This window comes from Ciconia boyciana, chromosome 8 (genome assembly GCF_034638445.1).
Source record: "Ciconia boyciana chromosome 8, ASM3463844v1, whole genome shotgun sequence".
Taxonomy (NCBI): Eukaryota; Metazoa; Chordata; class Aves; order Ciconiiformes; family Ciconiidae; genus Ciconia; species Ciconia boyciana.
Genome location: NC_132941.1, coordinates 33,247,938 through 33,824,653, shown reverse-complemented (window position 1 = coordinate 33,824,653; position 576,716 = coordinate 33,247,938). Strand labels below are relative to the sequence as shown.

The window sequence follows — 576,716 nt, the reverse complement described above, 5'->3', positions numbered from 1 at the left end:
TTTTACACTGATTAAGAAGTACTGGCTGCCCACAAAAGCTTAAGAATCCATATGGATCACTTATCCAAGCTCAAATCTTGTATACAATTAAAATCCTCCTGCAATTTTAGCTACGCTTTGAAATTCAAATGGATTAAGAGAAAAGCTCCTTAAGGAGATTGCAACCAGTTAGATATTTTATTGTATGTAAATTGTACATACATGCTTATGCATAATGTGATAGTGTAGTTTGCTTTATCAGACTCAGAGGTGGATTTAGAAAAGTCCCCCGTTCCAAACTAGCAGAAAGTTACATAGGACCTGTATTTTGGCCTTGTTCTTGAAAAATCACAGATACTCAGTGTTAGTTTAAACTCATGTGTGGAGGCTATGTTTCATGTCTAATAGCCTTCAGAGCAGCACGTCGGAGTTAAGAGGTGGAATGCTACTGAAATTCAATAGGGACTGGGCAGCTAGCTCTTTCAGACCCCTTGGAAAATCCCTGTCCAAACGCGGAGGAATAAGACAGCTGCAAAAGAGATTAAAAACTTACTTGGAACAACTTTTATGAACATCTGAATGTGAAGTATTTTTAAGGCCTTTCCTGTCCCAACTCTCCCCTCTCGTTCAGTGCTAAATGCATCCCCAGCTCTGTGGAGCAAGATGTTGTGCTTTAAAAGCCATCACATTTTAATGTATAGAAAAGCTTTTCTTTTTTTGGGCCCAGGATTGAAACTAACTTCTCTTGGGCTTTGAGGCAGAGTTAGTTTTCAAGAAAAGGTCTATATTTTAATGTAGACAGCAGACGGGAAATGCCAGCTGTCTGAACCTGTTCAACAGTATAAAACTTCAGAATAAGTCCCAAGACAGAATGGTTACTGGCCAGAGAGTAGAAAAGGTAGTTAAAGGTGTTTAATAGGTGTATTTATCAAATAGCTCTGTGGTTTATCACATAGTTCTACAGTTTATCACAGGAATATCACTTCCAGGCACTCCTGGCTGTATGTAAAATATGCATGCTAGCCCTGGCTTTTTTCCGCTCGAATATAATGTTTCATGGGAACAGCAAAATCTGTAGAAGTCGGAGATCAAAACTGAATGTTATTTCCAAAATACCAATGATACACAGAATGCTGTCATGGAAACCTTACTTACGAAGCCCTTAGCATAATCAGCAATCATCCCACACTGTGCTGCAGAAGTATTTATCTGTCACCACACCAGACTATGTAGTCTATTAATTGTAGTCACAATAAAAATACAGATTTTCCTTGCATGATACTGCTTTTCGTGGACAAATGGTGTGCCTGCGTTTCATGCCTGAATACCTGGCTATACATTGCAAACCTATGTGGGCTCAGATGGACTTTGTTTCCTTAAGAAAACTGGAATTTCCTCTTTCCTCTGAAACCCATGTTAATACCAAAAGCTACTATGGTATCATGAACACTTTTTAGCTTGCTTCTGACTTGGGGTACAACTCCTACTTGATCATGTCCCATCGAAATCAACATTTCATTGCTACTCACAGGTGATTTTGCTTATCCTTCACAAATCCTTGTGGTTATTAGTTATATTTCCTGAAGTAATTTGTCTTTTTCCAGATCGTAAATAGAGACACCATACCAAATTTCCAGACAATAAGTCAAGCAACAATTTCTTGTTTTTATCAAGTGCAAAGTATAGGCAGATCAACCTATTGCAAAGATATAACATGACAGTGATATTTAGACTGAGTGTGAGCGCCAGAAGTAGCAGAGGTTTTGTATTTATATGAAAGATGAGATGAAGTTTTGCAATTACCTAACAAAAGGGTTTATATTGTGTCAGATTCATTTCTAAGCCTCATGCCTCAGAGAAAATCCAAACTCTTGAATGAGAGACCACAAAGCTATTCAGATAGATAAGCTATGAGAATGCAAGTATCAGCTTCCTTTGGATTTGATATATTTAAGTGAAGGGGACAGTATGTTCAGGCATGTGTCACAATATGGTTTTAGTTGCATCTTCAATTTTCAGCCAGAATAGAAAGGCTGAATCAGGAAGGCTGAATCAGGGCATTTGGAATTTATTACAGGGAGGAAAGAGGGAAATCATTGATCTTTTCTTGGTTTGGGTTTAGATTGTTCCCAGTAGCTGATTCCTACAATATGTAAGTGAATTTTTTTCTATGCCTTTCAGTGCAGGTGGTTCAGTGCCTAAAGGGCATTGATGACTATTTAAACAGATTGCACTAACCAGAATGTATGTTAAAAACAAACCCCAAACCCCTCAAAATTTGCATGATGGAAATATAGTGATTCATAAGCCTTAGTTATCATAAACATGATAAAAGAAAATAGAAAGATATCTGTTCCTCTGTGCCCATATAGGCACTACAGTTAATCTCTGTTCCCTTTACAGGAACTGTATCTTCTGAAACAGTTCCAGGAAATGCTACAAGTCATTCTAACCTAAAACCTGATTAAGATTGTCCATTATTGTAGGTCTACCTCTAAATAAAAAGCTAAGAGAATGTCAAATAGCTCCTTTCTCATGCTGCATGTTTGCAATCAAGTGTTAGAAATTGTCATATAAATTATACAGTTTGGTGTAGGACTTCCCTAGGTCTTACTGCACAGTAAATAAAATTACAATAAAATAATCAGATGGGCTACACAAAAACAACGATCATATAAGATCCTAGTACAAATAAGGAGCTGCCAGAAATTAGTTCTTTGTGAGGTGGGCTCCGAAGAATAAAGAGCTAAGAGTTAGGAGATAATGGGCTTGGGAAATCTCACAGAAGTTAATGGTGCTTGTAAGCACTGTGTGGTATCAACTTTGCTCTGTGGCCTCTCATAAAAGATTGTCACAACGCCACAGGAGGGACAGGGAGGGAGATGGCATCTGTGCATTGTGGAGTAGTGGGGAACACAACAAAGTCTACTTTTCGCTTTGGTTTTCGGTCTGACATAGCATTTGTGACTCTGCCTCTTCTCCTGTCTACCAGATCTGTTTTTCAGGTGAGTGAATACTACTAAGTTTTATGCCAAAGATGTTAGGGGATAAGTTTCCCTTGTGTTTCTACACAAGTTGGACTAAGTAAATCTTGAGAAAAAGAACACTCTTACTTTACTTTAAGGCTGAATGGACATATGTGCTGTGTTCTTACTCCTTGCTGTGTTGCTTACTCCCCAGCAAAACCCATTTTCAATTACTCAGCTTGAAAGATCTCTCTATACTGACTGAGCACTGACCCCAGTTCTCAACTTCTGTTTTAGCTATGTTGTGATAGTTGTAACAAAATGAGATTAAAAAAAATTTTGAGTAAGTTGTATGAGTTTTCCCTGCTAGGTTTTGGGAGGCTTTCCTCATCGTATTAGAGAGAATACTCATCCTACCCGACTTAAAGCTGTACATGGGGTGTATTGGGAAAGAAAGTGTCTTTCTCAGATCTTTTTCCCCCTAAAAAAGAGATCCCAAATAAGAGTTTCTGACTGTCTGGTCAATATTGAAATCACTCAGAAGCTCCAGTAATTTTTGGAAGAGGTCTTCTGCCTTCTGCTTTCATTTCCTCTCTTTTAATAGGAAACTCTTTATTCCTGTGTCTGAAAATGAAGAAAAGTACACTTCCTTAAGCCTGCAATTGTTTAGAACTCAGAAGTGTAGATTGATTAGCAAATACTCTACAATAGCTCTTATAATGGAGAGCTTTAAATAAATGGGTTTTAAACTATTCTTACAGTTTCTAGTGCTTTTTATACAGTCTAAACATGCTGTGTACACTATTCTTTGACTCTGCTGTGTTCCTGGAGGGGAATGAATCGGAATATTCTGAATGCCTTATGTAACGTATTTAGAGAACTTTTTTGTTTGTATCTTTGTTTGAATTTCTTGCACGGAATTAATTAATGGCAAAGTATAAAGGCCAACTTTGAAATCCTAGCTGACTTATACACTAGAGCTCAATTTGTATTCTACATCAAGGAAATGTTTGGATTTAAAAGAAGGACACCATTATCAAAAAGATTTCCTTAGATGGTTCTCTTTGCCACAGAAGTGTGGTTTTAACATTTGGATAATTCAAAAGGAAATTGATTTTTGATCAGAGTACATACTTAATTCCTTATTAAAATTTAAATGCAGAACAGGAAATAGTAACTGATATGGGATAGGAAAAAAATTATAAAGGTTGGATTTGTTTAAAACAATGTTAATTTCAGAGGAAAGGTAGAGACAATAAAGTCTGTATCCTGTGCTTTTATGGTCCTGTAGAAATCTGATGGGGTAACAGCTTTTAGGAAAGAGAAAGATTCTTTTTCTTTTCATATCCATATTTGCATTGCAATTTTATAACTATATTCCTTTGTGCAGTAGTACACTACTGCAGTAATATGTTAGGATTCGTTTCTCAGTGCGTATAAATTTGTACAGCTTCATTGAAGATAGTGGAATAAAGAGAATTTACATCAGCTTCCAAAGAGTTTGATCAGCTGATCACTGCAGCAGTGGGGAAGTCGGCAGGAGAATCCTGCCTTTTGTCTGCAGAAAAGGGGTTATTCATGAAATGCCATGTTCTGTTTTACAGACAACGAAAGCACTATCTTACAGTATGTTAGCATGTGTGCTTCACCCCTCTGCCCGCTCCATTGTGGGACAGGCAAAGGAGAGCAGATGGAGGTCCTGCTTGCGCACCTACGCTTTCCTAGATGTTAGGTTCTACATTCAGGAAGCGCTTTCCTTGTAGGCAAAGCAACTCTGCCTAAGTGATAACAGAGGAAATGAATAAACACAATTTGGGGCTATAACACATACACCAGCTTCTGTTAAAGCTACTGGAATTTCCCCAGAGTATACTGTAGGAGCAACATTAGCTCTTGGTCTGTACGTGGTGGGGCCCAAGGGAACTTTGACATCCAGTATTTGTAGAAGACGAGACCGGTACCTGTGTTACAGCTGTAGGAGGCAGAATGCTCAACAAGGAAGGCCACAGGGTTTCAAGCCTGGGCATTAAGTTCAGGAAGTACAGGGGAATTTTTTCCAGTCTAGAGATCTCAAAGCTTGGAGAGGGCCAATCTTGTTGATTTTTTTCTGATCTATTTCTTGTGTTCTCAGGCCTTGAAGTTTGTGCAGTCACTCAAATCTGTGCAAAGTCAGCGTAATGCTCTGCTAGCTCATATATAGTGCCTAGCAGTAGGGTATTAAGACTTCTAGGTAGATGAAAGATCTTGTCTTTATGTTTTCCAGGATTATCCTCCCTGTCAAAGAGATATTAGACAAGAGGGAGTAGAGTAGGGATAACATCTTTTATGCTTTTGAATATTTGTAGGGTAGAGAGAGGATTGGTTGAGATGGTCTTTTCTGGCTTTAAAAGTATTTTTCTCCTGACACTAGTAACTGTTTTTATTTCTTCTCAAACATTATGTATTTTCTGCCTCATTTATTTATCTCTGTGGCACCCTGGCGTGGTCCTGAGAAATGTTAAACACTGTCCAGCCTGTGTCTTTAGAAACAGCAGAGCATTAAAGACAATTTTGTAGCATCAAACTCTGAGCGAGAATATTTATCGCAGTCCCATCACATTCCCTTTTCCTATTTCTCTGATACCGGCAAACTTCTATATTCCTACAAGAGATAGGGAATTAGGATACAGACAGTTGCTGGTGTACAGAAAGTAGCCCAGCTTCTCTGGCCTGTGTGACACTGGGCAATCATGGATTTCCTCCAGAGCTGTCGAGAGCGCTGTGGACAAGCCCGTGTTTATACTCCTGCAGTACAATGTGAGCAGTGGCACAGAAAGGCTGCTGGGCTCCTGCCAAAGGGCCCCACAAAGGCAGCCAGATCATCTCCCTGCAATGCAAATACGATGACAGTGGCGGCAGGGGAAGCCTGGTTGGGCAGCCACCTCCTCCTCTCCCCTGCTCACCCTCCCCAGTTCTGGTACCGGGAGAGTATACGTACTGAGAGGGAGGTCACCAGGAGTGCTGACTGCAAAGGGATTTGGGGAGGCATGCTGCCTTCAGAGCTCAAAGCTCACACCCGCGTGACTTTGGGATAGGACTAGTAGCATCCCAGGTCCCTTATTGACCCTCCGCTTTGGGTGTCTTTGGTGTTTGGCGAGTGGCCAGAGTGGGCAGGCCCGTTCCCCGCATGAGGTCCCAACACAACTTTCAACAAAACCTCTCTTCTCTGTGCCCGAATGCGGGGACTGGCAGGAGCTGGGGGAGGAGCACCAGGAGGGCAGCGCGGAGCCCTCTGCGAGGGGAAGGGTCCGCGGAGAAGTTGCCATCTCCAGCGTGAGCGAGGGTGGCTCCTCAAGCAAGGATCCGAGCCGGTCACCCTGTGCACAAGGTACGGCAGTCTTGGGGCAGAGGGAGACTGGAAAGAAGGAGGAAAGGGAACTAGAAAAGAGCTGAGCAACTAGGAGAGGAAGGTGACAAAGAGAGCAGAGAAACCAGGACTGAGGGGCTTGTAAGAACATGACCCACCGCCTGCAGGGAAAATGAGATTCAATAAGAAGCTCAGATATGAGGAAAGTAGGGAATAGTGATGTTGTGGGGAGCAGGAGGAGAATTTATTGTAGAATTAATGGCTTGATGCAATCCTGAGTATGTAATGACTGAGGGACCTCAGTGGGAATACCCACATTGTACAGGCAAATCTGATGTGCATTTTTCTTTAAATTTTTACTCTGCTGATATTAAGTATTTTTGACTGGTTCCCACATCTCTCCAGAGTTTACCAACATAAAATTGTATTCTTCCACATTGCTGGTCTTCTCCTAAGCCATGAAGTTGGAAAACTGTCTAAAAACAACTTTCAAAATCAAAAGTTTTCCTTCCTGAAATCAGCAAGTAAGGGATTCACTGCATCTCAGTCCATCAGGTTTCCCATCTGTTCAAAAGGTTATGGCTGCTTCCATGAAATGAATACATTTATTTATTTATTTATTTTTGGAGGAGAGGAGTACATGATTTGGGAATAAGATGTAAGAGATGGTGTGCTCTTCTGAAGGGACAGTTAGACCTGCTCTTTAGCATGTGACAAAGCTCAAATATGATTTCTTCTCTTAGACTTGAATGCCTTTGGATCCCAGATGCTCAAGGATAAAGGTTTTCTTGTTTGTTTGTTGCTTGTTTTCTGAGTGGAGTTTTATTTATTTATATATGTGCAGAATGATCTATTCTACCGGGTAGGATGTCAGACTATTTATTTTGGCACCTAGTTTGAAAAATAGATGCTTTTACTGTGCAGCTGAAGTGGTTTTGCTTCAAGTCCCCTTAGGATTGTAAAACCCACCGGAGTAGCGGTTCACTGCAAAACGAAGAGTGAATAGTACTTGGTTTTATAAATTTCTCAACACTTTCCACACTCTATGTCAAATTCATGCATATAACCTTCCATTTTCATGAATCTCACATGGGTCAGCATGCTTGGATTTACTGTTTTGGTTTTTTTTTAATTGAAATTCTTATTGGAAATCTAGTTATGTAGGGTGTTAAGTTCCAGCTGTCCTTATTTTGAAACAAGACTGTTTACTGCTTGATTAAGAAAACTTGCCCAAAATAACACTGTGTATATCATGGCAGAGTACTTTCTATATAAAATGTTATTTTACAGTATTTCCCTATTGACATTTCTCCTAAGACTTGTTTGGTACTTGGAAGGCATGCTGGAGACAGCTGGCCAGTACAGCCATGGCTTAAGCCTTATCCTGTCATTATCAAATTCACGAAACATACAGCACATATACAGGATAGGATCTCTATCCATGGAGTGGCTACAAGCTGGACAACTCACTAGGTAGTATCTGCTCGACAAGAGAAATCAGAGCTGGGAACAGCAGATACAGTGATGCGTCTCAGCCATCTCTGAGCAATGTGTGGTTCCTGATTACCATTCAGGCTGATGGGGCTCTCCTGTGTCCTTGGGACACTGGAAACATGCTGGGAGAGAACAAGTAGTAGATTCATCCCTCAACTTCTTTGCTGTCGAGCCAGACTGGTGATGGCTGCATGAGGCTCTTCTTTCACCTCTTTGGTAAGTACAAATGAGGCAGCTTAAAATACAGCCTTAGTCTCCAGCTGGAAGAGAAGTGGTGACTTTGCTGGGTGGTCGGGCTCTCCACTCCTCTGTCCTGCCTGGGGCTGCCCCGTCCCCATGAGCTCTTCATTCCTCTCAGGCAGTGGGCTGACTGCACTGGCAGTAAAAAATGATACCCGCCCCTGCCATGGTCTGTCTCGGCTGTGTGCTGCTAAAATCAGTCTGCTGATATCTCACTTCCCAGAACAACATTTCAGGATCTTCATTTTCATTCAGAAGGTGCAATTTTTTGGTTTGGTTTTTGGTGTGAGGGAATGTTGCAGCTTGATATTTCTCTACAGATATAAATTTCAAGCTTTTAGGCTTAAGGGATAGGGTGGAGAAAGTATCTTCCTTTTTTCTGCTTATGACAATAACCATGAATATAAATAGCTACATTAATGAGGCTTATTGAAAGTATTTTATTAGGGAATGTGCAAGTCATTAACTTTTCAGTAAGAAAGTGTAAATGGCCCGTCTTATATTTGCATATGAAACTATAAAACTTAACTTCCTATGCATATAAGAGCATTTTTGTCCATCATAGTAGCCAAAGCGCTTTAATAAGTCATTTTAGTTTGAAATAGCACTGTCATTTAGTACTGTCATCTTTTCCTCCACCACCTTACATTCCCAAATTCTTTCATAAAAGACAGCATATGATTTTGTGAATGTAAAAATAAAAACATGGGTGATGTTCTGTGGGTAGAATCCTCATTTTGGAAGCTGGTTTGGAGAGTGGATAAGCACCATTACTACTGAATGGAAAATTTTCTTTACCTGAGTAGCCAGCTAGTTTTACTAGTGGCTTGATAGGACTTTTTGTTGCATTTGTTTCAGAATTTCTCGGTGTTAAAAAGCATGCTTACTGTGTCGTTCGTGTACATGCTAGCAGCAAGATCCTAGTGGACAATGTAGAAAGAAATAAAAATGAGGAATTGATTAACTTAGGGTATTTTCATAGGTCCTGAAAATAAATAACGATTTTATATCACCTTCTAAATCTAGTGTGTTCATTTTCAATGAAATGGACTAAAAGATGAAGCCAAGTGTTATAGTGTATATTTTTAGTTTGCTCCAGTTCTGTGTTTGCTGCTATTTGTGTCTGTAAATCAACCTTTTTGAAGCTTCACGGATAAAATTTTTTTAAAATCTCAGTGGTTTTGGCTCTTCAAAATGGTGATGTTTCAGTTGTTGATGTCATGATAACTTGTTATTATAGAGAACTTTCTTCTAAGGGAACGTATATGGCATAAAGTATAGAGCACTGGGCTCTGAGAATTATTCAAAATTAGTAGCTACGTAGGGATGACACTCAGAAGAGTAGCAGTGGTGGACCAAGGCACAGAAAGAAGGCCCTTTGAAGAAGGTGGAGAAAGAAGGGTAGGCACACTCTTCGCAGAGAGAAATGTCATGGCAAAATGAAAACAGAACATGACTAGAAGACAGAAACCTAACACCAGATTATTTTTTTCCTAATAGAAGAATGTAGTGAATCTTTGTGTAAGGTTGTAAGAGATCCACAGGAGGAAACCTCATGGCAAGAAATAGTGGGGTAGAAACATACCCCACTGAGGTCTAGTGACATTTTTATCTACAATATTGTCTTTGTTGTTTAACTCCAATAGTTATGAAATGTATCAAATTCATGTGAAACAGAAACAATCTCCTTAGTCTTAAAACAATAATTTTAACATCCTTCCTATTTCTAACAGCAACAAAAAAAAAGAAGTTGGAAATAACTTAAGTGCTTCCCTTTTACAGATGCACATATATATGCACATAGAAACCAAGTCTCATAGTAACAAAAATTGTCACGTGCACTTGACAACAGCAGGCCTGTGTGTTTTTCCTTAAGGCTTGAGTCAACTGAGAAAAAGTGCCATGTTGAGCATTACACCGTTTTTCTCTGGATAATTCAATGTGTGAATTATTTCACTATTATTTCACTGTTTTCCTATATACTAGATTTCAAGAAAGCAATTTTATGTATACAGTATTTAAGCACCCACAAAGGCCTGCTGACATTTGCTGGGATTATACATAAAATCCTGCCGCGGCTGCAGAGAATACTCAGCTTCTTCCTCCAAAAGGCTAGTCTTGTCTTCACATATGATGAGATATTTATTGAGTACAATGTTAACAGCTACCATATTGCTGTACTCCCACATTGACGCAAATGTTGGCAAAAGCTACTGTGCCAGCTGCCCACTTACACACTCTAGTGGCACCTTTGCTATTCCTCAAATCCACAAATTGCCATTCTCATCCAATTAATGCTCAAACACTGGTGGGTTTTTTCTGCTTCACATATTAGCAGATTTCTGTCAGAAAATAAAAGATGAAGATGGATACACAAGAACCTGTCAAACCAGACCAAACCCAGCAAAGTTAAGACTTTTTCAATGCCAGAAAATACCCTGGAGTGGTCTGTGGGAATATTATGAAAGAGAACCAAGGATTAGTACAGAGAGTGAGGAGATTAAACCTTAATTAAAATGAGTACTTGTACACAGTACATATGGCAGACAACTATTCTTATAGCTGTAATGGAGCAGAAGTCTTCCTGCAGTTACACAGGTCCCACCTCTCATCCTACCCAAGGAACGGGCTTCTGCAGTGGCTGCTGGAGGACACAGGTCAGCACAGAAACATGTGAGCACAGAAGACTCCCCATGGCATGGCGCTTCTCTGTAACAAGATATGGTGACTTCCATAATCAGCATTTGTATCTAAACTGCACACATGGCTTTTGCCCTCCTGCTCATAGACTGTGCTCCTCCAGCCTATGATGGTATGTTTACTACCAAGCCAAAACATGGGAGCTGCATTCCCCTCTTGAGTGCACAGAAGTGGAGGTGACGAGCATATCTGATAAATTTTCATCTCTAGAAGTGTTATCTCAAATCTAAGATAGTCTCTGCCTGCTGACCTCCAAAATATGCTGCAAGGGCATAGTCAAGTCTTGAATTTGTGTCCCTTTTTAAGTATGTTTACATGTTTTTCTAATGGAGTTATATTTCTTATGCTTAAAAAACAGAAAAATCAACTTAATTTGGTGCATGCCATTTTTATGGTTGTGTAATCACTTTTCTCTGTCCATGAAGCTTTATTTTGATTATCAGGAGGGATTTTATACTCTATAGACTTGTGATGAACAAGAGGCATGTAAAGACCATACTGTGGTGGTGGCGATTGTCAAAATGTAAGGAAAAAAACCCACAGCTTTTGATGTACGTCCTTTCAGATCTTGACGGCCACTTCAATATTTTGAAATAGAAAAACAGAATATCAAAATATATCTAAATGACATGCCAACACCTTTCCAAAATACCAGCAGTGCTGTTCTTGTCTGGATTTTGTGTACTAAGTCAAGAGGGGTTCTTTTGGAGTGTCACTGTTTCAATGCTTTCAAAACTCCTGATGTTATAATCCATTGCTATCCAATATTTTATTATTCTCAGTAGGACATTTATGGGAGAGATGAAACATGAGTAGGCCATAATTAATCCTTTCAGCAGTTCTAGTTGCGTACTCATGGCTGTGTGGAACTATTTACTCTTAAGCAGAAACCTGGAGGGTCTCTACATTGTGATGGTGTTCACCAGTATTCCCTTCTGACCTAGTCTGTGTTTTGGTGTAATGTTATTTTAGGGACAGGTTTGGTAGTTTAGAAGCAAAGTCTAGAAATAGACATCCACGTGTACATCTCTTAAAGCAGCAGGGCTTCTGCTGCTCAGACTCTCTGATAACTTCATTCCTTTATTCAGGGGTTGCTGCACATAAAGCATTCCTCCAGATCGTTGCCAAATTATTTGTTTATAGTTTCAGGGCATATTATGTTTAAATTACTTGAGATAGTGTCATAACAGGTATAAACTAATTATTCTAATCAACGTTGAAATACAGTGCTGTCAAGTTCCAGGTGTCATTTTAGAATGTCTGCCTGTGAAAATCCTTCTGTGCTGTTCCACTGAGGCTAATTGGGCCGGATCCTTCTGTTTCAACCCATGCATTGAAGTCAATGAACTTCCTTCTTACTATCACTCTGGGAAGAACGAACATAATCTCTGTCTTAGGGGACTTCATAAGAGATATTTTATCCTTACACTTTTCCTTACCCTCTATTCCTTACTTGGCAAATATATAAGTGTTAAATATAAATACAAAAATATTTATATTGTATATGCTATGTTATTAGATGAATAAATTAAAAAGGCAACTTGGCAAAAGAGGGTTGAGAGGGGGAGAATGAAAACCATTACTTCAGTGCAGAAGGAAAAGCAAAAAGTTTGCAGAAGCAGAGAAAAACTTACTTCAGAACTCTAATAAGTAGTGTTAGTGACTTTTAAAATAATAATGTCTGCTGGGGCACGAACAGAGGAGCACTAAGAAAGCTCGGCTATCTGGTGACTGCCAAATGATACTGCTCTGCAGCTGCTGCCTCCAACACAAATAGCTCAGCTACATTTATGTATCCTTACTGGAGGCAATCAGTCACGTATGGAACAGAGCAGTTATAAATAAGGTCCGCCGTTCATACACATTCAGTTATTTTTGCAACTAAGCTATATTTGCGTCCAAAAGAAATATTTGGGTAACTGAATGTCTCCCTCGTAGAAAGAGTGGAGAAAAAAAGAGTCCAAATTATCAGCATAGGTCAAGAAATAATTGACATTCAGAATTCAGTGCCTGGGTGTATTTCATCTTCAGAACCAAAGTGTTGCCACCCTGTCCAACCTTTCGAAAGACATTGGCGCCTCAGGCTTAAGTACCTAATGTCACAGTGAATGAAGAGATCCAGACAGCCAACTTACTGCTCATGATGGAACACAACACAGCAAGTGGAAGGAGGAGGTGCACTGTAAGAATATTATAAAAATAGCAGAGATAGTTTAAAGAAAATTGTTAATAGAAAAGATATCTTTGAGCAGAAAGTTAGCTTCTTGAAATTGCCCATGTCTCTGTGTTTCTCAGTGTGATGATAGCAAAATGCTTTAAAAACTTTTTTTTTTTTTTTTTTGCTATCAATGTCTGCCCCACAAAGAGCACTTGTTTTAGAAATTTCAGTCAAACATATATCTGCACACTGTGGGTTACCAGCTCTCCAGAACTGTCTCAAGGAGTCTGCCTAAAGTATGATGAACTCAGCTGCATATATAGGACCAGCGAGACACACAAATTCACTTGCTGGGCATAGGACAGCAAAGCAGGAGACTCGCAGCACTGGTGTGTGCAACGATAGCACCGAGCAAGAGAGCCAGAGAGCTCAGTGGGGCTAACATCACCAGCTGCTGTGGTAACACATCTACTCGCATTTAGTAATTCAGTAATAAACATGCAAAAGTCTAATTTTCTTAATTGACTGAATCTAGTCAGATGATCAATATGTCATTACTGTTTTTCCCGCATAAAACAAGAACATGTGGTATATCTTCCCCTAGTTTGGAGGTTTTTTTCTCCTTACTTTCCCTCTTTTTGGACATTCTCTCTACCTTATATTTCAGAGCTATTCTTCAGGGCTTAAGAGAAGACAGGTGCAAGTATTGTGTTTGGATTTGTTCTGCCTGTGATATTTCATTCTAAATGGAGCCAGTGTTAGGAGCTTTAACCTTTTTTTCCTCGAGTTTCACCTTGACCTTACTGCCAAGGAAATGCACATCACCAATGTTTTGCATTTTAAGGAAAAAATGCAAACAGAAAAAAATTGACCAGTTTTTGATAAAATATGCGTGTTTAGGCCATGTTTTCTATTTGAGAGGCTGATAAAGTTCAGCATGAAAAACATTTTAATTTCAACTAATTTCAGAATTACCGCTTTTTGAATAGAAAAAAACCCCAGATATAAGGCCTTTTGTTTATAACTAGTGTAGCAATGGGGCAGAGGTGACATTTCCTTAGTTGCTTCTATCTTTAAGAATCCAGTCTTTACCAATGCATTATCCCAAATTCTTCACTGACTAATTTGCATAATCATTTCAGTTTCTGTGAGTCTCATCACCAGCAAATTCGTTCATTAGAATGTATATGAAGGACAAACATAGAAGGAACTGAACACAGTTGAACTGAATTCATAAAAAGTTTGAGCAAATGCTGGTGAATTTTTTCCAGTATTTTCTCAGTTCTCTTAAGAACCAATTCAAATCTCATCTAAAAGCAGGGAAAAACCTCCATCACTTACTGAGTTTTGTAAATCTGTGAGCCTTCTATACCTCATGCTCAGAAGTAAAGACAATACAGACCTTCTCCTGATTTTGACCTTTTTTCTGTAGGTATGAAACTTGTTGAAGTATTCTCACATTACTACAAACAGCCTCCACCCATGAACATTGTTGATCTTTCTGGTATGTTCAGGTCTTGCATATGTTGGCTTTTTGCCATTTTATCTGAGCACAATGTCCCTAAAGCTTGCAGTATGACACAAGATATAGCAAAGGAAGATAAAGAGAGGAACAGAGCGGACAGTAATAAATATGAATGAAAAGGGCAAAAGAGCCTCTCCGTATTTTCCATCCATTCTGCTACTCTTGCTTCTTTTCCCTTCTCTTTATCTTTTGATTTACATTCTCCTCTCTCTGCCATCGAGATTTTAAACATTTTAAGTCATTCCCTCTGTCTTTCTCTACTGTGAGCATGAGTTATGAGGAATGAGCAATAATGAATGAATGCACTCTTCCTTAGGAGCAACAAGCAATATGCTTACAGAAGGAGCTGCTGACACAGCACATGGGGAGACTGTGAATGGAGTAGCATGGCACGGTTTCATAAATCAGCATGCAAAAAATGTCAGACATCATGTGTCACCAAGTGGTAGCTGGTTAGGCAACTTGTTTTTCTCCAACCTGAACTTACGCAGGAATAACCCATTTGCAATCTCTAGGTGCCAGGTTTTGGAGCTTTTTGTTCACTTTTGTTTTGGTTATGCTTAGGATTAAAACTTACTTGCTTAATTACCTCCCATTTCATTCGCTGAACATCTGGTTAGCCAATACCAGGTAGTGGATTATCACGCAGGATTCTGTGGTGAGGTGCAACTCTTATGTGAGTTTCTTGTGTATACTTAAAAGGGTTAATTTTATTTCTGTTGGCTTTTTATTAGCTTTAGATATTCAGAAAAGACTTTAAAGATGGCAATACCTGTGTTGAGCTCCAGATCCCCCGATGTTTTGCTGTTCAAATTCTGCTCTTTACATGTTTTCTTTCTCAGTCCTTACGTAAGGCAATTACACAAGAGAAGACTGTAATCTCCAAAATCGTTTACCATATTAAACAGCAACTCCCATCAATGGATCTTTATCAGCTGCCTGGAGCAGAAGAGAAACACATGGCTGTACATTTGGAAACCAGTTGTTTACAGTACTCATCAATGCTTGCTGCCAATCATGGGCAGATGTCATCAACAGTCATTACGCAGCTCTGAAAATAGAATCAAACTTGACCTGGACAGGTCCTCAAACAATTGATAAACTGCCTCTGAATGATGGAAATGTGTGGAGTCCATTCTCTCCACAAGCCTCCTGCCGCCTGGGGATCCTGCAGACCCAGAGGTAGGGCAGCGTGGGGAGGGGGTACTCAGTTGGGGTGTACATGTCAAACTGAAGTCTCCTCACCCCTAAGACTTATGGTTTCTCTAGGTCTCCTTGATCTGTCCTTGTGGAGAGGAGCATAACCAGCATATGCCTGCTGATCCCTGCAGGAGTGCTCTGTCATCTCTGGAAATGGCAAGTTATGTTTGCCCCCTGTTGTACTCCCTTTTTCTTTTTTTCCCCAGAAACCACTGGTAAGCAAAGAGAGCGAGCAGGAGAAAGCACTTTGGGGAGGAGAAGGGCAAAGAGGTTTTGAGAGCCCCTCTGCCGTTTGTGTGCTTCTTTGGCTGTCTCAGCCACTGGGCTGTGCCCTCGGAAGGGAAGAAACAGCATCAGAGTGCAGAGGGGCGCCTGCGCCTCTGTCTTGCCCACTTCCCAAACCATGTGAACTCGGCATCGAGAGCTGGCATCATGGCTCTGACAGCGCTCCTGCAATTACTGTGTTGTGTGGAAGGGGACAACCTGCCACGGTCTCATATTCATACGTTTTCCCAAATCTGGCTTCCTCTGCTTAGCTCCCACGAGAGGATAAAGAGTACAGAGAGTGGCTTCCTTTCCCCTTCCTTCCCCTGCCCTCACACAAGGCTTGAGAGGAACACTGCCTCCTCCTTTTCTTTGAGAAGTGCTGGCGAGCACAGGCTGTTACAGTCCACCGCATACAGTGCCCTGGCATCAGAAGCGGTCAGCTGCTCCCATGCTCCTGTTTGCTTGCTGGCATGTGGCAGAGGGCATGAGAGAAAGGGAAGCAACGCTATACTTCTGAAATGAGGCATAGCAAGCGTTGTGTGCCCGCAGCTCCAGCCCAGCCTGCCAGTGTTTGTCTGCTCTTTAGTTAGCAGGTAGAACATTAAAAGTGACTTGCACTTAGCTGCTCTCCTGTGCAAACCCTCTGATCTCCAGCAGGCCTGGAAGACATGATTTAAGGCTGTAAGAAATGTGTTGCTTAGCCTTTTTGGAAGTGCACAGCTAGTGTTCATGTGGTAACGTTATCTTTGAAATACAAGAGTGCTTTGTAAAGGCTACCAATACTGCTAAACGTAATGACAGGAAAAAATAATTTTTAAGACATGTCTCTGTCAGAACAATATTCTGTTTGTCAGAAATAGCCAACAGTCCTCCCACAATGGAAGAGGGCTGGATATCTCTTTGCTATTTGCTTCTCCTCCTTTACAGTCTCTAGAAGGGTGCATGCAGAGGAGCTTCCTATCTCTCTACTTTCCCAAAACAAGGAGACACTACAGCAATAACCATTTGGTGACAAAAATGTTGGACTAAATCAAAGTTTGTTATGAACTATATAGCAGAATATACCGTTATGCTTTATCTGTGCAGGGAGTGATCTCTTTATTTAACAGCAGTTGCAGCAACAGAAATGTTTCTGACTACAGTTTTTGTTTTTATGCTTTTCCAAGCATTCTCCTTCTCCTTTTTGGTTGTTCTTGAAGTTGTGACATGAGATCAGGGAAGCTTAAGAGCTTAAGTGACTTCTTAGTGTACCATCATTTCAAGATGAATAAGTGTTCATGAAGACAGCCTGCGGGAAGGGAATTGATGTACTATTTGAATGCCCTGACTTTATAATTCATACAAAACTCTCTCGGCAGGAGTGTGCCCAGTGCTGAAAACTCTGCCTTAGGGTTCAGATGGATCAAGCAGTAATAAGACTCCATGGCTAGTTGAGAGGGAGTAAGAGGAGAAAACAATTTAAAAGCAATGAAAGAAGATACCCACGATCATTGTTGTAGCAAAGCTTTTGCTCCCACAGCCTGTGGAACCACCACATAATAGGTTGGAGAACTGACCCTGCTCTCAATTGCCTGCCTTGCAGCTGCACACGGGATTGCAACCTCAGTTTGGGAACAACTGGCTGAAGGAGAGGCAGCTGACTGGACTGCTCTGCTCAGCTGTGTTTTGAGATGAGCAATTTTCTGTTGAGGTCAGTGAGAGTTTGACAGTATAAGGAGTTCAGACAACCATCCTTAGAGAGGGTGGAGAAATCCAAAATGAGAAAATAGGGATAAGACCATACATTCTCTCTAAAACTGGTTGCATGATCTATTTCAATCTGAATATATTTGTCCATAATGTGTTTTTCCCAGCAAGTTACAGGAAGGAGGTTTTACTCCAAGATGAATTCACAGTTTGCATAAAGCCTGCATAATATTTCCATTTAGACCGTGCTGTCAGGCAGTCATTTCAATGAGTGCTGAAAATCCCAAACCAACTGCAGTTTAATCCCAGTGCTTGCTCCTATTTCTGTATTGACAGTCCTGGCACCTCCCAGGCATTTGCCTTCTGCAACCAAACAGCCGCACACTGGGAGTGAGCGTCTTTGCCCAAACTGTCTGCTATGTAATAATGCTTGCTGATAACCACTGTTCTCATAAATCCTAGATGGCACAGTTTCACATGCTGAAGCACTGTGCACCAAAATAAAACCAAGACCCAGATAGCTTGGCTTTCGCCACATTAGCCATCATGTTCATTGCATACTTTTTTTAGATGATTTTTTGCAAGTTTGAATTAAGAAGGTAGTTTTGAACTACCTGGTGAGAGGAGTGGGTGGACCAACCTCTGCTTTCACAGCTGGGCTTCCCAATGTGTGTCTCATTTGTCCATAAGCATACCTTATCCCCCCTAAGCATGGGAAGAAGCCCTGAAAACATTTTGGAGCACCTTCCTGTGTTTTCTCCCTGAATTATTTGCTGTCATGTTTTTATCAACACCACTGCTCCTGTGCTGGAAGCAGGAAGCTTTGCTTGCAATTCAGGCAGAGGCCAGTCACGTGCATTTTTGGTGTTTGTGGTAGCCCTGTTATTAACTCCTGAGGGCGTAAGACTTAGTGGTCAGGCTATAGATAGCCTATGGGTCTGATAGCTGCTAATCTCATTAACCTTCCTACTTAGCTTGATTTATACTTCATTTGCTCCCCCTAGTTTATAGCAACATATTACTCAACTTCAAGAAAGAACAAAACCACAGGGTAGATGATAAAAAAGTGGTCACAGAGCATTTTTGCTCAGGCCTCAAACTCTCTGCAGAGAATGGAGGATTTGTATGTAATTTAGTGCCACTGGCACTCATTTCTATTGCACTAATAGGCAAATGTGAGTAGTCCTTGATTGGTGCTAAAGAATTTAAGTTTTCCATCTCTCCTCTGTGATGGAAATGTCTGCCTTTTCTGAATAACTTTGCTTGAATAAATTTTATGAATGTAAGCACACATGTAATAATAAGTTTCTAGAGTTTTTACTATAAATGAGCATTTGGCTCTGCTCCAAAAATACACACAGGTTTCAGTACTGTCTTAATACCAGGGCTAATTCATTCCTGGCAGGAGCTGTTTAGTGGTACGTGGAAATTAAGAGGGTTTTGTGCTCAGTTTTTGTATGACATTAGCTGTATCCCTGTAGACATGTGTATAATTAGCCGGGTGCAGCCTCTAAATTAATTTGATGGAGCTACAGCTATAAAATATGTTTAAAAGGGTAGTGACTGTTCTAAAAATTTAAGGAAATAAACTGTAGCAGTGTAGCTATTGCCCATGCAAAATAGTAGGACTAATCTAGATGACTAGCATTTAAAGTACGAAACTCTGTATAGCTCCACCTTACACCATTACTTTTGATGCTCTGCTGGATCTGCTATTGTAAAACTTTTCTGTCACTTATATGCACAAATTCATATTTCCACAGCATGACAAGGAATATGTTATGAGACTGATAAAATCCATGAAGACAGCTTTGTTGTCTAGTGGCAGCTACTGTAAATAGTTATGCTAACGACAAGACACCAGAAAGTTTAATTTCACTAAATAAAACCAGCTGCTTCAACACTGAAAGCAATTTATTCCTTTTTTGCTATTCTCTACCTCATTTCCCCTCCCTGCCCCAGAAATGACCAGGTGGATGTCATGTAGTCAAAACTAAAAAAGTACTGTCAGTGGCTAAATTGAATTTATGTGGAGATATATTAATCGGAAGGTGGCATTGAAACGGATGGGAGTAGATGAGGTTAGACTAAAAATGGAGAAAAATAAGAACAGAGAGAATTAAGAAGAAGAAAAATACTGGTATTAAAAGGAAAAAATAGAGAAATAACTCCAGTAAATTTGGTTAAAAAAGCTCATGTAAGATATCAGGTTAGCAGTTAGCATGGAAGAAAAAGAGGAAATTAGAGAAAAGGAATTTAGAGATGACGGGCTTTTGATGCGAGTTCAGCAGGTCACAGATAAGCAGTGATTAGACAAGTCTGAAAACAGACCCGCGTTCCATCACACAGGAGCCACTGTCAGACCTCTGTCATTAGGCAACAGCTGTGCCTGGATAAATGACTACTTGTTCTGCTTTGCAGCCAGCACTGTCCCTGTGAGCATGTAGTGTAGATTAAGCCCCCCGAACTTTGGACAAGGAGGTGAGGGGCTAGTGTTAGCCTAGGAGAGAGAGTTTTGCCATATTTGTTTGCTGGTCTCATTTCTCATTCCAGAATATACTGCAGATCATCAGAGATGGCTGTTGCAAACACATCTAAGAATAATTTAGGGGGCATTCACAAAGACTAGATTTAGCCTCAGGATGCTTTTCTCCCCCAGCTTCCTGTAGAATCAAGAGAAAGCATTTCCTCTGGGGCAACTCAGAGCATCTACAATGAGCTCCCATTGAGACACTCTGCTGAGGATTTTACCACTCCCCACTGGCTGTGGAAAGATCCTAAGGTAAAAAAGCTCCTTAAGCTAAAGGTGGCCTTTGCAACTATCCTCCTCCTGTGCAGCTTGGTTTAAGAACCAGGAGCAGTGAATCAGTCACTAACAGATTTTGGAGGCAGTTCTATGGTTTTCAAGGCTCACAGAATGCCACAATTCCTCCACTGACTTTAAGCACTCCGGGGCATTGCATAGGTACAGCAACTGGAAATCTGTAAGGATTGCTGTAATATCAATAAATAACATACTGCAGGGCTGCGATATATGCAGAACACAAGTAACGGTGATAGGACATCGTTCAGAGCAGAACATGGTTTAATTAAAATGCTTGTGGATGTTATTAACAAAACAGTGCTATAAACTAACAGTCACTTTATTGTCTGTTCCTGTACTCTCTATCTAATCTGCCTGTACATGGGTGCTAAGTGGGCATACATTCCTACCAGAGCAAAAACATGTAAAACACAGCTCTTAATTGCTGATCCTAATGTATTTCCTTGTGAAATTCTAATTGTGGATCACATATTTAAATAACCATAGATCTGAAAGACGGTATAAGAGCTTGTAGTAACTGACTATGAGTCAAGTGAGTGAAATTTAAGACTAGTCTCACTACGCATCCAGGCTCTGCGCCAAGGAGAGGGAATGTCTGGGTGTTCCTCCTCTCATTCATTTAACATAATTTTCCTTCTGTTTCCTTAGCAGTTAATTAGCTGTGTTCATGGTAGCACTGGGGTATAAGACAATGGTGTCTTTCCTGTCTTGCCACATCACCTCACTCATAGCAGATCTTGACGGTACAAAAGCTGGCAGGCAGCAACATTGACCTAGAATGACCATCTTCTGTGCTTATACAAAAAGCTTAAAGCTCTATAGTTATAAGAAAACTAGCTCAGTAGATGACATTGAGGAACTAGTCACTTAGACTTTCTTTATTAACTTTATATATTACTGACCTGTACCTCCTTCTTGGCTGTCTTTGAAGAGTTTTGACATTATTCAATGAAAGGATATAGTATTATGAGGAAAATCTAATTCACAGGATCAGTCGAGAGAGTTAAGAAAAGCCTTTGTGGAAAGGGGAAGGGCAGTAGGAAAGACTCGAGAAGATACTGTAATGGAAAGCCAGCAGAAATGTGTTTTGTTCCAATGAAAATGGGAAACACTGAAGAGAGAACGGGTCACTGTGGGCTACTCAAGCAAGTAAAAGTAAAATATGAACTGCACTGGAAACAGAAAACTGGAGGGCCACCAAAACAGGCTTTTGTATTCCAAGTTTAGTGCACATGAGAAAAACAGGGGCAGCATGAGGATACTCTGAAACCGTTGCCAAGAGGTTAAAGATAATATGAAGAGACTGTGTTATAAGACCTGAAGGCACAATAATGCAAAATGACTTGACCAAGAAAATATTAATTATAATTAATTTGTAATAAGGAGATAAATTTTGAGACCAGATCTTATTCCCACTAAAACTAATTGGACTTTTGCCGTGAAGTTTATTGGGAAGGGGATTAAGCTTTGAATAATGGCTTGGTTAAGAAATCGTTGATGTAATTGTGAACTGCTCGGCAAAAGCAACTAAGAAATACATAACGAAATATCATCACTTGAACAAATGCATCTGAGGTGTCCCTTTGGGTATTTATAAAACTGATGGAACAACTAGTTGCTAAAAAACCCCACAGAGAATTGAGGAAGTATCAGGAGACTAATAAAGTGTCAGCATGTCACAAGTGTTTAAAAATTGAATTAAGAGTAACTATGGAAACTATTGTCTTATGGTCATGGCTCCAAATTGAAATAAATGCTATAAATATTAAAGCAGAAGGGGAAAATGTATTCATATGGAGATGAATACTATAATGAGACTCAGATACGACACAGGTGTACTACAGTAAACTAAGCCAGACAAATTAGAATGTTTATCCCTCCACTTCTTTTTAAGATGAAGCCAGAAGATTAGTAGAGTACAGAATAGCATCAAGACTTTACAAAGGCATTTGATGCTCTGCCACATAATATCTTAAGGGAATTACGGAAACAAGTCAGCTTGGGCTAAAATTCACTTAAAGGTATCACAGGCTGGCCACTGAACTGTGGACAGAAAGTAAATCTGAATAGCAGTCAGCATTGTCAAGGATAAGCAGCTGGTAGTATCCTTTAAAGGTCAAGATACGGCCCAATACCTGGAGGATAAAGCACTAATTAAATGTGAAAATGATACTAAAGTAGGAAGAATGATTAACAGCACAGAGGAGAGAGGAAATACAGAAGGTTCTAGTTGTTCTCTAAGGATACTATGGATCTAATAAAGTGAGGCTAAACTTAAAAGAAAAGCAAATTAATAAATTATAATGCTAAGCATTAACAGTACTTTGTGCCCATTAGACAAGAAATAAATTTTATGAAGCTACAAATACATTATTTTTGTCTATGAAAGAATTTGTCTTTCTTAAATGCTTATTCAGGCTTTATACAGCTGATCACAAAACTGAAATTCAGAAAGCAGCAGCATAAATAGCATTAATAAAATGATAATTTGCTTAATATCTTTCTGTTTATCTAAGAGGAATGTTTCCTTGTAATTGTTTACGTTGTTCAGAATAGGTTGGGAGTTGCACACCCAGATGATACAGTTGGAGGGCTCCATACTCTGAAGTGTTCATTATGGATGGACAGCATTGTGGTGGTGGTGGGTGGTGAGGAATGAAGGCTTAGATACCAGGGCATTTCCTTGATTGTGCTGCGTCAGACCACAGACCTACCTAGCCCAGTATAGCCTCTTTAGCAGTGGCTGAAAACAGATGTGTACAGAAGATGAAGAGCAGGACAAGCACAGGTAACGGTCTTCAATAACTCTTCCCCAGACTCTAATAATTTTCTTTTCTAAGGATTTCTTTTCTAAGGATTTCTTTTCCGTGAATTTTTCCAGCCTCTCCTTGAACCAATGCAAGCTTTTAGCATCGACACTATCCTTTGGCCTTACAAGTTTAACACCACTTGTATGAAGTACCACCTCCTTCTGCTTGTTTTGAAGCTGGTTGCTATTAACTCCATTTAACACCCTCTAACTCTTGTACTGGGAGACTTGGCAAACAGTTAGACTTTGGCTACCCTGTTTGTGCTACTCATGCTTTAGTGAATCTCTATCACGTATCCCCTTGGCTGCCTTTTTCACAGACTGATTGTCTTTTTATCTGAGTAGCAGACTAGCTTTTACCCATACAGAAGCCATTTTCACATCATACTATACAAAAAACTACAGATTCATGAGTAGTTCCCCTGGCACCAGAAGTCAGAAGATTAGCTCAGAATTGTGTCTTTGACGTTTTAAAGTATGCTTTATGGCCTTGCAAGAAAAGCCTGAGTGCATGAACTGAATGCAATTGCTGAAATTGAGACATTTTGAGATGTATGAACTACCGCATACATCTCACTGGAAATAGTGAGGGCTTCCCAGCATCACGAGCGACATCGAAGCAGAAAACAGCAGACAGACCCCTTTCCAAGAGAGCTGCAGCCTCACTGCTGGACTTGGTGTCAGGGTGCCTGGCTGCAGTTGTTACCTTTGCAGAGAGTGGGAGAAAGAGGGAGAGACTCACTCCAGAGCTAAGACTAAGCACTGCTGCTCTGCCTTGGATTTTCCTAGACAAAAAAGGGGGACCTGTGCCATCATCCTCCTTGTTAGAGCATTTGAGGAGGCTCTTGCTTTTCTATCTGAGAAAAAACAAAGAGGTTCTCAGTGAGATACCATGCCTAGTGCTTTAAATTATCATACATCAGTGTCTCTGTGTAGCAAAGGAAGCTGTGTCTCACTGCACGTTAACTGTACATAGTCATGGCTTTCACTTAGGGTCTTAAATTTTTTTTTTTGTCTTTCTGTCACCAGTGTGTGGATTTCACTTCAGTCCTATGGTATTTCAAGAATATCTTGTACACAATCCTTTGCAAGCATGTGCCTTCGCACGCTTGAAACACTGACATGTCCACTAAAGGCAAAGAATGACTGTGAAATTGCAAAGCATTTTTTTCCATGAAACTTCAGGAGTTAGTTGCTAAGCTTAGTCAATGTTCCTTTTAGGACTGATCCAAAATGCTGGATACTGGTTTTGACCCTTCTGTTTATCTGTCCTTTAATATTTTGCTTTTCTCCTCAAAAGTGACATATCAATAGAAAAAAAAAAAAAAGGCTGTCTTTATTTCCTCCCTTGTTTTTCTTTCCTGAAAACTATGTCTGTAGCCTTTCTGCCTTCTGCTTGCACAGTCCACTGAGCAAAAACACAAGTCTTTTTTTATTCCCAACTGGGAAGGAAGAGCTGGAACTCTGAGTCTTGCTGAAGTCTGAGAAAGGAGATTTCTTTTATAACTTGCAAATAAAAACCTGCTAGTGCTAAATACGAAACTGTTTTCAAATAGGAAGAATGGGGTTGCCTTACAGCTCTGTGCTGTATTTGGCTGCTGCTGCGGAACAGTTTTCCCCAAATGCAGCGCAGCACAGGTGGGACAGAACTCTGTAATGGTGTGTGGGTTTATTTGTGGGGAGGAGGGGAGCACACAGCACCTTTTTATCTCGCTTTTATGGCTTGAATGAGGTTGTGGCTTTTAGGAAAGAAGCTACACCCCTCTGGCTGGCTGCCTGCCTCTCTGCCTGTCTGCTGTAGAGTGGTAGCCCTGCAGCAAGACCTTGGTGATCTGCCTAGGGGGGCTGTGAATGCCAGGCTAAGGCACTGTTGAACCTAGCCAGGCAAGAGGGTGTGTGTCACAGCTCATGTCTCCCGGTACATGTATCATGCTAGAAAATGCTGCTTCTCTCTTCTTATGTGAGGTTGCAGTAGTAACAGGCCCACTCTTGTTGAACTACAGAAATTGGTAACACTCTATTTAATGTTGAAAGTGCTAAAGGCTGCTGTTGTGGCAAATTCTTTGCAAGCTTTTGCAGTTCTAAACACATGACACTGTTGTCTCTAACGTTGTGCTGCCATTGGCAGATTTCCCATTACATAATGTTGACCCATATTTGTGGTACGTGACTTTTTTTGCTAAACACTGTCAGGGATAATCCATCACAGAATAAACTTTCTGTTTATATGGTAAGAATCTGTCATCCTTTAGCACAAACCTAACTCGGGCCTCAGACAATGCTATTCCTTGTTAAGAAAAGCAGAGTACAGTTCTTTCAGGTAAGAAAAACACCAAGAGAGTATTGTGTGCTTTGAGACTGAAATACCTAGGACTAAATTCACCGCAGAATGATTGCATGACGGATTCACATCTGGGAGTAATTTGAGCTTTAAAAAATGTTGAGACCCAGTCCAGGTGATGGGAATAGCGATTGGCTGAAGGAAGCATGAAGTTTGAAGTGTGACTCTGCAAAATGCTGTCTCAGGCAGGTCCAGCTTGTTTCATGCTTCAGAAAAGCGGAGCTGAGGAAAAGGTTTCTCTGCTCTACTCTTCCACCGAAGTCTGCCAGTATTTGTAGACAGGCTTTTCTTCCAAAAAAAAAGTGTAATGGTGTGGGGAGATAAATAGATATAGCTCAGCCAGGGGTTATTGCTAAAAGGCAGCTGAGAAATGAGAGGCCTTGGAGGAATGGGAACCACCCCCAAAGCTGTCTGCTTTCAAAGAGCTATGCAAAATCCATCCGTTCTTAAAAACCTGGTTTCAGTTGCATAGAATAAAAAGTAGAGGAGAGAAAGGTGTATAAAATAGAGGCAGAGAGAATAAAATGGGAATTCTCTCAGTATTCAAGAACAGGGTCTGCTTCAAATGGACTTTATATAATGTTGTAGCACAGAAGTAACAAGATTGCGTGAGCTGCTGAAGCGTCTGCCACATTGTGGAAAGGAATGAATGTGGAACATGAGGCCAAGAGACTAAATACATCGTCTTCAGAGAAATAAATTTTCCAGCCTTACGTGGGAGATGATTGTGTGCTAAGAATGGTTGCAATATCGAGGAGAAAGGTTTTGCTTCTGTGAAAGAAATGAATGCTTGTCAGAGCCAAAATTAAAACCTGATGAATGCAGTCTCACCCACTTTCATTTCTTCCCTCTCAGATTCTACATTTGTCCTCATTCTGTCTGTGCATTCATTCATATACTCCTCTCCCTTCCCACCTCCCCATTGACTCACACTCTCCCTCCCTGTTTGTTATTGCTTCCTTTTCATTTTCTCTTCCTTTAGGTTTCCTTCCCACTCATTCCATTTCTCCTCTGCCTGACCCCTCTGCACACATTTTCCTTTGTGGTGAAAAAACAGCAGAGAGACAAAGAGGAGGAAAAAATAGAAGACAAGCAAGGAAAGGAGGGGGCGAAAAGGAGACGGTGCAGGAAGGGTGCTCAGCATTGCACTTTCTCCCCATACTGCCCTACAGATCTTTGAGGGTGCTGTAGGAGTCAGGGCTCCTCAAACCTGTTCCTTTCTCCCAGGCAGCAGCACTTGGCAGTGGCCTTGTGAAAGGTAACGCCAGAGCTCATTTCCTCAGATTAGTGTCCCTAGAAACCATAATAAGGAATGGAATAATCCCAAAATCCAGCGGGCAGCCACCCCTGAGTGACAAACATCTGGCTGTGTGTGGAGCTTGCTACCATGCCAGATCAGCAAGGACATGGTAGTAGACTGGGTGGCTCTTGGGGCTCCAAAATGGGAAATGGGAGCTTTAGGAGTACTCCAGACTTGCTGGCATGCAATGCTGACCATGATACATCACTGCTTCAAGCTTTGTTGGGGGCCAACGTGCAATGAACTGGTGTTTCTCAAAGCAGCCAGCGCTGGTGTCTCAAAATGGACGGCCAAATGTTGCCAATTTCGATTTAGTGAAACAACAAAGAGGTGCCAGCAATGCTTGTTGTGATGCGTGGTAGGAAATGGGCTGAAACCACTTTATCTGTAGACTGGTGATCCCATCTGAGCACGACGAGCTTGGTCTCAAAGTTGATCTGTAAACTGGAGAAAGCGCTGCGCTCCTGCAGCCCCCGAGGCCCAGAGGCTGCTCCTTCCTCCACCCTGCAGAGGGACCTGTGGGGAGGAGGGAGCCGAGCCGTCACACCCACACGTGGTGCAGTGCTGCACAAGTTTTAATTTATTCTCCTATTGCTCTTTATTTAAATTTTCTCCTTTTCTGGCCCCATTCTTGTTCCTGGAACTGTTAACTCAGATGGAATTGTTTCTGCCCGATTAAAAAAAAAAATCTTACTCTTCACAAAAGCTTGGTAGAAATAGCACTGGTCCACTGCACGTTATTTCTCCTTCCCACAAAAAGAGCAGGAGGGAAGCATGCAGGGCAGATGATAGCCAGAAACGACTCGTTCCTGTGCCCTGCCCTGCCGTCTATAACCTTCTGCCAGCTTTTCTTACCGATGTAACAACGGGTAATATTTCTTTCTTCAAATTCTTGCATAATTGAAGGACCAAAGCGAACGCACGCAGCCCTTGCAGTTTAGCGTGATTTATGTGCAGTGGTTGTGGTGTACTGCGTGCTTAGGGAAGGGAAATCAATAACGGTGGGCTGCTGGGGTTTTTGCGTTGATGCGACTCCCCCGGGTTAGGGACCAACCTCCACGTAAAACGCAACACGGCGCCGAGCAGGACAGGCGCGCTGGCTGCGCCCGAAGTCGCCCGGGTGAAGCCCAGGCCGGCTGTTCGCGGGGACGGTACCCAGCGGCGCCCGCACCGGCGGGTTTTAACCCGCGGGGTCCCCGGGCCGCCCTGTGCAGCCCCGGCCCGGGGCAGGGCTGTGCGCGCCCCGCCAGAGGCCCGGGCCCGGCCGAGGGCCCGCCCGCCGCGCGCCCTCGCGAGCGCCTCCCGCCGGCCGTTACTAACGGGCGCCGCGTGAAGGGGCCGGCGCGTGCCCGGGGGCCTGCGGGCCGCGGGGGGCAGCGCGGCGGCGGGGAAGGGGCTGGCGAGGCCGGGGAAAGGGCAGGGCAGGGCAGGGAAGGGCAGGGAAGGGAAGGGCAGGGCAGGGCAGGGCAGGGCAGGGCAGGCGGCTGGCGGGGCCCGGGAAGGGCCGGGCGACGCGGCCGGCGGCGGGCAGGGGGAGCTCGGCGGGCCGCGGCGCCGCTCCCCGCCCCCGTTACATAAGGAGGAGTGGGGGAGGGGAGCGGGCCGAGCCGCCGTCTTGACGCGGCGGCGGCGGCCCCTTTAACCGCGGAGCCCGGGGTGCGATCAGCGCGCGCCTCTCTGCTGCCCCCTCCCCGCCTCACTGCAGTGACAAATCCGCTCCCCGCCCGCCTCCGCCGAGCCCAGCCGAGCCGGGCGGCGCCGGGAAGCGCTGCCGCGCGGCTCTGCACCGCCCGCCCGCCCGCCGCGGAGCCGGCCAGCCCCGGCCCCGGCCCCAGCCCCGGCCCCAGCCCCGGCCCCAGCCCCGGCCCCAGCCCCCGGCGGCGCGACAGCAGGGAGCGGCGAGGGGCGCGATGGAGGCTCCGCGCCTGGCGCCCACCATGAGCAGCCCCACTAGCCCCTGCGAGGAGGTGATCAAGAACCTGAGCCTGGAGGCGATTCAGCTTTGCGATAGGGACGGTAAGTCCGGGCTCGACGCGGCTAATCCCTGCAGACTCAAGATGCTGCTGCCCTCACGGATGCTAATGCAAATTAATCCCCGCGGCGTATGGTCCTTTGTTATCCCCCATGTATTTGTAGGTGCAAGTGTTCCCCACCCCTCCCCGCCGCCGCCACCCTCCTGCCATCGAGAACAAAAGAAAAAAGAGAAGGTTGCACCTTGCTGGAGGGAAGGGAGGGAAGCCCGCCGCTCCCTAAGCCATCCCTGGCGTTGCAGTGCGTTTGCCCCTGGGCGAGCCTGCTGCACAACCCTGCCCCTGCCAGGAATGGACGCCGGGGTTTATTCTGGGAGAGGCACTAAGGAGAACTAGAGCAGGCGCTGCAGGGAGTCCGGATCTAGAGACGGGGTGGCGGCCCCGGTGGGTTTTTTGTTATCCGTGATCTCCAAACTCCTTTGTATTGTAGGGCAGTTCCTGTGCTTAAAATACACAGGCGAATCTGCTGGCTGGCGTGGGCTAGCGGCGAAACCTGTTGCCGGTCGCTTGTGCGAGCGATAATGCGGGGAGGGGACCGACACTGGGGCTCGCAAGATGGGGCCCCGGGGGAGACGGAGCGGGAGGCGGCGGGGCCGGCGGTTCAGCACCGCGGACAGCACCGCGCCGGCGGCGGGCCGGGCTGTGCCGAGCCGGGCGGCCGCACCGCCCAGGGAGAGCGCGGTGCCCGGCAGGCAGCGGCAGTCCTTCCCCTGGAAGGCACAGCTGGTCCGTTGGATGAAGCTGGTCCGTTGGATGTGTCTTCAGCTGGTCCAGCTGTACAGCTGGTCCGTTGGATGTGTCTTCATCCGAAGGCACAACTTCATCCGAACAGATGAAGTTTGGCTTTAGAGTTGCAGGTGTGGATATTGAAGATGATCTGGGTGGAAGCAACCAGGTAAATGAAAGGTGGTGATGAGGGACAGCCCAAACAAATTTACGTGCTTGAAACAACCCTGAGAGCTGACTATGGTAGAAGAGAGTAGTATCGTTTATGCACAGCTACGACTGGAAAAACTGAACAGAGAAACCAATAGTCAAACAATGAAAAAATATTTTCTTGTAGAGTGGCACATAATTTGTGTTCATATACCAGGTTATGCTCATCTTCTCATTTGACGTTGAATTATCAAAAATAACTTCTCATGTTTTGAAGCAAAGTGTGCTTTGGATGTGGAATATATGTTACCTGGTAAATATACCGTGGAATGGAGATACTGTGTCAGTGAATGGTACAGCTGAATTGATGAAACTATTTCCTTGTTGTGGGTGTATTTTTGGAGCAAAACTGTTACAGGTGATGGTTATAGGAAGAGGCAGTCCAGCTTTCTCAGTTATTGTTTTACAAATTAGTTGTGATGAAATACTTCACTTCGTTGACCTAGGCAGGCTTAATATTTTAAATGATGGATTTTTGTAAGCTCGCTATTTTTCTTGAAATATTCAAGAAATTGACAAGGCATTGAAAAGTCTTTTCAGTAATTTTTTTTATAGTTGCATTGGAAATTCTTTGATTTTTTTTTAATGTTTGAATCAAGATCTAATACACACTTCCATCCACTCATGCCTAACTCAATGCCTAGAGAAATTGAACTATGTTTATAGTAGTGGAGGCTAGACTGTTTTTTTGTTAAAACACTTTTTCATGAATATTTCTTTTTATTAATACTAGAGAGAAATGAAAATAGATAAATTATGCAATCCTTCATATTTGTCTACCCCAAGTAATTGTAGTGAAGTACTCCATGTTAATCACTGCAGACTCTATTTGGCTCATACTGTAGTTAAGGACTGCTCAATTTCTATGGAATAGCGTCATACAGAGAAGCAAATGGAAAAATGTAGTATTTTTAATTTTAATTCCCTTTTGAATAGGCTTCACTGGAAAACAACAACTTTCCTGTAGATCTGGCTTTACAAACTAATCTTCATGAAGTAAGCCACTGTCATAGAGGGTCATTGCTTCCTGCAATACATGGTTGAATTTCTGAAGGAGGCATCTATATTGGGCATGTAAAATATGCAACTCGGTGCCTAATTTGGCACAAGACGGCACCTGAGTATACTTCAGTATTTCCTACAGGTGGCACTTATGTATCAAAAAGCTCGTTTAATGGGAACATAAAAACAAGCAAGCAAAGGTTAGGGCATTAAACTTTCTAGGTAAGCGTGCAAATGCATATGCAACACATTTAGATCCCTAATTGTGTACATGGGTTTAGTTAATGCATTTATATTATAAATACTTACAATTTATTTTAGGGTGTCTTTGTTGTAAAAGATGTAGTTCTTAATGTGATATGTTGGCATCACAGAGGTTAATCAAAGTTTTGTGATAAATGTCAATATATTGCTCATAGTGAATTAAAAATATGCTAGATTTTCATATTTTGAAAATGTCCTTATTCTCTAAGCTGTAGTAACTGTAAAGGCAACCAGTGAAACGATAACATTACATCTCCAACTACGATAAATTCTGCAGCACGCATAGTTTGGAAATGCAGGCAATGCTGCAGTATAAACATAAGCAATAATGGAACATTTATGCAGATAACAAAATATTTTTTGTGTTTTCTAAGATGAGGGAATTAATATTGAAACATTTTGTATTTAGAAAACTGGGTTATACCTCCTATGGAGGTGTACGCAGGAGCCAGAAATCCAGGAATTGGAGCGAGCAATTAATAATATCACAACAATTAATATCTTTTTAGATTTTTTCTGTTTTTTTCCAATGGTTTTTTGCAAGCATTGTCATCTTTCTTGATGAATCAAGGCCATTTAGAATACTTACAAATGTCAAATAAAAGAAAACAAATGTATGCATTTTGGTGGGTTTTTCTTTTTTAAATAAAAACAGCTGGTAAGATTTGGTTTAAAGTGAATGCAACATTATAAAGCCAATTATCAGCTCTTATTTTCAGCATTCTCTGTTACTTACAAATGCATCTTGCATTATTTTTTCTTATTATTTTAGGTGAGTCTACTAGTACAGCTTAGTATTAGTCTATTGCACAGTCTAACACGTAGTTGCTTAGAACTCTGCTGAACTCACTTTGTGTATAGGAAAAAGTGTATCATTTGTTATTTTCCTTTGCCATATTTGAACATTGCAGCCATATTTGTGTAAACTTAGGCCGGGAAAGAATGTTTAATCTGTGATAAAAATTCTAGTGACCTTTTTATAAAATTTGTGTTAGCCTTACCTAGGGATTAAGCCTTTAGTAGATGGATGCCCTTTGTGTCATGAGCAGGCCAATTCTATGAAAATATATCTAGCTTCAGAAAATCATAAGCCTTTGAAAGAACCGTGCTTTTCACAGACTTGGTAGAACACTCTTAGATTTTAGCAGCTGAATTTCCTGAAGCTCCATATTGTGGTTGTGCAGCACTCCCCATACAGATACTGCACTTCGTCTGCCAGGGTCCTGCCAGGGTGAGAGCAGTGATGCTGCCATCTGCTTTCTGTGCTCTTACAGTTGACATAGACAGCTGGAAAGCGGAAGACAGACACCTGTCAGAACACAGAAAGGAGAAAAGCAGAGCAACAAACCTTCAGCGAGGATGTTGGAACTTGGGAGACATGGACTGGGGAGAGGGGCAAGAAAACTGGTCCAGAAAGCACATGGGCTTGGTGGTAATAGAGCCTGAGGTAGTGGCTGGTCAAGGGTGAAAGAACAGGAAAGACCTAGAAGCTGGGAATGTTTGTGAGGATTAGATTAAATGGGAAGGCAGAAGTGGGCAAAATGACCCTGAATACGAAAAGAAGATGAAGGAGCAAGGGAGGTAATTCGAGTTCAGGCAGGGTACCCAGGGAAGTAAAACTGGGAAAAAAGATGAGGGAGCATTCACACAGATTAGATTAATTGGATGAATGAGGATGGAATGAGAATTGGGAACCTGTGAAGAGTAAACCTGGAGACTTGTCTGCAAAGAAGAGACAGAAAGTACAAGAATGTGGAGGGGGGAACTGGGCAGTTTGGACCACAGAGGTTAGGAGTAAAGGAATGGAACTAGGACTTGCTGAGCAAAGAGACTGGGACTGAAAGGACTTCTTAGGAATGAAGAACAGGACTTTTGAAGTGTGACTGGGGAGTAGAAGAAGGGGTGGGACAGGAACAAGTTCAAGGAAGAGGACAGAAGTGGCCGTGTTTTGGTGTGACAGCCAGAGAAAGGTCAGTGTATATCAGCACATGCCATCTTCCAAAGCCACACACAACCCCAGGATACCAAATTCTCCTTGTTCATTTGCCAGCAAAGAGGTCTAAAATCCACTGGCAAAGCACGACATCTGTTTTCAGTGCTTATCTGTGTGAAGGATGGCAGTCTGGTACAGCTGATGGTTGGCCTGTTAGCTCAAATGGTAGCATCTGTGCCTGTTGCTGTGCACCAAATGTACCAGCACCGCAGGTTACCCGTATGAGAACTGATATGAAGCCACAAGTAGATTTTGAATCTTTTTTTTTTAGTTGCCATTTTGTAAAACCTAAGAAATTGCAGACGTACAATAGGTTATTAAGGTTACCGAGTTGAGCACTCAAAGCTAGCAAATGGTGCAAGTTCAGTCCTCTGTGCAGAACCGGCATGGTGTTGGGATGTTTGATGTTGTGCAGTGAATGCTGGGGATGTTGAATGGCATGTCACAAACAAGGTGGGGGAAGAAAGAATGGAGAGAGAGATTTAGTTCTAACCTGGAGCCTATTCCAGACTTTCTGCATGGAACTGAGCAAAAGCTACCTACTTTTCAAAGGGGTTTGTTACTTGTTGTGTTTTTCCTTTTCTGGGTGCTTGATCCTGGTACTGTGGTGTCAGGACTTCAGGGATACTGAAAGTCAACAGCTGCAGCTGACTTCAGTGAGAGTAGGACTTTGAACATACAAAGCACAGTGCTAAATGCTTTGAGAAAAGCGATGTTCACCACCTAAAATAGGCACTGAAAGTTAGTAACCTTCTTTTAACTTCTCTGTGTCTCGGTTTTCCATGTGTAAAATGGAAGCAGTATTATTGCCTTCCTCACAGAAATGTTTTCAAAATAAACTAATGAATGTTTGTTAAGCAGCTAGGCACTGTAGTAGCCTGGAAAACCCATGAGGTGCATGTAAAAACCCATGATGAAATTCATAATTTTGTCTTCAGAGCAGAATATGAATAATGTGTAGCAAATAAGTCCTGGGACTACACACTGAACAATAGTGAATAGCTGTTACAAGAAAAATAGTTCATTATGTACACACTATTCGTTATGTATGCTGAATGAGTCAGAACTTATGTGGAAAAAATAGTATGTAATCATGCAGTTAAAGACTATATCATAATCTGAACAAACAAAGGGGCCAATTTAAGGCTATTCAAGTATGCTTCATTCGAATGTTTTCTAACTATTGATGGCTTAAACTATACAATCTCACTAAAGTGCTTTTAAAGGGTTTTTTCTGTGTTCACTTCATATATTTGAAGACAGTATTGGGTACCAGGATTGGAACCAGAATTGGTGTCTTGGCCAGTTTCAGTTCCATAAATCAATTTCGTCACCTTCCAAACACTTGACATCATCAAAATTGTTTAGTCTAACAAGCTTGTATAAAAGCATTACATCACACAAGCTAAGATGTCATTTCTGTTTTATGTAAACAACTGGCATCTTTGGCTTTCCATGTTATTTGAGCATGTCTCATGTTTTCTTATTTATTTCAGAAGTTTATTATTATGCTGGATTTATTGGAGCATTCTGAAAGATGTTTCTAGAGTTTGTAAATGGGAGTTTTCATGGCCATATCATGTACACATTTGTCTTTCAAACAGAAGGGATAAAGTAGCATCATCCAGTGTCTGGATGCATTCTTCAAATGCCTTTTTTGGCATTATGGAGCAGTATCACTGCTATTTCTGAAATGTTATCCTCTAAGTCTCAGAGATGGGGAAAAATTGAATTTCTAGGTAGACTTCCACATGAAGGACAACTGAGAGATCCAAATTTCACAGTAATTCTTAGTGTCCTGAATGGTTGGACTTTCATAGTTGTTTGGGGTTTTTTTAAACTATGAGAGTTCTGAGCACAGAATAAACAATTCATATTTTTGTATCCAGCATAATAGAGAGGTGCTTGTAACTGTGATATTTTGATAGGACACAAAATTCAGAGGCATGTTTATTGTTGGTTTTATTCCTGTGCCCAACTGCAAGTTTGGAGATTTAAATTCACTCTCTTCAAAATGCAAACTGTATCACTTTTCTAGGGTTTGAATGATGGAATGGCCAACTAAGAAATTTATCTCTTCCATAAAATTTCATCTAACCTTGCTGAACTTCAAAATAGCCACTTTTTTTTTGTGGCAAGCAATAATGCTGCTTCAGGTAGGAGCTAAAATCTAGTACATAGCTTCAAAAGCTCTCTTGTTGCAAAGAAAAATACTTATTATGGTTTTAGCTTTGCATTCTTGCCAGAGACTAAGATTTTCACATATAATATTCCTTACTGTTAGTACACAGAAAAATACTAAATGGAGGCAAGCAACTATTTTAAAGTCTTCATAAATGATCTTTAGAATTGTGGAAGAGAAGAACGCTAATGATTTGCTTATGTCTTTCACTTCAGCTCACTGTTGCAAGTATTTTATCCTGTCTTGTTTTATATTATAAGCAATGATGCCACTAATAACTAGCGAGGCTTTGCTAGAAACTGACTATTCAAAATCCATATGCCAAGAAATGTAGTCATTCCCATTCTTCCTTTATATTCTTTAATTTTTAGAGTTATATTCTTCTTGCTCCCTCCTCATCTCCTTTTAGAGCTTTATGCCACTCAAATCTGTGTAATTGATTATTAACTATTTTAACTAGCAGTGACCAAGTTATATATTATTAGCTATTTAAATTTTGCCTGGTATTCTGTTTGTGCCCCCCTTGATTCCATTATTCTTCACTGAAACTTTTCTAGTTCCTATATAAAGCAACTGAAATGCTTGATGTGTAATGATGCCAGATTCACATACAGAAACACTGTTCTCCTCCAGTGCTATACGCTGATATTGCTAGGTTCAAACTCAAGTATATAATATGGGGTTTGTAGTTAATTTCTACTTATTGTTATAATTAAGGCTTTTTAAACATTACTGTCTCCCATGTATGTCCCTTCTTTGTGTTTGTTTCAGATTATAGTTCCCAGACACATTCTTTTATTTATTCTGTAACAGAATCCATTTTATCATTTTCTGCCAATGTTTCTAAGCCGTCTTGTGCTTGCAGGTCCTTCTATTTTAATGTTGTCTGCAATACAGAAATGTGATCTCTCTTTCCAGATCATTCATAAAGATGCTTATTTAGCCTGGAACTAGCCACAGGCTCTGTGGTAACCCAGTAGACACCTGAACTCCTTAGCTGTTTTGCCATGTATCACTCATCTCTGCCAGCCAATGTTCAGCCCTGCAGATCTGTAGTTCTTAACAAATACACTGGCAGGAGGAATCACTTAGAGAAGAGAAATTCTACTCCCTCCAGCATCTGAGAAGCAGGAATGCCAAGCCAACCCCTCACTTAAAATTTCATGTATCTTCTGCAAATCTGAAAGGCAAAACCTTTTTCTTGAGTAAGCGTTAAGCCATTAGTATCCTCTTCATCTGTTTCATCTTCCATCTTAAACTAGATGTAGCAATTTTCTTCTCAGCCTACTAATCTGATGGCTCTACCACCTCTGGTAAACTGTGTTCTGAACTTGCTTCTCTGAGTTCACTGTTTACACTGCAGTTATGCCTGTATAATCTAGATCACAGTCTGCCCTACAGTCCACTTCAGCTTTTACAGCAGCTTTCCAGTGAGGTCCCTGGTCCCAGAGCCATAGCTTCTAGAACAAGCAGAATATCGCTTTTGTCATGTAAAGTGGGGGAAGGAGAGACTATATCACATTCTTATTTAGAGTTCTCTAGTATTTCATCATTCATTTTTGAATGGGTTCCAGTCAGGCATTGTTGTGTTCAATTGCCTCCAAAGGCTTGCTGAAGCTTGTCTTCCTGACCTTGGTTTTTCCTTCTGGGACTTCTCCGCCTCATTAATTTTCTTTTTTTTTTCCTCCGAAATCTAGAAAGATCTCCTCCTTTACCCATTCCTTGTAATTTCCTCCACCTTTTATTATTCATGGCCTCTATATGGCAGGTTTGGAGGCCCCAGCTTTTCTGAATAAGGTAGTTTTCAGTTCCCTTTGTGCTGCTGAAGTAGTGCCAGCATCTTTAACCACAACTGAGGAGGTAATCTTTAAAAATCCTTACAGTCTGGGTTTGTTTTTCTTAGTCCACTTGGTGCAGTAGGTACGTCTGCCGTGCTGCCAGCATGCATGGCCTTTTGTGCTTTATGTGACCTGGAAGGCTATATTTAATTCTGGCTGAACCCAGCCCAGAATCATCCAGTATGTTTTCTTTTCTCTTTTGATAGAAGTTTTAGGCATTTTACTTGCAGACTACTTTCTTTAAAAATTTATAAACATGTCTGAAAAAATAATACTAACCTTGCCAATACATGATACATGTATAAAATATGTCACTGCTATAGGAAAGTATGAACAAATACAATGTTTATGATGTTGAAACTCAAGAAAGCTCTGCTCCAGGATCACTTCCTGTGGTTTCCACACTAGGTTTTGTTATACAGCGGAGCATCCTTTATTTGACCTTGAAAATGTTTCCTTCAGCACAGAAGGTTTGGTTAGAATTCATTGTAGTGTTTGTAGCTGGATCAATTTTCACAGTGGTGTTTGTAGTTGAATCATTAATCAATTTTATTTTATTGTTTTCACAGAATGTTCTTGTTTTATTTATGCTTGAATGAACAAGCTGTTTTGCACGGATGTTTTCAAAAGCAATGATTAGCTATACTGTTTTTATAACCTACCAACAGTTTCTCTGAGCCTTGACGGTTCTAGCTGCTGCCAGAAAGGGGAAACCTTAAAACTAGTTTGGTTGTTTCTCTTTCATTCCTGCAGAATGACGAAGTATTATCAGAGTAACACTCTTTCTTAGTTCCAAGTATGGAGTGGCATCTGGAGTTTATTTCTCCAATACTGTTAAGTCAGACACAGCTGGCAGCTCTAGGAGAAGCATAGTTTGAGGAATTCCTGTGTTAAGTTTTGTATATCAATGCGCTCTCATTAGGAGAATTCTGCAGTTTGCAATTGTTAGAAGCAACCATTGCATCCATTCCAAAATTGTTAGAGCTGTTCCATTGGCTTCAATAAGACTTTGTGTAAAAACAAATTTGCGTTCATAACGTGGCATGATTAAGATCCTACAACTACCGTATTTTCCTAACTTTTGTTGTGTGTATTCTATCTTATTTCATAGAGATAGGCATGTAATTTGGAATTTTTCTCTTTAAGTTGCAGTTTGTCTGGATTTCATCGATCTTTAGTTGTGGGCTAGAAATAACATTTTTAAAAGATTATTCTGGGTTTTTTTTGCAGCTCACTTCTATGTGTACTCATAGTTGAAGACGTATGGACTTCAAAACCAGCAGGATAAAAGGATCACAGAATTACAGAATCACAGAATCGTATAGGTTGGAAAAGACCTTTAAGATCATCAAGTCCAACCGTAAACCTAACACTACCAAGACCACCACTACACCATGTCCCTAAGCACCTCATCCAAACGTCTTTTAGATACTTCCAGGGATGGCGACTCAACCACTTCCCTGGGCAGCCTGTTCCAATGCTTGATAACCCTTTCAGGGAAGTAAAATTTCCTGATATCCAGTCTAAACCTCCCCTGGCGCAACTTGGGGCCATTTCCTCTTGTTCTATCATTTCTTACCTGGGAGAAGAGACTGACCCCCACCTCTGTACAGCCTCCTTTCAGGTAGTTGTAGAAAGCGATAAGGTCTCCCCTCAGCCTCCTTTTCTCCAGGCTAAACAGCCCCAGTTCCCTCAGGCGCTCCTCATAAGGCGCCTAGACCCTTCACCAGCTTCATTGCCCTTCTCTGGACACGCTCCAGCACCTCAATGTCTTTCTTGTAGTGAGTGGCCCAAAACTGAACACAGTATTCGAGGTGCAGCCTCACTAGTGCCGAGTACAGGGGCACAATCCCTTCCCTAGTCGTGCTGGCCATGCTATTTTTGATACAAGCCAGGATGCCATTGGCTTTCTTGGCCACCTGGGCACACTGCTGGCTCATATTCAGGCGGCTGTCAACCAACACGCCCAGGTCCTTTTCCACCGGGCAGCTTTCCAGCCACTCTTCCCCAAGCCTGTAGCGTTGCATGGGATTGCTGTGGCCCAAGTTTAGGACCTGGCACTTGGCCTTGTTGAACCCCATACAATTGGCCCCAGCCCATCGATCCAGCCTGTCCAGGTCCCTCTGTAGAGCCTTCCTCCCCTCAGGCAGATCAACACTCCCGCACACTTGGTGTCATCTGCAAACTTACTGAGGGCACACTCGATCCCTTCATCCAGATCACTGATAAAGATATTAAACAGAACTGGCCCCAGCACAGAGCCCTGGGGAACACCGCTTGTGACTGGCCACCAACTGGAGTAAATTCCATTCACCACCACTCTTTGGGCCCAGCCATCCAGCCAGTTCTTAACCCAGCGAAGCGTACACCCGTCCAAGCCATGAGCAGCCAGTTTCTCCAGGAGAATGCTGTGGGAAACCGTGTCAAAGGCTTTACTGAAGTCTAGATAGACAACATCCACAGCCTTTCCCTCATCCACTAGGTGGGTCACCTTGTTGTAGAAGGAGATCAGGTTGGTCAAGCAGGACCTGCCTTTCCTGAACCCATGCTGGCTGGTCTTGATCCCTTGGTTATCCTCTACATGCCGTGCGATGGCACTCACGATGATCTGCTCCATCAGTTTCCCCGGTACCGAGGTCAGGCTGACAGGCCTGTAGTTCCCTAGGTCCTCCTTCCAGCCCTTCTTGTAGATGGGTGTCACATTTGCTAATCTCCAGTCAACTGGGACCTCCCCAGTTAGCCAGGACTGCTGGTAAATGATGGAAAGGGGCTTGGTGAGCACATCTGCCAGGTCCTTCAGTACTCTCAGGTGGATCTCATCAGGCCCCATAGACTTGTGAGTGTCTAAGGGGTGCAGCAGGTCACTAACCATTTCCCCCTGGATTATGGGGGCTCCATTCTGGTCCCCGTCCCTATCTTCCAACTCAGGGGGCTGGGTACCCAGAGAACAAGTGGCCCTGCTATTAAAGACTGAGGCAAAGAAGGCATTAAGTACCTCAGCCTTTTCCTCATCCTTGGTCACTGTGTTCCCTCCCCCGTCTACTAGGGGCTGGAGATTCTCCTTAGCTCTCCTTTTGTTGCTAATGTATTTGAAGAAGTATTTTTTGTTGTCTTTTACAGCAGCAGCCAGATTGAGCTCTAGCTCAGCTTTGGCCCTTCTAATTTTCTCCCTGCACAGCCTTGCTACACCTTTGTAGTCCTTCTGAGTAGCCTGCCCCTTCTTCCAGAGGTCATAGACTCTCCTCTTTTTCCTGAGTTCTAGCCAGAGCTCTCTAGTCAGCCAGGCCAGTCTTCTTCCCCGCTGGCTCGTCTTTCGGCACCTGGGAACAGCCTGGTCTTGTGCCTTTAGGACTTTCTCCTTAAAGAATGTCCAGCCTTCCTGGCCTCCTTTGCCCATTAGGGCTGCCTCCCAGGGGACTCTGTCGACCAGTGTCCTAAACAGGCCAAAGTCTGCCCTCCGGAAGTCTAAGGTGTCAGTTTTGCTGCCCCTCCTCGCTGCTTCTCCATGTATCAAAAACTCTATCATTTCGTGATCACTCTGCCCAAGACGGCCTCCAGCCATCACATGGCTCACAAGTCCTTCTCTGTTCGTGAACAAGAGGTCCAGCGGGGCACCTTCCCTAGTTGGCTCACTCACCAGCTGTGTCAGGAAGTTATCTGCCACACACTCCAGGAACCTCCTAGACTGTTTCCTCTCTGCTGTATTGTATTTCCAGAAGATATCTGGTAGGTTGAAGTCCCCCACAAGAACAAGGGCTAGTGATCATGAGGCTTCTCCCAGCTGCTTATAGAATAGTTCGTCAGTCTCCTCATCGTGGTTGGGTGGTCTGTAACAGACTCCCACCACAATATCTGCCTTGTTGGCCTTCCCCCTGATTCTTACCCATAGACACTCCACCCTATCGTCACCATCATCGAGCTCTAAACTGTCCAGACACTCCCTAACGTATAGGGCTACCCCACAACCTCTCCTGCCTCGCCTATCCCTCCTGAAGAGTTTATAGCCATCCATCGCCGCACTCCAGTTGTGCGAGTCATCCCACCATGTTTCCGTGATGACAACTATATCATAGTTTTGCTGATGTACAATGGCTTGCAACTCCTCCTGTTTGTTGCCCATGCTGCGTGCATTGGTGTAGAGGCACTTCAGCTGGGCTGTCGTCTGTGTCTCCTTCATAGAAGAACACCCCTTGTGTGCTTTGAGGTGTGCTTTGAGGTGCTTTGAGGTGACTGTTTGAGATGTTAAAAGGCTCTTTCAATCTTGGCCAGCCATAAGTACTAGTGTACAAGTGTCAGTGGAGTCATTCATGCTATGTCGTTGGTCCTTTTAATCCAATTTATGTAAAGGGAAATTATACATGAGTTTACATAAACTAAGGGATAAAATTAAGAACAGAGTGTGCAGCAGATTGTATTTTAATGCTACTAAGGTGCATCTGATGACATAAGTAAATATTATGCACTTATACTTTTATGATGGAATTTATGCTGGTAATTTAATATAAATGCTCAGTAAACATATGGCTTTCAGAGCGCTAATGTTTCTGATTAATTTCTAGCCTTTACACTTGCAATGTAATTTCAAGGCATATCTCTAATCACAAGAATTGAAAATCCCTAAGCCTATCTGCTCACTGAATCCAGAGAAGTTCATCACAGAGAAGTTCTGTCCCTCTTGTGTGGAACATACTGGAATTGTAGCCAGTGTTACCTGTTCTCTGATGACACAGCTACCACCTTACCCTTCATGAAAGGACAGATTTGAGCAGTAAGACTTCACACGCAGTTTATCGGGATTGTCTCACCTCTGCCCATGTGTAGAGTTACTTTCTCTTCCCCCTAGATGGAGGCACTTGAAACTCCAAGTACATTTCTTTGTTTCCTCTGTCTGTGAACTGCTTTGTACCATGCTTTGGAAGCTCAACCCATTGAATATGTTGCTTCTGTACTTCACTTTGCCAGTCTGTTTAGGTAGCATGGGAGTTCTTAAATCATATTTGATTTACAGGGATCTGAGTATAGCAGCCTTTCTAGAGTATGAGAGTTTAATTTCAAGTTTCATGACACATCAGGTAGCCAGGTGCCCCAGCACGACCTGTGTAGTAGGAACATGTCAGGTACTCTGTGCTTTCTCATAACTGTACAAGTACAGGGAAGACAGAATCAGGTCCTCTGTGTGAAAAATAAAATACTGATTCTGCTGCTTCTATTTTTTTATATTCTGTAGTGCTCAGCTGGTTTCCGGTTTGCTTTCTTGAGCCAATCATCAGCAAACCACCTAGGCTGTCTGGTGAGGCTGTCAGCCCTAATGCAAATGTGCAGTGCTTGAGATGGAAGCCATACAGTGAAACTAAATTCTTCAGTATATCTTAGTATGCTTGTTATATTTAGCTTATATAGTAGAGAGTGTGAGTTGGAAGGCATTACTTGAGATGCTTTTAAATGCTGTAAATCCAAAAGATGAAAAATGAATCTAAATATTAATTCTTTTTAAGGAACATACCCAAGGGGACTTGGTTGGCTTAGTGAATTTGTGGTAGGTTGTGCAGCTATTTCTCTATAGGTAATAATTCAATTTTGTCTTATCATGACTGATCACTTGTTACGATCCAATGACTGTTTGATAGCCTGAATGATAAGACTATGGAAGATTTTGTAACGGAAACTATTTAAAGTATCCAACTGAGCTGTGCTTTTTAAAAAAATAATTCTGGAACTATTGAGGACCATGGCGGTCCAATGGATTTGAATCTGATGGTTCAGAATTGTTATAGGTTTCTTTTAACTTAATTACATCAAAACTTCAGCTTGAGTTTTCTCCTCTTCATTAGACAGCCTTCATTAGAGAATCTACATGAGAGATCTGTTACAAATGCCATCAGGACAGCAAAATGATGAGCTGGAGTCAAGACTTTTAATAAACCCACACAGACTATATGCTATAATGTATCTGAGCAAGGGGTGAATTCTAACATGGTGAAAACTCTGCTTAAAGATTTATTTTGACTACAGTATTCATAGCTGTGTCATTTGTATAATCTAGTGTCTGTGAAAAGCTTGAACTCATTGTAGCCGTCCCCTTGATAGGGAGTATTTAACAGGGTCCTCTCTCATTTCTGCATGCTTGCCTACCTTAATGGAACTGGCAGCAACCTAAGTTATTCTATGAGATCTCTACTCTTGTCAGAGGTTCAAAAGTTAGTGACAGTCAACCGGTGGCAGACCCACATCCAAAGACCTTGACTATGTTCAGTTGCCCTAGGAGACCAGCTAAAAATTAAATTAAACAGAAAAACTCTAGCTCCTGCCAAAAAAGGCTCTCAAACCCCCTAAATCCTTTATTAGTCAAGGCTTGAGAGAAAATCTGAAACCTGCATAAGAATTAAATTTTAAAAACCAGTACAAGTTACAGAGTAGAATTTCCTGAAGTATTGTAAATATGTAATACATTTCATATCACAGTTAAAAAGCACAAACTGGTGTAAACCAGAGCCAAATCCTATTCCTTACAAGAGATCTGTGTGAAAAGCACACAGCAATTACCAGTGCGCTGAAGTAAAGAAATGCTCATTCATGCTGCAGACTGCCAGGGCATCCAGTGAGTTACAAAAGCCCACTCATGCTGAGCACCCTACTTTCTCAAGAAAAACGCTTAGTAAAATTGTGTTCCCCAGCCGTGAGTTCTCTCTGCTGTCCTTCAAGTGACAAGTTTTGCCTTTCTCTCTGGGCTTCCCTTTGCTTGAAAGAAAAGCAGGTCTTAAATGAAAATCCTTGTGCGATCAAGGCAGTTGGAGTTTTCAGACAAGCTGGCAGGTCAAATTAAAGCTCATGTGAATACAAGGCTGCCTCTACTTGCTAGATTTGAACTCACATGACTTAACTTGAAGTAGAGAGCACATTTTTGGGTTTGATTAAGACAGAGCTGCAATAAACGGCACAAGTTGTTTCCAGCCAAATAAGAATGAAGTAAACAAGTATGAGCGTGAGGTTCATAGTAATAAACTAAAATGAAAGTGTTTGTTTGTCTCTCGGTTTTGTTTAGTGGCATGTGAAAGCACAAATCATGAAAGGCCACTCACTTCTCTAATATACAGTTAACATTAAAAGCAGTAGAAGATTAAGGCCAGTACTTTGCCCTCAGTTACACTGTGTAAGATGAAGAGCATTGGAGCAATTAGGCCAGTGACCCAGAGCAGTGTAACTTGGATCGGAATCTGGCCCCAAGCAACTTGTGCAGGGTCATACAGTCAGTGCCTTCATCTATGAGATCTGTTTTCTTTTGTTGTTAGTCATGGAGACATAGGCAGTTCCACAGTCTCAGAGGCAGCTGTACTTGTTTATTCATCAGAAGAGAAAAACCATGCCATAAGAAGCTCCAGATCCTTTCCTGCTCCAAAATATGCCCCTTTAGTAATCAACAGGCTGGGAGTCTGCTGAAAAATGTCACTCTCTGTTTTCCAGCAAAACAGTACTGAGATAGCATCCTTCCAAAAATACACCACAAAATGGGTGTGAGTGCAGTCTGAAGTATGGTCAGAATTTCATAAGGATGCATAGATGCCTGACAATGCAGGCTTCTCCTGCTAAATGAATAAGGTACATGTGATAAATTGATCTGCTGTTATAGTAGTGTTTCTGATGTAGTTACTTGCTTTCAAAGTCTGGAATTCCATATAACTGAAGGTATGCATTATACGCAAATTCTAGTATATGTAAGTGTCTGTAAAGTTCATTTTAATTTTTAAATGACACTTAAATTAAGCTAGAAGATAGTTTAGAGCCTTTTACATCCCTTATTACCTTCTTTCCCTTTCAGCAGCTGAAAAATGCTCATTTTAATTAAAATTTGTTTTTAAAATGCATCTTGCAGTCAACACATGCTGAGAAGAGCCACTTACCACCCATGTACTGTAAGCTTGCTGTGCTGAACAAAATGGGAGCATTACTTTAATTAGTAGTAAATACTGTGGTGGCTTAGTGTTTGCGGTCTACTATGATGTCCTGTTTGATTTTTAAGAAGGTAGAATTGCACTAGCCTAGCTCTGATGGTCAGGGGCATGAAAACCAATGGTGTGCTAGTAGGAGTTGTAGTGCAGCTGTAGCTATTTTTGCCACACTGCAATTCTCCTTCCATAGAAGGTTGCAGAGAAACTTGTTTAGCTTCAACATGACAAGGTACAGTAAAAAATAAAACTACATCTTTAGTATAAGCAGTCTAAGAGAACTTTAGTGGGAACAGTATATCGGTATAAATCTTTTTGCATATATGAGTCACTGAGCAGACAGGATGAGGAGCAAGATGCTGATGTTTGGTGGTGTTATTTGCACTCGGTCTCAGCTTATCTGGCCAATTGAGTTTACTTGTTTTTGCTATTCAAGGGTCATAAAAGGAGATCCCACCACTTCTCCTCAGCTCTCTACCACAAAGGTTTGGTTAGTCCTTAGAGCATGGTAGGATCAGGAGCTCTGCATATCTTAGATAAGGGGAAAAGTAAGCATGATGGCATGTCAATTTAATCTTCTGGGCTAGGTGTTTTTTTAGTGTCTTACAGTTTTCCTAGTCCTTAGTGAAGACATGGGTACCCACACGATTATTCACAACCTTCCAGTGGCATATTTTTATCTGATAGTGAAAGTCCTCCTTTTTCATAATTTCCCCATATATTTTTTAACACAGTGAAAATTAAATTTTGTGTGTACATATGTGTGTTTAGCTTAGCATTTTACTGAGTTAACACTCCTCAACTTACGTGTAATAAAAATGTGAAAAGGGGAGGAAAAATTGGGTAATAGTGGCCCAGCCTTGTGGAACACCAAGTACTTTATAGAAGCATAGAAGCATCCAGTTTTCATATAAATTTTCTTCCAATAAATATCCATAAGGAGTAGGGGAAACTCTAAAAAGGTGTAATTGTATCAACAGAGACTTGCATCTATTTCCATTTTAGTACTCAGTCTATCAGAGAGTCTAGGTTTTTGGCTGCTATTGACTTTCTGAAAATGTGGTTTAGTTTTGAATAAGTATAAATACTAAATACTTTCAGGACATGAGGATACCCGATAAGAATTTAATCTTAGTGAAAGAATAGTCAGCCTTGCCATATTAGCCATTGCACAAAGTTTTGCTGATCAGATTTTCAGTCAAGTTTTGTCTTACGCTTTGGGTTTGTGAAACTCATGTGCCTCCACAATTCACTTTCAGCCATAGGTATGAATTGTTAGATATTTGCAGTCAAGTTTTCAGAAGCCCTCGAGTAACTCAGCTTAAATCCCATTGATTTCAGTAAGACTCTTCTAAATCATTTAGGTATTTCTGAAGATGTTACCAAATGTTACTTAAATTTTTGCTTCAGGTAAGGATGGGTCAAAATCAAAGGAAGAATTGGCACTGAATTGGAAGAATTGGCTGATAACAAAAGAGGACAAGTCACAGTGATATATCTGAATTTTCTTTATGGTAATAACAAAAGAGGAAACAATTATTTTGAGAAATTAGTTTAATGATGCAATTGAATGCATTGTTTATTTTTAATTAAAATTAATTTAATTACAGTTATTAAATAATTTATCTATAATTGCAGTTAGCAAAATATAAATTCATCCACATTCAAGCTTAAATGGTCCTGAGATGTTTGATCCTATTAATGCTTTCAGAAGAAACATTGTGGGGACAAGTGAAAAACTCTGAAGTATTTGACACAGAAATTCAGATAAATTGTTCTTGAAAAGTTTATCCTTTTTAAAGTGTCAGCCTAGAGGGTATTCCTGAGTCAGTGAGATGTAGATGTCTTTGCTATGGGAGTTCAGAAATTGTCTGCAGTGTAATACTTACTTTTTTCCCTCATGTTCTTCTTCTTGTTTATCTTTAGTGGGAATCTTGCAAATTATCAGAGGTTGCTGTTGCATCATGAGAATTGACGAATGTAATTTAGGAAATAATTACAAAAGGTAACTTCAGCTAGCTCTTAACTTCTGTGACCTCCCTCTCTAGTATCTGAAAACAATTAGACTCCTCCAGGGCAAAGTTAAATGTGAGAGCTAACTGTAGATACTCAGATTATCTGATTTATGAAACTGCCTTTCTTCACTGAATGGAGAGTGAGCCTGAGGAGACTAACCACCCAAGGCTGATGTTGGTCTTTGTTAGTATGTTCTTCTTTCTTAGCATAGTAAGAGTATCAGTGGTTTCCACAGTAGTACACCATATCAGTATTGCACATGAACATCGTTGTAGATCATATGTATAAAATCTTTTGAACAGTAGCCTTTGCTTTTGAATTAGAGGATGCATCTTTTGTATAAAATTTAGTCCAGGTGTAATTCCACAGACATCTGTGGTCTTATGGCAGGAGTGAATGCTGTTCCTGCTTTTTCCTTGTTACTATATCTACTGTTATTTTTAAGAAGCAAAGAAATGTTTGGGTTTTATTATCTTTAACTTTGAAAGGAGTACATATGGCCCAACAAATCCACCCTTGAGAATTTTGTATCTAAGCCAAAATTTATATTCCACAGAAATGTTATAATGGGACTATTTGATTTCTGCTTACTAATTATAGTAACCTTCTCTGTACAGATAAACTTAATTTCCTGTTTAACCTAATGTTGCATTCCATGTCAACTGAGAGAATGCTTGAGCCGTAAACCGAAGTCTTACAGTTCTGATGGCATAATCATATTCCAGAATATACCAGTGTAACTCTTCATTTGCTACTAATAGCTGTCAGGTTCGCCACACTTGCATTGTGTATTCCCATTGATGTTAGTAGAAAACATACTTATACACATCTGAGGAAACTAAGCCCCTGAAGTCCCATCTGCCCAAGATCTCAAAATACATGATAGTCGAGTGCTTTTGCTAAGGGCAAATGAGCATCTCAGTTAGTTAGTATTCAAGTTAGTATTCAAGTGAATGGCAAACCTTCAAGACTGTGCTGAATGCTTTTCTTTCATTATACACGGTCCTTCAGTTGCTGTACTGCACCTGTCAGGTAGCAACGGAGTCTCTGAGCTGTCTTTGTGAAGCGAGAGGCTGCTTGCAGAACAAGGTTTCAGTCCTGTAGTTGACAGCAGGCAGTGAGAAATGAGGCTTGGGAGAGAGCAGGGCACTGCTCGGTGGGAACTGAGAGCCTGCACATTTGTTGCTGTCAGTGGCAGGACTGAGATACTGGTCTGCTCCTGATTTGAATCATGGGACCACTTGTGGAGTACATTTGTTCTCCATGTGAGATGGAGGAAGAATTGAGTCCTTTGTAAGAGGCTGAGAGAAATTCTTTAATACAGAAACTAGACAATCTGGAGATTGCTCGGTGCTTTATGTAGGCACGGTTTGGGGCTACCCTCTCTGCTGAAGAAGACGGCTGTAGTAAAGGCACAATTTTGCTTGCAGAGTCTAGTTTTGTTCTCTTTGTTTTGCAATGTGGAATATTTCTGCTGAGGTCAATGGCGTAGATTAGTGGGAAACAGCTAAATTAAGCCTTGGGTTAAAACCAAGTAACAAGAGAATCTGAATGTATATGAACATTTCAAAAACACTCAGTAAATATAGATATACATGTTATAAATAAATAATGCTTTATTTTCAAAACTATTTTTTTAAATTTTGGACAGAGTGCACATTATCTTACTAGAAAATACACAACAGTAGTTTCAGACATGGGAAGGAAATGAGGAGAAGATTTAGAGGGGTTTATCCCTCTAACAGGATTTATAGAACCAGGCATTCTCTCTTTATCTAATGTAGGAATTGGTTTTACAAGGATACTTATTTAGAAAATATTCTTAAATATGCTTATATAAATATAAAAATCCATATTGGGAGTTAGTTTACCAGGATTCTGGGGAGAGGAGAGAGAGACATTTAAGAGTCTGAGACTATTCACTCATTTTTTTGTACATGAAAAGAAGCACAAATAAAGCATAAATGCTACTTATGTGGTTATGGATAGCAAGTTGAACTTCAAAATAGAAGAGCTATCCTGGAGAAGTGCCACTTACATGGTCTAACAAACAACAGCCTTGATTTGATAATTTTATAAAAGTTGTTGTATTTGTATTTCCTCTGTGTGATTTCATTGTCTCTCTTGAACAAGGCCTTGCAGTGTATACTGAAATTCTTGATATTCGGGTTAATTATTTGCTTGGTAGGGACATAATGTCCTGGTCCTGTAGAACAATTTTATATAGCTAGCAGTTGGACAGGGACCCATGCATCCCAGAGCTCAGGAGAAAAACATGATATTGTATTTTTGCTTAGTTAATTTTAAAGTATGCAGCTAATATATAATTTTCTGGCACTTTCCTGTCATTTTTGATGGTTATACAGAAAGAAGAATTCTCCCTCCTATTGAATTTTTGAGGAAATAAAATACCTGTAAGTTGGAGAATTCAGTCTGAATTATAACACTCAAATATTGTCAGTCTATATCAGTTTTCTAGAGTTACAAACATCATATTTTACCTTTATAGGGCTGATATATAACCAATCAGCTGAATTATCAAGACAAGGAAAGGTAGAAATTTTTCTGTTTCAGAAAGTGTAAAGATGTCCCTCTTCATTTTATGGGAGTTACTGTTTCTAAATACGTTGGTTTCAGTTGTTAGTATCAGTATCTAGTAAGAGGATTTCTTATGCAGTGGTACCTAGGTGCTCTTTATGAAGTTGATCTCCTCTCATCAAACATTTCTACTTCAAAAGGTCATAGCTAATGTCTCATTGTATTGAAAATGTTAACTTGAGAAGAACACTTTCTGTTTCCCCCAATGGATATGTTTTAAGATCTGAAAAAGGTGACATTTTAAAAAAATGTGATTTGTATTAAAAGATTTTGTTTGGCTTTTGGTGTGTTTATTACATGTGCTATTGGTATCTGTGTATAATGTAAACCTGATCTTTTGGGGTCTCAGAAATTGCTTTACCTTATAGTTTGTTCCTCTATGCCTCTCATCCTCATCTACATATTTTTTTATTTTCAGATATCTTCCCAGAATGTATTATGGATCCAGTGTTAGCTTTTAATTTTGTGCCATGTGGGTACAGTCTCACCTTGCTTATTTTCTGGCTCACAAAGCTTAGTCACATTTCCCTTATCAAATTCCTAGGTTTTCATGGAGCTGATGCTTCACTGAAGTAACTGCAGGGGTTAATACCTTGTGTGTCTTTGTAAAGACAGTACAGTGCAGCACTTAGTGCACTGTCTTCTGCATGACAGCAGCCCGGGTAAACACCAGACGATGTGAACCAGATGAGTGAAATTACATCAGTGTAGGAGAATATTATGGTGACATAGAAGTGGCATGATGACTGTTCCACTGCCTTTCCTCCCAGTTGCTGATCACGGGCTATCACCAGGGCTTCCTCGTGCTTTTGGCGTTCCCAGTTAGTTCAGTAGCTTCCGGGTGCCTTACCTGCCATAAAAATTTCAGCAACTTAGAGGCTGCTTTGAGTTGCTTTAGTAGTTTGGATGAATAGAACAGTTACCACTGAATCTAGGCTTTCTTTTTTGTAGCAAACTTTCAGTCCTGAGCCACAGGTCAGTGTTAGAGGTGGAGGTTCTTCAGCAGCTTGGCATGTTATGTAGGCTTAGTTTTCATTATTGTCTGTATAGTCCCCCTAAAATAGGTGTTTTGTATCACCTAGTTTTCCATCATCTTTATTTTTTCCCATCAGAAAGCCACTTTTCATCATATAAATGTCAAAAGATTTCATTTTTGGAAAGTGTCTTGAACTGTTTTCTTCTTTGTTGCTGATAGAGGTAAATTCAGAGGACAGTCAGCCATCAGATAGAATTTGAGTAGGACCTGTTATTTACTTTCCTGTTCCTCTACCAAGTTTTAATTGAGCCTTAAATGAGTGCTTTGACTTTAAGAAGTAGTGACATTTTCTTATTTTCAATTAAATTATTTGGGAATTGTTAGTTTCCATGACTTTTAACACTATGTTTATTTGAAATCTCTAAATATATGCATGTCTTTGGGAAAATTGAACTGAGGTTTTAAACAGATGTTTTTTGCAAATCATTGTGAAATCAAAGTTTAAGAAACTGCTGTTCCCAAGTCACCTCCTCAGCTTAGAATGTGGTAGCTAGACTAGTGAGCTCTTAGGATGTTTCAGTGTAACTTACAGCTGGAAAAGACAGGGTTGTAACTGGAAATAGCCATCACTAACAAGCATTCCATTGTTCATGTTGTGTTTTGTTTTAAATCTAGACCATATTAAATGCGAAGAGTTTCATCCTCAGATAAAGAAACTTCTTAATAGCAACCATTTCAAATGCAGGGACGAGCATGAGATTTACAAAGTACAGATTGACAGCCCAAAATGCCTTAATGTTTTTTACAAATCCTTTGGGAACATGTTTTCAAAGATCCATGGCAATGGTGTTGGCAGCCTAGGAGAGGCATAATAGTGATTTTTGAATGTCTGCTCCAAAAGCACCAGAAGTCCATGTTTCCCACACATGACTCTAAAAACACTGAAGATTTATCCCTGAGTACAAAGAAACTTAGAACCAGATGATTTGTCTTTGTCTGTACAACTGGAGATTTTCCCATGTGATGCCAAGAGAGGCAAATCTATCTATACATGTCGAGGGGGGTTCATAATGGATTTAAATGAAAATGTAAGTTACACTTCATTAAGCTGATGTAATTTGCATCTTGAGGGACAGAAGGACAAAGCCTTAGCAAGAAACACAGTTGACAAGAGATTTTAAAGTAATGCAAGGAAAAGCCATTTTGTCACTTTCTTCTCTTTTCTCTTGGTTGTTCTCCTGGCATGTTTGGGCTCTGTGATATAAAGCACATTTACATCACTTCAGGACTGTGTAACTTTCCACCACTACTTAGGACAGCTCTGAATTTGGTTCAAACAGACCCCCCCTTTATTCCAAATTCTGTTTAGGTATTTACATTTTTTCCACATACAAAATTAATAAATAATTTTTATCCAGATATTGGACAAATATCTGAATTGATTGAATCTAAACCCCATGAAGGGGAAATAGCAATCTGAAAAGTGTTCTTAATATTATATTAGCGTTCTTTGATGGTCATTCCCCCTAGTATCCAAGTCTAAATTGCAGATGAATAGTAATATTTTACAGCTATATTTTGTCATCCATGATTACTGAAGGGATACTTTCACAGCTCCAGCAGAGAAAAGAATTTCACCTGGCCCTGCCTTCTTTTAATTTCTCCAGATTTAATGGACATCATTGCAGTTGAATGAATATTTCACAAGTTTACTTCACACTGAGTACAAGCAATCACACTCATTATGGCTGTAATATTTGTAGTTTTTTCTCTGTTGATGGATGGCTATTATGTCATTGTATTCAGTCATTTGCAGGTTCTGTTTTCTGTGAATTTGTTTCTTGACTGCTGGATAATTTTTCATGCTTGCATAGTGCAGCAAGCTACATAGTTAATGCTGTGAAAGGTGGCATATTAGTGTTATGGATGGAGTTATGGGAAAGAGGGTGTGATTTGATTGCTGAATACAAATCGCATGAGTTCTAAATACTTAGGCGTTCTACTGCAGTGTGTCTGCTATACAACCTTTGAGCATGAACCCGTCTTTTTAATGTTTCCAAATGATGAATTACATTCAAACTATGGGAAATACAGAGGTATGTGTAGGGATTCTGTATCTTCGTTAAATGTGTATCATACGGCTTAAGTTAATTTTTTCCATTGTAAATGCTTAATAGCAGGAATGTATTTGCCAAGATAACATCAGAGTCATATAAGAAAGGTCATAGGAACCCAGAAATGTTATTATTTTATTGGTCTAATTTCATAAAACTCACTTCTGTGAGCTGTAAGTATGCTTTGAGAGTGGATTACAAAATAGCCCTTTCAGGATTTCTTCTGTGGATAACATAAACTGTTTGTCTGTGAAATGAAAAATCAGTAGGCACGTACTCCCTTGCCCTGCTGTGAAGTTCTGCATTTTTAGAACTAAGGAAAAAGAATGATCAAATATTCTAAAATTACAAAAATTCAGTGATTGTGAATGCTCAGTAACTACCAATCAGAGGTTGTGTTAAGGTTCTTCTCCACCATCCTTCCACTGCTGCAGATGTAATGGTTCAGCTTGTTTTGAGTGACGAGGCAAATTAAAAAAAAACCACATCCTTTTCCAAATCTTTTCAGTGTGGGCTTATCAGTTTCCAAGTCTTATCATTTGTCTCCAATAGTGACAGATGAAAGCCATGAATGTTCAATGGGAATTTTTTGCCCTTTTTTTCCCATTCAGAGATAATTTGTGTAAGTAGAAGATATAATGAGGATACTAAATTAAGTGTGTCTGTGTATATAAATAAAATCAGTTTGTTACCCATTTGCCAGCATTTTGGCTCAGCTGCAGCAGTGACTATCATAACCACTTTAAAATTGATTAGGCAATTTAACTTGAAATTTAACTCTGGATATGGGAGAGAGAGATAAGCCTGTGAATAGGAGCATAAAACATTAATCTTGCAGTTCTCTAGCTGATCTCAGTAAAGCTGGTGTGTTGTATTTATTCTTTGGCTTTGAAGAAATTTAAAGTCTGATGCTTCCAGTGTGACATACACACACAGGAGTGGTCTTTGACTTCTTATTATATGGGTCAAGAATCACTGGGCCCTTTTGCTTGTTCTGAAAGTGAACTGTTTTTTTTGTTAGAACAGAGGTGTTTCTGCAGCACACAGGGATGACATGCCTCGTTTTTTTGGCAGGGGAGACCAGGTTTGTTTAACTACTAACTCTTCTATAAGTTTCTGCCCAAAAGACACCTGAAAGCAGTGTTTCTGTCCAGTCCCGCAGTGGCTTCCAGTGTTGAAGCAACATGAATATGCAAAATGAAGTAGCCATTTTAGTTGGAAGCTGATCTATTTTAATTTGATATGAAGCTGTTCAGAGCAACATTTCCTATGCTACTTTCATTTTCAATTTTTGTCTGTATTGTGATGCTTCATCAAAGAAAGATCAGTTTAGCCTCAGTGAAGTAGCAAAGCGACAAACATAAAAGCAGCCAGTTCTAAGGCCTTCTCCACCTGTTTTCACATCCATAAGAGTAGTAACTTCCTTTCAGCTGGAGTTTTGGAGTACTTTAGGGCAGCTATATGCTGGGTTTGAGTAAGTTCAGCTGCTATTTCTTCTTTTAGTAGACATCCTATTTCCTGAAGTTGATCTATTCTTTAAATTGATCCTGGTATAAAGAAGTGGACATGCTTTCCAGTATGAAAACCAATTCAAAATATTCACCAAAGCACAAGTGGAAAAAAAGGCAAAGTACAAACGTGCTACCATTTTAGTCAGTTATATCTGTCAGTTTTTCATCTCCGTGACATATATTTCACTTACCACACACGTGAATTTTCTAGTTTTAGCTAGTGGGTAGGCCACTAAGCAGTCTTTTGTAGCAGCCAGTATTTTTAAGTGGTTTGGTTGACAATATTATCAGACCCTAGTTGAACCCCCACTTTGAAAGCAGATAGTAGTATCTTCTTAAACACCTGACTTACAAGTTCAGCTCAAAGTTACCCTTCTGCTATTGAAAATTCTGCCCAGTCTTACTATTTTGTCTTATAAGTATCTAACTATATATTATAGTAGTTGTAATGCTTTTATAATATTGATAAACTCTAATGGAAACATTCCATGTTATGTAGTTGTTATAAGTGATGTGCCTACATTACCAGACTGGATAGGATATTCTGACTCTCCTTCTGTGCTGTCCTGTCCTCTTCATCTCTTTCTAGTTAATTACGGTGCAGTGATGTCAAGCACTGTATCTCACATTTTTATGTCATGTTCCAGTACATCTCAGGACAGAATGCTGTTCCTAAGATCGAAAAGCGCTAGTTTTTGCAGGACCCAGATTCTGAGTTAGAGCTTATGCTTTACAAGAGAATGCTTCTTCAAAATTTCTTGGTGGTCTGAATGCTAGGGTGTGTGCTGTGTGGTCAAAGCTGGTCTAATACCTGCATGTTTGGTTCCTAGGATCAGTCAAATTTAAGAGAGCACGAGCATGCTTTTCATGCTCTGTCCTTTTTTTCCTTGTTCCCATGCAACGGTACACCAATTGCTATTCAAAAGTCACTATTTACCAATACTCACTGAATCATCATCCTCCATGTTAATACTATGTATCATTATCAGGTTCCTATTTCTGCCTGTCAGCTCAATGGATTTGGACATTCAGGTCTACACAAATATGTATCAAAATATAAGTATGCATTACAAATATCACAGATACTTCATATTCTAAATAGAAGGGAAACTGGAGTATTGTTTGTTGGTGATGGTTGTGAGGTATTTTACTTTCTTATTTCATATTCTGTTTGTATTTCAAAATCTGTAAAATTTTTTTTTTCCACTTTCAAAGAGCTTTAAAGATTTCAGAAAAGTGTTTATTTTGGATTTGTTCCATCACAAAAAAAGGATAGCTTAGCACTTAGTAATGCAAGATTTCTTTTTCTGACATATTAAAAATGTTGCTAAAAATAACCTGGAGATTTTCTGCTAGACATTTACTTAAACTATTTGTTCACTTCTTAAGCAAAGAATGTAAAAGGATCAGGAGCGCAGACATCTAAAGTTGTATGCCAGACATTATTTTCAAGAATTGTACAAAAAACAATACCCATTTACAGAAACACTTTTGCTCTTTGACTGTAATCGATGTGCTCCAAAAATCTCTTTTCCCCTCTTACTTTTTGGTAGTGCTCATTACTGCTTTGCACGTCTCCTGAAGCTTAAACTACTTGGCTGTTTGTAACATGGCTGGGGCCCATAGTTATGGAGTATAGAAGCTCACTTTTGAAGCAAAGAAGTTGCACGTTAACGTATTGTGGATATATATATGGCTTGAATTTCCTGACTGCATGTCTGTTCAGGTCTTTATTCAGTTACTCAGTGTGCTGGGATCCAAGTCTGTCCAGCTCTCCAGGAGGTCTGAGAACCTCAGCAGCGTCACTCCATCTTCTCTTAAACGCAGAGCCTCACTCCTGGAAGAGTGATCATATGTAGCCTTTTCAGTGTACCTGGTAGAGCTTTCAGTCATTTTTCAAACACAAAATGCTTACAAAAGAAAGCAATGCCATTTTCTCCCTGCTGGCTTTCTGAAATCTCATGTTGGGAAAAGCACTTACCATGTATTTCATATGAACAGAAAGCTATCAGTAATGACTGGTATTTCTGAGTCTATTGCAGCCAGTGCAGCTGTTGAAAATGTCATTGTGGATGGCACGAATAGGGTAGGATTTTGAGCAAGATCATGCACCATCTGACTTTGATATTAGTTGAAAAGGAAAAAAAAAACCAATAGGATGTTTGAAGAATAGACAACCTGTTGGATGTTAAATGCATAAAATGGAACAAAAATAGAAAAATGTTATTATTGGTTCTTGAAATCATCAGTAAAATTACTTTATTCAGAATACTAGCTGGAAATCTATGGATTTCGCAGACTCTGTGATTGAATTTCACATATCCATGAGGAGAATTTTGAACAATCAGGCCAACCTTAATATTGAGCTGTTGTTATAATTTTTGGACAGTGTATCTTGAGAGGTTGAAATGTCCCGAATGTTTTCCAAGTCAAATTTTTATTATTATTACTGACTAGACTCACCATCTGTGTCCAGTTTGTTATCAGTTATGATGGATAATTTTTTCTTACCTTTTTCTATAATTGGATGTGACTAAAAATAATTCTGAAAATGTGTTGCCTCACATCTCTGCATAGGCTTCCTGTCTTCCTCATCTGGGCAGAATCTGGGAGCTTTCCTCTCATTCTTACACAGACATTAGCCTTGTTTTTCTCCTTTGTTTCTTTCTATTCTTATCTATGTTTGATTTTTTTTTTTTTTAATGCTCTGTTTCTTTACTCCTTCTCTTACATCACCTCTATTTTTTCCTTTTTACCCACTCATTTTTCTCATCTTTCTGCTTTATTTATTGTTTGTTCGCTTTTGACTTGCGTCTTACATAGTGCAAGATCACCTAATATATCATCTGAGTTTTAATGTTCTACTCTGCTACAATGCTCTGCTCTAGGAATGCTCTACTACAATGTTGGCTTGGGAACTAAGGGAAGACCTGATTTTAGAACCTGTGATGCTTTTGGGGGTCAATGGTCATTTGTTCATCTACCATATGCACATAGAGAAATTAGAAAAAACTTCCCAAGAAAACTGCAGAGTCTCAACTGGGCAAATAGAATAGAGAGAATAAAGACCAGAAAATGAAATGGGTGTGTATGTCCCTTTTACTGTGGCTCAACAAAGTGATCACTGTTAACTGTTTCATTGCAAAGGAGACAGTATTTTATGTATGTGCATACCTATGTGTATATACATACACCATCTATAAACCTTGAAGAGATTGGTTTTACTTTGTGCTTGAAAAATAGGTTTAGGATGAATATGATTTCTATTTGTATTTATTTCACTGACAGGTATGGATAGGGCCCTTATGTGAACTGTGGATGTGCTGGCATCTTAACTAAACATTGTAGCACCAGAGAGCTTCAGATGTTTATTCTCAAACTGCAACTGCACACAGTTGTGATACTAGCCAGTCTATGCAGCCTGCTTACATGTTATTAGTGTTTATTCACATGAGGAACTTCATCCCTTTCCAATATTTCCTGTCACTGACATTGAGACTTGAATAATTGTACCTCATAGTTGCTGCTGGGTATCACCTATGAGACTTCGTGAAAGGCTGTTCAGAGATGTGAATGTATTGGAGCACAGAAAACAGATACCTAATAGGTCTTTAACTGAATGAATCATGCTTATTTTTTATGCAGGGAATAAATCACAAGATAGTGGGATTGCAGAGATGGAGGAACTTCCAGTCCCACACAACATCAAAATAAGTAACATCACATGTGATTCCTTCAAGATTTCTTGGGACATGGATTCTAAATCCAAGGACCGCATTACTCATTACTTCATCGATCTCAACAAGAAAGAAAACAAGAATTCCAACAAATTTAAACACAAGGTAATTTTAATTTAAAAATCAAGGTGGAAATACTTGATTTTAAATAGTTGAATCTCAGTGTTTTATTAACCTTTCAAAGCCAGACCGTGGGAAACAAGTATTGGACATCCAGCAAAGGTGGGTTTTCACTAATCTGATTGACTTTTTTTTACTCAGAATACCTTCTCCGTCTCTAGCTTATGTGCGTGTACACACAAATACATTTGTTTCATAGAGAACTGAACATTACCTTTTCTATTTCATTTGAAAACAGTTTTGGAACCTGTACAATGTATTGCAAGAAAGACATTTTTATTCCTGACTAGTTCTTAATCATTATTTAAACAATTTATGTATTCTGTGTATTCATTATTTAATATTCATTATTTGAACAATTTATGTATTCTCTGTGCCTGTCCTTGTTCAGTGACAGACTCATGAGAGCAACACATGTCATTTCAACAGAAGAGTCACAAATTCTCATGCACTTCCAGGAAGGCTTCCAGCAATTTTAGTTTGTGGCATTCAGCACTGTGACCTGAATATTCATCTGGCCTCTTTCCTCAAGCCACTGATGCAGGGACATATTGAATGCATTGCAGAATCTGTACTTATCAAATCTGGCAAAATTTGCTTTGACCTCAGAATAGTTGAAATACTGAGATGTCTAGAGAAACGTGGAATGAGATAGAAGATAAACAACACAATCATCTGCAAATTTAAAAACCATGTTGGCAATATCTCTAAAAGATAAGGTGTGCCAAGGCACAAAGAATCATCCAGACAAATATGAGAGCTCTATTTCTATCAACACCTAAATTACTATTGGTTTATAAGCCAGTGGGATAACCAGGAAATATTTCCACCAATTTCTCTGAGTCTTTTTGTTGTGAGAGTATTTTTCCTGTGACTTCTGTTAATAGCAGGTGTATAATTTTCACGTTTCCTTATTTGACCTTTTTTTTTAATGTGGTTGGAAGTAACATATGCATTAAGTGTAATGAAAAATCACTTACTACTGCTTGAAATCAAGAATTTTACATGTTTGGCCAAGATGCTGCAGTTGCCAGGAACCAGCATGTGAAGCACTACCAAATTCAATGTTATAATAGGCATTTATTATGACCCATTTTTAATTTATTACAATTAAAGTAGGGTAGCAAATAAAGTAGGGTATGTTTGACATACACTGACAGCCTTTGAATTTGAATTCCCATTTTATACTGCAGGAATAAATACACCTTCTAATGTAAATGCTTACTGGGATAGATTCTTTTTAATTTCTTTCATTTTATTAATCTACATGTTTTTCATTCATGTGCAAACTGGTGTAAGGTTGTAAAATTTGTTTCTGTAAAAGGTAGAGCCACCCTAGCAGATCAAACACTATATACACTTCAAAATCTATATCATGGTGATGAGACTAGCATTAAAATGGAGAGAAAAAAAAGGATATTGGTAGTGTAATATAGATAAGCCATTAGATTTATTTTGTTTTTCTCAGGCATTCCCTAGCTTTTTACTGTAATGAAGTGTTTAGTCAAAGGAGAGAGGTAGTTGGTTTTGTAAGAACAGGAGACTAAAGTCTATCAATTAAAATGATAAATAAGTTGGATGTCTTGTCAGAATTAACTTAAAATTTCTTGGTACTAATTGTGTTAGGGTTTTTTGTTGTGGCTTTTTTTTTTTCCCCTGGCCAGAATGATGGAAATCCAGACAGCAGACAGGGTGGGCAAGAGAACTGCACAGACTGAGTACACTAACAACTATCTGTGCCAGAGCACATATGTGTTTGCTTTCATGCATCTTTAGTACTAAATAATTTTTAACACACTTTCTAAAATGAGCTTTTGTTGAGAAATTAAAACTTGCTCACATTCAAAATTTGCTCTAAACCTAGTATGGTTGGAGACAAGCATCCTTCCTCCCTGTAAGGTTAGTTATACGAGTTGCACAGCTGAAGCTCAGCAGCAGACCTGCTGGGTAGGGAGCTGATAACCTGGCAACTGCAGCACCAGGGACTGAATCCTCCCAGAATCCGGAGGGAACTGAATCAGCCCCCACCCATCCATTGCCTTCATAACAAAGCTGTTGTATAAAGGTGAAGGATATCACTGCCCCTTCTCCTCGCAGAGCTTTTTAGAAAGAAAAGAGTGAGCCCTACCACTTAGTTATAAAAAAAGAGCATTGGGAGTTACTCTCAGGAGTCATCCAGCAGTCAGGCTGTGGAAGGAGACAGGCATCTTCAGGGAGGAAAAAATCATCCTTACTTAGCTTACGGGTAGGGTAAATCACTGTCTGCAAGTGTCTGTCTCTCTCATAGGTGATGAGCCCGGATGACCAGCTTGAAATATTTTCTAACTTGTAGAGAGTTAGTGTTAAGTCTCAGTTTGCTCACATGGCTGCAAGCAATGACTTGGGATAGAGACTTAATCTGATAGATAGATGCTGTACCTCAGGAAAGGGGGCTGTTTGTTTCCATGTGTACCCAGGAAAGCATACATGAATGATTCATCCTTTCAATACTTTTTCTGTTGGCAAATATATAAAGTATATTCAGCATATTTAGGGTGCATATATTTTTATTATTTATTACTATTATCATATCTGTGAAGAAGGAGGTTTGTATTGGTAGCAGTATGTAAAGACTAGCATTCTAATAAGACTTTGTCTTTTTCTCAATGCAATTTGCATACCTCCCTTTTTTTTTTTAAGACATGGAAGTATGTTTATTTTCATGTAATAGGAGATGAGGCTCAGTTATTTAGCAAAACTAGGACTAGAACCTGCGTGTGCTGAGTTCCCACACTGTGTCCTATGAGCAGACCTGGCAAAGGGAAGGATAAGATGAAATGAGAGAAAGCTGAAAATTGAAAGCTGCTTCTTCAGCAACAAAAAGGGACTGCAAAGCAGGCATCTTTTCCCAAAAAAGAGAGAGAGGTAGTGTGACTTGTATACACTGCTGCTTAGTTATTCAGTGCTTCCAGGTTATTCTTGGAAATTATTGCCATCTAGGTACCTTTAGAGTTGTCTGGTGGGTGCTGGTGGTGGAGCAGCCATCTGCCACTCCCGAATCCTGGCTGTCCTTGAGCTGGTGTATAACCTCCTTTGCACTTCTTTGGGGTCTCAGACAGGAATGAGAGCTGAGTAGAAAAGAGATGAAAGGAAGAAATGGAGAATCTCCAGAGAAATTTCAACGTGAACATTTGAACATTTTTTTCCTGAGGTGTCAGTAGAGCGATCTTAAAAAAAAAAAAGTGTTTGCTTAGAAAAAGAACAACAGATTACGAAAAGCATCATATCTGCCCCTCCTCCCCAGCTGTGCAAGAGATAAAACCCTCTATTTAATGTGATTTTAGGTAGTCTGCTCCTTTTTTGGTACAGTTAGAAGAGTTTCCTGATACACAGCTGGAAGGTAAAGCTTTGACACATGGGGGCAATGAGGCTTTTAATGTTACATGAAAAGTGACAAAATTAATGGGGGAAAAAAACACCACTGGGTTGTGGGCACAGAGAGCTGACCCAGGTGGGGGCAGTTCTTACCATAGCCAAAGAAAAGCTGACAGGAAGACTGATGACTGTAACTCTAGCAGCTGCTGTGTGCATTAGCAGTAGCAAATTCAGTCCAGTGGGATGCCTCTGCAATATAGTTCCAGGGTGGTAGCTTTAAATGGCATTTGAGGTTTCTTTTATTTTTCCTTGTAATTTTTCTCTATCTTTTATATAGTAGTTATTTCAGAGTGCACAACTGAATCTTTTAGAGAGAAAGTTTTCTCCCAACTGTTATTTGGTTTAAATGAGAATTAGCAAAAAAGAAATCATGACAGCAAAGCCTTACCCTTGATTATCTGTCAATCACATTTCAGTTCTTGTAATATCATAAGCTGCTAATTTTACAGTTTCTTAATACAGAAACTGAAGAATATTTTTTGCTGACAGAAAAGCAATAAAAGAAATATTTTTCCATTACAGAAGACAAGCAAAAAAAAGATCTTTCAAGTCTTGCTTACAGATCACAAAGAGAAAATGTCTCTTTTCTATTTCTTTTTTTCCTTAAGGGACTCCTGTGCTAGTATTTATAGGTGGACAGCTATGGATGTTATCTAAAATGCCCACTTTTCACATGGTAGCCATCTTACTATTCTGTGATTACTGATAACTATTCAAAAGTAAATACCTCTCTCACTCTATCACAGATCCTCGGGTACACCGTGCGGAGAATCATTCAACTCCACTGTGAGTCCTTTCACCCACAGTTCTAGCATAAACTGTCCAGTTCTTCAATTTTTTCTTCCCCTTGGTGGTCTGTGCTGCAGTCTTTGGTACTGTAGAAATTAGGTATTTCAACAACAACAAGCAGCTATTCTTTGTTGCACTGTGGTGCCATACACTGGAAGAGCAAAACAGAGTATCTATCTGAAACGGTGGCAGGGTGGAAAGCAAGAAGTGCAGTGACAGGCACAAACTATCTAGCTGTATGTTTGGCTTGTTCTGGCCCTTCCTGTACATAAGGGTATTTTGATACATGTAAGACATACAAAGTTACTCTACAACGCGTTTAATTTCCTCTGTTGAAGTTTGCTTTGGAATATATCGACAGCAATGTAGGTGGACTGAATCACGGCAGGAGAAATTTGGTTTGGTACAGTGACTGAAAGTCAGTGGTAAACTGACTGAAAGAGAACAATGGCAATGAGAGCCCAAGAAGCTCTTAAATTAAGATATCCTTGTGCTCAGTAGCGTGTCTTTCTCGGTTTCAATACTTAAGCACAAATGGCCCTAGTCTGAATTATATATTTGGGCTATATATAATAGTATCAGTCTGTTGTCACGTGGAACCAATAATATGCTCATACATGCAAGTTATCACCCTAACTCTCAGAGCAGACCTTAGGCCATTGTCCTTGGCCACCCTGTTAACTTCGCTACACCAATGGACTGTGAGAAGTAACTAAGGTTTAGACAAGAGCCAGGGGTTGGGAATTACGTTGCAAAAACAATGAAGGAAGGTGTGGTGGGTTGGTTTGGTTGCACTGCTGACTTGTATGTTGTTTTGTCTTTTTGTTTCCATCAGGATGTACCCACTAAATTGGTGGCCAAAGCTGTTCCTTTGCCTATGACAGTCCGTGGGCACTGGTTCTTGAGCCCAAGAACAGAATACACAGTAGCAGTGCAGACAGCATCAAAGCAAGTTGATGGGGATTATGTTGTTTCTGAGTGGAGTGAAATCATCGAGTTTTGCACAGCAGGTAATGTTGCTGAGGAAACATGCACCACAGGATGTATGCAATTAACACTAGGTTTGCTGCCTGAGTGGGTTAGCCATCTACCAGTGCCAACTAGGCTGGTAGAGTTATAATAGTCACACCTGGAAACTGAAATTCTAACTTTAGGCTTTGTAGTATGTGCTTAGGCCTGGTGTGTTAATGAGAGGCAGCTGGAGTCCCCCTTTTTTCCGCAATAGTTTAGCTGCCCCAAAGTGCTGTGCCTGGCACTACTGCTTGTCCCAGGCTAGGAAACGAGACTGGTGAACCGAAGTGGAGCAGGGCCGCTTGTGTGCCTGTTGCTGGCTACTAGCACCTGTGGAGACAAGACAGACTGGCAGCTCCCTAACAGACAGCTTGCTTAAGACATGCTGCTGCTCTCCCTTCTCTGCGTGCTGCAAAGCCTGAGCACCACCAACACCCATCTCGAGCATCAATTTAGCCTGTCATTGATTTATAAGTCACATCCTTTGGGATGTTCATCACCTAGTGCCAATGTGCTTGCCTGTGTGAAAGCTGAGTGCTGAAGCAAGCTCTCTATGAATCCCATGTTGGTTGAGATGCCATTTAGGCTGGGTCCTAAGCATGCTTTTTTAGTTATGATGTGAATTGTTATTGGCTCACAACCGGGTACGTTGTAGCAAACAGTTTATCAAATGATAAGCCAGAGAGGGCAGTTCTCAGCTCCTCTGCAGTCCCAAATACAAGGAAACCAGCTCTAACACAGGAAATCCTGAGCTGAAAGTTGCAGTAGGCTTGCAGAGTATTCGTGGGGAAAGGAAGGGGGAGAATCAAACATGCATGTTCCTGCCATTTGTCTGTTGCCACTGCTGGAAACTGGTGCTGGGCTATATAGTTTCTGTATGCTGCACGATACAAGGTATGTTACTGAGGCTCTGTTCCCAATTTTAAGTCTGCATGTCTGTGTAGCTTTTGGACAGTATTGTGGCTTTTCCTGCTCCCCATACTAGCAGATTGTCTTTTCTTTCCAGATTATTCAAAAGTTCACCTAACACAGCTATTGGAAAAAGCTGAAGTGATTGCAGGCCGTATGCTTAAACTGTCTGTTTTTTATCGGAATCAGCACAAAGAATACTTTGATTATATCAGGTAAGAAGGTAAACACATGCAAAATTGTTTGGCAAATTAAGGGAGTAATGAAAATAAGTAAATGGAGGCAGCTGTGCTAAAGCTAGAGCAGAATGTCTGTATGCTTTATTGCCAGTTCAGAAGAAAGGAAAAAATAAAATGTAACTAATTTCTTCCACCTTGCTTAACTCAGTACTTCCATTAGGCAATAAATGGTTGCGTTTTGAAGCAGAAACCGAAGTACTCACAGGGTCTTCAACCTGATTAAAGTGTCTACATGTGTGTAGGTATTTGCCTGAACCTAGGAGTTTCACTTCAAATATTTGCTCTCCACATACAACCACCCCATTTCTATGCCCAAATGTAGTAATTGGGGCTCTCCAATCCAAATGTTAATTTAGAGATCGTGTGGGGAGGGGAGAGGGGGGGATGTTTAGAGAATTTTACAACACTGTGCTTCAGTTGGAATGAATAAATGGGATAGCTGGAGGTAGGTGCCTTATTCCTGTTGGAGACCCAGTGTGCCTTCGCACATGCAACCGGAAGCATCATTACAATAGAAAAGAAGACTTTTCAATAGGAGTCAAAGCTTATGTACTGACTGAGCAAGAGCAGCCACCATGCAGAGGTAACCTTCCACAGTTAGAAGAACATGGATGAGAGGTAAGCAATGTGTTGACATCTGTTTCAGCGCTGTGTAGAAGGGTGGCAGCACTGACTATGCTTTTTTAATATGCATTGAGAGATGGCGCTGCTGCTGTGCCACATAATTCCAGTTTTATGTGGGTGTCACACTAGTACCTGTCTAAAACTGAAAGTTTTTTAAAACTGGTGAAGAAAAAAAATACTCGAGGGAATCCAACTCCAAAGAGCAGACTCTACCACCCTTGGAAACATTCTCACTTTGTAGTCATGAGTACCTGCTGGATTCCAGGAGAGTCTTGTATATTCCAGAGCATGGGGTTTGCTCTTTCCCTTCTGTGTTTTGGAAGAATTATTTTATTGCACATAGTGACAAAGCTGCAAAACTCAATGGAGGTAGAGAATGAATTGCAGTTGTTGAGACTCTTTGAGGACCTTGTAAATCTCTGCTGCCATCCTGGACTAGATACCACAGAAGGGAAATGCCTGTGGTGGTTCTGATTCTCATATAGCTTTGTTTTCAGCTATGTATTCATAGTGCACCTGCCTTTGTGTTCACAGAGCTTTGAAAGTTGCCACTGAGGTGCACTTATAGCTGTGGTTTTGGCCTTGTTCTGCCAAATGTGACTCTGATTGATTGCACTGTATCTTTTCCCCTTACTCCTGCTATGTTCTTTCGTGGTTCAATACAGAGACTAGTTTGCTTTCCCTTCTGTTAGTGAGTTAGAGACAAAAAGCTGTGTTTTACCAGGTCAGAATGAAGCTAGAATACCTGTAACTGTCTGATGGTTGCCTTTTCTGATCAGAAGAGTACTAATATGGTCACAAGGGCTAGTCCTTCCACAGTGCACCCTTCTGAATGTTATGTTAAAAACCCTGACCCCATGCTTACTTTTAGGAAAAACTCCTTGTTACACCATGCCTGCCAATGGCCTCTGTGGTGTCATAACTAGTAAACAAGCTTGGAAAAGCTTACAGAGTAGCTCTAGTAGCATTGGCAAACAAGCAACTGTCACAGTGCTAAAGCAGCAACCGCTAAATGTAGGGTTTGAAGTGTGAGCTTCTAAGTAGTGTTCATGTCACTCTGCTGCTTACCTCAGCTGGGAGCGCCTTAAAGCAGCTCAGATCCCCGGGAGGAGTGACCTATAATTAGCCTAATTGGCCGCTGGATGTCAGTATCTTGCCACAGAAATGGAACTGCAAGAAGCTTGGCTTTTCAGGTTGCAGAGACGGTGGTTATTCAAGCCAATTCTTGTTCTAATAAAATACCAATTGCACCCCACCCCACCCCTGTGAAACAGGGCTTGAGACGATAACTATGTAGTATTTGAATGGCCCAGAAAACTTTTGAAATTTATCTTAGAGTCAGACTAAGATATGCTGCTGAGGAGATTAGAAATAATGAAAAAAATCACAGTTGGAGACATTACTGAGTTGATTTAGAGCTGTTTTGTACGTATACACTGAATTTGTTTGCTTTGACTGCTGCCTCCCGTTTTAAGCAAGTAAAACCTTCTCCTCCACAAAAAAAAAAAAAAAAGGAGGAAAGAAAGAAAAAAGAAAAAAGAGCAAGAGTACAGCAAGAGGGTGATGTAAGACCCTCCAGCCCCACAGCCTTCATGCGTTTTTAATCTGTCAGTGTGTATAAAGGCATTTTCTAAGGGTGCCTAGTAAATCTGGTGTTTTGCAGGACTTACAAAAGGGAATGTTTCCCTTTCTGGTGTCACATGGTTGCAGGTGCAGAGAGAGCCAAAGCTGTCACTACAGCGCTTCCAGAGAAGTGTGGGGCACAAGTTCTGGGGAACATCCTGCTATACATAAAATCTCAGGTGCTAAGGAGGATTAGAATAGGGTGTTTTGAACTGTTCTCCTAAATTTAGCAGCCTAATGCTGCTGAGTGCAATTTGGGATTTAGGGTTTTAAAAATTCACTTGTTACATGGAACGTTTCTTTTCACTGGAACCAAATAGAGCTCAGCTTGCAAAAAAAAAAAAAAAAGAGTTAGTCTTGTACATTTTTTTCCCCTTAGGACTAGCGACTGCAGAAGCTGGATACCAACCAAAGTGGAAACTAACCAAATTACCTTGTACTCTGTGCCCAGCTCTGCTCTGCTCAAAGTCAGCAGTAGACAAATTAGACCTGAAATTATCATTTGGGGGAAAAAAACTATGGCAGACAGTACTTTCCTTCCTATAAGCTCTCTGAAAAACATCATTCAGAAATAACTTTCACTGGCAGTTTTCTACATGAAATATATACTGCCTGTGCTAAAATTACACATTAACAAACAGTATATTCAGCATATTGAGACTGACTTGCAATTTTCAACATGATTAAACTAAAATGTGTTTATTGTTAGAATTGTAGTGGAAGGCTGAACAAATCAGCTAATTAAAGATATTGGTGGTTTGGGGGCTTTTTTGTTTGTGCTATTCTTTGCCTGCATATAATACCCACACAGCTCACAGCTGACAGAGAAGCCAGACTGGAAAAGCAGATTTTCCCCTTGAGCAGGAGTTATTCTAGCTCTTTCTGAGTCTGGCGTCATGTGATTTTCTTGGTCCTAAGGTCATGACACTAACCACAGTTTTCAGTTTAACCATTTTCCTTTGTGTCCTTTCAGTAGTTACCGAACAGCATGATTGTCCTAACTTTCCACTTTTTCTTTAACATATGTTACAAAATAAACAATACCAGTCATTCATTTGTAGAGAGCATCACGGGAATGCTATGCAGCCCTCTGTTAAGGATAACAGTGGCAGCCATGGCTCTCCGATCAGTGGGAAGCTGGAAGGCATCTTCTTTAGCTGCAACACTGAGTTTAACACTGGGAAGCCACCACAAGATTCACCTTATGGAAGATACAGGTTTGAGATTGCAGCTGAAAAACTCTTCAACCCAAATACTAACTTGTACTTTGGAGACTTCTACTGCATGTACACAGCCTACCACTATGTCATTCTCGTTATCGCCCCTGTTGGATCACCAGGAGACGAATTCTGTAAGCAGCGCCTTCCTCAACTAAATATAAAAGATAATAAATTTCTGACCTGCGATGAAGAAGACGGTGTCATGGTTTACCATCATGCCCAGGATGTTATTTTGGAAGTAATTTACACTGATCCTGTGGATCTCTCCCTTGGCACAGTTGCAGAAATTACTGGTCACCAACTAATGAGCTTGTCTACTGCAAATGCAAAGAAAGATCCCAGCTGCAAGACCTGCAATATCAGTGTTGGACGTTAAAACTTCCCTCATTACTTAGGAGCCTTCAAACCTCTGTTGCCCATTTCCATAGTCAGACGTTTTTGTCAGAAGCATGCACATGCCGCTGTCACCAAAAGCAAACGAGTCTTCAACATCTCCAATAGCGTCTTTAGTATTTCTTCTCTCCCTCTTTCCCTCCTGTTCCCCTGATGCTTTAAATGATTAGAAGTCCTGGATTTCTTTCTGGCAACCATTTATAACTAGATGCTGCAAAAATTGTTTTCTGTTTCTTGCCAAACATAACAAAATCCTATATAAACTGCTTTAGCAAAATAAAAATAACGGCTTATAAATGGTGTTTAAATATGCATTCATTTTAACTACTGAACAGATACTGGGATAACTCCAAACAGCATGAAAGGTTGTAATTGCAGCATGATTTAAATTTCAGAGCCTAGAAATGTCAGCACTTCCAACGTGTTGTTTGACAGTGTTATTTATGTTATTTATATTAGCTAACTGAAAACAGAAACTGTGTCTCAACATAATAAATATAATAGAAAAATATTTTATTTGTACTGTTGTATAAAATATTATACAATCATATAGAATATATAGATTACATTTTAATATCAATTGTATACATATGTCATGAAATCATTTTCCCTTATCAAAGATGTAGTTTGTAAACTTCAAATAGCTCTGTATCTGTTCCTGTTGCTCTAGATGACTTTAATTAAAACAGATTTACGGAGACCATTTCTGATTCATAGAAGTTAAGTTATCAATTATTAAGTCAGTACACTAAAACAACAAACCTCTGAGAAATAAAAAATTCCTTTTTTAGCGTTCATACTTTTTCCTCCAAACTACTTGAAAATGTGTACGTCCTCAAAATCATGCCAAGCCATTACATACAATATAAATACAATATGGTTGGTACATAATAGGCTTTATAAAATGAAAATATTCTTATCAAGATAGAAAACAGGTTGCTTATACTACGTGGTCAATACAAAAAGACAGTTAAAGCAAAACACTAAACATGGTTCAACTTATTCAAGTCCCCCCCTTTTTTTTTTATTCTTCCTTCCTTTATGTCTGGGCTAGGTATTTCCCAGAATCCCTGCTTTTCATTTCTAGTACAAAACCCACTGATAATCTTTCTGTTAATAGTCCACTTTTCACACAAATGGTCTATCACAAATAGTGAAAAAATCTCCTTAATATTACAAAGTGTGGTGCTCTGAAAGTTAAGAAAGATGCATAATTCCAATGGAAAAATATCTTTTTTATAATCTTATTTTTAGTAAACAAGAAGTCTAGCGTTCCTCATCAGATAACTGTGACACTCAATTATATACCATGTACTTTATCTATCCAAAATATCTTAGCATAATGCAATAATCTAGTCTTGTTTTAATATATATATGTGGCGATTTATAACACAAGAAATACTTCGACATTTTACAAAGTGCATGCGTCTAAACGAGCTTTGGTAGTTAGAAAAGCAGATGTTATAGCATCAGGCAAAATAAAGTGCAAAGTTTAATACAGAAATAAAAATTAGCATGTAGTTGATCTATTTACTGAATTTTAAGTACCGTGAGCCAGGTCCTGTGAACCATAGTGAAAAGGACAGCAGCCAGTACATTAGTTTTATCTTTTCCCAGTAAATTGTATCTATTTTGTTTTGCCAAACACTTTCTCTTATTTCTAAAAAAACAATAGTTCCATTTGGCAATCATGTTCCGTCCTTCTTTTTTTGCCTACGCAGCATCACTTTGCTCTACTCGCAGAATTTTAGACCAAATCCTGGCACTGGTTCTTTGTATGCACCTTTCTTTGAAGCTACTGGAATTGAATGGCAACTCTGTCTTGAAAGATAGAGTAAGTTCATGAGTTTTCCCTTCATTTGTTTTAAGCTCATGTTTCTTTTAATCTGGTGAATCAGCCCATTGAGAACCGACACTAATAGTTAATTACAGTGCATGTTAATTCTGGAAAGAAATGTGTGGTACATTATCATGTACTAAGATGTAGTAAAAGCCTGGAGAGTATTTCCTCACACTTTTTAAAACTAAGAGCGGGTCAAACTGGGGATCTACAATACTTCAGTGTCTTTTTAATTTCTAACATTCTCACAGTGCACTTCAAGGATTTTTCAAAAGGAAAAAATATATACTATAGTCCACTCACCCGTGCTTAATATTCTTGCATATTGCTGTCCTCTCTCTCATCCCAGCTAGTATAATTGGTAAAGTGCATCAAAAATCTCAGTGTGTCAAATAATTGTGCAGCAGACCAAGACCTGTAAAATTACTTCCTCCTTTTCATTACTTGTTTGTTTGCTTGTTTTTTGCTAGAGAACAATATCACGGCATTGCATTCACTTCAAATCGTTTTGGAAATATCATGCTTACTGATGAGAACCTCCAAGAGCCTGATTTTGGCTTTTGTGTGCTTGTATTCGGAGTATTCCTCGGCCATTGGCACCCGATCTTCTTTTTGAGGACTCCTATGAAAAGCAAATAAAAGTGCCATCACTTTTATGAGTAAGAGGAGAAACAGTCTTTAAAATTAATTCTGCAACAACTAATGAGGATTGGGTTGGATTATTTTCTTCCCTAACTGTAGGTGACTAAAGATAATTTGACAGGACCAAAAAGCTCTGCTAGACAGAAATGAAATAATAGTATTTAAAATACTGAATTTTCATATACCAGGTAATTTTCTTTCTTGCCAGCTATGCAAGCATAACTACTTCATTCTCAAATATGTAGAGAAATTATTACATAGTGCTTTGAAAGCTGTTACCAGAATAGTACATGCCCATATCCTCCGTGCTTGTCAGCAAACAAGTTTGCTAAATGAAGGGAGGAGGGTAAACAAAGAGTGAAAAGTAGCCAGTATTTATCTATGGGTGAAAAAAACAGTGGCTTCTGTTTTTAAATCTGGCCTTTTAAAAATGGCCCAACTGCCAAGTGTAATCCTTGCAGATTTACATCCTCAGACAGACTCTTTAGCACCCTCCGATCAGCTCAGGAAAGATCCTGTGCTGAGACGGGGTTTATACCCATGGCAGGCATGCCCTGGAAGATCCTCAGATCCAGACTGTCCTCAGGGATGCCCACATCCTGGAGGAACGAAGCAGGGCAATGGACATTTCCACAGAGACCAGATACCTCCATGGTATCTTCCAGTCCCTAGCTGCAGCTTCTTTGGCCTGCTCACCTAAGAGTACCCACCCTAGCAGAAACAAACGCGTCTGCATAAACGCGTCTGCATAAACGCGAGCTTAAAGGGGAGAAGGAGAGGGCTTTTTTTGAGCTGGTTATTTACCTTCCTGTCTGTTTATAGAATTGTTCCTCAAACTCTCTCAGAGCTTTGCGAAGCCTTTTCTTATCTGCCCTTGTTTCTCTGAGATGTTCAAGCAGAACGGGCCTGTAAAACAGAGACAAGAACATGAAACCCCCAGGTGCTTGGAAGTGTTGTGAAAGCTGTGGCTTTGGGTAATAAGCAGCCTGCTGCTATGGGCCCACGGCAGGCACTGATCTCAGTGCCCCAAGACATTCCACCTCATCCTTCCAACTATGGATATAACTGGCTGTACCATCACACGCCATAAACAGTTGTACTCCTTCCCTTTTACTAGTATTCTCACCCTTCTGATAAAGTGAAGGCAGAGACTATATGGACAACATGGGAGGAAAAGCTTTCAGGATCGAGTCTTGCTAGTGATCTTAATTCTGTGTGGAATTAATGGAGTTGAGAGGGCTCAGAATCTCGCAGGAAATGGTTCGCATCTCTATAACCGAATTAATAAAGTCAACATCCAAGCCCTATGCCTAAAAGCAGCTGTTACCAAATGTTACTGTGATGCAGTGGAAATGCTAGTGGTACCCAGAATCAACATTTTTGGAGGCTATGTTTTAGCTGGTATTTGGAGAATAAGGTTTTTAAGCAGAGAATGATTTCTGTTATGACATATGCAGCTGGTATTTTTTTTCATAATGACAAAATGCACAGAAATAGCTTCACAGCATTTGTGAGCAAACTATTGCATAGACAGTTGTTGAGTTACATAGAAAAGCAAGACATTGTTATTTACGCTCAATTTTGATAGAGCCTAGTCAACTTCATTTATGCATCTGAGAGCTCCCAAGCAAAACACAAGAAAAAGCTACCATCCCAGAAGCTATGAGAATACATCTGTTCCTGGAAGGCATATTCTTCAACAAGTTTCAGGGCTGCGTGATAACAGCCCGTGCATCTTGAGATTTGTTGTCTCATGCAACCTGAAATTCTTAACTACAAATCAGAAGGAGGGCTTTATTTTGGTTTTATAATGGAGGGCAGGAGGGCGGTGTTAAATTTTCTGGGCATCCAGACACTAATAACTATTCTTATGCAAGGAAGAAATTGATTTTACATGCATTCAGTGGCCTCCCATGTGACCATGTATTGCGTGATCCTGCACTCAGCTCACCTGTAGCTGTCTATGCCTCATGTCTCTGGCATTTTTACATCACTCAGTCAATCCCAGTACACACATGCACACACACACAGGAGCAGACTATCCTGCCTGGCCGAACTGTGCTTTGGTTTATGACTGCTTTGTAAGAATAGAAGTAGTTAGAGATCTAAAAATTTTGCAGCAATTATAGGTACGTCTGCATAGCTTTACTATGCCATTAAGCCATAGCTACCACTCTGTATATGTAGTTATTTCTCCTAGCTGCTTATGTTCCTTCACCTTTCTCTTCATGGACTTGGCACAAAGTTGTTTGAATAAATAGGTCAAACCACAGGTGTGCTGCCCAAACAACAACTATCTTCTGCCTCTTTTCTCCCGTAAGAAAACATTGAATCACTTCTTTGGTATAGAATATTCCCATGCAATAAGTATGTATCATGTTTCATTTACAAAGGCTACATGGAATATTTTAAAACATTCAGGGAAAAAAACCAAAACAGAACTTACATTGTTGCTTCATGTAAATTGGACATAGACAAGGCTGTTTGCCTGAAAACTTTCTTTTCATCCAGAGGTGAAACATATGGAGGCTCACTCTCCTCCTGAGAGTAACACAGGTGCTCATCGACAGGGAGGCAAGATAATGCACTGGATGATAACTCATGGCTGCTTTGAAAATGGTCTTCATCTGAGTCTTCCTCCTCCTGCTTGTAAAATGTAAAGCATTATTAAATTAGTTGTGTACATTACAATACTAACAATTAATAGGATGACAATGTAAAGAATTAGGATCTAACTTCCTGGATGTATTCACTGAAATAATAGAATACACATATTGAAAGCTTTAGCCAGGTCTACCTGAGATGGTTCATGAGAGGTCTCATGGGGGCCACTGAGTTACTGTGTATTGTCCACCATGATGAAACAGGACAGAAGTTGGCCCTGCTTCTGAGTATCTCCAGCCAGCAATTTATTTCTGTTTACTCAAAAGCCTTTATAAGTAGCAAAGCTTTGAAGACCATTCTGTATTTAGGTAAGCAGTGCAGTCTTGCTGGAACTTGTACTCCTCTTATACACCACCTGCTGTTTGTATTATGTCCAGAAATTCTGACTGTAACAAGAGTTGGAGGTAGAGATTCCACAGTTTTATAGCTACAGAGGGCTACGACCAAAATAGTGTCGTGTTGCTGTCTTCCTCACGTTCCTTCATCCTCAGAAGAAAAGTTGAAACTAAGGCTTAAACATAAAAACTCCACGGAGCAAAGCTCCTAAGCAGTAACACAAGGGAACTTCAGTTAAATTTTTAAATAAAATATCCGTGTGCATGCGTACAAAGATTTACACTGGGATTTTTTTCAAAGAAAGCTAAAGTTCCACTGCCATCTAACAAGACAATCATTCATAATTTTTAAAATCAACCCAGCCCTAATTACTACTAGATTAGTATTTTTGGTAGAGACATGGTAGTTAACTTCTAAATAGCTAGATTCCACTAACTCTACTCACAGCGAGACCAGTACTGTTAGATTACATTGATATATTATTAATTAAAGTACTACAAATGATATTTATGTGCTACATGATTGATAAAAGTATTGTCAACAAAATATAGTAGATATAGTGACAGTATAGTGCTTCCTGGAAAGCGATAGGTTTCATTCTGTGTTGCATATGTTAGTCATAATAAAAAAACTAATGCCAGCCTTTGATCTCTTACCCAGTCATTTGAAGTTATTGTCTCAGAAACTGCTGCCGTACATTAAACCTCTGGCATGCTTAGAAGTTGAATTTTACAGAGCATTTGCTCTATTTGAAATATTAACACCCTGTATTAACCAATAAGCAGATTCTTCAAATATAAGTAGTTCTATCGCTGCCAAATTGACATACAGGTTCAGATCAAACACAGCAGTTAGTATGTTTTCTTGACAATGGTTATGAATTCTTTCCAACTTACAATTGTTGTGATTAAAGATGGAGTTGCGAGAAGTTTCTTGATAATTCTGTATCTGTCATAAAGAGGTTTCATGAGACCCTTTTCTTGCTTGGTTACCTAAAGGGAAATAATAACAAAATATACTCCTTCAAAATAAAAAATAATAAATAAATAAATAAATTTATCATTTGCTTCTGTAAAGCTGAGAAAGGTATTAGAAGAGTATGACCTGATGTGTATTTTGCTTCCATAGATATTCCATGGGAACTGTAGTTTAATCCATACAGTTTCTAAAAAGGAGAATGGCAATCTGTTTTCTAATGGAAAATACCAGTGCGGATTCCTCACTTCCTTGAGCCACACCACCCAGGCCGAGGGTAAACTATGCTCTGCCTCTTTCTGAAGATGCTGATAGAGTTGTAAGAGTTAAGATCTGCTTCGACTGTCCATTGCATTGATATCTCACTTACTTAACTGTAATAATGGCAACAGGCTAGCTACAGTAACGTGACAGTCTGCCTGGGCCAGTATGCTCTGCGGCCCAGTGGGATGGAGAGCGCTGAGAATATAGCTTTACAGCCTCACTGAGTGACTTGGCTCCATGCAGAATTGCTCTGTGCATCCCTGGAACTGCCTTCCACAGTCGGGATTATCTGTCTGTTCATTTAGTTTGCTCTTGCTCTTTTATGAGCACTAGGAGCATTGATTTGGAGGAGAATATTATTTTAAATCAGGTATTAAGAGCCTGATCCAGCCACAAATATGTGTAAATACAAAAATAAACCTTATGGAAACTAGCTGTGCAGTAGACCAACTTACTGTATTAAGGAAAAAAAGAGCAAATCCCACAAGAAAAAACAAAAAACAAAACCAGAAAAACAACGTGTTCCTCAGCGATTAAGTGTCAAAATAGAGTCATTTGCAAACTAGTCCACCATCAGCCTCCCCTCCTCAACTTACATGCCTATCAGCACCCACTGGGTACAATTTCACTGTCTGGCACTGCAACTGCGCTACTGCATTGAAGCCCAGCTACACACGCTCAGATGAGGGAACACATGGCAGGTTTGAAGAGCCACAGGCTGGCTGACAGTATGGACAATAGTCCACAGTTGCTCAGAAACAGACAAATACCTGGTCATCAGAAGTAAGGGTGACAGTAGGCAAACGCAGGTTGATGACACCACATATGGCTGGCTGATGGAGTAGTTAGGGACTATTTCTAGAGACATGCTTCACTGCAGAATGTCAGGGCTTGCCTATCCCAGCTAGTCCACTTCTCTTCCCCAGTACTCACGTTCCATTTGATTACAGCACATAAAAACTCCAGGAATGCTAAACAAGCCAGAAGAGATCATTTTCTGTTTTAAACCTAGTCGGAGCCCTCTCTGACTTTGCTGAGGTAAGTCTGGATAAAGATGGTGCTCATCCATACTATACATCAGCAGGGCAAACATCGTCACCAGCACTCTCCACTGTGTTTCAAGGCTGCTGTATTCATAATATTCTGAATAAGCAGCAACTTGATAATTTTTTTCTGATGCGTTCTCTGTTACTCCCAAAGGAGGTTTCTACAATAACTGCAACATTGTCTAGGACTGAATTTTGCTATTCGCTTAAAAAGAACAACAACAACAAAAAAAACAACCCACAAACCGAAACACAGAACCACCACAGTTTTTGCATAATAGGCTAAATTTCTGATTATTTTCTTGGAATCCCAGTACACTCCATTCAAATTAACCTTTTGATAATGCTATGGTGGGATATGCGTTAAATGACAAAGCATGTTGTGGGTTGCTAGTTCAAACATCTAAAGGAGGGAATCTTGAGGCCTCAGCAATCAACATTCAAGTACTGTGAAAATGCATTTTGTGCACTGGGACACCTCTTTGCTAGCAGAGGCACCTGTTTTGTTGGCTAATGGTGCCTCTGCCTGGGCAGTCACCAGTTTGCCTTCTCCAAGTCATCACCTCCTGGCTTTTACAAACTGCGTGAGCTTCCCCAGCAGATCTTTCTTTCCTGGGCCCCTCCAGCTCTGAACTGGGCACAGGGCCTGCGCTTGCCACTGAGCTTGGGCCTTGCTGGCCTCACTCTCCAGCTGTTCTTGGTGCGCAGGACGCATGCAGACTCTTCACCCCTTTCCCTCCGGAAAATACATTGATAAAAAGATTAAAATTTGCTTCTCTAAGATACATGATTATTTAAGTATGCGGCTGTAACTGTGCGGAGCATCTCCAGACTGCTTGTTTATTTTCAACAACAACAACAACAAAAGTAAAAGTCCTGCCTAACTTCCATTTCCCTGCTTTAAATTCCTGACTGTCCCTGAGCTTTCTGTGACCTGAAGTCAGAGCTGTTTGGCAGAGCTAGGATTCCCTCATGGCTGCTTAGTATCGCTGATCACCTCTTTCCTTATGCAGTTAGTATCCTCTTTTTAGCTGGTTATAGAGCTGTTTCAACCTTGAGAAGAAACACCCTCTCTGAACCCCATGCTACAAAGCATGGCCTATTATTCTCTTTTCTGTCTTTGAATCTTCAAGTCTCTTTATCTCTATATAGCATTAATAACTCAATTACTTTTTTGTTCTCCTTCTTAGGAAATATAATTTGTTCATACCCTTCCTATGTATTATCTCCATCCCTCAGTTCTCATTCCAAGCCCAAAGAAGACGGACAAAAATTATTTTATCCAAGATGCAGAGAGATCAGATTCAGATCATAATAATTTTAAGAGCTGGCATATTTTTGGACATGTGCTGGTGCCACTCCCCTTTCCTTCCACCACAACAATTACTAGCCAGAAACAGAGACAGTCATAAGAGTAAGGACAGAGACATCAATCAAGAATTCCTCAGTTGTGTATAGACAAAATTTCACATCATCATCTCACCAATGGTGGCTTTTTTTTTGTTTTGGACCTACATTCAGCAATGATGTCCCTTGAAAGGATTTTAATTAACAGTTTTAAGTGCTGCTGTGAAATAAAGGAAAACACAGATGACAGATCATGTCATTTTTGTATCTCATGTCTCAGATGGTGCCCTATAAACCTTTCTCAGCTGCTAAGCATTCTAACCTTTCATATGTCGTAGCACAGCTACAGTATGCATGAGCCACGTCTGCTGTGGATATATAATCCTCTACCTTTATCATCAAACCTGCAACTGCCAATCATGATGAGAGATGCAGGGCCACTAGAAACTTGCTTTTGTATTTTATTTTAAAAAATATAAACCAAATTCATCAGTATCAGGCAGTAACATTTATACCTGAAGATTAGTTTGAAATAACTAAAATTATGTTAATCACGTAAAATTCATCTAAATATATTTAATATATGAGTCCAAAAATATTTGTTAGAGAAGTTAGATAATTTTTAATTTACCTATCTTTCCATGGTATACTTACAGGTCGTCCATGAATACTCTCAAAATATAGTAGACATTTCTGAAGATTGATTTTTTCCAAAGCCATTTGCTTTTTTGTCATATCCTATTTAAAAAAGTTATTTATGAGTCAGCATTTCATGACAAGGGTACAGGTAGGTATCTGTTTAATAATCTGTTCTCCCCAGATAAACATTAATAATGAATTCTGTTTCTGTCCACACTGAGGTCAATGGGGACTTGGCATTGACTTAGCAAGAACAGAGTCCAAATTTACATGACTGAAGTTTTAAATGAATCAAAGTACATCACCCTCTCAAAGCCTAATGCAAAGCCCATGAGAGCTAGGAGGTAATTCTACCGATTTGAGTAGGTGTTAGGTTAGGCCTTTTATAAGTGGAAAATACACTGTATTTACTTTGTCTGGCCAAAGTGGAGTCTTTGTGGCCTGAACTTGTGCTCGCTCTTCTGGAGAAAGATGCATGAATGAAAATGTACTGAAAGGCTGGAATCTTATTTTTCTTAATGTCGTTATATAAAGATCTAATACTTGATTGCCTTGATTTCTTTCAAAATTACTATTCTACAAAAGCAATTTAACAAGCTTGAAGTCAGGAAGTGGTATTATGCTAGTGACAGAACACTGCATCCTTATCTGGAAAGTTTCCAAGGGTACAAACTATGGTCTTAGTCAGTAAGAAAAGTATCTTCGCGTGTTGCTCGATCAGAGCCTGCATCGGAAAAAATTTTCTGGGAATACCGGTTGACAGAAAGTCTAAAGAAGCAGGGGTTTTTGCTTGAATATCACAACCAAATTGCATAGACATGGGGTATATCTCATGGGCTGGGTTTTGGAAAGGCGGGCTCACAGAAACAACTGCAGCATCCAAGTAGGTGGTGTTGGCACTGGGGTCCCACAGATACCAGTGCAGTACTTTCCTAGAACATTTTCCAATGTTTAAGTAACGTTTATGAATAGTCATTGCAACTGAAAAACTAAAGAAATATTTTTCTCATCCATTCTAGGGAGAAATCAGTTAATGAAATCTGTATGTTATTAACTTCTATTTGCCAGATCACTTCATAAATCATAGATAGCATTCCCCATTATATATTAAATATTACATAGTTGTAACAAATGAGAACCACCATTCTAGACAAAATACTCAGAAACTTGCAAAAATGCAGAGAGGACATTCCTCAACTTTTTAATTATTGATCAAGAAAAATAGATTTGCCTTGGCTGGCAAGGGATGAAGAACAGAAAGCTTCACCTGTGCAAACAAAACACATTTACAGAGTGGAATGATAGATTCACAATGAAATCCCTAAATATCCAATGATTGTGATACCATGGTTAACACCCCATAAATGCTAAGCATACTAGAAAAAGGTGCTATCTCTAAAATGAAATGGAAGAATAATCTGATCATCCAACAGGAAATTACGGCTGGACAGTATGTATCTGTAGGGCCGCTATGGGGAAGCTGCAGGAAGTGCAGCCCTTTACTAACAACAGAAACGGAGGTGGGCTTTCTTCCTCAGTCACAGTTCTTGCTCTGCTGGGCTGAACACCTAACACCAGCAGTTTATTTCTGATCAAAAATCACAATATGAATCACTGGTACCAGAAAGATGAATGTTGATTTTTCAGCAATGCGGTTTGTCAGCGTTGGTGATATACCAATATAAGTATAGGTGTCTGCTGCAGGGAGCACACTATTTAACTGGTTCTTCTCTCCTCCTCTCCCTTTCCCCCTTTTTCCAAGAAGATCTACTCCTGACACTTGCATATTTTCATCTGGGCCAGAACAGCAAGGAACACATGAAGCTAATGTAATTTTCCACAGTCTCTGCCAGATCACGACAGATCTGTATGAATTAGGGCCAAGTGTTCGGCGGTTTGGAGAAGAGCTCATCCACCACAATGAAGTAACGTGAAGAATGATGGAGTTGGGGGGTGAGGGGGTGCCTTTCTGCAGGAAGTCAATGAGTAGGGTTTTTTATTGACAACTTGGAGAAGTATTTTTAATAATTAGCCTCTACTTTTTGAAAATATATCAAGCCCTGAAGAAGTAATGCTCTTCTAATATCAAAGGAGTACCTTGCTATTAACTTCAGCAGGAGCAAAACCTTTTTTGTTTGCTGCCCAAATGCAAAAACAGTGCAGAACCACTAATCACATTTTTGCCTTAAAGGTCTGCATGAATTAATCACTCCAAAATTATCTGTCATTCACATTAGGAGAAGAACTGCTAACTAGAATGTAGGAGTATTATAAAGTAGCTAATTGGTTTACTTATTGCTAGTTCTGCAATTAATACGAGGTTAATTCTTTCAAAAACTATTAAGACTGGAGCAGCTGAATGGTTAGGAGGAAACAGGGAGTGATCATTAATATTGATTTTACACAGGAGAAACAATCTCAAGAGGGTTTAGCATTTGGGCCTGTTTCATTAGCTCATTTTATTAGCAATCTCAAGACGGGTTTGTATTCAGCTAAGTTTGAAACGGCTGATAATTTCAAAATCAGAGAAGGCAGGTGGAATCACAAACTACAGAATTATCCGAGACATCTTAGGACTGTAGGGTGCATACAGCAGCATGAAATTCAATGCTAATTAAATAAAAACACTGCTCCATAGCCAAGGAAAAGAGGAACTGAAGCGGGTCAATAATAAGAGGACAGATACATAAAGGTAACCAGTCTGAGAAAAGCCCTGGGGGACAGACTGCAAATCTTCAAACTAAATATAAGGCAAAAGTTGGTTGTTGCATATAAAGAAAGAAAAGGGAGACTACATGTAAAGCTAAGGTAGTAGTTTGGTTGTCATAACTTGGGACAAAGGCACATAAAACATTGTACACAGTTGTCTTCCTCACTAGTAAGTTCCCTGCATGCTTGTGCCTTCTAAGCTCGCTGTTGTTTTTCCAGAGAGCAAACACAAACTCTGAGGACAGACAACGCGAGAGGGGGGACCGGGCCTGGCGGCGGCCTTTCGGAGGCAGCCCTTTGCTTCCATGCAGGCCCCGAGTCCGCGTCCCCAGGGCCTGCCAAGTCGGACACCTGGGGATGGCTGGTGGCTCATTACAAACGCCTACATTCATGGTCTTAATCTTTTTTTTTTCTGAAACCTTGTACCTAACAGTGAGGTGAGCTGTTAAATAAATCACCAGGTCCCAGCACAAGGAGCTAGTGACACAAATAGTAACAGGTGGCCATCCCTTTTTGGGTTACTGAATCATTCACAGGCCAATCCCAATTTTCTCTAAGTCTTCTCATTCAGTAACTTTACTCACAGGCTTTTTTGTGGGAGGGGTGTTTTATTCTGCTAGGTCGTATCCAGGTCTTGCGGTTTGTCCTCTTTAGACATACTGGGTGGTTCAGGGTTTTACTCTGCACCTCTCTTAAGGACACTCCTTTTCTCATTTGTATTTCAGCAGGGCCTTAGAGGCTTTCCACAGCTGAACTTCAAGGGAGAACTCGGCAGGCTTTTATGGAAACACTATCCTTGCCCAAAATAATTAAATCTTGAAAAAAGAAACATTTAGCCGCTCTTAGTTTACTGTTAGTCTAGCTCAGATTCTGGTACAGGATCTAAATGTTATATACAAAATCAAATGTTGCACATAAAAAAGATCTACTGTAACACCAAAGTTGCATGTCGCTGAAATGAAGCCTCTGATCTTTGCTGTAACCAGCAGACATCCTTGATTCATTTCACATCATCAGTGCTATAAACCTCATTCTCCCCCAAAAGTCCAGGATGACTCATAATCAAAACCCAATAATTTTTAATGTTATACTTAAGGATCTACTAAAATAGATAATTTTAAAATAGAGCAATTTGACTTCATATTATTCCTTTTCAAGCCTCTGTTCCATGGCAGTTTCGTATAACTATTATCAAACACCTTTGCTAACAAATGGATAGTTCTTTCAACACAAGTCGTCTCTACAAGAATACAAGAAGAAAACAAATAAGATCTTTAAAAACCTATTTGAAAATATTAGCTTGTGCAAACATTTAATTTGCATTACACAGTTCTCTATGAGAGTACTTCAAGCCAGCAATGCCATTGCACAGATTTAGGAGGTTCTCTCTTGGAAAATCAGGAGAAGTCCAATGAATCAAAAAATGAGTGGGACAGAGACCCACACCCAACTTACTCTCTTATAAGAGAGTTTTTCTGGACAGGATTTCCTCACTGACATCTGTTTTGGTGTAATCTGATCTCACTCCTTGCATAATAAACAAGTATTTAACAACTGAAAATATTATCATACAGTCTGCACTGTTGGGATTTTAGGACTGCATGTAGAACAGCACGGTTTTGTTGTCATCTTTTGTTTTCTTACAAATGAGTTCTAGTTATGAAACACTTTTTCCATTTCAGGTTTTTAAAAAATTAGTTTATAAAAAGGAACAATTAAAAAGTCAGTAATGTATGCAGAGCTCAAGATCTCAGAAGTGCGGCATCGTTATGCATAGTTCTAGTTTTTACACAGTAACTAGTTGTTTAAAAACCAAGAATAGAAACAAAACAAAACAAAAAAATTAAAAATTATCTCTGCCGGATACTTTCTGCTACTCCAATCCACCCAGAATCATTTTTTAGTTCTTGCATAGTTTAGCATTTAGTTCTTCTTCACTCTCCTCGTCCCCCTCCCCTTTTTCGTTCATCAGCCAGAGTCTAAATGTTACTGTCAACATTTAGATTTTAGGTACCTTTGAGGACAGAATTTATTGTCTTGCTTGGCTGTATAGCATCAGGAATAGCAATATCATTTGACAGCAAAAATAGCCCAAAAAAACTATTTTTATGGACAACGTGTTGCAGAACAACAGCTGCAGACAGACCCTATAATGTGCCAGTAGTGTGAAGGTACAGCAGAATTTTAAAACATGTACTAGTTTAAAAACAAAAATAAATTGCCCAGCCAAGCAAGCATGTTTCATGGAATATTGCTCCTAAATTTAGAAGAGTAATTGAGAACGTGGAAGAGCAGAGGCAGTATCAGCACAAGTAAACGTACGAGATCAGAAGGGCAACGCAGTCTGGATGGTTGTGCTATCCATGTGAGCTTAGCACAGTGCTATCGACTGGGCAGAGGCTTTCAGCATTTCTCAAGTGAAAGGGGACCTTTATTGTCAAAATAACTTCATGAACGTTTTTAGTCACACGGTTTCTGTGGACTCAAGACAGGATTGCTTTTGCTGTCACCATCTTCAATACACTGGAAGATATGCTTCCTGCACACACAGCCTCAAGTAGGCAGGTTTCGGCAGTGCCTGGCAAACAGTTTTATACCTGCATCTCTGAGCAAAAAGCGCTTAGCGCTATTTGAAAAAACCTTCTGCACCTCTTTTTTCTGTGCAACCCTTCACAGAAAAGTCACTTCAGAAAACTGCAGTAGAGCTCCCATCTTCTTAGAGAGAAAATGCACTGCAGTGCCAGAAGACGCAAGGTGCGTGCCCACCAGCATATCCTGAGACAGCTACACACTAATTAATATCTGCCTCACATGATAAAGTTCTGAAAGAAACAGCCATACTTGTTAAATACCTTAATAGTCTCAGGAAGGTTAAAGTGTTGTCTTTTCTCCTTTAATCGTCTCAGTACGCTATCCATGGTTTCTTCTACTGAGGGAGCTGGTTCCACGCTTGTGGCCTCCTGTGTCCCAGCCTCTTTAGAGGTCCCAGTGCTTTCGCAATGATCATTTCTTTGGGGTGCTCTAGAGGTACAGTTTTGCTCTTCTGACATTCTGAGTTTCAGCTCTGAAAGGCAAATTACTTGGCAAGTAAATAGATCAGAAATAATTGCAAAGAAGCTTCCTCTGACATTACAAGAAAAAAAACCATCCCTACTTCTGCATACAATTATTATCATACCACAGTTTTATAGGAAAGTAACTCTGCTTCACTTCAACATGTAACATCTCTATCCTGGTTAAAGAGAAATCCAATGGTTAAGGGATGAGATGTGTCCAGGCCAATTAAACTTATCGCACATACGTACTTCCCTTTTTCCTTCAAGCCCATCTTTGGCATAAAAGGTGTTACCATGGGTGAGGACTGAAGAGGCGCTGGGTTTAAAGAGTGAGGGCTGGGTAGGAATCAGTGCAGAATTTCAGTGGGAGTGAGCTTAGGAAAGGGGCTTAAAAGGACAAACAGCATTGGAGAGTATTTGTGGGAAGTTTGGTGTGGGTGGGATACGGAAGCAGAGCTCTCTCTCTCCCCCCCTTCTTCTCACTAAACCCATGCACTCTCAAGTGATCTGATGTCTGGATAAGTAAGAACACGTCCAAGCCTGCTGTGGGGGTTGTTGTCTAAGGATGCAGTCCTTCACAGATGCCTTCCTGGACAGGAGGCGGTGTCTCTGCAGCCACCTGCCCTACTCTCGCCCCAGCTGTGCTTGCCTGCCCTCCTGTGCTGCTGCGCAAGCGAGGAGAGCGAAGGCCCTCCCCTAAGAAGGGCTGGGGAGCCTAAAGCTGTGCTACAGAGTCCACCATGCCAGCTGCCAGGCTGCTGGAGCCATGTACTCCAGGTCTCCATAACCAACCCCCCTCTTCTCTATTGCAATTTAAACCATAACCCTCCCTTCCAGAAGCTGCATTGCCATCCCAGCCAGGGTACTGAGCTGGTCCTCACAAGGAGAATCAGCTACTTGGCTTAAATTACTTCCCTTGGCAGAAGAGCACCTGAGCAACCCAGCAGAAGACATATAGGTTACAGTGTGTCCTAGCTACGCAGTCAGCAACCTGCCTGGATGCAATGAAGTTTGTAAGTATATTAGCTTGACACTAAGCCAAAGACCCTGGAGCTCTAGGGACCTGCACAGAGCAACAAGGAAATTGAATTAAGGTCTGAATTAGCTCCCATAAAACCAGGCTTTGTTCCTAGAGTATGCCTGGCTGGTGAAGGACCTTGGGCAAGGCAGGAGATTGATGGCTCCAAATGTGTTAAATTTATTGAAAACCATGCAGAAACAGTAACATAATTTTTAGCTGTAACAGTCAGGATACAGGCCAGGTTTGTAGGGAAAAACAGTAATTTTTATTAAACTCACAGAGCTAGGAAGGATGGACAAGCTTTACGAACTTGAAGAAGGACCTACAAGCACTTGAGTGCTTTTCCATCTCAATTGCACCTGTCTCATGAACCTCATGACTCCTGCTTCACTTAAAAGCAGTGCCATTATTCAGGATAATAAAGTCAAGGGTGTTCACACAATCAAGGCATTTTGGGTGTGAAGGTGAGGCTGATCTATGAAAGCTAGACCCCCTGGCTAGCTGAAGCAATGGTTGAGTCAGAGAGATAATTTTCAGAAAGTTAACTGTGTAGTTTGGCCATTTCCTCTCATTTGCCCTTCCTGGATTTATAACACAAAGTTCAAGGGGAAAAAAAAAAATCTCGTAATTACACAGGCAAGTATTTAAGGGATAACTTTCCAGAAGAAATTTACTGAAAGATGACTTTCTAATTCGTTATTTACCACAATCACACCCTCTATATCTTTATTCTTAACTATATCCAAAACGAGAGATGAAACATAATACTACACTTTAATTAGTGAGAATCTATTTATAATGGGGGAAAAAAAGGTTTAGATAAATTATGAATAACCTTAAAAAAAAAAATCAATCAGTCCTGGCTACATTCTCCCTGAGGGCAAGCATGTGATACACCCACAGATGTTAATGGAGTGGTATGCAGACAGTCAAGGGCAAAACTTGACCCTCAAGACAAAATCTAATATCTGGGAAAGATCCATTTTTATGATCAAAAAAATAAAAGCTTTAGAGTTGTGTAACCTCAGTCCTAAAGAAACATTTTGCACCTACATTTGTACTATCACAAGGACACTTTTAACTTTGTAGTTCTGTATTTCGGACACTCATAAAAATATTCAGATTAACATTGCCTTTTGCATGAATGTTTATAGTTATGAAGGAGAGGTGATGTCTTTTTCCCCTTCCCCTTTTTAGACTTGTTATGAGGGTTGAACTGGCTTACTTTAATCCCTGCTTTCAGGAATCAAGGCAAGTCATATCACCTAATCCCTTTGTTGTCATTGGGAGACTTATTGCCACGCACTAGTGAAAAATAAGCAGAGCACTGAGGTTAGAAAGCTAACTCTAAAAAATTCCAGGTACACTCATACTTCCAAAAGCTTCAGCAATAACGTGAAATGACATGCTATTATATACCTTTGAGCTGCTTACGACCTTTGGCCAAATCATTCATCCATTTCAGAACTTCAGGATTTGAAGTCTTGTCACCATGTGAAGGCTGAATGTAAAGAAAAAAGGAAGTATAAAAAAGAAACAACTGATGGTTATACAGTCAAACAGATAAAAACTTATCCACACACAGTGTGCTAAAAAACGTCCGTAGTTCCAACTGCACTATATCATAGTGTCATGCAGAGCATTTGGCTTGATCGTGGTACTAGTTTATCATGCCTTATCTCTTCCCATTGCGGCACAGTACTACATGGATCTGAGTATTTTAACTGTGATCTTAAAAAAACATTTAAGTGCTTGACTAATTGGATAAGTAATCTCAGTGACTTCAAAAGGACTGATCAAATACCCAATGTTAGTCAAGTCCTAAGTGATTTCCAGGATGGGAACCGAAGCACTCTGTCCCTTGCAGGGATAAGCCCTTACTGCTTAAAGACAGGGATTCTCTTGGGAAACGGCAATTTAAACATTTCAACTGAACTGCTTAACTAATCCAATGAAAACATCCTGTGCAACAGAGTGATTTCAAAAGCAACAAACAACAAAAGCTTTGTATATCAGTTCTTTCTTTGCATTTAGAAATTGCCTCCAAATTAATATCAATTTACACTGAATCTTCAAAGCTCAGATATTTAAAATGGCAAAACAGTTTTTGCAAAATTAAACCTCTGAAATAAATTCTTTTCTGGTCACAGTGTGATGACTATTTATGAAATTTTACTCCTAAGAGTATATGATGACCATAGGGCAGTACAATTCACAAAGGTACATTTAAGTTTGCAGTCATTGATGAGATTACAAGGTAATATACAGTTTGCTGAATTTTCATTTTAATGTACTCACAAAATATCACAAACTTCCCTGTTTCATATTGTACACATCCTTAGCATCACGGATGTTTTGATATGTTTATACTGCACAATTCACATTACACAAACTAGCTCGATATGAGCGATGATCTTGCATACAGTGCGCAGAGCACACCACTGACCTCAAACAACCCCCCCCCTAGCAACACACCACAACTTTTATTTCTCTAATTTCTGCCATCAGCTTCTATTGAGCCCTGTGCTTTGGAGGTTTACAGGAGTCTGCCTGAATGAAGGAATCTGCACAGCAGAGCAACAGTTTCCAAGCAAATGACTTCTACAAAGTAAATAAGTAGCTTTTCATCTTTTTAATTGTTTCAGTTCACAAGCCTGTCAGCTATATTTCACTGATTCACACTTCTCACACATCTAGAAGATGGATATTTTGCAACAAAGGTAATCCAAAGAAAATGCAAATTAGTGTCTCAGAACTACTGCATACACTGAAAGATGACAAAAAGGTATTTCCTCATTAATTATTTTCCTATTTCATTTTACCAAAAATACCCTTTTTCCTATTGTTTTGCATAAGTTTAAATACACTGGGATTCTTGCTTGCCTCTTGTAGTATTTCCCTTTATCTTTTCAATTATTATCTTACCAGGTATTTTTTTTCTTGCTCAAACTTTTCTTCATACTTCCTAATTTTTCTCTTGAGACTCTGAAGATGCTTGGTAAGTTGTGCTACTGATTGTGGTTCTTTGCACTCTTCACAGTTACATCTAGAAGAACTTCTTGGCCTACAAAAGCCAAAAGCATAGTAGCTGGATCAAAGAACTGGCTGTAATGTTGCCTTGTTTCAGGCACACTTAACGTTTTCTTAGCACTTCAGAATTTGCAGCTAGGTTCTTCACAGGATAGAGATAGTTTAGTTTTACAAAGTAAGCACAAAATAATTGCTTTTGCTTGAAGGTACCCCGAGGGTATGTTAATGAGTTCACCATCTGTCTTTCATTCTCTCTTTTTTTTTTTTTTTTTTTAAATTAATAGTGGGATTTCTGAATATTTTTCAAAAGTTTAATCTGGTAGGTCACAACCTGATCCAGTATTTACATTTAACACCCACATCTTACTTCACAAATCTTCCAACTGTAATGGGAGACTGTAACGACATGATTTGTAAAAGTAAGCTCAGGGAGTATTTATTACCGGGAATAAACATTATCATTTTGAAGACAGTTTAGTTTCTGATTTTTTACAATTGCAAATCAATAGATCTGATTATTATATGCAGCTGACAGATACATATATAAGCTTTTAAGAAAGTTTGGTTTCTGTCTGAAACTCACAGTTTGGTTTCTGGAGATCACATATATGGAGTCTTCGTATGTTCTATGACACTGTCATACCTAGTGAATGACTCAAGCTATAGTTCTATTACAGCTGAAATTTTTAGTATTATACTTCGATAGCCCTCTCTATCTTATGTTCACTCATCAGACTAATTACTAACTAACATTTAAAACTGTCCTTGCTAACTATAATTAACAAAGACTCCAAACACTATTGTATTGTGTTATTACTGAAAAAATGCTAGATCCTATTTCTGGTATTGCAAATTAACCATGTCAAAATATGCTACAAAATGAAAATTTCTTGTTTATGACATAACAGTAACTGAAAAAACATGAAGAGTCAAAGACCATGGATTGTACAAAAATTATTTAAAATATGTAAGAATTAAAACATATTTTCTTACATCATGAAAGGCTGAGCACTTGGTGGAGAAGGGGCAGACTCTGTGTCTAGATTAAATCTCTGGCTTTGGCTAAAGATAGAGCAGCGTGGTGACAAAAGAGGATTGTCTCCATCCGTAATGTGGTACAGCAGTCGACTGGTCCCTAGGGAGTGGTGTTCTTGTGGGCTGCTGTCCATGTCATTCTGCCAGTCTCTGTGGGCTGGCACAGGGTCTAGAAAGAAAGCATAAACCAATATGAACCGAGGGTCACTCACAAGATGTTTAGCTACCTAAATAAATACAAATCTATACTTACAGAAGTATTCAAAGCATAAGTATTCAAAGTAAACAGCAAATAGTTCAGCAAAGTATCACATGCAGGATGAACATAATACTGAGGATGAGAAAATAGAAAGGACAGTTATTGGCTTAACATAAAGCATTTTTGAGTTGCACAGGAGAAAGTCGGTGAGTGTGTTTGTAAACTATGAAGTATAATATAAAGCTGGAGAGTTTCCCAGAATAGTAGCATTAATTATATTTTCATAGATCTGTTTGCTTTTGAAAGCCACATTCCTGAAGAAGACGACAAATGCACAAAACAGGTTTAATTTTGTGATTTAGCATTTAGTCCTCTGGTCAAGAGAAAGGCAGATCAAAATATAATATGTCCTGATGCTAAGAACCTCCAGTGTTGCTTGCAGTATCCTGCAGAATTTCATTAAGGTTTGAAGTAACATACACATGAGTCTAAAGAACACAAGATATGAAAATAACAACAACCACCAATAACATTCAAGGTAGTTATTCAAGGTAGTGTGCAGTGACTGCTACTTGGAGGAGTCATGCTTATGATACTATGTTAATATTGTCTTTGACTATAAATGGAAACCTTGCCTCAGGTGCCTCAAAAGGTAAAATTTGTTTTACAGAGATGGTCAAGCTACAAGTCAAGATTATTTATTCTGGACTGAAAAAGTAGGAATTGGTCACCCTCATCACACTGATTCTGTTTATGGGTAACATGGAAAATAACGGGCATGTTACAGAGCCTACCTCCAGGGAATACCAAGAGTTCACCTTCCCTTTCCTGTACCTGGGTACATTAATGGGAAGAACCATTGAATCTTCTTCCACACCCTCAGTGGGCAAACTGGATGAGGATGATCTAGCCTAGTTGATATTTTTGCTATCAGATGACTGTGCCTTAAAGCAGATTATATTTTTAGGGAGAAACTCCATGCTCTCATAGAAGCTTTCCCCCAAAAAAACAGTTAATATATGTTAAAGCAAAGAATGTGCTCTGTCTCAGGTTCCCCTACATCAGTTTCCATAGTACATGATATTTTGCACCAGCTATGTTATTTTTTTTCCTCTAAAACCATGTATATATATAGCCTTTGAATTCCTATAAATTATTTTATATTTCCAGGGAGCATGCATGTTATTTCTAATCAGTATTATATTTGCAATATAGGATGCATTCTAATGCATTTCACAGAATCTTTTTATTCAATGAAAGCCTAAAACTGCACAGAAAAACAACTGTACATGGGTTTATTCACAGAAGAGCAGGCAGGTTTAGAAAAGTTCTTTCACTTTCACTTTATTTCCATTTTCTCCTTTGTACATGGAACATGACATTCCCATGGTGAGTGGGTATTTCCTTCAGGATTTTAGTGGAACCTTTGTAATGCATTTTATTTGACCTCTGCCCAACAGATACTGAAGCTACAAATCCCAGTAGCTGCACTGGGACAGTGGGGACAAACCAGGTCTGAATGGCACCCTTCATAGAAAGCAACTATTGATTTAAAAAATAATAGTTACAATGGCCTCAAATATCATTTTATCAGGCACTGTCCAACTGTTTTTGCTTTACAGACAACAAAAAATCCAATTGTCTATCGTATAATCACAGTTTAATCTGTCATGCAAAAGTTACACGTGACTTTTGTATCTATAAGTTCATCTACTCTAACAGCACCATCAATTATAATTACATTAAGCATTTTCGCAATGAGACAATGTAGTTGATTATTAATTCTAACCTAGCATCTTTCCTCTAAGTACTTCATACTCTGTAGGTCAAATTCAACTCTCCAAGATACCAGAGCAACACCCAAAACTTCTAAATCGTGTATGAGACTCAAATCCTCCCATAGAGAGATCCAGAAAGGCATCTGGGAGAAGCAAGGGTAGAGCATTGTACCAGTCATGTGAAATTAGGTACGCAGACAACATACAGTGATAAAGGCTGGAATAAATGTTCTTCTGCAAACAAAAGTGTCTCTTTCTGGCAAGTAATGTTTCCTTACCCTGTAAGACTTTAAAAAAATTACTAGCTTTGGTTGGGTTTTGTTTTGTGGTGGGGGTTTTTTTGGTTTTTTTGGGTTTTCTTTAACTTCTGAGAAACAATATTGTCAATGAGAAGAAACTGGCTTCCTTCCTTTTATTTCACCATCTTTGAACTTCAAGAAACATATAATCACTGTAAAGTAAGTTGACTAAGAATAGTTTCATTATTTCTCATGCTCTGTTATTAAAACAAATAATTTTTTATAGTCATATTTAGTAGCAGTCTCTTCACTGTGAAAGGAAAATGACGTTATAAAAAAACCAGCCAGTCTGTGTATGGTAGGTGCAGGAAAAAAGTTTCCAACATTTGAACTCTGATTTTCTGTGGACCTAAAAGTACTCCTCTTGCAGGAGGCAGTCCGTACTGCTGATAAACTATGGTCACAGACATTTGCTCCTTTTCATGTTTACAACCAGGCAATTTTACTAGGCCCAACCCAGTCTCAGAAATGGAAGAAAAGTACACATTCAAGACTAAAAACTCCTGGAAGATAAATGCAAAGGGCAAGTAGTGGCTGGAGCAGCCCCAGTGTAAAACCAAACACACAGAGCTGCAGAGAGTTCAAGGAGGTTTTTTTATTCAGTTAGCAAATGAAAGGGAGACAACCTGCATGCCAGGTGAATTTGGGAGTATTTCCCAAAGGCGAGGGCTCTTCCATTTCCTTGGCACCAGGGCTTCCTGACAGCGTTACTCCACAAAAGCTCACAAACTGGTGCAACTTTGTGAGGGCCCCAAGAAAGGTTTTAGTCCCAATCCTACCACCAGATGCATCAAATTACAACCTAATGACCAGAAGTGGTCAGCAAGTCATTCAAACTGATTCATTTACGTGGCCCAGTTACTATAATAGCGGAACATCTCAGGATGAAGACAAGTTATAACCAACCCCATTTTTAATTACAACTTAGGGCCATCATCCTGATTCCAGTTCTGTGTAGATCCTAAAAAAGACACTAAGCATTATCCTGAGAGTAGCCCATGAACTGACCAAACATCTACCTGTGTTCATGTGTCTGATCTAATTTTAGCGTCTATTTTTGCCAAAACTGGAAACTAAGGCCACCTCTAGCCAAGCCAGTAAGTTGCCTCTTAGCCTGCATCTCCTCCATCCAGCTTAGCACTGACAAGAGCTTACCACAGGACTTAAAGCCAAGATCTAGTGTCTTGTAATATGCAGTATGCTTCATAATGTGGACTTCAATTGCATGACAAGTCATATGGTACAAGTCTGTATTCCTGCATGTCATATTCTTTAAGTAAACAATAATACACTGAAATCTGTTGTATATAAAAAAGAATACACAGGTGTAATGGGTTCATCCCTCAACACGTTACATCCGTGAATGCCAGTATCATCATTTTTAATTTAAAAAGACATTTACAACATCTTGTAGTTAAGTTCAGCTGCTCACAGCTCAAGTCACATATTTGATGTATACTCATATCCAAAAGCTATAAAAATAACTCTCACACTGCTTTTCTTTTTTTCCCTTAAAAAACCTTAGCTTAATACCCCCTTGCAATTCTTTATGGTCTCATTTTGCCAGCTCGAATTCAAGTTTTCTCATATTCAAAAGTAAACTGGAAATTTCTGACTTTGCTCAGAGATAAGAATTACTGTTCACCCCTTAAAATTTTCACCCTGAAATGCCCTGTCGTTTTACTAGACTGTTCTAGCTTCACTCACTATACATATAGTGTATTTTTTTCTAATTTTTGTTGACTGGGATGTGAAACAAAATAAATTAGATAGACTACACGATCACATTTATTTTAAAAATAAGACATTTGTACATTGTTAATATAAAAAATTTTATTGCATGATTCACTGAGCAAAGGTTAATAACTAGAGACGTAGTATATATGGCACATCCTCTAAAAACTCTGTTCCTAGCCTGGTGCAAATCTCTGGAGTTCCATCCAAGTTTGAGCTGAAATAGCCAATAGTCCCATGTGAAAACTGTACCTAAACTGAATGTATCGGAAGATTTCAGTAGTCATTTAAGAGACAGAATTAGGACTAGCTCTATCTATGCAAAATGGCAAGTTATTAAAAAAGCCACAAACCACAAAGCAGATGTTAGCAGGAATGAGCATACATTAAAATCCATTCAATAGGTAAGCTTTAATTAAAGCACAAGTTTTAACTGCTAGAGTGACAGCATGCTCTGAACTGCATGAGAGAAATGCTACATCATCTGATATTTGCCTGTGGAGCTGGACATAGGCAAATAGGAGCTAGAGAGGGTATCAGAAGTAGGGGTCACTAACAGTATGAATTAAAACAAAATCCAATCAAACCAGCAAAAATAAGCAAAGGAAACAATTATGAACCGTCCTAACAATGAATTATGAAACTACCAGAGCAAAATAATTCAGTAAACTACTGGAAAAGGAGGAAAAACCCACCCTGCCATAAAGGAAAAGAGTCAGTGCGGATTTTGGATGGGCCGCAAAATGTCTCTGCCTGTGCAGCACAGATATGAGATCTGTCTCTGCCTCACATCCACGCCAAGGAACTAGCACCAGTGCAAGTTCCATACCTGTATCCAAGAGCTATTAAGGTATTTGCCTAGCTGGGCTAAAGCATCCATTTTTTTTTTAGCTAAAACCCAGGTTAGTTAGTATTTTTTACATTCCTTCATCTTTATAATAATTTGGATTCTACATACCATTTTCCTTAATTGTGCAATGCAAACCTCAAACTTTAGAATTTAAGTAGAACACTATAATTTGTGATTTTTTTTTAGGTAAATAACTTACAGTTATTTCTTGCTGAAAATTCTGAGCAAACAGCTTCTGAAATGAGTTCTTCTGAACCCAGCCTTTATTCTGACATAAACATCAATTGCAAAGGGGTTACTGACATGTCTGCCTTAATTTGGACCATACATGGTGAACGACTTAAGTATTTGTGTATTCATATCACTTGTCTGTGAGATGTATTAGTCATATTGCCTTTGACCTATTTTTCACGAACCGTGATTCCTCTTCTACCGAGCATCACGACTCTGCCAGCCCTGTGACTACAAGCTATGAATTGACAAAAATAGTGCCAACCCTTAGGGCTATTTATTTGCAAGGACTGGTTTCCATATTGAGGAAAGAGGGAGAGATAACACACCACAGTTTGCCCAGATGGGTAATAATACAGGTTCATGAATGATTAAAATCCACATGCTGTAAAACTCACCTTTGCTATCTCTCTGCTGATGCATTAAATTAAAATCAATAATGGGAGAAATGAAGTGATATTGCTCTGACAAAAAGAATGACAAAAATAGAATTACATGAGATGGCAGGTGATCTCATACAATGCAGGCACAGGAAGTAAGGAGCGTAAATTTACTTGAACAACAACAACAACAAAAAAATTAAAACTGAAAATAAAAGAATCAGGATTCTTAAAACCTGTCTGAAAAGCAAGACTCCCTCTCAGAAAAACAGAATGTTATAGCCATTAATTTCCGTTCTTTTAACAGGTATCACCCCTTTTTACATTACATAGCATTTGCATCAGGAAATGGTCCTTTGCATTAGCTGTGCACTGTTTCCCAGAGGACTGCAAATCTGATATTAAACTGCAAGTCACAAGGCTTTTTTATAATTGCAAATGAGAACACATCATGACATGATCACTTACCTCCACAACTGGCCCCATCAGCTTGCACACTGGTGTGGACTGATGAAGGGGCTGGATCCTTGGGTGCCGGCAGCTGAGGAGTTTCTTCCTGGGTTGGCAGAAATGCAGAGCACAGATCGGTTTCAAGGGCTTGTAGCTTCAGCAAAGAATTCTGCAGACAAAAGCAGAACATTGGGCTAGATAGAGAACAACAGAATACAGTGATAGCTCTTCAACTCACTGAGCCCATTAGCAGCGCCTGCAAAGGGGTGTTCCACTAGCAGCTCTGAGAGGACGTGCAAGAGAACAAATGTGCACTATTCCACGAGTTTCTTGACTTCTGGTTATTTAAGTCCCGATTTACATGGATTATTCATGACACGTGGGAAAGATGACTTCGTCAGCAAAAGACGATTTATTCTAGGAAGCCAAACTGAGATGGTGTCCCTTTTCTTGGTCTTGAAGCAATACACTAAGCAAGTATTTCATTCATTGGGCTGACATCACGATCTGATGACATTATGTCCCTCCCCATTTACCATTCATAAAAAAACAAATCTCCCTCTCCAGCCTATTGTGCAGTACACAGCAGTGAACAAAGAGTTACTGAGAACACGCTCCCTCATGGGATTCTTGGAAGAGATATTTTTTAATTGGCTTTTTTAGAGATACTTCTTTATGTAGATATAGCTTTTATGTAGGCTGCTGCTGCTTCTACAGGGCAACCAGATAATTTCTTATCCGCTGCAAAGGTAAAATTAACAGATCATTGTCACTTGCTGCAGACAAATCAATGAGGACAAGGCTAGTTATCTATAACATCACTTCCAGCTACTGTGTCATGCTTGGTCCATTTCTCATTTTAATCTTTAATGCTGCATGCAATATTCAGCTGTACAATCTGACACAAGCATCTTGCTGTGATATAAATGCTGTGAAAGCCCTAATCACCATCTGACTGGGCAAAATGAGTCACTACCCATACCCCACGCATTCAGTTCCCCTCTCTCAAGGGAAATACAGCTTGCGACATAAAACAAAACACACAAGGCTGTCTTAATAATCACACAGCTGGCACACACAGAATTATACGTAAAATGTTAAGTCACTCAAATGGTATACATTTGTGAAGAGCAATTTCTGAAAAAAAAAATTTGAGTTGCAACAGAAAAAAATTCCTCAAGTTTATACCCTGAAAAGCTCCTTTCCCCACTCTGTCAAAGATCTGAAACCAATTTATTGATTCATTGAATGAAATAATGAATTTATTTATTGGAATAATTTCCTTTGTGTAACAATATGTCACCTATGTAGTGAGTAGTTTAATATGTCTTTGCATTATTTTTATTGTAATACAGCCCTTTTATAAACTCAAGGATACCAGTGTTTTTAGGTTAAAAAAAAAAATTAAAAAAGGAAACTAAGCTGGCTGAGAACAGCAGGGAAGATTTGAGCCTTAATCCTTTCATTCCTTTTATAGAATTCAGGCAGTGAAAAGGGAACAGAAAGTACCTCTTTCTAGGAGATACCTCAAAATAGAGAAGTTTCAAAAAAGCACAAGATCACCATAACTGGATCCTGCAAACCTCCATGCACTGTCAGGAGTGCTTCAAAATCCATATCCCATTCCACAAAACAGATTAGGTTACAATCAAACACTTGGACTTCGGCCTCAGCTTAGGTCAAAAAGGAAATCCAGGAACACCTTCCTTCTCCTGGTCCCACAGCGAACAGGAGCTCTGGCCATTCCTATCAGAAGCAGCTTGACATTAGACATATGCGAGCGAAGAAATGGCTTGTGTTATACATTTATTTTAGAATTACGTTCCTCTCATCTGTTGTCAAGATACATTTCGACATCTCATCCTATAATACCAGGAAATAAGTGATTGCAAGAGCAAGCAGATTCATAATGAAATGCCTAAATGTGATACTATTCTTTAAAAATATGGCATGATATAGAGCTGGTTTCTATGATTTGAGGCAGAAGATACTTTTACTACTCCCAGGTACAGGTTGCATTATCAACCTGCCATCCTCTGGCCCAGCTACTATTTGTAAGGATAATTTACCCATCTTGACCAGCAGTGCCTCATCTTCACACCTCAGTTTCTCCAGGACTCTTGAATGACTGGCATCTTTTCCTTGTCACTTACTGATGCTGTTTTGTCCAATATTTCACATATATTACTTCCAACTGATCTGGCTCCTTTGACTTGTCTGCCAGAAAGAGTACACCAGGTGTGCAAATGTCCCCAACATGGGCTTTATCAAGTGAAGCCCAATATAACGAATTCACTCAGCCTCTCTGTTTACAGCCGTATCACCTTGGTGCCCATTTTACATGCCAGCCAGCCAGCAGTGCCAGCAATACCCTACCTGGCTTCCTGCTTTTGGTGTGGTTAGCAGACTTCTTGCCATCAATTTGAGCATCTTTTATGAGGCACTTTCAAAGTCTTCTTTAACCCTCTACAGGCCTTTCTTGAATTAGAGACAGAATGATGGAAACCATCTCACCTTCAACAGCTTTCAAGTGGCAGTGAATTTTCCTTGTCAAGGGAAGGGTGCTGACTTGAATCGTACCCATGGCACTGTTTTGGGAAGAGTTTTCATGACATGACAGGCCTCATTTTCCACTGTCTTTCACCCCAGCTAGACCCAAATGAAGTGGCTGTGGAATTATCACAACAAATGGGCAGCATTTTACAGTCATTAATGTCATCTAGCAAAAGATGACTATACCAGTTACAGACTAGTGCGGACTCTGATCCCAGGCCGGACCTTATCATGAGAACTGCTGATGGCAAGTAAGGAGAACATAGGCAAACACACTGGAAGAGCATATCAACAAGGTGAACATAGGAGAATAACTGACAAATATACCTAACCTTCACAGACTGTTACTTCAAGCATATGACAAAAAAAATCCCATATCAAGAAAATACATTCACTTTGCATCACTATTTCTTGTGATACATTAATATTTATGGCAAGTTCAGTATAAAAGCATTCACACAGACTACATCGTTAAACATTGTATTTCGGCAATGCTTATGCAGTAATTCACCAGCTGGTTTATATTCAGTTGCTCTAAATTATATTTTTCACCCATCTGTGGAAGGTGGGTGGATGGCAAATTTCCAGTCACTGCCAAATACTAAAAAAATTCATATAATAATAATAATAGAAATACCTTATATGATTTCATGAATGTGCCCTTGACAGGGATTTGATGTAGGGAGAAGAGTAAGTAGCTTTGATCATTTTGATGTTACCAGGGAGATGATGAATCTGGAGTATGCCATCAACCTCGTCTTACTCCTAAAACACAGCTGAGTACTATGGTACTGCCACAGCGCACTATACATGAAAAGCCACCACATATTTATGGGAACACATGTAAGGAGACATAGCTTTAAACAAAGGCCAAGCACAGAGCCGCCCAGGGTCACCAGCTCAGGGCAACAGGAGCGTCCCAGTAAATGGTAGGGATGACCTTGCTGTCTGCCCTGCCGCATGTCCTGTCCTGCCCCTCTCAGAGGGCTGCTTGAAGGACTGGCAATATCAGGGCAGCCGGGCTGGATCCTGCCAGCCTCAGACTCCCGCTCTGTGGCAGGAGCAGCGCGGCTCCCTGTTTCTGCAACTGCAGCCCAAGCAGAGCAGGAAGGTGCTCTGGGAGGAGACATGGCCACGTATCAGCAACTGGCAGTGGGTCCTCTATCCTTGGGCTTGCTGGGGCAGGCCAACGTGCTACCAACTGCCAGCAAAAGGAAGGCAAGAAGAGAGAAAAAAACAAAGTCTGAGCTCTGTCTTCATCTTCTCAAACCTCCCAAGTTCATTTGAAATCTTACTGACTACTTCCAACTTCCCTCTAATTCTCCAGTACTTTCCAGTACCTGTTCAGCCCTGATGTGACTGCAGGCGTCCTGCCACCGTGGCGGGGATGTGTACTCTTCTGCGCTGCACACACTCAGCAATACATCTAATTTGGAGATGAACCAGCCTGTGCACATGCTACTTAAAAAATCTTTCACGGTCCAGACCTGCCCCTGGGGCCCAACTGGGCCATCTCTGCTCTTGGCCATTTAAAAGAAGTGGCAAAACACGTTAGAAGCAAATACAAACAGCTAAAATACATAGAGAGGGAAATGTTAGGTCATGGTGGGTACCATCATAAATTTTAGTAAGCTCTTATATGGGAAACTAATATCACTGAAGTAATCTAAGCTATGGCATATTATATCAGCTAATGATGTCAGTTCAAATACTTCAGATTTGATGCTCATTCCAGCTTTACTCTGGTGCCTAACACCAGTGTTTCTGATGCAGTAATTCCTGATCCATGCTAATGCAAATGAAAGGACATATTAACATTTAAAATGGATCCTTATGTTTCTTTGGAAAAATAACCGTATTGTTGCCTCTTAAGAACAGTATTTTGCAAGTTTGAAAAAGAAGCAATTATAATTGTCTTGGACTAAGGTTTCTTATCGCTTCTTATGTCCTCTTAAAGTAACTGACAATCCAAAGAACTTGAGCTATGCCAATTCCACTAGAAGAAAAAACACCCTGCATTATTCCAGATCAAAGATACTGGAAAAAGAAAGACATTTACAGGAAGTCTGAGGAAAACAGAGAGAGAGACAGTTTGGTATTTCTCTCCTATTTGTAATTTTTGCTAATTCTTTAAGAAAACATAGTCATTAAAGTATCATTCTCTTGCTTGCGGGAGAAAACAAAAAGGATTGCCATTTGCAGAGGAAGCTCAGCCTGTAGTAAAGAAACCATCTTTACAAACAAGTAAGCCTGTAGACTGTACCCCACTGACCATCTCTCTTTCCATTCAACGATTATTGAAAATCAAGAGTTGAGGCCTTAGGGCAAGGAATTATTGAGATGATAGATAACCTCTTACATCTAGAGATAAATACCACACACCTACACTCACACTCCTAAATCCCTCTGGAGAATGGGACACTGAATGAACAAATACTCCCAATTTATCACCAAAATGCTGTGCCAATGAGCAGGAATCCCCTGAAATAGCTTATAAACGTTTTCTCGGTAGGTGCCATCGGTAACTCCCTCTGTGGCTGGAGGTCCCTGCACGGGGCCCTGCAGGATCAGCGCCATGTGACATGTTGGTCAGCACGTCCAGGGACAGAACGGGCCAAATGGAGCCTCGCAGCCCCATGCTCTCCCTTATTGCACCAAGAGCTACAGCACTGCCAAACCTGCTAATCAATCAGTGCTCACTGCATATCTGCAGAGAGAGCAGATAGCTACCAATGGCCAAAAGAGCTGCTGCTGTTAGAAATAGTTTCTTTCCCTGAAAAAGCATTACTATTATCAGCATCCTTTGTTGCATCCTTGGGGACATCCTAAGGTCTGGTAAATTTAAGAACTGAGGAAAGAGGGAAAGGGAATAGGTCTGTCCCACCCATGGACCCTGCCCAGTCTCAGCCTGGAGGCTAACAGGAGGAGAAGCAAAGCCCAGACTTGGTGCTTTCTGCATAAACTGAAACCAACCTGCCCTGCAAACAGTGTTTCTGAATATTAAGGATGCCTGCGCCCTGCCCCTGGCCCTGCTCCTGCCCCTCTAGGACAGGAAGGCAGCTTTTCTATTATATCCAGTTTATTGATTTACTGGATTTATAAAATCAGCTGGGGCAGAGAAGAATACTCCAAACTTTCATTATTTAATTGCCTTTGAAGTGTTTCATATAGAAAAGAAACTGAGCAAATATCAACCTGTTCAATTTCTTCACTCTAAGGAAATTAATGCTTTTATATGTCACATTAGAACAGTGACATATAAAAGCATCTCCCTTGCTTTTTAATCTGAGAGTTCAGGTTAAAATAAGATAGGCATATTCTATGTGAATGTAAATAAATCTCTGCAGTATCTGTTATGGCAATATTTGTGTCTTGAGGCGTATGACATTTTCAATTCAGAACTTCCATTATGGGGAATAAACAAGCAACAATAAGATAGAACAAGATATGCCCTGGATCTGTATAATGCCATGGGTGAGCAGTGAGGAGAGACACCACTTTCTCTAATCCAAGAAGGGAATTTATTTTCTTATGACACATGTCCATTTGGGTTTGCAGTAGACCTGAGACACAATGCAATCTAAGAGTTTGTAAAAGAAAGCACCAGAATGTAACCCTTGCTCATTCCCCATAAGTTATTAGCAATTTATTTTAATTTCTGATCTAATTATCTGTTTAACATCTTACACTGATTTTATTTATTATAATATTTTATCTTAACCTTTAAGGAACCCTTTGCAATAATTTTAAATGCAAGCTTTTAAGTGGAAGCTTTGGTGATTATTTGCAATGGGGATTCTCAAAAGAAACAATAACTTCATGATTTCTCCCAGGGCCTTAACTGGCTAGGTAGAGGCTGAGTATACTTCCTTATATCGGTCGTGGAATGTGCCTTACTAGTCAGCACTGAGATTTTCAATAGTGAGCTGCACAACAATGACACAAATGCACAGGAAATAATTCATTGTAAGGAGAAGCTTAAGTCTGAATTCCTTTAAAAGGACACATTGTGGTTTTCCCCTAATGAAAGTCAGGCATCTATTAATAGGCATAGATGTTCTCTGGCTCATTATGGAAACAAAGCTTTTTCTTCCATGCTTTGACAGGAATGGGCTTCCCTTCCCCCTAACTCTTTTTCACCCCTGCTTCTGTTGTTCTGTTGTCTTGGTCTACATCTAAAATATTGTCTACTCCTTGTTTAAGTCCAGTATTGTTCACTGCCCTTGCAGTATGTAAGCGTACTCTATGCTAGTATGCAGATACCCTTGTTTGTGGGAGATGCTTTATAAGGTTTCCCACTTTGAATAACTGCAAAGCTTGTTTTTGGCCTCCAGTATATTGCTGATTGTGAGAATCTAGCCCAGGCTCATCCATTGTTTGACATGATCGCACAAACAGCTTCTTTGTGCTCTACTCTCACATCATCCTCCTGGCATAATCCCCCTGAAAACAGCTCTTGTTTCAAGTGTCACCGGTGTTATTTGGCTTTCCTTGCTTCCTCTCTGCTCTCCAACCCTCCTCTCCTCCCATCTTACAACCCGAGTACCTTTTAGACTACATTGTACTGTTCATAGTTTATTTATGCAGGATGTAGCAACCTTGAGAACTCCTTATTTTTAAACAAAACATAATTGCTAGCTGAACACATTTGAGCCGTGATATGACGGGAAAAATCAAATGTTGTTGAAAGATATCATTTCACTCAGTCAATATTGAATGTGTAATTCTTTTCTGAGCACAAACAGAAAGCAGCATAAAGCTGACTTAAAATATTTTTAAAATCTCTTATTTCCGGCTTTTAAACTATTATAGCAGTCTGGTATCGCATCGTTAAGCTTTTCTCCAAAAACATAACTAGAATGATTCATTAAAAAGCTAACCTAAGATTCTCAAGTGATTACATTATTCCAAGACCTTAGAATTAACAAAAACCAAACAGCTAATTCAAAATTTGTAACATCATCTTTCAACTTTTGGTTAAGCTTACCTCATTTAAGCTGTTAAATTGCTCAGTTGCTTCTTTTGGTGAAATGCATGTGTTCTGATCTATTCTACAAAACAAAACAAGAATTTTCACTCAATAGATTGCTTACCTGTGCTGCAAATATTTCAAACTTTTCATCATGTCTGTACATAAATTACAAGTTATGGGATAAAGTTGCTTTATTAAAAAAATAACATTTCTATGAAAGTTACATCTGTATTTTATACCTCATTCAAAATAACAGTGATTTTACTGAAATCCTTAAACTGTGAACGAAGTCCTGGAAACTATGACATTAAAATCTGGGCTCACTCTGTCACACAGAAGGAGTTCTACAGAAGTATGATCAGCTCTCAGTATCGTGGTGATGTAGGTTAAAGCTGAGAAAAAGCTCAAACATATGTTTAAAGCTAAGCACGGTTTGTCCCACATGCTTTAAGTCAGAAACAAGAGTTTGCCTGTAGCAGAGCCATAAAGAATAAATTTTTCCATATTTAAATTTGACGGTATTTCAGGCTTCCAGTCTTCAACTTTGTGCTTAAGTTTGGTTTTGCAAATTTCACAAAGACCCAAGGGACTCTCATGAGGAGCTGGAAATCCTTTAAGTAAGAGAGATGTCCACATTTTCTAATGAGTGTCACTCATCAGAGATGTCCATACCTTTGGTTTTCCCTCAGTGTATGACTGCTGCTCCACATGGAAATAGGAAAGGAAGGTCCTGGACCAGCAAGGGGAAAATCTCTTCCCTCTGACTATGGCTAATGAGACAACTGTGCCCCATCTTGGCAGATGTGGTCATGGCCTAAGGCTCCACACACCTACCAGCTTCAGGATTAGTTACAAATTCACTCTACCAAGGAAGGAAACTGAAGCCCAAGAAAAACTTCTCAGGGATTAGGTGGGCAACCTGAACAGCCTCATACCACATCTCTCTCCTTCCCCAAAGCAGCGGCTTTCCACACTCCACTTCAAAGCCTGACATGGGTGTTTCACAAGTTGACTCGCAACTCAGCTGAAGCAAGAAAACTATTGCTGTCTCAGAGAATAAGATTTCTCATTGCTGAAAAGGTGGCAATGTTTGCTGGCCCCTGTGAAACTCATTCACAGACATGATCAAAACTAACACAAAACCCAGATTTCTTTGGACAAAATAATTCATATTTTTCAACCTACTGTGCTCAGAGTCATCCTAGCCAAACCAAATAGTTTTAAAAGTCTCTAGAGACCTCAAAAACCATACAGACAGATGCATAGGCCTTTGTTGTAGTTCTTCATAGATTTATGAGGCATTTAAAGACTGAAATGATGGATATGCCACTTTCCTTACCAAAACAGACAGATAGCTACACCAGGGTGAACAACCACTTGCCTCCAAACAGGATCCAAGCTGTGCAATTCACGTAGGAACAAAAATGAGTCATTTTGGCGGTGGTACACCTAGCACCAGAATGGGAGGTCTCACAGGCCAGCCAGCCTGCACCTCCCTCAAGGTACACAGGTACATGATCAGAAGTGAGTGATTTCTGGAGATACTTAAGCAGCAAGGTGCCTTGGCTGACTGTTGTACAAGCACCTATCTCCATCTCTATGTAGCTTTCCACATATATATTCTTTCCACCATCTCGCCTGAATGAATAGCAAATGTCTCCGTAATGTGAAGAGAACAGGAAAATGGAATTACAAAAGCAAAAGATTAATGCTTAACAACCAATCTCTAGCTTTTAGGCAGCAGAGAGGACAGTATGAGGCAGCAGAAGAGAGTTAAAGAAAACTGAGGAAAAAGCACGGGGAGAGCAAAAGGACTGATTTAATAGGAAAGAGTGAAATATTTATAGTTTGGTTTAATAACATGTAAGGAAGGACCTGCAAGGCTACAAACAGCTGAGGAATTAATTCACTAATGAAGAAAAAAATATTTAGAGTGATTTATTGCATTCAACTAGAGCTAGACATACAGGAAAGGAAGAAAAGGACACGTGTCAGATTTTTACACTTCTGGTATTCATTTGGATGGCTCTTTTCAGGGTGCGTAACACACAGCAAATGTGAACTGGCCTTAAAAAAAGAAAACAAAAAACTAAACACTAGCAGCAGTTCTTACAGGTGTTATATGACGTTCTACGTAATTCACAGCTGTATCACTTATGAGTCTTGCACTCTGGAGAGTTAAAAGTTTACAGCACCCTTGAAGTACCACCTCTCTCTCATTTAGGATGATGTTCTTGTCTGCTGTTTTAGGGTTGCAGAAGTCTTGCATTTTATTGTTTCTTTTTCACTAAAAATACTGAAGTAAGATGCTCTTAGTTTTGCATTGTTTGGATTCTGGAGATACTGAAGTCATTAAGGTGAGTAACCATTTTTGTGTGAAAACCATTTACATTAACAGTCATGCTGAGCAGATCTTACTCTATAGAGTTTTGGTGTGTGCTTTTTTGTTTTCACCAAGATTAACTGCTCTGCTAGGCAAATGCAGGTTATCTGACTGTCACCAGGCAACAAAGGGCTTACAGTTTAATAACTATGGGTTGGATCCTACTCTCATTAACAGTCAATCACAAAATATCCATTAACTTGAAAAGCAGCAGGAACAAGCTCTAATTTTCCATCTGTGCTGAGTACATTAAAATTATTTTAAGCCTTAGCTGAAATTTTTAATAATTGCAGGCGATAGTTATTTTGTATAATGTACATCATATAAAATAATGAAAATGGAATTCTCTCAGTGGCTACTACTCAAATATATGTTATATCACTCTTTATAAAATATGAAAGGCCTGATCTCTCACCCTCCTTATATGGACAGAACAACAACAAAAAAATTCTAAACACTAATTTTCATAACAGAGCTCTGACCAGACTTCAAGGGGAAGATCAATTTACATGAGCAGTGAGCTGTTTAAAAAACAGACCAGAACATGTGAGTTATTGAATTATGCATGATATCACTTCTAAACTCACATAAAATTCAAATGAAACCACATCATTTTAAAAACTAGGAAAAATGTTTAAAGATAACCTAAGCAAATTCACTTCTTATTTCCCAGACTAAACCCAGAAAGGAGCATTAGATTCTGTAATTTGCAAGTCTCAATCCAGTCCAACCCTGCATTACACTAACCCCATCCTCAGGGGACATAGGTGTTTATGCACCACAATGCCACACGTGCTCAGTGTCTTGGGCCAATTAATGCATTAGTGGTGCCAGGATAAATCCTGGCAAGCAAACCACACACTGTGCTGTGAGATGAAACTCCTTTTCCAGATTCACTTTCGGTCTACCCTGGCCCAATACTCCTTCTCTGTCTCCAGCCTAGTAAACAGTTTGACTCTTCCCACCAGGAGGGTGACCTACCAGGTTCACAGCTCAGAAAGAGTAGTCTCAGTTCCGCATCAGGCGACTGATTCAGCCTATCCAGAGGTTACATCCCACGAGTTCACAGAAAGGCAGACCCCGCAACCAACACACCTCAGTGCCAGGAAAACAAAAAGGTCCTTTCCGAGACCTCCACAAATGGCAAAAAAACATTATGAAATTCAAACATAGTCACCACCTTAATACAGGGCTGCAGGGAATGTTTCAAAAGCATGCCTATGAATCCTTACAGAGCAATACAGAACTGCAACAGGCTTTTGGATGAACACTTGCAGTGCACACTTGCAGTGAAAGAAATAACACTATTAAGGGCCCAAGGCTGTTTGGATACATCCTAGGCTACTCCTTGGGCAGACCCTGAATGCTGGAATAAGCAGCCAGCCAGAGAGCCAGTGTAGCAGTGCCTGTCTCATCCATCATAGCAGTTACACAGAGGCTGGCTGTGGACGACCACACTTGTTTTTCTCATTATGAGCACCTCATACTCACCAGGCACAGTCCTTACTTGGGCTACTTTTTTTTGCCCCTCTGCCCTCTCCCCACCCCGCCTTTTTTCTTCTTTTTTTTTTTTTTTTCCTTCCTTCTTTAAGTGTTTTGCAACCCAAAAGCTTGCTCGGGGACTTTCCATGCCTTGATACAAGTATCATTGGAACCATAAGCACCGATATTTTAATATCAAGATTCCTGAAGAAACTGTTCTTAGTAACTGGTCAATCATTTCCCAGTAAAGCAATGTTTCATCAGCAAATCTTGATTTGCTGACAGAGAGCTATTTGCAGACACATACTGGTCATGATGAATTTTCACCAGGTCTGAGGCAGGACTCGGAGGGAATCTGGCCAAGTTTTCTCCCTGCTCGCCTGGCCACCTGTGCGGGAACGCAGCCTCACAAGCTCTGCTTCACCCGCATGGGTCCACCATATGGCATGGGGACATTAGCACTTCTGCAGCTTCTGTGCTCCCTCCCACGCATCCCTGAGTTGTAGCTATTCAGCAGAAAAAACTACAAGAGTCTCCACCTGAACTGCACTCTCAAAAGCTACTTGCCTTGAAAACTTAAATACTAAAAGCCTCACTAGAGCCTGGTCTCCCTCATGGGAAGCACAGAAACCCTGGGAGACTCTGGCTGAGCCCAGAATCCAGGGCAGCCCAGGACTCCCAGCATTTCCAGTTTTCTGGGAGAACAGTCACAGGTCTGATAGCAACTGCCACCCTACAGCCTCCGCAACCCAGGGACCAGCTGAGTCCTACTAAATGAAACCACTCCACTCCCATTTTATTTGGGGAATGGGGAAGAGGGGGAACATTCAGGAATTTTTCTTTGGCAGAAAACTTAAAAAAAAAAAACAAACCCCAAAGTGTAGTTCCCACACAAACTTGGAATGCAACCTTCTCTGAAACACTGACATTCCCACTGCCCAGGAGTCCCATGTTTCAGCCCCCTCTCTGTGCAACAAGCACCTGAAGAAAACACCATCCGCTATTCAGGTAACAGCATACACAGCTCTGCAATCCTCATCACTTTTGCTGATTGCCTTTGAGAAGGCAATCGGTAAGAGCAGCTTTTTGTAATCGTATGTATTGTTCCATACTGACTTTCCTATTTTCTGTTAAAAAAAGACAATTCTCTTTATTGTAACATTTGTTCCTGGGGCCTGCATATAACTTTTATCTCCCAAAGGTGCAGATTATATTACCCTGTTATCCAAACCCAACTACACACAATGACTAGAGCAGTATTCAATGTAATCACTAGCAATAGTATTAGAAATTCATGTTCTTTTAATAAAATGTAAAGGTTTCCTTTCATGCAGACGGCATTTCATATTCTAAATTGATGATGATGTTCATAAACCATTCATGATAAACACCTCCTGAAATTAAAATCCTTGATTCACAGGTCAGATGTAGCTTGGAACAAGACAGTATTTCCTCATTCTTCTGACTGTAAAACCTCTTCACCAAGTCTGTTCTCCCATTTCCCTCAAATCCCACTAAAACTTTTCCTTCACTGTTGCAGTGGCTATCACAAAATGAATCTACCCCACCCGCCCCAAAACCAATCAACACATATACTTATGAGTCGTATTTCTGTAGATTGCTTCTCTTATATTGCCTGTTCTGTTCTTTGTCATGCATCTGTTTATGAACATCCCTGGTTAGGTTACCCTGAATTTAGATTATTCTGCTTAACAGGGACTGTACTGAAAAGTTTTTCATATCTCAGTATTTTTTTAATCCCTATTTAGACAGATTAAAACTATCCTGGTTTTAGCTGCCCTACACTCACTAGAACAGATTTAAAAAAAAACTCTGGGCAGTTCAGAGGCATTTAGACCTTTAAACTCCAATAAGCCTAATGACAGAGCTATGGCAGTCTGCAGAAACTAAATAAAAGCAGAAGCAGCAACAACCGGCACTCGAAATAATCAACCTTGCCTCTTAGTATGAGAGGGAAATAAATCCTTCTTCTCCTATGCTCCCCACACACATCTGATAGGCAGAAGAGCCTGCCCAGTGGCACCCCTGCAGCAGTGTGGCTATCTCCTCTTCTCCAAAAGACCAGAAAGCTTTTGGTCTATGAGTTAGGGATCCTAGGCAGATGTAGAGTTCCAAAGGACTGCTAATTTTACCAGTAACCTAGCAAAAACAGGGTGGAAGATAGTGAAACTCAAGTTTTATGGGGCTAGCAGATGCGTTCTGTCAAAATCTAGCTGTGATTGTTGCTTGCTGCCAGGACTGAATACTTAACCTTTGCCATGTCCCAGAGCAGAGGAGGCAGAAAACAAGGCAAGACGTCATGCCCTGGCAGCTATGTTTCACAGCATGTTGCACGAGCCAGTTCTGTGATCCTGATGAGCAGCCAGCGATCTGCATGAGCTGAGACATGGGCATGCAATTGCTCTGGCCCTATCAAAGCTAACTGATGGCAGAGGGATGCAGCAAGCTGCTGGTGACCCTTAAGAGGAGTCACCAGACACAGTGACCCTCAAACTGAAAGTGGTAACTTCAGCATATGTAATTCAAAGTCCCTTGCCCCAGCTGGCTGGTAGGAATGTTTTTTTCCGAGGACAGTTAAGACAGTTGAAGTAAATGGAGTGTGTGTGTGAGGCCAGGGACCATGTGTCAATGTTTGTTTACTCCATGTTTGAAGTTCCTTATTTGAGAGTAAAGTCACCTCCGTTTTGTTGTAAAATAATCAGACTAAGACATGGCCAGAGTTGATATTTGATCACTATGCTTTCACACAGCTCTTAGCATGGTAAATCCAGGTACCATTATCTAACAGATTTAGCATTTGTGGATAGCAGGCTTCCTAAGGAGCTACCCTGGTGTTAAAAAGGAATAAATAGCATAGTGAACAATGGTTTAATACCAGGCAAACTAAACAGGCCGAACTGTTGAAGTGGACAGGGGAACTTTGCTGTGGTTGCTGTTTTGTTCACGCACACTCTACTTTGGTTCTTATCTTTAAAGTCCATCATGTTCCTTTCATCAATCAAAATTAACCAATGTTATTTCATTATCTACCCATACACAGACCTCCTACCAGCAGAGCCACTAGGTAGGTCTAACTCTCTGATACCAAGCTCACTATGCTCCTCTCTACAAGAAATCCATGCGATTTTTTTCCTAGCATAAAGAATACCAGAAAAAGAGAAGGCAGGCTTCCTAGGCTGGGGCTAATTAGAAATACTTTCTGAGATGCAGGACTTTGTAGTGTCTCAATTGCAGATACAAGAATTGGAGGGTGAAAGCAGTTCTTTGTGAAAGCTAATTAAATGCTTGGTCATTCTGCTAAAGCTTCCTTTGAGAACACAAATTAATATCGTTTACAATGTTGCCTACTAAAAGCTGTGGTGAAGGCAACCAGTTCATTTCACATAAAGCACCAAACTGCCATTGGATGGCAACTGTTACTACTAACTTAGTCCTGACTTGAAACAGATCTTGGATGCAATGAGCTCTGTGTGTCATCTAGCTGTGCCCTGACCCACCGAGCATCCCTGGGATGTACAGCTGCTGCTCCGGTCCCTCCAAAGAGAGCCAGAGCCTCTGCCACATAGCACCAAGGCTGGCACCTTGAGGCAGAGAACAAAGAGCAGAGACATGGCTCACCTGCCTGAAATGCATTGTGCACAGCAGTGCAGGGCCAAACCAGCACCTGAGCATGGGAAATTTGTAAAGTAGGGCCCCAAAAACTGATGGCTGTGAAGAACATGATCTTATTTACACAATCCAAGCCTGTCAGTAAGAGCTAAATCTTATCCTCACTGGTAGATTGGGTCAGCTGGGTGAGTTGAAACCCCATTTCTAGCCTTTTGCACTGCCATGAAGGATTGGAGGAGGAAGTGTGCCTTCCAGTAGTTACCAGAGCTGAGTTACTTCATGCTCAGCTGAGTTACCTGCCATCAAGACTCGGCTAATGCCTGACCTGAACACCCTTCACAGCATTGGAACAAGCACAGCTACAGAGCACCCAGGATCTAAACAGTATGTAAATACATATCCATGCTAAAATCAGGTGTGCGGCTTTCCATTCCCATTTGCCTGTGAGAATACAGCTCCGAGAAAGAGTAAGGCAAGTCAGCACTGGGGGAAAAAGAAAAGAAGTGCCAAGATATTTTTGAAATTTGGCAGAGAGGAATTGAAGTTTCTGAATTGAGGATGTTCCTCCTGCTTGAAAGGTAAGGGGTTTAAAGAATGATGAAATTTGCATTCTTATCTTCATCCCTTTCACTTTCTCCAAACAGTTCTAGGCATATAGATACAGAATACAACTGCCAATGGGAGCCAGGAGTCTGAATATTTTATACAAAAGGCAGCAAAAGAATTAGCCTTTCCTACAGTTAATCAGAAGTGAAACGCACTGTCTTATCCCAAGGCTTACCTTGGTTGAAATCTCACAACTGCTTCCTGGCATCTGAAAGCCATGTTCTGTGCATAGTCATTAGCTGAGGAGCCAGCCTTCCCCTGCCACTCTGAGGGGCCCGGCAATGTGCTTTCCAGCTCCTGCACAAAGAAAAAAAAAAAATTGAATGCCCTGTCAGTACCGATCAGGCTTAGCTGAATATTCTGCTTTCAGAAAAAAAGAGCACCATGAGACCAGATGCTGATTGTGATTCTTCATTATTTTTTCGTAGTAATCTGGAAACAACTGGAAAGCACAGACTAGAAAAGGTTCTAAACAAAGTAGTATCTACTTTCACTGTAAAACATTTTTTGAAGCCAAGGCAGACTGTAACCCGTTTTCTGTTTATTAGTTAGACAACAGCTGTCAGTTTCTGAGCTAAGAGGTGCTATACACAGAGTTCAATTTTTTTTTGCTTATATATATATTCACATTTCATTTGAAATTATTTACTCACATGTCAGTAATATTTTATTATTTGGGAATCATCAGAAAAATTTTGGCTGACAAAAGCAAACACAGTTCACTTAAGATTTGCAAGGTGTAACCAGCTTCCTTTTTCCTTTTGCTCTTTCCCTTCCCTAGCATATGCATAGCTTTATGAATAGAGTATTGCTGCAGGAGGAGTGAAGGGCAGTGAGGAAAAAAAGTGACATCAGCCAACCTGCCACACAGAAAATAAAACAGCCAATTTAGTCCAACAAATTGAGGAAGGGAGTAGGAATTAGAAAGGTATACATTTTACTCCAAGCTTTCAAAAACCAGTTGGAGGGCTGTGGCAAGATGTGTTCAGCACATCTTAACTTCCTTACCTATAAAATGGGTTATAATATTTCCCTTGCATTGCAAAGGGGTGAGTTAATGAAGTTCTTTGAAAATGCGATAAGCAAAGTGGGGGGGTTTCCTACTTCTTTATTAGCTTTTATCATCCAGTATTTTATTCTAATAGTTTACAAAATTAAAATACAATGTGCTTTGCAAAACAATAGCGTTCACTTCCCCTGGTAAAGCAATGTCTCTGATTTTGCTCCAGTTTCAAAGCTTAGTTGGAAGCATGGGAGTCAGAAGTTTGGATAGGACTGTTCAGATGGGAGCTTGGAGGGCTGAGGTCATTTAGAAAAACAGTGGCTGCTTTTACTTCCTTCTTAATCTGTTCCATCTTTACAGATTATGAATGAAGCTTGTTTAGAGATACATTGTATTTAAACAAAACTAAATTATACTTCTATAAAATTGTCAACTTTATTAGAGTTTTAAATTTAAGGAAGTTGCCCAAATGGTCCTCTCTCAGGAGAAGTATTCAGTGCCCACCTTTCAAAATTAATGATGAAGGACTAAGGGATCTTGTAAAAAAAAAAAAAAAAACCCGAAACCCAAAGAACTGGCAAAAATCAATAAAAAGTCTGATCACTGGCATATTTTACTTCCTCTCCATGACGACATTTTAACTATAGGATGTTTGTTGGATAAGTGAACGTTAATTCCTCCTACTTAGTCTATGAGATGAGTATAAAAAGACTTTTGAAATCTATCTCTAGAAAGAGGCAGCTGTCACCATCGTGATGGAAGGTACTCGGGAGGCAGCAGCCATGCGCTAACTCTAATGCACACATCTGTCTGTGGAGTATGTCCACACTGCATTTATGAAGTGTAGACTTGCCCTGGGGCTGAAAGTACCTTCCCTGCACGTCGAAGAGACCTGTGCTAACATTAAATTAGTTTGCTTTGGTATCAGTCACTGCAGTAGAACTGACCAAGCAGAGGTTACTCGAGCTTTCCAACCATATTTACTACCCAAAAGGGGCAAATTTCCAAAACAGACCTCCAAAACAGAGCCTGTCTTTTTCTCAGACTAGACGTTATGAAGCTCTGGTGATGTCAGGGCAAAAGGAGTGAAAGCTTCACTCAACTGACTAACATTACTCGTGCTTTATTTACTCTTTGTCTCCTTCAGAGCCTTCTAGGACAGATGTCTCCCCCTCTCCCCATGTCTCCCTAATATAGTTTAGCACTGAATGAATGATATTTTATCCAAAAATGGTAATAACAATTCGGGTTACAAATGGACAGCAGTTTTTTGCAGCTGTTCTAGTTTTTCCATTACTATCTTAACATTATTTTCCCCTAGTTATATAAAAATGATCATATGCTCTTGGGGACTAAACAGGTCAACACAACAGTTTTTGTTAAAGTTCAAGGTAGAAGTGGATTGAACCAGTTCAGCTTATTTTATTTGCCCAGAAATCTTCAGTGGTTTGATGGTCTCCAGGTAGAACAGGCATTTTCCTCATTTGTGCTTAGAATCTCTTGTAAGGACTGGATTACGTTTTGCTAGGTATTGGGCAGGAAGTAGAAAGAATAACACTATATTCTCTAAAAAGTGTAACTTCTATATTGGCAACAGCAAAGCTGGAAGAAAGAATTTTGCATCATCACTGTGATGAATACTGAAAATATTCTTTCTCAAAGAGATTTAATAACAGAGACACATAGGAAGGCTACAAATCAGATCTCAGAAAAACCTCTGGAACTGAAGCTGGGAATTTGTATTGTTTGTAAATCTGAGGGATGTAGACTGGGGGGATAGAGGGCAGAGGTCAGGACACTGGAGTTCAGGAGATGACTTTCTTACAACCATAGGAGCATCATTAGGGGAGATTTCTAGTCAGGACTTGAATCCTAGCTTTTTATGCCATCACATGACAATATGGAGTTTCAGGATACAATAAAATACTGAAAGAATCAACAGCCATTGACTTATACCAGTGGAAGACCTTGTCTAGAGTTCTTGCAACGGCCTCAACATTTACGCTTAGATGTGCTTAGCTTCAGAAGTTGACCACAAAAGCTGTTAATACAGGTAAAAAGAAAACTTTGGGTGCTATGTAAATGAGTGAAACAAGCGCGTTTCAAGTTAAGCAAGCATATTTATGGCTGAAGCCTTCTCGGTGTTGTACTATTTAAGTTAATCAGTCAAAGAAAGTCAGTCCAGTTAAGGTGCAACACCAAACCTGCATTAAAGCGGTAAACTTGCTTCAACAGAAGCCTCTTCTGCAAGAAATACCCGTCTCCAATATCAGCAGAGAGAACACGGCAATTCAAGATGTCTTCTGCTAGATGAAAGGGAAAGCTGAGGACCAGAATATAAGCTGGTAATAAGCGCTCACTTGCAGGCTTGATGTTTGAAGGCTTGGGTGGTTTTTTGATTGTTTTTTCTTTTTTACTTTTTTTTTTCTTTGTTGTTGTTGTTGTTCATAAGTTATGTCATTAGGATGTTAAAGAATAACCCTAGGGAAACACCCTTGATGGAACCTCTGTTTCTTAAGAGCAATTAAATCCATTCCTGATGCGTCAAAGGCATCCAACAGTATAGTGCCATATTCTATTGTATTTTTGTTTCTTCTTCACTATGGGGAGTGAAGCTTCTACAATGAAGCTGCATCTGGTAAGCAGTCTGTGAAGAGGGAATTCTCCAGGCATTGCTGAAAAGACTCAGTGCTGCATAATCACTACCATGATATTTGCTTTATACACAAAATAATACGCAGGTTTGGAAGCAGCCAAAAATTACCATCATGGATACACATGTTGAGATAAATCAGCTTCTGTTTCACAAGCTAAATTTTTTTAAAAATATATTAAAAAAATTTAAAAAATCACAGCACGTCATAACCCATCTCTGTCAGAGCATCTGAATTACAGTACAGGCATACAAACCTTTGCCGTGTTTACGCAGCAGCTTAATCTGCTCTTGAACTCCAGAAAGTGCCTTGCATCTTTCACATGCTTTATCCAACACACAAACACTTCTGTCTCTCTTCAAATGCAAGCACTGTGCAAATATTGTACCAGCATTTGGGATCACAGCCCTAGCATACCTCATGGTGCTGTGTCAATATAGAAAATAGCCAGGACCAAAGTCCTGAGCAGAAGTGCCTCCTACCCCTCTTGAAAATGCCAGTCCATACAAGAAAAATAAGCAGGTGCATTTACTGGACAGTGAATTGAACAGATTTAATCCACGATGGGAGGTATGGTTTAAACATAGACAGAGTATACCTAAAAACTGAAGCGGAACTTGCGGACTGCCTGACACGTTCATGTGTTTGTGTAGCTAATGTGTTAACATCGTCTCTGGGGTTTTTTTATTCCAGTGCATTTAAACCCCCATTTTGTTGTCAAATTACCAGAAGTTCTTTGAAATCCATGCAATTTGCTCACTTAATTTATATGCAAAATACAAAATTTCACACAGCAGTTTTCAGCATTCCCATCTCTAGGCATTGATTGTCAAGCTACCATTTGATTTTTATAGTCATTTACCTTAATAATACGACTTTAAAACTGTTACTCTCTCTACCTATTAGCTAGCATGTTTAGTGTCATTTTATGTCTCAGTATCAATAAGGAATTTGAGCATGACTCATTTAATAATCTATATTCATGACTGTGCATCAAAGGTGAGTGACAGGAGAAAGGATTAGGCAAGGAAAGCAGACTTTCCATTCCTCACCATCTGTTCTCACACTGACTCCTGGGAGTATGTTCTGAGTATATGCTTCCTCACCTCTTGAAGTCAAATAAATCCTAATTAATTTTATTTTCTATGGATTAACATTGCAGAATTGCTAAAGAAGCTCATGAAACCATAGGAAAGATGAAACCAAGTAGCTGGAGTACAGCAGTGTAATCACGTTCCAGCAGCCTGCCTCTCTTCCCATACTTTGGAAAGGTTACAGCTGCCCCCATACCCAGCTCCTGCCCCCAAACAGATAACTGCATGCAATATCCAAGGTACAGCTTTACTCTAGTGACATTTTCTCAGCTGGTAAGTGGTCAAGTGAAGTCACTTAGTACTGCACTTTTATTAGACTTGGTCCTGTTAATCATCACTGTAAATTTAATAACCTTTTCTTCATCAAGACCTAGAGTACATGACCACAGTACTACACTTTTTTCAAAAATATCAGAGGCACAGGAATCACACTTCAGCAGACTGGAAGCCCTGTGAAGCTCAAAATCCCCAAGTTGGCCATCTTTCCTCTACTTGAACACAGAGGTCTGTTCCCTCTCACTGACCTTTCTACAATGGAAATCCCCTGGATTCTCACTAGTAGAAAGGCACACAAAATTGGTTCCCATCCAAACAGACTTTAATCCTTCCAACACATGCAGCAAACTTATTTATCTCCCAATAGCCTATTCTGATTTTAAAGGGACAATTTTCTAAAAAAGCAACTCATGGGCTTATAACACATAGGAGCGAGTAGCAAACATTTCCTTGGCTTATCAGAGCAACACCTTTAAAAGAGATACTGTCACTGCAATATTGTCACTGTTTCTTTCTGATGCCACAGAAAAGTCAGGCTGGGGAAGTGAGGAGACTGTTGAAAAAGCACTCTATCAATAAACTCAGGAAAATGAGGATGAACAGTTTAATCACCATGTGCAGTGCATCACACTTTTCTTTCATAAATACATGTACTCAGATATTGCTGTTTGTCAGCTCAACATCAGCTGCTTCTAAGTACATCATTTACCTCATTGAGTGGCTTGGTGGCAAGGTGTTTCACAAAAGGAAGGTATATGCAGTCGCACAGTGTTTCAAAGCATCAGTCTGGCCCACTTTTCCAGATAGTAACAACCTGCCATATACATACAAACAACAGCTACTAAAAACAACACAGCAGCACTTTGCTTCCAGCTTCAAGATGGAGAGAAGCAGTTGCTACCAGTTCACGACTAGGGCTGCTAACACAGACAGCTGCAATAGAGTTTGGAAGGTCATAACACATCACGGATCCCAATGAGAACCCACACACAGAAACAAACCCTTCACAGAGCTTTTCTGCAAGCAGAGCTTTGTTTTTCATAGGCATCTTTAACAAAGCCAGGAGCCAGATGATGCTTCTTTAAGAACAAAAGCCCCTGAGGTAGCTGAAGACGCAGCAAGGCAAGCACTCAGGGTCAAGGAGCATGCACATCCTTACTAAGGAGAATGAAGGCTATGCAAAATGAAGGGCCTGGCAGATGCTTTCTCCAAAACAGCTTCCTTCTGCAAACCGTTCCAAGAGGCAAACTCTTTCCTATACAGCAAGCACCACTGAACTCAGTGTAGATATACGATATCCACTGAAAAGTCTTTCACAGTATTAGGATACAGTTCCCTCTGTGAATGAGTGGAGTTCCTGTTTCGGAGGGATGTTTGCTTTGTGTTTATGTTTTATATTACAGTCTACACTAGCTCTTGTCCCTTAAGTACTCCCATCAAACCAAAGGTGAGATAATATAGTGCCTACACATCTTACTGCTTCCAGTATGCCAGAGATGGGAGCAATGGGTAGTGTGAGGGCCCAGGACCACTTTTGTCTTTCCTAATTCAAGCCCTTGAGCCATGTGACAATTATCTGCCTGATGCTGTTTTTCCTTCCAGAGGCTGCATATCTAAGTTCCACCAGTATTTTATGGAAGTCTAATTATATACTCGAAAAGTTTCCCATGAAAGAATATCAACATTTTCAGTTAACCACTTCAGGCCATGTCAAATACCATAGAGGAGCAAATCTGTGCTGTGTTAGCTTTCTTTGGGTGAGAGGTACAGGCACAACATCCACAGGGAGCAGGCAGACAGGAGACGTGGAAATAGCTGAAAGAGCAACAGATGATCTGATCTATGAGACAGATCTTGCCCTGTTTATGACTTCTTCGTGACTCCTCTTCCTGATACGCCTCCGCTGGCTCTTCACAGGGCAAAATTTCCTATCATTTTTCTTATCTGCTGATAAACATGCACACCTCATCTCCCTGCAGCCTAAATAACATTTCCTAGTAACGCAATACAGTTACAAAAAAATCAGCAGTTATTACTTCATCTCAGGGATGAACTCCAGCAAAAACATGCAAGAAGATTAGGGCAAGAGTTGACTTTGGTATTCTGAAAGAGATTATGATAATCCCACTGGGATGCCATTTGCTTTTGCTTTTTCTTCTGGGATTCAAAAGGATATTCCTCACTTAGAAGGTAAGACATGCCATCCAAAATGATGAATTCCCATTCTAAATTTGAAAAAGTGAACCAAAATCATTCCTGGTCTACGATGGGTTCAAAGCATTTCAGAAAGCGCTCTGCCAGTTTCTATCCACAAATAAGAAGAGAGGAGAGACAGAAAATAGCCAAATACATTATATATCAAAGAGGAGATGTAAATACAGACATCTCTCGGGCCTTGTGCCTACTACAGGCCAACAATCTACCAACATTAAAATCAACTGTCTTGGTTATGAGAATATTTCTAGCTGAGGGGTTAAACCTCGACCAGAGCTCTATCCCTTACACGTGAAACATGACTTGGGAGAACAGAGGTGCTTCCAGCAGCTTCTGGGAGGTGGTAACTCTGGAGTCTATATAGCAATGTACCTCCACAGACAGCAGCAGAATCTTCTTTATTTCTAGTCTTCTTTTATAGCCTTTAGAAAGGCTAAAGGCTAGAAAGGTTCTGCTCCCCTCAGCTCAACCCGGGGAAGCCTGTGGGCAAGAGCAGCGGTACCAGAATCTGCGTTGTAATAGATTTATTATTTAAAGATGAGAAAAAAACAAAGTAAGATAAAGGGAAAGTACGAAATCTCTCCATTGGCAGCCAAAATACCAGCGCAAGAGATCCTCAGTCAAATAAACAAAATGGGAAAAGTCTAATCAAGTGCTGCAACTACTAAAATTTTTATATTTGGTGCAAGCAGTCACAGGAAATCTAAAGAGAGATATTTGCACATCTTCAGCTATGCTCTCCACTCACTTCTGATAGCAGTTGCAACACACCCCTCTGTGCAATTCCCGGGCTGAAAGAAGTTGTCCATCGTTACAGGAGGGTTCCAGGACTCTAGGTCCCTGAAAATCAGGGTAGATTATTGTGGAGTCTCAGTCATGTCATGGATTACCAGGGAGTTCCACTTTGCATTTCAAAAGGTATGTTTGCTCAGACATTGTGCCATAAACCTACCCTTGGTTAAGTTTAGTTCTTTACCTGACTTTCCTCATGGCTTTTTCCATTTTCTAGCTTTGCAATAGGCTTAGGTTTTCTTAGCTTTAAGTTGCCCATTTCAGGCTTTAGAGTGTAGTCAGTTACAGCCTGCTGCTTGTGCTGCTGAGTATCTTGCAAAGGTGGCTGCCTTTCCTCTAAGACAGCAGCGTTGTCCGGATAATTTTCTTTGTTATCATCATCTCTGTAAGAAAATAAAATTGAAATGCATCAGGCAGGACTTCAGACACCTGTCAAAACATTATGAAGGAAGAACAGCAACAAGTTCTTAGCTATTCATGGCATTTTAATTTTACCAAGTTGAGTAGTCTACACACCAAACACTGCATATGTTAGTAAAATGAATCTGAGAGGCTACTGTTTATTGTCAAATCACAAGCTAAACTATTGTTAGTATTATTACACATTCAGCTGTGGAGCCATTTAAATAAGACTTTAGAGGCACTCTTTGGCTTCAGCCCTATAGTTCATATTCCCCAAATAAAATCTGAAACTGCCTTTTTCATGCAGAACACCTTGCCCCATCCAGTGATTCACACTAAGTTATAATCTCACAAAAATGTCGTCACATACAATAATTCCTCCCTATAGTCACACTTCCCTTCTGACAGTCTCTGGTTTTGAGGGCTTTTGGACAAAGTGAGGGAGGTAGACATACAAAGTAGGGTTTGAACAGCCAAAGATGCGTTTGGGTGGAAGGCATAAGTATCTTGTGCTCCCAGTTTGGAGAAAAGGTCCTCCTGTATAACAGCACATCTGGTGGTTTAAACAGACACTGTTGCTCACGGATGCTCAGCTGACCGCTGAATCTGGGACCGATATTTTCAAACCCCACCTAACCTACAGAGTGCGATGTGTCCTAGGAAGACCTCGCTAGTCTTATCCACACCCAATCAATCCAACCTTAGACTGGTCTAATGCTTTCCACTGGGAGCGTCTCCCTGGCACCATTAAGAAAGCTACTGCAATGCAGAATGCGAGGCTGCCTGCTTAGTTGGCAGGATGAGCAGACCGGCATTACTGCTCTGAAATCCCTGGCTGTTGCCTAGTTTGCAGGTGGAATTTCAGATGTTAGCTTCAGCTCGTAAAATCCTAATGGTTAGCTGAGAGATGACCTCTCTCCTGGTGTGAAACTTCCACAACCGAGGGAGTCAAGGACTATTGACTTAAACCTCCCCGAGATTTTTTTTAGAAAGCATAATTTGCTAATTCAATGTTTTCTCCTATGGATTCTGAGCTGCCAAACTCACTTTCCATCTGTGGCCCATCAGCATCCAGATGGATGCTCGCAGGGTGCCTATGGAGTTAAACACTATTGCTGCCCATGCCTTCTGCAAGTGTGCTCCAAGGCAGTTGTTATAGTTACAGGGTAGGGTGCTTTATATCCTACAGGCATTTCAAGAATGTGCAGAGTGTTGCTAATTTTAAGGTATCATCCGATTTAAAAATCTTTCTCAAAGGTTAAGTTGCATTGTCTAGCAATCAACACATACTATCATAGCTATGAGACACACATGCCTCAAGAATACTTCAGTTAAATTACAATTTGAAGGATTTTTTTTTCAGAGAAACAGTCATCAATGAGCATATCCTTGCACAGTTGCAAAACTCCACTTACTACTACCTTGTAACAGCCGCTGTACAGTAAAATTCAATGTATTAGCATCAGAGCTGCATCTGAATGGAATATGATGTGAAGTTAAGAACACAGACTATAATATATTTACTCATATAATAACAACAGTAATTAATCTTAATATTGTTTACATGAAAGTATACAAGACAAATATGCATTTCCCAGAAATACTAATAGCCTTAGCAGGTAATACCCCAGATATTCTGCATTCTTTTGAGAATAAAGGTTTCTTTCTAATGGTTTAACAGAAGCACTCTGACAGCTTTATTTCTTGCCAACAGATTTCAGACAAAATTTGCAGTAGAGTACCTGGGGCTGGAAGTGGCTGCTTGATCTTCATGTACAGAGTCTGAATCCCTGTCACACCTTGAAAATGGACACAAAATAATTGCTGATTTTCTGCCAGCTGCAGAAATTTAGCTTTTAATAACATGACAGTGCAGCCCAAAGTATAAACACATTTCTTCTTCTCACACCTTAGCTAGGGTTATTTAATGCCATAGCTGCTCCATGATAGTCTACATCTCAGAGAAAGAAGAGGATTTGAGATGTTAAGTGTACACAATTTGGTATATCATTTTCAGCCAGATGGAAATAATGATGACAAAGAATTCAGTTGCTACCATAAAAATTACAGGAAAATTACAATAAATTCTGTATTTTAATTGCTTATAGTATACTTCACATTAAAAAAAGAATTAGAAACAATTAGCTAAGTGTGTTTTTCTCTTAGACTCACAAAAATGTTAACTATAGTCGAGCAGTCATTCTTTGTGCAGCAGGAAAAAAAATCCCCAAATAAAAGTGATCGTTAGTCTTAAAAAGTGAACTAGCAGAATTTTTTAAGATACCTGAAGAATCATAATCAATTACATCCCCTTAAGTTACAAACAACAGAATTGTCATAAGGCTGCCTAATCAAAAGAGAAGTCTGGATAATATGCTAACCACTCAGTGTTGAACTCTATATTGAACAGCATGGCTGAACTTTCCGGAATGATATAACTGCAAAGCCTATGAGCAGTCTTTCTTCAAATAAACATACATATATATGCACACACTCCTAACAAATATCCATACACCCTTTCTAGGTATTATTTCTGGGGAAAAGTTGGGGCCCTCTCCTCACCCTCTGTTCATACTCACAGGGCACAGACACTAAGCAGGCCTGGGTCACTTGAAGTTTGCTGGCAGAGGAATCTCTTCATTATGGGGGAAGCAGCCTGTACTTCCACTGACTTGTTAGATTTTCAGAAGAGCTGCCCCACTTAGGACAGAGCACATTAAGCGATAAACTCATAGCTCTGCATTGCAATTTGACGGCAAGGTTTTTAATATATTCCTCTTTCCCACCAGTCTTCTGCTAGTACCTTTATCAAAAGCCAGACTGCAGCAGAAAATATTTAAAGGGACACTCAAGTGTTTACAATTCCTGAATACATCAGCATATGGATGAAAGCATCTGCTGCTCACAACTGGAACATACAACTACAGTTGCAGATCCCCCTAATCACGCAATATTCCTGCAGTGGGTGCAGTTCTCCCCACAAGGGAAAGTGGGACGACAGATGGAAGACAGGAGTTGATGCACAAAATGGACAAATTCACTGTAGAAATCTAGTTGCCTTTGCCTCTGGATGCCAATCACACCTTCCCCTCTGGTCTATCACTAATTACTGTACGGGTCTCTGACACCAGCGAGGTGTGAGGGTAGGACATACTGGGGGTATGAAGAAGGAAGCCCAGTATGAAAGGAACCAGGAACCTGGCTGGAAAACACGATGGAAAATTTCAGAGGGAGAAAAACATAGCAAGGAAATACACTGTGAGGAGACAGAGCTGGATGGACAGAGCTGCCAGCACAGACACAAGAGTAGGGTAAGATGGCACCAGGCATGCTGTGCACCATGGGCCAAGCCACAGTCAACAAAGCCCAGGGACCCTCTAAAGGGACAAACTCTGCCTCCTGCGGGTGCCACAGAAAGAGGAGGTGGGAGGAAGCAGCTCTGCTACTGGCTTCACCCACCCTCTCCTCTCACCAGTCGCCACACTTGGCAGCCTTCAGTCCTGAAAGACCATTTTGGCGACTGGGAACACTCTCTGGAGGGACGATGGATGACTAAGCATAGGTCCATCAGCCAAGTCTATGTGTGCATACTTGTGTGCACACTCCTTAACTTGGGGAAGTGCCCTGGGGGTTGCTTTCCCTAAGATGGCTGTAATAAGGTGATCTTGAGAAGTAGAGATCCTAACTTAGCATCCAGCAACTGATAAAAGTCATAAAACAAGACAGAACTTATAAACAACGTAAGTGAGCATGACAAAATGTATTCGAATAACCAGATAGCAGTAGATAGGAAAGATAAGCAATAATGAATCAGAGGAGACCGTGTCCATCATGTAATAAAAAGATTGTGAGGACGTTCAGAAGCAACACACCCTGAAATTTTTAATAGAAATTTTTCTCTTTGTAAGAATAAATATTAACCAAGAAAGCTCACTCACACAAGACAGTGCTGGAGGCTAAGACCATAGCAGGACCTTTTTAAAGATTAATCCATGATATAATGCAAATATTCATCATTAAAGCACAGAGTGGTTTTACCTTGGCTTCTTTAAGAAATGCAGTTTATGTGTTCATGCCACTTGTCTGCACATATCAACACAGACATGCAGACACTCCTCTCACAAGTAACTTGTAAATCTTGTTGTCCAACTTAAGCTATATTTAACAGATAGAGCGATATTCAAGAGTTTGATAAGTTTTGTGAAAGCTTGTGGCCATGCTGTAGAGAGAGTTCCCACAAACCCAAAAACTGGAGCAGCATCTTGCTCATTCCTAAAACATCAGAGAATACGCCAGAACAGCTTCAAGTCATAAATCCACATGGGTTGAAGCTTACATTGGGCAGGAAGTATGTCTTTTGACAAAACCAGTGATGTGAATCCTTTTCCTTCAGTGCCCAGTCTAACTACTGACTGATGGATATGCCTCTTAAAAGTAAGTACATCCACTACTGATCTTATGGCACTGGCCAGAGTCAGGGCAGAGGTGGGATCCCAGTCTAGATGGACTGCTGCTCTGACTCTATAGTACTGCCTCTGTATGTTTCTTCCAAGGATCTCTGGTTTAATGGGATTAGCTTTTTTAACTTTCTTCCATGTTCACCTTTCTATAGGAGCCATTTCAGTACAACTTGAAAACTGCTCCCTTTTGCTGACTTGACCTTTAAGATGTTCACATGAACAACTTCTCAACCAGGCTGCACGCATGGCTTGCTGGAAGCTTAGCAGCCCCAGGCACTTGCCTTGTCTGGAGAAACGTTCCTGAAACTATTGTATCACTGATTTTATATCATTCAGGAAGCCCTGATTTTGCCTTTGCCACAAGTAAAGACAGAAATTGTCAAATGAGGATGTCTAAAGTTGCATGGCAAGCTCTCTATTTATTCTGCTGAATAAAAGTAACCTATTTTCCGATATGGCCAGCACAAACAACTAGTGCTGAAATCAGTAAGAATTATGTATCCTCAGCAGTTCTCAAAAACAGGCTTTGGGGGGAGGCTCTAAACAGGATTTAGGGAAATCAACTCTGGAAACCAAGTTTGTTCATTTGGACAATGCTTTTCAGATGTCATCGTTCGCTTGCTTTGTTTTCTAAAAGTATGTTTCTACGTCTATGTTTGGGAAGATAAGATTAAAAATTAAAGCCCCTGAAACAAAACCAACAACAGCTTAAATGAGGGAGACTCACCCTTCAGGCAATGCCTGACCCAGCCCCAGCTCTGCCATGCTGCTGCCTCAGCTCCGCACAGCACGGCACCGACTGCACCCCTCTCCCTTTCCCCAGGGGCACTGCTGGCATCATGCAGTCAGCTTTTATGCCATCCTGGCCCTTGTCTTAATGGTCACATGAAGCACCACAGAGAAAGGCCATCACTTTCGGGTCCCAGAAACCTCAAGGGCGAGGCAGGCACAGGGGCCGCTCCAGGGGAATCTCTACGGGAAACAATGGATGTACTTCGGACAGAGAAAAGGGAAGGAGAAAAAGATAGGAAAAATGTACGATCTGTAGTCTGGTTATTCTTCTGCGAAGGGGGAGCATCCCAGGATTTTACAGACCACAATTCATGACTTAACTAGCAGGGACACAGGAAAATAATAAAAAATGACAACGATTTATTAGCTTCTGTTAAATCTTTCCATATCTGCCACAATCACACAAAAAGCGTGACTGAGTTAAAATATTAAATAAAGCAAGGCAATGTAAGCAAATAAAGCAAAGCCATGTAAGAGAGGGAAATTATTTGGATCCCTATGAAATGTTACTTTTCCTGTAGTGCTTTCAACAACACTTAGGGATGGCTCAGACGATTACAACTTGGCCTGCCTTCAGAATGTATCCTGTCCCCACAACACTTAGGCAAACAGCTCACTGTCCAGCTAGGGTTTTTTAAATTATGAGCATTTTAGCAGTGTAAAACTCACCTAACAGACAAACAAATCTATAAATCATTTCCTTCCTGAGAAACTGCTTGGCATGTTACTGCTGAAGAGTCTTCCCTAAAAGCTTTTGAAACAATCAAAAGGATGCAAAATAATAATGTAGAGAACATCAAAACGGAAGTGTTTTAGACTGAAATAAAACAAAGACCATTTCATTTGTAATAGTTCCTAAAGCCTTTGCCTTCCTAACTTTCTAACGTTCTCCCTTGCCCCATTCTGTTGTCTCTGTAAAACAACAATGGCAAAAAATCAACATCAATATCCTTATGATCATGATATATATGAAAGGCCTTCTGATGAGTTTATGGAATTGATGACAAAGAAATGGCGTATTTGGTACTTGGCCTGTCTAAATAATATATAGTTATTTTTTTCAAAATATTTGCAAAGATTTTTTTTTTTTCTAATAACGCTTGCAGGAAGTGCAGACCATGTGTTCTTAGAAAACTGGCATACTTGTGTTTGTCAAGATCATCAGTAACAGAAATGAGCAACATTTTCACATGAGATTTATCCTACACTGAAAATCATGCATTTAAATATGTGTGATGTGCCTCAAACATATATTCTCCCAGAAAGGTATTTCACTGCTAAATGGCCACAGAGCATGTAAAGGCAGCTGTTTCATGCAATCCTTCCCATACAGTCAATAATATACTTAGATTACAGAAAACCAAATCAAAATATATGACAGATAGCTTGGGACTTCTCACATACTACTTACATTTATTCTCTACAGTAACTAAACTCATCATTCTTATTTAAAAATAAGGACATCTTTAAAGTGTTCACTTACTCTGCTAAAGCTGTCGTGTTGAAGGAATTATCCTGAATGCTGAAACAGAAACAAGAAAACATCAGATAAGTCAGCAAGGCAGGCAGGCTCCCTGTATCCTTCTCAGTTGTAGGAACACATGCACAAACATGGCATTGCAAGGCAAGTCTCTGTGTGCTAGCTCTACATGCACGACTGTACCTTCGGCTGCTCTGCACATGCTCATAATCAAGGAACCATAGGGATTAGTCCTACAACACTCACAAAGCCCATCCAGCAGCACTTTGAATTAATACAGGGATGCAGGTTGTCTGTGAGGCTCAGAAGGGGATCATATTCTTCTATAACTGTAACAGTGCTGCTAATAAAGGCTGAGGTTTATGAATAAGTATTTGGCATTCTGTCCTTTAAACGTTTGCTCTATGTAATTGGCTCATCAAACACAGTTGTTTTTATTACTTAAATAGGGTTGCTCAGCTAAGATCTCTGGAGGTTTTTTCTTCTTGTTTACTGGTTTCTTACACACTCAGCTCACGGCCAAATCCCAGGGGAAGCTATGAAAAAAATCATCTGGCAGAAAGGACAGTTCAAGTAGCAAAAGCTTATTAAGCTAACAGCAAGCAATAGATGAAACCATTCCTATGAAAGGAATAGGCTGCTGTGCTCCTGCCACAAAATGTTTTGGACCTGATGTAATACATTCAGTAGCGGTCAACTCAGGATACCCTAAACTGCTGGTTTTGAGGCAGTGGTAGAATTCCTCCTTGAACAACACCTCTCAAATCCAGTAAATACACTGTTGGATCATCCTGAAATCTTATAGTGGCAGAAAAAAACCCACCTCACTGCTACGTACCAGAGCTGGGATTTTTTTTTTGTTTTTATTTTTATTTGGGTGGGGGAGGAGAAGGCAATACAGACAACAGCATCTTATGAGCACTCCGGTTTATGACAATGGCACCTCGCAGACGACAGCACCAAGGGGAGCAGGGATACGGCGAGGTGCAGCGTCCTCCTCCCCACAGCAGCTGGTGACACACATTTCCCAGGCGGCAGCGGCAGCAGCAGCAGCAGCAGCAGCAGCAGCAGCAGCAGCCAGGAGCCACAGCCATGACTATTTCCCTTCTCTCACCAACAGCGCTAACAATGCATCTTATCTTCACCTCTTCCCCGCCTTCCTACCTGCTTGCACATGCTATTTTGCTCTTTTCTTTCCCATATTTGTATATATATGTCACTTTATATGATGGCACAAATTACCTGGGGATCAGAATATCACAGCCAGTCTATAGGGACTTCTGCCCTACAGAGTAGCAGGTTTTGTGAGAGAAGGGTGAACAGAAAAGCTAAATTTAATGGTTAGCATTTAAATCTTGCCTTAGACCTAAAATTTCAATTTTTTTGTTCTCCTGTTTTCAGTTTCTTGGGTCTGACCGTACAAATATAAATTTCTTTATTGTTTTTCTATTTGCAGGAGAGCACCTGAACAAAAGGTATGCCTCTAGCTGTTGTGGCAATCAAAAACTCAATTTGCATGCTCAAAAAGTAGAAGGCCATTTAAAAAATCTGATATTATTTTTAATAAATGTAGTTCAGAACGCTCAAGTGCTTGGCTCTAGATTTTTAATGGTTTACAGCTAGCATTTCAAGTGTGTAATGGAGGAATCACAACTTTTTATCACAAAATCACATTGATAAGCATCACAGCTTGGTTAGAGTAGAGCTTAAAGAGAGACTGGGTATTTATCCCCACTCCCCTACATACAACCACAGAAGAAGTGCAGCAAACACAGAAGGCTCTTGTAGACATAACTTCTCCACTTCTACATGCAAAAGTTAAGGTCAAGTTCTCTGCTAATTTATGCCCTGTGCAAACATAGTGCAGGGCTTTGTTGCTATTACTAGTAACAGAATATGATTGAAGATCAGTTTGTAAAACAGGGATGCTTTGAACTGAGACCAAGTTTAAAATGTCATCGCTTTTCCATTGTTTGTCTGAACTTCAGTGCTATACAGCTGTTGCTAAATCTCTTCTTTGCAAGCACTTTACATTTATTTCAGGTCACTCACAAACTTCCATTTGTTTTAAAGATGGTGCTTGACCAGTGTTATTGGATAGTCTCTTCTTCTTGCAAGGTTGTGAAATCATTCAACAAAAAACAAATTTCATGTAAAACAGAATAGTATTAATAAATACATGAAAGTGAAGGGCAACTAAACCCAGGATCCTGTTTCAGAGCTCATCTCCGAATCACACAGATGAAGCCATCCTGCTCCTGGGGGAACCTGAGGGGGGAACTACAGTAGTTTTTACTCTTTACAACAACTTTACTTCTCTTCTTTTCCTCCCAGAAGGAATTAATTTCTCTGTAGGGGCAAAAGCTTATTTCACCAACGATGTTGGCTTGGGCCTATCGGCTGACCCCGCTTCCTTTCACCCGCTTCCTATCCACGTGCTCTGGGTGCGACTAGAGCAGGCAAAGAGCCCCTGGCCTTACCCCACCTTTCAAAGGAGAGCCAAACACGGTTGAGCCTGCATCTCTGTTTCCCTCTAAGTCCCAGGCACAGGGAAAACATAATACTGCTGTTACTGCCTCGTTTTCAATAATGACGTTAAGTCAATTAGGCCTGTAATGCTATAAAACATCGCTCTTCCACATACTGAAATTCTCAGTGCCAGATATATTTCATCACCATATTCAGATGACATGTCAGGTCTCTCACCATCCTGAAGTCCCGGTGAAAACAATGCTACACCTGTATGTGAAGTAAGCCTTGGACTTCACCACTGAGTAGCAGATATACTTTTAAGGACTTTATATTTTGAAGTCATTAAAATACATCTTTCTGAAATTCTGAAAATAAAGGCTTTTAAATCAGTTTTTCCTTATTTATGCTGAACAGTTCAAGTGATTCATAATTTTGCAATATCATATCTATGGAAAGACACTTTCTCTGTTAAAAAGCTTCCCATCTTATACCCAGTTTTGTTCTTACCCTCTTTTGCCAAATGTTGATCAAGCCAACATAAATATCACATGCCAGCTCTCAGCTGACAACAAAAATGTCGAAGAACTCCAAAGCAAACATCTACATATATTTCGGAGATACCAGGATTCAGAAATATGTTGTTGTTCACTTCTGAAAATTTGACTAATATATTGCCTATTTATGGCTGACAAATAGATTGGCATAGAAATTCCATTCTTTATTTGGTTTGTATCATCAAGAGTATTACTGCTAGGTCAGGAGGAAGATTGAAATGGGAATCACTTAGCCTCCAGCTCAGTTTTGCACATAATAGAGTCACATGCTCAATATAAACGGTACGTTCATAAGCTCAGAACAGTATTAGTTGGCACTATAAACATATATCAGGCAGTGAATGCTTTACAAAGACAGTATGGTCTAGTTGCAGAAGACTGCAAAAAGAAGAGAAAGGCAGTGAGACAAAAGTGGGCAGCAGTAGTTCTGGCTTCAGGAGAACAGAAGAGAGTGCAACAATCAAGATCAAAATGCCAGAAAAAAAGGAGGAATAGTGAAGCTCGCCAAGCTACAGTTGTCTAAATGGTCACAAACACACACACCCCCCTGCAGACTTTGTGGCAGCTTGGTTTCACCTGCAGAACAGAACCTTTGCCTCAATTTCCAGAATTTGCTCATCTCAGTAAATGACGGTGTTCTCTTAAGGGCATTTCTGACTCAGGTAAATGATGAGGCCTTTCAGCCTTAACTACAGAATAATGAAGAATTTGTATTGGGAAATAAACTGTATGTTTAGAGGGAGAATTACGTGTTTACAAAGACCTCTAAACTCTCTAAGGTTCTGGGAAAGTTCGTATTTCTCCATTTAATATCTACTGTCTAATGACAAATTCAGTGTAATCCTATAGGGTGTGATTAGCATTTATTACAAGACTATTTTCTTTATTATTATTTGCTATTCCACAGAGTCCAAAGTGCTTGTGCTGAAATTGCGGCATCAGAGGCAATTACATTTTGCACTATGGTTAGGCCATACAAGGGACCTGCACTAGATGCTATGGAGGGACGCGAGAGATGCGGTATGACACACTGTGCCTGATGAGGAGCCCAAGGCAACTTCCTCCAGCTCTGGGAAGAAGTTACTCATGTTCCACTACCCAAATAAAGGGAAAGTTGGAATGATCCCCCCCTACTGCCTCTCTGGATGAAGTCAAGTCATCCCTGCCAGAACTAGCTGAGCTCAGAGACTCAGAAAAATACTGAGCAAATTTGTTTGCCTTGGAGTATGTGTGTTCCTGCCAAGTAGCAATACCCTGAAGTGCTCCAACAGTCCTTCATCTCCCTCTCAAATTGTACCAACACAGAGACGCACTCAATCCTACCTGCATGCATACACAGCATATGCTTTCATGGACAAAATGCATTCAACTCTGCCAACGAGCAGGTTAAATATGCTTGCTTGTCAGGTCACACAGCTACTTCTGAGGTCACACTTTTGACAGAACACTTTTATTTAAGCAGAAAACAAACTGAGGGACTCTGCACTAATTCATCTCTGCCTTCAGCAAGTCCGTTCTCTTCCAACACGCAGGACTTTCTTATGGGATAAGAGCAGGGATCATTCTGCAGCAAAATGTTAGCCCTGTGGATTGTTCCAGTACCTTGCTCTTTCTTCAAAAGTGATCCTGCAGGATACTTTTGCTATTTTCCAATCAGTAAGGCATAAACCAAGGAGCTGCCATGTGAGAGAGAAGTCACATGCCTCTTTCCTGTAGTGATAAATACTGAATGCTACACTCTGCGGCTCCAAATATTCATGTGTTCACTGACTTGCTTTCTTGACATGCAGTCTGCCTTTTTATGGGTGACATTCTCAGAGACATCTGAAAACATCTTAAGACAAATTAAACTAAAATACAGCAATTACATGTAGGAGCCAGTTGGTGAGCACTCAATCCAGTTTCTATATCTTTGATTTTCTCAGTGACCTAATTAGCACATCATCTGAGTGAATGGACCTGGGGGGAAAAAGCATTCAGCTTCTTGTATGAGTGATTCTTGCTGTATGTCTTAAAATGCTCAGACAAGCTCATGCAGGAAGAGACTTTAAGCTGAGCATAAGTGCAGACACAGTTGTCATAATCCAATCCAGGGCAATTCCATAAGATGTATATGTGTTAGGTTGGATAAAGCTTTGTGCAACTGCACAGACCTTCAGGTTTATATTTTCTGAAGATATTTCAGTGAGGATTCAAACTGCACATACTTCGTTACTCAAGCCTTCTAAGCATTGGGCCCATGAATCCCATACACACACCCATAGTACACCCAAGTTGGCACTGCAGGAGGTACATCAACCCTGGAGCTCAAAAGGCATAGCCATACATCAGTCAGATCCCTGCTCTTTTAAAGGGAAAAATATCATGGAAATGCATAATTTTGTGCAGACTGGAAGTTCTGATTTGTGAACCACTTCAGTCCCATCACTTGGGTTACATTTCTGCAGCTCAGGTGCACACACCTGAGCAACCACTAACCCTGCCAATGGGGAAACCTCCCAAGAACATGGGTAATCACTGGGGCAGGGAGCCCACACCAAGCTCCCTGCTGGAAGGCTACAACGCTACTGGTGCCCTGGTTGATTAGCATAAGCCTGCTTCATATAGGTCTGCTGACTTGAGTGAGCATGCTAAGCTGGAAATACAGAACTGTGCCTCTGATTTTGTTATTAAAGAACAAGCTGCTTTATGAAGTCCCATCAGCTCTGCTGAAAATCTCTGTAGAGATGCCCAAGAACCATTATGCAGCATGCACTAGGCTGCGTGATAAACCCAGCTGTACCAGTCAAACTGGTGCTAGTGACTAAGCCATTATAGGCACTAAAACTTGCTTGACTGCAGTCATCTACTGCAGATAATTTAATACTGCCACAGATGACAAAACTATTTCCAGCAGGTTTACGCCAAAGTCAGGCTAGACTCAACACAGCACTAATTCAAGACCAGTTTTTCCTCTGAGCATTGCAAGATGGGGAAAAATACACACACACACCCTCCCACCCCCCCCAAATCTACTGAGGTGCCCAGAATGCTTCAACAGATCACTACACCTAAAAGTAAACATTCTTGTTTAAGAAGCCTTGATCTTTACCACTACTTACTTAAGAAAACATCAGAGTTGCAAGAATGACCTCTCTGAATTACTTTATCTGCCTGATGTGTCTGCAAGATTACCATGCTCTTTTTGCTTGTGATAGCAGGAAAAGAAGAGAGGCAAATAAAGGCAAAGACATTGTAAAAAATAATACTTCTTCCCTGGAGCAGAGTATGTGTGGAGAGTTTGTTTAGGTAATGGCAGCAATGGGGGTTTTTTTATTTTGGTTTGGTGGGTTTGTTTTGGTGGTGGTGGCTTTTTAAAACAGTGTTCCCTCTTTTTTGTCCGAGCTATCTAATAGCGCAGGAATGCTGTGGGGTCACATTCCTCCTTTACACTCCCAGTCTGGTTATTTTAGAGCCCTACTAAATACAACAGAAAACATTAAAAGTATTCATTAGTATTACATATAGTAAAGTTATTAAGAGGAATTAGCCTCTTGTGAACATCAAAATTAAGAAAAGCCAGAATTAGGAAGTTCCATACTTTGTGTCCATCTGAAGACAACCACAGAGAACTAGACCGCTCAGCCAGGAATAAATTTCACACTCAAACATTCAAGAATTTCCTTTTCTTTCTAAGAGTACAGATCTTGCTGAACAATTTGAATGTGATCATATAGGTAGAGGCCAGATTGTAACTTAAGAGCAAGAATGACAAATTAAGGCTTAAATGTATAGCTTTCCCAGCATTTTCCAATACAAAATTAAATGGAAAGGTAAACTTGAGCTAAGCCACATTCTCAAAAAGTTGAATATTTGAAAGTAAAGGGAAAACCAAGCAAAGAGCTGCTCATACATTCAAAAAACATTAATGCCTTTTTCTGTTGGGTCTGTAGATGAGGGGAGCTACACAGTTAAGCCCAGACACGAGAAAGACATATGCAAGATACATATGAAGGTACCCTCGTGATTCTTGGCTGTTTCTTGGGGAGATGACTGTTGCCATCTAGAGCAATGCTGATTATGCTGGGTAATCTACTTGTTTTCCGAAAGCAAAAAACAAACAAGAAAGCACATGCTTTTTTCTCAGATTTCCCTTTGCAGAGCTCTTCCTCACCACCTGGAAATCCAATTGTGTAACCTGTGTGCACATACACAGACACACATGCGTGGTGTGTATATATAAACATAAATATGTTTATGTTTCTTCCAAACATCTATTCACAGAACCATAAACCTGAAAGATGTCAGGATTTGGCTTTTTCCACATGTGTCTGTAGTAGTATACTTACTTATGAGGTACTTTGCAAATCTTCCTCACTATCCTCCATGTAACTACCTTGGTTCACCTGTAGTTTTATCTTCCCAGCAGCACAGAAGCCAGAATGATACCAAACAAAACATATACCAATGTAGAAGTCACATAACAAACCAACTTACAGCAATTGCTGCCTAATGTCAGAGCTTATTCTCAGTGACATACAGGCAACACCTCTTTAATTAGCATAATCAAAGAGCTCCATTATCAGCAATGATGTCTTTTCAAAGGGCACCTGGCCTTCTGCCCAAGCACGCACTGTGCATCACCTGGCAGCCCCTGATTAGTCCTGTTGATGTCTGAGGGACGGTTCAGGTAACATTAAAAACAGGTTCACCCCAAATCCCCTCTAAGCCTCTTTCTAGTTTACCAAACACGCTTGTGTGTATTTCTATGCTCTGACTACAGGCAGAAAACACCAAGAGGCTGCTCTCAGCAGGCTGGGCAGCTGTGCCGGGGGTCCACGCAAAGCTGTGCTCCTTTGGACCACCCAAGGATGTTGCCCACAGTGTTTACAGCCCAGCAGGGCTGATCCCTTTGATCTGATGTGCCTGGATACTTTTTGGGTAGAAAGCCAGACAGACCCTTCAAGTCCTTGAATATTTCTTTTTCAGAGCTTGCTTCCTGCTTTCTATTTTTGTTGCACTGCAGGAAAATCTAACTGGTACAGACAGATTATGAAGTATTAATGTGTAAACTAACCGGAGACATGAAATGTAAAACTATACCATTATATGCCACTTAACTTCAACACAAACTACTTTCTATTTATGAATTTAGATCATATTCAGAGAATTCTGAATGACCACTACTGTTTGTGTGACACCGAGACTGATTACTAAAATTCAGAAAAAGAACAGTAATAAATGCAGTTACAAAAGTATAAACTGTAACTTAAGACTCTTGTAGCATAATAAATAACCAGAACTACTTCTCATTTGGAAACAAAAGAAAATACGGGCAGTAACTCGTGGAAGTTTAGGAGTGAATTTAGCTTTATACCACACTACTCTGCACATTTGAAATCTCTGAAAAACTAAAGATAACATTGGTTCTTAAATCTGAAAAAAACAGGGAATCTCCATTTGCACACACAAGATACAACTGTACAAGACACAGGATTCCACAGAGAGCTTTTTAACCCCCTTCACTGCAGTCAGTATCTTTATACATATGAATCTTGTTACTCCTTTGCCGAGTGTTTATTAATTTCAGGGGCTAGTAGGGTCAGAAGAGAAGTTGATGTCATTAAGTTAAAATTGATGTAATGTGTTTATTTACATGTCCTTTTCTGAACTTGCTGCATGTGTCACATAAATATAAAACCAAGACAGTTTCAGCTTCTCACAGGCCCCTGTGGAGCCCCCTCTGAGCCATGGTAAAAGCTTACAAAGAACCTTATTTAGTAACTTATTTCTGGCTGTCAATTCAGCATAATATTTTGTCCCAGCCATCTTACCTCTCAGAGAGAGAAAAAGCTATCCACATGGTAAACAATTTTGGACAGGGAAAAGAGAAAAGACAGAAAAGAAAAGAATGTGGTAGGCAAAAGGAATGAAACTGATATTGGAGGACATAATAGGAAGGCACAAATGAAATACCGAATAAATACAACAAACAAGCAAACAACCTCAATGTAAAATGCAGTTGTGATGGGCAGCTGGGTGAGGTCCCTTTACTTCTGGGCATTAGCTCATCTATTTTTGTGGGGATTTGTGAAGCTCCAGTTGCTCATTCTCATTTCCACCATGAAAAATGCATGGTAATGAATCCCAGCATTTTTTTTCCAAGTTGTTTTTCTGAATTTCTATGCACTATAATGTATAGTCAATGACATTTGAAAACCACTGATTCAGACCATTAACTTTTCCAATATCATGATCCATTGACATCAGAAAAGTCTCATCAGTTATGGCATATTCCCCTGCACTTGTATTTCACTGAAATGCAGTGAATAAGCCACTCAATATTAGCAGCCACAGTCAGTGGTCAACTCCCGCTCAGCTTCTACCTTGCTGTTTTAATTTCTTCTCATAGCAAGTAGTCTTCCTCTATTTGGCTTCTATTTCTATCCAGGCTAATGATCTGTGTTAGTGTCCTACCACCTACTATTTTAACTTACCAGAAGGACAATGCATCGCCCCTCAGCACAGAGAAAAGTTCGTTCCAAAGTTTGAGAAAAATGTTTAACTCTCAACACGTTTTGTTTTGTCTTTCCCAATCAGCAAGATATTTTCCTTTTTTCTTTTAGATTGAGGGAAAGACAGAGGAAATTCTATTTCACCCAAACATACATTCTCAGCAGATTATGTCTTTCAACACAGTAAAACAGCCAGGAGAGGGGACAGCACTCTACAGAAATTAAATAATACAATCCTGTTACATAATATTCAGCTTTGTGGCATAAAAACAGAACCCTACAGAAAATATAAGTAAATGGAACAGAGGTGTCTTATACATGTTTGAATTTACCTTCTCATTACTTAAAAGCATTTTCTTTCGTATAATGGTTGTTTGGAGAAGAGATAAACCTGTGGCAGGCACTGAAACACAGGGAACACAGGACCTAATTTCTTTACAAAGCTGAGGAAATATCCACATAAACACACACCATCTGTATTCTTGGCTTTTTATTCTCCTGCCGCACTGCGTACTGCTTAAGTGTGTGCGCTTCTATCTTGTGAGCTGGCTTGGTTCCCTTGCTGTGCAAGAAATATCCTGCGATAGCACCGAGCTCAAGCATGTCTGCAGACATGCCCTGTACCAGGGCCACTGGGACATCTTCATTTCTTGGGTAACGGAGTTTCTTGCCCCAGATACCGAGATGTAAGTTCTGACATAGCCAGACCACAAGTGATCTACCACCCATGGCACCATGGAAAGGTCTTTACAACAGCCCATTATTTTAATGGGGCCAAGCTTTGCAGCTCTTTCCAGCTCCTAAGGGGAGGTCCTTTTCCAAGGACCAAGACAGATCTCACTTAATGAGACTTTGCAAAAGAGCTGTCTTTTCATTCTGACTTAGAATGTCTCATGGAGGTCTCCAGAATTAGTTCAGTAAACTGCTGTAGCACACACAGATGATAGCAGTCAGTCCTTCAGTTATAAAATGCATTCCATGGTTTTTTTTTTGGTTGTTTTTTTGTTTTAATATGTTCTCATCCCAGGTTAGCAACAGCTTTTAAAGCTCAAAAAGAATTTGAAAGCAAGAATTTTCTCTGGGATGACCTCGTGCAGCTTTATAACTGATGACACTGAACAAATGACCCCTTCTCACATAAATTTGGTCCCAATGAAAACTATTTGTGACTCAAGTATTTGCTGTATAGATCTGCTGAAAGGAAGCAGAAGCATATGGGAAAGACATTTATGCAGGAAGCAGTTTTACCACTTTGCTATCTATTGCAATAGTTTTGTTAAGAAGGGCAGTGAAAATTACTTTTCCCTTTTGAGACATTTAAATCCTTTGTTGTAAAGCACATTGAGTGCTCTTCATGACATCATCACATTTTCTAATTCAAATTGTCTGTCCCCTGACCTCTTTGATAAACTAGAGAAAACTGTTTTGGGTTTTACATTATTCAGCAGAGAAGAAAAAATAAGACAGACATTTTCATTCTAATTTTAATAATATTTTTCATCTAATAGTCATGCAGCACCAATCAGCAAGATACCAGTCATGGAAGAAAGCTTTATTTCTAGGTGAGCTATCCATTTTTGGAGAGAATAAGAGTCTTCAGAAAAATTCTCAGAAGCAGAGCCAGCGAAAAATAATAAATAATCCTTGAAACTGTGACTGTAATATCTTTTTTTTTTCCTGTAAAGATTACAAGGAAACGATGTCTTGCCTTTATATTAACAAAAATGCTGACAGTACTTATTAAAAAAGAGCAATGAATATTGCAGCCTAAATGTAGGCATATTCAGGAATATTCAGAGCTACCGTAACTTCCCTTTCTTTGCTGATGCTTGAAGAACTACAGCCTACATTTTCCAACACAAATCCAGGCTCCCAAGCCCACATTTAAGAACCGACACAGTTTCAGACTAATTTTAGGTAGCCACCAAGCTGAAAACATTTGGCCAATATAAATTATGCTAATTTTGTGTCTAGAACGATGGTCGTAAAGGCTCTGGGATTATGCCTAACACTACAGTTGTGTTGATGCATGCTCACTACAAATATAGAAGGAAAAATAACCCAACCCATCCAAACCCAGCTTCAACAGTTATTAAGCCATCTACCCAGTTACCATCTCAGGACATATTTGTGCCCCCCACCCCCTTGTTTTTTCTGTTCCTCACAGATCATCTCCATTCTGTATAACTACCCCACAGCTCCTGTCTCAGCCGCTGTAGGTGGCAAAAGGGCTAACATAAATCAGGATGACTATTAATATCTCCTACTAACCCCCACAGAAATGGTGCAAATCATGGACTGATAGTGAGGTCCCTTACTTGCTTGTCTCTCTCCTCGACTCAACACTTGGCACATATTTCACTGCTTGTTTTATGCAACCAGACACTCAAGTGTTTTGAAAGAACGGGCCAAATAATGACATTGTAAACTGCCCAATGCAAAAATGTATTCAGGCAGGGCATCACGCAGAGTAGGGAAAAGCCATTCTCCAAAGCGGTAATAGTTCTTAATAAAGCATTACTCATAGCTGTGTGGAGGAACAGGAGAACCAGATAATCTATAGCTACCAAAAAGTAAGCATGACTCAATTCAAGTGACTCATGGTTGTGACTAACCTGTTTAATAGCTCTCTTAAAAAAGTCAGCCTTTAAATCATCTCTGCGTGGTCTTTCTCAATTGCCTTGCATTCCGTAATTTTAAAATGATTACCAAAGCACAATCACAGTGTAGATCTAAGCAAATCACAATGATATATAAACGTATGTTAAAGTTTTAAATAAAACATATAGTAAGTAAGTGTTAGGAAAGTGTATTTGTCTAGAATCTAGCAGATTATTTCTTAGTCAAACATAAGGCAAATACAACTGAATGCCAGACTGGAGGGATGGAGGGTTGAGTCATCCTGCTATCAGGTGCCTGCACGCTGCCTGCAGGTGCTTGACAACTCATTGCTCAATAGCATTACAGTTTTGCGCAGTGAATTTCAAGAAGAATAAAAAAGTAGCTGAGTCCTCTCTCAGAAGCAAATGCAGCTGAGGTCAGGAACAGCAATGCTTTTAAGGGGAGCTTGAGGAACAGTCATCTTCTGGCAAAAAGCATTTTGCATTTTTAAATCAATAGGGATATTAAATCTATAAGAGAGGAAAGTTAGAGTTCATTCGTTATTAGCCTACTCTTCAATACAGAGTAAACATTCCTCCTCATACACCATTAAAATGAATCCCCACTATTTAAAAACATTTATAAAACCATAACCACTGTTTGCACCTGTGATGTAGAGTAGGCAAACGAATTTATTAGTAGTTCATTTTTACAAATAGTCATATGCAAAGTCAAACAGCAAGTAGGCAGGAGAAAAGGAACCTAATGAAACCTATTCTCCAAGTGCATCACCAAAGAAAGCTTTTTAATTTCAACTCTTACCACAAAGTGTCCTGTCACCCTTCGCAGCAAATGATGTTCACATCCACCCAATGCAGCCAGCACTAACTGAAAAGGCTGTGAAATCAGCTGAAGAGATATACTGAAATTGCCCATTATATGATGCTGTAATTCATCTGCTATTCTACTCTATCATTTGGTGAATCTCTAGAGGTACCACGTTTCAAAATTACACTTACATCCAAAACTACACATACAATAAATCATCCATGTAACATTTCTCAAGAGTCTCTAAGCAGGTTTATCTGACATTGCCACTAATGGAAAAGAGGATTAATGGGCTTTATTATTATTTATTACCCTCCCCTGGACTGTAGAAAATCCAGCTGCTTTCCTCAAGTTGTTGCTAAAGGCCTTGATCTGAATCCCTACTTGCAGCCTTAGGTGGGAGAAGCATGAGAAAGGGAACACAAGGTGTGTGCTGTCATTTGGGGGATCAGGCAGGACATACTAAATTTAATCCATACTGTAGGCAGCATTTGATTGATTGATTAACAACTGCTGTAGACCAGTTAAGCATCTCTCTCCACTATCTGGGAGAAAAATTCCAGGTAATTTTTCAGAAAATGTTTACATATATGTGCTGATGAACTCCTGAGTTTCCACTATCCTAATCATCCTCACTTCCTTGCTTGTGCATTGTACCCTTTTCAACAGATCTGAAGCTGTTGCATACTCAAAAGTATGATAAACTGATTACAATTAATGCAGCAGTCATTGTGAGAAACCATATAATGCACCTTCAGGAGTTTAATCTTATGCATCAAAGCTGCAGAGGGTCTGTAAATAATAAATAGGCCAACTCACACATATTCAGCCTCTCACCCAAATACCTTTTTGCTCACAGCAAAATAAGACTATAAAGCATTTCTTCCATTTATTTTTAGTAGGTCATCATTTCATTTTCTGGGAAAAATTACATTATGCAAAAACTATATGATGCAACCCTACATTTCATTAATATTTTGTTTGTTGGCAGAAGCCTGTTCCAATTTTCAAAATCCATTATGAATGTAGGGAATGATGCCCATGAAAACGGTGAGTCATAACACTGCTGCCACTCAAAATGAATAATCGTCTACTTTTTTCATAATGTCCTCTGATCTGTGCAAAAAATAACTTTCCGCTTTAACAGGAAAACTTTGAGAGACAGTAAAACTGGAAACACTTCTTTCAGATTTAGTCTCGAAAAATAGTGACATTTTTCCATATTGTTTAAAAGTAGTCTTAACAAAACGAAATATTTATTATCAGTAGCAATCTGTTTACACAGCAATACAAAGTATATAACTAGAATAACATTGGGACATACTCCCTCCCATGGCAGTGAAATTACACACAAAACATTACATACACACAAAAGAATTAGTAAGAATTTCAGAGAGATATTGAGGAATTCCTGCAGATGTCAGTCAGCTATCTATCTGGACAGGCTTTTTTTACCTGGCTGTATTGTAACAGTCTGCAAAACCTGCAAATGAAAAGTCACAGCAGCTACCCTTGAGCTTAATTCTCAATCTCTCTCACATAGGGAGTTCCATAGGACTTCTTCAATAACAGTGCAGTTCCCCTGCTCCAGAAGCGCAGGCCTGAGATATGCACATAATGGCCAAAGCATGCAGCAACCCTCATCTCCAACCTCATATATGTATTCTCCTGGAAAGCTGCCAAGTTGTTAATGTGTTAGATGCGAGGTTCCTCACTGTGGAGCTCCTAAGAGATTAGCAGCTAGATTAGCCTCATGCGACAGAAAGTCCTGCTTTGCTGTACAGATACCCTAAAATTACCTTGCTATCTCTTATATTTTTGTGGTATTTTCTTCACCTGCTTCATCTCTCATTTGCAAAGCTTCTGGCCTTCTCAGGCTCTCAGGAGAACAAATCTTAGAAGTTGTTACTTAAGCTGTCTCTTTGGCAATTAAAGATTTTAAGGAAATATCCTCAAAACTTCTCATATATAAGCAGACCGCCTGGTTCTTCCATAAGTTGTAAGGAGGCAAGCAGCAAGTCTGCTTCTAACTTGGGACCATTGCCATCATTTTACAGTGTTATTATAGCATTGATGTAGACAGTACAATCCATTTCTTGGTGCAGAGCAGCCATCTAAGCCATGAAACATCCTAAGAATCTTAAGAATCACAGAGTTCCCATAACTCAAACCATCATCCAGCCATCTGTGTTTCTATATGTGTTTCCACAGTGCGCAGTTTTCAGAATATAATTTTTGCTATTGCTTAGGTCAACAAGACATATTCCTTTACAGGAAGAAGTCACCCAACTGTAAGATTAAAAACAACCACACAATTCTGAGAATCTGAAAACCTGTTATTAATCTAGTAAAACATTCTTGTAAATCCATTTGTGATACAGACACAGGCAACATCTACATAACAAACTACCTTCCTACTGTCACTCACACAAACGCAAATTAGAAATATATCAGCACTATTTGAATGGAGCTTCATATTATTTACTTCAAACTGTTTTTAACATGACTTTGCTAAATCCCTAGACATTGAATATGAGCTTGAATATTCTTTTCCAATTGCTATTCAAAGTAAGATCAAAACTGAAAAGGTCTCGAGCCATAAACAAAGAGATGAAAAAAGTGGTTTTGCTTCCTTAAAAATCAGTCTAAGAGAACTGAAGGGGACAAAAAAAGTTAGTGCCTGGCAGGGATGCGCTCAGGTTTACTGACACTAAGTCAGTAACCCGCTAAAGCCCCTTGTTCCACCCACCATGTATGCAAAAAAGCCTTTTGACTTGTGGCATCAAAACCAGATTCAGGGCGAGGTAAAAAAGGGAGAAATGGCACTGCTCTTACACCTGAAAAAATTAAAAGCTAATGAATTGTTGGGGGTGAGGAGAAATAAAACCTGTTTTAAGATTGAAAATCACAGAATCACAGAATCATATAGGTCGGAAAAGACCTTTAAGATCATCGAGTCCAACCGTAAACCTAACACTACCAAGACCACCACTACACCATGTCCCTAAGCACCTCATCCAAACGTCTTTTAAATACTTCCAGGGATGGCGACTCAACCACTTCCCTGGGCAGCCTGTTCCAATGCTTGATAACCCTTTCAGTGAAGTAAAAATCCTAATATCCAGTCTAAACCTCCCCTGGCGCAACTTCAGGCCATTTCCTCTTGTCCTATCACTTGTTACCTGGGAGAAGAGGCCGACCCCCACCTCTCTACAGCCTCCTTTCAGGTAGTTGTAGAGAGCGATAAGGTCTCCCCTCAGCCTCCTTTTCTCCAGGCTAAACAACCCCAGTTCCCTCAGCCGCTCCTCATAAGACTTGTGCTCTAGACCCTTCACCAGCTTCATTGCCCTTCTCTGGACACACTCCAGCACCTCAATGCCTCTCTTGTAGTGAGGGGCCCAAAACTGAACACAGTATTCGAGGTGCAGCCTCACTAGTGCCGAGTACAGGGGCACAATCACTTCCCTAGTCCTACTGGCCACACTATTTTTGATACAAGCCAGGATGCCATTGGCTTTCTTGGCTACCTGAGCACACTGCTGGCTCATACTCAGCTGGCTGTCAACCAACATGCCCAGGTCCTTTTCCACCGGGCAGCTTTCCAGCCACTCTTCCCCAAGCCTGTAGCGTTGCATGGGGTTGCTGTGGCCCAAGTTTAGGACCTGGCACTTGGCCTTGTTGAACCCCATACAATTGGCCCCAGCCCATCGATCCAGCCTGTCCAGGTCCCTCTGTAGAGCCTTCCTCCCCTCAGGCAGATCAACACTCCCGCACACTTGGTGTCATCTGCAAACTTACTGAGGGCACACTCGATCCCTTCATCCAGATCACTGATAAAGGTATTAAACAGGACTGGCCCCAGCACAGAGCCCTGGGGAACACCGCTTGTGACCGGCCGCCAACTGGAGTAAACTCCATTCACCACCACAAAAGGGTATCTCAGTTCATGGCTGTCAAAAAGGCTGACAAAACCTGAACTGTTCAAGTGGGGTGGGAAGATGCACTGAAAGAAAAAAGAGGAGGGGGGAATTGGTCTCATGTTGAACTTGAAAAAGAGAAGACAGAGAACTGAAAAGACTGAATCTTGATAAGTTTCCCATAAGCACAGAAAGAATTAATTACGATAACAGAAATATTAGACTAGAAGTAAAAGCACTGATAAAAGCCAAGGTAATTTATCTTTCCTGTATTTATAGACACACACAAATCCCCCTTTTTTTTTTTTTTGCAAAACGTGTAATAAAGACTCTGCAAACCAAACTGTTTAGATGAGCCATCTTGTGAGCGACCTATTATTTCTGTGCATTGTAAAGACATTGTCATGCTTGACATTGTTTCCAGCTGTATCCAAAAATAGGCTGTAGGTTCTCTGAAAATTTGCAAATCTAATTAATCCAGGGCAGAGGTTTGGGTTGGTAACTATGCTTGCTTTATTTTGTATTTCATTCAAAAAAACTGTAGATGTTATACTATCTTTTTCATTGAATTAATGCTCAGCAATATGCATGACCATAAAAAGCCATCTGGTAATTCTAGCCATGGAATCAAGGCCAGTGACTGCTCTTTAACCTTAGCACTCCAGATAGTTAGGATTCAGTGTTTATGAAATAGATACACAGACAGTAACATATGCAAACAGGAAAACACAATCTGCATTTCTCCTTTGTTTATATATTCATTAAACTGGATTTCTGCGTGTGCAAATGATCAATTGGTTGCATAAGTATGCGTGCAATACTTATTTGCATTAAATCATGATAAAACTAATGCAAATTATATGGGAAACAGATGTTTTTCATATGTGCCCATTTTGATCTTCTGGCAGTTTGCTAATACTCTGGGTTTTGGAATATTCTGTGGAGTACAGTTTATAACATAACCTCTGTGAGTTTGGAACAATTAGAAAGAATTACAGAACTGACTTATAAGAACTTGGATTAAAATTAAAATTAGAATTACCACAGAATTTAAAAGAAATATTTTTGTACCCATTTTCCTTTCTGGATATGATAGAAGCTAGTTTGACTTAAAAAAAAAAAGTTTTCATTTATTAACGGAATTGTATTAACCTTTTTTCATATACAACTACCTCAGATGAGTATACAATTTATACTTTAATTTATATTGATATCAGCCACAGCCAGGTTCACATTTTAATTCATTCTCTCCTGTTGCCAGCTCTAATTTGCAGATATTGTGCACATAGGCTTTCACTCTAAAACAGAAGCAGAAATTCTAGCATGTTCAATGTTCATTCTGGAAGACATTCATATCTGCAATGATAGAGGCTAAACAGTTAGGACAGCTGGGCAGATGAGACTGGGGAACAGAAATAAATTAGGACTTGATGTTATCTGTGTACCAATTTATTTGGAAGCTAGTATGTTTTCAACCGTGCAGCATAAAGGAGTCATTTTCTCTAGTTAGAATACTTCTGTCCAGCTGGATCCAAATATTTCAGTAATAATTCTTCAGGGATTTAATTTTTTTCTTGAAAAATGTTTGATTTTTGTCAAATGCTAATGCATGAAATCAGAATGTGCCCAGCTAATTTATACAGTGCCCAAGGACAACCCTTGTATGGGTTTCTAGAACTAGACTAAAACCACGCTTGTTCAGAACTCCATCAGTTAGTCATCAGTGACAAACTGATGAAAAAAGAAGTGAAAAGTACCAACACAGTACCTATTTTTATCCAAGATAAAACATTTCCATTTGCAGGGGTTTTTTTAAGGAAAAAAAAAACATGAAATAGTCTCATAGAGTGACTTACAAAGAAAAAGTAAGAAAAGAGAGGCTTACCCTCTCCCTATCCTTCTTTTCTCAGTCTCTCAGCCTCCTACTGTTCCCATAATTCATGCACAAATGGTACTGGGAATCACAGCTGAACCTGTCTGTCCTGGAGCGTGAATACGAACTTTGGCTGTTCATGTCCAAACAGTTTGCCCCAAACTGTGGGCTACAGAGAATGAATCTCTCCTGACCTCTCCTGTTAAACTGTTCCAGTTTGTACCATAACTCAACACAAGGGAGGGTTAGGACTCTTGATGCATCTCTTAGTTTAGTGACACCCATTTGCCCACATGAATTCCATTCCCCAAACTTAAACATTATAGAAATGTTTCAAAGAACGTAGAAAAGAAAAATTACTTGGGAGGTTAGGGACCAAACTTTTCACCCAATACGGTCTGCATAAAACTGCACTTTTTAGTATATTATTCTATTTACAAGGCACAGTAAAGCTCTGACTAAAATATACATTGCTGAACAGAAACATAGCCAAGTCAACCTCTGGCTGGAGATGACCTGAAACTGATTCAAACATCTTAGCACTAATTGTGTCTCACTTGAGATATAATGCCAGCCAACAGGAAAGAGTAGTTCAGGAGCTCAGGTGCCATTCCTGCTTTCTGAATGCATCCTCGCATGTGACCATGTTCAATAAATCTGTTCATCACTTGAGGGGAGGGATGTCCCACCCTGAGCTCCTGTCCTAGTCTTACCACACCAGTGAAACAAGTACATACTCTTCTGAAAGATGAGGCAAAGATGTGCCAATCTTTTTCCACAGCAACTTTGTCAGACAAAATGAAAAGCCCAGTGCCACTCAACAGAGATACTACAAAGCAGCCAGTGCCCTCCCTCAGCAGGCTACTAAACAGACATTTATACGGTATTTTGCAGAGAAATCCTAGATTATAGTTTGTCATCTGAGCTAACTAAGTCTTTTATTTAGAGTAGCGCGACATAGAAAGAAGTAACAAGCCCAGTTTAACAGTGCAGTTGCATTGCTTCCAGTCAGTTCATTGCATGGGCAAAGAAAGGACTGTCACAAAAATAAGTAAGTATATAGATGCATCCAGTTTTAGTTTCTAATATTCACCATTAAAGGCATCAGAGATTTAAAACTGGCACCAGAACTCAGATATTTCAGTGACACTGAGTTTAATATTCTTACCACTTGCAATAACTTTCAGGACCAACATAATTTTACAAGTAATGGTATTCATTAGAATACTAATGGCGCTCAGTTGCATCAAATTGAACAGTGTGCATAAAGCTGTTTAAGGTCAAATCCAGCATACATTCACAAATGAAATAGAAGGGCCACAAAGTGAGAACCAGCTCAAGATGGAAGTTTAGTTTTGACTGACACAAATCAGAAGTGTTGGCTAATGAATTACTGCCAGTGAATTAAATAAATGAGATGTTCTTCCTACCTGGTGTACTGTAGGCATTTTCACTTAATATTTCACATCAGATGGATGAATCACATGTGTCTTGATCTTCCCTCATGGAAAACCTTGACTCATCTTCCCAGCCACTACTAAAAACCTCAGCATAACACTCTTACAAGCAACAAGCACAGAGAAACATATAAAGATGATTTGTTTATCAACAGTTATAAATATTTTTAACTGAATATTTGTTTAAAAAGGCGAAACCAGAAGCAACATGCTCTGAAGCCACTTAATGTTACAGCAAGCTATGCTCGACACAGCACCCCAGTGGGACGTGACAAGGGTGATATGATCTGTCACTGAGTCCTGCATGGCCTCAAATCACCTGCAAGCCAACTGGCACTGTGTTCAGGTACCCAAAGCCATACAGGTCTTTGCATACAATGGTTATATCCCATATAACTGGAGCAGAACTGCTGTCACACCCCTTGGCTCTGACGTGCCCAGCATACTCCAGGCTACCAGATGCTGCAATGCAGACTTGTTTTGCCTGTCTAGATGTTCTCTGGGAAATTGATCCAGCTAATTTATGGCCACTACACTGTCAGAGCATCATAAACTACTTTCTCAAGTTCTAGTGATGGGCTCCATTAATTTTATTAAAACACAAATTTCACATTAGATTTTTTGATCTGTTATTTTGACAAAGCCACTAATGCTCAGACAGATAATTTTCATCAAGCATACATTATTTTCTGCTAGGATACAGTATATATTCTATTCCAAATTACATAAAGCCTCTGTGCAAACTAATGATATATTATCCCCTGCAATACCTTTATGTACAATAAACAGTCCCAGAGTCCCTAAATTATTCAGCATGATGTGCTTCAGAAGCAGAATTTGCTCATATTTCTTTAGGTGAAATGTAGTTGGAAGTCAAGTGGTTTTATTTAACCCATTCCCCAGTCAAGCAGCACTGATTTGGTTAACTTTAAGCGGAAGAAATTGATATTTTCTTTTGATCTTCACTTTTATATTTTAAACTAATCTAGGAGGTCTGAATCTCACCCTATTTTACCTTCAGTTCAAGCCTCACAAATAAGCACATCACAAAAGCTAAGGAACTATGACAGATGACAACAAGCACTGTGTAGTTGAAGATAAAGGAGAGAGAGACAAATTAGTTAAGTGCTGGAGTAAATCGTCCAGGGATGTTGCTCAATCTCCATCTCTGGTGGAGAGATCAGGTTAGACAAATGTCTGTAAGGAATGTTTTAAGTGGAGTTTACCTTGCCTTCAGGCAAAAGTATGGATTAGATGACCTCCTGAGGTTTCTTTCAGATCTGTAAGTCTACAAATATAGTAGCATTAAGCACTGTCTGTCTTTGGAGTAGCCTTCATGACTCTCAGGATGACACTCAAGAAGAACTGCAGCTACTATAGCAACATCACAGACCTACTTCACCTTCTTCTATAGGGCAAAACAATGACAATCAGTAATAGTTCTGAGACTTGCTATAATGTGCTTTTTTTTCTTCAGCTGACTATATCTTACCAGATATGACGAAGTGTTTTAAAGGATTTCAAGCAACAGGCTTTCTAGTTGGCTGGCAAAACCTTTATAAATCATCTGGTGAGAAGCAAAAAGCAATGTACTTCCAGGGTTCAAGGAGTTGTGAGTTTGAGAGCTACTTGAAGGGAATGAAGACTAAGGGAAGGCCGCCTGCACCTGTAGGTTCCTGGCACTGCCCCAAGACCATCTGTGCAAAAACCTGTGGGAAGGATAGCTTTATACATTCAATGTATTAAACATTTTTTCTGTTCTCTTCTGCTTTGGTGCACTTCTGTTCTTCTCAAAAGCCTGTCACCATTCAAAGCAGCTACTACCACCTAAAATAAGGCTTTCCATTTTAAAGTTTCCTTAGTAGGAGCTAAAGGATGGTAACAGCATGAAAGCCAGGCATCCATTTTTATCACCTCCTCACTGCCCAACATCTCCAGGTCAGAAACAGGTTTTCAATTTCTTTTTTGGCATCCACAGCAGACCTGTTTCAGGAACACACAGTTCTGTGCGAGCAACAAATCCAGAGATACAGGCAGTGTCTTTGTGGAGCAGGCAGACAGAAACTGATACTGTAATCCTTGTGCATTTTGGAAAAAAAATGGGAAAGTTTTTAACTAAAATAATAATTTCTTACCCTGAAACTATTCATTCAAGTATACCTAAAGTATGGCTTGAAACGTACTAGGCAAACCACAGGAGAAAGCATTTCCAGAGTTCAGTTTTTCTTCTTTCACCATACACCTCAGAGTAAATGACAGCTGATATAACAGAAAAATAGCCCAACATATTGAGAGAAGTAAACAGGGAGCAATTCAGAGAGAAGAAAACAAGACTGTACTTGCATTTTTTTCTTTTGGCTTTAAAGTGAGCACCTGGCTGAAACATTATGAACTGTCATAACAGAACAGTAGCGTATATTTCCTTTGCGTTATTAGATTGTTTCTGTTTGTAAGAGCTGATTAGTCCCAAATGTTGAAGGAAGAAGAGAACAGCACATGCTGCATTAAGGAAAGTTTTGCCATGCTTCAGAGCGGGCAATGGAGGTCAGAGCAGCAACTGCTTTGTCAAAGTAACCGATGCAAAATCTATTGTGAAATTTGTGTTTCATTAACATGAATATTATGAATGTTTCATTAGTTTACACACAGTCAATACTCAGGTCAGTTGATTCCCAAGAATTTCAAAGCTTTCTAAAACTTCTTGAAAAACAAAAATATTTTTTCAGCAGTAAATTTGGTTGTAAGATTGAAGTCCCTTTGATCTGTGATCAGTATCACATCTAGACACTTACTATTACTATAAATGTAATAAAAGGCAAATATGTTTGGGGGGGGGTTGCATTTTTTACAGTCAAAGCTTTATTACTATGAAGCACTCTGATTAAATTCCTCTACTTGTTTTTTAAAGGCACTAATTAAAACTAAAATCTTTGATTATGTAGCAAATGATTTATGAACAAGGTCAACCAAACTACTATTGTTCCAAAATCTGGCAAACTCTCAGGAATATTTTGTTGTTGACAGTGCACAGCTTGGTTTTCAGCAATACTTAAGATACCTCACATCTGAGGAAACATGTACGAAGTAGAATAAGCACTTTTGAAAAGGAACAAAGATAACATTCAAACAGACACTAATATAAAGCAAGTCTTTCAATAACATGAAATAAAATAGCTAAAAGCAGAATGCCAAATGAAGAACGGAATGTAAGTTCCTAAGAATCTGCAAGAAAATGACCAAATTTACTTTACTATTCAGAAACTTCATCACATTATCTTTGGCACCCTATTGAACAGAAAAAAAGAAAAAAAAGATTCCTTTATATATATGCACACACACATACACAGAGGTACATTTATATGTTCCTTATATATATACTCCCTGCTTTTTGGTGTTTCTATTTTTAACCCCACTGATGAAGCAGAACTTCAGAGTTCTGCTCTGCTTAGTCATTCCCTAACTTTTTATTAAAAGCTATCATGATCTCCAGTAGGACCTGTGATACATCATTGCAGTTGGAATAAAACACATTTCTTACTGAGTTTTGCATCGCTGGAGCATATAACTGACTTCAGGATAGAAAATTATGCAAGTGATGAGTACCTTTAGGATCAAAAAGCTTCACAGCAGCTTGGTATAAAATTTTAGTAGCTCATAAATGAGCTAGATGTTCAGATCTAGTGATCTATCATTGAGATTTTGGCTCTTAAATACCTATGTCACTTTTTAGAGTAGTGCTTTGGAAAACGTTGAAAGAAATCACCTTCTAGAATCTGTCACCATGCACACCAGAGCCCTAACTCATCCTGAGATCAGACAAACAACCACATCACCAGCACCAAACCCCTATGTTGCAGACTCCTTAGCAGCAGTATTCCCGCTGGAAAGGTCAAGGGCTCACTGTATCAGTGGTCTCACTGCCCAGCCCATCTCACTGCCCGACTCAACTCTGGAAGGGTTCAAAGCACTTCATTGCCCACTCTGAAGCATGGCAAAACTTTCCTTAATGCAACATGTGCTGTTGTCTTCTTCTTTCAGCATTTGGGACTAATCAGCTCTTACAAACAGAAACAAAAATGTAATAACACAAAGGAAACATACCTCACAATTGACAACATCTGGCAGGCCATCATGTTCTCAGTAAAAAAGGATCATTTTAATGGACTTTGTGCACACTGAAGAAAAAAAGATTTCAAGAGATCGCCAATGCCTTTTTGGTACGTCAGAGCTTGGAAAGCTCTTCAGGCACGAGGCAACGTTTTTCTATCTAACTATTTTATAACATCTGCGAAAATATTGTGCTGATGATCAGCGGAGATAAACCATATAGGGAGAATAGCAGGGTCATCTCTATGATACAACAACATTCATGATGAGTGGCAAACAAATCTCAGATTTTCTAAACAATAGGGACACATACCAAGTGATGGACATCCTGTTGTCACACAGCTCAGATGCTAAGGTTTATGCCAACCTTAATAACAAAGCAAAACTAATACTGGAACTCCCAGAGCATCACGAATGTCTAAATCTACATCCAGAATTATGCAGATGGTTGGTTTCCACATTTTCAAGTATTATCATAATGCCTTTCCTTATAAACAGACAAACAAAAGCATTTGAACTGCAGCAGTATTGTCTTTTATGGTTTGGTGTTGTGTTTGTTGGGGTTTTTTCCTATTCTCATTGTTTAAGAAAAGAACAAAGTATTGACATCTTGAGACCTTTGCAGTTGTCCTGGAGCCATTAATCTCTCTGGCTGACCTAATACAATCAGCCTTCACTTATTTTTCACTGATACCTTGTACGTACCCCGATGCAAGAGCTTGTTAATGGTCATATTTGTACCAGAGACAGTGAAATGTAATACTAGAAATAAATCACTTTCTTTTGTAGAGAAGAAAAATCAGTACTGTATTTAAAATGTGAAAACATTTCAAAAAGTGTATCATTCTCCATTACCAGTACCTTGAAGAAAGGAAATTTTTCATGCTTTAAGTGGAAGCCAGAATGGTGACTGTCATACAGTTACAGACTCACTGGAATTCTACCAGGAGGCAAAACAATAAACACACTTTAAAACAAATCTCTCTGCTAAGCAAACCTAACCTTGCTAAACTACTTGAGAAATTTCTTCTTCCTTGCAGTTTCTGGAAATTGACATTTTCTGAATTTGACCTTTATATATTCACATTCTGGGCCTTAATCGGTTTCATTTTTATGTAAACACAGACATGTTGGTGAACACATGCAATATGTTTATACCAATTATAGAAGCATTTTTTTGGTAAAGTTTGTTTTGCATGTGTTCTTTGTGCAAAAGTACCACCTACGGATATAACTTCCTACAGCAGTTAGGTCCTACTGTCTCCATGGAAAAGACTCTCCCACCGCATCACTGCCACTCTTGGTTTTTCCATTAGTCCCCTGCACAGACTGTTGTATTTATGTGAGAAATACACCTAGCAAGACACTGAAGTGTTCGAAAAGTAATAGAAAAGGATCACAAAATGACAAAGGCAACTACCCAAGGTGAATTATTTACTGTTCAGTTCCAGCACTTGTGTTTCTCAGTATCATCCACCCATGCCTTGATGTTATTTTAGAAACAAGTTTTACTAAAACTAGAAATCATGTATTTTCTAAGGACAAGCCAGGACAACCTATGTACAGGTATACATTTTTCTTTATCTTACATTTATTACATATATATTTTAAAGTCCTCAGATAAATTGTGGGGTTTTTTATTGTATCCTAAATATTAAAGAAGCAATTTATAGCTCATTAATTTTATGGCTCATTAACTGTGATTCAGCCAATTTTTATTCGTCTAAGCTCAAGAAAGAGTAAGATTTACAGTGAATTTAGCATATTAAAAAACCCCACCAATAACCCAAGGCAGCACTGAGAAACAGATTGAGGAAAGGAGAACAGAAAAGAGGTATGTTATGAACCTGTAATTCTATTTGCCTCATTTTCAGATCAAGAAAATAATCAAAGAAGAGCAACCACTAAAAAAATTAATGCACACACACAATATTCTGTACCCTAAAGTTACTAGACAATACTGTCTCAAGGATTTTTTTCCCATCTCAATGATTTGGCAAACACTTTTATCTGGACTTTCTATGAAAAAGTCAAATCTGACCTTGCCCACTATAAAAAATCTCTGTGCAAAAGCTTTGCCAACAGTAACTATTGGCCTGCTTCCTGAAAGGCCAGCTGTTTCCAAAACAAAGATTTTCCCCAGAAAAATTGGGAAAAAAATTTCTTTATGGTCTCAGCTGGTGTCCAGCTTGTTACCCAAAGTTGGAAGATGAACTAATGAATTACGGAATTCCTTCTGGGATCCAGTGTTGAGGCACATTATTGTCAACAACAGCAGGTGGCTAGTGTCCTTACTTAGCATTGGTTTTTCAGTGGATGTACACCTGAAGATGGCTGAGGCAAAAATGTGGTAACAGATTTTTTGGCAATTCTAGATATGACAGAATCCAAGTCTGTAAGTCTGAGTGCTTTTTATTTATTTATTTTACCTACGGCTGTTAATTTATTTTAGCTTAATACTTTGTTATTAACCTGCTTATTATATTCCACACAAAATACTGAAATATACTACAAAATTTTAATGCATTCTGATTTTTGCTTTTTGGAAAGTGTACAGTTAGCTTCTCATGCTTGTTTCTTTTGAGAATCTTTTTATTTATTACTGTATTTAACATTATGGAAAAAATAAACAAACAAATACCTTCATATGGTAATGTTTAACCCAGTACTCTTTAAAGAAAGGAATCCCAGAAATTTTTCATGTTGTTTTTGTGGGATATCTAATGATAAGTACACTGCATTTCATATTTTTGTGAAAAGCTTAAAATTTTCAATAGTTTGTTATCAAACTTTTTCTTATAGTTTGTTAAAAGGACCTGAGGGCTGCAAGTTTTTAAGAACACTATGCCTGTCACATAAATAAGGGTATAATCTCCAACAAAATTCAGTTTCCAAGTAAAAGGGCAAGAAATCTAGAATATTGCAATGAAGAAAAAGAAATGGAAAAATGATATTAAAAAAAAAAAGTCAATGCAAGCTGCCATTTCATTTTGCCAAGACATCAGATTTCTGAGGCAGCAATCCTTTTTTTCTAGTCCTCTCCTTTAATTCATTAATCTTAGGACATAATGGGTTTGAGCTAAACAGATACATTTCTGCCAACTGTTTAATACTTCCTTTTGGAAATTGAGTGAGGTTCTTCTGTCATGTCTTACTTGCCACTGGAGAACTGCAAGTGTTAGCCTATGTTATCCTCCCTCAAACAACAGTCCAAAACTCACTAAAGGACTTGGCATTCTTTATAAAACAGCATTAGATGAACATTCTCTCTAAATTGGTCCTTTTTTTTGTGACTGCTCTCCTAAAGTAACTTTTTTTTTTCCCCCTCTCACTCTCTTTCCACTGTGGAAAAGATTCATTGCATTGAATGCGCCGAGAATTAAGCTTTTAAAGACAGGCAGACTGCAGGGCTAAAATGACTCTGTTTCAGGGTCCTGACTCAGGGAAGGAGATGTACATGCAGGCACTTAACCAAGCCGGGCAGACGTTTGGAGTGATGGTGCACTGGCAGCTTCTACCCCAGCCAGTGCAGCTGTGACATTTCAACACTTCTGCAAAGCAGCCCATAAGTAACCATGGGTTTATGGATCCCTTTATGCAGGCTCGTCTGAAAGTGTTGACACCCTCAGTGGCATCAGACTCCCATTATTTTTATTTATTTATTTGCAAGCTAGGATATCATTTTCATTGCTTGTCTTGGGCAATCCATAGGCCAAATTAAGATTGCATCTATACCTCCTTTCTAAGCAAGACAGCAATACAATAACTGATAGCAAATACTAAACATTTCTTGAAACTGCATTAGCAGAAATTCAGAGAATACTGTGCATGGGTAAATCATCATTACTCATCGGCCTGTCTCAGTGAGGGGCACTTATTTTCTGAGTGTGTGGTCAGATACTGAGATGATTCTCATTAATTTAGTGACTTTGGGGAGATATATGTGGCATCTTTTGGTATCAAGTGTGATTTAACAGCCTACAATTGACAGCAGCATGTCTGGAGACACCCATATCAGACATTCTTGCCCAACTGTGATATTACATGTCTATTTTTTTAATGAGAACCTGTTTTATTGCCTTAGTTTTAGACATCACATTAGAAATTTTCAGCAGGTTATAAACTCCTTGGGCTTGGAACAGTTCAGAAAGAAAGAGTCTTTGCTGGGGGAGAACCATGTCATGGTGAGATTATTTTTAGTTCCTGAGAAAACTAGACAAAATATTACGTCAATCTGGAGAGGAAATTGCCTAAAAATAGGCATATTCAGATTTTTTTCCTTTTGTCCTTTATGTTTCTCATACTAGTGACTGTCTCTCAGCAGAAACATGCACCAAACGGAGCTCAGTCCCTGGGAACCAGGAAACGTAACCCCTCAAAGCCTTGTCTCTCAAATTTTTATTTCCTGCATTGTCCAACTGGTTCAAAATACGACCAATAGAAGAATTAAACCACCCTTCCTCCCTCGCCACTACTTTGATCCTCCCTGATAGGCAATGGTCAGGCAGACTAAGACACTGATCCCAGTAGTAAAACATATGCACCGTTTGCCCCTTAATACCTACTTATGTGGCCCATTAGTATTAATGGCATTTATGCATGTGTTTCAACAGGACAATTAGCCACCCAAGGGTCTCATTCTGCACCAGTTTCTGTACTCTCTGAAGATAATGGGAAAAAAGAGAAGGTTGCACAGCTTTTGGCTGTCAAGATCATGCTTACAGTGTAAATTGATATACCGAACTCTTGAGGGATTAAAACAGTGCCTGAGGTGTGAACTTGCAGTTGTTCTTAATGGAATTTGAACTTCAGCTAACCACAATAATGTTAATAGTATTAGAAAAGATGTTACAGTAAAATATGGCTTGAGCAATTAAACAAGTATTTAAGGCTTCACCGAAAGCTGAAACATTATCTCCACCTTAACATACAGAAGAAAAAGCTGGAAATACATTGAAGGTATCGATCTATGTCTAAATACTGAAATTTACCACAAGGAACGATAGTATAACAAATGCCAGAACTGATCAATGTTCACAAATGTCATGTCTCAAATTATGCCAAAAAGACAATGGAGCCGCCTCGTCCCTTAATGAAACTGTTCCGTCCTTGTCAGCAGGAATGTGTGAAAGAATCTCTCTGCCAAAAAGTTTTTGTCCTGACTAGCAAGATTTAACAACATAAAGAACACACAAAACAAGAAGCCCAAGATAGACATAGATGGATAAGTCTACCCTTATGATCTATGTCACAATATGAAAGGGAAACTGTAGAAGGAGCCCAAAAGTCTCCCACAGTCAAAAAGAAAGCTTTAGTTGAATTTGGATCATCTGGTTACTGAGTAACAAAAAAAGCCATCTCCTCATGAGAAATTAAAATTTTCCTGAACATCCTTATCTGAAGCAGAGAGGGAGAAGAGCCCCAGGCAACAGTCAGCGACCAGCTCAGGTGCCTGTGCTAACCAAGTAGGTAGGCTGGATGTATGGGGTATCCCAGTAGCATTCTAGATGACAGAAAACAGCATAGGCACCAAATGCAATCTCAAGTGTCTATCCTAAAATTAAGCAAAAATGGCAGCCTTCTCGTAAAAATGTATTTGTATAGCTGTGGATATTGTATAGCTAGAAGTATTCACTTTAAGATAAGCATGAGTATCTCAGCCTAATGAACAAGCAATAAAGGAGCTAATAATCATTTTGCCAATTTAAAATTGAACGGGGAGAGATTTCTGCTAATAAAATAAACCACATAAAAGTAATTAGCTTTCTCCAAAAGAAACTTCGCCACCCTCTCAAGTGTTGTCAGGGTGCTGCTTTCAAATTGAATATTAGCTTTGTGAAGCAGAGTAAATTATGTTACTGGTACATGTTTGGTTTTTCACTCGATATGAAAATATTTGTAGTCTGACACAAAAAGTCAATTTATACAGAAAAGTACAAAAACTAAACATAAAGGTTTATAATTCAGTGATTTTCAAGTATTTCTAGCATAACTTTCCTGGAACATGCAACCGCATCTGCTGTGGTCACTGCTGCAACTGTAATACAGCATGTAGATAAAGCCAAGTTAATTTGAAACTAGTTAGCTCATCTACAGGCACTTCTTTCTTTGCTGTAGTGAGGCCAGAGCTCAGCATGGGCTACTTTCTCTCAGTATTTAATCAGCTCCTAACTTGATTTTTATAACTTACATGGGTCTCTACAGCCACACTGGTGTTAGTTAGCTAACTTGAGCTAGCTGAAATTGCTGTATAATGTAGGCAAAAGGACAGTTTTGGAGTAGCTACCAGACTGCAGTAGACAAGTAGACATATAGAACAGAAATCTTTAGAACAAAAATTCCATGTAAATCAAGCCACTGATGCACTCCATAAATATATGAAAAAATACATGTTTTGCTGCTTTTAAAGTGTATTTGAAAATGAAGCTTTTTTTTGGCATCGATCTGAGCAAATGCATTCAAAAAAGACTGAAATGGACGAAATTGTTTCAAAGAGAGAGAATGAGGTGGGATGTTGATGTAACATTTGTAAGAAACCCATATTTTCTTGGTGACCACTTCATAATATTTTCATTAACCTCCCTCACACCTTTCAGCTCCACTGAAGGGAGACTAAACAAGCTGTCCATCACATATTAAATTGCAGGACAAGGCTGCCTCCTCCCATCCTGAAGCTTGTATGCTCAGAGAGTCCGTACGCTTGCCACCCCTCTGGCTCATGCAACCCTTCCTTGACTACATCACAGCCTTGGCAGGAGCAAGGTGCAAATTTACCTCCTACCTGGCAGCCCAAAGATACGTATCAGCATCATTGCAAAATTACACTGTATTTTCTCTAGGGTTTTGTGACACCTGAGACTGTATGCTTTAGATGGATATTATCCAGGAATCAACCCACACTGTACTTGCACCATCTGCTTTCCCAGCATAGCCATATTACACTTTTACAAGTCTCATAAAATCTTCTGTGGTCTTTCTAGGTGCTCAGACGTGACCAGTCTGAGGGCTTAAAATATTCTTAAAAAACAACATTCCAGAAAATGTTCCAGTTTACCATTTTAATTACATACAGGTTATTTAAAACCCTGTTGCCACCTTTCAGGGCAGTCCTTGCTCTTCTGAACAAGTTTCTTAAAATAAAACACACAAGAAAAACAAGAAACTTTGACGCAAACCATTTCCACAGGAATCTATGGACTATGAAGAGATACAGTTGTTTGAACAGATGAGAAAATGGAAGTACTTTTCATACAAAATTGTGATTTGGGGGGAAGAAAAAAAAAAAGCCCTAAACTTTCTGCATCAAAGAATTAAGAATAAATAAAATATACAGAATTCCATACACAACTGGGGGGGAGAAGGGGATTCTGGCTACTGCCCTGAAAACCTCTACCAATTTTTTTCTCTTCAGGGCAGATGGTGAAGGAGTCATTGATTTGATTTTCTAAAGGGGGGAGCATGGAAAAAAAAATTATAGTATTTTGGCACATCGAGGATTGTACTGGAAAGATATTTATCCATGAGAAAACATCTGCAGCCATTCTGTATCTGTGTCACTAAATTACATTTTTAATCTGCAAATGGTAAAGGATGAAAGCTGGCAATTGTAAGGGCTTAGCTAAAACTTCTTCTTAGTTTTTTTGGTGAAGGAGAAATACATAGTCATAAGACAGCAAAAATAAACCTATGGTCTGAATTTCAGTCAGGATATTGTCTTTCCTGTTACCAGTTTTGTATAGTCTCTAGAGCAACCAAGTCGGAAACGTAAGCAGCAGACTTCTCGGAGCTTTCTCTGAAAGACAGATAGCTTTTTCATGCTGAATCTAAAACCCAACAAGATTGTATCATGTATTTTTTGCTTCATAGAACTGTCAAGATAAAAAATATCTAACACATTTGTTCATTTGTGCTCACATTAAAAGAGTAAATGAACCATATATCAGCCTTCTCAAAGTTATAAAAATATTTCTCAAAATCATCAAACAAGTCAAACAAATTAGATACCACAATTGATTTAAAAACAACATTTCAGCAGTGTGATTGGAGGCTTGCCTGTTTTCAGTGTAATCAGCCATCTTTTCCTTTTAATATTTGAAGTCTTCCACCTGCAGGCTATTAGCTTTAGTGCTTTGCAGAGAAAGACTGAAAAGAACTGATAAATGAAAATACCAGCCATTTTTGCCAGCCAACAGAAACATCAGAGGTGACATGCAAAGCTAGCCAATATGAAGCAGCTCAGCATGAATTTTCCATTAACTCAGGAAGATGCTATTTCTATGGAAAACTACTGAACTTCAAATCTAGGAAGAAAAATGCTGCTGCTGACATATCCATTTCAACATATTACAACGAAATCAAAACAGAAATTCAGACTTTGCTTTTTTGAAGGTTATAGTGTGAAGTAGTAGGAAGAATACTGTTTGTTTTTTTTTAAAAAAGAGGTTATTCCTTTTGAAGCCGTGGCTATAGGAAATGGAAAACACATAATCATTGTTTTTGAGAGATACTCTAATTTAACTATATCCCCATATTACTTGGAAAAATTTTATATATAATATATATATGACGCAAAAACGACAAAGCTTTGGCAAGCCCTGAATGGAAATGGAAAATACTTCGGAAAACTAGGTGGCAAATGAGTGCCAGTGTTTCATACAAATATCATCAATATCAGAGAAAATAATAAGCAGTCACTGAAAAAAATAACAACCTTAACTATTAAATTGCAGATTGACCAAGATATATTCCCCACACATTCACGCACAAACCTGTCTGAGCCAGGTGTAACAACTGGATGAGTTATACTGCCCACTGCATCGGATTGCAATATCAACACAGAGTTAGCAATCCTCTACTAAGTCAGTATAACACCTGGGAAGAAAGGGTGAAAGAAGCATTCATTATTGACATGTTCCACGTGGTCTGAGAAAGTAATGAAACACAGTTGCCTTTAAAAGGATGAGAACAAAATAGCCAACATATGCATTGGTGTAAAGTCAAAACCCTACCGCAGTTTGCAAAGGGCCTTCAAAAACCTCACAGGGTAGTGCCGCAGCTGCCCTGCCTGTGCAGTACTACCGCCCGTGGGCGCAGGGGCATGCAGGGCAGAAATCGGCAGGAAGCTTAGGAGACCAAATACAGGCCCCAAAACACTGCTAGGTGTTAAAGGAAACCCCAGCTCCAGACATTAGGGGAAGTTTTTGAACTCCCAAGGTAGTGCCCTGAGCGGTGCTGGCTTTTGGTGCTGGCCGCCACAGCGCTACGCAACACAGCACACTGCCAGCGTGAGCCAGAGCGCAACCACGAGCTCGGTGCATCTCCTGCCCTGACCACAAGGCCTGAACTCGTTTCAGATCCAGGGGCCTAAATACACCATCCACAGGTCCAGTGTCTTCATTAGCCACAGCTAGATTGTATGAGATTTGTCTGACCTTGCTCAACACGAAATGTACATGTGCCACTGTTGAGGTCTGCAGTCCATGAAAGTAGAAAACTGAAACATCCGGAGTTTCCATTCCTTCCGTAAAAGAGTAAGAAGCACTGCACCAAAAACCGAGGAAGATACATTTTATTTTCCTTTCTTTCCCCAGCAGTGGAGGTTTCCTCCAAAAGACTGCATACAAACCAGCATCAGGCTTTCCTTTTTCAGTAGCAATGTGTCGTAAGAAAAGACCAATGAGTACAAACATTTTCAGAATCAAGCAGTGCACAAAATTGCACTTCTAAAACAAAACCAAATCCATTTTCTGTTGCAAATAGCCTCATACTGGAAAGGATATCTAAGAGTATATTAGTCCATCACTGCAGGTCTATGCTGGTGTAACTTTATATAATAACAAGCTCTAATTGGAGTAACACAGGCATGACTCAGATGTTAGATGGTATCTAACTATACAGTTACTAATGAATTTCTGACATTGGCCATACACAAGAAGAGATTCACAGCCACCTAAAACATCAGCTGTAGTACTTGCAAAACACTCGTCCTCTAGCAAAGAGCTGCCTAGAAGCTTTTTTCATCCTAAACTCAATGAAGAGTCACCAAAACATCCCATACGATCAGAAGGGGAACACTTTGCAGAGAGGTATGGGTCTTAAGAAAATTTTTGATCAATATTTTTTTTTTTATTAAGAACTCTGGTATAATGTGGCAAGAGGATGATCCAGAGAGATCTGAAAATAAAAAAACCTGCTGTGAGGCAGAGTACAAAACAGTCTCTCATGAATAAGTCAAGCTCTTGGAGAACTAAGAATTAACTACCAGGCAGTGAAACAATTTCTGTCTTGAGAAGGAATATTGAAAACCAACAGAAGAATAAATAGTTATATTTTTAAAATCTAAAGCATAATCACAGAAGCAGAGCTCAAATCAGAGAGCAGAAGGGGAGGGGGGAGAGGAAGAAGCATCATTTGCTGAGGACTGCTGCCTGCTACACCTGCTAGTCATGCTGAAGGAAGCTGACTGCAAAGGTCAGCTGGAAGAGTCTCTGATCCAGATAAGAAGCTGTGTCTTTGAGAAAAAGGATGAGAGGAACAATCTTAGGCTTCTTTTGTCTGTCAGAGTTCAAGGAGCATCTGGACGACGCTCTTAGTCATATGATTTAGTTTTAGGTAGTCCTGCGATGAGCAGGGAGTTGGAATCAATGATCCTTATGGGTCCCTTCCAACTTGAGATATTCTATGATTCCATAATCAGAGAACTGGCATAGGACATAGAGGAAGTTTATTACCACTAGTGCTGCCTAAAAGAAAAAATGATTCCTTAAGAAATCTTCGCAACCTTCTTCATCTGTTTCCTTCAGACACCACCCATTCCTGAGCAATGAACACATATCAGAGTTTCCCTAGGGCACCTGGAAAGGTTGGAGATGCAGCACTGATCCAGAGTGCAGAGAACCAATGCCCCAGGGTACCAAGGAGGAGTATTGGAAGTCCAGGTGAATTACAGACAACCTAAAGCAACCAAAACCAGAAGCCCCCGCCCACCCAAGGACCTGGCGTGGGGCAAGGAGACCCACAGGTCAAGCGTTGGTGCTACACATAGTGGTGTCAGGGGCATTAATCCTCTACTCAACAGCAAAAGAAGATTTAAATGCATATCACAGCCCAAGCCCTCTTCTGTTGCCCACAGCTGTGCCATCTGCACAGAAATCTTACAGCATGGATCATGCATTGCACACAATACATATTGAAAGAGGTCCCTTTTTCTCACACCGGGAGTCTGGACTTTTATTAATGCTTTCTTTTATTCCTTCCAGGCAAAAGGCTGTGGCATGTGACAAGAGGGTATTGGCACATTTACTTGGTAACAAAAGTTATCTGAGCCTTCTCTGCAGAATAAAAACATTGCCTTCAAACCATCTAAGTGGTAAAAGAAAAATGTTGCTCCATTAATTAGAAAGAGCCTCCACAGCATTCCCCATTGGTCACATCAAAACATTATAGACTTCAAATTTTTAATTACCCCCAGAGATATTTTATCACAAATGTTCAGGACTGTGTAGTGAAAAGCAATGCTAAATAATATTTTTGTTAGCCCCAAAAATTATTTCACTACTTCATAAAGAGCCCAAAACTTAATTTAGTTAATTCATTGAGGCTAACCATATTTGAATCTTCAGATCACAAGAAAGTCAAAGCAAAACAGACAGCATTTTAGCCCAATATGCTGGGGATGCAGGGAAGTTGAAATATTCAAGCAAATTAATATTTGTTTAATGAAATATAAGGCAAAATTAGAGGCTTTGTAATGTTGCTAGTGGTTTAGAAGTGCCTTCAAACTCTAGGTTCAGAATATTTCATTAAACCTGACAATTAATTAGTGGGCCTAATGACCCCCTCTTTGGCAATCTGAGAGAAGTGAACAGAAACATCTTTTCTGGCCACGTCCGTCCTCTCTGGAAATGTTTTGCAATATGTTGCAATACATAACTAGCATTCCTGCTCTCCTGTGCAAAGAGGGGGTTTTTCCGGTTTTTGTGCCATTACTCTCAAATACTAAACTACTCCAAAATAATTAAATACAATTAAACAGCTAAATGGCTTGTGGTATCAAGAAAGCATCAAGGAGTATCAGGGAACTTCTTTCCCAACCCACTCAATTTGATCCAGAGTTACATCACAGACCACTAGTCATGGAAAATAACATTACGGCTGTTTTTATGATGATTCATATCCTCTAATTTTCAAATTCTCTTGACAGTCCTGCTGTGCCACAAACAGCATTAATGTCACACTAGAAGAAAACCACAGATCTTAAGTGCCATTTCTGAGAAAGGAGTTCATAAAATTCATAATCTGTTATTTTCCAGGCTCAGCCATTGTCAAAGATATATCTGCAGGACAGTAACAAAGTCAATGGACAATACAGGACAGTCTTCAATATTTCTCAAAATAACAGACCACATAAAGTGCAAAAAATATTTGACCATTAAAATAAAACCAAAACCTAAAATATTCCATATTGACAGTGCTCATTTTCTGAAAAAATCTTTGCATACCACCTTTGCCATGCAGTCTGAGTCAGGAAAAATGTAAGATGTTGAAGCTAGGGTAGGAAGCTAAGATAAATTCAATTAGTTACAGAGTTCTGCTCTTTAACTTTGTTTCAGCAGCAAATAAAATCAGCTCTGAGACACTTTCTTTCATACCCTTCCTGTGTGAAGAAAGATTTACTCATTAACTCCCTCTAAAGCTCAGGGACTGCTCCAAAAGCAGAGCCCAGTACCAGGCTGCATTACCATAGCTGCTTACACTGGCAGGAATGGTGCATAAAGAACTAGGCATTCAGCCTTCCCTCCCCCTGCTCCTCATGCCTTTGCACTGCCCGTTAACACCAGAGCAACCCTATCCCTGAAGCTAAGAGCTGGCCCACAGAGAGGAATAGCACATGCCAAAAGAGTTGGCTATTTATATATTTTGCATATGCTTTAATTACACTATCACCACAGCACACAACAGCAACATGCTTTATAAAGCACTGACAAATTTTATGGTAATTAGAAAGCCCAATTAGCAATTCTTACACCACGGGCAGATTTTGTTTGATTCAGCAACAGTTGAAGAGAGGAAATTTTAGAAGAAAAAAAGGCTTAAAGGTATTTGAAGTTACAGAGAGAGAAATTTAAGTGTGTAATTTAAAGTATATTTAACATATGTTTGAAATCTGTTCTTCTCAACAAGGGCTCTGACTTGGGAACATGCTTCTTGACTCAGTTCTCCAGCATTTTTTCTCTCATTGACGTAACTGGCTTATAGTTTCTATGGAAAATAATTTTATCCCATAGGAACAACTATCAAGAGCTAAGAGCAAATGCAACTTTAGCTTAGCAAGTTACATGCCATCATAAAACATTTCTGAATAGAAATACAACCAGCAGTTATACTAGCATAGCTAACACTCAAATGAGAGACAAGTTACCAATTACCTCAAGTTAGGAAAAAAACCTGGTTTTATACTACAAAATGGTTCCCTGTTGTGGTTCATACATCTTTCACTCTCAAAGTATCTACTGCCCAAGGTGATCCTATTCAGTTCCCAGTCAAGACACATCACCAGCTGGATCAGAAATGCAGCCCTGTTATTCCAGAGCAGTTTAGAAAGGTGCCCAGGTATGCCAGCATTGAAACGTTGCTGTTTGATATGAGGGACAGATTGTGTAAATTGGAAATAAACCAATCCCAACCTCAGACTCGAGAGGAATTCTGAAATTTGTAGCTCAATACTGTCCCTAGTGTAAACTGGACTGACTTCTCTTTTTACACAGACTACCCAAAGCTCTTAAGTTAAATAAATTCTATTTTCATAAGAAATCAACAGGGAAACAGTTCATGTAATTCTATTCCTTCAGCTCCACCTATGCAGCTGATATGACTCATGATCCTCCAAGTTGTTTCAGCTTTCAGGGATATTAGGACTTGCCTCATTCAATTTACTGTAGCACTAGTTATACTGAGATACAGACACCTGCTTTACAGCTGTGAGAAAAATAAGCTACTTGACAGTAATAAAGGTAAAACTTTGCTTTGGCATAAATTCTGGAAAACTGCTGTTTCCTTAGTCTGTCACGCTCCCTGAAGAAAAGGTGAAATGTTAGCAAATTTTAATGACTGCTCTTAAGGGGAAATGAGGGAAAATCAGAGAATTATACTTGCAGATTAAAATATGGTAACCTAAAACTTCTGTAGAGTTCTACTGTCAAACCCCCAACGCTGAAAATGAACCCACCTAACTACAATTTACAATGATTGCCAACAACACTTCCCAAGGATTTTGCACACATGTCAGTTGTTATTGGATTTAATTTTACTAGAGACTGGATGAGAACTATTCTCTTTCATTTGGAAAATACTCAAAAAATCCTTCCTTTTTTTTTTTTTTTCAACAGTGAACATTAAAAATGAAAGCTTGACATTTGGCACAATACCTACTGAGAAAGAGTAGTCCCATAATTTATGTCTGCATCCTCATCAAAACCACTTGAAATATTCCCTGCTGTATGCCCCATATCAATATACAGGACTCAAAAGTGCACACACATATAGATGGATACGGCAGAACTGAGCTGACTCTGGAAAGTCAATCACATTAGCTATAATCATTTACAATGATCTATTAAAGATGTGCCTACATCTGCTTAGTCTGGATCTATCCCTAGGTGCCTACAGGCAATGCCCAAAATGACTGGACTTGCTTTCTCTTGACCAGCCTGATTGTGTAAACAGAAAGAATTAGTGTTAACAATATTACCATTTTAAAAAAAAAGAGTAAAAAAGATTATTGTAAACAGTGGAGTAGCATTAACAGCAATGAAAACAGGTCTTTCTAAATGGGTGTGAGGGAGCTGAAACAGTGGTAGCATACCACATTACACATTACTTGGGAGTAAGGGCGCACATGCACACGATGGGGAAGTAATATTAAGCTGATTTAGTTAAGCTAGTACAAAAGGCTGTGTGGATGCAGTGTCCTTTAACTAGGTTTATTTTTGTTTAATTCATATCAGGCAGAAAAAAGTCTAAGAAAACCTAGACCTACTCTCAAGACCAAAGGAAAAAACCATCACATAAAATTTTACATTACTTTAGCTAACACCAATGAGCATGCCTGTTGACAGACATACAGAACAGTGGATTTCTTTAAAACTCTCACCTAGAGGATGTAAACAAGGGTATTTGGGAGACTAAAGCCAAGCCAAGAGCATGCGCTGATTAATAAGTCTTCATCATTGACTTCACTACCAAGAAAATATCAAAACCAGATTTTTAATTTCCTATATTTTGTACATGAGAAAAAAAACACCAAAAAGTAATTCCAGTGTACTGCAAGATGCATTGGTGTCTCAAGCCTAGTGCATAGCCACAGATTTCCAAACCCTGGTCAACTCTTCTGAATCAAAGACAAAAAATTCAGTTTAAAATATAAAGTATGATCAGAAAAAAATCTGATCAGAGAAAAAATACTGTGGAAAGTTTTATTAAACATGTGCCTTTGCTTGTCAATTTTGCCATCTTTGATCTTCACTATAAATTGCCATTGCACCTGCATATTTTATGAAAAGCATAGTAGGAGAGTAAAGGAGGGAAGTGAAACATCAGCCTTGTGATCCCTTCCTTCAAAACACACATCATCCATTTCAAACTTTTCTTTGTGGACTTGCTAGTTTGTTAATCCCTAGACAGTTTCTAACAAAACTTTCTTGATAGGTGGGACAAGGTATGTCAGTTTTATATTGCTAATATGTTATACTCTAAGCTCTCTGGTTATTTTGCACATCTTTTTGAAAAAAGGCAACAGGATTATATTGGCATTGGGAGGTGTATAATGCAGTTAAGCAGGACAAAAGACCAGTTTCCCATACAATAACAGTTCTGTTTGTCCCTAGTAGATTCGACAGTATTTAACACCATGCGCATTCAGACTAGTGACACTACCCTGGTCATAGTGAGGTGCCATGGGGTTCAAGGATAGCTGCAGTTATCCTTGAATTTAGCCAGCAGAGTTGCTATATCTAATTATATTTAACAATTAGCTTTTCCATAGAAAGAAGTAACGACAAACAAAGCCCAACAGGATGAATCTGCCATAATTAATTGTTCCCAAAAGAAAAATACCCTGCAGCATTTCTAGAATCCTATATATGCTAGTAGTCTGTCCTCAAGATAGACACTTTTATTTGCCCTTAATAACAAACTGAATTTAAAGGGATTAAAATTGCCTGGCTAAGCATACTGATAGACATCTATCAAACACATTTCTGTGTATCAGATTCCCAAGCTGACAGATTTGTATATGCAATCAAGTTAAGCCTCTATGAAACAAAACAGAAAATCAGTTAATAGGTGTCTTGTGGTAGACATACTGATTTACTTTAAAAGGGCATAACACTAAACCAGCTGAATGAAAGACAATTCCTGTTACACAAAATTAAAGTAACAGAAGTCTGTAGCTTGTTAATCAAAAGTGGGAGTCATTCTCACTTTTCCACAATAAAAGGAATTTGATAAAAGTTAAATTATCAGGACAAGTTTCAGTTCCAGAAGAGCACAGGATAGAAGAAAGGCAGTAAGTAACTGAAAAAGGGAACCCTTATCCTGTTTTATCTGAGAATGCTTATATTATAAAAGAAACCAGCAACACCATATAGGCGTACTAAACAACAAATAACATATTTAACATCAGTGATGTGAAGGCAGGTGCATGGTAATTAGTCTTGCTCTCAGTTCAGAGCTAGCCATGAATTTTGGAAAGCTAAAGTAGATTTACTGTCCTTTCCCAGTCACGTACTCTTGGTAACACCTTTCTTTACTGATGTGTTTACTGAGAAACTGGGCAGCACTTAATTGCGCTTAGATTTAACAGAAAGGGGATTTTATGGTAACCCAATACCAACAGTTTGATTCTCTATCAGTAAGCTTCACAGTACCTCCAGCAGGTTTCTTAATTACAATACCTATTCCCATCACAGCAGACTGAGGCTATGGCTCTCTCTTCTACACATTTATTTCATGAGTATTTGTCTTTGTGCAGTACACATCTTTTGGGTGGCAGACTGTCACATCTAAGAGCTGGTTTCAGAAGCAACCTTCTTGTGGCTTCGGATAATTTTTTTAAACCAACAGTGTCGCTCAATGCAAGTAGTGTCCCTCTTGCTGGAGGTCAGGTCACTTCATTCCGATGCTCCATTCTCTGCTCAGACAAGAATGTGCCATGCTAAATCAAACGACCATGCTAAATCAAACTAAATAGTCAAATGGTTAGTTCATCCTATTTTGCCAGAAACAAATTACTATGCATTTTCACTCCAACAGAGTGGCAGTAACAAACAGCTGGAGTTACAGCTTTGTAACTGATACCTTTGACTGGCCTGAGAGTTTGCAAAGAGCATATTTACCAACAGCATTTGCTTATTTTTGTTTAAATGAAAACAAACAATTGAGGAAGTTCACATCAGCAGTTGGCCCACTTGTTAATACTTACTAAACAAATAATAAAGCACTGCTTCCAAGACAGGCACATGTAAAGTCATTTCCTGAAAAAATTGCCTTTTGCTGATCTTCACCAGGCCTTGGTTGTAAAAGAATGAACACCAGTGAATGCTAAGTCCTCTGAGAAATGTGAATCTGCTATCCCAAGGATACATAAATTAGGTTTGAATTTTCTGCAGAAATTTCAGTTAGCAGGACAAAATCATGGCAGATGGATTCACAAAAAAAATATTTGAACGTGAGATTTTTATTTTTTTTTAAATCCCAAACGTATGGCGTATACTCAAGACAGAAAACTTGGCTTTAATTCCACTCTGTGCCCAAAGGGATTTGAACTTAAATCCCTGAGAAGGATGCTCTAATTCCAGTAGGGCTGAAGCCAAGCATTTCCAGTCTCTCTGTTGATATGCTCCAGAGTTTATAAAACACATTCACACACACTATTTTTTTTTTCTTGCAGATACTGAAATTCAGCTGTTTTATAACCTGGATGAACATCCAAACCATTACTTACCAATTGTTTAAGATAGGAAGGATTTAAATTTAGTGTGATCAGAAAAAAACGATTGCCAGTTATTCCATTATGATCAAAGATGTAGAAAAAATGCTCAGAATTCCTATTATCTCCTGAACCGGGTACTGTATCTCAGATCCAGCAATGAGTTAGGACTATATGCAAGTCCTCCAGCAGCCCTAAACAATCAGTGTGATTTAGAAGATACCCTCTCACGGAACAGATGATTATTTCAACAGTGCTGGGTAATTTCTATGGTGATAAAAGTTCTTCCACATTGGGAGGTACTATCTGCTGGCAAATAGAGATTGTATCTTTTGAAATCTTCTGCCTTAACTTTTGTCTCCCAAATGATGTATTATACTGCCTTATTGCTCTACTAGTATTTGATTAGCTTTTGGGAAATGCCAGCTTGTCTCTGCTTCCAGAGCTTTGTCTAAAACCTTGAATTATCTTTCCTAGTTCTCTCAGAAAGCTATTTCCTAACTAATGCGGTTTATTAATCCACTGCATTTCTGGCAAAGCAAGCAGAATATTAAGTGGAATACTTCAGCAGCGTCTGGCATTAAAAAAATACCTGGGAAATACTGGAAGTTGCTGTGAACCATAACATCTTTTCCTCATCTTTTTCACTGCAGAGCACAATAAACTTGGCCTCCGTTTTGGTGTTTCAGTGGAGTCTCAGAACAAACCTCACAAAATGTACAAGACTGGAATGTGTACCATGATTTTCCAGTGGCTATGAGCTTAGTCCATGTATTTCTACTCCAAAATGCAAATAGAGGTGGGAACACATTACTGTATTTTTAAGTCTTGTGGGTAAAAATATTCCCTTAAGAAATTTTTTGGCTAAGCTATGGTCCTATGGTCAGACAAGTCAAATGCTGGAAAAATGATGCAAAGAAATCTAGTCTTGGGGCATAACACAATGCTGTTTGCTTACATAAATGCAAGTCCCGTAAAAGCCAAATCTTTCTGACAGAAACACAGCGAAGGATTTCAGCTTTGTTTAGACATCAGTTTTTCTCTCTCCAGAAAATTTAGCCATCTGCATAAAGCACAGTAATTGCACACCCCAACCCTCTCAAAAAAGCAGCTTTCAAGATGCTGACTTCACTGCCAGCCCCCTGCCCTTCCCAGGAGTAAGCACACACAGTTATCGATATATTTACTCTGATTGTATCTCAGCCTACTGCTTCAATACCACCCCAGCGCAAACCCATGAAACACTTTCCTGACACTAGGCCATTCATCCTTGCAGCTTGGGAAGTACCAGCATCTGGCCCATGATATAGGTATGTATAAGCAGAATAAAAAATTAGAGGAATACTGGAAAAAAAAAAAACCAAAAACCAAAAAAACAAAAACCAACACAACCCAAACCAAAACCAAAACCAAACAACCCACCTCCATTTATCTGTCTACAGGTGATATACATAAGCATTAAGACTTTGGGAAATTTCACTTTTTAGGTTATTCCTCCAACAAACCAACTATCATTACATTATAGAAGTATATTCTATGGATTGGTAGTAAGATATCAAAAGTTTCCATGAAGCAGTTAAATAACAGGTGCTTTCATCCTACCTTAATAACATGAGTCTGTCTCTTTCTTTATCTTTTGTGTTGTTTTCCTGTGTAGATAAAAGAAACAAAATGTACAAGGCTGAATATCAATTCAAGGCCAGCTTGGTCCACTGTTCAGTTGTGCTGTTCTTGTCTATTTTCAGGAGGATAAGCACTTCTGGTTCATTTAGGTGTTTGTAATTCTATTGTCCTAGTCTAGATCACACCCTGTCATTTTCCTAGCTTGCAGCCCTGTTGAGGCAGCAGGAAACCCATTAACACAATCATAATAGAAACAGCTGGAAAGACTGTAATTTTTTAAATGTTAAAATATGATTTTTAATGGCCACTAAATTAGTGGTACCTTTCTACGTATGATAAAGCAGTAACTCAGTAGAAACACAAATGAAGGAAAAGTGTACTAAAAAGATACCCAGACCATAAAGTATACCTGTACACAGCAAAGAAAAAAAAAAAAACAAACCACAACCAAAACAACCAAACAAACAAACAAACAACAACAACAAAAAGCAAAACAAAAAAAAGAAAGGGGGGGGGAAGCCTGTTTGTGCAATAAAAGTTGTTGGTTTTTATTTTCTGTTTACTATTATACAATGGTAATAAATCCAAACTAACAGGGACACCTCAGCTTGGATTCAGAATAATACTTTTCCCAAGCCCAAACTTTCTGACATTGCTGTAGCCTGAGTGCAGTCATCTCTCCTCCCCCAGAAAACTTCACTCTGCAGCTTTTCACGTTGATGTCATGCATTCCATATGTTAAATTCCCTTCTGCTCAGGGTACCTGCAATTTTACTCAATTTAAGAGCTATGGTAACCCTGTAGTTGGTGAGTATTATGGCAAACAGAAGATATAAATTTAAAACAGTAGGAGCTCTTAGTTGAATATGGGAGGTACCTATAAGAAACACCAAAGTAGCCAAGTGGGAATGATTTTAAAAGACTCTCCCCAAACCAGCTAGAACTTTTGCCATTTAAGACTGAACTAAGTTTCAGCTTTGAAAGACCTCAGTGATAATATTTTAATTTATTTTAAGAGATAATAGAGTTTTGAATCAGATCTTGTGTTATCTGGACCCCAGACAGCAATGTAATTGGAAGCTAGAAAAACTATTTTGGCTTTGCTACCCTTTTCACTTTTTATCCTTTCATCCCTTGTGATTTTTCCTGCCTCAGTGCTATACCCTAATCTAGAAAATTAGGACATGACAAATATTCAGCATTTTGTAGTATAGACATAAAAGTGTTATTGTAATTACATCTGTCATGTAGTTATCATGTAGTAAAGAAACAGACACTACATACCTAATCAGAGCTACCCAGGAAGAACTTGTCATGCACAAAAAGTGATCAAGTAACCTTTTATTAACTCAAGCCTCAAGCAACCTTACAATAATTGTCATAAAAATGGAAAACTTCTGATTTAGGCCCCAAGTCAGGCAAACACTTAACGCATATGCTTAACTTTAAGAACTTGAATATGCTAAGCACTTGCTAAGTAGGCTGGCAAGCACTGAACTGCCTCGTTAAATAGAGCAAGACCTAAATCTTAAACACACACACAGAACAGGCAGTGCCTGCCAAGAGGAATTTCATGCACAGCACTGAACTACACAATTTCCATTCATTTACATTACTAATACTAATAATGCTCAGGTGAAAAGGAAGCTCGCAAGCTCTTGTCCTACTGGGGGACTTCAACCATCCCGATGTCTGCTGGAAAAGTAGCACAGCAAGCTGTAGGCAATCCAGGAGACTCCTGGAATGCATTGAGGATAACTTCTTAACCCAGGTAACAGACACCCCTACCCGAGGGGATGCAATACTGGACCTGATGGTCACCAATGCAAGTGAGCTCATCAGTGACGTCAAGATCAGAGGCAGCCTAGGCTGCAGTGATCACACATGGGTGGAGTTCACAGTCCTGAGGGATATGGGACAGGCGAGGAGTATATTAAATTTAAATAGGATCCTAAATTTTAGGAAAGCAAACTTCCAGCTCTTCAAGGAGTTAGTCAGTAGGACCCCCTGGGAAATGGTCCTCAGGGACAGAGGAGCAGAACAGAGCTGGCAGATCTTTAAGGATGCTTTCCATAAAGCGCAAGAGCTCTCAGTCCCCAGATGCAGGAAATCAGGCAAGGAAGGGAAGAGACCAGCATGCCTGAGTCGAGACATGCTGGTCAAACAGCAGGAGGGAACTGCACAGGCAGTGGAAGCAGGGACAGGTAACCTGGGAAGAGTACAGGGACATTGCCCGCTTGTGTAGGGATGGGGTCAGGAAGGCCAAGGCGCAGCTGGAGCTGAACTTGGCAAGGGATGCAAAGAATAACAAGAGGGGCTTCTACAGGTATATCAACCAGAAAAGGAAAGTTAAAGAAAGCGTACCTCCACTGATGACAAGAATGGTGACCTAGTATCAACAGATGAGGAGAAGGCTGAGGTACTCAACAACTTTTTTGCTTCAGTCTTCTCTGGCAACCACTCTCCTCACCCCTCCCGAGTCAAGGGACAACCTGTTGGGGACCAGGGGGGTAAAGCCCCTCCCACTGTAAAGGAAGATCAGGTTCGTGACCACCTGAGGAACCTGAACATATGCAAGTCTGTGGGACCTGATGAGATGCATCCCAGAGTCCTGAGGGAATTGCCTGAGGTAGCTGCCAAGACACTCGCCATGATATTTGAAAAGTCATGGCAGTCAGGTGAAGTCCCTGGTGACTGGGAAAAAAGGAAACATTGTGCCCATCTTTAAAAAGGGTAGAAAGGATGACCCTGGGAACTACCGACCTGTCAGCCTCACCTCTGTGCCTGGGAAGATCATGGAACAGATCCTCCTAGAAGCTATGCTAGAGCACATGGAGGACAGGGAGATGATTCGAGACAGCCAACATGGCTTCACCAAGGGCAAGTCCTGCCTGACCAACCTAGTGGCTTTCTACGAGGGAGTTACCACATCAGTGGACAAGGGAAAAGCAATGGATGTCATCTATCTGGACTTCTGTAAAGCCTTTGACATGGTCCCCCACAACATCCTTCTCTCGAAATTGGAGAGATAGGGATTTGATGGGTGGACTGTTCAGTGGATAAGGAATTGGTTGGATGGTTGCATCCAGAGGGTAGCAGTCAATGGCTCAATGTCCAGATGGAGATCAGTGACGAGTGGTGTCCCTCGGGTCTGCACTGGGACCAGTGCTGTTCAATATTTTCATCAATGACATTGACAGCGAGATCGAGTGCACCCTCAGCAAGTTTGCAGATGACACCAAGCTGAGTGGTGCTGTTGACACGCCAGAAGGACAGGGTGTCATGCAGAGGGACCCGGACAAGCTGGAGAAGTGGGCCTGTGTGAACCTCGTGAGGTTCAACAAGGCCAAGTGCAGGGTCCTACACCTGGGTCGGGGCAATCCTCGGTTTCAATACAGGCTGGGGGATGATGTGATCGAGAGCAGCCCTGCAGAAAAGGACTTGGGGGTACTGATGGACAAAAAGCTGGACATGAGCCGACAATGCATGCTCGCAGCCCAGAAGGCCAACCGTATCCTGGGCTGCATCAAAAGAAGCATGGCCAGCAGGTCGAGGGAGGTGATTCTGCCCCTCTACTCTGCTCTGATGAGAACCCACCTGGAGTACTGCTTCCAGCTCTGGAGCCCTCAGCACAAGAAGGACATGGAGCTGTTGGAGCGGGTCCAGAGGAGGGCCACGAAAATGATCCGAGGGCTGGAGCACCTCTCCTACGAGGACAGGCTGAGAGAGTTGGGGTTGTTCAGCCTGGAGAAGAGAAGGCTGCAGGGACACCTTATAGCAGCCTTCCAGTACTTAAAGGGGGCCTATAGGAAAGATGGGGACAGACTTTTTAGCAAGGCCTGTTGTGACAGGACAAGGAGCAATGGTTTTAAACTAAGGGAGGGCAGATTTAGACTGGATTTAAGAAAGAAATTTTTTACAATGAGGGTGGTGAGGCACTGGCACAGGTTGCCCAGAGAGGCAGGGGAGGCCCCATCCCTGGAAACATTCAAGGTGAGGTTGGATGGGGCTCTGAGCAACCTGATCTAGTTGAAGATGTCCCTGCTCTTGCAGCAGGGTTGGACTAGATGACCTGTAAGTGTCCCTTCCAATCCGAAGCATTCTATGATTCTAAGGTGATGAGCTGAACAGCTCTTAGATACAGCTCTTTAGAGAGAGCTGTGAGAATTATGTGAGAATGCCAACCTGGAACCCCAAGCCTTTTCACTTTCTTTCTTTGCTTTCCTCCCCTAATACATGCATATAGTTTCCAGTGTCACTATAAATTTCCCTGACTGTAAATAAGGATTTGCAGTTTTTTAATCTTGATCCCCAAATGTACCGGTTCTCACTTTTCAGCACTGCAGTGTGCTGGGTTTACCAACCAATATACCTGTCTGAACATTGCAGACAGTCTGGGACGAGTGAAACTATACTGCTGGACAGATGGTTAGGACCTCCTGAGGTTTCTTCTATCCTGAGTTATTCTACACTCCTAAACCAGTCAGTTCCCATAGCTCTGTGGCTGCAATACTCTCTCGGGTTGGGAAAGCTAGGTTCAATTCCCTCGTCTCCCCAGGAGCGTACCCTAACCACTGCAAATGCCAGTGGGTGAGTGCATTGCATCCCACCCGATGCAGGTGCCTTATTTTATTCTGGCCTTGCTCCAACATTTTGTTAAACATCTGGGGGCAGAACCTGGGCCTCCCTCTTCCCCTGCAGTGGCTACAGTTCCCCGAGGTTAGAGTGAGCGTTATTTTTGTTCAAAGTCCCTCTAGGATGATCAGCTTTTAATTATTGCATGGCCTTCACTGGAACCTTTTCAACAAGGGGTACTAAGTGTTTTCTTCCTGAACTTTATAATATGAGCAAAGAAAATAAACTCTTTTTAGAAGTGGCACAGGTATGAGCAATACATAGCGCACACAGCTTCATTGTTTACTTCACTATACCTTAAACATACATAACTGGTTTTTAATTACACATGGATTTCTGCATAAGAACAAGGATTTCTCCAGGGATCTTTGCACAGTTAGTTAGTGTAAGAAATTGCTCTAATTAAGAACTCTTTCAACAATTTAAAAATGTATCCCTTGCAGCCAAGAAGTCTGGAGCCACAGAAAAGGAAAACAGGTCTGCAAAATAAATAACATTGTGTATCTGACAAAGGCACAAAAACACATTGAATTTGGTTTTTTGGGTTTTTTTTCTTTTTAAAGTTAGGCTTTGGTTCTAGATTTTTGAACTTCTTCCACTAATAGCTAAACACTGTGGGATGGTTCACAAAGCTATTGCATATTGCATTTGACCAAGTTGGTATTTGAGTGGAGGGTAAAATACACCAAGAGAAGCCATTTTTTTGACAGTACCTTAGGCTATTTTAAGTAAAAAACTGCAATGCAAGAGGTTAATTTCAATCAGTACACTGAGGCAGTACACATTACAAATTTCACACTTTCTGTAATGACAAGTTTTCTAATACAAGTGAAAATTCCAAGCTCCTTTGAAAATGCAAGTCACTAAAGTACTACAGGGTAATTTTTGATCTGAATATCGTATACTAATGGCTTTACCTACTCCTGATCCAATCACAAAGAAAGAAATATTAAAAGGTGTCAGGAGTTTTAATTCTGGAGAGGTTCAGGGGAGTCTACTGCAAATTAAAGGGTCTCTCTTCAGCAGTTCTGTGTGTTTTCCACCATTGGCCCTATGTAAAAGTGTTCTTCACCCATGCACCTTTCCCCAGGAAGCATCTCCCTTTTCTGACGATGTTGCAGAAGGCCAGCAGAGAACATGCTGCTCCTCTGAATGTTGCCATTGAGGACACATTTCTCTAGAATCTACTAATACAAAAACTCAAAAGGTAGCCCCAAACTCATCCTCTCCAGTGCAGGAATATTTAAAGATAAGGCAGTACTTTTCAAAAATGCACACCCTTATAACCCGTCATCTTCCCCATGGTGTTTTGGACATAACACCTTGAATTTGTTCTGCTAAACTTTGCTATGACAAATATTTTTCTGGCTTCCTATTAAAAGAAAGTAATCATAAGAGCGCTGTTGGGAGAGAAGATATAATGCAAAGTCTCAAAGAAAGGTTGCACACACCACTGAACACAGTATCTCAAATTCACAGCAAAATGAGCTGCTGTGAGCAAACCCATATGATAATTTATTAAAACATAACTTTTGAGAGATCACCTGCTACAGGGAGAAGAAATGGGCATCTTATAGGTACAGTAGACCTGAGTCAATATCTGGCATTACTTGGTTCAGCTACTCTCCAGATATCTTGATGTTTCCAAGAACAAGGAGCTAGAATTTGCATTCAAAATAAACAGAGCTCAACAATATGTGTATTCATTTACATATTTTTTAAATATATGCATCTTCTCCGAGTATGTAGTATACAAGAATCACTATAAACTTCAGTTTCCTTTTTCTTTTATTGAAATTATATTGTAATGCCCAGTAACACTGTTATAGATGTTTAGTCTTACTACTCTCTTTCAAAGCTATTTCACTATTATGTTTGATAGTCATTAATAAACTGAGATCATATAACGTCAAGAATGTACTAAATAAATCAGCCATGGTAATAATACCTGCTTCACCAACAAGATATTTTGAACTGAATTATTTTAGTATGAAAGAAAGTGAAGTATATCTTACAACTGTAACCTACATACTTTACTACTCAATTGCAATATTCCATCTGCATTTTAATCAGGATGCAATATTAGCGTGCCATTTGTTATTGAGAATTCACCTTTTTAACAGAACCTAGGAGATTTCGAGCAGAGACATCCATGATTTTACCCTTAAGGAATATAATTAATCTTGAAAAATAGAATTTCACAAAAATAAAACTATGAAAGAAAAAGATTAGTACAAATATCTCTTGACATGGAAGATATTTAAGTATTCACTATCACAGTCAGTTAAGTCTTCAACTCTAATCTCAAAATGTATTAATGGATCTTCTGTACAGAATACTAGAAATTAGTAGGGGCAGAGATTTTAGGGTTTTATTTTATTTTCTCTCACATTCTAAGGTCAGAAAAGATAAGTCTAGGTTTTTGGGAATTATAGTAGAATACCAAGTTGCTGCAGCCTGACTTTATCTCAGTTGATAAAAATTTAATGGCATATTGTTATTTTTAATTAAGCATAAGGTTTGTGAAAACACACAGATGCCAAAATTTTAAAATGTTTACTCATTTAACAGAAACAGTAATTTTCAACTTTAAAAACCTCACTCAGAGAGTTGGTAAAAACCAGGTTGATAAAAAATCCACTGCATTATCAAGTAAGTCTTGAAACTGATCTAACTGTGAATTCAGCATTTCTCTACACTGATGCATGCAAGCAGGATGATACATGCTAAACTCCTAAAAAAGGCTTTATAATTACCCTGATTAGATGTGTCTATAATAATCTCTCCAATTTTTTCTTGTTCTGTTTGATGCATATTAAACCCTCAGTTTACATACATGTTACCTTACTGCTCTGGCCTTCTTCCTTCCTCCCTGCCCAGACTCAGACCTGCAACATGAAACACTGCAATGCCACTTCACTGTAGTGCTCAGAAAGCATCCTTTGAGGGTTTACTTTCCCCAATAAGTTTCATTGATTGTATCATGCTAGCACCTCTAGCTCTTCATAGACTTGCAATGAGAAGCTTTCAAGTGCCTGCTGCACAATAACTTTATAATAAAACCCGTACAGGGAGGAAGTGTTTGTCCTGTTCAGTTACTGTTCAAGCTGGCCTGGAAGTCAGCTTACTACCTACCTCAGATTTTAACTGACACATTGCCTCAGAGAGCACAATTGTTTTGGCACGCTGCATGCAAGATAGACAAATATTTTGAAGACGCAGGAGTTCTAACGCTTCCTTTTTAGTCTCTTTTTAAAAGTTCTCGCTAATATCTCACCTATAAGCTTCAGAATTGATTTCTTATTGTGCTCATTAGCACAATGTAACTGACTTTTGGGGGGCAAGGAGTAGAAAGAGGATGCATTTCATTACTACTCTGGTTTTTGTGAACCAGAAACATGGGCAACTGCAATAGTGTGGGGGCTGATTTGTTTTTAAACACCATAAACCAAACTCTAATTTGGGAAGCCTGTAACTAAATGAAACATTAAGCCTGTTAGCAATAATCTAGTGCAGCCTAGTTTGGGAAAGAGACATAGAAACGCTTTGGAAACAAATTTGGAAACAAATGCTTAAAAAAAACCAAACAATAAAATAAAATAAAATCACACAGTATTTGGGAGTGGACATCACATACAGAAAAGCGTCTGGGATAGGAGCATGCTCCAGCCCCACAGATTTTGCAAGGCATTGCAATGCCTGTCAACTTTTCCACCTTTGAGAAACTCTTAAGCTACTTCTGGAAAAAAATCCAAGAAAAGTCCTCTCTGCTCTCCTTCATATGCCACAGTTAATTACCAAACCACCATGGGAGCCTGTCAGTGCTCTCCGTACAGGTAGGTAACGCTACCACAGTTCCTTCTTTAAAGAAAAGCAGTTTTAACCTGCTGGGCATTTTAAACACCACCTTCATCACTAGACTTCAACTGCACGGCTGCACTTCCATCTCCCTCCCCCCTCCTATTTCCTTACGTTATTTCCATGGTCAAACATCACGTCCCACAGAGCTGGGGCAACGTGGTAACTGTTGTGAGTGCAGTGCCAGACCAGCAGCTTGCAGAGCAAGTTGTCTCAGCAGATTGACAATCAACAGGGATATTGATACTTCCCAGCACACTTGACCTGCTTGGTAGAAAACAGGAGCAAAAAGGGAGCATGGCTAAAGTCAGCTCCCAAGAAGCATATAAATTCAAATTTTGCAGTTACGCTTGTAACTTCTTTCAGTAGCAATAAAGAGTGAGAGAGACTATTTCTTTTCCTGCAAAAGTGAAAGACTACACCTTTCTGCACAACGTCCTCTTGGAACACATACCATGGTTCAGCAGATAAGAGAAAATTAGAACTACATTCGCAGCTATTTGTTACTATTTAAGTTAAATAACAGAGAGGGCAGAAGAGAGTCAGTCCCAGATGGTGGCATGTAGGGAAAACCATACTGCTACATTAAAGATGTGCTTTTAATTAACTTCTATCTGAATGATTATAATTAAAGATTTTACCACAGGTGCTCTTAGAATAATTACCTTCTATTTCCTTGCACAGTGCACATTCCCAGGAAATGGGAATCGAGACTATTTCTTAACTTAAATATTTTCTCAATTATTTTTAAAATTTATTGCTTTTTAATTGTTTTATTATTGAGATTTTCTTTGTGCTTTTTTGGTCCTTTTCAGATTTCTATAGGCTTTTCCAAGACCTCAGAAATGTCTTTCAGGTGGCCAGGTGCAATTCCAAGCAGTTAACAAAATATAGGTTGATTTTATTATGTTTGGATCCAGGAAAACCAGTTCATACAGAGAGTTATAAATTTGCTTTTGGACTTGGGAATAAATGGCTCATTTTGGTCACTGGTGCTGCACATGTGGTACTAATTTACTTCAGTTTTGTTCTGGACATTGATATCTCTTTTACTGTTGCATTTATATATATGTCTTAGCAGATGACCTTGTTGCACATCAACTGTTGCAATGTGTACTGAATAAAAAAGATTGAGTAGCTATCCTGATTTTTTTTTCACAAGACTAATTGTGCAGGTCAATGCATTAAGTAGTGATTCCTTGGTTTCCTATTAACGTTTCTGCTGATAATATAACAACATATTGTGAATTGGCAATTAGAAAACATAGGCCAAGAGAAACAGGCTGCTGCTTCATCTGCGCTGCAAAGATACATTGAGTCACATTTTTCCCATGAGTTTGAAATTCATAGTTCGTAATTTTATTAAAACAGAAAGACAGAGAGGGCTGAAGGTAGGATTTCATGAAGGGAGGAGAAAAATAATGCCCAAAGGAGAATTATTTAAGGCAGAGTCCTGCCCTCTCTTGCATTAGTTCCTGCCAGATCTGCAGCAGCTTTTAGTATGCAAGATTACATTCTGAAATTCTTCTTAACTATATCTTCCAGTCTAGGGAAAACAAACAATAATCCAAGAATAAACAGGATCATTCATCTTGTCCTTATGTTTATCTCTGAAGATGTTATCTTTATACTAAAATAATATTCAGCCAGAGGCAGTCTTAAACTGAAGAGACCTTTGAAGTAGCACCTCCTGAGACAAAGCAACAGCATCAAATGGCATATATGCTGGTTTCAATTTAACAGACAGAAACTAAGGTCTTAATATAACATTCATAGAGATATCAGTGTTCAGTCCAGCTAAGAAGCCGTTGGGGAAGAGAGCTCCCCACTTTCCTCCATCCGTGTACATCAGGGAAGTACTAGATAGATGGGTGCATGAGGGTGCGGGCTCACCTGCGCGTGACACAGCATTGGAGATATCGACCTTCCAGCCACAAGATCTCATTTAATACACTCATTCAATACAAGCGTGCAAGAAAAATTTTAGAGGGCGTTGTAAAAGCTATGACATCGTAAATCTAAAACCATCTATTGCATCCATTACAGCCTTCTCCAACAACCCAAAAAAAGGTAGTATATGTATGACCGTATACAACAATTCAGCTGCTCCTATGGCTACTTTTATAAAAATTTGATAGCAACTGACACTAGAAATCCAATTATTGCTGAGTATGTCACCTCAATCACCTTATGCTTTTGGTTTTGTCTTTTTATTTTGAGGACACTGACAGACAAAGAATTGAGAAAAAATATTTCCATTTCTTCAGTATTTGGAAGTAAATAAAGAAAAAAGAATTCTCCATAAGTCCCCATTTGGGTCTCCAACTCCTCTTTTCTTTCATTAGACCTCCTCCCCAAAATTGAGTATCTGGCTGTAACTAGATAAAAATTAAGCCTTCTTTGAAATAAACTTCGGGATTTCTGTGTGTCAGCTTTCAAAGACAGGCAGAAACATTCAGTATCTATTTATTTAAACTCCTGGCCAGAATAAGACCTTGTTACTGTTGGCTCTTACCAAGCAAGCCTAGAGCATAAAGCAGCTTTTGCCAAGAAACACTGAGATTCTTCCTTGTAGAGTAATTCCCAAGCCTCTGACTGTCTTGTTCCCACAGTGCTTCATTAGCTGAAGAACTGAATAAAATGGATTCTGTTTGAGTAAGAACAGATATTAATAGCGTCCATGCTCATTTCCGTTGCATGCCATGCAAGGACATACAAAATGACCAATTTAGTTAACACATGGGTGAAACCCTTCTGCTAAGTGGCCACTAAGGTGAGCAGGGTTAAGACAGAAAATAGAAATTTCACTGGGGATTGATTTTGAAGGCACAAGTGGGGGGTAAAGAGATGGAAATCACATTAAAAGTAATTCCTAGGTCTGTATTTCAAGAATTTGAAAAGTTTAGCCCTACAGAGCCTACATTCCACCCACATTTTATGAGTGTTATCTTCCATCTTGCTCAGTGTATGCTATAGGAAAGCTGTATTTAGTGCACCAAACTAAAAAAGTGATACGGAACTCAAGAGCAGATCTGCTGAACAGCCTGTCCCTACCTGTGCACCCCATTCTCAGTGCTTCTCCTTATTTCAGTGGGGGTATTTGCCCGAGATATGCATGAACCATTTCAGCAGTAGCCCTGCTTATCCAAAACTCTATGGTCAAGTTTCACTCCACCTTTTCTTTGCTTATACTGAGAAGCAAGGGAAGGAGAAGAAATCAAAGCTTAGTCAATTACGAGGTTTAATCTTTCCACTGTCCACTAAGCAACCTGGCTCAAATCTCTCTCCCTGACTTCTGCCAGCAGCTTGCATGGTTTATCTTCCCTGCTCCCAGAAACAGCAAGGCTTCCATCTTAAACGTGCCAGAGTAGCATTACATCTGGTCTGACAAACATGAGGGAGAGCACAAAGGCTGTAAAGTAGAAGCATCCCTACTTTTCGCCCACCTCTGGGTAGTGTACAAGAGCTGGTTGTGAGTCAGTTTTCTCCCTGGGGGAGGGAGAAGGATGGGGAAGGGAAGGAAGGATGAACAATAGGTACCTGAAGACAGGTTTTGGTAAGGTATGACAAGCAAAGTACAACGGTAAGTGCCTCTCTGCAACAAAGTGCTGCATTCCCTAACGAGAACTGCATGAGCTAATGTGGCCCCAGAGATATCCTAAACATCCAGCCACCTATACTCTAAAGATGCCATGTGCCTGTAGGAACAGCCTCCCATGAACATACCATTAACTATAGGAACAGCCTAAAAATACTGTAAACTACAGAAATCATAAGAAATTATGGCTTGTGAAAAAAACCTTTTGCAATACATTCTACAGTAGAGTAAAACAACCTGCTATTGGCACTTCTCAGACTTTTAATGAGGCTTTTCTCTTTACTAAGATTGCTAGCAACTGTATGTAACTGGTGTCAAGCCTTCCACATGCTCACACATTGGGCTGTCCAGTCAATAGGCAAGGTCTGTGTTCTGAACGCCTGCAGAGGCATTGCAAGCAGTGCTTTCTGTAAATGAAGTGCTGTCATTGCCTGGAAAACAGCTCATGCAGACAGACAGCTTGGAGACATGGCAACTATCTGGCTTCTCAAGGATGACAAGGAGCCAACAAACAATACTTATTTTATATTCAAATCCAAATGAATCCCATCCCAAAGTAAGTGTTTTTAGAATGTTTGAGGAAGGTCTCCAGCACACACAGATTTTTAGAATATATGTTGACATTCTGTAGGGCAATCCAGGAAATGTAACTTGAGCCAGAGCTGGCAGGGAAATCCAGTTCTCTTTAACATGCAAGCTTACAGAGCAGCTGAAAAGGAAAGCTGAGATGTGGAAGAGATTTAAATTCTGAGACAGGAAGCGCACTGCATTGTGGCAATAAGTATAAAATATGTAGCTAATGAAAAAGAATACAAGGAAAAAAAGAGAGTGAAAATGAGTGCTGCAAACCTGTCTACACTCTTTCAGATTAATCCTGACAATATTGTCATAATTTCTTCCTTTCCTAATTGATCTTTTTTGTTGAAAAGCTAAAAAATAACAAAAATTTCCACACAAATTCACAGAGAGATACTAGCAGTAAGGCTGAGGCCATAAAAGCTACCTTGGCTTACTTGACTTAATTACAAAGATTTTTATAGGGGACCATCAATACATAATTCAAGCAACATAGTACATATAGAGAATGACAAAAAAGGAAAAAAATTGTGAACCACATGAAAAACATTAGCACAAAGGGTCAGATTTTAAAGGATATTTGAAAAGTTTAAAAGTTGTAATGGGTATATTTAAGCTGTCTTCAGATGTTCAACATCTAAAAGCATGACTTAATGTGCATGAACATTTTAAAGTGGTGAAATTCTCACTTTGCCATGTTTCTCAGCATCAGTCTGACTTTGTCCATTCACCAGTTGTGGGGTGTCTCTAATGCTTGGAATGAGGATAGAAATACATCTTTCGGCCAGCATTAACACAAGTACGGAAACATCCCAGGTCTGAGAGCAACAGTGCACAGAGGGTATCTGTCCTATTCCCCATCTCTTACCCACTAAGCAGAAGGAAAGCAGAGTTGAGGCAGAGGGCTTAACAGGAGATGGAAATACATACACTGCTTGTTCTCTTCCTTCTGTTGTGATACATTTTCTCTCCTTTTTTCTGCGCAAGAAGAGAACAGTGGGGATTGCTGTTTTAAATATGAAGTTCTGAACTTACATCCATTGAACACAGAGGAAAGTGATATTAACCATTGGTTCCCAATGTTCATCCCCACTGAAAGCAGAATGGCATCAGTAAGAACAGTGTATTTGCACTGACAGCATCATCATGCTGAGAACCAAGTGGGAAAGCAAATCTGAGATTTGGTTGTACTAGTTGAATGAGACACACTCTCAGTCCAGTTTTGTTGAGAAATTCCACCAAGGATATAATAAATACTTCCCAGAAAAGCCTTATCGAACCTTGCATACAGCCATACTCAGTTTCTACTTCAATGAACTGATATTTCCCACCTAAAAACAGGCCTGGCTGAAAAACTGGCTATCTTTGACCCACACTGATCAAGCAAAAATCATGTGGTAAAGAGCACTGAGTCAGAACAAGCTTACCAGAGCTATTGAGATAGCAGGTATGCACTTCCATGTCTGCCTTCACAGACTTGAAGGGGAAGTCTCAAAAACTTCAGCAGAGCTAAGGTAATTCATGAATAATTTGACTTCTCTAAGGAAAAAAAAAAGTCCCTACAACTAATGACTCTTGCAGCTACTCTGATGGCATCAGAGACTGGAAAACATCAAATATAGTGGCAGCAAACAGAGAGAATCCATCCCTGTGGTATCACTACATGTTACAAAAGAGTTTAACCAGCTGGTAAAGGAAAATTTGAAAAGGGATATGGAAACATAATATTAAAAAATGCATACATCATATTGAACCATTAATTCAACTCATTCTGCAATGTGCTTGTGTCTGCCACTGCTGCGGTTAATAGAGAGCGTATGAAACTCAGAATGCAATTAAGTCTTGGAGGAAGCACAGTTGGAGGCTCTGGCAGTTTCTATAGCAACCTGAAAGGCTCAAGACTAGTAACGGGAGATTAACTTAAAGGCAAGATAAGTACGTAAATATAGCTCTCATTTACCATTTTCTCTGCTTCCAAATGGGCAATGTATTTTCAATTTAAACAATACAGGAATGTAGTCAGATGTCCTACTTGTTATTAACTAGGGGAAAAATAACCTTTAAAAACATCCTGTTAAAAAAATTCTGACAATTTCAGAACTGGGGAATCATCCAAATTTCACTAATTAATTCAATCAAAATGGAAAGCACCGAACTTGAATGCTGCCAGAAGATTAGAATGAGGCTTCAAGATAGGGAACATGACAGTCATAATAAGAGTTTGCTGATGTCAACGCACTGTACGCTTATGAACAAATCCTCTTGACGTATTTTTCTGGATTACGCTTCAGATCAGGTTTTAAGTCTTCAAAATGGCAAGGGCAAGATAAAGAAGAATTTTTGTAAGCGCTACAGACCTTTTTTCTTTCCTTTTTTTTTTTATACTCTCTTCAGTAAGAAAGACAGTATTGAAGAAAACTCATCCAATGTTTTTTCTGGCATTTAAGAGCTTTTATTCAAAGGTTCAGTTGAGGCTGCAGTCACCCTTTTGAACTCCTGTCCACCTTCCATACAAATACAAAAAAAGTACATGAAAGAGATTCCCTGGCCACATCCTAGTGCAGCCAGTTGCTCTGAACTTGTTTTACTTCATCATGTAAAAACAATTGGTACATGCATAAGACATTCAGGAACGTGTATGTATCCAGGAAACAAACACGTAGTGACAATGCTACCACAGGTACTGAAAGCAGTTACATTAGCTAAATAGCTAGTCCAAACTAATTTGCCCTATCCATCCTATCGAGTAACATAGAGCTAGCACTAGCACCTCTGCACAGCACTGGGCTGTTCTGCACAGTATCAGTTAGCATCAGACTAACGAAAGAAAAATAGCACTACCCCTACTTCACTACTAATTGGTGAATGAACCACGTGCATGGTTAATTCATGATGCATCCAAGGATTACCATGGAATACCTGCCTCAGATAACACAAACCTTTTGGGCTGACCCAACCATGCCTTCAAACCTTGTGCGGTTTTACTTGCATGGTGAGCTTTTTTGGTTGGAATTTGTTGGCTTGTTGCCTATTTGAGGAAAAAATGCAGATACCCCGTGAAAATTTCAAGAAGTCGCTGTTATGTAATTCAAAATGTTTGTTCCACTTCACTGAAGATATTCCAACCTGCCCATGATAATATCTAAGCACCACCTAGAGTAATGAGACTGGCATAGCATTATTCACAATGGAACACGTTCTCTGATTCTGCTATGGTGGGAGGTTGCCTCTTGTATGTGCAGAGCACAAGAAAACAATAAGCTGATATTTTTTGTCAAGAGCATACTAAATTCTCTGCCATAAGTAAAATATTCCATACTGTAAAAAGCCTTGAAAGTACTCTGGTTCAGGAATAGTACTCGCTTCTCCACAAGATCATTTCAGAGTCAAAAGTGGTTTTACCCAAGGAGCTCCACCACATCAGCTACACAAATCAGAGTAGAAGTGATACAGGAATAACCTTTTTAGCAGCATAGCTGGGCACTGATCCATTGAGGGCTTCTAACATTTGGACTAAGGGCCTTCAATCTCCACCCAAAGCAACTGACAGCCAATGAAGAACATGAAATACACTAGGATTTTCTCCAACATTTTCCCTTCCTAGGAAAAAAATCTCTGCAACAAGAGCTGCAGAACCAGGCTGAGATGCATTGAGGTAGGGAAGAAACCTTGCCATCCCTCTCTACGAGGAGCAATTTACATCACCTCCATCAGTACAATACCTAATTTATCAGTAGGTCATTTCTCCTTGCTTTAGCATCATATTAGACAAAGAGCCAATAGTTTAACAGGTGTGAAGTGGATCGGAGTAGTGAAAATTTTCTCCTATTGGTTTTAATTTAACAAGGAACAAGAAGTAAAAATAAAGAATCTCTCTAATGCCCAGTGTTTGTTCTACTTTGTAACAGCAACAGTTTCAAAGAAGTATATAACACTTTTTCACTTTCAAGGAAAAAAAAGTTGGTAGAGAGGGAAAAAAAAGGGGGGGAAGAGGGGAAAAAGGGGGAGAAGGGGCGGAAAAGGGGGAAGAAGGGGGAGGGAAGGGGGAAGGAGAGGGGAGGGAAGGGGGGGGAGAAGAGGGGGGGGAGAAGGGGGGGGGGAGGGGAAAGGATATGCCTAAAGACCTTGTAGCATTTTCCAGAATTAATATTTTGTTCTGAGTGGAAGAGCTGCAACAGGGTGAGATGAGGACACCACTCTCAACTTCTTCATTGAAGTGAATTGTAAGTTGATACCAAATAATTAATTTATTCTTCTGTTTTCCACTACTGATTTTTTTTTCCCTTTCAACTAATTGAAAAGCCACAAGCGAAGACCATACAGGGACAGCAGCAGCCCTTCAACTCTGGTTAATTTTGATTAAAAAAAGAAACCCCATGCTATATAAAAATTTCAAAGAAGGGAACATTACGTATTGTAGAATCTATTAAGTGGAAAGAAGTTGAAGAGATCCATCACTGCCCTCAGTAGTCTTAGGAGCTGTACTGTCCTTTAATTGAAGTTACCATATCCCACTTTAAAGAGTTTCTTTTCCTTTTCTAGAGTGGCTGTGGCAGTGCCAAGCTTCTCAAGAGAGACAGCTTAATAAGAATGTAAAAAATGCTGCCCTCCTCTTCTGCACATAAAGGTTTTCATATTTTTTTCTTTGATTTTGACTTGATATGAACTTCTCTAAAGAAATAAAGTAGGCTTCACTAGAGGAAAATGCAACAACCACATTTAGAAATATGTATCTCGGGTATTAGCAAAGGGGTTAAACACAGAAATCAGAGCAAAGCTTTGCGAAGTTGTTTGTTTTTTTTTAAATCATGGTTTAGGAGGTCCCTAAGCACACCTTTGAGAAACAGCATATCTGTGAATTTTAAGCATACAAATGAATTAATCTCCTCCCTGTTTTGCTTTAGAAACTTTAGAAACAAACAGACTTCATATAGAATGACAATGATGTGGATCTGGATTTGCTATAGACATTAGAAACAAATAGACTTTATAAGGAATGACATTTACATGGATCTGGATTTAGATTTCATCTACTTATGGTCTCTCTGATCAGAAAGCGCAGTGACTTTGTTACCATGTGAATACAGGGGATAGGGAACGCTGGAAAAGAAGTCAACACTGTTTGCTTCTGCTCATAACTAACTCATGCTCCAGGCAGATCCAGAAGGAGATTTTGTTTTAGTTGACAAGTTTGCCTGCAACTGGAAAGTTGCTAGAAGCATCTTTATTCTATAACTTGCAAGAAGAAAAGACTATGTACTTTGTAACACACAAATTACTAAGGGCAGGTGACAAGAAAGGCATGCACAGCTCCTTGATTATCTAGAATACAGCAGGTTGCTGGCTCTGTCAACAGCAGTTTTCACAAGTTGCTTAAGCTTCTTACATGAACTTAGTGCTTAGTGGTTGCAAAGGGTAATTAAACAGATACAGCTCTTCTGTACTGTTCTACAGCCCATTTAATTTTAATTTTGAACACGGCTTATCTTCCTCTTCTCCCACCTCCCACCCCAACCACATTTTGGTTAAGCATGGAAAGCATTATGGAATATAAATGGTTAGCAAAATAGCTAGGAATTTGGTTAGACTAAACATTAAGGACATGAAAGCAAGAGTTAGAAGTAAAGCAAAGCAGCAGATCAGATATTTAATCAAGGAAATATTCAATTCATACATCATTCCTTCCAATTAAGCAGTAGATTGCTTGCTATACTTTCCTAGTGAAAATATGCAAAAGACAAACAGATTTTTAGAAGTACTGGATGGTTTTGAATCACAGTGTGCTGCATACATCCAAAGTTAACTCACTGTTTATTATTGCTTCATGGTCCTCTTGTATTGACTGATGAAAAAGATTATGAAGCTCAAAGCTTTCCATGTAGTTCCCAGAGAGTTTGAAAATAAAATTAGGAAGTAAAGAACTAAAATAATACCAGATAAAGAGTTCTAAATCATAATTTCTTCACTTGATCTCCACCACAACTCTACGAAAATACTAAAGCCATCATGTGGACACTGGTAGACCAAGACTGGTTTCTTTGCCTTTTTTTTCTACTTTTTTTTAAAAGTAATATTTTGTTTCTTCCAATGTAGTCCCATTCAGTCTAATGTTTTTGGTTTTGTTTTGTTTTGCTTTTTGAGTGGGGGGGAGTATAAATAAAACACGCAAAAGTCCTAAAGCTACAGAGTTTAGGATCTATAAAGGACTCCCTGTCATCGCCTGTCCTTCTATACTTACACCCACATACTTATCTTGTGTAGCTTTACCATTCCCCCGCCCGCAGGGTTTATGCAGGGATCAGCCTTTCCCTGACCCAGCACCCAGGCCTCTCTCCGGCCAATGCCAGGCAGAGATCCCAGCAGCCCTCTGCTCGGGAAACCTCTGCATCTTTCGGCCGCCCCGTGGACAAGACGGACGGGAGGCTGGTTTTAACCTGTGGATTTGGCCAACGGCTCCCCCTCTGCCCAGCTCCCCGTGCATGGATGCTGGCATGATGAGCCTCCTGAAGTAATCAAAAGCTGAGCTCCTACAGCTGTTCTTGCATGCAGCCCAGTGACACCAGCAACTCCCAGGCAAAGCTCCAGTCGCATACTGGAAGCAATGCTGGATCAAACAGTAGCAGCCCCTCAAGTATTTCTTTGTCCTCCTAACAGCTTACAGAAAAATTCAGTCCTGATCAACATCCTTTAACATGATCACGTCCAGGCACAGCTGACTACCTCACCACTTGGCAGAACAGCCTAAGGCCACACTATTATTTCTTTACTAGCCAGAATCCTTGTATGCGCATCTGCAGTCCTCTGGAAATAGGGCAACATCTAATTAAAGCAGATGGTCAGTGAAAATTCAAAGGTCAGAATTAAGGTTGTTGACAGAACCTCAGCTTCAAGCGTCCATCTAAATTACCAGCCACACAAGCCAACCCGTGCGTGCAAAGTCAAACTGCAGTAATGTTCGATTAAATTAAGAACGGTCTTTGAACTGACTAGAAATGCATTTGGAAAAAAAGCACATACAGAGGTGTTGTGTGCATTTGCTCTTATTAAAACTTGCTGAAGTATCATGGTTTTTCCATAATACTCTTACAGGCTTTTTCCACTTATTCCTCCCCAATTTTTCCGCAAATCTCTCTTTTTTTTTTTCTTTGTTTTCTTTTTTGAGGGGGAAAAAAAAAAAAAAAAGATGTATCAGTAAATCAGGATAACCTGGACTAATCTTTTCTAGCCATGAACCCTGGGGAACAGGTGCAGCACGCAACTTCACCATACATTTCCTTTTGTTTCTCATGTTTTTGGCTCAATTGCATTTGTATTTTTATTACAGGCATATTTCATCCCTTTCCTTTTTCACAGCAAAATAAAAAGGTACCCAGTATTTAGTTTCATAGTTCTGGAAATTATTTAGCAGAAATGCTGACTCATGGACATACATTTCCTTTTTTACTTGAAGCAAAGAAATTAAATGCTGCAGACTCTGCTTTACAGCAAAACCTCAAATAAACTGGGAAAGAGTGAAACTGGTTTACGCTCTAACATCTTAATATGCTTTCAGGATTCAGCCAAGCCTTTCTGCATGCAACTACGATAAGTGCTAGCCCTATTCTTCCCTCAACTCGTGTTGTTTAAAAGTGCTTCAGCATGTTTGCATCTTTGCTAGAGTAGGTGAAATAAACCAATTAAAGAGGAACAAAATAGTCTAGGAATCGCTGAGGCATGGGGGAGGCAGCTTGAGGGGAATCTGTGCATTCAGAATATGCCTATTAAATTCACTGTTGCACAGCTCTGCAACTAACTACAATTAAATGAACTACAATTAACTACAGTTAAATGAAAAATGGGATTTTCTTCTTTTGATTTTTTTCTGACGGTGGAATTTTTTTTCAGGTTTGTATTTTATTCTACATTTCTTGCCTGCTTTTCTGAAAACATTTCCCACTCCCATCCCTAACCTTGCATGAAATGAAAAGCCACTAAAGGTTGAAAATAATGTCCTTTTTTTTCCCCCTAATATTATAGCCAATAACAAGTAAAAAGGCTGAAATATTTTGATGCTTACATATCACAAGCCTTTCAGCAAAAATACTTTTAATTTGCCAAGGGATGATTTTCTTATCAAAGACTTCACTTCTGATGATGTTTTTTCAAAAAGCCCTGATCATCAGCAAACAAATCAAATTGCTCATGTACACCAAAGCAAATGAATACAAAAGTGGTAAGAGATTTTTATCGGTAGTCCTGCTGAGGTAAGGAAGGTGACACGAGCATACAATAAAAAAGGTTTGCATTTCATAATGGTTTGGAGGTGAATTCATACCCTTCCTTCATGCCTCTCTGATATCAGTAATTATCTGAGGAAGGAACAGGCTGATGTTCTGATACGTTACAAAAATAGAAATGTAATACCTAATTTTAAGATAGGTACTCAGAACATATTAAAGGGTTATGTTCAAAGCAAATAGCAGCTCTGGAGTGAGAGAGAACAATGCTGACACCAAGTGGAAGAAAACGCTGCCAGCTTCATCCTCTATTGCAGCCTTGAGATGTCTGAAAATCTCAGAGCCACGAATCTTAGGTTTAGGTGTTGTGGTAGACTTTAAAAACATCAGAGGAAGGCCACACAGATCCTCTGAAAGCAGAAATCTGTGTTATCCTAATGTGTACACTAGGTGATTAATTATAATTCTCTTCCTTGTAGCGTAGCTGATCTTAGTAAGCAAAGCTGCCGCTCTGAACACATCAGGTATTACTTTCCCTCACACATTGCAGATAAGACTCCTTAATTTGCAATCAGCATAAGTTCTGTGAGCCTGCCTATGGTAGAGGCTTTTGAGATGCTCTGTTCACAGCAAAACTGAAAACGGGCATTCACAGACTGAGAAGTAACAAAGACGAGTCTCCATGTAGTTGGTTTCTGTACAGCATACTGCCTTCAAAACATTTTTTTCCAAGCCAGGAAAGGCCTCTGTAAGTGACCAGTTTTAGAAAGACCTTCCCCTTTAGAAAGACCTTTTAGAAAGACCTTCCCCTCTCACACACTTTATATCATTATCAAATGAAAGACAGTGATCAGTGTAATCAGCCAGTGTGATTGCCTGAGCTCTGTTCTTGTATTATTGATTGCATTAAAGAATCACAGGATTTCAGTTTGACCAGCTTCCCTCTTCTGTGTTCGAGCTGCTTGTTACAGTAAAGCACAGCCGACGGTGTGTTTCCTGTCACACACAGCACACCTTCTCCTGCCATTATTCTCTCCTAGTGCAGCCTTCCCCAGCCAAAAAATTAAATTATAAAAATCAACGTACTGAGGGGAGGGGGAAGAGAGAAAAATGGATAGCAGCAAAATCCACTAAGTCATAGAAAGGGGTTGAAATGTGACAGCAGTATCCCAGAGCACTTGTACAAGTCAAGAGAAACCCCCAGCAACGCTGGAGCAAACATTAAATCAGTGACATTCCCTCCACAGCCTGCGGTTCCCTAAAAATTGAGACCAGGCACACTTGTCATTTCCAAGTTACAGATCTCCAGTACAAAGGACAGTCTTCTGCAGATCGCAGGCACAGGACAGAAATAGCACCTCGCTCTCTCCATGCCTTATTCCCTCCACCGACAGGCAGAAAGGCTCTGGCACTGAAGACCTAGAAGGAGTAATGAGTACTCCAGCTACATTCGCTTTGGTTGTTTTAAGGCACACTTGTCTAGGCCACAGTGGTTTTTATCAAATCCTTATGCCTACAGTCAGTAAAATATTCTACACTGTTTACCCAGAAGAAAAAAAATACATCCTTACAATCTATTGGCCACAATTTTTGTGGAGATCCAGGTCCTACTTTGATCCTCAATGTATTGCATTTTTTATCCAGTCTTCTGTTTGGGCAGTACTCAAATACAAAATTAAAACTTAATGTTTAATGAGTCCATGCTTTTGCTAAATTCACAGAGGTTAGGGAAAATACTTTTTTCTGTGGAATGGGAAATAATATGAAGAAGTCTTTCTATAATGTAACAGCAATCCCTACAGAAACATTGACAAATCTCCTGGCAGTTCACATGGTACATGCAGGATTTGCTATGTTTATATCTAAACCCAACTAAAAGTTATCATTGCTAAGCAAAGAACTTAAAGGAAAGAACATAATCAAGACCTGTACCAGTTTAAACGTAGGAAAAATTGTTAAGAGCCACAAATAGGAATTGGACCAATGTTCCACTACCCAAGAAAAATTATTTTGACAAGACAATTTAGTCTAACCTGGAAATTTCAGTTTACTAGGTCATGAGATAATGTCTGTTTGTTCATTCTGAATGGTTTCAACTAATTCCACAAGCATTGTCATGGGATTAACAAAGGAGAATATCAGTTAAATTATTACTGTCCTCCAAATTGAGGACAGTCCATTTGGGAGGCCACAATTCTTTTTTATAGCAACTTCAGATGAGAGTGAGGCACCGCATTTTTTTTTTTTTTCTTCACAAAACAGGGTTAATGCCAAAACGCCCATGTCCTCTTTGAAAAAGGCTGAAAACCTGAGACTGACAAAACTCTCCAGACCACAAAAGCCTTCCCAACAAAACCATAATTTGAGTAGATAAAGTCTCCATGAAATATTCAGTTGCACTGTTCCGACCAACTCCAAACCACACTGCAGTTCCAGAAATTCGTTCCGAGGTGTCTGTGGTCAACCTGCAGGCCCAGGATACTGTCCAGCTCCACTTGCCCAGCCCCCCTGGATCTCTGCAATCCCTTTATAATGGGGTTCCACGATTGTAGGAGCAGGTACATGAGATCCAATCAATAAGCAGTCCCTGCAGCATTACTGATATATAATGAAGCATGCATAAAAGGGCAAAGGAAGAAAAGAAAGCAAGAAATGAGACTCATTTCCTCAGGGCATAGGCTTTTCTTCTAACGAATCCTATGCTTTGATGGAGATACATGCAGTGGCTTGCATGCACCCACAAAGTCATGCTTCTGTTTGTTTGCAAGACAAAGGTACTGTGCATAATTCAGGAAGGATTTATCTATGACTTCTGTACAAAAAGGAGATATGGAAAAAACACTCTGGGACTAGATGCCAAAAAAATTCCATAGTCAACTTTTATCTAGAACATAAGATTGAGAAATGATGAGGGAAAACAGCATGACAAATTGCTATTAGCAAGGTTTGGTTCATAATTTAATTACACTGCAGAAGTTAAGCTAATCTTGTACACCTCCAACACAGCTAGTGATACGCTTCAGGTTAAACACAGCTATCTAGAGAGGCCTCAGGTCAAAACAAACACCAAAGTGTCTAACCTCTTTTTAAAGAATGATTTAAGCCAAATAGGAGAATCAGTTTAGTGCCAGTGCAGTTTGTCGGTTAGGACAGAAGGTTATAGGACAGCTTTAAATGGTAATGGACTCTCAGGGGGAAAAATAAAAAAAAAACCCCAAACCCAACAAAACAAAACTGGCAGGATTTTACAGCATTCCAACTCCATTTTAAGAAAAAAAAATATATGTACAACATACAATGGCCAGGAAAAAGGACAAGCTAAAATACGGATATATTTTAGCTTGGATATATCTTTTAAACCACTATCTTTAGATGGAATAGGTGGCTGTGAATAGTCTACTATCTAGCCCAGGGTAATAGTTCTGAACTATTAGACTGGTCCCATTCAAAAACTTGCAAATTCTTCTCCCAGTCTGTCAGTCTGAATCAGCCTGCAGAAGTAGAGCAAGTGGGATGACTCCTGGTACTTCAAGATACTAAGAGCTCTGCTCAGGAACAATCAGTCTTGCCCATCTCAGCCTACAAACAACACAACTGAAGGTTAAGCCTATGTCAGCTGTATGGCATGCCTGCCAGATTAGCATGGCTTTAATCTGTTAAAGCTCAATTAATTAGGGTAACATATAATGTTGAAGTGGGAAAAGAAAAGGGCACCCCAACAACAACCAAAAAAAAAAAATCACAGGAATTAAGTAGTCCAAGGGCACCCCAACAACAACCCCCCCAAAAAAAATCACAGGAATTAAGTAGTCCAAATGCAAGTATCTGTGTAACTGCTTTAAGTTATTTGGTGAGAAACAGCCAATAAAAGCAAGTTCCATTTCCAGGAAGCAACAAGGGATCTGAGCCAGGTTTGACATTTCACTTTTTGCTTGCCTTGCTGGAACTAGAACATGCACTTTTAATATGTTTAGTTTGTAAACCTAACTTTGATGTTTCCAGTTTAGTGGACTTTGAGCAATTGTTATATTATGAAAGATGAAGGGTACCTATCCAATGTGCTGGGTTTCCTGCCAGAAAACAAAGTCTTATAAAAACAAGATCAACCACAGAATACTGAATTCTCTTCTCACCCACAGATGGGATTTCTTTCATAAGCTTACCTCAGAGCAGGAGAGTGCCTCATGGCTATGCCTTGTCTGAGGTTTTTATTAAAGAACTTGAAAGGATCTTTTCAGCAGAATTCTTTCCCACATCACCACAATCCCAGACAGACTGTGACACTTTGCAGAATTACAGGGAGTAAAGTTGCTTCTAAAACAAAAGCACTGCAATAGAAAGCCAGGTTTCCTGGCTTCTCTAATACTTTTCCAATTTCCTTTAGCTGCTGATGCTTCTTCTAGTTTTGGAAGCAGAAGCAGATATAATAGGATAGCTAATATTTTGATCTTGCATGCTCATTTGAGTACAGGTTGCAGGAATTCTCAAAAACGGTAGTGACATGGGACATCTTCAGAGAGTAAGGGGAGCTCAGGCATGGGCTCCAACACTGTCTTTGTGCGAAACGGTCCTAGTTTTAGATTTGGAGCCATGTCGTGTGACATAGCAGGAATATTTCAGAAACATCCTTGTATCAGTGTATTCTGTTCTCTGTACCTATGGCTGTACAGGATTTACAAGAAAGGTTCCAAGGAGCATTACAGTCTCAATATTCAGTTTGGGATATATAATATGCTCTAAATACTGAATTTGACTTCATATTAGAATTCTACTGGTTTTCCTTAACAGAGATACTTGGAGAAAGAAGCCAGGAAATTAAGGAGTCACAAACAGAGCAGCATGATCTACAATTATATGCAATGCAAATCTCTTTCATAATCCTTCACCTGATCTGGCACACTGCTATCAATCTAGTCATGAACTGCAAGGATGTGTGGGAACTGCATGGTGCAGTATTAAACTGTAGGTTTTGCTACAACATTTCCTTCGTGTCTTTTTCTAAAAATCAATTTCAAGTTAGGCAGCAATGATACATCACATCACAAACTGAAAACAAGACTTATATTGACCCTCTTCCTAAACCAGCATTTGTCTATTATGTTTCTTCCACCAGGAGGTTTTTGACAAAAAAGGCAAAAAAGGAATCAAAGTACTAACAATGTTAAGCAAAAAATATGCCCAAGGAGAGGCTGAAATGTACACAGAGTTCTGGAAAGGTGAGAGGGTTTTCACTCTTCTGGTTTTGCTTTCCTGCATTGTCAATGTATGCCAAACACACACACAAAATAAAAAGTGCTTTACTCGAGGAAAAATCCAGTGGCTTTGATCTAACAAAGCTCGGCATTAAGATAAAGTGGAACTACTTGAGATTTTATTCTTGACCTTTTACTTTTGCACTTGCATTTTTTTTCAAAATTGGAATTTTAAACACTCATGTTTCCCCACTAGCTTAGGCATATGATGAATATTTACATTGCTGGCAACAAGCTAAAGTCATTACTTACACTATGTATAAGCAAATATATTTCCATTTGTAGGTTCCAACCTAATGAAGCACTTTTGATTACTTGCTGAATCAATTAACATAACTTTTTTACCTGAAGGCCATCTGCGTGTCTCTGTGAGAAACAAGGGTTCAGGTCAACAAAAATCATCTCATGGTGTTGAAGCAAATATAGCAGGAGGCCATTGTAAAGCCTTTGTTCTTCACAAGCCAAGGGACTGACAGGGATCCTAAGGGAAGAGGAGATGGATTAAGTTTAGGAGCTCTCAGATCAGGGGCTAATGATGAGTGACACAGGGAGCCCCCCAGTACCCAAGATAATTCAGCAAAGCAGCCAGTTGGGTGACTGGATAAAACGGAGTTCCAGCCTCATTTCCAACAAACAATTGTTGGGACAGGGACCAACTTAATTTGGTGGGTTCACAACCCTGGGAGCCTCGCAGGGACGGAGCCCCATGCAACATTTGCTGCAATGGTTCACAACACAATGCCTCTTTGAGGCCGCACAGCAAGATAGCTAGAACCTGACAGTACCTCAGACATGAAGTTCATAAAAGCAAGGATGAGGAGGACCAAAAAAAAGCCCCAGAAATCTGCCATCACTCACTGACACTGGGGCTGGAAGAGAGTTATTTTGTTCTAGCTTAGTTTATGAAGGGGAACTTTGATGGCTAGAATGTCTTATTACTGGAACTGCCTGAAAAAAAAACCATAGGTAAGAACCTGTTTCATTGTAATAATTTATAAGTTCACAGACATCAGGCACATCATGCAGTGGAACTTTGGGATGCTCCCATTAACAGGTTGGGTTTTGGTTGTTTTTTTTCCCCTCTTTCTTGCTCTCTCTCTCTTTTTTTTTAATAAATAGTAGTTGAACTTGTACTATGCACGCAAGTAGACTAAGTTGGAATCATTTAATTAAAGTCAAGATATTCTTTATATGCGATTCTAATCTCATTCCCTGAAGGAACTGTGTATTCCCCCCATGAACTATTTGGAAGCTTGGAGGACATTTACATAAATGCTGTCGCCTTAATCCAGCTTCTCCAGCCATGCTGCACCAACTCAGTTCCACCCAGCACAATATTAATATTTAAACAAGAAATTCATAAACTCTGGAAGCTAAAGTGGAGACATACACACACCAGTCTTCTGTTTGCCAAATCAGTACATTCATTATTCTTTTGTGATTTTAAAGTACTGGGCCCAGTCTAATTGCTTTCATTCACGTTCTTCTGTGTAAATTTACTGTTGTTTCTGTAAGAACTTGAGTTTGGGCTCCTTTTGAAAGAAGATCGTTTAAGCAGAGTTATAGCCAGGTACAGCGTAGATAGATTTACAGGATAAACTACTGTGTCATCAATTCTTTCTTAAGGGCTGGCTAACATTTCTCCTTCTTGGATTCCTATTCTTAGGACAGACTCAATTTCTCCACAAAAGCAAGCCTGCATGTAAAACCTGGCTGACCGAGCAACAGCCTTTCCTGCATACAACAATCCTAAGAGATTATTCATTGCTTACCCAAACACTGACACCCTCAATTCACAGGCCATACAAGCAATCTTTTAGTCCCTTGCCTTCTTTTTCAGCTTCTTTCTTTAACTTAGGCATATGTTCCTGAATCCATCTCTACCAGCTGTTAACTCCTTACTGGCAAGGAGCACTCCACAAGTTGTTCATGAAGTTAAACAGCTCTTGCCCTGCTTATTGGGTCCCACTTTCCCTTACTAGCAGCCTGTGTTTTGGGTGCCCAGTTCTCATTTCATCTTAAAACAAAGCTAAGCTATACTTTGGGATGCAACCCTACAGCTGACTCCAAATATCAATGTCTGCTCATCTGCAGATATCCACCGGTGGCAACACATATGTATTCCAAATATAGAAAATATATTTTTAGTTTGCTCTGCAGCCACCTTCCACAATGACTTTTAATTAATTTTGTAAAATAATCACTTCCTGCCTCTTCAGATACTTCTGCTGCTAACAGAAACCATATTATCAGGCTGACAATAGGGGAACCATGTTCACACACTGCTAAATCCAGGAATTTGTTCCTAGGAAGAGCACAGCTACTGAATTATATTCTGCACTTCACCATAAAAGCCCTGTCATCAGTTGTAGTGCAAATCAAACACAGGAGAACAATCACTACAAATAAGAAACAATTAAAACTTGATCATCAGGAATCAGCTACTGGTTTCCTTGAGTCTAAACCTTTCAAAGTTGCTTTGCCACAAAGCGCAAGCTAGAAAATCCATACAGTCCCTTGCCTTGGCTTTGTTCAGGAGATCTGCCAAGGTTTGCTGCTGGCAGAGGCTTGCTGCAAATTTACAGAAAGAATGAGTCAAAGTGAGTAGAAGCAAACAGCTGGTTGGCTAGCATCCTTGTGCACTCATGCAAGAATTACTTACTGAGGTTAGTAGCAGAAATCTCTTTACCAAGGCATAACAAAGGAGCCATAGAAATTTCAGTAACATCAGCTGGATCTCTGATAAAAGCAAAGCAACATGTTCTCCTTGGCATTTACAGAGACTAGCAGGACATGAAACAGCTCACAAGAAGAAGGATGAATGGCAATAGAAATAAATAGTTCAGAGGATGAGCAGAAAGAAATCAACAGTAGAAGCTGATAGAAGAGTGGAGCTTAGCAAAGAAAGTCTAGGGAGTAGCCAGCCTAATACTTGACCTAAGAGTTATGTTTTTGGTTCCCTTACCTACAAGGAGGTGAGGACATGAAAACTGCATCATGCAGATGTTAAGACTGAAGTCTCAAAAGATAAGAAACAGATGCCAGGGTCAAAAATAAAAAAGAAAAGCAATGTGAAAGGTAGAGCAACTTAACAGCAGTGAAGATAGCAGTGAAGATTAACTCAGTCTCACGGACAAAAATAGCATGAGGGAGGAAGGCCAGTAGAAGAAATCGGAAGGAGCTGGTTTGCAAAGGAGACTAAGGTAAAATTAAAAAAAATTTACTCAGTTATGCTTTTTTATATGCAAGTTTTATATTCTAATTTTGGGTCCCCAAGGCCCATATGTGTTCCTTGTTCCAACTACTGAATATTCTAACTCAGTCACTTCAGTGAAACTATAAGCATGACAGGTCTCCACAAATAAAAGCATCAACAGATTGAGACAGGTGACAATCACAGACAGAATTTACACTTGAATATAAATAGATCAAAAATTTAAAGTAAAAAGGCTTATAAACAACCTACTTTCTTCTTTAATGTCAAAAAAGGAAGAAGTAATTGCACAAAAACACAGATTGCCAGAATACATGCAGAACAGTTTTAACACCTGCAATGAATTAGTGCCGTAAGTGGAGCTGACATTACATCCAGGAGGTTATTTCTAACAATCGCATGGGGTATACATTTCTGCAGATTAGATCTAGAGCTGTTCTTTCCATAACCTTCACGTTCTGCCTGAACAACTATAGCAAGTACTACCCAACGTGTCTCACTTTCCAGTGAATCTACACTCTGGCTGCCAAATGTTTCATAATGCGGGGGCTAATTGCACTAATTCTTGCTCTGGAAGACATAAAGGATATTCATGACTTTATTCCCTGTATCAGCAGATAAGGTTTGCCACATTAGACTACCTTGAATTTTGCTGCTGTACAGGACAATACAAATGGTTTATTCTGAACCATTCGAGGCCCCAGGTCACTCAGCAGGAAGTGGTACAGCAATCTCACTGAGAGAAATTGCCAGTTGCAAGGCTCTCCTCTCTGCCCGACTACCAAAAAGGTGATTTTTCGTAATCCTAGGAGGTAACTCTCCAAGGACACCACTAGTTATACACTTACTGGTTTCTCTCCCAGAGCTAGTGAGATCAGAATAACTGTAAAAAGCTGGAGTTAATGTTCATAGAGGAGATATACTTCTAGTTATGGTAGCTGTGGTTTTCTTAACAAGTCACTCTGGCAGGGAAACCTGATGCTGATCATTTTCAAGGCTTCTCAGGCAGGTCATTGCCACAAGCATGTAGTTTAGCCCTAAGCATACGTTAAAAACCAGAGAGAGGGGCATGTTCAGAAGTACCTGGACCATCTCCCAAAAAAGAGTGGGATGCTTAAAAACTGAAACAGCTCATCAGTCAATAAGGGAGTCTACTGGATTCTTATGTCTAGATATAGAAATCAATGGACACAAGTTCAGAGAATTTGGGAATGGAGATAAAGGAATAAAATAAAGTATTCTTGCGTGTGTGTTCATGCACGGAAGCCCCATGTGATAGTGAAGGGGGCCTGATGGCAGAAGAGTGACAGTGCAGTCCTTGTTGAGTTAGTGTTGGGGTCAAGGGATAGATTTTTGGTGAAGGCCTTTTGACATCAGCCTTTTACCTGTTTATGTTATAAGTATCACCTCACAACTAGTCCAGACACTGGGAAGTAAACCTCTTCTGCCTACACTCATTTACTGATTTTAGCATGCAGATACTAAGGAACTTGGAGTTTGGTTGTAGAACTGCTTTGTTCCATCACTGAATATCCTCCATGGTGAAGCCTATTCTCAGAGGGGTGAATGGCATAACTCCTACCACACTACCTGTTGTTAGATTCTTCTCCCTAGCTGTACTTTTGCTAAAGTAAGGGTCCTTTTACTTGTAACGCCTGCAAAGGTTATAAGCTGGTACATCTGGTGATAAGCCCACAGAGCAGGTAAGCAGGCACAAACATAGAGACCTATGGAAACAGCAGCAAGGTTTAAGAGCACATTTCCCCAAAACAAAGCCTGTCATTGATTTCTAATATGCTTGGTACCAATTTTGCTGAATGTATCTTTTTAATAACTTACTTGGCTTGCCATACAAAAAATGTGAAAAATAACAAGGCCTTTTTTACTGCATAGAAAATACTAATTGTTAACATATACATTTTGCAAAGTGGCATTGGCTTATAGTTCACATTAAACTGGAATGGCTATGATCCACTAAAACAAAGGTTTACAAATTGTAAGACAAGTATAAACATTTTAACATCTGCTAGTGTCAACATGAAGGACAGGATAAAGAACTAAATCGTTTAAGCTTCACTGGAAAATATTCCGTTATCAGATCCCTCTAGGCTGTTCCTTCTCACCACCTTGACTTGCATGACATATGCCCTCCCACCTTTCTTTTTTAGCATCCAGTTATGCATCTGCTTACCATCATCCCAAACATACCTTCTCTAGCTTCAGCCAAGCACTTACCGCTTGCAAGCTCAGCTGGCCTCTGCTCGGACGTCAACTTGCATTTTAGTGGCAAGGGGAGAATAAGTTACTTCTCTTTCTTGATAGAGGAAATTCCTTTCTCTGATATCAAATGCTATTAAAAGGTCAAAGTCAGCCTTAGCTTTTCAGGATCAAGGCTAACAAGTAAGTAACCTCCACAGCCAGCACTTAGCTTGGCTAAGAAAAAAGGAGTAGTCGTCATTAAACAGCTCTCCATTCCTCATGCCTCTTCTCTTTCAGACAGTTTCTTACTTGAGGCTGGCCCTGTACAGTCAGTGCCTAACAAGATGAAGGTGGTCAGCCAGCTCAGAATGTCACATCTGCCCATAATATACTATATAAACATTTAACTTTCAAAATGCTGCACTTACTATGGGACGTACAGTTATGTCAGAAAGCCTCATTGTAAAGTGTGATCTAGTAGTACTATTTAAGGTAGCTAAATAGAGAGTACTCACCTGAAAAGAGCAGGTCCAAACACAATGGCTAGGTTTTCCAGAGTCATGAAATTCACTGCACTGTACGTTGCTACCTTTAACAGGAAAGCAGACAGGAACTGAAGAAGGTTTTGATGGGCTTTGGGCAGGCAGCTGAGCAACTGCCTCAGGTTCTCTATGCATTCTGTTGTGTGGATTTTGTGCTCTAGAGGGGGGGGGAAAAAGTTATTACATAGATATTCCTAGTAATAACACAATTTCATCATAGGCATTATTATAGATCTGAGAAAGAGGGAAGGTTTTAAAATATATTAGAGCAAAGTAAAGAATAAATATGTCCTAAACAAAGAATTTGTACACTAAATTGTGACAACAATTTTCACATATATTAATATTTAAGTACCATGGATTTTCCAGATATTCAGTTTTATATACACTGTTTCTGCTGTTCTTCCTGTTATGACAGAATCATCTAGCACTTGCTGCTTTTTTAATGGAATTGCAGGCAGTAGTCATGTACCTGAATCCTTAAAGCTGCCTTTAAAGATGATACAAGACTGTCAGCCCTGACTGTCCCCAGAGATTTTACACATGCTGTATGATTCTCATTAAGAGGAAGAAGAAAATGTAGCCTTTCACCCCCCATTATCTTCATTTCCTGACTAATTGGTAGCTCACAGTCTCAAAACATTTTTGCTCTATAAATATGCAACTGTAGTTACACAAGAGATGCTTAAAAATCTAAATTGGGGATACTTAGCAATTTTTTTGGGTTTTCATTCTTCAAAGAAGAGTTACAAGGCAGAAAATGGGTTCACAAACAACTCTATTTGATCAGCAGTTCAGAATTAGTATGATAGTCTCCTGGTTATTAGAACTGAGGTGACAGTACTGCTCAATAACTGGCAGCTGATGCTCAAATTTGCCATAGATCACCAGGACACATCTGCGTAGCTTTGACATTGTGAATAGCAAATCATGCCCTAAACGGCAATTTTAGCCCTAAAAAGTACATTTCATAAAGGCCAAGACCCATGTTGCTCAACCTATTAATGAGAGATATGGAAAAGGGGATAGAGAGGGGAAAAAAAAATGTTGTTTTTTTTTAAAAAAAGAACAGCAAGACTATTCAGGGTAGTCAAAACAAGGTTCTTGCAAAAACCTGTAGATCTTTCAGCACAGACTTTCATGGTTGATGAAAATTACTCCTTTCTCTTTTTCTCCTTTCTTTTTTTTCTTTTTTGTAAACAGGTACATAACTTGGCACTTAGCAGATGAAGTTTGAACAAAAGCAACCTGCAATCTAATGCACAAACCCCACTTATTTGTATGCAAACACCTGAATTAGATATCACTCAAAATCACCGGGCAGAATAATCTGAAGGCATTAGCTCAGCCATTCTAGACAGGAATAGGGAACTAGACAGTGTATTGGTGTAGGTACTCAACTTAGCTTTGTATTTTGAACTCTTCATGCTTCTCCACACACTGCTGTCCAAGGAGACTATAAGAAAGCTAGTAAAAAGTACTAAATAGGAACAGGGATGTACAAAAAGGCTCCTGTACAAGGGAAGGTTAAATAGAGAAAGAGGCTCCTTAAAGAGAGCAGCGAGGCAGTGGCTATATAAAGGCACAAGCAGCATTATGATGGTGATTAGAATAAAAATAAAAATGTTATCCCAGTAACAAGTAAGGTATCCAATTTAAAAAGAAAGCATGCAGAAGAGGTACTTTCTCAAAGAATACAGGACTGGATTGCAGAATGCCTTCCCACAGGACGTTGGCAAAAGCCTTAATGAATTCAAAAAAAGACTATAGACAAGTTCATGGAAGACTTGTCCATCAAAAGCAATTAAACATCAGTCTCGGGTTAAGGAAACTTAAATCCTTGCTTATAGGAAGGTGCAATGAACACATTATCTGTCACTGTCAGAGAAAGGACAGCAGCTTGGAAGGTGCCCATTCTGTACCTTGGAAAGTTTTTAGCAAGCTAGAACAGATGTTGTCTGGAAAAAGAGCCACTGGCAGTTCTTTCAGAAAAAGTTTCAGGAGACTGGCCACAGAATCAACATCTCCATCATTAATAAGGTCTACTTTTTCTCCTTGATTGTATTTCTGCTTCAAGTCCTTGATTTTATTTACTGAGCCACTGATTCGAAATATACCGACATGCTCCAGGCCTGTTTAAGAAGAAATATGAAACAGTAAGCAATGGTTGCATTACCATGCCTGTGTGATAAGAACTGGATCTCAAAAAGCAAGAACTCCTCTAAGAAAGCATAATTGTAAAAAGAGACTTTTCAGCAGTTACAGCTGAAAAGTACAGCTTAAACAAATAACAACAGTTTTCAGAGACCAACCAGAGAAAACATGAACTTACCAAATACTTCTAGATACTCCACCATCTGTGTCACAAGAAAAGGAACTCCACATTGCTTTGCATCCTGTATGAGGGTTTCCAGAGGAACACCAAATGTGCTTCTTTCTCTGCTGAACTGTAGACCTGGCGAGACTTTATTTGTTGTGTGCCTGACTTGAATAGAAGATAATGATTTCTGGGGAATAAAAACAGGCAAATGATAAGCAGAAACTGGTTTTTATTATTTTAAGGTCCAGTGGTCTACATCTGAGGTAAAATTATTGTCCTCGTTATAGTATCTTAGTACAGATTTTACTTCTACTGCATGTTCTTAAAATACTAGTATCATTCTTCTTCTGTAGAGCTGAGACAGGACCTGTGACTGGGTAAATCCTAATAAAACCCATTCACACCTACATTCAGAGAAAATGGGGCTCCAGGTCAAGGCAGATGCCCTGTTTAGGGCAGGGAGGGGTTGCTAAGCCCCTTCCTCAAGAAGAGCCCCAACAGTCAGGAAAAACCTGACCGAGTGCTAGTGCACAGCCTTCCAGCCCCATGAAAGTTGTGAATTTCTACCCAATTCACAAAGATAAAAAATGCAAGATATAAATGCAGAAGTCCAAACTGGGAACACCCAGATTTACCAGTTCTGCATCAAGAATATTTAAACAGTATCTGCATTTCTTTTTAAAGGGGGATTTTAATTTTTTGTAGCATCATCCCAACACGTTCTAAAAATAGTCTCTTCTTAAATGTTTTCATTACTGTGTTTTCAGAGGGAAAAAGGAAAGACTTTCCTACAGATTTGTAGCTGAACCACTACAGAAAAGCTGTTTTTCAGCTCATAACGCACACACCTTCAGTAAAGCTGCGAGCCAGAGCTCTGTGAAGCCGCGCTGCCATGGTGAATGCACACAAACACTCACTGAAACACCTAGACTTCATTTTGCTCTTTCACTACATATGCAAGCTTAGAAAGTGATGTTAATGCTAAAGCGTTAATAATTACCTAAAAGGAACCAATATCAGCATGTATCAAACGTATTTTACAGAATTTTTATATACAAGCTGCAAGATGTTAAAAAAAGCCTCTAAAGTATCTATGATATATTACTCTAAATACCTCCTCTTTCCCTTCTCAGATGCAGCAGTTGGGTTGGGGGAAGAAGCACAGCCTTCTCAGAAATCAGAAAGGATATAAGAAAGGACTCAAGAAGCCAGATTTAAGTTCACTTACACAAATTGAAAGGGAGGCACTTGCTCCCATATTAGACTGCAGGAGACCGTCAGTATTTCGGCTGTGCTGCTCAGAAGACACTGTCACCTTTCGTCCCTTCACAAATCCATGCAGTCTGGCCAAAGCTAACTGCAGCCATTGGGCTGCTCCTCTGTAATTAACTTATCGTAGCATAATTGCTAGGCATCATCTTAATCAGTAGTTTCAATCCTTGTCAAAGGTAGAAATTAACTACTAGTAGAAGTGGATTCCTTGTAGCCAATGCTTGCCTCCGGAGTCACGTTGCACAACTGATGGATGTGTTACCATCAGGAGATGTTTCCATGGCACCTAACACACACAGTGGCATGGCTTCCTGAAGCACGCTGATCGTGTGCTTGATATTTACTTTTGAGTGGGTTTTTTTCAGTGCAGGTTTGCAGATATTCATACTACATGCTGTCCATTCTGCCTGCTAACAGCAGTAAACAAAATATTTTGAGATGGCCTGCGGTGTATACATATTATAGATACATATTTATATAACACCTGCACAATCATTTTGGTAAGGATCCATCCAGCCTTTGAAAGATGGAAGATGTAGGTGCTGTTAAGCCCAACATCTTCTACTATAATTCTTTCAGATAGAAAGCCTCTCCTAGGAAATAAGCCACAATGAAGCAAGTAATGTTGCAGTTAAATCTAATCAGGGGAGATTCTTAATACAAATTTGGTAGGTACATACAAAAGAAAAACAAAACACAGCAAAAAGTAAAAATACAGGTGCTGAGTCAGACCCCTTGGTGGAGCACTAGAAAAGCAAGAGTTACTCTGTCAATGCATTGGACTGCTGGTTCAGCACAGATGGCAGAGGCGATTCCCTCTTCCTTAGTAGAGGGAATACCACTTAAAAAATAGTGCAGATTTTTAGCTCACTTACCTCTCCTCAAGATCCTGCGATGAGGTCTGGAAATGCTATGGTTTATGGCTTTCCTGCCCACCTGGCATGAGAAGAGCCCTCACAGAGGTGACAGCCTTACCTTCACATTAGGGCATGCCAACCCCCACCATCCAGGTGCAGCCAGGACATGGATAAATCCCTAGAGAGTAGGGTTCACGTCTGGACAAAAATTCCTCACTGACGCCTCTGCTTGCACCAGATCTCCGCTTTCCAGCCCTCAGAAAATTATGCATTTACCCTGCTGTGCACCAGAAGAGGCTGGCTGATTTAGTCGGCCCAATGGGCTTTTAATCCCTTTCTCCATGGTGCATGGGTCATTCCCGCAGCACGGATGACTCTCCCCAAGCCCATTTTGGCCGGTGGCATGCAAAGCTCAGCCCTCCCCTCAACACCACCGTTCCCCACGGCCCCCTCACCTGCTCTGCCCATGGGCTGAACTGGAGGCAGATACCACCTTGCCCAGCAGCCCACCCTCTCCCAAGACAGCAAGAGAGGGGCCCCCACACAACCCCCCCACCCCATGGCTTCCTGCTGGTGTCTGCTCAGCAGCCCTCCCCACCACCCCAGGAGGCAGGGGCAGCCTGGCCCCGTCGCTGCAGATGTGCTCCACCTGAACCCATCACCACAGCTATGGCTGCTTGAGGGGCCCTGGCCCTGTCCTGACCCCTCCAGCACTGCCACCCTATGACATTACCCACTTCACAGCTAAGCCTGTTCAAAGCTGTTGGGCCCACAGGCAGTGCCAATGCTGACGGTGCTGTCCCCCCAACACTGCTCCGTATAAAAGTGCTAAAAGAGAGAAGAAAATATGTTGGTCCTCCCATACCTCATGGTGTGACTGCCCTTCTCTGGCACAGCAGTATGTTGTCCAGTGCTCATATCTGAGGATACAGGGGGCATTTTGCTGTGCAACATCCCCTCCCTGCTGCATGAAAATCCTCTGTCTCCGCCTCTGCCCTCCAGCCACCATAAACAGTGCTTTCCCACCCTCCATGCCCTCACATCCTTTATCGTCGTGTTTGCAAGGCAGCTGGAGCAGGAGCAGCTCCCCCCCTTCACTGGGTCCCTTTGGGACAGACAAAAGTACAAGGCACTCAGAGCCACCAGTGTCCCAGCTAACCGTGCCCATGGGCTGGCAGCAATTTGCTGTCTGCAGAGAAACATCTCACAGAAGTCCTGTGCAAAAAAAAAACCAAAACCATCAACTCTCTAACTCTTTGCTCCCCGCCCCAGAGAACATTTCCACCCTCCATCTTACTAGATGTCATAGGAATCATCCTGCTTCAGCTGAGCATGTAAACTCTAGACAAATACCTTTTAAAGCAACAAATTCCCAGCCGGAGCAGCAAGCACAATTTTTTTCTATTGGATCATCACAGGGCAAACAAGGCAGCAGCGACTGCAATCAGCCTCTTCATCTCTACTGCTCCTCTAACTGCAATTGTTGAAGAATTTGTTTGCAAGACCTGCCCGTTGGGTCCAAGAGCAAAATTCAGTGAGGCTTATAGAAAATGAAGACCTTTTGGTTTCCCAGAAAGCCTGCAACAGCTAGAGGGCACACGAGGCTTGCCGGAGAGGTGGTCCTGCAAATCTCACTTCAGTCACAGCAAGGAGACCCAAGCCCTGGACAGGATTTTCCTTTTGTACGAAGTAACACAGTTCCGAGGGATGATTTCTTCTCGCATTGCTGTGGTACAAAGAGCAGAAGGCTGCACGCAGCACAAATTAAACATATAACTGCTCATACTGTGTGGCTGCAATGCAAACCCTTCCTTCACCACCTCTGGGTCACAGTCAGTCTCTGCAGGACTTCAGCTATATGAATAGGATGTGTGGTACTTTGAGCAGCCACCCTGACTTCAAGGGCCACACCTAAATTAAAACCAAAACTTTTGGTCGCCCAACACCCTGCTGCCCAGGGGAAGGCTTGTGAGGAAAGGCAGTGCCCTGGCCTGGGAGGCGTGAGGGGCTGGGGGACCTTTGGGCTTGCTTTGGTACTCTCTTCACTGGGCATGGCCTCCAGCTACCGAAAGGGCTGCTTTTGAGGCTTGCTGGTGTCTCAAAAAGATAGAGAAAGAATAAACATGAAAGGAAAACAGAAATGTTTAGTTTTCTTCCTTAGAAAGCAAGGTTTTTTACAGAAGCATTAGGAACAACAGGATCTCTGTGAGAGAGGGCAGAGGTAAATCCACTGGCAGCAGCAGTATAAAACAATAGCTGCAAGAAAAATAATTAACCAAGGTTTTACTGTTCATTTCAGAGTTTCCTTCAAAACTGCAAGCAGCCTTTTGTGCTAACCTAGTGATCTGTGTCTCGGCTTCAGGAGTCTCCAAGCATCCAGCCAAATAGGAAAGCAAGCCCTTCTTGGTGGGCAAGAGCTGAGCAGCTGGAGCGTGTGCCCCATGGGGAGGCTGCGGTGGGGATGTGGTGTGGGCAGTCCTGCCGTGCCGCTTTCCCTGCTGTGGCCCGGATCCAGCTGGAGAGGCTGCAGTGGCTCTGAATTAGAAGTAAACACTGGGGAAAGCAGCCCTGCTGATCCCAGCTGAAGAGTAGCTTGCAAGCTGCAGGCTTGGAGGACTGGATGCTCAGGATCAGAGTAGAACCGTGGGGTTCATAAATAAACACATAAAGCTTGACCTGAAGCAAAGAAATTCAATCCAATTGCAACTGCTAGCCAGCCCCCCCATAATATGATCCTCATTATCCAGTGGCAACTTCAAAAGCAACTTTTCAAGGATACGTGGGCATACAACACTGATTAAAAAATCAATACTATATGTTTTTCCTTTAAAGCATTGCCCATCCATAAATGCTATGTTTCAGTCACACTGCTTGTCTTCTGGTACGTAATGTCATCCTAAAACAGAATTTGTGATGCCTTGATGTATTTAGAGGGTTTAGGTCTTTTTTTCTTGTTTTTTCAAGTGGATAACTGCAGAGAAGAAAAAAACTTCCAGTGTGTCAGAAGGTCAGAGAACACCATAAATACAAATTAATCAGCTCATGAAAACATCACTAAATTTGTCTCATCTGTAGTAAACACTCCAGACCCTCTGCGACTGGTCTGCTGGAGTTGCTAAATTATGCTGTTGAGACAGGAAGATTATGAACTGTGTTGTATCCAGAACACTGCACATTACACGTTCATATAATCAACCGCTACATCATTTCAGCTGCTTTAAAAACCTTTTCTTCCCTTATATCAAAATAAATGCCAGCCCAGTGGAGGAGAAGGCCACAGGGTAGCATCCCCCAGGACCTCACAGCTAACAGTGCTGCTTTGCCAACAGGCAAATCAGCACACGTGCCCCGGCCAGCTGGTCAGCTCTCCCCAGCTGCAAGAGCCACAGAGTAGCACCCTGTCTCTTGCCCACCTCAGTGCTGGGGCCTGGGGACAGCGTGGGGTAAAAATGGCCAGATAGACCTGGTGGGAGCTGAGGGAGGTGGAGAAGGCACTGTGAGACGAGAGAGCGTAAGAAGCTGATGATATAGGGGGGATATAGGATATAGCAGGGGATATAGGACTCCAACACACTGCTCAGAACTGTTTTGAAAACCATTTTGGGTGGGGAGCTCAGAGAAAAGTCACAGGCATAAGTAGGAACAATGGTGCTCTGACTTTGCAATTTATATGACTTAAAAATAGGATAAAACACCATGACTAGCCCATGAACCCATGCCAAGTGTGTGCTGACCTCTTACACTTCAGAGCTGACAGCTTCAGCAAGTAAGACTGGAAACACTAAAGAGCCCTAGTGATTTGTCTGAAGAGAAGGAAAACAGAAAAATTATATTGTCTACTCCTTGGCTCAAAATGCTCAAAACTGTCCCATTCAGGAAGGTATTTTTTTCCTTTCTCTACGTAATCTTTTGGGAACAGCGTGATCATTTGCTAAATGTGCTATGATGCAATGGTTGAACCATCTCAGCCCTGACAACCCTTGTGCGCTCACTCCATAAAAGCATCCCTGTATTATCACGACAAACAGTCAGGGCCAGATACCCGTGAATGAGTTTCCATCAGATGAACCTGTCTTAATGGCTTTCAAAGCAGGTTTTCATTGCCACCCCAGACACACAAGCATTTGTATATTTTATTCCAATTCATCATAGCCACTTCAAACTGAAAAATGAGTAGGTTCTGAAAAACTGCACATTTTAAAGTATATGGAGCTAGTAGAGAAACTATAGTGAGTCTTGAACAAAAGGAAAAAATGGAAATATGAGCTACAACCAAGACAGAAGTACACATGGAGGAAAAATTCATCTAGCATTAGGTAATCATTGGCAAGAAATGAGGCACGAAAAACCGGTATTTCGATTTTAATTGCTACTGTATCAATATACATTTTCCCACATCTTAGCTGCTCAAAGTCATAGTACAGACTTACAGAATGGTTGCCACATATCCCTCATCACAATATTTTGACTGCCAACTATGTTTACTCACCAAGCTAAATTATCAGAAAGGGAGAGTTGCTGTCCTGACAGGAAAGCAGTTCTTCCCTGCTGCTACGTGCTTTGCTTTTCACTGTGCTTATGGAGAGGGTACACAGGCCACAATCCCTCCTGCCAGGCAAGCTCTTGTCAGCTGCCAGCAGTGCCCCCTTAACTGTATTTCTGCTCACAGCCGATCAGGTGGTCTCCTCGGGATGTGGATGCCCAGGGGCAAAGGCAGGTATGCCTCCACAGCCAGCGCCAGGCAGGCGCAAGGGAACCGCTCTCGTCTCCGTCAGCCAGGCACGCATTAGTCCGGTGCTGTGCCTGAGCAAATATCTCCTGAGTCACGGCAAGGCTCTCTGTTACTCTAGACGCAGCACTACATTAACCCACCTGGCAAGCTTGGAGTCACTTCCATCTCTGCACCCATCTCTGGCAAGCAATGTGTTGGTGTCCTGTGGTGCCTCAGCAGAGACTATTTCCAGGCAGCTGAATTACAGGCATGTGGAGAACTGCCCAACGAAACAGTGGGAGGCACATGTTCAGACTGCTTGCTTGCCTTTCTTTTTCCCCAGCCTATTAAACTCTCCAGCATCATTTTTCTTTTAAAGGCTTTAGAAAAGCGTGGACAAAACTGCACGCTTCCTTGGCAGTTTTGCAGAACTGAAAGTAACTGGCAAGTGACGGTTACTATCAATACCCTTCTCCTCTTGGAGGGAAATGACACGAAGGTTGAATTGGAGCCTCACTTTCTCTGCTTCCTGTTATGAATTTCATTTTCTTCCTCTAGTCTCCACCTGGCACCTAAACCTCTCAGTTTTCTTGAAGCTGTTCCAGGGAAAACAAGTCAGCATTCAAAATTCAGTATTGCTTCATTATCTAAAGGCACTATCCTGCTGTTGCAGCTAAAGAGCAGAACATCAGCAAAAATAGCTGCGGGCTGAAAACTATTGTAATGAAGCAAGTAAAGCTCTTTTTTGGGCCTTACAAATTATTTAAAACCCATTTCAGCGTATATCACAAAGTTCAAACCACACATGAGTAAGACCGATAACTGAACTCTCTATTCAGGCAATTAATTGAGTGAAAGCAAATCCCAAACTTTGACACAGAGGGTAAATTCGAGAGGAAAAATATATCCAAAGTAGCTGGAAGTATAGCTGCATCCAGTAAAGGCTCTGTCTGGTAAAAACTAAGCACAGGCAGAAGGGCTATTCTGCAACTAGACATTCTGACTGCTGTTCCTTATTTGAGTTCATATGCCAGTGTATAGAGTGTATATTACTTCCTGAAAAAAAAAACACAGAAAGAAATACATCGTGGGAAGAAAAACTGTCCTCCCTCCCCAGAGTCTTATCATCCCTGCAAGAAAGGCAAATATTCAATCTGCTTCTTGGTGCAATTTGCACAAAAAAAAGGAAGTCATGGGAATAGCAGTTTGGCCTGAAAACTTGCATTTTTAAGAGAAGACAATTTATTCTTCTTTCTATGCAGATTTCCTTACCATTTGCTGGTGGCTGCTTCATTTCACTTTCTTCAGTCTGAAGGAGAAAGATCAGAAAAATCCTCTGTTCACATCTCTTATGCAGCATCTTCTTCCCTTCAACGTGGGTTACAGCACTAGAACTTAGTATTTCTAACATTGCAATTGCACTGGAGTACAGACTGACTCAAAAAATATTCGGCCTCCGCTGCAGGTATCTTCATACATGGTTAAGGGCACCTGGATTTTCTGCTAAGGCACTACAGCAATACTTAAGCAACACGACTCAGTTGATAGACCAGCAATTACTGAACATGCATTTAAATGTGATCAGGAAATAATAACTAAGGAGAATTTTCTTTGAGTTTTCCTGATGCCAGGTTTATTTCTCCAAGAAACAGAAAGCTGAAAAGCAAAACCCAAAGCAACACAATTTTTGTAATCATGGTTTGTTCCTGATCGGCTCATTTTCATAGGGAATTTGAATTGTTGGACTAGTTTTAGCAAAAGGTACAAGTACCAGGCCAGTTTCTGCAGCCCCAGTCATCCTCCCAGGAAGACAGATCTCCCATGAGGCCCCATCCACAAGCTGGTCACTGGTTTCTGACAGCTTCCCACGGCTGACGGGAAACTTACCTTCCAGCGTCAGCTCTAGACAGCTCATGGCCTATGAATCTTTAGCTGAAGCAATTATCTCTGGCACCATACACTGCCATTTTGCATAAATAATTCTGTTCCAACACAGTATTACCTCTTTGATGAAATCTTTGAAGAGCTGTAAAGAAATAAAATATGGTTAGTCCTTGCCTCCTCCCTGCCTCTAGCTTCTACAGCACCTGAGGTGGGGATAAAAAAAAGAAAAAGGAGCAATATGGTAAGTGGAGGCTTCAGCATCCTCTTGCACCATGAACACTGCCCTAACCCATGTAGAAGTGAGGCAGAGGCAGGTTTTTATTTGTATTTCTCCAAGGGCGTAGAATTTCAATACCTTTGGTCCTTACTGATTCAACATTTTTTCAAATAAGTTGTTCCTGTCTACTATGTTCAATTAACTCTGCCTTCTGCAGTCTTGTGATACTACTTCTTGAGCAAAATTAGGCAAAACTGAAAAAAGGTGGAAGACCCTCAAAAGGGAGATCTTCCCTCCAGAGAAACTGAGGTGGCAGCAGCAGCTCCATCAAGCTTTCCAGTTCCGGGCGAGATGATAAAACCTTGTTTTCAGTAATTCAGTCATATGCAAATTCAAGTCTCCTCTTTCTGAAGCATCAAGGTACATCGTGTGTTCAGTGGGAATTCCCTTTTCCCCATCTCTGTCTCCCAGGAATCTTTCTGGTAGCCAAAATGGTCATCCACACACCCAAAACACTTAATTGTTACCTATAATTGGTGGTGCCTGGGGAGATACCAGATTGTCAAGCCCAGTCTTGTAAATGTAATTTTTTGTCTCTTATTCCCTGACAGCGCCTCCACATAACCCGGTTTTATTTGAAGCAAATATTAATTAATTGAAGCATTTTTATGAACCCTTGCATAACCTCATACACAGTATTTATTGTAATTCAAGACACACCAGATGATTTCAGTTATCCTGACTTGCAAAGATGGTCCCCTAAGTAATGCAAAGCAGGTAGACAGCCACTCTAACCCAGGGACATTTTAATTAAACAGCATGACCTAATACAACTTGATATGCATGTCATACATCGAATTTTAAAGTTATAACCACAAAACCCCCACACAATTTAGATATGATCTGTAAAAATAGAGTTGCTCAGAGCACTGGCCGTTTACAAAACAGGGGGGTAGCTATTCATCTTGTTACTCAGCAGCATCTCCTAGTCATTGCTGTTAATCACTGAAAACATGTTTACTTTTCAACACGAGCTGTCACACCAGGAAAGGAGGAAAGAGGGTTTAGTCGGATGATTTTCAGCCTGCAATGAGAGAAACGGGGGAAAAACACAACATTAATTTGCACTAAAAGAAAATGTTTTTTGCAAGTTTAACTATGACCAAGTAAGATTAAGGTCGGAGCCAAAGGCAGCTGGGAACAATGTTTGCTGCAGTCTCAACACACAGGGACACAACCGCAAGGGCAGCTTACAAAGGAATTCCTCCAAGCTCCTTCCCACCCGTGCGCTGCGGCGCACCACGGCGTGTTGTGCTAGCAGTTACAGGTGAGCCCGCACTGTAAAAACAACAAGTGGATCTCGGTTACAAAAAAAAAAAAGCATTTCCAGGGGTTCCCTGAGTGGGTTTACAACAGAACACCCACAGCACTGCACTGTTGGATGCCTTAAGCAAGCACTTCCACTGGCAGAAAACACAACTTGAAAACTGGAAAACTCACTGGACTTAATCCCTCTGCAGCAGCACTGGGGCTCAGCGAGGAACAGATGCAGGGATGCTCCCTTGAAGACTCCCAAGGTGCGTATTCGATGACTGAACATTGCACGATACTCCTTGTTGCACGCTAAGTGAGGAGACTGGAGGTACCCGAGTGTTAAATCTCACGCTCCAGGCATGCGATTCTCCTACCTCTCACCTTACGCTAGCTCACAAAACTGCAGCGCACGCAGCACAAGAGCTGCACCTGACACAGGAGATCCAAAGAGAAGAAAGCACAGCAGTGAGACCCTGGAGCCAAAAGATTTGTCCTGTCTTCACTCTTTCTTATCACACATGCACAAGACTCCCATTCCTCATTAAATGAAGTCTTGAGCATCTGCAGGCAGAGAAGTTGAGAGATCTGCATTCATATCAGTCATATTTTATTCTCTTTCTATAGCTCTGGCCAAGAATATCAGCAAGTTGCTCATTTCAGACATCTTGGCCCATAGGTTCTGGCAACATGAAATTATTTTAGGGCTAATAAAGTCAATTTGGACTGATGTGATTATTTAATACCAATGAGAAAAACCCAAGCAAGCAAATACTCAATACGTCAAACAAAGATAGCTAAAGCTCACCAACAACGTTGTTGCAAAAAAAACTATGGACACACTAAAGAAAAATAACATAAGAAGCTATCACAGAAAATGTGAGGCCTTACAATAAGGACATAAAAGAAAGGAGTCAAGCCTTCCCCACAGAGCCATGAAAGCAACAACAAACCAGAAGCAGACCAGCTATTTAGAGAAACTTGAAATCACTGTATCATGGCAGCACGGTTAAACTAGATGATCTTTAAAGGTCCCTTCCAACTCAAATAATTCTACGATTCTATGATTTAGTTCCTGCAACAAAATCATTACATGATATAGCAAGGTACAAGATGAGCATGCGTGTATCGGCTTCTGAGAACTGTTGAAATTGTTTAAAAGACATCATTTAAAAGCACAAATATCTTTCTTCCAAAAAAATGTAAAAACAAAAATGGATTTTGGTAAACTGAGCACATACTGACACGTCTCTAAAGACTATTTCTTGTAAGATGACTGACAAGTTTTTAACTTGGCTCTTCAGCATAGTTGAGTCTACAGCAAAACATCACTGAAATAAGTCCTTTGAATCTGAGGATTTCTATTTCATAGGAGAAAGCAGCTTTTGCCACTTCCTTTGACATACCTGTCCAATTTCTGTATCATTTATTGTTTTGCCATTTTTAATCTGACCAGTATCATGCTCAGCCCAACATATTCACCGTATATATATGTCAAAGGCCCTCTTGAAAGGCCTTAAGTGAAATATCTTTCCAATAAAAAAATACCTCAGTGTCAGTTTAATGCTATGCTAACATCTCAATCAATTTTTATAGCATATGATCTGTAGCCCTTACTCAGCACATTGTTCAATGTCAGTACGTGATGCAGGAATCCAGTATCAGCATGATGTAGACAAATTAACAGCTACCAAAGGAATGTAATCCGTTTTTGCAGCTAGCCATAAAGACCATCAGTTGAGCAAGGCACAGAATAGACTTTAAATCTAATAACACTTAGCAGTTTAATTTGTCTTGTGTTTTGGTAACTACAATACATTTTCTTAAGATCTGCAAATAAGAAGATAAATGTTCTAGTTGCGACTGACTCCACAGTAACCAATTAATTTATGCAATAAACAATAACTTTTTCTTCTACAATAAAGAGCAATTACTTAAGCATCTCATTCCTTCTGTTCCAGATCTGTTTGTCAGGGACTATAAAACTCAAGAAGATGCAGAATTTAATTCTACATGGCAGAACTGTGTACCTACCTATCTCTACCACCCTGTCAATGCTGATAACCTACTTTTCAAGCAAATGAGGTACAGATAATCATGTTGTTCCCCTCCTGCCACCTTCCAAAAAACCATTTGATCCTATGGGCCGATTTGAATGAAGCGTGCCAGACAGAAGAAGGAAAGGCTCTCAGATAATACTCAAGTTGCAGCATCTCTGGAAATTGCTTCTTGGAAAGGAACCCTGCAAAACTAGAATTAAAAAGCAAAAAATGAAATATTAAAATATTATATTATCTTGTTTATCAATTAAAGTCAAGATTAGTACGGTCACAGTGCTCAACTAACTGGCTAGGGCTAGGAGTCCTAACACATATTGCCTGCAGTGGCAATATAAAATTCTTCAATAGGCAAGGCTCTCCCCTCACTGATGGGTAGGGTGTTACACCAGGAAACTATCACAGATCACTAGTCTTGTTTCCAAACATATCAAGCTGCCTAATAATAGACTCAATTTCCATTGCAAAAGTGTGCTACATATTGCCCAATCATTAACATTAATTCCAGCTGATTTTTTTTCAAACAGACTGGCAACTAATTTAACATCAGTTTCGTATTTAAAGTACTCAGAATGTATTGTTGGCAGGAAGTGAGAGACTTTAAAAGATATTAATCTGAAGGCACACATACCATACTGAAGGCACAGTATATCACCATAGTTTCTTTAAGATGTATAAAACATAGTACAACTTCTATATGCATGCGGTGAAATCTGACTACAGCTCTCATACAGCACATAAAATGGGTGCAAATCCACATCAGATACCCAGGGCTCCAATTTGGAACCAGAGTTGCATTTATGCCTATATCAAATACTCAGTATTTTTTCCACATGCATTGAATAAGCAATCCAGGAAAAAAAACGCACACAGTAGATACACTCAGCTGACAAATGGAGGAAAAAAATAAAGAGATAAACTAACCGCATCTTTATTTTTGTCAAGTTTTAATACAAACATAAGTGAATCCCAGAAAGTCAGCAGAAACTGTCTGAGGCCAAGCTGGATTTTCCTGCCTCGGACCAGAAGAGGGAACATTACTTGGACTTAACGTCTGCCCCACTTAGAGGTTACATCGCTCTTGCTTAATGAGGTGTGCAAACACAGTAACTCTGTGCATAGCACTTTGACAATAAAAGGTTGCTCATTACATGACTGGTTTTTATCTTAAGGATTATTTATGAGTCAGAATCACAGCAGACATTCGAGGCACATAGAATTGCTGAGGACTACTTGGGCATTTGCAGGCAACCACCACACAGGGTGTAACTCAGGACTAAGAACTTCTACCTCATCCAAGGCTTCCCAACATGCTCCACTAAACTTTAAACCTACAGCAAGAAGCCAAAGCACATAGCATGTGCCACAAGTGGATAGATTTCTGTGACTACTACGCAAGAGCAACCGGACACATCTTTGGCACGGGAGCAGCTACGGAAGCAAAAGCTATTGCACAGGGCGTGCAGGGCAGTGCAGAGCTAGCCTTTGCTGTAGCACCTGCCTGGCTCAGGAAAGACTTCAACCTCACACAGCGTTCCCCCCCAAGTCGCGCCAGCCTTGGGCTAAACAAAAGCAAAAACCCAACACACACACAGAGCTAGCCTGCAGCTAGAAAGTATCCACGCAGTGGGTTTCAGGGGCTCCCTCTTCATTGGCCTGTTTGGTGTTGAAAGCGTTGCAATTCCTTCCACCTCAACTTCCCCCGTACCTCTTCTGTTATCCCTCCCCCATGCTTTTTCTTGCTCCCTGTTACTAACTTTTCTCCTCGCTATGTCCATTTCAAAAATGACAGAGCACAGATGACATCGCTGTCACATTTTTCCTTTTATCATCAGGTCTACCTTGTTGAACGCTCTACTACTAAGCTCTCCGCAGCAGGTTCAACCTACTAAACTGTAGTTGTGCAACAACAGATGCTCCCAGTACTGCCAGACTGCAGGTGACTTGCTTAGAAACACTCACCAGTGGGCTTCTGTGAGCACATCTCCAACTCCGATCCAAAGATTATGAACTTGCATATAATCAAGTCAGCATTTCTTTTCATGGTTTCAACAATCATATTTATTCCTTGGTTTAAAAGGTTTTGGTTCAACAGTTTTATAAACAGACTTCACAAAATGTGCAATATTTATAAACATAGTTCTTAGTTGCAGTGGTAGTAAGACTCTTTACTTTCATCGTAAAGTTCACTTCAGTTATGCAACACAAGGTTGGTTTTGTTCCCTCTCTTCCCCCCACCCCAATTGGCACTTCATTGTAAATTGGAGAAACTTTAAAAAGACAAAAAGTTAATCTAAGCATGATGTTATAAGCACCTTGCCACAGTATTACATTCTAATAAGGCAAATTTTTGTTTTGTAAAGTCTGATTGTGCAATTCAAAGACCTATAAAAGGTGACAGGCATGCCAGCCTTCTCCTATAAGGAACAGGCCTTCATTTTTACTTCAAAGTTTTCACCCCTCTGCACCACTCCCCTTAAAAAAAAAAAAAAAGTACAGCTGATAATACAGCAGAGTATACCCTTTGCAGGGTGAAAGGAAATTACAGTAGACAAAGGCTGAAAACACAGTGCATAGTAGACAAAATAAGACTGTTCTTAAAAATAAAATAAAAAAGAAATAGAAGAAAAAGGAACTGAACAACAAGCAACAATGGAATTTTTCTAGTGGAAGAGGATTTTTGGGCTTCATAAATAAGTGGAAAATTACTAAAATACTTTGCTATATAATATAAAAAAGCGCAAAGTGTTTTCCAGTTGTCACCTAAGCTCTAGATGCAACTTTGTAGGAGTAAGTATTTGGAGGCAGCTTTGAGCTCTGAGTGGTACAGGCATTCCAGCAGGGTAACGCTGCCAACAGCAGAAGAAATCCACCCAGTAAGACACAAAAGCCACTGAAATAGAATGCAGTGTCATACTCCTGTGTCCAGTCGTAAAACCAACCTGAGGGTGAAAATAAGAGAGAAGCGCATCAGTGAGAAGTTAAATGTAACACAGCGCTGTAAGTTAGAGAAACATCATTAAAAAAACCACCACCAACAAAAAAAGGCCAAATCTAAAATGCAGCTTGACCACTTAGACATGAAACGTGCTTTTCATCAAAGCCAAAACAAGAATACAATCAGCTTGGCCAGCTCAAGCAAAACAGGCTTTAATTTTTGTTGAAGATTTTGATTTCATCTTTCCATTATTATTAGGACCAACTAGAACTACTTGCATGCAAATTAATTCTGCCTGGTCCTGACAAGCTCATGTTCATTTTATAGTGTCTACCTTGATCTTACCTACAATTGGTGGTCCGAGGCTATTTCCAAGTCCAGCAAAGAACATCAATATCCCATACGCATGAGTCAGTTTCTCAATTCCCACAGTCTTTGTTGTTACATACGGAAAAATTGACCAGTTCCCAGTCAGAAAACCCAAAATCCCAGAAAGCATCGCTAATGTAAGGTAACTTTTGGCAAACGGAATTGCAAACAAGGCCACTCCTGTCATTAGTAAGGTAGTTACATATAGATATAAAGTGTTAACCCACTTAAAATCTGCCAATATTCCTAAAGTAAGTTTGCCAACAGCGGTCATAATGCCTATAATGGAAATAAGGGGCATATGATAGTCATCTTCATTAATGTTTGCACTTCTTGCTACATCTTCCATGAGCAGAGAAGGAGGAAATCCACCAATATCAAAGAGCAAGATGGCAACAAAGAGAGCTGAAAATACTTTGTTCTTAAAAAGAACCACGGTTTCCTCCCAGTAGTTCAAATAGAGCTGCCACTTCCTTTTGGCGAGTTGCTTGCAGAAGTTTGTCTGTTCTACAACTTTCTTTTTATAAGTGTCTTTCTCATTTACATTTATTGAGCTTAATACATTCTTATTTAAAATTATATCCTGTTTGTAATCAGGTATATTGTTTGCACATTTTTCATCAACGTAGCCCTTTTCAAGGATGCTTATATTTTCTTCAACAGTCTTTTCTTTTTCATGGTAAACAAAAAATTGATCTGGAACTTTGTCTACACATGTTTTTTCTGGTGGAGGGGAATCAAATGACTCCAATGGTCTCATTAGGCTGCCACATGCTAATATATTTAGAGACAGTGCGCCAACTATTAGCAGACAACCATCCAGTCCATATAGATCAATAAGCTCTCTTTGCAATGCTGCATATATAAAGAGTCCAACACTTGAGCCTATAAAAGGAAAATAAGATCAGTTTAAACTGAAGAACTGAGAACATTCTTCAACACTAACAAACGTCTACATTTCAGCAGCTACAAATACACTGTCACAGGAATGGTAAGTCATTTGTGCTCCTCTCTCCCCAGTCAACGAACTAGTAAGTTACCATCCCTCTTGAAGTTACAGTTTCCTTATTGAGTATGCACAAAATAAAAAGCCTTTCAAAATATCTGAACAATTCATGATGATTAACACTAGCAGACACTTTAGAAACAAGTAGGATCAATACTATATCTGATGAAAAACATCAAAGAACTATTAAGCCATCCTTCTGCCATGCAGTCACACACATGTATCCCTTCAGGTACCATTTTGCATTAGCACAGTTAGAATTTCACACACCAACAATTTCCCCTTTCTCCTCCTCGCTGCCACCTTCCTCCTCTAAGGCAGGAACAGACCAGGGGTTCACCAAGAGCCCTCCTAGAAACAGCCCTTGACTGCTTGGTGTTTAAGGAAGGGGGCTTACATGGCGGGAGTTTACTCCAAAGGCATTTCTGAAGCTCTGCAGGGCCAAACATGCATTTGAGAAATTCAGCTATTCAGAAGAAAACACTGAAGAGTAAGCAATTACTGTGAACACAAGCATTTTATGCAATCCCATCAATTTAAAGAAAAAACTCTCAGTTGAAGTGAGCGTAGATCCATTGTAATCAATGGATGTCCACTCACAAATACAGAGCATTGGTTTTTCAAGTCAATTTAAAGACAAACTTTAAAATTAGTTGCTGAAGACTGCCTCTAGGTTATATTAAAGCCATTTATATACTTCAGTGCTAAACACAGCAAAAAATAATTATAACATTCAGATCTGTTGTCTTCCAGATACTAAAATTAACCAGGGCTCAATAAGATCAGGCCTTAAGGCAAACCACCTGGAATCCCAAAAAAGCCACTGAAAATAATTCCAAGGAACATTTCTGCAGAAGTCCCCCTTTATTCCATTGGTGTGGATCTGGCATTAATATCTCACAACACTGACTGTACTGACCAGGCCTCTCCTCACTAACAGCTACTTGAGAATTTTCCTTGTATTATCAGAGGTTCATTTTTCTAGAATCTGTTTAACATACATGGACAAAAAGCTGGGATGAGCTTTAGGAAGATTCCGAATTTAGTCTCCTCTTAGATTGAAAATGAAAAAATATTAAAAATGTAAGCCCAAACTTCAGCTACTCCTTTAAAGATACAGCTAATGTTGAGGTTATGGTGATCCAGCATTTACATCCTGCATCTCCAATCTCTTTCTCACCTCTGATCTTGTGTAAGAAAGAAGAGAGCTCTGTGGAAAGTTTCCCCTCTCATCACCCATGGCATACAGCCCAAGCTACTCATGAGTCTGCTTTCATTTTAGTGAATATCCTTTTCTCATCTGTACGGGTAACCCATACCGTACATCTGCAAGTGTAGTTACTATTTTATCTGAAGCCTGATTTTATCTGTTCATTGCTACTGCTGTTTTGACTTAAGAAGTACTTCAGGAAGTAACTGAGAAAAATATAATCTCCTGGGTTTTATTGCCAAGGTAATGGTAGCTCTATCAGAGTTGAAAAGTGAGACAGAATGACAATTAGAAGTCATACCTGTTGAAATCAGACCAAGTGCAAGGCCTCTGCGTTTGTCAAAATAGTGGCAAGTGATGGTAACTGTTGCGGTATACAAAAGGCCACATCCAAGCCCTTGAGAAAAAGAGTTAGAAATAAAGCATGCAACATACTCTGGGAAATGAATGCCCCTTCTTATTCCCCAAATAATACAGTAGTGTACCCTAGGCACAGAGGTACCTTTTAACTCTGGCTCAGCACCAGCCACACAAGCCTCATACTGACAGGGCCTTTAGGCTGCCTGCACTGTCCCATCTCCCCCAGCCATCCCCGGCTACAGAACCTGCGTGGAGCAGGCTGGGTTTGAGGAGTTCACCAGCTCAGGTTCTGTGCTACGTGGAAGGGTTACATGGCTTTCAGGCCAGCGGCTGGCCCCAGAAAAGAGCAGAGCTGTGTCCATGTGGCACTGTGCCCGAGCCAGCACACTGCTGGGTGCCTGCTGGCCAGAGAGGTGCCCGGATTCCTGACACAGTTAATTTGATAAACCACCCACAGCAGCCCTCTGCAGCACAGAGGGGCAGGTCACCACCTGCCAGGAGAACAGGACATTCACGCCTTTAGCACAGCGTTTTAGGTTGAATCCAGTTATGTGGAGAACAACATTGCTCCCTAATGATCCCTAATTTATCAAATTAGAATGAGTACGTGACAAAACTCCTGAAGAGATGTTATTCCTTTAAGACTGGCACTTCACCCCTGCAGAAGACCTGCTTTATTCCACACCTTAGGTAAAACCTCAGCTTCTCCATCTCTAACAATCACATCAACAGAGGACAAACTGTTTTCAAACCCTGATGAACACATGCATTACTTTTATCTTTCACTACATGGTAACAGTCTGCCTGTGCAACACCCCTCCCCGCCCCAAAGTAAAATATTCCTTGATAAATCAAGTCCCAGACTACTGCTGCCTCTGTGAATCAGCTTCCCATTTCAGATTCATAAACCAAGACTGAAAATAATAGATTAAGTCTCTATAAGAAGGAGAAGTGTTTCTTACCAACAACAATCCCATATGAAATATATAGAAAGTATATGTTAGGTGCAAAACTGCTCATCATGAGGCCCCCGGCCACCATAAAGCCACTGAAAATTGCTACTGGTCTTGCTCCAAAAGATGATACGCATATACTGCAGACAGGACCTAGAGGACAAGCAGAAAAAACATTCCTAGTAAATAGCAGCACCAGTAAGAACTTCTAAAAAATCTCAGTCTATGGAAAAGTTTCTTGAGACAATTATTTATATTTACAGGATTCTTTAAAAGTCAGTTACAAAAAAACATACAAGATCAGGCTTGCAAGATTTTTGCTCAAGGAGAAACTGACATCAAGACCATGAAATGGTACCAAGGTTGGGAGGGAGAGAGCAAGCAAAACATTCTTTAAATACAGGATGATACATACATACCAGACTGTAACACTGTCACTGCACACCTAAGGACTTGTACAAAGGTTCTGAAAAGAATCTTCCTCTTTAGGTACCAAAAGAAGTTAGACCATCAGCCAGGTTTTAACTAAGCGGGTATTTTTTGACAGAGCCCAAAAACTGTGTTTCAGAAAAGACAGTATGTGTATTCATCTTGATATAAGATGAGATTTATAAAACTGAAATGGAAAATAGTAACTTCTGATCATAATCATGGTAAGAATGCCACCTGGTGCTGTCATAGAGGAAATATCTGCTGATATACCAGATAAAGACAAACAGTACTCTTCCCTAATTTTCTAGGGAATTAAATACCGGCCAGTTAGTATTCTACCAAATAACTGTTTACTACTTATCTTGGTTTCTACTGTAAAACTATGGAAACTAGAAGGCATTTATTGAGAACGTCCAGAGCAAAGTTCATGAAGTTCGGAAGAGGTTTCTTCCTCTCCTTACCCGCCCAATGTGTCTTGGTTGGTTAGTTGTTCAAGAACAAAGTGCAGGCAACCTTCATACTCTGCCTCTGCTCAGCCAGTTCTCCCCTCACAGAAGTTGTACAACAAGCACTTATTTTCAGTTGTGTGACCTGGAATACACCTTTTAGTCTGAAGTAGTGTGCAAGCTTGGTGCCTTGCATAAAGAAGCAACCAGCAAGGGACTTGGCTTGCAAAAAACAATCTCTCATCTGAAACCCTGCAGTTCCAAACATTCATACATAGACTTATATATTAGCCCCAAGATCCCAAACTCAGCAACTCTGAGATTAGAAGTTAGATACACAGATGAATGACATTATTTAAAAACCAACAACCCCACCACCACCACCACTTTTGTATCACATTCGCAGTGATATAAAGACACTCCATGGTCAAAACGATCTGCAAAAGCAGTAACTTTGGAATCTGCCGTTTGTTAAGGTTGGTCCTCCCTGACTCACACATAACTGCGATTCCCAACAGATGGGAGATGAGCCCAGAGAGGTGATATGAGGTGAACAACAGTTGGAGCTGAGGACGGTGCTTGCCTGGGTTTGCAGACAGGAGCTAGCAGCTGGGAATGTAGGCAAGATTTTTGTGTGGTTACCAGCCCTGGGACAAGCAGTTCTGGCAGGCAGGAGCACAGACTCGTTAGCAGGTGAAATGATTCTCAAAGGCAAGGCAGGTCAGAACTTTTGCCCTACGTAAGAGCTATCTACCTAGGGAACGTAAAGGGAAGCGAGTCTGAATTGGGGCTCATCCAGGCAAAGAGTCAGAGTTAAAGAATCATCAAGAAAAATCTTCTGGGGAAGTGGGGCTTATTTGGATTTTGGAAACGATGAAAAAGGAAGATGTAAGCGCTCGCTGCTTCTCAAGAGTCAGCACACTGTGGGAATGAAAGACAGCCAGAATAACTTGGGCAGAGCAGCTTGCCGAGAACAAAAGCTGAGAGTGTTAGATCGCTGCTGATTCTTAGAATTAATTATTAGAACTGGCAAATTAAGATTGGTATGTTTCCTAAAACCACGGGATTTAAAAATAAACAAAGGATTGAATCTGTATTACATAAAAAATTCTTTTACACTATAAGAACATTAGGTAGTGATAACATAATTCAATTAAGCAGAGGAATTTGCACTCTTTCTATTCTTTATTTCTCACCCACTACCTTCCTAAAGCAAACAGTATTTCCCTTCCACCTGCTCTCTATATTTCAACACAGCTACTTTCAGAACATCTCTCTCCAGCCTGGGGTAGTGGTACTGGTACAGACTGCACTGATTGCTACTAGAGGATCCAAGGTGAAGCTGGACCCTCTGACCCCAAGCCAGGACAAGGGAGATACAGAGCTGAAAAACACGTCTCCATAATCTGACAAGGACAGTCTCCTCTGGAACACCATCAAAAGCATCTCTGACAGGGTCCAAGGAGATGCTCTTCCAGTTTCTCCCACTTACAAAAAATAATCCCAAAGAAGAACAGGAAGTACAAAGAGATCTTTTTGCTCTGCAATGGAAAACAACCTGCACAAAACTGAAGAACCTGCTCCAATAAGCTCAGTATTAATGTGTCATCTCACACAGCAAGAGATCTGGCAGCTCAGCAATGACCCTGTTTATAAGAAGGAACGCCAGTATAAGTATTAAAACAGTTATTATAGGTTTCCAGGACGAGCAGAAAAACAGCTCCATCTTCCCCTTCACACTAGGCCTTACTTTCACACTCCCCTCATCGTACTGCTAGAAAATAAAAGTCACAAAAGAAAACCCCCATGACAGTCAGCATCTTTGTTCTTTTCCCTGCCTCCTCGCATTCCTTCTCCTTCTCTGTTTCCCAAAGAGCTGGCTTTTTTTTTTTTGACCAGGCACAGTACCTTTGGTTATTACCATGGTATTTGCACAGGAGTTCACTGTACACAAACATGTTATTCTCTACAAGTAACTCAAGCACAATGGGTTCAAGGCAGTTAATTCTGGTCAAACATTCAACTTTCCCAGAGTGGGACTGAGACTTGCTCTGTGAACTCCTGCCCTGTGGATTTTGTTCAAAGTGGACATTCTGAAGAATGTAAGAGTCTACATACAGCGGCATAGGAAACAGCTCTTCAGGCAGTATAAGGGTTTTCATTTCATTGACTCTCTTTCAGAAAGATCCTTCCACTGATAACGTATTTCTCATCATAACGTGAACAACAAAAATAAAATCCCAGTGGCAATCCTCAACAGTAAGCATGGAAAATGGCTTTTAAGCCAGAATTTTGTTCAGTTTGCCAAGCAACTCCAGGGGTTAGCACTGGTATTAGAATAATATTTGAAGACATTGATAAACATTTACCTCTTTTACAAATAAAATCCCTGGGGCTTTTTTTCTTCCAAATGATGTATCTTAAAACTAGACCAAACTCTATCAAAAAAAGATAGCAGCCCAGTTTATAAGAATGACGGCTACATCCAGGAAAAAAACTGTATTGTTCTGAAAGACTTCGAAGCCAGCACAGGCACAGCCAGCGCTCTTCTGCACACAACTTGTCAAGGCTTGGCAGACAGTAATACAATTACCAGGCTCTGCAGGGGAGCAGTCAAGAAGATCCCTAGACAAAATGGGAAGAAACAGCAGAAAGAAGATGGGTTCTCACAGTAGATCTTCATGCAGAGAGACCAAAGAGGAAGAACTCCTAGGAAGAATCATTTGTACATTGATATTTTCATTAAGATTTTTTTGAATAAAAGACTTTACCCTCAGTGAGACCTGGATGTGACATTGAGTCCTTCCTGAGATGTGAAAACAAGCCATCTGCTGCTCACACAGGAACTTCACAACTACCGCAATTTTCTGATCTCCTGACAAGTACGAAGTCGTTTTGTTTAACGAACATCAAGAACTAAGACTCTCTTCCACAACCTTCTCGCATGAAGAGAAAAATTCTGCAAACTAACACTCCCTTCCCTCCACTTGCCCATCTCAAGGGTCTTCCCTCCCTCACCTCATACGCATACAAAACCTTTTGTTAAACAAACAATACAGGACAACTAAGTTCTTTTTCTTATCACCTGCATTAATCTGACCCACCCTACTTGCTGGTATCTGTTCAAGCCTGTTGAAACTGTAGAGTAGAAGCAATGCTCATGGACTGCACATAAAATCCACTGGACAGAACACAAGAATACTTTTTGCATATTAAATGCATTGCTAAAACCTGGTCATAATAAATATAATATTCTCCAAGTGTTTGTACTTTGGATAAGAATATAGACCAGAAAAAGCCTTTTTACACTGAACAGCAACCAACTCTCAATGGGTTGAAAGGACTGCTCCTTTCTGATAAAGTTATTAAATGAACTGGGCTCCTCTTTAGAGGAATCTTTGGGACACCCTCTCCCCTGCCCACAGACTATGCTTCCATAGCTTACAGCAGGGGCTACCTATGTGCAAGGTTTTTGTCCAAAAGTGTGTAGATGCTGCAAGTTGAGCTGAGAGTTGTAAAAATATTGCTTGAAAACACAAAATTAAGCTTTTTAAACATTTAACACTGAACGCCTCAGATCAGCAGAAACACCCCATTAATTTACCAAGACATGCCTTTCAAGGGAGAACCTTCCCTTTGTTCCTTCTCCATTAATAAAGGGGAGTGGGAATGGGAGACATATTGCTGATGTCTCCTGCTATGCCAAATACTGTGAAGTCAACTCTTACTATAAACAGCTTTGGTGCCAATTATGGGTGCCAAAGTCCTTGTCTGTTTTGCTTTTAACAAGTGTAACGGATCGAATTTAATTTCAGGCCTGAAATGGATATAAAATTAAGAACACGTGGTGCAGGAGAAATGCATGATCTTCGACAACATAACAAATAGCCTCCTCTGGCCGCTTTTAGTAGGGGAAACATGCTAAGCTCTTTCAATTTCTTCCTATGCAACAAGCCCTACATCGTCCGTGGAGCCATGTGCCGCATCCCCTATAGCCTGACCAGCATTATGACACCTAGTATTGTAGGGGAGGTCTCACCACGGCCCTGTACAATAACACTGATGCTTTTCTTTCACTGTTTTGGGCACATTTCTTCCAATACACTGTAAGGTCACATCACAGAAAGTTATAACTCAAGTCATCCTGCAAGGAAGAGATCAACCTGTCCCATTCCCTTTTCCAGCTGATGAGCTGCACAGTCCAGCTCAGGGCTGAACGCTGGCCTTAGCAACACTGTCTGTGCCGCAAGCAAGAGGACAGAAATCAAACACCGGGCGGCTCGGAAATTCATCTCAATAAACAAGGTGCTGTACTGGGTTTCTATGTCTCGAGTCTAAGTTTAGCTCTCACACAAGTCATAAGTAAACATTGTAGAAAGGATACCAATACAGCAAATGTGAAAGGACTCACCAGCATCAGCTACTTTAAGAAATGTTCAAGACTACATGTACAGAGGGAAGGGGAGAAGACACACAGAACCTTTTTCTGTGCCAGCTGGCATACATATAAGGACATTTTCTTCTTTTTGGTGAAATTACAGTACTAATACAGCAAAGTCACTGGACCTACCTTCCACTGTTACAGAAGCTAGCTAACATGATTTCCAGTGCTATCAGTGAGAAAAGTCTTCCTTAAGAAAGTGGACACTAACTTATTTCCTGTATGTAGCTGCAAATCTAGCATAACTGCCATTCTTCTCCCCGTCTGGCATCTACAGCTTCAGAAAGGTGATGTTAAATTGGAGTGGGCTCACAGAAGAGTCTAAATGGCTCTTCAGAAGAGCCTTAATTAAAAGAGCGGAAGTCTCTTGTATCAAGGGCAAAACGACTGTATCAAGGTACAGGCTTAAAAGAAAATTTAGAAGTAATTTGATTGCAGTCTCTAGACATACACCGCACTTATTCAGAGACACTTCAAAATATACCACTTAAAGATAACATTATTCATCAGCTGAAAACTAAAACCAAGAAACTTGTATCATAAGATTACATTATTTTAAGGAGGGAATTAACTACTGAGAAAAGCTGTAAGAGAGAGAGAATGCACTAAATGAACATGTTCTAAATCAAATGAGAATTACAATATTTTCTGCATGCAACATGGATTGCTTTAAGAGTACCAATACTTGAAAATATGCCTTTGGATAACTAGATCAGAGACTAGAAACCAAAATAAAGGAGGAGAAGGGAAAGAACAACGAATACTAGAAGAGTCAAGTTAGGAACAGTAAAAGGCAAGGGGACTGCCAAAAGGCTTTGGGGTGAAGCTGTCCCGTTACTAGCATCCATACATGCAATATTGCTGCTCAAATCAGCTTGCTTGGGGAGATTGTTAAGTTAAGTTACTGATAATATCTTTTCACATACATGAAAACAGACTAATTTAGAAAAATTCAATTAGCCCGATCATCTACTTAACATAGGCTACAACACACAATGGTCCCACCTGGCCTATAATACTGGAACCTGCAATAGCAGAAATAAGAACAGAAGCAAGTTCTCTTTTCCTATATTCATGAAAAGGGCCTAAATTTGCAATGTGTTATATCAATAGTTTTGCACTGAAAACACATATGTTCTTTACACTAGGGACTAGGTCTGAAAAAGGCCTGCTATGAAAACTGCATGAAAATTGTAACTTGTCAAGAGCATTCCAGTTTTAGGTAGAGGTTATGACAGTTATAGTGTCCCTCCAACAAGTTTACTTTAAGTAAAGTTATCATTAAGGTCAGATCCCAGCTTGATAAGACAGTGGGAGCTTCCATTTCAGATAAAGCAGAGAACATATATTTTGTTTTCAGTCAACTCTGATAACATCAATGCAATTAAAAGGCCCTTGCTGTCCTTTTCTTTAAAGGCATTAAATGTAGGAACGATTACTAAGCTTCCAAAACCTAAACTGAAAGAATAAAAGTACACTGACAATGTTCCTCCTAACCTGTCAAAATTTCAAGTAATTTAATCATTCCATACCAAAATCAATTATAATAGTACCTTTTGTTTGTATTATTCACTCGCTGAAGTTTCTATTTGCTATAAAGGACACTAATAACAATTGCTCACAGTGGCAAGACAGAAGACACTAAGAAATCTGGAAACTAGCATTGTGTTGACATACGAGAAACGGGGCTGAGGCTGTTGTCAGAGGAGTGAGACAGAGACTTCTGGTCTCCAGAGAGAGGGTTTTTCTTCACCCCTTCTCTTGCAATCCCCTTCTGCCTAGTTTTTCTTCAGTAACTATCTTGTTTAGCCTTTTTTTCCCCCCACTTCATTCTCTCACTCAAGTTTATTTAGGTCATGATCCGTTAATAATAGGAGTTAATGCCCTTAAAAGAGGAAAATAAAAAAGTATGATGGAAAAGCAGTCTACAGTCCTTTGCCCACTTACACCCTGAGACTGAATATAGTCTTCCTGTGGTTAATGATACACCTGCCTTTGCCCATTTCTATTCTGCCTAGTGATATAAGACCCTAACACAAGTGTGACACCAGTATCTGGCCAGTTATAGCATCATACAAAGCAGTGGTCTTTATTCAGGTCTGTATCACTATTTGAACGTCAACTTTCTTTTAAGGAGAGATTTAATCAGAATCCTGAGATGCATTTTGTCCATTAAGCCACGCAATTGCTTTTGCCCGTAGCAATTTCTCTGCTGACAGGCAATTTTTTCCAGATTCAGCAAAAAGATAATAGTTCTCATGGTGCATCTTTGAAAAGCAGAAGTCAGTGATATTACCCAGTCTAAAACCCATGCTTGATATTAAAACAACAAAAACAAAATGGACCTATGGACTTTCAAAGTGGTGTTTTATTTCCATAAATCCTACTGTTACTCTCCAAGTGACCATGTCTTACTAAAGAAAAGCTTCCAGTAAAGTTGTTTTATTTAATGCTACTGTTATCCATAACTTTCCAGGCTTCAAAGGGAGTTTTTTCCTCAAACAAACAGTGGAAAAAATCCCTCACCCACCCTAACTGGTGGGTTTACTTCTAGAGCTGAAAAATGAGTAACTGGTTTCTTAATTGACTTTTTTTTTTTTCTTAAAGCACTTGAACCATTTCAGACTAACAGGTTGCTCTGATTTTAAAGATACTAATGCAAATGTTAGTCTTAAAGCCTGATTAAAAAAAATAAAAAAATACCATCAACAAAATTACCATTCAGTTTCCCAGACAGAGTTTGGTTTTTCTAGTTTATTCAAATGCAATAATTTTCTATGGGTAATATTTTTATTGCTCTTTTACCATTATATTGGTTTGGTTTATGTATAGTGGAACTATAAATGTAATCTTCTTACCCATCTTGACCTAAAACAAAAATGCAGCATCCTCATTCCATCACTTGCAGCTGTCTTTAATATAATTCCAAAAGCACACACAGATGAAAGCATCTATTAGAAACAAACGTTTCTATTTAAGATAAATACTGCATCTACACTTACTGGCAAGCAATCCGATTCCATTTGCTAGTGATCCAACCCAAGCAGTCTTGCCTTTCCCTTCTCCAAAAGCATCCAGCCATTCTAAATACAAGACTCCCACCGCCAGCGGTGATCCATAACACAAGAACTGAGTAAAGAAGGAAACGACAACAATCACCCAGCCCCAGCCACCATCTGGTGGTTTCCGAAATACCATCTTGTCAGATGAATGCAGATGTACGGGCAGGACCTGTGTAAACAAAACCCAAACAGAACAGAGCATTAGAAATGTGACTGACCTACGTTTGCTAATACAAGTGAGCTGTACAGAGAAGCACATATTCAAACAGAGGCTTATTTCAACCATCCTTCAAGAAATCTATGCAACACAGCATACAGGCAATGAAAATTAGTTACCGTTTGGTACTTCTACCTCTTCTGCATAACACAGGAACAGTACACAAAGCATTAGTAAGTCATACATACATCAGCACTGTATTACAGAAAGGGGGAACATTTCATTTGCTGAGTGTTAAAAAGGCCTTGTGAAGACCTCAGGCATTAATATCTGCCACAGTTCAACAAGCGAACCACATGGCCACCAGCTGTTAAGCCCTCAGATATCCTGAGTGAAGCGTATAGGCTTGAAGGATAAGAAAAGCTACAAGCATAAAACAAACTCAATAAATAATTTAGGATTTTAAAAAAATTCACAAGTATAAAATTAGTATTTCAAGGTCACACACACAAAAAAATCTCTATTTAGTTGTAATCTCAGCAGCTTAGCAAGGTGTTTGCCACCAGATAGTGTACTCTGGGAGGGGCAGGCCAAGCAGAAGACTGAGATTCTGGAAATAGTAACAGTTCAGTACTCTGCTCTGTCAACAAGGTGATGTGTAGAGGAGTGATGCATCCAAAAATCACTTTGTACACATTAGTAAGTGAAGTGAGTTCTAAAACTGTATACAGGTGTTGGCTTATATGCCAAGACATGACAGTATTAAACACGCACACAAAAATCTCCTATAACCTGTTATAGTGTCCGCTCTCTGCACAGTTTGCACATATCACCCTTCTCGAAACTGGCACTCACTTCTTGTGATTCCATAAATACCATCCTACTCCTTTGCATGGCAAGATCCATCACCCAGGCATATATGGCTTTGAATAACTGTCCTCACACCTTCTCAAGACTAGTTTGTGAATGTAGGGACTGATGCCCCTAACATCTAGCAAAGAATTTATAAGTTTCCAGGCTAAACTGCTTTGGAGTTCGGATGACTCCAATGACACGTGAGTCCCTATGCACACAACTAACCTGCCCTCCCTCTCTACAGGGAGCAATCTGCCGAAGTGATGATCACAAACCCCATGTTCTGTTCCTGGCTCTGTCACTAACCAGACGTGTGATTCTCAACAATTTTATTTCCTTTACCCTGTAAGACAGAAACAGATAAGATCTTAACCCTGTTTTCTTCGTGAAATACTCTCCAGGACCACCTTCACACTACAGCTTACGCATTAAGACTGCTGCAGTAACAGTTCTGCTCTTGGAAACTCCAAGAGGCAAAGCAGAAAAATAAACGCATCTCACTGCCTGTTTGGCTTACAACCCAGAGGAGATGGAGTTCTTCAGCTTTTCAGTGAAAGGAAAAAAGTTACTGCTTTATGAAAGCAATGGTGTAATTGAGTAGACAGTAACAGAACTTCCATTCAAGCTCTCCATACTCATTGATCAGGCAATATTTAAGAATTTGCATTGAATACTTGCAAAAAAGCTGCAGTATGAAATTTTGAGGAAAAATTACTATAGAGACATGAAAAAGGTCAGTTCTAGTTTACAGACACACTTAAATGTTACTTTGAGGGTACTTACAGATGATGACACAAAAGTCTTTCAGCTCCCTACAAATGTACCTTCACGTGGCGACTCTACCTGCAGAAAAAGAGCAGCAAAGCAAGTTTTCAGCCGAAGTATCACTGCAACAGTGAACACAAGTCTGAAAAACTGGTGTCTTCACATTAAATTTCTTCTTTTTAATATCTTTTCAGAGGACCTTCAGAAGTAATCACGTTATCTCAGTGGAGAAATACTGATCCCCCCTCAATTAACTAACAGCTGACAGCAACCTTGAGCTCCAAAATAACAAAAACATTGCCTACTAACGTAAAATAAACTTTGACATTCTAGGTCCTTTAGGAGTGATTTACAGTTTTAACATAATGACAGTCCTTCAAGATACAGTATTTCCAGTTACAAATGTTACAAAGTTATATGTTTCAGTTATGAATGTAAGCTCTGATTTATTTCCTCAAATGTCTGATAAGTGTCCATGATTACATCAGATGCAAGGGTGACAGCTGGGGTAGACAGAAATCATACCATACCGTAAGGTATCAAAGCATTAAAAAACTGCTTATAGGTACTTTCCTGCAACAATAACCTTTATACAAAAGGGGATCCCAGTATTTGTACACAAAATATTTAAACTATAGGTACGCAGTCACCAAAAGGGCTGATGTATGCATCTCTCTGCGCATTAAATAAGCATCACTTGGCTTGTTTTGTCCCTGACTGGAGTAAAACTGGTGGAAATAAGTAACAGCTTCAAGAAAAGACACTTCCACTGAGAAGTGCCTTGTTCCACTGAGCAAGGAAGTTTTCAGAAACCCACTAAAATAATGGAAACACACAGTGAATAAACCTAACTCGTATTTATTTAAAAAGTAATCTTTAGAAAACAAACACATTTTAGCTGTTATATTGATTTCTACTATATTGACGCCCTATAATTTGGCACAGAGACAACTCTGAGTTCAGTTCTGCTATTCTAAACATTTGATGGGGAGGAAGGGAGGGCAGGGCAGGGGAGGAAAAAAGTTTTCGTAGTCTTAGGTCACATAGTCTTTTCTAACAGAAAGACTAAAAAAAACTCTGGATCAGTTCCTCATCTGCTGCAAGTCTGCACGGCTTTATTGACTTTAACCAACTGCTCCCAACTTGCGGCAGCAAAAGAGCTGACCTCCTACATCCTGACACATCCTATTTTGCACCACAGATCTCTTTTGCACCTTTTAGCTAAATAACAGGATTTTAGGTAGCAAAAACATCTCTATTTTCTAAACACTTCAAGCCATTTACAGTCTGTAATTGTCAAGCAAAAAGTGAAAACCACCATCATTTTTTCCCCCAGAAATCGTCCTCAAAGTGAAAACAGATCTATAGTGTCCTAGAGTTTCTTCTTAAGAGCCAACATGACCTGGCTTTTCCTTCCCTTTCTTGCAGGTTGCTCCTTCACCTCACACCGCTGTGTGCCTATTACCTAAAATAAGGCATATTTTCTAACTTCCCTGAAGGCCCGTTCCCCAGAGCCCTCTGCTACGATACATGGTTAAAGATGTCCCAGTCAACCAAACCGCTGCTGGGACCGTGGATATCAATACACCTTTTACTGGTACCTTATTTAATGCCTCCCTGAAAATGACAAGTTGTAGTACAAAAGCTTAGTAGCACGGACAAGAGCCGACAGTAGGAATTAAACCGTCGCTACTCCCCACACTGCCTGCATGGGCATCAAATCTGTGCATCGACTTGGGAGGGATCCAAAGTGCCTTTTACTATTTTCTGTCTGTGTGGAAAGAGGACACAGACTGTACAGATACCCGTGATCATCAAAAATAAAGAAGCAGAAACACATACAGAAAAGAGCACTTAATGGTTTTGTTTTCTCTTGGAACCAGACAGGAAGACTTGTGTGATCCTGGAAAGAGATGAACAACCATGGGTTTAAGATTCAAGTGGGACCCATTTCACAAATCTTACTGTTCACAAAACCTAAGGATGTTGTTTCAGGCTCCAGGAAACCTAGTCACTTCAAAAACACTGATATGGAGAAATGAAGCATAAAGAATTAAACAGTAACTTAAGGTTTGGTCAGAAAAAGCTTTTCAGCGAGTTGTACTCACTGTGAGTAAGAATCAGAGGAAGAGAGCTGCTTGATGAAAGCCTTTACAACAACAAAAATAAACCCTAGAGAACGGAACTGAACAACAACAGTTTTAATATGGAAAGAGAGAGGTGTCTGGCTGCAACTATTTTCTTTTATCTAAGCAGCTTTATCACAGTATCAAGCTCTTTTTCTATAAATCTTAAAATTTGGCTTAAAGATGACAGAGGAGTACAAAAAAAGAATCGGTCTCAAGAACAGGAGTACGATCGAAACGTTAGCCATCAGCACAGAAACTCATATTAATCTGTGGGAAAGGGAATCTTGAGAAAGACAGTAGCAATATGACTGTTTCCAGTTTGTTATTTGTGCAACCGGAGTCTGGTTAAGTATGCTGCTTTCTGCAAGCAGCACATAGCTGCAAAGAAAGCCGACGTCAGCAGAATAACTGTGTGTTTAACACTCAGCTATTCCAGTTTTGCAAGGCACTGGTACAAATTAAGACGGTACCAGCCAGAATGGTAACACCCCTCATTTTAAGTTGAGCTAGATTTCACGTAAATTTCTATTTATTTTTCAGGCAATGTTCTTCCAATTATCATCTGAAGTTTCTGCTACCCTTAGCTTGCAAGTAACACCTAGAGTATTAGAGTGGCAGTGATACATTACAGTTTTTAACATGTCCATTGTATCTAAACGCCTGCATATATACTTAAATGACGGTATAAGCATTGTATTAAATGCACTGAAAAAGACGCATCTGTACTTTGATGACATTGGACTTTAACTCATGTTCTAACTACAGTAGCTGCCCATGTTTAAATATTTGTCCAAGTTCTTTCACACTGAATATAAATATATATTTCCCTCTCAGTTCTCAGCGTCCAGGTCTACCTATTTCTCATGCTCCTCTACTTTCCCTTTTGTAAGTTATGCAAGAGGCTCATCAACATGAATATTTCCTTCCATTTCTGCCTGATGAGGGAAGAAGCGTGGAGTTTAAAAGAAAACAAAATACCAGAACAAAACTTACTGATAGCATAATAATGTTTTTCCATTGTGCAAAATAAGCTCCCATAAAGCAGCATCAACCAGGGCAGCACGTAAACCCGCCAGCTTTGTACAAATCTGTCAGCTCAGCAGAACCAGTCCTACCTGTTTCCAGAGCCTCACTGCCCCAGAGGGGATAGAAACCCCCCCCCCAAGACACTAGCACGCATTCATACAGACAGTTGTAAGCCGGCGCTGCTATAAACCACCAGACAACTTGATTTACCAGAGGAGAACTCCTCTGCAAAACGAGAGCGCGGTGTGCGCCGCCTTACGCATCACAACCTGCGAGGGGTCCCCTTGGCGTCCGCTCTCTCAACCGGTCCGCGTCCCTTGGCCAGGTCCTCCGTGGGGATGGATGGGCTCTTATAGCCCCCAGCTTGCCTCGCCTCTCCCCGTGCCCCCGGGGTCCAGCCCACACCCCCGCTCCAGAGGACTGCGTTACACATTGACGCCTTCCACCTCCAGACCCGTTTCAACAGGAAGCGCTCACCCGCGCAGCAACGCGCGCTGAGAGATGACTGAAGGTCGTCCTCACCGGCCCCATGCCACGCACACAGCGGGACAGGGTCGCGCCACGCCGCCCCACTCCCGGGCAGCCGCGGCCTCCGAGACGGGCACCCGCAACGGGCACGCACCGATGCTGACAGGCGCCCGCTGCCATGTGCCCACAGCAGGCACCGACGCCGCGACACCGCTGGGTGCCCACAGTGGATGCCAGCAGGCACCCACAAGGGACACCAGGAGGTACCCGCAGCCAGCACCGAGGCGTGCTCACAGCGGGCACCGAGGGGTGGACGTCGATGGGCACCACAAGGGACGACGCTGCCCCGGCGGGCACCCAGGGGTGCCGGCAGGTCCTGAGCCAGCTCCTTTCCGCGGAGCCCCGGCGCTGCGGAGGCCCCTGCAGAGCCCCCTCAGGGCCACCGCCCTGGCCCGGCCGCCCCCCGCACCCACACCCGGAGCTGGGACAGCCCCGCGAGGCCTCCCACCGGAGAGCCGGGCCGACCCGGGTGGCGGCGGCGGCCCCGGTGGGGGAGCCCCACCGCCCCCCGCGGCTCCCGCCGGCCGGCCCGGCCCCCTCGCTCCCCTCACCCGCGGCCCGGCGGCGCCCCACGCGGGCGGCCCCCGGCCCCCCACGGCCCGGCTGGAGCCCGGGTCCCCCCGAGGCGGCGCCGTCCCCGTTACCTGCGCCCCGCGCCGGTGGCAGCGGGCGGCCCGTGGGGCGGGGGCGGCCGGGCGGGGGGCAGGAGCCGCCCCCGGCGACCCGGGGCAGCCCCGCATCCCCGGCGCGGCGCGGCGCGGCGGGGCGGGGCGCGGCCGCGGCCGGTGCCGGCACGAACCGGTTGTAACTCGGGCGGGGGGAGGAGCCGCCGGGGGCCACCACCGCCTCCGCCCGCAGCCCCGGGGCGGGGGGGGGGGGGTGCCCCGGCCGCCGGCCCGGCCCCCGCCCCTCGGGGCAGGCGTGGGGCGGCCGCTCACCCCTCGGCCCTCCTCCTCCTCCTGCTGCTGCTCCGCGGGCGGACCCCGGCCTCGCCGACTCCCTCCGCTCCGCTCTCGCCGGGGAGAGGCGGACCCGGGTCCCCGGCCGAGGGCCGCCGCCAGCCTGGGGCCGGGCGGCCGCAGCGGAGCCGGGGCAGGAGCCGTCCTCGTCGCCCGCGCAGCGGTGGGGCCGCGGGGGAGCGGCGCTCACCGTGGTGTCCCGCCGCTCGGCCCGCCTGGTGCCCCTGCCCGTCCCCAGCGCCAGCCCCACCGCCCCGGGTGAGGGCCTGGCTCCAAGGCACGATAAAAGCCCCCTACCACCATCCCCTGCGCCTTTTATTCGCATGCCCACGCTGCAGCCCGGAAGGCAGGAGCAGGACCGCAGCTCCCTCAGGCATACCGCAGCGGCTTTGAATCTGCTCGGGTACCACAGGCAGCGTAACCGCTGCAGGACGAGGATGGGCGCTGGCTCCCTGCCTGCATCGTTGCCCAAAGGCCACAAACTTGCACTGCAAACAGCGATGCAGGCAGCATACATGCAGCACTGCTACCCCAGCCTGCTAGCTGAGGTAAGAGACAACTCACTTTTGGATCAGTGTAGCCGCTGCCTTTAGAGGCAGTGTTATTAAAGCCCTAGCCCAGATCAGTGTGCATGGCACGTACAGCGCTGTTAGACATTACAAGGTAGCTGTCAACTCACACAAGTTCAGCCGCCTGCAACTTTCACCCTCCAGACTGCAAAATTTGTTGCAGAAGCTGACTGAATACTCAGCAAGTATCAGGCTCTACCCAGGGCTGTGTGTTCAGTGTGACAGCTCTGCTGCTATCTCTACCCAATTAGGTACCCACACAAGCTGCAGGTGGAAATACAAACATTACCAGAATTGAGTGAAATTCTGAGAGCTGAAATATTCTTAGAGCTGAAATTCTGAGGCAATCTCAGGTGTTTACAGCCCATGCAATTCCTACAGGTATGGCATAACTCCCCTTTCAGACCTGCGGACCAGATTTACTCCTCCGCGCAATATTTAAAGCTTCATGTACTTCAAGTATCTTTTAAAGTGCCTAGACCCACCTCACTGTGTTCAGGCAAATATTAAAATGAATACTTGCTACTGGAAGGACTGACAGAAGAATGATACAAACTCAAGACTCACTTCTAAGACATCTCTGAAGTAAGAAGGCCTCAGGTGGCATACGGTTCAATTTTGGGTATCTCATGTCAAAAAGGGCAGCCAACTGAAAAGAAAAGAAGAGAACAGGAACCATCAAAGCTCTAGAAAACTGATCCAGGGAGGAGAACTGAAATAAATGGCATTTAACCTAGAGAGAAGGCAGAGGGGAAACATAACAACATTCTTCAAGAACTATAAGGAGTTATTGCAAAGAGAAAGGAATGAATTGTTCTGCATACACATTAGGCAACTAGAAGAGGTGAGTGGGCTTAAACTCCATCAAGAGATATTGCTTTAGATGTTAGGAAAAGCAAGGCTAGCTTGGCACTGGCAGAGATTTCTCTGGGAAAGTGCAGCATTTTGGGAACACACATGCACCAGGTTGCCGAAACAAGAAATGACTGAAGACAGGTGCTCAGATAGTAAACAGCCTCTGTTTACTTTGATAATTTCTTAGGCTCCAGGACACAGGCTGAAATCAAAAGGCTAACTGAAATCTTTCTATAGCCACACAAGAGATGACTGGAAAATAACAATTCTGAAACAACAATTCAAGATGTGCTGTTTCCTACACTTCAAAACAAAAATAATAAATACAATAAAAACCTTTTTGCATACAAGTACATATAAAGCTCCAGTTCCCATTACAGTGCTTGATATAAATGTTTTGCTTTTTGAATTCTACAGAAGCTTAAAAACCAATGTTGTGGGCTAAAATTAAGCACAGGACATTTCACTCTAGCAAAATTGGTCATGAGCATCTGAAAAAACAGTGAAGAAGAATATTCATGTATTCACAAGTAGTCGTTAGACTACTGCATACAACAAGCTTGGAGTTCATAACAGTTTATCTATACAGGAACATTCAGAAGAGTTAAGTCATATCAGTTACAGCATATACTGAAATACACTGGATCTTTATGCAGAGGAAGCAGTCCTAGTCAGATGCAAACTGACTTTAGATCACAGGCAGCTTTGGACCTGAAAAAGAAACCCCACTTGAGAATTAAAATGCACTTCAAATGAATACATATTGATCCCAATTGCTTTGCTTTAACTTCTCTGGATGCCCTCCTGATGACAAGTCCTCCGCTTTTAATGAACTCCACTTTTCATATGAACATGCCAGTCAAGTGCATACCATAATTTTGAGAGGGCAACCTTGCTGGCAAAAGACAGACCTGTGAAAACAAACCACAGAAACAAAAGGCTAGAGGAAAGAGTCACTCCTCCATGTCTCCTTTGTCCTTGGTTTCATAACAAGCAACGCAGCTCCCTCCAACTCTAGGTTTCTGCTCACTCAGCCTACAGTATTTTGGCAACTGCCATTTGGCTTAGATTTCAAATCACTGATTAATCTTCTCATTTCTTCACTTCAGAAACCCTTCCTACAGGGCTATCAAAGGCAAGTGAATTACAATGGTGCCATAGCCACACCTTTCATAACCATGCTTTTGTCCCACACGTCACCAGAAGAATTCTTAAACCTTCACTTTAAAATAGAAAATGAAGGGAAACATTGAATAATGCCTACAAACCCCTCCCTCCCCCAGCCTCTGGGGTTTAAGAATCCAAGGGATAAAGATACTTACGTAGCATGGCCAGGGATGGGAGCAGCACCTAGTTAAAAAGTTACCTTATTTTTGGTGAGCCATGGTTGCAGGATGTGCAATTCTAGGTCACTAGCAGCTATATCGGCACACAGATGATCTAGAAATGTTCTCTACTCTACGGATGGTGCAGCAGCAGCTCCTGAGGGTACAGAGAGGAAATTTAGAGGGTATTCATACAGCCGTCCTGGAAGGGGTCCTTCTCAGCAAGGAACGCAGCTGGTGTGCTGAACACCCCAAAACTGACCAAAAAGGAATTATCATCCTGGGTAAAAGAGGGGGCAAGGGGGACGTTTGGGGTTTTTTTGGTTTGTTTTTTTGTTTTGCTGTTTGGTTTGGTTGTTTTCTGTATTTTTTGTTGGTTTTTTTTTTTTTTAAAAAAAAACAGAACATACATAATCTGCAATGGAAGAAAATCTCAAAACAATTCTAAATATTTGATCGACTACTGTCCTGTAACCTGTGGTCCAGACTGAGAAGCATCCTTTTGTACATTTGCCATCTTTACACAATCTGCATAGGAGGACACACTCTGGAATGAACAGGCCAAGCTAGTTATGTCCAAAGTTCATTGTTGTCTTAGGTGTTTTGTTAACTTGCTTGTGGAAAATGTCCATTAATGATTGAAGGGGAAAAAAGGTGAGGAAAGCAATCAGTAGTTTGACTAGAGTTTAATTTAAGCAGATGTATTAAATATCTGTGCACTTACAGAGTCTAAAGGACACTCATTTGTCTTCAGCAGCCTTAAAAGGCAATACTTCAGTAGTTATAATTTAACCCTTCATGTGAAAGGCAGAAAGAGTGAGGCTTGTCAAGTGCTGTTTGCCCACATTAAGCAGGGTCGTTATACCTTCTCTCAGATTTGTGTGAAAGGGAGTAAGATTGCTTAAGCGGCAAAGAATACAGATTTCTCCCGAGATGCCAATAAAGTACTACACCCCCCCGCCGGTGTCATCACGGCTGTGCTGGCAGGGAACTTAGCCTACCTTGTCTGGGGAGATGCAGATCTAGCGGCAGAAGCACCTCCCCTCACCCAGTCTGTCCCTCACTACCAACACCAGTGCAATGCATTCACACCACCGTTTTCTGAAGAGGTCCCATAACATGGGCAAGACCTGAAACAGGTGTTCAGATGAACTGTATCACCAGTCTAACCACTGTCTGACAAACTGCTCAGCTGCATACTTCCAAATGCTGATTTGTAAATCAGTTTTCTACATTAGTCTTCAAATCTATATGTACAGGTGCAAAATAAACATTACGTGCAAACCTTCTGCAAGACTTGTAACAAAAGAAATGTTGCAGTCATTTAGGTTGAAAAATTATAATCTATAATATCTTTTTTTACTTTTAGATGACTGAAAGGGTTTTTTTGTTCTTACACTATCCATATATGTAATGATGACATGGAAAGATTACAGGAAAAAGTTATCTAACAAAAGTAATATTTTCTTGCTGCTCACTTAAATACTTTTGCTATGCAACACAATCAGCTAATGTAGTTGCAAGGAATGTTTTTTGAAGATTTCAGAGGTAAAATTGCTTAGTAAAAATTTGTTCTAACAAACTAGGGAACTATGACAATTTTTACATAATGTAATCTTCTGAATCTGCCGCATATATTTCCATTCTCTAAACTGATAAAGGAACTATTTGGGTTCATTAAATAATGATGGCTTATGTATTAGAACATTAAGGAAAATCATGATAATTTAAGGCTATTTTTAAAATTACATATACTTCAACTAAAATACAATAGTGCATATGAAATGACAAATAAGTGCTGGCGGCATGAAGCGCATTTGCTAAGAGTGTAAAACGAAAATAAAATCAGTGCTGCATCTCCAAGCAAAGAAATACATCAGTTCTATTTTTCTAGAGCATCCACTTTCAGGGAATATAAAGAAGTACATTTTTATTATGGCATAGGTCTCTCATGACCTCTAAGTTTGCCATAAATTCACCTAGATCAATACCAGTACAGACCACAAGTGCTATTTTTACTGAGATATGAATTTTCTGTTGTTCAACCACATCTTCCTTCCCATATGGCACTGATCTTGTTAAGTGTCCCTCACAGTAAAGCTAAAACCCAGTTAAGATGGTGCATATTATACTAGGATAGCTCAGAATGCACTCATTGTTTTAGGGAAAGGATTCAATTTTCTTTATGGATCGGAAGAAGATTCCTTACAGAAGAAAGGCAAGGGTCAGAGCTATCTCATATAGGAGCAAATCTTATATATACAAGTATGTATGGTTACATTAGAGAACCAGATGCCAGTGAAAATACCAGCATATTAAAAAAAATGCAATACATAAATAATCAAATCACTTTTGCAGAAAATAATTAATAACTTAATAAAATATCTTTCCCCTTTCTAGATGCTGCACCTCTTTCTGAGCTCTAAGGCACATAAAGTGTTTGCTTAACTAGAGGGAAGCAGACTGGTTTATGCAAGCTCTGCTTTTTTGTTTTTAATCAGGAATATCAGATCTCTTTTCTAAGTTTTATTTTTTATTAGCTTCATGCCTTAAAATGCCAGCATAACAATCTTTAATAAAGAATATGATGCAAATTGGTTAAACACATTTTTAATTCCAGCAGCGGATGGACAGAAAATAGAGAAGAACCGGATCGTTAGTATTGCTGAAAAGCAGCGTGAACAAAGCAAGTACCAGAATGTCCCCTCTAGTCCCATGCTACAAACTCCTGGGTGACAGCTGCAGTAATCAGAGCTGTGGCAGAGGGCATGATGAGTTGGCAAAAATGCATTAAAGAATGTCCTTTAAGAAAATAATGACTCATTTGTTACACAGAACTATCTCCAGCTTCTGCCTGTTGAGCAAATGACATGGAGGGGGCTGTTACCAACCACATCACATGCCTGCTGATTTCCCAATGGGACTCAGATCATACAATACTGTGTCGGTCGGATGCTCTAGAAACCCTCAGTAACCCTCCGCTGGATAGCTTTTAGTCTTTATAAAGACTATGTAAAATAGCCTTTGCAAACACGGGCCAAGTAGATGACTTCAGCTTCAGAGCAAAAAGATTATAATCTCCGCATATCAAAGGCAAGTATTTTTCTTGAGGTAGTCACCAGGTAGAGCATGAATACTGGAGACGGCTCCTCAGAAGTGGTGTTTGCTTATTCCCCACTGACAATTCACCTACTTCTTACCAGTAGAGAATACTGAAGTTTAATGGCACACATTTATCAGGGCAGGAAGTAGCATAATGCATTCCTGTGAGACTCTGCAGAGTACAGGCATACCCTTTTCATCTTGCTTGAGTATTAAGTTCATTTAATAGAGTGGAGCTAGCTTTTCCGTCACTTATTTAACTACATTAAAATACCGAGGAAGGCATTTATTTTCTGTCAATGAAATGGAGAGGCTAATAGTAGCAGTATGAAACAGCCAGTAACCTAAATTCATCTCAGTGCAATCTTATTTCAATGCAAATGTTGTCAATTTTTTTCTGTATAATGCAGTTCTGCCAGTTAAGATGTAGCCTTATTTCCAGTACTGCCCTTAGCCTAGTCTGGGGTCTTCACAGGCTGAGACTGCGATTCCAAATTACACTGCATTTTTGTAGTTATGCTTATGCATCGATTTGTTGGTGATACAGCACATGCTAAAACAGTTTACAATTTCTCTCCAAATGTCTGTAAAGTGTTCCAAAAAGCTTATGTATTTTAATTTTGTACTGCCAAAACAAACTCAGTTAGTGGAGCAACAAAAGGGAAAGGAAGATTCCACAATGGAAGAGGTTTATTTTAAGCCTATGTTAAGCTGCCACCAGGGCTTGTCTAAATATAGATTTGTCTGCTGTAAACACCCTTAGTCTGCATTTAGTGCAGACACATGCAGCGTTACTCGGCAATGGCAAGCAGGCTCTACATTCACACCTAGGCCCACCATAACTCTGAATCATAAATGATTCCTGACGAAATAGTTTGTAAGTGGGTTTTTTCATCCAAAGAGAAATATTAACGAAGAAAAGCTTACCTCCTGTTGGCATCACGCCTTTGTCATCTAAGTTTTGGGAACCTCTGTAAATGCTCTCAAGATGAGAAGAAAGCACATCAAGGGGCTGTAGCTTTCAGGCTCAGCTCTTCAACTCACCATGGTTTGGCAAGGACAGGCAAGCAGGGGCTATGCAGACATGTTCTGTGAGCTTCTGCAGCAGCTCGCATGCAACGAGGCAGGAAACAGTCTGTGTTGGACAGGTGTGGGTCATTGTTCTGCCACTCAGAAATCCTGGCATCCATACCATGGTTTCCTGCTAACTTCTGTCCTCCACTTGTTAATGCTTGCTCTGCCTCCGAATCATCAGTCCTTGTATTCTGCAGCATAAATACTGCACTATACTTGAAACCACCTGTCTCAAGTACTGGTAATCTCACCACATCTGCAAAGAGCTCAGACAACTTACCATCAATAAATTAGCTTAAAATGTACTTGCTCTGACAACTACAATGTAAACACATCCAGTGTGTTTTACCACTGCAATGTGATACTCTCTCCAAGTTTATGTGAATCACCCCCCAGTGACTGTGAAGAGTATTGGAAACCATTGTCTGTTTACTGATCATTTCAGCTTCCTTCCCAAAAAAGTACAAATACGAAAAAGTATGTCTTCACTGAAACAACACAGGGACTCCTCTGTAACTTCTCTGTAAACCAGAAATAAATGTATAACTGTACCTGTGTTAAACTTTATTTGGCTTTTAGGCTTTGCTACTAAAAGAGTATATGGCAAAGATTGCCAAATGAAAGGATCAGGACACTGTATTTCAGTAGGGTAGCAGCCCAAGATGTGCCAGGGCTGTGCTCTTGTGCTGACCCAGAGTCAGAGTTGTGCAGGGTCAGCAACTGGGATGGCTCCAGATCTCAGTGTAACAGCTGAACCTAGAGGGGCTTTCATCTCTGAGGTACATCATCTACCAACTAAATTACATAAGATCTATATTTGAAACCTTTGCAATCTGCTTTGAGGTGGAGTATTCCAACTTGTCCAGCAATCATTACAGCAAGTAGTGGAACAACCAGAAAAATTAGAAAACCAAACGGGCAGTAGAATATATGCATGTTACATACTCATCCCTGTCCTGAAAACAGGCCGAGGAAGGTTCCTTCTCAGCACTGCAAATGACAATTCTAATGCAATATATCCACATAGCAAGTCCTGTCCAAAGCCCTACAGTACTCCTCTATCATTTTGTGACCATCAGGATTTTGTTTACTTTCCATTGCCATTGTCTGTGGCTTTTTCCCACTTGAGGAAGACTCCAGACACGTGCCACAAATAATGTTCCTCACACAACATGGCCAGGCTGGGGCATCTTAACAGTCTTACAGAGCACCTGCTGCCCACTACAAATCAGGCATCAGATGCTTACTGCTAGCAGCAGCTAGAATCACATGGGAGTGCCATAATCATTCAGATGATCAGCTCTCCATAACTGCTGTCAATGTTTAGGAACATTCGTTCACTTTTGAAGAAGGCAGAAAAGGTTTCTTTATAGCACTTGAGTTTTGGACAGTTGGTGTTATCCTTATTTCCCAAGGATGCTCATAAGACTTACTGGTACAGCAGGCCAAAAAGATACGTACGAATGAGGCACAAGAGAACACCCCCCTCTAAGGATATAAAGCACAGAGTGCATCTATTGTGAGTCGGTTTCCTTTAACCTAGAATTTCCTAGAATTTCTGGGCTCAGAAACAGTGTATGAAACAGTCTGTGCATCATGCATACGAGTAAGGCATCAAACAGCAAATTGTCTACCAGTGTGTTTCAGACTAGGCAATCCCACCTTCACAGTGAGATCAGGAGAGAGGGGCTAAACCATCAACTCACTGACCTCAATCTTAGAAAACCCAATGCTGTTACATACATCAATAGAGCTCCAAGTGATTGATTTAGATGGCATTCAGTCAATGTCACTGGAGAATACTGAAGTGAAACACACTCTAGCAGGCATAAACAGGTCTACCTTGGAAATCTTGCAGCATGTTCACGTCCAGTCTAAATTCATTTGGAGAGTTTCTGGCTAGAGATTGCTTTGATCCTCTTGCCCTTTACAATAGCTATTAAAACCTGAAAAGCTTTTGCCTGAACAGTTAGAAATTAGACCACGTCTCACATCTAATGTACAGAGTGAAGCCTCTACCTTGAATTCACAAGGCTTTGGAGATGATTTTTTTTTTCCCCCCAAAGCAAACTCATGTATTAAAGACAATGAATGACCACTTTCAGCAGGAATCTAGAATGCTTCCTGAAAGAAGGAAGCAGTCCTACCTTTAACTGTGGGATTGCACAAATCAGACCCATGACTACGACATGAGACTGAGGGCCAAGCCAAGGTTCTGCAGTGGGGTGCAATTCAGGTAGGGGTAGGCTGGGCTTGGAGTGAGCTCTTTGGATTCTTCTCTACTGTTAGGGATGAGTCTTGCCTCAGAGAAAGGTTATTTCTCCATTGATTCATGTGACTTACTCTTAGGTAATGAGAAGTCCCTCAGAAGAGGCATAATATCTGCAAGGATATTAAAAGGATTTGAGAGTCAGACAAAGAAAAAAGTGTTCATTTGACAAAAAAAAAGCTATCCTTATTTGGTTATACTTATTGTTGTGTTTTGGAAATAGTTGCAATATTGGAGAAAGTTTGTTGTAAATATCTCTACACAGGCTTGGAATTTATTTTTAACACACAAAGCATTCCTATACAGTTAATAGGTGTGCAAACTGACCCATGAATTTCCTCTTCCATTTTCCTCCTCATTGCTGTTCCCCCCACCATAGTCATTAAAAGAAGTCTCTGTAATTTGCCCAAGAGGCCAACTGGCACAGACTTCTTATAAAACTAGACAGCATCTTAAATACATGGCCAGGGTCATCATAGAAAATGCCATTGCTTCAAGTTGCAGAAATATTTTTTTTTAAATATTATTTTATATATCCACCACTAAGGAGAATAATCTTAGAGCAGATTTACCCTAGTTAGAAGAGTTGAAGTAACACAGGTAAAAAGAGATGAATTTTAAATTTGAATAGGTCAACAGTGAATTAAAGCTGCGTTTGCAGAAAATAATTATTTTCCTTAAACGGGAGTTTTCTGCTTTAGGGTAGGCTGACAAACCACCTTAAGTTTCTCCAGCCCAGAGATGGAAAACATCCTTAATGGCTTCCTTTAACCTATCTTTGAAGTCCTGCAGTAATTATGTAACTGCTCTGGAAACAGAAGAGGCCCAGCCAGGAACCCTGCCTCTGAGCAGAGCATTTGGGAGGGGAAAAGAAACAAAAAGGTCTTTGCTGAGACTTCCCCCCACCTCAGCCTTAGGCCAACTTGGATTGGAAAGCTGCAGCAAGTGTCAGGCTTTTATTGTCTCCTCTATTTTTTGGGATTTGTTGTGGAGGAAGAAAGTGAAGCCTGAGCATCTGTCGGCAACTTTAATATCAGGGCATAAATGCCGAGAGAACAGTGACCTGGCTCCTTCTGCCCCTGTGGGAATATTGCTGTGCCTTTCATTGAACGCTGAGGCTTGGAGAAAGCGTTCGGTTTAGAAACCACTGTAAAATTTTCAGGAAGGTATAGAAGACGTCAAAGGTAATTTTGAAGCCCACTCATCCATTTGGAATTTGCAACCAAACTCAGTTCTCATTTCTGCTTGTCTAAGTCCAAAATAACCTCACTTTAGTTATTTCATCAGTGTGAACAAGAACAACAGCTGACCCACAATATCTAGGTAAGTGCCAATTTCAGCCCTCAACAAATCCAAGTATTTTGTGGAACTGACCAAAGGTTCATTGATGTTTGCTGAATTATATCTTAAAAGATTCCTTGCACTAATAAATTTTAAATAAGACAGGTGGCATCTCATAAATGCAAGTGTCAGTGCTGTAAAAAAACCAAACCATTACAAACTCTTCTTTCCAGAACAGTGTTAAAAACAGGATTTTGGAAGATAGGAAATAACTGAAAAGCATGTGAGAATATGGAAGTTGTACTGTCAGCAGCAGATGAGACTACTATAGCATGACAGCTAAGCTTGGCAGGTTCATAATCATCTGTAAATTACAGGACATTTGTATCATTAAAGAAAAAACTCTAAAATATAGTTCTGCAGTGGTAAAGGAAAGCTGCCCTGGCAATTACAGCAGATTTCTACAATGCAGTATGGACCAAAGAGCAAGATTTGCAAGAGAAGCAAGGAGCAGGCAAATAAACTTGGCAGATATTAACCAAAAAAAAAGACCAAAAAACCAACCAAACCACCCAACGATGAAGGCAAGAGGTTTAAATGTATTTTCATTATACTGCACACACACACAAAAATATCAGGCTACAATTTTTGCTGCTTGTGCCAGTATAAACCATTCAAGATGTGTATTTTGTAGCCTGAAAGACTATCTCAGTCACAATCAGTTCTAACAGTGTAGAGTTTATTCAATGTTTAATGGCTTGACCTAGTAAATCTTTAGCAAATCTTGAGCAAATTTTATTACTATCATGAGGCATCCTGACTCTGATCAATTAAACATTAGGACTCTGGGAAAGAAACTAGCTTGCTTTCATGGTTTTCTTCAAAAGAGTAACCCAGGAAAATGGAGACACCTTCTTACGTTTAACAGAAACCTGAAACAGAAAAAGTCTCAGAATCAGAATATTCCAAATATTTCAAAAGAACAGAGTTCTGTAAAGATTGAGTAAAGTGAAAGTATTTGGAAAAAACCAAGCTATTTAACTCTAGCAAAAGTACCAAAATCTGGTCCATTTCCTGTTAGAAAACAAGCTGGATTTCCCCCTCACCCAGTTATTAGGCAATGCAAAGGCAAGTATTCTGTTCACATTGTGCCCTCTTCGCCCTTGTTATTCCCCTGGCACATCCAAACTGTTTTCATGTATTGCTCATAATGATTTGTTTCATTATTCAAATCAACACTCTGTAAAACAGAGGGTGGTTAAGTTAAGCTGTTAAACACCAGAACAGAAACAAAGTCTTTCTTTCCTTGCCTGACAGTCCTGCCCTGGAAACAGTGGTCCATGTTGAATGTTAAAAGCTCAAAGTGTAAAAACCCTTCGGGGGTTCTTGCTCTTGGTAGACATGGGAGATGGTGTTCACAGAAGCCAATTATTTCCTTCATGTTTTTCTTTCCATTTTCCTTCTGTACATCTCTCCCCTTGGACCCTTTGCAGACAAAGATAGGAAAAAGCCTGAACCAGCTTAACTCTGAAATGAGAGCCTTTCGCAAGCAGTCTCCACACTGGTCTCCAGCTCGCACGCTGGCAGTGCTAAAAATGTGCTATAGTATTCAATCCAAAAAGGGTTTGGTTTTGTCTTTCTCTTACAGACCAGGCAGATGGGTAGAGCTAAGATAGGTGGTAAAACTGGCAGGACATCAATGATATTCCTAACCACGTTTGCACATGCACGGACATTTCCCTAGTAACATCTCTCTCGGGGGGGGGGGCGGGAATCATTATGCTCCAGACAAGCTTAGCAGGGTTATTGCTGTCAAGAGACCACGTTTTCCCAAGATTCTAGGTAAGATTTGGGCTGAAATTACAGTTAACATAAATTTTAGTACAAAGGGCCATCATTTCAGTTAGGTGGGTTCCTAAAATACACTGTAAAATAAAAGTCAAAGTTTTATCGTGCAATCTTGACTCACACAAATTGTTCTTGCAATACATCATCCCTTAAAGCAGGGAGGCTGCTGGAACAAGGGCACAGCATTCCCAGAGCATCTCTGGGAAGCTCTTGGGGTGTTTCAGCTAAAAAGATAGGTTCCCCTCAATTCAGATATTAATTTCAGTTACACAGAGTCAATATACACTTAATAGTAGGAGATGCTTTAGTCTACACAGAAGTTTTTTTAAAGAAACTTAATGACTTTTCAAAATATGAAACAGTTAACTTGAAAACCCTTAATTATCTTCAGGAACTAACAGCATTAAAATCGTCCTTAATTAAACACTCAAGATAACAGCAAGACTAATCCTAGAGTTCCTTAATAGCATGAGGAATGCAATAAGTATTAACAGGTTTAATTCCGTAGTATGTTGTCATGGCTAGCACTTGTTTTGGAAAGAAAACCCAGGAAAACAAATTTAAATAAAACTTATGACAGTTACAGTTCACAAAATCTGCTGCAAAAATCTCTGCGCAGGAAAAGCGTATAGATGATTTTAAAATTATACAGAAATATGTCCTGACAAGCAAAACCAACACAAGAGTGTATTAAGTTTAAAAGCCTTAATTGTTTTAATCACCCATCCACAGAAACTCATTTCTAGCTACCATTTCTGTGAAAATTAAGATTTTGCCGATATGTTACACTGCAGCTGTGGATTTGATCATATTTAGGAGCTTCAATTTCCCTACTGCCACGGCTGTGCTGTATTTTTTACTTACCTTGGGGCCTAGATAATTGATAGATTAGTTCAAGAGGTAGATCTAGATCTACAAGACATGCAACAGCAGGAGAATAACCCCAAAACCACTGCCAATCTTTTCTTCCCCCATTTGCTCAAGTATACACCAATACACAAATTATAACCTATTATAACAAATACACAATATAATATATATTGTGTTATTTAATATGTATATATAACAATATATTGTGTTATTTAATATTTATATAACAATATATATAATATATATTGTGTTATATAAATATAACAATACACAAATTATAACCTATTTCAGGTAAAGAGGGGTGCTTAACTTGCAAGGGTCCCTCTCCCTGCTGGTAAGTACTTCTACACTTCTCCATCTGGCACTGCCTTCTACTCTGCTCCTAGCTTTCCAGCAAGCCAGTCTCTCCGAAGTTCATCCAGCTCTGGTTCTCTGATCCAGCTGGAGTTTGCTTTGATACTTTCTGGTGCCAGCACTGCTGCATAAGAGAAACAAACTCTATTACTGTTACTCAGCTTAGGGCTGTTCACAGCCAGTAGAGAGCTGTTTTTGGAGTCCTAGCTAGGCAGAAAGGGCTAGTCAAAAGATATTTGAATACCTGTCCTATTTTCTCTCCACCCCTTTATTAGCCTCAAATGCCACTCTTCCCTTTCAACCAGGTCCATCTACTCTCCTGGCTCATCATGGCAGCATGCCATTCTAACATCCTCCTTCAGTCGCTTATCAGTCACACATCTGTATTAGATACACTTTTAGATATAGGATTTGGTCCAGTGCCATTTTCAAATCAACAGGTGCTTTCTTTGGCCATCATGGCATTTTGGTTTGTTCTTAGATTTTAGGATCATCAGACAAGAATGCGCTGTGGCAGAGCTGCAGCGCACAGCACATCCAGCCCATGGGAAAGGGCTGCTGAGCTGGCCTTTTATCTGCAAATTCCTGCTGTTTCAGGTTTTGAAGAGACAGAAAGCTGTTGAAAGCCAGAGGGGTGGGAGGCTCCAATCCTTTTAGTACCCAACCTGGTGGGCTAACAGCATGCTTGTTTGCAGAGCCGAGAGCTGCAAAGTGACCTCAGCCTGTGCTTCCTGCATGCTTCAGTTTCTGCCTTATTCCACACTTCACTACAAGGGTGGAGGAAGGCTCTCTTACACTGCTCTCCCAATGGCCTCCAAAGCTTTGGATCCACCCTTGGGGCATGAGACACCTGAAGGCTCAGAAGGTCCTGAGGACATCAGACTACCCTGGATTAACTAAGCATGGTGCAACTGTCCCAGTGCAGGCAGGTATACAGAAAGGGGAGTAACACCACCTAGAGGGCCATTATTAAAAAAAAAGAAAAAAAAAGTAACCACCTAACCCTTTTCATATCACAATGACTGCAAAAATTCACACAGAAGTGATTCAAAACAATTTGCCTTATTTGGTGATGCAGATTAGCAAATCTGCATACTCCAAAGAAAGTCAGGTACTAATCTCAGCTGAACTGCAAAATTACTTCATATTACTAACCTTCCTTCTTTCTCTTGCTAGAAAATAAGCAAAAATAGCTAGCTTGTGTTGAAGAGCCAGAGAAAAATTAGGATGATTTTTAGCAAACATGAAAAGAAACGGGTCACAGCAGATTTTAAATTCCCATCTCCAGGCAGAAAGATACAAGTACTCATTACTGACCTCTTCTCCATTTATTTTTTGCTGCTGAGAGCCAAGACAGTGTTAAGATTCACTATGGAGTTACAACCTGTTTCATTCAGCAGTAACTATCAAAATGCACTCAGATCCAGACTGGCAAGACCCCAGTTTGCAATACTGCTTTTTCACACTGGATCGAAGGGGCCTTCAGTTACAGGAGAAAAGCCAGCGTGTGACTATAAGGACTGAGGAAGAAAGGAGATAGGAGTGGTATACTTCTGAAGTTCAGCCCCAAAAATACATTCCACACTGTGACCGCGCAAAATAAAACTCCATGTAATGTATTGCAAAGGGGATCTCAAGCTATGAAAGTGCTCTCTACCATACTGTGATCCCTGAACACAGCTGGCTACACCCAGCTGTTCTATGAGGTTCATTTCTCCAACTCATCTCTAGTATGGCAAAGAAAAGCATTCATGCTGTGAAGTTTAAATCAGTCCCACTAGACATCAGTATTTCCCTCCTTGTTAGGAAGGATGGAGATGGTCACACAACAGATACTTGAGACTCCCACAGATCACTGTTCTGGTTTCATTAAATTCACATGCCAGATTTTGTTCAAGCCTTAGAGAAAAAATATGGGGCATACTGTACAGCACTTTTACTAATATAAAGAATTTGGAACTAATCTTGTTCCACTCTGCAAACACAAGACATACCTAGCTTCCACTTTTTGTTCTTCATTGTAAATACTCCAACTCTTGCTCCATATCACCCAAAGGAAAAAAAGTTTGTCACAGCAGGCATCACCACTAGTTCACTGGTTAGCATGAAGAGACTTTTCCCCATGCAGGAGTAGAGAAAAGCCATAGCTGATTTTCATAAAGAGCCCTGAGGCTCAAAAGCAAGGTTCCCATCTCAGTCTCCCCAATACTTTTATTCAGTGTTTGGTGCATTCAAGTGAACTAAGTCTTTATACATACCTTCAGTCTCCATTTGAGAAATGCAGGGCTGACTTCAACCTCTTCTTGCTTCTGGGCTGAAGGATATACTGTATACCTTGAAAGGTATGGAATGGCCTCAAAAGCACGTGAAACAGACCGATATCCAAGCCAGTATCTTTACATACAGGAAGGATTAGGCTTATTAAAATTGCTTGCTTTGCAATGCATCATTCTTTCTCCTGCTCTCAGCAGTTTACCAGAATTTCTAAGTCAACTCCTGCAATGCTAGGAACTTGCTTTGCTTTATGAAGGGGTACCAGCACCAGAAGAATACAAAACAACCATCTAAAGGGCAGATCACCTGGACAAGGCAACTTGAAATTAAACCAATCACATGCATAGTTTTTCCCTTTTCATCTGATCTGAAAGTATTCAAGCAACTCATTTCTGTTCAGACAAATGTCAGAGAGAAAACAAATGACATGCATGAAGACAGATGACATCAACACAGCTCATTTATCCAGTTCATAGACCCACCAGACCCACCAGTGTCAGGCACAGTACTCACAAGGAGACAGGCAGAACTACTGATTGCTCAGCATTGGCAGCAGTGGAGAGAGGAGAATAAAGGCACTTTAAGAAATACTGCATGTGTTCTAGGAACAGAGAGTAACATGGATCAGCTAGATTAGCGTTGACTGAAGTACTTCCATGGCCTGCTGCCCAAGAACTTGCAACCACCATAATACAGGGATTTTACTGGTCATACTGTCACCAGATTAAATGGAAGAGCATGCAGAGGCCTGTGCTGACTAGAGCACAGCGTGCGGTCAGAGATATGCCTGCATGGCACCTGAAGGACAAGACAGAGACAAGTGGATTCAACCAATGAGTTTAGCAAGACTCAGACACTGAATACAGGATAAGCATAGGTAAGTTCTACTGAGACTTTAAGATCTAAGCCCAGAAACTTGGGAATACAGCCAGATACAGTAAATAATACTTACAAAAGCTATTGAGCATGCCACACAGGTGAGCTCTGTGCTAAGTTGATGAATGAATGCATACAACAAAAATGTGACAAAAACAGAGATTTCACAAGGGATGACACAGCAAAGTATGCACAGAATTTTCACAAGTGCATACCACCGTCTTTAGGCATCTAAAGTTTACAATTCAACTATATCACTGCAGTTATAGTAAACTATGCCTGCTCTTCTCCTCTCTGTTTCTATCCAGACAGTTAATACGATGTCCCAGTATCAAGAAAGCACTCACTACAATTAAAATGATATCCATAAGTTCAAAATGGTTAATGCTTTAATATTATTAAATATAATAACTGATTAATGTTTTAATACGAAAAGATGACAAAACAGTAGAAATCACAGTGGATTCTTAAGACAAATCTCCATTAGAAAATGTCTGAATCCATCAATAGTAGAACTACTTAACTGTAATCAGGTTTGATTACAAGAAAATCAAGAAAAGCTGAAGTAGACCACCAGATACCATAACCTTTACTACAAAGAAATAGCAAAAGCACTCTTTTCTGAACTACAAAATATATAGCACACCCCTTAACACAGGCAAGGAAACATTTTTTTCCCCTTCTCTTTCTCTCATACTTAATATCAGATTAGAAAAGTAGCTGTACTGTCGTATACTGCTTTTGACCCAAAGCAGTTAAGATGAGCTTTCCTATAACTTTGTACAAATACACATCTCTCTTCCTATGAGCTTAGAAAAACTGGAAAAAAGATGAAACTCTGTTCTTCTCCTACCCTCTATCATCAGAAAGTACCCTCCAGGTAAGCAGGCCCACTAAGATCAAAAGATACTGCAGTTCTTGCTGTGGCAAAAAAAAGCCCAAACTCTCACTGGAAGGCAGCTGTAAAAGGTTAAACATACATGTTTAATTCAGGGGGAAAAAGATACTCTGGAATTTTGCCACGATAATGGCTCAAGAAATATAGCTACATTCTTCTAAGACAGAAGCAAAACTGATGGAGTCAGTCATGCACGATTATACTTTGAATATTCACTTAATCCAAAGCGAGGAGCATCTCCTATGCAAACTTTATTATGCAAACAGGATAATCCCCAGATTCCCCACTCAGCCATTTAAGTGAAAATACCAGAAATGGCCCAACTAGAATCGAAGACAGCAAAAATAAAGACAAGCACATATTTTTCTCTGATCCCTAGTTCTCATTTTCTTCCTTTTTCCCAGTGATGACAGGCTGACAGACAGAAGAAAATATACATCCACCTCATAGTCTTCCATACAAGTAAATACAAAAAAATCAAGTGTTTATTGGAAGTCTGCATGAAGGCACAGATGAGCTTGATTACAGACACATCATAACAATTACAAATATATGTAAACACCTTGAGATATACAACAAAGCAATAATACAGCTAATACAGGAATAAAATATAACCTGCTAAAAAAACCTTCTTTGTATCTGAGGTTCTTTCAACTATAAGCTCCAATTCACACCAACACAGTGTAATGCTTTTAAAGTCATCACTTGGATTCATGCTCAACAAATCTGCACTTTGACCATTGTTGTTAACCAGTGGATTTATAAATTTGATCCAAATTTGAACAGGCTTCCTTCAATAGGATCAGGAAAACATAGGAATAACCAGCTAGACACGCAACCAACTTATAATGAGGCTTTGTGGATTCTCTAAATACACAAGAGCAACCACTAAGGTACTGAAATTAAATATAAGCTTCAGAAAAGCTCAAGGATGCTTGTTCCATTTTTACTTGCATTTGAGGAAATTGCTGTATTTCTGCAGGAAAGGAACAGTCTACAGCTGTCAGGTGATTTTTTTCTTCCTCCACAGGAGGCTTAGATTTCATCTGAAACACCTGCCAAAACAAAAGTCAGCAATCACAAACTAAAGTGCCTTGGACAGCTTAGGTTTTACCACTAGAATAAAACACCTTCGTTTACAGATACCGTATTAATTTATACCGTGAGAAAACCCGCCTTTGCACGTAGAAGACTACTTCCAATATTTCTGTAGAAAGGGGAATTGCTTTTTTTGTTTTTAATTAGATACCAATGCCAGGAACTTAAAGAACTGCAACATAGCACTTTTTGAAAGGAAACCACACAGAAAAAAGTTGTAGTTTTAGTACAGGCAATTCCCAGGCCTAGCCAAAGAATACTCTGAGCAGCAATTTACTACAGGGACATACAGTTTTCTCAAACTCAACCATCTGTCCTAACTCCCCACTCTTCCTCTACAAAAGCTTTATAACCTCCAGAGCCCAGTTTCAGTGAGGAAAGACTCCTATCCAGGTAATACATACAGAACAAAACCTAGCACAGCTACGAGATTTCTCCTGACCCTGCAGCCACATCATCCCAACCTAAAGATGAGGTAGTACTTTTCTTTGGAGCCTAACTAGTTGAATAGGAACAAGCACTATTCTCCCTAACATAGCAGCTGTCTGTTAATGCAGTGCCAAACTCCATAGTTTTATCTCCTCTTCAGGGCACACTACTAATGCAAAAACAGCAATAGCTGCTTACAAAAAAAATCATGATATGAGCACACACTCCCACTTGAACTATGACTGCATCATAAAGGCCACGGTCTGGCATATTCAGTGAATTCCTCCGGTCCACAAAGTGGAAATGACTCTTAACCTCTATTTGTACTGGGACCAGTAGTTATTACCCAAAAGGAACATGAAGGATAACCTGAGTACTTATTACAGTGAGATGGGGAATTTTAAAAAAATTAGAAGATTAAGAACTCTAGTCCGAATTCGAAAAGGGCTGGGAGAGGAATTCAGCTCCTCAGTGAACTGAGGAAACCAGATTGTCTCTATGCATACAGTTCATTTGGTAATTAGGGGCTCTGATTTCTCTCTCTTCAAGAGGACAGATCTTTCCCCTCAAGGAGGTTGTTGTAACATATGCATGTATTATAATTTTATAGCTTACACTCATAAACCTTCTGGTTTCTTATGAGATGGCTTGAACTGGAGAAATATGCTCTGCATAGTCCATGCTCTGTAGACTCCCAAGGATCAAAAAGAAATAGACTGCCATGACTGAAACAAAAAGGAAACATTAAAAAAAGAGTTGAACAGTATTAGAACTCATACTGCTTGTAAAAATAAGCATTAGGATTAGAAAAAGCACTACAAGACTTAAACGAGGTCCCTGGATGCATCCTCTTAGTAAGCAATGACCAATACTGAGGATGAGAGACTATGTTCTTTGATTGACAAAGTATTCAATGCTTTTTATTTGTCTCTGTGATCAGTTTCCATTTATCTAACAAAATATACAGAGTCTATATTGTCTCCTGTCAGCAATGCAACTCACACAGATCCCAGGAAGCTTTCTTGTTTTCATTGCTTCCAAGACTGCATTTTTCACTCAGCTGAAGTGCTTGATCCAAATTCCACCCAGGCAGATGGATTCCTCAACACAAACATTCTAACAGGAAAGGAATCATGTTTTGTTCAGCTCTGGTACAGCGATTGCCAATAGAAAAGCACTGACACTTTCTTGAAAAACTCTGATAGTCCTTTCTGCCCTTGGGAATATGGTCTCAGAGGAGTACATGTAATTAAAACAATCTTATCTGGCTGTTAGCTGGAATACTATCTCCAAACAGTCCCACCTCTTCTTCTAAAGAACTTCTCTGGAACAAATCATGGATAAAATAAACTCTTAATGCTCTACAGAGTATCAGCTGCATTCCAGTGTCCAAGCCAGATCCCTTGAGAGAAAAAGTAAAAAGAAAGCTGTTTGATTGTCAGAGAGGAAAGCACTGCTGAAACAGCTAAAAGATTTTTTTTTTTAAACCTTTAGCTGTAAAGGGGTACACTCAAAATGCTCATCACAGCTAAAAATTGCTTATGTGGCCTTACACAACTAGTGATGATGCAGTGTGCAACTGACAGGCATTAGTAATGAAAAGGACAACAGAAACCCACCCAGGTGCTTCTGAGATAAAGAAGCCATGCACTTAAGCCCTCATAGTAAGCTGGACCTCACTATAAAGTGAGTTTCTCCAGTCTATAGAAGATCTCGTAAAATCACAGCTGTGGAATCATAATTCATGACTATAATTCACAAGGAAAACTGAAAATCCATTTACATTTATTAGGAGATGGTTGTGCACAATTTCTCATCTTATTCAAAAAGTCTACAAATAGAGTTTAACACTTCTGATTGCAAGCAAATGTTTGTTCAACGTTCTTAGGTAAGGCCAATTTAGTGCCTTGTTACACTTTCAAGATTTAGTATACATTTGTCAGTTCTTTACTTTTCTCTGGTAACAGTCCCACTGGAATAGTAAGGAGAGTTCACTAAGACACTTTATAACAGCAGCTGAACTTGGGTTACACAAATTCAGTTTTGGAATATGCCTCAAACATAAATTATTCTAGGCAATTTTCCATTAAGATCTTAGAACATCATCATCAAAGGCTTTCCCCCCTCCTCCCACACTTATACTGCCACCACTATGAGCTCGCACTCTGTAGAGCCGTATGTCCAAGAATCTCAAAGCACTTCAGAAAGGAGGGCACCATTTCAAATAGTGGTATACTTAAGCTGGAATCCTGCGTATAAAAGAATATATTTTTTTCTTCGTCTTATGTTTACAAAAGGACAAGCATCAAACTAAACCAATCCTATCTTGACCTCAGTCCCACCTCTGACTGCCTGTAATTTTCTCACATGCAATCCTACCACTGATTCAGGAGCTCTGTTTAATTACAATGCTCACAGCTGAGTTTCCTCTACAGAAAGGTGAGCATCTGCTACAGTCAATTATTTTCATATGGAAGCATTGGTCAAATTTTAGGTCTGCCACAATCTTGAGAATCATTTGATTGGAGAGTCACTACCATAACTAATGTAATTTGATAATGCACTTAATCCCATATTGGTTTAAGAAGTGTAATAGCCTATATATGCATTTCTCTAAATTCTCTCAGAGCTGAAACTACATAGCTACAGTGAAGAAATTCTAGTTTGCCTTAAGCGGAACCTTTTACAACATTATTTTAACTTACTATTTTGATATAGAGCACTAATTTTATAAAGATTTTCAGTTTGCAATTCTTACTGAATAGGTGAGTGGCAAACATGAAAACATATGTACAAGTGTTAGTATACTACCAGAATGCTGTACTCCCTTCTTAAAAACGTCCTTAATAAAGCATTAGGCATGTCAAACAAACTTTTGTAAACAAAAGATAAATTACTCATGTTCTGCTCTGATTATAGCCAGATACATATTCTCATAAAATAAACATTCTCTCGTCATTTTCCATGGCCCATATATCCATACATATGAGGTAAACCACTTTAAATCATCAATAATATATAAACCTCAGTACTTAACAGGAACCTCAGGAAAAATGTAACCGAGTAAGATGTCAATATCAAGAAGTGACACTTTGTTCCACTGCAAAGTGAAACCAATTTATTTGTGCTAAATGAATGGAAAGAATGTATTCAGAATACATTTCTTTATACATTGTACCGGCTTAGGCTGCTAAATAAGCATTCATTAGTGCCATGTTGTGCTACTTTCTTGTACTCTGTTTCTACCAAGCAATACAACATTTTGGCTGTTACGCCAATATATTCCTATATGCTCATCTTATATCTTATTTTCTAACAGACTTTTGAACACTTAGAATACCTGTTTAAACTTTGCTCCAGGGGAAACACAATTAAGATCTTTCAACAAGAAAAAAATTATCATCAGCTGTTCTCTACAATCACATTCCCTTCTGCAGCCCCCCCCCCAAAAAAAATATATCAAAGAGCACACTTTAGTCAGCTATCAGTAACCTGTGGGCAAGTCCACACTTACTGAAGTTAATTGTGTCAGATCACACAGTATGGGCAGCTTACAAGTTAATGTAAATGTCAAGTGAAATCATCAAACCTTAAGGTCCACAAATTGTACATTCCACAGACTCCAACAAGCCAGTTCGCTCACTGTAAAATTCAGACTGTACCATACGTTTGAGGTGCTTTTAAACAGAAGTATTGATGTGTCCTGTGTGCTGAATTAAGCTTATTTACTACATAATACAATAGAGTATGTGTCTTGGGCACTGATTAGGGTGTCTGACTCACTTTTGTACTAGAAGCTGTTATTTCAAATGACTGAAACGTAGTGCTGATTTTTCATAAGCTTGGTAAACACAGAATTTATCATATAGCCCATCATGCCTTTAATTTTCTGCAAATTGTCATGAAAAAATATAAAAAGGTATCCCTTTAATTTTACAAACCTAAAAGCCAGGAAAATGAAGCTTTGGAGCCAAGCAAAACGACATAATGCCGTATTACCAAACAGAGTAGCAAATGTTCCAGCCAGAGAATGGACATACATGTAGTTCAAGTAAACACTGATGGAAAACTTTGTTAAGTTAGTGTTGTAGACCCACAACACTGGCTGCATTTTATACAAACGTTTACAACACAATTAACAGTGAAGCCTATATAACCTCAGTGCAAATAAGTCAAATCCAAATATGCCAAGTAAGCCTTTGGCTTTTAGTAAACTGCTCCATGTTATGAGTCCACTTCTGACATACAGACTGCTGAGCACATGCACTAAGGCTGAGAGGAGGGATGCACTGAATGTTGAAAAGTGGCTGACTGCGACGCTGCGGATTGGACCGTAGGTTGCACAGGTGGTGGAGGTGGTGGCGGAGGTGGCTGCACTGGGGTCTGCGTGTTTGGAGAAGGAGGAGGAGTGGGACGTTTAAATTTGTCGGGGCTGTTACTTCTTCGTGGTGAAGGCCTCTGCAGAACAAATATTGAAATTATGTTTAACACACTCCTGAACAACTTTAGGTGCAAGTCCTCTAATCAACATACTGAGCTTGGCAAAGGAAAAAAAACACCCGCAAAAAAATCCGAACAATTACGTGGGAAGAATCCATTTCAAAACAATTGCAAGAATCACAATAGAACTTTTACATAAAATAAACATTACTCTGAAATGGAGTAGCAAAGGAAAGGGGAAGTACTTTTGAGATAAAACAGAACACACATTCCTTCCTGTCAGCTTGCAGGAAATGAACACAAGACATATGTCCTGAAGATACATTTACCTATGATGACCAGCAACCTAAAAAGAAATGAGAGATGCTGTAGAGACAGCACCCCCCAGTTGTGCTTGCCCAACCAGTAGGTGCTGATGAACCTTTAACTTTTTGCTGCTGGCGTCTGAAGCCCAACTACATGGTACCTGAGTGCGGGTGGGTATGTTTGGAATGCTAGAAAGTCTGCCCAGTCTCTAGCTTTCTGAAAGACTCAGCCTGCACACTGAAGCAAGACCAAAGCATAATACAAGTTGTTCTTTGGAAAACAAAACAAAGCAAAAAAGAGATTACAACCCTTTGAGCTGCAGAGTGAAGCAGTTGTTAGAGAGCTCCCCTCAACAGAAACCACAGATTTTTCAACAACCTGCACGTTTAAACACAAAGATTTAAAACCCACTTTATCTTTACAAACCAGTAGGGGTGGGGGGGGACTCTTCTTTAATGTTAGCAATGTAAAAATATAAATGACACTGCACAACACTAACTTCTGCACTTTCAAAACCAAAATATTCACTACTTACCAATCTAGTTAGCATTAATCAAGAACCTCATGGCATGATAAACCACCCACCCACTATTAATAATCAACCAAAGGTGATCAACTCTGGGGAGAAGCATGATTACAGCGCTACACGAAATGTACTACAGGTAAAGTCAATTTATTCTGTAATGGAGATCAAAAATGAAGAGTCAAGAATAAAATTGCAGTTTAGTCAAATAATGTATATTGTATCTATTTTTCCGCACAACTATGTACAATAGATTAAAGCTCTATGCACAAAGCCAAGGGATTCTTGACAACTGACCGATGTCTCTGAAACATTTAAAATCATTTATTGCGTTTGCGTACATCTAATATGAAGGGACCTGGTTTCAGTATCGAGATAAAGCCAAGAGCTATTTATCAACACTTTTCTCAAAAAAAATTAGTATTTTGTCCTGAAGATGATCTTTGTCATAGTGACTCAGTGTCACACCAATTAATTTACAGTTTCAGAAAGAACAGTATTTCAGAGACTGAATAGAACAAGTTCATTGACAAATTAGGCTCCAGGGTTTCCAGAAGCATAAAGGTCTTCCTGTGACTAACTCATGTGACACACAGCAGTGGGCTGAACCCAGACCAGGATTCTACCTTCTACTGAGCTCCAGCTTCCCTCCCGTTCTACCCACTATTGTAGCATTCCCACTGCTCTTTGCTCAATGAAATTATCAATTACCTTTGCATGCTCACCTAAACGATTTTAGAAGCAGCCATATTTTAGCATTCTACTAAAAATTCTACTGAAACGTGTTTTCACATCTGAGAATGACAAGTATATGCAAAAACCTTGCAGGTTATTTAAATACTACCATACCCGTTGAGAAAAATCAAAATGGTCTTGATACAACAACTATAAGGTATTTTGCCAACTGGTTAATATTTAGGCTCTGTTTGCTCATTAAACTCCACAAATATTTAGAAGAAACACGATTAAGTAGAAATGCATCAAACATCAGAGGTAAAAAGGAAATAAATCCAGTTGAAAGATATGAGAAATTGTCCTAACAAATGTTTATATTCACTTTCTTCTTTGCCAATGAGAATAGAAAATAAGAGTTAACTGCCTGTTACAGTGACATGGTGGTAGCATTGTGTGTCATCCTGAAGAAAACCTGAGCTTGGAGCAACCTCAGATGACTCATCCGTCAGATGGTGGAGACTAGGAGAAAAATGAAAGCAATGTTTTTACTTCCTGGGATAGGCTTAGTAGCTTAGAACATCACTTCTCACACCCTGCCTGCTGATCCGTAAGATGATACCTATTACTGTCCTTAAGATGATAATACATCCTATTCTTTTGCAGAAAATAAGGTTCTCCAAAAAGAATCAGTTTCTGAGGGGTGAAGAGGAAAATCAGAGTTGAAGAAAGCAGCAATAGATATCTTGGAGTAAGGAGACAAAAACAAACATTTACAAAAATGTTTTGTAAAAAAAACTTAACAACAAGCAATCATAACTTTTAAAAACCAAACTGACATTTGTAACAAGTATTTACTATCTTAAATACTTACTGTAATACCATGGGATGGTCCCATATGTTGCACGTGAAGGCCTGGGGAATTGTAGTAAGACATTCCAGCTCTAGTCAGTGAAGTTGGTGGTGTGAAACCAACTGTGTGACTTGCATATGACAGACCTAAAAATTGTTAAAACACGGTAACATCAACATTCTTGTTTATATTACAAACTAAAGTGTGAGGTTTTAAAAAATTTTTTAGTTCTGAATCAATGACAGGTTAAGAAATGGTAACTGCTACCAGATTAGACAACTAAAAAATAGTCACTGTACTGAAAAGCATGATGTAAAACTCATTTATTTTCTTGGAGTAAACTATCATGTTTCAAAAGATACACTACACCATGTTAAACATAACTTTTCGCTTAACATAAATGGTGTAAGGCTCCCCTGGCAGCTTAGTTTTAGTCCACAAGTATTTCCATCCAGCCTTCCATTTCTCCTTGGAGGAAATGGCTCCCTGAACAAAATACAGTCTGAAGAAGCAGAGAGGTTGTGCCTGGAGAAGCCATCTAGCATTGGGCCACTACTAGTTTCCACAAAGAAACTGGATGTAGGTGGCTCCTCCAAGGTATACCAGATCCACACTCAGGCTTCCTCCTGTTTTGCCTTGGCGTTTATAGGCAGGGACCCAAAGATCTTTGGGACTGTGAAGTTAAAACATTCTGGGATTAGTCATTGGCAGGACTAGGCTAGCAACTAACATTTAAAATGACAACTTGTTTTATCCCCATTAAGGAAAGTCTAATATTCAAAAGTGCAAATATCTAATTCTTCCATCTAAATATTTCCTTTCTGTAAGAAGTTATTTATAAAAATGGAGAGTACCTGTATAGCTAACCAAGGTAAACAGAAACAGCAACTGCTAAGTGCTTAAAGTTCAGACCTTGAAGTGTTCCAAACATTTTGAGTTTGATGAGACATTGATGAGACAATTTTTTTTTTTTTTTTTTTTTTGGGGGGGGGCAGCAACGAACCAAAACAAGCCTCAAATCACTAATAAAGTCATAAAAGAAAACATACTCCCTTTGCATCCTTCAATTCTAAGTTTGATTCTGCTACATCCCAAATGTACGTCTGGTGCAAATTAAGAGTGACTCCACTGTCACTTTAGAGTAGTTAAACAATGCAGATTAACAAAATTAATCTGCTTTTGGACTACACAATCTAATTGTCTGTACAGCAGATGTTTTATAACTACGTGCTTTTGTAAGCACAAGGGCAGAAACAAGTCAATGTTTAGGTAGGTGACAATGCGTTGCAAGTCAGAGACAAGAGCCCAGGAACAATAAAAGGCAAAAAATATGCTTTAAGTCACCTTTGCAACATTACAATTTTGGACTGCTTTGGGATAAACCACCTCCAAGAGTTTTACAAATGCAAGTCTATGCAGCAAAGAAGTGATAACAGAGTAGTGCACGTACATCCAAGGTAGCTCATCTCTGCAGCCCAAAATCTCTATCTAGCCTAGCTGCAGAAGCAAAGCATAAAACAGTTTATCTACACTAAAGACTAATTGGTAATTACAGTAACTAATCCCCATCTGCCTATGAGTGACAATACTTCCACAATCTTCAAAGTTCCATGCACTGTGCTAGAAATCTCAGCAGTATCTCAGCTTGAAAGAGTCCTCAAAGGCAGCATCTCAAGCCATGCAAGCACAAAAGGCTCCGGGATTCAGGAGCCAGAACCTGACCCGTTAAAACTGACCAGCTATCCATATGAAATTATAGCCTAACTGGTTTCAAATTACGTTTCCACAAATCCAGGCACATAATTTCCCAAATGAAACATGCCAAGTCATACACTTACTCGATACAAAATATAACTGTTGTATTATTCTGTCCTGATACTTTTGACAGTGTCTTACTGTACTACTATAGATATAAAGTACTCTCAAAACCTATTTGTTTTCATCCATTACTGCATTCATATACACCAGACAGCTGTACAAAATTCCCTATTGATTTCATTAGTTCGCTAACAAACTGCGGCTTCTATTTTTCTGAAGTCTGAAACTTCCCAACTGTGGATATTAATTTATCAGATGTGAAGGAGAGTAATGTAGCTGCCTGTGCAGAAGCGCTAGCCTGAAACATTTACTGTACCAACATTACCAAAATTGTGAACTCTGTTAGAAGTGATCATTTCACTGTGCTATTTTTAACTCTGCTTCAGACTGTGTTTCAGCATCCCCTGTCTGTAGGATATAATTCCCACTAGAACACAGCACTCTTGTATCAACTACTGATGGGAAGTAAAGTCCACAGGGAAAAAGGAATGTGCTTCAGTCCCAGTGTAGGAACAAACCCACAGAGTACTTCTGCACTGACACATCAGCGCCTAAATCGGGTGTATTTCTAGGTAATCTAGGATGCAAGCCTGTAAGTTACGAGATAATTTTCCCTACACATACTTTTAATTATAACCACTGTGTGGACTGCAGATACAATGTGCAGTTGAATACTGTATTATTATGAAGGCTGCACATGTATAACCATGAACGTCCGAAGTAGTTACTCCAGAACAGTTGTCAGCATGACTACGTTTCTGTACACCCAGTTACAGGAAAAGGATAAGAAAACATATATTGTTTTCCTGGTAACATACCTTGAAAAATATTGCAAGTCAAGTGATTTGGCTCATTTCAGGAGCCCAAAAACCTCTTGAAAACTCTACCATAATGCTCACCTCTAACACTGTAACATGGCTTATGGCCATAGCTAGTTTTCACACATGCTTACTCCTTTTGCAACACATGGATGAACACTATTTTGAGTCCTTCTGAAAAAATAAAGTCAATCTTGAAAATTAAAGAGTTTAAAGACATTTTATACATTCTAGCAGACCTGTATAATAAAACATCTCAATCCCATCTTGCAGAATGTGTCAATACAGAGCACGTCTCATTTGCCCTTGCTGTAGGACTCTGTCCGACAGGTTCTAAAAGTGAACTTGGGAAAGCAGGGCATGCAGGATTCGCTTCATTATGTACAAGTGAGTTTGTGATTGCCATGTAACGTCCGTGGCCAACAACTTTTAATGAATGTCCAAGCACGATTTCAAGGGATTTTAAATTTCAGTCAATGTGTTAGTAACACAATACATTTCCCTTTGACTTCAAAAATATATTCAGTAATCAAAAACTCAGAAAAGGTTAGTTTGCCTTTGTTATACAAAGTACTAGAGACAGGAATTCTTAATTTTACAGTTATTGTTTTACAACAGAAAATAGCAGAAGTACAAAAGCCATTTCTCTACTAAGGAGAAATAGAAATCGACTTTTTTCCAACACATTCAAGATCAGACTTCTAGAAGTTTTGATCCAGAGCACAATTGTAGTCTCATTACTAGTTCATCACTAAACTCTAGAAATCTGTTTGAACGATGCATTCTGTTGGGCAACTTCGGGGGGGGGGGGGGGGAGGGGCAAGGGAAGAAGAAGAGACAGTAAGAGAGAAAAGGAGAGAGCAAAAAAGAAATAAAAGTTCAAGTGATAGCTACTTAACTGACCTTTAATATCTGTTCACAATGTAAAACAGAACCATCCAAAAACATGCTGCACTAGAAGACATCTAAGGCAAAATTATTCTTACATTTATGATGTAGTTTTTTCTCCAGACTATCTTTGAAAGGCTACTGACCTAAATATATTATTAGGGCACATTACTATGTGATGCATACAATAATTTTAGAAACTGGGTTAAATATTTACCAGGTGATATAGGTCTGCTAGAACTTGGTGAGGGTGTATAAGGGATAGGACTGGACACAGTGCGAGGTCTTAATCCTTGTGCAGACATCTCATTAAAATATCTAACAAAAAAAGGTAAAGAATAATTAGATCAAACCTTTTTAAATGTGCCATGTTTTAAATGTTTCACTGTGTTTTTTTTCAATTCCCATAAGAATCACATTAGATTAATGAAGGACCAGCCACCTTTAGGAATTCATGACAGGAACTCTCGTCATTGATGAAGGCTCAGATACTGGCTTAACTTTCAACAGAAATAGTTGGACTTATCTTAGTTATTTGCAGTTAAAACCATACAAGTTGCATATGATTAGAACAGCACATATTAAGGCCAGAGGTATAAATCATGTCATCAAATATGACCTATACTACATTCTTGCACTTTACACATAATTTCTACATTGAACTCAATAGCTTGTCTGGCTGGAGCTTAGCTTCCAGAAAGGCATTCAGCACTAATCCGAAATCATGAAAAAGGGGGGAAAAAAAAAAAAATCATTAAAGTATTAATAATTTGTTCCAACAGCTGATCAGCCTCAGTTAAAAACACGCCCTGTTTCCTGCTTGAATCCCTCTGGTCTCAACGTTTAGCCATTTGCTCATTGTGTCTTTTGCCACTGGAACAGAGAGACATTTTGAATCCAGGACTTTCTGCCACTAAAGATGCTTCTAGGTTGTGTTGCAAGACACCTCCCACACTTCTCTGTGATAAACTGAACAGATTAGAACCTCAGGCAAGGCATTTTTCCCCACCTGTAATAATTTTAGTCATATTTATTTGTACTTTACTCACTGAAAACAGTGAAGCTTCTTCACAGACATCAAGTGCTATATAAAAGGAGATAAAAATCATACCAATTGCTCCTACTTGCCACTTACTGTTTATATCTCAAAAGTAATTTTATGTATTTTTTCCACAGCACTAGGCTGGCAGCTTTCAGGTTGACTTGCTTATGCACTCTCCACCTAGATTTTTCAGGCATTGTCTAGATTAGAGGTTCCCCTGCTCACCTTTTTCTGCACATATGGTTGCAAATCAGTGCACCTGGGTTTATATTATTACATTTAGCTGTGTTTCTTTACTGAACATAGCAAAGCAGCAGGCAAAATTAGCTACCTAACAGCCCTTTGACTCTTCTTTGTCTCCCCTTCTATCACTGTGTTCTAAGAAATTCTTAGTAGCTACATTTATTTCCAGATCACAGAAAAATACCACAACATGGAGCAGCATTAAAAATATTCCTATTTGATGGAATTCACAATGATGACTACTTCAAGGTCTGTGAGCCAGTTCATAAACTATTTGAAACATGTTTTGATACTGCATCTTATTGATTTTTAACCAGGATATTCTGAGTTACTAAGCCACTACATCTAACACAGGCAGTACACTGTAGTGATAAAGTTGGTTTAAATTCGGGTAGAACAGGTAATAAAAGTAGCTGCAATAGAGAACAAAAGAAAATTAACAAACTGACAAATTAAAATTTAGTTATATATACATTTTATAGAGAGCCAGCAGTGGCAAGGTTAGTGAAATTGAACTGACTTGGCTACCTCTGCAAGACACAGTAACTTGTAATGCAGATAGTATGTTTATTACAGCAAGGCAGTGGCCTTTGTGATTTAATCTTATTTTATTCTACATAAAGACAATTTTCTGTAAGTCATCCTAGTATCTGGATCAGGTGATATGGAATAGCAGCACACTGTTAGTATGCTTCCTGGTTTCAGATATTTCCCAACTACTCCAGAGAACAGGATGCAGGATTGAAAAGACAAAGCTATTGCTAGTCAGGAGGAAGAAGTTTGGGGATAGCTGTGTATTTTGCATGCAGTAAAGCATCTTCATCTACCCCCATCTACAAAAAATAAGTATAATCAGCTAACAGAATGCAACTGAAAAAAATGGATATCTGATCCATCACCACCATCATTTTTAGGAAGACAATGTAAGCTGACAAAAATTTACATTTTAACATCATTACTGCATGTAGGTCCACAATTATTTTGTCTACACGGTTCTCCTAAGACTAACCACTCTTAATACCTGCTTCGGCCTTCCCTTTACTTTGTATTACTTACACTGCAAATACCTGTTTTGGAGCGGTTCTGTCACGCCTTTGAGTACCAAGAAAATCAAAATGACAATGACATTTCTTAGAAGTACAGAATAGTTAATCAAATTTTCCTGCATTTTATTGATTACCACTACCTACAACCGGTTGACAAAAAAATTATTAGGATACTCTACATTTTTGGATTAATACTGGTAATTCACATAGATTTAGATTTTGATTGTATTTCCTTTACAATGTAAATATTGGCAGAAAAGATTATGCTAATAGAAGTAGATTCAAACACCAGAATCCTGTGTTTCTAACAATTTAATTTATATAGCATTCACTACATCTTAATACGATATGCTACTGCAATATATGTCAGTTGCCTAGTATTTCCTTGAAATGAAAACACTACCTTGAATTTTAAAGGTGCTCCTTGAAACAAAGTATCTGGTACTTTGTTTCTGGTAAATTATGGCCTGTAACGAATATACCGATGACCCAAGAAAAAATATCTCATTATCAGAAGAATACACAGCACAGGGTAACTTTTTTCTTTTAAGGGACCACTATAAATCCAAAATAATGTAAAACAGTACAACCAAATAATGAGCATTTGATAAGAAATAAGAATGTTTTATTCAAAGTGTACTTAAAAACCCCTTTCAAGACAGAACACTGTCATATGACTATGACGTGAGAAAACACTAAAAGGCATCATATAAAACCATGAAAAACTCAAGACCATCTGAAAGGTCAGTGCAAGCAATGCAGCTTGCAGTAGAGGAAAAAAAAATCAAGGATGTTATGGTTGGGACATCAAGAACAACCCAACAGTTCTGGAAATGCTTCCCCTCTCTAAGGCTTTACACAGTATCCCTTTGTATTTGGCTGAACATATTTTACTTTCTGCAAAGGACAAATTAGCCTCAATTAAGGGCGTTGTTCCTACCTCACAGAATTCCTTGCAGTTACCAAGTCAGGGGCAAAACAAAGGTACTATGATTGAATTATCCTGAATCTCAACTCCACAGATATACTTATTTCAATATACATGATCAAAAGTCTAAGCCAGATACAAATATTTTCTTTCTCAATGTTAAAACTAATGCAATTTCTACACAAGTTTGATACAATTCTACTGAAGATATTCCTGGACCATGCTGAAATTTTATATGTATATTAAAGCCATATACAGGTTATTTCTATAAATACTTATTCTATAATATTTGAAAAGCGTGAGTATTGATTAATAAGCTCAATGCCAGCATATCTGGATGGCTAGAAAATACAAACCTTTCATCGTCCATTTCTAAGCTGGATTCACTTTCTGACAGTTGCCTGCAGAGTGCTTCCCTACGTTCCATTTCCCTCTGTAATTTTCTTTGAAGTCTCAAGTTTTCTTCTCTCATGTGTCGCTCCTCTTCTAAATATTGTGCCATCTTCTCTGAATCTGAAATTCAGAATTTTGTTAAAATTTGACTAAAATTCAATTTCACAGACAGGCAAATATGTTGTGCCTAATTTTACTCCAGTACTTCAAGAATGAGGGTGTAGAAAACGCTCAGGATAGATCACTCAAAATTCTCATCTCTAAGTCATTAGTTCAAAGCCTAATTCAGAACAGTAGCTACTAAAATAAATTACTGGCTGACAGCAATTTTGGAAATAAAAGGTAAAAAGCAAAAAAGTTTTAAGTATTTACTTAAATGAATTTGAAAAGAAAGGGAAAAGTCATGAAGAAATAATAAAACCAAAACCATAAAGGAGAAATACAATGATTCCTGCTCCATTAAAATAATGCTATTCCACGTTTACAAAGATTTTACTGCAACACACGGAAGAGATTATTGTAAAGGTATATTTCCATTTCAAAGGAGGAATCACTAAACAAGTTCTGAAACCCAAAACACTTAAACTTGTATTAAATTGCTACCTTATATGTATCCTATAGCATTCTTTCAACTACACATTTTATCATAGAGAATGGCCACCAGAACATGCACCGATATTAAAAGCCAACAAGTGGTTTACTCTTTACATCAAAGGGCAATTTGAGTTTGCAATTCTAAGCAAATTCAGCAAATATCACTTAAGTGGTCTGGTATCACAGGCTATTTAAAGTGATAAAATCAAATTATGGAAAGCTACAAATCATTTTGACAGATTATTTAAATAAAATGGAATACATTATGAAGACTTACGACACACAATGTATTTTGTGAGGTTGTCTAATGTTTGATCAAGTTTACAGTTAATTCCTTGATATTAAAAAAAAATTACAACTCATCATGCTTTGTGATCACTTCTTTATGCAGCACCCTTCAACTTTAGAAGACTGTTCCCAAACTATCAACAATATATGATCTCTCTCTCTTCTGTGGAAATATCACTTCTAAATGTAACAGTATCAGTTATTTAAAACTATTATTATACCAAAACAGTTCCTAGACTAGAAGTAAGTGCTTCAGGAATACAAAATGTAATACCAGTATCAGAATTTAGTAAGCAAATTTTATTAAGTATTTATTAATAATACTAGAGGTTCTCTAATGACCACACATTGCAAACACCAAACTGAAAACTGTATTTCAGTTTCATCTTCTGATTGCAGGCTAGCACATCCACCATTTCTATCAGTATTGCTATTCGTATTGCACCTTTGTTTAATCTGTTCACAAAGGGAAAGAGTACTTTTAAACCTAGATCTTATTTTCAATGAGAATTTGACTTTAAATGCTTCTTAATTTTTACTCTAACTCACAATAATTCAAAAAGAAACCACTTAAAAATAATGAAGAATACTTGAAATTAATTAGGCTAGATTTGTACAAAGAGTACTATAATTCTAAGGCCTTGCTCTCGTTCTGAAGTTCAGTAAGTGAAGGCTGCAGTGCAGAACTGGCAAGTACAAAGCTTAGCAGTCCTTATCTTCTAACTGACACAAATTACTAATACCACAAACTTGCGCACAAGGCCTCTGCAAAAGAGCACTCTCCCATCATCTCTGTCTTTAAGGAAGGTCGCTGCCTCTGGCAAGCTATTTCTCTAAACAGGGGTTGAAATATTCCAGTTAGTCTGTCAAGACCAGCACACTAGAGGGGGACAATATTGCCTGTTTCCCACTGGCCCAAGTTTTTCTTTCTATATGGTTAGGTATCTACTTACCTATCAATTGAAATATAATGCTACTGACTAGGAACTAGGCAGAACTGATGAAACTCGGATATAAGTTTTAGATTTAACATGAAGGAATGAAAGGATTGGCATTGCAAAGATCACAGGAAGGTGCAAGCAACCTTCCTGCCAGCTGAGACCATGTGCTCAGAGCCGTAGCCTCTTCTCTTGAAAGGCAGGGCAAAAAGCAGGCTTTCCACTTCCGGTCAAGGGTCCACGACACTTTTCACAACAGAAACACACAGACTTCTACACAACTATTTATTCTGTCCACCTTCAAAGTGATCTTACATAGGTAAGAACAAAATAAGATTACTTGTTCTGCTATATTGCAAAGTCAAATAGCTGCCTGAACAATTAGTCTAACACAGCTACAAAAAATTATTTAAAGATAGCTGCAGTCATTAACAAGTGAAATTCTTACATACAACTGAACTTTTATTTTGCTAGCTGTTAATTCCTGAGTAATTCTTAATTTATAACAAGACTCTTACAAAGTAGCCCATACATATGTTTTGAAAAATCTGTATGTTGAAATACTGCTAAGTTTCTGAAAAAAAGAAGTTAGAAACATTTTTCTGGCCCAAAATATTCAAGAAATATTTGTTGATTCTTCCAGACACCCTTCTAGTACAGCTAAAAAAACCCCAAACTGCAGTATAAATACATCAACGAGCAATAATACTGTAATTATGAAATGTTTTAATACAAACCTGCCCTATTTTTTCCAGTTCTACCTTAAATTCAAACTCATGAAAGTATACATAAAAATCTTACATTACACAAAGTTAAAAAGATTCAAAACAAGTTGTTTACTCACGCTGTAACTGTGCAGCCCTCAGTTGTTTCTTTAACCTCTCCACTTCATTCTTTAAAAATCTGATATGTCTCATCATATTTTCTGGAGAATCTATCTCCATTGATATGTCTCTGGGTGATGGTGGAGCAGATACAGGCTGGTCTAATTTCTCCTGCAAAATTCTGTTTGAAAAATAGTTCAAACTTTACCTTCAATTCTAACAAGAAAACCCCCTAAATGCCCCAGAAAGCCACTGCAAGGATTCTGATAGGTATATAAGAATTATTTTAACGACTGGTTTTGGGGAGAGAATATTGGGAGAATTTATAATGCTTTCTTTTTTAACTCAAAATAAAAAGGTAAATTTTTTTGTCTAAGCACAGATGGATTTTCTAAATTATTCAGACATTGACACTCCCAAATATTCCTGCATACAGTTCAGGAAAAACAAGTTCTGGACTACATATAGTTACCTCAATTTTATACTCAAACGCTACTTATTCCACAAAATCATTTCTAAGCAAATTCATTTAATCTCTTATGAGTTTTTACATTTATGTTCTTAGAGGAAGAACACATATTCAAGATGAAAATATGAATAAAGTATGTCTATGATGAAACACAAGCTTTTCTGTGTTTCACCATTACCAAAAGAGAAAACTTCACAGACATTTTCTGAAGCATAGTCAAATAGCCTTCCCCCCCCCCCTTTTTTTTTTTTTTAAATCTCCAAACAGAAAGGTATTCCATATAGTCAAGGTTTCAAATACCTCAAATAACTGATTGTAAATTCAGGAGTAACGAACTTCTCTTATAATGAAATAAGCATATGGGAGATAATAAATGTTCTAAGTGATTATTTTTGGAGTTAACATATGAAGTATTTTTCAGCTTGAAAGCATGAAACTGTTCTTCACTAGAAACGTGTTGACTGGCCAGATCCAACTCTGCCCTGAAGAGCAGGGACAGCACTATGTAAGCACAACTCTTTGTATGGCCCAGTATTCACACGTACCATACAAAGTAGTACTAAAGCATGGTCTGACTCCACCATAGCTCCTCGCAAGAAGGCACACAGACTGAGATAAATTAAACCAGAAATAGTTTGGCTTAAAGAATGCTTTAAATCTAAGATGCACAAAAATCCTACCAAGGGCAAATCCTGCTACGGATTTACCACGGTTGAATATCACATGTAGTTTCAGAGCACCTTCACACAGCAGGGCTCTGTAAAATAAAACTACAAAACCTGCAGTTCACCAAGCTCAGGTGTTTTCTGAGGCCCCAGTCAAGATTCACAAGGTCACACTAACATAATTGTCCTTAAACATGTAGAAGAAAATAAGGTATTAATCACCTCTTCTCCCCTACTCCCCCCAAAACCAGAGTTCTTATAATACGGTATTAAAGACAGGGTTGCTTTAATACATATTTTTAACCTTAGCTTTCTCAGGAATATAAAATCTCACTGTCTTAACTTCTATTGAAGAAGCAGTGGGAAGTCTCAATGACATGAGTCGCACACCACTGAGAAAAAGCTGAAGCCTTCTTCGAGCAGATAGGGAAAATACAAGAGCTTCTCTTATAACAAATACACTAAAATACCACGTTATTTTCTCTGGGCCACAAATGTAAAGCTGACCCCAAACCAGAAGCTTCAAAAACAGTCTATCAGCAGTTGAAAAAATTCAGCAAATTCCTTCGAGCTTTCCCAAGTCATTTCTTATACTATTTAGTTTCGTCTCCTTTAAGCAATTAAGGATGAGGCATCATGTAAACAAGGAGCTTTACAACTGCTTTAACTCCCAGGTTTTCATAGATTAAACAACTCTTACCAGACAGAGATGAACATATTTAATCCAGAAACATTATGTATTAAATTATATCTCTCCCACTGTAACAAATACACTGCAATAAGACAAACCGTTTTTCTGCTTCAAGCTTATCCATCCTCTTCCAGAGACGATTCACTAGCGCTTCTTGTTCTTGTTCCAAAGTATTTTCAAGGTCAATCTTCTCACGTCTTAGCTGGAGAGGAAAAACAATCAATGAAAATGATGGAAATATATTTTTTGCAAGGAACTGTCATCAGGAAAGATCATTGCTATACCACCACCATTTTACATGATGCTCTACAACAGCAAGGAGAAGGTGAAGAAGATACAAAAAACAGGCACAACACACTGGTCACAGAGACAGAGAAAAATCAAGAGATTCAGGAGCTGCACAGTTGTCATCTCCTTAACATAAATTTCTGTCACAGAACCTGTTGTCTCTGGCCAATAAGGAGGCTTGAAACCTGGACACATGGTCACTGATGACATGACAAGCCTGTTCAAAGACATCTCCTATTCCATGAGCCTCTGAAGTTCAAACTGAATTTACTGTCCACTACACCAGCATTTATTCTTTTGAAAAATTTCAGACTTTTTTAGTAGAAGAATCACAGTTAAGTAAGCCAGAAATGGAAGAGAAGCCATGTTTGCCTTGTGTTAGGTAAAGGAGCAACATAACAAAAATAGTAAAGAAAAAATTATGTGAACTGCCTGAAGTGTTACTGTATCAACCCTTACTAGCAGAAACAAATGTATTTCCATCTTAGCAAAAGCTTTTTAAAAATAAACACTTAACTTGACATTATTCCCATTCACTTACTGTGTGAACAAACATTCTTGATTCTACTATAAGCTAACAAAAGCAAATATAATGTAGAACCACACATGAAGAAATCTATTATTCATATTTTAGTACAAATACAATGCAAATATTAATAAGAATACATTACAATACTAAGAGGCACACATGACCTTATTCAGTAACCCTGGTAGCTGAACTCCAGAAGTTAGCAATAATGAAACATATGGGAATAGATCAACACCTTACAGGTGGAAAACAGCATGGAAGTATTTTTCCAAGCCAAGCCTTAGTCAACACTGACCACTTTCCTGATGGGCAAATAATCCCACATTACAAAATGGAAAGACTGAAAACAGATTAAGTGATTTCCGCACATGTTTACTGATTGAAGTGCTATTACAGCCTCTAAATCTGTAAGGGCTCTGTGCTAACCACTAAATTAATACTGAGGTATCCAAACAAACTTTAAACTTACACACTTCATGTAACAGTGCAAGTTTAATGAATGTACAACTTTCTTCCTTAAAGCTTAGAGGAATTAGTTACTGTAAGTAAAAATAGACATACATTGATGAGTAATAGGGAACATAGTTTGAAAACGAAACACTGTTTAGTAAATCTTTCCATCTCTGAGTTTCCAGATGTACATTAACAGCTGAAGGAACTAACACTTCAATAAAAGAGAAGTCAGGAGCAACATGCTTCAGCCTCACACAAGGGATGAGAATTTGGATCCTGACTGACACTTCATTCCCCACACCAGAAGGAGCTGGAGTGTTACAAAAGTAAAGGGCTCAGCCCTGGGAGATACAGGGCGCTTTACCTTAGGGCACTTCTCAGTAGCCAGTTTGGCCAAAGCTTGGGGCTGACAGCGTTCAGAGGGAAGAAAGTACACAAAATGTTCTGGGAATCTGCACACCATGATTCTGTATTACCAACATGTGGATCTTCACTACACTGCATAGCTATCTATATAAACACGTGATGAAAAAAGTTTGCAGATCAAACTTTGCAAATCAAACTTTGACTGCAGATCAAACTTTGCAAATCAAACTTTGACTGCAGATCAAACTATCAAAGTAATGGCTTTTGCATCACTTCAATTCAGCATGGTTTAGACTCACCTGCTCTGACATAGTCTTTTTACAACTATGTCATTGATCTAGCACCAAACAAACCCACAAAAACATATTGGTGAAAATGAATCTATTTCATTTAATGGTAGTAAGAAGAGCACACTGGAATTTGAAGACAGTAAATTATTTATAACCTTGGATTTAAAAAAACTAAGATTACATTTAGTATTACACCAACCATCACCAAGGCAGAGTCCATTAACTAGAAATCTGCATATAGGTGAGCATGCACAATGGCGAAGTCAAATCATCAGCAACAATACACAAATGAGCCTTGTGTTGTGCCCTGAAGGTTGACAGACATGCTCTGATGAAACACCAAAGAAACCAGGCTGTGAAACAGAGATCTAAAACTCTCCATTTCCAGCAACATGAAAACACACTGGAAACAAGTATCTTCCTTTCCTGATCTTGAGTGTTGTCCCAGTTCCTCCCAGTGTCAGGATATTAAAGCTTTCAGGATGAACACCTTGAATCAAACCTACAGGAGAAGTGAGTGCAGCATCCTGACCAGAGCTGTGAGTTCAGAGAATATGTATATTTGTTTTGTACTAGGTAGTTTCAGTACTTGGAAATGTAGTCTAACTCTAGTCTATGAATGTTAGGAATGTGATAACATTCTGAACTAAAATAAGCAGGATGGGATTATATCTCAAGACCAAACCAGCAGTTCTGTCAATACTAGTGTCATTCTACAAGGGTTCAAAGTTACATTCCAGTCAAACATAATTTAATTTTTACCACCACAACAGGGAAACAAAGAAGTATTGCTTGCTTTTTTGGACCTTAATCTTCCCTTCAGAGGAAGAGAAAAATCCCTTTTAACCTTCCTCACCATCCAATAGCATTTCTTCTAATCTCTCTCTCTCTTTCACACCTACACTTACTTTACTTCAAATGCAGCGAAAATATCCATTGTCTGTGTATTCCTGGATTACCGCTTCTTCAGTCTTCTTGCCAACTTACTAACAAGCACAACTCTTCCCTCCTCAAATACAGATCTTCCAAATCAATGAAAGCTGAATATGATCTCTGCCTAAGCCCACTATCCCAAATTTCACTTCTCTGCTTCTCATCTGCCTCTCCCCCTTTGTAGCTTTAATTCTTTGCTGCTCTCCAAGAATATCTTTCCAGAAGATTTTACACATTTCATATTCTTTTCCTTTCAAATAAGGAGACAAAGGAGATGATTATTAGCAGTTTAGTTCTTATTTCTCATCTCCTAACTGCATCAATTCTAGTTTATCACTGTACTGTATTAAATAGAAAAGCAATTAAGAATAACAGCAAAACTACACAAACTTGGCCTCTGTACGACAAAACTGACAGCTATTTATTTCCTATCAAACCACTGAACTATAACACAGAACATTATTGCTCATTTTAACTGAGACATTCAGTTAATTAAATAGTCACGTTGCAAATTTCTTCACCATTAGCCTTCAGAGAAGAATGTTCTGCCACTTCAAGCTGTCTTAAGAAAAAGTCAGGTCACATTTGAACCCTAAGATCTAACTTATTTTTTTATTTAGGAATAACATTCTACACAACCATCACTGCTACAAACTGGCTACCTACCCATCACCTGTGGCATAAGCAGCTCAGATGAGAGAAAGCAAAGGAGGAAGGACACAAAGCATAGATAATTCATGTTCCACATTTTAAAAATAATAGTTCAGTGAACATATTTGTAACTATCTGCTCACTGATTACAGTAATAGATCTAGTACTGCAGCCCTAGATTATGTTCAAAGCATTGCTGAAGTACGCCTTTCAAGCCCTGTTTAACAGGTTTCACAAAGCTTATGTTGAAGCGTTGTGGCAATCTCTCTTCCTTAATTCTCTATGTGTACAATAAAGGCAACATTGCTCTGCTCACTTTTGGCTGCTTATTGCTAAGTACAGCACATGCCCTCAAGGCTGTTGCTTCAGCTGGTTAATTAGCACAATAAGCTTTTTTTTAAAATTTGTGTAAGAAAACAAAGCATGCTGAAGTTCAAAGTAACTTGAGATTTACTATACCTTACTGTAAGAGAAAACAAAGGTATACACTGCATTACATATAAATATGCATGGAATGTCTAAGTAAGACTGACAGCAAAATTTAACATCTTCATAAACAAAGTAAGTTTTCAAGGTCAGATATTTGAGAAAAAGACCTTTGAGCATCCATGCTTTTTGAACAATCTATCATTGATATTAAAATGTAGCAACGAGTTTCAAAGTTATGATTTCACAAGTCTTGTCTGCCCAGAACAATGATATGAAAATAAATACCATTAAGATTTCAGCTGTGGCTCATGATAACATTTCAAAGAGTAAAACAGATTAATATATAAACTTACTTTGCATTTTGATTAAGTGGCCACCGTCACCACCTTGTGGCGAAGAGAGTTATTTCAATCTCATGTTAATGTCCATGTTGGTTAAGGATTTGCTGGCAACTACATCTTCCTACCTTTCTATTTTTCCATTTGTTCCATAGATCTCTCCATATAGAATGTTAACATAAGAATCAAGAAAACCCATTTCATCATTAAGATAGCCATTAATTAATTAATCCACAATGTCAACAGAGAGTCATACAAAACCGGTAGAAATTCAGACTACCAGCAAAAAAAAAGTTCTACATCTGATGAGAACAACAAAAAAATTCACAGAAATAATGTATTATATTTACAGCACCCAAATTATTGGACTCCCAAAAGCCAGAAAAACCGAAGTTCTTTAACAAGCCTATGTGTTTCATCAGTTTGCCTTTTAAGTCAAAAGGACTCCTACTAACACCACTGAGGTGCTTTGATGCACATGTCTAAAATTAGACATAAGAGCAGTCCCAATGTCTAAACTTCCAGTGGAAACATGACCAAAACAAGTGGTGTTTTATCTCTGCAATCTTCATAACTGCCTAGGGAGACAGGGAGTTGGATGTAGTCAAATCTCAAATCTTTTTAAGTATACATACAGCTAACATCTCACCATTCGAGTCCTGTGCTACCCAAGCTGCCAAAAAAAGGTGACCTAGAGCACAACTAGACCACACACATATCATTTACTGTTGTGCTTAACCACTATCAGAAGTGACAGTCCTTCTCACTAGCAGCATGAGAGTGGAAGTTGATGAACAGCAACAAGAAGCATTACTTACAAAAAAGTTGCGTTTGCAAAACTCACAGCTGTCCAGCAGACATAAAGGCCTGCAGTAAAGCTACTAAAAGTTATAACGGCCATGAAAAAAATTAATGAAAGTTTCTCATAATAAATTATGTTAATGATTTATTGCTTTGAAAGTCAAACTGACTTTTCTATATTCTTGATATTGCCCAGTTTCTTACATACTTAAAAAATTAAGTCAAATCTAATACAAAACAAGTTTTTCTTTTTTCCAGAATCCTTTGTTTTACAATCATATAATTCTGAAAGTAAGGAGTTACCTGCTCCAGGGTGAGCTGCTTCGAAATTGTATCATTTTCCAGTTTTTTAATTTTCTTCATCAGTTTGTTCACTTGAAATTCCTGTTCCTGCTCTAAATGCTGCTCCAGTTCAGCCTTCTCATGCTGCAGCTAAAAATTTAGGAGACACGGAAGTATTTTAGACACACAAATAAAAGTATGAAACGTTATGCACCTTTTATACATTTATTTACACATGTTTATTCTTACTGCACATTAAATTCGACTGATAATTCTTCTCAAAAGACTTCAAAATGCACAACCCACCCAACAGCCCTTCAAAAAGCAACATTTTAAACTGTGTTCCATTTACAAAGCAGATGGAAGTAAACTACATTTCCAAATATTTAATAAAGTCAAATCAAAATAGATACATTATATATAGCATATAAAATTTTAAAAGTCAAAAATCTATCATAATGTTCACAAAAGCATTAATTTTAATCTAAATGCATCATCTCAAGAGCACCCAAAGCATAAAATGCAGGTCTTAGCACTTCCTTCTCCCAGGCAGCTGAAAGCTTAAAATCATGACTGAAGTCACACTACTGAAATTGCTATGCAACAAGATAGTAAAAAAAATAAATCTAATTTCTATTTCCATGCTATCAAGAATCAAAAGATTTTTATGACATAAAACCACTGCTCGTTTCAAATCAATGTTATAAATTTTCTTAACACTCAAGGGAAATTTTTTTTCACTTCATATTTCCAATGAAAAAAATCTTTACGCTCAAAGCTCTCAAGCAGATGGAAACAAATGTCCCCCCCCGCCCCCCCCCCCCCCCTTTTGGATGCTCTGGCCATCCACTGAAAACTGCAGGCACTTTTTTCCACCTGCTTATTTTCTACGCCAGTTCTGCTGGCTATCACATAACAATATGTAAGATCATAGCGTTTAAACGTGTGAGGAAAATCTGAGGAAATGGAGACACACCTCAGAGTCATGGACACAAGCTGAGGTTGCTGGATGTCCACAGTGAAGAAATATACTTTGATTTTAAAACAAGATAAAATTGCTAGTTCATTAATTCAGTTCCTTTTGCTGCTATTTAGAGACAAAATGGTCTGTGAAGCACAGCCTGGCAGAGAGTTCAGAGCAGAAAGGCTTGTGTGGAGACAGTACTAGGCAGACAGAGAACTTGGCAATATACATGTGGGAGAAGTTTGCAGTTTACTGTGTTTTCAGGGCTTATCAATTTCGAGATTTTATTTTTCACAGATTAAAATAAACACCAGAATAGCAATTAAAAAATAAATGAGATTTATTCCTTTCACTTTATCAATTACAGTATGTTTTCCAAAACCCCTGACACTCATGGAAATTCCCATACACTTGAGGAAGCCACCTAAACTCCAACATGATTATCACTGAGACTATCATGGCAGCTCTTGATCAAATGGTTAGGAAATTTTGTTAAACTGCCTAGTTGGAAATAAAGCCATTTCATTTCTTGTGTGAGAATACACAGGGCTGCTAAGTGATACTTCCATTAGCAGAAAAATTTGTATTCACACTTTTAAATGAAAATACTGTTTGTGGTACTTGACAATCAAAAATTTGAAGTTTCTTACTTCAGTACTGGAGTTAAGCTTGGCTGGGAAAAAATAGGTTTAATATGAAAAGGACATTATTTAGTCTTACAACTCCATAAGCCCCTCTTCCTTCCTTCCCCACTCCTATGCAGCAGCTACAGTTTAAGACTGAAGACACCCAAAGAGCCCAAGGAGCAGATAGCACGTGGATTACCACCTAGCTCAAGATACCTGCTGCACTTTAATCAATCTTCACTTTGCTTCATTAAAAAAGCTAGACTTTTTTTCACCTAACTAAAAATTGAGACCAAAGCCAGTTGCTGTAATCAGCTTATATTTAGTTAGCAAATTAAACTGTGCAAAAGGGGCACAATGCCAGAATCTCTTACTCAGCCTAAAGCCAGATGCTGCTAACAGAAAGCGTGCGGTTGGGGACTGCTAGCATTTGCAGACAGTCCAGTGAGTCAGGCAGATCATACAGTCATATGAAGGCACCTCAAACCAACTTAACAACAAATACTATTTCGTGCTTTTGTGTGCTTCATGCAAATGCAACTACTGTATTATTTAAAACAAATTGAGCTGCAATAGCACAATCTTGCTTGTCAAATCATTCCTTTTAAAGCTTGCTGGAACTTCCATCACACAGGAACTGATGAGGCTTACTCGTTAGATCTGTAGCTGCTGTGTAGGATCTACTAAACCCTGCCTTGGTAGTGTGAACATACTGCAGCCAACGGACCATTACAGCTGATCAGAAAGCTACTAAGTGAAGCCAGGAGAGATCTATTAAAGGAATATCTCCTATTCTGATTTTAACATAGATACACCAGAAAGCAAAGTGACTGGGAATAAAAAGAAACCCACAAACGCTTTCACCTTGAGTGCTAAAAGGGATTATAACATGAAAGCCCTCTTGGACATTCTGATGAACCTACTTTATTGTGCTACTCCCCTTCACCCTTTCGGCTTCATTATTCAAAGTGGGAGAAAAATACTAGTAACACACCCTAAAATACATATTAATCATTTCTGTCACTCACAAGTGGGTAAAATATTTTTTCCCTTTTATTGGCCTTGATCACAAGAGCAAATCAAAACAAACAAAAAACAGTTAATGCTGAAACCCTAAAGCTGAAAAACAGAATTGCTAACAATGAAAAAATATCCACTAGTAAAACAATGGTGGATCGTGTTTATTTTAGTTAAAGTAAGAGAGTATTTTCAAACTGTTTTTAATTATATGCAATTACAGTAACAACTGTTTACAGATACACCTACGGCTACCAGCTAAAGAGAAGGAAAAAATGTGTTAGAACGTGTCACCTTGATGACAATGTCTTATAGACCTTGAATTGCATATGAAAACTGTAGGAGAGATACTGGGGGAATTTTCAGCTACATACATTCAGAGATGGGTTTGGTGCAAGAGAGACTAATACTTTAAAGTGAGAATGGGGCCATCAAATACAAAGCTTAGCAGCAGAAAGAGTGCATGCGTTCGTTCACGTAAGTTCTATACAACTACGGTAATAACCTTCCCTCTCTACAGAAACAAGTTTCCTGATACAATGTAGGAACACATTTACCTTACCTTCATACTGTACTGGCTTATTCTGGGACAGCGGAAAGTGTTTTTATGAAATAATGGAGCTAATGAATGAAGTTCCCCCTTAAAAATACAACCCAAAAACCAACCCAACGACCCCAGACTATGACCTTGTACATTGTACTGAACAGTCTATTTTTAGTACTCCAGCCCTCAAAAGTTGTCCAATTCCTCCTTTGCTGCATCCTGAAAGTCCTATTTATTAACAAATTTGTATCAGCCATTTGCCTCCTCTTTATGTCCAGATGTTCATCAAATAAACGATAGATGAGCTGACTCTTGTTTATTCTGCACAATCACATTTGCATCCTTGAGCTGACGCATCGTATTTTGGAGAGCAGGAAGGGTAATAGCTCATGTTTACAGACTTACAATTTTTGAAAGAATTGTCAAGAATCAGACTTGCATGAGAAACAGTTCTGTATAGCCTCCCAATTACTTAATCTGCCTTACTACGCATTATGCTATTATCTTGCTATGTTGTAGCATTTTACTTTCAAGGACAGATACTTGGACCAATTTGCACTTCCAAAAATATAAGGGTATTGAAAAAGTCTGTATTTGATTTTGAAAAGGACTGTTGCACAATTTAAAGAATACTGGCTTTGTGAGTTCAAACAATATTAAAAATTAATTAGTCTTTTGAGCAGCCTTGTTTCACAAAAGATAAATTTTCAAGATTTACTACTTTAGATTTCAAAACAGTAACTCAACAAGTTCATGTCCACAGCTGCAAGAACAGATCCTGCATCAAAACACTTCTGATGATACTCTGCAAAATACTGCTACCATTCTATAATGACTAGGTATCGAAGACTTTATAAAAGATTGTTCCAAACTTTCCAGAGACTTAGGTAGACAAAAATAATTAGAGTAAGTACATGAGAAAATGTAGTGAATATATATAAGGCTTATAAGAACTTTATCAGGAATGTATGTGATGAAAAGCTTTTGTTTACTCCAAAACCTCTGTTGAGATGCATGTGCTCCTTCAGTTCTGCAGCATTCAGCCTAGAAAATTAAAAATTATGCTAAACAAAGGAAATTTAACTAGTAAAAGCATACACTTATTTATTGGCTTGTAGAGGCAGTAAAAGCTAATGCCACACAGTCATAAACAGGTGTTACCAAGCAATAGTATGGCACCAGAAAGCCTGGCAACAGGAAGACAGTATTATTCCAGTAAAAACACCTTCTCTTCTGTGCTACTGTGTATGTTTAGAATCAATCTGGCATATAGTAAAATGTTTCAAAATTAATTTCTTATAATATTGAAAACCTGATGTAACTCTGTGTTTTATAATAGTAATGCACATCATACTCAACTAGGAAATTCTTGTTAGGCTGTTAGCAAGGAGCGCTACAGCTCGTGCTCTGGCAGACAGCTTTCACATTTAAAATGTTTTAACATTCTGGGAGCTCATTCCAGATACCACTCTGAATGTGATGCATAAGCCCCTACAATTGTGACAAACAAAAGTTTGACAAAGCAAAAAACACACAGGCACTATGAAAAAAGTCCCTCTGCTAGGTGATTTTCAACTGAATAATATGGCAGTAATTTTGACACAGCCACAGACTAGTAAATACTTGAAAAATTAAGAGACTACAAATCATATGCAGTTTACCAGAAGTACACCCCTCCCACTGTTCCAAAAGGCAAAGTCTTAGACAAAACATATTCATATGCATTTTTTTTTCCCTTAGTCATACAAAAAGCAGGAAGCCATTTGATGCACAATGTCTAACAGCATGAATTTTGAAAGTCTATTTCCAGGTCAGACCAATGCTGCCTGGCAAACAAACACAGAGATTAAGAGTTTAACCCCAAATAGCAAAGAACAGCGAAGCAACCAATTACTGCCAACGTTTCCACTGGAGACTAATGTATGTCTGGTTAAGTCATCATCCAAAGTTTGCATCTAATTTAGCTAGAATTCTCTTCAGAGCAAAGATACCAAAAATGGAAGTGGGCATTTATCAATTCATTATTAGTCTTGTAACTGCCTCATCAGTCTTGCATCCTCTAATAAAGACAGAATTGCTACATTCTAGTAGGTAATGGTAAATATTGGCACTCACAAATTTCATTAAATTCAGAAAAGTAAATTGTAATTATCTTAACTTTCTGTGTCTGAATAACATTAGTCAGTAATTTAGCACTGCACCTGTGTAACAGGAAGAGTATCCTGAACTAGAAAAGATATTGTAATAAACACTAAGCTGACCATGTGATGTGTGCTAATAACGCCCTCTTCCATAAAACGAGTTTATTTGTCATATAAGGAGTTTCTCTTCTCAGATTTTTTATCTGGCAGTCTACATGGGTATAATTTCCAGGATTCATAATTGAATAATCAAAACTTCCAAATAACAGATAAGCTTTCATAAAACAAAAATCAGTGTCAGTAATATTTTCAGTTCTTTGCTACTTAAGAAAATTGTCTGCAACTCACCAATATTCTAATATCAACTTACTAAATCCATGATCACTACAGAGATAGAAAATTATTTTTGTGGAAGCATACTGTAATATTAAAATATTTCCTAATTCTACAAGTAAGCTCTTTAGGGGAAAGGACCATTTCCTCTGTATGATTTATAAGCTGCTGAGCATGTTACTAGTGTTTAGGAGAATATAATAATACACATCTTTTGCATTTCACAGCAAGTTCAGCACATCGAAGACATAATCAAGCCATGAAATGAGATCTGCATTCAGAATACACACAAACAGAATAATAGTTTTAATATTAAACTGTTTGCTTTAAAACAAACAAGTCCTCCACCTGTACTGCAAGTCTTGAGCCACTGTAAAGGTATGAAAAGTCACCCAGATGTATGGACTACAAAACCTGCTGACCAGGCAGACTCCTCTGACACGGCTCACAATACGCTTTGCACTAGCGCTCTGATATATCTCTTACCATCTTCTCCTCTGTGCACTGCAGTTAACAGGTGAACCTGTAAGCAAGATATTCCATGCCACTCACCCTTCACAGGCACAACTGCTACCAACATCGACAGGATGTTGACAGTTGTTCTCTTTTTCAAGTAAGCTGGGTTAATATTTAGAGGACAGACTCACAATTTACTTCCAAAAACTGCTACCTAATGATGCTAAGAGAAATTACACAGTTTTAGGACTAAAAATTTGGAACACAGGTGCATTTAAGAATTGTCAACTTTTAAAATATTCTGGTTGACATGACCATGTTTATCAAACACTGAATGAGGCTTACAGGAAGGCCACATGAAATGAAGTGTAAGGCTGTAGGCTGAGATACTGTTTAATAAAAGGAGGCGGTGGTCAGAATTTTACCTCCATATTATTGTAGTTATGGCTACATAGTTACTTTCTTTCGGCAGAAACTTGCAGCTTGCCTACTGAAAGCTGGATAACATTTACAGGATGATGTTGGACCCAAGACTGAGGATTTTCTCCAGATACCGTACAAAAGGCAAGAATAACTTCACCAGTTTTATGCCTGTGTTCTGTTTCAGATATATGTGCTTCTCTGAATCTTTCTCTCACTAGCGAGAACAAAGTTACACCCTTTAAGGGTTTCCAATGGATAAACAGCATAATGCCCTTGCATTATTTCATACATTACCATGACGCACCCCCTTGGCCGTTTTGAGAACGGTAGATTGTTACCTTTTTCCTTAATTTGGGGCAACAGTCAAAGGACACTTTCTGAAAGTCCACAGCAGAAAAGAATAAAAATTAGTTGTAGTTCTAGGTTGACAAGAAGCTTGTATTTCTCTTTGTAATGTGTGAACCTATTTTGCATAATATTAGTAATTTAAGAACTGTTAAAGATACAATTTTAATGGAATCTCAGCTGAGTTCTAGGAAAAAGGCTAAGCATATTTTAAGCAATTACTAGATACAGCAATTTAGTTGCTGCAGAACTTATGCAGTATAAATTTGTGTGCAAGGTCATTATATGAGTTCAAAACCCCTCAGCAAATCAATTGTAATTCACGCTTTTATTTTTAAAGTAAGTTTTACTGTGCTCTACACAACGTATAGTACAGCCCCAGGTAACCTGGTTCTGTAACCAATTTCTACATAGCCCTTTCAATTAAACAACATTACTCAACATACCATTTCTCCCTTTACTGGAAGAGACTTTAGTGGAAAGCTTTTTCCATAGTGATATTTACATCTTATTTCAATTGGAAAAGAAAACTCAATACCCCTACTTTACTACTATCTGCTTCTCTATTTTTTTTCACAAAAATGTATGACTTCAAAAGCAAACGTATGTCTTATTAAAAAACATTATTGTCAGTCCTCAAGAATAGCAAGGGAAAGTAGTAATACCAGATCAAGGATATTTTATCTTCATACTTAACTTACTATGTGATAATAGGCAAATAGACAAAGTCATAGAAGTCCCAGTTTTCATTAACAAAAGCATCAGATGGGATTAGCTCTAATGTTGTTTCCAAACAGTGTATTTCTTAACTGCAGGGCTAAACATGCCTTAAGTCTCCAGCTGCAGAACATAAGAAATGCTTACAACATACAAATTAGGTTCTTTAAAATTGACTAGTCTGTTGATGACAAAGCTTATAAGTAATCGCATGGAAAAAGCCATAGTGGATCACACCAAACATTCACCTAACTTAGTACCCTATCTCCTAGAGGCCAAAAGCAGGTATTTAGGCAAGTCTATCAGAACACAGCAAGCATATACAACACTTCCAACAAATATTTACTCACTTTCCAAAAATTAGGTAATGAAAATAAGTTTCTCTGACATAAATTGTCCCAGCATCTTCAACTTTTTACTTTTAGCACCCGACTGATGTAAGCATTTTAATTCAAGAGAAGCAACTTTTGTTAAAAGTACGGATAAACTTAGAGATAAAGTCTCCATCAAGCATCACTGCATTCTTGTATATAAAGTTTAGTATTTCAGGGCTCCTGTTAAATATCAAATACTCCAGAAAAAAGTGCCTGTTTCACTAACATTTTAAATTAAACAGTAACTCTCTTCTGTAAGACAGTTAACATTTACTTTAAGCTACATCCATTTCTTTGCATCTCTATACAAACTTTCAGATTCTCAAAACTGTGAGTTTGCAGATGCAAACTTTAAAGCAACATATTAAAAAACGCATACTCATTACACTTCTTGTACTTTGCTCGTATCAAGTGTCAGCTTTACAACAGCTACAACCTGACCACATCCCTCTGACTGCAGTCAGTCACACAAAGTTCAACCACTAGTTGGTCCTGAGGCTCCTGGGAGAAACATCAGTAAAAGCACCAATTACCTGCATCAGTTTTCTTGAGAGCTCATTAGTGAGAAATTCCTCTTCCTTTTCATAGTTTACTGCAAGTGTTTCTTTTTCTTTCTGCAGAGCTTGAATCTTCTTAAATAGAGTATTACTGATGAATTCCTCTTCCTGCTCTGCTCTTGCTTGCTGTGAAGTAAAGACACAGTTTTAAGAAAAAGGGGAGCAAGTTTCCGCATTAAAAGCTGCAATTATTCCATTCCCCTTAAAATGCCTCCCACCTCTTTTTCTTTAATCTTGCCCGTTGTCCTGGAGAACAGTAGGATGGATCCAAGTGCTGTTACCATCCCCTTTTCTAACATAGCACCTTTCTTCCTTTTTTGTTCCCCATCTTTCAACTTGGGAAACTACACTGGTGCTTTAAAGTGGCTTCCCCCCAACCAAACGCCCAAACTCCCCAACCTTTTAAACTTTATAAAAGCATTACTGAGTAACAGATACCTACTTTTACCTACTCTATTCCTAAAAACAAACTCTTCTCTAAATGTTCTCCATTATGAGCTGAAGCACAGCTCTGAGACTGCTGCATTCAGCACTGTGCCTTCCTTCCATATCCCTTAGACTGCAGCCCTGCTTTCTAGGAGTCAAATAACACATTTATTCTTCCATTCAGATATGCCTTGCTTCTGAGCCGCAGGCAGCATGGCTCATCTCATGAGGATTTCTACCCAACCACCAGCCCAGGAAAACATACTTATTTTACTTCTCAGAACTGTTACTTCACTATATACATCATCAACTTTACAAAATACCATGCGGTGGCTGTACGCCGAGGATTTCCAAATCTCACAAGAGGAAAGCTACTCTGGAAATCTTCCCCATGAAGAATCACTAGAGAAGACAATTTCCATTTCAGCTCTATTATAGCACCTAGGCACTGCTCAACAGAAAGCCAGCCCGTGAGCTCGCTTCCTTGCATACCCTATAGTTCAAGTGTTTGTATATTTTTTAATGTACATATTATAAACTTGATAAATGGAACACAGAAGTTATCTTTTGGAAGACTGCTCTAAAAGGCCATGAAGAAGGGGGGGGAGGGGGAGAAGGAAAAAAGGGTCTGGCACAGTTTATTAGCTTAGGAGCTTACGTCCTGCACAGCACATCCTCTCTAATGTTTGTGCATCTCAATGGTAGAGAACTGCTACTCCAGCACATTCAGCATTGGTATTATCACTTGTCACATCAAGACAATGTAGAGTTGTCCAAGAGTTCTGAAGAAATGCTAAATTGTCAGCTCACGTCTCATAGGATTAAAACTTAAGGAATCTAACTGATCTCAATAACATCATCTATCACTAAATGTGGCTTTACTTAGAGCTACTAACAATCTGTCATCTTCAGAGACATTTCAGAACAGAGTAAACAAGTCAAATTGCAAGGGTTCATTGTCCTCAAATCGTTAAAATTCATGCATGTTGTTCTGAAACCAACTCTTCCATTGCTTTCACTACACAGGATTTCTACTGGTGTCTGCCTTTCAATTGTTCAGACAATAAAAGACAGTAACACAGACCAAGTTTACCTAAAATTAAATTAGAAAGCACTTGGTTCTAAAAAAGAAGAGAATCAGGGTGGTTCTACTTTGATTTCTGTTCATTTCTAACTTGCACAGATTTGTTCTGCTCATGCTTTGCACCAATCAAAAGCTCTAAAATCACATTATTACAGCATTAAGCCTGCACAACACTTCGTAGCCAGATCCTGGTGTTACATTAATGACAGGTGCTTAGGCCAACGTGAACACGGGCTGCCAAGATCCCAGCCCACTCCTAGCCAAACAGCAATGCCCTTCCTTTGTGCTCGCACGGGTGCTCATGCGGCCAGGCAGCAGGCCAGTGCAGGCAGGAGGCACCCAAAAACTAATCTTTTCCCTTCCTCCTCCCATTTTTCTTTCCTGGATCTGCTTCCTAAACTGGTGTACCACACAGGCAGAGTGCTGGCATGCAGAAACTAAGAATGAACAACCATAATTTAGACCTGTTTAAACTGCTCTACAACAACCCCCTCTGCCTACACCGTGTAGGACACCAGCTTGCATTCAACTGGCTCAAAGGAAAAGGTAAGTATGATTACATTTGCCTCCACTATATGAAGAATATATTTCTCAACTGAATGAACAACAGGAACCCTATAAATCTAAGTATGAACTGTAAGGTCCAGATATCCACACATCCTATTTAATACAGTGAATGTCCACTTACATTACCCAATGGTCAGCAATTTCAACACAAACTTTTTAGTCAAAAAACATCATACAATTATTAAGACTGGGTACAAAAGCACATGATGCATTACTGTATTTCTTCTAAATCCACATACTTCCATTCTGAAACTTTCCCTTCATCTTGTTATTCATTACTTGGAGATAGTTCAATTATCTTAAGTAATAAAATAATTCATGTATACCTAAATATGGCCTAAAATCTTGATATCTGTTACTCATTTAGCCCATAATCAAACTGATATTGTAACACAGTCATTAAAAAAAAAAATAATCAGTTTTTAATAGTATTTCCTGCACTGACTCTGTTACTGCAATATTCTTCTGGACATGTATACATTGTGTTCCCATATGGATAATCTGCCTCTTTATTAAGTATCTGCATTTGAAAAGAGGCTCTGATACAATCAGCAAAAAAATGAGAAACAGAGCATGGAAATCAGAGACAGTCTTCTGTGGGTCTTCTATGAGGGTACAGAGTTCTTGGTTTTTCTGTTATCCATATCACATTCAACATCCAAAAACACTAACAGCAATTCATTCTGTGTACCATATTACAAAATAAATTGCTAAGGCGCTGAGTGATATAAAATTATAACACGTGATCAGTCAGCCTCTGGAAACCTGAAACAAGCAATCTGCTTCCACCACAGATTTTCTGCATAACCACAGTCACATCCACCTGTCTCCTGTGTCTCAAAACTCCATGTATAGCTAACTCAGAGCACTTCATGGACGCATACACTAAGGAAAACCTGTAATTATTGTGGTCAAGACCATAAATTGCAAAGACTAGCATGTTACTTTGCAAGAAATCAAGAAGAGGGGGGAAAAAAGCACCTCATGCACATAAAACACACAAAACTACTTATATTTTCTAGGAAGAAAAATCCTATTATTTCTATTGCAGTAGCACGTGAAATCCTGATCACTAGTAGAGCTGATGTGTGAAGTGTTGTAAAAACCTGTCCTTATGAGCTTACAATCCAATGAACTAATTTTAAAAGAATTAAGAAACATATTTCTCCTAAACTTAATATAGTAACTGAGTATCATATTAGGAAGTGAATCTCATCAGAAGTTATTTTTCCACATGCTGCGTATACTAGCATAAACTGTGAAAAGTTTAGTGGTAAAATATTTTTCTGCTCTCAGTTCTTCTTCCTGTAAATATACCTTTAGCAGACCAAGTTCTCACTGCTAGACTTCCCTCTGCCCTCTTGCTTCTAGTACATGCAGCAGCTTCTGCTTACAGTGGGATGCTCCCTTTCTGTATCACTGCACCACACCCCAACAACCACACTGCTCTACTGGCACTATTTTATGAAGCGGGAAAATCCAGTATTTCCGATGAGGCATCAGCTTGAACACAGGCAAAAAAAAAAAAAAAAAAAAAATCACAGCTCTCTACACTCCCTTCTTCTCCCGGTTAGTTCTTCTAAAAGCTTCACAAACCTTCTTGATACTGCGCAGCAAGTAAGCAGGTTCAACAATCACAGTTAATACCTACTCCTTAGTCAATACCAGTACAACATTATCAGTGATCTGACACAAACAAGATCTTGCATTTTAATTTCAGCTCTCACTTCAGACACAATTTCAGCAACAAGTGTTTCACAAACTGCTCCAGTCACCTACACTCGACCACCTGAAAGCCAGATGCCAAGCATGTCTGGCTTGCACGCCAAAGCATCACCTGTCTCCAGTAGCATCCATAGTAGAGGTGACACTAGATTTCAGGGGATCTTGTTGGAGACAGCCTACCAAGCACTGTTTGATCTAATCCACTCTTGAAAGTCCCTCATCTTTAAGGCAAGAGCCACCATGAGCTCTTTACAATTCATCCATCTTTTCATGGTGCAATTTCTGTTGACAAGACCCTATGGACAATATAAGCCTGCAGATGGAGCTGAAGAGCAGTTTAATCTGGTTGCTGTACACAAGAAACTCAATCTTTGCTACTGAATATAGACTGAAAGGTTGGGGCAGCTTCAGGAAGAGATGATCTCAGTTGCTGTACACGTTACACTGAACTAAAGCTGTCACTTCAGAAAGCAGCCTTTCCCAAAGTCCCACTAAACAATATGATGAGGTAAAAACAGATTGAAGTGCAGAAAGTCACAAATGCCATGATTTTAGAATATGCAGTTCTTGCATAAAATAAAATCTAAGTTTCCCAATTCTCCTGGAGTACACACTCCTCCTCTAGCAGTACTAACTTAAGTTACTGCTCTGGCCATACTTTCTGGCACCAATTTAAAATGGTACGGAAAACTACTGGTCTACAAATGCAATAAATATTCCAGTGATCTGATACTGTTCCCTTACAGGAGGAACTTTTACACTGCAGCTCTCCCAGGCTGGAGCTATTTTTTCCTACAAACCTTCCAGCCGCACCTGAAATGAGCACACTGCATGCAATGTGCATTTCAGACAAGGAGAAACATGAACCACCACAAGAACAATAGTCAAAAGTAACTCAGAGACTAACGGCTCGCGCTACTGCCAACTATCGCAACTGCCCAGCAGCACACTTCTATCTGTAAGGGCTGAAGGACAAGGAAGTTCCACCGAAGTCCCAGTATGACGTGGGCACAGCTTTTCCCCCAAGTAAAGGTACTTTTTTCAGCTGGGTGGCCTGTCTGCAGAGAAAAGAAAGTGAATGCTCTTGCGGTTAAAGCGGTGAGCTGGAATTCAAGTTCTGGGTTCAATTTGTAATGTGATTTCCTGTTTAATCTATGGCAACCCCTAGGGTCACTTCCTCAGGTCTTACATAAAAGTACTTTTTTCTTTTTCATTTTTCCTTTTTTTCCTTTCCCCTTTTAAGATGCATTTTCAGGAGCAACAGAGCTACACAAATAGCAGAACTGTGTATTTTTATCTTTGGGTATAGAGTATCTCCTAGAAGTCCCATACTTTTGAAAACAAACAAACAAGCAGTAATACCTTGGTATGTTTCCTTCAGAACCCCAAGCTGTTGGGCTTTTTTTTTTTTTTTTTAAACACAAACCTGGTAGATGGGGAGGAAAGGGGCTTGTTTGTTTGTTAAAAAAAAAAACACCTTACAGGCTTACCAGATGTTATTTCCAAAACACACTAATGGAGAAAAAAAAGTAAAAATCAGTATTGAACCTCAGCCTGATAACTTCAACTACTCTAAATGCTACCTATCCTGCCACATGCAGAACTGCCTCAAAACACAATTCCTATCACATTTCAGCCATTCAGTAGATGAGTTCTGCTGTAAGAGGGGGGGGGGGGAAAGATATCTGTTTTTTATTACAATAATAAAGGAATATCTGTATGATAGGCATTTAAAGTGTTAAAAGACAGTTCCTTTTAATTTCCATTTATAGTTGGAAATTCTCTCTCCCCTTCATCCCCCCACCCCCTCCTTTTTAAAAGGTCAATTAGGTTTTGGCTGGACATGTCAAAATGCTTCTGTCACAACACTCCTACTGCTAACTCCAGTGACAGCAAGTTTTTCACTCCATGCCTACCAAGTGATCCAGTATATTGCCATATGAATCTGCAATGGCCACAGATTGACTACAGAAATAAGCCGAGTCAAATGACATAAAACATAGGTTTTTCTCCCAAGTCAGTTTTAACCATGATCGGATGTTTTCAGCTTGACATCACTCATGCAGCCTTATGAGACCTGCTCTCAAAAATTCAGTTACCTTCAAGACATGGGTGCACGCATCTTATGGTTTGGAAAGCCACACAAGGAATAGCACTTTAAAAGAGCCCTCAGAACTGACCAGCTTCCTAAACACAAAAGTTCAGTAGTATTCATACATGCTAAATAATCTCTTATCATCAGCAATGAAGTAAATTGTTTGATGGTATGCAATTCCATTCCACTTCAGATTTGTAAATACTTAAAATAGCTTCCCTCTCTGCATTTTGATGTTGACCTGCAAGAGTCTTGCATAACTGAAACACACAAGTGGTGAAAATTAAATAAACAAGTTATGAAAACAGGCTCATTTCACAAACATAAATATTTATAAAATTAATGCATTTGGTTCATTACAAACAAGGTATAAAAAGCTATATGAAATTCATAATTAATACAGTCAATTACTGAATTTATTTAAAATAATTTAAATGCTTTTCTTCAAAACAGATAAAAAAATAGAGTGTGCTCTCTTCAAGGGTTTTTATTATATCAAAATACTGGCATTAAACAGTTAATAAAAATGCAGCATATGAAAAAGCCATTGTGACAAAGAAAATGTCAAGACGAGGTCTAAAAAAATGTATCAACCCTCAAATAACTTTTACCTAGCAGTTTTACCATGACCACACACTGTTACGCAAGTCTTAATGTAATTAAAGAGTATATGGTAATAAAGCACCACAAAGGAAAGGTAGCAAGGTTGTACAGGCAAACATATTTAAACATTTCCTATTTTGAGCGCTCAACATTACACCCTTAACAACCTGACTATTCATTAGACATATGCTTTACAGCACTTATTTTTCAGTCACTTAAACATCATCATGTAGAACAAGCTCCCAGACGGTTATCAGGGCTGGAGTCTCTGCTTCCAGTCCACAAGAGCTGTAACCTGAGCCAACAGAAGTTACAGGCCAAGGCAGGAATGACCTAGCAGGAAAAATAAATCTAGCCCACAGACCTTTCCAAATGGCTCTATTTCATGAAGCCGTTTCTCCATCTCATCACTGCACATGGACACGAAGTACACATTTCCTGCACTTCTTGTGTTTTCAGTAGCAGTGGATTTCCAATGCACATGTAAAATGAGTATAGCACATACAAGCAAAAAGCCCAGCTCCCCTACATCTTCAACTTCACTGCATACAAGCAAAATATTTCTTCAAAATACATATTACATGTTCCCCAGAAGGATCGTAATGACCACATGTGCAAACACGGCCAGGAAGGCAGTAAGAATGGGGCCATGTTACACAGCTCCCCTCTCAGCCCAGCAGAGGCAAGTGACCATTCCCAGCACAAAGGTTAGACAACACCGCTCCAGCAGAAGGTACGTGTGCCTTGCTAGTGTCTTCCCCATTTTTGTGAGTTTGTACCTGACTGACTTAAGCTTTATTTTGACAAAGACAGCCAAAACAGAAAATAAAATTACGCTGTCATATCAAACACTGAACCAAAGTTTGAAATACCTCTATGTATTAATACTTTATTGATGACTACTTGAAAGAGGTTTTTGCTTTACTCTTTGCCTGTGACATTGCTGTTTTACTGGTGAATTTTTTTGTCCTGTAAATACTTTGTTAGTTAATCAATAAGTGTAAAACAAATAGAATACAGAAGCATGTGGAACAGGTTTTGCCTTTGTTCAGCCTCAACATAAAAGCTGATGAAAAATGTAATAAGGATGTACATATACACATAACTAGATTTGTAGTTTTATGTTTAGTTTGTCTGAATTTTTGAACATGCAGGTTTCTGGACATGAAAGATAGAAAAAAAAGATCAAATTGCTTATACCTACTCTTGTAGCATATACTGTTTTGTTTTAAATTTATTTTCCATACCCTGCACGATCATTAGAATTACCATCCTTTTAAAATGCTGTGGTTTTGTTTGACTTGCATCTAAAATACTCAAGTTTAACGTAATCTGGTTGTGTCGTGCTACTTAGAAACCCATAATCAACAGCTTAAATCTCAGCAACACCACCACTGAGTACTAGAACCTACAAGAAATGTAGTACTGCAGCAAATCAGTCCAAATTATTCTGTAATACCAGACACCTAATGCATAAACGCTTCTTAAGCTAACATATTTTAAATACTTTTTTGTCTGTTTCCCACCCACTGATAAATCACCGTTTATTTTCGATGTACCCACACATTAACTATAGAATACACTTTGCTGGACTGACCAATTAGCAAACTCAATATTGCACACTCCCAAAGTTTCAGAGCAGGAAAAGCAAAAGATTTAACAGAAGAATAGACTATTAGGTGACTAATTTACTATACAGCTTCTGTTCACAGAGGTATGTATGTTGGTGCTAATAGGCAGAGCTGTGTTTTAAAACAACAAACTTCTGCTCAAAACGCAACCACAGCAAACTATTGTTAAAAGTAGCTTTGCTGTCACAATTGTTTCTCTATTCAAAGGCAAAAGAGCACAAACAAAAGCAGAGAGCAGACTTAATAGTCACTCCCCCAAATAATCTTCATGAAAATCCTACTTCACTTTACGTAGCTCAGGTGAATGCAAGGTACACTGCAAGTACACAAATATGAAACACTTGTCTTTCTTCATCAGAGTATATAATAAAAGTCAAAGTATAATTCTGTTATACCCAGTTTTTCCAGGCAGAAGGTGTCAGACCACTGCTGTATGGCACCCCCCACACGGTGCCACCGGCATGCCACAGGTATCAGCAACCCTCCCTGTTCCTCAGCAGAAGAGTGCAAGTTTCCTCACTTCTAGACTGGGTCCTGAGCTCAAACAGCCTGTGTACTCATCATCCTTCTCTTCTAGATCCAAGTGGCCTTCAGCACTTGTAGATCCTTCTTTCAGGTGTATATAACCCGTGGTATATCTACTTTGATCAACCTGCCTTCCTTTAAATTTATTAAAACTAGGGAGGAGGATTACCATATCAAAATCCAGTTCTGGGGTTTCCAAACTACAGCATGAGACACTCACCATGTAATTTCTTGATTCACTTTCTTAAAAACCTTTTTTGGGAGGTTGTGCTTTTGTTTGTTTGTTTTAAATTACTAGTTTAAATACAACTTAGATAATCATTAGGGGTGGCAATGTTTTTCCCCACACTAGCTAGGTGTCCCTAGTCACTCAACATAACTACCTCTTAAGAGCACTCCTTTTAAAATCTCCCCTAATTTCCTCTTACACACATTGGCTTTCTAGAGAAACACTCTCTCAGTGATCCACAAGTGCTGGAGATAAAGCTTGTTATTGATTATAATTATACCCTGCTCCAGACCAACACATTCATGAAGCAAACACCACACCATCCATCCCACTGTTAAGACACATTAGCTCTAACTTCATCACAGCAAACAAGTGCTTCTACTTATCCTTCCTAGGAGTCAGTGAGTGGAGTAATATTTTGTTTTTTCCTTCTCTACAGTTTGGAGATCTTACAGTACATACTACAGTATTCTGAAGAGAAATCTCTTCAGGCTTTCAAGACAAGAAACAATTTTATCAATTTAGTGTATGAAAATATGACAAGGAATATGAAAAAACACCTCCTTTGCACCATACCCTCTGTCTCTGATCTCTATAAACAGAGGTCTGCAGGATGTGGGGGGAATGCAATTATCCTTGAATATTCGCCCCATACAGAACTGGAGAAGTAGGTCCAACACAGAGAAACTTTTAGGAAATACCTACCCACCTTTCCACCTACGGAGCAAGAACTTCCAGTTACATGTCTCAATTTTCAGAGAAAAACAGAGGTTTTTGCAGATCTACATCTTGGGTTAAATTTACTCTCGGAAAAGGACTCTGGAGGCGTCCCTCTTCTTGACCCAACCAGGATTCCAGGGTCTGCGAGGACAGGGCTTTTGCCTAGTGAATCAATTCCTGGCAACACTAGCCAGGACAAAATTTCTACTCTTCATTTTTAAAAGATGTGAAAAAAAACACATACCGTTTAAAGTTCTTGGAAAAAGAGTGATTAAAAACCCCTACATTTTGCAAAATTCATAGTAACTGCTTTTGCTGTTTACTTGAAAGTAAAGGGAAACAAAGTGGAAATCCCACCACTACAAAAAAAAACCCGAAAAAGCTTCCAACATCCTCTGTTGAAAGTAGAAATTAAACTGTAAGGCACAGAAAGAAGCATAACCTCATACTACAGCCCATTAAACATTGTTGGGTTTTATCATGCCTGACTTGTTAAGAAACATTTATACTTTTATTCAGGACCAAAGTGTATCATTGTGGAATTATTTATATATGTGGTAGCAGTTTTAAATATGATTAGCATCAACAACAATAAAGGAACTAAAAAGATCTTAGCTTTACAGTCATAAGCAGAAACATCACATTTTTAAGCAGTTTAAAGAATTAAAACACCTGAAGAAACTTTACAGATAGCTGAAACACTAAGCTGTTTCTATCTACAACACAGCTGAAGAGATACCCATCTACCTCACTAAGTCTACCCCAAACTGAAAAACAGACTGCATATAATATTAATGCACAGAAGATGAAATTTCAAACAGTCAAATTCAGAGTTGAGAGGGGAAGAAAAGGCCTTATCCTAAGACTTTCTCCATCAATTAGAGTATCAGTCGATGAGCTGAGCGAATACCCTCTTTTCCAGGAACTAAACCTCTGCAATGGAAGACATGAAGGGACAGAGGATTCTCAGGAGCTGAAAGGACTGTCCCTATAGGCAACAATTAGCCTACAATGTCTGTATTTTAACTGAAAAGTTGAAAAAATTACAAACTCAAGTGTCAGGATTAAAAATTGCTTCAATGTTTCTGTAAACATTTTGCTTTAGCTTTCATCAAGGAGTCTTTGCACCCCACAGAGAGAGATGTGAAACCTGCACATCTGTAATTTGTGCTTTGGAGTTTCCTACTTAGACACTTGCCTTTTTTACTGTGGAATAGTTCACCTCAAATGTCTTGCCTTCATTCCTACTTCATTCTCTCATCTCATACATTGAAATGGGACAATAACTGTCCACCTAATTAAAACTAAGACACCTCTTAGCCAGACAGAAGGACTTGACTGAAGGAGTGTTACTTGAGATGTTCCCTTCTGGATGCCCCCAGGCTACTGTGCTGGAAGCAAGGCATCACAGGAATGTTTTCTGTTACGGATCCGTGGGAACTTGCTTTATATTGTATTTTTTGCCTCTCTTCTAGAATATGTCTTTGTCTCTTTTCCATTCATTCTGTTTAGATCCCAAATCCTGTGCATAATTCAATTTGTACATTTTGTCCCTATTATTCTCCTCCTTCAGCTTTTTTTTTTTCAAGACAAAGACAGAAAGGATTCACCTCTTGCTCTGCTGCTAAATACAGCAACTTCCTCCTACCCCCCAGCCCAAAAAAGAGCAGCAAAGCAACTGTTTTCCTCACTGCTTTTACCAGGCTATGCTGAAATACATCAGATGTCTGCTGCTGACAATTTTCACTCCTTTGGAGAAGCACTGCCTTATTTCTTCATTCCAATCACATTTCAAGATCTGTTTGTGAGAAACCGGCACTCCATCCTCCTGCCGCACCCAACAGACCCAATTGCCTGACCAGCCTCGTCTGCAGCTGTCATGGAGTCACCGTTCCAAGTGCTTTCTGCTCTTCCAGTCCCCACCTGAAATCCCACCCAAGCACACCTTATGAGGTGCAGTGTGAAAACAAACACTTTTGTTGAAGTCTCTAGCAGATGTGTAAGCTTGCTCACCACAGCTGTGTGCACACAGCAGTATTATTCCCTCATTTACAACAAGGAGCTTAGCACTGACAGTCTGTAGATGAAGACACACCCCATGTATACCAACATTTAAAACTAAGGACTTTGAAAACAACTTCAATATTAAGTGAAGTCAGTATCAGCAGGAGGAGGAAACAAGCAATGAGGCCAAGTAAATGGAATTAACAAGTGCAAGAAAACCACAGACCATGCACCTACTCTGGAAAAAAAAATTAATTTAAAAAAAAAATCACTTTCCTTCATCCTTTGAAATCAACAATAAAACTCAAACTCCATTAGAGTCAAAACCACAAGTAAAATGAAGTACAGAACTTCAAGGATTTAAAAATTATTCCAAAGTCTCGTCTGTACTAGCTTTCCAATACTGGGATTAGCAACAGCACTAGAACGTCTAAAAATATTTAACTTTTTACTCTACCATCTAAATCAGCAGTTGTGAACAATGCTAAGCTCTCAGTATTGGGAATACTCATTTGAGCAAGTGCCCTGTACTGTACTAATGAAAAAAAAAATCATTTAAAAATTCTAGCAGATATACAGCAGTAGCACGCATTAATATTTTTTTATGCAGTCAAAGCAAACCTGATAGGTGTACAATGCAAAAAAATTAAAACAACTCTCTCCTTCAAAATGTTTTAAAGTCACTGGAGATACACTAAGAAAGAATGGCCATTAGTCTCAGTAAATGTTCAAACCCAACATTAAACAGCATTCTTAAAAGCTGACTATAAACCAGTTCTGAAACACAATTCAAGATACAACCCCGATGAGAAAGTTCACTTAAGAGAAAAGCAAAATTACTTTCTGTGCAGAATAGCAAGCCCACAGAAACACCAAGAACTTTGCATTATTAAAAATTCCCAAATGTACTCTAAAACCCCAGTTCTTATTTCACTTCCATCCCCAAACTAATTCAGAGCAACAGACCAGTACTCCTACTGACTGAAGACATTCCACCATTATTAAACACCAGAACATCAATAAAGTAACGGATAAAAAAAGTAGAGCTGTTGTGTAATATTTAAAGGCAAGCAAGACATAGATAGTTATCAGAGTTTGGTATCAACCCAATTGTAACACTGGAAACAAATTAATTTATTGCATAAAGGACAGAAACATTAAAAGGGTCATTCAGCATGGTTTTATAGGAACAAGTTGGGGCAGATAAGCATAGATTCATCTTTCAGCTAAGGACTATTTGTAATAAAAGGTAACTGCAAAGGCATAGGGCATGTATGCAGGGGTTAGTACCTTTTTGTAAAGAAAAACAGAGGGGATACAGAAGAGAGCCTCAAAAAAATCCCAGAAAAAGAGAAAATACCCTTCCTGAGACTATGGCTCCACAATTATTAGCACCAAATCAAGTGCTACTGGACAAACCAGCAGTACAAATCAGAGCTGGAAGAGGCACGGGCATGCTACTGCATTTTGGCCAAATTAGCCAGAGCACACAACAGTAAGCTCACGGAAGATTACCGATGATACTGGATGAAAAAAAAAAAAAAAGAAAGAAAGAAAAATAAAGTCAGTTCCAAATTAAGCTATCAGAAACATTTGTGCAGATTTCAAGGAGGAAAGTGTGCTTAGACTAGATCAGTGCATCATCTACCCACAGCATTTTTGATCCAGCACATTAGGTTTCCAGCATCTCGGAGCCTGAGAGCTTAGTTCAGTTTGTCAAAGTAAACTAGAAGATGCCTGTCACAGCCCGTATCTTCACAAGGAGAAAGCAGAGGATCCAGAAGATATTAACCTAGCTAAAAGGCACAACAGGAACCAACGCCTCAGCCTTGAGGAAGCTGACAGGGAAAACGAGAGGCAGGACACCAGAGCCTTTCCAAGCACAACGGTTCTTCACCTCTGTGAGTCTTCGAATTAAAACTAGATACCCTTCCCAAAGACACATTTCAAGGTAAGTTATGAGATTCAATGCAGGAACAACTCAGAAAAACATGAAGATGTGACCCAAATCAAAGCAGATGACTCTGTAACCCTATGAAGCCTCAAACTCCCTGAAAGTACAAGCACCTGTGTTCAAGCGTTCTCATTTATTAACTATATGAATCAAGTTCTACACAGGACAGAAACATTAACAGTTTTCCTCTGGGTTTTTTTTGTTTGTTTTTTAACCAGCATTGAAGAAGGCCTACAACACAGACAAATGGTAATGTGCTGTTACCACTGCATTGACAATGTTTTTCTCTGGGAACTCAATATGCTCGTGGCTGTGCATAACTACCAAATGGAAGCAGACGACAATATACTTTCCTACGATTAGTTCGCCAGCTGCGCAGCAAGTAGCATTGCTTTAATCACGTTAACCTAAGGGCCAAAACAGTAAACACTAAAGTGCATTACTAAGCTTCCTTTTTCCTTTACAGACATTTTGTAGAAGCTCAATAGAAACTTCTTGAGAATCTGAGGCAAATGTAAAATTCAAATACAAGATACTCATTTCCTATGTGCCTGCTCTTCCTGAAAAATTTTGGATGGAGTTTCATCGTGCATGAATTTGCCAATGTTAGCAACAATGTTGTCGTTACTCAAAAAAACAGGTAAGCAAAGCATTTCTAAAATAACTTATTTTTGAATTAGACTTTCTGTTTAGTCTGGCTACAAACTAGTTACAAACGACACAGCTGGATACAAAAGCCCCAAGCAGGTTTCTTACACCTACAGAAGGCATCACAAAACAGCAAGTCAGCCTCTTTCACACAAGCAAGACCTACTTTAAAATAAACAGTAAATAAGAGAGTTACATATATCTCTCTTAAAATATTAATCCCTTTGCTTTCTTGGTTTGCTTTTTACCTCTAGCTGCTGCTAATTGATTTATTTCATTCATCCCCCTGCCCTTAAGTGAACACCTTTTAAAGGCTCATATTTTGATTCAGTTAGCCCATCCTGCCCTTTCTTCTACTATTAATAGACATATTGTGTACTGAAACAGGTGTTCTGCTTTGGAATTTTGGTGCAAACTCCAGGAAAGAAAAAAGCTGTTAAAAAGCATTTTTGCAGGCGATTTTCGACAATATAGCACACCCATTCACTTCTCCAATCGATCTACCCAGGCTGACATTTTCCATGAAGACCCAGGACAGCAGATCACATGCATACACACACACACAAATCCCACTGCACACTTCCTTGAGAACGAAGTGCTAAAATCATATTTATTTCCAGCATCTAAATCTGATTTTTTATTGAGAAAACTGTAACTAGCCTAGGATACCACAAAGGATTTTTCTGATCCGCAAGTCCCAGAAAGCCTGTTTGTTTTCAGGAGATGGCTATTATTGAAGGCAACACATTTCTTCAGGATTTGTGAGTAGGGGTGAGGAAATACGAGCCGAGTAAGGCTTTTTCTTCCATTGTTTCTCCCAACTGGTGGGAGGTTGTTCACATTGCTCTGCAGAAATGCAGAGCAGACTGAGAAGCCAGCAGATGCAACTGCCCTCTGCTAGTGCTCAGGGAATAAAAAAGGTCAAGCTGAGTGCCAAGGTGCAGAGGCGCAGGTTTAGCTACAGAGACAAGGGTAGCAGAGGTCTCGCAGTAAAATACTGCCACTCACAACCCACAGCAGCATACAGCAGTCCCATGTCCCAGCGTCCCTTGCCAGCAAGCACTGCAGCAGTTGCTACCAGACAGTGATAACTCACGGCAAGCCTACAAAAACCAGCATCCAAGTGTTACTGGTGCCATTAGCATTTTGGATCAGACTGTCTAATCTGAATTGATGATCCCGTTGGGGATCCACATAGCACCGCGAAGCGGGATTTCTAGGATAATTCCCTTCCCTACAAAGCAAACTGCGGGGAAAAACTGAGAAGCTGTTCTTGTAAAATCTATGTTACAAAGCATTAAAACTGCTACATCAAGCATTCTGGAGCACGAACATTTTTAAGTTAAGGCTTCTCAAATACACTATCTTCATCTCAGTTAAAAAAATAAATAACAGAATAAGGCTTATTATACTTTAATTTTCTAACACTACAGAAGATGCCTGACTATAGCAGGCCTATTTACACAAGTTAAATTACTGAATCTACCATCCAAGAACAAGCATGTATGTACCTGTAGCAATCAGGGACTAAAACTCTTTTTGTTATTAAAAGCACTCTGTTTGTATGAGGCCTGTCAGTCCAAAACAATAAGAAAGAAAACCAAAATACTTCACTATCAGTTAAAGGTTACAAGGCTTTCACTGAAACAGGATGACTTTGTTACATCAAACACTGAAAAGCAGAAAAATGAAGTTAGAAATCCAAGTTCTACCAACTTCAAAAGAAATCTCCTGACCGAGACATACCTACACTTGGCTGAAGTACTTCAGCTTTTGTCACAAGCAACAATTCAATCTTCTGAAAAGCAGTCACCCCACCACCACCACCCAGTTTTGAAGGCACTCCTATTTAACAAGAGAAGTTGTGCTGTTCCAGAGTTAGTCCATTAAATATGACATCTCTTTGGTAGACCTTTTTCATCAAAAAATTAAGGAAGTTCACACAGGAAACCCACTTCTGGTAATGCAGCACTATAACCAAAACTCACTACTACACATCTCAAATACACAGCATTTCAGATCTTCAGGTGTGTGATTTTTCCCAACCTGGGCACCATCCATTCCATTTCCTAAAAAAGACCTTGCAGAAACATACCATGAGATCATACAATTAAAGATTGCTAAATACATATAAATGAACAATCTGCAAACGGGTCAAGTGATCTTAGTTATTTCTTCTTAATACTTGATATGAAACTTCACATCTTGTAATGTAATGCTCTTGCACTGCTAGATAACACTACAAATTTACCTAGCTTTCTCCCCACTTTGCTCCCTCCCTCACAGCTTGTTACCAATAATAGCAGGTGAGATAAAGTTATCACATATATTTACTTAATTTCACAGTCTTGCACACGAGCAACAGCATAATTTCATTTGCATTTCAAGCTACTGGAAGGAGTAGAGTTCGCACATCTTTTTGGATGTACACTTAGTCCAAGCTAGTTTTATCAATTTCAGTATTAAAGCAGCATCTGTTTTTACATGTTTTAGATGAGAGTTCATATGAAGTTAGTGAGCATACAAGCCTGCCAAGTCAACACCTCTTCTCAGTTAGTTTTCCAAGTGCAACTACTTAACGCATGTCTCCTGCACTTAATTAACACTTATTTTCAACCCAATGACACAAGAGTTAACTACAAAATAGAACTAATAGGCTCCTATCCGGCAAGCTATTTAAATAATTCCCAAACTGTACACATCCACACTGACACCAATAATACTACGCACAAGCACAGAAACAAAGCAGAAGATGTCATATTAACACTTACACCCGCATGGACACAAGAGGAAGGAGGAAGACAACCGCTTTCTACCTGGTAAACCTTAAGGGGAAAATATTCAAAACCATTAAAGACAATGGCAGGAGTTAAAGAAAGTGAAAAGTCTCTGCAGCGCTCGCACAACAGAGCTCCAACGATGGGACAGCGCAAGGCTTGCAGATGAAGAGCCATGTGGTTTGAGGAGCCACCTTCACCTACAGCACACAGGTTTAGTAATTTCACCTGCTATTTCGGCTATTTCATTTGCGCTTCACAGCTCATCCTCAACACTTGATAAAAATCAAAGCTGATTCGTGACATTACAATGTCTACAACAGGAAACTGGTATGCAGAGCCTGTCTGCCAGCACAGCAACACAGCGAGGAGCTTGAGCTGGCTGGTGGAGGAGTAAGTTGACGCAGGTTTAGAATCACAATGGAGGAAATCAGAAAACTTTCTATTTAACTACATTTACATGCACATGGCACACATTTCAATGTTGCAACAAAGTTAATCTCCAGTCACTTGTATACTAGATCAACACGACAAAGTATTTTGACTGCAAATGGGTTTACATTACGGACTATGTAAACCACAGCACAAAGTCTTGGTGGCCTGAAAAAAAGTTATGTTTTGCATTCATTATTTCGCTGCTTGCTGAATTAGAAGTGGTTTACTCTGCTGTGCAGACAGTTCAGCATACCAAAGACAGAGTATCTGCTAAAGATGCCGGTTTTCTAGACAGCCTACAGGTCACTATAAAAGTCTAACTTCTTTTCTCTCTTTATCCAAGATGTCAAAAACATACAGACCCAGTTTTAGATTTAAGAAAAATACTTCCTTTTTGTAAATTAAAATCTGATGAAAATATAAGGTAATCAGTCCCTAGAGACAGCACCAGAAGAACTTTAATTCAAACATTTTTTTAAAGTTGTTTACAAACAATACATCTACCAGGGGTTCAGAAAGATGCTGTGCCTTTCTAACAGGCAAAGAGAAAATGTCTGACTGACAAGATGTCTTGGCCCCTTTCAACATTAGAAGGCACTCCGCTGCTACCTAATTAAGACACATTCTCTTATCGTAAAGTATTAACAAAGCACACATTTCCCTGAGTAGCACTATATTTGTCATCCTTGAATAAATTACTTCTGTATTGTATTTCATGCACTCTTCCGGCCCACATCCTGCTAGACACTGAATTCTTACTACTGGAACAGATGAGAGGTTTGCCTAGATGAGCTCCATTTCTTTGCTAAATATATCGACAATGAAAAAACTGATTATCAACAAAATAGACATTATGCTTGTAATAAAGCAACCCCTGTGAAAAATCAGATGAGAACAAGCACATGCAGGTGGGGTCGGTCTCTCTCAAGGCATCTCTGTCTGCACTGACAAGGATGTACAGGACAGTATACACAAGTATCAGGGTTACCTTTAATGGGTCTTCTGTGTGTTACCTACTTGCTTTGCATGCAGGCCATGATCATTACAATACCTGAACGATCACTCTAACCACTGAATTAGCAAAAAAACCCTAATCTAAACTCCTAAACTCCCAACTCACAGAGAAGAAAACAATGTCATATTTATTGTATTTTCGTATGTACTTTACTGAGGATTGATGCCATCATATAAAATGATGATAAATTCCAAGTTATTCCTCTCAGTGCTCATAAACTAGTAGCTGAGCTCTTCCCAGGACAGAGTGGTGTGTTACTCGCATTGTTTTTAAGAGGTTTATTTTAAATGAGTTTTTAAACAACCTCTTGAAATACCACAGCTAACAAAACAATACAAATAAATCAAACACTTCTTCGTGACTAAGACGCTATCCTGCAACTCGCTGTTTCTGCACGGTGCCTGAAGAGGTGACGGCTGAAGAGATAATCCGTAATCTCCGCAGATTACTTATACTCGAAAAAAATCTCTACTTTGAGAAACTTCAGGGAACATCCAGCATCGCCCTTCCCCTGCACGGCCCTTACTGCTCCTTCGCTCAAAACCCTGCCGAACCGCCCCTGCCCGAGCCCTCGCCGCTCGGACAGCCGAGGGCAGGGGCAGGGGCGGCGGGGCCGCCTCCCCGCGGAGCGCCGGGCCGGCCACGCGGGTCTGGAGCGGCGGGGGAACCACCTCGGTTCCTCGTCGGTTTCCCTCCCGGTCCCGCAAGGACCCTGGTCCCCGCTGAGGGCCCAGGGACGGCGCGAAGGGCGCGGGGTGACCCCACCTGCCCCCCCCCCCCGCCCCCGGACGGGCCGCAGTGACAGCCGGGCCCGCCTGAGGTAAACTCGCCTCACCCGCCGCCCCCGGGGGGAGCGGGGGGGGGGGGGGGGGGGCGCCCGGCGGCGGCGGGGCAGGAAGGCCGCGGCAGGGCTGAGGGGAGGGCGGCGGCGGCCGGGCCCGCCCTGCGCGGACACCCCCGCGGCGGGGCACCCCCCCCAACACCCGCCCGCCGCCGGGCCCGGCGCGGCGCCGCCCGCACTCACGATGGTGACGCTGGCCTTGCGCAGGTCGCGGTTCTCCTCCTGCAGCGCCTTGCACTTGAGCTTGTAGGTCTCCAGCTCGATCTTCAGCACCTTGTTCTCCTGCTGCAGCGAGGCCAGGCGGTTCGTCAGCTCCTCCAGCCGGAACGGCGAGATCACGATCCCGCCCGCCTTGCCCCCCGAGCCGCCGCCCGCCACCCCCGAGCCGGGCCCCGTCGCCGGGCCGCCCGCCGTCAGCGGCCCCGCCGGGCCGCCGCCCCCGCCGCTGCCGCCGGCGCCGTCCGTGTCGCTCTCGCTGGCGCTGTCCGCCATCGCCGCCGCCGCCGCTCCCGCCCGCCGCCGCGCCGCCAGGCGAGCAGGGGGCGGTGCCCGCCGCGCGCCGGCGCCGCGGCCTCCCCGCGCGGCAAGAGAGGCCGCCCGCACGCGCCGCCCGCCCACAGCGCCGCCTGCCGGCCCGCGCCGGCGCCGCCGCCAGCAGGGGACCGCGCCGGGTTTCATGTCAGCGGCGTGGAAAATAGCACTTTATTCTGCTGTAGCGCCGGTTCAAACGTTCCGCATGGCACGGCTTTTGCGTGGAAGACTTTGTTTAAGTATGAAATTACCCATGGCAAACAGCTCGCACGCAAGCCCTGGATTTTTTACCTCAGTATATGGGAAAACCCGCTCGTTGCTCAAACCTGTGACCCGTGTCGGAAGACCCAGGGCTCACTCAGCAGCGCCGGGCTCCAGATCGCAGCGCAGGGATGGAGCCCCAGAGGTTCATTTTCACGCAATTCAAACAACTGAAAACCTTCCTTCTTTTTAGAGCATATATCTAGAAAATAATGTACGGACGCAGGCAGCGCTGCCCGGTGAGTGCGCGGGGCAGGAGAGGCCTCAGGGCCGCCCCGTGCCTGGAGTTGCCTCCCGGCTCCAGAGACCCCTTCGCCTGCCCGCGCCCGGGCAGCGGCTGATAGCCCCTCGGTTTCGGGCCCCGCGGGCAGACGGGGCTCGGGTCACCCCGCCTCGCCGAGGCGAGGTGAGCATGGCGGCGGCCCCAGCCCCGGCCCGCTCCCCTTCATGGCACAGATACAAAGTGACATGTTAATTCAGGCCCCCATACTGCCGTAAAAGCGCTTTAAATTAAGATATATTACTGCCCATCTCTCATTTCAGATAATGTATTTTCTGATTACTATATGCATTAGTTTCTTTTTTTTGTTATTTCTTTGTGGAGCAGCTGAATAAAGGCATGAGTTGTAGTGAGATATAACGGAGTGTACGTGCTGTTCATTATATGGCATAATATGGTCCGTATTGCTCCTGGATAAATTAGTCACCAAGACTGTATAATTGGTTTCTCAATTATTTATGAAGGGGTCTTTTAACAACAGTAATTTTTCCATTAATGGCAAGTAAGGATTTCATTATCTCTAACTGCACTACCTTTTTGTTCCGTGCCACAGTAAATTTCAAATTTTCCTCTTTTTAATGGCTATAATATATGAAGGAATTCCAACTCTGTAAAGTAATTATTCTTTCTGCCTGCCTGGGAATATAAATGCAGGTCATTTTATTTTTGGTCTCTTAATCACAAGAAAAGCAGTAAAAGGGACATTCGTAGTTTTCAGACATGGGTACGATTTTCTGCGATGCCTGTCCGTGTGTCTGACCCGGCACATTACACTGCTGTGCAAACAGAGCTCAAAGCGGCAGGGGGGGAATGGAGGTCCCCATCCAGTGCTGACACAGCCCCGCAGCTCTGCCTCAGCCCCACCAGGGTGAACCGGCTCAGGGCTTTTAAGACTATAAAAGGTCCTGCACCACCCACCCAACCCTGCGGAAACCAAGGCGTACTCCTGCATCCCATTACCTCTGTACTGGGCGTGGTGATGCCATTAAAATGTAATAAAGGCCATCAGCACCAGCCACCCTCTGCACCACCCTGGGCAGCTGCAGCCCCCCAACTGGATTTCCCAGCCCTAGGCTTCATTAGGGCAGGATTTCTCCCAAACCGTAACAGCATCGGCATCAAGATACGCTGCGATAGATGCACAGGTCTCCACAGACCAGATAGAGGATGTCCATGAGGTCTTGTGAGAGAGCTTTTCAGTGCTATCCTAAAATGGCCCCGCAGCAAACCCGGGTCTGCAGGGCCGGACAAGCCCCACCGCCCGGGGCAACTGCCGGCTCCTCTGCCCCACAGCAGCTCCCAGGCTGAGAGCCGCTCCGCCAATGCAGGCTTTGCGATAAAAAGCCCAAGGGATTAAAATAGGATTCGACAAATAACGAGCACTGTTTTGGACAGGTCGTTACGATTCAATAGAATTGCTTTTAAATAGGTCTGCTGGTATTTGGGAAGCTGGCTGAACACAGCCGGGTCGTGAGGAAGTGTTATTTCATGTACACACTCTGCAGCGCTGGCGACAGCAGGCAAGCCGGTTTGCTCTGTCACCTCTGTCTGCACACACACATGCTCCTCAAAGCAAACTCATTTCTCAACAAACAGGTTTGTAACTTAATGTTCTTTCTTCATCCAGCTGCCCAGCTTTGATCAGTCAGTTATTTCCGTTGCCTTCAGTGGGACTGCTCATGTTTGAGTGTCTTGAATCAAGGCCTAAATATTTTGAAAACATGCATCAGCAAAACACACATCTGCTCCTGGCTAATCTTACCCAGCAAGCCCCATGGCATGCTTAACCTTAAGCCACTCTTCAGAGCTATCAATGTTAATCTTAAGTGCTTTGCCGATTTGGAGCACTATAATTTTCCAGAGGACGTGGCCGGTGCTCCTTTGGACACCAAAACAAGCCTGAAAACGGGCTGGGAGGTGCAGGCGACTTCTTCAATCCAGCAACCGGGACGGGTCGGCTGATCCAGGGGCTGCGTCCCCACGATCGCACCACGCAGCTGCTGGTGCTGCTTTCAGCAGAACACTTCTAGAGCAAGCTGAAGGCGCTGCAGACAGCGGGTACGGAGAGGAGGGATCTTGAGGTGAGAGAGGAGCCTTCCCTCGGCCGCCTCGTCATCCCTCTCTTCTGGGGTTGCATCAGAGGTCTCACTCCCAGCCAGCATGCCGGCTTTCATAACAATAAATTATAACTTGGCACTTTTGTAGCACTCTCCAGTTCAAAGCCATGCTGAAACATTATCTAATTAATTTGCACAATAGCCCTGGAAGGCAAGAAAGGGAGGTAGCGAGCTGAGGTACTTGCCCAGTGACAAACACTGAGTCAGTGGGAGAGTGGAAGGAAAACTCAAGGGCCCTTGATGTTTAGATCTGAGACAGCATCCTTCTTGTCATAACAGCATTTCAGTAATCTAAAAAATAGCACCTGTATATTTAATTACAACAAACTACTCCAAATTAATAGATTAAACAGGGGGAGAAAAATTTGTCCTAATTAGCACCCCAAAAAAAACAACCAACACATGCTTTGCACATCTGTAAGATGTTAACCAAACCAATTAAAAAGTACAAATACGTGATATAAGCACAATTAGCAAAACCCCCTTTTAAAAGCTTATGGAGGCCGCCCCGCACTGCGGCTTCGCCTGGCTGCAAGGCTGCTCGGGGCGCAGTCCCCCACCGCAGGCGGGGGTTACTAAGCCACTGCAACCAGCCTGTCACCACCACAGCACCTGCAGGACAAGGTCCCCATCCTCCTTGCCCGAGTATTTTTTTATTGTACAAAAAATAAATGTAAAACTATAAGGGAGCAAGGGGAGGTGTTAGTCCAAGAAAGAATCTCAAAGTGTCACTGGTACTGTAATAATAGCAGAGCAGATACTCACGTCAACAAGAAGCAATAAAAAGGCAAGGATTTATTCGCAGAAACTATCATTACAGGAGGTAACTGGCAATTAGAAACAGTATTTTATAAACTCACGTCAACAGTAGAAATATTGGTATAAAATACATTGCTAGGTGTGAGGAGTTAGAAGAGGTATGTTCAGAGATTTAATGTAATCATTAATATAATTCCAGAGGTCCATTCATCAGCTGGAAGACCGTCTGTAACAATACAATTTTATTAAAATATTCAGTAGTTATAGACTGAAGAGAAAAAGACCGACTGAAGCTAATTAACCCCAGGAAAAATTCTGTACAGTACTCAGAGTACCCGACTGAAATAGAGGAGGAAAAAAATAAAAACAAAGTGACATTAAAATGCAATTAATCAAAAATATTGCTAGGAAAATAAACTGAAGCAATGTTAAAAAAAATTGTGACCTGTATACAAGGGAATATTCAAAGGGGAAAATGGAGTGCGTATGTGGAGGTTTTACTGTCGTGGAAGGGTCATTGAAGGGGAGAAACCTCGATTTGAAAGATATTTGTACGAGCAGAAAAAAACCCCAAATTGCTAATATTGTGGATTAAGGTGTCTATTGATGCAGGATAAAACATGTTTTCTAACAAGCAATTCAGACAAAAATAATGCCACGCTGCTTTGCTTTTTTGATCAACAATTATTTAATCAGACACTTGTACTAGAAGTCTCTCTGGAGGACAGAGGATCTGACTATGAAAATGTGCCATGCAGTAGCCACCCAGCAGCTAACACATCTTCAGCTCTGGGGCTTTGCTTTTGTATCCTTGTTCTCCCAGGGAATTTTTTTCAGAGTTCGTACTAAGTTGGTTCTGTTGGTCTGACTGTGCCGTAACGATACCCAGCCTCTGGAAGCTTTCCAAGGAAGTTGGTGAACAGGGGATTGCTGTGCGTTGCTGTTTTATAGCCCAAATGGCTCTCAATAATTGAACATTAGCGTGATGGGAAAGTACCAATAAAACTTTTATTATAAATCTTTGCCTTCCTCCAGGATTTAGGGTCAAATAAATAAAGCCATGCACAATTAGCATACTGTTTTTAGCATCAGCAGTTATGAAAAATGTGGCACGTACATAGATTTTTCTTGAGCAGCTCATTTTTCTGTCCTTCACTAACCTTTTTCTCTCCCAGTAATGGGCTATTTTTTATGTCAAGCACTTGGTAGCAGCCTGGGTCTAATTTCCCCATCTCCCCCCTCCCTACCCAAGAGTCTGCATCTCCATTAGAAAACTGCTGCACTTTTAACCAAGTGAGAATATTTTCTTCCTCACTATCACCATGTTTTCCCTCTCTCTTGCTCTGGGGTTAGAGGGGAGTTGAGCTGGGAGCTCTTCTTCCTCCAGCCCCGGTTTGATGGGATCTGCCCCAAAAACAGAGGTCCTGTTTGCATCCACCCCCTCCTGCTGCCCCTTGGCAATCCCAGCACACAGCCCCAGGGCCAAGGATGCAATGGGTCGGCGGTAGCATTTTCATAAGTCATGCACGTAGCTGGCACAAAAAATGAGCCCCTTGCTGATACCCTGCCCAGGATCCCTGCACCGGCCTCAGCCAGGCAACGCCCAGCCCTCCGGCTTGCACCGCCTTGGTGGTGAGGGTCTGGCAGGGGCAGGAGAGCTGCCCCGATGCCGTCATTGCTGCCCCTGCACAGCCCTCCCACCGTGCAAGGCCTCGCGCAGCGCTGCAGCTCCTGCCGCCGCCGCAGCACCTGCTTTCCTCCAGGCCAAGCTGCTCGCGCCAAGTTTGCTGTCATTGTATAGGTTATGTGATAAAAATTGCCACCGATGGACTTCAATGAGTTTCATGAAATTTTATTGACTTGATTGAGCCCAAAGAAGCCCCAGTTACAAAATCCCTCCATAGGGACATGGAGAGGTTTGTGGGGGCACGTGCCCTGCACGCCGGGCTGCAGCAGCCCCCGGAAGAGCACGTCTCGATTTCCTGCACAGTGTGCGCTGCAGACAAAGCCCGTGTTAACCCCCCAGGAAATTAGCATTAATTAGCAGGTGCTGCAATCCTGCAAGCGACTGCCATTTATCCCACTAATGTCAGTCCTGCACTATGGGAGCTCTTAGAATTTCTGACATTAAAAGTGTTACTGGCCACAAATAAAATGTAATTGATATTCTTTCAGAAATGGAAAAAGTACAGTAGGATAGTCTGCAGCATTATTATTAGGTAGTGCTAAAGCAAATATCAAAGGATGAAAAGAACGCCGTATTTAGCAATCGAGTTTATTTTAATAGATGCAATAAAAGTCCCATGACTTACAATTTTGCCTCTAAGGGGAATGTTCTCACTGGAGAAAATATGAAAAAAAGACAAAAGCGCACATTAGAGGTAGAGCCCCCACTCCAGGGCTGTCTGCACTGTTTGCTAGTACTGGCAAGATTTCTGTTTTCCTTCTCAAATGACCGTTTATGCTTCAACCTTGTTTTTCCCAAATATCCTGAGCTACTGTTGGAATCAATACATTCAGTGCAAAACAAACCAACACCCAGAAAATCCTGTTTGTGCAACATTTAGTGTGAAATTTTAAACTCTGCAAATTTACCTACAGAGTTCCCGTTCCAACCTTCACCGTCTCTGTTGTATCAAAGCTTCACGGGAGGCAGCAAGCAGTGACATGGCCGGTTTGCGTGGCAGGAGCTGGAGGACTGGGACCTGCCGGTGGTGGGGGACCGCCCTGCCCAGGCACGTACAGTGCCGTCCTGGACAGCTCGAGAGGCACGTCTGCCATGGTCGCAGCCTGCTCGGGCGCTGAGCGCTACCCATGGCTGGGTCTTGCTGCAAAAGCTTCCTCGGGAGCCTCGAGGTGAGGCAGCAGCTACTGACGGCTGCTATCACGGTCAAGACCAAGTCCCAGAGCTTGACGGTGCCACCAGCGGCAGAAGACCCGTCGAGATTCCCCTACGCACCTCTGCTACCTGCACAGGCAACCCCACTTTTCTGTCTACACAGAGAGAGCCTCTGCCTGCCAGAACAACCATTCCAGGTACAATCACAGCTTTCTTCCTCATCAGTGTCAGGCACTAACAGGGGACCAGGCAGAGTAGAGACGAGTCAAATGAAACGCTGCCTTTTGGATGCTGTCACAGAGAGGTGAAGTGAGCCTCCTACGGTGCTGCTCCTGCCTTCCACAGCCTTTGCTTCCAACTGTAAAATCGTCATATAATATTAAATATGTACATCCACACACCATTTACTAAAAACATTCTTTTTAATTCAGCTGATCTGGGTACCCGCGAGCGGGAGGGAGGCACCTGGACGGCAAGGTCTCCAGGAGTACGATCACTGCTGTTGGACTGTGACCTGCAATAAGACGTGTTTATTCTCCAGTGGCCTAAGTGGCATTTGCCCTCCAGACTCTGGCGTAGACCTGAACCATCAGCATTGTACCAGCGGTATCCTGACCTAGGTAAAACATGCATTGCAACACAGACTGTCTGCTAAAATTATGAAAACGGCTTCATTTACTGCCACTGCTTCCAAAGCTGGCAGCCCTAATAACTCGGAGACACTGACAAACCAACCTGTTACGCTTTCCTGAGCCAAGTGCTTTTCACCACAGTCAGGAGAGCTTTGCTGGCTGACCCCAGGTGAGGACCGGTTCCTGCGTGGGTCAGCAGATACAAGCAGCAGACTGAGCTGGATCTGTAGCAGCGGTGCTTCCTCAGGTGCCAAGCTGGGGTAAGATACATCATCTTCATGTCGCCTTGAAAGCCAGGTAAAACTGAACCCTGAGTAATAAAACTTATTTACTGCACCCAAGCAGAAGCCTGCAGTCCAGAGCAGTGAGCACGTACGGATGCTGCCTACAAAACTTTGTTTTGGCTACATTTTCTATATATAGTGGTCCATACCTACAATATACAGGAAGTACATGCAATATAGAGGAGATGTACACTTTATTTACATCATCTGCAGTGAGCTGGTTATTGACTGATACATGCTGGGAAGAAAACTGCTTTCAGTAGTGTTTTTCCTGGTTTGTGATGGGGCAAAAGAAATTAAAGGAGGTCCAGAGTTAACGTGTTGGGGAGGAGGCTGCGCATACCCCTGTTGCACAGGTCCTTTCCCCATGCCCGAGGAGGCCTCCTACATCCCAGGGCGGTGGGTTTTCCTTAGCTCTGCTAAGGATGTGCTGACTGCTGTATTTTCCTCCCATTCCCCCCACCTGGGGACAGCCTGCCAAGTGATGGCCTGACACACTGGGAAGAGGAGGAGGTGGATCAGACAAAAGAACCCGAGAGGAAAAGAAGCAAAAAGCCAGGGGTGGTTAATGGCTGGCCTTGCGAAGCCACACGTCTTCGTGGTAGGGTACAAGAACACTGCCAAATACACGTTATCCAAGAGTTTTAACACAATTTATTTTATGCTTAAATAATCAACTAGATCATCCAGTGTTTGTTGTTTTCATACATATGTAATTAGAGCTATTATCAATGAATGCTGTTTCCATATGAATATAATCAACAAATTAAAGTATTTCACCAAAACCCAAATAAAAATGCCCTTTAAAACACAGCAGCCTTAACAACCTAATATTACACTGCTAGGATGATTACAGATGATTGGCTTACTGAAAGATTCTACATCTTATAGCCAGTACACAATACAGTAATAATTTTACAGCGTGCTGCCAGTCTATTAGCTAATAATTTCTCTTCAGTTCATTTAAAAATACCCCAAACTTGTGCTCCTTAGAGCACCAACCCACTTCTAAAGCTGCAAGCATTACCCCCATTATAAAGCGAGAACAGATAGCACCCCCCTCCCCATAATGCAACTACTGTATATGTTATGGGTTTTAGGTCATTTCATTGAAAAATTGGCAACAGCAACAAATATTAGATGAAGGGCTTTGTGTTTACAGATAAAATCTTATTTTTCATGTTGCGGTATAGTGTTTGCAAAACTGGAAAAGATTTAATCAAAATAAGGTGAAACACATGCATCAAAATATTAGTACTCTGAAGAAAAATTTTCACAGAACTACAGAATTCCTCATTTTGGGAATCATTTAAATTTGCAGCAGATTTTAAAGATTTTTTTAAAATCAAGCTAGCGTTTTTGCATATACAAACATTATAATTGCTAATATACAAGAATCTGTGAAGATACACCCAGAATATCCCTGTAGGTGCAGCCATTTGAGACACCTAGCCTGCTCAATGCATTTGCAATATTCTGTTTGTGATCGAAAAGGCAGTGCCTTATCAACATTTATTCTATTTTGTTAGAATTTATACAGTGTTATTTATTTACAGCAAAACTATTGATGTTTAAAAAAGAAACAAATAGTGTTTTATACCCTGACAGTTTGGGTCCAAGAAAAATAAGGCGAGCTGTTGTGGATTTTAGTAATTTTAGTGTCTTTCCATGGTTTAACCATTTCGTCTTCATACATCCCCTCTGGCCACAGGAATTTATTTCTTTTGAGGTGACATCAAACTGCTTGAAAGAAGCTGTTAACAGCATGGCATCTTGTATATACACTGCATTGGTAACTGCGCACCCTCCGATCCCGTGAATGAACGTGAATTTCCATGCTCTGTAAATTGGCTCATGCTAAATTAATTTTTTTGTTGGTTTTTTTTTGTTTGTTTTTGTTTTTGCATAAAAACCATGCGGTTAATGTGTGGAAGCAGCAAACACACGCACACTTTTATAGGTGAATGTTTAATTCCTGTTGATTTTCCTTCCGTGAGTGTCCCTCTAGAATACTGGCAGTAAAAGCACAGAGTCCTATGGAAAGAAAAGATAGCATAAATCACTTCAGAATATTTCGTTAGAATCAATTTCGTGCTTTTCCCTGACTAAACAGAAAGTTCTAATTGGCATTATGGAATTCTGCCATAGGATAAGTCACACTTTCTAGATAGGTAATGACATTAGTCGAGCTCCCAGCATGAAGGGAAAATGCAGCTGCAGATGTCCACATTGCTCGTGAACTGATTTACAAGTACATTTGCAACACGCTGCATTTCATCACATTTCACTTCAAAGTACCAGCTCGTCAGATCCGATGATGACAAGGAATACGTACTCTCTATAGCAGAAGAAATAGCATCATCTCCAGAATGAGCGCGCTGCTGCTTTCACAGCACATTTTTGTTTATTGTTTGCAAGCATCCCCACGGTGGTGGAAAACCTGCACTCCTTGCACATCTACCTCTGCCAGTTGCTCAGAGAACATGACCAGGAGAGCCAGGAATGCGGAGTCCAGCCTTTAGGAGGCTTGGCAAAGGACAAAGCGAGGAAGAGAAGCAGCCCCATCCATCTCCCACCTGGCTTGTGTGAGTGGCACTGAAGAGACGGGGGGGGGGGAGGTCCAGCTCCTGCTTTCTCACCTGTCCAAAAACAGTCATGCAGCCATGCACATAAGGACAGCAAGTTTGTTACATCTGTTGTACAACAGTGATGTCTTGCAGCAAGGAGGCAGGAAGCAGAAATACAAAACACACCGGTGAACGGGAGCTGGAAGACCTGCAGGCTCCCCAGCACCTGGGTGCAGGGAAGCCTGTTTGGGAGCGTGGCTTGTGCAGCGCCTGCAGGATTCAGGCTGGCATGGACATGCCTGTTTACTAATCAGGTCACAGGTCCACGCGTATTCCCCAGGAGTGCTCACGCTCTCCTTCTATGCTAAAACACTCTGTCCTTGCCCACATCTACAGCTGTCATAAATCTATCCCGCTGCTAAAAGCCGCCTATTCACATTGCAGCAGTCACGCCGGCTTGCACAGTGCTGTCCTGCAGAATTGCATGCAAAAGTTCTTGGTTTTTCCTTTCAATCTATGTTTCACAACAGGTTTATTTGCAACAGTGACATTTTTACAGCAAAATCTAGCTAACGTTGTGATTTTTTTCAAACATTCAAAGGAAAAGCAACACCTCTGCCTCCCAAACAGGATTTTTTTGTCTTTTGTGATCAAGAAACAAACTGGTTTTCTATCAGAATCCCCTGTCTGTGCAAATACAGCCTCTTCTGCATTCAAATAAAATATTTTCAATAGACTCTTGACTGGGCTCACAATTACTTAATGCACATTTGGTCATACTTATCATGTCAAAGTTTGGACCACAGAGATTCATCTTATGAGACAAAGTTCCCCCCTGAGCAAAGGTTTATTATCTAAGGAAGAATCTCCGAGTTCCTCAGGGGCTCTAGCACGGAGGAGTTGCCTACTGGAAATCACAGGAGAAGTGCATCAGCAGCCATGGCAGCAAATCTAGCTCTGAGGAACTCAGACTCTGGCTTTCTGGAGGTCAGAATATGTTTCATACATTAGGCAAGGACTGCCTTATTAATACCATCTTATTTTAAAATGAAATGCTTCTCCCTTATCCCCAATGTGTGTTGCATCACGCTTGTATGCTGGCAGGCTCTTTATCTGCACTGCTTATGGGGTTCAATGCCCCATCTTGCCTTCAGTGTCTTCAAATTCACAAATTTCCACTGGTTTCCCCCTGCAGATTGACAGTGGAGAAGCATGGGAGCCAACTTGGGACACAATTTCATATAAGCATGCCATCCCTTTGGCTTGCTTTCCTCCCGTATCCTTGAGCTCCATGAAGGAGAAAGGCGTGTCGAAAGAATGACCTCCCTTTTCAAATCATTAAATATTTTATGAGTATGTTGAGCAGCAAGGCACATGAAGCAGCGTTATTCTATTAACACGTGGGAGGGCTCTCAATAAAAGCAGACATTCAGCGGTCGTGCTAGGTGGACACAGTAGGTGCTTACCAGATGCTGAAAGCATGCCAGTCGCCTCACAGAGCTCGCTCCTTAGGGCTTGATCCCATAAAGCCCTCAACTAGATCCCACACGCTGAGGGCCGCTGGTCTCAAATGGCACTACTCACATGCACAGAAAGCCCGTACGGCCAGGTGGCTTTAGGGGCTACTTTACACTGCAGCAGCTGGAAGGGACTAGTGACTCAGGAGAGACTCTGCTTCTGTCCTCTACCTCCACATCCCTATCCGGCATGTTTTCCAGGTCCTGTTTATCCTGTTCTTAAATCCTACAGTCAATTCTATACCAGATGTATAGGAGAAGGATAACACATAGACTTGCTCTTCATAAACTCTTCCTCTGCCCAATCTCCAACCCCCCCAAAGCTAAGAAAAGTTCTGAGTATAAAAAAAAAGACGTGAATGTGGTAAACATGCACTTGAAGCCATGACTAACTGACCAGCATTGATAGACACAGACTGGCTTCTCCTGTGTTTACAGGCACATTTGCTGTGTGACTGTAGCTCTGTGATTGAGACAAAGCAGCCTCTGGCTTCACAGTGCTCCAGCATGCTGTCACAGAGCCCCTGCAAGGGTGTGTCAGCCTGTGCATTTGGTTTTAGTTTGGGAAGCCCTTATACTGTCAGCTGCTGTTTTATTACAATCGTTAAGGCTGGATCGATAAAATTCGCAAGAAACAGTTGGTAAGGACTATTTGTTGGCAAATATTGAGACACTTCACTGGCTCTTACAAGGACTTGGACTTGCATAACTGCCCTCAGATCACATGCCCAACAGTGGAAGAAGCCTTGCACTCCCAGTAGATCTACTTGTGTGCAGCTCCTTCACTATTTGTGTTTAAGTTGATTTTTAGGAGTAGAAAGTGCTGTGGATTACAGACATTACACTTTGTAAAACTCCCCAAAATCTTACACATGCCTCAGTATTGCTTTGCTTTGTGTTCCAAGAAGTAAAGCTCAGTTTCTGTACATGAACTCAAGGTCATTTTCTGCTTGCAAGATCAAGGGCCATCTATTCAGCTTTGCAGCTTGAAAGCAATGTCAAGGTAGCAGCAGGCAAGCCATTGCGCAGCCCAGGTGCCAGCCCCCCTGCTGCGCAGCACTGTGCTGGCAAAAGGCTTTAGCAATGGAAGAAAATTGATCACACTGACCGTTCAGTGGTCGGCTTTCAGCTTTCACGAGTAACTTTTCTTCTCCACATGTCTGACTTCTTTCTTTGTCTTAACCTTATAAGCTTCTCCCTGCTTTAAAGGAAAAGTATAAACATTAACATAGTCTGCAGAGAGTGCTCGTAATTATAAAACTGCTTCCAAAACAGGCTCCACATTTTGCTGTAACAGGATAAGTAAAAAGCAGTTAAATCACATTAACACTTCATTTCAAAGATACACACAATCTACTTATCCACTCCGCTGAGCTGCAAAAGCACAGGCCTGAAATATCATCTTCAAGTAGAAAACACAGGTCTACAATTTCAGCACAGCCCGCGGGTTGCAGTGCCTGGCTGGCAGCCCTTGGCAGAGCCCCTGCCATCAGCTGCAGCGGGATTCAGCACCACCGTTAAGGAAAATCACCTTTCCCAACCAGCTTCCCACGTCAGCCGGGATCGGTGGACATTTCCAACAGCATAGGCCATGGCTGCTGTTATGATGTTTCACAGTGTCTGTGCTTTAAAGTAGCAGGTTAGTAATGGAATAAAAGGAGGAGGAAGAAAGCCAGCAAAAACCACCAAAGCAGCGCAGCAGTAAAACCAATGACAGTGACAAGCAGTGCAGGTTTCAGTGTCTTTAAAACAGCAAACCCCAAAATAAAGTTCATCTTTGCTCATTAGAAGTAGCTCAATAATCATCTAAAAATAAATACTCCAGTAATCACAAGCCTCATTCACATCAGAGAAAGGCATCTGTTTATGCGTGGTTATCGGCAGAATTTACCCCTCGGGTGATTTGCATTGATGTATTTGTAACTATTTGTAGTTTCCAGCTAATCTAATCTGGTGCAGCAAATTGAAAATGTTTCCCCTTTGCTGGGCAGGATTTATTTTTTCCCTGATAAAGGACTACGAAAGAGGGGACGGAAATATGTTTGTTTCAACTCTCCTGTTTCTGTGTCATTCCTCCCCCCATTTTTTTTAATACCAGCAGATAAAGAGTATTTGTTATCTTTGTTTGTTTCCGAATCTGTTTTCACTCAGACAAAAATCCCATTAACCCCAGTAACAACTCTCCTGGAGCACAGACCTCCAAGGGCCATGCGCTGGAGCAAGGCATGAGCTCCCCTGAAGCCGTTTGTCCCCAGCGGTGCTGCCTGTTCCCCCGAGGCCTCCCTGGGACAGAGGACAGCTCCAGGCACAGCCTGCCCCTGCCTGCCCGTAACCCCGGAGCCCCCTGCAAGAGGGGCTGGGGCGTGCTGGGGCACGACAGGCCTGCCCTTCCTGCTGCCCTCCCTTCTTTTTGGGGGTGCTGAAGCTGGGCACAGTCTGGCCCTGCAGAAGGGCTTCTGATTTTAATTGCCAGGGAAAAAATGCTGTCTTGGTGCTTGCTTGTGCAGGATACCATTGCTTGGGTATGTTCACGTTCCCCTGAATCCTGCAAACCCTCAGTCACTAGCACAGGGGTATTACGCAGGTGAGCGAGAGGTCAGTGGGGACCCGATTGCGGCTCATTCCTTTGGGCTGGTGAAGAAGCAACACGCTACACCTATGGGTATAAGGCACAAATTCTGCAAGGGCTTAACCCAACCCACAGACACGGCTCATCTTGATGGCACAAAACAGGCCCCAAACCCATGGTTTAAGCCTGCTGCCTGTTACACAGAAACAGACCTTAATGCTTCTGTGCTGACAGAATTCAGCCGGGCCCCCGTGACACAGCCCCTGTCTGCACACAGCACAGAGACCCCTGCCCCGTTACCCACACGCACAGCTTGTCAATAACCCAAGCACCGCACTTTGCCAAGGCTTCTTGTTAAATGCAAACCTCCAGCCCCTTAGCAGCGCTTTCTAGCAGTCAACACAACCCTCCGCGGCTACTGTTATTTCCTGGTAGTCCCCGTTCCATTACCATTTCACCAACTTTCCTCTCATGGGGGATAACAACGCGTCTCACTACCTTCCGGGTGATCTGTGGGAAGCAATACATGAAAAGTATCGATTTTTTTTTTTTCCTACATTCTAAAGGGAGAAAGTATGTTAAAAGAAGTTACTTGAATGCAAAGACTCAGAATAGTGATGTAATTCATGATTACTTTTCTCGTGATGACGTTGCCTTCTTCATCGGTAAACTGTTCCTCTGTTACAGATTCACCAGGAATGTTTTTTGCTTCCTCGCCCTAAAGAACGTGTTATAAGATTAGCAATATAGCCTATATTCTGCCAAACCCACACATATTTCCACACCAATCCAAGCAACAAGCACATGCTAGCTTCAACTTTATGTAACAGTTTGCTTTATGTCACACAAATAGTATGAAAGCCTCGCTCATTTGGCATGCCAATACCTGTGCCTTTATTCTACTGAATGTGTCCTTAAAGCCTGTAGTGAGCTTCTAGCGCATTGCTCTTATTAACTTATTAATGACATGAAGCTCTCTGGGCAACAAATCATCTTGCGGTCAGTCTGAGTCCTATGAGATGGAGGCACAAATTCATGACGATATAATCTCTAATCAGGCATCCATTAGCTTTTCACAGCTTCTCAGTGCCCAGCACACACAGAAACATGGTCTAACACCAAAATAAGGTGGGGGAAATTTGGGATTTAAAAAGAGAGCTCTGCCTATAGTTTGCTAAGCCCAAGATCTTAAACAGACGCACAAAAGACAAGGCGTTTGTGCGTCTGTCAAAAGATAGTGCAAAAGACAAAAGACAGCGTCCGTCAAAAGACAGCGTTTACAAAATTGAGGAAGGTATCTTACATGACACTTTCCCTGGCACGGTAGCACCTGCCAACCTGCCGAGGAGCCTCGGCAGCCTGGTGCGTGAGTTACTGAGATCGGCAGCACCCCAGCCATCGCTTCTTTAGTACCAGCAATTTATATGACCAGTGTAAATAAATGTAAAAGCAGTTTTCTAACCGCTATGCTAGTGACTTAATACCACTACATGAATTATTGTTCAAAATATAAATAAATGACATTACTTTAGAGTCTAAGGCTAGCTGGCAGTCGTGAACTTATGTTCTAGAAGAACTCCGACAATTTTACCTTATAAAGTCATGTTTCCAAACCTGGGCGCTAAAGCAAGCACTGCATTTGAAGCTTCAAAAATATCGATTGTCTGTGCTTATTTATTTCATATAAATGAAACAAATATAACGTAGCTAGTCTACATATGAAAAATTCCCACACGTAAACAAATAACCCTTTAAACAAACAAACAAACAAAATCCTTAAAACTTTTCTTCTCCCCTCACCCTCAACCCACTATGGAAAAAATGGCAACTAAGGAGAGGAAGCAGAAACATTGTATAAAACATGGTCTGTCAATGCTAACAACAAAATAATATTTGAAATGAGATTATTACAGCTCAACATCAAACTTTCATAATGCTTCCACATACTAAGCAGCACAGGGCAAATATAATTTCTATTTACTGTGGTCTATACACTATATAGTTGTCTAGATAAGCTCCTGGCACTGCTCTATAATGAACAAATATAGTGATGCCATGTTTATTTTTTTAACCATTTTCCCTACAAACACATCTTTTTCAATATGTGTATTATAACAGTAGGTTTGTATGCAAATTCTAAGCTCTAAGCCAAATAAACCTTTCCTTTTTTTTTACAAGCCATTTGTGGTCTTTTCTATAGCCAAGCTTTTCCATTTTCCTCGCTTTAGAAGCATTGCAGCAGGCAGAAACCAGAGGGGAGTACTGAAGAGCAGAGCACAGCTCTGCTGCTGAGTCCCCAGTCAACATTTGTCATTATTCAGAAGTGCAGAATTTTTGCTTATTTCATATTGAAAGCTGTATTGAAATCACCGCTTGATAATTAAGTAAACCATTTTGGACGCTTTACATGTCTTTTTCCCCACACTTTCACAGGCTATATATAAACTGTAAAATTTGCTGAACTTTGATGCTTCAGGAAGCATCACCAAGAGAAGGGCAGACTCCAGAGCCAGGCGGACGTCACTGTGTAGGGATGTAAGGGCAAGGTCCTGTGTCTGAGAGACATCTGGGGCTGAAGTGGCTTAGCTGAGGTCCCCAGGCCTGGGAATGGTGGCATCCCTCCAAGAAGTACGGCAGAACCAATGGCTGCTGAAGCCTTCAGATGGAGCCTGGGCTGAGCCCATACAATTCATTCCCCAGAAGGACTCTGCTGAGGGGTCACGGGAATGAGAAATATATACCTGCCTAGGCACCGACGTCGGGCTGTGCACAGGAGGAGGCAAGTAAGAGGTTGCCCCACCGGTGAGCGGGGCCCCAACGCCGCCAGCCTGCTCCTTCCTTTCTCATGAGCGAGACAGCAGAAACGAGAAGGGCATGGGGACTGCTGCTGCAGCAGGGGGGCGATGACTGGGTAGAGGTTTGGGGAACTGAAACCTGTGGGGTTTCCTAGCCACAATGAAACGGGGAGAAATACTGATTCTGGAGACTTAATACCTTAATCAGAAGCATAGCAGATGGGGAACTAGCTGCACAGTTTCTTTCCTGGCCTCCCACCCACAGGCTCAGAGACTCCCCAGCAAGCTCCCGCGTGGTGCCCTAAGGGACAGGAGGGAACCCTGGCCCAGATGTCCCTCCCACCCCATGGAGCACAGAGGTACGGAGAGGTTCCCTCTCATGAATAGGATCTCCAAAGCCACTACAAGAAAAACCATGAAAAACAGAAATAAAACAACGTGGCCAGTAGCAAGGTCACCAGACTACCTGGCACGCCAATACTGCTTGCACGTACTGGTCCTTGGACTCCTTACTGCCGCTATGAGCAAGTTTATTCCTTAAAACAAGTTACTGAGAATTGCTGGGTTCAGCTTGAAAATGAAAAATGTATTGATGCACTGAAAGATGTCTCTTGGAAGAAAATGCAGTTTTAAAGGTATAGTGGATCTTAGTTTTTAAGTAGCTACGTGCTCCTTTAAGCACAGCTTAAGGATAAATGCTGTAAATACTCAGCAGTCAGCACGCATGAAATCCAGCTTTCACAATTCTCTTGCTGGTGGGTAGTTAAACAAATTGCAGGAGGGCTCACAAGTGGCAGGAGGTAGATCTGATTTACTGACGTTTCTAATCCTATGCAGCTATAAAGACGGATGTTTGCTAGGAAAAAAACCCCTTACCCACTGGCAGTTTTACTTGTCAGATCTCAAACCAGCTTTGGGTTAGAAGGGCACACTAGATGACCTTGTCAACAAAAGCTGTTTTTAAACACAAAGCTGGTGCATCTGCGTCACAGCTAAAGAATAGAATTCTTTCTGCTGCATCATACTTATGTGGGCTTCATTTTACCCTTGACCAGTCGAAATCACTGTTACAATACCAAGAGCTTTAGAAAGGCAGGGAGGAAACTTAATACCGTGATTACTGGAAGCTCGGTTATATCCCTGGGACTAAACCATACAAAGGCTGCAGTCTGCAAGCCTCAGCCCCAGAACATGCCAGGAAGCTTTGCAAAGCAGAGTGCTTTAATGTCACCCTGCTCGCTGGAGTGTAGTCTTGCCAAAACCAGCTGGTATCATCTCTCTGCTGCTCTCCGGGGCAGGAGAAGCAAAGAGCCGCTTCCTCAAAGTCTTCCGCCAGCTCCACTGATTTTCTTAACAGTTATTTGCAGATTATGGGTGTTCCCAGGGACCTCCAGATAAATGGATTTATACAGTCAGTGCTGCAGTATTGTGCCAAAGTTCACTGCAGATTTGTCAGAGCTCTGGTTTTGTTTCGTGTTTGTTTTGTTACTAGAGGGATAATAGTCCCTTTTATTCCTCCTATACATCTAGTGTTGCTGTAACAGCGGAGAAAAAAGGTGCAGCTGAATGTCTCTTACCCAGACAGATAAAAAGGAATTTAAAAGCAGATGGAAATAAGCAAGATGGAAAGATCCTAAATATTTAATTTAATTTCACCAAAGACCAGGGGCAATGCTGCAATGGGAACAGGAGCTGTACAGAGCGCTCAGACCTCTTCCCCTACTGGCCTAAGTCACCATCAAGACATAATCCTTTCAGTCTCGAGATCACATTCTTGTAATGCATAAACAGCAGCTGTGCCTCAGCCTCCTTGGGGTCTCAAGCCTCTGTGGCAGTGGCACTAGAAACAAACATCTTTCATTAAGGTCATTTTCATTAGTGAGTTCTGCCTACTCAGGGAGACCTTGTTAATCAGATGCCACAACTCTCCGCCTGCGCCTGTGCTGAGTCTGTACTTGCTTGTTTGCAGATGTATTGCTAAAGCCATAGGGGAGGGAAAAAACCAAAACCAAACAACAAACCAACAGGCAAACCAAGGAGACCTGAAAGGAAATGGTGCTGCAAATGGGGCAGAGTGTAGTCCAACACTGGGAGCTGGGTCATAGCTCTGTTGCTTGTTGCATGGAGGACAACATGATGAACAGACCTTATAACAGCACTTGTAGTCTGTGTTTTAATTTACCTCTGTGTTATCTTACCGAGGCCGGCAGCTCTGACCCTGCCGGTCCCTCCCGGGGTGAGGGCACTTAGGGAGCAGAGCAATTCCGCAGCTCTCCCAGCCTGGCAGGGACTGCAGTGGGGAGGCTGCACCCAGCTGAGTACACAAATGGAAACGCTTCCCATGTGCCTTACGTGGGGCACAGGCCCTTAATTCTTCTCACCTACAGGATGGCCACATTTTCACTTTCCATAAATACATTTCCTCTGAATAATAAGATCATGAAAGTTGCTGGTTCTAGTTTTGACTGACTGCTGCTCAGGCTCCCATGCCACTCTTCCAGTGCAGGCTGAACCAAACCCTCTGCCATCAGTCATGGGGGGGCATTTCATGGGCAAAATGCATGGAAAGAGACAAATAAATCTTTAATAAAAATTGGCAAGAAATAACAAAAGTACAAGATACAAAAGATATAAGATCTGAATAACCCCCTGCTTCAAAATCTATTTTATTTTCCATTACAAAATTCTACCATAAACCTTTTGGCAAGAATCTTACTAAACAGTTTTTGCCAAAAATTTGTACCCATGAAAGATTTAACAACCTCTGAAAAGGCATGAAAAATTAGACACTGATTTCTGTCATGACTGAATAAAAGGAGGTTTGGATCAGGCTCTGAATGTGCACATTGTGGCAGCACTCTTATTTTTCCCTTGTGTGCTAATTGCTCGCATTCCTGCACTACCATAAAAACCCGTTTCTTTTGCAATGCCCCGTCCCATCAATCCGCCATGTGAACAGAGGAGAAAGGAAGCAAAACCAAAAACATCTGCACTACCTTGAGGTTAGAATACGATCCTATTACATGTAGAAATGGGCATCAGTCCTTGGCTTGTCTGGTTTTATGGGCTCGGCCCTCTGAATTGCTAAACCCATGGGAATGTGCTTGAGAGTGCTGAACACTTGACAGGACTCAGCTCTCGGACTGTTGGGAAAATACCTCCGGAGGAGAGAAAAGCCTTTCTCCATATTTGGGCCAGGATAGAGAACTAAGGTAGCAGTTAAAAGGAAGTAACAGTGTTAGCAATAATGCAGAATGGCACTGAAAGGAAAAACAAGTTGGGAAAGAAGAACAAAGGTAATGAAGCTATTCAGCCCTGACAGTAGCTGTGGAGGCACATCGCAAAGCCTTTTCTCCACAGGACTCAATTTATCCTCGAGGTTTTGGCGTTACCAAACTTTATCCCTGCAGGCTATGTGAGTACCTCTGTTGCTTTTAATGCAACACGGAGGCAGTAATGAATATACGCTATGGTAAAACAACACAGCTCCCCTGTGCAGCTCTGCCCATTGGAGCCTCCAGCGCACCCTCGTCCCTTCCCCGCTGCTGCTGTTGGCACAAGCCGGCAGAGCAGGCTGACAGCACGGGCACAGCACTGCCGACCATTTATGAAGCCTGCATCCAGGTTTTTCAGATGTTCAAAACAGTTTTTATTCCAGAGAGTGCAAACTCAAGGAAAGATTTCTAGGGCTGGCTCCTAAGTAACCATAACCTAAGACAGTATAGGGTAAGTACTCCCATGGTGCAGGTGTGACTGCAGAAAAGCACTGGGGGATTTCATTGACAATGTGTGGCAGGCTTGCTGCCTGCGGGTCAGGAGAGCCGGAGTAAAAATGAAATGTCCCTGCCTCCTGCTTTGCATCGCCCCTTAACAGCTATTTGGCTAGCCAGGAGTGTCAGAAAACACAGGAGCAGACGGAGAGCCCGATTCCCTTCTCGCTACTGCTCTGTGCAAGCGATGCCAGCCCTGCTCAGTGTGAGCCTCAGAGAGGGGCACCGGGGTTGTAGGGTGGGGCACAGCACCGGGCACTCGGGCGCTGGCAGGCGAGATGCTCCCCAGCACTGCTTGGGCCCTGTGGCAGAAACGCAGGAGTTATTTTTACTCTGCAGGCTGAGAGCTTTGCTCCGTCCTCTGAGCACTATATCCTGAGACCTCTTCCCTGAACGAGGAGCTGTTCCTCAGCTCGTGCATGCTCTCGCAGTCATTTCAGTTCACCCAGACTGAACCTCTGCTCCCAGGAATGTGCAGAAATTAAAGTCCAGATCCCTACCAATGTTAAAGCTTGATTCTTCCATTTCATAGCACCATTTAATGAACTTGACATGATCAAAGTATACCTATAGAAATGGTGGTTTCCGCTATCACACTCTTTCTCTAAAAGGCCTGCCGATTGCTACTTTGGAAATTTTTCTTGTTCTGGTTTAAGCTTGTCTTGAGATGCAGAGTGGGGGATAAAAAAGAAGCTATAAAACATCAGAAAATGACAGAAGTATCACATGTATTTTCTAATCAAGAGACAGGTACAGCTCTAATCCAATTCAGATCAGACACGTTCCCAACGGAGCAGGTTCAGACGCCTCCACGCACCATGCACACCCTCCCGACTGCCTCTGCACTAGCCGCAGATTGCAACGCTGTCTACGCTGCTTTACCGTTGCTCTGTTAAAAGTTCAACCCCAAATTATACCCCCAGATTTAAAAACAATTTTCTATGCCTTTCTCTATACACAGGGGATGTACTTGGAAAGCAAGCGAAGGCTGCCTTTTTACATACTTTTACTTTTCTACCCTGACATTTCCTGACTCCAAACCAGTGGACACTAAAATAGTTCAGACATAAATTGGGTGGGGGACCTCAGCCACAGGCCAACTATGCAGCCTTTAAAACTTTCAGCACACGGATACTTTATGTCTTACCAGAAATGGTCTTACAGCATTCGAGGGTCTGTAATTGCCCACAGGCTGCCTGCCCCGTTTGAAAACAGAAGCCACATTCCTATTTCTGACCAGTCATGTCTTATCTGCAGAGGGAATTACTGATGGAGGGTTATACCCTGACCTGCCCAGGGCCTTTCATGGAAGGCAGCAGGTTTTGCCTGTAAAGATGAGGTACTGGACAAAATATTCACTTTTACTGAGCTCACTTTTGCAATTCCTGCCTTGTCCCAAACAGAAGCATGACTGGTATACTGAAGAAATTCAGGGTGAAGACAGTCAGAAATGTCATCCTGCCTTTTCCGAAAGTGTCTGTATCTTGGAGAGATGGGAAGCTGTGCTGAGCAGCCTATCTGCCATCCACATTATACAAAAGGTGCAGTGCCTGTGTGCATACTCTTCTCCACAAAGCATGCAAATAACAGCAATATAGATATGTGTAATCGGAGTGTCACGAATCATTCCTAAAGTAACAATTATACCTTAGGCAAACTCAGCTAGTACTGTAATAGCACTCTGCTGGCTGACTGTCTTTTTCATGGCTTGACTACATGGTTTTCTAATAAGAATCTAATAAATCCTGTAAGTTACTGAGTGATTAACCTAACGGTTTCCGATGCAGAATTATTTTCTTATGCTATATGCTGCAGGCAAATAACGCCATACTATATGACCATACAAGAAAAACTATGAGGGCAAATGCAATTATTTATATGACCATGCCATTGTTAGCAGTATATAAAGTATAGTGTGCTGTAAATAAAGGCCATCTGTAAATAAATATACTGAATAAAGCCTACTGAAGGCAATGCAAAGACTCTTATTAACTTTGGTAGGTTTTAAATCAGGATCACCTGCTGTTTTGAGGTGGTTTTCCAGAACACATTAAGCACTTAGGACCACAAGTTTCAACCAGAGTACATGGCTCATACTCTCCTATATCCCACTCGTGTGCATTCCTGCATTTTTTTAACTTGTAATTTAGAAATTTTTTTAAGAAAATGGAAAAAAAAAAAACCAAAAAATTGTCACCCATATCTGCCTGCAACTCATTTTGCTCTAGATCAGACCAATACACTGCACCTAGCTGTAGTCTTTAAGATGCCATGCAAAACAGTGGCAGTGAAGGACACAACATGCCATGCAGCACAGTTGTTTTCCAGCAGAAGACAACCATAAACCTCTGGGTTAAGCAAGGAAAGGCCACCTAGCACTTGGTTATAAATACATACTGGCAATGGAAAGCACGCTACCAGAGGGACTCCAGTATGCCTAAACTGACATTCTGACACAGCAGTCCAAACTCACGTGCATGCCAACGTCGCCTCAGGAATGCAAATCACAAAATACCTTCAGAATCAACCGCCGTCGATAAACTCTTGTAGTAATTCTCTGCTCTTCATCTGAGCTCGAATCACTCTCAATCTCACTGTCACTGTCACTACATTCCTAATAAATGCAGTTTTAGTACATTTGAACAGCACATTTGCAAGACAGAACATGCTGATCAGGACTAGGAGAAGAAAACAGAGGTTATCATGGACAGTGTTTTTCCTGTCTCTATTATGTACATAAGGACTCGCAGTTTTGCTCTTAAAGTATATGGTGGGAGGAGGCCTTTTTGCTCCTTGGCATACTGTAGCTTGGCAAGTATAGCAGGTGTGGAATATCCAGGCAGCTCTTAAGTCTTAGAAAATGTTATCTGGAATGCAGCTGACCTGGGGAATTTCTAAATCTTACGCAGTTGTTAAAAATTTTGTGTACAAACAAACCTTGTCATAACTGCTTGCTTTTTTCTCCTCAAAAATTAATGTTCAAACAAATGGTATGGATTCACAAGGTATAGGAAGTGAATTCCCTCATAAAAAAAGATGACAGTCACACAGAAAGATTCAGTGGAGCGCCTCCACTAAGAAGATTACAAATAAGCATTTTGAAGAATTTCTCCATGTAAATGGCTTTCCTGTTCAGTATTTACCTGCTTTTAAGTAGCAAAACTGTAGCGTGAAGTACAATCATTCTGCATTTTTTAAGAAGGGAACTGGTAGACGTCAGCTCAGGGTGAGGGGGAAGAGCCTGACACTGGTCTCAGCTTGGTGCCGGGAGGTACCACAGCCGCACGCAGACATCTGCTCCGTCCTGGCACCCTCTGACAGCCCCAACATTTTCCCTTCCAAAACCCAAGGAGCTCCTCGGCTTTGGGGCTAAGCAGTTCTGTGTGCATATGCCTGGCAGAGGGCTTCATACCTATCTGTGTGACGGACACAGGGCAGAGGCCCTCCTCACATGATGTTTGGCTGAATCGACCTTTTTCTGAATAGAGAAATTTGAAAATTTTCTCTATAATTACTCAATGACAGCCTAAAACTGATTTTAAATTCATGAATAGTGGAGATTGCTAATTGCATTTCTGTTTCTCTCTTTGAATCTGGCCCAAGACATCCCAAACAAGAAGCATTTCTCAGAAATGGTGCATAAAATAAGAGTAGGCATAGGTGGGTGGAAGAGAAAAAGGACTCTATAACAAAAAGCATTTAGGGAAGGATGACAGTATTCATCTGCGTGTAAAGTCTCCTGCTGTCCTCTGACACTAGCCAAATACAGACACAAAAAAATTATAATCCAACCTTGTCCTGAAGAAGTAACAAGAAGCAGAAGATTCCCAGAGGGCAGGAAGGTTTTGGAGGAAGAGTTATTATTAACAAACAGCTTCAAGTGGTGTATTTGTGATGGAATTCTGACACTGGGAGTCACCTTGACCACGCAGTAGACATCACCCTCTTTGGGATAATAGAGCAATGGTGCTGTGCTCCTCTCATTTCAAAAGATCACTGGAATCTGATGCTTGAGCATTCATAGAGAATTATATGGCCTACACTGTCACTGCACTGCTTTTGTAAGCTTTTGGGCATTTACGTGGACTTGGGATGAGGCCAACAACTTGTTTCATCCATGTCACCAGACAGCAGCCCACCACCAATCATCTGAGTTTACCTCTTGTTGCAAACTGTGTGCCAAAACACTGATGCAGCCCTCTCACCCTGCAGGTGGATGACTATTGCTTCTTAGCTCTTTCCCAATGGGTAACAGAAAAAAATCTCTTACTAGTAATTTTATTTTGTTCCCCCTTTCTTTCCACAGAAATAAATCTGTTTCTTTCATACTTTTCTCTTTATGGAGCATTTCTGAAGAACACCTTGCAGAAATATGCAGTTGAAATTCTCTTTCTGTTTTCATGAGAGCACGTGAGGTGTCTCACCACAAATTGGACTGTGCTAGTAATTAAACTATTGACTTCAAATTAGATTAGACAGAAGATATTCTTGAAGAGATATCAACAAGCTATCAGAAGCAATTCTTGTTGTCATTCTAACAAACACTAGTTTGTTACCCATTCAGGCTTTGTGAGACACCCATGTTTAGAAATCACATTATTTTCTGATACCAGTTTATTCAAAGATCATGTCTATAAAAAGACTTGTAATTTAGAAGATAAGATTATCACCCTTTACCAATAAAGCAAAAGTAGTGCAAAAAGCACGCATAAGAAAAGCACGCGCTTATTCTTCCCAATCCAGATGGGATATCCAAAAGTAAAGAGAACACAAAAGGGGATGACAATTTATCTTCTTACTGATGGCAATCCAGAGGGGGAAGTTGCACACCCTCAGAATGTTACAGTGTGCATCTACGCTTGTCCCTGCGTTTAAACTGAGCATAATAATATCAGCCCCAGGTCTGCCCCAAAGCCTACCGACACTAAAGGAACTCGGCCATCTGCCTTTAACTGCCTTTGCAGAAGGCTCTTAGATTTTAAGTATTCCAGTAATTAGTGAACATTAGGAAAGATCTTCGCTGCTTCAACTGTGTCACGAACTAATAACAAGATAATAACAATCATATGCTGCATAACTGCTGAGACTGATTATGTTACTATCTAATAAAAGAACTCCTGGTTGTATAATCGAAAGAATAGTTTAAAATTAACTAATTAAACTTGAATGATTTATTGCAGCCTACCACAGCCAACATTTTCCTTGTGCTACAATAAAAAAAAAAAAAGCTATATCATGTAGAAGCAATTCTACTGAAAAACCTCGCTTCCAGAAGTTATAATCTCCTCCTGTATTACACCCAGGAAAAGACAATCTCAGCAGAGAGAGGAATGTAGAAGAAACTCTGCAATTCCCTTTTTCAGCCTGGTTCCCTGATGGCCCTGTGGTCTATTCTGTGGCAACCCTCCCACTGCTGGGGTGAGAGGTGCACGCAGCTACGGGGCTATAAGCCATTCTTTGAATCAACTTTACTTTTAAGCTTCTGGGAAATAATTATAAGCAACTGAGAAAGCTATTAAAATCTTCATTGCCAGAAAACAACTTATAACTGAGGTCCTGCAGTTAAGGATGTGCAAGCCACACAAGGTAGAAATGAAGGGGAGCCCCTCTACTGTATTTTAAGAAAGAACCACCACCTGGAAAAGTGCTTTACACATTTGGAAATCTTTTGATTCCTCTTGGCTGGATGCGCTTTGGAGTTGGGATGAATGAGGCCATGAAACAAAAACCATAAGGAGGAGATTAAGTATTACCCAAAATTTATCCTCCTGCAAATTAACAGAGTAAAAAAATGCAGGGGGTGTTGGGGACAAGGAGCAGGGGCCGAAGAGTCCCTTTGCTCGCTTCAATGTCACAAGAAGAGGGGAAACCAGTGGCATCAGCTTAACCAGAAGCAGATGGAGGACAGCTGAGCTGTTTGGCACTGTTTGCACAGGTGGTGTGTCAGGGCCGGGACGGGGCCTGTTCCCCCGTGATGTGGGACGGTGATCCCAGAAGCTGCTCCAACCTCTTCCAGGGCTTGGGCTAGTCAGGCAGAGGATTATGCAGCCCTGCTTGGCTCCTCTGCCTGCCCCGACTCCACCTCTTTCTATTCACGCCACAGAATATAAATTTCCACTAACTTCCATTTTTCTTAATTTAGAAATAAATAGAAAAGGCATAAAGAAGGATAAAAAAACCAAACCAACCAACCCTGTCACAAACAACTTTACAAGTCTTACAAAAAATTATGTCAAGCAATAGGGACTCCTCACACAATAATTACAGGACATACTGTACCTTCTGTTCAGACATTACTGCTCCCTCCTCCTCTTGGATGCTTGTTCTTGGCTTGCCATCCTCAGAAGTACTCCAGCTCATCTTCTTCACACTGACAGGCACAGATGTTTTGTTGCCTTCTGTTGTTGGCTTGTTAGTCTCTTCCAAAGATTTCTGATATGCTGTTGATGATAACGTTTGCTCATCAATACCAGCCGAAATTTGGGGCTTTGTTTTCAGGGCTTCTTTGTCACTCTGTTTTCCCACATCATTTAAAGATTCCTGGATGTAGGATTTAGTTTTCGCCTCTGCTGTGGATTCGGATAGGCTTCCATTTGTTTCTGGCTTCCCTGCTTCTCCTTTGACATATGAGGTAACAGAATCCCTACATTGGTCCGAGCTACAAGAAAAAAGAATAGACAGCCATTCAGTGCTTAAATCAGACGCAGAAGGAGAAAGCACTGAGCGTCTTACTGAGCCTTTGTTCTTAGCACATACGTTTCAGACAGAGGAAAGTAAAATTTTAAATTCAGCTTGCAAATTCAATCTATTTAATAGCCTTGTCTTCTGCATCATGGTATCTTTTCAGACGCAATGAGAATATGGTGAACACTGGAAACAAGGCCAAATGTTTTACGCTAATCCCCTTCCTCTTGTGTGTGTGTGTTGGGGGGGGGAAGGAAGGGGAGAAAAAACAGAAGGAAAAATACACAAAACCTACCATTGCCCTTGTATAATCACGAGATAAATCTCCAAGGCACTAATTCTTTAACCTGCTCTCTAACTAAGGAGGTGATGAAAGTATCTGTTACTGTGCAATTACGAGTAATGACCAAATAATTTTTTTTCCCCCAAACTACAATATCTGTACTCCAGATAAGCCATGCCTTTTAGAAAATATTGGTATCTGAAAAGAAATCCTTAGACAGTGCAGAGTTCCAATAATACACAAAGCAAAAGGCAAGGAAGGTTACTACAAGATAGAAAGCTGACCAAAATTTTGCTTCAGATTACCTATGGACAGGTTTAACCTGCATCTCTGATGGACGGTTTTCTTCTCTTTTGCATTTTTGCTTGCTTTCAGATAAGCACTATGACTGTACACATGAAAATACTATAGCTATTTGCTGGCACAACTCTTATAAAAGATAGCAAATTGAATTCATCTAGTTAGAAATGGATGTTATCTTCTTAAGGAAGCCCTTTTATTTCTCGAAGTGATCTATTGTGCTAATTTAACACAACACAAAATGCAGAATAACAATGCTTGCTTAACAAAACAGAAATCACATCAGTAGTAGATCAAGTGCTTTCCAGTCCTGAAAGACAATCAGTGTGCTGAAATCAATGGCTGAATTCCCACTGGATTCAATAAGAGAGTATCTAATGCTACCTGGAACCTTAAAACATCCTGAGCCAAAGCTGCAAAGGATGTAAACTGCTGACAGACAAATGATCACTCTGCAGATAATCATTCTCTGCTGATTTACAGCTCATGCAGACCTCGCTCCTTCGATTAGTAATCATGGGAGCCACGTTCAAAACAAAGGCAGGCAGGAGCTCTTCACCCAGTGGGTACCAGTAAGGCTGAACACGCCAACACATACTGTGAATGTTGAAAGCTTAAGTAGGTCCAAGGGGAGGCTGGAAAAGCTCATGCAAGAGAAATGCATTGAGGATAAATATGTAGAAAGCATCCATCTCAGCAGGTCATTATGCTGAAAGCAAGCGGAGCCTGGGAAAACACTGGAGGAAAACAGCGTATACGTCCACTCTCCTCCTTCCCTGAGCATCCTCTGCAGTCACTGCTGGGAGGCAACATATGGAACTAGATGGATATGGTATCACCATTCTTACCTTCTTATGCCTTGTAACTCGTCTCTTTAAATGCTGGTAGATCAGCATGACATAACATGCTTGAAGTAAGCGTTATAAAAACAGTGACAATTTAAAAGTTGGCTTATAGAAACAGTAACGACTATCTGAGGGAAGGCAAAGAGATGCAATGAAAAGGATGACTGCTAAAAAGGTACTTGAGAAATAAGAGTAATGGAACATCCTGGTTTCAGATAATGTACATTTTATAGTCCTCAATTTCAGTTACATCTATGCATCACTTTAATTAAAAAGGGAAATACACAAGATAAAGACACAAAAAGTATCCACTAAACATAATACAAATTAATTCTGAAATACCTATCTTAAGAATGAAACCTAATAAATACACATTTTTAAAGACAAATATGTCTGAGGCCAAATTGAGTCAACTATTACTTTTTCTTTTAAGTATATATATATATATATATATATATGCACATATACATATTCTCATAGCATAGTAAAGCAGCAGCCTCAGCACTCTCCTGGAGGTAAAAGCAGCACGGGAAGGCTTGCTTACACACACACACACACTCTTATACAAAGATCCTCACCTATCATCCAAGCGATCTAGCAGGCTACCACCTATTCTGCATCCTGACGTCGGTGGCTCGGTGACACTTGACAAGTCAGGCTGCCAACCTGTAATTGAAGATATTTCGTGTTCTGCTTGTTGAACACCTTTAAGAATTGACCATACTCTTTCTTCCATCATCTCCTCAGACTCAGCTCCTTCTTCCAGATGAATGTCCTCAAATAGAGATTTAAGCTTTTCTTCCGTCATCTCCTCATCAGTACCAGACTTTTCTCTCTCAGGCTGTTCAATCCTTACTCCTCTTTTACTAGTCTCTTCACTCTGCCTTTGTTTAGCATCTTTTGATAGCCCGCCATAACTACCGAGATACCGTGGAAAATCCTTAAGGTCCACTTCCTCCAACTGGCTCTCGCCTACGGAAATATCTTTAGGTGTTCCTTCTCTAGGCACTGAGAAATCAAGTTTGCTGTCGTCCAGTGAAGTGTCTTCCTCAGTCACCACTGGCGGTGCTGCTGCTGTACCATCTACTTGTCCCTGGGAGGTCACTAACACGTCACTCAGTCTACTGGGAGTTCTAAGGGGTGACTCTAGGCTAGAGGTGTCGCTAAAGAAATCGTCCTGATGGAAAGGGGTGGGCGGCACGAAGCGCAACCCAGTGGGAGTTTCCAGTTCCACTTGAATGGTGGGATAACCTAAGGAAGACAGCACATTTGGACTGACTGGGATGAAGCATGGAGCAACAAATAAGCAAATGTCAAATGATTCATGAATTACTTAAAGTAGGAAATGTATGAGGAGGTGCAGGTGCATAAGAACAAATGCAGTTCTGATCGATTTCTTTACTTTGTCCTAAATAGATGGAACAAAAAATGAGTACTGCCAGTGAATAGTACCGTGAAGCCAGTACTTTTGACTATTTTGTATATAGTCTGTAAAGATTTCAGCAATTGTGTTTGCAGCCTTTTTAACATTTTCAAGCTGTAGCAGATTGTCTTATGAGCATGCAATAAATCAAATGTGGACAAGGGTGGTTGTCCCTTTATATCCAATACAATCTCTTGCAGCCATATTGTGTAAATCTTTCTTTCCCAGTTTTTATTTTTTTAAATTTTGAAGTTTAATAAATAGATTTTAAAGTCAGAAGTAGATAACATAGGACAGCCACTTTTTTGTCAGCAGGTCTTATTTCTAAAACAGGTCCACATTTTCAATATACTTTTATATAAAAATATACAATACCAGCAATACAATGCTTCTAATATATATCTCCAATTTAACCATAGAGACACAAGAATGGAATAGTTAAAGAATGAGGAGCAGAAATGGATCCTAATGAGGATACTAAAGAATAGTAGATCTAAATACACAGCAGGATAAAAAACTAAAAAAGGAAGTTAACAAAGGGATAAGAGAACACAAACACAACAAGGGAGAGCTATATGAATATTTCAGGTACAGTAAAGTTATACAGGTGAGAAGACTGTGGTGAGTAAGGAGATCTTGGTGATCTTGGAGAGTGAGGCGATCTTGGTGACATGGGTACAATCAGATACACTGATCAAATAAAGAGAGAAAAGAAAAATTGATGAAAACATGGGAAAACCATACAAAAGGATTAAACTGAATATACACATAAAAATTACAACAAAATCTGAAGTTTGCTTTCCAGCAAATAATAGGTTGGGTAATCTACAAAAGGAAAAAATATATGCCGTGGGGTTAGCTTGACATTGTGCTGCCTGCAAAGGGAGGTGCATTAACAGGGTTTGCTTTTTTTCTTTCCTGAATCAGCTGAGAGAAAGGCAAAGGTGGTCTGGTCTTGGTGAGGAAAGGAAGCTTGAGGAAGGTTCAGAGGAGAGACAGAAAGCAACTGCAGAGAAGCGCATTTTTTTCATAAAAACATTGATGCTACTATTAAAAGGCGCAAGCAACATTTCAAGAGCAACTTTCTTAAAATGTCAACAGAAAATTATTTCTGTAATGCAATGATTCAATGACCAGCAATGCTGCTCAATAATGGAGGTACACTGAGCTTATATGCTCTAAAGAAAAAAGTCCTACTAAAATGCAGAAAAAGCTCAATACATACTTGAAAAAATTACGAAAAGCAAAAGAAATGTTACTTACAAAAGAAAAATCTTATTTAAGGAGCTATTTATAATACACATGACAAAAATCAAAGTAAAGAATGTAGCAACCCAGTGCCTGTTAACTAACATTTAAAAGAAGAAAAAACAACATTTAGCATCTTTATAATTCAGCATGATAAATAAGTATACCTATGGCAATTCTGTTTTACAAGCAGAACTTCATTTATCCTTTTAATCTGGCTCAAAATTGTCCTGCACAATTCTGTTCACAGTTGGTACAGCTTCCATGTGAAAATTATGACACAATTTTACCCATTAGTAGACGGAAAAAGATATTCTCTCATGCAGTAATAAAACATTTTCTTATTTTTCTACTGCCATTGTAGAAATGGTCCAAGTGAAAAATCATAAAGTAATTGATGTTCGCTTGTCTCAAAGAGGCTTAGTAGTAAATTGCACATTCATTTGCTCTGTGCAATTACTAAGCACTTTTTTTTCCTTGTTCTTCCTTCTTTTTTTTCTTTGAAGAATTCTTAGTTACTTATCTAGACAGGAAGCCAAAGAATATATGTATTTCCAGGTAACCTGGAAAGCATGCGATACCAAGGACATTAAAAATATACAGGGGCAAGCCTCAAGGCACAACTATTGCAGGAGAAAAACATTCAGGTCTTGTCAGCTGACACTGAGGCTGGTGGGAACAAGCTTACCCAGGCATATGTTTGTGGGATCCTGGGCTTATTCTTTGAGATATTAATATGCAACTTACGTATCATACCATGAGTGTGCTTTAGGAGAGGAAAAAGCCTTCACATTGAAAACAATTATTTCTATAGAACTTGCTGTCTTTTTTTAAAGTCTAGTTTATACAACATTATTGTACTATTGGACATGTCACTGAACTAAATATGAGCATGGAATTCAATTACCATCAATGGGATCATGAAAAACGTTATTTTCATCTGCAAAACTTCTGGTGCCTGAAATATTTCCATAATCAAATATTGGTCCTTCCAACAGGGTCACAATATCTATTCGATTAATTTTTGTCAATACAGAAGTTAAGGCATCAGCTGAAAAACAAATAAGACATGTCAGAAAAAAGTTAAGCATTGCAGAACTGTGCCGTCGTCCTTCTCAGTTACATTCACATTGCATTAATTATAAATTGCTGGCATATGTTTCTGTCCCAATGCCTTTGGTTCTAGCAAACCCCATCATTTGTCTAAGTAGTCATTCTGCTGCCTACTTGTTCAAGATATACATCTATTAAGAGTCTTCCCTCTCCCCCAAGTATAATTATATTACAACACAAAAGGCACAAAGAATAAGGTCAGAGAGTTCTTAAAGAACATATTTACTTACTACAAAAAAAACCACAATATCCTTTTACTGAAGCGTAAAAGGAGTGTAAAAATCCTTTTACCATTCTGTTTCGAGGAACAACGGAATAGGTAGCCCTGCAGGTAATAATGCATGTAAGACTATTCATGCAGTACATGGTGAAATCTCATTTACAGTAATCTTGTTGCAAGAACACAGTAATACTGGAAATTACTTTTACGGTGAAAGAGATCAAAGTAGACTCAAATACTGTGTAGGAGTGTGTGGATTAGAGAATGGTAACAAACACCATTGACCTAACGCAAAAATCAAAGCCTCTCTTTCAATTTGAGCAATTCAAGTGAAAAGCACAGATGAAACCAGCAGAATCTGCGCAGAATCAGTGTCGCCATCACTCCTTGCAGGAGGTGGTTTAGTCTTTTCTTATGACCTGCAACGCTGCGAGACTACCTAACTTTTCCAGGCAGCCTATTTCCATGTTTCACGTTCCTTGCTATTGGGAAGTTTTCCCTAATGTTTTCTTTACTGGAATTTAAGTTCATTACTCGTCACGTCAATTATGGATGTGGAGAACAGATTATTTCCTTCTGCATATATACTGGATAAATATGACACGTTTCTGACTTCTGGTAAAAATATAACTGAAACTTTTTTTTTCCCATCAGTGGTTTGCGAAAGACATTTATAACGTTTTCTTCAATTTAACCTATTTAGAGCAGGCAACAGATGAAATGGGCTGTAACTTATAAACAACAAAAGTAACTACTTGAACTTACTTGTAGCATTTTTCCCATCTCTGGTAACCCATTTTTTTAATAACATGAAGCTTTGCGCAATAAGAGAATTTGGGTTTTCTACTCGGATTTGATTTATTTCATCCACAGAAAAATTCAGTTCTCTTGCCAGTTCTATAAAGACAAAAAAAAGGCAAGCAAGAAAAGAAAACAACAACAAAAACACCAAACAAAGCCCAAATCCCTCAATCATCCTGTCAGGCTTAAAAATATTATCTTTCTTAGATCACACAGATGTCAACAAAACTACCTGACACGAACTTTACAGATAACGACGAACACTGCATTATATACTCGTACGTTAATTTCCTAAGACAGACAGAAATTTCCTAAGTTTGAATTTCCATCATCTCTGTGAGCTATTATCATATTTATACCCAGTAAGCCACTTAAACATGGTGAAAAAAAGCTCCGTGGAGACTACCTCATCACCGTTAATTTATAAAATCTGGTGTTTCTGGTGAGTGTTACTCCTTTGTGAGCTCGCTGTGCAGCTCAGCGCCGGTGCTGTTGTCACCTACGCCCAGGGAGAGCTGGCTGCTGCAGCTGTAAGCCCATGAAGGGCCAGCTCTGCCTATCAGCATATGGAGGTCCAGCGGGGATACGGTTGGGCCACCCCACACATGGCACCGGCTTGCTGGGGCACTGCTGGGCTCCCTGCCTTCTCCAGGGCTTTGGGGAAACTGCTGGCCAGATACAGAGGCAGCCCTGAGCGTGAGTAGAGAGATCCTCTCAAGTCCTTGGGTGAACGTCTTGAGAGGAGAGCCATTTTAGGTATTTTCCCTATTAGTTTCTGTTTGATTTATTGCAAGACCATGGGATAATTCTTCACGGCTATTTCCTGTTAGGCATCTTTGCCCAGCAATGTGTTGCATGGTTTGGGAGGCTGCGCTTACTGTGAATTCGGGAGAGCCTGATGCGGCCTTGCTGCGGCTTTTGGTAAAAAACTACCTGAAAATGTAATAGCGAAGACTAATTTCAATATTAAAGCAGAAAAGCTTACCTGTCCAGCTAAGTCCTAGGTGATCGGCTACAATTGCCATCCTTATATCTGTTCGTTCACATGGACTCTGTGGACCTGTGATTTACAATTTCTCAATTAAAAAGGTTTTGCACAGAAAACCATAATACTGGACAATAGTTTCTTATAAATAATAGCTTTAATTTGACTAAGTTGCTGGTGCTTATACTGTTTACTAGAATGGTTGTGTGTCCTAATAACCTACAAAGCAAATTTTTTTCACAGCTTTTATATTTTCACCTGTGTAAAGCCAAATGTCAAACTACATGATGTCGTGTAATGAAACCAAACATGCTGACAATCTAGCTGCTAGACTGTACACAAGTTGTTCGATTACTGGTGGAAACCACCAAGACCAGATTATCATCTATTTTCTCTACTTTGACAGAATAAATTTGCTGTCACAAAAGAAATCTTTCAATTTCTGAGTTACATCAATTTTTTAGTTACATGAACGTCTTCGGCATGCTTCACTAGCTTTCTACAGTACAGGATTTGTTTAAAGGAAGAAAGAAGAGTATAAGACAGCACATACAGATGACAATGACAGAATGAAAACTACAGTTAAGTCACTCCACAGGCAATCACAACAGTTCATGCACTAGGATCAACAAGTTGAAAGTTTTACAAACTAGGCTTGATCTCCACGAGGTGAGCCATGAGAGCTCCAGAAACCTGACTGCCTTCATTCTCACCAGTCCTCTTACTCCTCCTCCTCTCACTGTCGGCTTTTTCAATCTTTGATTTTATAGATGCTGCCTCTGTTCTCATGTCTCTAGCAGACTTCGATGTAATGGAAGGCTGGTAAACTTGAGTAGCTTCTGATAAGGATGTGTTCCTTGATGTACTGTCTTCTTCATCATCAGAGACCTCTGACTGCATCTTTTTCTCTTCATCAGATAGACGATCCACAAGCTTTAATGTCTCACCACTAATTCCCTTAAAATATTCAATAGAATGTTTACATACCTCCCTAAGCTGATTTTTCCTTACTTTAACTGTTGTCATGGTGACGGAGGTAGATCTTACCTTTACTGGTAATTTAGAAGGAGGCTGTTTTGGTTTTTCTTTCTCTACCTGCTCTTGTTTTGGCAGGGCTGGAGTTCTTCTAGCTAGATTACTCCTATGTGTGTTTTTTACAGGAATCCTAGACCTTGCTTCTAGACAGGGAGAAGAATTATTTTGTTTTGCTTTGTCAGGCTTACTAGCCGCTCTCACTTTACTCCCTGTATTGCTCTGGAGATTATTTTGTGAAAAGACTTCTTTTACTGAGCTGGCCTTTACAGGAAGCTTTGATTTTCCTCTAGCCCCTACCAAGTCTGTTGACTTTTGCTGCTCTCCATGTGGCTTTTGCTTATCTCTTACTCTGTGTCCTTGTGTTGTCCCTGTACCTTTTCCTGAAGTGCTTTTCGCTTGATTAGCTTTCTGGAGGGAACATTTCGGTTCCAAATGTTCTTTTAGCACTACATTACAGGTAATATCATCTGTAGGGACAGCAGATGAATCCAAATTGTTGTTGTTATTAAAATTATCTTTTGGAAAATCAGTGTTTTCTGTTTGCCTACAGCTTGTCTGGCTAGAAGCTGAACTCGCAATCACTGCTACAGTTTCATTTTCTAATCCCTGACCACTTGACATCACAGCTTCTATCTTATCTGTCACTTCGCCAGGGCCATCTTTCTTCAGAGTCATGGTGGAAGCAGAAATTCCCATTTTAATTGGTGTGCGCAATTTGGGATCAACTTTAGAAGCGTTTACTGCTGCCGATGCTTTTTCCAGTGAGTTACTACCAAGTGTTTGCTCCATGCAATCTCCACTGGCCTGGATGATGGGCTTATGTTCAACTGCTGTTGTTTCTACTGGTCTCTCTAGGTTTGTTTCTACAGTGTTGTCCCCTGCCTGTGGCTGTGTGATGGCAGTGACTGTACTTTTATCCCCTTCCCCCTTGTCCCCTGACTTCCCTTCAGAAGTATGCTCACCAATCTGAAAAAATTGGAGTCTTTCTTCAACAAAATCCCTCTTGCTCATGTCAATTGCACCACTGCGAGTCATCTCAAACATCTTCCCTTCATGAAATGGGAAGGGGTTGGGCTCACTAGTTGGCGTACTTTCATCTGTTGGAGTTCTGGCTGGAGTTGTATCGGGTGTTGTTGCTTGAGATCTGTCTTCCACTGCCAGACCAAATGGCTTAGCCTCATCATCCCTTGATTTAGTCTCAAACACTTCATCGTCACCTCGGTTATTGGACCAGGGATCAAAATCTAGACTCTTGGTGGCCACTGTTTTGAAAGGTGTTGCAAATTCTTCGTCTACTTTGTAACTGAAATACGTATCAGGAAATACAGTCCTGTCAGGGTGTCTGCCTTCCAAAGTGAAAAACTGTGCCCCTGACTTCTGTTCACTCTTATCTCCGGCTTTTTCAGAAGCTGGACCCTTCGAAGGTGCCTTGTCTTCTTCAGGGCCTACCTTGCCTTCCTCCTCAATGACTTCCAGCTTACTCTGGCTAAAGCAGCGATCAGTCTGCTTTAGAATGCCTTCTGTAGTCCATATGTCCTTTTTGGTTTCAACTGCCGGACCTGCAAGTTTAGAATCACTCTCAGTTAAACCATCATCTTCATCTTGCAAATCATAACCGTCAAGAGAGTCAATCTCTGTCGCATCGGTATCATGTGAAAATTCTGCAGTGGTTGCTATGGAACACTCTGTGACAGACTGGTCATTGTTATTCCCATTTTGCACTACATCGTTCTGGGGTGAATCAAGCCCAATGTCAAACTCATTAGGTTTCCCAGAAGTGGGATGTCCTAACTCTTTCTGTTTCTCAATCTTTTCAGGGGCTCTGGGTTTTGAGGTTTCTTTCTGCTCATCTTCCAGTTCTTTCAGTTTGAACGTATACTTTTTAAGTGGAACAGGTTGATAGAGAGATTCATCATCACTGGAGTCACTGACATCTGCTCCCGGTGGCACAGGAGACGGTGGCTGTACTCTTATGACAGGTTCAGCCAGTTGGCATTTGTCATGTTCATCTTGCAGGTTCACTTCCGTCATCTCCATTTCACTCTCAGTGGAATAATGAGGCTTCTTTTCTGACTCGCCTTGATCTGCATCCAGTGGTGGAGGAGGAGGGAATTCAATGTAGGCAACTCTGTTACTTTTGGGTCTTTTATTAGAGTCCTTATTTATATGATTAGGTAATGCTTTGTCAATCTGTGGTTCCTCAACCTCTGCCTGTTTTACAGATGTTGACTTAGCCTCTGCTTCCTCCTCTGATTCCTCAGATACCTCAGGTATAGGACTGGGCTTGCCTGGGATATAAGCTATTAGTGAGTCGGGTGTTTTAGATGTAAACTCGTAACTCACTTCCTCTGAACTCGGTGTTTCTGGTGTTAAAGGGCTTTTACCAGAGCTATCTATAAAGGACACTTGTTCTAGTGTGTCATCTTCTGGACTACCTTGTGGAGAAGGAGGTTGTTTTTGCTGTCTAGCTGTGTAAAATGTCCCCCTTGTTTCTTGTACTGTCTTACTCTCCTGACTGACAATTTTTTTAATATTTCCTTGTTGCACCTCTTTCTCATATTGCTTTCCTACTTGAACAAAACTGACATAAACAGGTAAGGTCTTAATTTCTTTTACTCCCTCAGCGCTTACTAGTGGTGCAACTTTATCCAAGTAATCACTGGCACCTGGGTCAACTAACTCACTCAAAGGAAATTCCTTTCCTGGACTACATTCTAAAGAATCTGGTGATTTGCTAGGGGATATCTCCATTTCCTCAACAGGAGGACTTAGACCTATCGAGCTCTGCTGCTTGGTAACTTTTCTGATTTCTGAATGCTTTATTTTTTCATCTTCCACATAATCAATCTGCCTCTCAACTTTCTCCTTAATCACAGCTGACTGGGATACTTTAGCTGAAAGTTCATAGACACCATCAAGTGTGGTTCTCTTCTCCTCAACAATTCTGACTGGAATATGGGACACAGCAATTTCTTCTTTCCTTTTGGATATTTTATCAGCCACTTCACCATTACGTTCCCCCTCCCTGACAACAAATTCTCTGTATAAAACCCTTTTCGAGGGAGATTTTACAGTCAGTTCCTTCACTTCTTCTGAATTAATTCCATTTGCTGCCAGTTTGTGCTCTGTCACAGTGATAAATTCACTTTTTTTGTCAATTTTAGCTTCAGCATGATCAACATGGTTTTCTTTTACTGTATCTGGAACCAGCACATGTGAAAGTTTTTCTTTTTGTGTTTTATGATTAGAAGTTCCAGGACTTTCCCACGTCCTATAGATTTTTTTGTCCCAGTGTCCCTTCGTTGTTGAGTCTGAGCCATACGCCAGGTCTTTTGCCTGCGGTTCTGAAAAGTATTCTGGCACGCCTTTACTCATCTCAGTTCTTTGTTTTTGTGTGTCTGAAGCACGGAAGTCTTCGATAGCTTTCCCTTTACCTGGAACAAAATCTTCCTGTATTTTCACCTCTTTCTGTAAAGCTGTGCTCCCATCAACGACCTCTACTTGCTTTGCGTGTTTCTCTCTGGAATAAAACTGATACACTGGTAACTTACTTTCTTGCAATTTCTTGACTGGAATTTTGGACTGACCATCCAGCTTTTTTTCTTCTTGAGTTATGTCCTTACTCCTTGGACTTATACTTTGTTCAAATTTAAGCCTAATGGAACTGAGCTTTGATTGCTTCAGCTGAAATCCAGTCTGTGAAACCTCAGGTACTCCAGTCTGCTGTGCACTTCCTTTGTGTTCCATAGTCTGTTTAGAGTCCTCTTCAGGTTGCACAAATATCCTTTTTTCAGGACTGCTGGGCAAACTGGACGCTTTTCTTTCATCCACCTTGGGAAAGCATTTCCCATCATGTGCATACTGCTTCACCTTACTCCATTCATCACCAGACGATGGTAATTCAGAGAGCAGAACTTTCTCAGGGCTGCTGCTGGCAGAGCTCTGGCTAGAATGTATTTCTTTGCCATTTTTTTTATGCTGCTTTTTCTCCGGAGACTGTAGCTCATCATTCAACTTCTCTGTTTTATCCCGAAAAAACTGTGATACTTCAGTCAGTTTTTCTTCTGCCTCTTTAACAGTCCTGTCCACCCTGTCTTCATATATCAACTTTTCTCTACCTCTGTCTAATCTGTCCTCAGTAAAGCGCATCCACATCGCATGTTTTGGACTACTAACATCTCCAGTGTAGTGTAACACTGCCACTTTATCATAATGATCATCTTTAGACATTTTACCTACACCATTTTCAGATACATCTTTATAGATTTTGGAGAGAATCTCTTTTTTGGGGACAGTAGCTACTTTTTCTCTGCATCGTTTATCGGACCCCTGTAACTCTGCACTAAGGGGTAGAGCATGGTCAGTAACTGACTCCTCAGTATCAGAATGAGACACATCTAGCTTTTCTGAAAGAAGCATTTTCTCAGCAAACCTGTAAGACTCCCCTCTTAGTTCTGACAACTCATCATCATGGTATTCTATTGAGTGCTGACTCAAAAGCTTCAGTGTTTTGTAAGAGTCATCAGACATGAGTTGAGCAGAACTAGGGCGACTGTCTTCTTCCTGGGACACAGGAGTGTTAACTCTAGAGGATTCCAGGTAAGAAGGAAGTGACTCTTCCGCCGTGAGCTCCTCTTCTTCTTGCTGACCTTGTTCGTCTGAACAAGGAAAAGCATCATGTTTTTCCAACTCTTTAAAGTTAATATCTCCCCGAGGTAAGTCTTTCTGATATACATACATTTCTTTTTCTGGATGCTTTTTTGTTTCTCTAATAATGACTTCAGTAGGTTCAGCCTGATTACCTTTTTCAATATGGACCTCTATTATTCGCTCCAGTTTGGGTTTCATTTTGCTGTCCTTCTCTGCATGTTGTGGTGAAGTTTCAGCAGACTTGCTAACATCGGATGTTACTGATGATTTATGTTCAAACAGACCTGCCAGTTCTTTGGAAGGGTCACGCCCAGACTGAAAGGCTTTCATTATGTCATGAACAGACATTGTTTCCTCAATTCTTTCAGACGTGCTTTCAGTGCATGGAGGTTTATGATAAACCATCCTAGTTGTGGTAGTGATATGAGTTTCTTCTTTTACTCGGACACCTTTACTAAGGACACACTTATGGTCATCATCTTCGCTGCTGCTGGCTTTCATTTGAAAAGCTTTAACCTTCTCTTTAATAGATCCAGCAGGCTTTTGCTCCAGCTCCATAAATGTAGGGGTAGGTTTTGAGGCCGGTAGCTCCTCTGCTTTCTGCTCTGGAATTTCTTCAGATGATGGTTCGTAGCTGCGGATAACATGAACTACTTCAGTTCTTGTTTCAGTAATGACGGGAGGGATGGGTACATCATGGAAAAGTGGTTTTGGCCCTGTGCTTTCAGCACTTTGTGGGGCAGAAGGTGTCTTTTCACTCCTCGTTTCAAAGCCACTGTCAGATAAGGGACTTTTATCTTGATCGTGCTGAGAAAAGTCATCTGGAGACTCTAAAATAGTATCTGTTCCAAAAAAGGAATCTGCAATTTTACATAACTCCTTTTCTGATGTTGAAGGCCTCATGGAGGCTGGAGGCATTTTAAGTTTATGTTCCTGCAAAGCAATAGCTGGTTTTAAAATACGTTTTTGTCTCTCTTCACCTTCTTTTTTCCCCTCTTCAAACTTGTACTTTATGTTTGTTAATGAACTGCTACCAATATCATTTGCTAAGTAATCAATAACTTTTGACAAGCTATAATCCTTTTCCGACATGGTTTTAGTTTTAATTTGGACCTTCTCTGGAACAGATATAGGAGGGCTTGTCAAAGCTTGCTGTCTCGCTTCATCAATCTCCTCTGTACTGAACTCTACCCAGTCATCCTCAGACAGGTGTCCTTGATCACTTTTGGATACTTTAGCCGACCCTTTACTTTCTAAACACACATCTTTTTTCAGAATCTCACTAACTTTTACTAAGTCCTCTTTTACTTTCTCAACAATTTTAAAGGGCTCTTCATCATCAATTCTACCCTCTTTTGGTATCTCAGGTTGGAACGGTTTGTCCTCTGCGACATCTGTCTGCAATATAGCAGTCATTCTTATTAGATCCTCTTTCATTTCGGCAACATCTTTCAGTATCTCCTGACTGGAGGATAAAGAAGATGGTGTGGACAATTTGAGAGCAGAAGGTGCTAAAAACAAGGATGATTTTATCGGAGATGAAGTTCGATTAAAGGGAGGCTGCGTGCGTGCCTCTGTAGTCAATGTTTTAATAGGTGACAGTAACGCAGCAGCTGATTTTGTAAGTGAAGACGACTCTGGGAGCTTCTTCAATGCTGGTTCAGACAAAACATTGACTACAGAATATACGGGCACTGTTATTGTTGATGAAGTTACTGATGAGGTAGTTGCAGATATTGACCCAAGGGCTGTGTACAAAGCACCTGCAGGAGGAGTTCTCATCGACTGGAAAGCTGATGGTGCTGACGACACAAATGACCTGAGTGGAGAAAATGACATTGTTGTAGCTGTTGAAAACACTCTCTCAGCCGTGTCAGCAACTGCATTAGCAGCACAACTTGCAGAATGCGCAGCTGCAGCGATCTTGTCTTGAAAAACAGCTGCAGCTTTGGATCCATTTATTAAGTTGGCAGAAGATGGGTATTTCAGAGGTGACACAGATCCATTAAGCAATGGTACATCTGTGTGCCCAGCTACATGTTTTGCTGGCGACGAGAGAGACGAGGCCATCATGACTTTAGAAGATGAAACAGCATCAACTGCCGACTTAGCAGGTGACACCACTGACTTTAGAGGGGACGATAAAAGTGAAGATGCTGATGTGATGACTGATTTAAGTGGCAAACTTGAAGAGTACATGTTAATGTTGGATTTGGGGGATGCTGGAGGCGTCATGGTTATGGATGATCTCTCCAAGAGAGATCCTGCTGTAGTCACTGGAGATGTCCGAGAGGGGAATGTGGTAGTGGATGCCAGCCCTTTTAGACTAGCAGCTTCTGTGACTGTGGGGGCTCTGACAAAAGAGCCTGAAGTAACCTGTATATTGTATGGAGGCTGCGATACCACAGTTTTTATTGGTGAAGAGATTGTCCGAAATGATCTAATCGGAGATGCTACATCACTAACAGATTTAACTGAAGATGTGGTAGAAGCTCCTAATGTGGATTTGATTGGAGAAGCAGAAGAAACAGACCATATTGATTTTAATGGGGAAGCTGTAGGAGTGTTAGAGGAAGAGCTGGATAAGGAAGTGAAGCCTGATTTGGTTTGCCCAGGCACTGTAATTGGAGCTGTTGTCCATGACTGATATGGCCGTGTTGAAAAGAATGGCTTGTATGAGTAAGTAGCAGGTAGGGATCTTGTTGCTCCTGCACTCCGTTCAACTGTTTCTTAAATTGTTAAATTAAAATCAAACATAAAAATCAACAAAAATGATTGAAAAACAGAGAGACCAGAGAAGAAAATTGGTCAGTAAACGTTGTAATATTACAAAAAGCAAGTACAATTGTTTGCATGAGTTCAGATGAAGGAGGCAAAAGAAGATTTAAAAAAGGAAAGAAAAAAATAGGAATGAGCCATATACTGATGACGGGTCCAAATCAAAAAGCAACACGAAATGAAAGACAGAAAGCACATAGCAACCAAATCTGCAAACAATGAAGAACAGAAAACACAAAGAAGGAATCCATAAGGTAAAAATAAAGCCACATCAAAATTTCTTCTCTTACTTCCTATTGACTTTCTGATGTGCTACTTCTGAAATATTCGTATCAGTTCTAGTTTGCCTGTTTAGGTATGTCTCTGCTTTGCACAACTATTAGAATTATCCTTTTAATAATTTCTGTTGTTGTTGTTCTATTCAGATATTGAACCTATACAAAATATAAACTTGTGTAAAATGACATTATATAGCTAAAATCTTTTTTTTAAACCACTCAGAACTATTTCATGCAGAACCCAAAATTCCTTTAAGTGACAGGCAATTGATGTGCAAACTGTGAAGCAACTGGAATCAATTCAAATCTATATCTCCCATGCACAATTCGGATATGCTTCACACTCACAAAGCCAATAAGAGCAAGAGCTTTTCTGAGTCAATATTTTAAAAAAAAATAATAAAAAGAAAGAAAGAAAAGGAACTTTTGCATTTGTTTCTCATGCGATATTCCTTTTGTTTGGTAAAAACTAAAGTAAAACTGTACATGAAATGATTTTAAGAAGCATATGTCATACATGAAATATGGAAAGTATGGTATATGATAAACGTGAGCAAGCAAAGCAACTGAATCAGTTTTTATTCATGCACAATATATCATGTCAAAACGAGCACAGAGATTAATACATTTTGTATGCCGTATTAAGCACAAATACGTAAACCTTACAAAATCATTTTACAAGAGGCCATTAAAAGAAGAGTACACTTTTTCTACAAGATGTAGTGTCTTGGTACCTTTTGAGGAGATTTCTTGTATCAGCTCAAAGACAGACCTGTTCAACTTTACATTTCTCAAAAGGTAACATTAGAAAAGCAGTCAAAGAACAACAGATTACGCAAAAACTTCCTGGCAAGGACAAACCTGTTAACTGTTATAATCCCCCAGAACACTCAGCTTATTCTTAGGCATTTTGAACAAAATCATCATCAACCACATTTTGCATCTCAGGAGGTACTCATGCCAGAAGACAGTATTTCTGGGAATCCCATTACAGCATACATATCCTCTGATACAGCAATAACATTCAGAGAGTTGACATTGAAAGTAACTTAGAGGGCATTTTTTTCTTTAAAGTTGGAGTTAGAAATGGAGCTAAAATATCCAAACAACTTATTCAACGTACCTTTCTCTGAAGTTACACTAGTAATTTGTCAAACCTGCTTGATCTGTCTTATAGACAAGACAGTAACTTACAGTGAAAGAAGCTTAACAAGGCTAATACCAAACTGTTAACTTAAAGCACACACAGTCTTACAGAGTAGTGAATATTCAGTACACCACAGGTCCATATCCTGCAAGGAGAAATGTGCTGGTCCTATAGAAGCCAATTGAAGCCCAGAAGGCGATGTGGATGGCTGGTGATATTGCAGTATGAAAACTTTTAGGTTGAAGAGAGCTTGAATACTAGGCCTGACTGGCACAGCCTATGTCAAGAAACATCCATTTTTCCTTGCAATTTTATTTTTAAGTGCAAACATGCTTATTTTTTCCTCCAAAGAAGAAAACATAGTGTACTTCATTAAATGAGCTAGACTTTATTATGAAGATTAATTAGCAGCAGCTGCTAACATTCACCAAAAGTTCATACAGTCCCAAGTCCAAGAAACAAACCCCAAAATCATTCTGAAAAGAACTAACAACAAAATAACTCATTCAGCAGTTTGTGTTTGGAAATGGCTTCACAGGGACCCCACTGCGCTGTGATGAGCCAGTCTATCACAACTGGCTAGCGAGGCAATCAAACCAACAGGCTCCCCTCTTAACTGCTCTTTCTCCTGTTAAATCACGGATTCAGACATGTTTAAGATGCTTTTTCTGTGCTCCTTATTGCAGTTGAGAAGAAGAACTGGTACAAAGAAAATTGAGTAATTTACCAGTGTGTGCAACTATGACATAACTCAAACAGCAGGGAACTGGGCAATTTTACTATTTTGAAATAGCAAAGAAATCCCCACAGCCATGCAAGACTTCAGAGTGGGATAATATTCTAAAGAGTAGTTTTATATAACAGCCCTTTTTGGCTACTGGACACTCTTGGCCTTAACAGTTTCCATCACTCTGCATCCAAGACTTTATTAGAAAACAGATGTTAGTTACTACCTTCTATGCACCAAAATACACTTCCTTGCTTGCAGCTGGTAGTTGAAAGCACTGAGCGAACCCATACAAGTGGCCCCTGCTCAGCCTTGCTCCTTTTCAGCTGCAAGCAAATCTCCAGGACTGAGCAGGTTTAACCCACTGCAGCACTCCTATTCTGGAGGACCTCACTGCTGGGAAGAGCCTTGGGGCTCTTTGGTCCCTTTCCCTGCGCGGGGGTAAGGACAAGGAGGCAGGGCAGCATCCCATCTGCCTTGCTCTCTTCTGCACCAGCACTGGCAGGGGTGCAGAGGAAAAAAATCTGTATGTGTGCACGTGTGTGTACGAGCTTGTGTGAGCAAAAAGAACAACCCCTGCTGCTACCAAAACTGTGGGAGCTGTGCCATCAAATTCACTGGAAATAGGTAGAGATTCACCACACTCATCCAGTCACTGGAGCAAACAGTCTGCGGTGTAAAGCAGCCACAGCAGCAGTCCTGGCTCTGCGTTGGGTAGTGCGTGCTCTCTGGAAGAGCTGCACCTCAAAGATCACATCCTCCCCTTGCACCAGCATGGTGCAGGTGGTAGTAGCAGTTGCTGACTACATGTTACGTGTGCAGAGGAGGCGGTGCTCAGGCTGACGGCCAAACTACTATCCACGATCTTTCCTGGCAAACACAATCATTTTTGCATAGCCTCTTTGGGTAGCTCACAGCCTTAAGTAGTAACTATTGCCAAAAGGGATAGAATAGTTAAAGAATGGTCAAGAACTTCTGCTGTGTTAACCCATCTTTTTTTTGAGTACAGCTCAAGTGGGTTTAGGTTTTTTCCCCTCCAACTTTTTGCAAATGAGACTTAATGGACCTTTGATGAATAAATAAGACTACTCTTTTTTTTTTTTTCTTCCCCCAGTGAGGCCTGAAAAACTAATTGTAAGCAACATACACAGTCATCAAACTCCTTTCAAGCAACTTCCTTTTCCCTCTCTCTAAGGTCCCATAAAGTCTTTGACGATACCTTAACAGTCCATCAAGATGTCTCAGCAGATCTGATAGCTTCTTCAGATGTTATATGCTTGAAGTCTTCTTCCAGGCCTGACAAGTGTAATATATTCTGGAGCACATCTGATCCAAAGAAGCCACAGATCTTATAGGATAATTAAACAGCAGCCATCCAGTGGGAACTCCCAATACCCGATGAAGTTTGTCTATAGATTTTATGGAATTATATCAAAGGGTCTGCTGCAGGGTAGCAACTGAGAAGTCACGAGGGGAAAAAAAAGGCAAGAAAAAGCCTGGGAATGGTGAACAATAGCAGTCAACCTCAGAAAAGAGAGGTGAGGGAAGAGAAGCTAAGCCAAATACATTACTGTATTTAACAGGGACAGAAAGGAATGCCACAGGTCTGGTCAAGAGGAACGTAAGTTTAAGAGGAAGCAATGTGTGGTGCCAGGGAATAAAAAGCATCTGCAGGGAACAGAGGAAAAAGGGAAGGGGAGGAGAAAGAAGAGGGAAAATATAAAATATGAGAGAGTCCATTTTGGCTAAGCATCTAAACATTTAAGTACTTATCTGAATGGCATTCTCCAGCCTTGCTGAACTTTTGCATAACATTCCCTTCTACAGCAGCTCTCTCTAATCTTTCAAAGGGAAAAGGAACAGACTCTTTTTGAAAGCAATTTGCAATCCTCCTACTCTGGAGCTACATGGCATTTTAAAAAATTATTATATTTTTACTTAACTAAAACATGTCATTTGCCAGTCAGGATTCTTCAAGCTCTCACAACACAAGAGTTCACAGACCATCCAAGAGTTTTGTTTTAGAAAGGTGGGTTTTTTTCTTTTTTCTTTTTTTTCCAGAGTGACACCAAATACAACGTTTATAGAAAAAATGTCTCTTCTTATGAAAAAATCATGTATATATGGTTTAGTACGTTGGTAAGAGCAACTCACTCATTCCAGGCTCAGTCAGATAGCTGTAGCGCTTACGTAAAGCAAGGGAGACAAAGTTCTGGCGCCGGTCAGCTTTCTCCGTCTGCAATAAAACATAATACTGTTTAGTGCCTTTAGTATTGCTATCCCCCATTTGAACAGAACAATCATCAAACCTCAGCATGATGGGCCACATTTCGCTGTACACATCCCCACAAGGGAGAATGGATGTTTCCATTCAGCTTCAGGAAGGCATGCTGAAGCCAAATTTGGGCAAGCAGGCAGGGAACGGACAAAGCTGGTCTCCATTCCTGTCTGCCATGTAATGAGTGTCAGGCACTGTGGAGCAGGGAGCATGGCTACTGGAGGTGGCAGAAACCTGCTGTGAATGACTACGCTTCTGGAGCAAGCAGGGAACGGACTGCAACCCTAAGAGATGACCCCATGGGTTCATTCCTGCTCACAGCATCTCTGCTTATGAGGTAGAAGAGCTTAGATAGCAGACATAGCTCATGATCCTGCCTTAAAGTATCTCAGTACCATATTATCCCATTATCACTTAATAAACTGCTTCAGACTACTAGAAATGGTATGATATTATTCATTCTCTATAAAATAAACCACCTTTGGCTAGAAACAGGAGATCAACACAAAAGACTACAGATACAGACATAAAACATTCATAAGAGTACAACTTAGACTGATCAAATATTTCTCCCCAAATTAATTTGTCCTGAAAGCACATACACCACAATGTACACTGGCTTTAAAGTGAATACATTAAGGACAAAAAAGGCATGGGAGGGGATTTTTTTAATAGGCACAAAATGCAAAGATGCAGATTAGAAAGCAGACTACTGTTGCTAACTAATAAATTACATAAGTTGCTGCATTCAGTGGCATAGCTGCTAGTGTGATGTCTTAAATATTAAAAGTCCTTCAGAGATCAGCTCGCTTGATTATGTGGCTAAAAATATGGTTTGTTTAGAAAGAAAACTATTGTTATAGCCATATAATAGCTCACTGGGAACAAATCCTGTGGAGACAAAATGATGTGGTTGCTATTATTATTTTTTAACATGTAAGGAATGTTTTGATTTGGGTTTTTTTTATTATTTTAATCAGCAGGTGGCTATTGCTATTTATTTGCCACCAGGAAGAGAAGAAAATTTTGCTACTAGGTAAATGGGATACATCTATGTAGTTTCTTTTATAAGGTGATCTCATTTATTGCTACTTCTAATGAGTAAACCCCTGACAATCAATTTCCTGACAATCTAATGTTGCAGTTTCCAGCAAACAGTGGATTTTTAAGCTGCAAATATCTGAGGTTTATTTGAAAATAGATTTGTACACAATATTTAGAAATTGCTCTTGGCTATTTTTCTTTTTCAGACGAATACAGTTTCTTTTCAGGAGTGAAATATTACAGGCCACTATTGTGGCCTCAACAATACTCCTTTCCTTCTCAGAAATATAAGTTACCAAAGCATTGGCAGTATTGCTCCAAAAGGTAAAATCATATGCACTAAACTCTTATTGATTTTGCCAAAAATGGACTTGGTCTGAATTTTACAATTTATATCCTTTTTCAGAAGAAAACGAGTTAAATTTTAGACTGCTATTATTCAATGCTTGGTTTAATTTCATTATATATAATCATGTTTTTTCCACATTTGTGTACTTCTACTGTTTTGCAACGGACTATCAGATGTTGAAGATATGGTTATTCTGCAGCTATCATTTCAATGCCATAGTTAAAAATAGTTGTTTGTTTTTTCTATAACATACTACTTTTCTTCACTAAATCTGAAGGAAATAAAAAGAGAAGACAGTGTTTATATTACCTCATCATCTTGATCTGACTCTGTTTCCTTTTGGTCCCAAGATGCATTGCAGAGACAAGGAATATTATAATGGACAGCAGGGAAAAGAATATCAGGATATGAAAAGGACCAAATTGGGAGCACAAAATGCAAGCTGATTTATAAGGCAAAGCAAATCCAAAATGTCAACACAAAAGAAAAAAAAAAAAAATCTTACATCCAATGCAAATCAACACGTGACATTACTGAAAGCATAAACCTATGACTTGCAGGCTGAAGCATGAGCTGTAAACAGAATCATAAAAATTATAGGAACTTGACACCACAGTAACAAGAGACTTTAAAAGCGTTCTACATACAGGAAACCAATAAAACATAAATTTAAAAAGCTTTTATCATATTCCAAAGCATTCTCATTACTGGCATCATTTCACAGGGTTTCTTTATCACTAGCGGGGGCGGGGAAGACAAAAACTAAAGGAGCAAAAATAAAACCAAACCAACACTAAGGAAAATGTTTACTTTTCCTAACAAATACCTTTTTGTGTGCTGGCAGAGTGATATTCAAGTTGCAAACAGCTGTTTGTGGCAGTCCTTTCGTAGTCTTTGGTTCTTTCAAAAATGATAGTCGACCACAAGGTTCCTGACTGGTGTCTCTTACCTAGAAAAGAAATTTTAGCACAACGTAGTCATATGTGGTAATTCAGATACCTAGAGGAGGTTTCTGGAGAGTTTCTTTCCACAAGAAGCTATCAAATGGGTAAAGACCAATGTTACTGAGCTGGAGCTCAGCCTGAGGTGCTGAAGGAGAAAAGGTGTTACCACAAAAGAGTTAGATCAGCCTGGAGCTCTCTGATGGTAAATCCATGCAAGACAAGATGTTGAGTGAGTCCCACGAGACAGTTTCACACTGGAATATTACTGAGAGATATTTTCTGCTCACCTTCATTTTTTTTTCTGCCATGTTTTGCACTTTTAAGCAAAATGCTTAAAAACTTCTTTTGCATGGCAGCTATGATAAGGCTAAGGAAAGTGAGTGTCCATTCATGGTAATTTAGAGATGAACAGTCTGCACACACTTTTTGGAGGCTATTCTGCTGTACAGTATGTTATTGAATGCATCTTCTTTGCTTAGTCCCTGGGAAATAGTGATCTACTGGTAATATTCTGGAGGTCTAACTTGAGATATGGTTTTAATAAAAGGCTGTGAATCCATATCACGGGTATTCTGGTCCCAGCTCTGCTAGCAGCTCTTTTGTGGCTCATGCAAAGCACCCTCTCCATGTTACGTATTAAACAATGACACTTAAATCCTCAGGGCAAGTTAGTCCTATCAGGCTGAAAAACTGTTATCACTTGGAGGGGGGGGAATATCAGCAGAATCATTTGGCTTGTTTTGCCTTTACCTTGATAGAGAATGGCAGTCTATTTTCTTTGAAAGCATAAAAATTAAAAACAAGCTGCTGTCCTCCTTTAGTCAAAGGGGCCAGATTTCCATAGCAATCAACGTAAATAGGTTTTCCTTCCAGAACCTATCAAAGCAATAAATAAAAGTCAGTAAAACCTCTTTTCATAGTAGATCCATGCACATAAGTATATCATGATTTACCCCATCACAGTTCCTGAGTTTAGCACAAGTCCCCAGTCAGATTAAATTCAACAACAAATTAGAAAATCACTGTGCATTATGGCAAGGTATGACAAGTGCAGGCAGTTTGGGAAACCATGAGCTACATGAGTGGCTTTTCTAGAGTAAGAATGCATAGATTTCCTTCAAGAAACAGTGTGTCGGTGACTACCTATTCACCACAAACCAGCCTTACTCATGACTGTGTGTCTGCGGGGCCAATGAGAAGGAATTCCAGGTCAGCCGTCTGCAAAGCCCAACCAGGGCTACTTGACAGCAGCGCATGCAAAACCCACCGCAGACTGGCCTGGGGCATCCATTTGGAGACAAGTCCTCATGCTCCCCCCGCCTTGTCCTTTTTTGGCTTCCTCTCAAGAAATTTTGTGACACAGCCTTGCTGTGAACCTTTATTTAACCAGTCTTATAATGGCTTTTGCAGGACGTGTTGCCACTTGGAAAACACATTGTCCATTTACAAGGAGGAAGCTGGCTATGAGTAAGAAATATACCTCAATGTCTTTGCTTCTTGCAACTTCTTCAAAGTTCTCTTGTTGCTCCAAAGTTTTGTCCACTTTGTCATCAGTCATGCAGAAGCAACGCAAATTGGATTCCACAGGGTCATTCATTTTGGCAAATATCACAAACTTTGCCATATAAGGAACGCATATTAATTCTCTATAAAGCTGTGTTGCCAGCCCAACAGTCTCTAGTACTTGATGGCAGTCTGCAAGCCAAAATCTGAGTGGGAAAAAGCAAACCATTAAATCAACATTTCATTATGCTCAAACATTGCTTAAGCCTTTAAAGAGAAACTATGTCCTGTGATCCTTGGCCATTTCGCATGCATGCTGTCCTCGCAGATTTCCCAAAGCTGTAATTTTCCTTCTACTTTCAGTGGAGCATTAACCATCCAAAAATGGGAATACCTGGCAACGAAATGTTGATATACTTATTTGACCCTTCTCACACTGGTATCTCATAAAACTGTCTATTTTAAGCCTCATTTGAAGCCAAAGTGGGGAAATTGTATTTCTTGTGACCACACACTATGTATATTGTAATGTGCTGACGCTTCACTGTGCATTTGATTTGCTAAAACAACCTCCTTTATAACACATACGTACAGCAAAACCATATCTCACATATAGGTTGAAACCGAATATGCCCACAGTGAAGTTTCCCAAAGAGATAGATGTTGCACTGTTATTTTCTCATCTTATGATTGAGAGTTTGATGACAATTTTGATACAAGTTATAAATATTTTAATTTGTAGTTTGTATGAGTCTTTTCCACAATATTTCAGCCCTGATCTATTTGGTTCTTTCAGCAATTCTATCTTTTTATAAAGCTTTTTATAGGTGCAAATGTTATGTACTGAATGATAAACTCTTTACCTGGCATACCATGAATTTTCTCCACTAGAATGCATGACTTGTACAGATCCTATTGAATGCCTCCAATCAGCACTAAGTCCATCAAAATTCATTTCAAACCATGATTTTTTGGCAAATGATATTTTTGTGAGAGTAATTTTATGTAATGTTCAACTAAAAAGCCCACAGTCAGAAACTGAATGTCTTTAACTTTTAAAACAAATATGTTTTTATGAATCCCCCCAATTTTTTTTTTTGAATGAGCATTTTAAACTTTCCCTTTCTGTTGCTGTTTGCAGAAAAACAAACCCCTGTGCAGCACCGCAGCCTTTAAAGAAACAGCATGTGTGACCGCCTGGAGACATCACCACAGCAGAAAAGGCCAGAACAAAGCTTCATGTGCAACCCTGGATGTGTGGGATGCTGATACATAGTGACAAAGAAGCAGCTGGTCCATTACCACTTCATCAGTCTTGCAAAAGACTTAGAGAAAGCCAAAAAACAACCCCACAACTATGCACTTCGTTAATCACGGGAAACTACTCCCTAGGAGCATTTGGCGAGCTCTGTTACCATACCTGGCTGAAACATTGGTTGTGAATGAGACACAGTCATTTGAAAACGTCAGCGGAGTGGTGCCTGTGATATCCTCCCACTGCGCAGGTGAAGTACCTCCTATGTAAATATAAACCATGGAGATTTTCTTTCAAACACCAAGTATATACAGACTACATAAGAATACCTCTATCTTAAGTTATTTTGCTTCACACGTAAAAAGAGAACCTAGACAATAACGTTCTCCAACAGCTAAGCTACGTTATCTATTACATCATCTGTTACACACTAGAAGATGATGCTGATGTAAGCAAAGTACATACCTACAAGTCAATAGCAACTCCCCCCTTGATATCAGCTAGGATAGAATTATTTCTGCAAACTACTTTTACTGACAACCGTGTTTAACAGCCAAGGCTGAAATTCTTCATACTGGCTAAATATAAAATAGCATTTAGTATCTGTTGGCAGAGTTCTTTTACAATGGCATGAGACCAGATGCAAAGCCCAGGGAATCAGTGGGAGCCTTTCAAATGACCTCAGCTGGCTTTGCTCAGGAGAACTGATCTGAACTCTACTGGACCAAGCTCACCAATGCTCCCTTACTGGAAAGCACGAGTTGTACAGTTATGAGAGTGAGCGCAGAGGCATTGCTCTCACAGAAACTTGTGCAAAGAGCATTATTTTCTCTAACCTGTAATGCTACATAAAAGTCGAAGGCTGGGCGTCGTGTCTCCTTTGTACCCATTGGTTACACCTTCTCCTGATGGAGGCGGCACAGGAATTGTCATGGTTATTGGCTTATGAAATTTTCTTCTTCTTGGCTCCACAGTGACAATGGGACTGAAAGTTGCTTTGTTTCCAAGGATTTTTTTGACAATCTCCTCTGGAACTGGTTGAGCCTGTCAACACAGGGAAAGTATTTAAACTAGAGCTACAAATTGGTTATAGATATGCAGAATTGTTTTCCAAAAGATAATTAAATTTTCCTTTTCTTTTCTGTAGAATTTTATTTCTTTTTTTTCCCAGGCAGCCTTCTCCTATAGGGCTCGAGGGTGATTATTAGCACAATTCATGCTTAGTATTTTTGTCAACAGCCCACTTATGATTTCCTAATAGCTAACTTGTAGAGCAAAACTATAAATCTCAGAAGGTTGCCTGCAGTATTTGGTGACAGTTTTTCAGAGCATGTTTGGTTTCGGTTTTAATTTACAGTGATGGGTGATATTCAATACAATTTCAAAATGCAAAGAGGTCTATTTTGCACTTGAGAAATGAGGACTAGACACTCTGTCTTGGTGATGCTGAACAATTCTCACATCTCTGCCAAACACAAATCTGTGCTCCTGAGGAAGGCTGTGTACTCCAACTTACCTCTGTACTCAGTGCTTCCTATGCTATTCCAATATTGATTATTAGAAAAGAAATGTGTGTTTGGTTCAAATTCATACAGAATGCAATTAAGCTATAGAAGAGCTTTAAGCAAATTTCAGACTTTCTACCTCCATTTTGTGCCTTGAAAGGTTCCCTAACTTTATATGGGAAGAAAGGAAAAATTGCCAGTGTGGGAAGAAATGCTATAGAATTTTTGTAGGTTTTGTCACATAAGACCTGAACTCAAAAGTGACAGACATCTTATGGGAAATGGGGTTTTGCATCCGTTTCCTTTTTTTTTTTTTTTTTTTTAAACTTTCAAGTCTGATTCAATCAGGCTGACCTGTGACTTGCTGCATTATTCAAACTGCACAATGTATTGATATGCATAGAATATGTAGCTACATTGCAATCTCAGCAGTCACAACACTGCATATGGAGATGTCGTGCTTCCTTCACACTAGAGAGCTCTGGAAAGGCAGCTGTATAACCATAATAGCAGAGCTTCCATTTTCTCAAGATTAATCATCTTTAGATGTGAAATATCATTAACAGAAATGTTCCAGTGTGAATTCCAAGCACTGGAATCCAAACCAGCATCCCTATTTCATGAACCCATCAGACTTGTCAGGTTATTAAGTAATTTTAAGTGATAATTAACAGAACTCAGAGAAAGAGATACCTCCTACGGAATATTTCTCCACTTTCTTTGCAGTTTGTTTAAGGAGAGTTTAAGCTATTTGCTCTTCCCAGATTCCACCCATCACTAGAAACACCAATGGTGAATGTCCTAAGCTACCACAAATGTATATGGGAGGTCTTCGACCCAGTAACAGCTGGCAAACAGCTGCATGAAATCCTTACCAAACACACTCCTACGGCAAAGGGCAGCCCAGTGACACCGATCACACGCTGCTCCTTTGCTGCGGGAGACTGGGACCGCACAGCGGCTGTGCAGCTCATAGCTGCTGGCAGCCAGCAGGAAGATGGCAGACAATATCACTGAGGCTGTGGTGGCTCCAGGCCTTTGCTTCTCTCTCCATTCTTCAGATGCTAAGCAATACTCAAGGTGATGAGAAAAGTGGAGCTGGGCTTTTGCCACAGGGAGGAAGACTGTGCATCACCTGCACTGGGGGACACTGAGAGGCAGAGAGCGCGCCTGGGCAGATGTGTGCCAGTTCAGATCTCAGGGGTGAATACTACCCACCTTGCAACCCACTACTAAGGACCAGCAGCCTCGTTAGCTGCAAGCCTCATGCATTAAGACCAACGATGCGCTTGTAGATGCTGCATATAGGAACACAAGGGCACCTTTACCTGGAGCCCCACGCGGATTCTTTTGGTTAGAGCACCCTCGGGGAAGGACGCCTGGACGCGCGGCACCGTGGTGCTGCTCAGCACCCCGCCCTCTGGGCCGATTTGGTTACTCTCCTGCTTGATTCGCGAAACCACCGCAAAGTACTGAGGGAAATCCTTTGTGACGATCCTGCAGATACGCTTCTTCTCTAGCTCCTCAACACTGTCCAGCTCTGGTGGGAGAAGACAGTTAAAACATTCAGGCACTACCTGCCCAGGTTCATACCAGACCCACCTGTGAATATGAAGTTTTGAATATGCCTTAAAACACTTGAGAAGGGTTTTTTTATTTATTTACTACAGGAGAAAAAAAAATATTCAGTGTTATTAGTTATCAAGCTTTGGTTTGCTCTGTGAACTTTTGCATAAATCTTGACAATGAGGGCCAACAGCACTGGACACACAGATCTGCCAGGACACCTAAGCACTAGGGTGTGACAGTCTCTGCAGCAGCAGCTGCTGTAGGATGGCAGGTTTGTCACGCAGCATGGGAGTCCAAGGAGGTCTGAAGGAGAAGGTCAAGCTTCTTTCTGCTCTCATCTACAGCTGGAAGCACAGAAGTGCACTGATCTGTCTATGCACACCTTCAAAAGGCATTTATTTCCAGCCTCTTCCCTCTCATCGCTCTGACGTGCAAAAAACCATAGGAAACGACAGTCAGTTCACGAACTATCTAACTTTACGCCGAGTGTGCAATCCAGCATTTGCCCTGCTAAGGCGCTTGAGAAAGTTATCTCCCTGACTGGCATCCATATAATCCTGACCAGACACTGAGCTCTGCGGTAAACTGTGGATGCGACAGAGCTCTGTCTGCCAGCACAACCAATGAAAAAAAGCAAGGATCCCTTCCCACATCAGGCTTTCAGCCATTCGGGTATCTGCCCCAAAATAACCACATTGTGCTCCTCAGTTCCTAGAGAAACTTAATGCATCCTCAGAGACAACTGGAACAGAAACAAGTCGTCAACAATTAGTGCTCCCAGCCACATTCCCAGCTCGTAGGGTCACCAGGGCTCAGAAAGGTGCATGCAGTATTAATTAAGCAGATGACATAGACATACATGCACTGAGGAAAACTCTGTGATGTCACAAATATAGCTGATTATGCAACTATATGTGTGTGTATATATATGTACTAGTGAAATCCTTGTGATATAAATAGTATTCACAAATTGAGATAATTACACAACTGTCATGCATTTCTCCTGTAATTTCTTGCACTTGGCCTTTTTAGCTATTGTAACTGGGTTTCATTCCAGCACTCCACAAGTTTGCACTCTTATTTTCCTCCTTAAAAAGGGCACCATATTCCTAAAGAAGAAAGTTTGTTCCTCCAAAGATGACATTTCTATCAGATGCAGCAAGAGAAAGCAGGAGGACCAGAAATGGTACCAAGACAAAAGACTCTTGTAAAATTCTTTCCTTTATGTGACTGAGACATTTTCCTCCTCTGAACATGTAAGCTCAATTACCACTCCAAAAGAATTAGAATATAAATTTGGTAAAATGTCAGTTTTCCATTTTAAAACTTTCAGGAGGTAATTTGGATTAATTGCGCGGTGTTGCTGTGGATCATATGTGCCTACCAGAAGAGGATAATTTCTTATCATAATGTCAGCTTCTATTTACTCAGAGATTGATAACTGAAGCCCTCTAACAAATTAGGTATGCTGCCTGCAGCCTCGGGAAGCAATGGCTTGTGCAGGAGACAAACTGGATTCTTAAACTCCCAGGCAGGTATAATCTTGACTGGTAAATCCCATGCATTCTCCTGGTTGTTGCTAGAGACTAAACCCCCTGTAAAATGCTCACAGAGATGAAGCATAGTTAAAGTTCTCCTGAAGCAGAAAATTAGTGTTTTATATGAGAACATTTCAAAATCCTTTGAGCCTGGCAGGTGCTCTCCTTTAAAGGAGGAAGATGTGAAGATTAAAGTGGCAGAACAACAGTCAGACATGGAGAGGAGCTGGACTATATATAGGGAGGTTCTGTTTGGATAATACATATGTAAGCTTCTATACAAAGTTGCCTTCTAACGGAAAAAAAATGATGATGAGCAATCAAACCACCTCTCTGACTGCCATGAGAAATGCAGCGTTAGCATGACAGAATTAATGAAACAGTGAAAATTAGTCCTGGGAGAGGTCACATTTCCCGAACACACCTCACGCATTTTACAGAAAGAGCATCTATTTCCTCAGTTGCTGACGATTCATTCCTATGCAATGCATTTCAATTAAAAACCTCTGTGGGATAATTGCTGAGGTGACTTAGAAATTAAACTTATATTCACACTTTTAGGTAAGGCACAGCATTGAAGAAGCTTCCCGGGTGGAGTGTGGCTGACATGCAAGGAATCCGTTCCAGGGAAGTTCCCTAGGCCTGCAAAACCTTAGGTGTCAGCAACACCGGGGGAACTTGGTGTGCTGACTCTAAGAGGCACCGCTCGGAGGGTGGAGCGGTGTGGAGATACCGCAGCCAGGCTCTGCGATTATATGGGAACTTAAAGGTATTATGGAACTTATAAGCTGCATATTTGCTACCCTGGGCCAACAGCCTGCCACGTTTTTGACAAAATGCTGTCCTTTTGGTGAACTTTGCTCATTATAACATCATTATAATACCAAAACACACCTCCATCCCAAAAGCTACCTGCCTCCAAGGTGCGACCACCCCTCACTGAGCTTGCGCTTTGAATTTTCCTAGCTTATACCTTTAAAAGCGAAGCGAGAAAACTTTACACCAAACCTAAACAAAGGTATGTATGACTAGAGTCACTCAAGCTCCACCCGAAAGGTGAAAGATAGTATAAAATGGCTTAAGAGAGGGAGAATGTTAGGGAAGACACCATCGTGTACCATTCTGATGTCTGGGATCAGTCGACAGGCTGAGCCTCTCTTCCCCCCCATCGGGACACCTTTGGGTAAGATTCAAACACTTGGTTATTCCAAGTGCCTCCCTGGGAAACTTAGAAATCTCTCTAGAGTTGCTTTATTATCTTTTAATGTGTTTGCAGCCAGCAGTGTTACTCATACTCTTGGTATTTGCACATGCTTTGCAGACAGTGAATTTATCACCGGTAATCCAAAGAACCTGTGTGTCTGTTGCTCTAATAAACTGCACTCTTCATTGATCTAGCCGTGGTAGTTCTCATTGAACACGACCAGACTCCTTAAAGTGTGGCCGTGATAGTTCATGCAACACGACTAGACTGGGGGGTGCACCACGTTATTTGTGAATCCGTAATCGTGAAGTTCAGTATGCTGAATACGACCGGACTTATAACATTGTCAAATTAACACTGTCACCTTAATCGACTTTGCAAAGCTGTTTCAGTGAAAGCCCTGAGAGGGCTCTGACAGGCAAACGTTGACTCTGATGAGTGGCTACATATATAGTCCTTAGAAAACAAACCGTTCACCAAGTCTGAGACTAAGACTGGACTTAGCCGCACCTAGACTCCTCTCTGAGAAGGAGTTTAGAAAGCAAGGGGGTCCCGTCAGAACCTCATGACTCAACGGGAGGGTTCCCCCCCCCAGCCACTCCTCAGACTCCTACACAACACTAACTCTTAATGCAACAACCTCGAAGGATTTTTTGTTTGTTTGTTTGGGTTTTGTGGGGGGGATTTTTTAACCACAGAGAAGTATGCTATACACCTCATCTTACAGATAGGGATGGCAAAGCAGAGAGAAGTAAAGCAGAAAGGTTAGTGGAAAAATTGGGAAGAGTCTCTCAATGTCACTGTTGCCCAGATTTGTGCTAACAGCCCAAAAAACACCTATGGCCATTAAGTTTTAGTAAGTCAAGAGAAAGGTATTGTGAATACTCTGTGCATATATGTCTTCCCCTGCCACCCAAGTGTATGGTACACTTATCGTAAGGTGGCTGGTGGGAGTGATGGAGGAGAGATGAGATGGACAGAAGGAAAGGAGGGAAGAAAGGAAGATCACTCCTCCCCACCCTCTAGTCCATGCTGCCACATGAGCGTTACGTTAAGGTTCCTGGACAGGAGAAGAGAAACCCAGCCACATCCTCCAAGGTCAGAGAGGGACCTCACATAGGGTGGCTTAGGTCAAGGAAAGCAATCACACCAGATTTGTCAGGTGAGAAGCAGTTGTGGATCAAATTCATCCCACGTCTAATACCTTTCTTTTTTACTTTCAGATAAAGTAACACAGAGCACGTGTCTTCTGACTGGAAATGGAATAAGGGAAGTCACAGAACACCTGGCTGTTTCATGAGCTTCAAAGTGTCTTTGTATGATCTGATTTCCCTTACAAGGGCCTTAAAAGAGTTTTGCTAGCACTGAAAAAGCAAATCTCACCTGTACTTAGACTCTGAGTTTTGCAACCCTCTTGCAGTACTGGCTAGAGCAGAGCAGACCTTGTCACTGTGCAGAGACTGAAAGGTGGGACGAGCATAGGATACCAGTTTCCCCTGTACAGAGATGTGCCATTAAGAAACTGCTGCACTAAAAGTGGGGCACCCAGGAGGCAGTGCTAACATGGAGAAAAGTACAGGAGATGGATGGAGGCAGAAAGAGCACATGGGAAGGGGCAAGGAGAAGCTAAGGGCAGTGAGACTTGTCTTAAAAATGCTCGTAACTAAAGCCACCCTCACAGCTTCAGTATTTCACATACATAACTAGACGCTCCCAGTGCCATGAGGAGGTCTCATCCTCAAATAAGGCAATGTCCTTTATGTGCTCTTTTGTCTATTTTTGTGCAGTCTCTTATCTTGCCATTCACAACACAAAGTTTAACAGCAATATGTTTAAAAACTTTTCTTGGAAATGTGGCAAAATCACTGCAGAGTGATTTATGGTGGTATTATAAACTTCAAGCTTAAACAAGGTCACACTCTGGTTTGATCTGTAGATTCCAAATAGTAGTTATGTAAAAACTCCTGCTTCCCATCTGAAACCACATTGTGTGGCTGTAAGCATATTGTAGCCACAAATATTTGCATTACTTGGCTCACTCACTAGTTTGCAAATGCCTGTCAAAAGATTAGCTACCCCCGTGTGTGCATTTATGCCCACAATTTATCTACAGGTACCTGTAAAGGGTGCAGAAATGTAAAAAGCAAACACAAGTTATATCTAAAAGAAGCCTGGCTGAAAACATAACCTGTTTACCAATTACAAGACAGAGAGCATCTTCCTAAAAAATAAATACATGTTGGTTTTTTTTTTTTACTTGATTCAAGTTTAAGTAAATGCAATATGGCTGAGAGCTGTGAATTGCTGTGTTTGGAACCAAACTCCTCCTCTTCCTAAAAATGCCAAGTTCCCTGTATTCCCTCAGCCCTATATTTGCCTAAGTACAGCGCCATCTTTAGAATAAAAACTATTTAAGCAGAAATCTGACAGCCAAAGAAAAACTGACTCTTTACATCATGGTTCATTGTTCTTTCATGATAATAAAAGCAAAGTTCTGCTATTATTTAATTCTGCATTTAGTGCCCTGAAGTGCTACCTCCTGCTCTGGATTATTTTGAGTCTGAGAAGAGGTTTTCCAGCAGATGGTGCTGCTTCCAGTAAAGAACAGGAAGGTTTTCAGCAGTCCCCACGAGGGCGAGGAGCAAAGATGTCCTCGCTCTCATCCCCGCTAGCTCAGTGGGAGAGCAAAACAGGAAAAACAAAACAAAAAAATATGCATCTTTAAAAATTCAGCATATTAAGGAGCTGGGAATAAAAGTCTGATTGCCCTCCTTCACTACACAGATAGGAAAGAACTAGTGAATCACAGCAGGTCTAACGCAAAACGGACCAGCTGCTTTTGATAGAAAAACAGGCACTCCTGCAGCATGTTATGGCATTTAGAGATTACTGCGCAGATTAATTTTCTTGCAAAGACACACTAAACTTCTGGAAATTACTGACTATGTGGCTGCTTTTTATTTCAATTAAAGATTGTTTCTGCCTCCAGAGCTCATACCTGGAATAAAACTTCTTCCAAAGTTATGGCTTCTGAGATGTAAGATATTGTTTCAGAGCCAAGTCTAATTGCGGTATTTCGTAATATACCAGTAAAGGTTCAGATAAAAAAAAAACAACCCTGCTTTTAATTCTACAAATTTGTAATTTTATGTCATTGCTTGGAAGACCTTTTACACAGAAAAGGTGTCATTTAACTTGAGCAGAATTTTGTCAAGACCCTCGTACTATTTTAATGCAGGGTTTTTTTGTTTTGTTTTCCTAACTAGAGAAGTATTAAGCTAAAATGAACTGAGCAAATAATCAACACAACGCTCTGGGTGTGTCTGCAGTATTTTTTCTCCTTTCCCTCTCATAAGTGATTGCCTGGATTGGTAAAAGGCATTTCTGCGGCTTGGCTTTTAAGGTGCCAAATATTTTCACTCTAAGGGAATAGTCCAGTGTCCATCACACTTTCTGTGATTCACTGGCTGTACATATAACTGCTAACCTCAAACAGCAGTTCCCCAGAAGGAAAGAGCCACCTGAAACCCTCAACACATCAGAAAGTTGTCCTCTTGCTCCAAATTGTGAAGCTTATTATTTTAGGCTCTAAGTACCGAGGGCTTCATGCCCACCTCTCTCAAAATGTTTTTATTTATTGAGCTCTCTTCTCTGTAAAATGGGAATCTATCCATATGGCACCGCTGGAGAGCTCTCTCCTTCATAAGCGATGCAAGTTGGAGCACTTTAGAACAGTGTTTGTGTGCCCAGATTTCCTATCCCAAAATTGAACTAAGCTCAGTTTGGAAAGCACATGAAGCAAATAAGCAAGCTGCTGCTCAGTTCTGACTACCTGACAAGGCACCGATACTTCACCCAAATGCCAAATCATTACTTCCTATCTCATGCTAGTGTGCAGAGGAGGAGGCTGTGGTGGTGAGATTTTTCTTTCAGAAAGGCTGCAACTACTGCCTTTGATCCTGAAGCAATTCTTCCCCAAGCAATACTACCCTGGGCTATGCTCACTTTTTTGCCTGTTCCACTGCTTTTAGGTACCCTTCTGTGATAAGGTTTATTGTATTTTTCCAAACCCGCTGACCCAACATTTGCAGTGTTGCTGCCCTACTGCTTGCTTGGTTCTATTATATTTATTTCAAAATAAATAGCTACAATAGAGCAATCATATAACAAGCAGATCTTTGCTGTTGCTCTGTATTTTTACAAACTCATGTGCAGTTCAAGTACTTTGAAATGAAAATACTACACAAGCCCATTCTGCTGTTCCCGTTCCCTGATGACCAGGAAATCAGTAAAAATGCTCATCTCGGATGTCCAGGGAGCCCCTCACAACAGCACTACTCTCCTTCCGATGTTCTCAAAGCACGCCTTTTGCTGAGGCTGCCCTCTTCACATAAGGAGAGGCCAAGATCAAAGGCAGAGCCTGCTCATGGATACCTCTCATAGCTGCCATCCACAACCTGATCATTTGCTTCAAATGTGTTTGCTGATAATGAAAGAACTTTCCTGCAGCCTGTATCCCACCACACTGTGACTTTCTGTAGGAGGTTATCCAGAGTAAATCCTGGAGATAAATCCTTATAGAAAACCAAAGTCCAAACCACAAGCTATTTCATTCACACTCACGTGCAAAGAGCTCAAGCAATGGTTTATCAGCACAAGTATTGAAAAATACTTGCTAGGAAAAGAAGGCAGTAGTACCAAGGGATCACTGCAGCCCCAACCTGGCTTTGCCCACAATGTGTCCGCAGGGACCGTCTGTCACAGCATCTTCTGATGAATCGTGTACAGCTGAGTCCTCTCATCTTAAGGGACTCTCACATAAACAGCAACATCCAAGCAAAACAAGGGAGCCAGACTTCCCAGATGGGCATCAGGAAGGCAGGTTGTGTATTTGTGGGAGGCAACCTCTAACAATACCGTTTCAAAGAAGAATGGTCTATGGGCTGAAGTCTGCATTTGTGGGAAAGTCTAATATATCTGATATTTATGCTTCATCATTGGTTTGGAATGACCTTCACGTGGCCCTGCCTGAGCAGCAGAAACATGCTTACCTCCAGCTGGGATGTTATTCTCAGCTTCATGCTGTAAAGCAACTGTGCAACTTTGCTTAAACTTGGCAAGACTTCAGACCAAAGCTTACCACTCATTTCAGGATGTCTCCAGGCCACTGCTGAACAATTTCTCTTTACACTCCTTCCATTAGTTTAATATGTAACACACACTGTATTCCCCAAAGTCAGATATCCCCTGCACTGTTGTACTTTAGGTTGCTTTAGTCAGCTCATGTTAGCAAGCCTGCACAAAGGTAGGGCTTGCTAAAGCTTTGAGAAAACGTTTACCTTCGTCCATGCCATTGAGTATTTCAGTTAAGTCTTCATGTTTGCTGTCATACTGGTGCTCCTTCCATGTTTCACCATTTTCACTTCGAAGTACGATTAGTTCTCTTTCCTTTCCTCGCATTGATCCAAAATGCGGGATTTCCACTATGACAGGGCTAGAGAAAAAGGAATTGCATTACTTTTAATCCTCTATCTCCTCACTGCCCTTAATTTCCTATGGGCATTAAGTCCTTAAGAAAACTACAGTAATTTTAAATAGTTAGCACTGTTACGGTAAAAATGTTTTTAAAATTGCCAAAGCTGCACAATCCTTTCCCATTTAAACTATAATAGATAACTTGAAAATATAAATATATAGCTCATTTTTAATGCAAATCTTCTGAAACAGCTGCCTACATGAAAAAATAGTGATAACTTTTGCTCAGGAGAGTTCTCCCTGCTCATTTATCCCAGGTTGTAGGTGATCCAGCCTGCCTCCAGCACACACAGCACTGCTGACTTTTAATTGGCATGAGCATAGTCAGAATTCAGATTTGGCTCAAGGGATTTAAAGGGGCAAAGTCAGTTCAGAAACAGTCCAGCTATCCAAATGCATGCAACAGCTACTGACTGCAGCAGGAACTGTGCATGCATGTAGGTTTTAAACCTCAAACTAAGTTCCAAACTTTTCAAAGCTCTCCCTGGCTCTCTGTTGATGCAGCTCCTGTGAAACACAAGAGGTTGTTTCTCACTAGCTTCATGTGCTGGTTCTCATGCCCAAACTCACAGCTGCAACATGTGCACTGTAAACATCACTGGGGAATGTTTAGATCCGTTCAGAATGGATTTCTCTGAGTTAAGCAACATCACAACCACATTTATATTAGTTACTGTCAAACATTTTGGGGGGAAGGAAAGGGAATGAGAAGGTGGTTAATAATACACCTACGTCACCAGACAATGTACCTTCAACAGAGGACTGCAAGTGCAGTTATTGTGAACAACCAACAGAAACCACCATTCACTTCATGTGCCATTCCTTAACAAAACAGACACTTTTGCCAAACACTTCACAGGCAGGATATGCATTTTAAAGTATGCTAAGACAAACTGACTGAAATCACACAGTAAGTGAACAATTATGGATTATGCAGCTTTAAGACATTTAAATAGACAGTATCATTATTTTCCTACAGAGGTTGTAAAGGATTTCACTGCTTTGTAGTAACTCAGTTAAAAGTAGCATCACATGATGGGAGAATTATGCAGCACTTCTGTGGTACTGTACACCTGCAAGGTATTGGGTGCATTAACCAATCAATTACCTGAGCACGGAAATCACAACAGCCATCATGAGGAAAAACATAAACTAGTTGGAAGTCCAGTTTTCACATTAGATACCAAGGGAGAAGAGTTAGTATCATTTCCCATGAAAATAGAAAAAGACAGTTTAATTAATACATATTTTAGATGCTTTTAAGAACACTCAGGCTGTTACTCTAATCTCAAGTCCTTTAATAAGAAATAGGCATGTAGCTGCTGTCTCCCATTGTGCACAGCAAGTAAATACCAAAAATTCAAGTACATTAAGTACATTGCTTAAGATGTTTACTCTCTAGTTCCAAAAGAGTACAAAGTGAAAACTAACACTGTAGTACAATCTTTGCAGGGTAATATTTCAGATACTGTCTCTGTAAATATTTAGAAACCACACAATTTTGTGCATGACATTTAACAAGAATACTCAGTGAGAAGGTATTGAACAGGTTTGGAACACCAAACACTCACCAATAGTTTGAAAACCTAATGCAATAAATTTCACAATATGGTTTGAAAACAACAGTCAAAAATATACAGAAACATTCTTACATTTTTAGACTATACACTGCAGTTCCTTTGGGTAGCATACTTGGCTTTATAAATTTATTTTAACAAGATGCCTCTTGCAGGTTGAAAAGATTAGTATTTCTCCAACCTTGTTGAATGAAGTCATTCACTCAATGACATTTGTTCTAAATAACCTTTCATAAATAATAGACTTTTGCGATCACGTGTTACAAATACTCTTCCCAAAACAGACTCACTCAAGGCCTGTAAATACCTTCTCTACCACAGGGTTGAACTTAAAGGACTGTCACTGTGTATTAAAATGTATTTGATGCAGTTGAAACACTTCAAATTTAAAAAATTACAAAAGCACAGAAGTTATGAAAGCAGAATGCTGGCAGTGAATTTTACATGCCTATAAGCACAAGGTAGTAGCAGAGCTATATTAAATCAAGCCACTATGATTTTCTTTCAGTGACATAAATCAACTGAAAGCTTTAGAAAACTTAAAAAAAAATAAAATGGGAGTAACAAAAAATTGGAAACAAAAGAAAAACTGTAGACATTCTGTATCTTTTCCGTACATATCCTACCCAATAAATTTTGTTCCTTGTGGACCAAGCTGCAGGATTCGGCTAACCATGCTCTCGCCCTCATTTAGAGGGGGAGGAGTGTTAGGAAGATGCAGTTTACTGAATAACATCCATGCAGCAGGAAGAGAAACGAGAAGGGGAAATTAGGAACAAGCTGTCATTCCCGACAGAACCGGCAGTTTACACCAGGGTGCCACTCATGGTAATGAACAAAATTTATAATTAGGAAAAAAAGCGCCACATCATAGTGGATTGTTTCCCCTATTTTAAGCTTAAAAAAAATCAGTTCCTAGCATTTGTACTACTTGACGCTCTACACTAAGTGCTCCGCCATCACTCTCGGTGGCTTTGCTCCACGGGACGGAGACAGGCAGCTCTCAGCAACTCCGGCAGGAGCCGTGCACATGCTGCGGCTTAGGGAACAGAGCTCAATATTTGGGTCCTTGTGGGTGACTTTAGGAGACTTTTTTGTGACAGTGATGTTTCTCCAATACTCCACAAGCAAGAGGGTCAACACCTGTTCTGAGTTACAGGTGTGTGACTCCTCCTGACTTCAAAGGCAGGTTGCATGAGTAGATGGGGGCAGGACCTGGCCTTTTCATGGCTTTCCTTACCTTCGGCTCCCACCCTGCAGTCATCATAGAGGCAAAGCTCCCCTTAAAATACAAGGGTACTTTCTGGAAGGAACGGCAGGTTGGCATTTTTTTAATATTTCAAGTTAAGGAGCCTATCTTACATGCTCAAATGAGATAGAGTCAATGTTCAACTACTTAGATCCACAGGATAAAGGAAATGAAAGATGCAACATGAGTGTAAACAATGAAATTCATAGAACCACTCACCCTAAAAATTGTGCCCCTGCTGGCCCCATTTCTACAAGTCTACTTGCTAATCCTTCTCCTTCAACCATCGGTGGTGGGCTGGCCAGTTTATGCCTCTTTACCAAGCGGCAGGTGATGCGGGTTGGTGCTGTACACTTGCGTGGCGGGATAATTATTCTCATTCCGTGATGGCGACTACCCCTCATCGAACCCCCACGTGCATCAACCATAAAACTAACCAGAAAACTGTAGGAAAAAAGGAAACACGTCAATGAAAATGGTCACGAAACAAGCAGAAGGTCAGCAAAAAGTCAACTGCTACAGTCTTTAAAAAATTATTAGAAAAATCCTCCCAATCCCAGCTAAACTAAAAAGAACAGGAAGATTCTTTTAAAACTTATACTTACATGTTAACTATTGGTTATCAAAAGCAGGAATTGCTAAAGGTCTAGCAACATTATGGTGAAACGAACAGGTGCTACTGAGTAATTTGGATTAAGAGAGTATACAAGTAGTGTATTAGTAGTGGTTCATTAGAATTTAAAAACATCCCTCTGTTACTGTTAGCTCTACTGTCCATAAACAAGAGTAATTAGCCTCACATGCAGAAAGGAACCAGACAGTGTAGAAAAAGGAGAATCAAAAATGCTTATTATTTTTGGGCTCTCAGTCTTCAAAACCTCCTCCCAGTTTTATTTCCAAACACTCCTGATGGCTGGCAGCGCGAGTGCTGGCACCATGGGTGACAGTCAGTCCAGGCTACTAAGGGCTTCCACTGATGGCGAATGAGTGAGAATATCAAGTACATAACTTTCTTTAGGCTGTTGGCATGGCACTCTGCAGGAAATCATGCCATTACTCCTCTGTGAAGATGACATTCATTAGCAAAAACCGACATTAAAGAAAAATCGCATTTGCCGGTGTCATTCCAATGCATAATTTTCCATTTAATAATAGAAGGGTAAGCAATTATATTTTTAAGTGGTGAGTGGTAGATTTTAGAATTATTTTTATTAGCAAGGGAATAATGATTATTAACAAGAATAATTGTTAATAGCCACGGTTCATTTCATCTATGAAATGCTGAGAAGCTGCATACGTGAAGTGTTACTGTCTTTAACAGAACAGTGACAGGAAAGGGGAGCATCCTCTCAGGACCAAAACCAGACTTCAGCCTGTTTCAAAACTCGGCAGCAAAAATCATTCCAGTTTACAGGGATCAAAACATACAGCTTCCTGCAGGGCTAAACAGTTATGGGGGGGTCTCCTTTGGTGCTCCAAATTACCTTCCCTTTTCCTCTGTACTATAAGGTTTTGAGAGAGAATAGCTTCAGGTATAAGATGCAATAACAGGCCAGTACCAAGAGGGACACAAGTTACCAACTCGGTCGTGATGCCAATATGTCTTTTGTTTGCTCCTTCTCTGTGATATGCAGACGCCGACATAGCTGGCACATCTGCTGTATGGTTTCATTATTTTCAACACTGTTGCCAAAACTTCCAGATCTTAAGGACTAAACCTTCACATGATTAACAGGTGAATCCATTCAGTTTCCTGGTTCCCTTCTGTAAACTGAACTAAGGGTAAGAGCCAACAATCTGGGGGGGGTCGTGAAGATTCTTTACAAAAGCCCCCAAGTGCTCTGAAGTACAAATGGGAATTTGTGTAAGACAGTTACATTTGCTTTTGACACCAGCAGGATATCAAAAGTAACAGCTGACATGCATTGGCCAGGCCTGCAAATAAGCTGCATTCAGAAGTCCGGGCGACATGGGTGGGAGAAATCTGCACAAAAGCAGGAGCGTAATCAAAACTTTGTATTTAGTGGTCTGCAGGAGACAGGAGGGTAGGGACACAAGCTGTAAATGTATGAAGCAAGACAGAAAGGTTGTCCAACTGAATTCCAGATAAAGATATTGCTACATTGCCTTTCTTCAAACCAAGTTAAAATCCATCAGTAAAGATGGGAAGGTGAAACAGCCCTCCAAGATAACCCTAATCCCAATTTATCATTTCTTGTGTCCCAGACATTTTACAATACTGAAGCATGGAATAAAATTCACTATATTTCACAGCAGTTTTCATACAAATAAACTGTATCCACATTTCTCTCCTAGTTAAACACACTGTACGCTACTGAACAAATCCAAATGTTGCCACTAGGGTATCCCAATTCCTCATAAGAGGAATTGTTTCAGTGGGACAGCATCTTTGCTGAATGACTAACCAAATGCTTTCTACAAATATTAGATCTATGTCAAAAACAATATGCTCACTTTTAAAATTATAGAGTATATAAATTATGTTAATCTTAGTATTTATAGATCATAATATCTTAGATGTCTGTAAACTCTGTTGACTGGAACAGTTTTCTGCTTGCTAACTAAAGGCCGTAACAAGCAGACACCAGCTCTAGAGAGCCTGGCCCTTTGGTTCCCTCTCCCCTCTGCTCACTGAGCACTATTAGCCTGTCAGCATGCTTATGTTGCTTTTGCTCCCTGCAACTGCTCTATACGGTGGGCGGTGAAGGCTGATGGTAGGAGGCAGATGCCACTGAACATGTGGAAGGATAGGCCAATGGTTGGTCTTCAGAGCTGGCAAGGAGCCAGCTCGTGACTAGCTGTGAAGAGAGTTCAAGACAATCTATTAACACTTACTATGAGGCAAAGTAAAATATTAAGCAGGGATGCACAGCCCTTGGTCACCGAAAGGAGAATACTGAAAGGACTCTGTTACAATTAGTGCTTCGGTGGCCTTTTAAAAACATGCGTGGTTTTCGTCCGCAGAGAAGATGGGGCCACTTCAGACTACACGGCAGTGCATGGGGCGGAGGGGTGGCTGGCTGGAGCATCCCTTCAGGGCTGATGCAGCAGCAGCTCTGGGGAGGCACATCTGGTCGGTGCACCACGGAGCAACAGAGAGGGGCCTCCTGGGGAGCTTGGCAAGGCTGCGCTTGGCCTGATGGCTCGGTACAAGGCAATGTTTTGGAGAGCTGCCTATCATATATGTGACTACTGGCATGTGAGCCAGCTCATAATTAATAGAAAAAGGAGTTTTTAGTCTCATGCAAAAATGCCAAAGCTTGCAACTCAGATAACATGTTTTCTCTATATCCAAACTATTTGAATGATGCAAGTATGTCAGAGTGAATTTTCAAAAATATGTAGGCACCTAAATGAGCTGACTTAAAATAGTACGAAAATCAATGGAAGTTAAAACTAAGTACCTATAAAAATCAGGCCCCAAGTTCTGAGGTACTTTTAGGCTATAGATTTCAAGGTCATGCAGAGAAAGCCGAGTTGGGTTTGATGACAGGCACCGATACCAGACCAGCCTTGGCAACCTGGGGCTTAGCACTGCTAATGCACACTGCTCACAGCAAGGGTAGATTAACCCTTGACATGAGTCTATGCCCCACCACAGGAACTAGCCCGTTACAGCCAGCTTTGGTGTCCCCAGCACACTGCAGCCTTCAGTGAAGACAAAACCTTTAGCAGATCAGCTTTTATGCATATTGTTCCTATATAAAGGTAATCATTGTCAACAGCATATTAATTATTTCCTTGTTTAGTTTTCAAATTAGTAATTTACTGTTTAAAACAATAACAATAATTCCAAACAGTGTTTCATGCATTTTCTATCAAAAAGATTAGTAGCTGATGCCTACCTAAATTAATGCTGCACTAATAATGGAAACTACAATATGATATCTAAAACACAACGCTAAATGCTAATGGGCATTCCTACTTGAATGCATGGAAGGGATGAGGATGTGGGCGGATGCACTACAAACATCTACACACACTCTGTGGGAAAAGAGTTAAACAAAAAAATAAAATGAGGATTCACAGAAAGCACAGAGTTATCACCTTGAATCATACTGGGGAAGTGGAGAGGAATAGCTGCAAAATAATTTAGAAAGCAAATGGGAAAAATTAATTTAAGATAATTAGAGGCAAGCAACAGAAAACATCAATAATAAGCGCAAAGGAAAAGTAACAATAAGAAAAATAACAAAAGCAACACGTTCAAAGGCCAACTTTAGAAATTATTTGGCTTTTGCTTCGCATATCGTGACCTATGTCATATAAAATATGCTACACATTGAAAAAAAATCCAAAAGGAAGTGTTTGTTTAATTAGTCAGCACAAATCCATAATTTCTCTGAGAAATGCAGAAGCACATGGAGAAGAGAAAAGCATTTGCAATTTGCTTAGGTCAACAGAGAATTTACTGTAACACTATTTATTTATTTAATTCCTAAAACATGCTCCACTGTGCCACGGAAAACCAGTTCTTGCACTCTTCTATAGCATTGTGATCTTCCAAAGTATAAAGATATGTATGGCAGGATACTTGAAAGGAGTATCAGTCCGTGCCATTCATTACATTGCTTTTAAAAATGAGTTCTTCTGTGTGTACAGGAGGTTGGAGTAAACTACAATTAATCTGATGCACTCCTCCCTGCAGGATTGGATTCAGTATTTCCGAGCTTCTCAATATGGAAGGCACTGTGACACATTAATTTCTTTCTTCCAGCTAAGAAAACCAAGGAGTTAAAAAAAGGCAACATGAAGAGAGCACACCCACCACGTTTTAGTTCGGGAAAGTTGCATGAGTAAGCTCACATCTGAAAGACGAAGGTCATTTTGGTGAAGGGTCTCTACCCTTCCAGAGGCCTCAAGATTCATGACACATTTCAATGTGCTGCTTACAATGGACCCTGTTCAAAATATATGCTGGCAAAACAACTTATCTGAACTCAAAAAGAAAAACATAAAACATTATCTTGGCTTAAAAAAAGGAAAAACCAGAAGAGTCAAAATTACTGCCAACAATTCCTTCTTTCTTCCCCTTTCACCCATACATCTCTGGATCTCCACATCCTGCTCCCCAAATTCCCCTTCTGCCTCAGTTAAGAAATGGGAACAACCTCGGATGCTCTCTTCTGACAGTGGGTAAACGGGGAAAAGAGCAACCCGAGGCAGGGGATTGCAGAGGAGCTCCCCCCGCATGGCACGTTGCAGGGCTCGGGGCAGGACGAGGAATGCAAAGAGCAGTGGGGTCAGGCCCTGGCCGCAGGGCGACCCGGAGCACGAGGGCGGCTGACAGCAGGCGACCCCAGCCAGCCTACCTCTGCCTATGGCCACAGAAAGAAGTGGGGACAAAGCCAGGGGATGAAGCACCGGGAACAAGCAGAAAAGGAGTTGCTTTTCAGAAAAAAGCTGGCAGAAGAGACGTGAAAAGTCACGATCCTCTACATATCAGATGTGCTGAGGTACTGGAAGATGTGAAGGGAACATCTGTTCATTGCCCCTAGATGAAGATAACAGGGAAAACCAAACAGTATCATATTATAATATGGGGCCACAACTGGAAAGAAAATAAACAATGAATGAGGGTTTTTTTCTAACAAAGGAACTGAGTCATCACACCATCATTTCTGATGGACTTTATCTGTCAAACGAGAAATGTGACAGGTCAGAAAAGCTATACCTGTTTGGAGAATATTGTGGTGCTCAGATCCTCTCCCTCCCCTGCAGCCCCGCAGTCTGTTCCACTGCTGCAGGTCTGCAGCCCTTCCTTCCCCTCTGGGCAGCAGCTAAGGCCATGACTGCGCTAGCAGGGACTGATGTACAAAGGGAGCAGATCTGACGTAGTGGATGCGAAAGATCCCATGTCCACAGAATATACCTTTTGGAGGGCTGGAACCATTAGTGAGCATGCTGAAGAACTAAGGGCGGATAAGCATCCTCCCAGAGGACTGGCAGGATGCAAACATCAGACCTATTTTGTATCAGGATGAAAAGGAGCCAGAAAATTTTAGACCAATCAGTCTAACCCCAATTACCAGAAATACTGAGGAATAAATTATCCAACAATCAATCTCTAAGGGCCTAAAGGATAATCAAGAGATTACAACTCATCTACCACCAGTCCTCAAAAGGAAAACAAGCCAAAATAAAAGTGACAAGAGTAACACATGTCAAATGAATTTAAGTTCCTTCTTTGACAAGGTAACTTATCCAGTGGATGTGTGGAAGTACTGTCTTGGTATTTCACAGAATCGAGGTATAGTATAGATAAGGTAAGTGCACAATCATCTGAGAAGTTACCTCAAAAGAGATACTATCAGTGCTTTACTGTTAAACTGAAAGGAAACTTCAAGTGGAGATTTCACTGTGCTGTCCTGGGCCAGGCACTAAGCTAATGTTTTCATTCATGATTTGAACGCTGGACAGAAAGAAGGTCTGAAAAGTCTTTGGCAAATAGGATCAGAATTAAAAGCTATCTTGCCAAAATGGAAACGGGGTCTGGAACCAACAAACTGAAATACAGTAAAGGCAAATGCAAACAGAGGGAAGAAACCAAGCACATAAGCACAAAACTGAAAAAACAACCAGACTGCAGAATTTCAGAAAAGAACCAAGAAATTCTAGCATATCACGAACATCTGTCAACAGAAACTGCAGTTACCAAAATTATAATTCTCATTGTGGGACTGCTTTAGATTAGGTGTGTCACGCGTCAGACCAAAGAGGGAGCGATCCTGTCCTAGCCAGTACTGGCGACATGTCTTTGGGAGTTTGGTGCCCAAACTGGCTTAGAAATAAGCTATCATCGAAGAGAGGAGAGCCAGGGGACAGCAGCAAGAATGCATTGAAATGTGGAAAGCACCACCTAGGAGGATCTGGGACATTTTAGTCTATAAAAGAGAGGATTACATGTCTTCCAACATATAAACCATTGTTAAGAGACTAGTAAGATATTGTTCTCTGTGACTGCTATGGATATGACAAGAAATAGGCTTAGTCTGCAGGAAAGAAATTTTAAGTTGAATATCAGGGGAAGAAACATCGTAACAAGGGACAGTGAACTATTGAAGCTGGGGAACTATAGAATCTCTTCTTTTTAGTGACTATGAAGAAATTAAACCTATTTCAGGAATGGCTTGACTACGTTTTATCCTGCTGTAATGCAAATGGGTGGACTACCAGCTCTCTGAGGTCCTTTGCTGACATACCTTTCCACAATAACCAGTGGACTTCAGCTTTTCATACTGCAGTTCTTGAAATTTCAACTCTAGCATTGACCATATGCAGTGTTTTATCAGCTCAGGACCCAAAAATCCACTGTTGTATAGTTCTGTTCAGCAGAAGCAGGTTCTCACATTTATTGTGCGACTGTAGCTTTAGATTTGTGGGACTTGCTTCTATTTTGGAACTGAAATCTTTTGGTATGTGCTGCACTCATTTTCATTATAAGAATGTAATTAGTCACAAAATGGGAAAGTAAATTAAAAAGGATATGAAATTTTATGTCCTGATCTTGAAAATTAAACAACAAATATTTATACTAGACAATCTCATATGCAATGATTCCTTTCAGTTACACATTTATTTGTAAATTTTTAAAATACGCATTCAAACATTACTACTATTGCATTTAAATCAAGTCTATGTGGTACTGTCAAGAAGCATCACAACTACAGTGATGACTCATAAATAAATGAATAGTACTACTAAAGTAAAACTATAGATATTGGAGAATAGGCAGGAGTTTGGAGGTATAAACAAAATAAGAATTTAAATTAAAGTCCCCCATTTTTTCCTCTATGAAAGAACAGAAAGCATAACATTGTATCTCTGATTTTGTATTCCAAACAATTTAATACAATTCAAACAAAATCACCTTATGACACTTAAAAGCAAAGCATAAGCAACAGAAAAAGCAAAACAGGACTATTAAAGAGAAGCCTGTGGGATTACAATGTTTTGGCATTCAGAAAACTAAGTGCAGAAGCAAGTTTTTGGTTTGATATGCAAGAATTTAGACTGACTCCTGTTATTAAGCACCCTCATTGAAGTCAGTGTGAATTTTGCCACTGGCTTCAACTGGAGCAGGAATAGGCATGTTACCAGCCATTACAGCAGGCTGTATTCTTCAGCTAACAATACACTTCCACATTTAAAGATAAAGGAAATATGTGAAGTGACCTACCCAGAATGGATGGGACTTGAAACAAGATTAACATTGTCCAAGGTGTCTGCAGCCCAGCTATAGTGTCTGAGAGAATCAGAATCAAACTCCCTTTGAAACGTCAGGTGCTTAAAAACATAATAAAAAGAGATAAATTGAAATTCAAAATGAACATAAAAACACTTGTCTTAAATACAAGCTTGTTAATATAATTCTATTAGATTTAGATCTGGACCTTTTCCACATCACAGTGCTGATATCCCAGGTGTTAAATTCCCGTAACAGAAACATAGAATCCACAGACAAATTAATCTTACATATCTTCAAACTTTCTTTTTGCCTGCTTTTCCCACTTCCTTCAGTTACTACTACGTCCCCCTCCAATCTTCACTTACATGTGCAACATTAAAAAGATTGAAAAAAATATTACCATTTGTACTGCAATCATACACTGTACAGACAGGCAGTATAATATTCCCCCACAGAAAATGCCATTGGATAGATCCTTATTCAAGCAGAACCTGTGAATAACTTCACTGAGAGTTTAATTGAAGCTGTGAATGCATGACGAAGCTCCTGGTGGGAGGAGGGTTTAGTTTGTCTTTATACACATACAACCAACATGAACGGTGTTTTCTGGAGTGCCACCGTCCCTACTCATCTCTATAAAAATAGCTTTAACCCTGTGAAGTGCTGGCACACTGGTGCTATAATTAACTGCCCCATCGGACAGACACTGAGGCGTAATTTGTTTCTCGCTGCTGCCCGTGGACATGCGCACGCACACTCATGCGTCCTGTGCCCCACAACAAGGTCTCGTACTATAAATCCTCTTATCTGTATAGCAAAGCCATTCTAGTAAAATATTCTTTTTTCTTTCTTTGTTTCTTTTTTCCTAGGAAATTAAACAAATGAAATCTTCAAATACTGTATGCCCATATTTCCAGGGTGATATGAAAGCTTCTAAACAATTTAAGAAGAACCGTCAGAAGTTACATCAATAAAACTAAGTCAAGAAGCTGTCGTGCAATACACGCAGACTATCTGCACCCGAGACGGTGTTAAATATGTCAGTGTTTCCTCTAAGCAGGTTGTTTTCTGCTTACAGGCAAATACATCTAGAGAGAATAGAGTCTGTGAAGACTAAAATCTTACAGGCTGTTTTCAAATTAAATTCTGTGGGTTCAATTCAAACCTGAGCCAAGCACACACTTCTACGCAAGGAGGTTTTATTATTTCCACCTATTCTTTTTTTATGTACTGGCACATAAAGGTAGTGCAAATGAATTATTTTGAATGGAAATACCAGCATTAGTAGTAAATCTGGCAAGGTCATAAACACACAAAAATACTTCTGTTGAGAAGCTTCCACAAGATAAGCAAGCAGATAGTGCTCTGTTGTTGACCAGAACCTGCAACCCTCCCATCACTCTGGGGTTTCCAAAAAAACTTCTCTCTTTAGACATTTCTTTTATTTCAGATGAGCATCCCAGGTTTCCTTCCAAAAACCATCGACATTGTAATGTACTGCCAATCAACAGAAACATCTGCAGGGTACAACTTTGCTCTGTCATCTGTCCAACACTGTGGCACATGGCTTGATGCCTCCTTCTTCAGCTACCTTAACTCTTTTATTAGGATCTTTCATTCAACTTTTTGCTGTAAGATATGTACTTTAGGCCTGATGGTTCAAGCACAGACAACAACAAGGGGCAAACTTGCATATGTTAAACACCAAAATACACCATCAGACATAAAAGATAAAATGAATGCTATTAAAACAATGGCAATTAAGAAATGGCAGTGGCTTTAATTAGCACCATTTTGAAAAATGTATCATAATTTAGTTTAATGAAGACAGTTTTCTAACTCTTTCCAATAGAACACTAGGGATTCTCCTACATTTCCCTGAAGAGCCCACAGTTTAGGCAGGAAAGTCATCGCTGCGGATTTCTGCTATTCCAAGTGATTCTAACTTTTGATACCAAATAGTGTAAGATCCAGACAGTTGGTCTCAGAAGTTGTAAAAACTTAGATAAACAAAAGTAAATTTATTCCTTTGCTTAGTGATTAACATTATCATCAAAAATAGGACAAAAAAATAAATGCAAGAAACGCGTTAAAAAGAACAACACTATTTAGTGTTTGTCATTCAAATGTCTGCTAAGCCATAACAGTGTCACTGCACTGAGGTCCAGGTATGCACCAGGACATATACATCAACAAATAAATGTGGGATTGTGTTTGCTATAACAGAAGAAAAATGCTAAAGTTCCTTCAGCAGCGTGATACAGAAAACTAAACGTAGGACCACATAATTTCCAAGGAAATATGTGGCCACTCTAAAATAATCTATGCTAGACAGAGGCGCTACTGTGCTCACCAAGTTGCTGTAGGTTTGCTTACACACATATGTAGGGTTCCTTGGTCTATTCCTCTGTCCTGAGCTACTGTCTATATATCAGGTGACTATATTTTTTTGATGCATTCCTTTCTGACCAAGTGCACTCAGACAGATCTTTTGGACATATTTACAGCCAGCAAAAGCACAAAGCCTACAGCCAATAATTTTGGCAGAGAAAGAGAGTAGGAAAAGCTAATAGCCGGACACACGCAGCACACATCTGTGGATCTCATTTTGTCAGTCTGTTGAGGTGCTGGATTTTCCAGGCAGGCAAAATAATCTTCCTGTGTAAGCTGCAATATAAGCAATCCAGAAGATGGTACATCATCAGTGACATCAAATCACAGGATTCATCCTGTGTTTGGTCAGGTCCCAGTGTTCTCTCCCTGGACTGAGGGAGATTAAATATGCATTGCTCAAGGGTGTGGCATCATTAGATGCAAATACATGTATAAAAAATACTGATGGTTCTGCTGGCAAGGATCCTGCTGGTTGCATAACTGAATATCCAGGCTGTGTAATATCAGAGTTCAGCAAACAGAAGAATTTATGCTTCCTCCCAGATGAATTTATCCAGACAGAAGAGATTTAGCAAGCTGCTATGTAACAGCCTGATTCATCCTGCCTTTGGCTGATTAAATTCAGAGCCTGATGTAAATTATTCCGTGGAGAAAGTTGTTTGGATTTGGTCTGAGTTGCTGCATCCATGGTAATGCACCAGAACACAGAAATTTTAACTTTGCTCCAGCCAGGTTATGAGGCACAGTATGGCCTGGACTCAGGCTTCCCAATTGAACAGGGTCAGCAATAAACCACCGAATGCGAACAATGGAGAATATCTCGATTTCTCAGGGAATTATTAGAAACTCTTCTCTAATACCCAACGTGTCATGGTGGCAGTCAAGTTCAGTAAAGACTGGTTTCAAACCTTCCTCATTTGACTCTCTTTAGACTCCCAAGTCTCCCAGTGACCTTGGGGAGGGGTAGCCGTGGAATCTTCTGTTTTAACCTGATCAAGAGGTTGACAAATACCCCTTACTCTTTTATATACTTATATTTGTGATAAAATTAATTCCCTTTACTCTGAGACTTTGCTGCTGCCATGAACTCCAGACAGGTCTGAGCTTTACAAAAGAAGAGAAATAGAATATGCAGATAGGCAATGGCTCACTCCTTCAAAGTAGTGTGATACCCCAAAACAGCCTTAACCCCTATCAGTTTCCAGATGGACTTTTAGGATACTAGTTTTGACCCACGATGATCTTTGCTCCTGTGAATTCCATTGTTGGAACACAAGGTGGGCTTTTTCCCTGCTTTCTACTGCCACAGCTGAGAAGCCCAGTAATGCACAGAGGGAGGGATGGGAAGAAGAGAGGCAGGGGTATTCTCCATCTCCCAAATGCACTCCTCCCACTTCAGCCAAAGAGCTGTAAAGCTTACCACCATAGCTTTGGGCTGGGCTGAAGAACACAGGAATTCCAGAGGATGGATATATTTTTTGTCAGGACTTCGAGGTTTGCAGAAGCCATAGCAGAAAATTTTAGCTGGGCCCCCTTTTTCGTGAAGATAGTTTGTTGCTTTACTGTCGTTTGTTTTTCAGGGGATCATGGTTTTACTAACCTCTCAAGACAGGACTGACTTTTTTTTTTCACTACCACCTTCACCATTCCTGATCCCCTCCTAGACTTGAGAAACTTGAAGTTTGTCTGGAGGATTAAGATTAGAACAACATTTACAACTAGTCTGTCAGCCAGGCCTCCAGCCTGGCTTCATTTTACGTGACAAATTTGGATCAACGCTGAACTGCGATAATTGCACAATCATTGCTGGACAAAACCTAGAATCACAAAAATATGAAGACTATAAATGCAATGAAAAGAGCCTACACCACTGCTCAGTACCAGCACTAGAAGGTTTTCATATTTGTTGCCTTCTCAGCTCAAGAGCCAGCACTGCAAGAGATCCTCCAGAAAGCAGAGAGGTCCACGACCACTTGTAGAGAATACGAAGTTTGCCCTAAAGTAGAGCTCCTGTACATGATGTGGTGTCACTGCAACACTTCCATGTACAGATAGTAATTCTTATTTTTTTAGTGGAATTTTGTAATACAAAACAGGTTAATGGTGCACACTTTGAACAATGTTTTTTAGGAGTTATTCAGCTGGTTTTAAGTCTTGTTATTTGATCAAATGCACCCTAGCTGCTAAATCAATGCCATCTACTTTGATGGTAATCACAAAAATGGCCAGAATCATAAAACAATGTAATATGTTCTCAGACTGAAGAGCCTTCCTCTCCTCTGAAATATCCATCGTATCAAGAAGACTTAATGAAGGCTTAGGAGTAGGAAGTGTCAGAGTAACTTTAGGTTCTCAGCCCTGAAATACCATTTCTTGTTCCCAGTGCCAGTAGTTGCAGATTTTATTTTCTGACTTCAAAACAAACAAAAGCAACAAAATTGCTGCTATGCAATGTTCAGAAACTCTCCCTAGCTGGCTGTTGGAAACCAAGGTTATTGGAGGTTTACAGCATTTCACTTGAAAGTAACAACCTAATAATAAACATTCAGTTGCTAAAGAGATAATCCAATTTCTGCCATTGTCATAACACTACCAAAACTTTGCAAAAGCTGTAGTAAAATTGGATAACTTATACTACACTAGAATTTACAGACTAATACAATCAAGGTTTAAAATACTTGAGTCCTGCTCTGTGGACCCTTTCCTCCCCCATGAAGGCATCCTCTGAGATCAATAACCCCCTGTGCAGGAATATTTGCCACTGCTGAGAGGTACCTCTGGGAAAGCGGCAGCAGAAAACCTTGGTTTCATAACAATCCACCTCATGCTCTTCCAGGACACAAACAACAGTTCCACTCCGCAGTCCTTTAATTCCCAAGTAAAGATTTCTATGTGAATTTTTATTCAGCTTCCTAGCAGATCTCTGGCTTCTGTATACCAAGAAATTCTTGAGTAATTCAGTTAGATTTGAAAATCTGAAGCAAGTCTACCAAGCAAAATGCTGAGGAACTCACAAAGCAAGCATACAGTACCCTACCATCTCCAGCATTAGCTTTTAGAAAGACTTTCCCACGCTATAATCAGGTCAAAAGATTCTGCTTTTGTTGTGTTAGTCACTGCACAAATGTTTGGAAGATACATAAACTGGTTAGTGCATAATAGCTTATTCTTTACAAGGCCAAATTCTTCCCAAGGGTGGAAAAACAAGGACAGCAGTTGGAGTCCCCTCTATGTGGACAGAACAGGCAAATGTAATCCCCAGGCTATATAGTACAGATAAAGGTTGCTTAGTGTAAAACACATTGCTGCCAGCTTAACAAAGCACTCTAAGGGTACACGTAACATTAAGCTCACAGATACTCCCATTGACTTCAATGGACAACGTCATACTCAGAAACATAACTGGTCCCTTAAAGGCTCTTTTGGTTTGGGACCCCATCACCCTATCTCTTGCAGGATTAACCCCACAATGTGGTAAACCCATGACTTCTCTCAGCTCCTTTCTTCTCCCTTTTCAATAGTTAAGAGCGTAGCGATAATCTCTGCAAGCATGTCTGAGTGCTGCAGACTGTCATCCCCTACAAATACGAAGCATGAATACCTGGTGGCAGAGACACAGCACGTACCTGATCCTTTGCTGGTACCAGCAGTTCTTCAATCATCATGCTGTCTCGGGCATAAGAACTTCTGTTCAGTGTGTAGGACCTATCCGAACTGAAGGAGCGGAGGCTGTTGTATTTACCATTTATCATAGAAAGTGCAGATGACAATGAGATGAACAAAAAATAAAAATAAAAAAATTAATACATGCAACTTCCAGGGATAGCATAAGATGGCAAAATATACATAATCTGTGAAATAAATACAAGGGAAAAAATGGAATAATAAGTATTTGACTGTAGTTAAATATCCCCTTCCCTACAATATACATAAACAAAATCACAACAGATGCTTACTGATTTGGCAGCAATGCCGTGGCTTTAGAATAAATCCAGAAAAGTGTATTCAAGTATTTGGATGAACTTTGATAAATGCCTTCACGCCCTAATCCTGAAAGGAGACCCATGCAGGCAGGTCCCGGGGGAGCTGTGGGTAGGTTACAGCGCCTGCCCATACAGCTCAGAAGCCTGCTGAAGCAGGTTTAACTAAGAGCAACTTTTTACGTGTTGTCATTTGTGGCTGAACCACTTTTGACTTTGTTATAAACACCCTAGTTATTCCTTTAGTTAGAAAAAAGGATAATAATTTTGAAATGAAAGAAGAAAATAAATTTGCTTATTGATGATTAAATACAGATTCCAATTCTTTGAGGATTATTTTGTGCATGTTAGACTATTTAGAAGTAACTATGATCACTCTGAATGTGTTGCAATTAAATGAACATAGGAGTGTTTTACACTTAACCCTGGAAGATACATTATGGTATGTGCTAAAAACATGCTGCAGGCCTAGACATGCTTGCTACGTGACAAAAAAATAAAGTAGTACAAAAAGTGAATTAATAAAAAGCAACATCCAACAACGTATTACACTTTTGAACTAGCAACACTTTTCAGACTCAAAACTCTACAACTTGTTTCATGCATTTTGTAGTTGTTAATCGAACTTTTCTAGTCCCTTAGCACACGTTCCTCCTTGTGCTGGAAGCAGAACTGGGAACTTAATTACACACTGTAGGCATATGTTAAGCAGACTTTTACATGATAAAGGGCATAAAGAAATCAAGTTCTATTTGTTATAACAGAGGCATATTCTCTAAGGCTGACCCCACCCCCCCACCCAAAAATAAAAGCATGTCACTTTCCAATGCTGAATAAAATGAAGATGAGCAATGGCAGCAGCAGAAAGATGTAACACGATGCCATGCCTTCTTACCTGACTTTTGGACTAAAGCAATTTACAGTGGAAAAGAAACAGGAGAAATAGAAAGCAAAGAATCAGACGGGAAAAGCAAGATGTTATGGCTGGATGGCTTATATATTTAATGTGTTTATTTCTTAATGTTACACTCAGAATCAGTAGTAAGATACATCCACAGAATACTTTTTGCTAAATAAAATACTGCACAGGAAAAACGCGGTATTTGTCTCCTCTGAGCATAACATGTGCAATGTAAACAATGAATTACACAGCAACAAATAGTAATGGTACTGCTAAAATCAGAAGCATGGGAATATTAGATTTCTCTCAAAGAAAAGATAAAATGAGGTTGAACCCTCAGATCTACCTAACAGATCTTGACCGTGAAATTCTGCTCTCCCCACTTGCACAGTGAGAATTTAGACATGTGCGGGAAGAGTACTGTAATGAATAAAAGGTGTCCTGTAAATCAGTGCCCAGCTCTGTACACCAAGTGCACAGGGAGTGTCCACCATCACCGCAGTACTTCAGACCCGACCACATCTGATAGCGCTCTATGACGACCTCGCTCACGCCAACTTTGTGTTTAAAAGCAGCATGTCAGCTTTGTTAATTAAGTTCACAAAGACATAAGATTCTCCCTTCAGATCTGTTTTGCTGATGTTCTAGCTAATGGACTATTTAAATGCATTTTGGCATTCCTTGTGAATGTATTATGACATAAATACTTATTAACTTACCTAAAAATTGTAACTGAAGCAAAACATGGCTGGGCACTACTAAAGAGCAAATTTGCACTGCATGCTTGCATTTCTAACGCGTCCATAACAAACAAGACTGAAGGGCAGACATCTAAGCTTCACCTTCTGGGAGCTGCCATTCACTGTTAGACAATGAACTCACTTTTTAAAACAGATCTTTAAACTACAGCATAGGAAAAAGTCCTCGGGGCTCCAGCTTATGAGGTTTAATTATTAGCTTCAGTACCATTCAACTGTCAGTAAATACATTGCAAATCCACAACTATGGAAGTAATCTCTGCTCATACAGCTTTAATTGTTTTGAGCAACGCACAGTGCAGGCTTTAGCAAGATTCAAAAATGAAATCTAAAATGTTGATCTAGAAACACCCGAGTTGAAATCAACATTAGTCAGATATTATATTAAGTTTACAGTGTTTTATCAGGTTCACAGAAACTTTGGCCTGTTTTCTGTAACACGTAATCTGTTCCCTGTCAAGTGAAACCCTATAACAAATTTAGGGTACACCTGCTTTTTTTTATTTTTGGGAGCATTTTTCTTTAATATTGGCTATCTCAGTTGGATTACTCACTACCCCCTTTTAAAGAAATAAAAGCACCGAAATAGCAAAATGATTGTCATTCAGTTTTTCTGGCATTTACATTCTTCAGCTAAATTAGTCCATTAAGGAATACTCTAATGTGAGTATCAATTTGACCAGCAGTAGTGAAAAGAAACCTGTTCTTCCTGGCCGTTCGAGGTCAGTTTCTAGACCAGTTGCAAACTGCTAGCAAAGAGGTGCCTTGGAGATGTTCAGAGCATGAGCAGATACCAGAAAAAGTGAACAGTTAGCTTTCAGTATCATCGCCATAAGAAGCCAACATGATTAAAGAATATGAAATAAAACTGCAATGAACATATGCTTTAAAGGCGCAGTATTCTCATAACACGGAAGCACACCCCCTCTACTTTGTTTCGAAAGAGGCTCCAGCTTTGTGTGAGAGAGCACGCTTGATTTGTAAAAACTGGTAACTGTGGTGACACGCAAACATGAGAAACAGCAAATACAATACCTGGCAGAGCGGGCTCCCAGGCTAAAGCCCATGTATCCTTCAGCAGGCAAAGAATCATCTCCCAACTCTTTCAGATCTTGGGGTCCAAGGTATTTGTCCGTATCACCTGTCATTGCATCCTCACCTGCCAGTACAAAAGCCAGGCTGAAATCAGAAGCTACGTGTACTGTAAATGTTTGTGTGCTTCGCAAGTCATGACGCCCTTCTCTGCTCACCAGCAAGGAATCAATCCCGTCACCCCCCCCTTTCCCTAAGGCTCTTTCCATGTAGTATGTCAATTATCCACCCTCTGAACGGGCCTGAGAAAATAACTTTATTGGGTGCAAATGTAAGAAGCAAAACTCCACCTTGACGGAAATCCAATAAAGTTATACAAGGGATGACTTTTGCCCAATCGTTTAAGCAAGCTAAAGGCTTCTTCTGTACTTTGCACCATTGCACTCACTTTTGCTTTCCTTACCAAAAAGCCCGAGCTGACAAACTAGAGCTAGGTTCTTCTGTACGCACAAAAACCCAGACCACTTGGCTGTGAGAGACAGCCTGGCTGCCCACCAGTACTGAAAAGTGCAGCACGCGTGAATGGACGCTGGGTAAAAGAGGAGGCCCGCCTTCCACCTTAGGCATTTCTCAGTAACTTTTGCAAGTTTGAATGTGAGAGGGGACTATTTACTTTTTTTTTTTTTCTTTTTTGTAGGACCTGCTTCGCACTCCCAGGTTGGTTTTCGGAAGGTAAGCGCTTTATGAAGCCTCTCCGCGGCACAGCGAGGGCAGGGCTCGGGCGCAGCCCGGCGGGCCCGAACAAAGCCGTGCGCCAGCCCGGCGCTGCCGCCCGCGGGGCCGGCGGCCAAACCCCGGCGAGCGGTGCGGCTGGCCCCGCGGGGAACGCCAGTCGCGACAGGCCGACACCGACAGAGAAGTGGGTGACTAGGTTTTTTAGAGAAAATGAAAGGAAGGCAAGTTAAATCCTCGAGGAGGAGGAGGCCCGACGCCGCAAAGGGTTAACGAGCAGCTCGCTCTGGCTAGCAACATTTGCATATCATTACATCATGCAAACCCTACATTCCTGCATTGACAGAGCAAGTCCAAAGTATGCCTTCTGCGGTTGTAGGATTTTTTTTTCCCCTGTTCCCTCAACAACACAGAGCGGAGAGAGCTCCCGGTAAGCTCGTTACTTGCCCACCTTCACGCTCTCCTCCTTTGTTGTGAGCCCGTTTTAGGTGTGTAAAAGTTGCACAACAAAAGTTGAACAGCGTGTTCGGGAAGGTAAGTGACTCCGCAAGCCCAGCTATACGTTTCCCACTTTCATTCAAGGAGTTTAGACTAGTTTCCAGTCACTTAGCTCAGGAAACCACAGGCGAGCTCCGGTTTTAAACTAACAATCAATTCTAAAAATACCCCTTCAGCTACTGCTTTGCAAACGGCAAACAGACCGACCAACTTTCTCCTCCATCCCAGCAACAACCAGTATTTTAAGTAACAGTTCAAAAGCTAAAATGTTCATCATATACCAGAAAGCATTCAAAAAACCAGAAACAGAAACATTAGAAATTAAGTTAAACTTTAAAAAGTCTTACTGTTTTGGAAAGCCATTTTCACCAGTCTGGTCTATAAGAATTTTTTCCCTGATGTTTCCAAGAATTCCTATTAGTCCTATTAGTCCTTAAGCAGTGATTTAGAGTTAATCTCCAAACCAGCACAAGCAAACTAATCCCTGTGGGTCATATTCGCTTTCCACACAACAACTGAGATCTTCTTAACATCTTGATCTCTTCGTATGTATTTTAGGACACGTGCATCTCTGTCCCCTCAACTCAGGTCACAGTTCTTTGCAAATATGAAACAAAATGAAAGATAGTGACTACAGTTAAAAAAAAAAAAATCCCCTTTTAATCACTCTGCAGACATCCCTTTAAAGCTTCTGCTGATTGGATTACAGCCTCCCTTGGCAAGCCTCTTGAACGGTGACATAAATGCAGGCACTCCAGTTATTTGTATGTAAATAGGGGTGCTGCGAGGGTGTAGTTTTTCTGTAACTCGATGCCGGGGCTGAGCAGGGAGCGCGGGGCTGCCGGGCTGCGGGGAAGGGCGCTGCGCTCCGCCCGCCCTCGCCGGGGCCGGGGCCGGGCGCCTCCCCCCGCTCCCCGCTCCATCCCCGGGGCACCCCCGCCAGCTGAGCCCCAGCGGCTCCGTGGGTGCCGACGGCGGGGTCTGGGTGCTGCCCCCACTCCCTCTCCGCCCTCCAGCGTGGGGTGCGTGTGTCCAGAGAGAAAATTCAGCTGCTTGAGAAAAAAGGACTGCAGCTGGGGAGGCGACGAAGGGGCCCAGCGAGGGTCAGAGACGCGGGCAACTTAAAGCAGCTGCTAACCGGACCAGTAGCATTTGGAAACTTCTGCCCTTACAACACCTGAAGACGAGCGCTGCGCCACTGTAAGGAACAAACGCGGCATTTTCTTTAGGAGCATCATTTGTCAAAGGCAAGGTGGAGAATGATAAAAAGCTATTCCAGTTGAGCTGCAAAATACATTAGATGTTATCCCGCTCTGCAGCTAATCCAGCCAGAGCAGGATTACGCTGATGAAATGCTCTCATCAAAGGAAAAGCTGCATCTAGGAGTGGTAATTTCAAAGAATTCCAGACATTGTTTTGTGATCGTGGGAGGCTGGAGCAAAATGGGTGGTGCACGTTTCAGCAATCCCGCTCTGTTTAATTAGGTGCCACAGCCTAATCCTCTGCGTTTCAGGTAACGAGCAGAGTGTTTGCTCACAGCAGACTGTAGTCCTGCAGAGAGAGGTCCCATGGAAGAGGGAAGACAAAATTCATCACTGAACACAAACAACAGAGAAATGCCCAAGAAGAGAGGCACTGATGAAAAAACGCCAAAGAAAGAGAATACTGCATTGCTTTGCTGCAGTTGCCATCCTTCCCTTCATAATACGTTACGTGTTGAAGAAAGATTATGTCCCTCTTAACAGTGGGCAAACATAGCTATCACAAGTATAGGAAACCGTTCAAAATCCAGGAAAGAATAGCGGCAGTAGGTCCAAGCAAAGGCCCGGCAGTCCTAGTATACCCTGTCTCTGACAGCAGCCACGCTTCACAGAAGAATATAAGGACATGAAACAGCGGAAGTCCTCCGGGACATTTTTCTAGCTGGCAATGATTTGAGCACACATTTCCTAAAGCCTCAGAGGCTTTGTATGTAGGTATTTTTTCCCCCTTTTTAAATTCTTCTAATTACACTTTGAACTCATGTAAACTTTTTGCATTCCCCACACCACGGATGCGTGCCAAGGAGTCACACAATTCAACTACCTGTTGCAGGAAGAGCAGCCCTTTTAATGTAAGCTGAATCTGCCTCGTGCTGGTTTCACTGATGCCCCCTATTCTTGGACTTCTGGAGAGGCAGCAAGCATTACTGGTCACTTTGCCACCCACTATTTTATACCTTCTAGCCTATCCTTTGTTCAGCTTTTTTTTCTGGGATAGACAGTCCTACTCTATTTACTCTTTTCTCCCCAAGAAGCTTTTCCATGCCTCTCATCGCTTTGCCACCTTTTCCCATATTTTCCCTATTTTTCTGGGCCCTCAGCGTGTCTCCTACAGCTCGGAATTGCAAGAGCACTGGGTAGGTGCTCTTTTTAAAGGCCAGTGAGAAATACAGGCTCTCCAGCAGCAGGAGAGAAGGCGTCACTGGCTTGGGAAAAGTCACAAACAAACTTCAATCATAGCCTGGGATCCAAATGGGCATTTATCATTGGTTTTGCTAAAGATCCCTGAAGCTTTCGCCACTCCCTCATCACAGCCTGTCCAGAGCTGCGTGATGGCAGAAGAGGTACAGCCACTGAGAAGAGCAGGATGCTTCTAGTTGCAGCCAAGGTTTTGGTTCCACGCAAGTATGGAGGAAAGCCAATACCAAACCGCTGAAACTTTTATGAATCTGTAAAATTTTATGGAGACAAAGAAACTCAGAAAACTCTGAGCATAAAAATATAATAAATCGACCCCTCCTAAAATGATCAATAACAGACTTTCATGCAAGGGGATGCCCTGACCTGCCTCAAATGCACTTAAACTGCTGTACCTCAGCACCTACTCAGGGATCAGGCCGTGCGCGCTCATGTCCTGTGAGGACATCTGTCTAATCCGCCAGGGATTGATTAGCATGATACTTACTCCTACTGAGAGGACTCTCCATTAAATGGGTTTAAAACAGTGTCCTTATTTACACCCAAAAGTTTGTCATCTACTGAAGACCAAATAAAAAAAAAAAAGCTCAATAATAAGTGCTTCTTGACAGTGACTGTCTAAATTCTCAACACCTGAACTGTGTTTTGGTTTGGATTTTTTTCCCTTCGCTGCTCACATAGTCTCACCCTTCTTTGTATCAGCTTCCATTGCTTGCTGTCCTCTGGGACAGCAGTGGTAGCTTTTGGGGGGGCGTTGTTGTGACTGAGCTCATTGCTGAGTTGTGGCAGTCGCTGCAGGGCTTCAGCTTCCTCCACCAGATTAAAGCTCTTGCACCCGCCTGGAGGGATGCTTCGAGGCTGAGCACACGAGGGGGTTCCTCCAGGCCTTTCACAGACGGCTGGGGTTGTGCTTTAGCACGGCTGGTTCCTGGCTCCCCAGCAGCCCTGTGGCCACGGGGCGCACTGCTGGGGCTCCCAGCAGCGGCACAGGGTGTGGGGTGCGAGCTCACATCTGGAGATGGTAAGAGGAAAGACCTGGTTCTTCCAGTCTCAGGTTTCACATTTATAAGATTTGCAATCGCTTTAAAAATAAAAGCAGAGCACATGTTCAGTGTACATTGGAATTGCTCTATATTCTTCTACAAACTTCCTGCTACATATGAAGATGAGCCTTCATTTTTTCCCCACAAAATCATGTTCACATCTTTCAAAAAAAGGGTATTTCTTTTTTGCGGTGTAGCAGTTTCCCAGCACTTAACCTCATTTGGGCAGAATTGCCATAGTCATCTAGGAAAAGGAAGAAAAGGTCTCTCCTCTCAACCAGTCTGACTCCAAACCAAACTTTCCTCAGCTGGGAAGAGAAATTACACAATGTCCATGTAAATACTTATTTAGCGGGCACAGCAAGACATAAGCGCAAGGAAACAGTTTCCTGACATTTGCCTCTGAGCTCTGAGACTCTACTTTCCAAGCCTTCAATTTCTCTTATGAGAGAAACCTTGAGGTTTGTGGCATATTGAGAAATCATTAAACAAGTTTCTCTCACTGAACAGTTTTGGCTGATGACATGAATGTTAGCCAAGTGAGGGAGAGCTTGGATTTGGGTGGTAAATTTGTGCCCTTCTCTCACTTGGAAGTCAGCTCCCTGGCTATGAGATTTATCAGAGTGCATTACCATCTTGAACATATTTATTTTGAACATATTTACCGATGCAAATGGATGCGTTGTGTGTAAATACCCTATCAACATTGAGGAGTTGTGGGGATGGGCATCAGTATATTGCCTCTACAGATGTGCAAGTCAGGAAAGAGAGACAGGCCAGTGGTTATTACCTCAAAGCCTGTAATTCATCGCATGACTTGCACACTGGAATGCTTCAGCATAGATTAATAAAATACCTATTATTTGATTTGAGAGCTCCCTTTCAGTGTTAGGTTTGAAAATAAGACCCTGTTATATATAAGCCAGTCTCTTAGCTCCCCTAGCAACAAGGTGGATGCAGAATAGTCTCTAGGCAAGGAATCAATCATATTACCTGTGTTCTTAATTTTTGGTTTGTTTTTTATTAAACTGAGAGTTAATTACTATAAAAACTTTCCACACATCTCACACATCCCTGCAGGCTTTGCATTTGGCCTTAACAAATGAACCCATATATTAAAAGACACATTTTACATCTTTGGTTCTAATATTCAGATTCCGTATAGGAATGTTTCTCATCTGGACCTCACCACATGCTGTGCAGTGGGATATGGCAATAGTTACTGCTCTATTAACTAACACTATTATGCATCGGTGTTCCAGTCAGTTAAAACAATACAGTATTTTGAGCAGTACAATAGCTAAGAGAGTTATTTGTAAAACACAGGTGCAGGGTAAGAACACTATCCATTTGGAACTGCAGCAATGGGAACACAATGACAAACTGAAAACAAACCAAAAGCCTCAATGCATGAATTAAACAAGAGCTCCAGACAATGAACCTAGCTAAATAGCTTTTACACCTTACTGCTTAAATGCTATAAAAATTAAAAGTAAATATATCACTAGGGAGGAAGAAAGAGAGATTAACTAAAGAAGCACAAGAAAATTGAACGCAGTCATTTGTTTTCCCACTAGAGAAGAAAAAACTGCAGCTCTAATGTAAGTGAATTGGGACACACAAAAAAGCCTTCAGGACGCTGTCATCCTCTTCATCAACTCAAGACCTTCCTGTTTCTGAATATCACCTGGGAACCTAAGCCTGCTGTGCCCTCTGGAAACCTGCAATTCCTGGTGACACTCGCATGGACTCCTGCACATCCAAACCAGGAGAGGTCTGACCTAACGGGATGCTGGTATAGGGGAGGGAAGCAGTTGCCAAAGGAGTTTTAAATACTTGGGGATGGCTAAAGCCATGTCAAGCCTGCCCAGCACCGAGGAGCGAGCTGGGATGGGCAGGCTGCTAGTGCAAATAGCTCAGGAGACTTCTCAGAGGCACTGAAAACAGAGGGCTTTATTGCCGCTCTCACAGATTTCACATCACTTTGCAGGATGATACAGATGAAATCTCAGCTACAAAGTACTTCCTGAATACTAACAAACACCAACACGTTGAGTCCAATGCAGCATCCTCTTTATTCAGGACAAAAGTAGTCTGATGTGGTTCTACTAAATATCATGACTGAAATAATAAATATTTTTTTAAAAAAGCAGCCAAACAAACAAACAAACAAAAAAAACCACAAAACAAAAAACCCACCAAAACACACAAAAACCCCTCCACCCTGAAAATACTTCTTCCCAGGCTAAGAGTCCACTATCAACGTAAATCAATGATTTCAGAGCTTAACCCACATCAGAATTTAAAAAAAAAATAAATAAATTCATTTCTTCTACTGTTCACTTTTGCTATCAGTTATTTCTTCCAAAGTGTTTTGATATTTGACCTTTTTGTCCCATATTTTTCAGTTACAATAATAAAACAATTCTCCACTTTACAAAAGCAGCAACAGCAAAAGGATGATTTCAGGAAACTGGAGGTAATTTGGTTAAAAAATTGGGAGTAAGATTCAGAAAAAGTTAGAGGATTATCAGCAATGTCTCAAATAATTTTTGAAAGCATTCTTAATTGTAAAGCAGAAATTATTGTTAGTGGGACAATAAGAAAATTATCTGAAAGGATTAATTTTCAGACAGACGAAATAAAAGGAAGAAGCTTAAGTTAAATATCACTGCAATACAAAAATGCACAAATACCTTCTTCAACATCTGACAAATATTCAGCATCACTGAGTATTTCAGGGGCATTGGCTTTACGAACTGCATGATTTAAATAAACAAAATAATTAAATAAAAGCATAGACTATCAATGTGTCAACAAAATAATAAATGTAAAACAATAATGAATGTGCAAAGACCATATCCAACTAATTCTGTTTGCTTGTTGTTTTTTTTTTTTTAAACAAACATTTCTTACAACAACAAAAGACTGAAAAATAAGTGAGAGGTTTTTTATTTTTTAATACCTTCATCATCAGACATATCAAGAACTTCATTCATGGTTTCCGGTACATTCATTTTGTGCTTTTCTGTAACAGTCTGTCAAAGAAAAAAATCATTTCAGAGTGCAGGCATCATTGTCTTTAGAACTATAATTATTTTAAAAATTAAATGCAAGGTAGGACATTTTTATCTGCAGTTAGCAAAACAAGATTTAGGTTTTTTAGCTTCTTATTCACTTTCCTTTTTATAGATGCATTGAACTATACATTAAAAAAGACTATATGAAATAATACAGAAATAGGCAATATTATATTTGTATTTTAAACTATACTCAAATTTTCACAGCAGAAAAGGCATGAGCTGAAAGCCTAGAAGATGATGATATCAAAAAAGAAACAAGTACACTGAAAAGAGTTTCATGTCAAGAGTTTTAATAAAAACTCTTTAAATAGTTGTCTAAATTTTGAGCAGGAATATGTCATCTCTATTTAAATGAAACTTTCTGAGGGAAGTATTTCTCCTTTGTCATTAGAAAATGCTGCAATCTGGGAGCAGGCTTAATCTATGTGAATTTTTTCAGAGGTGCCTCAGCATGAATTGTGTGTTTTTCCCACAAATGAGAACAATTGTAACCACATGCAGGCTAAATGATACCCCTTAAGGAATTTGTGCATGCAAGACACTCAGAAGTGGTTGGTTGATTTTCATCCTGATGTTTATATTGATTCAGACTCAGACCAATATAAAAAAAAATTAGAAGCAGAAAAAAAAAATGTTATGAATGCCTGAAATCTGTTCCTAGAATACCTGTGTATCCCACAATGACACACACATGCACATATTACTCTCCAGCTGGGGTACAGCACAACAAGCACTGGTAAAGTTTTAGGTCACGCAGGAGACCCTGCAGAGTTACCACTCAAGGAATGCAGTGGAATTAACAAAACAAAACAAAACAAAAACAACCCCAAAACCCCAAAAAACAAACACCACAAGCCCCACACCAAAAACCACTTCCATCTTTATGGGGTTTTTATATCATATTGTTTTTAACCACCATTACTTCTCATCCTTCACATACAAATAAGAAATCATTAACAAGTTCAGGAGGACAAAAGAGCTTTTCCATTTTAATTTATTTTAAAATATTTCAGTTTTTCTCCAGTCTCATGAATACTCATTTGGCAGTTCATGTTTCTTGGGCTACTGCCATCACTTGATATAGGCAGAAGAGCTCCTGCATGCTCAAACATCACAAAACTTATAAAAAGCCTCACACTTATTTCATTTTGTGGGAATTACTTGCAAAGCTTTTTAACATATTGCTGTTAAACTAGCAAAATCACAGGACATTTCTTTTTTCAGGCACTACTGGATTTTTTTATTGGTGGTTGAGTCTAAATTGTAGTAAAACTAGCTGTGTTCATCCCCGGTTTCATTAAATTTACCTTTGAGAGTTGTTTAGCCACAAGCCCCCAAAAATAAGCCTCAGCAGTCAAACTGAGTTTTTAAGACCCTCAGTTGTAAATCAGATTTCATGTCTAGACTCCCAAAGTCTGACAATCACACACTTGTGACTGATAAGCAGCATATTCTGATTTTAATGGAAATTATTTCTGGGCTTCTCTCGAGAGTATGTATTTGGGGTAGTATAGGCCTTTCAGCATCTAACATTTCTTCTAGCACAATTCACAGCCTGACCCACCATCTCTCTACTTTTCTTCATCTACAGAACAGAAAAGATCAGTCACCTTATGCAGCACAAACTCCCCCAGCTTCTTGGTTCTACAAGCTAAGAATGACCTTGTGATATTGGGAGTTCTTAGCATAAAAATGTGGTTTTACTTTTCCTGGAGCTACCTAGTTGTATACTACGCAATCGTTCAAATTTGTGCTACCCCATATAATCTTCTCCATCAAATTTTTCAGGTTGTGGAAAACTATTTTGGAATCTTTCTAGAGAGAAATGTGTTCCTGATAAAACCTAGAAAGAAGCTGTAAGAAAGATTCGTTATTATTTTCTGGCATATTCTTTTATATTTTATTGTTCTGAAATTTGTCTCGTGTGGTGGATTTTCTGTAAGCTACTGAATTATAGATCACAGCCAGGAAAGTCACAGGAGGAAAAGGCACATGCAGTAGCAGAGCTAAAATCTGCCTGTCATCCCAAATGCTCATCATATTGCAACCACCTGCTTGCGCTGATAGACCACACAAATGGGTGATGACAAAACATGGAACACACAGTAACTGTTTTCCATCTCTGATATGCCTAAAAATACATATGTGCACATACTTCTCTTTTTCTTTTTAATCAGAAAAAAAAGTTGCAGAAAGGAAAAAGCAAATTTGCAGCCAATGCTCTAATTTATGTTCTTAAGACCCAATTTTGGCTTTACTGCTATGGGGGTGCATGGAGGCTCCTCACCTCAAAAAACTGTTTTCTTCATAGAGCAATTTGGCAAAACGTTAATGAACAAAATATCTTTCTGAGAAATATTTTGGATTCTGTGAATCACCATTTTTCTCATAGCAGGTAATATTTGACCATTGCTAGTCCCTTTAATCTCTCCTGGCTAATGCTGCAATAAGCCTTCCTGAGAGGCAAGACAGACAAGCTGGAGTTCATGTATATGTCGGTGAATGGATATCTTGGGTTGCAGGAGCTGACTGTGGCTGCTTGCAGAAGACAGCCTTTCACCATCTTTCAGAAGACGCCAGAAACTATGTAATGAGGTGCTTTTAAGTAAATTCCAGCCACTTTTTAGATCGGAATAGGTTCTCTTAGGCTGAATTCAAGCCATTATACACCAGTCCCTTGGCAAACCCTCTCAAAAGGCAGAAGCAGCTTCTGTTTACACAAGTCAGTAGGAATGTCTTTTCAACTACAAACCAGCCAGTATTCGTGTGGTTTGTGCCCTAAACAGCAAGATATGTGGAAAAACATGGCAGCTACGACCAGTCATTTACACTGTCCATTTTCTGCTCAGTTGGTACTCTTTCTGCATACATCCTAATAATGTCTACTACCTTAAAAATATATTGCTCATATTTGACTTAATATCCACTTTATACTGCTAAAAGGAAATAGGTGGAAATTAAACTGGAACCTCAGTAGACATGTAACTAAACAAAGCTGAATACATTGGCTTAGGAAAAATTCTTCCATTCACTGCTGAACTAAGCTGTACTTACAATTGTAGTCATGGTCTCTTCTGTCACCACCTTCAATGTGTCAACAACTGAAATGTAGCCAAGTCGCTTAGCAATGGCGAGGGCAGTGTTTCCATTCTAGCAATTGAAACATTTATAACAAAAGTCGAATGTTAGCAAGGCTAAGTGTAGAAACTATTAATGAACTGTAGAAAAATGCACAATACAGGTCAAATAAATGTTTGCATGTTGGTGATTGAAATAAATATATTTTGGGTAGTAGGATATATAACCATAAGTTTTTAACTCTTTACAGAAATGGGATTAAAATGAAGTTTTTCAGAAGTTTTCCGTTCTAATTTTGGAAGAGATGAGGGCATAGAGGACGCGGGGGCGATTGGAATAGGCTTCCTCTGCTCTTTTCCCCTCCCACCACACACATTTTTTCCACATTTCCCTTGCTCAAATGCTTTACACGGGGTGGGACATCTGAGCCCGAGGGGAAAGCGGCAGCCTCGCAGTGGACCTCCTCCACTTACCACAGTGAGCTCGTTGGGCGCCGCGCCGTGCTGGAGCAGGACGTTGATGATGTGGGTGTGCCCCTGCTGCGCAGCCTGGTGCAGCGGCGTGTACCCGTTCTGCAGGCACAGGGAAAGGGAAAGGCTGCAGTGGGCACGGTGCACAGGCCGCCTCCACAGAACGAGCGAGGCAGAGGCTGAAAACTCACCTTCGTTTTGGCATTAACTTTTGCAGAATGTTGCAGAAGGAAGTTAACAATTTTTATGTTTCCGTAGTGGCAGCCAACATGCAAAGGAGTGTATCCCATCTAGAATGAACATAAGCAGTTAGTAAACGTGAATATCCCACACGTACCCTGACAAAAAAAAACAGACATGAAACAGCAAAAATCCTGTTAAGCTTTATTTCTTTGGCCTGTATGAAAAATCCTCCAACCTTGGGAAAAAACCCCACACTTCTCATGAATGTCAATTCAAGTCCCATTCTTTGTGAACCTCTCTCCTGAATGCCTTGTGTTTCTGTAATCTTCAACACATGCAATGTTGATTAAAGATTTGCCTTCCTGTCCAGTGGTCAGACTATCAGGTCTCTGGGGCGTAGCCCACCTTTGTAAATAAATGTGTGTATAATGCCTTGCACAGCGAGGTTCACATGCTTGGTGCTCCTACAGTGTGATAATAAACAAATAAGTAAATAAGTAAGTAATAACAACTTTCTAAAAACCAGACGTGCTGAGGGATGTCTCAGCTACAGTGCAATTTGCAGCCCATCCATTCTGACTGAAACACCAGGAAGGTAAATCTAAAACAATGCAACTGATTTGCCAGCTCTGCCAGAATAACATAGTCCTACAGAAACTGGAACACCAGCTGGTGAATTGAGGCTCTAAGACAGAAAGGTCTAATTTTTCACGTGTCTGGCCTTGTGCTACGCGAACTGGAAGAAATTGCTTTTTCTTGGCAGCTGCAAAGATGAGAAAGTTGGATGTATCCTTTTTGTTCCTGTTACTTATTTTGCTTTACTAGTGGACAGACTAAAAATGTTTGTCAACACAAATTGTCACCGAATGCTCTAAACGCAACTAAATGGCTTTTTATAGTAAAATATACACATTTTGCAAGTATTTCTAAAACCAGTTAGTACAAGAAGAATATCACTTAAAAACCTGACGAGATTTTAAAAAACTACTACTGTTTTTTAAAAACTACTCTTGGTAGCAAAGCAGGAATCACTAAGCTGACTCTGAACTCGCTCACTTTAAAACCCACATATTTAAAATAAGTCAAACAGCATGTTGAAACTTGTTAATTGTAATAAACACTTTAATCAACATTAGTTAACATTTAACATACAATGCAACAAAACAAAGAGAACAAAAGCTTGCTCTTGCGGCTCTTTTTCTAGTCTCTTAGTCCATGAGAACACTGTTAGCAGTTTTGAAAACTTTTGTCTTCCTTGAGATGCTTAACATATTAGAAATTATTAGGTTATCTTTCTTGAAGTAATTATCTTTTCCTGCCTTATCTTCCCTGCAAGACAACACAATCTCTTCTTCCTCAACAAACATAATCAATCTAGAGCTGCACAAAGGACAGTTCGGGAGATGGTTACCTCTAAATGGGACACTTGCTATTTTTCTCCATGGCATGGAGAGAGGCCACTTTTCCCCAAACCTCCCCCCCCACTCACACTAATAGCTTGATGGCTTTCCAGCAGATGCTTTGCTTGGCTCACAGAGATGGATTAATGGGCTTCCCCCTCTCTTGAGGTGAGTCATCGGGATTCCTTTCCCCTTTAAAGGTCAGGTTTCATGGGTCCACTTGACAGGCTCTGAGATGCCAGAAGGGTCATCTTAGCCAGTGTTCACATGGGGCTTCACCATTTTGCAAGCAGGATGAAACTACACTGCCAGTGTAATATGTCCTTTTGCTGCTCTGTAGGACTGCCCCATGCTCCATTACCAGTTTTTATGGAAAAATCAATTGCTAAGCTGTAAAAATCATATCTGAGATGAGGAACACAAATACACTAAACACATAGTAAAATACACTGCAAACATGCACTGCTGTTAATCTCCAAAAGCAGAATTCTTGTAAAAAGGGTAAGAGGTGAGGCTGGCTGAAATAATTAATTCCAGTGGTGGAAGGGTCAGTTACAACATATATGGGGAAACACGGCCATGGTGCATGTCTTGGTTGCTGGTAGAGTCCAAAGCAGCCACGTGGCCAGAAGGAAAATGGTACTTGGGACTGAACGATCCAGAACTAGATCCAAAAGTCAACCTTGCTGGCAGAAACACTGAAAGATGGGCTGGTCTTGTATTGACCAGGCTCCTGCTGCTCTTATCAGTGTTTAAAGGTGACAAAGTGCCTTTGCTTTCCTGCTCTGAAAAGAAAAGCCTGGTGCCCAAGAGGTAGAGGCACACAGGGAGTTAAAAGCTGCAGCCGATCATCCTTCCTTTGTACATCCATGTCAGTGAGGAGTGGCCAGGTTAGACAACTTGGTCAAAAGCACTGAGGAAGCAACTCCAAGTGCAGCCAGGGGTTCAGGAGCCAGCACTACATCATACATTCAAACCATGAGGTCAAAGTTGCTCAGAAGAAAAAGAGAAAAACTCAAATGTGAACTATTTCCACTAGAGGGAAGTTTTAAGTGTCCATGGGTTTAGACACACCATTTTCTTCATGTCACTTTGGCTCTGATCCTACTTTACACAAGGTTACCTAATTTCAGTTGTATTAACACATGCTAGGAGATGGTAGCTGTGCCAGTTACTTTAAATTAGGGTGTGTATTTTTTCTTCAGTTAATTATATACCCTTTGCCATCTAAAGAAACTACTAGCTTTGACAACCAGGGTGAGTTAATCATTGCAAGAAACAGCACCAGATCCAAATTCCATTGGCATCAGCAGAATGAAACTTTCTGTTGACTTATATGAACATTGGATCAGATGCCAAATGACTACAAGGAACTTTTCCCGCAGAATAGTTGCGTACGGTGGTAAGAGCCTGAGCACTAGCTAAAATGTAATAATCATAAACTGAATGCTGGGACCTCATCTTACAGTTACTGTTAGTTTAGGGTTGGCCTCATAGGTTCCTAGCAGTGCCCAGGGTCTGAATCTGACAGGGCTCCCTAAGTTGGCCAGTCTGGAGTTTTCAGCAGAATGCTGAGCGTACTCACAGCCATGTACCTCAAAAATGGAGCTTCTGCAGCCCCTGCTCCTACATGTCCAAAGATAACTCAGATTAAAACATGGCCAAACTATCAAAACATCAGTTAAAAAAAAAATGCTGTGAAACCTCCTTGTACAAGAACTTAACTCCCTTCTCCCCCTTCAAAATACAGGCCTCTTAACATGACCTGCAAGGTCAACAAAAATCAGACATCATAAAACCAACTGGGGAGATGAAATCAAAAGTCAAGGGCCACCTGCTGGGAACCCCCTGCTAATAACCCTAAAACATTAAAATCTGGAGAGTATCAGAGCATCAAGACCAGCTGATCTCAACTTTCCCTTTGAAGTGATCTGTAAAGGCTCCTCTCTCCAGCCTGTAACAATGAATATTGAAGACAGAGCTATCAAACCCCCAATATTTACTGCAGTACAACATCTATTTCCTTCTACAAATGGTATATACAGAGACTTACATGTGGTACCTGCACAAATGGCTAGAGGAGTAATTATTGATGCTCTTTGTCACTCCTGACCAGCCTGCTGTTTAAATCAGAGATTAAGTGAAAACTTTTCCTCTTTCCCCTCCAAATGCATGGTAGAAATCATGACATTTCCATGGTGACACGGTCACTGTTCTCCCTGCTACAGGTCTTGGTGCCCCAGAGCTGAAGCTGAAGGAGGCTCCCTCTGAAGCTCTTGGGGCTGCTGGCCTGGTCAGGTATGGCAATTGGAGGCACGAGCACTGAAAGGCAGCTTCTCTGCTACAGGCATCGTGCATGTCCTGGGTAGCAATGTGGGCACCTGCTAGCCTGGTGGCAAAATACCAGTTTCCTGTCTGAACATCCTGGAGGGGCCTGGGAGCTTTCTTTTAAGTTTGCCATACCCTGTGGTCATCTCATGTCATGTCATGTTTGATGAGGCAGTGCCTAACGCAGTACACAGTCACTGACAGCAGAGTGACAGAGATATCACATGGTGAGTCACATCTCACTGGGCATGTTAGACCGCACCAGACACCAGAGGACATCTTTCATGTTTATAGTCAGCAATGTTTGTAGTGAAGGCATTGGTCAAAATAAAACTAATTAACAAAATGCCCTTTTAAGGCCTGAGACCCAGAAAGGATATCCTTTGCTTCTCAGCTACAGTACAGATTCCTGCGTTCAACTGTTTCTAGCTCAGGAAGGTATAACATTTACATTTATATCCCAACATCCGCATAGAAAACAGATATTCTGTTAAGTTTTCTGAAGAACTCCGACTGGCAGATTCTGCAATTACACAACAAAATTAACTATAAAAGTAGTAATTTCTCATGGCTACTTAAGCTTGCTACTTTCATTCTCTATAGAAATGTGTCCAGGAGGCTAAAATATTTTGCTTCAAAAGCCATTAATAATAAAAAACCCAAAAGAACAACAAAAAACCAACCACCAAACAAAACAATTATTCACATCTCTGCACAGCAGTTTAGGTTCAGATTTTATTTACTGGCAAAGTACCAAGGGACTTAGTAGGCATCCTAATATTAAAAAAGTTACTTCCAAGAAAATCAGGGCTTTTGTTCAATACAGCTCTAACGTGCATCACCTTCTGGCAGTCAGCTGCCGTGCTGCTTCTAGCTGTTTTAAAGAATGAACAGCAATATGGGAGTTAGCAGCTAGGAAGGGTTTATCAAAAGCCACAAGAATAAGTGCCAGAAAAAACAAAAAAAAAAGAAAAATACTGAGTTTTGCAATTCTAATGGAACACACAAACACAAAACGTCCCTTATTCTCTTGCCCTTCAATTTTTTTGAGGGAAATTATCACAAGTCTTGTATATCATGTCAGTGAATTACCTCAATATCCTCCACTGGTAATAACCATAAATCTTAACAGCTTGAATTACTGCATCTTTCTAGTCATGCTGACTCTCAAGCTGCTCTGTTTTTGTTTTTCTGCTGTAAATGTCAGACAGTGAACCTACAGCATTATTGTTGATAAGGCTAGAAAATGCTCTAGATCCAAAGGCATCCAGGCTTGATCAAGTGAAACGGGCAAACCTATATGTACATACACACTTCACTGCTTTGCTGAATCAGGGCCTAACATGTTGCAGTACCTTGCAAAGGTTCATTATTGCACGTTATTAGGCTGGAAATTTCCACACAAATGTCTTGATAACAACTGAGCATGTACCAAGAGCCAAGGAGAGAGAATGTACCATGAAGATATACTGAAGATATCTGTATTTCAGTATTGTTCTGTATGAAAGCGATTCTTCTTGATAACACTTCCCACCCTCCCTGCCTCCTTCCTATCTCTTTCTGCATCTGAAAATTAGATATTCCAATGGAAAAACTGGATTGCTGTTATGAACCACTGTAGCACTCAGGCTGGTATGGGGCTCCTGTCAGAACAAGGCAGGCAGACTTGAATAAAGCTCCCTGAATAACTCTGAAATAAAAGGCCCAACTCAACCTGCAAAAGAACATCGTGACCTCTCAGTCACCATTATCTCCTACCAATACTACAGTTATAGGAACAAAAGGCAGTTTAATACTGGCTTTATTTTCCAGACAGTCGCCAACCAGGGACTGAGAGACCCTCAGTTCCCCTGGCAGAGGCCCAACACCAAGTGCAATGTAGCAACTGTTTGACTAAAATGACCTGCACTGAGGTCAAAGCTCCAAATCCTGCTCTTCATCCTTGACTGAACCAGCACTCTTCTCCCATCAGTCTGCCTTTGCCAGTCCATCACAGTAATGGCTGTATCCTACAATAACACTATCTAATGGGATAAACAGTTGAAAAACGACATGTGGAGACCTGCTGAGCCATGAAACAATATTTACTTGTGCCAACTCTCAGCACAAAAACCCTGCAACAAAAGCAACATCACATGTACCGCTATAGCTTTTACACACTCAACATGACCACCAGAGAAGGAATATCTGCTCACAGCCATGGCTTCAGATTGACTTTTAACTCGCAATATTACATGTAAGATAAGCATTCCTTGTGTTAAGCATAATATTGCATAACACAGAGTTTCAGCATCAAAAACTCTTTAACATACCTAAATTCAGACACAAAAATGTAATGTCAGAATGAACAAAAACTGCTGCCTTTGCACTTTTTTTTTTTTTTTTTTCCAATGTGCCTTCTAGGAACACTAAATTCAGTTTTTAAAGCTTTCTCAATGTGAAGGGTTTTGAAGCAGCTCTGAAGCTTCACCACCTGAAGTGCATTTTAGTGTTGCTACTTTCCCACCATTCTATTATTTGCTTCTTGCATATTAAGATAAGGTGTTTTCTATGGCTTATCAATTGGAGCTCAGTCTAACAAGGCTAGGCTTAAAACCACATAACAAAACCCCATCTTCAAGTGGCAGAAGCAGCCTTATGGCCTCTCAAGCACTTGTTCTGGTGTGCTAAACCAGTGTTGTTTACTCTTCAGAGTTGACTGAGACAGACTCCCACAGCTCTGGGATTAGAGGCTATTTAGTTAATTGATGCAGCAGAACCAGAAGGATCCCATAATGCCATCAATAAATGGACTTCAAAACCAGCAGCTATTCTTCCTTTCATGCCTTTTGCTGAACAAAGTTCAGGAAAAAAAATTTCTTGGGCGGGAAACCACCCCAAGAAAGAACCACAGTTGCAATGGTTCAGGTCTGAGAGCAACTTTGAAAACGCTCCTAAGTTTTAGTGTCAGAGCTGGTGTTAATCATACAGACTAATCTCCCGCACAAGAGATTTTCTGTGGTAGTAGATTTTCTTCCCTGCTATAGCGTCAAGATACAAAATGTGTTTCTTCCCAATCTTCTCCTCTAGTCACCTGAAAAACCCCAATCATGTGTGGCCCTCAGAACCTGAGCAGGAGTAAGAACTCCCATGTGTCAGAATTGCAAACTCTAGATGTTTTTGCAGGGAGCGTAAGTTATATATAAATGATGATTAAAGAACATGTACCAGAGGTGGAAGATGATAGCTCATTGGTCCCTACCCAAGAAGTTGAATGACCTGCTAAGATATTAAGTGTTCTCCCTCTACTGACAGATACTGTGCTGGAGTGACATAACCGATGCTTACTTAACCTGGGAAAATGAGTAATATGATAAGGAAAGAATCTAAACAAAGAAAAAACAAAGAAAAAACCCCTACTGAATAGTCATCTAGACCACTATAACTGAGGTAACAAAAGCATATGGATGTGAAATGGAGAGAAGAAAACAGAAGGTTAGTGGTGAGGCTGCTGGTAGCAGGGATCCCCAATATAATGCTGCTCTAAGCTGTGCAGCTTCACTGACTTTTAAAGGCATGGATGGCCACATCCCTGCCACTGTAATGAAGTAATGAATCTGAACTGGACATGCTGGACGATATCATGCAAACATGCAAGCATAGCAACAGTGCTTCTGAAGCCAACTCAGCTGTTGCTGTATCTTGCTCCCCAGTGCCTCTGGTTTTAGAGGCAGCTTGCACAGACCTTTTATTCCCATAGAACAGTTAATCCATCTAAACAAGAGAGCTTGTAACTACAGGGCTGCTATTTTACAAGCCAGTCATCTAAACTTCACCTGCATAGAACATGAGGTTAAGGTATCGTAGTTCGTACAGCATAACACTTTTCCTTCATCGTAGAAGTTCAGAGCTTCTCAGCTCTTTCCTTAGGAACTCAAGGTGATCATCAGTTTATCTAGAAACTATTCCGTGCTAAAATACATGGTACTGCATTGGCACATTTCTTATAACACAGTGAGTGGGTATCTGGCAGACCTCCGTGTGGCCGACTGTGTGGAGCCTGGAGGGCTCACCGCTGCACAAACCCAGCAGACAGGACTCTGCAGAAGCCGCCAGTGAATAAGCATCAAGCTCACTCCACTCTAACACAAGGCATGTGGGCACTTTCTTCCTAAGGAGCAGACAGTCCCCTACAGCAGAGAGGGCAAATTAGCATGGTAGGCAGGAGGACAAGCCGTTGCGGGTGTCCTTCACCCCAGGGGCCTATAGGATTAATAATGCACATTTTCCCAGACAGGTAATTTGTTACACCACAAAGTAGTTCTGCTTAAATACTGTGACTTTGCCTGACCTATAAGTCCCTGCCCCACTTCTTGACAACTATGGAGCAGTCCCATGGAAGCAAATGTGTGCTGGGAAACTATTCTTTACTTGCACTAGTTACATATATAACTGAGGAATGAAGGTGAACAAGGGACTTACTGTTGGTTTTTTTTTTTTAATGATATGACTATTACGGATGACAGGATTCATGCTGCAGACAGTCAAATATTACAGCATTTTTTTCTCTGTCCATGGTTTTACCTACTGACTAGTTCAATTTCCAGAGACGCAATCAAGAAATTCAGCTCCACCCAGAGGAGATCTCTGTATGAGAAACTGAAGCCCCTTTGCTGTGTGTCTCTACAGTCACATGCCTGCTCCACCACATTGCCACCCTGCCAGGCTTAAAGTTCAGTACAGACCTTGTGCAACTGTGCCAGGCTGGCCCTGAGACCCAACAAACATGCCCTGCCTCTCAGCTGTGACAGTATCTCAGACTTTTCCACCATGCTAATGTGACTAAAAGGCTACTAGTCTACAACTGGATCCTATTCAGATATTGGAGAGCAGGCAAAGGGGACACGTGACTGCTTGCACCTGTCAATGTGAATGTCTCCTTAGACTACTTACTATTTGCAGGGCAGAGAAGAGTGGGAGAAAGGCAAACACTCACAGACAAGTTGTACAGGCTAGGAGGTGATTCAGCTCTGACCAAGTTAAAAGAGCATGTTCTGCAATGTCTTGCTACAGAAACCAAAACCAGGTAGGAACTATCTCCAGAAAGGCAACCGTATACATCTGAGGAAATTGTGCAAAGAACAAACCAGGGCAGATCTCATCTGCTACTGGATGATTTAGCAGATGATAAGAACCCAGACTGATTAATCTGTAAAATATAGGCTGAGAATATGTTACAAAAGTATAAAGCTGGAGAAGCTCCTGGAATTTCAGCAGAACTATTTCAGTTTCATGTCAGAATAACGTCATTGAAATCAGCAGCCAGTACAGTTGGAATTACACAGTAGAAAAATCACATAACAATGACTTTTCCCTCTGCCACAGATTATAATCAGCTGAGCTGCAGCCAGAGTTGATGATGGATTCAGCCCTTTCTGAGACGTCAGTGTGACAATAGAATAATATTGCTGGACAGTCTGACACACCTGGACATTTCTGGGATGCAAGCAGAGCACCTAACTTGTGGCACACACCTAGCAGCAAGTTGTGAAAGCTGCTACTCTGCACAAAGGGTGTAGGTCAGACTGTGAGACTTGGTTCATTTAGCTGATTTGATCAGCTACAGTCCAAGTATTTGATCATAACTGATTTCTTATTCAGCTGAAGAAATGACTCTGAGATCTAGACCAGGCATGAAGAATGTAAGTGTAATCAACACTGAGATCATTGTCATTAAATTCTGAGCACCATATACACTGTTAGTGAGCATAAAACCATTTGTACGCAGGCTCTTGGAATTTGCTCGTGACATCGGTCTTAAAACCAATACTTGTGAAGTGGGAGGTGTCATTGCTTGGGGTCTCAAAAGCATCCCCAAGCACCTTGGAAAGTCAGGTCTCTTATTTAGGAGTCCAAATATTTACTTTAGGCAAAACTACTTTTAGGCAAGTAAATTTGAAATGGACCACCACTGCGTATATGTCTTTCATATTAGAAAACTGTGATAACAAATTTCAAATTTGTCCTCACGAGTTAAATGTTTCATCTCTAATATTATTTTTGAAGATAGAGTAGAGCGGTATTTACTGACAACCTAACAGGTTAATGTTTACCATCAGGAGAACAATGGTCTAGTCTGAATTTGGGACACCAGAAAAAGTCAGTTCCCTAGAATGTACCCATATGATGAAATATCTCACCTCACTATGCTTTGCAAAACAAAGCAGCTTAGAAATTCAGAGGCATCCAGTCATGAAGGCTGAGTCAAGCTGTAGGAGTAGGGGTAGTAGGGTAGGGGTAATCTTTACAAATGAACAATGGCTTTACTTGCAGAATCACGTCTATGGATGGCTATTTTAGTGTCAGCTCAGGGAAAGGAGTCTACTTCATTTCATAAAGTCTCAAGCCATGGGAAAAAGTATTAACCACTTAATAACCAGGAATGCCTACATTGCATTCATATTGTTTCTCTTGCTGTAAATACAGATGTTTTAAGTAACAGTTCTCCTGTGTTTTATTTCTACTGTCAGCTGAATGGAAAGTATGTGCAACGTGTAAAAAATACCAAAAGCAGATGAGAGTATACATATGGTGAAAGATTATATGATTCTCTGTAGAGAGAGCGCAAGCTTTTCTGAAAGTTTCCTTACATAAAAAACAGATCAATCCCACTTACCTTCCTTACATAAAAAACAGATCAATCCCACTTACCTTCATAGTAGGATACAATCTAAATCTATGTTGATCTAAATGTTTGGCAAGAAATAAGCTTACTGCTCAAAGACTGACCATAACACTAAACATTCAAGTTTACATATCTTTAGTTTTCAGAATATATTCTATAATAATTTCTTACAAGGAATATTTCTCTGCTGTTATTTCAGTTTCACCCCAAATTGATTACTAGGCCAGTCTACAGGCTCATGCCTCTCTGCAAGGAAATAATACATGTTTACAGTGGTGGTTGTACCTTCGTCTGTGCATCAACAGCAGCTCCTTGGTTAACAAGAACCTCTGCTACATTGACTCTATCCTCTTGAGCAGCCAGGTGGAGTGGCGTCAGTCCACTCTGTAAATTAGAAGCAACAAGTAACAATCTTCAGAGGAGGCACATGAATACTAAAATGCAAATTCAGGTATCAATAAGACCCAAAACATCGTACTGAATTTAAAGGAATTATACATTCCATTTTCACTGTGTAATGTGCTTCCTAATCACATTTGTTTATTTGCAAGGAGGTACAATTTGAAAGCCGGGAAGATAATGTTTCTTTTCACAAGGAACATTTCTTCATGCAGTGTTCAATGTAGGATAGCAAATGATAGTACTTTAAGAAAAAGTCACATAGTATTTTTTTACCTCCTGACTAATTCACTTCCTTAGAATGAGTAAGATTTTAAAAGAAATATTGAATTTTTGTTTACACTTCTACAAGTTTTCTAGAAGTAACATTCACTCAGATTTATCCTTACCTTTTACTCCTCTACTTGATCATTTTCAAACACAAACAGAAAAGATAAAACTACATTTCTCTGAGATCAGGCCCATTTCTCTCTGCCCAGTGAGTATACAGACTTGGCTAGATGACGTGTACTGACAGTCTTACCTTTTGGATAGCTCATTACTTTTCTTATCTGAAACTTGAGATCTAAAATCCTTAAAACCTCAGAAAGCTATGCAACTTTCTGTCACATAAATGACCTCAGGTAAAAGGGGCAGAAGAGAGAATTTGCTGAGGGGATGTTGTTAGGAACGAGAAAGAATATCCTTTACTTGCAAATTACAGGTCTTTTTCTCTCCTCCTGTTCCTACTGCCTTTAGCACCGGTGACTGAAGAGCGGGTGGCAGCAGCTGGCACATCAGGCAGAAACACTTGCTAAGTTTCCTACCCTTGAACCCAAACTCATGTCCACAGTGGACTCGCTACCAAAGGCAGTAACTGCTGAGAGCGTCCCACTGTACTGCACTCAAACATGCGATCCTGATGACAACGCAGCTTAGGTGGGTCACATTACACAAATATATAACAGTAACTAACTGTAAATTACCTAATGGAGCCTGGATATTATGGGCCAAACCTTATAAAAAGATTTAATAAGTGCTCAGTGCCCACACTGCGGCTCTGAGTATTCAGCTCCCTACCATTCTGTGGATCCTGAAGAAAACAAATGCTCTTTTTAGTCCCATTGCAAAACTCAAAAGTTAGTGTGCTTTAAATATCTGGCTTCAAATATAGGTGCTGAGCTCAGAGGAAACGTGCATTCCTAAGTGAGTACAGGGGAACTATTTTCAAAAGGTGGTGTTATCAGCATAATGAGAAACTAGAGATTACAACTGAACAGTAACAGATTGAAGGATCTTGCAGGTAATTAACCTCTGGTGGGACTGAATCAAAATACCAAGCAGCTGCAAACATGCTCTCTGTATTAGCCTTAGCAGCAAAACCACGATAGCCAATGTGATACAGAACGTGTACATGGCAAATCGCCCTGTGGGGATACAAAGTACATCCTGCTCTGCATAAGCCCACACACTTGATTGAGACTGGGGGGGGGGGGGGGGGGGGGGGGGGGAGAGATTCCGGAAGGAGGGCCCAAAAATAACCAAACTGTAAAGTTAGAAACAGGAAAACACAGCAGCCCTGTGCAGCATCACCCACAGCCTCAGAGAACACAGAGTCTTTCTACCTGCTGAGATTAAGAAATACTTTCCATGAAAAATTTGCCTCTTGCCTTTCTACTTTAGCCACATAAATCCATACTGAAACTGCACTTTACAATATTTCTGATGTCTAGTGGGGCATTTAAAGAATTAAGGCTGCACATTTGCTAGAAACATTACTATAGAGCAGACTTAATAGCCTATAAATTCATACATATAGAAACTAAAATCTACCAACTTCCCTTTCCTGCCCCCAGGAGAAATTACACCGAAAGTCACTGTGCTCTGAGGAACATCCCCTGGGGAGGAAGAATCACTTATATTAAAGAACAAAATCTTAGACAACCTTGCTGTTATTATCCCATTAAAAAAAAAATCAGCTTCCCTTAACAAGTTAGTTGTTACCATTGCTTAATGGGGAGGCATATATCTAGAGGCTCATAAATGATGCGCCAACCCCACTAACTGCTGGGGGGAGAAAGGCATTTTCTCTCTGGGCATGTTTTGGTAGACTAGCGTAACGTGGAAGGAAGGGAGACGGATTAATAAATTCCCCTGCAGCATGTGCTATATCATCAAAACTTGGGTACTACAAAATACAGTTAATTCAATGTGACATGGCATGCTGCATGCTGCTCTCTTTGTTAGAAGAAATGATGTGTACTCAAACAGCTGCAGCGGTTTTCAAAACCTGCAGAATCACAGCGGACAAAATTTACTTCCAGGCCTCTACCCTTCTCATCACCACATTTGTTTATTGCCTTAGCACCAAACGGGGAACACTTACCTTGTTGCTGAGATTTACATTAGCATTTCTAGTAAGAAGCAATGACACCATGTCCACGTGGCCGTCCTGAGAGGCAAGATGTACAGGGGCAATACCCTGTCTGGTTACAGCATTGGCATCAGCACCATATTCCAGCAGTGTAGTTGCTATGTCCATCTGGTTTTTCTTGGCAGCTATGTGCAGTGGCGTATAGCCGTTCTGTCAACAGAAAGCACTTCATTGCAAGCTACTCACTAAACAATGTGATAAATCGCTTTCCTGTACCTACCCGACTCTATGAAAGTCAGTCATTAGTTCTAACAATTCTGTCAAACATAGTCAAATACAATATTAACTAGTTGTACAAATGAGCGTATCAGAGCTTTAAGCAATCCGTTTTTGAAAGTACCACTACAAATAGGAGGATTCTGAAAGAAACGTTCAAATTTGGAAAAAAAAAATATCTGTTCAGAAGAGTACAACCTATAGCAATAGGAATTTGAGTTTCATTTCACAGACTTTTGCTACTTTTCCTTAAATGTACATAAAGTCTTTAACAAACAGAAGAGCAGGATGTGTGTTCATAACTCAGAACAGCTGTTATTGTTTGGGTTTTTTTTTTTCTTCCCCATTTCCCAGTGTGAATGAAAGCATTATGTACACGAAATATGGCCTTTCTTGCAGCATTTACCCTAACCTTACTAACAGGCTCTTTTCGTTCAGATCAAGGGAAAATTAAAGCATATAACTTTAGAGTCTTGCATTCTTTATTTTTTATTCCTTCCAATATGTGTACCTAGTGAGCCCACTACTACAAATAAAAATGCAGTATCTATTGCATGATAAAATTTTATAATTCTAAAAAAGGATGGATTTGGCAGAAAATAGATAAATAGATATAAAGAATAACTGATTAGCATGCAAATACTAAAACTGACTAAGGTATGACAAGCTTTTGGTACAGTTTGCGATGCCTGTTTAATCAAGAACTTTGTGTCTTGCAGAAATGTAAATTTTAAAGCAAATAGCAAACGTGCACATGTATGCATGTGACTAAGGAAGAAGGTCAGGGGCAAGAGACCCTAGCTGCATAAACCATTGCATATGGAATCAAAAGTAGCATGTGCATCTCAGATTACACAGCCCAATAAAATCTATCTAAAGGCACAAAGCATTCACCTGGCTTGGCTCCTCCCTGCACCCTGTGGGGCAGCAGGGCTGGATTATACGGGAAGGCAGGTCACAACAGATGCAGGGCGATGCAGGTAGGAGCAAAGAATAAATACACTGGGGCACAGAAATGGTTACAAGAGAGCTTTAATAGTAATCTGGAAGTGAGAGACATGCACAGCACTAACTCCACGTGGAAAAGGTTCTGTAACCTTCAAAATTCGATCCAGATTCATTTCAGACCTTAGATACTAAGATATGTCAAAACGACACCCAGGAAACACAGTGCCACAATTAACAAGAGAAGTATACGGCCACTGAATTTTCACTTTGAAGATAAAATGCTTCAGGAAAAACAAACACAATCCTCCCCCTTAGACTTCCTGCACGATACTGACATGCAAAACAGCCATCACCGCATGAGCACCTACTAAATCCTAAATACTACGTGCTAAATCCTGCATATATGCTAAACTGTGCATTTTAAATGGAACTCATGTATATTTTGTATAATAATAAATGCAGTTTTCAAGCCTTTTCCTTGGAAAAGGGCATACATTGCTTTCAGTGGAACGGAAAGCAGCAGGTTGCCAACAGAAGGCAAAATGAGAGCTGAAAAATAAAAGCTGAAATTCAGCTCAGTCTCAGTCTGCATCTTCTCCTCATGATAAGAGCTGTCCTGTGCCACTATGCATAGATGCAGAAGGGAACAGAGAAGTTTGGAAGGAAGAGTATTAGGTTATTCTGGCTGCCAGGGAAAAGAGGTAAAAAGGGAAGAAGGTTAAAGATGAAGGGACAGAGAAAAACTGAGGCTTTGGAGGCTGGGGAGGAGAGGAAGAGAAGCATTGTAAAGTGGATGCCAAATTAAAGTTAGGCACAAGCCTAATTTTGGCCTATAAAAAAGAAGAATGGTTAATCAGAATAACTGTTTGTATCACAGAACTGTACTCTGACATGGCCACTTCCCATACCCTTTCACTGATCACTCTTCAAGGCAAATGCTGCTGGGCCAGGCTAATGAGCCAGTCCTAAGATCAGTGTTAAAGACAGGAGTGTCACAGAAATAGCAACTGCTGATGAAACTGTGGAGCCAGTGATGAGATATAACATAACACGTTTATTTATTAGACCACATTTACAAAAGAAGTGGGGAATCATCTGCTGTTACCAACATCATCTTTCAGATGACTGCACAGTGGGTGCCTAAAGCAACAAACATGGTACTGTTAATTTTATTTAGTATCGACGCTCTACTCAGTGTTGCTGTGGCTCACTTGCTGCAGAATACTAACAAATGCTTTCTTTTAGGAAGACTTACAGCTGGCACTTGAAGGCCTGAAGTGGCAGCTGCAAAGCTGTTCTGTTACAGATGGGGAAGCTAAGGTGACCTGACACATGAGTTTGTGTAATATTATACCATAGTCTATAGTGCTTCCACCCTGGTTTGGACTTCCCAAGCCCTTGGCAGTGGCTGCTGCAATCCCTGTCCCTACAGGATGCACAGCTTCCACTGGCAGTTTCTTTCGGTGAAAACTGGGTCAGTGTCTTCTCATCCCCTTCAGAAGGCCCTTTCTTCCCCATAGTGGCATTGAAGAGTGCTGTGTTGCAGTAGTAAAAGATCGGAGATCACTCCGGTTCACCTCCTGGGGCACTGCTCTGGCAGATTGTCACTATCGACATCATTGATTTTAGACTGTGCTGTTGCTGCTGGCTATCCATGTTTATTTAACTTTCCTCTCTTTTGCACTATAAGCTCTGGGACCTACCATGTATGACAGACTCCATCCTCTTCTTCAGCCATGCAGAAGGCCTCTAGTGTTATGGCTGCATTCAGCCATGTGTGAGGGGAAGGCAATCAAGGAGAGCTAGCGGTCTGTCTGTGATACTGGCTTTTCCACTAGCTCTCCCTTTTCCACAGTGGTTTTTTGCAGTGATTTGAGGAACGTAACTGGGTTGTTTCAGATGGGGTATTTACACTGCACTTACCCCACTTGAACCTACATATGCTTCCACCCTGTTTTACTTATTGTTGCTGTCCAACTATCAATTATTGATCCATACTTAAAACTGGGTTCCACAAAAGATATAGACACTCTAAGCTTCTCTATATTATTTCTTCTACTCAGAACTAGAATACATTTAAATATTTACTCTTTCACATCCCCTGAAATCTTACACTATGTGTTGTCTTGCCTACATTAAATTGCAATCACAGCAGGGCTGTGGCTAGTTGTTTTATTTTCTCACCAGTCCATTTACACTGTGGTAGAAGTATTGTGAAGTACCTTAATAATTATGTACATTGTACTGAGCAACATCTCACACCTCAGAAGTCATCCTGTGGCACCATACAGGAGAACTACCCCTGTTTAGCAAGGCATTAACTCCAAGATTGCCCTGCACAGATGTTAAGATGCAATGATATAAAGTTGGCTGGCTTGGAGAAGGTACTAAGGAGACCAGACAAGTGAAAGCAAGGCTCAGTATTTGCCGAGACTGAACTTTATTGAAACTAGAGATTTAATTTGTTTCTACATCTATATTTGCTTTTTTACTGCTATTTTATTCACCTGCAGAATTATTCTAACAGCTTTATGTGGTTGTGAGACATTAATAAACAAGGTCACTGAGCCCCCTGTAATTGCAAGCATATACAGTCTAGAAAGAACAGAGGCAGACAGGGAATAAAGTAACACAAAAAGCCTAGCTATTGTTCCCCCAGAGTGGCCAGTACTTGTACCTTGGCAGATGCGTGCGGTGAAGCTCCCTGGTCCAACAGTAGGAGTGCCACTTTTTGATTATCGTAGTGTGCAGCTACATGCAGTGGTGTTAAACCGCTCTAAAAACACATGCAGAACAAACAAGTGCTGTTACAGACCCTCTCCAGGGAAAACTTAAGATTTTGGAAAATTGGAGTAGATAAGGTGAAAAAAACCCATTTGTTATTCATTCATGTATCCAGAGTCTTTGATAACTTTAGGACCAAAAAATAAAACAGAGATTTGAAAATCCTTACTGAGCTGTGAAAGCCCTTTTCACTTTTCCCAGGGAAGATGAACAGAGAAGCACATATCTGTGCTGCCCCCAGGACAGAGCAGGTAAGGAATTTTGATGCTGAGGTCACACCCTCAGCAATGTTTATCTTTTACTGCAGTGGATAAGTAAACCGTCCCTTGGATCTGCAAAAATCCAAGCTGGGCTGGTTTAAAAAGCTTGAGGTCCTACTGGGCTTTTCCCCCTGTCATGAGACCTGGGGGAGCAGAGCCAGCTGCCTGAATGCTCTGATAAGGACTGTAAATAGTCTGGGCAGGAAGGTAGGGGAATGGTTTGTCTCCATTCCCCTGCGTGGGTACAGAGAGGACATAATTTTGTTGTCAGTTAATGACAAACAAAAGTCACTTTTGCCAAGATTTTGCTGACTCTTGGCAGCCCCAACAGGGACCAGAATATTACATGAAACCTGTTCCAGTTAAACCCAGGCTGTGGATACTAGTGTGATGGTAAGTAGGTAGAAGGATATTATTAGAATGTTATGCACATTTAGATATTTGCTGTGCAAGTGGCAGTGGCTTCTTCTGTCCTACCTTTCCAGCAGCATCAGGAGATGCATTCTTCTGAAGCAGGAGATTGGCTACCTCAATTTTCCCATATTTTGCAGCCACATGTAGAGGAGTAAATCCTTTCTGTAAGAGAAAGCAGTTATATAGCAGCCTTGTGCACTCTTTTTCAGGGTAAGGTTTGTCTCTGATCTACAAGGATACTGCTGTTTCCATCCATCCCCTTACATAGTCCTGAGTACAGGCAGCAAGTCTGCAGCTTCCGAACTGCCCTGGCAGGTCTGGAGGCCCTCCCTTGCAAGGCAAAGCCCTATCTACATTAAAATAACTGTAAAAAGGGAAGAATCAGTTCCTTTCTTCACACCACCAAAGGCCCAAGGACAAGGCTGGGTAACAGCTTATCAACTCCTGTCAAGAATTTCTGCCCTGCATTCCTTTCATTCCAAGAAAAGGCATGTCTGTTCACTGGGATATGTTATACATCAGGCTCCGAGGCAAAAGCATGAAGCTTTGTATCCTTTTAACAAAATGTAGTTCATTCTTACATTATTTGTATGTGTCTATGACTCTTGCAGCATTTAATTCACAAGTAGCACTTGCTACAGGTATATTTTACTATTGAGGCTATCACTTTTGCAACTCCCTTACCTTGGTAATGATAGATAAAGATGCACCATGATCCAAAAGAACAGAAGCTACATCTTCATGTCCTTCTCGGGCAGAAAGATGCAGGGGCGTATAGCCAGACGTTGTAGCTGCATTTGGAGATGCTCCTTGCTGTAGCAGCTGCTGTACTATATCTGCTTTTCCCAGCCGAGCAGAAATGTGCAGCGGCGTTTGGTCATCCTAAACATAAAGGAAACGACACAGTTCTACATAAGAAAACTAAGGCTCATATTTTGACAGAAAATATTTGCTCAGATTCTATTGTTTTTCAAAATTGCAGACGAGCATTAATTCTACTGTCATCTTACCTAGTGAATATTGCACACTGGCTTTCTCTTTGTCATATAAAAAAGGTATATTGTGCTCATATTTAAAAGGTATACTCTGCTTTATTGATGCATCACAAAATATTCCAGACAGGTGCATAATCCATAACAGTAAATAAACTGATCACTTTTCTTAATCTGGATTTGCCTCACTTTGCTTTGCCACTAAGATGCATTAAGTTTCCTGTTGAATTTGAGACCTTTCTTAAAACGCAGTGAATGCATAGCTCTATTCCTCACATCTTGATCTCTTTTATGATTCTCAGCAACATTTAACAACTCAGTCAGTTGTTTGGGATGACCTGAGCTGCTCAGCATATTATTACCTAGTAACTTGCATTAAGTGTCATATTTTACACTTTTTACTGGTGAAGATTTGTTTGGTATTTTGCAGATAACTTTACGTGGATGTAATTGAAGATAAAGCATGGTGCTGAAATTCACTGTTGTTTTCTCGCTGCTTATTAAGAACACAATAATCCTAATAGTTCTAAATATAGGGGTTGCCCTGTCATGAGACTCATTATGTATTTTCCTTCAGTGAAAATATTGTGGTTGTTTGTGACCTTGTTCTGAGTGTCTAATAGATAATTTCTTCCTTATTCATTATTTGGTTTTGTATTTTTGTCCTCCCCATTCTCAGTTGTACGATCTTTGGATTAAGTACACTATCGCAACAGTACAGCCAACAAAGCCTGTGACTTTCTTTTTTCCTGTTCCTCATAAATCTATTCAAACATCTTTCTCTCCCCATTTTTCCCTGCTGAATTTCCTACCTTTTGAGCACTGCTACCCCACGTCCTGCAGCAGAGCAGTTCTGGGGTGCTCTCTGCTAGGGAGAGTTCTGCCCATGCCCATCCTACAACAGTGATTTTACACCTTTGGGATTTAGGATGAGAGAGTGTCAGGATGTGAATGCTGCTCCTCTGCAGGGAAATTCTCCTCTGACTGGTGGAAAGCCTTTATGGTTCTTAAATGTTTCAAGTTTATGCCTGTTTCCCACAACTTTCTGATGGCTCATGTTAGCACTGGTATATAATCTATTACTTGCATTTAGTTGTTCTTTATGATAACAAATTGATCACAGGCAATGGCAGTTTGCATAAATTAATTGTGTGAAATTATTTAGAAAATATTTGCATGACTGCTTCTGAGCACTAGCTGTTCACTTTCAAGGCTGTCTTTGGAGATTTACAGACCACATGATTCACTTCTGTTGTCAGACTGCTTGCAGATATGAAATGTATCTGCTATAAATATTTAGTCAGAGTTTCTTATAAGTAGATATTCTTACTAGAAAGTTTATTTGTGAGCCAACTCACAGATGATAATTTCACAGTGAAAAATAGATTTATTTGAAATTGTATTAATTTAATCACTATTTGAATTAAAAAAAAAAGTTTTCCTGGTTTTACCTATTAAGACTGCTATTTATTGCACCCTTTTATCTCCTTCCCCATCTGTTTCCTGGAACTCTTTTATTTCCATAATTTTGTATGTTTCTTCAGCGGCTCTTGACCGTTTCTTTTTCCTTCCCCCTTATCTTCCTCAATTGCAATTGTTTCTATAGGGTCTGTTCCTTCTTTCCAGCCCTATGCTACCTCCCCTTACTGTGCCCCCTTACTTTAGGAGGTGTTCAGAAGTACAACTACTTTTGAATGCATACAGGCTGATGCTTTAGGGACATGACAGGAGACACCAGCAGCATAGGGTTTACAGTTTTGCAGAAATAAAAGCAGATTTGAGGCATTCCTCCCTCTCCTCGCTTCCCACCCCAAAACAAAACTCTTCAAGCACATAATAGTTATATTAAAAGTTGACAAAAAAAACGGGCATAGTTTCATTGACATCTCCTGCCTTCTCTCTTACATACAGATCACTCATGACTACAGTAAGAGAGTACATAACAAAATATCAGTTGTCATTACACCAAGGCCCTTGGCTTCATTTCCTTTTCTCTTCCTAAAGACACATGCAAGATGAACGTGATTCCTTGCTTTGTTAAATATAGATAATCTAGGGTTATTACACCCGGACCACCACCTTACCTTAGCTTTAGCCTCCACCTGAGCTCCATTTTGTACCAGGTATCGAACGACCTCTGTTTGGCCAGCTCTGGCAGCCATGTGCAGCGCCGTTTCTCCTCTCTAACACGCAGCAGCAAAAACAAAATATCATTAAAAACACACTGCGGGAAAAACAAACCCCAACATGTTTCATAAATACAAAAATACTGGTAACCCAGTTCAGAATAATCTCCACTGGAATATTTTGTAATAGTTGTCTGTGAGCAAGATGGGAGATTAAGTCAATATTTGACCTCTTAGCTATATGCTACAAAGCAGTTTATTTCAGGGTCAGTTTCCCAACACAATAGTGCCTTTGTCACTAGTCTTTTGCTGAAAAGAGACAGTGCAATTTTTGTATTTACTAGCATTTTACTAACAGCGTTAAAAATGACATCCATTTAAATAGAGCCTAATTTAGTCAAACAAAAAATTTATTTCAGATTTTGTATATTCAGATACACATATATTTGGCTTTCCTCCTGCTATGCCCTATGCCCCTACTATCATTTGTTATCTGACAAGCACTGAGATGAGAAGAGGAAAAAAAAAAAATAATTACCGAGTACGTTAATCGAAGGGTTCATGGACTTAATGAAAGACAAATCCAAGGAAACCAGAATAAATTCAGGAGGGAAACTGCTTTCTACATTTTTGGGAATCAGTATGCCTTTAAGTACAAACACCTGCTAATTTACAAATGGTGTTGCATTTTTATATAACCTAATAGAATTAGCAAATTAAGACTTTAATAAAAGATTGTCTTCTAACTGCACCTGTGTATGGAAGGTCAAAGGAAGGTTTTGAGGCCAAACTGTTAAGAAGAATCAACAAGCTTCTACTTTCTTCGCATTTTCCAACTTTCAAATATCCATCTAACAATTACTTCAGTTTTTATACATGCCCTGGGAGCCTTGGGGCACACAATGCACATCCAGTAGAAAAGCGCACTTGTATGGCTGTATGGATAGAGGCAATATGTCCCAACAATCTGCTGCAATCTGTTGATAACAGCAGAAATTTCCTTAAATGGTAGGCCCCTGGGGTCCTGGGAAAACAGTGCTCAACAGTCAAGTACACATCTCAAAAATTACATACGAGAAGCTACAGTATGTTCTCATTCTTTACTTCAGAAAATAAAGAGAATAGAGTCTGCTTAAGGTCAGCCTCTTTTGAGGGTTCCTCAACCTGTCAAGCATCTCCCAAGTAGGAGTCAGCAGGCTGCACTTTCCCGTGACTCCAGTAGGAGCCATGACTGCTATAGAGGTGAATGGCAAACACCAGAATTAGGCGCTTCACAACAGTGCTGCTCCCAGATATTATAATGTGTGCACAGTTCTGCCATGCTGAAAGGAAACCTGTTACTCACCACATTGGTAGCATTGGGTGATGCTCCATGATGCATTAGCTGCGATACAATATTTACGTGTCCCATGAAGGCAGCAACATGGATTGGAGTCAGGCCCGACTGAAAACCAAACCAAAATCAAACCTAAATACCTACTTCCACACTCCTTTACAAGAATGCCATGGGGAAAAAATAAGTTATTCTAAAGTAAGTAAACCCAAGTGCTTGCTCTTCTGAGAGGATCTTATCTTCTCAAAAACCTATATGCATGCTTAAACTAAAGGGCACGCAGAATTAGAAACACCTATGAGTATGATTCATGAGCAAACATAAAAACATTCTAGGAATTCAGTAGTTCTTCATCAACTAAAATCAACTACAGCTAAGCAAGATTTCATCCTTAAGTTTTTTGGTAAGTATCAATTTGGAACAGGAAAAAAAAAGGGTAGAAGCATTCCTGGTACAAAGATAAGACTTTCTGGAACATTCAGCTCATGCAAAAAAGGTGCGGTGTCCATTGTCCCCACCAAATCCAGTTGCTTTTGGATGAACAAAAAGGTCTATTTAACTTAGTGGTGAGCTCCATCCCCACCGTTTCTCCAGGAAAAAGGGAATTCAAAACTGTGGCATCCAGCCAGAGAGGCACAGACACAAATGACACGGGCTAAAGAGAATTCCTCCTTCCCTCAGGACCTTGTGGCACCATCACAAATCTGCACCACTGCCCTTATACAAGATATAAAAGACCAACTGGAGAGAAAGAGAGGGAGGGAGAAGGGGAGGGAAAAAAGGGAGCAGTCACTTAGCAGGGCATGACCTCAAGGATTTTGCTTTAGAAATCCAATCAATAGTTAATATTTCTCCAAGTAGAATTACCCTAAAGCCTCTTCACAGCTGCTTCTGCACAGCTGTAGCAACAGTCAGCCAGAGGCTGCAGAAGGGAGTTTTGCTACTAGGAGAAGGAGAAAGCTCAGTGGATCTCTGGAAATCCCCTGATTTAGGCAGCTTCCCCATAGATGTACACAAGTCCTGGAAGGGTAGAGGTGAGGAAAACACACTTTTGTTCCTTTCTCATGAAGAACAGCAAACATGAGCAGGAAAGCAGAATAACTGGTTGAGTATGTTATTTCTTTTTCCTGTTTCACATAATTTAGTAAATGCTTTTAAAATGATAGACTGCAGGAAATACAATGTACATGTGTCATATTTGACCATAAACACTAACTCATACTGCAGACATTCAAGCCTGCAGCTGAAAAAAATGGTGCAGTATCTACAGATGGAAGTATGGAATCTACCTGGAAAACAGAATTTACCATAGAAAAAGGTAATAAGCATTACCTTTAACAAACAGTTTATATGCAACAATGACTATTTGTGAAATTTGGTACTGTTTCCTCTTGTTGCATTTGCATTGCTTAGTCACGTCTTGCAACCAACACTTGTTTGGTCTCAGATTTCTTTGGGGAGGAATATTTTTAAGCTTTCTGGCCAATTTGTTTTGATGGCCAAATACAATCTTTCTTTCTGACTAGAGAAATAGCAGCTTATGTATGGGTGCTGAGTACCAACTCCTAATTCTGCTAATTCTAAAGGTTGTTACCATATAGACCACCAGTGAGAGAGGCAGGCAGGCAAGAGCCCTGCAGTAAAGTACCGTGATGAATCTCAACAAATGCAGTCAAATGTGGTTTGAGATCATGTGAGATCATGGTGAGGCAGCAGCAGGAAATAAAGGAAGAGCTCTTGCTTTTGGAAAGTTTTTGCTTGAGACAGCAATTCAGAGGGTACAGATCAGACTGTTAACCTGGTTCACTCACATGAGATGGTGTAGTTAAGTGTTGCTGTTGCTTTCATTCTTAGTTCTTTGTATTTAAAAGAGATGAAATTGAATAGATAGTTTTTCTACTTCCACATTGACTGATTAATATAGAGAACAGGCATCGCATCTCTTCTGTTAAGGTTCTCTTTGTGCCTCTCACTCATTTGCTAACATGACTTCAAATTAGACTCTGAAAACTGCATCTACAAGCCCTATGGTTTTTAAAAGCTAGTCTGGAGGTATGTGAGCTGTAGCAAGGGCAGGCTCCACTCTCTCTCAAGAAAGCCAGGAAGGGAGCCATATGGTTTGCTACTGAATAATTAGAACAAAAACCCATATATCAAATGAAACTCCATTTTGGGGAGATGAACTGCTCCTAGTTGTACCTTGTTTAATCAATGGAATTGTTTATCATTATCTAACCGAGCTTCTTCCACAGTGGTCACACACTCATATATGTGACCTTTGTTCCTAACTTCATAGAATGTAGAATGTACACATAGACAAACCAAATTTTCCATAGGTACTTAATTAATCTCTAAACCGTGCGAATAACTGGGTGTAGACTATCTCAGGCTGACTGAAGTAATAGCATATTGATTTCTGTCTAGCTGATTTGTGATGACCTGTGATGGTGGGTGAATATAACTTCTGTGTGGAAAACCAAAACAAGGTCTGTTAATTAAACCACCATTCAAAACAGGACTTGAGTGAAGCACAGTCTTCACCTTGATCTCCTTAACAGGGTGAATTTCATCTTCAGTGCATTAAATTACAGGCAAAAATTGGCAGAAATGAGAGATCTTTTTTCAAAATTTTAATCTGTTATGTTTCACTTGTTATCCCCAGTGTATTCCCAAAGTATATCAATTGTTCAGGTGTTGTGATCCATTAGGGCAACTGACTTTATTATTCAGTTTTATTATTTGGTAATACCTAGTTGAAAATAATTGTTGACTTGACTGGTACATGCTCTTTCAGAAATATTCAAATATTAATCAATATCATTACAATGAATTTTATAGGAAAAACAAAGACAAATGTGAATGGACCACTTCTTACCTCAGTCACAGCTTGAATTGATGCACCATGCTTCAGAAGAAGTTCCATTACTTTTATTCTGTTCTTCTTGCAGGCAATGTGAAGAGGTGTGAAACCATTCTGTAAATGAGAAAGAACATACTTTTTGATACTGCATATGTCATTAAAAAGTAGAATTGAGTATGGAATTCACATAAGACATTCATCTGTTTTAACAAAACACCTCCCAGATCTGTTTTGGCTTCACTAAAGTGTTCATGTAAAAGAGAGAAAAAACTACTGAAAAGAGAAAGGCATATTTCATATAGCCAGTTTTAATTATGATATATATTGCCCACTCTAATAAATAAGTTATTTTAAAAAATTATCAGTTCATCTAAAACTATCGAAAACTTCATTTTTGCTTAAGCATATTCACTGTTAACTGGGTGGTGGTTTTTGTTGGAGTTGGGGTGGGGGGGGGGTTGTTTCTCTTTTTACTTTTCAGAACTGCTGGTAAAAAAAGCACTTTACCTTTATAAGCTCTGGCATTTGGATCTTCTAAACTAGTCTTACTACTTTTTTTTTTTTTTCCATTCATTACCTGCCAGTTTACTGTAATTACAATTATTTTGCCCCTTCCTTTAAAAAAAATTCTGCATGCAGAAGAGTGAACATTTAAAACTATCATCTTATTTAATGTGAGATGATACAACAGAAAACAAGGAACAGGAAAATAAGTTGTCCAGAGCATCCACGACTGGTACAATAACATTAGTGCACTGAATGCTAATGCTGCTCTGTATAGTCATGAAAAAAGCATTTGCAGAACAATTCTCAAAACAGCTGACAGAACTGGTCCCTCAGATCTGGTCAAAATTAGGTTTTTACCTGCTATAGTAAAGAATATAATATGCTTTCGTAATGTGAGGTCAGTGCAATTGTCTGTTCCAGTTAAGTGTGAGCAGCTCTCAACTCTCTCCTCAGCAGTGGGCAATGTCCAGGGTAAACTCAGATGTGTTTCAGGGAAGAGTGAGCTCGAGCTCCAGATACTGCACTCAGGCTCCTTCTACTTAATCATCCTGAGTGGGGATCAGGATAGAAATAAAAGGAAACACTAAAAGATTTAGGGGAAAAGGAAATTTGTGGCTAGGTTACCAGACCAATGGCCACTGCCAGCAACTCTGACAAGCTAAACCTGATGATGATTTGATTATTTCAGAAGGCAAAAATAAATATTACAGCCTTACAAGCCTTCCCAGTTGCTGGTTATAGTGAACAAGTTCCCATATATCATAATACCTTGACCAAAGACACCTGAAGACAGGTTGATCTGACACAAAAAACAGAGGGGTTGAGAGAAGGAAATCTATGGAGCCTGTGCTGCTTTCATGGGATTCAATCCCACCTGGCTTGTGAGGGTTTCAGGAGCTCACATAATATTTCAGGAATTGAATGAGTTAGTAGCATCAGGCTGTGAAACCAACAGTCAACCCAATTAATGTCAGAACATAAATTTGTTTGGAACAGTTATTGAAGAACAAATCAAAAATGCATTTTAAAAACAATGGATTGCAAGTATAATTTTGAACAAAATGCATTAACACATTCAATTTGTATGCAGTATAATTACACTAACAGATTTTGTTGCTGAATTTGTTTTTAAAGTAGAAAGGCATATGACTCCATTGACATAATTATAAAATACCACAAATATTCGTTATGTAACTTATTCCTACTTTTCACTGTTTTACATCTTTGAGAGCTAATAAAAATTCTCTCAGTTTTAAATGTTGCTGATTATTTTCTCTATTTCTCTATTATTTTCTAACATTTAGAAAATGAGAATTGTCTCCATACCAAAAACTACAGCAGTTACGCCTGGAGCTGCTTCATCTATTCAGAATCATAACAAGCTATCAGGAGGCAAAAGTGCTCTAGTTACACTAGAAATTAATAAATCACTGTTGACCATCTGTAAGCAAAGGTCTACTCTGATTGCATGATATATTATTAACACATTGAACCTTGAGCATCCTCTCTTGGGCTGCAGCAATACAACATATCCTCTGTCGACCATCAGCAGGCAGAAAATAACTCTCAGATAAGTCTCACTGCAACTTTGGAAGAATGTTTAGCTGTGAATAGTATCCCGCTGCATACTCACCAGTGCTTTGGCATTAGGATTAGCTTTCTTGTCCAAGAGAACCTTGGCAACTTTGTAGTGGCCACAGTGGGCGGCAACATGCAGCGCAGTCAGATAGTCATTAGTGACGTCATCTACAGGCACGTTGTGCTGAATCAGAAGCTGAACACAGTTTAGATGATCTCCTTGTGTTGCCATGTGCAACGGAGACAAACCATTCTGTGAACAAAAAGACCCAACACTGATGGGTTATAGGATGCTCAGAGGAATGAAACTCCCCCATGTTGTTCTTAGAGCATTTGTTGTATGAAGAATTTTACAAGCCCAGAGAGCACTGAAATTAAACTTAACGTGTTCGGTCTAACAATGAGGGTTCTTACTCTGGCAAAAGCCACGTGGAATTTGGAGCTTGTTTGGTTAGAGTTTGTAGGCAGCTCTACCTTAAAAAAAAACAGTCATACCATACCAGCAATGCTCTAAATGTAGCTTATTTCAGCCAGCATAGCTCAGATACGTTGCACAAGTTAAATGAGTTACGCGAAGAACAGCACTTCGTGACTTTTAATACCCTAGCCAGGAAACTTGCTGTTTTTAAAAGCTGCATTAAACTCACCACTCTAATATAGCCTGCATATAGCAGGCATAAGAGCGCAGGTCAGAGCATCACTCAGTAATCACGACAACCTTCCCTCAGCCCTCCACTAGTGTTTTCCTGAATTCAGGTTTGTACATATGTTTTACACCACATGACACACCTGTGGAGACCATTCTTCCCAGCCAACATTGGTACAACAGCAAAAGTTTCAAGTGCAACCAGGCTAAAAAAATCTGAATGAGACCACCATGATGTGACCTGGCAGTGTTACAGCTCTGTTTCATCAGGGAAACACCTGAGAGAGATTCCTGTTTAGGAACAAAACCTGTACCAATAATTGTTTCTTGCGCTGCTTACAATAGTTAATCAACAAGCTGCCAACATATATTACATCTCCAGAGTAAAAACACAACAAAAATAATTCTCAGATCTTTAAGGGACTGACCCTATTTCATGAAAAAAGATTTAAAAATATGCCAGAATGAAAGAGCTCTTGTTAGAAGAGGTACATGAGCTCCTTAGATAAACCTCAACACACCTTCTTTCTTTTTTTTTTTTTTCTTTTTTTTTTTACTTAGCCCCAATGTCAAAATTAGATTCAAGTGCAGGAGCTATTCTGGTAACACATAATAGTACATAATCTATAAATGACTGACAGTACACTGTGTTTGCCATCATGAAGAAACTGAAACTCTTGCTCACAGATGTAGTGCCCTCATGTGACCGCAGTTAGCATAGGCAAAGTAGCAATGTAAAATCAGCTGAGATCTCAGGCTTTCTGAAACAGATGATTTCTTTCTTCTCCCTTCCCATGGCCATATCAGTAATGACAAACATTCAAAATAAAGGTGGAAATACACAGTGAAATAATTTTTAAAAGTGACATGGAAAAAGGATGGTGAAAGAATGAAAAGAAGCGTGGCCAGCAGATTGAGGGAGGTGATTCTGCCCCTCTACTCTGCTCTGGTAAGACCCCACCTGGAGTACTGCATCCAGCTCTGGAGCCCTCAGCACAAGAAGGACATGGAGCTGTTGGAGCGGGTCCAGAGGAGGGCCACGAAAATGATCCGAGGGATGGAGCACCTCTCCTATGAGGACAGGCTGAGAGAGTTGGGGTTGTTCAGCCTGGAGAAGAGAAGGCTCCGGGGAGATCTTATAGCAGCCTTTCAGTACTTAAAGGGGGCTTACAAGAAAGATAGGGACAGACTTTTTAACAGGGCCTGTTGCAATAGGACAAGGGGTAATGGTTTTAAACTAAAAGAGGGTAGATTTAGACTAGATATAAGGAAGACATTTTTTATGATGAGGGTGGTGAAAGACTAGAACAGATTGCCCAGAGAGGTGGTAGATGCCCCATCCCTGGAAACATTCAAGGTCAGGTTGGATGGGGCTCTGAGCAACCTTATCTAGTTAAAGATGTCCCTGCACATTGCAGGGGGGGTTGGAACAAGATGATCTTTACGGTCCCTTCCAACCCAAACCATTCTATGGTTCTATGAAAGTAAACAGACCAATACTGTCAGAATTTGAAAGCAGTTTACACTCAGTGCTGAGAAGCAGACATTCTTGGACACAGTTTTATCTTTCAAGTAAGATTATCTCATGGGCATCTCACTTGTGATTTATGTTGGCTTGGATAAGCCTCTCTCCCATTCCCAAAGGCGACTACAGCAATTACCTGCATGGAAGCTTGATACTAGCAATGCATTTTACTTGATACTAGCAATGTAGTGTAGTTAAACAGTAGAACAACAACAACAACAACAAAGATTAATTTCCCTCAGTCACCAAGCCCTCCTGATAACAGTTTATACCTGATGATGGTTTTTTAGGTGATAGTAAAAAAATCATGAAACTTCATACACTGTTCTGTTCCATTTATATAAGAACGATACTTCAGGTGAAAAGTTTCATTCTTAACAATAACAGCCAATAAATCACACTTTTTTATGGAGTAAGAAATTGAGAAGATGACATGGGACTCCCTCACAGGAGAGACTTGTATGAAAGAGGCTGACATTGATGGAAAAGAAGGGAAGAAGCAGAGCAGCCACACATCAATTTGGGAAAATCAGCACAATGCTTGACAAAAATCTGTCATGGATGAGAAAAGCAACTAGCTTTTGAGATGAGCAACTAGCCAGACTTTACACAAAGGAGCAAGAGACAAGACTAGATGCTAAAGAAGTTGATGAAGACAAAACATCATTGGAATATTGTCTTTTGTTACGACCTAAACCAGGATTGCTCTTAATTCTGTTGCAGTAGAAGATACTCTGCAATCTTACACAAATCACTTAATATTTCAATGCCTTTGTCTTCCCACTTTTAACATAAAAATATTACATTCAACAATGTTCTCCTGTCCCATATCCATGTTGTGAGAGAGAATCCACCAATGACTGTAAGAAGGGATTGGTACTTCAAGATGGAGCCACTATATAAACACAGTTATATTACTGTTTTTATGAAGACTGCCAAAAAAACATTAAAAGGTGAAGAGGTTCAAGATTAATCAAAAGATGTTGACAGTCACATGATACCTTAAGAAAAAAAAAATAAATTGGAAGAGATGAAATAGGGTACCAAATGCCTGACTGGGCAAACATAAAATTACCAGTGATACACAGGTTATTTTGTAGCTGTGTCAAAGGACTTTAATCAGGGAAAGTGTCACTAACTTGGGGCGGGGGGGGGGGGGGGAAGGAAAAGAACCAAACAAGTTTAGAAAAACAGTAATTAAAAAAAGATGAAAATTGATACACAGAGATGTCATTTCTCACACAGAAAATCACTGGCATACTCAGGACTAGAATTCAGGTTTCCTTTTGCTTGTAGAAAACCCCAGATAATCCATGAGGTCATTGCCTCCCCTGAAAATAAATCTAAAGTTATTCCAGTGTGAAAAAGGGCCAGCACAACACTAAACAATCTCTAGCAGGAAATAGCTATCAAACTGCAGTTCAGTTATTCTTCTGAGAGAGTTTTCTATAACATGAGAAAACCTTGTGAAGTTCAAATTCTTTCAAAGATGTGCCCTATTTCCAATAATATATGACTTGATGTGAAGAGAATGGAGACACTTATTTTTGCAGAGGACAGTACTGTGCAGTTTAGTGCCAAATGAACAGATTCATTAATGTCATTCAGAGGTACTGCTACTCCTTAGCTTACCTTCTGAAAACAGCAGAATTAACATATCAGAGAGAAACTCAGGAAGCTCTGCACCTTCTTCTGTTCACTTTTTAACACATAACATAGTTTTCTCTCTTCCAGAGAGGAGCTCTCATTTTGCTGGAGGTGTTTACATAAGCCTCTGCAGGTCAATGTCCAAAGTGTGTCTTTCAGCCTTAAGCTATTTCAAACCCACTGTCCCATGTTCTCATTCACCTGATTTTGGCTAGTGAACTCTGGGCCAGGCTGTGTGAATCTCCTCAGAGAGAGGAACAAATTCAAAACCCACAAGCCTTGAAGAGCAGGTTAAGCCTAGGGAGAACACCTGACAATACAAAATCCATGCGGCAAAGAAATTTAGTTCCTTAGGGGAGATTCTCATTTATGACAGTGGAAACCAAAGCAATGGGGTTTACATTTTTTTCTTTAAGTACTTAATTGAGCTACTAGAAACTGGAAGCTCTAGGCTCTGAGAGTGCCAGCAGTGTGGAGATGTGCCCAGGGGGCTCCTGGACAGCCCCTTGCTGCCTCCCCCTGCTCATGAAGTTTGCAAGTCAGGACTGTGGGAGTCCATGGAAACTCCACATGCAAAGGATGGGTGGATCCTGTCTGTCAGATTACCCATGATAGCACTTGCCAGTGACTCACTGAGCAGAGGAAAGCTGGTGCCAACCTCCCCAAACAAATGCTAAATATATTCCAGTAAGGGGAAAAAAAAGAAAAAGAAGAGGGAGGAGAAAAGCAGAATATAGAAGGGCGCTGAGAAAGAATAGGACAGGATGACAGAATAGAGAAAAGAAATAACAGAAGGAAACAACAAATGTTGTTGGGAATATATCGCTTACAGACTGAGAGAAAAAAAATGTAGTGGAAGGTTATCTTGGGAAAGAACCTCAACGAACTGCACAACCCAAATGTCAATCCTGAATGGGAAAGTCATGGACTGTAGCGGTGCTACAAAGCAGGCTGCTGCACTGAGATTTAAAATCAGCAATAATGGCACAGCAGAGACCACCACCAGAGGAGTTCTGGCAAGTGTGTGCTTTAATGCCAGCCCTTGGGTCTAAAGCAATCTGTGCACCCTGGCGCAGGTGATTTGAAATTCCCATGAATAATTGTGCATGATAAACTGTAGAGAGATAGAAAGTGAAAAAACTGGTAATCAGGCTAAGTCCTAAGGAAATATGAGCTGTCTCTGCAAAGAGACATTGCTCTATTTTTATCTCTTATCTCTGCTCTAGCCCCAGGGTAATTTGGTGCAAGCTGAAGATATATTGTAATCACCACGTGTTTATTCCAGGATAGATACAGAAATTTTCAGCTACTGAAATTCTGAGGGATAAGGTTACCATACATGCCTTTTTGGTTGGCACAGAAACCTTTTCTTGTGTATCTCAATTTAACACATTTTACATATGCACTACATACAGCATTCACTTTGGAGATCTCCCACACAGTTACTTTAAATAGCTATGATATAGGAAAGTTATTGTCAAACCCTTAAATATATGAGACATGCAGAATTATGTAAAAAAAGAAAAAGAAAAAAGTACACAGATTAGCCCAGCAGAAACCAGTGCCAGTTACCTTGGTTTTGGAAAGAATAGGGGCACCACGATCCAGCAGCATTTCTACAACCTGTTCATGGCCACTTCTTGCTCCACAGTGGAGGGGGGTCAACCCATCCTGTGGGACACAAGCATTATAATTGATTAGTTTCAGACACAGTAAAATCTTGCGCACTTTTTATAAAGACCTACCATGTCCTAAGAAACTAATTCCTGCAGGATGCTGCTCTTTTGCAACTGAACAGCTGGACCTGTTTATTCAAATGGACAGAGTACATTTTGGCTCTGATTTTCTAAACACGTAAATAGTCATATCAAATTGGTGCTCATGCAGTGGGCTACTTCCAGCCCCTCACTGTACACGCAGTAAAGTGGTAAATGCACATACAAGAAAAGGATGAGACTGCACATCAGGTACTTTTTGCCTGCATGCCTTTGAGAAAATTAGGTCTTTCATTTGTCAGTATGCATCAAAGCCAATGGATGGTCCTCTTGTCTGAGAGAAAAAAAATAAAAATCTTTCCTACTTAGTTTGACATTTTTTTATTACGCTGATTTTGACAGGTGTATAGGCAGATGAGAAAACCATCTTAATCCCAGGTGATAAAAGTATGTTGGATTAACTTCTGTCTCTTGTCGTGTAGACCATACTTGTGTGACTTCCAGCTGAATGACTGGTCTAGAGTCAAGGCATACTATCAATACCTCTTTCAGAATAGTTTGCTTAGTAATAGTTATCATCATATTAGAAATACATTCCTTAAATAAGAGGAAGACTCTTTTTAATATTAACAGACTTATTCCAAATTGATTTGATTATTCTTTGACCTGTACCCTGTTTACAATGCTCAAGTAACCTGCTGTGCATGAGTGCTATGATGAAAGAGAGCACATATAGCTTGAGTAACTGTGAGTAAAGTCACAAGGAGTTTTTCAATGCCGTATGACATAGTGCTTGTTACAATTAGTAACGTCGTAGTTTCAAGAAAAATAGGGAAGAAAAATTAATGTTTTCAGAATTAGTAAGAGCAAACATTTGATTTGTTGCAAGCAAAACAGATATGCAGGAGATCCTGTCACACAGAAACAATGTTGTATCTTCACCAAATATGTCAGAAGAGGAGCCTTTATAAGAAAGGTTGAAACTGACAAAGAAGAAAGACAAATATTTATTACTTTTCCAAATATAAGTCATAAAGGAAGGGACCTTTTTCCAGCGTCTTCCGGCACTCTTAAAAACACATGTTGTATTGTCTAAAATACGTGTGTCACATCATTTTTATAAAAAGGATTATCTAAAATTCCTTCTCACACATCCTGTGCTTGCTAATTCATGCACATGCACTCCCTCTCTGTCTGTCTCTGTATGGTAGCAAGTACTACTAAGATACCTCCTTAGACATATTTTCCATGCGTAATTACAATATTCTTTCTTGATAATTCCTAAATCATTACACTCTACGAGAACATCAGCTTAAGGCTTGCAAAGTGTAGAGGGCAGCCAGGGGGAGGGAGGTAGTGATTCAGAGCCTTACACTCTCCTGCTTCTACTTTCTTGCCCTCTCCTAATAAGCCTATGAAAGTCAGCAGACAAACTGTTGTGATTAACTTTTTCCGCTAGTCTCATTTACAACTTGTACGGTTCTCATTGTGCATGTTCTTCCACTTAAAGTAAGGCATACGTTTTTGATGTAAATGAAGAAAACATTTTGGTTCAGACTTAACTTGATCAGGACTCAGGAAGCCATTTGTTCATGCAAGATGAACATGGTTTGGCCCACTGTGTTCTTACTGGCATCTTACTGGCATCTCTGGAGCTGATGCTATTGTCATTTCTGCTTCTTTCTGTTATTTCAGCCCATGAAGTACAGGGAAGGGCATCTTGTTAAAATGATACTACACAAAATAAAGATGTATTGCTCAAAACATGTAAGTAAAGACAAAGAGAAAAGATATCAAAACCCATGAGGTACGTTTACCAGCTGAGTAGCAAATGTTTTGCTGTACCTTCACAACAAGTGTTTAAAAAAGGTAATGCACATTTCCCATACCAGTATTTTCCACAGGCAAGGACATACCAAGTACTGAGCAGAATGCAAACAACTAACATAAAAATATCACACACACACAAAAAAACCCCACGTACAGGAAAGAAAATAAAAACCAGCAAGGCTAGGTAACTAGAGACCTGTAGGCAGGAGCTGAAGATCATGTACATTAGATTGTTCATTCTTTTTACTTCCTATAATTATCATATTCTCCAGGCACATCAAAGATACTTGAGATCAGGCACAAAACTGTAACTTAGGGAACATTTTCCAGATTTTATGCCCCCCAACTCATTTCACAAACATACCATGGGTTGTACATACCAAGCTCACACAGAATGAGACACATTTGATCATGCGCTAGACCAGACCCTTAAAAACTACTTCTGTGCTCCCCAGAGCACAGTGCCCTAACCCTCTCATGTTGCCCGGGCCTGCCCAGCTTGTGCCTACAGCTGACAAGGTTCCTGTGGCACAGGAGGTGGCAGGCAGTCATGCTTGGCCAGCTAGAGCTCATTCTAGTCCACACAGCAGTCACCACCACCAGATGCATCACATGGCGTGACACAACATTACAGTGTAATATAGGTGCTTGTTGGGACAGCTGGTCTGCAGCTATTGTTAAGATGATGTCAGGACTCCCACTGTAAAGAGCAAATACACTTGAAGACAACTCATTTAGCTGCAGAGATGTTTTTTGTATTCTGAAAAGATACCGTCTATTCACCTGGCTTGGTTAATTGCTATATAGCATTAAAAGTCGTAAAGAAATGTGCAGAGGCAATCAAACACAGATCACAGAAAGATTTTGTTTAAAAAAAGAGAATCTGAGATTAAAAGAGACTGCTCTGAACTCAGCAAGACTTCAGTGATTTTGTCAGGAGATTTTCTAGTTGCTTATTTACTGTTCATATAGACTATACTATGTGAAGCGTAAAATATATTACATGTATCAGGAAGCAAACTTGCCTTAATATGATAGTCTGCAATGGCTCAGAAAAAACATTACAAACGATTAGGACAATAATCTGCAGATTAAGGACTCTCTAAGTATGCACTGACATGATAAATCATATCATCTGTATTATCTATCCCTCCAGAGAGCCTGAGAGCAGCTCCAGCAAAGCCAGGAGGACAATAGGAGGAGTTCTGCTTAGACACAAGATTCCCATAAGCACTGCACACCCATCCCTGTGGCTGCTGCTCTTTCTTTAGCTTTTATTTCAAACAGCACCCCCCCAGATAAATGAGATCTAAGCACTGTTTCTGGTCCCTGTTGAGACGCGGATACCTGTGTAGCTCCCTGATCTTGTTACAGTGGGGTCACAACTGGCTTGAGGTTAGCAGATGACGGTACAGGCAGTTGAGCCTCCCTGCTGCAGTGTGTTTCCCTGCCACCGCATGCGGCTCTAAGAGACCCCTGAGCAGCATGGGTAAGCATGAACCAGCCTCCCTGTGGTCCCCAGCTACCCCTTCCCTGTCAATGCCCACCCAGGGTTTCCCTTGCACAATGGGATCCTCTGGCCCAAATCCACGGCAGCCCCAGTACCACAACTCTCACATCAGCGAGCATCAGCTTCTAACCCAGTCGAGCAATAAAATTAAGCACAATACCCACTAAAAACTTTACTGTGATGCAAATATTCAGCAAGAGCTTGTCGGACTTTGAGCCAAATCCCAGAGCCTGCCCATGGCCTTGGCAGGAATGTGCCAGGCACTCCACTCCCCTGAGCCCGAGGCAGAAGGCATCCTTCCCCCAGAGGAGCAATTACTGCTGCCTCCAGGGTTTATCATCCCCTTTGCTGCCTAGTGAGTCTCCGTGCATGTGCTTCAGGCTAGCCAGACTCTGTATCTCGTGGTCCCTCCATGCTCTAAGTCTCCTCAATTCTTCACTTCATTGGCACTATTGCAAACTGCCCCTTCCATACAATAGGGCAACAAATGAGGTTTGCTCTTCCTACACACGTAAAATGCACTTATAGTGCCAAGTCAGTATTATTCTTGCAGTTATTTTATATCTTACTACATGTGGCTTTTCTGGAGCAGCTTATGTATGATCTGATGCATCTTAAAAGAGCATATCCCACATGTTTTCATGCAGATAAGAGTGCTAGCCTGTTATTTAGCTGCAAAATCAGTAGAATGAAGATTATAAACACTTATTGTTAATCCAGGCTAAAACATGCTTTCTGCCTGCTTTCAGACACAAATTCACTTTGGCATATATAGTATTAGATAGCCAAAGCAAATCAAGCTAATTTAATCAACCTCTCTAATTAAACTTTATTTTTTAAAGTCTTTTCTGGAAGACAGAGAAAAAAATAATTGGGGCAACATTCAGTAAACATGTTACATGAGGCATTAAAAGGTCTTTGCTTAGAACGTTAGTAAAAAACCTGAACAATAAAAGCTACCCTGGATGGACAAAAGCAGCACATAGTTCTTAAGGAGTACCCTTAAGAATTCAGTACAAAGCCCCAAGTACCAGCTGCTAGACATCTCGCACAAAAAAAGGACAGAGAGAAGATAAACAGCTGGTTAAAATAAACAATGCAACCTAAGCATGAATTAAAAGAAAAAAAAAAAAGATGGCTGAGCCTCAAAATAGTTGTAAGATCATTTTTGGAAATAACCTTGTATGCTCACATGTTATCTGAACGCCTAACTACAGTTTGCAGGTGTGCAACAATATTTATGGTGCTCATCAAATCCTACTCCTAATGAATATAGAGAAATTGGGAGCCCATGGATGACTTTTACAATAATTTAAACAGGATAAGGATTTAGCCCTTCACGTTAACCTTTTGTGCAGTACTTCAGCACTGCAGTTTCCAGGACCATCTGCCAGCAGCAAAAGCAAATGCTCATGGCAATGACTAAGGAAAAGAAATCATTACCTCAACTTATTTAATGCTCAGGAAATGCTTTATGTGAATTTATCTATAAAATGAATATGTTTGTGAAAAATAAAAATAGACATTACGTGGTGCATATTTCCAGTACCCCGTACAGAGAATGGATTGCAGGAACAGATTACAAAATGGCAGCTGAACAGCTAAATCTGTCCCATCTAAGAGTCAGAGTAGCGAATCCTGGCCCTGTTAGCGTTTGGTCAACAGCACAAAACAGTATTTTCTGCATACTCATTTAAAGGTGAATTACAGGCCTGATAAAGGAGAAACAAAGGCCTAGGAATTTCTGTCTCTGAGCAAAAGCAGCAAGCAATTTTCAAGAATTTTTGTCCTTTCATATGGGTACAGAACCTTTGCTGTTCACCGTTAAGGAGGTATTTTGTGTTCCGTAACCAACATTTGCATTAAATAATATCATGGTGTCAAGACAAAAACTATTTTAATCAAACAAAAAAAATTCTGCTCATCTCTTTAAAACCTCTTAAAAAAAAAAAAAAGAGGTCTCGCATTTATAAATCTGGTAATAGGAGCCTCACTTATTTTCGCATGCAAATCCCATGTGTTTATCAAGTTGTGTGCGCACTCAGCACCCACACCTGCCCCTCGCAGAACACCACAAGGCTGGGCTCTGACTGGGCATCCAGCTGATAGGCATGACTTGGTACATGTATCAGAAAAGACAGCCTTGGCTGCTCTTTGCCTTTCAATACATTCAGTAGTGGTGATGCTGTCGCAAAAGAATATGACTGAAGCTTTTGGCATCCTGTATTTTCATAAGGCCTTTCTATGTCTGGGCAGTTAAAAAAAGAATGGTGCTTAAAAGAATGAAATGACTGCAAAGTTGACATACCTCAGTTGTTCTGCCTTGGAAAACAGCATTGGGTCAGGTAGGAATAACAAGAGGGAGGTGGCAGGAACATGTGTTATAACAGCTCACAGCAATTAATCTTTGCTATTGAATATGAGAACTAGGCAGACACTCCTGAAACAATGTCCTTTTTTCATCTAGCACCACATTACTCTCAGCCTTCTATTGCTTCTCCTATTGATTTGTAAATCCTTCCTGATCTTCTCCAGTGATGCTCTTCCCTTTTCTCAATCATGCAGCTGTCTGCTCGGTTCAGCGAGCCTCCTCGGCAGAGGCACACGCCACCCAGGCCACAGGCTGGTAAACCCTTGCCAGGATGAGTCAGTGCCGCTGGGAGCAAAACTTCCACTTAGTCACCAACTGCCAGAAAGTGATGCCTCTGGTAATGCCAGAGAAGTGCAACGATGAGTGACACACATACAGCACAAGCAGGAGAAGTTACGCAAATCCCTTCTGATTTATGGAGGATGGGTGTTTGAGGAAACAGGCGGTCTCTGGGGGAAGCCAGAAAAAACAAACCACCACTTCGTGAACCACACTCATCCATTGCCTTTTGCCTCACTGGGAAGCTCTGCCAGACTCAGGAGCTGTTAATGCTTCTGCCCTCTTCCTGGATCCTGTTTCCGTCCCAGACTGTATTTTTAGTTACACAAATTATCCTAATGTCTGACCCTGGAGCCTGCGATACAGAAAATGAAGCAGATCATGAATTTTCATAAATAAAGGAAAAGAACAGGCTCGACTCCAACTATTTAAAGTAGTGGTCCCCAGCGTTTTGGCTGCAGTGAGCCATATAAATGCTTGCAGAAAGGAAGCAAATAGTCCCTTGCCACATCCCTTTCTCCCTGCTCTGACCAAATGCACATGTCACATCACCAAAATGTGACCCTCCCCACCACGGGGTGGGCTCACGCCCCTCAGCCTGGCAGCAGCACATAGCACATAGAAAGCTGGTATTTTAGTCCAGAAATTACAGCCACTATTCACGTTATCCACGAAAAGTCATCTCTTCCACATTCCCCAATTAGAAAAACCAGAAATATTTTACAAATAAATCATGAGTGATTTCTAAAGGTAAAACAGAAGAAGAACTAAAGAAAAATATGGAGAGTGAAGAGATGAGAAAATAAATTGACCCAGTTTCTGAATTTGCTACACAAATAAAAAATACAAATGTGCCTCAACAAGCACTGCAGGAAATCTCAAAAGATGCTGAAACATTGGAAAACCAAACAGAAACCTGTGGATACAGTAATAACTGCAGAAAAAAAGACTCTTAGGTTATACCTTTATTTTGTTTAGAATGATTCTCGTGAAAATTATACAGAATAATTAAAAATGGAAGATAGATAGGTGATAAGCTAATATTTCAAGAAAATGACAATTACCAAAAAATTACAAGCACAGCTCCCGAAGGTTACCTCACGTGCACAGGAGCGTGTTGCAAAGAATGCCATGACAGCCCACAGCAGCACTAGTTCTAGGTTTACTTCCAAACATTTGAACCTTCTTGTTCTCTTTTTGCCACTGTGTAAGTAAATAAACTATCCCTAAACTGGTTTGACTGGGTTTTAACTACAGCACTTAGATATAACCATATGCATTGAGCTTTTAAGTCACTCAGCAACCTGAGTCAGGTGTCGACCTGATGGAAACCGTCACTACGCCCAGCACATCTGCTGACAAATCCAAGCCAGCAGCGAAGCACCCAGTCAGACAGATGCTGAGACTCATCAGCAACATCGTGCTCTGTGACATTGCCCTGTGGATAATGAAAGGCAAACACACACTGCAGTTCAAAGTTACTCTTTTAGCATTAAAATTCTGAAATATCTGAATCAAATTCCTGTCTTTTAGTATTGCCCTGTATATTCAACCTCTACCCCCAAGTAGCTAGAAGCAGCTCCTAATTAAATGCTCTACAGAGAACATGGAAAATTGTTGGTTCTGAGCTTTGCCATACATGGTGTTTCACACACTGCTTTAAGAGATGTAAATTGTTAGCATCCTACTGCAACCATTTCATAAAAAAGAAATGCAGTGCAGCTATGGTAGCCTGCCAGGAAGATGAATGATTTAAGCTGTACAGCATCTAACAGGTCAGAGGCAAGAATTCCACACAGTCACTCACAGCATTCACATTTAAACTTACCCTTGTTTTGGCATCAATTTTAGCTCCTCGATCAAGTAGGAGTTTGACCATATTTGCATTTCCCCTCTTTGATGCAACATGTAACGGTGTGATATCATTCTGTGGAAGAAAAAACCATGAAAGTAAATACCCATATATCTTTCCTTCCTGAACTCCGTGATCAGTTTGCTCACAGAATGAATTATGCCCAATTTGCTAAAGCATAACACAGTTTTGTTTCCCTCGGAGCATGAAAGCAAAGGGAAGCTGTGTTTATCCACATATATGAATTACTGGCCTGATACCTCAACATATATATCATGAAGACAAACATTCAAGTTGTGGTTGGAGTTGTAAGAAGATATGATTGTGCCTCAGTTCTTGGCTTTTGTATAAATTTATGCAATTTTACTGACTAAACCCTAGCAATTTAATTCAGCTATGGTTGTTTCTGAGCATGTAATGATCAGGATTCATACCTCACAACTTCATTGGCCTTGTAGGAGCCACGGGAAATAAATAAAACCATTACATCCGTAGGTCTAATTCAAAAGCAACAAGATGCCAATGCTATTTATTTCTGAATATTATCAGCAAACTCTGAAAGCCTCGTAAGCACCTTCGTTTCAGTTACATCACTAATTTCATCTACTGAATTTGTTCCTCTAATCGACATAATACTGTACTTCAAGCGAGACTGTAAATACATGTATATGCCTCCCTAAGTGGTGCCTGGCAGGCCAGCAGCACGCAGCGATGCTGCACATCGAGGACAGTTACATAACCAATGCGTGCGCACACAAACACACTTTTTTAACAAGATGTAGCTAGGATGTTTCTTCATGCTCTGATGAATCCTTTATCTTGTGGTGTATGAAGGCCACATCCTGTATATGTTTGATCATATGGAGCCAAGTAAAAATAAAAGGATTTAAATAGAGCATGCAGCTACTGTACGAAGACAAATAGAATTTTAAAGAACATGTTCCTGTGTATTCAGGAGCTGTGCAAACAGCTGGCTGCGTAAAACCAGCTTCCCTGTGACTGAGCAGAAAGCAGCAAATTTTAGTGAGCATGTGTCCTATGGCTGACTGAATCAGAAAGGCACCCATCGCCTCGAACAGCTGAAGAGCGGTACAAGTGTCTTGCCTGGCCAACAGACCGGTTAATAGTGCTTCCTCAAAACTGCAGGTGAGTGGAGTGATAGAAAACCAGCACTGAAAAAAGATCCCCTCTCAGATGTGACAAGTTGACTCACAGCTTACTAATAACACTGAGTACCTAATCCAGTATGCTGCATTTTCATTTACACACAATTTCACTATGAAGCTAACGCACAGCTACTAGAAAGTACTAATTAATATTATCACAGAGGTAAAATATATTTTAGCAAGATGAAATGACAGAGCTTCTTTCTCTAATATTAATGATCATTCGAGCATCAAAGCAACTACTATTGCAGGGTGGCTTTCATTTCCTTAAAAAACAAAGTAAAACAAAAATTATGCTTAACACATTAAACAAAAAGTATGCTATACTTGGTCTTCCCAGCAATGTAAAGCTGTGTGACTGCTTAACTTGCAATTTGTGAGTTGGTTTTGAAAAAAAGAATTAGTTCTATTTGACTGGGAGTTAACACTAGGTATAATATGGGGTCAGTATATTACTGTATCAGCCACAAAGAGGACAGAAAAAAAGAGGGAAAACACAACTATGAGGAGACACTTTCTGCTTTTCCTCTTTTCCCAGAAGGAAAGATGATACTGAGGTCAGGGGGAGAGAGAAAGAGATGAATTCTACTTTCCCGGGAAAAAACAGTAAAGGAAATAACTTTCATGTCTTCAAGTAAAGGGTACGGCAGGTAATTTAGACTGAAGGACCACCTTTTTCTATTTGCTGGGGTTGATGGGCAAAGAGATTAACTCCGTCTAATAGACCTTAGTGCCCTGTTAATACATTATTACTAGTAATTTACTGTATCATACACAGACTAGAAGAAATGCCTTTTCTAAGCATCAACAAAGAAATGGAGGAGGAAGGGACAGCATTACAAAAGGTAGGACAAATACCTGTTAGAAGTCTGGTTCTCATTCATCTTAACACCAATCTAAATCAATCTAGGGTAGCACAGGGCAAGGTATAATCACATAAGAATGTGCACTTTGGTTCTAATTCTTTGCCAGTCCAATCATTCAAAGCTCCTGTTGCCTTAAACGAAGGAGAGTTGATTCTAGAGTGGATGAATGAGCACTGGCAGATACACACCTCAACTCCAAAAGATATGACTTCCACATAGTAGTTAAGGTTTAGGTCACACTGGGTTTGCTTGCAACAGGTGGAAAAAAAAAAATCCCTTTTCATGGTCAAAAAGGAGTCCTGTTCAAATGACCGTCATATTTCTGGTTAGTACTGAAACTATCAGGACCTGTTCCCTGTGCAGTTGTGTCTCAGCTTCTGACAGGGGGCAAGCACACTGGCTGGGAACGTGGGGAAATTCTCCAGCACCTAATAAGGACTGAGTTCACTTCTGCAAGCTGGAGAGCCAGCAATCCATCTTTCCTCCATTTGATCACTTGTTGTTATGAAAAACATATAAATTTAATGTCTCTAGGATCTTGAAACCTTGAGTTACATTTGGTTGAAAATAGGCAGCAGGTTCACATTAGGAAGAGATGGATGTATAAAGAACACAATCACTTCAGACAGAGTTTGTTAGGAAAACCAACTACACGCAGCTACCCTGAAATAAAGAAGTGAGCAGGAGGAATCAAGCAAATGAAACCCCACATGCCCAGTGAAATATCTGTCCTTATGGATGTTCAAACTCAGCTCCTCTTTCCTGGGAAAAGAGCACTGCAACACTCAACTCTCTGGGAAGGAGGATGCAGTTTTCATCACACTCTACTAACCGATTCAGATAGTTCATGACAAGAATTAAGAGACAAATTAAAAAAAACATGTTTAGCCTTATTCAGTGCTAACAGCTCAGGGAAAGACTGTGGGGAAATGAAGGCGGGGGAAGAGAGGGGCCAGGTCTCAATTCAGAATTTAATTTTGCCATTTAGCTATTTGAGCTTTTACTGCTAAAGAACAATATGAAGTAATAATTCTGCTGGCTGAGAGTTCTGACTCCTGAACAGGTGAAGAGATGCATTATGTGAATGCTGGAATAATTGCACACTGAGGTTTAGGGCAAGCAACTTGTTTTCGGTCAATAGTGTGTTGTGCCAAGGCTTAAAGAATTATACCTAGATGCATCACACATATGGCCCCTTCCCATCTCTCATCTGACAATTAAGAAAGTGAACTGAGAAGTGAATAAACCTCAGACATCGTCATTAATGTTTCTGACGACAAAACATAAAGCAAGCAACTCAAAATCAAGTTGCTCGTACTTGTCACAAGAAACTAGAGGTAAAAAAAGCTTCATAATATGTGCAGCTTGGGTGTAGATTATTAACACTAAAACTGTGGTATCAGCAAACGATATAGCCACCAAATGTAAGGTTCTGAATTCTTCAGTAAATCAACAGCATCTGCTGTCTTTTCAGTCTATTTTTATCTGTTTGATCTTCTATAAATTTCTCCCTTTGTTCTTAAGATAGAATAGTAAATCAGGAAACTTTTGAAGATGTTTTCCTGCAGTAATAAAGCTGAAATGCCTTCAAGAAGTTACCGTAAAAAGATGTGGTTCAGATCTAGAATGTCTGTTGGAGTACTTCTTGCCCTCACTGTTGAAATATCAAATGCTGGATAATGTCTCTGGTAGACCCCTCAACACTGAGATCCAACCTGCTGTTCAGCTTGAGAGTTAACAAATTCTACAGGGAATATGAAACATAACTTGTGAGAATAGCAAACTAAAACTATGCAATAAATAAATACTCATAGGATTGTGAACTAGCATATAGCCTTTCCTCTTCCCCTTGGCAGATTTCCTGAGGCATATGATTTGAAGTACTCTGAAACGGTATATAGCTCCAAGTATGACAGATTAGATAGATGCAATTTTTTTCTATACCTCACAACATTGTAGTTGGCTGTTTTCCCTTTATCTCTATCCATTGCCTGCTGCAGCCACCACCCTCTCACACAGGGCCTGTGCCTTCCTTCGGAGTCTCACAGCATCCAGAAATATGATGGGTGAGGAGTGACCTGCTTTTCCGTTCTGTGGCTGTTGCTTGTGCCTGATCAGAGGAAGCACTAAGCCCTTTCAGCTGCATCTCTCTAGCTACAGCTTCACAAGAAAATTCAAAAAACTTTGAGTTATGCTGTGCTGAGCAATAAGCCACCTACATTTCCCATCTGAAATGAGATCAACTCCCCTCTGACATGGGGCGTTATCCATCAGAGTTCACCACAGTAGTCAGAATTACTCTATACTATTACAAATTAGCAACACAAATGGTTAGGAAGTCAGAAAAAAAATAGGGAAAAACCTAAAATTGACAGAGTGCAAACACAGTACATCTCGTAGTTTTAATGCATTTATAAAATTAAGAATTCCCCCTGGTTTCTGGTATGATATGCTGTCCTATGGGATTGCCTCTTTCTCCAATCAGACAGTCTGAGTTTATAAGCATAAGGATGCTAATAATAAACAAGAAAAGTAAATGTTTGCACTTACAGTATCATATTGGGCTCTGAAGTGCAGCTTTAAAAAAAAGCACACAAAAAAAAGGGCAAACCTTTCCTAGTCATGTGCTGCATTTTTTAAAATGTTGATTGACTGGCAGATCATGTAGGGACTGTGAAGACCCATTGCCAGTGTCATGGGGACTTGATATTTCTCCTCGCTACCAACGAGAGAGCTTACCTCCACCTCTGAGCTCTCCCAGCCCCTCAGTGGAGTGTAGTTTTAATCACAAAAATTTCACTTTTTAATCTTTGATTTAAAAAAAAATACAATAAACCACAGTTTCTTACCAAAACGTTCAGATTAATTTCGAATTTAGTAAGATTGTCCTTCTCAGTTCTCAAGTGAGAGCAGACTCTGGGAAGAGCTTAATATTGACAAAGAATGTGTGAATAAAACAGAAGCTGAAAATAGCCAAACTGCTAAAGCAGAAATTTCCTGCACAGTCTGGAAAACCCCTCCATCATTAGGGGTTCTTAAGGAAAGAGCATAATGTTGGTTGGTGGTTGTCATATACTGGAATTGTCATCAACAACACTGCATGGATATTACCACTATCACCAGTTCCTGAAGGTACGGGAAGATTGCGTTGTATACGTGAAGATTGTCATATGCAACCACGCAGATACATCAACATGTTGTATATGAACACACTTAATATTCTCTCCTTCTGTATTTTTTTTCTGCAATTCAGAACTGGAGCTACAACGCAGCAGTACCCCTGCAGAGAAACGTCTTATATTCTAGTAGCAGTTACGGGGTTCACTGAGACTTGTACAGGACTTTCAGAAATTAAAGAAATTATAGGTACAAACACACAATCGGATGCTTTCCAGGAAACCTTACAACAGTGGATAATTTTTCAGCTTTTTTCTTCTCTACTTAATAAAATCTTATACTGTACTAATTTAGTTCTTGAATGCTTAATACTTATCTTTCTTCAGGCTTGAGATGTATAAAATGAATCCTGGAAGAAAAGAAGGAAGAGTATAGCAAGGAGCTGTTATGGCAAACTACCACTAGGGAAATAAAAAGATGTTTTTCTCTTATGCTATTGTCACTTACATATCGCCTGCTCTTTTTGATGGGTTAATGGTGTTCTGCTCCTTCAGCCTCAGGGTCATCATTAATGCATGTTGTCCTCATACCACCCTCTCAAAATTACCAAACCCTTTCTCAACCTTCCAGTAAGCAAAGTTTCTGCAGGCAAAGCCCACTCCCAGTGGAACTGAGATCTCTTCTAGAATAAGGAGTGCTGTGTATCAGGAAGGCTGTTCACAGGGTTGGATGCAGTTTTATGGCACAGTGACTACCTCTTGTTTGCTTTGGCAAGAAAGATATGGGCAGAGGTCATCTTCATGTAGAGGATTCTCTTGCTACCTGAATCTTCTGACTTGCTCAAATTCAGAGTGGATGTGGGGGTCACAGAGGTTTCTTTCAGCCGTTGCTCTGGAAGCTGCAGAGAACAATTTCTTTCTTCCTTTCTAGCCACTGTGCTCCTCAGAGACAGGTGGAGCTTCCAGAGGCATTTCCTCACCTGGGCTAGACAGATCTTTCCGCTAGAAGATAATCTCAGACAGAAGAATGACATCCAAAGACTCTGTGAACCCCTGAAAGATAACTTTTTCCTAACTGTAATTCCCAGAAAATACAGTTTATTCAAAGCACTTTCCTCACCTCCTTGGTCTGCATACCAGCCTTGAAGAAACACTAATTTGCACTTTCTTGTTGCTGAATTAGCGCAGGGCAGTCTGGATGCACATCTCCATCGCAGCTGGCTGGGAACTGCAGCAGATAAAACTGCCTGCCCTTCCTGCACACTGCTCCTGGGGATGCCCACGAAAGGCCTGAGGGGGAAAGGGTGGGCACTTTGCAGGGGTCTGATTTATAGCAAAAGAGCTTTCTTGCACAGGATATCACATATATAATCACACTGCTAAGGAAACTGGTTTCTCGTTCCTCCCAATGGCTGTTACTTGCTTTAGCATGTATCTGGACACACCTTTCCAAGTCCTAGATATCGAAGTGCAAGGCAGTCTAGATCAAATTTGAAGGGAGCAGTAAAGATAAAGAAGAAGAAATCCCTCTGTGACCCGTCCTTTTTCTCCAGCACCCCGCTCACCCTCAGGCTGAAGATGACTTGCTTCTGGTAAAGAAAGTCAAGCCCATGGTCTGAAGACCCTGCAACAGCACCCAGCTCCAGAAGCAGCAGCTAGGATGGGAGCACAGCAGTTTTCACTATGCATATGGTCACCATATGCCAACAACAGATCTCCTGAATTGAAAGCCTGGAACAGGAGAGGCCACTTGGTGGATTTCACTTCTCCATACAAATCACTAGGTTGGTAGTTCCAGAATATGGGAAGTAGATATCAAAATTATTAAAATTCTAGGTAACACATCAGATACAGTTTGATTCAAAGGCACAAGTGTCTGATGAACAGTATTTTTCTTAAAATAATAGCAATTACCTTTTCCTGTTGAAAAATTTGATAAAATAGATTGACTTAAAGGTCTTTGGCTTTCTTTCAGTTTGTAACAAGGATTTACCTGCACCTCTCCAACATCAGGTGTCATTGCCAGCTAAAAGAACGGTGCCTGGAATTGTTGCAATCCTTCAAAGCCCAGGTAGTGACTGCACTTATGTGTTAATCTGGCTAAGAAAGGAGACTGACTTCGCCCTCAGTTACCCTTTATTCTCTTCCTCCACTTCTTTAGCTCATATGTGATTGCCTTCCAGTTAAGTACGAGGGAAACATGGGGGTGCAATGAAGGGATTTCTTTAGCTTTGAAGGGTTTCAGAGCAGCATAGCCACAAACGTGAAAAGGTACTACAGAAAAAGGATGATGAATAGACATAAAATGACAGTTATTTCTACAATGCATACCCTGCCAGTAATTGTGACAGGTTTATTGCTGAGTTTGAGCCCAAGAAGTCAAGCAATTTGGAATGAGTATTTTTCCTTCATTACAAAATGGCAAATGTCTAGCCCAATAAGGAGATCCTGTTTCACTTGGACTGAGGTTATGAAGGTTCTTGGAGCTACCTCCCTGTAAATAGGTAGAATCAGGGACATCACAAGCTGATTTACTGAAATTATCTCCGTCCATCCCCCAGGGAACTTTCCATGTTGTGCCATCTTCCCTGCACTTGCAGGAAGACTAGAGAAGAACACACAGACACAGAAGTGCTAATGCAGTTCAGTGGAACAGCTGAGATGAAATCAGTTGCTGGGCTGGAAGAGTGCAGACCAAAGGCAGGTACATTTCCAACCCTCCCAGCCTCTACAGTCAGCAGGTACACAGGCTTACAGCTCTTACACGTGTAAGAGCTCCTGGAGCTATGCCTATTTTTCTTAGATGCAGTGAAAGAAGGGAACAAGGGAGTATTTGACAGCTGAGAGGCAGGCAGGTGTATACCAGCGGGGGTGAGGGGAGCAGCTGCTCGTGCATGTCACTGGGGACACCATTTACTTACAGTACAGCACCCCTGCTCACCTCCTGCCCGCACACAGAGCCATCATCAAGCTCATGTCTTTCCCTGCCTTCATTGCTGGAACCTCTTTCTTCCCTCGGGCCTCTCAGAAATGCACTGAAAACACAGCAGATGAAGAAATCTCCTTTGCCACACGTCTGCCCTTCTTTTTCTTACATCCTTTCACCAGCTCCTCTTTTCACCACACTTGCCCTTGTCCTTAAGGCTCAGAGCTCTGCCTTCATCCTACACGTCCATTCACATTTTGTCCACCCTTCCCCACCTTCACTATGCCGATGGTGGGAGCTGACTATTAATCCTGCCCTCACACATTTGTCTTCACGTTGTCCCCTCCACACAAGCATCTTCTGTTACCATAATCCTCTGCTCTTGTTCAAATCTCTCCCCAGAATTGATACTTGCCTAAATAGTTTAAACATAAATTAAGAGATAGACAAGTAGTCTTGATTCATATTTATTTAACAAGATCAAAGAAAAAACGGTTGGTGGTTTGCAAAAGCACAAAGTGCATTTGACACCCCCATCCTACAGTTCGCTCTTTGTACTTCTGAAAGCTACAGTACATACACACAGTATGAGTTTAGCCAGGTTATGGCCCTTCCATGTCTTTCCTCTGTTGCTTGTCTTAGATTGTCAACAACTCAAATAAGGGCCTTTCCCGCAGAGGGGAGACAGCACATCGTGGATATTGTTTACAGAAATTAAAACAAGAGGCAATTAAAACAAGGGCAGACTGTACCTGCATGTCATTTTTAGTACATGTGCTAGTAGTACCTCTACCTGTTTTGCAATTTGGGTGATCAAGGATCAAGCAAGGGCTCTGTTACTAGGTGCTGATAATTGTACTTTACACTCAACTTATACTGGTGCTCTGTTTGCCTACAAATTCACTGCTCTACCAGAATCTAACTCATCTTTCTGTGAAGTGCTTTCATTACCCGCAGTCTGATAAGCACTAAAGAACAAAATTCAACTCCGTATTACTGTTATTTATGCTACGATTCCTTCTGTCACAGCTACTTTATCTAGATTTGCAACCACCATACAGTGGAGATGTGCTCTACGGATGCCCCCACCCACCTATCACAAGCACAAACAAGCCGTTCAGTGCTCTGAGTCACAGCGTCAGCCCACTGCTCTTTCGGGCTGATGTCATTGCATCTGCGCTTCCCCAGCTATCTGAGCAGTCTGCCTCTCTCTGATGATGACAACTAACGGTGGGAGAACCTGGAATTTCCCGATCTTGAAGAGGAGGGAAGGATGGCCTTATTACTTTGTATGTGCTCTCCACCAGTGCCCCTAATCCAGAACAGAGCTGCTCAAGGCTAAGATTTATTATTTTATTAAAACAAGCACAGGCAGATGATATTTAGTGATACTGGTACTAATTCTGCTAATTGCTAATGTAGTAGCATTGCTAATACCTAATCTTGTTTCTGAGTGGGAAAGAGTTGACCCAAGACCCCATTTGTCTTCCTTGCTCCTGTGATTAGAGCCTATCAAATACTGAATGCCAAAGCTTATGACCATTTGAAATGCCTTAATGCCCTAATTTGGTCAGTTTAAGGACTTGGGAATAAGAGGTCAACACTATCAGTGAAAGCAAAGCATGCGTAGTTAGAAGCTTTCCAGAAACCCTTAACCCTGAAATCTGCTCTTAGCTTGTGAACTTCATGTGGATCTAACCTGGGACCCCTCTCTCGCCAATAACATGAAATACATTTAGAGATGAATGTAATTTGGAAAACATCATTTGTGGGGGATACATGAGAGTTGATCCTTAGCCTTGATACTCAACTATCAGCTTGACCCAATATCTGCTAGTACTCTTCTCACCAGCATTAGTAGGTACTGGATCATGCCTTATAACAGTGTCTTTTAGCTTTGGGGATTTATCTTAATTAATAAATCACTGAATGATGCTATGTTGAATGGATAGTGGCCAGCACCAACACTTTTCACTTGCACTCCTACTTGCAGTTTAACGAAAACATTCTGGGTCAGTCTTTGTTCAAAATGTCTATTCCTGCTTTATCACGTGCTCCACCAACTCCCCTTATTAATCACAGACAATCTCTAAAAAAGAACTGTTCAGGTTTTTTGGGGGGGTTTTAAATGTGAGAAGTCCTATAAGTAAAATAGTAGTTCCTATGCTAAATAAACACAATTTTATTATTTTCATGGGTTTGCAATGCTTATCGTAAACACTCTGATGCATGTAAATATGTTCCTTAACCATAAAAGCATTCAAGTTTTTAGATATACAAACTATCTAAAGTAAAAGAAAATACTACAATTTGCTTTTTGCTATGAGGCAAATTCTCTAAGCAGTAGTATAGTCCTTTTCCTCTTGTAAAAGTAACAAACACAACACATGATCAAAATCTATGAAGAGGACCTGCTGAATTATCCATGCCACATAATTCCATTCATAAATATCATCTTGAATACACGTTGGGTTTTTTTGCTTTTTCTACTTTAATTGAAAGGTTGCTCTAGAATCTCATTACGTATATTTAATATTACCAAACAATTATTAAATAATAGGAATTATTAATATTTAATATTAATTATCTAAATTTCTAGACAACATTTATTCATGGCCAATTTATACCAATTTAGTCTTACTTCAGCATTTGCTTTCAGTTTGAACGCCTATTGCTTCCTTGACTTTCTCTCCTTATTGTCCTAGGGACCACTACCACATCTCCTCCCTGGCTTTGTTTTGGTAAGGCTTGGTAAGCCAAATTCCTGCACAGCCCCGGTTTGTTTTGGTGAGTTTTTTGTTTGGTTTGATGGGTTTTTTTGGTTGGGTCTTTTCGTTTGTTTGGGTTGGTTGGTTTGTGGCTGGGGGCGGGTTTCAGGGGTTTTGGGGGTTGGTTTTTTTTTTTTTTTTTTTTTTTGGTCTGTATCAGAAATACCTTGGAATAACCTGAAATCACATTTGCTTTTTTGGGCTTCCCCCCCCACCATTGAACTACTATATAAACAGGTCGTCCTCCTTCTTGGTTGGTAGATTGTTGGAGAAAACAACAGGAGAAATATGTGTATTCTTTAGCCAAGAGTTTGATTTGTTTTCCTCTATGAATTTCAACACATTTCCATGTTCTGTTGCACTCTCTCTGTACCGACAACCATTCCCGGCTGTGTGTCAGCAGAAATTCCATAGGCATCCTCTTATTCATACAGCCCAAGCCATTACTGAAGAAGCTAATGAGCAAACAAATTTTTAAGAACTTCAGTAGGAAGTTCTAGCTCCAGCATTTTCCAATACTAACCTATTTCGAATGTTAGCCCCTTTTCTATTTATCTGTATGTCCCTAATCACTCTCCCTGCTTTTCCCTTCTTAAAGACTTGCATACTCCCATGGCACCTGGCTTTCTGCCCACATCCTCTCTACCCTACCATTCTCTAGCCCTCCATCCTGGCTCATTACATTTTTTGTTACCTCTGGATTTGCCTTTCTTTTATCTCTGGTCTCATGCCTGGACAAAAGAAAGACACAATGTCTTTCCTTGCCCTTCATATTGCTGTATCCCTGTCCATATATATTTTTTTTATTTTCCTGCTCTTCCAACTATATATAACTTCCTTCTGTCATTTTCTGTCCTTTACACTTCTCCTGCTTACATTTTGTTGTTCCCACATCCTCCCTACCCTGACCACACTCCTTCACTCTAATATTCCTCTTTGGTCTTCCAACAGACCCGACCCTTGACAGCAGCTACGGTCAATCTTTGGCCTGGGCTGTGAGATGAGGTCCTGCTGGCACCAGGCTCACAGAGCAGTCCAGCTGCCTGTGGGAGGATGGACCCTCCCCATGCAAGAAGGCGCAGCTGAAGCCACCAGTCAGCTGCTTCCCACAGAGCCCAGAGTGAACCAAGGGGACACCGGGACAGCCCATACCATTTCCCTCCTGGCTCCCAGTCCTTTCTCATACATCTGAGGAACTACCCTGTCACTCCCTGGGCTGTGTCATGACTTTGGTGCACAGCTTACAGGGACAGGAGGGTTAGTTCCCCCACTCTACCGTGGCTCCTGCCATACAGCTCCCATTATCGACTCCCCTCCATTTCTATACCTCATTTCATCTTCTGCCTCTCCAGTTTCTCAGATCTCCTTTACTTATCATCCGACTCTCGCACATGCGGTGGAGGCACAGCTGCTTTATTCAAAGGTACACCTGCACTTCATGTTCACTGGAAACAACTGCATATTGAGGACAGCAATCCTGCCATACGTTAAAGCTACAGGTGGAAGCATTCATCTCACTGAATCCCAGCCTACCTTTTGCAACACTGGAACTATGAAAATAGCAGCTCTTTTTGATTAAAACAGAAGTTTTCAAAGGTGAGGACTAGAGCTCAGGTTCAGTTCAGCAGCCCAGGGAAACCCCCTTTACACCGTGTGGTAACAGAACAAGAGCAGTCAGGCCAGACCCCTCAGCTGGCAAGAGCAATGTACCTTTCCACACCTTTGTGGAAAAAGTGTTTCGAAGTGATGATTAAGCAAGGTAAGCATAACTAAGATTTCACACTTACCCGTGCGGTGAAGTCCACAGCAGCACCCCGATTTAACAGCAATGTAGCTACGTTGATATTTCCATAGTGAGCAGCTATGTGGAGGGGAGTGAACCCACTCTGGAAAAAGAAAACAAAACCAATAGATACTTAGTTTTTTATATCTCATTGGTACTCCAAAATTTGTATCACTTCACTGACAAAAGCTAGTAATAGGAGTCTGCTGCAAGTCACCATTCCAATTCTGTACTAGTTTTCACCCACTGACGTTTATTTATAGAATCTCAGAGAGTCTAAATAAAATCATATTGCTATGCAGGAGAGAAAAAATTAACATAATTATTCTAGAAGACCAAAAGTAGGATAAAACTTTCAGTTATTCCAGAAAAACAACAGCAAAACATTTGAGTATTAAAGCAATGATCTGTCTTTTATAAGAAATTAATTTCTAACTAGAAATACCTAGTTGTTGTCGGTATTATGCCAGTCTTGCAAGTTAAATCTCTTAGAGATTCTTTGCAGAAGTTCAGATACAAGTCATTTAATGGTACTTGCTAACTGTTTTTTATAAATTCAAAGTAGATGCAAATGAAAACAACATCAAAGACGATTTTAAATTATTAATCTGAATTTTTTTTTTCCAAGGGTTAGTACCATAAAGATCAGTCTCCCACTGTGGGCAATCACACTGGGTTATGTTCAGACACCACAAGTTACCACTCTAATTAGAAGATGCCTTACTGATAAAATTACTTCAGCAACTTATTTTCATATTTAAGTAGTTTTATTTCCTTTTAAAATAATGCTAAAACATGCAGCAATTCCATCAGTCCTGCAAAGTATGAAACCTTATGGGAACTAGATGCATTTCTAAATTGTTAGCAAGCCATGCTAGCTGCCACTGCCTTGCTTTGGGTATATTGCAGATATAAAACCACTCTCAGATCATTCTATTTGCTGACACCATCAAGGTAAGTGTCATGCAGAAGCCTAAAATCAGACCTGGATGCACAACATGACAGGGTTGTCTGCAGCTCTTAACACATCTGATAAACATATGCTCCATGAGAATCCCTGAAAAGTCCATCTTACATAATATGGCTCTTTTATGATGGCAGTTAGTTCCCAAGAATGCTTACTCTTACTTTTAAACCCTAGTTTCAGCTGCAGAAAGCCCTGGTATCTAAACTACAGTCTTCTCTAGCACATGCTACTTCATCTCATCTAAAGCACGTATCTATCCTATAAAAGGCGATGCAAAAAGGAGGAGGAAGAAATGATGCAGCAGCACTAAGTCATGGAGGAGTGATGATGCATATATATGTTTATATATACCTCTGTTGTTCTATTCACCATCATCTAGGTTAACACATTTGGAAGCAAAGAGGGGGAAAAAATGAACGGTTAGTTCACCACTGGTGATATGGATGCAAAAAGCTTCGTGATAGCTACGTGGCATGGCAGCTCAGATGACAGCACAATCAGCACACAAAGGAAGCTCGACTGAATGGAAGCTGAATGATCGAGTATTTTGAATGTTAATTGTTACATGTTTACCAAAGTTCTTAAAGTAGCAATTGCACAAACAACTAATCAAATGACTTAGTTGTACAATACCTATAGCATACCACTGCAAGAGTGGCTTTCATTTCCAAGAGAATAATTCTAATAATATTTTGCTTATTATTTTCCATTTGTAAAGTTTCTACAGGCGAAATTAACCCTGATTTACACAAAAAGGGAATGGGGGAGAAAGAGGCAAAGGAAACGTTATTCTTAATCACACACTACAGGAGAAAGTTAAGTGTAACTGCAGCAAAATACTTCACACTAAGGGAGATCTTCACTGGATGTAATACATGTGGTCAGCACTTAATAGCATCAAACCTTTTTTCTTTTTACAACTGACCTTTGACTCCACATCAGCATTGTGGTCGTTCTGCAGGAGCAGAGCCGCTGCCTTCGTATCATCCTTGCGAGCAGCGATGTGAAGGGCAGGAAGACGGACTTTTCCCTTCGTATCATTTTCAAGCAGCAGTGAAACCACCTGGTCATGACCTTGCTGCAAAGCTACTGCCAAAGGCGTGAAACCATCCTGCAACATACAATGGGGACTCTCAACACATGTTCCAAGTTTTCCAGGGAGTGGAAAGGGGAAGGGAAGAGATCTCAGCATTAGTAACAGCGCTGGCTCAAATTCAGACGTAAAGCATAACATAGTGCCAATTAAAAGTACCCTGCAATGACACTGAAACTGGAGTAAAGTGTTGGTGAACTAGGTCCCAAATGTTCAAAACACCCTTCTGGCACTCCAGACTTAAACATAAAATTATAAGACACAAGCAAACGAAAATAACTGAGACTTGAGAAAAAAAAGTGTGAAATTACTCACAAATTAACAGTGACATAAATAAGTATGTATATAATAAAGTGTATAATTATATTAAAAGGTACAAAATTTTGAAATATTAAAATTACAATTGTTAATAATGCCTCCATAGCAAATTATCATTCATTCCCCCCAGAGCTACAGGTTATAATCTACGTTTTTGAAGAAAAAAAAACAACAACTCAACACTTCAGCCCTATCCTCTGGTATATTTTATATGTGGATTTAAAATTTAATGATATTTGAATAGGAATGCCACATACTAGGAATACCTAGTAAAATATACCAATTATTTTACTACAAATTACATTTATGAAAATTTATAAGATGTGATGGACAATCTTCTTACAAACAGAAATTACTTCTTTTCAGACTAGAAAATAGCCAACCAAAGTAGTACAGAATAAGAAACCTGAAAAATAGAAGATTTTTGTTTAACAGGTTTTAGAGTGGATTCCTCAAACACATGAAAAGTAGAATCTGAGATGGTTTTATAATTTTATTTTTATGGGTTCTTAGAAAACTAAAGAATGAAAGAGCTGACATTTAGATTCTGCTCCTTCCCAAACATTTTAGTGGCATTCCAATCCAGGAACACATTCAGCTCTGCCCAAGATAATACCCAGAAACCACAAGTGCAAATTACTCTACGTGGGATATTTATTTATTACATTTGACTCTCGATCAATATATCCAAAGCTTATATTGACAAACTTCATTACAGTTTAGTAGATAAACACCTTCTTTCACTTTTCAACTACTTCTGTCATGATGAAACTGTGTAAGTGTGAAATAAAAGTGCAGCAATGACACAGGAGAATGTAGATCCTCACACTATGTCAAAAGTGTAGAGTTCAATTGTTAACTTTTTAACTTTTGGAACTAAAAGTAATGTTTTCAAAAAGGAATTTCTGTCTCTGGCTTGCCAAACAAAGAACGCCTCACTTCAGGAGGAGAAACAAGAGGAGTTCTGAAAAAGAGCATTTTTTCAAAATTTTGGAGGGAAAAAGAAAAAGAAAAAAAATCACTGAAATTCCCTGGGTCCTAATAAGCTTTTTTTTCCCCCCCCATGATTTTGTTTTTAATTTATTTAACCACAGCCTTCTCCTTTGCCTCTGGCTCACCATCCTCCAGCAGCAGGGCAGGGCTCTGGGTGTGGTCCTGGGCTGCGAGCAGCTCCTGGGGTCAACCAACCATGCAGCCTCCGACTGTGGGCAGCCACAGGGTGTGAAAAATGCTGTGTAGCTTTGAAGGCTAAAAAACTCCATAAGCATCCCCACAAGAGGGCTCTGGCAATATAGCTACGCTGTACCTGCAGAAATGGAGGCTCCTGCCTAGAGAAACCTTGAGTGCGACCGCTGGCGCCTTAGTGACCCGCAGGTGTTCGCTTCCTGGTCTATTTATGCAGCCGATGGCAGTGGCACAGCCAGCCACTTCACAAAGAAAAGTGGTTTAGCTATCTACAATGTCTTTTCTCATCAGGCCTTCTCTTCTGCTAAAAATGCTGGTAACAATAATGTAAAAAAATTCCTAGGAACACATTTTCTCCTTTCCTTAGGGAAAAGGGAGTGGACAAATGGGAGAGCGCACTTCAGTTCAACGCCAGAACAGCTGCCATCCCCTACACCCCGTTTCCTAACTCTGACGAGAGCTGCCCATCACTTCAGTGTGTGCAGAGATCACGGCCAAGCAAACTGTGACCAAGAATATTAGCACTGACAAGAACGCATTTCCACCACATGCTCTCTGAAGGTGCCTACCCACAAAAAGACACTGCAAGCAAGCATCGTGAGGTCAGTACTGTAATTAGCAACTGCACTTTAAAACAAAAGGCAAAGCCCACTCCAGAAAAAAACAAAACAAACCCCCCCAAAACTAAAAACAATTTAAACAGTTGGTTCTATTTTTTAATTTAGATTAAAACACCTTTGTTAAAGAGTTTTATTTTTAATGAATATTCTCTAAGAGAGAATATGAAAATACTCTAAGCACTAGAGTAACCCTGGGTTTTTCCTGATATCCCAGAGCTGGCTAAGTGGCAATCGTTTAATAACAAAGGCTTTTGCAGTTACAAAGATAAAGATAAATCAGATTTATATGAAAACTTGGACCAAGAGAAAATAAAAAAGCACCCATAAGCAACTATCACAAACAAGTAAGGCAATAAAGGCAACATTATTTTGTAGTCTGGTATCTTCAAAGGAATTCTCTATGGATAAAATTAGATTGCAACATATCATCAAGCCAAGTTGGAGAAAAGCTCAACCTAAACTGACATACAATGCTCAGGGGAAAAACAATACCAAAGAAAAAGAACCAAGTACCCATGCACAATTTTAAAAATTTATATTTTCAGAAAATCATACAGTGGCAAGAATATTTTCAGAAGTTTGAATCTATTGTATAACTCTGGGGGTCCCATGACTTCTTTGTTTCCAAGTTTTTACAAAGAAATAGAAATTAGTGTTCTGAAAACGACAATTTTTCAATTAATTTTCCAGATTTAAAATATTTCATTGTGGTATTTCTTGGCTTTCATATCTTTAAGCATTTCCAGAAAGCAGTTTCTGATGCACACCTCTAGTTATAACTAATTTTAGTGATTTTGAAAACATAATTTTGATCCATTAGTGGTTCATTTTTTACAGTGCTGACTTCAGAAGAGAAGAAAAAGATTCCATACATACATCACTATACAGTGATACAATAAGGTATAGTGATGCAATAAACTAATTTTGCATTTCGTATTTTGCAAAAAGTAGGACTTTTTCAAATAAGCATTATTTCCTTCATGGAATCAGTTCAGATAGAGCAATCAGAATTTAATAAATATTAGAGAGATCACATACTGAAATACTTTTTTTTTGGTAGCAAAATCTTGGAATTAAGACAACTGAAAATCCATCAGATTAAAAACCTATCTCAATGCAGTACATTCAAGACTATTAATTTGTCTGCTATTCTTTTTCCTTGCAGGTTGCCTTATTTGAGGTAGAACTACTTTTTAAAGCACGAAATAAAGTGTGTTCTTCTAGAAAGATCACAGAACACCTTCAAGGATGGACCTTGCATCTTTCTGTCAGCTAGAAATTATCACTGCAAGACCAGATGGGATAACTGGGTGCTACAGAGCAGGTATCAACATGGCAATAAATGCAGTTCAGAAAATACTCTAAGCACTAGAGTAACCCTGGGTTTTTCCTGATATCCCAGAGCTGGCTCCAAAGCGTAGGTAAACAGTTGTCCTTACTTCATGGTTGCCCTCCACATTACTCAGTATTTTTAATGAAAGCACAGAGAACTTTTATAATATGCACACAGCTTTCCTGTTTGAGCACTTAACCTGAAAGATTACCAGTTATGACTAAGAACACATCTACTTTTAGAACTATTTCTAGCTAAAGTCATTTTTTATTTTAGAAATAGCAAGAGATGGTTTAAACTGCTGAAAAGCCAATAACTCAGTATTCATTATCACACTTCGCAGATAGAACTTTTTATTAGTCTTTAATTTTGTATTTAAAAGACTAGTTTGATATAAGCTGGCAAGAATAACTGCTCAAGCACATTTTACTTTGTTCATAAAGTGTGAAATTCAAACTTTTACCTCTGTGGCAAGGCTTTGACTGGCACCATTGTCAAGAAGAAACTTAACAACCTCCAGGTGGTTTTCTTGGGCTGCCATATACAGTGGAGTGAAACCATTCTGAAATAGGAAAACAAGAGTGTAAACACTCCACAAACATCTCATACATACCACAGATCTGCCAAACTCGGGTAGATTAAGAGGAAACCAAATAAACTGGCTGCTCACATGCCAGTTAAAGGTGTGATCTCCCCTGATTTAAATGAAGATAGGAGAAGGGTAATATTATTTAAAAGAACATGGTGGAATCTTTCAGCTGACCCGATACAATTCCCACAGCTAAGTAAGAATACTTCCTTTTATATCTGTTGTGAAGTCAAACTAAAAACCAATCTGGACAGACCATTTGGTAGATGTGAGTTACGATTCCCGATAAACGTAGCCACAGCAATGGAAATGCAAAACAGGACAGGCAAATACAATACAAGGCTGTAGCAAAAGCAAGGGCAATGGCTCTTCAGAATACTTTATAATTTTTTCTCTTCTCTCCATTAGCTTTGACTTTTCTTTCACTTGTGCTGGCTACTTATGCCTTTTGTCTCCTCAAAGATCTGCCTTCTGAGCATAGCCTGCTTGTGGTCACTGAGCTACTTCATAGTTCAGGCACCAGGAGATCTCAGAATCATCGGTTCTCAGAAGGTTCAAGACAGAGGTTTATCAGTGTTTCCGACCACATTAGAGCATTTCTCAAATTATGCTTAAGTGAGTGATTTCAATCAATGCAATACAAGTATTAGAGGCTGCAGAGCTTAACTCATTCTTTGCCTAGTGCTTTCCTCTTACAGTCAATGTTTTTGTCTTTGCCTTAACTGTATACAGGTGACAGCATTTCAGGAACTGAATTTTTGGGAACTAACATTAAGACAATGTATTTATCCCCTATTGTTCTATGCATTTCTGAAATTCACAGCTTTGACATCACTCACAAAACCAAAACAGCAAAATGAAGTCATGAAACATGTCCTGGGTTCAAGATACCTCTAAAGGAATTTATAGAAGTTGCCGATTTGCATCTGAAATTGCTTGGCTTTCATATCGCACTGCACATCCCTCAGTCCAACAGAACCATGAACTAGTGGTAAATACATTTTATAGTATGAACTTAAAACGTCCATATACGATTAACTGAGCAGAGTTTGATACTGCTGAAGCAACCAAAGCAGCATCAGCAATAAGAACAACAATCCCTTTCTCCTTTAATCTATCATGATACATGTTTTTACCCTTCATACTCCAGCATTACTCTTTGTCAGACATACCACTGATAGATTTTGCCTGATCCCTTTCCTTATGGTACCAGCATGGGTGATGACACCATTAAACACTTTGGCCAGGAGGTCACTCAGGTTTCAGTGGGCTCTGTTAGGGCCCTGTCTTTCTTCTCACTATCTTCCAGATCTCATAGCATTGGGATTTCTGTGAACCTCAGACTCCTCTTAAGTAAACTTCACACAGAATCAGCTGCAATGGGGGCAGCAGCTTCCCTCTTCAACTGCTCCCTGCTAAGATACCCCCAGACCTCTCCCTCTACCACACACCACTTCTGGTGATTACTCCAGAGCATGGGGAGGACAAGGAGGAAAGGAAATACAAAATAAAGTAGGAGGTAAGGGCTAGTTAAAAATAACAGGTGTAACAGAACAGAGATTTCATCTGGCTTAAGAAACAGAAAAGTTAAGGAAGTGCTTCCATATGACAGGGTTTTGCTGGGAGTATCAACACTCTCACATCTGCAATGTGGCCATGGTAGACATTTCGGCAGGGCAGAAGGCGCAGGGGGCTAGATTGCAGTTTGGCTAGATCAGTTACAAAGGACACTGACCTAGATTTTGTGGGGAATCAATGGAGCCAAACAGAGATGAGCTGAGAGGAGTTTGGCCATATATTTGCATCAAAGAAAAAACATTAACATTCTGGGCTTTGGAGAGATTAAGTGAAACCGTAGCCTAAGACCTATAGCAGTGAATTTCGGGTGAGTTATAGTAGCCCTGGTGAAAATAGCTGAGAGACATCTGACTGTCACAGCAACGGAGCAGAGTTGTGTGGCACATGTCCAACACAGAGCACGCAGGAGAGCACAGGTGACCTGAGGCCGAGCATGCAGGCTTCACTGGCAGCAGAGACAAATAGGAGGTCAGAAGAAAGGACAGCTGGAGAGGAGATGGCGTGAACTGGACATTTGATCCAAGAGGAACTTTACCATCAACAGGACACTGAGCAGCTGTGAAGACACATGTTTACAAGGCTTGCACAGGCTGCAAGGTCTGTTGCTGTTCCAGTATTTTGATAATTGGTCTCTATTCAGGAAAGCATTACTACAAGCATAAAGCAGGCGGTGAAGTCCTACTGGAGCCAAAGCCTAAAGTTAGCAATGGGTTAATGCACTCTCCAGAACCAAGGCCTAACAGTTTAGTTCCTGTACAGTTAGAATTCTGCTTAATGAAAAACAAAGAAGCCAGAAAGCACTTGCTAAGGTACCTAATATGTCACATTACAGTTATTATTATAGTGAACAGCAGAGTCTGGCATTTTTCCCTATCATTTCATGGCATACTCAATATCTATTTACTAACTCAGCTGGAAACAAAGATTAATTTTTTTAGTTTCAAACATTTGCATTTAGAAAGGAAGCAGGAAACACTTCCTAATTATTAGTTTCAGAAAATAATTAATAGGCAAAAATTCTCAGAACCAAGAATTATTAGCATTTAGAGGCAGAGCAGAACCTTTTCTCCTATGTTAAATTATTCTAGGGTATTCAACATCTTTCCCCCCATACTTTGCTTTTTCTTTTCTCTTTAAAAAGGGACTGAAATTGCCAGAGAGCCACAAACCTAAGGAAAGCATTTTGTCTTCAATAGTAATAAATAGCCTTTAGAATAGGTACAAAATTCAGACTCAGTAAAAGTTCACTCTTTTTTTTTTTTTAAGGACAGAAAGATTTGATTAAAGGCGGCCTTACATCCCCAACACTGGCACTGTCAGCAGGGTAGAGCTGTTACCTTCAAGGGAAGAGGAGACAAAGCCAAACACACAGAAAACAGGGTCAGCATCAAAAAGAAAAACAAAAGAAAAAAATCTTCGGGTGGTCTCTCTGTGGGTATGCCAAATTCAGCAGAAGTTTATTCTAAGGTTTAGGAAGGCTCAAGTGATGCTCAGTACCACGGACAAAGCTGGTCCAGGGGCAGTTTGGTAACAGGGAGCTCCAGGGACCTCCCAAAAAGACTAATCCCAACTGGGGTATGTCACTGCCAGGTATTGGTGTGGAATGGCCAATATACATGTCTCTCAAGCAAAGAGATCAAAGGCATCCGTAAGGGGGGGAGGGGGAGAATAAATCTTTAATTCTAGTATGTTAGCAAAATAAGCGTAATGTGGCAAAACCTTAGGGTGTATGGACAATGCAGTTATATAAGATGTTTACAATCTCAGATTATTTTTAGTTTCAGGGCTGAATACACAAGCTCTCAAACATGAGTAGAAAAGATCCTTTCAAAGCTATCTTAATTTCTTCAACAGGAAAACCACTGGAAATATTTCTGCTTTGTTTTACTTCTTAAGAGTCATGGAATATTTTACTTAAAACCACTTTTTGTTGTTGTTGTTCTCTTTAAATTTAAATTATATGGTGCCTGGAACCAAATATTGCTGTATCTAGCTAGTATAAAAGAGTAAGAAAGGAGAACTGAGTAGCCTGTTTTCTTTGTTCAGGTGAAGGAAACATGAAATACAGATCACAAATAACTAACATTCTTGAAATAGATTCCGTTAAACATTTTGTTCATATTATTTGAGACACCATTAGAAAAAACATGTTTCTTTAAAGTGTACATTTTTTAATTTCCCTTTTTAACAAACATTTTCTATCATGCCCACATCTTTATAATACAGCAGAACTGCAATACTGGGCCAGATGAGAAGACCATCTCTTAATCTGATCCCCTTTCTCTGACACTGCCTGCCAGCCAGCCCCTGAGCAGGGAGAACAGGAATGGGGCAGGCATGCAGGGACACCTCTTATGGCACAGCCACCCGGCTTTCAACAATCTGTGGTTTATGCATTTTTTGAGCCAGAGTTTTTCTCTGTTTCATTTTGCTGCTTTGCTTTTAACACCAGCACTGTTTTCCCTTATTTCAAATTTTCTATAATTGACCTAAATATTAATTCAAAGGACTTGACCAAACTTAAAAGCTCTGCATGTGCTTGCAGCACCTCCTTGTACAAGGGAAGGGGATGAGCTCAATTAACCCTGAGACATTGAATTATGTGAAACGGGATCCCTTTCATTTGAACAAGTTCTCTCCCACTCTCCTGTTCTTTCAGCATCTCTTCTGACTCTGTAACAATTAGCAGCTCACAGGACACTGGAGGGCAGATCTAAAGCTGAAGGGTAAATGCGCTGCTGTGCTGCCTGTTACACTACTACTTCCAGTACCCTGCAAACACCCTGGATATGCCTCCACTTTCTTCATCTCCAGGGCTGTGTGTCTGCGTGGCTTCTGGAAGACTTAAACAGAGATGTTATGTCTATGCTTTCTCTGTTGGTGAAGGAGGTGGACAACTCAGAGTTAATCCCAACTGATGGTTGACATTCCATGTGGGAAAAGACCTGAACGCAACCTGGGATTTCATTGCGCTGTCATGCCTATGGGGGAAGACAAGACTTGATATGTCCATGATGCCTCTTGGTACACTCTGACCACCTGACAAGGGGTAGAGCAGGAGGGGGAGCACTGGGAGCGTTTAAAGTTTTAATTGTATGTTGAGTTACAAGGTGGGAATGAACTCAGCACTACACTCACTAAAACACCTGCTTCAGTAATAAAATGGCACTGTGTGTTTAAACTTTGTCCTTGCACCTGTTGTCGCTTACCTACGTAAATGGAACAGCCCAAAAAGAATGGGGTTTTTTGTCTTAGCAGGATTACATTGATCTTAGTGACTCTATCAAACCCTGGTTTCAAGAGCCAGCATTAATATACAATGAGATCTACCAAATATACTTAATTAATATTATAGTTTATAAGGAGAGACGATTTTAATGTCAGCAAAGTTTTTGATAGTACCAAATAGAAAAATATTACTTTACCTGAGACTGTGCATTGACATTGGCCCGATTTGTAACCAACACTTTGACTACTTCTGCTTGTCCAGCAAGGGATGCTATGTGCAATGCTGTGTTTCCTTTCTGAAATGAGAGGCAATGATATTTGAAAAGAGTACAAAACTTGACCTTGAATACATGACAATACTATCAAGAACATGTTCCACTTTAAAACATGATATTTCTTGCAATAAAATACTCTTACTGAATACTTCTAATGGGTAAGTTATTCTAGAAGGCATGGACAGAAACCTACAATTTGTTCAGTAAATCTCACTCCTAGTAACCTGTGACATTTACTATAATCTCAAAGGTTTTATGTTAAACAATTACTGAGACAACTCCACCAGTGGAAAATGGGCAATTACTGCTGCAGTAATGTCTGTAATCAGTTGGCCAACACGTTGTGCCCATGCCATTGGCGTGAACAAGAGAACAATTAGATAGGCCTGACTAACCTTTGTCGCTGCATCCACACTGGCACCTCGCTGTATCAGTTCAGAGACAACTTCTACGTGCCCTTCTTTGGAAGCGAGATGGAGGGCATTCAACCCATTCTGATTAAAAAAAAGAAGGAAAAAAAGAAAAGCAATGGAAAAGATTGGCAAAGGTTTTCCAGCATAGCAAACAACATATCAGGAGACAAATTATTATAACTCAGTGAGAGGACTGCTTCCAAAAACTATTCTTATGTAAACTTTACAAGAACTAGATTATAAGGAAAGACTATGAATTAAGTCAGGATATACTAGCTCTGGGGTCTCAAGTTCTGTGTGCTGTCCCATGATCTGATGTAGTGCAAATGGAATGAAAGATAACGTTAAATAGCATAACATTCTCAAAGCGGAAGTGAAATGATGTCTTGGTAAGGGGTAAAAATAAAAGTTTTAATTGGATAAAATATGTAAACATGGCTCATCAAAAACCATGTAGTTATCACTGACATGAAGTGCAAATATAAAGACAGATTTGAGAAACAGTAAGAGAGGTATTTATCCAGCAAATTTGATCAAAATATTCTTCAACCTGATTTGAAATGTTGATGTCCACTCCACTTTTTAAGTAGTCGAGAGCCTTTTCCAAGTTGCCAGCTCGAGCAGCTCTCAAGTAACTTGCATTTGTGTCAGACTACAAGAAAAAAGGAAAAATCCCATTAGAAATTACAGCACAGTAGGAAAATATATTCCCTTGGCAAAGAAGTTACTAATGATACAACATATTGTACATATATTTAACTAGACATGAAAGGATCCCAAACTGCCTTATCAAATATGGGTCAAATCCTGCCCTCCTTGCTTATGCAAACTCCCTCTGGTGTAAATAGGCTGTCCGCCTGACTAGGCAGCACAAGATTTGACTTCATATATAAACATGAATTATGCAGCACTGTAACATGCAAGACTAGTAGCCAGGGACACATCTGGTACCCAGCGTGGAAGACAAACATGGTGAGGTTCAGGATAGGACTCCATGGAAACCACTCTGCTCTTTCCACAAGTGCCAAACCACCTTTAGTGTCTAAGCTGAACAGACCGGACCAGTACCGAGAGATCTCACATGACAGATTTAAAAAAATCCGAACCACTCAGCGTTGAAGGACTGGATTACCTGAATGAAAAAACATGGTTCTACAAATTAAGGCATTTTAAAATCTAATATCTGATTACATTTTATTTTCTCCATCCTCCCTCATTTTATGGCACATTTTATTTACAATATCTGTCCACATTCAGTGAAGTAGCCAGAAATCCCTAGGTGCAGTGCCATTATCTAAACTGCATTTTTTTTTTCAGATCTTGCTTTAAAGATAGATGTGCAAATTTGCTGTATGATGACTTCAGCTTGAATGTAAGGGTGGCAGAAAGGATGGTTAAGTCATGAAAGAGATCACTGTAAGTAATTCCCATCCCCAGAGGGTTTTAACAAGTTATGCAAATATCCACCAAGGACGGTTTAGATAATGCTGATCCTGCCTTGGAGCAAGTGGAATGAACTGGGTTAGCTTTCAAGAGGGACAAACAGTACAATCTTTGATTCTATCTGTGCCATGGCTTCCCCTGGCATCTTGGGCAGTCAACACATTTTTTTGTGCCCTCTTCTCCATTACTATATCAGGAATTATCTTCTTTTTTTTTTTCCCTCAGTACCATTTCATCACAGGCTTACATCACAACCACTTTAAGTGCTTTATGAACCTTTAAGGTTCTAAAAGAGTGCCACAATTGCCTTTAAAGAAAAAATTAAAGGCAGTAACTGCTGATACAAATATAAAACACCCTGGAACCAAAGCTCAGTTACTTATCCAGTGCTCAAATAATTTTTTTTTTCATTCCTCATTTTCTGGATTTGCTATAGACTTTTCTCCTCTCCTGTCAACGCAGCCACTGCAAACTGCATGTTCTGTGCAAACATTGCTTCAAGCCCATCTAAGTCACCTTCATGTGCAGAATGAAGCAATCTTGGGCATAATGACAGCAAAATGGTAAGTGGCTATGAAGTCTGCTTTCTTCTTTGTACCAGTACAAGCTACAAGACTATTTTACTAGTAGTTTCAATACAACAAGCTCTCTCTTCCAAGGAGAGAACCATTACTGATGGACTCTTCATTTTCTCCTGAGTTTTGCACACGTGGCATTCCACTTTGCAATGGTAAGTTACCAACTTACAAACTTCCCTGCTCTTAATCATTATTTTCCAAGGACGCCACACTGACCATTACAAATCAGCTTCTGCAATGTGCTTCCAACAAAACAGCCCCCAAATTCCAATGTTTAATTAGGCTCTATCAAAAAAAAGGTGCTGCCACAAACTACATGGTCAGAACTGTAAAAACTATGAGAAAGAATAGCTGCCTTGAAAAGTGCGGTAGAAACACTTTCATTTAGACAATCATCTGAACTGTGCAATGCAGATTATTACAGAACACAGGTCATTTTCTCAGTGCTTAGCAACAGCAGCCACTGAGGGTAAAAAACAGGTCAGCATTTTATCAGCATTACCAAAGGTATGAGGGAGGACTTAATAGACCGGGAGCCCTTTTTGTCACAGTGTAATGGCATGTCTGTTTGGCACAGTCAGCAGGTGGACAATAATTAACATCAGCTGTTTACAGCTGCTTCTGGGTGGGGAAGGGATGCACCAGAGAAGCTTGCTATGGAAAATCAGTTCCCGCCAGTCACATTAATGCACGCCAGACAAGAAACACTGCTCATACTCAGAAACATTTAAACCTTTCTATTTGCTCAAAAAAAATGGAGGGGGGGGAGGCAGAAGGAGTGATAAATAGCTGATATTCACATCAATAGCTAACTGCTGTTTCACTGTAGAGGGAAAGCAATGCCTATGTCTTTTAAGGACTTCTCTTGGAAGCGCTTGCTCGCTAACAGGAGGAAGGACAAAGGTTAGGTCACACTTCCAGCCTGGGGACGTATAAAAATGTTTCAAATCAAGCCAGCTCAGGTGCTGCTAAGTGATGCACAAATCTATTCCTGAAATCCCTCAAGCAAACAGCATGCCCTCCTTTGCCAGTCACCACTCAAAACTCACTCCTTTTGCTCAAACTGTCCAGAAACATCGCTGACACCAGTAGTCAGGTTGCCACCCGTGTGGCGGGGCTGGTGGGGTGCTGGGCACAGCACCCCGCTCACCCATCAGCCTGGACTCTCACCGCTTAGACAGGGACAGGCTCCCAGCACGAGGGGCACCGTACAGAAAAAGCAGCGCTGACACATGCAGGCACTACAATGACAACTAGGAAGCACCCAGAGAGGCTGCCATGTAACAGCACTATGGGGATAACAGAAGCTCTCCCGCACTTCAGCTGATCTGACTTGGTACTTCCAGTTTCCACCTTACTGGTTTCCAGTTACTTGAATGTGATGTGAGCTAGCATGTGAAACTGCATGAGCTGCCTTAGCAGCCAGGGTGCAACACATCCCTGTGCACTGAGAAAGGGGAAACTCTTTTCTTCTGACCTTGCCTAAAGCTCCCAAGCCCTCAGACTGGGTTAACTCCCCTCAGGTTTGTTAACTCACCCTTTCTGGGCCACCATGCACAGAAATTTTGAGATTTGCACAGAGGGATAACAGACTGAGGTTGTACAATTGTGCAAAAAGTTCAACAGGGCTTCTGAGATTCTCTCCATCCATTACGGTCTCTGCCATGAGCAGAAACAAGCAATAACATTAGAGAGAAAGGAGAGCCAACATCTTTGGAAACCAAAAGCAATTCCAGCCTCTCTAAAAGTGGCATTGCCAGCTTCCACTTTCCCTATAACTAAGGCATTACTTCAGACCTGCTCAGATAGAGAATAGTCTTACAAGCTTTTTCTGCCTTGCAAAATGCCTTTAATACCCTTGTTTTTAAGACATTCCACTTCCAAAACCCAGGAGAACCGAGGAACGCTATCCAACTTTTACAAAAGCTAAGTGTAGGGGTCAGTAAAAATTGATCAAAAACATCAACTGAAAACTTTCAGATTTCTGAACCTAAAATTTTCTCAACTTTACATTTCTATTTTAAGCCTAAATTCAATTTTTTAAAAAAATACCAAAATAGCATAGAAAAATGTCATTTCCAATTGGCACTATTTTGTTTAAAACAAAGCCTTTTGGAGTCCCGATAGAGCCTGTAATTGCCTCTGTATTGCACAGACAGGAGCAGCATCAGAGCCTAGGCTCAAATCACTGAAGGATTTAAAAGTTCAAACAAGCGTAACAACAATGTTAGTAAGTATTTATCCGGATTCCCATCGTGCCTGGGAGCCCATGTCACAGACTGATTGAGGACCTGTTATACTAAATGCATTAAAAAACACAGTAGAGGAAATAAGGATTTTAGGTTTCCAACCATTGCTCAGGACACGGGCACAGGTAAGTGCTCCCTCTGTGGGTAACTATTCTCGATATACCCACTTCCACCTTCCACGCCAGCTGATGTCCAAAAGACAAACCCCAGACAGACAGCATGTCTACTGGACATTCCCTTAACAAACCTAATAAAAAATTTTTATAATGCTAATTACTTAAACCTCAATAATAATGACAGAGGCATTCTGTATGCTAGCAATCTATTCAGATCCCTTTTTTTTTTTTTTGTAATCAATCCCAACATGAAATGAAGATGAAAATTGGCTTTTGATTCTCCACTGTCTTGACAAATATCAAGAGAACAACAGGCATGGGATATACATCAAAGCACCCTGAATCTCAGATGTTCTTGCAGTCAGCCACAAAGATTGCAGCCCTTCCTGTGCATTTGCACAGGATTCCTGTTGTCAGGCTGTGTCCCCAAAGTCTTTCCCTGCTGCACTCCCTGGGGATCCTACCTTTTCAATCTCTATATCCAGCCTCAAATTAAAAATCAAGATTCTTAAAAGTGTTTCAGTTCTTGGAGAGACAGACCTCAAATCCTGTGCACGGCATTTAGTTCTGGAATGGCTACTCAGACAATATTTAATAAACAGTGGATTTATGAGAATACCAGTACTGATGCATGTATAATATCAAGCTTTTTCTTCACAGATGGCACAACTTCTCCCTCCTCTCCCTGTACTTTCTTGGAAGAAAAAGGGAACTATTTCTAGTTTTAAGAAATGCGTATATGCAGATGATTGGCTAATTAATGCAGGTTTTATGCAATATGTATGTCTTTTAAATTTGTGTCTTCCCCTTTAATGTACTATGCTATAAAAATTCAACTCTCTAATGTAAAGCAGGCTGATGAGCTTGCAGACTGCGGGCTGCCTGCAGCCCACAACAGGTTTTCCAGTCTGGAGCTCATTCCAACAGCCTTCATCCCAGAGACATCTCTAGAAAGGGCTGAGGCTGGATAAGCCATGCTGGTAGCAGTACTCCGTTTCCCAACCTTCTTTACCCTAAGGTCCTCTAGTCCTGCCACATGATGGATGGCAGAACCTGTGATGTGCAGGGGTAAGACCTGAGAACTGTTTCCCCATTTTGAGGAAAAGCTACGCGAGTTAAAAACATTTCTATTACAGGAAAGACTAACTCCTAAGTTACTTGGATATTGCCTTAAGCCTCCATTTTAAACCAGAAAATGCTGATGCTGACTTAGCTGATGCTAGCAAATACATATTCACTATCTTTTCCTCCAAGTGCTCCCAATGAAGAGACTATTTAGCCTAAGTAAAGACAAAAACTATTAGGAAATTTGCACTGACTGTCAACCCAGGGTCTGGCGTGGCTTTTCCATGGGGCTAAAGAGGGTCCTCTCAGAAAACAGAGAATACCTATTAGTTAGTGAACCCTCAAAAGTGCAAAGCCATTATTTTCAATGTGCACAGGCCCCCTCCCATACTGATGGTATTTTTATTATGCTCATCTCTCTTTCCTTTGTGTTCTGCTTACAGTGGCTTCTTTTTCAGATTAAAAATCCAGTCTTTTTTCACACTGGGAGCAGGGTTTTGTTTTTCACTCCATCTTTAACAGTAGCTGTTGTGAAGGGAAACCCCCAGCAGGTTCCCATTGTGCTGGAGCAGGATGCATTCTGGCTTGAGTCCCAACAAAAAGATGCTAACCATGCCTAACATTTGTTGTGGGGGGAGGCAGTGACCTCATTTTAAGGGATGAACTTATGTTACTTCCATTTGGAAATGTGCTCAACAAAACTAGTCTTGCCACAGCATGAGATGATCTGAGGAAAGAGATGATAACATTTTTGCTTATTTTGATAAGGGTGGGCTTACTGCAACTGATGGCTTTTTTTTTTTTTTTTTTTTTTTGAAGTAAGGCTCAACTCTGATGGGCACTAAGCACTACACTGGAAGCTGGAGGTCCTTGGCATTTCTTAGATTTTGCTTCTATGTTAATTTAGAATTTTCCTCCAAGCCAATATGTTACACTCACTTGGTAAAGGATGAAATTTTATTTCAAATAAACTATACTGGCCAGTTAACAGTAACGGCTGAACCATGTGAAATAAACCAGCCATATCATTTTCTTGGGGAGACTCTTCATCCAGCCTCCAAGTGACTGTATCCTTTGTATCTCTCTACTACCTCATAACTAAATCTGTATTTAAAAAATTCACTTGCATCTTCTTTATTAGAAAGGGGGCTGGTTGCACCAGATGAGAAAATTATCTTCTTTGTGCAGACAACTACGGCTGTACTCATGCTTTACATACCATACTACCATACGTGTTTTCTTCTGATAAGAATGTGACAGCCTGGGGCCAACTGCTATCTGCAGTTCTGCTGTTAATTATCCTTCAGAGAGATGCTTTGGGGATCACAGCCCTAAACATAACCACAGGGCAACAGGAAAAGCTCCCTTCCTACTGCCTGACAATTCAAAGGAAACATCTTTAGGCTAGGGAAGGCCAGCTATTTTGAATATGATTGCAGAATGAGAAATGATTTAATTATTGGTTGAAAACCAAACAATTCCTTCTAATTATTTGCCCTATCATGCAACTTAATCATCAACTTTGATCATATTATTTTATTGTGCGTGATAAAGTAGCCAAAAATATTATACTATTTGGAATGTCCCCATAAATGGCCCTATTCCAACTATGTAACTACGATATGTTTTCCACAACTTAAAAGCTACACTGGTTTCAGGCTGCATGAAACCCCTCTTCCTGGTCACAACAGTGGAGTCTAAAACACCTCATATTTCTGCAAAAATTGCATGTGAATCTATAATCAACTGTATTTGCAACAACTGAGGCTCTAACCCTGTACAGTAGTCAATCTTAACATGCTTGTAGAGAAAATAAAATATTTCCTGAAAATCACACATTTAAGCAGTTCAAAACAGAGTGGAAAATGCATTTTAGATTCAGCTCCTTCTTTCTAGAAATCCTTGACCAAACCAGGAAAACATCCAAGCAAACAAATAAGCCTCTTTCCTTGCTAAACCACAGGACGAGCTAAGTCTCTGACGTGCAGGTTTAGTATATACCATTTTCAAGATGACTTGCACCACTCTATCTGTTAGAGTCTGTCTTGGCAAAATGCTGAATCTGTGCTCACTGCTACCACTGAAAATGAACCACCTGTATTGGACTGGAAGATGGTTGAAAAGGACCCAGAGCCTGAGACATTCAGACTGGTACATACAAGAACATTTCACAGCTTCCAGTACAAGAAGTATTTATCGCTGCCTCTAACAGCATCAAGAGGCCTAGAGTGAGTTGTTTGCTTGCAACGACAAACATCTCCTGTGAAGCTATGATGCAGCTTTCTTACTGTATAAGTCACTTAGACTTTACGCACGCAGTCTTCTTCAGCAGACTATAAATCTAGTCAACCCCGTGATTTACGATGCAACTAATCCAGTCCTGGGTGTCTTTAAATGCCTGAATGACTGCTTCCTAAGAGAGTACGAGCACAAGATAGAAATGAAAAGTAGCTGTTATTCTTTTGGTTTTCTACAAAGAGCAAAGGGGGTTGTGATTTCCAAGGCACAAAAGACACAAAAAGCTAGATGGGAAACATTTACCTAACATCCACATGTAATATGTATAACATGTTGAACATAACATCCAAGTTGAAAAAACCCCTAAAGCTGTCATGTCCATATTATTTACTTGTCACCACAGATATTCAACAAATACAGAACGATTTAAAACTGCAATTCTAACAAAATTAACACCTGACAACCCAACAGAAAACACCTGAACTGAGATCAAGCCCATCCCACAGGGACAACGTTCAGACAGAGGTGAGGGTCTACACAACTTCCAATACTCTTTGCCAGTTTGCACAGATGAGGTTTTGAGATTTTGAAACACAAGTTTGATGTGTCAGCTTCACCTGAAGAGTTTATGAAAACAATTACTGGTATGAGTGTGTTAAATTAGTAACACCAAAAGCAAGATCCTAATTTTCCAGGACTACAAAATCAATGGACATCACACGACACACACGATCGTTCTAAATATGCATGAACATCAAATCACAAGAATTATTTTCTTTTAACAGGACAATAAGATTCCTTTAATACTGACTTTTCAGCTGTCAGACTACCCTATAGGAAAAGACAAACTTGAATGACAAGGTAAATTGGGACACACTCTGTTCAAGTTCCTAAAACCAGTAAAATCACTGGTTTCACCAGTGAATCACTGTACTCCATTAGAAGTGCGCAATCAGGAAAAGAACCAGGCCCTTTGTGACCAACTCATATGTATAATCAATGGAAAGGATCCGATACAGTTGAAGGCAAAAGATTTGAGCATCTAAAATTCAAGATGCATTCTCCAGGCTGACAGCCTCAACTTCTAGAAGTTTATTTCAAACTCTGGGAAGAAACTCCTGAGCCTGTAATGACTCATCTCTCACTCTCTAAAGTTTTCCTATCATACACTTACAAGTGAAAAATAAATCACTGGCTTTCATAACAGCTACCACAGTCACAAAGAGCTAGAGAGGGCTGGATGTGCTTCAAGGGTTTCTTCTTATGTTTATATTCACCTGAAGATAACAACTCTCTTCTATGTCAAGCTAGATAAGACGCCATTGATCTCCTCCCTGCTATTTTTCTCTCAGAAACTGACTACCCAATGAGCGTAGATATAATTTCAGCACATCTCGGGCTCAAATTTAAAGCCATTTCCATGCCAAAGTCACATTCTTCAGATCACTGCACGAATTATGTCAGTCGGTCCACCTCCTGTTCTGTGTGTGCACCTGATTTTAGAATCAGGATCCAGAAAGGGGAGGAAAAAAAAATCAGCAATCCTCTTCAAAACATTTTTAAAGCATATTTATTTGTCTAGCATTTCAGATAGGGGAAAAAAATTAAGTATAAACCTAAATCAGATAATATTGCTGATTTTAGAGAGAGATAGATTTTATTCACTCAAAATGAGCTCACTACAAAAATATTATGTAAATACACTTCAATCAGATGTGGTGAAGTGGAAGTTACTGGTAATGAAGTGGAGCAAACTGCATGTCAGTGGAAGCATAACGCACATAAATATTCCCTAAAAGTATTGTAGTAAACAAGCTATAGGAACTATAGACAAGCTACATAACGTCTTCTGTAGCTAGACAACCTATTAAGAGCTTTCAGTACAGTGAAGTCCAAAGTTTCCTGCTCTCTTTTCTGCCTTTCCACTTTATGCCTGCTTTTGAATGCATCTCATTCAAAACCAAAATAATTCTGTCTTGGAAGTTTGAACATCATTAAATTGAAAGACTGTTTGAGATAAACTGGTCAAGCCATTCCTGAGGTGGCAGAAATACACACAGAAACACAGCAATTTACACTGCAAGTATTGCAAATCCCACACGTAATTAAAGTTTACACTCTTGTAGGCTTAAGAGGCATATGAATGGCTAGTTTTAAAGCTATCTACTAGAGTTTTAATTTTTTTGACACATTGTTCAGGATTCTTACAGGAATTACAAACCTTTATCAGTTTATAAGTGCCGAAGTATAGGTTTCCTAGCAGGGATTATGACCTCTGTCAGAAGCAAAGAACCTCTTCCAACTTACACACCTTGCTGAAGAGAGTCTCTGGCTGGAAAAGCCCATGTAGCTCATGTGGTAGACAGAGAATCTGAAGGGTCAGTTGAAATTATCTAAGGAGATTCCAGGAACTAAGAGGACTCCTGGGGCAAGATTTGCAACACAGCCATAAACCCGGCAACAGTCAGTTCTGCAGGGCTGGTTAGAGGCATCACGTGAGCTTTGTCATAACAGTTTACCTTAGGAGAGCTTGTAACATTTACAGAACAATCTGTCCTGACACCTCTTTGTAGAAATGCTGTGAAACATATATGACCTGGTACAATGAGAAAGAATGGATGGAACCAATAAACCAAAGGATTCAAACATCTCCCTAGAGCCAGAGACTGGCTGAGGTAGTTTTGGTTGTTCAGGAGGAGAAAAACCTAACTAGCACTCTTGGTCATGATCTTCTACAGGAGCTGAATTTCCCTGCTGACCATAACCTGACGTACCTTGTTTTCCATTTGATTCTGCTGTCATGGATATGACCCAGTAACTCCAAATCCATTCTGTAATTCACTGCATTACTATAAACCACAAAGGCAAGGCGGAGCAAACCAGAGCAGGTGTTATGCACACTGCTGTTTCTTACTGTTAGAAACATTGAGGAAAACTTGTCTTCCTTCCCCCGGCCATGATGCCGTATGACATGGGCAACAGTGCTGTGTGGCCCACACAGAGCAGTGGGGCTGGACAGAGGAGAGCCACCAGCCTCCACATTTCCCAGCGCTCCCTTTCTCCTCCTCCTGTGTGATTAAACACTGATATTCGCTGTTACGAATTTGTGAAATGGCATGGAAAGTTCTGTGATAGCATTTGTTGGGGCTGTCTAGATGAAATGTATTCAATGGTGTAAACTAATTTACATTTGCTGCGTACAAAGCGTTTTGTTCCTCACTCCACATAGTCCAGATTCGAGGATTTGCTCAGATTCCAATGGGTAAATTGCTTTTCCCAGCCCAAGCACCAAAATCTGTAAGCAAAAACTATAAACCAGAGCCCTACAATTGTTATCAGGAGTTTTAAACTAGACTTATGTACTGACTTTAAATACACAATTCTGTTTTGAAGCAGGAGGAGGAGTTCAAACCACCATAGGGGCAAGGCTAGGATCAGGATTTACAGGTACAAACAGGATGAAAACACTAACAGTGAGTACAGTCTTAGCTGTATAGGGTCTTTGAGATGAACAGAGGGGAAAAGAAAACACAACACAGCTCAGTTTTATTCTTAAAGTGAGAAGAAATTACCAAATATAAAGATAAATCACTGCAGATTAGATGGTGCCATTTTTGCAAAATCACTGTGCAGTTAGAGAACTGAACTAGCATTTTTCTGGCTTTCAAAGCCACGGTGGACTAGAGAGTTGGAATTCTGCAGAAGAACCCTGATGATCTGAACATCATGGGAGGGACTTCTGATTTTTTGACAAAAATAAAAACAACAGAACTATTTGAACATTTTACTTCACCTTAACCAGACTTCATAGCTTATTTTCATCTGAAAATCACCAGTGTTTCCTAGCATCAGGAAAAAGTATGTTTGGAAACACATCATTGTTTAATGGAAGAAAATAATGATAATTCACTAATGAATTAACGCTTTTCAAACTGGGCTAAAAGACTTTATCTTTACTATTTTAATAAACACTAATTTAGAATTAGTTTTATTTTAACCATTAAAGTGAAGATCAGTTTATTATACACTTACAAAAATAAGTTATGGCCAACAATACCACCTACCAGCCCTACACAGTAATCTCCCCTAGCATTTGATGATAGAATAAGCCATTACTATACAATTGTTAAGTAAAGTATCACTTCTGAGTAGCAAATCTACAGGATAAACACACAGTGAAGTAGGGCTCGTTTCTCCCTTACACATAAAACATACATGGCAACCTATAAGAGACTTAGATACGTATGGAATGAGAATCAGAATTTACCATAAACAACATAGCAAGAAAAACAAAAACTTACAAAACAAAGATATACTGTACCCCTTCTCCATCACTCAATTCCATTTCAAATAGCTACTACACCTTCAAATAAACAATCTATATACTAACAGAAAGACCAGTTTCTATGCAACTTCTAAGAAAACCCTGTAAAGCAAGAGTAAATACCATTCTGCTGCAACACAGAGGGGCAGAGCGTACCGCAGACCAGCACATTGCCAATACCACAGCTCGACAGCAGCGAGATTTTCAGTTCACTCTGCTCTCCAAACTGTTGCACACAGAAACTAATGGGACTGCAACAAATTCTGCACTACTGGGGCTCATATAAAGCATCAGCAAAGATGTTTATCATCCTGAAGATTGATATTATTGTGCTAAAAAAGCAGGAGTAAATAATATTCTTGGGACTGAAAAAAAAAAAAGTTTAATCAAGTACCATAAAACATCTGAATCTAACAAAACCTTCTCCTACAAGAAATTGCTTCACAAAGAAAATCCCCCAAATAAATGTTTTCATAGTTTTGAAATTACTGGTGGAAATTAATTTACGAACAAGAACAGCATGACCAGAAAACAACCAGAGTTTCAAAGATGGTTTTTAACAGGGAACCACCACCCAGTCCTGTGTTGACAGCAAGTGAACAATAACATACACGTTTAAGAGCTCACTGCAGTATTTTTTCAGAGCACAAAGCTATTGTCGATGTGGAAATTAGCTAGTAAACTGCTGGGTGCTACCATTGGTAATATCTCAAACTAAAAAGAATACTGCCATTAATTGACGCTTCCACAAAGCTTGGCACTCATCAATATTAATAACACAATACCACACTTTTCCTGGGAACACGGTATTTTAATCCTGCAGTAAAGCAACCTGAAGAACAATTGTGCTCTTTGGTTTTTTTAACTGATGTGAATAACTCAAGTTATGAAGAACCTCAGAGCCTAGTTCACAGAGTACAGGGATGTCGTTTCACAGCAGCTTACTCACTTGAGGAATTTTTAAATCACACAGGGAGCACCCTGGAGGTCATTGGGACTATCCCTGGGAGTAACAGTGATATGGGTGCCTCCGTACAGGTCACTACTAGCATAGGAGTGCTAGCAGCTATGCTAGCCTGCACTAGCAGGCTCCTTTTGAACTTTAATTGACCTACGGATTGTCAGGAGAAGAGGTGTGTTATTTGATAAATACACCTTAAAAGCATAGATTTCAGTTAACTTTTTTCAAAATATGCAAGATTTGCTATAACGCTTCAGTAAACAAAATTGTTACGTATCTCTAGGTTACTTAAGGCCCTGATCACAGAACAAAACATTACAAAATGTTTCTGCAGTTTTAACCAGCGTCTTCTAAAGAGTGTCCTGAACAGAATGTAGCCATTGGTAAGGAGAGAGAGAACAAATAATTCCATATGCCATTTGATCGCTGCCTCGCCTATACCATAATCCAACCGTCAGAACACAAAATACATCAAATAAGCCAAAACGTACCTCTTCCTACATCCAGCTTTGTCTCATACAATCAAAGTCTTAAAACACGAATACAAGAAACTCAATATGCAGACTTCACTCTTATTTCAGAATCCACAAATGCTTACTTGTTCTGGAAAGCATTCTCCCTCTTCCACTGCCATGTTCTGTGGCCAGATATGAAACCTGATGACTCAATTAGTTAACACTTTGGACACTGCACCATTGCTAAAAATAGCAGCCTCAGGAAGTAGTTTTTTTTTTTTTTAAAAAACAACAACAACAAAAAAAGAACTAAGCACAGTCACTTGTTAGACTTCCCTTGGCTATTTAAATGGCAAAGGACAAGTGATTGTAAGACTGTTAAGTTAGTAACAGAGCGTGTCCCAGGATTCCTGGCTCACTTACCATATTTGCTGCCTCCAATCATTCCCCGAGTATGTAATCATGATCTGTGGAATACCCAAAATAGCTGCAGCATCAGCTGATCAGAAAACCACCGCTGCTTGGAATCACTCATGAAACAAGCTTTTGTCATTCTGCTTATCAGCTCTTTCTAATGCAGACTACTTTGAACTATTTCTAAAGGCAACAATAACATCATTTTACACTCCGTGTGTTTTGAATACCACATATGCCTGCCTCCTACTCCATGGTAATTTTATATTTATTCAGATTTTCTGATGACTAATTATGATAGATTTGTGTCGTTGGTTCTAGAGGCTATTTTCCTGAACTAAAAGGCTGCTCTCTATATACTTCAAGTTTCTAAACTAGAGAGATTAAAAGCAGTACCAAGAGCAAAATCATTTTGCTTTAGAGGGAAGCCCAGAGAGAGGTTCACGATTTCAGCAAAGCAGATCTCTTCCTTTTCAATGGAAGCTATTGCCAGCAGCAGGAATTTTCTGCATACTTCCCTACAGTTACTTACATTAGGAGTGGCTTTAAAGAATGTCCACCTTCTGAGAAAGGGAATATTGAAATCTCTTCAATTCACTACAAGCACCTGCACTGCACACACTGCGCTTGCCTGTTACACATCTCATCTCACACATACGAGCTGCGCACGGATATTCACTGGTACAGAAGAACAAAAGGGTAAGAGGAGGGGAAAAAAAATAATCAAGGTCTAATATTTTTGTCAGACAAGATGTCCAATGTCTCATCTGTCTATGAAAGGAAATAATCTGTATGTAAAATATTATAAGGATAATTTCAAATTTTCAAGAAACATTTCTCCATGCTTGCATTGACTAGAGCCCAGCCACCAGGTAGTAGCTCCGTGCTCTTGGGTTATAATGCAGAACTTGTTGCTAGTTATCTATGTAAAATCTTTCAGAAGGTGCAAAATTTGAGGCCCCAATGTATCACTAAATAAATATTGTAGGCCACGCACTCAGGTGATCTAGCTTGAAATGACTTCATTAATGTCACTGACGATGCACTCATACTGCTCTCTGCTTCTGCACATTTTTGCTCATGGCATTATAGTATCTATGACTAAGACTCACTTGTGTCACTGACTAAATACAGAGAAGCTAACAGCTGTCTACAGGGGTGGAGGAGCCTTCCACCTTGATTTAAATACAAGACAACGACCAACTCAGTTTAAATGAATTTACCTCACTGACATATCTGCACAGAGCTCCATGTAGCAGAGATTTCAATCATCTGCACCACAGTTACCTCGGCAATATCATTATTGCAAGCTGCCACAACACATAGTATCCTGACATATTCAATTTCTAAAGCTGAATTTTGATTTAGCATTACTATTTGTTTTGAGGACTGAGAACTATCATTTCAAAACAATAAAAGGAAACATCCCAGTTCTAGAAACCCAAGAGCACAGGGTTACTAATCCAGTGACTGAATTATTGTTTCTAACTGAGGAGGGGTTGGCTCTGAATAAGTACGAGGTGCCTAAATACCCTTCTTCTGCCTTTGAAAAGGTGCTTGAGAACAAGGAGAAAGGAAATATGATGATTTCTGTAACGGGATTCAAGGGAATCACATGAAATTTAAAACTTGCAGAATAGTTCTTTTTGTAGATAAAAGGATTAAATTGGGCAGTTTTATGGAAACTCACAGGAGTCCGTCCAGAAGACCAAGCCCATGGTGGGGTGGTGTCCCCACACCACCGGGTGCCACTGAACTGCACCCCCCTGTCAGGGGGTAGTGACTGGTGACACAGAACTGACAATCCAACAGCTCTCCTAAAGCTGAATTACTGCTTGTTTGGAAAGGAGGAACAAAGCTTTTAGAGAAAAGGATTCAACACAGTCTCTGCATGTTTCTGTTTTACCGGCGGGCTGTGCTGCTCGTTCCCTAGGCAGCCCAGGTCCCATGGACGGTGCCAGCAGGGTCTGGGTGACAGCCTGCTCTCTCCAGGAGCTCCTCTGAGACTGCCCTCCCCTACCCATCATTGCCTGCTCATTTATTCTGCCAGAGCTACTTTGCTTTTCCAGTCGCTGGCTCTTGGCTTTTCAAGTTCACATTAGTATGATGAGACTGGTGGATGATTGACCCAGACCATTGCCTATTAACCTCCGCAAAACTGTCCTGGTTTAGGTTGTGACTTTCGCACAGGAGGAGTTGCCCAATTTTCTCTCCATTAATTTTAAGAGAGCAACGATCAGAATTACAAAAGAAAAGCACAAAGAAAAATTAAAATCTGCCAGCACCAAAAAGTCATCTCAGCACATTCACATCCATCAATTCAGCCTTGATTACTGAAAGCTCACGTCATAAATCAGTGTGACACTATATTTTTTTTAACCTTGTGGATCAGTTTTACAACATTCAGGATGATTTCTCACGTGCATGCCATTATCAAAGGGTAATAAAGGAAAGGCTCAATACTAATGGCAAAATCAATTTGTTATAGACTTTGGGTAAAATTTTCAGGATCCTTTTGTTATTTTGCATCCTCAATTACATGAACTGCAAATTCCTATAGTCATTCTCAGCTTGGGGAAGAGAAAGGGCCATGGATACAATCACGTAATGAGTAGATAAGCAAGGAAAAAAAAAAAATCTCAATCAATCAATCTCCTCCCCTCTTTGAAAAAGAAAAAAAAAAAAAACAACAAAAACCCTTTACAATCTCATTAAAATGGCAGATTTGGTACAGATGGAGGATTCTTTTAAACAGAATAGTGGAAATGTCCTTTTACATTATCACCACTCTGCTCCCCAACCAGATGGAGTGCTTATGATTACTGGCTTGGAAGCGACTTGCAAACAAAGCAACACATGGCAGAATTCAGCAGAAAGAAAAACATGGTTTGACATGAGATACAAACAATATAAATATCTTCCCAAGAATTGGAAAGACAAGCTGAAATAGATTAAACCATAATCTGGAGTTACTGATCCAGATTTTGCAAGAAGAAATAGAATTTTTTTTTTTCTGAAACTGCAGCGGATGACATTTCAGAGAGTTTGGAAAGCTGAACAGTCAGTTGAAGCCCACCAGAACTGGGGATTTATAGCTCTGTGGTATTTCAGGCACCTTCTTCAGAGAGCAAATGGTTGACAAATAGCATCAGGACAGATGTGTGCTTATGCAACTTACACCTACGAAGGGTCCTCAGTTCTAGAAACTCCTTATATCACAGAAACCAGTAGTAGTGTCTGAGATATTAAATATAATTATGTAAAATTATGTTCTAGTAATTAAAATAATGGCTAACGCATGCCACAACTGAGACTTTAAAACAGCACTTCAAGTGTAGACATTGCAAAGGCTACATACAGCAACCAGATATACACAAGACAGTTCCCTGGGACTCACAAGCCACAGGTTCATATGCGAAGCCAGGAAAGATGCATATCGCATACAAGAGAGGCATAGTGAGACTCATCGGTCAGATTCCCCCTTCTTTCCATTTAAGAGACCCCATCTCAAACGCATTACACTCTTAACCGCTCTGGATAGCTATGAGGCTTTTACAAAGCTACCAGACCAAGAGAAAATGCACATTTACTCATTTATACTTTAACTGCTAAAATTGTGGACAATGAGAATATACAGCCACAGGAAAAAAAAGCCTTTCCTAGTTATAAAATACTAAGATGATCAGCATCATTTGTGTACAATTTTTTTTTTAAATCTGCCTGTTCAACCACCATCCATCATGAAAATATTCGATGTTTGCTATACTACTATTCAAATGCTGCCAGTTCAGCTCATCTGCAAAAACGTCCATAGAATTAGAAATCTATAGTCAGAAGCATGAAGCATACATTCTCTTTCAATAATACAAAAAATTAAGTATACTTAATAAAATAAGGATAGGAAAACAACCCTCCAAACATTACTTAAGTTGAGGTCACACAGCAAGATGAAGATACATACACATTTTTTCCCCAGAAAATTTGCTTTATGCTCCTGTGTAATCTATTGCTCCTCAACAGAAAGGACCTACAAAATCTGTGCATCCTTTATTTGTTTTTTTTTCTTAGCTTTGACAAGGATATTCATCTGCCATCATGCCAAATAATCTAAAGCTCTGCAGAACTAAACAAGGGAAATCCTGTAACTTCTGCTACCAGATACTTTAAAAATTTCTCTTCAAAGGCTTTCTGAATGAGTGAACAGGAAGCCTGTGGTCTCATCCTATTCTTCCTAAGCAGTAGCTAGGATCAAACCTCAGAGACTGAAAAGCGATCACTTTTAAAGGACAGCCTGCAGTAATTTTTCAGAGGTCTCCAAACACTTCGAAACAGCATGCCTCGAAGCCAGCCCTGCTGTGACCTGTGAAATTCAGCACATTACAGATATTCAAAATACCCATGAAAGACACACACCGAAGCGCTGCAGTGTTTACTCTGTCAAGATCCGCAACAGCTCCTGTTACCTCACCATCAGCACTTCGCCTCCCCAGTATACGCTGCTTTCAATAGCAGGGCAAGGGACTCTTGGGATTAAGGACTAAAATAAGCGGCTCGTGTGGTATGAGTGGTATGCCCAAAGCATCTGAACTGCTATCTACAAACCCACTTCAAATTCCATTTTTTAACCCCGTATTGTTCCCTTAAGCTATCAGAGTAGGTTACATATTTCCAGTCTGCCCTGCTAATCATCTCAAGTTTCTGAAAGACCACTTTTTGTTTCTTTTTCATCCATTAGCTGTGGTTTTCATTCCCAACTTCTAAAGCTCCTTTAACTTCCAGCTACCCTGGGGCTAAAACATCAGCGAACTCTCCCCCAGAATAAGCCTGGCCCCTGGGAATAGGAACAACTGCAACCAAGTGGAATAAAGTCTATTAGATTAACCCAAACTTCCTGTCCAAAACGGACCATACATCACTCAAGGCTTCCACCACTGAGACTTCAGCAATGTCTCCTCCTCCTTCAATGCATTGCCCTTACAAGGCAAAAGGTGCATCTTCCACTTGTATCCTAGAGAAAGGTAATTTTGCAAAATCACTGCCACAATATCACAGAAATCCCATAATCAGCTGCTGTGTGAAAATGGAGCTTAAGATAATATTTATCAAGGCAACTTCTTGCTGTCAAGACCACTCTACACTCTTCAAATCATAAAGAACTAGAGAGAGCAGCAGTTTCATTATACCATCCTGTAAGCACCAAGAAAAGTAGCCTCAGTTAAGCCAGCTATAAGACCTTGGCTTTATTAAGACTTCCTTCTCTCCCACTGATCACCTAGAAGACACCCATGTCATTGATTTGCTATGGACAGCACCTCAATAAGCATTTGGAAAAAAATGGGCTAATAAAGCTGCAAGCTGGAAGAAGCATTTACATAAGCATCATGACAAAAATCACATGATCGACTCCTGAGCAAATTGACTTGACACCATTATGCTTGAAAAATAACTAGTAAAAGCCAATTAGGAAGGGAAAAACCAAAAGCCAGAGACTCCAGGCAGCCCTATGTTTAGTCAAACCACAGACCTCACATGAAGTCTCATGGAGATGAGGGGAAGAGCAAAGGTAAAGAACTATATATGGAAAGCACAAGGAGACATGATATCAGATCTTCTTGAAGCATTGCTGATGTTTGCGAATTCTCTGCTGATTAATCAGATGGCTTGTTGCATGCCATGCATCTAGTTCCAAGTCATGCTGAAAACTGGGATTTTGTACAAACTGAAAGCAGCAACTGCCTTACTCCTTCTTTGACATACTTCACTGGAGCGGAGGATTCCAGAAAGTAACGATTCCTTGGATCTGAGCAGTAGAGCTCAGCATTTTCACTAAATAAGGAACTTCTATTTGTTAACAGAAAATAATACTAGCAGGTTGGTGAAATCAGTTGGCTGTTGATGGTCTCCATAGGTGCACAGGTATGTAAACATAATTAGGGAAATAAAAATCACATGCTAACCTTACTATTGCACCACAACACAGGAAAATAATGAACAGTTCAGAAGTAACTTTTGCAGATTTTTAAGAATATACAAAAAACCTAGTTGAAAGTGTCAGAGGAATGTTACATAAAGTATACTGTCCATTTGTATATCGTATCCATGTGACAAAAAGTTGGCTCTGTCTCAGACTGAATCCTATTTCTAGCAATATTCAATATTCCAGGATTGCCAGGAGCAAAGAATTAATCATTAAGATTCATGGTGACAACAGCAAAGTATTTCATCCTAAAGTTGAGTTAAGCACCAGAAATGCAACTGCTGGCAAATAAGCTGTTCAAAACACTCCCTCTCTCTGTTGTCTACCTTTTAGGCTTATTCTGAACAGAACTGCAATATGAAGCCACAGAACTGCCAGATGGTTTCAAAATGCTCAGACAAGGTTTCTGCACAGAAGAAGAAATTTCTATCATGTAATACATTCCCAGAGCAATACTGCAAAAGCAGTAGTTGTCCAGGATACTCGAGAATTGACTGTCTCTGCAAGACCTGAGCCAAAAACCCCCTCACTGTGAACAAAATATTTCACTTTACATCTTGACTTTGCTCATTCCTCAAGACCACCTAAAGGAACAATTCCAATGAAAGCAGAAATAGACTTAACTTAAACACCAAGAGCAATATGCAAGTGTATCCACTTACCATGGGACGTAGGGCATATGAGGCATTCGATGCCCTGTGAAATAAACAACCTAACACAGCTATCATGTAAGTATAGTGGCTTACTAATCTTTGTTTAGAGATGATGCAGAGCACTATCCAATAAAAGAAAAACTGAACCACTGAACTAACTATAAGTAATCCTTTGAATCCGCACCCAAATGCAGTGGAGACAATTCGATGGAGCATATTACGACCAAAGCTACTGAACACCAGTTAGCCTGTTAATTTACTCCAGTATATAGACTACGGCCAAATTATTACACTGTAAAAATGTGTGCAGACGCAAGGTAAAACTTTCACAAGAAAACTAAGATGAGAATAGCTTGCCTATGAAGTGATGGGATTTCTAGTATGTGCAGAGTTTAAGAACACTGGACAGAAAATAGAATAAAAAATAAGAAATTGGCAGGAAGAGATTAGCAGAGACTATTATGGATGAAGGTAGACAAAGCGAGTTCTTGAAATCACACCCAACCCTATTTCTAACGATTCTGTGAGATATAGGAGCATTAGAGCTCCCTTTCAGGCAAACCGCACTCACTATCAGAATCAGTGGGAGGCTAAAACAAGAAGCCATTGAACACAAGCCCCCGGCCATGTAAAGTCAATCTGAGCCCTGCCTACAGATGCTCTATGGGAGAACATGCTGCTTACACAGGGCCACAGCCTGCTGTTCTCCAAGGCACTGTCAGGACTGCTGGACCTTCCATCCTTTAAGAGTTAGCATTTCAAAGTACTCTAAAATTTCTTCAAATTACACTTTGGAAGGACTTTCAAGGAAAACTGCAAGTTTAAAATCTCTCATAATCATTACAACGATGTAAAAATAAGATGTTACAATACAATGAACCCAATCAAAGAAAAAAGTGACTGTAACTGTGACTGATTTCAGAATCACTCAAAAGTGATACCCAGTCTCAGTATTAACATAGCCTGATAGTTAGGACACACACAGACTAGTCAGCAATGGTCAAAAGATTGCTATACAGTAACCATTCACAGTTACAGGATGCTGTTCCCAACTAAAATATTAACCTGTATTTGTCATGAAAAAAGACCAAAATCTAGCTTCAACCTCCAGTAAGTGCTCTGTTCAGTAGGTTCCTCCCTATCAACTTCCTTTCGTAAGGCACTATTGTTTTCAAAGAAAATGTGCATCAAGGAGAAAGCATCGTGAGCTACACAATCTCAAGTGCACTGTCCCTTTTCAACATAGTGATGGCAAATTCTCAAATGATTTCTCTTACTTAACTTTCCACTCTGAGCTATTCAATGGCATAAAATCAAGGGATGGACAAATTATAAAATAATATATATAATTCACTGCATTTCCAGCTTCTTAGAGGTCAGTGCTCTGATCAGGTACAAAACTGTGTCTCAGATTTAACTCCACATTGAAATGTCTGGGTAGCAAATACAAGAAACTTCCATGACCTTTTCCTCCTCAAATTTTAGGTAGGGCAGTAGCACTAGAGTCATATTGCCTCAACTTTGTTATTGCAACAGCGCTGAAGTTGTGAATAGTGCTTTCCAAGAACACGGAGAGCATTCAGATGTTAGATGTAATAACCTCAAGATGTACTACACCAGGAAAGGGTAAACATTCTTCTGCATTGGGGTTATGCGGGAATTTCCCCCAAACAGAAGAAAATTAATAAAATTAATAAAAAGTTATCTCATCAAGATCATTTCTGACATGTTGCTGGGGGATGAAGACAGCTGTGCAAACTGCATTCCAAACAGGAGTTACATTTGTCAGCACAGATGTATAAAAATATGTCTCAGTTCTCACTGTAGTGTTGGCAGCTTGGCTAAATATTAATGCTGTCCCTGAAGCGCTGCTACTGATTTTGTGTCCCTTTATGTGTATTACACACATGAGATGCTGGACACATTTAAGATAGATGCTTTCTGAAGTTTCATTAGAACTACAAAGGAAGAGAAAAGGGCAGCTTCAGAGGCTGCATCAATGCTCATATGGCTCCCTAGGAGTTAGACAGGAGAGCAGGAGGAAAGCGTAGATGCAGAATACCTAAAGACAGAGCTGAGCTTTCAAATGTATAGCCACTTGGTAGTGGGTTATACTGGGTTGTAGTGCAATACTTTCCAGCTATACTGCAGGTATTTTAAGACACAAGAGAACTTTTAACGTATGGTAAAGCAGCTCTCCTAAAACTTGTTCAAACATTTAGGGTGTTCAAACATTAGGGTATTAAAGGTCTTTATGAAGGAGCTACGTACCTCTCTTCGCACTGCCTTAACTCATACACATCACACTTTGTATCTTGTAGTCATGCTATACTTCTTGAAACACATTTCAAACTATACGAGGTTAGAACATTACTTGGTTTTGCCACGGCTTGCATAGCTGTAATCTGTGCTCTATCAAATACATTCATGAAGCTTCTGATATCTGATTTCACACCAAACATTTTGAGCAGATGCACAAATACACCTTGGAATGACTGCATGAATAATGCAGTCATTACAACAGCACACACGGCCATATTCTTTTTTTCCTAACCTGCTTAGTTAGCATTGCATTTCTTTTCCTTGGCAGAACCTTGAAGTCTGTAGCTATTATTGTGGCTAACTCTCACATTTCCTTTCTCTCTGTGAACTGTTACTTCTTATCTGATGTTAAATAGCTTTCATAGGGCTTCTAAAATTACTGTATAGCAGTAGTATTTCTTATATCTGTATCACCTACATGATGCTTCATGAAAAAGCAGCCCCTTGGCAGGACAAACTAGCTAGCGTTCACACTGCATTATGGAGGAGGCAGCAGCTGCTAAATTTAGGGTAGTGAATATCTTCTTCCATTATAAATCTATTTATTGTACATATCTCAAAACTCACTGATACAGATATGCCTTTCTGATTGATGAAAATCCTATTTAACTTTAATTGACGACCCAATCATTAGAAAATTTGTCATTTTCCCTTAGTTATCTATTTGGCTCAGTAAAATAAAAATCATATACAAAATCACTCAAAGGAGCTGGGGCCCCACTGAAGCAGCATCACTGGCTCACAGTGCCGGGGATTCAAGAGGAGCCATCACAGGGAAAGGCGGCACCCTGCACGCCACCCGCAATGCCCCTGGAGATGGGGACCCTCTCGAGCGCTGCCCCAACAACATCGGGGCAGGAGCCCTGTGAGGTGTGCAGCCTGGCTGCATTCATCAGTAGGAGCAGGAGTGTGCGCTCTGGTTTGGGGAGTTCAAGTTTTGCTGACAACACATGGCTAAAATAATATAAAACAGAATAATCTTATCTTTTTCCTTGGAATAAAAAAATGCCTAGAATTTTAAAAATTAAAATGCTACAAGAAGATAAAATCAAGCTTTTAGGATGTTGTCCCAGCAACCTCAATTAGATTTTCCTTTGGCAAGTACATTATAGTTTCACAGACAAGAGCTTCCTATCTTTCCATAAAACTTTTTCATTTTCTGAGCAAGACACAAACAATTAAAACTCCACAAATAACACAGAAATGGCACTTCCTAAGTTCTCCCCACCCACCCCCAGCAGCCATTGGTATTTAACAGAATTTTAGTATGCAATATTTTATATTGCAGCCCAGAGCTTTCTCCAAAATGATTATTGCATCCAAATAGCATGCTGGATTTTACTAACTGAAAATGTAACTATCTCCCATGAACTGCCAGGACAAACCATCAATCCTGTGTCTATACCTTCTGTGAATAATCCCAGAGTCCAACAGTTTTTCTACATTTCCCAATTCTTCTCTCCAAGGCAGTGACTAATGAGCTCTAATCATATTGAGACCATCTTGGATAAGCCAAGGCTTTAATGTGGTTTTTAAGACATCTAAAATACATTATAAATGTATCACTGATCCAATTTTTGTTTTGGGTAAAGTCGTCTCTCCGATAACTTAGGTATGTTTTTTGTAAGGGTAGGAAATGTAGCAGATCTTTTCAAAGACTCACTTTCATGTTTAGACAAACAATTCTCTGTGCACGCACACACACACAGAGTTCGTGTTCATTAGATATCTATAAAAATATTCCCCAGTCCAATACATTTGAACATGCAGACAGATAGCTGTTGGTCTGAAAACTGCAGAGAATAGTGTTGATCCTGAATTTAAAACAAAAGGAAGCCATGGACCTCATCAACTGGATTTTACTGGCTTCAGAAAAGAGGAATAGAGAAGTAACACACTCCTGAGATACAAAGCAGTACAACCACTAAGTAAAAGATGTTTTTTTTCCTCTTAAAAGACTGCTTAGATTTGTACACATACCACTCCTGTTCAAAGTTAGAGCAAGGCACTTATGAATCTGAATACAAAATTTGACCCAACTCCCACATAATTTATTAAGGAATCTCATGTTTAATTACCAGGCATGATAAATTATTTGACTGTATAAATTAAAGCAACAAACACAATCAAAAGGGAAAATGAATCCATCAGAAACTGTATTTTACTAATGTACTTTAGTACCTGTGCTTTAAGTTCAATTGGATTTTTCATGCTGTCTAACAAGTATGTAGTTTGCAGCACGCAAGTACTCTCTACAGTAACACTGGATCTCATTTGAGATTTAACAGCAGAGAATTTCAGAGGAAGGGAAATTCTTCCATTTTGATTTGAGTTGTAAGCACCATCTTGTGGAACTACAAAGCCTTCAGATTAGAAAAAATATGGGTTTACAAATTCCTGTCAAACTCACCAGGAATGCCACCTGGACATAAAACAAAGGACAAATAAGAACAAAACTATTTCTCTCTCCTCCAGACCCACAATAAAAATGAAAAGAAGCTTTTCTCCCACCCAAAGCATTAAGGCAATCTTGTCCCTACCTACCTGCATACAAAGCCCTATGGGCAGCAGAGCTGATATATTCATTGGCAAAGAATTGTAGATCAGGATTCCTGAGGCTGTAATGAGAAACTACAGTCCCTCCATAATGTAGAGTTCAGCTCCATTTCCCCCTCTTCTCTTCCCTACCTCACAGTAGTATTATAAACTGTCATTTCTGATTTACAGAGCAAATGTCTTTCTCCCTAGAAGAGGGTACTTACCACAAAAGCTCAGCTCAAGCACTTAGTAAAACATTAGTCTGGTAAAATGAACCTGCATTGTGGATGCATAATGCTAACCTTCACCAGGGGATATGTGGTGTTTGGGTTATGGAAGATGCCATTCAACAGACTGGATGTGAAGGCATTCTACTTTCAGATTAAAACAACAATAAACATATTGTAAATGAAGGAAAAATATACAGCTACAGGATTGTACGGAATAAGGCACATGCAAACTTGTGATCTATTTTTTTCCTAAGCACTGCTAATAATATTATTATTAATATTATTGTATCCATCAGCATTCAGCAGACAATTCTCTTGCTCCCAACACAATTCCATGGAACTATTTGAAATGTAAATAGAAAAAGCAGAAAAGCTCTTCTACAAGGACTAGTTCATCTCTGAATATTAAACTAAAATGAACCCTCCTGGGAGCTCTGACAGACTGCTCCAGGATGGAAAACCATGTCATTACTGACATGAATCATATTTCCTAAAATTAGTGGCAAGAGAGTGCTCTTTTAAATAAGTACCATCCACATGTCTAATTTGAAATCATTATATATGACCCAAATGAAAATTCATTATTCTTGTCCTTATTATTAGGATTTTAGTAGATATACAAGCGGAATGTAAATAACTAGCATTCTGTATTTTTGTTATCAACTACTTTAGCACTTTGATCTAATCTTACCATATGCACGTAACTGAAAAATCACTTCTTAAAAGCTTACAAAAGAAGCAAAAGAGGTGGGCAGTAGCTTTGCCTCTTGTGACAATAGTGCTGGTGGATGTGCTGCTCCTGGTGGTGTCCTTCTGCTTAATTTACCCCATCATGTAAATCCATACTGTATGAGAGTATTAACTGTGATATCAGGAAAATCACTGGACTGTAAAAGAATGATTAAAACACAAAGAGGGTGGAACTACTAGGATGATACATACAGCCTCAAATATCAGGAAGATTTTGGAGTTAAGTTGGTATTTATTTGCAAAAGGATTGTGCAAGTGCAATTACCACTTAAAAACGCACTGAACATTAATACAGGACATGCCTCTCTATATGCAAACACATCTGTACAACTATGTAAATTCACATCAGAAAGCTCCCCCATGTTTTTATGCTGTTATATTTCACTTATTTATTACCAGTAAGAGCTTGGATGAAGCACAACACCCCTTAGCACCTTATAGTCTTCAAAGATTCCAGCTTGCCTTTTGCAAACTTAGAGGTAAATGGATGCCATGGCCAAATTCCAGCTCAAGGAATTAAGTTGTCCCTAGCCCAGTTCCCAAAGCAGTGGCAATTACCTATAGTATTCTTCTTTATCTGCTGACCTCAACTATTGGCTACATTTGCTGCTGAACATTTGGCATTTTCAGTGACAACGTTAGAGGTTTCTTACTGTATTTTTTTCTTTTACTTTTCATGCACAGAAAAATATTGGATATACACAACATACTATGAATTATATTATTCAGTTAGCAAAGTCCTTCAGGATTCTTCAAATGAAAATAAACACTTTTTTTTCATTAAAATACAGTGAAATAATGGATAATGATAGAAATCACAAAGGAAAGATGTAAATAATGGCAACAGGTCAATGCCACTGTACATTCATAAGCTCAGGTCTGCCTGCAAAATTAATGCAAATAGCCTCACATGTTTGACTCACATTTTCCATTGCTTTTTAACTTTCAGGGCACTCAGCCTACCTTGAATACATCCAGTATGATCAGAAATTATGGCTGTGTAATTTCAGTTACCACAATTAGCCAATAACTAGATACTAACCCTAAATGGTTTAGATTTCTAGCAATAGGGAAGGATGTACTTGATATTTTTTGAAAGACAGCTTTAAAGCTATGTAATATATAGAAGCCAAGGGACAATATGGAAAACCCATGAGGATTAAATGCAAAAATAGCATTCCTTCTGCTTTTAGTACAGTTTTATTAATGAGGTCTCAAGAACTGCAGAATGAAATACAACTTAGTAAGTGACTCAGTTTCCTCACACATACTCTGCAGAAATTACCAACTGGAATTTCCAGGTTTTATAATTATTATTTTTTTTTAAATACAGTCAGCTGACAGTGGTTTAAATAACATCCTTGCCAATCAGAACTTAGAACCCTCCTGCCCAGGTGTTTACTTCCGTTACACTGAACAACAAAGAGACCTCTATCACAATATTCTGACAAGCTCCCTCTCAGGCCGGCACGGCCATAAGATACCCACTGGGAGGACAGGATTTGACCACATGGATATGAGCTGTCAGAGCTTGGACACGGGGAAGCCGAGTACCAACGCACACAAAAGAGCAAGGTCTGGCACAGGCAGACAGACCCAAGTTTATCCAGGGTGACTTCAGGCACTCAGTCGAGGTCCCTCAGGAAGGTCAGTAACAGCCCACAAGCAGGGAGAGAGATTGGCTGAACTGCTCTAAGAAGGTGCCCAAGTCAGCTTCTGAAGGTGTCACTCTCTTTCCATGGATGACTGAGGGGCATGAGGGTCCTAATTCAGGTGCCATGAATCTGATCCTAGTGAAAGCTGAAAGCTAGGTTAACTTCCTCACTTTCAACATCAAAGATGTTCAAAACAGTCCCTTTCCTCATTTTTTGTGTGTGTGAGATGGATATCTGACCTGAGAAAGTACCCAGCTTTCTCCATTTATGTTTTACTGGCATCATAACAGCAGCAAATAACAAGTACTGAACTGAAATATCTCATAGGGATTTACAGATTTCATTTAACAGTCACTTTTAACTGTTAAATGACTAATGGGTTAATTCCCTCTTTGGCACAAAGCCTTTACTCAGAGAGTATGTGAGACTTTGCAAGCTGTTTTCAACAAAAACATATGGGAAATAGTAAACTTGTCCAGGTTATGTTTAAAATAGGATATTCTGTTGAAGTAATATTTTATATAGTCCCCTTAGAAAACAAAAATCAATCATGACAGGTTTTAATGTTCCGTTTTGGACAGCAGCTGAATAAATATAATAATGATTCTCTTTCCTTCCCACTTAATCCTGCTGCTTTCCCAAGCACTGAATCATTGCTCTCCTTCATTACTAAAATGCACAACTGAGATGCTGATTAGTGTCCCAGATGCTTGATAAGAGGGACAGTAATCAATACATCTTCTTTAATCTGTCTATGGAGGATGTTTCATCCCTTGGATACAAGTTCTGCTACTGTGATCCATAGCTTTAATATCACCTCTAGATTGGATTAGTGCAGAGCACTCTTCTTTCGCTATTCCTTATCTTCTCTTAATACATAGCATCACTGTCCCACAGCTGTTGCCTATTTGCTGAGTTTGAAAGCACTGGTTTAAAAAACTAAAGCTCTAAATAGATTTGGATTATGCTGCCTGAGACAGACTTCTGCAGCCATGCCACAGCGCTGCAGCCCTCGTCTACGGAGCTCGTGTACATGAGCCACTGCCACTCAGCTTGCCCAATTGCTCTGGGCTTTTGGTGGGGTTTTATTTTATTTATTTGTTTGTTTATTTTAAGAGCCACAGTAGAAAAATACTTTCTTTCAGCAAGCTAAGAGCTGCAAGTGGACTTTCCTTTGGGAAACTGCAATAGGAAAGATTTAGATTTTGGCCGGAGTTTTGCAACTAACACCATACCCACGCTTAGCTTTACAGACAGGAGCCATCTCCCTGAAGCTTAACGACAAACAGGTGCAGACACCCTTCAGCCAAGTCCTACTCTTTACTTCCTGGATGTTCAATTTATAAACTTATTCTTTTGTATTTATGGTCTGTAAAACAAAACAAGAGTCTTGAAAAATCTGGTTTGTGTCCCTTTTTTAAAAAATACTGCACAGTAATATCACAACGTGACTACAGCTAAATATATCTTCTACGTTGCAGCTTTTACTGCATTATAAGGCAGCCAATTGTAAGACAACATCAATAATTTAAAAACTCAGTTATGTGCAGCAGCCTAATTGGATTATCTTTACTTGGCAATTTTTTCCATAAGATATTAGCTTCTTTACTTTTATAGGAATGCATTGATGGAGATGTTTCAGTAAACCCACGTAACACACAATCAATAGACATAAAATCACGTGCAATTATGAAACATGTTTTCAGCAAGTACTTTTCTTCTTCTCACCGCTTTGGTAAAAGGAGTACGCTGTTTAAAATTAAGCTAACATAGTAAATCAGGTTTGGACACAAAATACCTCTGGAGATTGAGAAGTAGAGAGCATTCTCTAGAGAAAAGCACAGCAGCTGCCAAAGCCACCACCTACAGGCACCAGAGAGCCGCCGGGACGCAGACCCCGTTGCTGTGATGGAGCTCCCTCATGATGCTTGCCTCCAGGAAGGGGCACTTTTAGCTCCAACTGGCTGAAGAGGTCCCTTTTCACCGGTGAGCAAGAGCAGAGGAAAATACCCTTTTTTCTTATGCTATATTTGGTGTAAGGAATAAAAGCGACATGACTTGGACTGAGGAGATTGCCTCTTGGTGACTACAGAAAAGGCAGAAGAGGCAGTAAGTCCCTCGGCCTCGTGTCAGCCAGCCATAGCAAAGGCAGCCAGCTAGCAGCAAACACTAGGGTCAGAGATTTAGGTGGGGTACAGCCTGCCTGAATAGAGCACAAAGCAACTGGGAGGATCTTTTGCCCACAGAAAAGTGAGAAGTGCCTCCTCCCCCCCCCCCCCCCTCCCCGGGATTTAAAGCTGTGACCACAACTCAAGTGCCTCTGAAAAACTCAGTTCAACCAATCAGAGCATTTTAAAGGCCAGGTTGACTATCCTGGAGTTTAAAACAAAACCAAAAAAACCCAACACACATTAAAAAATCCTAACTTAAAACCAAGCCTTTCTTAGTCCCCAGAAATGTCTAGATACGAGGCTGAGATGGTTACTTGTGTGCACGAGCACTAATGCACAATTCTCTTGTTGCTCCTGCCATTTTCATCCAATGTAAACAGGCATCATGCGGAAACCACCACCACCACCAGCATCACTGGGTGAGTACCCAGTGTCCACTGGTTCATTTCTCCTTCAGATGGAAGGTGACCCACTCCGAAGTCCCTGTGTGTTCCTTGATTCAAAAACAAAAACTGTCAGGTCCAAGGATTATCCCACTGGGGCCTGACAGGCCTTAGTTTAAACCGATTCTCTCCAGACTCAAGGCTACTCCCTGTTCACGTAGGCTGCAAGCCAAAATCGTTTGCCAAATCAGGGGGCTGAAGCTGTGTCCTTCTGGGTGCTGACATTCTCTTCAGCACAGACAGGGGAAAACGTGGAAAGTCCCTTCATTGTCTCAATCCAGAAAGAATTATTTGGGCCAAAGATTTTAATTACAACTGACAGTGCAGGCGTCCTGCTGATGGCAGCCATTTTACCAATGTGGCATCATCCTTCATGACACTGGCAGTAAGGACTAGCTGCCAAATGACCCACATTTGTAGGTAGGACCTACTGAACTGAGGGACTGCTCAAGCCCAGCATCAAATGAATCAACTGACTTCAAAAGAGCCATTATGGAGCAAGAGATTTCAGTAAATGTGCTGACCAACCTCTGCTCCTGTAGCTCCTGCTCTCCCTAGCACAGGTGCAAAAGATCAATACCATCTGCTGCACCAAGCACGCGCAGTAGGTTGGGATTCCAGCTTCCCCAGGCTCTGCCAGGAAACCCCTCGTGCTGCCAGGTCTGCATTTCCAGAGCCCATGCGTTTCAGTAGGATCCTGACCATGGAGGCAAGCTGGGGCTGAAGGTAGTTTTCACTGAAGTCTGTCTTCTCACACACAGGACAACATGTGTACAGGGATCGCGCAGTGGGTGAAGTCAGATCGCACAATCTGTCCCTTTCAAGCTCACAGTCATATGATGGCAATCTCTCATTTGAAATAATCTTGTTGATTTTTCTCCTTTTTATTGCACAGATAGTCCTTAGCTCTCTATGGGTGACCCAGCACACTCTATAGCAATTACAGAAATCTGGTATTTTCCACTTATTTTCATTTAAAGAAGCAATGAGAGGGAAAGATCACCTCAGCAGCAAATACTCCATGGACCTCTAATGGTTCACAGATGAGTGAGTGAGAGCAATTTATCTACAGACTCAGTATGAATTCTGGGTAATGGCAGGAAGACATCAGTAGAAGTTTCCACTACAGAGTATTTGCAGACCTGGGCTTGAGACTTCAACTTCTGAGGCTGTGATAAAATGAAAGGCTAGAGTTCATATGACAAGAAAAAAGCCTGGTTTTGACAGACGCACAGCCAGCACACAAGGATATGTCTTAACAGCAAACTGCTACCTTACAAAATGCCCTAAGGTGCACACACTATATACAGTATGCTATTTAAAATGTCTAGTAATGTATTCTGCAGTATCCTCTCTGACTTCCTTCCTCGAGCTTAAGGGCTCACATGTAAGCCAATACACAAGCAGTGTTACCAGAAATGCATAAAGACCCGCTGGCAGAGAAAGTGGGTCTTTTTTCTTACCCCACTTCCACTCATTTTTTGGAAAAACAATTAACCTATTTTTAGGAACATGGTGCACTTTGAAAGGTTGCATCTCAACGCTGTTTTCTTGCACAAAAGATAACAGAGAACCATGTACCCAAGAGCTATATGTCACTGCTATGTCTGCTATCTTGTGTCCAACTCTAATGGCCCTTTAGAATTTTTAAGATATTTCTTGGAAAGATATAGCAGCAGAAAATTATCAAAAATGACACTCACATCCACACTGTAGATTAACATGCCCCAAGACATTTTTGAAGACTGGAAATGAATTCATATTCAAAATGACAAACTCTATTATGACTAGTAGAATAAAGATTTGTAATTAAGCTCTTTACCGGCCAATTACAGAAATTTAAAAAATAATATTGTTTTTAAAACAAAATGAAGCTAAATATGTCTTTAAAAATATTCAAGTAGTTATGACACTACAGCTCCCAACCATCATGAAGATAAGAAGTAATCAGTACACAAGTAGAATATTTTTATCAAATTGTGCTTCTAAGTTTTCAGTCCCTTGCTGCACTGGTCTCACCTGAAATGGAAAATACCAATGACATATCAAGCATGAAAGCCTACCATTCAAATAGGTATGTTCTCATAAGCCTATTAGAAGTGTTTTTCTATAAGCATTTGACTTGGCATATCTTTTACTATATGTCTTTAAGTGTTTCACTTTATATATAAAATACAACATACAGCTAGTGTGTAGCGGTAATAAGATCATGTACAGCTAAAGAAATGACCCTTGATACTTGCTTTTCCATTAAAGAAGAATATATTCTATGAACAGAATTGGATACTGCAAACCCTGTCACTGACATTGCTCCTGGGGAAGTCGGAAGGATTCAATCCCAATGCCATAAAGATTCACACTTGAAATTCTAACACACACTAAACAAAATGCTCTGCATCATAACGAACATGCTCTTCCCTAGACTAAGTCCATATTAAAATCGAATCTCTAAGTTTCAGCGAGAGGAATTATTAAGCACAAAGATATGCATGCTTTGTTGCATGTTTAATGGCCTGAAATCATCCCCCTCTCTCTCCTCAAGCTTGGGGGGGGGGAAGACGGGAGACGGGACACAAACAAACAAACAAACAAACATACACCAAAACACACAAATCCAAATGCAGTCCTTTTGGCCATCCTTATTACAACTGGAACTCCTCTTCTCAAAAGAAAGGCATTAAAGAAAGAAAGAAAAATGGAAGAATGAGAACGTGAAGGATGGAAAAGAGTATCAAATACTCCCCACACCACTGAGACAAGTTTTGGACAAAAACAAAACAGAGAAAACTAGACAAACTGTGTAACATACACCCTATCTTGTCTTTGAGATAATAGATATGAAATCCTCAAGATTAGCATAAAACAGGTGTTTCTCCCTATTATATTACTAATTAGTTTTGAAAGCAGGAATACTTGCACACTTGCATTTGCAAAACATCAAAAAGCAGCAAGTGTTCCATTATATCCCAGATCAATTTTTTTTTTTCCCTCCCCAAAATTTCACCTGTGGCTGTAATTTGTTGGTGCCTGTAAAATGACCTGGAGCCCCTGCACCAGCCCGAGAGAGTGGGTGTATTAGCAGCACACAGGAAAGCATCATGCTTGGCACCACTACAGTCAGCTGCGACCGCGGCAGCCAAGGCGGAAACAGCAGAGAGACTTGACACCCATTTGCTGCTTTGCTCCTCTCAGTGGCCTTTGCACACAGGCAACAAGACACCTCTCATCGTCCTAGGTTTATACATTTATGTAGATCACAGAAAATCTTTGGGCATCCAAGATACCTAATTTCACTTTTCAACTACTCTAAAAATTCATTCTAATCTTTAGTCATGCATGGCACAAGAAGAAAATCCTTTTAAGAACCTTTTGCAAGGATTTCCTCTTTTCCTTCAAATAAATTAAGAGGCTGCTGTCCTAAATGGCTTTGGATACAAATCTCTGAGAAGCAGGGCCTGCAATGTATCCTAGAAGACTATTATTTTGGAAGACAACTAAATATTTCAGAGATGTCAAAGGATGTTTCTAATGTGACAAATCTCAGGGAAGGAATGCTGTGGACCACCTCAGAAATTAGGCGAAAATTAGAAAGAGGTGGCAGCATCTTTTCTTTTTCCCTTCCAGTCCAATATTTTCAACAACTAGTAAATAAGTCCCCAGATGCACTAATGGCTGCCATCCAGGAAATGCATCTGCTGCGTTTATGAGATCTGCAGTTCATAAATAATTGCCAAATATAGAATTATTCACTTCAGTGCTATCAGAGGTTGTTTTATAAGAAAAGAGAATATACCAGAATTACACTTATGAGGTAGATCAATCAGTTTGATTTAGAATTCATGTGCGTGTGTGCCAAATCTTAGCTTTTGTGGAAAAGGACCGTTTACAATTTTTGTATGAACTGTCTGACTGGCAATTGAAGGTTTCTGAGCCAAACACACTGCCACTGGCCCTCTTGTCATCAGCACCCCCATGCAGGTGTACCTGCGTGAGTACGCTTTGGCTTCAGCTTATGAAAACCCTAACTCCATTTTATCAATGAGTTTTTACATCCTTGTGCTGTATAACAAAGGAGCAGTTTCCAGGTTGTACATGCCAAATACGACATGCTGCCTTTCGTGGCTCCAGACAGAAGGCTAAGGCTCCAGTAGCCCACAATGGCCCTATTGAGAACCATCCACTGACGTTAGTGCAAAAAACCCCACTGATTTCCACAGGGACTGGTTCATACCTGAACTGATCCAGGAATACACAGGTAGAGTAAAGGTACAGCTGCTTGTGTGCAGCTCATACATTTAAATAAGAAAGAAATTTTCCCAGTTATGATCAACTTCTATTAAGTATTGGAAAGAATGCTGAATAAAAAATTCAGGCCGCAGCGGGGAGCAGGAATATACTGAAGGTACTTATGAAAAAGAATGACAACTAAGACAAAAAGATCTAAATGCTTCATAATGGAGTACTCTGTCCCTGATTTCTACTTCCAAACTGAGTTCATATCAATACTTGCAATAAGTTGGCAATTTGCAGGGTAGGCAGTCTTCTGCAAATAAACCTGTGCTATCTTCACCTTTGCTTCCAACTGGTTGGACCTGAATAAACTCTGCTGTGAAGGCTGTCTCATTTCTTTCAATGCTGCTGTGCTCCTAGCATGGCTCTCCACATTAGCTCCACCATTGGTCTTAGGAACACAAGAGTCTGCCAAGATAAAAAGCCACACAGATATACTCATAGCCTACACTGCAGCCAGAAAGCTTGAGCGAAGGCTTTACGTGGACACATTCAAGTTCTGGGCATACAGGCAATCCTAGGACAGCGGCACAAACAACGTGCAAATGCAGTCCCCATACATTTTTTTACTAAAGGGATGGCTAGGAAAGGAGCTGCAACAAATTCCCACGCATGTGTGAGGAGCTGACTCTTTGCAGAGGGCTGAGTATTTCCAAATGTCTTTGGCAGCCCAAACACCCACAACATGACATACATAAGAGCTTCCAGCTGTATCTGGCCTGTGAGCCACAAGTTTCTGGTCCCTTGTCAGGTACCAGAAAAAAGCAAAGCTCTTAAGCTTCCAGGCACTAAGATACAGAAAAACACTGAAACTCTGAGAGGCCAACAGGGGTCAGCCCTGCCCTAGCACGGAGGCAAAGACGAATGCAGCAACAGACCACTTCCATCTCCGAAGCCTATGGCGCAACACAGTCAAAGGCCACATTTGCAAAATACACAAGGCTTGAATAATTAATGCTATAAAGCAACTACAGCCATGAAAAAGCAATAAAACTTTTGGCAGCAGGAGCCTTCCAAAGGAAGCGTCTCAGCTCTCTGACATTAGTCCAAATTGATCTCAGCTCTGCAATTTTGTACCTGAAAGAAGCATGGGAGAGACCTGGTGGGCTCAGTTCCCTTCTCATATGGCCACATGCATTCAGAAATAGTACCAAGTTCCTGGTTTGCATATCACATCTAATGGCTTCAGCACTGCCTGGACATGGCAACTGTAGTACTTGCTGTCCCCAAAGGGATCACCTTTCCAGGATAGGCTTGGTAGGAATAGGTCAAAGTGGCACCTTCAACAGTTGTGAACATTACTTGCAGGGTGTTTGTCTACAGGACAGCAATTTTTACTAAACTAGATCATATCATTTAAAAAAGGAAAACAAGAAAATCCTTCTGCAAGGAAGACTCTAGGTAGAGTTAATGGATGTGTCTAATACTGCCCTCAGTCAGCTATATAGGACTATAGGCAAGGCACAAAAGCATAAGAGAGAAGCTCAGCCACTAAACCTAACACTGCGAACAGCTGAATATACAAATAGACAAGAGGTGGCTGTGCTTGGCTTGGATGTCTCTATTGCTGTGCTAATTTCAATGATGAAACAGAGCAAGTGCTTCAGATACAGTAACGTGCCTCAAACAGGCACGCACAGCTCCCACTGATTGCAGTAAGAGCTGCACGGGCACGCTAGAGTGGAGAAAGGAGCCCTTTGTGTCGTATCAAACACTGGAGCATCCACCAGATGATCTACTTTTTAGTCACACTTTAGCTCATGATCAGCTGGGCTGGGATACTGAACACATTGTCAATTGTTTAATCATGGAAAACTAAAGCTGCAGGCTGCAGTTGATGTTTACTAAGGTGTTGATGAGGTATTCATTTTATCAGGACAGAAAGCACTGCAGAAGAAATGCTAGAAAATGTAATCAAATGTTGAAAAATATTGAATACTGGTTTTATGTTATTATTGCTGTGTCTTTTCATTGGTACTTTCTGATAAATATACAGCATACGCAGTAACTTAAGTGTGTGAACACAAACATACATGTAAAGTCATACAAATTATAATGTGTATTTGCGTATTAGAAAAACATTTACTGTTTTAAAAAACTGGCTAATGCCAACCCTCAAAAGGAGTACAAATGTTAAGGTTTGCCTTAGATTTCCTGCGCTTACTGAAACATTGAGAACTGAATATTGCAGGTATATTCCATACACTACAATAAAATAAAAAAGAAAGGTGAAACTCAATACTGTAAAGAAAATTTCTACTAATTTAGTTTAAAAAAAAACCACAAAAAAACCCCCACAACAAAACAGAAAACAAAACAACAAACAGCCACTGTACTGGTGATGTGCTGAATTCCACAGCAGTTCTGCAGCCAAAATGGTCTCCCAAGATCTGCTGCTTATTCCTACCTTCTGCTCAGTCTCCTGATAAGCCACAGGCAACAAATAACACGTTATCCATACAAGGACTTCAATACAACGTAACAATTTCAAACCTTCCACTTTTATTCTAAAAGGAATAAATGAACAAACAAACCAAAGCAAACCCAGAAATCATTCTCTTAAATAGCTACCAAGAAGACCCCAGGCCAGATCAGGAGCAGGGCAGAAAGGCTTCCAGATTAATTTCTGTCACTTTCATTTTCATTTTTCTGAAGCCCTTCGGAGTTTATATTTGCTGACCCACAAAAATGTGTCTGATTTTACTGCTTCACTATATATACACTCAAAAGTTTCCATTTGAAGTTTGCTTCCTTATGATACTGCAAGAAAACCCAACCCAGCCTACATAATTTTCTTGAGGAACCCAGGAATCACTTGTTCCTTTGGAAAAATGTTAATGTTCAGCCTCAAAAGAAGATGCAGCTGGAATGAAATGTATTGATTCTTTTTCACACAGAGAGCAGTCTCTGCAGCAACTAATATACTCTTTATATAAGTAAAATAAAGTTATATGGTTGCAAAGAAATCACACATTCCAATTGATTCTAAATAATGACAAGCAATTTTTGTGTTTGGCTATTCTGATTCTTCTTTGTCATGTGTATGCTTGCTGGTAGGCTTAAATGGAAAGCTCTTAACTCTCTCTGAAACATTAAATGGGATAAACCTGCTTGCTACCGTCTGTTTCTTTGAGACTTTGTACGTAGTGGAACCATTTACATCTGAATCTAAAGAGGTGAGAGACTAACCATTAACAGAGCAGAATCTTGTAACACTCCTTTCAAACACAAACAGGTAAATAACCACATAAAGCACAACATAAAAAGAAATTAAGTCTAACCTCTCCTCTCCTTTCATAAAAATGACCCAAGGTAGGGGGGGATTTTTAAGCCACTGCCCATGGTTATTTTTTTTCTTGTATCACAGTTAAGAAACCTCAGTCCCTCCTTCTGAATATATTTTCACACACATTCAAATCTCTGCTTATGTTAAAACATCATTAGAAGAGAATAGCATTAGTCTACCTGTCAATTTGCCACAGCAGAGCATTTTCTGGCACTTGGCAAGTCATTCCTAGAGGACTTGTTCAACATATGGCCAAATGTTACATAGAAAGTAAACCAACATATGTTCAGTGTGATGGAGGAAAGCAGAAAGTATTGGTAAAAGTCAGTCTCTGGTAGCATTCACTTTGGACTTGATCCTTTGTGGAAAACAAAGATTCTACATCATTGTCTTCAGCCCTATTGCATTTGTCTGTAATGCTGGGAGAACAGTTACATCTACAGAGTTTGTAGCTTCCTCATGAGCTTAAGCCTCCTGATTAGTAAGCATTCACCATATAGTCAGTCAACGCACATACCACACCTGCCTTTGCTTCCTCCCCAACATATTGTTTGTACCTTAGCATATGCTTTTAATGTTACTGATGCTGCAACTCATGCTTCACATGCAGCAAAAGCATACCATTGTGAAAGCTTTATCAACCAGCTTTTTGCAGTTTCCTCTTAAGAGAAAATTAAAATATTTTAATGTTAAAGCTCAGAGATTTAACAGCAACATACCTTTTAGGGTCAGATTTGCAAAACTCATACTGTTTTGCTTTTTCATAGTCACTTCTGGGACCAAAATTGCAATTAAGTTTGTGGAAACAAAGATAACTGGGCTTTAAAGTTCTGACACCTGCATAATCCACCACAGCACAGAAACAAGAGAATAGCAGTGAACCCGGAAGCTAAAAGCAAATCACTGCCAAACCATGAAGTTCTGGGAATTGGGCTTGGGAATGTTGTCCTTCTGTTTCCTTATAACTGCAGGAAAAGATAAGCCAGGTGACAGGCTGGGAACAAAAGCAGCTTTTGCAGTCAAATGTTTCCTACCAGCACAGGTAGCAACTTGAGTTTCTGATGGCAATGGGGAGAAAGCAGAGCCTGAATTAAGCCTACAGAGGTTTCACTCATGCACCTAATCAAGCTGAAGCCACAATGATCACTCACATATACAGTTACAACAGGAGAAAAAGATGGTTCTTTCTTCCAGGATTTTATCTGTTACCATCAGTAAAACCACTAAGTGCATGCCAGGCACCATTTTTTAATTAGCCAATATTGCCCTGTTAGTGGGTGCGGTTACTGAGAAACTGGAGATGTTGCAGGGATGACAACTTAGTAACAAAAAAACCCCACAACATCTGTAGGCTAAACAAAGACACTGAGAATGTGTTTTGAAAATGTATTCTTTTTACCTTACACTTTTACAACTGGCTCTACAAAGGGCTACAGCACAATCTGCGATCCAGCTAAGAGTTAGAGGCTGGAAGATGGTTCTGCTTCTATTCAACAGAAAGAACGAAGCCACAAAAGTGCTGAGGGTGCATTTTAATCTTAAAGTTAAGCTGTGAGCCAAAAAAAGGGTGCTCATGCACTCTTCTTTGCCTCTCCTACCCAGCTCTGACTCCCACCGGGCCAGCACTGCTGTGCCCCCAAACCACTGGCATCCTTCCAAAGGCAAGGTGAACATCTGCAATACTAACATGCAAATGCTGGGGGTGGTGAGATGGAGGAAAAAGAGGAGTTAAGCCCTGCAGCTTTCAGCGACAAGTGGCTCAATGAATCTAAACAGACTGTAGTCCAAGAAACTCCCCCCTGGGAAACGGTCCTCAGGGACAGGGGAGCAGAACAGAGCTGGCAGATCTTTAAGGATGCTTTCCATAAAGCGCAAGAGCTCTCAGTCCCCAGATGCAGGAAATCAGGCAAGGAAGGGAAGAGACCAGCATGGCTGAGTTGAGACATGCTGGTCAAACAGCAGGAGGGAACTGCACAGGCAGTGGAAGCAGGGATGGGTAACCTGGGAAGAGTACAGGGACACTGCCCGCTTGTGTAGGGATGGGGTCAGGAAGGCCAAGGCCTTCCTAGTGACCTAGTATCAACAGATGAGGAGAAGGCTGAGGTACTCAACAACTTTTTTGCTTCAGTCTTCTCTGGCAACCACTCTCCTCACCCCTCCCGAGTCAAGGGACAACCTGTTGGGGACCAGGGGGGTAAAGCCCCTCCCACTGTAAATGAAGATCAGGTTCGTGACCACCTGAGGAACCTGAACATATGCAAGTCTGTGGGACCTGATGAGATGCATTCCCAGAGGGAATTGCCTGAGGTAGCTGCCAAGACACTCGCCATGATATTTGAAAAGTCATGGCAGTCAGGTGAAGTCCCTGGTGACTGGGAAAAAAGGAAACATTGTGCCCATCTTTAAAAAGGGTAGAAAGGATGACCCTGGGAACTACCGACCTGTCAGCCTCACCTCTGTGCCTGGGAAGATCATGGAACAGATCCTCCTAGAAGCTATGCTAGAGCACATGGAGGACAGGGAGATGATTCGAGACAGCCAACATGGCTTCACCAAGGGCAAGTCCTGCCTGACCAACCTAGTGGCTTTCTATGAGGGAGTTACCACATCAGTGGACAAGGGAAAAGCAATGGATGTCATCTATCTGGACTTCTGTAAAGCCTTTGACACGGTCCCCCACAACATCCTTCTCTCGAAATTGGAGAGATACGGATTTGATGGGTGGACTGTTCAGTGGATAAGGAATTGGTTGGATGGTCGCATCCAGAGGGTAGCTGTCAATGGCTCAATGTCCAGATGGAGATCAGTGACGAGTGGTGTCCCTCGGGTCTGCACTGGGACCAGTGCTGTTCAATATTTTCATCAATGACATTGACAGCGAGATCGAGTGCACCCTCAGCAAGTTTGCAGATGACACCAAGCTGAGTGGTGCTGTTGACACGCCAGAAGGACAGGGTGTCATGCAGAGGGACCCGGACAAGCTGGAGAAGTGGGCCTGTGTGACCCTCATGAGGTTCAACAAGGCCAAGTGCAGGGTCCTACACCTGGGTCGGGGCAATCCTCGGTTTCAATACAGGCTGGGGGATGATGTGATCGAGAGCAGCCCTGTAGAAAAGGACTTGGGGGTACTGATGGACGAAAAGCTGGACATGAGCCGACAATGTGTGCTCGCAGCCCAGAAGGCCAACCGTATCCTGGGCTGCATCAAAAGAAGCATGGCCAGCAGGTCGAGGGAGGTGATTCTGCCCCTCTACTCTGCTCTGGTAAGAGCCCACCCGGAGTACTGCATCCAGCTCTGGAGCCCTCAGCACAAGGACATGGAGCTGTTGGAGTGGGTCCAGAGGAGGGCCACAGAAAAGATCCGAGGGCTGGAGCACCTCTCCTATGAGGACAGGCTGAGAGAGTTGGGGTTCTTTAGCCTAGAGAAGGCTGCAGGGAGACCTTATAGCAGCCTTCCAGTACTTAAAGGGGGCCTATAGGAAAGATGGGGACAGACTTTTTAGCAAGGCCTGTTGTGACAGGACAAGGAGCAATGGTTTTAAACTAAGGGAGGGCAGATTTAGACTGGATTTAAGATAGAGATTTTTTACAATGAGGGTGGTGAAGCACTGGCACAGGTTGCCCAGAGAGGCAGGGGAGGCCCCATCCCTGGAAGCATTCAAGGTGAGGTTGGATGGGGCTCTGAGCAACCTGATCTAGTTAAAGATGTCCCTGCTCTTGCAGGGGGGTTGGACTACATGACCTGTAAAGGTCCCTTCCAATCCAAAGCATTCTATGATTCTAAACACCAGGCCACACTCCAAGATCACACTGAGACTACAACTAGGTCTCAGACTTCTTTTCATCCATCTTAATGCCCTATTGCTTCTCCAGGGTCATCAACATGTTGTAGCTCACGGTATGGTTACAGATATTCTGTGAAAGCCAGAGGAAAGACGAGCCGCTTTGTTGTAAATGAATCTATATTCTCATTTTTTAGCACACAGTATTCAGTTCCTCAATAATCAATGCCACCAGTTATTAAGCAATTGCATTGCTGGCTGAGGAACTAATGTTGCAGGTTTTCTTCAGCTGTATTGATCAACGCTTTCTTGGTTTGGTCTCCAGACATCCACTTTCTATCTCAAAAGGCTTCTTGCAAAGAGCAAAACATAACAAGCCATGATTTTTATTAATTTTATCCTGGAAAAGAATATTACATGTCCTCTGCAAGCATTTTACTTCAACTACTGACTATGCTGTTTATCCCTTAGAATTAAAAATTTGCACCAGAAGGAAGATACTTCCTTCAGCTGATTCAGGAGATTGAGTTCAGTTGTAAAACCTTGCATGTTACTTTGGCTGGTAGGAGTCAAACAGCATATTTCTGACTTCATGCAGAACTGGATCAAGGACAGTCACATCAGCTCTGAACAGTCTAGTGTGTCCACGGTGAACAACGAAAAGCCCTGAAGAGAGAGTTGTTTAGATCCTGGAAGCAGCACATGTGCATTAGGGACAGCAGTGTTCTAATTATACCAATACAGGGCTATGGGAAAGCTGCTATAACTAGCTTGTAAGGAGCAATGGTCTGATAAAACTATATTGTTTCTGGAGCTGCTTCGTGAAGCGCCAGCAGAAGGGTCTCTGCCTAGTGGCCAGAGTGTAACAGACATTTCTAAAGGAGAAGGAATCTTCCTCCATGAAAATTTCCATTTTAATCCCATTGAAACAGCAACTCCCAATTCCCTGCAGAGTTGGACCCTTGCCTTTCCTTACATGGACTCCAGCCACCAACTAGAACAAGACTTACCCCTTCTTGACCATTAAACTTTCAGATCTTACTGCTTTCAAGCTCCCTGATACTATGAGACAGAACAAAAACTTCACGCTCTCTCTCATACCAAAGATAGCAAATCCTTTCTAATAGCAAGTTGTTACATCTACAACCGCTGTAAGAAACTGTAGCTCTGCTCAAGGCAGGGCAGCCAACAGAGCCAATGGGCTCTAAAACTAAGCAGGTGGGGGGGGGATATTCCAGACCCAGGGAGCTGCTCTCCTCCTCAGGGCTCAGTCACTCAGGAAAGCTGAAGGCACAAAGAAGGACAAAGCCTGCTACCTACTGTACGTATACTCTTGCACTCCCCTGCACCTTCACCCAAAACCTGTTAGATTTTCTCCCATCCACTTGAACACAGTGAACAAAACACCACTAGCTCTCTGCGGCCAGAACATCATGACCTCCAGCCAGGCTCCTGAGGTCTTCCCTTTGTGACATCCAGCTGGGGACAATGCTCTGGGACCTTCACATAGGAACACGGTCCCACAGGGGTGCTTTGGTCTGTTTGCTAGTCTTTGGTCAAAGCCACTGCATCTACAGTCCTATAAATGTCGAATGCCTATGCAAGGTGCAGATAGATTTCACAGACTCCACATTTACCTTGCAAAGAGAAGAGAGGCCAAAGCCTTTAGTACCTAATAATTTAAAAAACACTTTCAGATTCTTAGTTAAAATCATTTTTATCTATAGACAAGCACAGTTTCAGAATTTGTATCTCAGGCTATCAATAATCAGTTTTGCTAAAAACCCTCTGAACCAATTATTTATTGTTTAACAATTAGGGTGCGTAGTCCCTACCAGCGGAGAATGCTACTGGCAGAGAACACTTGATAAGCATGCTAGGAATATTAAAAGTACCATTTGAACATAGCTTTGTGTAATTCAGGACAAAACATTTCTCCACTTACAGTGTTGTATCTGAGTTGTTCCTACTTCAGGAACAACTTTTTATCATTTCAAAACAAATTGTTCAGAAATAATGGTCTCTGACTAAAGGGCTGTTCTATAAGTTACTGCTTAAGCATCTCTCAAGCACACATGTTTTGAGAAGCACAAAAACACACAGAGTACACATGTAAAACCACCTCTCCTTATGCAATGGAAATTTTACATGCTTTCTTTCTGCAAATGAAATTTCCTAGTTTCAAATGCATTTCCCTTGAGGGTATCAAGTAATGTGATAAAATAATGAAAGGTTTCTGCTGTTACAATGGAGGTCAGGATACAGTGGACCATTTCTTTTGTCTCACTTTTCGGGATGATCAGAGCATTGAGGCGATAAGAGGGAAGCTAGTGCTTTTATGTGATGCAAAATCATCAAGCTGTATGTCCAGTCCTTGCCTGGTGCTGCACTGCAGCTTCTGAAACAAATCCCTGCCTGTCCCCAATGACATTAGGAGAACTCAGGGCCTGCTTCTATTTTAAAATGACAGAAACATTTTCCCTTTAAGGTTGAAAATATTCTTGATTACAGTATCTGACGTTATTGTTTTGAAAGAATCATCATAATTTATAATGGTATTCATTTATTAAACACATAGTTGTGGAAGCTAAATAAAGTGATAGGAAAAAAGTGCAAATAGTATGCATGGGGCCCACTGTGAATGCAGATGGAATTTCTATGGTTCACCTGACGCTTGTCTGATTTAATGAAGACAGTAAATTGCACAGCACAGTAACTGCATTCCATGCTGCATACACCACCGTGCAGCCACAGCTACTGGGGACAGATATTCCCTTTCTTCCAGCTTTACAATATTCTCTCTGATTTAATCATCACATGGGATATTGGAGAATAGTCTCCAGGATATGGGAGAAAGTCTGTAATGTAAGCATAATAGCTAAACAGATAAGAGGAAAATTATGAGGAAAAATTATTTTCCTCACCCCTACCCTCCCCACACACAGAAGTTGAAGAATAGATTAATTCTTTGTCTGGTTGCCATGAAAACTAAGAGATGTAGCCTTACCTCAGAGGAAATGATGTTATGCTCACACAATGAATAAGAAATGAGCGCTGCATGGTCCTACCTCAGCAACACAAAGCTGAGTCAAAAGAGTCTTTCTAAAACCCAGGCATGTGTGGATTCTAATCAGCTCTGTTTATAACGTATGATCATAGTTAATTGTTCATTAATTCCACCATGTCATTTGTTCAGAGATTATACCCTCCACATAATGAATGTTTTGGGGTACTCTCCAGCAGAGGAAATTAAAATAGATAATAGCTGTGATTTTAAATAGTCTTCTTAGCAATCTTAGGTTTGAATCCATTGACCTAAACTAGTTTTCAAAAGGTTTCAAAACATAAAAAAATTGTCTATTCTCTTGAAAAAGGAAACACACATGTGTAAATCAACATGCCTACAGAACTGATCCATTTCTCTGTAGCACTGGGCTTCACCCTGACAGCTCCCTCCATACAAAGCCTTCCCCTGCAGGGGATGGGAAGGTGGAGGGTCTCGAACCTCCAGGTGCACAATTCACCCCCAGTTCAGCAGGCAGCCCAGCTTTTAGTTACTTGCAATTAATGGTATTAATGGTATTAATACCATTGCAAACACTGAAAGGAATAGAGTCACTAAAAGACCAGACAGCATGAAATGCCTGTATTAATGATAATGGAGATGTTCACGTTTCACTCCTGGACTTAGGGAAACACTTTAGTAAATTAACTTACTCCACTTTACAAGATAAGACACACATGTGCAATGTCACAAAGAACATGCTCATCTGAATATCACTGATACTGAAGTATTTCACTGCTTGAGTCTCCAGAATCACAGGTGTGCCAAGAACGACAGTACATGCTTAACTGCCATCACCATGGGCTCGTATTTCATTTCACTTGCAGTCTTTAGGGTAAGTTGATCCTTAATAGTTTTCACAAGACTGAATTTGCTATAGGGTCATGATGTATTTGGAGGGCTGTCACAAAGACAGCAGTGTTAGTGATTGAAATGGCTCCCTTTGCTCACAGCAACAAAAAAAAAATCTGGGAAAAAAACACCGGATTACACAGAAATTATTTTAGGAATCCCTTGCTGAATATAAATGACATGTTGTAATCAGAATTTTCAGCTTTCCAAAACACTTGCAAAGAAATTTCAAAACAAAAACAACAACAAAAAAATCCTTTGGTTCAACAGGCCAAAACAAAGCTTTCAAGTGACTGATTTTTTTCATTTTCAAAACTTAAATCAGCATTTTATGGGTTGTTTGTTTTGGTTTGGTTTTGGTTTTTTTTTTTTCAGAATGTGTTCATCTTGTTATTGCCTTAAATACTTTGTTGAGCTTAAATCAAATTTGTGACTTTAAGCATATTAAACTCTGTATTTTTCAAGCTAAGAAACTCTTATCTGAAAAAATTGGCCTGAATTAGTTGCTAGGCTTTGGCCAGTATGTTCTAAATTTACATTTGTTTGTGGCATATAAATAACTGCCCAGAGAAGAATTTATATACTTACGCTTTACATATTGGATTAAAACCACTGTAACACCAGCCATATAATGAGTTAAGTAGCTGCTTAATAAGCATGATTAAATCAATAATATGAGTGCAATTATCAGTTGTCACAGTGCTACATGGCTTTCCTTGCCTTATTTAATGGACTTATCATTGTTCTCATCTTCAAGGTTTTCTCACTATCAGTGTTTGACCATTGTTTACTGATGTACAAATATTGATAACACGGGTTTAAAAAAAGCACCTATGAAGAAAATAATGTATTTGAAGTGCCAAATTTTGGAGTTAATCAGAATCCCCAATATTTCAATCTACTATTCATGGCAAATGATGTCATCTGCAGCTCGTAGGTGCTCACACTCAACTGTGTTTGCACAGAGCTGGGATAACTGATAGCATTTCAGGATGGACCTTGTCTTCTAAAAACTCACCCTCTTCTGATGGGGTAAGCACCATGGCCGCCATTCAACACATCACTTAAGACTGGACTCAGCTTTAAGCACACAGTCCTCCCTCTGTACTCAACTGAATTACAAATAGGCTTAAACTTAAGTGCACACTTAAGTACTTTGCTGGATTAGTGCCAGAATATTTAGCACTTTGGAGTAACCAGACCCATGACAACAGAAGCAAAGATATTGTGCAGTCTGCTTAGTCATTTGTGAGCTCCGAGAAACAACGGTGCACCTTTTTATTGTCTGTTTTTCTGGCTGAAAGCAGAAGTAAAAATAAAATAAAGATTTAAAAACCAGAAGCTGCCCAAAGTTTTTCTTTCCTGTCAGCTCAACATATAAAGCTGATCAGCCTATCTAGTTGCAAAATATTTTGCTTTCTGAAAACTGAAATCTGTGGCTGGCACATAGCATTATTTTTCCCTATGCCTTTCAATTGCAACAGCTAATACATCTTTTGCAGCTAGAGGTTTTTAAAATGAAAGCAAAGAGAAATTTTCCTTGATCTAATGCAAAGGAACTTAGTTCTCTGGAGGAAAAGATTTATTTAACTCCCTCTTTCTGATGAGACAGGTGGGTTCCCCTCATTTTGCAGGCTACACGACAAGTGGTTTGACTCCCTCCCACATGCACTCCCATTGCATTTGGCGGCATCATTCAGGAAAGGCAACAACGCCATGGCCCGTGGGTCAAACATTTTTAAAAGTAATTCGAAGTACAATGAACTAGACTTAAAAGACAGGCAGCATCCTTTTAAGTGAAACCTTAATGTTTGTAATACATCAGAATTGGAAGAAAAATATTCTCTAAAATACCAGCAGTATGTTAACAACGCAAGGCTGAACGCAAGGTTAACAACGCAAGACCAGCTTTCCTCCACCGACTTCATCGGACTGTTACTATGCAGTGCCAGGACAGCCATCAACAGAGTCTCCCACAAAATATAACTGCCCTTTTCTCATTACAGAAGGAAGTCTGAAATCCAGCATTATCATCACTACTCTGCTATTAAACATTCTGTTTCAGCCATTTGCAAAAAGTGCACGTTGTCATTCTGAGGCTGGTTAATACACCCCCTCCGAGTTACCTCTGACCTTGTCCTCTCTTGCCACCACTCTTCCCCTGAGCAGCCATTAATGTCTCTTCATCAAAGAGCAGGATGTATTCAAAACAAGGTTGCTACATATTAAACCCAAATGATACTGCTAGAAAATCCTCCCTAAAGCTATGCAGCCCTAATCTGTAACTGCCAAATACAAGAACTATAGACAATCACATTTATTGAATCACAGTAACCGGCTACCCATGAAATAAAACTGATTCCAGGCAAGCCTCATGTTAATAACACTTCATATATTCAATTTATGTTTGCATGAACAAAACTGTCCAAGAGGCAAAGGACTGAATATTCATCTGAACAATAAATGCATAAAATAACTGATATTAACAAAATCAACTACCACTAGTTAACATGCATGTTTCTAAAAAAATAACAAAAATGCTATTTTGAATAACTAAAACAGACAAAACTGAACCCACAGGAAGACCCATTGTATTGCAAAGCTCCAGTCAGAAGCCTCCAAGGGCTCTGGTGGGGCTTTTGCTGGCTAGCTTTGCGAGATCTTCCCCCCTCCCCCTCCAGTTTTATTTTTTTCTTTTTGTGTATTTCCTCAATCTTTCCTTAAGATATTGTTTAGTTTGATATGAATATAACCTGCAACTTTATTTTCCTTTTGAGCTATTACCTTTGCTCCTTTTTCAGGCAACTCTTTCAGACAACTATTTTCTAGGAAACAGGCAGGCAGGCAGGCACAGAGAGCATGTCTTGTGAAAACTAGGACAGAGATTCTGACTTGTCAAGAAAATGTGAGAAAATTTTACTGCAAATGAAAAAAACACACAAAAAGACATGAAGCTGAATTTTGTTTTCACCCCTAAACTTTAAGAATTCAATATATATTTTGGTTAGCAGACTGCTATTTTAGGGAACAATTGCTGTTGGTAGGTGTAAATGAATTGCTCAGCTTCATACCAGAAATGTCTTAAAACTGACAAGCCCTGATTAACTTGTGGTTACCTCTTTGTATGTGGACCTTGACAAGCACTAAGCTACATATCCATGATATAAATTCATGCAACCAGGTAAGGGTAAGAGATCTCATCTTTTCAAGGACTTAATCAGACGCAATCCCTTGAATGTCCTCCAACCAATTAAATTTCTTACCCTGCTATATAAAGCTAGGGGATTTTTCTCTTTTTGCCTACTTCGATGCCTGAATTTCTCCCCTAATAAGCCGGCATCTTTGTCTGGGGAGGAGGGGTCGCAAGGACAACTGTAGTCCCACAGCAGCAATGCAATCAGAGAGCAGCAGCCCTGCAGGCAGCACTGTGTTTGCTCGCTTGCAGTACGGCTGATGCTCGCAGGGAAGAGAGCCATCCCCTTAGCCATCTTATCAGCCATACATCACCTTTACTGCTCACAGAGCCTATCTGCACCGGACTGAAAGGAACCGCAGGCCTCCCTGAACTCAGCAGGGTTTGGAGCCCAGTCCCCAGCAGAAACTGAATTTTTGCTGGCTTTCTCCTAATTCTGCTCCCTCCCCTCCCAGGTTTTATCAACTGACTCAGCCTGGGCAAAACGTTGCAGGTTAATAAAGAGCTCCTCAGAACGAGGCGTTCATCTCCCAGCAGCTAGTTACAGCCAAAATGAGACAGAACTTCTGGGTCACCTGCCCCAGTCACTCCTCCTGTATCTCCCCTTTAACCGCTGCTCCCATTTCAACATCAAGGCCCTTTCTAATGCTTGTATTCCTTTTTTCTCATCTTCCTTCAAATTCACTTGTTTTAAAAGTGTACCAGCTTTGTTTGCTCATTTGCATTTAGTTGTAAATAAGGAGAAAGGGGCAGCTTTGCTGTTGGGAACAAAGGGCTACAATTTTGAACAGCTTCCCTGCGGATCTTGTTTGGTCACAACATCTCTTGGCTTTCCAACCCAAGGCAGATTGTGCATGTGGCCTTTCAAGCTGAATTTATTGCATATGTTCAGTGGTTCTTCTAATTGGACCTATGACTTGACCACAATTCAGTGAGTTTAGCTTCAAGGATAACAGGCACGTAGGTCAACAAGAAGATACACACAATGTTATAAAATACACTACATTTAGCCATTTTAGATTAAACTCATGCACTTCTACAACCAGGATTTTTACAATTTTCCTGTATATTGGGTGGGCTAAACAGAAACAATTCTGAAAGAGTTTTACAAAATCTTTGTAAACAACATGCGTTTCTATCTGTAACTTAACTAGCATGATCAGTTGTTAAAAACAGCCTTTAGCCAATGGCTTGGTATACTATATAAAAGAAAATTAATCTAAACAAGAGTAAATTGGATATTTATACTGAATACTAAGGGCCATAATTAGAAGTGTTACCATGCATACTTCCTTTCCACCAAAAGGTTTTTAAAAAGCATATACTTCTTTACAAACCACATTTCTCCTCCAGAATTATGGCAAGATACCAGCAAAAATGTTCCCGAGAGCTGTGGACACAGCCAATAGGTCACACACCAGGGCAGCACTGAGTAGCTCCGAGGTCATTAAAAACCTATAAACCCTGCATGGGCCTTATTTTGTAGCAATGGTGCTTATGCAAGGCATGCAAAATATATTCTATATCAAGAACAGAAAGATAGACAGTGCTTGCCGTTTGAAAAGAGATCCTTAAAATGCACAAGAAAAATATGGAGCTATTTTACAGACAGAAAAAACAGAGATTAAATAAACTGCTTAAGATCAAACTGGAAGAGTCAGTGGGAGAACCCCCTATCCTTTGTTTGTTGCTTGGATGACTTGGAAGTTTGCATACTTTCATCTTTAATGTGGATAGTATGTGCTGAGTGTGCAAAACATTTATTAAGCCTTCTTTAAGCATAACCAGACGTTCTGATATCACAAAAAAGGTAGACAGGAAAATATCAGATAGGAACATCAAACAACATACACTTTCCCATAACTGTTAAAAAGTGTTGGCTGCTCCTCAGGCTGCCCTACTTAGAAACTTTGATTGTGCACCCACTGTCATGAGAGATGTTTTCCTCTCAACATCTTTTTAATCTTTTCAAACTGGTAGAAAAACAGCAGTCTTTAGTTATCAGAATTTTGATGTTTAACAGCTTCAAAGTGCTGGTGGTTTCAAATTAAATCAAGTGGTAGGAAAAACTAGGACTGCAGGTATCCAGTGCATTCACTGATTCTTCTTGAAGATGTTTTCTTTGCTTAGATGGTAAAAATGTAATAAAGGAAGCCTTTCCCGCCCACTTCTCAGCAATATTTCACTATGGGATGTTTTAACTTTTCAGAATCTTGTGTAAGAAAAAGGAAACCATCCACAGCCACCCTCCAGAACATACTGTCTGCTGCTGCCTGGCCAAAAAAAGCCTCTTTTGAGAGAGGCTTCCTCAGCACTACAAGAAAATGCTGCATTTACTCACGTGTAGATTGAGGCTCTTTTTTAACTTGCCACACCATGAGGTGCTTGGTACACATATCTCTCCCCTTGGGCTATCTTTTCCCTCACACGTGGAGAGCACTCCAGGCTTATGCACCTGTGCTTCAAGGTCTGGCTACCAGTCTATTTCTGAATAATATCTACATTAATTTTCCTACAGTCTGGGCATGAAAACATTAGCCTCAGCACCAGAGATCATTGCTAGATTGATACAAATCCGAAGGGGGCAGGAGAACAGGTTACAGACTCTGATCACCCAGACACTGATATTTCCTCACGGGCCAATAGTAAACTCAGCTGACGAGGTGGTTGCAAGTGCTAAACATTAAGCTAGTGACTAATGAATGGGAATCGATTGCAATTTCAGAGATACCATGGTAGGGTCCAGAAGGAATGGTGATGCAGTTACGGGAGAAAGAAAAAAGCTGTGTGGGAGACAAAATTATTCAGCCTATGAAGGAATCTCATCTAAAGCTATCAATGCCTATATTTACAAGATACTTTGATTACAACCCTGGAAAAATTACTTGAAAGTTATACATAGCTAGCTACAGTCAGTGGCTCAGTTCCACCTTTGCCTCCGATTAGTAAAATGCCCCGTAAACTCATGTTGGGAAGTGAAGAAAAGATCTATCCAGTCGATATTGCACAGCTCTGCTTTTCTACAGGTTCCCAGAGAACACTGGCGACCACCTCCAGATGGGTAAGCTTAGGGACAACATACAGGACACGTCACTGGGAAGAACAACTGCCCGGCTAGCTGTGACAATCTTGCTTAACAGAAAGAAGTCAACAACGGAGTTATTCTACGTCCTGACATTTAAAAGTAATCCCCTAGAAAATGAACCAATGTGCTGAACAGAAAGTGAATTCCACAACTGTACCTTCTACCAACACCAAATAGGGCAGGTGAAAGTATAGTTTATGAGAGGGCACAGACAGGATAGCATCACTGTGGTTTCTCTTTTAATACTACCTTTAAGGAAAGCCCTTTAGAATATGCAAATCAGTGTGCTCTAACTGAAGGGTAGATATCAACAACTGCACTGACTTGTGAATTGTTCCGAGCTTTGTGAACTCCGAATGTGATGCAGAAATTGCTGGTGATGCTGTCATTTGAAGAATTTCAAAAGAAATGCAGCAGAAGTTTGAAAAAGACCATTTAACTTTTTGATCTGTTCTATCTAATGACTTGTTCTTTCAAATTGTCTTTTCATTAAAAAAAGGACTTGTAATTCCTTTAGGAATCAATGACAGCAATGGAAAAGAATCACACTGTAAATTACTTAAATGAAGAAACAAATTATTTCTATGCACCCACACTGCGTACACTTCTGAAAACACCGCTAACAACTTTGCGGACAGCTTCTCCCTAAGGACCCAGGCTGGCCCACAGCACTGGCAATGGGCTGAGCCTGGCTTTCCAGAAGCTGCTGCACGGGAGCAAAAGGAACACACTTCCTCTGAAATTAAACCCCTTGCAGCACCACGCAACCTCTCCCAGTGTAAGTGCTCCCTAACACAGACGGAAACTCACTGTGGGAAGCAGGGACACTTTGGAGATGTCTGACTCGGGGCTATGGATGGGCTGGTGCAAAGCACACAGGTAGGGAGTCACAACCAAATCCCTGACCACCACCTCCCCTCCTGCTCTTGTCCTGCACACGTACAAACTCACTCACATAGTACATGCACTATGTATATGCTTTGCTGTGTATAAACCCTCTACTTGTAGAGGGTATCAGTTTTTGTACTCCAGCAATCAGAGCACAAAGATGCCATGCAAGCAGCTGTTTACAAGAGCACTATCCCCAGATTGGCAGATCACATCATCATTAGTGGAGAAGCGTATTTGTGTTACACCCCATGGTTACCCCGCAGTACTAGTGAACTACGTGAGTACTTGAATTTAGATTGGTTACTAGTTGCTTGTAGTCTATCAGAGTTCAAGGATTTGCATAACCATGGTGCTTACTTTTAAAATATGATTATGCAAAAACAGCCACTTCAGCAGCTCCAGGAAATCCTTTCACGGCACTCAGAATTCAGCAACTACCTGTCTCCTGACTGCCCTCCCAATTCTCTTACTCCAGCAGAGCCTGGATACTTAATAACATCTTATTTCAAAAGCCAGAGGCCACAGGGTTAGGGATAGGGCTGTAGCTCAGAGCTGAGCTGACAAGATTTCACCAAAAAAGGATACACTTTTCTCCTTTCAAAAATACCTTCCATATTCTACCAAAATACAAACAATTGACATATTACACCCTCATCCCGTCTGTGCATTTGTACTTAAAGGGGTATTACAAATGAGTGTGGAATACATGAATGCAATTCAAGCTCGTTTAGCGACCAGTGATTTTACTTCGATACGCACCAAAACTGAGAGCTGTTCAGAAACCTGTTCAGAATCTACAAACCACAATTTTCTATAAGCCATCACAGACTTCTTTGTAGAAAGCAGGCGGTGATTTCCACTCATGCTGGATCAGGCATCAAAGTGACATGTGCATCCCTTCCCTTCACAAGGAAAGCAACTGACAAGATCACAGTGGTTTTTTGTATTTACAAATTATTAATTCCATGGGTAAAGCACCAGGCATACCTGGGAGCCTGCCTGGCTCCTGGTAGAGATGGGGTCACCAGAGACACCAAGTTTAACGCTACTGATGGAGATTTTGTTGAAGTAGCCTCCACTAGGCACTATGATATGTGTCATGATACACCCAGGAAATAAATGCAGACGTTGTATCTGTATAACTTGCCGTGATGGGGTAGTGGATACCTGTTAAGGTACAGACCTTCATTTCCTGCTTGTGCTCACGAGCAATCGGTGTGCTAACAGAGGCCTTGGATACTACCACTTTTACCAAGAAGTAGCTACTTCTATAAAGTCCCATTAATTCCAGTTGGATAAATACGGAGTAGGATGTATTCTGCATAAACTAGGATATCAGAAACATAAGTGAACCCCTTCTACCTCGTACTTTTCTCTTTAATTATGAATGATTTTCAATTAAAAATTAGGAAGATCCTAAAATGAACACTCAAATTGAGATTTAAAATTGATACATAAACATGATGAGACAACATATAATACATTAGACCTTTCAGCTGCCCAATAAGCTAAAATCCGAAACTGAATAAAACATAGCTGAACAACCAAAAAGTTAGGTAAAATAAATCTTTCACGTTGTTAAAACAAACCATAAAAAGTTTTCTAAAATAATGCTCAGATGAAGGCGACTATGCAGTACAATATGTCTTGCACCTTTCTGCAGCTACAAAGGCAAAATAAAGTTTTAGTTCTGGTATGTAATACAAAGACATTAAACTGCTTGTCTACATCTCAGAGCACTAACAGTCTCATGTGGAAAATTTCACATTACTAAATAGTCATAACTTACTAAATAATGGAGAACTTCAGCTTATTGGCAAAATTACAATTTTTTTAAAAAATATGAATACATCCCAGAGTGAATTTTCTTTTCAATTAGCAAGACAATCATCTTCTTTCAATCTAGTTCTCCTGTCCACATTAGTCTTACTTGAATAAATCCTAGAGAAACATTCTGTTGGATTTCCCTTCCAAGTCACCATACGGTGATTTCAACCTCTGTAAAAAATAAAAACAAAAGCTGACCTCTTCTGTGAAGATCAGTAACTAGCCACCTCGTGGAGCACTGGCCAACACAGCGGAGCTCCACACAAATCCATGGTCAGGCAACAGACATACGAGAAAGATTTTTAAAAGTGTTATACGATCCCAAACATCCACCAGAGATGCCAGAACCCGATCTGCAGAATGCCCAAAGCTCTCAGCTGAAGCTGCAGGGCTGGAGGATACTCGATACCTTTGAAAATGAGGACATTGCTTTAACTTGTCTCACTTACATGCACTGAATTATCCTCTGAAGGCACCTATCTTTTTCCATTTAATATATAGGGCTATAACCTAAGTTAGATAACTGAAGTCAGGAACAATGTGGGGCAGCTGTATTGTCTCAGTTGAGCTCACTACCTGGAAGGGCCCCCACGCATCCCAGTCTAATGGGGAGGCATTATTTTGTAGAGTTGCTAAAAGGCCTAAGAGGTTTCCAACTCGACAGGCACGTTAATCAAACCCTTAAGGCCCAGTTCTCTCTGCCTTTACAACACAGTCCTGCGCTAGCCCTACTGCCTCAGTCAAAAAATCCCCGTTACCACTCTACCAGCAGCCTAAACAGCTGTAGAATTTACCAAATAGCAGCAAATGCAGCCCTTTATTATCCAAACTTCCATTCAAATCAATGTGGGAATACATCAGGCTTTGTATAGGAATTAAGTAAATTTTTTGTTAAATACAACCTACAACTCAGACTTTTTTTCTTCTCTATTTCTTTCCTCTACCCACATCACATACACCAACAGCCTAGGTCTTATCCCGTTTCAGTCAAACTAGGTCTGATTGAGGCTAACACTCAATTTTAGCAGGTGCTCAGTCAGTTCCACTAGTCGACAAATATATTGGCTCACAGTAGCAAACATTCAGTGAATGGCCAAGGGGAACTGTATCAAAGTATGCACAACTTATCCTGAAGCCATCAATTCAGGCAACTTAAGAGCTTGAAATTAGCAGTGCTTTGACTTTTGGCACAGGGCTGAATATTCATAACTGCATAAAGAGTTGTTTTGTTTTTTTTTAAATCACTGTTCACCAAACATCATCTTTGAAAAATATCATCTTTGAACTTTCTTTTGCTTCAAAAGCATCAATTTTCCCATAGAAGAGACATTTCCCCCTCCCCCTCAGCTCTCCCAAAAAACCTAAATAAAACCCAGCCTGGGTGGAAAAACCATTAAAACCAACCAGGTAGTTGAAACAGTATTGATTTACACTCACTGAGAGTCCAGCTCTAAACCTAGTCACTGAGCAATCTTCCTATAATGGCAAGGTCACCCATTGTTAGTCCTCCCTCTTCCCCATCTCCTCCCACCAGGAGCTGGTAACATTAAACATAACGTGGTTTATAACCCAAACTGACATTTGCATAATAACTAATTGCCATCCGTTGTGACAGTACAATCCTGAGGCATCAAGAAGGTGAAGAGGAAAAGGTGAATGTTCTAAACCTGCCTAAATGAAAACGTAAATGTGTAATAGTGCAAATTTTTTTCTGGGTTTATAAACAACAGTTTAAACAAAGTAACACCGAGCAGCGCCCACTTCAAATGATGCTGTAGTGCTACCCACACAATACAATGCAATCCTTTTCATTCCTTTGGGGGTCATCTTCAAAGAAGGAATTGTTTTTCCAGCTGAATAGAAACACTCTTTCACTACCAAACCCCATGCTGGTAAGAATTCAACACTGCTAGTAGATATCCTCTCCACCAGTGCCCCTAAACATCTATCAAAAATATCTTTCAATTATTTAATTAGATTTGCCTCTGACAGAGCATCATGTCCAAAATCCAGGATATGGCTGAAATTTTCCTCACACCTAGGAAAGATTCACTGACTTAACAATTTTTCCTTCAGGCCCTAAATCTACATGATCTTTTCATTTACCATAGGTCACATTCCCAGACGTTAGAGCAACATCTGCCTGGTTTGTGTCTTAACACCAATGAGTTAAGGAACAATTATTTGTGCCTGACCTATCTAGATTCTACTACTGTCAAGTTAAATTGTTCAGAAACCATGAAACAGATTTCTCTAATCCTGAGATTTGTTTAAAAATCATGAAATTAAAATTTTTTTTAAATGGATGGGCATTTGTATTTGTTATCTGAGTTAAAAGCCTTGAAGCTCACATTTCAAGCTTTACCTGATAACTGGTAGACTTGTTTGCATGTGAAAACTGCACCAATTACAACCCAAATTGCTTTTTTAAACTACAGGGCAATTCATTGCAGGAACATGTGCCTGTCAGAGAAAGAATTATCCCTGCTTTCTTTAAACCTACTTAATTATCACTGTGAACCAAACTGAAGAAGCCACTTGCACTGTGGCTGGTCTGCACACAACCCTTTGCTCAGGTTAACTGTGTGGGTGCAGATGGTGAATTTTTTCAACCTCATGAGACTCGTACTGAAACCTTGACACGGCTGAGATCTCTAAAACATTTGACAGCCCCAAGAGAGCCAAGCGGAAATGAAACAGTGGGAGTCTCCCAGCTAGGATATGATGATGCCCTCCTGGGGTCCCGCTGCCCCTGGGAGGTGTTTGCAGCTCTGCTACCTTGGGCAGTCCAAGCCATCTCCCACAGGCCCTCGCAGCTGGGAGCAGAGCCCAGCCCAGAAGATGCACAAGCTCCACAAAGCCACATGACCAGCTGCACACCTACAGGTTGATCATTCCTGACACAGCATTTCAATTTATACCCATTAGGAAATTACAGGCCAATTTTTCCAGCATACCTGAAAGTTAAGTAAAACCTTCAAACATTGTGAGCCTTATGACGAAATTAACCAGGATTTGCGACATTGGCATCCATTACTTTCCCTGCTGCCCACAAGTTTGCAGCAGCAGAGGATGTGACAGCAACAGCCTTTTAACATCTCAGAGACAGCAGCAGCCAGGCTTTGCATTATGATCAAGCTATTCTGTGTTCCCAAAGAACATGCTACCTCCTGAGCACTACACACAAATGGAAACCACTTCAGTCCTACTGAATATTGTATAAAACATAAATCATTGAGTATGTGCCAAGACCTGCCCTTCTCTTCTACTATGTGCTGAACAGAGAAGACAAAAAAAAATTCAGAGATTTCACCTTTATTTTAGGAACGGCACTGACTAAGCAACTAATTTATTTCCAGACATTATTATAGGATAAACAATTTCTAGTTTTCACAAACCAAACTATGCATGACAGAGCTGCACTATAAGGAATCAAGCAGGCAGTACTATCAATCACTTATTATTAAGGGTGGCTTGGCTCGTTCTGTGATACCATTTAAGGCTCAGGTCTGCCCTTGGATGTACTCAAACTATTTGCAGGGTAGGACACTGCACAACCATCCAGAGGCAGAACTGCTTGAAGCTGTAATATAAACTGGAACAGAATAAACGGGAAACCTGTATAATGCAGACCCTTCACTGTACTCACTTCAATTGCTAGCCCCATCCCTTTCTCTTGCATGAGTTAAACTATTTAAGCTCTGAACCTTCAGAAACGTCTTGAATTCAGGCAAACAGAAAGAGCATGGTGGGCCCATAGGGCACAGAAGCACAGCATCTCTACGGAGCTAAGTGCGGCGATTTGAAAATATCTCACCTTGAAATTAAATGGGATTGGATATACTGCAGGGTTTTGTTTTGTGTATATTTTTAAAAAGGTCATTTCTCTTGTACAAGTATTGAAGCAAGCCTTAACAGAAACATTATTACACTGTAAATTGCTTAACCAGTCAAAAGCGGTGAAATATTACCCTCAGACTGCAATCCTCAAACTAAATAGGAACATAAATCAGCATGACTGTTGCTGGTATCATCAAGTCTAGGACACTGGGTGCTCCCACCAGCCTTACTTTCTAACTATTGGCTGCCTTAGTCTCCTTACTGTATAAATTATCCAGAAACGTTAGCACTCTCTGTTGTTCCAATGTGACTGGAAGACCCTAAAGGATATTTCTGTATACTGCTTAAGCAAAGGGTTAGCTTTGTGCAGTACCGTGTGATCAACAAAAAAAACCCCTGAGTACTGCTTGCTTGTGGGTGGTGCAGAGGAACAAGAAGTGACTCACAACTCATAGTGGAAAAATTGGGGGGAAAATGTTTTAAATAGTCAGGAAAGTACAAAATGGCAAACCGCAATTATTGGACTTCCTACGCCCCATGTACTGGGTGGCAAAACCATGTCTTTGCTATGAGAAGACTGATGCCCAAATGTATAAATGTTAAGTGAAGCAATTGCTGCTTTTTGCTCCATTCTCCTAGTAGAGAGAGCCTCTACATGTCCTGAATCTGCAAAATCCTAAGGAAACCCAGAAAGAAACAGGAATAAGCTACCAAATTCAAGCGTGACACAGAGGGGTCAGGGTGGGCGGGGACACCCAAAAAAAGCCTTCGGTGGAGCAAAAGCTTTCTGTTTTTTCTCATTCTTAAGATGCAGAAATAAAACAATGAAAGAAATCCACACATTTGAGATTAATAGGCTGATATTTATCCATGTGTCACTCTGGTTGCTAAGAGATTTCCTTTCTACAGCACTGTGTTGTATAAACAATAAGGCATTTTTGTCCACAAAGCAATTGTCTCACCTCACTGAATCAAGAGCCTCTCACTGCCGCATCCCTTCTATATTGTTCTAATTACAAACTGTGAGGAAGCACCCTCACACACAAAGACAGTATATGGATACGGTTGGGCACGCTATTGTTAAACTTGAGCACGTTAAGTACAACGTGGGCTTCCTGCATCATGAGTAGAGTTAGCTGAGAGACTACACATTTTAACTCACAAGCCATAGGTAAATATGGGTTGACAGGCCAGCTCCTGAAAATCTTAACTGCTGTGGTCATTTTCAGCTGGGGAGAAAAAACCCACCCTGATAGCTACATTACAGACCCGCACATAACCTAAACAGCAGACAAGAAAAATATTACTAATTCAGGCCATTTTCAAACAGCAGCACCTCAAAATTGGCCCCAAAGACAGAATCTTATTTTCACACTTTCCTTTATATTGGAAGATGATTCAGAAGATCCGTATGTATACATTCACACAGAAAAAATACCTACAGTTAACATGCTGCAGTACATTCTCTGCAGCCATCTAAACAGTCTCCTAATGTGATCACCAGAACAGAAGGCAGTGGGTTTCTTAGTGCTTTTCATTATGTATAGTACTGCCATGGCAGAGAAAAAAGAGAAAAGGGCAGGGAAATGCTGACTCTCACCCAACCAAAAGATGCACATATGTTAGAGGAAATCTACATGTCATTTAGGAAGCACATGCACCGCTTCTTTGAGCATATGAAGATTATCCAGTCCCCCCTTAGGGGGATTTCACAAAAGCACACAGAAATACTACATACCCCGGTTTCTGTTAAGACAACTGGCTTCTTGATATGTTCCTGAAAAATTATAATAAAATACAGCCAAAGACAAGAAAGCATGGCAGGGCCTTATTTCTATGGAGCAGAGTACAAGGTGTCATTTTTAAGGACATACCCACAGAGCTGCCAAAGTGGCTGGCCTTTTTATCTGTCATTATGCCACAAACCATAACTATTTTGCTTTATACCTTAGAGCGAAACAGACTGGAATCACACAGAGGCTCCTGAACTGAACAATGAGCAATGCAGTGCCTACTGAATTTTTCGGATCCTAGAGTGCTGGAGGGTTTTCTGCAGCTAAGACAAATCTACAGCAGAGAAAACCCAGGCTCTGCGATCTCAGTCATATATTTCTCTAACAAAAGAAAGTTGCTAATAACAGATCGTTACAGCTCAATGCTGTGAAACAGCTCACCCTTAGGAAAAAAGAGAAACACTGAAACACCTTATTTGTGTAACATTATCCCAAAAATGGATGTTTCAGAAGCCAGACATGTGACACAGTCCCAACAGAGAGGAAAAAAAAAAAAATCTGCCTCCACACACATCCCTTTTAAGTACATGTATGTAAGGCTAAACTATTATGCTGTTAAACCTATGAGAAAGCTCAGCATTTAACCTCACATCATGGTTATAAACTATTTTAAACTCACAGACAGTTTGCACATCATGGTAACACAAGTGATTTATCTGGGAAATGAATGCACACCTTCTGCATGATCACTGCAATCAACTAATATCCAATTAAACATTCAATTGCTTTGCAAACCCCACAGCCGTGGTTATCAATGCTATTTTACGTTAGCAAATTACTCCGATAGCTACCAAGTTACACGCAAGAACGAGCTTTGATACTTCAATTGCAAGGCAAGAAAATTAAAACAAAAGAATCCCTGTCAGAATTTGGCACAGATCTAGATACCTTTTTCTTCCGATCCCGGGATCTTTTCCTGTGTTTTCTTTTTTTCTCAGTTTCTTCATCAGCATTAATTTCTAAATCCCTGGTTTTCTTTAACTGTGATGCTGCGTGAGCCATAATGCATTAAAAATCCTTTACAACAACGCTCCCTTGTAAAAGGTGATTTCCTCGGGCACCTTTAGCCAGCCCTTACAGCAAATGTTCCAGTGATTGGAAGGAAATCTGTGACCAGAGCCAGGAACACATTCAGGATTCAGAGATCTCACAGAAGCTTGCAGGCACTACAAAAATACATAGTTGCAGATTTCTTCCTATACCTTTCTGTACCTGAACCTTTATAAAACAGTGCAGCCATCGTAATGCATTTAACGTAATCAAAAAGACAGCTGGGACAGAGAAAGCTGTATTATGGCTGTATCCCCTGCCACCAGCTGGAAGTGTCTAAGTGACTCCACTGAAGGGGGAATGCTGAAAAGGAGCGCTTTCTATTAAAAAAAATTCCAGAACAATAACATATGCTGTATTGTATTTTCTTCACTAATCCTAAAGCATGTTTTTAAAACCTATTAAAAAATGCAGTGTTAATGATGTATGTTTCTCAGCTAGTTTTGTATGGTAAGCCATTTAACCTATAATGAAATGGAGCAGCTCCTACTTTAGGTTAACTGCTGATGGTGACAAAAAAATAAAATAAAAATTTCTTTTTACCATGGAGACCCTGACTGCATTATGTAGAAAACAATGCATGCATTGCCATATCTTAACAGTGTGTCCTTTATACCCATTTTTTCAACTCCAATACATTTTGTGAGAGAGGATTACAGAAAGCCCTGTTGTCTTTTTTCCCCCTTTTTTTTTTTTAAACATACTTATTACAACACATCATAGAGAAAGAAAGATGCGATCACACTAGTGTGTGAAACAGGCATTTAATTCATGGGAGATTTCCTGGCACCGTTCTTTTACGTGGTCAGAAAGGGAAATCGGCACTATTTCCATGTAGTTGGAAATGTACTTTTAGGCTTTTATGTCAAGGCTTGCTTCAATCATTACTATTTTTGCCACCTGAGTCCTCAATGACTGCAGCTTTTGAATATTCATTATGGGAGGTAAAATAGCAGCAGTATTAAGGCCTGCAGGAGGATCTTTTACTAGGATGAACACAGAGCAAGCATCTAGTAAATAAGGAACCATATTTTTTCTACACAAATATGAACAATCAGCAGCTTGCCTTGAGATTGCTGTTTGTAACCTTTCCTATTATTCCTAGTAGCGTACTTTGCAGTAGTGAAGATCAGCGTTTTAAGGCAGCCTGATTTCTTTCAGATAAGAACCAAAAGTCTCCACAAGTGAAACTGGTGTATTTTACATGATACTAGCATTTCTTGCCAGAAGGAAAAAACAGAATTTGCTGTAAAGATAAAGTTAAATTTAAATTCGAAGTGCAATTAGCCAAATCATAGAGAATCTTCAGAGTGTAGCATAAAATCCAGACAGGTCTCACAAGGTTGCAAATATTCTTCCCCTGAACTTGAGAGACGTTTTCTGAATCTGGGTTTTTGAGGTCCAGTAAGTGGCATGCAGCCATTGCTTTAGTTTTCATAACATGGCTAAAAGTAAAACCACCTTTTAAATCTCCAAAACAGAAACTACTTTGAACACACTATGTGTTGTCCAAAAGGCAGCACATAGTGCACTGTTTGTCTACAGTTCACAGGCTAACAAAGTAGGTTTAAAAAGTTGTGTATTTTGGAATGACTTTTAAGAAGTGCTCAAGGATGGGGACCACAGTTATGTGACCTTAGGGACCTTTCTTCCTGATGCAGTAAAATCACAGGTTCCTGTCTGTATCCAAAACTCACTGTACCTACACACCACCATGTACCTCTCCTACTCCTCCTCCACATCTAAAAGACTTCTGAGGATTCATATAATGCTGCCTTTGGAAAGCTGTGGAAAGAGGAACGTTGCACTTGGGCAATGCCTGGTTTTGAACCAGAAGAAGTAAATTCCCACTTCTCCATGTGCTACAGAAGCTTGAATAAACATATTTCTATTTTTAAAGATGCAAAGAGTACACCTGAAGGACGCTCAGCACATGCTTTCAACTGTAAGGCAGAACTGCAAGCAGTCAAAGGCCACATTCAGGCAGGTATGTGGATTTTGGCCCAGCTCTTCAGTGAAGCACAGGGCAGCAGTGAGAAGACTCTATTGTACTACAGGAGCCCTAACAGAGAGGGGAACTGGGCAAAGTTGCTGATTTAAGGGGGCTGGAGAAGGTATCTTAAAGATGCTGGTGGAGAAACTATCAAGTTTCATCAGGAAAGGGAAGACTGCCCTGTCTCTATTTAAAAAAAAAGGGAAAAAAAAAGAGGCAAAGAAAAAGCACCCAAGTCTTGACTTTCTAGATCAGAAGCTGCCTGCATGACCTTGGCAATTATTCTCTCTAAAGCTCAGTTCTTTCTCTGGAAAATAAAGTTGACGTTAGTTCCCATCTGACAGGACGCAGTTATTAGCAGGGAAGTGCTTAGAAAATACAGCAGAACCAGAACTGAAAATGGATTCAACAAAATTCAATAGAGTTGGATCCCTCTTATTCCCAGCACATTTCCATCTGGATTTGGAAGACTCATGAGCCTTTGCCTTAGGAAACCAACTTCTTATTCAAGCCACAAATGAAGTGAATGCTGCTGTCATTCACCACTTGCTAGCTAATCCTGTGACATTCCATAAACCTTTTAACCATACTAGCCTGTAATTTATGCCTAAATAACCTCATTAAATGGAGGTTTACATACATACAAATAATCTATTATAAAGTGTTATATGTTAAAATACTTGAAGCATACTTTTTAAAATGTTGGCACAGAGAATAATATGCATATATGCAGCTTAAAAGCCCTAATGCCACCTTATGCATAGGCCATATTCTATGCAGATAGAAAGCAGCCTAAACTTTTATTAATGAGAATAATTCTAACAAATGAGGATAACAAGTGAACTCACCAAATCCCTTGAGATATGCATAAGTGCAAGGAATTTATCTGTCAGCCAAGCCTGCTTCATCCCAAGTATTTTTTTCAGGTAATTAACCAACTGTACCAAACATGTACATGTTTTTACTATGTGGATTACAATCCCTGCTTGAACTGCAGAGTCCAAACTCCTCCTGAATTAGATTCCAGGAAGAAGAAAATGCCTTTTCAAGCTAGGATTTTGAGAAATGATGTCTTAGCTAGTAAAGCAACAGTCAAAAAAAAAAAAATCCTGGGGCAATAATAGGGAGATTTTGTGTAGCTTGCAGGCTGGAACAGTCTCAAACAGAAAAGAGGTTACAAAAAAGGTGTGAGTAAAAGATTCAGACCCCTGTGGAAAAGAGACTGTATACATACAACTTCTGCTTTTGGGGAAATGGTGAACTGGCATCATTCACTGGAAGGGTATAAGGCACTGCCAGACGAAAGCTGGACAAAGTGTGAAGGTTTTCATGCCAGATATGTCATAACTCACTTCAAGGGAATTAGGTACTGGAAAACTTCATTAAGTGCTTCTTTTCAGACTTCAGTAAAATAATTAAGCTATTTGATTTCACCCTTAATTACAAAGTTAACGAAATGCCAATGAGTGTTTCAGCACAATCCATACAGTCCTGATAAAGTTACAGAGAATGATAAACTATCTTACTTGAACAATGGGAAATATACTCTTTCTGTTAGCACAAGGATAACACCTACTTAGCTTCATCTACTCACAAAATCATAATAATGGCTGGGAAGTGATTTTGTCAACTTGAAAGTGAAGTGTGTCATTTGGTTTAGGTTAACCTGCTAGTCCCACTGTTAAAACTAGATTCAAGAGAGACTGCAAAACAGCATTAGCACACAACATTGAGACAGATCTTGAAAAACCCCAAGAAGTTGCGGGGGGGGGGAAAGAAGAGTTTGCGATCTAGTTATTGGAGTTAATTTATCAATTAGTCAGCAGCTTATGGAGCAAAGATGGTTCCATCACTTTTACATTTATTTTAAATAATTATGCGGCACAAGAAAAAAAAAGATGAGACAATCATTAAAATATTGGTTTACTAAGGACATGCCCAAAAATAGATCTATGAAAATCTAAGCTCTTTTAGGGAAGATGGAACACCATAGAAACGTTCCATATTTACACTACTTGGGTCACTATGGATCAAAAGAGGCTTATAATCACACACAGTGCTAGAAGGTCACTATGTCAACTCTTACTGGTAAACAAAGTATGTTTACATTTTCCCAAAGATGAAAATAAATGTTATAGGTAGAATAGAAAGCAGAGAACAAAGGAAAGGAAAACACATGAAGAAAAATAAAGCCAATTCTTGTTAGGTTACTCTTAAATTCTTAATTTCTGAGTTATCTGATACACAACAAATTATAAAAGGGGGAAGGGGAGTCTATCTTTCTGCCACTATAGCCCTGCTCTGGATTATTTTGTTGAGAAAAGCAGTGGAAGTGAGAAGAAAAAGAGAAGAAAGAAGAACAAGACGTACTAGAAATAAGGGCAATATCGATTTACCAATTCATGAAAATAATACTTTGGGAGAAGACTAAGCAGGCGAAATAAGAGTTCTGGTTTTAAAAAAGCGCTATGTGAAACTTAGTTAACTCATAAAAGAACCCTTGGAAGGAGTCTCATAAGATTCGCTTGCTCACACATTAGACTACCAGGCCTTGTGTCTCAAAAACAAACGAAAAACACCAAACCAAACGAACAAGATTAAAAGCTTATTTAGCATCTAGTTTTACTTTTATCTCCTTTTCACACACCTGATGTCAGGGCAGGATGGACCCATCTCCAAACATGCAGAACATCAAGGTCACTAAGTAGCAAATGAATGGAAAATAATAAAAGTTAAGGCTTGTTTTGCCCTTCTGTTTTGTTGCATTGAGTTCCCCCCACCACCTGCCTCTTCTAGCAGAATTCTGTGTTGGCAATAACAATCCCAGAGAAACTCTGAGGAAATATGACAGTCAGAAAGGGATATGCATGCACTACACAGAGGGAAGGGAAATATCTAAATTGCATTTTATAGACCATTTTTATAGTGCTTTACTCCTTAACTTCTTTGAACTTACAGTATAAAATTTAGAATTTTGAATTTGAATTCAAAATTTGAATTTTGAAATGTAATTGAATTATGTCTTATTTCTTATTTGACTTCTTTAGGGCACAACAGCTTAAAAAAAGCTTTGGAAATGACACGAATTCAGGGATGCAGTGATAATGGCCAGATATTTGAAGCTGAGGGTATTCGTACTGTCCTACCAAGAGGCTTACTACTGAAATGACCCTGCTGCCCTCACTGGAAACTTAAGTGGAAATGGTAACAATTGTAAATGTAAAAAACAAACAAACAAACAAACAACCCACACCAAAAAACCCCCCAAAACCAAACAAACAAAAAACCCCAAAAAACTCAAAACACCCCCACAAAAAACAGTCATGGAATATGCTTTTATGCTTTTCACTAAGCACTCTCCAGACACATCACCTGCCTTCTGAGCTCAAACAAGCTCAACGCAGCAGTCACATTCAAGCTCGCAGAATTAAGTGCAAAATTACTATTCATCTATGCAGGGCTGACACAGTTTGGCTTAACTGATGAAGTTACACATCCTGCAGTCCAGTATACACCCAACACAAGGATGGCTGACATGTCTGTGAATTTGTCACTAACTTCCAGTTTGAGGCATGACATTTAAAGAAAACAACTACCGATTTTGGTTTGCCTTTAAGACTTACATTGTAAATCGGAACAGTTCAAAAGCTGACTCAAGGCTCACTCAACCCATGGCCTCAGGGGCAGAGAAAATGGGACAATAAATCAACTGTCCAGGCCACCACGCAGGCATGGTAAATCTGCCTGCAAACAAACTGGGAGAGGGAAACAACGCACTCATGCACCAGCACAGGAGAAAGTGTGACTATAGAAGACTGCAGAGTACCCAGGACCTGAAAATTATCATCCCTGACTTTCAAAACAGGATAATTTTGTTTGAGGCCTATACAAAGAAAGGGAGCTAAAAGTGACAAATTAATATTAACCGTTCTGCGAAGACGCTGTGAGGAGCTTCATCTCTGACTCATAACAAACTAAGAAAAAGATACTGGTGTAGCTTATTTATAGAGGCACACTAATTGGAAGATAGATTTTGAGTGGGTTTGTGGATGGAATTGCTGAGGAGCCTGGGAAATCTATCCAATGCATTGAACACAGTAAGAATAAAATACGTAATCTCTAAATTGTTGCTGAGCAAACATGAAAAACTTTCTTCCTATTCTTTCTCCACCAAGAATAACATTGCTAAAAACCTACATTTACTGGGAACCACTGCAATTATACAAGCATGCACTTTTAGAAAAGGTTTTTCTACATTTTTCCCTGCAATTCAAATAACAGACTACAACCAGGACTGAAATTCACATCTAGACTATCGGTGTCTTAGGGATGCTAACAAAGATCACCCTATGAAATGGTAGTAAATTGGTTTCAAACATATTAATGGGTGGAAGTTATATCTAGAACTGACACTAGATCACAATTAATGACATATTTTTCAACCCTTCTTTGGAACTACTCAATAATGTTCTGAAACCATAAATTCAGTATATTAACATTCCCCAGATTCCTAGTTTCATAGTTACTCTCTGCCTAGTCCACCATGCTCTCCTAGTTTTGCTACTGCAGGTCCCAGTACAACAGGGGGACCAGGAGGTCAGTGAGATGGTGCTACATGGCACCAAACTGAGAGTTTTGACCTGGGAATTATTAGATGCCTCTGCAAATTACACCAACACAGCCAGGAAAAGCTATCCTGGCATATAGGATGAAGTGCAAAAGTAGGCTTTGTATCAGTTTTGCACTCCCACACACATAACTTGAACATTGTCTGTGATACAATCGGAGGATCTATCCCTTCCTGGTGAGGTCAAAAAAGAAATGCAAAAAACCATTCATCAGGATTTTGTGGTTCGGCTACAAACTTCACCCTGAGTGGACAATTAATCATTGCTGCATCTGTTAACTTCTGCTTCAACACATGAAAGCAATAGGCAATTCACTAACACATCCAGTGAACACTGAGCCCGTGGAGGTGTTTCCTTCAACATAATGAAAGCAGGTATCAAGGAGGTCCATGCATGGCTTTCAGAAGTACCTCTGCCAGGTCATCCAGTCCCCAAACAGATACAAGATGAGTTATTCCCTGCTCATCTCAGGTGGAAAATGCCCCATCTCAGAGTGGTTTAAAAATAACCCAAAACAGCAGCAGGAAACATCTTTGTCATATTTCAAGTTACTTGGCATCAAGTCCCCACCTGCTGTCCCTATTTTGGAGCAGTAGCAGTCTTGTAATAATAAAAGCTATGTAAAAAGCCATACCACTGCAGAACTGCAATACCTGCCAAGGTCTCAATAAGTGAATCTGCTTAAGCAAATGAAGCTGCCAAAGAGTGGGATGGGACCAACAGTCACAAATAGATGCAACACCTTTGCCTGTAATTAATAGATCTTTTTCCAATGCCCTTTAATTAGTGTCCTCTGAGTTTTGTTAGGTTTCAGTCAAAAATATATACTTTAGGCTAAAAGAAATTCTGACTAAGTGAGCCTCCACATAAATCATTGCACAATGCCTGGATACCAGGGCTAGTAAGCCCCTTTGCCTTAGGAAGATACCGTGACCACAAAAATATTATTTTACCTTCCCTACCATGACATAGCCACAAAAGGAAAAATGCGTATAACTTTGGGCAAAGGCAGTACTTGATCGCCTTATGAAATGGGTTATTTTCCCCCACCTGCCTTTGACAGTAGGGAGCTGCACTAAGTGACCCAGTGCCCATATATTTTCCTGTTGCCAAGCTCTGCACAATCAAGAGCAGCTTACTTGTTGTTTTATTTTGAAATAAAAAGTTGCTGAATAAGTGTAACAAAAGACCCATCTGCAAAGGTCACAAGAAGGGCTTTTCTTTGAAGTTTCCAGCATTTCCCAGTTGCCCTGAGACTTCCAACTGTATAATTTTTTTGTTGAATTTCTGTGATGCAAAAATACAGAAAGTACAAGAAAGGAAGACAAATGGTTCCTTGACTTGTTTTGTATGATAGGTATTTTTCATTTTTAATTTCTCTGAACTACTTTCAAATGCAAAAATTCTACTACTAACATGCAATATTCCTAAGACAAGGAAAACAGGTACACGTGAGTCAGAGAGCGCTGCAGTTTCAGTTCCTTCCCTGTTCAGTGCCACATTTGCACACTGGACCTAGGCTCCATCAGTAAGTACAGAGAGCATATCTACCAACTCTGACTTTAATTGCAGACTTCCCATTTTAGCAAAACTAAGTGCAGAATTTTCAGTGAAGACCTTAGTTCCTACCAATATACACACAATTTATTAATTTTTAAAGAAAAATTTAAAATGAAAACACAAAAGCAAAAAAAACAAAAAACCCCAATCCACTCCAGCATAAGAAATGCATTTAATTAGACTCCTTAATTATTCATTATTCCTTTTCCTATGTTCAAATGACCATCTTTGCCTCACTCCCAAAGGATTCTCTCCATAATTAAGTCAGGGAATCATTAAAATCTCAACATGCTGCCCAAGTAAAATTTCAGCACTGTAAATGCTCTGCACGCTCTATGCAGCAGTGACTTGACTTTTATAGGAAAAAGATGTAAAAAGCAGAATCATTAACAATCAATAACAAGAGGCAGAAAGTTATCAAATGCATATTTTTCAAGTGACATTTTTCTCATTTTCCCATAAGTAAATCTATATACCAGTCATAAAATCTACAAGTTTACACTTAAAACAATGGCATGTGAAAATTCTCAGTTTTCTGAAAATAACAACCAATATCAAAGATCCTTCAGGGTTATTTTAGAAACAGAAATTTACATTTTATTTCGGGAAAAAAAAGGAAGTCCATCTATTAGAATTTCAGTGCTAAAATCCTGCTGGAACAAACCCTTCCAGCAAGAAAGATAACTACCAGAGACGGGTCAAAAGCAAAAAAAATTCACTGCCACTACAAAAATTCAGAAGTGTTGTTTATGCATAAATATCACATAAAGCTATTAATGTCCACAGGAGGCCAAGTTCTTTCTTGGCCCAGCAAGAGCAAGCTAGCATATAAAAAAACCCCACTTACCTGTATAATGATTATAATTATCACAGAATAGGTGCATTGATGTGGTGCCTGAAAACCCAGGTAATATTAGTGCCCTATTCAGAACAACATAGTAAGAGGCAATTCCTGCCCTGATCTGTTTGTAAGCTAAATACACAGCATACAGGGGGTGAGGAAGAATGTATTACTCCTGCTTTAGAGAGGGGTAACTGCGAATTGGAGATGATGAGGTTGGAGGGGGGGTTGTTTTGTTTGCATTATATGGCAAACTAAACATAAGTTAACAGAAGGCAAAAACCATACTGGGGATGCAAAAACAGAAGTAACAGCCTTGAAGACATAGGAAAGAAATCTCTCTCTCCTGCACAGCTTTGCTTGGGTCTCAGCTGGAACACTGTGTCCTATTTCAGGCACTAAATTTCTAGGAAAAAGTTGTCAGCTGGAGATGTGAAGAATTTATTGCTTTAACTCTGAAATCGCTCTTCTTCACAAAACAATGCTGAATACTTCTCTGAATCTGTGGTTAGTAATAAATAGCTTTGGACATGCATATTCACACACACACTTAGCAAAGACAAATACCAGTCAGCACCACAATCTTGCTCATTTGCCTGCCTTCCCTCCCCCCCGCTTTTTCTTTTTCCCCCAAAACAGGCAAATACATATGATTGGATGCAAACCTGCATAAGAACTAAAGGTGCTTTTTAAAATTTTTTCATTTTTATTTTTTTCTTTCTGTTCTTGTGTTTTGTTTTATTTTAAAGTAGTTTGTGGAGGGGCTGGGAAGGAGGAAGGCTGCATGGAAGTTCTATTCAGAGATAAATGCATTGTTCCTCTTCTAAAGATAGCATAAATTCTACCTAAAGAATTTGATGAACCTAAACTTTAAATAATCAATACTACACAGAGCAGAAGATAAGAAAACATACAAGAATTGTCACCCTAGAACAGAAGTGGAACAGCTTAAAGGGTACTAAAATAGGTACATAACAACAAGGTGAACTCCAAGTAGTTCATGCTAGGACACTTGAATTACATAGACGTAAGATGAAATTCCAGCCATTTCAGTTTTTTTGGTGTTTTGGGTTTTTTTTTTTTTGAGACCTCCTGGAAAGTAGGCAGGATACCAAAAGACTGTTGAAGGGCAAACTTGGTACTAAACTTGAAAGAACAGGGCAGGGGAAAAAAAACTTGAAAGAACAGGAGATAACAAAATTGTACAGTCATCCAGTTAACTTCCAATCCTAGAAAACTCCTGTATCAAAGAATTTGTCATCACCTGGAAGGTATGAGATGAACTGCAATCAGTCTGGATTTGTCAAGAGGAAACTGTATAAAATTAAATTAATTTTGTTTCATGAAAGAGTGACAGGTGTTGAAGACCGGAGAAAAGCCATACTTGTAGCTGACATTCTCATAAGCAAAGTAAGGGACCTATGATTGTTAGATTAATCCAAGAGGGATCTGGTAACTGAACTCGGGAACAAGATATTAACATTCATTGTCAAAATGGATGGATGTTCTGCAAGAGTTTGTCCTGGCTTTGCTTCTCTCCAGTGTTTTCATTAATGACTTGGGCAATAGAAAAGAAAGTTTGTTACCAATGCGGACAACAGGAAACTACAAGAAGTGTTAAAGAGAAAAACTTTAGATCAAAATGATAAGTAAGACCAGAGGAATACTTTGGGGAAAAAAACAACCGAAAAAAACCCAGATGCATTTCAGTAAGAATGATAGGGAGGAAAAAAAAAACATTTGCACAGGCTAGGGAACAAGTAGTTAAGACTGTTCTTCAGCAGGGTCTGGGAGGTATAAAACATTGCAAGTTCAACATGGGACAAAAGACAAACAGCACAGTAGAGCGTAGAAGTATAGCCTGCACAACAAAACAATCTTTCTCTTCCATTTAGCATTTGCAAAGCTGCAGGTATACTGTGACTGACTTCTGCTATTCTGCTTCCAGAAAGATATGAATATTTGGAAAACAACAAGAGCAATCAGAAGTCTGTAAAACACAGCCTCATTTAGCCTAAAAAAGAGATGACTAATGGAACATGGCAACAGTCCTCAAGTCCATCAGAGCCTGCCAAAATGCAGAAGGAAATAGTCTGTTCTCCACTATTTACTATGGATAGTAATAGGAGTAAAAAGTTTAAATTGCAGCAACACAGTTTTGGGTAAGATACTGTGAAAATTTTTAACAATAAGAATAATGAAGCTCTGCAACAGAACGCAAGACAAACTCAGCAACTTCATCACCAATCTTTAGGAAAGACTATAGGTTCCATATTACTACAGAGGCTCATGAAAGTCAGCAGGACGCTACAAAAGCAAGCACACACGTGTGCGTAGCTCCTTTGCAGAAGGCAAGTGCTGAACACTATCAAAATGGTTCATGTAATATGTCCAGAGTTGGGAAATTGATAATAGGACCTGTACTTAAAAAAAAAAAAAAAGCAGCCCTTAGTCTGTGTCTTGTGGGTCACATAGCCCCCTAAATAGTGCTCTGAATCAAGACTTCCCTGTGTCCTAGATAAACACATGATCTACCTAATGCAACTTAATACATAAGTGAGCATTAGAATACTAATGTGTAAGTAATTGTCTAAAACATAAAAATACTAACTACATTATCAAATGTATAAACGTTTGAAGAAACTGAAAACTCCTGTCTCCCTGTCCACTTGCCAGACTAGAAATCTGAAGGAACTACATACTAGATATTTACAAGGCTAGTTATCTGGCCGTTTACAGACAAAATTTTTGCAATATACAATTCTAACTATGACCAGAATGGAAGCTTTACAGCTTTTCCCTTCTAATACACATATTCGGATCCATTTGGCAATATTTACGTCAGTGACACTCATGACCATCCTATGACCACCATACCAAGAGGACCACAGACATCCCTGCTTCCAAAAGCCTGTTCTTAATTCAACCTTACTGTGACAGCACAAAAATATTTTATTGATTTCAGTGTTGTATGCTTTAATAAGGTTGGACAGTTAGAAATATTTTTTCAGTTCCTAATATAAAAATCTATGACCGTTAGCATGCTTCACATTATCAGAAGCATTTGCTGCAGATACCAGAGCTCCAAATGAAGATCTAAATCAAAAGAGAATAGTGATGTGTCTGAATTATTCTAGTGAGTTTGAAAGTCTTAAAAATGTGTTTCATAGTGTATCTAAAATAGGATAAAAATAAAATCTACAATTAGTTCATGGGTTTAAAAATGAAGAGGAATTAAACACAATAAACTATGTAGAAATATACAACATGCTGAGAAGTCTGCTCTAAATTACAGGCACATTACAGAATTCTACTCTAAAGAAAATGGTGGGAGCCCATTACTTATCCATTTAAAACTGAGCTAGAAAATACAGAAAAGAATTGTAAAGAACAATTCTGCATTATCAGGAAAATGGCTAAGATGATCTAATAGGCTTTTTCCATCTCTTATCTTATCATCACATTTTGATTACTTCTGTGAGTAGAAGTCCTAGGCACCTTTTTTTCTTCTTACACAAGATGTTCTGTTCTACTGCACACACAAAGTTGCAATTTTATATGGACTCTTTATAGAGACTGCAACAATTTTGGTGTTAAATTGCAAAAGCACTACATAAAATTACAGCGCCTTACAGCTGTTTAGAGATATCAGAGTAGTTAATAATGTGTCTCTTCTAAATATATAGTACATAACTTATAAAAGCAGAAAAAATTGTAAAGTTTAATTTGTAGCCTTAAAGCTGTTTTCTAGAGTCATAGTATATATTCTGAAGGGTATTCACAGGCTGCATGAAGACAGGCTAACCAACGTGCAAGTTATAGAGGCCACAATCCAGTACAAATGCAGTTTGAGTATCTGTGTAGTTTGGCAGAGGCTATGGATACAGTGATAATGAAAAACAAGTTTTGGGCTGCATCACAAGAACTGTGTGTTTGTGAACAGTAAATGAACAATTTACATACTATTCGGTGAAAAAAAAAAGAAGGACTAATCAGAATCAGCTAGTTTGCATAGGCTTCCAGTGCGTAGGCTGAATAATTTTCTCATCATGATAATAGCCTTTATGATAACCATGATCTCACCATTGCACTCAAAGATCCAAAACACTGCCGGTACTCTTACACCCACAACAAGGCATACTCAGTCTTTGCATTTGAAGAAAATCCTACTCTGCAGCTTCAACCTTTGGCAGTCAGGGTATAATCTTGTTATTTTTCATGCCTTTGCTTTTAAACCACAAAACCTCTAGATTTTCTTTGTAGACAGAAAGGATAGACTGGAATTCCTGTTATTATGAAGACACTTCCCATTACCCCGTTAATTAAAAACAAATAGCAAAGTTAGCAGCAAGTAATAAAAACTAGCAGTGTGCACTTCAAATAAAATAAAAATTGAGATGCAATGTTATTTTCTGTAGCTCATTTTTTCCACCTACTTTCTGCTTCACAAAGGCAGCAAGTTACAGTGTATTCTGCACTGGGACCAGGGCATAAAATATGCCTTTTGCCACCACTTCCCTCTCCCTCCTACCTTACTGGAGGCCTGGAGCCATCTATTTTTAAGTGTAGTTATGTTCTTTTCTCTAGTTTAACAAAGCAGTGAAAATTAACACCAGCCATAGGTCTGGTTAAGCATGTAAACTCAGCCAAAAGGAAGCGAGCATTCACCACTATTCCATCAACAACATCCAAGGCAAAATCCAATGTACAAAAAAGACAGACAGATGATAGTATTTCGTTCCTGATGGATAGGCAGGAAGAGCACCCATGCTGCAGCATATTCACACTACATACTGACACGTGGTCTGTCTTTGTCTCTTCTAAAACGAGGTGGAAACTACCATCTCCATGATAAATGTACTACAAACAGCATACCCACATAACTGAAGCATCTCTCTTTTTGCCTTAGTAAGATATGCATGTATTTAGTGGCGTAGCGACTGAGTTCACACACAAGGATAGGCCAAGGGAGAGAGAAGCGCTTCAACTTGCAACAACTTAAAAGCACTGGACAAGATTTTTCATCAGTATGAACTGGTGTCAGGGAAGGCTATGGACTACTGCCAGCTGGATTTCTACCCTACAGCCTCCTCCAGCCTCATTCCCACCTGCTTTAAGCACTGGATACTCAGCATTGCCCTCCAAAACTTTACAAAACTGTGTCTATTCTTTTTAGTTTTTACAGCGTGTGAAGTCTCAGAAAGCACAGTCTTACTGCAGAAGAGAACAGCTGCCACAGCATCAGCGTGCGCCAGTTCCTGGAATGCTGCTGAAGCTGGCTCTGGGTCAGCGCGACCTCCCTGACAAAGGCTGGCTACTCCTGCCTGTCTACAGAAAAAAGAAAAGCTCTCTGGCAGTTTGTTGCAGTGCTGTCTGGAGTATGGGCAGGCCTGCCAGTACATGAAAGATATAAATAGAAGCCACTCCGAAGGACACATTTTTATCCTTAAAAACCAATAAATCATTACTATATGAATTATACATTCAGTTGGATGTGCATGTTAATTCATTCCATGTGTATTACAGGTACGCTGTCCCAAATCCCACATCATTTTTCAAATTTAAAGAAGTTGCTCCCTGAAAAAGCAGACTGATTAGGCTTGATTTTCTGTATCACATTTGGATCATATGTTTCCACATTACTCCTTGCACAACAACTTTACTTCCACACCATTTCTTTTAGGCTACTGCCACAGGTCCGCTGCCAGTCTCTTCCAGCCCTTCCCCAGTTGCCAGTTTGCCCACCCTCACCATGCCTCCAGTTTCTTTCCCACATCGCTAAAACACCATAGCATCCAGTCCTCTTTCACTTTCCCTATGGCTCTCAAAATGCCTTTTTATGATTGCGTAACCTTCTTTTCCTTGGGAAACTAGAGTTAAACTAAACACACACAAACTAAAAGTAGATGCATCATGGGAAACCATAGATATTTTGTTAAAAACGTAGAAAGAACAAGTTTTTCTCTCTACTTCAGTACTTCACCACCACCTAAGCACAATGACAACAAGATTAGGGACACTTTGTGGAATAATGGCTCCCTGCATCATTTTATTTTATTTTTAATTAATTAGCCCAGTAATATGTAAACAGGAAGATGAATTTTCAATTTCTTGCTTGGGTAACCTTCAGGACATCTAGAAAAGATCACAGTGAGTCAGGCTACAGCCCTCAACATTCTCCCTTCAGTTAGCAGATTTTTGGACAGATCTTTCTCTCAGTGGGGCAACTTCTATTTTCCATTTTACAAGCCCCAGGTGCAAGAAGGAACTTACGTGATGCCAAAACTGGAAAGGCCCAAAGGAGATTTTGGAGCCAAAACCTATGGAAAATCAGAATAATGCAATCTCTCTTGTAAAGGAAAAAAACAAATTATCAATAGTCAATATTATGTAGAACATGTAGAACATGATAAAAACCCCTCCCTACAAAAGGCACTCTTTCCATGTTCTACTGCTCTCCAAATGGAAGTTGTGGAAACACAGATGATCACTGCCTGTAAGTAGATCAGCAAAAAGTGCACTTAAGTCAAACAAAGGAAGATTTTATCAATCAGAACTAGCAAGACATCTCTCTCCCTGACCCAGAAGAAGAAAATAAGGATAGCCTTCTACGTTGCTTCTTGTGATGCTTCTCTATGTGATATTTGGACATGTCAAAACCATTTTAAGAAGTTCTGATTAAAACTTGTATTAAAAAAACCAAACATATACAAGAGACCCCATTGTGCAAAGGTGTCCTATAGGAATACTTAAAGGCTCTTTAAAGCTGCACAGTGGGGTGTTTAATAAGTAGTAAGGTTTTTATAAGCTCCAACCACAAATCAAAGATGCTCTTCACCTTTGTTATCAAGTCTGCTAAGGAAAATATCAAACTGATAGACCCAGATGTGGTGAATAGCCACCCAAGTATATTGATAAGATTATTGAATATAGCTGGTTTTAAAATGCTAGATGAGGACACAATTTATTATGCCAGCAATCTGGTCCAGGAACATAAACCTAGAATTCTCTGGAATTTTCTTTTCCAACGTGGTAAAATACTTTTCCTTCTTTCCTATTGTTAGCATTTAAAGTAATTTACCAGGAAAAAAAAATAAAATCTCAAAGCCATGCTTCTCTGGACAGTTTTTGATAACCCTACCAAAAATCTGTTGAAGTAAAAGAATTACAGTTTTGGAGAACTATTTAGAAATGTGGACAATTACCAGTATCAACATCACACAGAAAAAAAAATATTTGGCTAAATGACATGCTCGCGCACAACAGATGGTTTTATGAGCGGCAATTTTTGAGGCTTATGCTATCCCTTTGTGCAAAATCTAGACCTTTAAATCAAGGGAGAGCAAGAAATAGCTAGCTAGCGCTTTTGTCTAAATTTCCTTTCCAAGAGAGGAAATAGGATCCATGTTCAAATGGTTTAAATTCCATCTACATGCTTGTACCTAGTGTGTCCTGGCCTGTAGAATAGCCTGACCAAGAGGCAACACTACGCTCAGGGACTTTAAACAGGATTTTGCCCCTCTGAAAATGACCTTTGATCCATTTCTACTTAACTTTGGGAAGAGTATAAGCTACATTAAAGGCAAACTGAGTTTGGGTTTGAGGCTGTTTTTTCCTTTGTTTGGTTGTTTTTTTATTGGGGAAGATCATGCAAAACCAGGGTTGAAGAAGCAGTAAACCAGAAAAGATGACCTGGGCATACTTGCTGCAACCTAGCAGCTCTAAGATTAGGACTAGAGGTAATAAAGACAAACTTCTCTAGCACCCCATGGGAGTTTTGCAGGAAAAATTGAGGGGGACCATCATGGCCATAAGAAACCAGGCACTCCTTTTTTATTGCACATTTGTCTAGAAGAGATAGCAACCTCCAGTCCTTTCCATGGAAAGGAAGCCTAATGTTGATGCAGTTCTTTGGCTTAGGTGTCTGACAAGCATTTTCAAGGCCTATGGTTATGAAGATTTGCATGAATTGACATCTGTTGGATCCAAAGTGACAGGCACAACCATAAAGAAATTAAGTAGGCAAATAAGTCTGTAAGCAGAAACTGCTTTTGGAACCACAGATACTTACTGCTGTACAGTTGTGAATGCAGAAAGATCCACAATTTAACTATACCTTGCACATGGAACCAGTATTTCCTTTAAATAGTATAAAACCACCAATGATTCTTTCCCTGCTCCATCTTCTCGATGTCAGGCTTGATTTTATTCACCTTTATCATATTCCCCTTTATTCATTCCTCTACAAGCTGTAGAGACCTACTCCATTTGATTTCCCCTCATACAAGAAGTGATCCTTTTGCCATTCTTTTAATCTATTCTCATTTTACATTCTTTTGGTAAGGAGATATGGGGTGAAGAGCAACAGAAGCTCTTCTTAATGCAAGAACATTGCAAATTAATAAAGGAATATAATTTTGTTTTCTATTCTGTTCCAAATTATTCCTAATGTTATTTACGTTTTTGATCATACTATTGGACTGTGAGCAGACACATTAAGGGGGTACCTGCATGTTCTAAATTGTTGGTACTAAACAAAGAAATAAAGAAATCCAAAACACCAAGGCTCTATTCAAATATTGAAATGTACAAGATGAAGGAAGACATCCATTAATCCTGCCCAGTTCCCCCTCCAGTAAGAAAGAATTATATGTCTACATTTCACCTGCTTTATACAGTTGTGATTTAAATAACAATCTCATTTTTCTCCCAAAACTGCAATGTAATTTCCAGTAGTACTCAGACTCCATAAAGGATATGAAATTGCTGGAAATCCTTATATACATTTATGCACAAAGGATACGATTCTGATCTCACTATATTGTTGTACAAATCACAAGTCATTCTACTGAGGCCAATGAAGTACTATCTAAGTAACTGATATGAAGTAAAGCAAAGCAAGCCAAAAAGGATGTTCTCGGAAACGCCACCAAGTCAAGAAAGGAGTCATCTGCAAACGGCATTACAGAAGAAAGGCTGAGCAACAGACAAATTAATGCTCATTTATTTCAGGACTGAGTTGGAGTTTCTGGAAATGAAATAACAGAAGCTAGTAACAACTTGGCAGCGGCATGAGCAACAAGATATTCTCTGATCCAGGGGTTTGGCAGCATCCCAATAATGGGCTGGAACTTGCTTGTATTGTTAAAACTATCAGTTAAATCCAACCCAGCTGGAAAGTCACCTTAAAGTTTAAAAGGCTTTTCCCAATGATCTGCTGAAACAGGCAGCAGGGCACAACATGTCTAAAGAGCAGGGGTTAAGCATTTCAAAAGGTAAAGTGATAAACTTTGGCCTCCATTCTACAAGCGATCCCCTAGCTTTGCAATAATCTGACTTCTGGATGACTGAGCATAAAATCATTCTGAGTTGCTTCCAGAGACTTTTGGTAAATTGCTGCAGTTTTATGTTAATGACATCCTGCATTCTTGACCAGCTCTTTTCCTAAGGTTTGAGATCTGTCTTTTCATAACTGCAAAAACCAAAGCTAACTGATGCCAATACCATTAAAAAAAAAAAAAGGTGAAAACAGAAGAGGGCTGAGACTAATTATTGGAAAAACATAGCACAGCATAACTGGGTAGGACCTGCCTTGCTTAAATTCATCTAAATCTTTATCAACATAAGAGACAAACCCAAACTAACTACTGTTTTGGCTGACTTTTAGCCTTTACAACAATAACTACTTTTTGTTGTTACAGTTCTATACAGTCACTCCTCCTGATTTGACTGTACTTATGTCTCTACCTGATGACTGCTGAGCTTACACCTTAGGTCTTCTCTCAGGTACAAAAGAGAAGTCATTCCTTGCAGTTACACTCAAACCTGTCTGAACCCTTCTGCCTTCTCCAGTATGAAGACTTTCCACAAGCCTAACTTTAGCCATCATAGATCACAAGACACAGCAAACTTCAGCTCCATATTTGGAACAAATAAATCCAACTCAGAATTTATTCACTTAATCAAAGTAAGAAATAAAGTTATTGTCATCACTGGCATTTCAAAACTCCCTTCATAAAAGAACACTGTAGTAAAAAGTGCATAAAAACGATTCTCTCTTACTCAAATTTCAAGGCAAAATTTTGGGTTAGGTTGTTTGGTTTTTTTATTATTAAAACAAACTCACCCAACCTGGACTAGCAAGAGCAACGGTGTCATGTTTTACTAGTATTTTAAATCTTTCTCAAGGAAGTTCTGAATAACCTAAAGCTTCATTTCTTATCTTCTCTTTGGCAGGAAATAAAGTTGTAGCACAAGTGCAAGTCCAGGCAGCAGACACCTTAACAAATGCAGACAGCCTAGTGACTATCACTATCTTCTATGCATATGATAATGAAAAACACTGACTTGACCCCATCCTCTGAAGTATTTGACTTTCCAGGTCACCTTTTTGTCATGGTGATGAAACTGCTCCTTGTATGATCAGAAAGTGAACACGGGGGGTCTTAAAATTAAAAAAAAACCCAAACAAAACCAAAACAAACAACCCCCCAAAAAAACCCAACAAACAAACCACAAACAAACAAAAAAACCAAACCAAAACAAAAAAGTGAGATAGTTTCCCCAAAGGGCAAGTCCTCAATTTTCCAGGATATACCAAATGCTTCTGCAAAGCCATTGTAAGAGCAGAGATTAGGTTTCAACATAGCCACTCAAAACTTGGCCCTAAGCAGAACATTTCTTCCCCTTTTGGATCACGCTGTTTTCAGGACATGCTGTTCGCATTGGCAACTGTAAAGGGGTTGTGTCATACCTGGCACAGATAAAGCCATAGGCAAACAGTCAAGGCCACGTAAGAAGTGAGAGGAGGCGGCAAAGGGAGTCGAGCATGTCAGAATGTGCCCTATGGGCATACTCACTGAAGAACTACATTAACAAAATATTTCCAGTTGGTACTGTAGATTAACTGAAAAAGAAGGAATTCAGTGTAATTTATGAGTGAATCTGATAAAAACCAAAAACTGTTTTTACCATACAATATTCAAAAAGATGTACTAAGAATACAGTAAAATTACATCTCCTACCAACTACCTTCTATCAATATAGATTTCAAGATAACTGTGATCAAAAGTGACTTTGCACTTTGATGGTTCACATTATTATGACATCTGGCTGGAATGGGTAGAGTTAAGTGTCTGTTGCTATTTTCATTAAAGACTATTTTATGCCTCAATTGCTCAAAAAACTGATTTTATTTTAAAACTAGACTTGGCAGGCAAATGCTGTAGCCAAACATGTGGGTTAATAGATTTGTCAAAGTGAAAAACATCTAACAAATAAAGAAAAAAGAAAATGGGAAAAAGCTCACATCATCATCTGATACTAAACCTATCCACAAAGTTTACATTTAATCCAGCTATCACCTATTCACAGAGATACAAAGTGGTATTTATTAACCAGTTTTACTGTCTCACTTGTACATTATCCACCAGCAACCCATTGTTTTTCTTTAAAATTATAAACATCCAGGCAGGTCTAGAAATCAGCATTCTTGTTCAGGTAACAGTACGGGTAACCATCACATCCTTCGAACACCATGTCCACAGGCTTTGGGATCACTAGGACAGTTCAACTCCCCAAATCCGCAACTCCAGTCCAAGCGCTTTAAAGACTTAAAAACTTGTGCCAACCTGTGGCCATTGAATCACCTGTGGAGCACAGCTTCCCGCTGCTTCCATGTAGCTGTAAGAAAAGGTGTGGAAAAGCCTTCCCTACAGCATGTATACCCTGTCCAACCCATATAAATTCCCTTCTTGTTGCAGGGGACAACTGCAAGCCCAGCTGGCTGGAGAAATTGAGATAAACGGCAAGTTGTTGAGAGGGAGGTAACGCCTGTGCAGCATCCCAGAGGGGGATACTCGCAGGTCCCTGTCTGAGCGAGACTCAATAGGACCTGATGCTTTAGGACAACTTAATTTGACAGCTCAGCAATGAAGCTGTCAGCCAGGGAGCTGAGAGCAGGGATCATTCACACCAACAACACCCACTCCCATGCTTCTCCCACAATCAAAGACAGCTGGAGAAGGCAACTGCATTCATGAATAAGATAAGATGGGATTCCTTTTCTCCATCTCCAGGTTAGACAGAAGTCAATGCCACTTAAACCCAGTGGAGGCCCAGAAAGGGAAAGAGGTGCTTTCAAGTCTGGGAGCACCTTTACTTGCGCCTCTCATTATTCAGGAGTTCTTCTCCATATCACCATGCCTGGTATCACAGGAGTCCTTTTCCACCTGCAAACAGGCACAAGGGTCCATCCTGAAGATCAAAGAGGTGCAGACTGCGAAGAAAAGAATTTGGCTCATTCCTTCTAATGATAACCTGAAGCGTAATCATCATCCAGTGACACATGCACGGATCTGTCAGGAGAGCTACACTAAATATCAGTAAACTAGTTTAGCATAATTACTCACAGCAGCTAAAAACATGAATGGGGTGCAACCATAACAGCAATAACAAAATGTTGATTGACTTCACTGGAGTCAGGAGAAAGCCAGAATTAGCTGAGGAAGGCACAAGAATGGAAGTTTAGAAGAACAGGAGAAAACGGAGGGGTTTACATCCATCCATCCGTCCCAGAACAATGGTTTCTGGGAAACTAAGCTGTAAGCACATAGAATGATCAATAGTGTTTCCCTGACAAGTGGAAGCTGCAGTCAACAGAAAAGACCAAAGTGATTACTTATGAAATCTTTCATACCCATCTTGATTTCAGGGAATTTTACAAATATTTTGGAAGTTAATATTTTTGATGTACATTAAAAGAAATCAAGTAAAAAAAAATTAGATTGTCAACATAAATATTTAATCAGTAAAGTTCTGACACACAGAGTGTGTAATAGGGGAAAAAGTGAAACTAGACAGTAACTATCCAAAGTCCCACCGGGTGCCTGAAGTTTAATTCTTAATTGTAAGCTTTCCTTCCAAAGGCAGAGAATAGAAATCCATCTCAGAGATGCACGGAGCCTTTTGAAATGATGTATTTAACTGCATGACAGGCATTAATAGGAGTTACCCAGATAAATTCCAGCATACCTACTTTCAAAATATATTACTTAACCTAGCTGAACCCACAATCTTTTTTTTGTTGAATTGCCAGCAAATTGAAATGAAGTTTAAAAAAAAATTATTACACAGCATAATGTACAGAGACATGATTTTGGTGCACTACCATCTTGTGGACTATCTAGGAAAAACAATAAATGGAGTTTTATATATACAACCAATTCACACTTAGAGTATATACTAATCTGTGAAAAGAGTCCTAAAACTGCATTGGATAACTATTATATAGAACTAGGAATGGTTCATTGGTTTCTAATGGCTCGGCATATTGCAGACCTCCTTTTGACAGCTTAGCACCAGTGCATGATGTCACCAGCCTTTCCTGGGAGAAAGCTCTCACCAAAACTGCAAGATCATACAGAGCAGCTGCAGAAGATCCATGAAGCACTGTGCTGACTCCAGCTCCACCGCTGCACAACTCCAGGCTTTCACGTGGGCACGCATGGGAGTTTTCCCTGTAGTGCAGCTGCACCGTGTGGCCTGAAGGATAAAACCATAGGCTGGTACTCAATGCCAGTATTGGGGATTTGCTTAGGTTGGTTAAGTTATCCATGTTTTACAACACATTTTCATGTATATACATGTGAATGTATATAGGTAGTATTTGTGAAAATGCGTTTTAAGACATTGTTTACATATGTGTGTATATATACAAACATTGTGTGTGTGTGTATACACACGTATAAGTTGTATATATTTGAAATATGATAAACTGCCTCTATCACTTCTGCAGCTCATTATTGTGGGTGTTATCGGTGCCTCTCTGCAGCATAGTTAAACCTCCATGATGAATCATTCTTCTGCACCTCTCTTTCTCATAAGATATTTCTTGTGGTTATCCAGAAATATGCTAACAAATTTCAAACTGTGGAGAATGACATGATCTTCAAATTTAACTCACTGTGATGAAACATAAAGAACAAACCCACATCAGACTTTTAGTTCACTGCCTCATTGTATTCAAGTTTTCCTGTTAATAGTGACTCAAATTACATGTTTTTAAAAAGTGCTAAGAACATTAAATACCTAATCATTGACATGATTTGCACATAGACAGCATATTTAAAAACATATTATCATGCCAAAGTCTGGTTGTATTTCTATAACATCAGTAATATTGTTAAAAATACAGCAGCATAAAGAACGCAATTACTTGTACTACTTTCATTCAACTGCTATGTATGATTACTTGGTAGTACTTGAAAAGTACTTTGAAAGGATACAGAATTGAACAAGACATTTCACTCCCTAGCTGCAAAAGATTAATTACCAACAAAATCCAAAGATTTCACAGCAGCAATGCCAACTAAGAGGGCAATTGCCAAAGCTCTTTAGGTATGCAGTGATTCAGCACAGCTTCTCTATGGCCTTTGCTGCCCAGCCCTCAGTAGAGCCGTTGACCCTCTCTCTGGGACAAGGCTGCAAGCATCTCATTGCTACAGGAAGGCACAGCTTACCTTTTGGTATTGATTTCACTGAGTCTGCCTCTTAACAAAGCAAGGGCTGAGGCAGATTAATCAATACAGATAAAACAAAGGCCAAACACATTCACACTATTGTCTTAAAAACTGGCTATGTCCCATTCTGCTGAAGGTTAAATTATGCTTCCTTGTGGTTCATCTCTAACCACCCAGCACCCCTTGTGGGGCCATCATTAAGGCTCACTGCTGGTATCTCACATAAAGACGTAAACAAGTTATTGCAGGACTAGATGAATTTTGGTGAATGCTGCCAGTTGGCTCTTTCTGACCAAAACTAAATCCGAGATCAGAGCCCTCGCCTGTGAGGGCAGACCACATACCTGCACAGCTGCCTCACTCACTCCTTCGACATGGCCTCGTGTTCCATGTAAACTGGCCACAACCAGTACCAACAACCTGCTCCCCACTCAGCAACCTTAACAACCAGTCTCACATTCAGGGATATAACAGAGGCAACTCTATTTCTTTCCCCAGTATCAAGGTGATATCCTAATCTTTTACCCTCCCATGACGATTCCCAAATCCAAAACTTTCTTACTATTCCAAGTATCACTGTTCAGTCCCTCATCAATTTTTGAGAAATACTCTTCTGGTTTCTCTCTCACTTCATTTGTACAAAGTCCACTGCTAAACCTACCTCATCCTACTTGCCATGATCACATTATTCCCCTGAAACCCACTACCACCCCTCCCTTTCCCTCTAGCCCCATTTCAAGGGTAGGGGAGATACTGAGCTTGAGAATGAGCAAAACCTCCAAACTGTCTACCTACAGAACTTATATTAATCGATAAAGTACAACAGACCTTTTGTTGCAAGTTTTATAAAGCTGGTGACCACGATATCTTAACCTATGGCTCTAGGAACACCTAGAATTGGTGCACACACACTAAATTCACAAAAAACCCTCAAACTTTCTCCTTCAAAATCACATCACCTGTTGCAGTGGCACCACAGTTTCCTGTAGCTATTAGACAGACACCTGGAATTACTTTAGCCAGGAATTTAGCCAGGAAGCCACAAGGAATTACTTTAAGCAGAACAAATTCCAGTTAAGAGTCTCTGAACAAAAAGGGGTGGGGGGGTAGGTGCAACACCATCCTTTACAGTTAGTATAAATCCACATAGCTTTCCTAGAGTTGCATCCTTTCAGACTTTCTAAAAAATAAAATCATAAATAACATCGTTTTAGTAAGAAAGAAATGAGCATAACAAACAGAGTTGAAGCTCGCAGAAAAAAAGTTAAGTCCTTCATAAAGGAACACGATATTGCATCAGCATAATGTGGTTAGCTTCTACATATTACCAAAAATAACTAAAAATTTTGTTTCGGAGTAAAATGCAATTGTTCCCAAAATGACATTAAATGGCATTGTAGAAATGTTTCTCAATGCCAACCCAGGAATTAGAAACATACGTTGCAGCCCTTCTACAGCAAGCAAAAATTCTTCTAGGATTATCATGTGTAACGAGCCACCTGACAAGTCCTATAACTGATCAAATATTTATAGGGGTCACCACTTGTCACTAAGGTACTGCTAGATATGATATTTATAGGAGTCACCATTTGTTATTAAGGTACTGCTATGAATGCCAACACACAAATGTGGCTTTCTACTTTTAGTGACATACTGAACAGTAATAGGTGTTAAAGATCAGACTAAAATCACGGATCAAAACTTAGCGCCACCTCATTGATTTTCACTTTATTTGCAGGAAAATACAGTAACAGCTGAAAATATAACCATCACCATAAGAATCAATCCTGATGCAAGTTAGAAAATGCTTCAATTATTTAATTTTTTTTTGGAAGAGGAAACTTTTAAGAAAACTTGAGGTATCAATACAGATAAGGGGAAAAATACAGCCTAACTCCTAAACCTTACCCAAGCCAGAAAAAACAATGGTAATCAACATCCACTAACAATTGACTAACAAGATTGAACTGGGGGGCGGGGGGAGAAGCTCAAATCCGCCTATTAATGAACAAGTGTCTACAGCACTTACTGATAAAGACCAGAAAGGATAACCTGCTCTCCAGACTGAAAAATCACAGACATGAGGACAACGAAAACAACCTGACTAATCTAGTCAGCCTGGTTTTCATCCAATTTGAGATGAAATTACAGTTCTTGTTGGCAGGTTTATACCTGATCCAAAGTGGAAGATGGAGCTGGGTGTTAGTAGCGGAAGAGAAATGCTGGGCAGCTCATGAGAGCTTTCACTGTTACCAGACATCCTGGACCTGTTCTGCGAATCAACACAGCAGGACAAGCCAATTTCAAAGCACTGGTTTGCTCTTGCCCATGTTTACAGCACTACCAACTGAGAACACTTCATGGCACTTCCTAAAAACACAGTTTTATGGGGGTTTCTTTCTATCACATATGTGGGCGGCTAACAGATACCCTCTTTTGAAAGTAATTTTTCACAGCTCGGTGATTAATGCAGAGTTAACAACACGTCTGCTTTCCTGAAACAGTTTCTGAATTCATAAAAAGCGAAGGCTGATGAGGGGCACCCTGAACTATCCATTACATGAGAGCTACTGCAATGAATGTGATGGCTTGTCCTGTAAGAAACTAGCATCAAATATGAGAGCGCCCAAGTATGTATGAGAAGCCCTTTTTCATTTCAGAAGCCTGTAGACACATGTACATGCAGTCACTAAATTTGATTTAGCTGTAGAGAGGTTGTGAAATGCCACTGGAATTTAAATTTATGTCTAACAAGAAAATTACATGTAAATTTTAGTTTGGGATTTGAACCAGGCTCTTGATTTGATTTCAGATTTTCACACTGTTCTGCTGAGCTCTGTTAATGGAAATGCCCTTGAACACCAGATACAATTAACTGAAGTAGAATAGATTCATCTCAGTAGTTACTCTAATCCCTTCTATACTGACATAGCTACTGTAACATGCCACATAATGCAGGCAGCCTTGGAATTTTCTTAACAATAAGATGATTCAGAGAAGAAGAAAGTAGTCTTTTTATTAAAATCCTTGATTTTTTAAGAAAAATTCTTTTTGTTGTTTTGGGTTTTTTTAAGTGAAAAGTACTTCTCTCTCTGCTGAGCTCTGCCATCTGCAACTTTCTGCCTTTTGCAAAGTATTATAATTGATGAATTAAGTCTGATCTTTAAAATATTTGTTTTAAAACGATTTTTTTAAATTCACTACAGTTTAAACAAATACAGATTAAATTGGGAGTGGGCCTTCCACCCCAGAGTTTATATTAAGTATTAGATAATGATACCTACAGCAATGAAAATTTTCAAGTACAAAAGTTCACACATGCATCATTTATGCATCTATACTCAACATGAAGTATCAGTATTATGAGCTCCAGAGCACAGAGATTTTTCATCATTAACCACAGGCAAATACAGATATGAAGATTTAACAGTTTTCAAATAGCTTAGCTCCTACAGTGTTCTGACATTCAAACAAAATGGTTGAAGTTTATATTTAAAGAATTGATGCATATTTGTAATCGTTTCCTCTTAGAAACATTTTTAAAACATATCTTTGAGGGTTTTAATCCTTAGACCTTTAAGGGTTCTAATCATGAACATAACACAATGTCAGCATTTGATTACAGACTTCCTATAACAACACATTTCCATATTTTTTATGTAATATCTGTCTTTAGAGAGGAAAAAATAATTGTTGGCTAGCTCAAGCAACAGTAACATAATACCCCAAAAAAGAAATGTGCTTGTTAGTAGACAACAAAAAACAATATAGGAAATAACTTTCACGTGAAAATTTCAATGCCTTTTAAAACTATTTTTACGAGATGTTATCTCACTGTTGAAAAACACAAAATGTTCCATTGCCGATTAATGTCTACTTCAAAACTCACGCAATTAATAATTAGGAAAATCTCCACAGGAAGTACATATGGCAAGCACGTCCTGACATCTGACAACTATTCCAGATAACACAACACGCAGCCTCGCTCACTGATGAAACCATCTCTCCATTTGAAGGAGTATCAGCTCTCAGATGCTAAGGGAGAGAAATGGTCGCCAGAGGGAAACCAGCAAAGATGAGTAGGGACAGCAGGAAGCAATACCGATGAATCAGCAGGTGACAAGCAAAGCAATATCAACAGACTGTCAGCATGCTGCAAGAAAGGTAGCGTTTCCAAGAAAGATTGAGATCATTTAAGGAGCTATGAGAGAGAAAAGTCTGGCTAAAACCTACGTTCTAGTTAAGCACCTAAAGCCAAAATATTGGCTGAATCAAAGCTGCCTTGAATGGAGTAACCAACAGCGTTTTATTCTGCTTTTGGTTTAGTTGTGTCTTTTAACAATATTCTTGTATATCAAGAGACGCATTTTCAACCTTCACTTGTAAGCCCTAATAGCAATTACATTTAATTCATTACTGACTTCCTATGAGTATTTTGGTGAAAATATCATTACAGTACTATTATAGCAGCAAGCTCGCAGATAGCATAAGTTCAGAGAGGAAGCTGTGCATTTCTAATGCATGCAAATAACTCAAACATGGCTTGTTTCCCTACAGGAAAAATCGGTGTTGCTTATAGCACACTTGACACACTGTCACATTACACCATCCAAACATACAGGGTTTTATTAACGATATTCCTAACAAGAAGTAAGTTCTTTTTAGCAATAACCAAAAGCAAGACATGACACATTGACAAGTAATGTGACAGCTCCTTTCTAATGAAATGTGCTCAACATAAATAGCGATTCACTATATCTGACACTCAGTGACAGGCTAAGAAGTCCTTAACAGCAAAGGCAATGCTCTAAGAATCTCATCAATACATTAAAAAAAAATAACTAATGCTCTATTTCCGTCAAAGCTTGCCTGTTCTTTAACATGAAATCTCTATTTCTCTCATGCCATGCCACAGTTCAAAAGCTGCCTTGATCCTCTGGCACACATAGAATCTGTCACTAGAGGGTGCAGTAGTTCTGTTTCTTAAACCAAAATTATTTACAAATAATAAAATGACTAAGCTCTTTCAATGATTCTGTTGAGCTACAGATGTACTGCCATACATGAGGAATTATTTTCATTCAAGCTCTCCAAATAACTAAACTAGGAGACAACATACATCCTCTACAGCAAGGGAGACTATCTTGGTTTAGATTCAAGCTGATTTTAATAGTCTTGACTTTATATAGAGTGACACCTAAATAATTGCAAAAGTGCCACTGCAGGATTTACCAAATTAGCCAGGTTCAATCATTAGGTTGTTGCTGTTCACATGCTTGTTTTTACAGCAGTAGTGACTTTCTTTCTATTCATTGTTTCCATTGTTTTCTCTTCAAGAAGACATCATGTTTTAACAAGAGCCTGGTTTTGGCCCCAGTTCTGAAAACTGCCCCTGTTGAAGTGAGCATCAGAGCAGGTAGTAAACATGGACAATTGCACAGCGTTAGAGACAGATATAAGCAGCTTACCTTGTCATTTCTCTGCCTGGAAAAGCCAACAGGTGAGTTCACACAGTCTGTCCATTATCAGGACAGAACTGCAAACGATTTGAGAACTAAACCACTGACAAGTTTGGGGTGGTGGCAGCAGCTGTGTGCTGAGGGCAGGCTTAACACCCCAGGGCTGCGGGAACGCAGAAGGGGAAGGTTGCTCCCCAGGCAGCAGGAGGTCATGGACTGCCCAGCAGCTTTGCGCCAGGCTTTGTAAATGGCACTCCCAAACTTGTGTACTGAAAGGAGAAGGCAGGAGCCTCCACATCCTTCCCAAAAAGGAAAAGGCGGAGGGAAACTTCTGCTAACATCTCCATCAGATGGACATCTGTCTGGAAGAGCAGCCCCAGGGCAGGGAGAGGCACCAGGTCACACAGAGGGTAGGCAGAGATACATCCCATCTGAAGCTAAGGAACAGGCTAAAGTGGTCATATGCACAAACCGTTTTCATCAGCCTTTCAGTGGAGCTATGTTGGCAGAATTAATACAGGAGCAACATTATTCAGTGCAATTACAAAATATCATGCAGGCTACATCATAGATCATGCCAAATTTAACACTTCACCCTGTGGCTCAGCAAGAACCAGACCCCAAGGCCTCTCACTGCAGCAGGTATCCAGCCCTCCAAGGGAAGGCCACAGGCTTCCAGTTTTGGCATACCCTCCATGCCATCACCTCGCCTTTTGTATCCTAGCCAGCCACGACAGCATGCAGGCATTCGTGCCGCATAACATGAAAAGTGAACGCCTTAGATGCCTGGCTTTAGAAATACTCCTTCTTTTTAGAGAAACGTTGTCAAAATAGCATAAGTAAAACTGGCCACAATGTTTTATAAAACAAAACTTCACTTCCCCCACGCCCCCAAAAAAAATGAATTTGGAAGGTCTAGATTCTTATCTGCAACAGAATACATTACCAAACTGCAGCTGATAGTTTTCTATTCAGTTATTTCTCTATTATTTTATGGAAATTCTCTCAATTCTTTTGTAAAGCCATCCACAAGAGTCAAGTCAAAATTGTCTCTTTCAAAATACATGCATTTTCCTCACCAATACATTAATAACTCGTCTCTGAAAACTGAAAAACTATTCCCAGCAGTCATCTACAATTAATGTGTCCAGGAAGCTCTTACAGCATCTAAACCTACAACTGATTTCATCTATTTGACAGGCAAGGTTCCCCCCCCCCCCCCCCCCATCTCTGCCATAGAGATCTGCAGATTAATAGAAATCAGGCAGACCTTTCACTAAAGACAGTTTGGTCCATCTCCATCAGATCAGCTTAGTAACATCCAAATTATTTTCCACTTACGTTGAACACAGATAGGGATGTGCATGCCAACACTATAACACATGGCTAGGGAAGAGCACAGGGCTTGCCTGCCAACATCCTCAAGGTAAACCACGAGTGCTGCCATGGGGCTACTACCCCGAGAAAGACAAGACCAGGTTTAGGGTCAGGGCTAGGGTTTGGCTTCTGAGAACAAGACATGCAAGATGTACAGCGAGAGGGGCTCAGGAGCAGCCAAATATCAGCGTGACATTATTCCACGAGCCTGGGGTGATCTTTCAACAGCCAAGGGAAAGAGTGAAGCAAGGCAGCTTTTACTCTGGGGACAGCAAGGTCCATCCCCACCAGAAACTTACAACTGTTTGCTTCTGAGTCTCATTTCCCTCCTGTGCTAAGCATGGACAGTGCAGTACTGCTGTTAAGATGGACGTGTGGCCTATTGAAACATATAAACTAAATTCAGCTGTCTTATTTACAACAGTGGGAAGGACAGTAAATACTCAAGCAGCCTGAACAGCACCCCAAGGCTAGAAACATGGGAGAACTCCCAGCTACAAGCCCTGGCAAACTCAGTAGCCCGTTATTAAGGCATATCCATTAGGTGTGGGCATTTTTTCGCAGAAATGTCATTGGCTTTTGATGAAACAGCTATTGAGAAAAGCATCTGGCAATGCAAAAAGAGAACCCAATTAACAGGCTTTATCTATTTTTTATTTTTTAACTTGTCCTGGATATGAATATGTGTTTGTTATATATATGTAGTAATCTAGGCTTGCAAATTATACCTGAAATTTTTCAAAAGTGTTAAAGGGGCAGCTACAAAACCCACTATCAGTGGTTATAATGTCTGGAAAGCCTATCAGAAATTTCTTTTTTAAAAGTTATAAAACACCTTTTAAATACGTGTCAGGAAAGAGAGAAAGTGAACTGAGAAAAATCTGGAAGCCAGTTCTAGAAATTGGCACAGATTAAAAATGACTATTTTTATCATGTTCAACTTCATTTAATATTTCTTCCTACAAAGCAGTAAAGATGACAGCAGCTGATCAATATTGCAGATAAACAACCAATAAGGAATAATCAGCATTTGAGTGAGCACAGCTAAAAGAAATAGTAAGAACACAAGAAACTCAGTAGACTGAAATATGGAAAACATTGTTAGTTAAATATAAATATTGTCAAGAGTTGTAAGAAGCAAGACAAATGATCCATGTTCATCTACAAAAACTGAAGAAAGTCAGTTTCTACTGCTTTATTTTCTTTTTAAAGGCTGGCTATGCTGCAGTAAAAGCTTTCTTTTTTTATTAAAGTGTCAGAGAGGAAAGCTGAACACAATCGTCAGGTTCACAAGATGTTAGTGACATGGTTCCTGCCTTCATAGGACAGCCATAAGGGCTGGTCTCTGGCCTCCTGGGCTTTGTTGTAGTGTTGGAGCCAAATGTTTGAGGGGGCAGGTGGCGAGAGGAATTAACACTAGCTTCATTCAAGAGCAGTCTATTCATTTCCCTTCCAAGCAGCACCCTTGATGAACAAAGATCTCAGCCACAAGCATAACTGAAAGACAAAACATTTAAACTTCGTAAGGTTATATCTTTATAATTAAAGTGTCCCCCTCACATAAAAAAGCATTTGATTAAAACCAAAAAACCTGCAGTATTTGATGCATTGTTCCCAAAGTAAGCCACTGTGAGCACAAACAAACATTGAAAATAGAAAACCCCAGGAAAACAAGTGGGAAACATGGATAAATCAGCCCCAATGTTAAATACAAGATAGCTTGTAGGACACGAGAAATGAGACAGAAGAGGCCGCAAGAATCCAGGGGGAGGGGAATCGTTTCTACAACCACAAGCAATGTAATAGTTGCACAACATTTTTAGAACCTTTAACTGCAAATGACAGAAAGAGGCTGATAACCCATCTTCACATCCATTTGGGGGAATTTTCACAAATGCTGTCTCTTGATATTTATATCCGTAAATATGTTCAACTTTATATTGAGCAGGATTAAAACAAAACTGTCATTTCACACCCCGACTCTCAAGAAAGGCATTACAAACTTACAATAGCAACCAGAAGATGTTTCCCAGATTCTTAATAGATTAAGCATCTGAAACCCTACAGTCAAAGAGTTTACACAGAAATCTATTCTGAACTTATTAACAAGAAAGGGGAGGGGGAAAAGTGTGGGTGGCACCTAAGGGCAACTAACAAACAGCAGAGATGCAGCTCAATTTGTTCATTCCTTTCCAAATAGAAAGGTCACAGGCTAAGCTAAGAAAAGGAAAAAAGCTACAAAATGGATGACTGAAAGCAATCATGGGCTTTGACTTTCCTTCTAGGATTTAAAATTGAAGATCTAGATTTTCTATCCCCAGTCTCTGTTTGCAAAGCAGGCTGTATCACAGTCCATTGCATTAAAATGGTGAGAAACTGTGGAAATAATGCAAGACAAAACAGATGAATCAAGAATTTGTGTCCATTTCTAGAGACTCACTTTCTCTGCAAGTAGCTCAAAACAAAATAAGCATGTTTTAAGCCTATTGCTTTGCTCCACTTGGGATTCTTGAGATTGGAACATTGGGAAAAAAAAAATGAACAGAGCTTTTTAAAGCATGTTGGTTATCTAAAGCATTGTATGACTGTTTCATAGTCTGTGAGTTTACAGGTCATCATACACAAGTCAAGTCTGAACGCTGATCATGCAAAAAATTTTATTTTAGACAATAAGGGTCAGTATGTTTGAAAAATAAAAATCCTTGCAAAAATAGTAGATATAATCCCTCAGCAATATCTCTTTCCCCAGAAAAAAAGCTCTGATATTTATAACAGGAAAATCAATTGCAAAATAAACTAGTCAGACTAAAAGATCAGCTAAAAAACTGGATTGCCATAGTTTAGGAGAATTTCAGCATTTCTACACCAGTATTTTTTTTGTTTCTGCAAACTATTTATTAACTTTAGCTACAGGTAGCCAGGCATACAGCTAAAGGCATCTCATCATTACAGAGCACATATATAGATTGCACAAGGGAACAAAGCTGTTGTACACTGATTTTCTTAAAATGATGCTATCGCTCCTCACCTCTGGCCAATGTCAGATATTTCCACTGCTAACACGTTTCTGCATGCTGATATTCTTTTTTTCCTGTAACAACAGTCACACAGAACTTTCCTTTAGTAATATTAGAAAATAATCTTCTTTTTGATAAATAATATGGCTGTTTGCTACACAGAGCACAGACATCAGACTGCATGCTGCAAAAATCTCTGCTGTTAACTTCACCAGAGAGGAGTAGCTGCAGGGTCTGAAATGACCGCCAGACTTGCTGATGTCTGGACAGGAACAAAGCATAATATAAATAAGTAACTGCCTGAACAACAGTTTGACAAGTGAAATAAGTCTGACAGTCATGATGGGATAATGTGACATTGGAAGGAGAACAGCATCCATACTTATTAGCTGACTCTTTTAACCCAAAGTATGTCGAGACTGTATCAGTGTGCACTCTAACAGCCAGCCTTCCAGTAGACTGGATATCAGCCATTTGGTTTTAGATACCAAAATGCCACCCAATACCAGATACCAGTGTTTGAACACCAAAATCTACTTTGGTGTAATACATAATACCCTTCATACCATTCTGTAGCACATATATTACCATACCATTCTGCTTCTGAACTTTTATGAACACTGGTTTATGCAGTTTTTTGTGTGAGACACTGCAAGAGAATACTGTTCAATACCTTGAGTTCTTTGTAATCGAACAATTACAAGTATTTCAGGTGCACACCCATTGGTGCATCTGTTTTTTTTTTTTTCTGATTGCCTATGAGGAGGGGACTTCTTGATACAGCTGGAATACTTCCTGCTAGTCCCATTTTGAAGCCTGGTTTGTTTGGTTGGGTTTTTTTTACCCTGGAAGTTTGCTAACCCTCCTCAAGCTGCTTGCAAGCCAGCTCTGCCAGCTGTGACTGACTGTCTAGGACTTAAGCTCTAGGGTCCCAGAGGAGTAGAGAAGACATTTCCCTTTGAGCTCTGCTTTTGTGGTTTGGAATTGCTGTGGCATTTCTTATCCCCACCTCAGCCTTCCAGTTACCAAGTCACTTGTGGGATAGAAATCCTGTGCTCCTGGCTGATCTAAATAACCTGTGCAAAATGGGCGTGTCTTATATTTTTTTGTTCTAGCTAGGACTACAACCAATGCTGCATTTTGTAACTATGAATTCATTACTACAGTTTGTGCTGGGACAGATTGATAAAAATATTACTCTCACCACCATCCCTCTTTGTATTATAAGTATTAAAAAACGTGCAAAAGAGTGGAACTGTAGGTGCCGTCTGGCACAACACATTTTTTCGACTTAATTTTCATTCAGTTTTTATCTGTTGATTGGCCCAGAGCTACAGTTTTTCTTTCTCTTCCTATTAACCATAAGTCATCATCCCAAGACAAATGGCATCAATCACACAGCGTGTTTCAGTGCTCACTGTTTTCATGGGAATGAATCACCCACAAGAAGGAAGCAAAACCCAAAAAGAATGGCCAGCAGCACCTACATTTCAGGAGATACCGATACAGTTGCTGTGATACAGCAATAATAGAGGTCAAAATTTAAACAGTACATGAAAAGAACTTTAATAATCTTTGGTTTATTATGAGAATATACATAATAATTATGGTGAAGTATCAAATATCTACCTAAAACTACAAGAATAGGTATAATCATCAACACTTGCAAACATTAAATTTAAATTGAGACGAGCTGGATATAGCTTGAACCGGAGATACCCTACTGGTAATTGAGCAGTGCTTTTCCCTTCAAGTCTGCTGATGGAGTCAAGTAGTTTAAGTGGATCAATATAGATAAATGGTCTAAAACTGAAAACAATCATAGAAAGCACTGTTTTCTCACCATTCTCATTGGGCTGAAAGAATACATGCCTCAAATGGCATCCACCCGAACTTTAGTATTCTCAACATACTTATAAACAAATAAATGGGAACTATATCAGAATAAAAAATGCAACATTTTCCCCAGAACCACTGCTCCACTCTCCCTGATTTTTGTAGCACTTCTTCCACACTTCAGAAAAGCTAACAAGAGCAGGATGCATTTTCCTTTTGTTATGCAAGGTCCCTTTGCTTTCAGGCAAGATGCAAAACTGGGATCCTGTCTGCTGATGATTAGTAAGAAAAAACAGACACATCTGTCAGGACAGGATTTGCAACCAACACTCCCTTGTCAGTTTGAGAAACAACTCTGTAAAGGGACAGGAATCCAACAACTGGATCAGAATGGACAGTGTGATGAGTACAGAAAATTTTTTGTTGTTGCTGTGGCTGGGGTCTGGGGAGAAGGCTATGAGCAATAAGGCTACCAGTGCCAATGCAGAAGTGTGTTTACAATACGTAATGCTTTAAGATTTCTGAACCTCAAGCCCAATCACCCCCTTCATACTTTTATCACGTCCACAAAGCTAGACAGACAAATGAGACTGCCTCAGAGTAAGTCTGTTTTTCATGTGCAAACATCAACTTGAATGCCCGGCAGACAACTGGGAAAGAGGAAAAATACTATTGCTATAAAACAAATGAACTGCAGTACAGGAGCATTGTGGGTGGCTAGGGTGAAGTCAGCAGCAAACGCAGAAAAATGTACCTGCACAAGGCAGTGACTAATTCAGCCATGCAAAAGTAGTGTGCCTTAGCAGCCAGGACCACTGGCCTTCCCAGCTCTGCGCTGCGGGCAGGAGGTGCACGGCAGAGCCTGTTGCACACATCTGTGGTCAGCACTGGCTCTCGAGAATAATGCCTTTGCTTGTACAACGCTGTTCACGGTTATTTTGTCACTGGGCTACTTTTCTATAAAGAGTATTGATGTAGTGGTGGTCTTGGTAGTGTTAGGTTTACGGTTGGACTCGATGATCTTAAAGGTCTTTTCCAATCTATATGATTCTGTGATTCTGTATTTGTTGCAACTTTTTCAAACAGGTAGCCTGTTTCCTCTGTTCACTGAAACCTCTGGTTAATACACAGCCAGCACAGGAGGATACAGGCTGCTTACACCTGGTTCCCAACCAGCATGGTAGGCCAGGCATGGCAAAAAAAACCCATACTCAATCATCGATTCCTACTGCATTTTATAGGCTGTGGGGTGGTTTTGTTTTTGTGGGTTGGTTTTTTTCTTTTTTTTTTTTTTTTTTTTTGGGGGGGTGTGGTTTTTTGGGGGTGGTGGTGTTTAGTTGTGCGGTTTTTTTGAAAGGGAGGTAAGAGAAGGAGGAACAAGAAGAGAGAAAAGATAGCATTTATCAGCATTTAACCTGTACCTCCAAGGATGGTTCTATCACATGCTTGTAAAGGCATGGCAGGGAATTACCCTCAGTATTGGACTGACAAGAGAGCTGCTTTGATGACGTTACTGAGAACAGCAAAAAATTGATCTCAAATTTTTGCCAATGCAATGTAAAATAAAAACATCCAGCTGCAAATTTAAACGATGTTTAAAATGCTACAGAGCCTATGGTCCAGGATTTGTGTAAATAACTTACATTTTCATTGATTTCAGCCTCTCCCACAGGTTTTGAAGAAATAAAAAAAATCATGCCATACATTTTCTGTCCACAGGGGGGCAAAAATGGGTCGGTCGACAGAAAAAAAATCCTTACATTTCTAAACAAGTATGTAATTGTATGCAACTCTTCTCCCCCCTATTTTATCTCCTTATCTCTAGTCAGCAGAATATATTACCCGATTTTCCAAATTACCGTTGGCTCTTTTATATTTCATATAACATTACAATATATTCTCATCAAGCCACTTTGACTAATTCAAGTGTTCTTTTTCTTTACTCCTCACAATGCTATTCCTTCCTCTTCTATAACTGTTTCTATAACTTCTGTGAATAGTTTAGTAACCCAGCAACACTACAACACATCTAAACATATACATCATTTTTTGGCAGAGCTTGCAAAAATATACTGGACTTAATTATATTGCTATATATCCTAAAAACCAGTTCAATAAATTTCACATTACATTTACAGAGTTTAAAGACTGTGAAGAACACTTCTCCCTGAGTATCTTCTTCCAGCAGACATTAATTTTTTTTTAATTTTTTAAAGATTAGTCTACCCAGGTTTAATCACACATGTATAGCTGCACAGAAAATAAAAAGGTTAGTATCCTAGCTGTCAGTTAGAACTGATCTACTGGGGTTTCTGTCCACTCTCCACTTATAGAAATGAAAGAAGCTTCTCAAGAAGATATTTACTAAGCGTTCCTTAAAAATTAGTAAAAAATTGCTGCTGATGCTAAGATAAAGAACCAAAACAAAAGTAGGCTGAATTTCAAGGCATTCATGTTTTTCATTGCACGCTGCTACCTGAAACTCATGCTGTATTACACAGCACTAGGTATAATATGTTAACAGTTCACAATGTTGTGGGCTTTAACAAAGGATGCTGTCCAAAGATGTCAAAGCATAGAACATATTGCAAAGTTAAATGAAGAGCACAAAAATCCTGATTAGACAAATAGCAGCTTGCCTATTCATAGGTGAAAATAATGATGCACTGAAAGCCACTAGCTGAAAAGAGAACAGTCAACCTCTGACAAAGAACATAGCAGAAGAACTCCAATCTCTTTCTAGAGGACCGTACTTTTCATTTCAGGAAAGGAAGATGAGACAGCGAGAGGTGAACTTGTTTGCAAGCTAGGACCTATTTATCAGTGGGTATTAACAGAGTATGAGAGAGAGTATGCATTATTCATGACTGGTTTAAGAATTACAGCAAAGTAATCTGAAGAAAGGGAAGAGAATATTTCTTTCCCACAAGACAGTGACCTTGGTATTCAAAACCCTTATTACTTGTAAAAGCCTGCACCAACTGCTTGACCACTTCACCAGGTGCTAAACTGGCATCCAGCCCAAAAGTTGAGCAACAGCCTTAAAATTAGGCATGCTGTTTTGCAGTTGGAGCACAAAGACCAGAATTTAAACTCAGAAAAACAGCTGAATTACCATTCTGCCATGAGTCCTTATCCACATACAGAGCGAACCTGTATCATCAGTGGCTGTCTAAAACCCAAAAGCCCTACGTCTGACTAACCTTGGCCACTCTTTGGATGAGCAAATCCTTCTGGATTGACAACGTCTGCATTTCCTAGGATATTTGTGGAGCTATCAGGAATTCAGCAGCAAGGGCTTTAAGACAAAACTGGCCACAGCCAAGCCCATTAATCCCCATCATACAGATCTCCGAACCGGGACAGCTGATAACACAGTGGTCTTTGGTGGCACTAAAAAGCCAAACAAGAGTTGAAGCATTTCATAAGACTGAGTTTTAAACACATCTGCAGTCCCCATTAATCCAGCCAGTAATATTTCACTGTATTGTGGCTCACAATGAAACATGAATACATTTTATCCTAATCATCATCTCAGTAAACTACAGGGTATACTGCTGCATCTTGTCAATTTACATCATTTTGACTGACATTTCTGGTTAGCAAAAAGAAGTCTTCAGGCAAAAAAGCACACTCACAGAAACATTGGTTATAACAAGCATGTGGCCATTTTCCCTGAAGACCTGAGTGCTATCTAACCATTATATTTGTTCACAGCATCTTTTCTCTGAATTTGCTTGAAGAAAAAAAAAGCTTGATCTTCATAGTGACTTCTCCGATCAAGTTGCATCTAGATCATTTTTACATGATGTGTAACCACTAATTTTACTGGATTATTCAATACTTATTTTCAGCAGATTTCTTTATATACAAAAGCAAATGCACTTATCTGAAATGTATCCTACAGCATTTTGACTGTCTATTGCAATGCTTAGTAGCAATAAGATTTAGCACTAGCAGAATAATAGCACTTCAGTCAAAGCTCAAAGCAAAGATAATTGAGATATCAAGATGAGAGACCAACACAGGCTCACCTTAAGCATGCTGGTTCTTCCAATTCCCATAAAAATACTGATATTTTAAAGTACAACTGAAAAAAAAGAAAAGCACTTAAACCTACAAGTCTAGATCAAACCTCTTCTCTGCACCCAAGCCATAAAACAGTAGCAGCTGTTCTGTGAAACCTAGGCCTGTAAAGCGTTACTCACATGCAGCATTTCATGTGGATTCTGTACTTGGAAATCAGCGAGACTCCACACACCCTTAAGGCTTCATAGGAGTAAAGTCTACAGGGAATATAAAGTGTGTTTTCCAAGAAACTTATATGTCAAATCACAGGCACCAGCCATCAGACTTGCTCACTCAGGCTTCCTCCTCTTCCACTGCTGTATCCACATTTAACTCACCTGCACGGCAGAGCATTGGAGTGCCAGAGCAGCAGACAAGCTCTGCACGGGCTCCCCTCCAAGACTCAGCCTTCCCTGCAACCCCACACCCAGTGCATTCGCACAGTAGGAAAAGAAAAACAGCGAGAGGTTCAAGAGGAAAAAAGAAAAGAATGAGAGGTCAGAGAAAAGTCCAGTCCAGCTAAAGAGCCAGTCAGCACAGCAAAACAATACAGTACAGAAGCTCTATACATGATGTTCACAGTTTTGTACCACATTTGTGATCTCCCAAAATAAGATCTGGAGTCTGGTGACAACCAAGTGATGGGCAAAGAGGGGTCTAAAAATCAAAGCGTTTCACAGCTACATGATGACTATGAGAACTATAGTGAATTATGTCATTCATTCAAGACAGTATATAATTTCATTCTGCTGTTGCTGATCAAGCTTAACTGCTAGATGTCAATGCAGGTTCTTAAGGTGTAAGTCTTCTGTGCTTGTACTTCTACATTTTTTTAAAAACGGAAAGGGAAAAATACTTTGTGTATGCACATAGCACCATTTTTTAGCTTGTGGTCCCCAAAGTCTGAACTATTTTTAAGGGGGCAGAGAAAATCAACAAGGAAAGCACATTCTCTCTAAGAGGTACTCACTTTCAGTGACAAAACAGGGTATAGATTAAGAACCTTATTCATCCCTCTGGTAGAAGAATACAGAATTTTTCTCTGTCTCATACTTCTGTTTCAACTAGCCTAATCCCCGTTGCCATAAAAACCTAATCTTCAGGGTTTGGTTCTCTTAAAAAGTGAAACAACACATAAGTTGTTTGGTTGTGGTTTTTTTTTTTTTTACAGAACAATTTGTGACTGAAACATTTTAAACATTGTTCTGCTTAAGTGAGCTAGGGCATTACTGTACACCAATACCAGACTGCACTTCAGTGGCTTGCCTTTGCCAAGTTGCCTTTGTTGATTTCTGCTCTTTAGCAAATCAGGGTTGAAAAGTTTTGCCCCATTTCATAAGAGTGAAGCAATTTCTCTTGTTCTGTAACTCTCTTTTATATCTAACAAATAAGCTATTAACTATTACTTTGCAGCACAGCATTACACAATTAGCTGGACCCTACAGTCAAACTAAACTGGGTAGCTGTAATACTAACAGAGAAGCTCCATAATATTAATTAAGGTGTCTGGACAAATCCTATTCTCCAAATGGTACTCTCCCATCTGTCTTGGATATCAATAAAACACATCTGAGTTGTAACAATTCTTGAGTTGCAACTCAGCTGAAGTTTTAACCAATACTTTTGGTCTCTCCCATTAATTTAGTACCTGAAAAGAATGGATGATATCTCAAAACATGAAAAGTCTTCTATGCCATTTAGATTCCTTATCCGACACAGACTATACATACTGAGAGCAGCTAACAAAGCAGTCCAAGTGCTAGAAGTGTCCCCAGTCAGCCATCCTGAGCTCAAGCCTTCTGAGTGGGACAGATTGCCCCCTTAAAAAGGTACCAGGAAGGAGGGAGAAGACAGAATCATGGTGCCTGACATCCACAGTTAAAGTTAGCCCTTTGCAAATCAAATACCAGTTTCAGAATGAACTGAGCTGCCAATCTCTTTTCCTGTCTAAACATCCCTTACCTTCGAAAGCCAAGTACAATCAGAAGAGATGATAGGTTTCCTTGGTGCAGAAGCCAAACGCAGCCCTGCAGTCGCTAAGCTTGCACCCTGTATGGTACCGATAAGGGCACGAGGAAGCTGAGCCTTACAAACACAAGTTGCAAGACAATACAACAGCACCCTGTTCCACCTCTTACCAATGGCATCATTTTTTTATTCTCCTTCCATAAAATCCATCAGTATTTTACTAAACAAGACATGATGCTGTCTTTCACCCACTTGACATTTCTTTGTTTAACCAGAAGCCACTGGCACAGAGGAAAAATCACACTGGAGGCCACTACAGTACATTGGGTTTGTTTGTTTAGTATCTGTGCAACTGCTGAAATATCAAACTGAGGAACATTTTATCACTTGAACACGCTGGATTAAGACAATAAATTACAGAAATAGTGTCTACACAGCTGTAAACTCTGCAGATATCCAGCAATACCCTGGCACATCATTTTCCTACCCAACTTGGTGCCCACCGATTCCTTTGTTTAAAGGCACTGTGGCATGTGTCATGGAAAATACCAGATGTGCAAGACCAAGTAGGGCCAAATTCCAATCAATCTTCCCCCAGTAGCCATTAATTTTGCCAGCACCATTTTCCAAGTCACATTTGCACTGCAGTGTCCACAGAGGAAGTTAATAGGAGCAGGGTAAAACACCTACATTTGTAGTGGTAAAGGCAGCTGGATTTGGCTTTGACACTTGAATGAGCTTTCAGTGCCATGTACCAGTAATGGAATAAGTGGTGCAGAGAATTTCTCAACAGCATGATGGGGTACAGCACTGCTTCTGGGCTTAAACAGCTGAACAGGGTATAGAGAGGACCACCAGTAACGATGAGATTTCAAGAAGTCTACATTTCTCTAAGCTGCTTACTTAACTATGACTTGGTAAATCATTTCCACAGCACGTCCATCTCAGTGGTGAAGCCTTGCTGTGAATACAACAGGTTAGCAGAAAGTGAACGTTATTAAAAAACCATTGCTGAACAGTGACGCTCAAAACCTGTTTGCAAATAAATATCTCAGGTGCTTCAAATTTGCATTTGGTAATCACAAACTGGCAGAAGTGGGATCATTTAATGTATTTTTGCTTTAGTCTTTTCTAGTCTAAAAACAATTCAGGAACAATTAGAAAGCAATTTCTACATTATGCATTTTGAAGCAGAAGATTTAAATATGGTTAAACAGACTTAGGCTAGGCATGTTAACAAATACTGCTTCTATGCAGTTTATTAAGGGAAGTTAGAGACAAACAAAGCTTGAAAAAGCAGAAGTGAACTACCCTGGATTAGAACTGAAGAAAATGCATTTTCAGCAGCCTCACTAAAAGAAGACATCACCTTCCCCTGCAGGAACAATAAAAGAACATTTCATGTGTGCCAACATTTCACAGGATCAACAGTAATTTGCAGGACCAGTTTCACAGGGTCCTTTCTATAGGGACAGCCAGCTCTACTAAGGCATTTTTGTGAAAGCAGAGGAGCCACTATAAGGAGTGGGAAGGTAGAAACTAAGGTCAACAACAGAAGGATGTTTTGAAACTGTCATGTAGGGAAGGATGTTCCATTCAAAAGCTGAAAGAGGCAGCATATGAATTTAAACATGATTCACTATATATTTATAGACATTAAATATTATACATACTATTTACTCATCTTGCTACATTCACCTGTATCCATATTAAAAAAAATTGTGGTTAGTTTACAGTTATTGTGTGTCACTACATCTTCTTCATATACTAGTAGCTCTTGGAGACAGGTGGCACTTACTAAATAGATACATAAGGGAAGCCACGTATTGCATATGACAGTAAATTTATTAACCTTAACTCACAGATAATGCTATATACTGCATCATAGCTGATGTCTCTTCAATAGTTACAGACCTGCAGTAGTTCTTTAATAATATTGTGGCTTATCTCTATATTCAGAATGTATAAGTGCTAAGGATAGGAAAAATTTAATCTAAGAACTTCAGACATTTTCATTATTAATGCTATTTTATATTGGTTTTGGCGCTACTATATTACTTGATTACTTGAGACACTGATAACAGCTAAGCATCACAAGGATATCATTTTCCAACAGAAAGAATCATTCTGGTGCTCTTCCTTTGACTTTGATTGGGGTAGGCCCAGAAATCTTAGTGGCAATCACCTCTAACAAGCTGTCTAAAGCAATCAGAAATTCTGGGCGTTATACATTGCACATATCACAACTGTGTCAAACACAAGTGACTGCAGCAGTCTGTGGTATTAAGCTGTCACCTAAGAAGCTCCAAAGGAAAAACCCCCCAAAAAACCCCACATGATTTCACCATCAAGAAAGAAGAAAGAATGATGGCGAGATATCGCAATTATTTTAAACTTGCCTGAAAATGAGTTCCCTTCCACGCTCCCCCCATACCCTCCAAAAAAGAAAAAAACCAGCAAGGGGCTTTGTCCTCCTTCCCGCCCTCTATTCCTGGCCTGAGGTGTGCACTGGGCTAGAGCAATAAATTGATCAACTGAAAGTTAAGCAGGAGGAAAAAAAAAAAAAAAAAAAAAATAATCTTTCAGCCCTGTCAGTTCCTTCACCCAAGCCAATGAATGCACAAACAGTAGTAACAGCATAAGGAAGGCAGGAACGAGTGGCTGGAAAGTGGAAGAAGAGTAAGGGCAGAACTGCCTTTTTCAACAGTAGCCAGAACTAGTTAAAATGATTGTGAAACTCCAACCTCAGCACATCTGAAGGCACAGGAAGACTGAAGGGTCTGCATCTGGGATAGCTGCAAGGAAGCAGTGCACAATCACACTGAGCTACAGGAGACAATTATCTTCTATGGGGATGTGACAATCTCAGTTACGGACTTTTCCCCCCCTCACTAAGTCTTCAGGTTTATCAGTGGCAGTCCTTAAGAGTATATCTCACAGTCCCGCCTCCATAAGCAGAATGTCATTCACAAAACCTAGAGGAAAGGCATAATATTCCCTCAGCAGATGTCAAACAGTACCTCCCACAATATCCTACATACATCAGCTCCTCTACATTTTTAAGCCTATTACCAAGTAGGCTTCAACAGACAAAACACCCGGGAATTGTTTAATCATTAACTGTGTAACTTTATTCTCTGACCTTCTGCATAGCCAAAATATTAGGTAACACACAAGGGAACTCTTCCCTGACACAGAGTCAAGTATTCTTTGTCATTCAGGCTGTCCTAACTGCTTGTTAGCACAGGCTCAGTTCTCCCAAATACATATTCACTATAATGCAAGCTGTTTCCCTAAAGCTACGAGACTGGGCCATATAGAGGAAATATTCTCACGAGCTCTCAGAATCATCAGGAGGAAGGTGAAGGTGGGCTAGCTGGTGTTAAGGAGCACAAAACACATTCCAATATGACAACCTATCTTCGTATTATTAAAAATCTTTGACTTCTTTCCCTTCCCTCAGCAAATTTTAACAAATGCCCACCCCATTCTAATACTACAAGTTAAAGGATGGAAACTCTTCTATTTCATTTGTACAGGGTCTTAACAGAGTGCAGGTCTACAAAGTTTCCCAACCCCCTGAGTCATTTTCAAAGAGGAAAAACAGATTTACCAGCCACTGAAAATGATCCTTTCCAGCTCAATCACTGCAGAAGAGGAAGTGTGTACATTATAAGCAAGACCTCAAAAGTCCCAGATAAAAGGAACTAGAAAAGGGCAAACAGAAGCCACAAAACACGTGACTTGCATTCGTGAAAACAACTCTGATGTAGAACATTGGGCATCTGGGAAATAAAACCTGATGGAGAAAGGGAAGGAGTAAAGACAAATGCTACAAAGAAGAAAAAAGAAGAGCTAAGGGATTTGCATCTAGAAGAGAGTACAAGAGAGAAGCCTGAGGCTGTTGCAAAACAGAGAGAAAGCAGGGTGGAGCTTACCTAAACCACAATAAGGAAGATTAATTCATTTTGAAGCAGGAAAAAAAAAAAGCCACCAGGCCTTCCAAGATAGACCTGGATTTTACAGGACACAGACAGGAAAAGGCAGAACCATGAGCAAGTGATATGGGAGGATTTTCCAAAACCAAAAATCAATTGGGATCAAAGGAAAATGGGCAAGGCAAGCAGTCAGTGTTTAAGCATGAGACAAGAAACAGGCTGGCATCCAGGTAATACTTCTTCCTTTAGGGATATAATCTTTTCTCATTGAGCATTTTACATCTTCCAAGATTCTAGATATTAATCTCCCCACATATATCCAGCTGTGTCCTCCATTATGAAGCTATCTATTATGCTATCTCTTCAGTCATATTTAATTGAGTTTGCCAAATTAATCATGAAAAGCATAATCTTCTTACATATTTAATATTCTATTATACGATCTTAAAGTATCAATCATCATTATAGACACAAAAATAAAAGTTACAAATTCTAAAATGAGAACCTGGTTCTTTTCCTCCAAGTTGTCTGCCCGATTTATGGTGGTCACAGTGTCACTGGCTGACAATGTTTCCCAGAAGTCCCTGTGAGTCATAGCCCTTCTATAGGGACAGCCCAGAACGACTCACAGGCGAGCATTCAGCTACCTCGGCATTTGGGGGTACAAGCAATGGCTTCCAATATCAGCTGCTTTTTCCTCTTATTTGGCAGAAACTCTATCCTTGATTTTCAGGCACAGACACTGTCTT

At 40.2% G+C, this 576,716-nt stretch overlaps 6 protein-coding genes across 13 annotated transcripts; 1 reads left to right on the top strand and 5 right to left on the bottom strand.

Annotated features, from left to right (window-relative positions):
* The first annotated feature begins 28,352 nt into the window (after window positions 1–28,352).
* Window positions 28,353–69,034, top strand: PHYHIPL (phytanoyl-CoA 2-hydroxylase interacting protein like). Its single transcript, XM_072871182.1, has 5 exons — window positions 28,353–28,851; window positions 57,884–58,080; window positions 63,134–63,308; window positions 64,316–64,433; window positions 67,766–69,034. Exons 1-5 carry the CDS (start codon window positions 28,746–28,748, stop codon window positions 68,298–68,300), a joined length of 1,131 nt encoding a protein of 376 aa, XP_072727283.1. The 5' UTR covers window positions 28,353–28,745; the 3' UTR covers window positions 68,301–69,034.
* On the bottom strand, window positions 62,370–125,700 carry FAM13C (family with sequence similarity 13 member C). Of its 6 annotated transcripts, none has more exons than XM_072871178.1 (17): window positions 125,639–125,700; window positions 120,646–120,702; window positions 118,686–118,884; window positions 110,644–110,765; window positions 102,383–102,446; window positions 94,861–95,011; window positions 94,411–94,476; window positions 88,880–89,090; window positions 87,782–87,920; window positions 86,276–86,357; window positions 83,632–83,843; window positions 78,086–78,169; window positions 74,696–74,791; window positions 73,246–73,442; window positions 71,604–71,705; window positions 70,685–70,779; window positions 62,370–62,449 (listed from the first exon to the last, which is right to left on the bottom strand). In XM_072871178.1, exons 1-17 carry the CDS (start codon window positions 125,698–125,700, stop codon window positions 62,403–62,405), a joined length of 1,986 nt encoding a protein of 661 aa, XP_072727279.1. In that variant the 3' UTR covers window positions 62,370–62,402. The 6 variants fall into 6 exon arrangements, 5 of the variants coding, with proteins under 5 accessions (XP_072727279.1, XP_072727278.1, XP_072727282.1 ...); XM_072871177.1 differs by having other exon boundaries at window positions 62,374–62,449; window positions 73,246–73,445; XR_012043931.1 differs by lacking the exon at window positions 62,370–62,449 and adding an exon at window positions 68,847–70,138 and having other exon boundaries at window positions 70,461–70,779; window positions 73,246–73,445.
* A 72,450-nt stretch (window positions 125,701–198,150) lies between these two features.
* LOC140655656 (rho GTPase-activating protein gacY-like) lies at window positions 198,151–207,119 on the bottom strand. Its single transcript, XM_072870406.1, has 5 exons — window positions 206,952–207,119; window positions 203,970–204,144; window positions 203,560–203,769; window positions 201,611–201,794; window positions 198,151–198,253 (listed from the first exon to the last, which is right to left on the bottom strand). Exons 1-5 carry the CDS (start codon window positions 207,117–207,119, stop codon window positions 198,151–198,153), a joined length of 840 nt encoding a protein of 279 aa, XP_072726507.1.
* An 11,175-nt stretch (window positions 207,120–218,294) lies between these two features.
* SLC16A9 (solute carrier family 16 member 9) lies at window positions 218,295–237,719 on the bottom strand. 2 transcript variants are annotated; one of them, XM_072870513.1, is made up of 8 exons: window positions 237,588–237,719; window positions 233,279–233,338; window positions 232,721–232,838; window positions 231,424–231,652; window positions 223,112–223,255; window positions 222,091–222,186; window positions 219,550–220,458; window positions 218,295–219,208 (listed from the first exon to the last, which is right to left on the bottom strand). In XM_072870513.1, the coding sequence occupies exons 4-8, from the start codon at window positions 231,617–231,619 to the stop codon at window positions 219,030–219,032; spliced, it is 1,524 nt and encodes a 507-aa protein (XP_072726614.1). In that variant the 5' UTR covers window positions 231,620–231,652; window positions 232,721–232,838; window positions 233,279–233,338; window positions 237,588–237,719; the 3' UTR covers window positions 218,295–219,029. The 2 variants fall into 2 exon arrangements, with proteins under 2 accessions (XP_072726614.1, XP_072726615.1); XM_072870514.1 differs by lacking the exon at window positions 237,588–237,719 and adding an exon at window positions 236,893–237,428.
* A 21,072-nt stretch (window positions 237,720–258,791) lies between these two features.
* Window positions 258,792–309,107, bottom strand: CCDC6 (coiled-coil domain containing 6). Of its 2 annotated transcripts, XR_012043774.1 has the most exons (10): window positions 308,783–309,107; window positions 289,297–289,446; window positions 280,845–280,973; window positions 275,562–275,665; window positions 273,659–273,819; window positions 270,958–271,114; window positions 267,560–267,660; window positions 263,840–263,964; window positions 263,393–263,487; window positions 261,351–261,482 (listed from the first exon to the last, which is right to left on the bottom strand). XR_012043774.1 is itself a non-coding variant. In XM_072870012.1 (9 exons), the coding sequence occupies exons 1-9, from the start codon at window positions 309,089–309,091 to the stop codon at window positions 261,291–261,293; spliced, it is 1,428 nt and encodes a 475-aa protein (XP_072726113.1). In that variant the 5' UTR covers window positions 309,092–309,107; the 3' UTR covers window positions 258,792–261,290. The 2 variants fall into 2 exon arrangements, 1 of the variants encoding a protein (XP_072726113.1); XM_072870012.1 differs by lacking the exon at window positions 263,393–263,487 and having other exon boundaries at window positions 258,792–261,482.
* Window positions 309,108–316,951: 7,844 nt separating this feature from the next.
* Window positions 316,952–530,715, bottom strand: ANK3 (ankyrin 3). The gene is made up of 47 exons (XM_072869693.1): window positions 530,602–530,715; window positions 469,779–469,880; window positions 469,211–469,309; window positions 468,738–468,836; window positions 463,609–463,707; window positions 459,522–459,707; window positions 457,634–457,732; window positions 444,981–445,079; window positions 437,020–437,118; window positions 431,685–431,882; window positions 429,560–429,658; window positions 426,697–426,795; window positions 425,310–425,408; window positions 422,918–423,115; window positions 422,297–422,395; window positions 421,453–421,551; window positions 417,564–417,761; window positions 415,085–415,183; window positions 404,416–404,514; window positions 404,228–404,326; window positions 403,731–403,826; window positions 400,559–400,631; window positions 400,290–400,352; window positions 392,865–392,988; window positions 389,817–389,919; window positions 383,788–383,894; window positions 375,807–376,031; window positions 372,566–372,720; window positions 364,244–364,455; window positions 362,247–362,454; window positions 361,576–361,672; window positions 360,133–360,361; window positions 359,403–359,528; window positions 358,535–358,657; window positions 358,018–358,044; window positions 356,192–356,273; window positions 344,136–351,830; window positions 343,423–343,497; window positions 342,402–342,533; window positions 341,211–341,354; window positions 338,211–338,298; window positions 335,800–336,178; window positions 332,036–332,134; window positions 323,590–323,673; window positions 323,406–323,465; window positions 321,495–321,587; window positions 316,952–318,336 (listed from the first exon to the last, which is right to left on the bottom strand). Exons 1-46 carry the CDS (start codon window positions 530,713–530,715, stop codon window positions 321,519–321,521), a joined length of 13,257 nt encoding a protein of 4,418 aa, XP_072725794.1. The 3' UTR covers window positions 316,952–318,336; window positions 321,495–321,518.
* Between the last annotated feature and the right edge of the window lie 46,001 nt (window positions 530,716–576,716).

Coding starts and splice junctions, on each gene's coding strand:
- PHYHIPL (XM_072871182.1), top strand. CDS start 28,746: ATGGAGGCTCCGCGCCTGGCGCCCACCATGAGCAGCCCCACTAGCCCC. Junction 58,081..63,133: donor CCAACAAATTTAAACACAAG/GTAATTTTAATT, acceptor TGTTTCCATCAG/GATGTACCCACTAAATTGGT. Junction 63,309..64,315: donor CATCGAGTTTTGCACAGCAG/GTAATGTTGCTG, acceptor TTTTCTTTCCAG/ATTATTCAAAAGTTCACCTA.
- LOC140655656 (XM_072870406.1), bottom strand. CDS start 207,119: ATGGAGGGTGGGAAAGCACTGTTTATGGTGGCTGGAGGGCAGAGGCGG. Junction 204,145..206,951: donor AAGGGCAGTCACACCATGAG/GTATGGGAGGAC, acceptor TTTATTCCCCAG/AAATCATTATCTTCTATTCA. Junction 198,254..201,610: donor TTTGGACCTGCTCTTTTCAG/GTGAGTACTCTC, acceptor GTAAATTTGCAG/CAAGCCTCTGCCAGCAGCAA.
- ANK3 (XM_072869693.1), bottom strand. CDS start 530,715: ATGGCTCACGCAGCATCACAGTTAAAGAAAACCAGGGATTTAGAAATT. Junction 376,032..383,787: donor TCAAGTCCCATCCATTCTGG/GTAGGTCACTTC, acceptor TTTTTCCTACAG/TTTTCTGGTTAGTTTTATGG. Junction 362,455..364,243: donor GAATCCGCGTGGGGCTCCAG/GTAAAGGTGCCC, acceptor CTGTGTTGACAG/GCTCAACCAGTTCCAGAGGA.
- FAM13C (XM_072871177.1), bottom strand. CDS start 125,700: ATGTTTTCTTGTTTCTGTTTCAGCATTCAGGATAATTCCTTCAACACG. Junction 74,792..78,085: donor AGAGTATTCATGGACGACCT/GTAAGTATACCA, acceptor ATTTCCCTTTAG/GTAACCAAGCAAGAAAAGGG. Junction 73,446..74,695: donor CATCTTTAATCACAACAATT/GTAAGTTGGAAA, acceptor ACATTTTACAAG/CAGGAGGAGGAAGACTCAGA.
- SLC16A9 (XM_072870513.1), bottom strand. CDS start 231,619: ATGGTATTTCGGAAACCACCAGATGGTGGCTGGGGCTGGGTGATTGTT. Junction 223,256..231,423: donor TGGAATCGGATTGCTTGCCA/GTAAGTGTAGAT, acceptor CTTGTCCTCTAG/GTCCTGTCTGCAGTATATGC. Junction 222,187..223,111: donor TTCATATGGGATTGTTGTTG/GTAAGAAACACT, acceptor CTTTTTCTCAAG/GGCTTGGATGTGGCCTTTTG.
- CCDC6 (XM_072870012.1), bottom strand. CDS start 309,091: ATGGCGGACAGCGCCAGCGAGAGCGACACGGACGGCGCCGGCGGCAGC. Junction 275,666..280,844: donor AGCAGCTCACCCTGGAGCAG/GTAACTCCTTAC, acceptor TTTCCTCTCCAG/CTAAGACGTGAGAAGATTGA. Junction 271,115..273,658: donor GAGGGCTGCACAGTTACAGC/GTGAGTAAACAA, acceptor TCTGAATTTCAG/ATTCAGAGAAGATGGCACAA.